The sequence below is a fragment of the Ammospiza nelsoni genome, chromosome 20, assembly GCF_027579445.1.
Source record: "Ammospiza nelsoni isolate bAmmNel1 chromosome 20, bAmmNel1.pri, whole genome shotgun sequence".
NCBI classification, from domain to species: Eukaryota; Metazoa; Chordata; class Aves; order Passeriformes; family Passerellidae; genus Ammospiza; species Ammospiza nelsoni.
The window spans coordinates 2,553,564-3,028,478 of NC_080652.1; the positions used below are offsets into that span (position 1 = coordinate 2,553,564).

At 48.5% G+C, this 474,915-nt stretch overlaps 2 protein-coding genes across 5 annotated transcripts; both read left to right on the top strand.

Annotated features, from left to right (window-relative positions):
• The first annotated feature begins 3,106 nt into the window (after nucleotides 1-3,106).
• On the top strand, nucleotides 3,107-126,619 carry LOC132082216 (histone-lysine N-methyltransferase EHMT1-like). 4 transcript variants are annotated; one of them, XM_059486383.1, is made up of 28 exons: nucleotides 3,107-3,151; nucleotides 60,139-60,226; nucleotides 71,548-72,095; nucleotides 75,097-75,138; nucleotides 81,331-81,508; nucleotides 83,115-83,251; nucleotides 83,980-84,168; nucleotides 84,793-84,873; nucleotides 87,228-87,348; nucleotides 89,103-89,234; nucleotides 92,033-92,178; nucleotides 94,987-95,130; nucleotides 96,851-97,077; nucleotides 98,037-98,201; nucleotides 99,240-99,322; nucleotides 100,600-100,706; nucleotides 102,561-102,683; nucleotides 104,778-104,879; nucleotides 105,492-105,596; nucleotides 108,550-108,704; nucleotides 110,016-110,183; nucleotides 110,534-110,678; nucleotides 111,627-111,704; nucleotides 113,624-113,739; nucleotides 115,917-116,003; nucleotides 121,496-121,574; nucleotides 123,953-124,128; nucleotides 125,138-126,619. In XM_059486383.1, the coding sequence occupies exons 1-28, from the start codon at nucleotides 3,131-3,133 to the stop codon at nucleotides 125,322-125,324; spliced, it is 3,930 nt and encodes a 1,309-aa protein (XP_059342366.1). In that variant the 5' UTR covers nucleotides 3,107-3,130; the 3' UTR covers nucleotides 125,325-126,619. The 4 variants fall into 4 exon arrangements, with proteins under 4 accessions (XP_059342366.1, XP_059342367.1, XP_059342364.1 ...); XM_059486384.1 differs by lacking the exon at nucleotides 3,107-3,151 and adding an exon at nucleotides 44,715-44,791; XM_059486381.1 differs by lacking the exon at nucleotides 3,107-3,151 and adding an exon at nucleotides 50,544-50,733.
• A 27,661-nt stretch (nucleotides 126,620-154,280) lies between these two features.
• Nucleotides 154,281-470,477, top strand: LOC132082091 (voltage-dependent N-type calcium channel subunit alpha-1B-like). The gene is made up of 51 exons (XM_059486140.1): nucleotides 154,281-154,540; nucleotides 157,897-158,002; nucleotides 165,268-165,407; nucleotides 273,188-273,279; nucleotides 276,226-276,378; nucleotides 282,164-282,351; nucleotides 308,183-308,286; nucleotides 321,907-322,022; nucleotides 329,695-329,751; nucleotides 330,380-330,454; nucleotides 332,285-332,374; nucleotides 335,913-336,122; nucleotides 347,441-347,553; nucleotides 352,814-352,926; nucleotides 355,891-356,022; nucleotides 357,503-357,575; nucleotides 363,496-363,613; nucleotides 367,097-367,164; nucleotides 374,530-374,636; nucleotides 382,666-382,728; nucleotides 390,330-391,154; nucleotides 393,405-393,631; nucleotides 395,318-395,438; nucleotides 399,387-399,516; nucleotides 400,755-400,814; nucleotides 401,532-401,638; nucleotides 405,467-405,478; nucleotides 410,089-410,185; nucleotides 412,766-412,926; nucleotides 413,950-414,087; nucleotides 414,888-415,089; nucleotides 416,661-416,825; nucleotides 417,832-417,942; nucleotides 418,110-418,193; nucleotides 423,468-423,473; nucleotides 428,718-428,834; nucleotides 432,239-432,304; nucleotides 432,890-432,981; nucleotides 434,595-434,745; nucleotides 435,929-436,056; nucleotides 443,303-443,399; nucleotides 450,933-451,041; nucleotides 454,728-454,835; nucleotides 456,526-456,635; nucleotides 458,143-458,270; nucleotides 459,488-459,614; nucleotides 460,957-461,067; nucleotides 465,814-466,021; nucleotides 466,834-467,045; nucleotides 468,730-469,281; nucleotides 469,479-470,477. The coding sequence occupies exons 1-50, from the start codon at nucleotides 154,281-154,283 to the stop codon at nucleotides 469,255-469,257; spliced, it is 7,116 nt and encodes a 2,371-aa protein (XP_059342123.1). The 3' UTR covers nucleotides 469,258-469,281; nucleotides 469,479-470,477.
• Nucleotides 470,478-474,915: the final 4,438 nt, after the last annotated feature.

Here is a 474,915-nt window from a genome sequence, read left to right on the forward strand (position 1 = left end):
GGACGCGGCCGCGGCCGGAGGAAGCTCCGGGCGCTGGGGTTGAGCTCTTCCTGCTGCCCGGAATCCCAGGATGTGCAGCTGCGGCTCCGCTCGCCCGGCTCGGGCGGGAGAGGGCGATGTCCGCCCGGCTGCAGCTCGGCGAGGCTGCTCCGGCTGCCCGGCCCTGCCCCGGCCCTTTCCCGGCCCTGCCCCGGCCCTTTCCCGGCCCTGCCCCGGCCGAGCCCCCAGCCCTGCCCCGGCTCCCAGCAGCCGCTCCAGGAAAGCAGGGAGCGCTGGCATAGTCCTCGCCCCGCTGCCTTCGCTCAGGATGGGATTGAGGTGGAGGAGAGCGGTGTCCAGTGGTGATGGGCTGCAAAAACTCTGTGTGTTCCTGGTTATTTCGGCTTCTTTTGGGAGCTTCTCCCCTCCCTGATGGCTTGGGGAGGTTTGTCCCAGTGGCCACTGTGTCCCTGTGTCCATCTGGGGAAAGCAGACCCGCAGCAAAGGCTGGAGAGGCCGGGTCTGCTTTGTAGGAGCAGGGATGAAGGCAGGCGATTCCCAACATCCCACATGGGGCACCCCCAGTGCGGGGTGGGTGATGTTGGCACCCCGAGTACAGGATGGGGCAATGCTGGGCACCCCCAGTACAGGATGGGGTGATGTTGGCACCCCGAGTACCGGATGGGTGATGCTGGGCACCCCCAGTACAGGATGGGGCAATGCTGGGCACCCCCAGTACAGGATGGGGCGATGTTGGCACCCCCAGTGCGGGATGGGAAATGCTGGGCACCCTCAGTGTGGGGTGGGCGATGTCCAGGCTGCCCCCGGCCCCTGTCAGAGCGGAGCTTTCCAGAGGTGTCTCTTCTCTTCGTGCGGGGAGCAGTCTCCCCATGCCGAGGGGATCCCAGGGGAAGGACACCCGCCCCGCCACCCTCCTCCTCAGCCCATCCCATCCCCCGGCAGCTCTGGGACCCCCGGGGCCCCTCCGTGTCCGCACCGAGCGGAGGCACCGCAGGGGCCGCTCCGGGGGCTCCGCGGGGGCGCTGCCACGGCCCCGCCGGTGCACAGGGGGTTCTCTGAGGGTTGGTTAATTAATTTAATTAATTAATGAGCTGCTGCTGCCGAACTGAGGGAGAGGCTGCTCGGAGGGGCTGGGGCGGGCTGGGGGCGGGTCCCCAGGCCCGGGGACTCTTATTTTGACCGCGGCGCTGCCGGGCGGGCGCTGCCGGGCCGCGCTCCGGGGCCGCCGCCTCCTTCCCCTGCTGGGCCCGCAGCGGCCTCGGGGCTGCTCGCGGTGTCCTGAGGGCTCGCCCGGGGCTCTGAGCGGCTTTGGGAGCCTCTCGGGGTTCCTCACACGCCCCCGAGTGCCTCCGCTCCTCGGCATCGCGGGGGCTGCGGGGTCCGGCCCGGGGTGACCGGAGGGACACTCAGGGTGACCAGGAGGGACACAGAGCCCGGAATGGCCGGGAGGGACACTCAGGGTGACCAGGATGGACACACAGCCCGGGGGGACCGGGAAGGACACTCAGGATGGACACAGAGCCCAGGAGGGCCCCGCTGGGGACGCTCCGGTGGAGCTCAGCGCTGTCCCAGCCTGTCCCCCAGCCCGGGGCAGCGCGGCGTGAGGGCAGCGGGGGCAGCGGAACCACCGGGGTCAATCCGTGCATCGCGACAGCGACAGCTGTGGGATGGGAGCGGGATAACCCCGGCTGTGCCCCGCACCCGGCCAGGGCTCCCCGCGGAGCTGCAGGGCGAGAGATTCCCTGTGGAGCACAGGGGGAAGGACCCCCCAGGATCCCCCAGCCCAGCCCCTGTCCCTGCCCAGCCCCCCCAGCAGCCCCACCCTGGGCACCCCTGGCAGCGCTGCCCAAAGGCTCCTGGAGCTCTGGCAGCCTCGGGGCTGTGCCCATTCCCTGGGCAGCCTGGGCAGTGCCAGCACCCTCTGGGGGCAGAGCCTTGCCCTGAGCTCAGCCTGAGCTGCCCTGGCCCAGCCCCAGCCGTGCCCTGGCTCCTGTCCCTGTCACAGGGAGCAGAGATGGGAGCTGCCCCTCGGGAGAAGCAGAACAGAAATGTCCATTTGTCCACTCAGAGGAGCGAGGTGTCAGCTGGGGCTACATGAGAGCGGCCTGAGGACCAAGGGATGGGGTCTGTCCCTCCAGAAAGCGGATAATAAATGTGTAAATTGACTTCAGAGCGCTCAAAGGCTCCTGTTTTCCCCCAAGAAACACGGATTGCTCTGTCCAGGAGGCTGGTGCAGCAGTACCTGCCCATCCCTGTGTCTCCCTGGGGCAGGTGTCACTTCCTCAGGGTGGCCTCTGATGCAGCTGTGGGGCCAAGGAAGCCTTGCAGGTGTTTATCTCCCCCTTGTGCTATTTTCTGCTTTAGTGGAGAGCTGTAAAAGGGATAATTGTTTTACAACCATGGGTTTAGGGCCTGGGCATTGGGAAGGGCCCTGAGGGGTTTGATAGGTTTGGAGCTGTTGTGGGTGCTTGAGGTGTGGGAAGGGGAGTGCAGAGGCTGAAGGGACCCCTTTGTGGGGCAGAGCCAGGGCGAGCTGCTCCCTCTGCCCCATCTGCCCCATCTCTGTCTTCAGGTGACACAGACACCAAAAACCTAGCCCAAACTGGGCTGAAATGACCCAAAAGTGGGAGAAGCTGAAAAATGAGGTGATTTTCAACCTTTTGGCAGGAAAGACAGAGGGACTTTTTGACGCTTTCTGCGATTTTTGCAGGGATTTTATTTTATGTAGGTTTTTGGGCAAGCTGTGCTGCTGAAAGTTTGGGGAGCTCACGATGCGCTCAGCTGGGAGCAGGGCCGCTCTTTCCCCGCAGCCTGGGCGTGTGCAGGGGACTCGGGGGGATCAGTGAGGAGCCGCGGTTTGTGGGGGCGGTGCGGGGAGCGCGGGCTCCGTCCCAGCCCAGCGCTGTCCCCGTGTCACCGCAGCGCCATCCCCGCTCCGCCCGTACGGCACCTCCCAGTGGGCGCCGCCATGACAGCGTACGGACAGCGGGACCTCTGGGGGCCGCCATGCTGCCGCGCGCATGCGCAGTGCCCGGCCGAGAGTCTCCATTGAGAAGAATGAGGGGCAAGGGGCGGAGCCAAGGCGCGAGGAGCCGCCGGGGGGGCGGGGCTGCGCTCCGGGGCTCCGGCCATGGCCACAGTGGATGCCGAGGTGAGTGAGAGCGGCGGCGTCCATCTACCCGGGCGGGGGGAAGGAAGATGGGGGAGCGTGGAGTGGTATCGCCCAGGGCCAGGCGGGTTCTGTCGGAGGCCGGGAGGGGGGCCGTGCCCCCGCCGCCCCATGGTTCAGTCCAACTCCTCTGAGGGGAAGAATGTGGGAGCTGCTGCCATTGTGTGTAGGGGGGCCCAGGACTCTGTATAAGTTACACCCCTCCACGGTGAGTCAGTGGTATGTGCCATACAGATTCCGGGGCTCCCCCCAATGGGAGCGAGTGCGTGTGGCGGAGGCGGGAGGGGGGAGCGGCGGGGCTGCCATCCATGTTCCGGGGCCGCCCCATGCGGCGGGGCGGCGCTGGCGCGGCTCCATCCAGAGTCCGGGGCCCGGCCGGGCGCGGCGGCGGCGGCGGCGGCGGGCGGGCCGGTGCTATGACCCATGCAGGTTCCGGGGCGGCGGCGGCGGGAGCCATGCAGGGTCCGGGGCCGCGGGCGGGAGGAGCCCCTGAGGGAGCCGGGGCTGCGCGTCCCGGGGGAGCCCGGCCCGGAGTTGGTGCTGCCGGCGCCGTCGCCGCGGTGACACGGGGACAGCGCAGCCCTGCCGTGCCTCCCCGGAGCCGCGCCGGGCATGTGCAATCAGCCACGGAACGGTTCGGGCTGGAAGGGACCCGAGGATCCAGTGGCACCCGCTACTCCCGGCTGCTCCCAGCCCGTCCAGCCTGGCCCGGGACACTGCAGGGATCCCGGGGCAGCCGCAGCATTGCAGGGATGCCGGGGTGCCCGCAGAGCCCCGTCACCCGCCGGGCTCGGGGGGACACGGCCCCGCATCCCCCAGAACGGGCACTGCCGGGGGTGGCGGCAGCCGGGCTGTGACCGTGCCCGGGGTGTGAGGGCACACGGGGCTGCAGCACCGCTCCGTGTGCGGCTCAGCCCCGGCTGTGCACAGAGTGTAAACTTGTCACAGTCTGTGCCCTCAGGTGAACGCTGCAGAGCAGCTGGGCTGGGCTGGCTGCTGAGCTTTGGTGCACTGAGAGAGCCACCAGGTAATGACACAGGTGTGCATCGGACACGGGCTGCGACACAGGTGTGCAGTTGTACAAAGGCTGTCACACAGATCTGCATTGTACGCAGACTGTCATACAGGTGTGCAGTGTTGTACAGAGGCTGTCGTACAGGTCTGCATCATACACAGACTGTCATACAGGTGTACACTGGTGTATGGACTGTAATACAGGTGTGCAGCTGCACAGAGGCTGTCATACAGGTGTGCATCATTGTCAGACTGTAATACAGGTGTACACTTGTGTATGGACTGTAATACAGGTGTACTGTTGTGCAGAGACTGTCATACAGGTGTGCATCATACACAGACTGTGATACAGGTGTGCATCATTGTCAGACTGTAATACAGGTGTACACTGGTGTATGGACTGTAATACAGGTGTGCAGAGACTGTCATACAGGTATGCATTGTTCACAGGTTATAACACAGGTGTACATTTGTACACAGACGGTGATCCAGGTGTGCATCGTTCTCAGACTGTCATACAGGTGTGCAGTGTACACAGGCTGTCATACAGGTGTACAGTTGTACAGAGGCTGTCATACACGTGTGCATCATTGTCAGACTGTCATACAGGTGTGCACTCATGTATGGACTGTAATACAGGGGTACTGTTGTACAGAGACTGTCATACAGGTGTGCATCATACACAGACTGTCATACAGGTGTATAGAGACTAGAGACTGTCATACAGGTATGCACTGTACGCAGGTTGTAACACAGGTGTACATTTGCACACAGACCATAATACAGATGTGCACTGAACACAGTAATACAGGTGTACAGGTGTACATAGGCTGTAATACAGGTGTGCATGTATGTACAGGCTGTCATACAGGTGTGCATCATTGTCAGACTGTCATACAGGTGTACTGTTGTGCAGAGACTGTCATACAGATGTCACTGTGCACAGATTAATACAGGTGTACACTCATGGACTGTCACTGATGTATGGACTGTGATACAGGTGTGTAGTTGTACACAGGCTGTCATACAGGTGTACATTTGTGCACAGACCATAATACAGATATGCACTGAACACAGTAATACAGGTGTACAGGTGTACATAGGCTGTAATACAGGTGTGCACATATGTACAGGCTGTAATACAGGTGTGCATCGTTGTCAGACTGTCATACAGGTGTGCACTGTACACAGACTGTGATCCAGGTGCACACTCGTGTACAGACCCACTGCAGCTTGTGCCCACAGCCAGGTGAGGTCACTGTCTGTGCCCCCCAGGTGTGCCAGGCTGGCTCTGCCTCTCCCAGCTCTCTCTCTGCAGTGCCTGGTTGGCAGGGCTGTGCTCTGGCCCAGGTGAGGTTTGTGTCACGGTCACACAGGTGACACTGGCAGTGCTTTGGAAGTGCTGCAGACAGCTTGGATTTATTCCTCAGACAGGATCCCCATCATTGTTGGAAGATTGTCCAACACTTCCTTCATGTTTTCTGTTCCATCCCCATTGGCCTGATCCTGCTGCCTTTCCCTGATGTTTTGCAGAGGATGAGTTAATTTTTCCCTGTGACAGAGGAATCAGCCCTTGAGTGCCTCTGTGACTCTGTGGTCCTGTTTTGCTTCCAGGAGAGTGGCAGGGCTGTAAGTGGGGCAGGAGCTGGCTCATAGCTCATCAACTCCTCCTGCACAGGTCAGTCCTGACCCTGCAGACACACAGGTTTTATTTTGGGAAGCATCTCCAGGGGCCCTGGCTGGGTCTGCCCTGTGAGCAGAGCATTAAGAACCCTGCTCTCAGTCAGGCACAGCATCCCCAGATGTTGCTGTGGATTATGGGGAGGGAACAGTGACTCATTTGGAGTTTAATTCCTCCCCTCCCCCATGAACAGTTCTGTCTGAGGCCACATCTTGCTTATACCCCTCTGAGGCCACAGGGGAGGAAGTTGGTGTAACTCAGGCTGGAATGTGGGGACTGGAGGAGAAGCTCTTTGCTTCCCCAGTGCTGCTGTGGGAGAGCAAGGAAAAACATCCCACATTCTGCCAAGTGCAAGATGGAATGGTTTCACTTGGTTCAGAGAGGTGCAGAGGTGTTTTTTGGGAGGAGATCCTTGCTCCCAGCAGAGAGCTAGGAGGGAGTGGGCAGGTTGGGAAGGTGATGTCTGTGTGTCTGCAGGGAGTGCCCAACCAACTCTGCTGACAGCCACTGAACTCCAGACAAAAACTCCCAGTCTAGAACAGCTTCTTTCCAGATCTTAGTGCTGATGGCTGAGGGAGGATCTCTTTGAACACCAAGTTCTTGCTAAATCCTGTGAACTTCAGTTGTTGTTCTCTTCTGTTACCTGTCCCAGGTGATCTCTGTGCTGGGGAATGGCTGTGCTGCAGTCCTTAGGTGCAGTAACCACGAGGCTGCAGAAAGATCTGACTTTGCTGTTGGATTTCTTTAGCAGATGTCTTATATCCAGCCCAGTTTGGGGTTGTTACGTGCTTCAGACCTACTGCACTAAAGTTCAAACTTTAAGGAATTGAGATTTGAGGAATTGAGCCTCACTCAGCCAGCATGTGTGAGGTGCACGTTCATCAGATTTGATGCTGCTCCTCCAGTTTGCACCAGTTTGCTGGAGAGCTGCCCTTGTGTTTGTGTGCTTCCCAAAATACTTGTTTGGTGCAGGTTTGGAGTTCAGGCCGTGCTGTTTTTCCTGGGGCCTGTGGTGACCTGGGGAGGCTGGTGCAGGAAGCGAGGTGTGTGTGTGGCTTTGAGTGAAGTGGTTCCCTCAGAAGTCACGCTGCATTTTCATCTTTTTTTTTCCTTCTGTCTGTTCGGATCTGTAAAATCTCCTCTTCTGGAGGTGCAGCTTTGATCTCTAAAGCAACGAGAGAGAAGAGCAGGCAGAATTCCTGGCTGGGGATCTGGGAAGGGCTCAGCACCAGCAGCTCCCCAGGCTGGGGATGGATTGGGGATTCTGGGAAGGGCTCAGCACCAGCAGCTCCTCATGCTGGGGATGGATTGGGGATTCTGGGATGGGCTCAGCACCAGCAGCTCCTCATGCTGGGGATGGATTGGGGATTCTGGGATGGGCTCAGCACCCAGCAGCTCCTCATGCTGGGGATGGATTGGGGATTCTGGGATGGGCTCAGCACCAGCAGCTCCCCAGGCTGGGGATGGATTGGGGATTCTGGGATGGGCTCAGCACCAGCAGCTCCTCATGCTGGGGATGGATTGGGGATTCTGGGCTGGGCTCAGCACCTAGCAGCTCCTCATGCTGGATCTGGGATGGGCTCAGCACCCAGCAGCTCCCCAGGCTGGGCTGAGCAGTTCTCAGGTCAGGGTGATGCTGAGGCTTCTCCCTGGCTCTGATCTCGCCTCTCATCCCCTGCAGCCAGTGCTGGGAGCTCCCTGAGCCCCCTCCCAGCTCAGTCACCTCCCCACAGCATCAAGGGCCAGCATTTCCCTGCTCTGCCTGGAGAGAGGCTCCTGCAGCAGGTGCTGAGTGCAGGAGGGATCCCAGGAGCAGGGAGGGGGAGCTGCAGATTCCCACTGTGTGTCTGCCAGGTGTGGCACCATCCAGCTCTGCTCCCAGGCCTGCCCTCCCTCATTCCCTCCTGCCAGCCAGGAGAGGCCTCTGTGGTTTTTGTTCACATTTCAGTCACTCATCTCAGGCAGACCTGGTGTGTTTTAAAGCCCAGCATTCCCCCTCAGAGCTGTGTCCTGCAGGGCAGCTGCTTCCCCAGGATCCCTGAGGTGTGTTCACAGCACACTGAGCACACACAGCACACCTGTGCTCACTTGTGTTGCATTTCTCCTGGGGCACCAGGTTAATGCATTTTAACTTTGTCTTTGGACAAAAAAAGAATTTTTAGTTTTGTTGGTTTTTTGGTGTTTTTTTTTTTTTTTTTTTTTCTCCTATCCGATACTCATAAGGAGGTTTTAGAACTTTTCTGAAGTAGGGAGGTTACTTTGTTAACAAGATAATAATTACACACAGCCCTGGCTGGTGAAGTCTTGTGTCAAACAGGTGCCAACTTTTATTTTTTCCATGAGTTCTCACATGTTGTGGGCTGGCAAAGGTCCATGGGGAACTCATCCTTTTCTTCCACCTAGAGAAACTTTAAATAATAACAGAATGAGCAAATAGGACTTGTGAAGCTTTAAGAAAGCCTTAGAAGTGCCCTTCAGCTGTGCTAAGCTGATGTGACTGAGCCAATGTGACTGAAGAGAGCATCTGAAGAACATTTTGTCAGTCAAGGCAGAATCAAAAGCCTGGGTTATACTTTAAATAAACTCTTCCAATATAATTATGCTGGCTGGAGAGAATGATTTTTCATTTCTTCTTGCTGAAATTGTAATAAAGGTCCTTGCTGTGGATGCAGCTTTATTAGTTTAGAGGTGATCCCAGATCAAGGTGCCTCATTTTTTGCTTTTCAAAGCAGAACCTTGGTCTCCATTTGAGGAGTTTTGCCCACAGTTCTCTGTCCATGAATACAAAGGAATTGCTCTGCCACTGCTGTGTCAGCAGAAGAAGGGAGAGATGCAATTACCAGCAAAAAGCCCAACAGCAACGAGGAGAAGAAGCAGCTCCTCCATGGGGGAGCCTGTTGGAGTCTCTGGAGCTGGGCACAGACATCCCTGGGCTGGTGCTGGGCTGTGGATATCCCATTTCCAGTGTGCACCAGGGCAGCTGTACTGGGCTGATCTGCAGTGCCAGTCTGAGCCTTGCTCTTTACCAGCTTGCCTGGCCTCTGTCCCTTCCCCTCTCCACCCCAGAAACGCTCTTCCCTCTGGGAAATTGATTCATGGAAAATTCTCAACACCTGACAGAGGGCTCACATAGTGTGCAAACCTTAAGGTAAGAAATGCTGCAATTTGCTATAAATCAATTTCCCACACTTTCCCTCTTGCCAAGTGCTGGTTTGGGCCACAGCACCCCAGAGAAGGAGGAGGTGAGAGGAAATTGTGTTTTGTGAGAGGTTCAAGGAGTCTGTTTGGGTGCTTCAAGACACATTTTGGAGAGTTCCCTCTTGCTGGCTGTTGTGGCAGCCAAAGGTCACCCCGGAGCTGAGCCAGCTGTGTGTGGATCAGGAGGAGCAGGGCTGTGAGTCTGTGCTCCCTTGATGTGGGGCTGTGTGGGCAGGGACAGCCCATTGCTGATGGCTGGAGTCTGCTTGAAGTGGTGAAGTGAATCCAGCAGGGAATGAAGAGTTTGGTGTGGCCCCTCCTAGCTCTGGGCAGTTCCTAAACCCAGAATAAACCATGCTTGGAAGAACTCTCAGTGTGGTATTGCTGTGTCTAAAATAGAAAAGCTTCTCAAAGCTTTCCTGCTTTTAAGTAAAACTTTGTAGCATAGAAAGTATCAAGCACATCCAGCACATCCTCTTTTCAAGTAGGAAATGTTGCTCCAGGAGGATTCCTGTTTCTTTAATGCCCAGCACAATCCCCACCATTGTTTTTTTGCCATTTGCTCCTGTCTCAGCCTGGATTTCTGTTTGGGATGGTTCAGAGCTGCTGCCTGACTGATGGCACAGGCAGATCCTGAGCCCACCTGAGCTGTCTGGGTGTACCAGGGGCTGGCTTGGGGCTGGGGATGGGCTATTCCATATTAATCCATCCTTTTCAGTGTCTCCTTCTGGCAGGAGAGCTCTCTGAGGCAGTGTCAGTTCAGGACAGGGAGATGCTGAGTGGCAGAGAAAATTCAGGTCCACTTCTGTTTGCATAAGGCTGATCATCCTGCAGAGCCAGCACATGGACAGGGAGGAAATTTGCAGGTGGTGCAGCTGGGGAGGAAGTAAATATGGAGCAGGATAACCAGGCTGACATGGATAAACCCAAAATAAAGCCAGGTAAGTGACTGAGCGTTCCAGGGAAATGTGAAATTCTGCGAACAGGGATAAAAATAATGACAGTGATTGTAAATCCTGGGGTCAGCTGGGCCAGAACCTGCTCCAGAAGGTGCTGTGAGCTCAGTGCAGCATTTACAGCAGCAGCAGGACTGGGGAGCAGAGCTGGGTGGGGATCAGAGGTGCCCAAAGATGGCACAGATACATTCCCTGTGCCAGTCCAGGAGCCCTGGGATGCTGCAGCAGCACTGCCTGCCCCTGGTGTTCTTGCTGGTGGAAATCAGAGGAATGAGGTGTTTATTGCTTCTGGGGTAGCCAGGAGGGGCTTGATGGGCTGAGCCAGCCCCAGAGAAGGGAGCAGGGCAGGAGGGCACCTCTGTGCAGAGGGAATGGCAGTGCAGGTGTCTGAGCTGCCACAGGCTGTGCTGGGGCCTTGATTAGGGTAAATGTTGTTCAGAGTGCTGCTCCAGGCTTTTAATTAATTTGGAACTCAAGTGCAGATGTGGACAGAAGGATTTGAGCATGTTGTCTTGAAAAAGGGAGCCCTGGTCTCCCCAGGCTCCTGGCCATGACCTGCAGGTGCATTTAAGTACAGCCCTGAGAGCAATGAAATCCATATTTCTCTCCTTCTTTTCATTTTTAAGCATCAGCTCCTGTTTTCTTGAGAATCTGAGCTACCTTCTTCCTCTCCAGTTGCACATTTCCAATCCTTGCAGTTTCAGAGGAAGTTTTAATAGGTAATTTCTCCCACAGGCTCAAAGCCAGAAGGCAAATTACCCCAATGCTTTATCCAACTTCACTGGGAATTGGGGATGTTTCATACTGCTGACCCAGAGCATTCAGAAGCTCTGCTTCTCTCAAAAATCATAATATTGTTTCAAGAAGTGGGAAATTAAACATGCACATGGTAGAAGACTTAGAAAGGATTAATGGGTTTCAAAATTACATGCTTCATCCAGCTGCTGATTTGGGAATTGAAAGTATGCCTGTTGCAGAATTGGGAGGGAGGTACTGAAACGTGGTGTTCCTCAGCATCCAGTGAATGCAAATATCCCAAATCTGTGATTCCAAAGCCTTGCCCAATTGCCAGACTGACTCCAGGTTTGATGCTGGGTTAGCTCAGCCCAGGTGGGAGCAGCTGGGTGGAAAAACCCTCTGTATATTTTATTTTGTTTTCCCTGCAGTTTAATTTGTCCTCTGTTGATTATCTCAGCTCCTGGGGTGTCACCCAAGGCACATTTTTAGGCTGCTTTGACTGAAGTTCATTCCCTGTGTGTGAGTTTTGATTGAGGCACATGGAAGGTGCTGGAGGCTCCTTTTGGCTCTTCCTGCCTAGTGGGGAGGATTTGGGATCTGGTTTGGGGCAGCACCTCCAGCCTGGAGGTCACAGGGACCTGCACTAAATAGGAGATGGGTGTTGGAGTCACTAAAGCATTTTTGGGACCTGGGAAATTATCTTCATGTCCATTGAGGCTGGCAGCAAATTTACAGCCTGTCAAGTGTGGGTTTGGAGGTGTAAAATAGAGGATATTTGTATTTGGGAGATGAAAGCATTAACAATGGGCTGGGAGCTGGTTTGTGTGGTTCCATGTAGGATCCTGCCAGTCTGCACAAAAACCTCCAGATTATGAGAATCTAAAAGATGAGTCTGAATATTTTATTAATTGAAGAGTATTATCAATATTTGATGGCTTAAATCAACACCCAGAAGGCTCTGCTGAACTGGTAACCAAGACATGAGGTGCCTTTAATTGCAAACTTGTTTGTAATGGCTTTTGTGTTTTAAGTGTTAAGGGTCTGTGAATCCCATACATTTGAAATCCTTTTGTTCTTTGAATTAGGAGGGGTGTTCTTTAGTTTTGCTGGGCTGGATTCAGATTGGGGCTTTAATGCCTTCTTAATATGCAAGGTGATTGTTTGTGAGGTGTCCTGTCGGGCCTGGAGGTGACATCTGGAATATTTAATCCTTTTTGCCACACTCTGAGGACAAACAAGGACTGTTCCTTTAAAGATGGCCCTGGATGAGCTGGAATATTTCCTCTTGCTGTAGTGCCAGCTCCTGTAGCTCCATGTGTGGAGAGGTGAGGTGAAGGTCCTGCCTGTCCTTTAGTGCCATCCCCCTGCAGCAGGGAGGTGCCACCCGTGAGCAGACAGACAAACTGCAGCTCTGTCTGCTTTGAATTTCGGAATTCACAGCGCCAGGAGCTGCCGGCGTGCAGCGTTGGGAAAGGCCAGCGAGGGGGGATCATATTCTGTCTTTTATTTCCACTCTGGTTTCTAGGAGCTGCAAGTTGTATTTCTCATGGGTTTTTTTCAAGATTTTAAAAAGATTTCTGCCACACACAGTGAGCTCCATGCCTATCTCACCCTTCTTCTGGGTTTTTATTGTGAGTTTTGTTGTTTCCTTCCCTGTAGAATGTGCCCTTTGTGCTGGTAATCTGGTTATGTTCTTGTGTTTCCAGGAGTTTGCCTTTGATAAGAGCACGTTGGTATTAATCATTTATGGCTTTTATTAAAACCTTACTGGTTTGATGTTTTCTCAGCCTTCCAGACTGCCCTCACAGAGGCTGCTTTATAGACATCATTTATCTCCTGCCCCTGGCTGACAGCAGCCCCAAATTTTCCCTCCTCCTGCAGATGCTGTGCTTTGTGCAGGGAGGACGTGCACGTTGTGTGGCTGTTACTGCTGGGATTGTGACTGATGTGTGGGCTGGAATTGGGGTTTGGGGCTGTCTCAGTGACATAGGACACATGGATTGTCCCCATCCCATCCCCATCCCATCCCCATCCCATCCCCGGTGGCTCAGGTATGGACCTGCTGTGACCCCAGGGCTGTGCAAGAGGAGGAGGAAGGGCAGGAGGTGATGTGGAATGAGGCTCATCTCTCAGGTCTGGGCCTTGGCCAGTTTCCCCAGCCAGTTTGCCTTTCTCCACTGGGCCTTTGTTCCCAGCCATGCTTCCCATGAAAGGCAGAGCTGCTCTGTTGGCTGCAGGGAACCTCCTCCCCACACTGCCCTGCAGGGGATGAGCCCCAGGGCTGCCTTGGGGCTGGGAGCCCCAGCCTGGCACTTGTCTTCTCCTGTGACATGGAGGAGAACCAGCTGGGAGGGAGGATTTCCATTGTCTGCCTTGGGATGAGCCCCAGCACCCTGTGCCTCTTTAGGGTGGGCAAACCCAAAGGACACAGCTTGGATATTCCCCAAGAACAGGGAGGTTTGGGCTGGTTCCCCTCACTCGTGACCCAGCAGCTCGAGGCCGGTGTGGGCAGAGCTGCAGAATTTGCAGACGTGGCCACAGAGCTGCAGGAGGAGGAGGAGGCCCCGTGTCTGTGTGTGTTTATACTCTGCATGCCCAGGATAGCCAAAACTCTTCTTTAAATGACCAAAACTCCTCAGTGGAAGTTGATGTGGGACTGCCAAGTGTAACTCCTGATGCAACAGTGTCTGCTGTGAAGAGGGATGGGAATGTTTGCTGGTGTGTCCCGGTGACTCAGAGCCCTCCCTGCCCCATGGTGATGCTGATGCAGTTGCTGATCCCTGCCAAAGCAAGCAGTCCTCACAAGGAGATTAGACAGAGCACTCCCTGCCCCCCTGCTGGGTGCTCGTTAACATTTCCTTGCCGATGTATTATTAATTAAGCTAATTTTTATTGCCCTGTAAGTGTGGAGGGTGCTTTGTAAGCTCAGAGCTTGTGTTCCAGGGTTCCTGCAGCGTGGTCCCATGTGTGAAATGAGGCTGGGACTGTGTGGTTGAGTGTTGAGGAAAGGTAAATCTGTGGGTTTGGCTTTCTTTTTTCTCCCTTAGCAGCTGCCTGGCTTGGTGTCTGGGGCTGGTGAGGGTGCTGCTGTCTGAGCAGAGGCCTGAGGAAATGCTGGCTGTGCAGAATTGGTGCAGACAGACAATGGGACTTAAGTGCAAGCAGAGTTTGCAGCATTGACCCTCCATAAGACAGAAGATTATCCAAACTGGAGTATTATATTAAAAAGAGTTTTGGGACCCGATCCAAACCTCCAGAAGTCAGGGAGGGATTTGCCATCAGCTGCAGTGAGAGCAGCCTCCCTGCAGTGTGCCCAGGCAATGGGGCAGGCAGCAGCTTAAACAAAAGGAGTTAAAGAAGTGTCCAGGCAAGGCTGGTTGAGGTTTTGCTGCCTGTGGTGCTTTTCCCAGCTGTAAAACAGAGGTAATTTTTCCCCCAAAGTTCAAAGGCCTGACTTGGTGTTGAAAGCCTTTAACTGGAATTGTTGAAGAAGTGCTGAATGTTAATTTTTAAATGTAGAGATTATCTTCATTAGGTAAGAGATGGCGAGTTACATAACAGTTGCTATTTTATGTGCTCTGGTTTTTGGCTTTATTCCTTGACATCATGGCCAGGCCTGATGAAGGGAATAGAAAACTTCCAGAAGCACTTTGTAAAGTATGAACTATTTGTGATCAAAGCCAGTGGGACTCTGAAGGTCCAACTCCTCATCTCTGGACTTGTGATAGCAGCCTTGGATTCACCTTGAAAATGGGACCTGTGATCTTTCATATGTCTTATTTTGTTCTTAAATTAGGCTAATGCATCCTGTTCCAACTGATGCAATTATTAACAAACCTGGGCAATTATGACATCTATTGTACAGACATTCTGTGCTCCTTGCTAGGAAAAAGACACTTTTAATAAACAAATCCACCTTGACAACCTGTCAAGGACTTCTCTGAAGCAGAATTGAACGAGTCACCTCAGTGACCTTTCCTTTCTGTTCTGTTGTGTTTGGGTTTTTGACGTGGTCTTGCAAGAGCACAGCAGCTGCAGCTGGAGGTTCAGGCCTGGTTTCAGAGGGCAGGGGATGCAGGAAAGCAGGGAGGGGATCCCAGGGGCTGGATCCCCCCAGCATCCCATGCCCTGCTGGATCCCCCAGCCACAGCCTCCATCTGGCCTTGCAGAAACCCTGGGAAAAACCCTGCTCTCTTGGTTGGTTCAGCTGTTTTACTTTTTAATTTTTTTTTTTTTTTTGAATGAGAAAAAGCCCTGAATGTTTTGGCACAAATTCTCAATGCTTTCTTTTATTCCACATGTGAGAAACTGATGTGGTTTTTCAACCTGGGTAGGATCCACTCCATCGTGGGCTGCCACCAGGAGTTCAAGGCAGATCTTAAATCCTACTTAAACCTCCCTCTCCAGCAGATCAGCTTTGTTTGGCTCTGGGCACAGGAGTGGGAAGGAGTGTGTTATATTCAGTACTAGGAGTTAAATTGCATGGAAGGAAAATCAGGCAGGATTGTTTTCTCACTGCATTATCAGAACTTTGTGAAGGTTTGGCCCATGGAAATATGCTCACTGCTAACTGGAAATATCCCTGTGTGTCACATCACCCAGGAGGGGAGGAAAGGAGAAGGAAAGAGAGGATTTCCTGCCTCTGCCAGACATTCCTGGCTGTCCCAACAGATTGTTCTTCCCTTGCTGCCTGGGGGCTGAGAGACACAGGCCACCTCTGCAGGGCAATTCCCAGGAAAATGGGCAGCCACAGAATCACTGATCAATCAGGCTGGAAGGAGCACAGTGGCTCATCAGCCCCATTTCTTTCTGTGAGAATCTTGAATCAGAATGATTGTTAATCTCCATGTGAGTTGAGCAGTGAGTTTTCCCCGGCTGAGTTTCAGAGTTAATCCCCTGTAGCCTCTGCCATTATCTGGGTGCTGTGTCCCCTCCCCTGAGCTCTCCAGCTGTGCTGTGGCACTGGGCACATCTGTCCCTCCCCACAGGAGGCTGTATCACCTCCCTGCCTGCTGGGCTGGGCAGCTTCTGTGAGGAGCAGTTAACATCTCTATCTTTTCTAGTGCATCCTCTGAGCTGCTGATGTGACTGCAGCAGCTTCTCCAGGGATAGGGTGCCCAAAATCAGATTAAAACCCCTTTCCTTGCCCTGACAGCCCCTGGGGTGTGATGAGGGATCTCCCTGTGGCACGGTTGTTTATATGAACACAATTCCATGGGGGAATAGCCCACGGTCCAGGGCAGACCCAAAGCAGGAGGAAGAGGAGCAGGGCAGTGCTGAGGGCTCAGTTTCCCTCAGGTGTGGAGTCTCCCTGAGCAACCTTGGCCCTGTGCTCCCAGAACAGGCAGGTTCTGCTGCTGGGATCCTCACAGTTCATGGGGCTTCCCCACCTCTGAATTTTAATCCAAAGTGGGGAATAAAAACTGTTCACCCTCTTTGCTGCTTGCTCTGTAACCTGTGCAGGTGTTCAGGGAACTCTGGAATTACCCAACAAGGCCAGACTGGGGGGTTTGGGACCTGCAAACATGAATGCATCAGAGCAGTAATTACCAATTTTGCCAGTAATAGTGTTCCAGAGCATTCAGCCCTGCAGGGAGAGCTGTTTGTGTGACACAGGGGCACAGACACTGCAGCAGCTGCAGGTGCAGGCCCTGGCTGCGTGGGCAGGTGTGAGCCTTGCCTCCATCCAGGAATGCTGTGTGGGTGTCTTGGATGGTTTGAACCTGGCTGCAGCTTTTGCTGGCAAAATTAGTCTTCCTGAGTGAGTGAGCTGCTTCCATGGCATAAAGATCATTTTGGATGGGCTCCTGGGCTCCTCCCAGCCCTCCTCAGCAGAGCAGGAAGAAGCAGTGATGTGTTTTCCCCCCAGTTACAGGTTTTATCCATTGCATTTGTAGAAATAATTGACAGGATGATCATGGCAGCTCCTTTGCATTCTGAAAGTAATGACCATTAATGAATATTCTGTTTGTATAATGATGATCCCCAGGTTGAAGCTCTTTGTGAAGTTTTGGGGCACAGCCATGTTGGTATCAGCACATTCAGGCAGGAGAGCATTTCTCTAGGTCTAACTTTGACCTGTCTCAATAGAATTGTCATGTATAGAGGTGCCTTTATCAGGAATGGCTAAAAAGATGCCAAAATTGTGGTTGCACCAGTCTTCAGGTCCTTGGATTAATTTACTTCTTTTTTTACATTATATAGTTCCAGCATTTATCATTCTGTCTGTTTGAATTTTTGTATTTTTCTGTGGTTTTTGTCGTAACAGGTCAAATGGGGAAGAAGCTATTTTGGAATTGGGAAGCTTGGCTGGAGGTGCCAGCTGAGGTGAGGCTGGAGCACATCCCAGTGCTCTGCTCTGTGTGCCATGGGCAGAGCTCAGAGGGGACAGAGATGCCCCAGAGCTGTGAGCAGGCACAAGGAGGCACCTGAGCATTGGCACTGGGCTGGTTTGGAACCTCACAGCCATGGACAGCAGGGCCTTGGGTCAGGTTGCAGCAAACCCTTCAGGTTTCCTCAGGTGTGGAAAGAGACCCAAAAGCTGCCATGGCAACTTTGGTCCTGTGCTCCCAGAACAGGCAGGTTCTGCTGCTGGGATCCTCACAGTTCATGGGACTTCTCCACCTCTGAATTTTAACCCAGAGTGGGGAATAAATGCTGTTCATCCTCTTTGCTGCTTGCTCTGTGACCTGTGCAGGTGGTCACAAGGAGCTGAGGCCAGCTCTGAGCCTGGCTTTGAGCCTCACTTTTCTGGAGCTGGTCCTGCCTTTGCTCATTTTCATAATCCACCCTGAGGATTTTTGTGTCTTCATCAGCTTCATTGATGAAGGATTTGCTTAAGCTTTGAAAAGAAAATTTTTTTTTCCTTTTACACTTCAAGCCAGACCCTCCAGGACTTCTCTGCTGCTGCTGCTTAGGTTGTGTGAGTGGTTCGTAACCCCATATAGCAAATGTGGCTCCTGCAAGGGGCTCCCTTTCCTCTCAGAGCCTTCTGGAAGCTGCTGGCAGAGCCAGGGTTAAAGCCAGGTGACAGGAACAGCAGGCACAGAGGGACAGTGCTTGTTGCATAACAAAGGTTGCCTTTAAACTGGGTTTTTTATCATGGGCTATACACCAGAGTTAGCCAGGTCCTTGTGCCCAGTGTGGTGCAAAGTGTGTGTGGAGGATCTTTTGAGCTCTTGCAGAGTTCTCCAGGGTTAGGATTGGGCTGCAGACAGCACTCAGAACCCTCCAAGGATGGATTCTGGCAGTGGGTTCCATCACACAGCAGCCTGGTGCTTGCTGTCTGTCCCTGCCCAGCTCCAGGGCTGGCAGTTCCAGCCAGGACACTCTCCCCACATCCTGGGGGCAGTGTCCCCATGCTGAACATGCCTGAAGGGACAGAGAGGATCCCTGAATCAGTCTGCCTTGAGGATTATTTCCTAAAGCATCCATGTTCCTTACAGCAACGCCCCTCTGCTAAGCCCTGCAAGGTGCAGTTGTCTCAGTGAGCTGCTGGAATGTCACTTTGCCTGGATTTGTCCAGTGAGGGGAATTCTGACCACATCTCCTGCTGCAAGGACAGCCTGCTGGACATGCAAGCAGGGACTGACTCTGCCTTGACAGAAACACATGTCCCTGATTCCTACAAAGTCAGCTGGGAATGGCAGCCTTGTGCTGGGCATTAAAGGATGGACCACAGAGAGGAGCAGGGCTCTGGTCAGTCATGGGGCTCCTGATGAGAGGCAGACATGGGGCTGAGCTGCTGGAATTCCTCACTGGGATGATCTACTTGCTAAATTATCATTGTGCCCAGCAGAGGATGGGAGATGGCAGTTCCCTGCTCTCAGGGAGGTCTCCTGGTCCCATTTTACATTGTTACTGTCTCCTTGATCACATCCTCCGTGGGGCTGTGGAGTCCTTTTGTTCTCTGCTCTACTTTCCAGCATTTTTGTTGCTCTAGCAACACTTGCAGCCCCAAAGCAGCGGGATCCTGGTGCTAACACAATGCAGCATTTGAAAGAAGGAAGCAGAGCACGACAGGTGATCTCCAGCTTTTGTATGGAATGGCTGTGCCTTGAGATGGGAGGATGAATGGCAGGTTGTGATGTCTTATTGTCTTGCAACTGGCATTGCTTTTTGTCATAAAAGGTGAGAAATAGTTTTGTGTTGCTGCCACAGCTGTGGTTTGTAAAGTTGCTGTGTTATTTTCCTTGTGTGGGGTAGGTCAGTGCTGGTTGGAGTGGGGTGTGGGAGCCAGGCCCATGGCAGGCAGCTCCTTCCTGGGTAAATAAAAAATGTTTTCCATGCCCAGCAACTCCAGCAGCTCTGCAGGCTCCTCCCCAGAGCTGGGCTGCCACGGGACTGTCCTTACAGCATGGATCCACTGAGCTGCTGGAGGGGGAAGGAAAAGCCATATTTATATCAGAAAACTGCAGGTATTGGGTGAAAACCTTTCCTGCAAAACTCAGGAGCCTCTGGTGCTCTGCACTGCGGTTTGTGGGATCCTGTCAGCTGCTCTGGCATTTTGTAGCTTCTCTATATATGGTGAGAGTGATACAGGAAGATGCATTTAACACCTTTTTTTTTTTCCTCCTGAGTGCTCTCCCATGCTTTGCCACGGTGCTGCAGACAAGGCTGGCAGTGTAAAAGCCACCTGTAGGTGCTCTGTGGGTAAGAAGAGAAGAAATATTTTTGTGATTTTGGGCAAAGCTTCCCACAGCTTCCTGCTGGCCCAGCCACTGCTGCAAGGACCTGAGTGCACCCTGTCTAGATGGAAGTGAAAACCTCAGTAGGCTCCTCAAGAAGTCTGTCCCAGCTGCAAAGTAAAGTTGAAATAATCCATTATCTGCTGCCTTTTACCCTCCCAGACCACTGAAAAGTGTTGAAGACAGGATATTTAGAATGTATCCTCAGATACCTGAATTTTGTGGCAAGTGGAGTGTAAAGAGTGAGTAGCAGCTATGGGATTGATCTTGTTTCCAGTGGGTCATCCCTTTTTATTTAGGTATTATGCTCAAAATCTTGTTTTTTCAACCTGGTATGATTGCAGATACTCAATCTGCAAGATTTGGTCATCATTATACAAACACTCCCCTTCCTGGGACCAATGATAGGATATTCCCAAGTCATTCCTTTTCCTCTCTTGGGCACTTGGCACTTTTTGGGCCCCTGGCAGCCTGGGTGGTGTGGTGGTGGAGCTGCCCCAAACCTGATGAATCTGGGACATTTCTGTAGCACTGAAAGCCTCACAGGCTCCAAGGGGCTTGGATTTACAGTGCTTGGGCAGCTTTTGGGTGTCTTGGTTCCATCCTCCTGTGCCCCTGGTGAGCTCCTGATGTGGAGCACAGAGCATCCTGCAGGCCACCACCCTCCTCAGCAGCACCAGCAGGATTAGTGAAATGTGTCTGCTCTTTTGGTGCTTTTGGGCTGTTGCCATGACTTGTGCAAGAACCCATGGACAAACAGGGAAGTTTCTAGAATCTACAGAACTAGATAGAAGGTTGTGTTTGCCCTTGCAGTGATAGATAGGTAGATAGATAGATAGATAGATAGATAGATAGATAGATAGATAGATAGATAAATATTGTCGTTGCACTGGGCTGGCATTCCAGTCTTCTGCAAATTAAATGGGCAATTTTTATCTCTTTTCATATAAATGAGCCTGTAAAGGGAGTCTGCTCTGAGAGCATGAAATGCCTCCCTGAGTTTTCAGCTGGTTTTCTTCGTTGCACTGTTGGCACTGCTGGGTTGAAAGTATTGCCTCTGGGTCACACTGAAATGCTCATGAGGAGCCTTTGGCTCCTGTGCTTGTCTCATGTTTTAGGCCACGAAAAAGGGAGGAAGTGCATTTCCTGGGATGAAATGATTAATTGTACACCCAGGGCACAGAGTTCACAGCAGGGGGATAAGAGAGGTGTCGTTAATTTGCTGTCTGGGGGGTGTTAAACACGTTTTTGTTGGGGTTTGAGGCTCCTGGTGAGCAGCAAGGTGTGTCCCAGGGATTGAGGAGTGTTTTGGGAAGGCTGCTTTTCCCCTACATGTCATTGTTTGAAGGAGAAGGGTTTTGCTTCCTCCTCTCTCTCATCATCTTCATCCAGCTGCCACTCAAGCTACTCCTGAGAGGTGAGGAGTGTCAGGGGTGGATTTCAGCACATCACCTTCTATCTCCCGAGCTGTAAATTAGTGATAGCCACCACACTGTTGTGGAGGAATCCCCCTGACCTGGCTGCTCTTCCAGGCAGTTTGAAGGCTGGGTGGGTTTTTAAATGATGATATTTTAAAATTTGAGGACAGCTTTGATTTATTGACCTGCTGCCTCCACAAATCGAGCTGTCTGGGCTGGCATCTGCAGATAAGAGGCTGTCGAGTAATTGCTTATTATTGACTGATTGCCAGCTTGGGCTGTTTGCTTGCAGAAGAATCAATAGTAGTCAATCTTCAAAGTCTAAACTCTCAGGGAGTATGACTGGTTTCCAAATGAGGAATGACAGGTCAGGATAACTCCATAGCTGCTCTCCCACCTTCACGTGTGGGTGTAATCCTGCTGTGGAGTAGGAAGAGCGGGACATGATCTTCCTCCGTCGAGGCTTTTTCACCTCTGCCTTCTCCAAAGCCTGGGGGTTTCTTTGCTGGGTTTTCAGGGTCAGATCCCACCTGGCTCCAGACCTTCCCTGGAGGAGCTGGGGCAGGCTCAGCAGCACCTGAGATCCGTGGGAGGAGAGGGGAGGATGAGGTGCTGCCATCAGTCATTAAGTCCCCGAAGGATGGAGCAGGGAGGGGTGGCTGAGCGGCCTGTGCTCTGACACATCCAAACCAACCAGTTTGGATGCTTTATAAATAAAACAAAGCCTCTATTTTAATGCATGGTAACAGAGATTCCCTTTCTGGGGGTGATTCTATTTAGGTGGCAACGGAGCAAAATATCCACTGTCACCATAGGTTTTATCATTTCTTGCGGGGACGGTCGCTATGGTGAGCGAGCACTGTCAAACACAGCCATAGCCCTTCTTTAACACTCTCCTGGCATCCTGCCTTTTTGTGGATTCACTTCTGGGGCTTAAAACATTAAAGGGGCTTCATGGCATCAAAGACACTCTAGACTTTTCGAAAAATAAGTACATGTTTAGGTGGTTCTAATGGCTGGGAGAAGCCTGGAGCTGGGTCTGGGAAGTGAGCTCAGACCTTGGGCTGCAGCCCCCTCTGGGTTTTTTCTCCTTGGGCTCAGAGGTTGTGATTTTCCCTGGACTCAGGGGTTGCAGTCTGGTTTCTGCATGTCCTAGACTCAAGCTGGGTTTAAAAGTTGAAATAAGAGCCTTTGGGGGGAGGGGGAGGCTTGGATCTCTTTCAGCTACAAAGAGCAATTAAGCAACAAGACATAAAATAGATAAATGGGAAGGGGAAGGGCAGAACCCTGGAATATGAGAAGATGAAAATGGAAGAAACTAATTCTGCAGTGTATTTGTCCTTAATGTTGGAGCTTTATTTTCACCAGGAAGGCTTTGAATTGAGGGTCATCCTTTGAGGTGAGAGAGAAATATCTCAAATAGAGCAGTTTAATCTACAGTGGTCTAGGAGAGAATGGACAAGATTACTTGAACAGCCTTGTTTAGATACTGGATTTGTTGTCTAACAGCAAATCCTCATTTGCATGGGTCCTTAATCTGTGGAGTTAAATGTGTCTCAGGATCTGTTACCAACTGTGTTGCAGAGTTGAGAACTAGATTTTTAAAGCTGTTCCTTTTTATTAGAATGTTTCCCCTCCCCCTCCCTGCACCCCAAATTCTTCCTGATTTTTTCTGAAAAGCAAAGATGAGCCAACAAGTGATGCAAAAGGGAAAATGTGCCAGTGAGAAGCTATTTTTGACTCCAGCTTCAGTGGGTGAACTGTCCACCAGGCTGTAGAGAAAAGCCAAGGTCAGACATTTCAAACAGTGTCGCAGGGAAACCACCGCCCCCCTCCTTCCTGAAAGGGGCCATGGACATGAAATCTCTCAACCTCCTTGGAGCTGGAGCCTCGGGCAGAGCTCCTTTGTGGAGCCCTGGGAAGGGCTTCAGCCCTTGGTTTGGGGGCTGCTCGCTGCGCCTGGAGCCCTGAAATGGCATTTCCTCATGTGTGCAGCAGCCCTCACTCATGAAATGGATGCAAGTGCTGAAAAAGCTCCCGCGTGAGCATGCTCACTGGAAGATTAATCCTTTAGAGGGAGTTGGAGAGTTAAGCTACTGTAATTTCTCTGCAGTTGGCTGCAGTAAACAACTGCTCTAAAGACACGAGGAAAAAAATTGACGGAGGTATATGGCATTAATGTACATATCTTTTTGTGTTTCTCCTTTCAGGTTGAGGGTTTGAGAAAGGTTTTTTTCTCTATGAGCCGGGGAAGAGGGAGCTGTGTAATGATTTTATGGGTGACCTTCATGTTGTGGTTTCTTTTTTTCCTCCAGGCCAAAGTAATCCTATTTCCGTGCAAGGCCATCCTGAGGCTCGGGCTGGCTTTCTAGAGCTGGGGTAGAGCACCAGGGTGGCTTCGTGTTGAGTGAAATGATTAGAGGAGGTGAGGCCTTGCTGCTCGTTGAGCTGTGTTGGCAGAAGGGAGCTGCAAACACCTCGTCCTGTTTAGTTGTGAGCAGAACCCAGTGGGACTCGATCTCTCATGCTTCTGTTGGGAAGAAAATGTGTGACAGGATTAGCTTTGCCTCCAGAAGACTAGTCTTTTGCTTTTGATTATTACTATTATTTTGCTCCCCCTCCTCCCCATGGCTGAGGAGCTGCAATCCCGTGTCAGATGGGGGAAGGAAAACAATCCTTGAGCTATTTTGGCTTTGCTTTGAAGGCTGGTGACTCTCGGCGTGTTGAGCAGGGATGCCTTGGCAGCCAGGTAAGTGTTGCAGGCACAGGGATTGTGTCAAGGTGAAACTGAGCCCCTTCCTCCCCAATCCCTGCTTTGTGGGGGCATCCCAGAGGAAGGGAACCGTCAGATGGTTCCTAATGAGCCAAGAGTGTTTTCTCTACTTGCCTCCAGAGGCGTGGGTGAAGGAGGATGTGATTTACCATCCCTGGAGCTTTTGGCAGCTTCCTCTGAACGCAGCACCAGCCATGGAGGGCCAACCTGGGGCTCCCAGGACACCAAGCAGAAATGCCTGGCTGGCTTGATTTTTGTCAGGCTGCTGGAGCTGCTCGAGTCAGCGCTCCCTGACCACGGCTGGTGTCTTTACCTCTTACAAACATCGCTGTAATCCTTGGGGATGGTGAGGAAATGGAGGTGATGTGTCAGCAAAACCTGCCTGCCGTGGGGGCGGGGGTGGGGCAGGGCATTGTTCTGTTCTGTACCTGATGAGTGGGAGCTGGAGGGGCTGGAGGTCACCCCTGGGCATCCCAGGCTGCAAGGAGGGCTCACCCTTCCTCCTTGAGGAGGGAATAACCCCGGGTGCAACTGCAGATCCAGGGATTGCCTGGCTCTGGGAGCGCTCCTGGTGTGAAATTTATGTCCAACAGCTTTTATTTGAAAAAATGGCTTCGTGTTTCCTTGGAGTGGTGTGAAGAAGGGAATAATGATTCAATAATTTAGCAAATGTCAGTGGTTCCCACTAGGTTGGTCCTGAGGTTGCTGTCAGCTTCCATGTGGTACCCAGGTGGATTCTGACACTGCTGGATGAGTTCACAAGGGCAGCTCTATTACAGACTTCGCTGAGCTCGAGATGCTGCGGATTTGAAGAAAATTTTGCCACCCCAACGTTGAGGTTTTTTTGCTTAGTCCCTCCTTTTCCCCTCCTTTCCAGAAGTTCTGGCTAGCACAGACTGTCTGTTCTGTGGATGGTTTTAGGGAACATTGGTGGCTGTGTGCATAGGGGGAATAATTAGCTACCAAATGCAAATAGATTGTTTCTTGCTGTTTCAAAATCATTGTAATTTCTATTGATGATGGGTTAATTATAACTTCATTTTGATGGGCGTGAGGGAAATGATAGAGATATAGCAATATAAATCTATATAGGGAAGGATGTTGTCAGAATATTGTTTTGGAGATGATTGTGAGAACAAAGACTCGTGTTGTGGAGGACCACGGTTGTGTCAGGATTCAGTGGTGCTGCTTGTTTCTCACTGGTGGATGAGGATTTTCTCTTTCACATTTTTAACTGATGCCAGCGATGTATCTGTCACCATGACAAAGGGTTTTAGTTCAGAGAAAAATGATCAAGTTCTATTTAAAAACACATTTGGTGGAAGAACTGGGAAATAGTTTTTTGGAGAAGCCAAGTTGAAAGCAAGAAAGTTAAAGGAAACTGTAAAAATCTGTGATCAGGGTGTAACAAAAATGCATCTTCAGGCTGAGGTGTGTAGGTGGGGGCTGCTTCACCAGCACAGGGCCTAAGGTCCTGTGACACCAGCACTGGTCCTTGGTCTGGAATGAGGTGCTGGGCCCTGGCTGTGCCCAGTGCAGGTCACTGCTGTCCTTCCCTTTTCCACAGGGTGACTTTAGGGAGCCTGGATCCATCACCTCATTCTTTATTTCACCCTCACTGGGAAGAGTAATCAGCTTCATCCCTGAAATGGTTTGGACCAGCTTTAAACCTTCTCCTGTTTCCAGTCCCAGAATGGGGGAAAGGCTCAGCAAAGGGACAAAAGTCACACTTTCCTTAGTGCCATGGGGTTTGGCTCTAAGGCAGAGGATAAAGCCCTCCCCCTCTTCTTGTTTTGGGGTATAATGGGGGAAATGAGCCATTTTCAGTGGCTGAGGAGAGTCCCCAGCACAGGGCACTGTTCTTCAGCCTTTCCAAGCCTTTGGTGTCTGGGGACTTGGTGCCTCTGGATCAGAGCAGCTTTTGGGACACCCTCACCCCAGAGCTGCTTCTCCTCTCTTCCAGGGAGACATTCAGCTCCTTTCCAGCAAGCCCTGGAGCTGATCAGTCTGGAATGTAAAAGTAGCTACAACCAGATCTAATTTCAGTGTGTGGGTTTGTGGTTGGGCTCTGCCAGAGGGGTCTGCAGGTCCTTGCTGGGGGTTCCCATGGAGGGGGCACCTCCCTCCCCTTGCAGACCCTGAGCACTCTGATGTGGCTGAGCTGAGGGAGATCCTGCATCCAATGGAGCTGTGTCCTGTGCAGGGGCTTGGATTTGCAGGGCAGGGACTCCCTGATGCTTTCTTTGAGATGGGTGACTTGGATTTTGGAGGATTCATTGCTTGAATTTGCACATTCCTATCTTTAGATTTGTGTGGAAAATTCTGCCTGTGTGGCCAGTTTTGTCTCTTTCTCCACCAGCACAGCTTTGTTCAATGGAGGAACTGAAACCTGAATTTGGGACTTGCTCACCTTTTTGGTATCATATCAGGCCAGGACTGTATTCAAACCAGAAAGAACAAGATGGAACTGAATCCTACAGGTGTATCTGAAAAACCCTCCTGCAGCCTTGGCAACCCCAGGGCGGAGGAGGAGGAGGTGACTGCTGGATGGACACAGCATGCAGGTCCCAGGCTTTAATAACCAAATGGTGACCACTTCAAAGCCTGGTGCCTTTGCTCCTCTCCCTTCTCACTGCTTCAGCCAGCCTGGCCTCAACTGGCAATGCCTTTAAGAGCAGATATTGTGACAGGAGCCCTGTAATTATTTGCTGTGGTGAATCCTCTCTGTGGTGGTGCTGTGTGGGAGGGTTTGCTGTCGCGCACAGCATTTCTCCACCTTCAGAGGAGTTTTACCTCCTGCTCTCCTGCCTTCCTGGCCATTTTGAAATACAATTTATGGCTGAATTTTGGCTTCCTTAACACCCTGGGCTCAGTCCTTGCTGCTGCATCCTTGTTTTGTGTCCTTTGGCAGTGCTGTCCCTGCCCAAAGGCTCCTGGGTGAAGCAGGGAGGGATCTTGGGCCATCCTGTGCTCCTTGGAGCTGATGGAGCCCTGCATGGAGAGGGCACCTGAGGAAGCCTGAGAGCACCAGCTGGCAAAGGGGACTCCTTACCCCCCTTTTCCCTGAGGATTAGTGAGTGAAGTTACAGACACAGGGGAAGGAGCTGTGATTTTTAACCCAGATGTGGAATTGTAGAAGAGCTCCATTCCCGTGGTGGATGGGCTTTAATGCATTGACCAGCACAGAGGACAGCCAGGCATCTGAGAGTGAGAGAAGCAGTTCAAGAAGTACCTCATGCTGGGAAAAATATGGTTGTGGGAGGGGGAAGATGGAAGGAAAATCTGGAAAATCCTGCTTTGAAGACCTGCAGGAGAGAGGTGGAATGGAACAGCTGGGAGAGAGCAGAAAGGCAGGAGACAGGGATGTAGGGATGCAGGGAGAGGTGTGGGATGGATGGATGGATGGATGGATGGAGGATGGGGTTTGAAGGTGGTGGTGAAGGGATTTGGTGGCTCCTAGAAAGCCAAGAAGGCAGAAGAAGGGAGAGGAAACAAACTGCAGGTGATTCTTCAGGAGCTGTCTGCTCTGTGACCTACTTGGTGCCACAGTGCTCTGCAGAGGAGGAGGAGCAGAGGAAATGGGAAATGGCTGTTCCCTGTGGGAAGCACAGGCTGTGGGATGTGCAGGAGCTCTTCCTTCAGCTGCTGGGATGTGGCTGTGCCAGGGCACCAGGAGTTTGTGACTGGAGGAAGGACAGGGAGAGTTTGAGCCATTCCTGCTGGAGGGAGGCAGTGCTGGATCCTGAACCAGGCTCAGATCTGTCAGCTGCCACAAACACTCCTGGATGCAGAGATCCCTCCCTTGGGGATGTGGAGCAGAACTGCCCTGTGTGGGTTCGTGGCTCACCCACACCCCTGGACTGAGGGGATTATTCATCCCCCATCCTCATAATCCACTGCAAACTGGAAGTGCCTTCTCCTGCTCCTGCTCCTTTAGGAGTCCCCACTAACCTGATCATTCTTAATCTTGTGTTATTTTCCACATCATCAATTTGATTTCTCAGTATTTCTGCAGTCCTTAGTGTTCCTGGGAATCTGTGCCTCCATCTATTATCTCTGTTTCTTTTTGAGGCTGTAGCAGCCTTGAACCACAGTTTCCATCCTATTTTTATAACTCCTGCTTATTAGAGGAGTCCTGCAGAAAGAACTCTACAGTTCTTACCAAGATACCCCTAATTTTTCTCAGTAAATAATTTCATCTCTTGCTAATATGAAGTTGAGAGCTCTTCTCTTCCATTTGTTCCCTTCTCCCTCTGGGGTTTGGAAGTGAAATACCTTTAACTTAGTTCATATATGTAGGTGTACCTGTATGTCACAGGGTGTCAGCTCCCCCTTTAACCACATTAATTGTGGTGCTTCCAAAGGCTGGTGTCCAACAGTGGCTGCTTCAGATTTACCTCTGCTCCAAATAAGATTGGGAAGTGGCCTCTGTATCTTTTTGGGGGGCTGTTCTGGTTTGCTATGTTAAATAAATATATAAAGTGGTTCTAAGAGTGAAATGCCAGCCTTCTTCCTGCTGAAGGCATGGAGGCAGTGATTTGTGAGTCAGCAGTCCAAGGTTAACTCCAAAACTTCTGCACTTCCCTTGCAACCTCCATTCCAGGAAATCATTTCTCTGGAAAGGAAAATGAAAGAAACCTGTCCTCTGTTTTTCAGAAGTTGTGAGTTATGCTCTTGTTTAAGCTGATTATTTTATTTATTCCAATAATCCTCTCTTCCAGAATAAAGGAAAATTAATTGTCTTCCTATTTCCATAATGGTTTGCCCTTCAGACAGTTGCCAGGCAAAGTGCTTAAAACTGAAATGAAAAGGTGGTGAATGCTTAAAATCATTGAGCTACTGTAGGAACATGTTTGTTATTTAATAGGGTGGTATCACACAGTCCCAGAGTGTTATTTGCTCTGGGTTCTGTAGGATTAGGAGGTTTTTTTATTCTTTTTTTTTTTTGCTTCTGCATATGAACACGGGGTCAAGCCTGCTGTGGTAGATAGTGCAAGTCTTAGGTAGGATTTTGCTGGAGAGATGGACTGCGTGTAGCTGAGACCCTAAAATTATCCAGCATTAATGGGGAGAGTTGCCATTGGGCTTGGTTGTGTTTGTCTGCAGAGACAGTGCCTGGAGATGGGCAAGGACTTCCTTCCCCTTCCCCTTCCCCTTCCCCTTCCCCTTCCCCTTCCCCTTCCCCTTCCCCTTCCCCTTCCCCTTCCCCTTCCCCTTCCCCTTCCCCTTCCCCTTCCCCTTCCCCTTCCCCTTCCCCTTCCCCTTCCCCTTCCCCTTCCCCTTCCCTTCCTTCCTCAGGATTTTCCCTGCTGGAGCTTTTCACTGACACCTACCTGGATCTTGGTTATTTTTAATTCTGTCTGGCTAAAAAAAAGTTACCTGATTAATGTGGGAAAATGCTGGAATGTTTCCTTAAAAGGCTCCAGAGTGATGCAATATTCAGTGATGAATCTCAGAGCTAAATGAGTGCCTTGGTGGGTGCGTTGGGTGGGGAAGGGAGCTCTGTGTTTTATCACCCAGCACATTTATTTTTCATCCCTTCATGGGGAAGGTGGTGTGGGAGCACTGACAGAGCTCCAGCTCCAGGTCAGCATTAGGGCAGTGCTGGATCTCCTCTTTGCTTTCCTGTTTTATCCCAGCAAGCTTTGGTAAAACCCTGGAGCTGGGATGGTTGTGCTTCCAGTGGGGTTTGCCCTGAGGGTGGGTGAGGATAAAACCCCAGTGTGCCACCCCAGAGCCTCATGCAGTGACCAGGGATTGCTGCCCAGTCACTCATGTCCCAGAGCATGTCCAGGTGTGTCTCCAGGGACAGGGGAGGTGGAGCTCATCCCATGTGGATCCAGGAGGAGCTGCTGGCACCACCCACACCTGGCAGTTCCAGTGCTGTGTGTCCACACAAGAAAGCACCTGGGAATAAATTCCTCCTGTCTCTGCTGTGTTTCCCTCTCCCCTCATGTGAATTGCTCTGAAGGAGCAGAGTGTAATCCATCACAGGAGGGAGAAGGGCAGCAGTTAATTGGTTTCCATGATCTCTCTGCAGCACTTAGTGCAGCTAATGGTGAATTGTCGTGCTTGGCCCTGCCTAATCTCATAAGGGACCCTTGGGGAAGGCTGGGCAGGAAGGACCCGTGGCCCCTGGGCATTGACATGAGCTGAGGAGCACATGAGCTCATCTGCTGCATTTCCAGCCGCTTCTGAGCTGCCATCCCAAGCAGGAGAACAGCAGGGGCATCTCAGCATCACCCAGCACTGTGGCTCGTCACCTGAGCATCCCTGAGCCTCTCCTGCTTAGGGGGAGCTTAGGGAATAGAAAACCAGGTGTGTGAACAACCTCCCCAGGTGTCACCTGCTCTGCCCTGCGTGCAGCCATCTTTTGTTTTCCTTTAAACATCCTAAACCCAGCAGGGGAATTCATTAACACGAGTCTCCACAGGCTTTGATTTTGCCAAACATTGATTTCATATCACTCTCCCTCCTCTTAATAGGTGAGATCTCTCTCCTCTCTCTGTTCAGACATCTTGGGAAGGTGTAGGAGTGGGCTGCAGCAGAAACCTGCCCAGATTTGTTCGTTCTGGATTGCTTTTTCTTGCTGTTGGTGCCTTTGGCTCGTGCGTGGCGTGGAAGGCTCATCCCAGACAGAAACACCCCTGTGGCCAGCTCCTGTCTGTCAAAAGCTGCTGTTGATTTCAGTATTTTAGGCTCAGTCTCTTCCATCCCAGATGGAGCTGTATTTCCAGCTAGTACACACCCATACAGTTCATTGAGGGAGGTGAAAATGCTCCAATTTACAGCACTCAGGGCCCTGATCCGTGGGCAGTGGCAGCTCCCTGTGCACGACTGGGGAGGGGAGCCTGGATGGATCAGTCACGCACGCTGAGAGATGGCTCCATGCACTGCTGTGAAATGCAGAAAAACTGTATTTTTTAATACAGTTTAATAATTAATAATTAACTTTTAATACAGTTGATAGCTCCATGCACTCCTGTGAAATAGCTCCATGCACAGCTGTGGAATGGAGAAAAACCTGTATTTTTTAATACACTTTAATAATTAATAATTAACTTTTAATACAGTTGATAGCTCCATGCACTGCTGTGAAATAGAGAAAAAAATGTATTTTTAATACAGTTTAATAATTAATAATTAACTTTTAATACAGTTGATAGCTCCATGCACTCCTGTGAAAGAGCTCCATGCACAGCTGTGAAATGGAGAAAAACCTGTATTTTTTAATACAGTTTAATAATTAATAATTAACTTTTAATACAGTTGATAGCTCCATGCACAGCTGTGAGATAACTCCATGCACTGCTGTGAAATAGAGAAAAAACTGTATTTTTAATACAGTTTAATAATTAATAATTAACTTTTAATACAGTTAATAGCTCCATGCACTCCTGTGAAATAGCTCCATGCACTGCTTTGAAATGGAGAAAACCTGTATTTTTTAATACAGTTTAACAATTAATAATTAATTTTTTTAATACAGTTAATAGCTCCATGCACTGCTGTGAAATGCAGAAAAAACTGTATTTTTAATATAGTTTAATAATTAATAATTAACTTTTAATACAGTTGATAGCTCCATGCACTGCTGTGAAATAGCTCCATGCACTCTGTGACATAGCTCCATGTATTCTGTGACATGGCTCCATGCACTCTGTGAAATGGCTCCATGTATTCTGTGAAATGGCTCCGTGCACTCCTGTAAAGGAGCTCCATGCTCGCTGCTGTGGCTGCCAGAAGGACTTTTGAAATGTGAAAGGTTGGGAAATCATGGCAGGAAGCACCAGAGGCCAGAGCTGAGCCAGAGGAGGAGCTGCCCCTTCCTAGGGCACAGCCAGGCCTGGAACAGTGAATATTCATGGCTTTGTGTTTGCAGGAGCCCCTCCTTGTGCTGCAGGCATGCCATGTGCCAGGCCTGTAGGCTCTTTCCAATGGCAGGAGTGTCACAGATTGCTCCTTTGCTCTGCTCTTGGGTGGCTCTGTGCAGCAGGAGCTGTGCTTGGCACCTGGGGGTGTTACCCCTCCCAGGAGACAAAACAGATTTGGAAAATTAATAACTTTTTTCTAGTCCCACCACAGTACTGATGATCTTGTCCTTTTGCCTCCTGCTCCTCCCTGAGTGGCTTTTTGCCTTTACTGGCTCTCATCCTGATCCCTTCCGGCAATAATAAATCCTGGACTGGTGCTGAAATGAGTTGTGTGATGTGCTGCACTGTCAGGGAGGAGCTGGTTCATGTTTAACATTTTGCTTTGGCCAAGGGCACCCAGGCTGCCTTTCTGTGTGTCCTGTCCAGCTGAAGGAAGAGGAGTTGATCATTTTTGGGCTTTGGAAGGGGCTTCCAGGGCAGTGGTGGAGTCTCCATCCCTGTAAGTGTTCAAAACCCACGTTGGATGTGGCACTTGGGGACATGGATTGATGGTGAACATGGGGGTGGTTGGACCTGATGATCTTGGAGGTGTTTCCCAGCCTTAATAATTCTGTGATTTTCTCTTGGTGCTGTGGTTGGGATTGATTATTGCTCAGCATTTCCATCATCCTGTCCCCTCCCAGCACATCAGGGCAGTGTCACATCTGACAGCAGGAGGAGCTCATAGATCCCATCCCAGGAGCCTGGAAATGAATGTTCAGCACTGGCAGGAGCACTGTGGGTGCTGCTTTCCATCCTCTGCAGCTCATGGACAAGGAAATCACAGAATCCCTGACTGGTTTGGGTTAAAAGGGACCTTAAAGCCCATCCAGTGCCATGGCAGGGACACCTCCCACTGTCCCAGGCTGCTCCAGCCTGGCCTTGGGCACTGCCAGGGATCCAGGGGCAGCCACCGCTGCTCTGGGCACCCTGTGCCAGGGCCTGCCCTGGTTTTGAGGCAATTCCCCCTTGTTCTGTCACTAAATAATAAAAATGCTGAGGACCAGGTGTTGGTGGGTGCTCCCTGCTTGTGCAGCTCCCTCAGGAAACCCCTCCCAGTCCTGCCTTCTCCCCCCCGTCCATGCCATGGCCAGCTCTGACTGGGGGTTTTTGGGCTCCTTTGTTGGTATCCCAGGGTGGCAGCTCCATCCTGGCCCTGTGGGGAACTTCAGGAGGAGAGGATTTCACAATCTAGGCTGCATCTGTATTAAAAACCACAATTTTTTATCCCAAGTTTTGCAAGATCATCACTGTTGTTTGCTCTGAATGCTGTATTGTGCCTCCTTATGGCTGTGGTTTCCTTTGTCTCCTTGCACCTGTAATGTCACAGCGCTGAGCATGAGCTTTAAATATAAAATTTGGAGCTTTAAATATAAAATTTGAGCCATCTGGGAGGTCTGGGACTGGGGGTGGGGAGGAAGGGGAAGAGTTACTTCCAAAAATCTGGTTAAAAATCAAACTGCTGGATTTTGAGTTACAGTTCAGTCGTAGCTGCTTCTCTCTGTTTACTTTTCTTTGGGATTTGGAAACTCCCACAGGGCCTGGATTCTACAGCAGGAGATGGACACCTAAATTTGTGGTGTTTGCTATTGAGTCTTTCTTTTATATATTTACATCTACACATTTTATATCTATTATAATATATATTTTTGTATATATATATTTATATATACATTTTATACATCAAATTGACTGAACAAACTCCTCTTACAAAGTCACTGCTGCATTTTGAAGCAGGTGGAAGAGTTGCCATGGCTGCAGTGATGGTTATTGGGCCTTTTTGAGGTTTCTAGGGCTCAAATAAGGGAAAAAAAAAAAAAAGAAAAAAGATGATTTAGGTTTAGGGAAACACCATCAACAAAACCCCCCAAAACAAACAAATCTATATCACATTTCCAATCTTCCATCTCCCCCCAGTTCCAAATGTGCTGTTTAAAGAGTTACAAATGCTTGTTGGCATAGAAACTGCAGAATGGAAGTGAAGCATGCAAATGTAAAAGGAGCCATTCTGCTGAGCAACATGGCCTGAGCCTCTGCAAAGCTGACTGAAATCTTTTACGAGGCAAAGAAAATTGTCCAGATGTTGCTTGAATTATAATGGCACTAAATATTTCAGTTTTTCAATTTACATAAATCCAAAGAGGCTTGAAATGTAGGGAATGCAGCTCCATTACCAGTGGGCTTTCTTTTCTTATGAAAGAATTTGTAGTCCAAAAATATTGCTAAAATGTTTTTGGCTCTGAGTAGTGCCAAATCCTCGTTAAAACATGTGGATATTTCTGTGGTTTAATCTGTTAGAAATGCATTCAGGATCCAGTTATGTTAAATTAAGCAACAATATTGGCCTGGATGTTGTTTGAAATATTAAATGTGGCAGTCGGAACACCAAGCAAAATGTTTGCACATTTTAATCGCCCCGTGAACAATTTTTTAAAAAATATATTTTATTCCAAGGAATGATCAAGAAAAAAAACTGTCCCTGCTCTTCTCACGCTGCTTCCTTGCCCCTGCCAGGTCTGTGGGCATCCTGGCTCCTCCATCCCACCATGGCATGGAGATGGGTTTGTGCTGTGCCAGGAGGATGCTGCTCCCTCCTCATCCCCTTCCATGCTGTGAGATTATGGACACACCCCAAAATCCTTGTTGGGAATGTAAAAACCCAGCCTGACACAGGGTTTGTCACCCCACACTTGCCCTGAGAAGTTTTTCCTGCTGATGCTTTGCTCTGTTGAGGTTTCCTGAGGATTTCCTAGGATAAAACACCTCAGAACTTGCCTGGCTACTGGTTATTTTATCCTTGTGCTGGTGGCTCTGGCAGGATGGAGCCTCTGTGCTCTAAAAGTGACAAGAGGGCTCCTTCCCAACAGGGAAGGCCATGGATTGCATGGCCTATTCCCTATTTCTTTCCTATTTCTTTTATTTATTATTTATTTCCTATTTATTTTATTTAGTATTTATTTTTAATTTTAATTATATTTTAATTTTAAAAGTGTAATTATTTATATTTATATTTATACTTATATTTATATTTCCTATCTATTTCCTATTGATTTTTCCCCCAGCTTGCTAATTGCCCCATGGTAAGGCAGGTCCTTCTCCCTGCTTTAATGCAGCCCTGCCAAGGAGGGAATTTGCAGTTGGGAATGTGGGAGTGGGTGGCACAGAGAGCCATGAAACTCTGCCTGTGCCCTGGGACACTTCCATAATACATGGGATCTAGAAAATATCCCTGTGGGAGGGTTTCTAATGGGGCAGGAGGAGCTGTTTGATTGGAAATCTGACACATTGCCAAAGCAATTCTACACTGGTGCTTTGTGACCCTCATTTAAAGTTAAAAGTGGAGGGACTGGAGTGTATGGGCAGGTTTTTGCTTTTTAAAGTCTGGATTTGGGGCTTTTTGAATTGCATGGCAGCTTGTGCTGCACCAACAGGAGCCCAGGATGGTTCTGCCTGTACCTGTGTGTGATTTGATGGCATTCACACCTCTTTGTTGTCAGACATCTAAAGGGTAGGAAGTTGGTAGGCTCAAAATTCAACCAGGTTTGACTTTCCCTTTTTAGTATAAAGTTCTGTGGGATAGTTTTGCAGCCTTGTTTTTTTTTTTTTTTTAAACAAACCTCCAAACCTTGAAGTTCAATGCAATTTTCATTATTTTTTTAATTTCAAGCATATGCAAAGTTATATATATATAAAAGTCAAGCTATATATATATATAAAACTATCTGCTGATAAATTGGGATGGTTAATGATTCATGATGGAAGAAAGCAAGAGAAAGTAGGAGGCATAGTGGAATGGGGTCATTGCTGAAGATGTCTCTTTCTGCAAAAGCAAATGGGAGCACTGGGGAGGGCAGGCAGAGCTCCAGAGTGGGGAGGGAACCAGCAGCAATCCCAGTTTTGGCTGGGATTTGTGGAATGCACCATTGGAGGGTCCCACCAACACTGAGGGATGGAGCTGGGGAAGGGGCTGGAGCCCCAGGAGGGGCTGAGGGAGCTGGGCAGGGGCTCAGCCTGGAGCAAAGGAGGCTCAGGGGGCCCTTGTGGCTCTGCACAGCTCCTGACAGGAGGGGACAGCCAGGGTTTGGGCTGTGCTCCAGGGAACAGGGACAGGAGCAGAGGGAACGGCTCAGGCTGGGCCAGGGGGGCTCAGGTTGGAATTTCCTCATGGAAATGTTTCTTCAGGGCTGCCAAGCATTGGAAGAAGCTGCTCTGCAAGTGTTCAAAAACTTGTGTCTCCAAAAACTTTGGCATGTGGGTTAGTGGTGGCCTTAAAGGGCTGGGGGAATGTTGGGACTGGATGGTCTTGGAGGACTTTTCTGACCTTAATGATTCTATGAACTTTGGGGGGTTTGATGAAGCAGTAAAGCCTGGGGGCAGCTGGGGCACTCATTGAGCTGTGGGGAGCAAGGGGAGGTGTCAGTGCCACCCCTGTTTTACCCACCAGCTTTATTTTTATTATTTGCTGCAAAAGAATCCTTCTCTTCATCTTTAAGTTGGGTTCCTTGTTTTGCTGCACTAATACTTGATTAACAGTTCATTCTCCATGTGGGATAGAGGCAACTGCTTCAAAACTGCATTTCCTGACAGGATGCAATATGTGCTTGATGGAGAAGCATCATTAGCTGGGCAGGACATGTTAGGCCAAGCTTGTAGAAAAATTTTAGGTTTAAAATTAAGGCATTTAAGCCTGTACCTGGAGGTAAGCAGAACCAGGGTCCTTGTTTTTAAACCTGCCCCAAAAGGAGGGTATGAAAGAATTAGAGAGAAAAAAGTGGGATGGAGAGAATAAATTAGAAACAGAAGTGTGAGAAAATACAGGAGGTAAAAATATGGGAAGAGAGTTTTGAAACACAAGAGGAGACTTTGAGGGACTGGGCATCAGTGCAATGAACAACTGCAAACAGGCAAAACTTCCCCAAAATCTGTTCAAGGGAGGCCCTTGGGGATGGAGGGGGGAAGGTGGGAAACAGGTGGGGATGGCAAAGGGCTGGGAGGCAAATGCTGCTGGTTGTGTCTGCAGTGGCTGCAGGAGATTTCCTTGAATTGTCCTCCAGGCCCAGGACTACAAAGTGATCCAAGGGAGTTCCCTGAGCCCTGGATGGATGGGGGGGAAGGACTGACCCTTCCTTTCTCCATGGGGAGCATCTCAGAGAGGCTGGGGAGGACAGGGCTCTACCAGGCTGAGAAACCTGGGTTTGGAGGTGTCCCACAAACCCGGAATGGCTGAAGGAGAGGAAATGGAGCACAACTGCCTGCATGACGAACCTGTGTAAGTTGGTGTCCCACACTTGTTTTATGGTTTTGTCACAGTCTTGCACTGTGCCCAGTGCCAGAAGTGTTGTGTTCAGGTGGCAATTCCAGCACTGCAGCCCAGTGCAGACAGAACAAAGGATGCTTTCACCTTGAGAGCCAATTTAAATTAATTTCCAATTTGATTCTTCCTAGCAAATCAAGGTAATAGCATTTCAACCTTCCTGTAAGCCATCTTCACGTGGCCCTTTCAGTACAGACGTGGCTTTTGCAGTGAAGACAAAGCCTCCATTTAATTCTCAATTATGTGTAAGAAAAAAATGAGTTGTCCTTGGGTAGATTTTGTGTCATGGTAAGTCTGGAAGGCCCAAGCTTGGTGAGTTTGGTTTTTCCCACAGAATTTGGCTTTCACCTCTAGAAAAACACATGACAAAATATTTGATGAATTTTTCCATGAGACACAGGCTGAGTTGACCTTAATTGTGGAAGGATCTTGTTGCAGTGCAGCTGTGCAAATCAGCACAGCTGGATCCACGGGGAAGTAGCTCTTTAAAACAAAATGATGGCAACAACCTTCCTTCTTCCCAATCAGGCTGACTGAAGGTGAAGTCAACTGCTGAGTGCAAGGCAGCATTGCTGGGGTTGAAATGAGGTGTAAGAACCTGGGAAAACAAATGGATAGGAATCCCTTGAATCACTGGAGTGGGTTCTTCCCTCCCTGCAGAGTTAGTCCTGCTGTATAAACACCTGGCAGCTATTTAGGCTGCTGTGTACAGATGATGCTGTTGCAGGAAGATTTGTGTGTACTTGTGGTTTTTTTGCTTGTGCATTGCAGTGGATGCAGCCTCCCAAGTTTGATTTATGTTATCCATTCCTTCCCCTTGGGAATGGGGCATGTTTAGATTCATAGAGGGATATGCAGGGCTTTACAGGACCTTCTGCAATGCATTTTTTCTGTGTGGAGAGATGCAGTTTGAAATGACAGGCACTTTGGGCTGCTTTAGAGTTGATCCTTAACTCTGTTCCTTCTAAAAAGGGCTTAGGAAAAAAAATATTGGTGCTCCAGGCAGGTCACAGAATATTGACCTGTACATATCCAGCCTTGCAGGTTTTCCACATGTCAGGGAAGGGGAATATCAGAGGAGATGCAGTGATGGTGGCAGGATCTGATATTCCCTTTATATCCACCTGGCTGATGTTGTTATCATGACCTGAGTGGGGCTTTCCCTCCTCCTTCCTTAAAGGAAAAATGGAACTTCTCAGAATTTATTGCTCCCGTTGGTTGATTCCAACGTGTCTGACTCCTTTTATGAGTCTGGCCTGTGTCCTGGTGTCACAGATTCACCCACATGGCATCCACCCACTTTCAAACTTGGCAATGGGCATTGCCATGGAGCAATTCTGCTGCTAGGATGGGAATGTTGTGCTCAAGGCTCAGAAGCATTTGAGTTTATCTGCTGACAGACCTGACCCAGGAAGGAGGGGACAGGAGGGGACAGTAGAGCTGTCCCAGGGCTGGCTGGAAGGTCCCTCTGTCCCCTGGGGGCTGCCGGTGCCTTGTGGGTGGGAGAAAGGGGCAGGGTGCACATGGAGGGAAAGGATCACCAAGGATTTGAGTTCCTCAGGGGTTTTTGCTTTGGAACACTGTATCACTGAGCCTGAATGAGGGCACTTTTGTTTGGGAGCTTTCCCATGGGTGGGATTGCTCTGGAGGGGCCTGAGCAGGCCCTGCCCATGCCTGTGGCTCGCAGTGCTCTCCCAGTCCAGAGCACAGCTCCCATGGGCTCTGTGCTGAGAGCTGAACACACTTTTAGTGAGGCTCTAAAAGCTGAGTGGTGTTTGCCAGGGCATGCAGCAGCTCTGGGCTCCCCTCTGAGGCTGGAGAGGGATCACCCTGCAGGCTGTGGCTGTAGGGAATGTGCTGATCCCATGGAGATCCCCCTCTGCTGCTGGGGCTGGGCTCTGCATCCATTTTGGGCAGGGAATCCTGGAGGAATTCTTTGCAGAGCCATGTTCTGCCCTCCTGGCTGGTTTTTCTTGGCTTTTACATGAAAACCCTGCTGCAGCTCCATTGCCCCAGCGCAGCAGCAGAGTCAGCACTGGAGCTGCCTTGGTGCCCTGCTCTGGGCCTGGCTCTGAGGCTGAGATCCAGCTGCTGAATGTGAAACTCCAGAGCTTTCAGCTACCAAGTTAATGTCTTACAAAACTGCTGCAGGAAGGGAAGCTGACTCCAGCAGTCCTTGAGTTTGTTTACCTGGAACTCAGGAGTGATCAAGGCTGGTGTTTGGCTTCCTGTTGCAGTAGAGAAATACTCAGGATTTATTTTTTATTTTGTTTTATTTTATTTTATTTTATTTTATTTTATTTTGTTTTATTTTATTTTATTTTATTTTGTTTTATTATAGATATTATCACCAAACCAAAACCAATGACTTCTGCTTGTTTTTCCTCTGGGGTGAGGCTGTATGAGAGTGGAGGAGAAACTTCCAAAGGTCCATCATACTTTTGATTCACATTTAAATTCAGCAGATCAGCATTGGGAGGGAGAGTCTTGGCCCTGTACAGCCCTTTTCTGTTTCTTATATAACAAAAATAGTGCAAATGGTATTTTTCTCAGTGTGCAGAACTTCTCCCTGGTGGAATCCCACCTTCCCTTGCTTTGCTTCCCAAACAGATTTTGGTTCCTGTGGCCAAGAGTGGGCAGAGGAGGAGAGGGGATGCTGGGCAGACGTTCTGCAAAGTTCATCTTTCCCAATCTCTGGTTCACAGCTCTGAGGGCTGCTTGTTATTGCAGCATTTTGTGGTTTATTTGGTTTTTTTTCTTCCTTGTGTTTCACTGTATTTTGAGTCCTTCAGTTGAAAATGTTAACAAAGTGAAGCTGTGTGCCTCCTTGTGAGGCAGTGAATGGGTTTTATAGAGGGAGGTGGGAAGGGGGGAGGATTGAAGTTATTTCTGAAATAGTGGTTTAATTTTTGTTGTGAAACCACTGCCTAATTTTGAAGTGTACTGACCATTTGCCTCTTGCTGTAATGTCTGTACGTGAGGAGATGTTCTTCTAGAACAATGGTGTGGAGCTGTATCAGGACTGGTTCAGGCTGAGCTCAGGGCAAGGTTATGCCCCCAAGGGTGCTGGCACTGCCCAGGCTGCCCAGGGAATGGGCCACGAGTGAGATTGATGATCCTGGTGGGTCCCTTCAGCTCAGGATATTCTGTCATTCTAAAAAAGATCTGAAAAAACTTTACCTGAACTGGCCACCCAAAATCAGTGTGTGACTCTTGATTTAAAATTATTTTTTTTATTCTACAGAGCTTTGCTGTGGGGAAGCATCACAGTGAGCTTGTCAGGCTTACCCTGGAGCTCCACGGGCTGTCCTTGTCTCTGTTCTCCAGAATACAGCGAAGCTTTAGTGCTGTGGCTCTGGGACCCCAAGCAATTGGATGGTTTAATGCTTTGGATGTTAAAATAAATCCCACGAATGTCACCCCAAATTCAAACCTGAGTTCAGAGGTCTCCAGACACACCTGGGGCTCTCAGCATCCGTCAGCTCATTGTCCCTCCCACTCCTGCAATAGTTAAATTTGATAGGAAGTGGTGTCATCTCCCTCTATTTCCACATTTCCTTTTGTGTGATCCCATCTTTTCACCCAAGCCTTTGCCAGCTGTTTCATGCATCTGCATTAAAACCCCATAACAGAGCTCATACCCTCGCCCCAGGGGCTTTGACTTGCAGCCCAGTTATCTGACAGAACATTTCTAAGGAACTTCCCAGAATTTATTGCTCCCGTTGGTTGATTCCAACGTGTCTGACTCCTTTTATGAGCCTGGCCTGTGTCCTGGTGTCACAGATTCACCCACATGGCATCCACCCACTTTCAAACTTGGCAATGGGCATAAAGAGCTCCTTAGTGATTGCATGGTCACTGTTCTGCATAAATATTTCCCCTCCCCTCCAAAAACATGTTGGTTAAGGGAATATCAGAGAGAGGGAGAAAATACTGATGTGTTTGTTACGTCCATTATGTGGTTTGGGGTTTTCTGGTTGCTTTTAAATAATGGAGGGTTTTATTGAAGGGAGCTTGAGGTGCTCAGACTTCAGTGGAATTTAAATTTGACTCAGCTCTTATGGGCTGTCCAAACACATTCCTTGCTGGCCCAGTTTGTTCAGTTGAGGTGACTCAGGAAATCAGCAGCTGGGCATGACTTCACATCGAGCTCTCCTGTACCCTGTTCCTCTGCTCCATACATTTGTGGAGGGCTGCTCCAGAAATTTTTGGCAGTTAATTTTCCAAACCTTGATCTTCCCATCTGCAAAAGTGGATACATTTGCCTACTATTCCCATCTTTTATTATAAATTGCTTTTTAAAGTCCTAATTATTGTTACAGTATCTCTAAGCAAATCACCATGTATCTATCAGGTTCTTTTTTACCTGGTCATGTTTAGATGTTTTTTCAGTATTTGCTCTGCTTTTCATCAGGAAGAACTAGATGGCTTTTCATGGTTTTCCCCCAGAATTCATTCAACAGTCTCCAAAATTCCTTCAGACTGTGGCATTGGTTGGAATCAAATTTAGCAATTGCAATACTTGGGGAAGGGTGCACATTGTTGGCAGTCTGGGGGATTTGTTTCCTGGATTCCTTGACAGCAGCAAGATTGGAACTTTCAGCTGCTGGTGGAGAGAGCTCTCCAAGTGAATGTACTGAAAAAAAACTTAATTTTTCAAGCTTGAGGGTGAGACCCTGCGGGAATTCTGCTGGGCATTTGCAGAGTTTAGGGTTTTTATGGGTGCTTTTTGTTTACAGATTGCCCTCCAGGTGATTGGTCCTACTGTGGGCTTGCTGAAGAGCAGAGCAAGGCTGCTCTGTCAGGAGAGTGGCATTGCCAAGCTTGGTTGGAATGTTGGAGTCCAAGGCCTGAAGTGTGAAGCATCCACAGTTCTATCAGATTTAGTGCTGGCCATTGGCTCCAGTAACAACTCTGGAAATCTCCAGGGATAGGGAATGGTGAAGCTTTGTCCCTTGTGTGGGGGAAGGAGGGGTTTCTTGCTCCTGCCACCTCCTGTTTGTGCAGCTCCCGCGGCTTTTTCAATGCAGTGATCCTAACAGGAGCAGGAGGAGTTTGGAGCTCTGTTCCCTTGGCTGTGAAGGTGACCTTCTCAGATAGAGACTGTAAAGTGACCCAGGGAATGATCTGGGGATGACCTCTGTGCTGAGCAGGCCTCGGGGAAGGCGTGTTTGAGGAGCCATCATTTTATTTGCTGTTCTCACGTGTTGGTTTTTCGCTCTATCTGACGGATTTGTGAGAGTGCTGAGCTCCTGACAAAAGCTCTGGAGGCTGGGGGCTCTGACTCCCTTTGTAAATGAGCCTGTGGATAACCCAGCTCTGACACTTTTGCCCTCCCTCCTGTTTCATGCCCTCACAGAGAGGTTGTGTGTCACTGCTTTAGGATTTACTGCCTTCCCTGGGAGGTGGGAGTGGGTCTGGGAGAAGAGTTATGGCTGCACAGAAGGTCTGGCTTCCCAACTTCCCTACTGCGTGTTTTGGGGAAAAGTTGGGCTTAAAACTGCCAAAACATATCTAAAAGATGTTATAATTTTTGTTTTTTATAAAGCTTGTGTTGACTCTTCATCCTGTGCTGGAGGCAGGTGTGTTTGGGCTGTGTGTGCTTTGCAGTGGTGTGGCAGGAGCAGGACAGGATTTCCTGCTCTTCCACTGGGCCCACCATCCCCAGCCCAGGGTAAGGAAATCACTCTGGGTTTTGCTGTTTTGCTCTACCTGTCCCCAAGGAAGCAATATCAATGTTACGCCTCGAGTGTGCATCCATTGAGGGAAAATGGGATTTTAAAATAGCAATGTGCTCTGGTTTTCCCTTAGTGCAGCAAACCAATGGTTCATTAGTGAAATCCATTAATAATTCTCTTATGAACCCTGTTAGTAGGTGAATCTGCTTTAATTCCTTTGTATCAGCAAGAGCTGCAGGTAGGGATGTCTTCGTTACATAAAATAAAAAAAAGGGAAGAAAGCAATGCTTGCAAATTGGTCTTTGTTTCCAAGGAAACAAATTTGACATGCTTGAGCTGTGCGAGATGCAAACACCGCTCGATTCAGCAGACATGCCTCGGGATTTTATGGTCTGGATATTATTTTTAAACTACCTCCAATTTCCAGGCAAAGCAGAGGATGGGAATAGAATTTGTTGGCAGGGTTTATCAATCTGTGCTTAATGAAGGCGCTGGGTGGTGTCTGGGATTGCCCAGTGTGGCGTGGAGAGAATTGATCTGGGCCCCAATAGAGGGGACAGCCTGGGGCCAAATGGCCTTTGGTGACATCCTGGAGCAGGAGGAGAGATCTGAGCAGAGCTCAGCACACTGAAGTAGTGTGGTTTATCCTGGGTCACTTTACCAAATGTCTTTGCTCTAAAAATATTTTAGTAAAAAGCAGCTTGCCAGCGCTTGGCGTGCCAGGCTGCCTGGCGCTCCCGAGGGCCCAAAGAATTTGCTAAAAAGCTGTGGCTTGGTGTTGAGGACTGGGCTGGATTTATCAGAGAAAGGATGAGGAAACAACATCGTGAGTTGTTTGTGTAGTGCATCTGGCACAGATGTGCTGGGGCCTGATGAAGATCTTGGCTTGTGGTGTTGTACAGAATGGCTGTGGCGTTGTTGCAATTGCCTTGGAAGTTCTGTTCGGGAAAAAAGCTGGTTTGGTGCTCAGCTGCCACCCTGGTGTTTCCTGAAATGCTGTGTTGATAAAGTCACTGGTTTTATTTTTGAATTTTCCTCCAGCTCCAGCTCTGGAGCAGACAGTGCTCATGTTCCACGGAAGCGAGCATCGCTCGGCAGAGCACACACAATTCACGGATTTCAGCATCCAGAGCTGGTTTTGGCCTGAGCCCAACAGGAGGAACAGGATATATATGTTCCAACTTTGTTGGGATTGAATAACCAATTTTTGCCCTGGCAAAGCTTTACTTTTACCTACTGTCTTTGCTTTCTGGGGTAGTTCAGTGAGCTGGGAGAGATCTGTAGGGGATATGCAAAGAATATGTGGGGAAATAACAGTTTTTAAGGAATAGTCAAGCTCCATGTGTATATCATTCAGAGCATGCAGGGTTTTATTCCCCAAGTGTGCTCCAACAATGTGTGTCTTTCATATTTTGTTGCTTGTAAACCTAGGAAGGATTTAAAAAAAATCCTCTATTAATTCTTCATTGAAACAAACTTTTCTGCATTGAGGGGACAAGGCAATGATGGAGGAATTTCAGAGCTGATAAGTGAAAAACAAACCTCTCTTAAAATTCAGGTCCTTAGGAGATCATAGCATGAAGTGTGTTACACTGCAGTCTCTTTCCTTCTCTTTCATCCTGCTGTTTAACTTCCTTGCAAATGGAGTTAAAATAACCTTCAAGGAGTTCAGAGTAGACTGGGGTAGGTTTAGCTTTAAGATGGCTGGGAAGCGCTATTTGCATTGCCAGCTAAAAGGCTTGCTTAAAGCCCGTTGAGGGAAAAAATAATATTAATGGTATTTCAATGAAAATATTGTAATTTGTGGAAGACCCAGAGTGACAAATTGGCTGGTTTGAATGTCACTGGGAAATGCTCCTTTTGCACAAGGCTTGCCTGAGACAGGATTTTCCTTGCTTTTGTTCTAAAACGAGATGCTTGCTGCCTAAAAATGCCTGCGATCCTCGCAGTGAGAGCTTTGCCTCCTTGACAAGAGGATGGGAAGAGGAAGGTTGGCCGGATCAGGATGAATCCTGCACCTTTTTCCCCCCCCCCCCCTTTTTTTTTTTTTTTTTTTTTTTTTTTTTTTTTTTTTTTTGCTAATGACACTTCCTTATGCTTACATTTCATTAAAGCTCTGAAATGGCTGAAGATCAGCCCGTACTGAGCATGCTCCGGGGTGGAGGCTGCACCCATGGAGTGAGATGGATTTGTGGCTGGAGGAGGGATAGGCCTGGAGTCAGGAGCAGGAGGGACCCGCAGCCAGGATGGAGGTAGGGCAAATCCATGGGTTCCTTGCCGTGGCCCTGGGCTGGGGCAGCCTGGAGAGCGGCTGGAGTGCAAACTGTTGGAATTGATTCAAAAGCAGCGCAGTTAAACCACTGACACGAGATGGCTTCAAACGCTTCCTGCGGATCCGCGGGGAGGGGTTTGCAGTGCTGACCTTTGCTGGCCGCCGTGGAGAAGGGACCTGTGCAATGTCAGGGTGGTGACATGAGGTGACAGCAGGCAGGGGCTGCAGCCAGGGCTGAGCCTTCATAGTGGCAGGCACGTGATTGCGTCTCATCTCATCGTGGGCTCGGGTGTTAATTGTTATTAATGGGGAACCTCGCAGGGCTCAGACCTGCTCCAGATCCCTCTGGGATTGTGGGAGGGTGGAAGAATGTTAAACTCCAACTCCCCTCTTTCAGACTTATTTTGCATTCCAGTGATGGCAAACAAACCTTGCCACCTCAGGTCCTCCAAAGTGGCATGGAGAGGAGGGAATATGCACGTTTATTCCTTTGGCTGAGAGATTTTTCTGTGCTTCTTGCAGGGGTTTAATGTGTTGGTGAGTGGGTTTGGGGGAAGGCAGTGTGAGTTGTGCTCGTTTGGGCTCTTGGATTTCACCCCTGGTTGCCAGCTTTTTACAAGGAATGTGTAAGCACCAGCAGGTATGTGCTGCATGAGCCGATTGACTCCAGTTGTTGTACAAGCACGCTGCGTGGTGAGGTGCCAATAAAACATTTACATTGGCTCTGGATGTTTGTGTTAGAGAGGTGTAGGGGAGCTCTGGGTTGGTGTGGAGCAAGGGGACATCAGCTCTCTCTGACCTGTCCCCTCACACATGGGGGGACCCACCTGAGTTCTGGACTGGCTGTAGGTACAGGTAAGGTGAGGGGTTTGCTCTGTCAGCCCTGGGAATCCTTGGGTGGTACAGGGTTATTGTGTTTGACTTTCTGAGCAGAAATCTCTGTGATCACAGCTCTGTGCTGTAAGGTAGATCAGCTCTTCCTTCAGGGCACCTCTGGCCATTTTTCACAGCACAGTTCAGGGGGTGACTGGCATAGATTTGATTTTATTGCTGTGTCCCAGGTGATGGGCATTCTGCATGATGAGTCACTTCATTACCTAAAGTAATTTGCCTGTTTATTGCCTGGTTCCATCTTTCTTGTGAACCCAACTCTTCCTCGGTGCTTCCTGGGCCTGTTTTGCTACATCAGCCCGGTGCTGAGCTGGTGACCAGCTTGCTTACTGGGCTGGCTTTTATGTTCCCTGCATAAAATCCTGCTGGAGCCCAGCTTGCTGGCCAGGCAGAACTTCTCCTACTCTTTAATGGTCACTGGCTTGTTTATGGCTGGATGAATGCACAAAGAGAAGCATTTCTGTAAAACAAACAGCATTGTGATTGTACAGCCAGAGGGAAAAGGGGTTGATTTTCTTTGGCTCAGATGGGGGCTGCCTTTATGGCTTTGCAGAATTCACCCCCGTGGCTTTTCCTCCTTGTGTGATTCTGGCAGTGGAGGTGATCTCAGCCCCAAGTTTTCATGTAGGGCCTGGTTCCCTTGATGAGGAAATTTGAGTTAATCAGTTTCAGCTGCTGGAAACCCACTGGTGTGCTCGTTCCTATTGTGCTGTGGGAAGGTGTAAGGTAGCCTTAAAGACCCACTGCCACCTTATGGCAGTTGCTGAGAAGCAGCGTCTGTGGAGCCAATTCCGTACACACATCATGCTCGCTCTATTTCTCCGCTCCTCTTAACCAGGGATATTTGCATGGAGGCAGGAGCTTTGTTTTTCCAGAGTTCATCTGCTCCTTCTGTTCCTTGCAGAAATTTGCTCAAGTCAGCAGGATGGCTGGGAGAGCCGTCAACAGGCGCTGTTCCACAGGAGCTTGTGATCAGGGGAAAAACACAAAGGCTTCGTGGAGCACTGATTCTCCTCCAGTGAAGAGCTTGCTTATTTTCATGTCAGTGCCTTAATCCTTAAAAAAAATAGGTGTGAGGTCAAAGAACAGGGCCACGCTGAACACGTGAGGCTTGCTGGCAGGAGCTCCAGCTCTCGTTGCAGCAGGAGGAGGATGGAATGTGCACAGCCATTTTCCCAGCCTGCTGCTGGCAGGGCACTGCAGGATGGCTTTGCACTGACAAATGGGGCCACCGTCCCCAAATAAACCAATAAAACATTGCTCTGTGGAGCAGTGAGTGTGCTGGAAGCCTACTAGCTCTGCTGGGGGTAGAGAATGCTGGATTTAGGATCCTTCTCCAGCAAGGCTGTGTTTGTAGTGTAGGAGCTCTTGATATGCCATAGCTGAGTGAAGGGGAGAAATGGTGGATTTAGAGCTCCAAAATAGAAGGAGTTGTGGTTACTGTAAGTTAAAGCTGAAGGAATTTATATAATTGGGAGCTGTTAGGAATACAGTATGTTCTAAATTACAGCTGTCTGGCCAATATGCTGCTAAATAAAGTTCTAGGATTGCCCTGTAAATGAAATATTCAATGCATATTCTTATCAAAACAGCACCATCTCCCAGAGAGCTCACATCTCAATTGCTGTCCAAGAGGATATTTTTTCTTTTCCTTTTTTTTTTTTCCTTTTTAGCATTTATGATTTACTCAATGCAGCATCCCAGGGAACATTTATTGTTTCCTATTAAATAAAAACAGTTTTCAGCTCTGCTGGGGAAAAGGGGGAAGGAAGGGAGATGGCTTGAAAGCTTTAGGGACATAAACCAGGTTTTGAAAGATGGGGAAAGCTGTGTTTCCAAAAGGTGCATTAATGACTGCCTGTTCTTTCAAAGCTGTTACCTGAGCCTGGAGGTGGACATTGGAGGGTGCTGGGGATGGATACCCAGGGTATCCTGGGACATTCTGATTAATAAATGTTGTATATAACTGTTAAAGAGCAGAAGGAATGTTTGAATAGCTTGTGGTGGAGCTGGAGAATGGTTTATAGTGGTGCAGAAAAAATCAGGATCCCAGCAGAAATGCTCATCTCATACCCAAAGAACCTTCAGCTTTTGGGATTGCTTCTGAGGAGGCTGAAAGGGAGCAGCAGATTTGATCAGCTGGAGGGTCTGCAAGAAGAGGAGCCTGATGGAAGAAAGGAAATAAGGAAAACCCTCTGTATTTTGCAGAGCTAAATATTGTTCTTCCTATAAAAAGAAAAACCTCCCTTTGCCTCCCACTTGGGCTTCCCCTGCAAGGGAGCTGTGAAAATACTGGACTTAATGGTGTCATTAAGCAAGAGCCCTGAGGAGCCTGGTGTCCTTTGTGAAGGAAGGTGTTTGTGCTGCTCCCTTCTCCTGAAAATGTGGGATTTCTGAAAGGGGTGTTTGAGCCTTCAATCAGAGAAGGGAGGCTGGAGAGCCGTGGAGTGAAAATACCCTGTAATCTGTGGGCCCTGGCAGGAATGTTTGCAAAGGGGTGTGTTGGCTGTGGTGGGAAGGCTGCTGGAGGGTATTTGGGTTAAATAGAGGGCAGAGCTTCTCGGGGCTTGGGCCTGTTCTCATCCTGCATCATCAGCAAAACCTCTCCCACAGCCAGGCTGCAAAGAGCCTGCGACTGCTGGTGTGCAGCACCCTGCCAAGGGGGACAGGGGGGTCCCGGGCAGGAGACACCTCTCCCATTCCAGTGCCTGTGCCCTGGAAGCTTCCTGCTCCTTTTGGATGGCAGAAATGTCAGGTTTCACTGAGTGACACCCAGGCATCCCCTGTGGCAGAGATGCTGCTACGATCGATCGATGCTTTACTCAAGTTGGTTGTTGAAGCATCTGCAGTGCCCTGATGAGCTCTGCTTTCTCCTTTTTGTTTCTAAACAGTGTTTAGTGCTTTCAAGGGTGGCCATGAGATGTGAAAAGCATCTCTGGTAGCATCTGCTCTCCGTGTATATTTAACCTCAGCAGTGAAAACATGTCTGGTGTGGAGATGCAGTGAGGAGGCTGAGGCTGTGCCGCCTTATTTTATCTCAGAAAGGGAATGTTGACTGTGCTGGATCATTGACACTGCCTTTGTTAATATCTTCGTTTCTATTTCTGGGCTTTTAATGAAAGCTTGGTAATTTCATGCTGCAAGGAAGGGCAGCACATCAACTGTTTTAAAGCCATCTTTGGTTTGAAGTACAGTAATCTTTTGATGCGGTGGATAATGCAACTTCTGTCTGTATAGCTGGGGTTTGTTGCTTTTGTTTGGGGATTTTTGAATTTGTCTTTAAATGAGTTACCTCTACACCTCTCAGCTAGTGAGAGAAAGGCCAGGAAAATCTCATTTTGAGTATATTAAAACTTAAGATTCACATCAAATGAAACCCGGTGGGTGAAAGAGCGATCCTTTCTTTATGCTGTCACCTCAAATACTCCTTGCCTGTGAATTTCAATCATCTCAATTTAGCCTTGTGTGTTTTAACTGTTTAGTAGTGAAACTTCTCCAGAGTGTGGAGAGGAAAACAACATCCTCATAGCCAAGGGAGATCCATAGCAGCTCTTTGCTGCTTAAATTACTGCAGCTCTGCAAACGTGCCTGGCCACGGTGGTGAAAGAGCTGCTGGGCCTGGAGGAAACGTGGCTTGTGGATGTTCCCAGCCTGGCAGAGCTAGCCATGGCTGCTGTGCTGCGCTGGGGCCTGGACTGGCCTGTGCTGGGGCAGAGCAAACACCATCCCCAGGCTCCTCCAGAGCTCCCCACGGATTTGGATGGCTTGTTCCTCCCTCCAGTGCAGGCTGCTCCTGCCCTCCCCAGCTCACTGTCACACATTTCACTCCGCTCATCTTCACTGTAGTTTCTACTCTTAAGGAGAACTCTCTCTTAAGGAGGACTCTCTCTGGTGCTCTCCTCCTCTGCTAAGCTGTTTTTCCTTTGGCCAGGAGCACTCGGGTGGTGCCACGGGGCCATGTCAGAGTTTCCTCTTCCTTCTGGCCTCTTCCCGAGGTTGCTGGCTGCCCTCCCCCTGCTCGGGGGGAGGTTCTCCAGCCTGACACCGGCTCCAGCAGCCTCCTGCTCCTGCCTCCCATAAATGCCAGTCTTCCTTGAATCCCTTCCAGCCGAGCTCTGCTTACAGATGTTCCTGCGAGCTGCTCTGGCAGTTTTACTGGGAGCCTGAGCAGATATGAAGGTTGCCAAGAGTTTATGCTTAATTGTGAAGTGGAACAGAGACAAACTACTTTTATTTTGAAGCTAAAATTTTTTCTGTTATCTTGCTGGCTGGGGCCAGCAGTATTGTAGGGTTTGACATAGGCTGAGAGCTCCTGCGCCTCGTAGTGAACTATCCCTTCATTAGGGTGAGGATGAGGATGGATCCACGAGGATGTCCCTTCATTCCATTGCCCCCCTGCTTTTCCATGACTGTGTTTGTGATACTCTTTCACAGTCAGTTGTAGCAGGTCAGGTTATTAATCCTCAAAGTGAAAATGATCTCCCCTTCAGATCAGCAGTTCGGATCTCGAAGACTCTGTCTTGGGCACTGCTCACTGCATCAGTTTAACCCATGTGCCTTCATCCCAGCTCTCAGAGGTCGGGCACTTCGTTAAGCACAACAAAATCAGCCTGAGGACATCCCCAAGCCACTCACATCCCTCCCTGTCCCTCCTGCCTCTCCTTTTCCCACGGGCAAGTGCTACTCTTGAAGGCCACGAGACAGCAGTGTGGTTTAAAAAGCTTTCTCTTTTTTTCAGGCGAGTGATCAGTTTTGAGGCCTGGCGCCCTGTCAGAAAGTTGACAGATGATCTGCATTAGCGGTGCGTCCCCGGGATGCCCGGGATAATCGCGCTCCAATGGACGCCCTGGAGCCGGCAGGTTCTCTGTGAAATGGCTGCAGTGGAGGGAGCAGTGAAATGGGCTCTTCTGGGCATGCTCACTCTGTAGAGGGAGCTTTATCACATGAGCAGAAACTGAATCACTGCTCATGAGGATCTGGAATATGCAACTCTTGGAGTCTTCACCAGAAGAAGACAACAGCTGCCCGCAGGTACCGCAGGGTCCGTCCTCCTCCCGTGCCTGGCGAGGCCCTGGCAGGGCAGCCTGGGGAAGGAGAGGCCTTGGAGAGGACAGGAGAGGAGAGGAGAGGCCGGGGAAGCATGGCCGGGGTTGTTTGTTCATTTCTTTGGATATTTCTGCGCGTGGCTGGCCTGTGCAGGCAGGCTGGCATCACCCATCCTGCTGGGGTGCCCGTCCTGCTGGGGAGCCCGTCCTGCTGGGGTGCCTCATTCTGCCGGGGTGCCTCATTCTGCCAGGGTGCCCATCCTGCTGGGATGGCTGCTCCATCCTGCTGGGGTGCCCATCCTGCTGGGGTGCCCATCCTGCCAGGGTGCCCATCCTGCTGGGGTGCCCATCCTGCTGGGATGGCTGCTCCATGGGCTTCCAGGAGCCTCAGGCACTGCTGGCAAACCTCGGGCTTTGTTCCCTCTTTGGCTCCTGGGGTGGGGAGGCTTGCTTGGGGTTGGTTTTGGTTTTGGATTTGTTTGTGATTTTTAAGTGTGAATTTTCTGGAAAATTCTCCAAGGAGCCTTCCCTGCTTGTAGCTCTAAGAAGAAACAGGCACAAAGCCTGGGGTGCCCGAGCTGCTTGAAGACTGAACTTCTGAAGGGGAGGAGAGGGCCTGTGGCCACATGGCACCTCCTCACTGGGTCTCTTTTGACAGCCTCTGCCTATGGCTCACTTGGGTGGAGGCCAGAGCCAGCAGTATTTCACCAGGAAGAAGAAATCCTTTTTATTTTGGGGCGACTTCCTCCTCTCTCTCTTCTGCTTCTTTTTTTTTTTTTTTTTTCATAGTAGCAATCCAAGGAAACATCTGAGTAAAAGGAAACATCCCTGGTTGATTTCATGGCAGGAGGTCCGTGCCTGCAACATATTATAAAACTCAGCCCCCTGGTTCTGCCCTTGGGATTTTTTTTTTTTCTCTGTGTTTCATGTTACATGCAAGAACTCTGTTGGCTGCCATAGACCTCAGTGAGATTTGGGATGGACACAGAAGGTCCCAGAGCCCTGGAAGGCACAGACACCCCTGCAGAACACTGGCCTGAGCTTGCTGTGCTCTGGGGAGACCCTCAAAGCTGCAATGCAGACCCAATATTGAATTTTCAATCAAGGAGCAAGATGTGAAGATGGCATTGAAAAGATTAGAGAGCTTACACAGGACGATCTGTGATACCCAATCTAAATGTCTATCATGTCTCCACTGGACTATAAATGTGCTCATTGTTCATCATCCAGAAGAAAAGGAAAAGGCATCAGAAGTCACAAGGAGGGAGCAGAGATTTCTCTTTAACAGTGAAGAGCTGAGGCCTTGACTTGCTGTCTGAGCAGCTCCACCCAGGGAGAAAATGGGCTTTGGGCTTGATGAAGGCTGAGGAGACAACCAAAAACCCTCTGAGGTGTGGGAGGTGTGCTCCTGTGGGGTGGTGACCACGGTGACACCGGTGTGGCACCGGCCGAAATGCTCTGTCCCTGCCAGCTGGGCCCTTGGGAAGCGTCTGCAGACACAGAAAAGCCTGACCTACTTTGGAGGGAAGAGAGCTGCCGAGGTCTGGGCTTGGCACTGCTTCTCAGCAAGGGTTAAGAGCCCAAAGGGGGCCTTTGGCTCTTGGTTTTGTTCTGTTTCATGTATTTACCTGACTATGCGGTGCCAGCACGAGGCTCTCGCCCTTGTCCCAGAACATGTTTGGGTGGAAGTAGGCTCTGTGGCACACATGGGGCATATTCCTGCAGCTCAGCCTGTGTGAGACCAGCCCTAGGCAGGGGGTCTCCCATGAGCTCTCCCATGTGATGCCATCTCCTAAGGAAAGAGGATTGCATGCACCTCGTGCAATGGCAGTGAGTTCTTTTATTCAGGTAAACAAGGAGCTCTAAAGAACTTCACTCTCCTGGCCAGCTGGTTTGGGGGAGGGCTGGCTTGGTTCCTGCTGCTCCTCTTTGTTTTCCTTTTGCTGCTTTTCCCTGAAGTTTTCCCTTCTTGCCTTCCTGCTCCTGGAGCTGAGAGTGGTCGAGGAATGGCCACAGCAGGAGAGTGACCGTGTGTTGGGGTCAGCCCAAAGGCTCGGGGCACTGATGGCGTGTGCTCCCTGCTTGCCAGCCTTGGAGGACCATATGTTCCTGCAGTGACATGGAATGTCAGTGATTTGGAAACAAATCCCTGAGTTTATAATCCTCAACTCCCATTTTCAGCCAGTTATTTTTTCCGACTCCTCCGAATTCAGAGTTTTGACACCAACCCCTCTTTGCAGACCCTTGTGGCCCCTCATGTTTCCAGTGGGATTTGTCCCTCCTGTGCCCCTGTGAGCTCCTTGGTCTCTTGGGTGGAGGATTCGTGTCTGGCTTTGCCTTAGGGTGCTGTTGGTCCTGGAGGGGGGCAGAGGAGGAGGGCAGCCTGCCAGCATTTACAGTAGTCAGGAAAGCAGCAGGAGAGAAGCACTCAAACTGTACAAGCTAATTGGAAAGCCTCCATTAGAAAAAAGAAAAAGAAAATATAGAAGAGGAGAAAATGTTGAGCAAGCTTTTACAGAATATCCTGGACTCCAACACAACAACTTGCATCCTCCAGACCAGGTGGTTTATTTCTGTTTTTCCTTCAGTCCCCATCAGGAGGGGGAAGAGGCAGTGGGGGTTAAGAAGGTCTGACGTGCAAGTGTCCTCCCTGCAACACTGCCATACTGTGCCTGAGCAGCACAGTGCCTCTTGCAAAGGAAGCTTTTCACAACTTGTCCTTGTTCCAAGGATGAGGAAACCTCCAGCTCTTCTGGCATTTTCTCTCTGTCATAAGTCAGAGCTGCTTTCACCTGTGAAGTATGATCAGCACAGACAGGGAGAGGTCTGGAACGGAACGGGGCTCTGAGCAACCTTGCAAGGCTTTTCAAAGGCTTTTCATGGAGTTCTTGGTGTTAAATGAAGAACATTTCCCCTCCTCCTCTCCTCGTTTTCCTGTGTGCCTGCAAAAATACTCTGGTTTGCATTTAAAGGAGAAAACTGTATGTGCTGGGACTAAGCCAACTTGTTTATTTAAGGGAAATACCATATTCTCTCACAGAGGAAGGCTCGGCAGAGGATGGCAGACTGGGCTGGGGATTATATTTTTAGGTGTCATCGAAGCACAGTTGTGATTCCAAGAAGCTAAAAATCATGGCTGGCATTTTGCATCCAGCCCTGCGAGTTCCTCCTCCCCACAGCCCCCACAGGGGTTAACCTCTCCCTTCAAAGCACGTGGATTTTCACCTAAATCAAGGAGCAAAAAAGGAGCAAAAAGAAACAAAAACCATCAGAAAAAACAACAAACCCATCACCATCACCCCCCAGGCTTCTACTTTGCCATGCTTTCTCCCTTTGCTTGCCCCCAGGGGGATGTTTGTGGCAGGGGCCGGGGCTCTGGGCAGGGACACGGGCCCTGTGTCCCTGTCAAAAGATGGCAGGTCCGTGTGTCCGTAAACAATGCGGTTATGAAATGGCAGCGCGGCCGCGCTGAGCATGCTCGGGAGCTGCCTGTAGGGGGAGGCGAGCCAGAAAGATGATCTAATTCCGTGCAATTCTTGGGATTGAAGGAAAAGACCAGGCTCCACTCTTAATGACAGAGCAGAAAAACCAGGCCCCACGCCGGGGACGAAGCCCGTAGGCCATGGAGGAGAGGGTGTGAGGATCTCCCACCTCCAGGACTTCGGGTGCTGGGCAGCGCTCTGTCGCTTTCTCGCCCTCCAGCAGAGTAAGGCCTTGGTGAGGTTTTGCTGTAGTTATTAGAGGGACAGGCCCGAGGGTGCAAGTTTTATGATTATGATTATTTTCATTATTATTTTGTCTTTTTTTTTCCCCCCTCCTTTCTCCCCGTGCGCTTTCCCGGCTCACAGGCACCGCTGCCTCGCTGCTTGGCCGCTCCATGGCCGGAGGTGACCCAGGTGGAGGTGCTGTGGGCAGCTCAGCCAGGCCCTCGTGGTCCCAGGGGAACCCACGAGGGGTTTTCCCTCCTCTGCTGCCCCATGTGCCCTTTGGCTGGGCACCATGGGCATGGGCAGGGGGACAGGGACCTGCTCCGCTGGCTGCGGGGCTTTGGGGTGGGAGGCAGAGGAGTGTGGAGGCTGAAGAGGTACCTGAGCCCCATTGATGGGGGTGAGCTGCCTCCCAGCTCCCCTGCCCTGGACTGCTGGAATCTGCTTGCTCCAGGCTCCTCTTGGTGCTCTGGTATTGTCCTGGCTCAGCCAGTTCCTGGGGACTGGGTGTTTCTGAAATGGCTGGTTTGCTTTTGTTAGTTAGTGATGAATCTTGGTCTCCATTTTAGGGTTTTCTTCCCCTCCTCCCCTGCCGGGGGCTAGGAGAAGGCAGGCAGCAGCTGGACTCCTTACTACCCTCAGCCTGTGGAAGGAGGGGACGCCTTTGTCTGCTCTGGATTTACATTTGCCTGCACACACAAGTTGCACTGGCTTTAACTCTACTGGGATGCAGCTAGATGGGCCTGGAAGCAGTGAGGAACTGTAAATCGATCTCCCCTTTCCAAGAGGGCACGGGCTCTGCAGACCCCCCTTGCCTGGAGCCTGCACGCCGTCGTGGAATGCCTTGTCTTGGGAGAAGTCACTTTCAGTCCTGTTGTGTTTCATGCACGTGTCTCCGTGTTCCCAGCTCCTGCATGCAGGGACTTGCACCTCTGTCTGTGCTTCCCCCCTTCTCAGGGGGTGTGTGCTGGAATAGGAGAGAGAGGACATGGGGGTTGAGAAGGAAATGTTTCTTTTCTATGGAGAATAGTCTGGATGAAAGGATTTCGGGAGACAAAAGAATCGCAAAGAATTTGATTTGGGAGCAAACTTCAGGCTGAGGGCAGTGCTTGTTGTGAGCTGCAGATAAAATTCCATGTTCACATGATTGCATGAGGCTTATAAGGAAGTGGCCTTAGCCTGAAAAGAAGGAGCTTTGAGACTGGTGACTGCTTTGTAGGCCAGGTATGCTCGTGGTTGTGTTTCCTTCCTTCTGCAGATCAAATGCTTCTGTTGTTTCTAATGACAGGCCCGTGGTCAGCGTCCCCACGAGCCTTGAGCCCAGGCCTTGCCCAAGCACAGTGCTGAGATCTGAAATGAGCAGCCTCCCTGTGCCTACAAAGAAACATTCTCTTTCTACAAACATTCTCTTAATCATTACTTCCTATATAATTAACTACAAAATGTTTGTCTTCTCTTCAAGGCAAAGGTTATCATGAGCAGGCTGGTTTGGGTTGTGTTATTTCAATTTATTTTTTTTTAGGAGAAAGAGGAAAAAAATGACTGAATAAGAATCTGCTGCTGCTGGGGTTGCATCATTTGTTGAGAGATTTGCCTCTGCCTTGCTCCAGCATTGCTGCAGCCCTCATTTCATGGCTGGTGGGATCTTTCCCAGGGGCTGTGTCCTGAGTGGGGTCTGGTGTCCCTTGGAGGGGTTGGTGACCAGCTGGAGGCTGGATCCAGGCAGGATCAGTGCTGTCCATCCCACAGAGGTGTCGGTGCCTGCGCTGCCCCGCATGGGAACGGGCACTTTGAGGGATCTCCTGCTCCCAGCCCTCTTCCAGATGGACCTGCTGTGTGTGCACAGTTCTGCTCACAGCACCGCTGCTGCGAGCCTCGGGTTCCCAGACCGTTGATTTTTAAGACATAAAAAAAAAAAAGAAAAAAAAAAAAAAAAAAGACCCTGGTGAAGGTAGACATCTTGGCACCTCAGCCTGCGCTCCTTGCCGGGCTGCCGGGAGAGCAGGGAGCTGGGCTCATGATGTAACTCTGCTCCCTTGGGCTCGGTAAGCTGCAATATGTTGGAGTTTTGCTGTGCATGTGTTGTCTGTGCCTATAAAACCTGTTTGGACCTTTGCGAAGGGCACCTGGATGGCTGCTGAAAATACCAAGGAGGGGAGGCTGAGAAAGCTCTTTCAGCTTTGTTCTTTTTATTTTCTTTCTTTTCCCTTTTTCTTGGGTTTTTTTTTTTTTTTTTTGATGGGCTTTTTTTATTTTTTTGCTTTTTGGGTTTTTGGTTGATTTTTTTTTTGTTTGTTTGTTTTAAAGGCGCCACTGTAGTTTGTAGTCATCATCTGTTTGGAAATGCTGCAGAGCCTTTCCTTGGCCGGTCTGACCTGTCTTCCATCTCCTCCAAAGACCTCATGGAGGAGAGGAAGCTTGTTTTCTTATAAACAGAGGCAGAGAGGAAAAAACTAAACCAGCAGTAGCTCCTCTACTTGGCTCCTCATGGCTCTTAAAGCCCTTTCAAAGACCCAATCAGTCTTTCTTCAGATGCACTAATTTTTTCTACCCTTTGAAACCTAAAAATTAAGGGCTGGGGGGTGGGGGGCAAGAACGCTTCGTGGCTGGTTGTGTGTGCTCTTTATGGAGGTTCTCCAGCCACGGATGGTTAATAATCAGTCTGGGGTGGGCGAGGGAATGGAGGCAGACGGCTGCGGGAAAGGGGGAAAGGAGGAAAAAAATAAATGGAGCGAGTGAGACTTTTATTGTGAAGCAGCGTGTGCTTGGCAGTTGGCTTTGTTGGGACTGCTGCAAGAGCAGACATTTCTCGGCGGGGAGGGTGGGTATAGGATTTCCCTGCCAATCGGGAGCGGACGGATGGGGCATGGGGAGGGTGAGCAGAAAGGGAAGTTTGCTCTGGATTTAAGGGAGGGGAGGGCAAAAAAACCCCAACACACTCACACACACACACACACACACACACAAAAGCTGGAGGTATTGACACTTGCGGTGAAGTTGGTGCTAAGTTGGCTGGGTGGAGCTGGGTGGGATGGATGGTGCTGGGTGCCCCATGGGTGCCCCATGGGTGCTGGGCGTTGATGGGAGAGCAATGGCCTGGGGGGACGAGGCTTCGAGCGCTTTGCAGGGATTTCCTGTAGCTTCCTTCTGATCCAAATGCTTCAAAATTCACAGTTGGCTTTTTGTTTCATTTTTGTTTTTAATGATTCTTTTATTTTCTACCTTGATGCTGAGTTTTTGGTGGGAAGTTGTAACGATGTCGCCTCTGCTGTCTCTGAGGTAGGAAGGAGAGCCTGGGAGATGCCACCTCAGCCAGCCTTGCCTTGGCACTCAGCTTTTGTACTCTCGAAGGACAAAAGTGATGGTTTCTGTCTTGGAGTTGGGAGTTCTGCTCTGAGAGCTGGGCAGGCAGCTCTGAGCTGCTGGTGACTGCAGCGAGCAGGGAGGGTGGTCAAGGTCTCATTGACCCCAGGGTTCCTGCAGTGGCTTCTCCTCATGGGCGAGCAGCAGCAACGCCTCTGTGGAGGGGAGAGCGTGGGCAGTGTGTGGAGTGAGGTTACTGCGTAGGAAACACAGGAAAAATCATGCTCAGATGGCAAAGAATGGCCCCTGGAAATCCTGGGGCTTCTTGTATGAGTCAGTGGAGGAGCAGGAATATCAAGACCTCTCCTTGTTGCAACAAAGGTTGGGAAAACAAACTGGTCCCTGTTAGGCTGACTGAGGCTCTTTATTTGCTGCTGGTGCCTGTGGCCAGGGCCTGGTGCCCCTGGCTGTGGTGGGAGCCAGGGCTGCCCTCGAGCACTCTGAGCTCTCTGTGCTCAGGTCTTGCTGCAGGATAATCCACGAGAAAAACTGAGGTTATTCCCAGTTTACAAGAGGTCTGACTAGAGGAGAGGTAGGGTTTACAAGCTCATGTTTGCAGCAAGGATATGAATTACTGGCTTAGCAAGTGAATAAATAAAACAGCTGCTCTATGTTCAGAGTTTGGGCTGTGCTTTATGGTCATTTCTCAATGGGAGCTGTTGGCCAGTGTCTGCTGAAAGTAGGTTCTGTGTAAGGCTGGACTGAGCTGAGCTTTCCAGTGCTCACAGCAGCTTTTTGGTGTGTGAGTGGAGATCTGAAGGTACTGTGCTTGGAGCTCAAGGTGCTGGTGCTGAAAGCACTGGGATGTGGCTGGGTTTGTGTCTCATGGTGCTTGGGGCAGGTTGGGGACAGGCAGGGACAGGCAGCCACCCACAGCCTCTGTCCTGTGCTGCAGGAGTCATCCTTGAAGTGCCCTTAGCTCTGGGCCTGGCAGGTGGTGGAGCCTTTCCCAGGAATCTGTCTCCCTCCTTCCCTTGGTGTGTGTCTCTGCCACGGTGGATTTGGGTGCAGGACAGGGCGATCCTGCAGGGATTTGGGGCTGGGTGAGCCCTGCCTGGGGCTGAGGGCTGCTCTGCAGCACCTGCCAGCACAGGGCATTGCTGTGAGTTCCCCAGCCTGGCAGGGTGGCTGGTGACAGCAGCAGAGCCCATCTCCCCTGCCAGCTCTGGACAGTCCCACCCAGCATGGGAGAGCTGCTGGGAGGGCTGGGAGCTGCACACCGGCCTCCAAGCGTGTCTCATCCCCCTCACTTGCTCTAAGGGAGGTGGGCAGGTTGTTTTTCTTTCTTTATCACCCAGTGAGCTTTAAACCCTGTGATTTGCATGGCTGCTGGCACCATCTGCTCCCCGTGCTGGCCTACAACAGTTGGCTTGACCTGGGCTTATTCTCGTGCAGCGCGCGCTGAACCCGGCTCCGACCCCCAGCTCTGCAGGGCACTCCCAGCCCTCTCCTGAAACACAGCTGGGGCAAAGACACCTTCTAGTTCATTTTTTTTAAATACCATCTTCCTTCTGGTTTATTTTGGTAGTAGGTTTTTGGTTTTGTTTTTTTGGTTTTGTTTTTTTTAGGGTTTTTTTTTTGGTTTTGTTTTTTTGGTTCGGTCTTGCTGCTTCAAAGTAGAGAATGGGAAGGTCTGAAGGCTGCAAACCTGAGCTAACAACGTGGTGCCAGGCGTGTGAAAGGCAGAGGAGATGAGCAGGTGTTCCCTTTTTGCATTTTTTTTTAAAGAGGAGGAAAAAGAGAAATTGCTTTCTATAGAATTAAAAATAGAGCTCATTAACTTTAATAAACATGGATGTTATGAATGAGGAGGTAGCTGTAGCTGAGTGATGGTTTGCAATTTTGGATGTTCATTTGAATGAGCTGCAAAAAAACCCAACCAAGCCACCAAAAGCACATGGACTGGAACTGTTGATAAATGAGGTCGTAGTGAGAAGTCTGATAGATCTGAAAGCTTTGGGGGAGTCAGAGTCACCTCCTCGAGATGCCTTTCATGCAGATGGACTCAGCTGGGTTCCCAGGCACGTAGCACTGGGAAAATCTGTCTGGCTGCATTCAAGCCTGAGCTGGGAGGTGCCAGCCCTGGGCACAGCCTGGAGCCCCCGTGCTCCTGGGGGTGTCAGCCTGGGCCAGCCCTGCCGTGTTTTATCTGTGACCTGTGCCTTGGTGGCAGCTTCCTGGCAGCCTTTATTTTGCAGAGGGAGGTTTGGCTGTGCTGTAAACAGGATGTGTCCATGGCTGTCTCTTCTTTTGAATGCACCGTGTGTCTGAGCACTGAGCTCAACCCTGATGTTTCTGTTTTTTCTTCTCCCCCACCACAGCGAGCAGTGCTGAGTAAGGGAGAGCCAAGGAAAGACGGCTGCATGAAGACTGAGCTGCTGAAAGACATCACCAACAACAAAGAGGAAGGTGAGCACTGGCTGAGGGTCAGAGCTGGCTGGTGAGGTGGGCACTGATGGGGACACAACTGGGGCTTGGGGATGTGCTCAGTGCCCCCAGCAGCTCAGCTGTGCTCCCACAAACACAGGCTCCCTTCTCCCGTGCTTGTTCTCAGCAGGGCTCTTCCACTGGACATGCAGATTTGCTTTTCTGTCCATCCCTCACTGCTCCCCTGAAGAAGGAGATCTAATTTTCACTTCTGCATTGGTGTGAAGTGCACAGGAGTTACTTTGAACTTCCTGTGTGTGACTGGTTTGAGCTGAACTCTGATCCCTCCCCACCATGACCTTTTCCTCCCTCTAGGAATGTTGGCTTTCTGTTTTGCTCTGGGTTTCTCTGTTGCTGCAGAGCAGCTCCAATGGCTGCAGGGTGGCTGCAGGGCTCAGACACCCCACACCTCGTGGCTCCTGTGGGGGTTCTGCAGCTCTTACTGTGCAGGATGCAGCACAGGTTCAATTGACAAAGTCTTTTCCTGCAGGGTTGTCTGTGACTTACATGCACACAAATCTAAGGGCTTAATAAATGTGTCAGTGGGATTAGGGAAAAAAAACCCCACCACCCTTTATCTTTCCCCCAACTCCCTCCTTTCTTTCCATTTTTTATTATTCCTGGACTAGTTACTTCTCATAGCTCTTCAGGGATTTGGTGTATTTTTGTTCTCCTTTCCATAATAGAGCATTATAAAAGCACTGAACTGGCCCCATCCAAATCCCTACTCTTATCTAGAAGCAAAATTTTGGACTTAATTCAGTTGTGTGTGAGTACAGCATTGCTTTTTTCTTTCTTTTCTGTCCAGCATAATGTTTTGTCAAGTTGCTCTAGTTAGGAAGTAAAGCTCAGAACAGGCAGAAATACTGAATTCTGTGTCAGGTGCTTGGATATTAACTGGGAGCACAGGAGTCCTGCTGCCAGCAGTGGTGGCACAGGGACCTCTGGTCTGGGCAGAGCAGAGCAGAGACAAAGTCTGAGGTGTCAGGAGGTGCTAATGGGAGGTTGTGCTGCTTTGGGCAAACTCACTTTGATCCCTTGCCTTTCTTAGCTCAGGATTATAAATGTTTTTTGTGTAGCTTTTGGTTGATGTTAAGGTGTCAAGAATCTGTGGAGGTAAAAAATCCAAAAGGAGGATGGGAAGAGACATTTTTGTGCCTCTTGACTGGCTTTGACTTGGAGCAAATGCTGTGTCAGAAGGAAGCTGAGAGCCCTCCCTGTGCAGGGACAGAGAAATTCCAACCACTCCAGTCTCTATTCCCAGGGAGAGGAGGCTCCTAAACGTGAATCTCAGTTCTTCTGGAATGTTCTGCAGTGTCCTTGCCTCCCCAGGCACACCAGGAGTGTCACAGCCCGTGGTGTGTGTGCTGCTGTGCTGGGACAGTGTCCCTGCTGCCCCTGGCTCCCCAGCTGGGATCCTGGGAGCATCATCACCACCAGAACCTTGGTTCACAGCCCAAAAGCCTGTTAATAACAGTGTTTAGTGCTGGCACAGAATGCACATTTTTGACTGTTGCATGAACATGAAATCATTCCAGCAGGCTTGCAGGAATAGTTCCTTTGAGCACAGTTTCCTGCCTTGGGGAATCAGCTGGGATGTGTGGACTGGAAAAGCACCCTGAAGTCTGAGCTTCCTCTCTTCAGGCTGTCTTGAACAGTCATTTCCCTTTAGTGAGGAGGATGATGATGCTGAATATCTTTGTCAGTGGCACAGACTGGCTTGGTTTGGCTGCTGAGGGTGTGTTTGGTGGGAGCCATGGCCTGCAGTGTGTGACTGAAGCTGCTCTGGATCCTGTTCTCTTTGGGAAAAACCCCTGCTAGGTAACCCAACAACATTAACCTGGCATCCAAACTTCCAAAACTTGAAGCTGCAGATCCAAAGGCTGACTAAAGTTCACTGTGAGTTGCTCTGTTTCCCCCTCTTTTCACTCCCTCGTGCCTCAGAAAGGTGCTGATGCTGAGGGCAGGTCAGGTACCTGCTGGAATTGTGTTTGCACATCCCATCGCTCCACTGCTGCCTCTGAATGGCCTTGCACCAGTTCCACCTCCTCTGAATGGCCTTGCACCAGTTCCACCTCCTCTGAATGGCCTTGCACCAGTTCCACCTCCTCTGAATGGCCTTGCACCAGTTCCACCTCTGCACAAACTTGAGTTTTGCCTGAGTCCAGCACAAGACAGGAAATTCAGGTAGCTTGAGGCCTGGGCTGATTTCAGGGCTCTGACCCCAAGCAAGGCCTGTCAGCTGCAGTGGAGAACATCATCCTGGTGGAGATCTCCATGAAAATCTCTTGCAGGGAAGGGTCTTGCTCTGGTGGGGCAGTAGCTGAGCTGAGTTGATAAGCACAGAATCACAGACTGGTGTGGGCTGGAACAGACCTCAAAGCTCATCTCATTCCACCCCCTGCCATGGACCAGGGTGCTCCAAGGTGCTCCCATCCATCCTAGCTTTCATTGACGTGCTGCTTTGAGGCAGTGGACCTTTCCTGGTGGTCCTCAGCCTTCATTTGGGACATCTCATGGGTTGTTGGTGGGTGGGAGTTCTCTGTTCTCTGTTCCTCAGCAGGGAGGTGCTGCAGAAATCCCCTGTGGTTCCCACCTGGGCTCTCCTCTTCTGCCTTCATCCTGATAGAGAGAAAGAATTGAGCTCTAAATGGAGCATGTATTTGTAGGAACAAGCTCTTTGCACATTCCAGCACTTTCATTTCCAGTTCTTGGGGTGAGTGCCAGCCTGTGGAAGTTGTTCACTAGGCTCAGTGTCCCTGTCTGTGTAAAATTGCTCAACACAGATAGAAAAAAGCTGTGGATGAGGCTGCTCTGTGGTCCATGGGAAATGTTCCAGTTCAGTTTCACATGTGGGTGTAAACTTAGGTCCATACTTCCCTTTGACAGGGTGGGGAAGGTGGCAGGGACATGGGAGATGAGTGGAAAAAAGCTTTTATTAGGCCATATTGTCTTTAGTCTGACTCAGAGAGAAACTATTAAAAAGTGGTTTCTTTGCAGGGATTGCAAGTGAATTCAGCTCCTCGTGTGCTTCACTCCCAGCTCTGCGTCTCCCTTGACCTTTCAAGGCAAACCACTCCTTTGCTGATTGCCCAAGCCCAGGGGTGGAAAGTTCCAGGAAAGCAGCAGCACAAAGGAGCAGGAATGGGTGTTGGGAAGGAAATTCTCCATTTGCTCCTGTGTTTCTGAGCCCTCACCCAAGGCAGCTGCTTTACAAGAGCCACAGTGCTGGGTGAGACAGTGCTGCTCTCAGATAAACTTCAGCCTGCTTTGAGAGACTGTCAGGGCTTTAAACTCCTGGAGGGGCCTTTTTTTCCCTTTTTTTCCTCTTATGGCAGGTAGGAAGCTGCTGTGAGCACAGGAAGTGCTGTTTCCATTGAGCAGCTACAGCCTTTGCATTCCCAGGTGCAGGGATGGCAGCTTGAAAGGAGGGCAGGACGAATCTGCTCTCCTCAGGTCCTTGGCACTGGGATCCCTGCTGAGGCTGCCAGCAGGAGGCCAGGCAGAGCAAAGTGATGCTGCAGGATTTTACATGTTCACCCAGCTGTGCACCAGGCACTCCCTGGGCTTGGGATCCTTGCTGTGCCTGGGGCAGCCCTGGAGCAGGAGCTGGGCTGTGACCCCAAACCATGGCAGAGGGATGGAGGAGTTTCCTGAGGCTGTCCGTCTGCTCTGAGTCGTTGAACTGTTGAGCCAGTTAAACTGTTAATGGTCAAACTGTGCCCTGGGGGCCAAGGGAGGGCTGGAGGGTGTTTTGGTGTGGCCAGCAGGTCAGGGGGGTTGATCCTTCCCTTCTACTCAGCCACAAATAGACTTTTGGGTTAAATTCTGGTCTGAAGGACAAGGAGCTGCTGGGGAGGCTCCAAAGGTGATGAGGGGTCTGGAGCACCTCTCATGTGAGGAGAGACTGCAGGAGCAGGTCTGGTTAGTCTGGAGCAGGGTGGTCTCAGAGGGATCTGATGAGTGCACATAAACATCCCCAGGGGGTGTCAGAGGATGGTGCCAGACTCTGTTCAGTGGTGCCAGTGACAGGACAGGGAGCAGTGGCCATAAACTAAATCACAAGGAGTTCCACCTCAACATGAGGAAGGGGAAAAGAGCTCTGGATCAGGTGCCCAGGGAGGGTGTGGAGTCTCCCTCTCTGGAGACATTCCAAACCCACCTGGACATGTTCCTGTGTCACCTGTTCCAGGTGGCCCTGCCTTGGCAGGGACTTTGACTGGGTGCTCTCCAGAGGTCCCTGTGATTCTGGGTCCCCAGCAGCATCCCCAGCCCACTGGCCAATCCCAGCAACCCAACCTGTGGAACCTCCGTGCTCAGCACTCCCAGCAGAAGTTGATTCCTCTTCTTTTCTGGTTTGCTTTTCCTGTGTTGCATCTTGGTGTGCAGGGTCACAGTGCTCCAGAGAGGAGGGACATCTGAGTCTGGAAATACCTGGACACCAATCCATCTTCACAAGGGCTTGAGGGCAAGAAGAGACCATCAATAACTCACCCCAGAGAGGAACTTTTACCCGAAAACACATTTGTTTGCATTTCTTGGCTTCAAAATGTTCTGCTTTTTGGCTTCAGTCCCAGAATCCCAGACTGGTTTGGGTTGGAAGGGACCTTAAAGATGATCCAGTTCCAACCCAGTGCCATGGCCAGAGATGCCATCACTGGGTCAGGTTGCTCAGGTGGCTTCCAGGCTCCATTGATGGAGGGGCTGCTTTCATCCCAATGGATTGAGGGTCTCCAGCTGCCCCCTCTCCCTCATCTGTGTGGTTTCAGCCCCAACATCTTCATGCTTGGGCTCTTCTCTGCTTGGCAGTTTTCCTTTTTGTTGGAGGAGGAAGAGGGGAGGGAAGTGTTGTAACACAAAGATTAAAAGCAGGTGCTTTTCTCACTTTTATCCAGCAGGACAGTTGGGTATTGAATCAAAGGCTGTGGGATCTGTGGTGTTTTAAGGATGGTTAAGGTAGAACATCTGTGAGATGTGAGTGTGTATAAATCCAGCTGTGTGCACTTCTTGGTCTGCACTTCCAAATCCTGAGCTTTCCCTTTAAGCTCTGTCTTTGCTTGGTTCATTTAAGCAAAGTTCATTTAAGCCCTGTCTTTGATTAAACATTTCTCATGCAGCAGCTGAAGCCTCTTGGCTGTGCTGAGGGCTCTGGAAATGCATGGAAAATCCCACAGGCAGAGATTTCTCAGCACCAAGATGCTCAGAAAAATGTGTAAAAATTCCAGATAGGATAGTAGTGCATTTGTCGCAGAATATAGAATATATTTTACATTATATAAAAATATAATATAGAATATAATATATATATAAAGATATTATATAAATATATAATATATAATATATAATATATAATATATAATATATAATATATAATATATAATGTATTATATAGTATATATTATATAATAGATACTATGTATTATTTATATTATATTATATTATATTATATTATATTATATTATATTATATTATATTATATTATATTATATTATATTATATTATATTTTTATTATTTTATACTTATTATATTATATTTATTATATCATATATATAGAATATATATTTATTTCTATTTATTTTCTTTTTCACTCTCTTTTTCCCTCAGACCTGGTGGCTGCACTTTCGCCTGGAGTACAAGGGCTCATTGCATATTTTTCTTATTTTGTTTCACCAAGCACTGGACTCCAAACTTTAAAAATACATTAAAACCTTTATTTTTTTCAGAGTATTGTCCAGGTAATACTGAGTTTTGAGTTGATAGCTGGCCTCCCTCAGATGGGAAGTTCCTGTGGGTCCCCACAGAAGTTTTGTGTCCCCTCAGGCTGTGCCCAGGGTGGCTGCTGGGGACAGTAACACATCTGTTAGACAGCCTCTGCCCACTGATAAGCTTTGGCAGGCTGGACCCAGCTCTGGCAAGCTCCAGGGCAGGACTGGAGCCAGGTCTGGCTCTGCTGAAAGGGCTGGAAACTCCAGCAGGCAAAGAGGAACCAATGTCTGGGCTGGGAGAGCAGAGGTGGCTTTAATTTTGCCTAATTTTGGGATTTTTTTTGAAGTTATCATTCTAATTCTGAATTAATCCAGCTCATTTCTGCTTAGACATGGTAGCAGGCAGGTCAGACATGGTCCAGGCTGGGGTGAGTTTGTCCAAAGATCACTTTTTAAAGTCAGCCTGTGCTGCTTTTGTGGGTTTTGTGTTGCCTTTTTGTGGGTTCTCTCTGTTGGTTGCAGCAGTGGCTTAGGGGCCCCCAGAGTCTGAGATGCCTTTTAGACACCTAAAATTAGATGAGGTGGTCTCACCCTGCCTTAGCTTCTCTCCTATTTTCGTCAGAGTCTGTTTTCTTTGTTCATCAGGGTCTGTTTTCCCCTATTTTCACCAGAGTCTGTTTTCTTTGGGGGAACTTTAATTCCATTTTGGACAACTGTGATGTTCTGAAATGAAAACTTGAGCCTGACCCTTCTGCCTGAGCCTGGGGAGGGCAGGGAGCTCTGCAGTGCTCTCAGGGAGTTGTTCATTCAGAGCAGGGATTTAAATTTATTTTATTGGGTGTTCTTTGCCACGTGGAGTCACAGGGACAGTGGAATAGCCCAACTTCTGAGTCTTAAATTCCTTGTGTTACTAAAATGTACCCAGCCCCTAAATAATATGTATTTACTTGGTATCAACTTCAAAATCACCAGTAAATCTTTTGGGTTTTAAATTACCTTTGTTTTAAATGAATCCAAGCTCAGATGGGCATTCAGGCAGTAGTGGGGTCCATGGGAGATGCTTTTCCTGCTGCATCTGGCATGAGGGATGCCTAAAAAAGCTTTGAAAAAACTGGAATGTTTCTAATTAATAAGGTTACACTTCATGGATGCAGGGTAGAAATTCCTACCTTTTATTTCTTTTTAATTAAAGAAAGGATGGCTGTGGATTAAATAGCTGTGAGTTGGAGAGAAAACTGAATGTAGAGAAAACCTAATTTTGGCCTACTTAGAAGGGATGAATGCTGTAAAGTCACCAAGTTTTAGAGAGATAAAAACTTTGGGTTTATAATTCCCTTGCACTTGCAGCACAGGAGCAGAAAAGCTGCTGAGCAGCATTTTCAAGGGGAGAACTCACTGCCACGAGGTGCGTTTGAAATGAGGATTTTAGCAGGTTTTCAGTGAAGCTTTTTTTGGGGAATGAAAAAGGAGGGATGAAAAGGTCACGTCAGGAAGAAGTGTTTCTTCAGGTGTCTGGAGCTGTGGAAGAGCTCCTGTTTGATTCATGATTGTCACTGGGAGGCTCCTGCTGGCTCTGGTTTGTGTGCCCATCCCTGGCTGTGGCAGAGTTCAGCAAAGCTGTGAAATATTTTGAGTTGTGCTGTGCAGGTGCCCTTGGTGAGCCTGGGATGGCCATTCCTGTTTTCCTGTCACCACATCAGGTGTCCTGGTTGGGAAAACCCAGCCACACAAATTGTGAGGCTGCTCTTGATATGAACTGATGCTCCAAGGGCAAATCTTCACTTTGGGTTTGAGGTGGGGATGTTGGGCTGGTGCTGCTTGCAGGAGCCCAGAGCTCAATGTATAGGGAACAATGCCATTCCCAACTGCTCATGGGTTTGTTTTGGTGCTGCCAGAAGTGGGAATGGGAGAATGGAGGGGTTTTACCCCATAGAAAGTGAGGATCCTGCTTGCAGTGTCTCAGGGAATTGTGGTTTCTCTCAGTCTCTGCTGTGAAGTTCCATTTCTCTGTTTTTTCAGACCTCTGCTCACACAGGTTTGGAAGGCTGGTGCCACTTCCACAGTCAATCAGATTGCATTTCACAATAAGGGAAATAAGTGTGTGTGTGTGATTTTAATTTCAGCCTCATGGATTTTTCATAAAGCCTGTGATGCTTTCTGGAGTAATGCAGTTACTTTTTCCCTAGGGCAGTGCTCTAATTCACATTGTTTTGGTTGCTTTCATGGCAGGTAGAGCAATTCTTGCTCTCTGCTTACTCAGTTTATCTCATAGGCAGCCACTGAAGTTGTTTGACTGCTCTGGTGGGAGAGCACAGTGTTTAAATCAACAAATCTTGAAGGCTTCATTCAGCCAGGTGCCTAAAGCTGGGCTCTAGAAACCTCCAGCTGTGGTTACAGAGATTATTTTTTGTTGCTTTGCATTTTTTTTCCTGGCACTGACTTTGCTGCAATAATTGCTTAAATGGCCTTTTAAAGACCCTGAATGCAGAAAGAGAAACAAAAATTGAAAGAATAAAGGCATAGTTGTGGCTCCCTCTGCCCACAGCTTTTCAAATAGTTAAATAAAACAGAAAAAAAAAGGAGCACTTTATCTTCTCCCAGAGTTTTTGCTATCAAAAACAAACCCTTGTGCCTCTTTCTGTGCTCAGGGAGGTCTGGGTGCTGTGAGAGGGAGCAGGTGGAGGTGATAAATTCAAATCCTGCCTGGAGAACCCTCAGTCACTGCTCCTGCAGGTGAGGTTTGTGTCTCTGTGTGCTCCAGAGAGCACTGGGGAACAATTTTTGGATGTTCTGGGCCTCTCTCTGGACTGGGGAGCAATTTTTGGGTGTTCAGGGGCTCTCTCTGGACTGGGGAGCAATTTTTGGATGTTCTGGGCCTCTCTCTGGACTGGGGAGCAATTTTTGGGTGTTCTGGGGCTCTCTCTGGAGGCTGTGAGCCAGCAGAGCCCACGTGGGAGGCAATCCCAGGCTGGGTTTCCTGGAATGAGGGGAATGGATCTCTTAGTGCAGTTTTTCCTCAGCAGGAAAAATGGCCACAGAGACCACTCAGGGTTTGGAGAGCCTTCCAGATACATCTGCAAAGATGCTTTGTGCCCAACATCTGTGGCTTTCAGCTGGAAATCAGGAGCATCAGAGGGGCTGTCCCCCTCTTAACTGATGGGCAGGCTGAGGCTGGAGGGGTGAGATGCTCCAGGAGGCCTTTGAGAGCCTGGTGTGGGTTCAGCACTGACCAGGTGTCCAGCCAGGGGTTGGATTGGATGATTCACATGTACTGACCAGGCCTAGGAAGGCTTTCAGTTTGCTGGAAATGTCTTTAAATCTCAGATGGGCACCAAAACCCAGAAAGTTTAGGGAATAATGATGTTGTTTGAGATATTGGAATGCATCACTTTTAGAATCTAGAGCTGCCAGTGCTGTTTGGGCAGGACCTGTACCCAAATCTTTCAGGTCAACACAGTGGGAAGGAGATAGCAAATATCAGGAAAGGTTCTGCCCCCAGAGGGTGCTGGCACTGCCCAGGGAATGGGCATGGCCCCGAGGCTGCCAGAGCTCCAGGAGCTGCCAGGGATGCCCAGGGTGGGGCTGCTGGGGGGTCTGTGTAGGGACAGCACCTGGATTGATGATCCTGGTGCTCCCTTCCTGCTCAGGGCAGTCTGTGATTCCATTATTAAGATGGACTAAACAAATGCATTAACAAAGGGTAGGAAAAGGGGGAGATTTTTATCTTCCCAATGAAAAGAGAAAGAGAATTTGGGTGGGTTTTGGGAAGAGCTGTTCTGGTGAGCAGCTGGGTGGTGCTGGGTCTCCTCCCTGCTGCCCTTTGCAGGGAGCTGCTCCAGGCACACTGGACTTGTCACCCCAGGGTCCTGGTGGTCCTTCATGAGTTAGCCTGGCACCAGGTTCTTGCCAGGTCAGAAGTGACATTTGTGAGGCAGCTGAGGGAGCTGGGCAGGGGCTCAGCCTGGAGCAAAGGAGGCTCAGGGGGCCCTTGTGGCTCTGCACAGTTCCTGACAGGAGGGGACAGCCAGGGGTCAGGCTGTGCTCCAGGGAACAGGGACAGGAGCAGAGGGAATGGCCTCAGGGTGGGCCAGGGCAGGCTCAGGGTGGAATTTCTTCATTGGAAGGGGCTGCTCAGGGAAGTTTGGAGTCCCCATCCCTGGAGGTGTCCAACAAGCACCTGGAGGTGGCACTCAGGGCTCTGGGCTGGATGACGAGGTGGGGATCGGTCACAGGTTGGACCCCATGGTCTTGGCAGTTTTTCCAGCCTTGGTTTTGGGATTCAGAATGTTGTTCAGAATGTTCTCCTTGCCTGTTTGTGCTCTGAGGGCAGTGTGAAATGAGGAGCTGGTACCCAGTGGTCTGGCTGTTCCTCCAGTGTGACTCCAGGCTCTCTGGATCCTATAGGTGAAAATTGCTTTGATGGAAGCTGGTTTGAACCAATCCCCCCTGCTCTGACAGAGCTCTCCCTGTACTTCTTGTGTTGCTTTTCATAACTGTCTGCTCTCTGGAAGGAAAACAAGCCAAGGAATCCCTAACAGCAGGTTGATGTAATCATTGCTCTGAGCATGCCAGGGAATTGTTATCACTCCTGGGTGCCTGGGGAGCTGCTGGGTTGTCATGTCAGAAACTTTTACTGCAAGTATGTGACATTCCTAATTGGATTTTTCAGCTTGGATTTGAATTCTTTGGTGGGATAAAGTCATTGATGGACAGCAGGGAAATGTTGGAAATGTTTGTTTTATGTGGGCATTGTTGTGTGTGAGCTTTGTCAGGCTGCAAAAAACTTGCTGCATTTGAATCATAGAATGATTTCAGTCTAAAAATGCATTTATCACGCTTCACTCCTGTGTTTACTCCTGCTCTTCCCTCTGAAATGCCACCATGAATCCTGGACCTGTTGTGCTTTGTTGTGCTGAAAGAGCCAATTTCCACTGAAGAACATATCCCAGGAGAGCTGGGATAGCCAGGAGTTTTTCCTTGGGATGTTCCTGTAGCAGTAGAGCCCTGATGGGGTTTTCATGTGGGGATGACATTTGGCTGCTGGGCTGTGTGAGAGCCATAAAAGCTCCCTGGGACAGCCCAGCAAAGCTTTTCTGTGTCAGACTGGCTTTGGGAAGGGCTTTGCCAGAGATCCGGATGCAAGATGGGGCAGAGTTTTGTTTGCCAGGTGAGGTGTTGACATATGGTGCAATAAATGCAGTTATTGGAAAAGCCAGAGATAATATTTACCTTGAAAAATCCATTGTTGGGAATAAATGGCCACATCTGCAGCTCAGGCAGGTGGGAGTGACTGCTGTCACCTGGGCCACCACCCCAAATGTCACCGTGTGAGGAGCGAGGAGGGCTGGGCAGGTGGGTGAGGGAACAGCCTGACAACTAAAACTGTGCTTTAGTTGATGTGGTGGTGGTTGATCCATGGTTGGATATCTTGGAGATCTTTCCCAACCCTAAATATTCTGAGATTCTGTGATTTACATCAGGCATGGTGGCTCTTCCACTGTGAGTAGCTGTGCTTGGAGTTCAGCATGGGAGTTTCAGCCTTGGGGTTTCAACCCACTTGTGACCCTTTTCTCCTCTCTTCCTCCCTCTCCCTGCAGGGTTTAATGCCATGGCTGCAGATGAAAGCGCTGCAGAAAAGCAAGTGGGGGAACCAAAAATGGCAGTGGATGGTGAAACCAACGGTTCCTGTGAGCACAGCGAGGGTGGGGGCCACCCAAACCCAGCGAAAAACACTCAGGACAACACGAAAGTGAGCCAGCAGGACTCTTCTACTAAATTAAATAGGATAGCAGAAAATGGCATTTCGGACAGCGAGCCTGGGAAGCAAAACCATCTGAAAGCAAATGACTTCACACAGACTTCTGTCACAGGGAGCAATGGATATATCCTAACCAAGCAGATGGCACAGGAGCAGCCTCTAAGGACTACCAGCTTTGCTTCTCTCACTGGCCATGCTGCAAAAACCCTGCCTGGAGGAGCAGGCAAAGGCAGGACTGTGGGGTCCTTTGCCCAGCTCCAAGCCACGATGCCAAGCAAGCTCGGGGAGGGCAGCAAGGACACGGATGCTAAAAAAGGCCCTGCTGCTAATGCTGAAGTCAAGGTGCACAGAGCACGGAAGACAATGCCTAAACCCACCCCCAGCCTGGTAATGTACCTGCCCAGCACAGAGCTGCTGCTGCTGCTGCTGCTGGGCTTGCTCTTGGCTTTCTCTGGGGGTCTGGGGGGTGCCTGGCTGCATGGCAACACGTGGTGTTCAGAGCTTGCCTGCTGAGTGAATTGGTGGTTTTATTGTTTTTTGTTTATTTTTATTTTTATTTTTATTTTTATTTTTATTTAATTTAATTTTTATTTTATTTTTATTTTATTTTTATTTTACTTTTATTTTATTTTTATTTTACTTTTATTTAATTTTTATTTTATTTTAATTTTTAATTTAAATTTAATTTTTATCTTATTTTAATTTTTATAAAGATAGTTTATCTATATTTTATATAGATATATAAATATCTATATATATATTTCTTATCTATATTATATTTTTAATTTATATATTTTATATTATCCTTTATTTCAAATATAATATTATAATTAATGTATAATTTCATAATATACACAATTTTATATGTATATAAATAAATATATTATATTTGTTTATATATTTCTATATATAAAACTATATTTATATTGATATTTATCTATATTTTTATATAGATATCTATATCTATATAAAAATATCTATATCTATATTTAGTTAATCTATATTCATATCTATATCTATAGTTAGTTAGTTAGTTACTTATTTTTATTTTAATTTTTTCTCTTCCACCAGACAGAAATGTTGAAGTAGTTGGTCACATGGCAACACCAGTTCCCATCCCCAATGCATTTCTAAATATATAATTGATCAATTGCCTCCTCCAACACATCTGTGTGAGACACTAAATGGCCTTTCTCTCACGGCTCTATTGCTCATCAGCCTCTGCTGATATCCAGAGCTGCTTGTGAAACAAATTAGATTTTTTCTGAGGTCAACCCAAAGGAAATTAAGCCTAGCATGTAAGCTTGAGGCTCCTCCCAAGCTCAGAAGCTGTCAAGGAGCTGAGCTGTGAGGCCCTTGATTGCTTTGCTGTAGGAATCATTATAGGGCTAAAGGAGATGATGCTTTCTCTCCATGTCATTGGGAAATGTTCTCTCCAGGATCCTTAGGGTGGATTTACCATCACTTAATAAAGCAGAGCCCTGCTTTTTTTAAATTTTTTTTTTTGGAGGCATAAGGAAATGTCATTTGGTGCATTCATGTCATAGTGGGGAGGACAGAAACGGGCCTCTCTTTGTCGTGGTTATTGACAAATTTGGTTATTTTCTTGGTTCTTTGCCAGAGGTAGGGAATAGATCCTGCAACAGGCAGAGCTCCACTGTAAGCAATTTTCATCTCTGTGATGCTTTGTATGACTACAGTGAGCTGGATCCTCTCATTGTGCTGTGTCTGAGGGAGACTGGGAAGGGTGAGCCATGGGAGTCAAGGGAAGGGTGAGCCATGGGATCCTTCCCAGAAATGCATGGAAGCTGCTGCAGCCTTGTCAAGTCGGTGCAATGCATTGGTGCTGTGATCCAGCAGATCCACAGGGCCCTCAGATGTCCCCTCATCTCAGCACAGCAGTGTGAGGTGTGAAAGGCTCAGAGCTGGGAGTCCCTGTGGTCTGGAGCAGGGAAAGAGAGAGGAAAAAGGGAAAAGAGAGGGTGGCACCTGGCCAGCCCCAGATGGGGGAAGGCGCCGTTGCTGTGGCACCACCTGTGCCTCTGGGAGCAGCTGGGAGTCCAAAGGGCACAGCAGGATCCCAAACCTGTGGGCACCAGGCTCAGGAGAGGGGCAGGAGCCACAGCTGCCTGCCCCCCTGAGCCCTCATTCCCCTCTGCCTGGCCCTGGCCGTGGTTGAGTTCTCTGCTCTCACCCTGCCTGTGTTTCTGGCTTGCACAGGGAAGCCCAGCTGCCATCCAGCTCCCATCTGGGTTTCTCCTACCCAGGGAAGGCTTTGCAGCCTCCAGCCCCCAGTTGTGCACTGGAATTAGGCCAGGCAAACCCCCAGACCCTGGTGGGATTTAGCAGAGAGGGATCCCCTGGGGCTGAGCAATTGAAAGAGGCAATTCCCTCCTAAAGGTGACTGCTGGGTTGGGAGAGAGTGTTTCCCTCATTCATATTTTATGATATATCAGAAGAATATTTCTGTTTAACCCCTTGGGCTTCAAGGTTTGTCTCTGGGAGGTGGCATGGGGTGTTTGGGAGCTCTGGGAGTGCTGGGACAGCTCACTGGGATGGAGCTGCTGGTCCTTTGCTCACACAACAAAAGCAGCTTCAAAAAACCAAAGCCTGCACTTGTTGGGCTGCTCTGGAAAGTGCATAGCCTGTCCTCAGCTCCTCTGGGCATTTGCCTTGGGCTTAAAATAGGGAGAGAAGCAGCATTCCCAGGAAGGTGGTGAGAAGAGGCTGTTCCCATGTTCTCTGCTCAAGCCTCTGCAGCTGAATGGGAACCCAAGATCTGATCTCAGTTCTGCAAGACAATGAAACATCTGTGTGTTCAGCCTTCCTGATAATTACTACCTCATTTTTCCCTATTGTCTCTGGAATTTACATGCTATTTTCTTTGGAGCAGCAGAGTCCTTGCTAAGCTGTCATTTTTCTGTCCCAATTATTTCTTTGTTGAGCTGCTTAGAGGAGGCTCCTCAGCTCAGGAGCTTTTCCTGTACCAACCTTCACACCTTCTCCCCTTAAAAAACCTCTGTGAAATCAGGTGCTGTATCCTGGGAAATAAATTGTGGAAATCACCCAGGAACTGCTATTACAGACCACAGTAGTTTGCTTGGTTAGTATTTTTTAGGGCATTGCTGTTTTCTTGGTGAAACTGTTCTTGCACAACTGTTCTGCCTGGGAGGAGGAGGAGGAGGGGAGGAAGGTGTTTTGCTGCCTGCGAAGTGTGAACATTTGTTCCCCCTGGCTCCTGCAGAAACCCACTGGGGCCAAGAAATTGTTTTGTGTAATCCAATAGGTGTCAGGGGACCTTGGTAACCTTTTCCTGCACATGTGAATTGGTCTCTGAAAGGAAGGAGAGAATTTTCTCACCAATTTAACCAGCTTTTTCTCTGTTTAGGAGTTGCTTCCTGAATTGGGATCGAAGCTGAATCTGAAACAGGTGACAATTTTAATTGATGTTGTCGCATGTTAAGGTGGTTTTTGAGCAGAGAGCATCATTTCTGCTCCCCTTCTGAACAGAGCAGTAACACAAGCACTGCCCTTTTGGAAGAATCTTTCACTGCTAATCCATTTTACAGCCCTGTTAAGAACCCAAAAGTTTGCAGGGCCAGGCAGCAGACTGAAAGGCAAGTGTGTGTCTGTGTGTGTGTGCTGTGCTGGGAGAAGGCTCCTCCTGCTTGGGAACCAGCTGCTGAGCTGAACTTCAGTAAAACATGAGGGGTAAAGGATGGAAAAGGTGGTGAGGGCATCCCAGAGTTACCTTGGAGACAGGAGGAGCAGATGGATGAACTGGGAATCCCAAGTTGTGTTTCCTTTCCGTGGTGACCACAGGGCTGGAGTTTGGGGTGTGTGTCTCTGGTGGTATTTTTTATGCTGTGCAGAGGACTGGGTCAGGAAACAGTGCAAAAATCCTTTAAATGGGTGTTTTGGCCTGATTCACAGTGTGTCCCCAAAATGCCAGGTGCCAGTTTAACTGGGGGAGACCATGTGGGCAGGGAGGAAGAGCTTGGAGCAGGAGATGCTTTGCTCATGTAGGTCTTTCTACCAATGTAGGTCTTTCCACCAATGTTCATCAAACTATTCCCTTCAGTAGCATTGCCATTAAATACCTGATCCCAGAGCTTTTAAACTGCCTCCTTTGTGGTGCTGCTGTGCTGCAGGAGCCTCTGGCCTGGAGAACACCCTGTGGCCATCTCTTGGGGCAGGCAGGTGACAGCCAGGGGATTGTAGGGGTCTGGGATTGCTCAGCAGGCTCTGACCCTCCCGTGTGCAGGAAACATAAAGCAAAAGGGCAGGGCCTGATGGGGGTGGTGATAATGGGGATATTGTGTCCTTGGGGAGGACTCAGAAGGTCCATCCTGCTCCAGAGAGGTGTCCAGGTGTGCTCCATGGGACTGACAGAGTGAAATTGGTGTGTGTGAGGTTGGGCAGAGATAAATATCGTGGAATCACAGAATGTCTTGAGCTGGGAGGGACTGAAGGGATCCCCCAGCCCAGCTCCTGTCCCTGCCCAGCCCCCCCAGCAGCCCCACCCTGGGCACCCCTGGCAGCGCTGCCCAAAGGCTCCTGGAGCTCTGGCAGCCTCGGGGCCGTGCCCATTCCCTGGGCAGCCTGGGCAGTGCCAGCACCCTCTGGGGGCAGAGCCTTGCCCTGAGCTCAGCCTGAGCTGCCCTGGCCCAGCCCCAGCCGTGCCCTGGCTCCTGTCCCTGGCCCAGAGCAGAGATGGGAGCTGCCCCTCGGGAGGAGCTGCAGCCCCGGGGAGCTCTGCCCTCACTCTGCTCCAGCTGAGCAACCCCAGAGCCCTCAGCTGCTCCTCACAGCCCCTCCAGAGCCTTCCCTGATGGGAAACCTCCTTCAGGAGTGACAGTGCTGCCATTGGGCTCCTTAGAGGGTTTGCTGCAGAGGGAAGTGAGAGTGAAGGCTGTTGTGCAGTGCTTTAACCTGATATTGAACTGCTGCTGCTGGAGGTGCCGCCCCAGCTCTGACCACAGCCCACAGAAATAACAGCCCTGGCCCCTGCAGAGGGGTTTGGTGGGGTCAGGAGCCCTGGTGGCACATCTGCCCTGGGCTCCCTGTTTCGTTTTGACTGATGTGTGACACTCCCTTGCCTTGGGGCAGTTTGGTGCAGGAGGGGACAGGATGAGGGGATACCCCTCAGTGCTCTGCTTCAGAAACACTTTTAGTGCAGGTTTGGGGCCACATCTTCACTTCAGCTCAGTCTACCTGGCTGCCTAAATCATGTTTTTTATGTAGGAATGTGACTGCACTCAGATAAGTGCAATTGTAACCAAGTCACCATGTAATCCCCCCTCTAATGGGCACATATTAATCAGCAGATCATTAATCTGATCTAGACTAAGAGCAAAGCCTTGCAGGCTTGTTGCTCCAAGGTGAGGCTTGATCAGGCTGCTGAAATTCAGCAGTGAAAACCACAATCCTGCAGCAGCAAAGACAGAGCAGCACCACCACAGCTCCTACAGGCACTATCATCTGCTTGTGATCAATTTTTTATAGCAGACTGATATTTCTTGCTTAACCACCACTCACCAGTTGTTAGAGGCAGATCCCCCTGGGAGCTGCTGCTTCGTGCTCTTCAAAGGCAGTGCCTTGGTACAAATCTCCTGACCCTGTTCCTGGTGGATGGGGAGGCAGAGCTCTCCATCCAGCTGCCCTGTTCCCTGTGGCAGGGCTGCCCAGCTCACTCCTCCTGCCCTGTTGGCTCTGGGTTGTGTGCTGGAGATGAGAGTCCTGCAGAGCACAGGACTAAGGGAGCCCAGAATCTCAGCCTGAGGTGGTTTCAGGCATCAGGAGCCCTTCTGCAGTGCTTAGAGCTGCCCTGCTCCCAGGCAGGACCTATGCCTGTGTCCTTCCACCAACACTCTGGTTTCTCTCCCTTCTTGCTGGTTTTAGTGATGGAAAGACCCTTTAAATGCTGGGCAGTGGGAAAAATGTCCTGTGGAGTTTATAGAGCCAACAGAAGCGTCCATGACTGAGGTTGGTTTGTTCTGTAGTTTTGCTTTCAGGGAAAAAAAACCAAAGCAACTGAGGATATTCTGTCTTTTGCCATTTTAATAACTTCCCCCTGCTGCTGTTGGGGACTTCAGTGCCAATAATAGAAATGTGGTTGATCCTGTAAAATGTAGACAGCACTTGAGTTTAATTTTTGTAAACGCATCAAATATCCTGTTCTTGCCCCAATCTAGCCCATTTTCTTGGCTGTATTTCTCACAGTGGGGTTGCACGTAGTGGTGGTCCCATTTCTGCTGTTTCCAGGCACAACCATTGCTGGAAGTGTTGGAATATCTGCCCAAATTCTTCACTATTCACTACACAAAGCTGATACCACATGAGAAGCTGCAAGAAATGAAGATGTTGGTGTTGCAATTTCTTTTTCTGTCTCATTTATGGCCCTTTCTTGGCCTCAGGTGGCCTACAACATGTGACCACTGCATCCTGGAGTTTCCTTTGCATGGCATTCTGCTCTCAGTGCTTCTCTCAAACTGGATGAAATCTGTTTAATAAGAGTAGCAAAGATGTGACTGTTTTATGTAGCTGAGAACCAGGAAAGGTGGTGAGAAAACTGACTTAAAAATTTGTGCTGATCCTTTTTATCACAATCCTTAGATGTAATGTTTTTATAAACACAAGAAACCTCTTCACTCCTTTCTGGGAATTCTTGTTGTTCTTGGTTTTTTTTACCATTGCTGCATGTGCCTCCAGGTAAATCTTTAAGTATCTTCAAGTATCTCTCTTCCATGAGACTTGAGTTAAAAAAAACCTTTTAACTGAATTGCCATGAAAAACCTCACATTTAGCAGTTGTTTTGCAGCCTGTTGAAGATTTTAAATTTATTTCTGTGTTGTTATTACAGAGGTAGAGAAAAACCCTAAGCTAATAACATAATACCTTTAAATTTACAAGTTGGATTGTGTTCTTCCAAGCAGCCTGGCATGGCCTGAGTGTGAATTCCTGGCATTTGGGAGCAACAGCACCTTTTGTTAGAGACCAGTTGCAAAAACCTGCTCTTAAAGGACAAAAAATGCAGCCCTTGTTCACACTTGTGTCAGATCTGCCTGTCCCAAACTCATTTTTCTAATTTTAAGTTAGAAATGGAAAGCATTGGATCTATCAGGGGACTTGGGAATTCTCAGAATAATTGTGTAGCCAAGAGTTACTGTTAACCTTTAGATCTATAAACTGAGGACTTTTAAGAGGTATAAATAGTATTGTTGAGACTATTCTTGGCATCCTGTGCCCTGCACTCCTGACGTGCATTTTTTAAGGGGTAGAACAACTGGGAGCAGACTCAGGGTGATCCAGAAAATGATCCTATGGCAAATTAATTTGCTCATTTTATTACAATTATTGAAGAGAAAAGTTTAAAAAGAAAAAAAAGAAGTTGGTCCATAAATGTCTCCTGGGAGTGAGAGGTTCTGATGAGACAGGGCTTTTTAATTTAGTTGCAAAAACATAATGCATTTAATTATTTGACAGTGAGAGCAATTAAGCATTGGAACAACATATCAAAGGCTGTGGTGGATTTGTCATCTTTGAAATCCTTAATCCAAGACTTGCTGCCCTTTTAGAAAAGCTGTGGCAATTGAGCCATAAGTTATGGGCTTGCTGCAGGAATCATTGGCACTTTGATGGCCTTTTGCTGTGGGTCATTTCTGATTATCATTAGGGCTCTGCTGGGCCTGCCTCTGCCAGCACCACACACGTGGCACAGCCTAATGAGGGGAATCAGCCTCTTCCCTGCTTGTTCCCAAGGTCACATTGCTGGAGAGCAGTGGCTGGGGCTGCCTGCCTGAACCTGAGTGCTTTTATTGCTTCCTGCTTTTTAGTCCAGCCTTGCATCTGCCTGCATTCCTCTTTCTGCTGGGGTTTTTCAGCTCTTGCTTCACAAGTCCTGTAAAGAAGAGTTCTCTGCAAGTGGGGCAGCACTTAAACCTTACAATCATGGAATGGTTTGGGTTGGAAAGGATCTTAAAGCCCATCCAGTGCCACCCCTGCCATGGCAGGGACACCTCCCACTGTCCCAGGTGCTCCCAGCCCTGTCCAGCCTGGCCTTGGGCACTGCCAGGGATCCAGGGGCAGCCACAGCTGCTCTGGGCACCCCGTGCCAGGGAACAATTCCTCATTCCCAATATCCCATCTAACCCCACTCTTTTTCAGTGTGAAGCCATTCCCTTGTCCTGGCACTCTGTGCCCTTGTGAAGAGTTTCTCTCTTTCTCATAATTCCTTCAGGTACTGTTAGGCCACAATGGGGTCTCCCCAGAGCCTTCTCCTTTCCAGGCTGAGCAATCCCAATTGTCCCAGTCTTTCCTTGTGTTCTGCTGCTTTTTCTCTTGTTTTGCTGGAGCAGCTCTGCCAGCCCTGCCTGCTGCCCCGCTGGATGCAGTGGGATAAACCAGAGGGTAAATCCAGTGTAAAATGGCCCAGCAGAAGCTGCTGCCACCCCAATGCCTGCTGACCCTGTGGCTCAGAAGGAGCAGCAGGGGCTTTGTTTCATTCCTCCATGTGTTTCCTTGTCTCACCAGGCACCTCCTTGCTGGGCTGGGACAGGAAAATGTTTCAGTGAGCTGGACTGAGGGGCCTTGCCCTGACCTTGGCTTCCCTTTGGCACACTTGACACAAAAGGCACATCAAACCAAGCCATGGCTGTTTAAAGAATAAACACAGATGGAAAAAGGAAACACACACATAGTCTGGACCTCTCTGTCTGAGGCTTTTAGGGTACAGAAAATGGAGTTAGACACACAGGAAGGGGATTGTTTCCTAAATTAGAGAAGGAAAACATTGAAGCAACATCAAGAGCTGAGAAATGGCACTCAGGGACATGGCTGAGTGGTGGACTTGGCACTGCTGGCTTTGTGGTTGGACTTGGTGACCTTAAAGGTCTTGTCCAACCTAAATGATTCTCTGTGGAGCTGTAGAGACTCTTCTTTCATAACCAGAGGTGCAGGATTTGACTTTGTCTTGGGTACAGGTTCACATCAGAGCAGGTGTGAGTGACTGTGGTGCCTGGGAGGAGCTGCAGGAACAACTCTAAAATCCCTTTGGTTTGCAGCAGGAGCCTGGAGCCTGGGGGCTGGAACAGCAGCAGCTGGAGTGGGAACAGGGGGTTAAGGGGAGCTTGGACAGCTCAGTGTCAAGGAAGGAGCTGCTTTGGCTGTGCTTGGTGTGTGCTGGGCTAGAGGGGAGCCTTTGCTGAGGCTCAGTGGTGCCAGGTGCTGTCCAAAAGGAAAATCCCTTTCCTTTGCTGCCTGCTCCTCTAGAACAGCTCTGCAGGGTGTTGCTGAGCTTGTTTGGTGTCACAGGGAACAAGTGCTGTGCTTGAGTTGGTTCCTCTTCTCCAGAGGCACCCAGAGCTGTGCAAGCAGAGTCTTCTCCTTGTCACTGCCTCTGTCCTTGCCTGTCACCTGCACAGCCTCCAGCCCTGGGGAGCCACTCAGCCAGGCTGGCAGTGCTTGGGCAAAGCCCCCTGATCTGTGTGCTCCTGCTGGGAATGTGCTCCTCCTGCCCTCAAATAAAAGAGATTTTGGTCAAGAGAAATTAATTCAATTCATTTCTAATTTTTTAAAATTCTTCAATCCAAAAACTCAATTTAACTGCCTTTTTGTTTTCCAGCATGCAAGTAAAGACCCCAAAGATGGGAGAGACAGCAGAGATCAGAAAGAATCCAAGGAGAAGGAGTTTGAGAACATGCTGGACTTCGTGAAGCCGTTGGCGTTGCCCTCTCTCCCGGGCCTTCACCAGTCACTACCTCAGAACCAGAGCTATGTGGCCACCACCAAGGCACAGACAGGTAAAGAGGGAAGGGCTGGAATGCTGGAATCCTGAGCAGCTCCCAACTCCCAAACCTGTGGGGTTGAGAGGGAGATGAGGAGGTTAAAAGTCTGTTAATACCTTTTCACCACTCAGTCTCCTCCAGGGTTCCCTTCCCTTTTTTCTCCTTTTCTTAGAGGAGACACTTTGATCCCTTTTCCTCTGGGATGTTCTGAAGAGGTTTCTATCAGTTCTGTAGGGCTTTGAATATCTCCACAGCTGCTTACCAAGAATTACAGCCTTATAAATAAAATTAATTGGCTTCACAGAAGTTTTTAGCGGTCTCTTCATAAATTCTGGTGAAATTTCATTACCATGGAAGATGAAAAAACACTTCCAAGGAACAGGCTGTGCAAGTGCAAACAATACCAGTGGTGCTGAAGCTGGCAGTTCCTAAAAGAGCCTGCACCGAGCATCCCTGTGCTGTGCACTCACCTCAGTCAGCAGCAGGCAGGGAGCTGCCATGGCTGCTTTGAGTAGAAGGCCAAGAGGGAGACTTAACAAATTAAGACCCAATCAAAGGACTGAAAGGAATCAAACAGACTTCCATAGGAGGTGTGAAATGAGGTGAAGTGGCAAACAGCTCTTTATGTAAGGTGCCTTTTCCCCGTGTGTTCTTCAGTTACTGTCAGATTGCTTCCATTGTCAGTCGGTATTGTTGGCCTTGCAGTCTCAATTTGAGCAATTGGATTCCATTGAGCCTCCTACAACACCAAATGCAGGATAATTTCAGGATTTGATGCTGTGTGTGCTGATGGAGGGGCCATGCAGAGGGCACTGAGGGTTTGGGCAGCCCTGGCATGAAGGTGTCTGTGTGTCTGCACATCCGTGTGTCATCTTCTGCTTCACTTGTAAATAAATCTGTTGGACTGGGAAGTTTTCCCAGGTTTTGCCCTCAGGTGTGATTACATAGAATCACAGAAGGTTTGGGTTGGAAGGGACCTTAAATCTCATCCAGTGCCACTGCTGCCATGGCAGGGACACCTCCCACTGTCCCAGGTGATCCCAGCCCTGTCCAGCCAGTGACCCACAACATGTGAGCACAGGGAGCTCCAACTGCATCCTGGAGTTTCCTTTAAAAATTTGTGCTGATCCTTTTTATTACAATCCTTAGATGTAATATTTTTATACACATGAGAGATCTTTTCACCCCTTTCTGGGAATTCTTGTTTTTTTTTCTTTTTTTTTTTTTTTTTTTTTTTACCATTGCTGCATGTGCCTTTAAATAAATCTTTACTGCACGAGACTTAATTTGATTAAAAAAACTTTTAACAGAATTGCCATGAAAAAGTCACATTTAGCAGTTGTTTTGCAGCCTGTTGAAGATTTTATTTCTGGCCTTGGGCACTGCCAGGGATCCAGGGGCAGCCACAGCTGCTCTGGGCACCCTGTGCCAGGGCCTGCCCACCCTCACAGGGAACAATTCCCAATTCCCAATATCCCATCCAGCCCTGCCCTCTGGCAGTGGGAGCCATTCCCTGTGTCCTGGCACTCCAGGCCCTTGTCCCCAGTCCCTCTCCCATGCTCTCTGTCCCTTCTTTTCCTTCCTGAGCAAACTTTGGGTTCCCTCTGCTCCTCTCTTGCAGCTGCTGCAGTATCTCGGAAGAAAAAGCGGAGAATGGGAACCTATAGCCTGGTTCCCAAGAAAAAGACCAAAGTGTTAAAACAGAGAACAATGATAGAGATGTTCAAGAGCATAACTCATTCCTCTGTGGGTGCCAAGGTAAGGGCAGCACTGAGCTCACTGCACATGTTTGTTGTCACTTCCATGTCCCTTGTTTTGGACACCAAACCCATGTGGAGGTGCAGGGGTGTCCTGGCTTGTTGGGATCAACATTTTCCCTTCTGAGTCTCCTCTTCCCTCTGGCAGCAGCTTCCTTGCTGCTTTGGGAATGACTGTTCCAGAGGGGCTGTTCAGGTACCAGCTGCTAAACAAACCTTTTCCAATGAATGTTCCCCTTCTGTCCTGTGAATCCTGGGCAACTGGAGAGATTTGAAGCAGGCCCCTTTTGTTTTGGTCCTCAAGGTCTCATGTTGCTGCCTGAGGCTGTACAGAAAAACACTTGGTTACTTTTAAAAGTTTAGATATGGACTCATTCCTGATGAAATTCTGCTTTTGCTGCGAGCTGTGCCCTGAAGTTTTGGGCTTAGAATTCAAGGAGAACAGTGCTGGGATTTCAAGGAGTGATATGAAAATCCCAATGTGATGTTACTTCCCTTTCCATTCCCTGGAAACCTTCCTGCATCCCTCCATGCTGGAATGGGGTTCTCCTCCCCTAACCATGTGAGTCTGCAATGACTCCTCGTGGTCCCCAGGTCCAGCAGGGTGAGGTGACAATGGCAAGAGCTCTGCATGGACACAGAGCCAGCTTTAGACTCCAAGCACAAAGGGGAATCTGGGATGGATCTCAGGAATTGATGTTGTGTCTCGTGTGATTGGGTGACCTGCAGAGTGACAAGGAGCTGGGGGATGGCAGCCCCCACGTGAACGGAGAGAGCATAGATGTGGACTCTGAGGAGGAGGACTCGGATGATTTGGAAGAGGAAGATGATCATGGAGCAGATCAGGCAGCCATGTTCCCTGGGGATGACAACAGGACCTCCAAGGACAGCGCGTCCGACGCGGACAACGCCAGGAAGGTGATTCCTGTGCCCTGCTGGGGCTGGGGAGCAGCATGGGGTGGCAGGGCCCGCAGGGGCATGGATTGAAGCAATTTCTAGGGGTTTTCACCTGCAAGATGGCAGCAATGGTAGAAAGGCCCTTTGTGACCATTTCCCATTGCACCTGTGAGGGTCTCCCCACCTCCCCCCCAGTTCCAGCCCTACACAGTTCTGGGATCCACTCTGCAGAACCCCAGCCATGGGGTTCTGGGATTTCCTGAACCAATAGGAAACATCTTCTCAGCCTTTCTTGGGAAAGCACTAAAATAATCCAATTGCTTTTTTTCCCCCCAAATTTTGATACACAGTACAGGCATGAGGCTGGTTTGGGATTATCAAAGAAGTTGAAATTTAGTTGGAAAACTTTATTCTGGAGTGGATTTTTTTTTTTCCCTCTACCCTCCCCACGGATGTTCCATGATGTGGTTGCAGCTCACTGGGCTCAGTGCATGTGCAGCTTGGGGCTGGGGTGCTCTGGTGTGTGTGGGCACAGCAGGATGGTGGGGGATGCTCTGCTGGGATCACCAGGGGTGTGGGGGATGCTCTGTTTGGGAGACCCGACCTGACTGACCCATTCTGTTCCTGGGCAAATGGTGGCTGCAGATCGATGATGGCGAGTCTGAGGAAGAGCAAGAGTCTGTAGAATCAGGGGAGGAGGAGGAGGATGGAGACGAGTCTGACTTGGTAAGCTGGGCTGCTAAATGTGTTTTTCAGCCCGTGGCCTGTTGATAATAATTTTTCCCCTTTGCACTGCTGCCAGAAAGAGAGAGAGAGAGAGCAAAGCCAAAGCGGTGCAGTTTCAAGTCTCCTTGACAAAACTCATTCTCTGAAACCACCCACACACCGAGTATTGTTTTCCACAAGGTGCTTAACCCTGATCCGTGGCACATTTAATTACATTCTGATGCTAACTAATGGGCTTTTGTTGTTTTCAATGAGGTGTTGACTGCTTTTAATAATTTGAATGTTAGCAGAGGTGTTTAAGGGTGCCCGAGTTCCTCAGATGCACTGTTGGCACCGGGTAGGAGCAGCAAAGCTTTCTCTCCAACCCCAACATCTGCTGGCGTGGGGTTGTTCCCAGATCCACTGGCCCAGCCCACAGCCTAAATTCAATGTTCCTGGTGAGCAGCTCCTAGCAGGGAGACAAACAGCATCAGACAGACAGGCACTCTCCCTGGGACCTTGGTCGTACAGCACCAGGTCAGGACTTTCAGCAGCTGCTGGGGATTTCTACTTTTTTATTTTTAGATGGTTGGTGAAGAGAACCTGGTGATTTTTAAATTTAGGTTGTTCGTTGAATGTCTCTGCCTGCCTCCTTCCCCTTTCCTTAAAAACTGTCCTTCCACAGCCTCTCAGGCTGAGGAGCCAGCATTTCAGACACCCAGCTCTTCAGAAAGAGTTGAGGAAATTCTTGATGTGTTGAGCTGGAGGTGGAATCATGCTCACAAAACACACCAAGGGAATCCCTGGAGCTGTTCAGGGTCTTGTTCCCCACATTCTGACCCTGCAGCAGCCCAGGAGGAGCAGGGGCTGGCTGGGCAGCCTGGTTCTGGTTTGGGTGGCTCAGGCCAGTCTGTTGTCCATGGCTTGGGCTGGGACTCACACCCAAACTCCCAGGTGGGATCTTCATGTCATGGACAGAGGTTGGAGCTCTGCTGGGTCACTGAGCTCCCAGGCAGGACTGGCTCACACACAAACCTCTCCCCACGAGCAGAGTGATGCAGTTGGGGTAAAGCTGAGCCCACACTCAGGGGTTTTGGGGCAGCACAGACACCCTGGAGAGCCAGGGCTCAGCTCCACGTGTTCCCTCACTGGGACAGCAGGGCCTGGCACAGCTGCCTGTGGAGGCAGAGCCTGATCCAGCTGCTGGTAGTGGTACCAGGAGGTTTTCCAAGGCTTTGCTGGCAGCTGGATAAGCATCAGGAGCTGACAGTTTCAGTCTGAACATGAATTTTATGATTGATGCATTGAACCTTGGCAGGGTTGGGGTGCCTGATTCCTGTTCTGTTGTTGACTTTGAAACCCCACCACAGACAACTGAATTTTTTGAAACCAAAACCCAAAGTCTGTTGAGATTCATACGTGTGGCTGAGTATTTGCTGCATGACTGGTCTGTGCTGTGCCTGGCTCAGGGGCTGCTCTGGGGCTCAGTTCCCCTGGGTCCACTCCAGCCCTGCCAGGTGGCCCTTCAAGTGCAAAGTGTTTTTTTTGTGGAGAAACATGAATATTTGAGTTTGAAAACCCAACTGCCAGAGCTCAAGAAGCGTTGGGACAGCCCTCTGAGGGACAGGGTGAGGTGTTTGTGCAGGACCAGTGTCACAGGGCTTGCAAGGGTTGCAGGATGAAGAGAGAGACGAGAATGTGGACCTCATGTTTAGAAGGTTTGATTTATTATTTTATGATATATATTACATTATGACTGTACTAAAAAGAAGGAAATGTTCTCAGAAGGCTAGCTAAGCTAAGAATAGAAAAGGAATGAATAACAAAGGAGCTCTCTCTGATTCTGTCCCAGAGAGAGCTCGGTCCTTGATTGGCCATTAACTATACACATCTAACATGGGCTAATCACAGATGCACTTGTTGCATTCTACAGCAGCAGATAACCATTGTTTGCATTCTTTTTCTGGAGCCTCAGCTTCCTAGAAGACAAAATCATAAAAGATTTTTATGAAAAGATACCTGTGACAGACCAGGAGCTGGACTTGGTGCTCTTTGTGGCTCCCTTAGCACTCAGGATATTCTGTGATTGTACAATGATTTTTTGGGAGAAGCTGGAAGTGTGCATGTGCCTGCCCACCTGCAGTGCTGCTCATGAGCGTGGTGTGAGGGCCTCCATGGAAGAGAAAGTGCAGCCTGGCCTGCTGAGCTGACAGGAAATCCACCCCCACGTGTGCCTGGGTTTCCTTTGCAGTGCTATAAAGGCACCTTAGCAGCCCTTGGTTTCAGAGCCCTGCTGGAGCTGGGTGAGGGCTGTTCCACGGAGGGACCCTGGTGCCACCATGCCTGACGTGCACGTGGCCTCTCTGCTTCCCCAGAGCTCCGAGTCCAGCGTCAAGAAGAAGCTGCTGAAGAGGAAAGGGAAGACAGACAGTCCATGGCTGAAACCCACCCGCAAGAGGAGGCGGAGGAATAAAAAGAAACAAGGAGGTGTGCTAGGTAATGGATGGGGGTTTGTTCCTAAATTCCACCCCAGGGAAGGACCTGAGGCCTGGGCTCACCCTTCCTTCTCAAGGCTGGGCCATGTGATGAGCCAGGCTGTGAATTGCCCCTCACTGGAAGGGGCTGCTGGTGTCACTGTCACAGCAGAACTCGTGGCTTTGTCCTTGGAATGCTGGAGGAGCTTTATTTTGTTCATCAATCCCTTTATTTTGGAGTATCCAAAAAAAGACCTCGTGGGGCTTACAAAAAGGTGGAAGAGGAATTTTATATGGGGAGATAGTGACAGGACAAGGGGGAATGGCTTCAGACTGAAAGACAGGAAATTGATGTTATCTATTCAGGAGGAATAGATAATATTAGATAATTAATAATAATTAGTTAATTAATAATATAGATAATAGGAATATTGTTCCCTGTGAGGGTGGGCAGGCCCTGGCACAGGGTGCCCAGAGCAGCTGTGGCTGCCCCTGGATCCCTGGCAGTGCCCAAGGCCAGGCTGGGCAGGGCTGGGAGCAGCCTGGGACAGTGGAAGGTGTCCCTGCCATGGCAGAGTTTGGAAAGGGATGAGCTTTAAGGTCCCTTCCCACCCAAAGCAGTCTGGGGTTGTGTGACCTGTCAACGTGGACTCCTGTCCCATGAGCTCCAGGGAGGATGTTTGCATGCAGAAGGAAAGAAAGAACCACCCTGCAGTGGTGCTGCATTGTTTTTGTGTGGGTGCTTGTGCAGCTGAATGGAATGTGCAGCTTGGCTTTGCTCCTTGTGGAAGAACCACAAGGAAGGAGCTGCCTCGGGCCCATCCCAAGTGTGGGTGTTGTTCAAGGTCCCTCTTGTTTGTCCTGAGTCACTGAACACCAAAAAATATCTCAGTGAGCTCTGTTGAGAGGGGAGAGGTGAGGAGAGGCCAGATGTGATGCTTCTTCTTTGGGAAAGGTAACAACAACATGGGAGAGATAAGGTGGAAATGCAGCTGTGCCTTCAGCCTCATTGCTGGGGTGTCATACATCCACTGCCACCAAAGCAGTGAATAAGAATTTATTTTTATTCTTCTGGGTTTGCTAATTCAGGGCAAAAAGGTCATTTTTGTATCAGCAGCTTTTTGGTACTTGTGAGTGAATTGACCATTTTTCAGCCCCTGCTCTGTGCCTGGGCTCTGTCACTCACCTGGCTCCCTCCTCTTCCTCCCAGGATGCCACAGGGACCCTTGATCCCTGTCACAGCAAATACCTAATTCTGCATTTCACTGCAGGCTGGTTTTCTGTCCCTTCAGCTGGTCTGGAAGGGCACCCAAACCCTCTTGGCCAAGCTGGACTGGCAGAAGCCAAGCAGGAGAGAAAGTGAAGCCAAGGGAGTGCAGACACTCAGTTCCCTCTCCCACAGTCCCTCCCCAGCAAAGCTCTGCTCACTTGGAGGCACAACTTGACTTTTTTGTGTTTCCCCTCCCACTCACCTGTCTCATCCTCCTCCTGAGGTGCAGTTGGCCCTGCCTGGCCAGTGTGTACCAGGCTGGGGGCAGGAGGGTGCTCCAGCCATGGGTCATCCCTTCCTTGTGCCCTTGCTGAGGCTGAACCCATCTCATTTATTCCCTTTTCTCGTTCCCTGCCTGGCTGGAGGTGGCACTCAGTGTGAGCAGAGCAGTGCCCAGCCATGCCCAGATGTTGGTGGCACATTCCCTGTGCTCTGCCCTCGTGGTTCCCACGGGCTTGGGGTGGCTGTTCCTGTGGGGTTTTTGTGAATCCCCTGTTCCCATCCAGGTGCTGAAGCCTATAAAGCCTCGCTGGGCAGCAGGGAGGGCCCCAGCCAGGAGAACAGCATGGAGTACATGGAGGTGTCCCTGGATTCCCTGGACCTCCGGGTGAAGGGGATCCTCTCCTCACCTGCGGCGGGTGAGTGCTGGGCTGGGCTGGGCTGGGGTCGAGGTTGGGTTTGGGGTTGGGATTGGGGCTGGGTTTGGGGTCAGGGCTCGTTTTGTGTCTGGGTTTGGGGTCTGGTTTGAATTTGAATGTGGGACCAGGTTTGGGGTTGGGACTGTGTTTGGGGGTGAGGTTTGGGGGTCGGGTTTGGGGTCGGGTTTGGATTTGGGGTCGGGTTTGGATTTGGGGTCGGGTTTGGGGTCCCTTTGTTCCGAGGGTGGCGCCGTTCGGGGCCCCGGCTGCCCCCTGGCGGCCACAGAGCGCGGAGAGCGACGGGAACGGGGCGGGAGCGGGATTAGGGATCAGGGTGGGATGGGGGTTAGCGATTAGGGATGGAGATAGGATGGGATGGGGATTAGGAATCATGATGGGATGGGGATTAGGGATTGGGCATTAGGGATCGAGATGGAATGGGGGTTAGAGATCGGGATGGGAATTAGGGATCGAGATGAGGGGGAGGATAGGGCTGGAGCGGGGATGAGTGTTGGGATAAGGATGGGGATGAGGATAGGGATGAGGATAGATATGGGGCTGGGTTGGGGATAAGAATGGATATGGGGCTGGGTCGGGGATGAAGATGGATATAAGCCTGGGTTGGGGATGAGGATGGATATGGGGCTGGATTGGGGGTGAGGATGAGGATGGATATGGAGCTGGGTTGGGGGTGAGGATGAGGATGGATATGGAGCTGGGTTGGGGATGAGGATGGATATGGGGCTGGGTTGGGGGTGAGGATGAGGATGGATATGGGGCTGGGTTGGGGGTGAGGATGAGGATGGATATGGAGCTGGGTTGGGGGTGAGGATGAGGATGGATATGGGGCTGGGTTAGGGGTAAGGATGGATATGGAGCTGGGTTAGGGGTAAGGATGGATATGGGGCTGGGTTGGGGATGAGGATGAGGGCAGGGATGGGGCTGAGGTAGGAATGCAGCTGGGATGAGAATGAGGAGGAGATGGGAATTGGGCTGGGCTGGGGGTGAGCATGAGGATAGGGGTGGGGCTGGGATGGGGATGAGAGTAGAGATGGGGCTGGGATAGAAGTAGGGATGGATTTGGATGTGGGTGAGGATAGGGAGGGTGCTGGGATGGAGTGAGGCTGTAGATGGGATCCCAGTTCCAGTGAGGCACGTTAGCTCAGGAATACTCTCACCAAAGGTCCCAGGTACTGCCCCAGCCCTCCTGTCCCGCTCAGCAGCTCCCTCCATTCCCTGAAATGTGCTGATTCAGCATCCCCCCAGAACTGCTGCCATTGGATTTCCTCAGGAATGGCTCATTCAGCCCTGGGAAGGGAAGGGAAGGGGCTGTGCTGGGCCCTGGGTGCTGAGCCCCAGCTGCTGCTCCCAGTGCTGAACTCTCCTCACATCCAGCATCCCCTGGCTGGATCTGCCTGTCTGTCCCCACTGCTCCCTCAAAGCTTGTCTGGCTCCTTTGATAGAGGCACTTCAAAGAGAGGGTGGGAGCCTTCCCCACCAAGGGAGGGTCAGGAGGGATGAGGGATGCTTTCACCACAGCCTCTGGATGTCAAACAGATTAGGGAAGTGACAGCTCAGAAGGAGGAATGAGCTTTGTGATTTGTGCTCCCAGAGAAAACTCTTAAACCTTTAAGATCTTGACAGAATTTTACATGAAAACAGCAAGGACTTTCCCTGGACTTGTGTGTCTTGAAATATCCCTTTGCTAGGCTTGGGCTTGCAACTTGTTGGCTGAAGGAATTCCTGATGGGATGAAATGGGTTTGTGCTCAGCTGGCAGGGTCAGAGGCACAGGCAGGGAGCTCTGGGGGAAGCTGAGGAGGAATCTCCCCCAGGGATGAAGTGAAATCTGCAAAACCTCACAGCAAGAGAGCTCTCCATTCCCATTCCAAAGCTTGAAAAATAGCAGCAAGCTTCCTTCTCAGTGTGAGTCAATCCATAGCAGTGGGCAGGGAAAGCTTGGGATGAAAGCTTGGGATGAAGGCTTCAGGGTGAAGCATCCCCAAGGCCAAAGGATTCTGTGCTGCAAACATTGCAGAAATGATTTGGTGCTGGTCTGGAAGAGGGGGGTAGGACTGGAATCATCCCCCTTGTCACTAGGCCAGTTTGGCAATCCTGGGTAACCCAGTGATTGATTTCAATCCAGAGGAACTACAGGAATATTCCCACAGTGATCCCCCTCCAAAGCCCTCATCCACCTTTCCACAGGTTTGTAAGTGTTCAACATCTCAGAGGAGATGAGGAAAAGAACATTGGAGCATCTTGCTGCTTTCTTTTCCCTGGTTTGTTCTCTTTCCAAAATAAATAATTTGTGGTTGGCTGACACCAAACAGTCCCAGGAATTTTGTTTTCCCATCTGTGTAATAAGCCTTTGCAAATAGGAGTTTGTGCTTTCCTGATCATCTCTATTTATCACTCCACTGCCTATTCAAATTTCCAGCTCTGGGTGGTTTCCTGCAAATTTCCTGGTGCCAGAGCCCAGTGTTGTGGGGAGGAGAGAGAGGCTGATAAAACTCTGCATCTCATTGCCTAGCCTTTCTGGGGCTTTCTCAGAGTAAACTGATCTTAACTTATCACTCTTGATTTCAGCACAGCCAGCTGAGCGTGGCTGGGCTTGGAAAAGTGCAGGAGGCTTTTGCAAACTCCAGCTGGGGTGAAAGGGTCTCTTTTACAGGGTGCTGCTAAAGCCTGGAGAGCATTTCAGAACATGGAATGGGAAGGTGTCACAGGGTGTTGGCGGAATGAATCCTTTCTCCTGGCAGAGAACTGGAGTTAACTCCCTGGTTTTCTGTGCCCCAGGTCTCTCCAATGGCCCTGAAGCCATGGAAGTGGATGGTCTGCAGGAGGTGCCCCTGTGCAGCTGTCGGATGGAAACCCCCAAAAGCAGAGAGATCACCACCCTAGCCAACAACCAGTGCATGGCCACAGAGAGCGTGGACAACGAGGTAGGAGCCTGTCCTTTAGCTCCCCACAGCCTTTCCTGCTGAGGACAAGGCCAGACAGGGTGCCAGGCTGTGCCAGGAGCACGTGTGGGGTCACCCAGGGGCTCTGGGCCTAGGCTGGGACCCACTGGTGTGAGGAGTGGCAGGGCCTGTGTCCCCCAGCACTCTGTGCCTGTCCCAGCCCTGGGTGAGGCCACTGGGGAGGGAGCAGCTCTGAGCCTGCACTGGGAGAGGCTCTGGGTGCCTCTCCTGGGCTTGTCCTGGCCTGTGAGGCTGGATGGGGTTGATGTAACATTCACAACCCAGGCTCAGGTACAGGAACCTGCAGCAGAGGGAGAAAATGCACTCAAGGATTGGAGCTGCTTTCCCTTGACTGTGCAGAACTGCTGCAAAGCTTTCTGTGGTCGGGTGTTGAGTTCAGGAGCTTGGCATGGCTCTGCTGCCCCAGCCTTTCTCTGTCCTCCTCTCTTTCTGTCCCAAAGCTTCCACCCAGGTCTGACAGGGATTGCACTCGATGCCTTTGGGTCACAGCCAGGCTGCTTGGGCTCTGCTGGTTCCAGAAGTGTGGAAGGGAGTGGCAGAAGTGACTCTATTCCACAATCTGGAAAGGGAGAACTGCAGGACAGGAATGCTCTTGATGGATTCTCCTTTCAGTGGGTTTCTCTTCAGCTTCAGCCTCACTGCAGCACTGTCACACTCACCACTGGTAGCACAAGGAGTGAGAGTACCCCTAGTTCTCCTCTAGGATCCCAGGAGAAGGGTGGATGGAGGGACAAAGGGATAATCAGGTTTGTAGACCAGCTCTGCTTCTGTTAGTATGTGCTGGTACCTGCAGAGAGAGGAATTTCCAAAGAGTGGCAAAATTGATTCATTAAAGAGAAAATGTCCTGGGAGACTCATCAGAGAGAGGGGGGACCCCAGGGTTTCTAAACAAACACAAGGTGTGTGAAGGAATTGCTGCTCCTGGCTATGGTGAGTTGACAGTTCTGTCCCTGGATAAATCACAGGGAGGAATAGCAAAGGCCATGCTTTATGTTAGATTCTTTTTGATAATGGGATAAGTGACTCAGAGATGTTAGAGGAATATTATATGTGTGAATAGTGGCTTCTCCAGACTGTCATGTCCTTGGAGAGTGTTATAAATAGTCATGAGCACCCTGCTGCACTCTCTAATGGTTGGAAAATAGCAATTAATCATGTTGAACTTGTTCTAGAGTTTCTAACAAATAATAAAGTGTGGCATAAAAGCTCAGGGTCTTCCTCACATGGGTAATGCAGCTTTCCACCTGTCAGTGGAATTTCCTCAGCTCAGTGAAATTCCTCCTCAGGAAAGGATCCATGGTCCCCTTGTGCCACCCTGCAGCCCCTGGGCTCAGGGTGGGGACAGGGATCAGTCTGGCCAAGGTGTCCCAACCACAGGAAATCTCTGCAGCTCGAATTTGGGAAAGCTGAACTGGAGATGCTGAGGTGAATGATGAGCCTGGGATAAAATCCATTCTCTTTTCCCACAGGAGTGTTGTGTCTGCAGGAGTGGAATTTAAAAAATCAGAGAGGAAGTTTAGTTTGGTTGAGAAAAAGCAGCAAATCCTTGGCTGGAGCAGAGGGACAGTGTGTGGCACTGAGTCCCTGACTGACTCTGTCATGAGCTCAATAAATTCTCCACCTTCCCTCCAAGGGACCCTTCCTTGGAGCAGCCTTTCACCTTGATATTCCTAGTTTATAATTCTCCTTTGCCAGGTGTTTGGGGAAAGCAAGATTATTATCAAGAGGAGCTTGAAACAGACACAAGGAGTGTCCTGTCATGCTGGCAGGTGACTGTGGTGGCTGTAGGAGGTGCTGCTCCCTCTTGGAGCAGCAGATCAAGGAGCACTGGCTGGGGACAGGGAACCCCAGCTCTGGAACCTGCTGCCAGTAACAGGACAAGGTGGGGCAGGAGAAGGCTTGGAGTGATAGGAAAAGGGGATGGCTTCAAGCTGAAGGAGGACAGGTGAAGACTGGGAAGGAATTGTTCCCTATGAGGGTGCTGAGGCCCTGGCACAGGTGCCCAGAGCAGCCCCTGGATCCCTGGCAGTGCCCAAGGCCAGGCTGGACAGGGCTGGGAGCAGCCTGGGACAGTGGAAGGTGTGGAAGGGGTGGAATGGGATGAGCTTTAAGGTCCCTTCCAACCCAAACCATTCCAGGATTCTATGATCCTGTGATTTTTAAACCCAGAGCTGTAGATTGGTGAAATCCTTTGGAAAACCCGCTCCAAACATGACTTTAGCTGAGCTCTCATGAAAGCCTGGCTCTTCATCCCTGTGGTCTGGGCAGGGGCCAGTGCTGGAAGCAGTACAGACGATAACTTCACTGGCAATGAGGAGCAATTATTTTCCCCTCTATCTTCCTGTGCCTGGGAGTTTTGAGCAGTAACAAGATTTAGTGTGCATGGTCTCCTTCTCTTGGTCACTGACACCCGCTCTTCCTGGCAAGAGGAGAGTGTGTGTTGTGTGAGTCAGGCCCCTGGGACTGCCCCTTCTGCTGCTTGGCTGTTGCCTATTTCCAGTTATCATTTTGTTGTTGCTGTTGTTGTTGTTGCAAGGAACAAATGACTCGGGGTGCACATGCATGTTAGTTAGTAAATGATGCATTCCTTCCTGAGAGCAGCTTTCACAGCTTCCTGCTGCACTGCTAATGCTCTCTGGCACACAGCTGAATCCCTGTGAAAAAGCCAGGCCTCCTCGAGGAGCAGTGTGCAAAAATCTTCCTCTGCACAAGCACAGGGAGTGGTGTGGTCTGCAGTAATTTCATTGCCTTTAATTTCTCCTGTTCCAGCTGGGCCGATGCACAAACAGTGTGGTTAAGTATGAACTGATGCGCCCGTCTAACAAAGTCCAGCTTTTGGTGCTGTGTGAGGACCATAGAGGGAGGATGGTGAAACACCAGTGTTGCCCTGGCTGTGGATACTTTTGCACTGCAGTAAGTTCGTGCTCTCAATCCAGGGAAGGGGGTACCTGTTGCAACAGCTGGAAGCTGAAGGTGGAGATGGTCCCTAAAGGGGTGTCCTGACTTCCCGGCATCAGCCCCACCTCGTTCCACAGCACGTCAGGAGGTGTTTTCAATAGGAGTGTGTGTGAGGGCAGCTGAAATCATCACCTTGATCTTCCTGGAGACCCCCAAGGGGTGTTACCAAAGAGATTTCACAAGCTGGAAGTCTTGCCTTTGGAATTTCTTTGGAACAAGGGTTTGTTGTTTTTCTTTGTGTACAGATCAATCACATCCAAAAAAATGTCTTTAGCTTGGTTTGTAAATGAAGCTGTGCCCCCACCTCTGTGTGCCCTCAGGATGGGGATCCTGAGTGATGGCACTGGACCAAAGCAGTGTTGGAGATCTCAATTAGGTTAAATATTAGGAAGATTAAATATTAGGAAGGAATTCTCCCCTGTGAGGGTGGCACAGGGTGCCCAGAGCAGCTGTGGCTGCCTCTGGATCTCTGGAAGTGTCCAAGGCCAGGCTGGACAGGGTACCCAGAGCAGCCTGGCACAGTGGAAGGTGTCCCTGCCCATGGCAGGGGGGTGGAACCACATGAGATTCAAGGTTCCTTCCAACTCAAACCACTCTGTGATCTCCTGCTGCTTCTTCCACCTGTGCCACCGAGGCTTTTAAGGGACTTGCTGCAGTCCTTTGGTGGCCAGTGTCCTGCTTTGCCTGTGGATAAAGCTGAAAGGCACCAACTGAGGCCTCATGGAGTGATGATGAGGCTTAATTGTGTGATGCTGGTATTCTTCAAGATGACTCAAGGAAAGATGCTGCAGTTGTCTCAAGCATTATTGTAGTAAGTGGAGCCATCCTGGGTTTTCTTGCTGAGTCAAAGATCATTTAGGAGATAAAACCCTCAAAACCCTTCAAGGCATTTGCAAAGCTGAAATAGAGTTAATTAGATTGCTTGGGAGGACTGGATTCAGGAGAAGAGGGGGTTTGGCTGGCCTTTCCTTGCACTCTCTTCCATCTCTCAGTGCTGTGTGCTGGTGCACAGAGGTGAGCCTGGAGTGTTTGTCTGTGCCACCATCACAACCCAGAGCACAGCAGGGCTTCAGGCAGCGCTGGCACCACAGGCAGGGAGCTCTGGGCTCCTGCACAGCAGTCGCAGGGACTTTGCTAGAAAGGGAAGATAATTTTAGGAGGAATTGTCCAGTTTGTTGCATGAGCAGTGAGCTTGTTTGGGTTAATTAGGCTGGTCCAGGCAGAAGAGTGACATCATTTGGGTTACAGTGGGGTCAGTGACAGATTGATGCAGGTTCTTGCATGGTTTGTGTACAGCTGTGTTTCAGGTAGTTTTAGTGCTGGCTCAGCACAGGTCTGAAGGTTTCTCTTCCAGTTTTGGGGGCGTCCTTACAGTGCACTGGCACTTCTAGAGACACAAGCGAGAACTTCAAGCCTTAGAGGGAAGAGCTGGAAATTGGGACTTCTTTGTTCTGTTTCCCAAACACAATTCCAAATCTTGCTCTGCAGTCTTTAACCAAGTGAGTTTTTCCCCCTTTACCTTGGTTTTGTTCTCTTCTAAAGAAGTGGCAGTGCTTGCTTTACTGTACTGGACGCAGCAGGGCCGAGAGAGGTGGTGAGGAGTGGCATGGAGCGTGTGAAGGGGTGAGCCACGGGCCCAGCAGGGGCTGAATTTCCCTCTCTGTGGTTTTTTAAGGGCACTTTCATGGAGTGTCAGCCCGAGAGCAGCATCTCCCACCGCTTCCACAAGAGCTGTGCCTCGCAGGTGAACGACACCAGCTACTGCCCTCACTGCGGGGAGGAGGCCTCCAAGGCCAAGGAGGTGACAATAGCCAAGGCTGACACCACCTCCACGGTGTCCCTGAGCTACGAGCAGCAGAAACCTGCAGCTGTGGAGGGCAGGGCCGACACCACCACGGGGAGGTGAGCACGGGGGCGTGGGGGGATCTCAAAGCTCCTGCCAGGCCAGGCTTTGGTGGGAGTGGTTGGGCGCCTCCTGATGGGCTGAGGGTGGCTCAGCTGCAGGAATCTGCTGGGGGGTTTTGGGTGTGAGGCAGAGGCTCTGGAGGTTGGGGGGTTCAGGAGTTAAACCATTCCTTCCTATTATTGTTAGGAATGGAATAACAGTGGAATTAGTTGATGTTGTCAGGTTTGCTCAGTGACAGCCATTCCCATCTGCAGCTCCTGACTCGCACCCGTGAGAGGAGGAAAACACAAATTAAACCAGTCCTATGTGGAACTCTGCTCTGAGTTAAACCATTCCTTCCTCTTATTGTTAGGAATGGAATAACAGTGGAATTAGTTGATGTTGTCAGGTTTGCTCAGTGACAGCCATTCCCATCTGCAGCTCCTGACTCGCACCCACGAGAGGAGGAAAACACAAATCAAACCAGCCCTGTGTGGAACTCTGCTCTGAGTTAAACCATTCAGGAATTAAACCATTCCTTCCTCTCATTGTTAGGAATGGAATAATAGTGGAATTAGTTGATATTGTCAGGTTTGCTCAGTGACAGCCATTCCCATCTGCAGCTCCTGACTCGCACCCATGAGAGAAGGAAAGCACAAATCAAACCAGTCCTGTGTTGAACTCTGCTCTGTCTTCCCATCCCATGTGGCCTTGTTTAGGTGGCTTTAACAAATTGCCCATGTGCCTGGGTCTCCTGTAGCACAGAGTACATCAAGATGTAGTCAGAGGGGAGTGTAATTCCTTTCTGGGGCCAGTTCTTACCGAAAAAGCTGTAAAATTTATTGGTTTGGGTTTCAATTTCAGTTACACTTATCTGTATTTAAAATGCATTTGCTTTGCTTTATTGGCATAAGAGAAACATTGTTGTGTATTTTTAATGGTTGTGCTTTGGCTGTCTCTCATTTTTCCTCCTCAGTGGCACTGGGACGAGGTTGTCAGAGGAAGACAAGCCAGAAAGTTCGGCTGCTGAAGGGTTTGACATCCCTGGGTCTTCAGTTTTTCCAAAGCCTACTACTAGCTTGACCCAGGGACCAGTGAAAGAAACTCTGGAAAGTGCCCTGATTGCCCTGGACTCTGAAAAGTAAGAAAAAGACCATTGGGTCACTCCAGTTCCCAGCAAAGTTGCTTAGCCTAGAGAAAAGGAGATTTAGCTTTTCTGGATTTTGGTCCAGCTCAGAGCTTTTTTTGTTCACTTCACTTCACTTCACTCATTAGTCATCCCCAACAGATTTGGGAGAGCTGTAACAGCTCTAAATGTCTTATTGATTTCTCTGGAGGATTTAGTTCTTCACTGGCTCTTCAGCTGCAGCTGGAACTTCTGGGAGCTCCTGTTCACAGCAGTGAGACCCGGAATCTGTTGCTAAACAGATCCAGCCCTCATTGGAACAGGACTGCCTGGGGCTGGAGCTGGAAGTTTTAAAACCTCCTTCTGGGGACTTGTTTATCTGTATCAGGGAATCACAGAAGGTTTGGGTTGGAAGGGATGTTAAAACTCAGCCAGTCCCACCCCAGCCATGGCAGGGACACCTCCCACCATCCCAGGCTGCTCCCAATGTCCAGCCTGGCCTTGGGCACTGCCAGGGATCCAGGGGCAGCCACAGCTGCTCTGGGCACCCTGTGCCAGGGCCTGCCCACCCTCACAGGGAACAATTCCTCATTCCCAATATCCCATCCAGCCCTGCCCTGTGGCAGTGGGAGCCATTCCCTGTGTCCTGGCACTCCAGGCCTTGTCCCCAGTCCCTCTCCAGCTCTCCTGGAGCCCCTTTAGGTGCTCTGAGCTCTCCCTGGAGCCTTCTTTCCTCTGGATGAGCACACCCAGATCTCTCAGCCTGGCTCTAGAGCAGAGGGGCTCCAGCCCTTGGAGCATCTCAGGGACCTCTCTGGATTCACTCCAGAGCTCCAGGTCCTCCTCGTGTTGGGGATCCCAGATTTGGAGGCAGCTCTGCAGGTGGGGTCTCACCTGAGCATGGGGGCAGAGGGGCAGAGCTCCCCCTGCCCTGCTGCCCACGCTGGGGGATGAGCCCAGAACTTTGTCAGGCTGAGTGAGGGGTGGCAGTGAGTGAGGGTGACATTCCTGCCCTTCCCTGGGCACTAATTCCTCCTCTCTCCCCTCCTGCAGGCCCAAGAAGCTGCGGTTCCACCCGAAGCAGCTCTACTTCTCTGCCAGGCAAGGGGAGCTGCAGAAGGTGTTGCTGATGCTGGGTAGGTGCCTCCTGCCCAGGCCAGGGCCTGCCTGGCAGCACTCCCAGCTCCTGCCAGGCAGTGCCAGCAGCCACTTCCCAGCAGGGCACCACGTCATCTCCCCAGGGCCCTGGGAGCAGAGACTGCTGTGGGTGATGTGTCATTGGGAGGGCTGCATCTCTCTGGGAAATGGGCTCTGATCCCCACTTGTGTCTGCATGGGCACTGATCCCCTTGTGGCTCCATCTCTCTGGGAAATGGGCTCTGATCCCCACCTGTGTCTGCTTTGAGCATGGTTTATCCATGCTGGTTGTGTCCCCACAGTCACCTCCATGTGGTTTTTCCATCCCCTCTCCATGCCTGGGGTACATATTTGCATCCAGTAGAGAGGGAATGGATGGAGTCAGTTAAAACCAAGACCCATCAGCAAGAAAGCAAAAAGGAAGAGCCTTCAATCCATGGGGTTTGTTTTGGGGTACAGAGGTGCCTATCACCAGATGCCTTTGAGTTGCTGAGCTTGTTTTTAGCATCCAATATTCCCCAGGAATTTCCCCCTCTGAAGGACACAATGTTTCACAAGGATGCTTCCTTTCCACTCCAGTACTTTGTACATTTTTGGATGCTTTCTGTTCTTGCCCTTTATCAGTTCCTTCTTTTTTTTTGTCTAGCAAGTGTTTGCTCCATTGTTCCTGTTTTCAATAGCACAGAAATGTTATTCATTGATATTTAACTACAGCCTCATCATACACAACATGTTATCATGCCCAGACATCTTTGTCTGGCTGTCAGCATCATCTGTCAGTCTCTGCACAGCTGTGAGAATCTCTGGCCAGATCCTGAGCCTGTGTGGACAAATTCCATCCATGTTGCAGCTCTGTATTTGCAGGGGTGCGAAAAGGATCACTAATAGTTAATTTCAGTTAATAGTTAATAGACAGAGCCCAACTCTTTGTTGTTCCCAATTTCTGGGTTGCTTTAAACCAAGCAGTGTTTTTTTTCTTTTTTTATCTTTGTGTGGTGTTTGTTGTTTTTGAGATGAGGCCTTTGGAGAGATAGTAATGCCTTAAAAAGGTATTGAATTCCATGGTGTTTCTAAGCTCTGGGTTTGAGGGCTGTTTGCATATTGAATGTGCAGGGGACTGACCTGAGAGCTTTCTGGTGAAATGTGCAGTGAGACGTGAGCAGGGCTGAGGATGGGCTGGGAATCCATCCTTTAACAGCCTTCAGCTGAGACATGATTCCCCTGTTACACTTCAGCCTCTGAACTGTGCTTGAAAGTGTCTCTGCTCTGTTTTGCAGTGGATGGGATTGACCCTAATTTTAAAATGGAGCATCAGAGTAAGAGAACCCCTCTCCATGCTGCTGCCGAGTCTGGCCACGTGGACATCTGCCACATGCTCATTCAGGTCTGTCTGCACTTCCAGCCCTCTGCACAAACCATTTCTGAGGGCTTTGGTCTGCCCCACATGGAAATCAGGAGGGGAAAATCCCTCCTGTAAAAAACCTCCTCAATCCCTCCTGTAAAAACCTCCTCAATCCACACAGGCTGAGGGAGGAGTGGGGCAGAGTAATGGGAGGGCACAGCTGGGATTGTCCTGTTCTCCAGGCAAGGAGCAGGGGAAGATTTGGTGCAGGGCAGGTGGGGATCTGTGCCTAAGCACAGCCAGGGCACTGCCAGATGTGCCAGCGCAGCCTGATGCACTGCCAGATGTGCCAGCACCGCCAGATGTGCTGCCAGGCTGCAGGAGATCTCCAAGCTCTTGGTTTTGATCTCCAAACCAGGTTGCTCTTGGTGATGAGGGCCTGGGAGCTGCCAGGCCCTGCCTTCTCTTCTGTCAGAACCTGAGGAGCTCCAGCAGGATTTTCCTCTGCAGCATAAATGTCTCACATGTGGAAAGGAGTGAAGGGAGGATGGAAGTTTGGTTTGTTGGCTGAGATTTGGATTCTAACTGAGGGAAGGTGGTTAAAGCTGTAGGGATGTTGTTGAGCCTGCTCCAAAACAATGTGAGGAAGAAAAAGAAGGATAAAAAATGTATAGTTTTTCTTTTTTGTGCTGTGTACCTGGTCTGGAGTGACTGGAAGTGTCTTTTGTTTATGTTGTGGGATTGGGAAACCTCAAAGGGCTGTTGAGAAGGCAGCAATGACTTGGAAATTATCCTGCTGGGCTGCTGCATTTCAGCACCTGGAATTGGAGGCTTTCAGGTACTGTTTGAAGCCAGCATTGGACCTCCCTGGCTGCTCTGACTAAAATTACTGCATGTGATGACAGTGGAATGAGGAAAAGGAGCAAAACTTGTGAGATATCACAAACAATTTAATTATCAGAAGGGTTGGTTTGTTTCCAGAGTGCTTCATCTTGTCTCTCCCTGAGGTCTGGCTCCTGCAGCAGCCCGGGGTTTGGCTGGGGATGGCCCCAGCTTGTTCCACTTGAAATGCTTCTCCTCTGCCCTGGTTTAAATAGCTCTGGCTAGGGAAAAGAGTCAAAACAAAGGAATTCAGTGGGAGGCACCTGAAAACAGCTCCTTGTGCCAGGTGAACCTCAGTCAGCTGCTGTGAACAGGTCTGAGCCTCACACCCCCCTGCCAAGAGCTCTGTGGTGTGTCTGAGACCTTTTAGATTCAAGTTTTGGGTGGTTCCTGAGCTCAGCCCAAGGGCTGAAGCAGGCAGGATAACCTGACAGAGCCATGGTTTGGAAACAGTGAGATGATGTTGGAGGCACTCTGGGCTGAGCTGAACAGATGCTCAGAGACCTCTGTGGAGCTGCCATTGACTTCCACAGGAATACTGAGCCAATCCCCAGGATATTCTTTACAGCTCCTGCCTCTGTTGCCATCAGCAAGTTGTTCCTACAGCTTGTGACATTGAGAAGAGCTGGTTGTTGGAGGCTAAATCATAGACCAGGGAAAACAAAGCTGCTGGAAGAAGGAGGAGGCTGGCTTTTCCAAATTGTTACACAAACAATATCTAGAAAGTAGGAGTACAAAATCTGGTAATAACAGGAGTTATTTAATACCAGCTGTTGGCTTCCTTACAGCTCCTTCCTGGCTGGGAAGGCAGGAGAGGGGGCAGGCAGTGTGTGCTGTTTGCAGAGCAGGTGGACTTGCACTGCCTTCTTTCCTCATTCTGTTTCTTATTTTTTTTTATTCTTTTTTTCCCCTGTTTAATATGGCTAAATTTCAGGAGAAATTCTTGTTATTAAATCTCTACTCCCACATCCTTCCCCTGCTAACTGTGCTTGTCCTTGCCCTGCCTCCCAACAGGCTGGTGCCAACATTGACACCTGCTCTGAGGACCAGAGGACCCCCCTGATGGAAGCAGCAGAAAACAACCACCTGGAAACTGTGAAATACCTGATCAAGGCTGGAGCACTAGTAGATCCCAAGGTAGCAATTTATTCCTTGCCTTTTTCTCCTGAGGAAGCCTCTGTCCAATATTTCTTCCTTGAAGTTTTGGGTGAAAGTGCCCAGGCTGAGGAGAAATGGACTGGTTTGTCTTGGAGTGGAGGCTGGAGGTGTCATAATCTCATTTTTCTGCTGGCCATGAGCTGTTTGGGGCAAGTGTTGCCACTTGTCCCTTTAGTTTGTGGCACCAAATGTCAGGGGGATTTGGTTTCTTAGGTTTTAGTGTCACAAATCCACTCCAGTGAAGCTGGATTTCAGAGTTCCCTTCTCTGTAGGCTCTAATAATGAGAGTTTTGGGGTGATGTTTTAAAATAGCCTGGTAATTAGGTGCTTGCCAAGCCAGGAAAAATGACAGAGGAAGCTTTCCCTTCCAAAGAACTGATGTGTGGATTCTTGCACTCATGCTGCAGTGGCAAAATTGAACCCCATCTTTAAACTCTACCCCTTAATTTAAACCAAAACAATAAAATGCAGCTGTTTCTTTGCCTTTAGCATGCTCTGGATGCTTTGCAATCTTGGAAAATACACAGACCATTTATTAGTCCCATAAATCAGATGCTGTTTGGAGCACAGGAACCCTCCCCATGCAAACTTATTGCCACAACCTGCTGCTCTTGGCTGGGTTTGGGAAGGCAGCACTGCACAAGGTATCAGGTGCTGCCCAATCCAGGCCCTAAATGGATCTTTGGGAGGGGGAAAGGACAGGACAGGCACCTGTGGCTTTGTGCTGGCCACTGTCCCAAGTGCCTTGGAGCAGCCCAGACATCTCTCACCTGATTCATTCCTGCGGAAGAGAAAAAAGGGGAGTTTGTGTTTCTGAAGGTCAAGGGAAGGAGATAAATCCTGAGCTTGCAAAAGCAAATGGGAAGCCTCAGATCACATCTGAGGTCTAGGCTAGTTGACGATGTTAATTAGTTTCTTAATTAGCTCAGGCTCTGTTTGAAGCAGCAGCATTGCTTTGGAAGCAGCTCCAGCCCTTACCTGGGGCAGGTGGGACTGCAGGGAGCTGGGTGGGGGCTCCCAGCCCCCAGGGTGAAGCTCTTGGTGCTGTTCCCAGCATGGAAAAGCCCCACCCAAAACCTGAATAAAACCTTTACAATAAAATCTGCCTGCTCTCCCAGGGCTGGGGAGCTGCACTTGCTTCTTGCCCATCCAAGGGGAAAGCTGTGGAATTATTCAGCTGGAGCAGGCACATCTGGGGGTGTAGAAACTCTTTCAGTGTCCCAAGGAGTCCTCCTGGTGCAATCCCTGACCTGAGATGTCCCCTCCCTCAGCCTGCACCACATCAGCTCCATCCCAAAGCTCTCACCTCCAGCGTTGCTCCCAGGGATTTAGCTGGAAGGAATCATTTGGTTTTTTCAGTCTTTCATTTCCTCCTCCTGATTTCCTGCTCTCTGGGCCTTGCTCTGTGCTCTAAGCTCTTGGGATATAAATGCCTGATAAAAGTCAGGCTGCTGCCAGAGAGATCTTTGGTGGGAGCATCTCCATCATGACTCACAGCCTGTCCATCTCCTCCAGGCCTTGCATCCCCAGCTCCCAAAGGCATTTTTCCTTTCAACCTTTGGGGTTGTTTTTTATCTCCAGTCTGTGCAGATGGCTGTGGGCTGGATGGGCACCTGGTCTCACTGGAGAGAGACACCCCAGCCCTGGACCTGCTGCCAGGTGCTGGGATGAGGCCTTGGGCTAACAAAACCCAGCAAAAACCTGGAGGAATGGAGCATTTCAACTTGAGACAGAGTGATTTTTCTGATGTAAAGTGCAAATTTGGACTATGTGAGGGGTTTTTGCTTCCCTTTGGCTCTCCAGCAAATGGAGGGGAGTGGGAAAAGGGCTGTTGGAGAAAGGAGGGGCATCATTGCCAGGGTTTGGGGTTTGTGCCTTCCCCAGGCAAAGCCCTTTCCTTCTCTGCAGATTGGCACCTCTTTGCTGTAAAGCTCCCAAGCCCTGCTTAGGCTCTGGTTCCTCCTCTCTGCCCTCCTGGCAGTGGGGTGGAGACTTTTGGAGTTCCCTGCTCCATCTGGGAGCTCCTGTGCTGTCCTGAGCATGGCTGAGGGTGTGTTCTGTGCTTGTGTGCAGGATGCTGAGGGCTCCACGTGTCTGCACCTGGCAGCCAAGAAGGGGCACTACGACGTGGTGCAGTACCTGCTCTCCAATGGGAACATGGATGTCAACTGCCAGGTGAGGCTTCCCCGGGGCAGGAGCTGCTTTGCCCAGCTCAGGGGCTCCCTCAGCACTTGAGTGCTCACTCAGGTACAGTCCTGCTGCTGGGGGACACCTCCAGGTCACCACAATTCTGTGCCCCTCCTAATCCCTCACTGACCTCAGGGAGCTCCCCTTGATTTGCAGTTTCTCCTTGAATTTGCTGTGGATCCTGCTGCTCCAGGGTGTCCCTGAGCTTTTCCTAGTGGGGGGATCATGGACAGTGGTGTGGGATGGGCTGAGCCTGGCACTGGTCACTGTGGGGTTTGTCATTGCCCTTGGGGTTTGTCCATTGCTGTGGGGTGACACAGGGGTAATTAGCTGGGGGTAGGGACAGAGGTCATTAACCTGGGGCAAGGACAGGTCCTCCAGGCTTCTCAGGGAGTTTCTGTAAGATCTTTTACACACCCTGGGTGCTCCTTGTGCCTTTTGGACAATTTGTGTACCTGAACCAGCTGGAGGTGCAGTGCCAGCCTGCTGAGCTGCAGCAAACCCCAGCAGTGCCAGGCTGGGCTCTGAGGGACCTGCAGCAGGGCAGGGGGAGAGCAGGGCTGTGTCAGGGCTGTGTGTCACCCTGCTGTCCCCTCCCAGGACGATGGTGGCTGGACCCCGATGATCTGGGCCACGGAGTACAAGCACATCGAGCTGGTGAAGCTGCTGCTGGCCAAGGGCTCGGACATCAACATCCGTGACAATGTAAGGCTCCCCTGGCACCTCCTGCAGAGATTCCAGCCTCTGCTTAACCCCAGACACCCCCCAGGGGACAGATTTAGGGCTCAGTCCCACCCAGTGTGAGTGAGAAGTGTCTGGTGAGAGCTTTCCTGAGTTCTGGGCAGAAGTTTGGCAGCCTGTGGGCTGTGCTGTCCCTGCGGCTGCTCTGTCAGGATGCTGTGTGGAATCCTCAGCTCTGAGCCTCCCTGCTTCCCATCCCTCTGTGCTGCCACTGCACACTGCAGCAGGCAGAGCCCCTTCAGTCCAGACTTACCAGCTCTGTGTTTGTCCCAGGCCAGGGACTCTGGGTATGGTTTAGGGCACCCTGTGTGCCTTCTGAGGGGAATGAGCTCCTGTTTGTGTTTCTGGATGGGCTGGGCACTCTGCCAGCAGCTGTCAAAGCCTGGCTGTGCCTGGGCATCCCTGGCACAAAGCTCTGATGTGTCCAGAGCTGGAGCTGCCCCTCACCTCCCTAAATCCTGCCCCAGTGGGAGGCACTCAGTGCTTGAGCCCCTGGGAACTGCATGGGACCCCCAGCTCTGCCTGTGGGGCTGTGCCAGCTGCTTTCCCAGGGATTTCCAGGGAAATAGAGAAGATACAAAGAGATTCTGTCAGAGACACTGTCTGCTTTTCCCAGCCTTCTTCAGGGCAGTCATTGTATCAGCACTATTTTCCTTATACTATGTTTCTCATTCTTTTCCTGGAGTCTCTAAGGATTTTGATGTGTGATGTCTCACTCCATCCCTGGAAGTGTCCAGGGCCAGGGTGGACATGGTTTGGAGCCACCTGAGAATAATGGAAGGTGTCCCTGTCAGCAAACAGATGTAACAGCCCAAAAGGCTCCCTCTCACCTTGATTTTTGTTTTTAGGAACAGGATTGGATGCAGATCTGGGACCTGACCAGACCCCAGTGCAGGGGGTGGCACTGGGTGAGCTTTGAGGTCTCTTCCAAACCAAACCAAACCAAACCAAACCAAACCAAACCAAACCAAACCAAACCAAACCAAACCAAACCAAACCAAACCAAACCAAACCAAACCAAACCAAACCAAACCCCTCTGTGTTTCTGTGATTGTGTGGCTTAACCCCAGCCAGGCACCAAGCCCCTCACAGCCCCTTGCTCACTCCCCCACCACTGGGGAGACAATTAGGAGGGAAAAAGGTAGAAAAAGACTTGTGGGTTGAGATACAGTTTAATGGAAAAGCCAAAGGCACACACACAAGCAGAACAGAACAGGGAATTCTTTCCCTGCTTCCCATGGCTGGGCAGGTGTTCAGCACCTCCAGGAGAGCCCCACCCATGGAACACTGACCTGAGAAGACAAAAACCATCACTCCAAACATCCCCTTTTCTCCTCCTTTCCCCACCTTATATCCAGAACTGATGTCAGATGGTCTGGAATGTCCCTTTGGTCAGGGTCACCTGTCCTGCTGTGTCCTCCCAGCTTTCCTTGTCCCCCAGTCTCCTCCCCAGTGAGGCAGCACAGGGCAGAGCAGGCTCTGTGTCAGCCCTGCTCAGCAGGTGACATCTCTGTGTCCCCAGCCCTGTGTTCAGCACAGCCCCACACCAGAAACATTAACCCTATCCCAGCCAAACACAGCACACTTAGATGGTTCCCAGTTCCCAGGCAGGTCTGGATCCAGTCCTGTTCCAAAAACAAAAATCAAGGTGAGAGGAAGCTTTTTGGGCTGTTACATCTGTTTGCTGACTCTGAACAAAACAGACTCTTTGATCTATCACAGCTTCAATATCACACATTAATGATGAACATCAAATCAACTCAGTCAACAATTTCCTTGAAAGAAAACCGTGCTCTTAACAGCTGTGTGTGTGACACATCTCTCCTGGACCTCAGCTGGGGTGTCCTGCTGGATGTGCTTCAGGACAAATGTCACTGGGAAACCTCCTGCTTTGGGGGAAATGCTTTGCTTGTGATCATGCTACTTTTTAGGCAGGAGCACCAGTCCAGGTGCCTGTGACCTATCTGAGCTTCAGGATGTGGGTGCAACCCACAGGGTGGATGTTTTCTGTAGGTTGTGTGGGGTTTTTCTAGATGACACTGTAAAGGGAAGCAGGAGCTGGGTAGGAAAGTGTCTCCCTCTCCCTGATGTGTGGTAATAGCTCCCTATTTAAGGCAGGACCTTAAGTTACATGATAACAGCTCAAACACTCCAGCAGCAGCTTTGGTTTTGCTTTAAAAAGAAGGAAAAAAAGGGGAATAGCTGGGTGATCATTACTATCATTTCACTGTTGTCATCAATGTCTTTAGAGGCTGTCATGGGGAAGGGATCGACGTGTGCTGCAAATTGCAGTGTAACAGAAAACAGGATCATCCCTTAAAATATCTCCATCAGAAAGATGAGTGTTCAGCTATTTCCAGTGCTGCTAGTGAGAGATGAGTACATACTGTATTTAAGAGATGCCTGGAGTCAGATTGATTGCTTACCCCATGGCTCCTGGTTCTCTTTTTGGCACCTTCACATACCCTATGTGCTCTTTTTCTCCTTAATTTCGTGCTGTGCTCTTTTTCTCCTTAATTTTGCAGCCCTGGGAGGTACAGTAGCTTTGCTGGATGTTGGGGCTGGGCAAACTCAGCATCCAGCCTTTTCCAGCATGTTTGTTCATGTCTGTCACCTCTTTCCTGGATTGATCTAGATTGGTTTGTGGCTCAGAGACCGACGAGCTGTCTGTGTGTGTAGGGAAGGTGATGGATTGCCTTGTGTGCAGCCTCCCCATCCTTGGTGTGCAGAGGTGGATGGAGTGAGAGCTCCCTGTTTGGCTACTCTGAGGTTTCCCTGTCCACCCTGGCATCCCCATTCAGCCAGAGCAGGGTGGGGATGGCAGCCACACACTGAATGCTGCAGGTGCAGAGCTGAGGAAGGAACCCCCAATCCACGGGGTTTTAAACAACCTCCTCTCTGTTCTCTTTCCCTCCAGGAGGAAAACATTTGTTTGCACTGGGCTGCTTTTTCTGGCTGTGTTGACATAGCTGAGATCCTGCTGGCAGCAAAGTGTGACCTGCACGCCGTGAACATCCACGGGGACTCGCCCCTGCACATCGCAGCGCGAGAGAACCGCTACGAGTGTGTGGTGTAAGTGCAGTGCCCACCCTCCCTGTGCCCTGAACCACTGTGAGTGTGTGGTGTAAGTGCAGTGCCCACCCTTCCCTGCCCTCTGAACTCCTGTGAGTGTGTGGTGTAAGTGCAGTGCCCACCCCTCCCTGCCCCCTGAACTCCTGTGAGTGTGTGGTGTAAGTGCAGTGCCCACCCTTCCCTGCCCTCTGAACTCCTGTGAGTGTGTGGTGTAAGTGCAGTGCCCATCCTTCCCTGCCCTCTGAACCACTGTGAGTGTGTGGTGTAAGTGCAGTGCCCACCCCTCCCTGTGCCCTGAACTCCTGTGAGTGTGTGGTGTAAGTGCAGTGCCCACCCTCCCTGTGCCCTGAACTCCTGTGAGTGTGTGGTGTAAGTGCAGTGCCCACCCTTCCCTGCCCTCTGAACTCCTGTGAGTGTGTGGTGTAAGTGCAGTGCCCATCCTTCCCTGCCCTCTGAACCACTGTGAGTGTGTGGTGTAAGTGCAGTGCCCACCCCTCCCTGTGCCCTGAACTCCTGTGAGTGTGTGGTGTAAGTGCAGTGCCCACTCCTCCTTGCCCCTGTACTGCTATGAGTGTGTGGTGTAAGTGCAGTGCTCACCCTTCCCTGCACCCTGAACCCCTATGAGTGTGTGGTGTAAGTGCAGTGCCCACCCCTCCCTGCCCCCCTGCTGCTGCCTGCCAGCCTCAGGAGAGCCTCTGAGATGCCTTTGGTCTTTACACCCAGCCCAGGATTGCCATGGAGGGTTTGTTTTTCTCCTGGGATGGGGAGTGTGAGGTACCAGCAGCTGCTCAGAGAATGTGGCGTGTTTGAGTCTGAGGGGCTGTGCTCAGCCTGGGCTTCCCAGCAGGAAGGTGTCAGGCTTCCTTGATTAAAGCTTTTTTTTCCCCACCACTAGCATGGTAAAAAGGTGCCCTGTTACCTTTGTTCCTTTGCTTCATTCCTGCTCTGAATAAAGCCACCATGTGTTCTCACCAAAAGCTGGTGAGTATAAACGAGGGCCAAGTCCACCACCAGTTTCCTGTGGGGCTCTTCCATTTCCAGCCTACTCTTCCCACCCCATATCTTTCCCTGCCAGAGAGAGTTTCAAGCCTGTCTGAAGTTAGGCTGGTACCAGCAAGGTACCTGAAGCAAGGCATGGTTTGCCCAGAGCTTCTGTCAGAAGGATTCACTGAGCCATGCTTAATAAAGAAAACTCAGGTGATTATTCACTACTACAGTCCCTTAAGGGCTGGCTGGAGGATGTGATTCAGCTTTTTTTCCCCTTGCTTGCTTTCTCCTGGGGAATCCTTATCCTTCCTTGCTGTTTTGCAGTCTCTTTCTTTCCCGTGGCTCGGATGTCACTTTAAAGAACAAGGAGGGTGAGACCCCGCTCCAGTGCTCCAGCCTTAACTCTCAGGTCTGGGTGGCCCTACAGATGAACAAGACTCTCAAAGAATCGTCTTCTGAGAAGCCTGCCCAGATAGAGAAGGTGGTGAGCAGGTGAGAATAGGGCTGGCTTTGCTTGTGGGTCATGATATTTAGCTCTTGCACAGGGAAGGCTGGGGGCCTGGTTTAAGAAAGAATTCTGTGGCTTTTTAAACTGGTGTGAAGGTCACTGTGAGCTTAGCAAGAACTAAGCCCATGCTGATTCAGTCCATGGTTTGCAAATTCATCCTCCAAATGGAAATACTCACAAGCACAAAGAACCATCTGTAAGGCAGGGTGGGAAAACATGAGCTCTGTTCTAGTCTGAATGGCTTTGAGTGCTCAGTGACTCTGCCCCAGGATGGCGTTTGAATGGCCCCTTGTCTGGGGGACTTTCCTCTGTGACAGTTCTTTCTCCGTGACAGAGACATTGCCCGGGGCTACGAGCGGATCCCCATCCCCTGTGTCAACTCTGTGGACAGTGAGCCCTGCCCCAGCAACTACAAATACGTGTCACAGAACTGTGTCACCTCCCCGATGGACATTGACAGGAACATCACTCATTTACAGGTGAGGGATCCTGAGTGTTCTTGTCCTGGGCTCTGCAGTGCTCCTCAGAACAGATCTGGCATTCCACATGGCAATGTTGTCCTGATATTGCCATCAGATTCCAGCTAAGGTTGAGTGCCTCTTGTTGTAGGAGATGGGATTTTGATTTTCTTCAGTTTTGAGGTTTAAGCTGAGCTCAGTGTTCAGCTATAGCATTGGAGCTGTAGGAGATGGGATTTTGTTGTTGGAGATGGGATTTTGATTTTCTTCAGTTTTGAGGTTTAAGCTGAGCTCTGTGTTCAGCTGTAGCATTGGCCATCTGGTGCTGGCTGATGTGGCTCCCATTCATCCTTGTCCTCTCTTATGAGGCTGCAGAGTCAGGGATTTGTTGGGAGACCTTCTCCATGCTGCCTTCCCATGGACTGCAGCAGCCAGGCTGAGGTCTTGGCTGTGATGCTGCAGCCCTGGAAGGGCTGGGTGGGAAAGCAGAGATGGGGAGGTTCAGGGTGAGGGTGAGACCTCACTGGGCACAGCTCTGAGGTGGCTGAAGTGACCCTGCCAGGGCCACTCCCTGTTGTGGTGGCAGGGCTCTGCTGGCCTGGGGAAGCAGCAGGGGAGGACTGAGCACAGCTGCATCATCTCCCAGCTCTGGTCCCTCCTTGGAGCTTTCCTTGTCCTCAGGTGTGGAGAACAGCTCACAGGGCATGGGGGAGGGTTACAGCAGGGGAACATCCTCTCCTGAGCAGTGAGGCTGGCTCAGAAAGAGATCCTTCCTTGCACGGCAGGATTTGGTGCTCATTGCACACAGAAATAAACAGAGGAGTAGAACTGCCCCTGAATGGTGAAGCTGGTGATCCCTCTGGTGAGGAGCTGCAGCAAGAGGAGGAGAATGTGGTTTCCTGACCCAGCCTCCACTTGCAGCCTCAGTGGTGTGAGTGGTGTGGAATTAACCCTTTGCTTCTCTTGCAGTATTGTGTCTGTATAGACGACTGCTCCTCCAGTAACTGCATGTGTGGCCAGCTCAGCATGCGCTGCTGGTACGACAAGGTGAGCACACACAGCCCCCTCTGGCTCACACCAGGGCCTGGCAGCTCAATTCTGCCTGATTCAGTTCCTTGCACAGCTCAAAGCCAGGCTGGACAGGGCTTGGAGCAACCCTGTTCTAGTGGGAGATGTCCATGCCCATGGAAGGGGTTGGGATGAGCTGAGCTTTGAGGCTCCTTCCACCCCAAACCATTCCCTGTTTCTGTAATTCCAACTCCTTTCTTCTTGACTTAAAATGCCTGAAGTTATAGTCTAAGCTCTGAGACATGTGATAATCCAAACTGCCTGCTCAGGGCAGCTTTCCTTGTGTTATTTATTGTGTTCCACTCGTGCCAACTGAGCCATTAATTACACCCATGTGATAGGGAGGATTCAACAATCCAAGTGTGAAATCAGCTTCCATTTCAGAGCAACGTGGAAAGTGCTGTAAGATGTAAACAAAGGGAGGGGAGTAGAAAGAGAATTGTTTAAAATCTGCTTTTATTTAGTGTGATTCTTCTGGATGAAGGCAGAGTAAAGATGTTTTCACTGCCACATTGCCAGAAGTCAGGTTTGTTTTGGGTAAATGCTTCAACCCTCCAGGGAGGTTTTGAGATTCATCTTTGGGCAGGTGCTACAAAGATCAGAAGTTCTTTGAATCTCTGCAGGTTTCTCCCAGGGGCAGTGTTGGCATCTTTCTTGGCTTTGTAGCCATTTTATTTACATATTAATAGGTGATTACACCTCTCAAGCCTTAAAAGCCACATTTGTTAAATATGATAAATTACATCCATCACTTCCTTAATCCTGTGTGTTGGTAAATAATTGAATTGTAGGATTTTTTGAGAGTGTTATTTGGAAATGTAGTGTGATTCACAGAACTTAAGTGCACTGGCCTTGGACTCTGCAAGTTCAGGCTTTATTCCAGAGGCAGACTAAGCATCCATTTCTCCCTCCAGCACAGCAAATGGCAATGATGATGATGATGCACACCAGTTTTCTGCACAGCACTGGGAGGGTTTTTTTTAATGCTGTGTAGGGTGATAGCAGGCAGCAAAAATCTAAATTCTCTGGCTGTTTGTCAGCTGTGGGTGACAGTGGTGACTGTGCTGCTGTCAGGGAAGATCAAAGAAACCACTTTGGTGATTTATTAAAAATATGGATATTGATCTAGTACTGATATCCAACTGTGACAGATAAAGACTCTCTAATACTTTAGAGTTAGAAAGTGTATGTTTATTGTGGGATAGCTTCCAAACACACACTGCAATTTACAGGTGATTACAGAGTCCTTTTATCTGTACAGGTATTGAATACCCAAAATACAAATACATATTCATTACTTTGGTACATCCCATTCCCTGCTTCCCATGGTAATTAGCCCAAAAGCCATTAAGCATTTGTAGTTTGTCCCTTGAAATGGGTCGGTGGTCCATTTAATGGGGAGGGGTCCCAAAATGAGGAAGTAAATGAAGTCTTCCTCGTTCTGACCTTTCTACCTTTTCAATGCAAATATGACAAATGAACCCTTGGTAGAATTCCCATTCCTGTCTTCAATTGGTTTCAGAACAGACGAGACCACAATTGTCTTATGTTCCTAAAAGCTATTTATCAGTTTCTATATTCTTCATTAGAAACCCAGCTAACCAAACATTGTGTTCACAAGCAATCAATTATTAGTGAACTACTAACTCTTAACTTCATCAAGGCCTACCCATTTATTTTGATTACCTCTAATAAAGCTTATCTCCAACTAAAACCTCAGCTCCTCTAAAATCCCTAAATTCTTTAAAGTTTATGTCTCAGCAGAACCTGAGCTCTGACGCTGGGTTTGGGCACAACTTCACCATGGGGTTCTCCAGCCTGTTTTTAACCCTTGGGGGGAATTTCTGCTTGTGGTTTTGGGGACAAATAACCCAGTCTGGGGTGGTTCTCTCCTTCAGGATGGCCGACTCCTGCCTGAGTTCAACATGGCTGAGCCCCCCCTGATCTTCGAGTGCAACCACGCGTGCTCATGCTGGAGAACCTGCAGGAACCGGGTGGTGCAGAACGGCCTCAGGTGGGCAGGAGGGGCAAACACAGCTGCTCTGGGCATGACCAGCCCCAAACCCATCAGCCTTGTGGCTCTCAGCTCACCCATAATCCCACAGAACCCAGCAGGGCAGCCGGGGGTGGTGGGATGGAAGTGGGATCCTGCGTGCTGCCAGTGGGAGTGGAGCGGCAGTGGGTTGATGAGCTCAATTAACATCTCAGTTAATGTTTGCACCCTCAGGTGGGAACTGCAGTGTTCTTTCATCAGCTGACCATAAAACATACAAATGGCTTGTGGGTTTGCAGGCACAGCCCAAGTGTGGTGTCTCAGGGGGAGAGCTGAGAAGGACATGACAGCAACTGAGCTGCAGAGTCTGAATTCAGAAGATCTTGTAAGCCAGCAGTCTAGATTAGAAATACAGGCCAGCATGGCCAGACTTGGCTGCTTAAAATTTACAAATTCTTGGCATGATTCTCCCTGAACTGGATACCTGAATGCCTGTTGGCCTCTCTGCTCCAGGTTACACCTCTGGGATTTTGGTGCCTGGCTAAAAATGTCAATGTTTTTGTTTGGACCTCTGCTATGGAGGAGTTTGTCCCTGCACTAAGTTCAAAGGCATCCCACTGGAAAAAAAAACACAAAAACTTTTTAGAATTTATTTGTAGTGCTGACAACACTCTTTTTGCAAGCTTTGTAGTTTCAATGACATTTTGCACTGTTAAAAATAAGCAAGGAAGGAACTCGATGTGTTTCCTCAGAACTTTACCTCTCTCTGGTTTTCCCTGCCAAGCTCCGGTGCCTCCGTGGGTGTTTCTTCAGGAGCTGTACAGCTAGAGCTGTTGCTTTTGCATTTTTTTTGCCTTGCTGAAGTGTTTTTTCTGAAAGATGGGAAGGTTTGGGAACCCAGCACAAGCCAGGGAGAGCAGCTTTGCTGGGAAGGAGGGTCAGGTGCTGGGCAGAGCTCACAGTCCCTGGGGAGGCAGTGGGGAAGGCTCCTGCAGGGGCTGCAGCTGACACAGGGGTGCTGCTGCTCTGTTTGCAGTGCTTCCTTTATCAGATTGGCTCCAAATTAGCTCTGCCTGGCAGAGCACACGTATCCAGCTGGCAGCCTGGCCCAGCTCAGCTGGCAGGCTCAGCTCAGAGCCACGGCCCCGCTGCTGCCAGCAGTGCTGGCTCCAGAGCAGGGCCAGATCTGAGCTCTGCTCTGATGGACATGCCAAAAGCTGGGGGAGCTTCCCCAAGCCCAGTGTTAGACCCTGCTTCTGTGAGAGCAATCACTCCCCTGAGGTTTGTCCTGGTGCAGCTGTGGGCAGACAGGATGAAGTTCACATCCCCTGGTTTGAGCTGACAGTGCAGGAGGGAGTGGGTGGGGGGAAGAGAAGCACTGGGAAAAGCAACAGGGAGAAGTTAAGGTGAGCATCAGATTTCACTTAATTCCGATAACAGCGTTGCTGAGAGTGGGTTTTGGTTCCCTCAGGGATAGAGCAAGCTCTTCCTAGCCCTGGAGACTGTTCATCCTGCACTTAACTCAGGTTCTGGCTGAGCAGGAGGCAGAATGACTTACAGGATTGTTTCTCCGCCTATAACCCCCATCAGTAAAATTCCACAGAGCAGCTATTACACCAAGAAGTCTCAAGTTGCAGCTTTTCTTTCTTGTCTTTCAGCCAGGCAGCTGGATATGATGGAATTGCTGAATGCCCTGGCTTTGGCAGAGGGCAGAGGGGTCAGAGCACTTAGCTCAAGGTGTTTTTTAGTCCCTGGGATATCCCTGCCTTCCCCCTCAGCACCACTCCACTGCTGTAAATCCCCTTCCACCTTCCCTGCCTCCCCCAGGGCTGCATGGAGGGGAAGGAAATGCTGCTGGTGGGGTTCTGATATCCTCTGTAAATCGTGATCACACAGAGCATCCAGCCCTGTTCCCTCTTCCCCAGCCCCTTGGTGTGCACCTGGGCAGGCAGAAGGGGCTGAGTGGCACCTGTCCCTTGTCCCTGGGCTGTTTCCATGCCAGCATCTGCCCACAGCTGGGAGCTGTGGGAGTGCAGCGTCCCTGCAGGGTGACAACGGGAGGGTGAATATTAAAATCCTCTGGGAGTGTGTGCTTGATGGAAGGTGCTGGCTTTTTGCTCATCTCCCCATGAAAATTCATCCTTTCCATGGAGTGCTGCCATCAGTGTGGCTCCATCTCCTCCTTTCCTCTTTTCCAGGACTCGGTTGCAGCTTTACCGGACACAGAAGATGGGCTGGGGAGTGCGGACGATGCAGGACATTCCTCTGGGAACCTTCGTGTGCGAGTGAGTTGTGCAGCTTTCACCACCCCAAAACCCCAGCACTGCCCAAAAACCCCAGCACTGAGTGAGCTGTGCAGCTTTCACCATCCCTAAAACCCCAGCACTGCCCAAATCCAGGAATGAGTTGTGCAGCCCAGCAAATCCCATCCATTCCCAAATTCAGTAGTAAGGTGTTCAGCTTTCACCAGCCCAGCAGCCCCAGCACTTCCCAAATCCAGCACTGAGTGAGTTGTGCAGCTTTCATCTTCCCCAAAACCCCAGCCCTTCTCAAATCCAGCACTGAGTGAGTTGTGCAGCTTTCACCATCCCAAAACCCCCAGCACTTTCCAAATCCAGCACTGAGTTGTGCAGCCCAGCAAATCCCATCCATTCCCAAATCCAGGAATAAATTGTACAGCTTTCATTAGCTTAGCAACCCCAAATCCAGGAGTAAGTTATGCAGCTTTCACCATCCCAGCAGCCCCAGCACTTCCCAAATCCAGCACTGAGTGGGTTCTGCAGCTACCATGAACCCAGCAAATCCCATCCATTCCCAAATCCAGGAGTAAGTTGTGCAGCTTTCACATCCCAGCAACCCAGCACTTCCCAAATCCAGCACTGAGTTGTGCAGTTTTCACCATCCCAAAACCCCCAGCTGTTCCCAAATCCAGGAGTGAGTTGTGCAGCTTCCATCAGCCCAGCAGCCCCAGCAGTTCCCCAGGGCACACATGCTTTGCTCCCTTTCAGGGAGAGATTTTCATGCAGATCAAGCTGGCATTGAGCCCAGCTGCCTGCCCTCAGCCAGAGGTTTCCTGACTCCATTCCCTGCTCTGTCTGTCCTGCTTCTCATAGTATGGAGCTTTCTCTACTTCCCTCTGTCTTGCTGGGATCTGTGCTCAGCTCTTCCCCTTTTGAAACACAAATTAAGGAGGAAAAACACTTTTAGGTTGTGCTGCAAGATGTGCTCAGCTCCTGTGTTTGCCACAGATATGGGGCACTGCAGGCCAGGGCAGTGGGGAACAACTTTCTCTGCTTCAATCCTGACTTCTCCAGAGGTTTTCCAGTGTCACAGCACTGGCTTAGTCTGATTCAGCAAAACAAGGAAGCACTTGGGGTTAAGCACATGTTTTGGCCCTGACTCAATAAAGTACTTAGGCACAGAAATGTTCAGATTTATGTCAAGTGGAAAACCTGTCATCAGACCCCACAGACTTTAAAGTGGTATATGTACTTTATTAAATAGTTTAGAAAGTATTTCCTTCATTGCAATACTACAGTGACTGAGGATCTTCTAAATAAGGCTCATGTCCATCGTGGAAATAGTTGCTGGTTGTTTTTAGAACTAGTTATTGATGTGTTTTGGAATTGGGTGAGGGATTCAGGAAGATTATTGCAGTATCTAAAAGAAAAAATAAAGGAAAAGATAATTCTGCAGTGAATTGGCCAAGTATTTCTTCTGTGTCAGGAGCTGCCAGCTGCTAAGATATTTTTTTAGAGATAAAGCCAAAAGCTGCTGTTTGTGGGAGTGCCTCAGGCCTGGCCTTGTGCAGGGCTGTCCATAAGTACCAGAGGTCCCAGGGTCATGGTGCAGTGCCCAGAACAGATCAAAGCCTGTGAGGAAACTGCTGCAAGGAAAAAAGGCAGAGACTTCAGCAAACCCTGCACAGGAGGAGCAGGCAGAGAGGGAACAGCCCAGGGAAGGGGTGATGAACACACATTGCAGAGCACTGGGGCTGATGGGGGGCAGATCCCACAGCCTGACTGCCCCCAGCCTTGCCAGGAGCTGCTGGCACTGTTCCACTGCTGGGTACAACCTTCATTAGCTAAATGAGCTGCTTACTGAACAGCTGAGCTAATTAATGTTGTGCCATGCACATTCCCCCTGTGTCACACACTCATTTTCTCACTCACCAAATCCAAGCCCTTGGCTCCATGAGTTCTTGCTGTGATTCTCTGTGAGCATCCAATAGACCTGGTTCCTGCTTTTCCTCCTCTGGAAAGCAGCCCCAGGGCTGGCTGTGCTCAGGGCTGCCAGGACACAGCAGATCCCAGGAGCAGCTCCTCTGGAACAGCATTTGGTGTTGAACATCTGCATTAGAGCCCTGGGTGGGCAGCTGCTCTGTCCAGTGGTTATTGCTGTGCTTTGGAAGGATCATTGTACTGGTGTGACCTTTATTGGTGTGACCTTTATCCTGGAGCTCTTCACAGGCACCAGGAGGGGCTGAGGGAGCTGGGCAGGGGCTCAGCCTGGAGCAAAGGAGGCTCAGGGGGCCCTTGTGGCTCTGCACAGCTCCTGACAGGAGGGGACAGCCGGGGGGGTCAGTCTGTGCTCCAGGGAATCAGTGAAAAGAAAAATGGCCTCAAGTCGCACCAGGGGTGGTTCAGATCAGAGCCATGGAAATGGCTTTTTGCTGAAGGAGTGGTCAGGCATTGGAATGAGTCACCCAGGGAGGTGGTGTTGGAGTCACCACCTCTGGAAGTGTTCAAAAGGCATTGGGATGTGGCAACTGGGGATGGTGCTGGTGGTGGGTTCATGGCTGGACTCAGTGGTCCTGAAGGTCTCTCCCAACCTTGATGGTTCTGTGACTCTGTAATTGCCTCCTGTCCCTTGTGCACAGCCCTGGGAGCAGCAGCATGGTGAGGGTGATGCCTCAGGTTTGAGCTTTTCTATTTTTCACATTCTGTGCTGCTTTAGTGTGTGGGTCTGGGTTCACATCAGGGGATGCTGAGCTCTGTGCACAGAGCAGGGAGACAAAACAATTCCTGCTCCAGCTGGGCACCAAGGACAAATGACCCAAATCTCAGCCCAGGAGCACAAACCCCGTGGGCTGGAGAGAGAAAAACAAGCAGGGTGGGACTGCCTGGGCTAAAGCTGGAATGGGACAATGAACTGCAAGGTGCAAATGGAGCAGAACTGATCCCAGGGACAGACCCCGTGCCCGGCCGTGCATTTTGGGGCCATTTTGGTTCATCTTGGGTGCAGCCCTGGCTGGGCTCTGGTGCTGCCCAAGGTGCATCCATGGAGGAGATGCTTTTCATAAATCCCTGCTTTATTCTGTAGCTCTGTCTAGCCTCTGTTCTGGGGCAGCCTGCACAAGGCATCAAGGGGAGGTGTGGCAGTGTCACCCTCCTGTCCCACAGGGCTCCATGGAGCCTGCAGGCTCTGCAGCCCCTCAGGGCTCTGCTCATGGGCAGTTTTCTCCCTGGCCTTGGAATTTAGTGCTGTTCAGAAGCTGCTGTTGCTCACCCTGTGCTGCTGCTGCTGTGGGTTGGGTTGGATCTGCTCTGTTCATGCTTGGTTGGTAGCTGCTGGAGCTGCTCCTTCTGGAAACAGCGCAGCTGCTGCTGCCTTTTGTTGGAGAGGCTGGGAGTTAGTGGGATGCAGGAACCAGATGATCTGGTCTATTGCTTTTGCATCCATTTATGGGGTTTGAATATTTGCTTTCTGTTCCACTGGTGCTTTAGGAAGGTGCCAGCTGCATCAAGGCAGGTGTTTCAGCCTGATTTTCAGGCAGAGAAGCTCCAGCCAGGCCTCCTGTCTCCCATCCTGTGGAAAACCCTGGAGCCTGTGCTAGGGACTGCTCATTGCTCTTGGTTTTTGCATGGAGTCCCCTCTGATCACAGAATCATTGAGGTTGGAAATGACCTCCAAGATCATCTGTTCCAAGCTCACTCAATCCCAGGCTGTTTGAGCAGTGATGATCAGCCCTGGGAAGCTCTGGGATGGAGTTATTGAGTTATTTACCATCAGTGTGCTGAACATCTGCTGGGGAGAAAGGCACTGCCTTGTGCACAGGAGTTCTTAAATGAAGGGGCTCCTGCTAGTTTTTGGGAGGAACATGCACCCCTTGCACATCCTCCCCTAACTTTGGGCCTGGAAAATCAGGGACCTGTTAATATCTTTGAACAGCCCTGGAAAGGAAATGAGTTACAGGAATAGGCTTTGAAGGAGCATTAAACCAACGATTTTTAATTTGGTTGTGGTATTTTATTTCATGGAATTATAAACCTGCACCGGCTGTCCCTGGGCACGGGGCCTCTCTGAGCAGAATTATTCAGCTGTTCTCAGCTTCTCTGCCTGCTGGGCCTTCCCACAGCAATTTCTCTCCCTCTCTGGCCACCTTTTGTGCTTCAGGCCTCCAAGGAGCGGGTGATTTCCAGCAGTGGAGCAGTGAGGGCAAACAGGAGGCTCCCAGTTGGGAACTGCAGCCAGAAATCCTGGTCACAGAGCTCAGGGATGCTCTCCAGGTTCGTGTTTCCTGGCTCTCCTCCTCCCCAGCCTGGGAGTTAAGTGCTGATTGAGCCCTGGGGGATTGGAGGCAGTTGTTTAACACTTGGAATGTGCCTGAGGGCTGCAGGAATGCTGTGAGAGCATGGCCATGGAAGTTCTGTTGATGCTGCAAAGAATATTTATTCATGTGGTGAATCCTTTCCTTTAAATAATCACTGCTTCATTGCAGGCTGGGAACACTTACACACCAAAATCACAGAAACACAGGCTGGGGTGGTTGGGAGGGACCTTAAATCCCATTTCTGCCGTGGGCAGGGACACTTCCACTGTCCCAGATTGCTCCAAACCCTGGCCTTGTACATTTGAAAAGCTTGAAAGCTGCTGTGCTGCTCCTCTTCCTCACACCCTCCCTCATTCCCTCCTCTCTGCGTCTCTTACTTTGACTGAAGCAGCTCAGGGCAGGAAATGTTGAGCCTTGACAGTCCAAAACTGTTTAAAATAGAGGTGGAGAGACAGAGGTGGGAGCACCAGTGCTGTGGGGACTCCTGCAGCAAGGGGGGTTTGCATCAAACCCAGACCTCTCTGGCTGTGTGGTTCTTCTCAGCAAGCCCAGACCAAGCAGCACCTGCTTCATTCTCCTTGGAGGGCCTGCCTGTCACCTGCCTGTCCCCTGGTTTTCCAGCAGGGTGACTGTACCTGGGACCACAGCTCACATTTGTCCTGGTTCAGGAGGGATTGAGAAGGGATCCAGGGGTCCTGCCAGGTTAGGTTAGACTTTTAAACCAAGCCTAAGACTTTTAAACCAAAAGTTTTGTAGTTGTTTGAGCTGTAATTGATCAAAATATCCCGGGAAATACATGAGGGGCAGACAAAAGTGTTTTGTTTTGGGGTGTGAGCAGCACAAGCACTGCAGTGGTTGTGGGACAACCTGAGTCTGACCAGGAGCTTCAGGAGACTTGGATTCATGTGTTGATCTTGGCCAACAGAGAGATTTGCAAAAGGAAACTTAGTCCTCAGGAAAAAAAAAATAAAGGGATTTTTAATATTAAAGTGGTCTGAATATCATGAATGTAATTTTTGATATTATTTAAGTGTTTCTCTGAAGAGGTGGATTTAGAGTCAGATTTTCACTGCTGGAATTTAACAGAGTTTGGTGGCTTAGAGCTGGCCTGCACTGTGCTGTGGTTGCCCATCTGTGGCTGGGCTCCATTTTGGGGTGTTTCTCTCTCCCAAAAGGAGGGGTTTGAGGCTGTGGTCTCATTCCTGCCTGTCCCTGTGCCCACAGGTACGTTGGGGAGCTGATCTCCGACTCCGAGGCCGATGTCCGTGAGGAGGATTCCTACCTCTTCGACCTGGACAACAAGGTACTGTGTCTGCAGCCACACAAACCCCAGCTCCTGACTCCTCAAAGAGCCCAGAGAATCATTGTCTCCATCTTGATGTGCAGTGCAATCCTGCAGAGAGCACAATTGCTGTGCTTTAGGGGAAAGGTGGTTGAGATGGGATTTAGGGCTGGTTAAAAGGGCAGCAGAACCAACATGTGCTGCCCACACCATTTTTGAGCAAGATGCTCTTCTGTCAAACCCCTTGGAGCATCCTGAGCTCCATTGTCCAGGTTTTGGTACTCCCAGCCTGGCACCTGTGTGATTGGCAGCTCTGTGAGTTCTTCATGAAGTGATGATGAGCTGAAAGATTAAAAAACACCCCACAAACCCTGTTCACTCAGAAAGGATCCATCAGGCACCTTGTTGTGCTGTTTGTTGCCCTGCACTGCTCTGTGAGGGCTCTCAGGGCAGAAATTTTACTTTGCAAAGTACAATCTAAAAGTTTTAAGCAAGGGCATGATTTCAGACTCCTCCTGGGAAAGGAGAAGTGAGAAAAGGTGAGCTGGGGACTCACAGGAGTGGGGAGGCTTCCCAGGAAGGCTGTAAAACACTCTGTGCCTTGTTTCTGTCATCAGCTGGTGACAAAGAAGCTTTGCTTTATTTTTTTTCCTCATTTCTTTAAAGCAACACACATTTCAAAAACTGAGAAAAGATAAATAATGAGTCTGGTGTGCAAACAGGGGGTCAGACTGTAATTAAAAAGTTGAAAAGGACTTTAGCCTGGTTTATGAGCAAGAGCCCAGCTGGGCCCTGCCCTGCCTCTTGCTCAGCCCTGAGGGAGAACCTCTGTGCTGGCTCCTGGGAATCCTTCAGGGAGGCAGGAAGGGACACCAAGGTGGAACACCTGGAGAAAAGCAGGCACCAAATCACTGGGGAATGGCTAAAGCTGCCCATCAGGCTGGGCAGGGAAGGGCAGGGCAGAGCCAGCAGGCTTTGTGTCCTCCAGACTGATGGGGCATTGCCAGGGTGTGAATCCCAGCCCTGGGGGGCCTCCAGGTCCTGGTGTGAATCAAAGGAAGGGCTGGAATGGTGAGAGTGGTTGGGCTGTCATTTCTGTTACCTGGTTATCATTTGTTACCTGGTTATCATTTCCGTTACCTGGGCTGTCATTTTTGTTATCTGGGCTGTCATTTCTGTTACCTGGTTATCATTTGTTACCTGGTTATCATTTCAGTTATCTGGGTTGTCATTTCTGTTACCTGGTTATCATTTCTGTTACCTGGTTATCCTTTCTGTTATCTGGGTTGTCATTTTTGTTATCTGGGTTGTCATGTCTGTTACCTGGTTATCATTTCTGTTACCTGGTTATCATTTCCGTTACCTGGGCTGTCATTTCTGTTACCTGGTTATCATTTCTGTTACCTGTGCTGCCATTTCTGTTACCTAGGTTGTCATTTCTGTTATCTGAGTTGTCATTTCTGTTATCTGGGCTGTCATTCCTGTTGTCTGGGTTTTGTTTTCTGTTGTCCCTGTCCCTTGAGCTGTTGCTCACGGCTCCTTGTGAGGTGATCCTGGAGTGTCCCATGTCCTGCTGTGGATGTGGATGTGTCATCCTGCCCCACCATGGCATTTCTGTGGATGAAACTGAGGGAGTGAAGTCTCTGATTGATGAAACCAGAGCTGGTGACAGTGTGTGTGCCCCAGGCCTGCTGGGGTGATGCCTCCCCCAGTTCTGGGATGTTTTCCTGGGCTCCTGCACCCCGAGTGTGACGTGGCACAGCTCGTCCATTAACGATCCGAGGTGCTTGTCCAAAAGGGACTTGGAGCACCACTAATGGATCCTTTTGCTTTTGGCCTCTTTGCAACTGAAATTAGCTGCTGTAATTAAAACCTCTGCTTTGCACAGTCATTCTCTGCTGGAATAAAAAGCCCTGAGGGGGGTTCTTTTATTTTCAAGGAAAACAAAGTATTACAGCTCTCTGGGCTCTCTGGAAAGGCAATTTTTGTGTTCTCACTTTCTCTCTTATCTGCACAACCCTGTGTTTTCTCAAGGCTCTGGCTTTGTGTTTCCAAGCTGTCATGTTCAATTAGAGGACAGAACAGATGCCTGTTCCCCTATCCAGGGACTGGAACACCCGTAAGGTGTCTGCACTGAACATCAATCCCATTGTGCCAAATTGGTGCTTGGACTGGGAGAACTGGTGTGCCAGGGTGTTAAAAACCAGCTCTTGGGGGGTGTGGGGTGTGCGGTAAACTCTGGTTTCAGGGCACTGTTGTGTATAAAAGTCTGTGTGTGTGTTTCCAGTCCATTCAAACCCACACGAGTGCTCCTGGGGCTGTGTGCAGCATGAATGCAGAGCGTGCTCGTTGATTAAAGCCAATGAACCCCTGACGAGCCCTGCCCCGTTTCTCCCCAGGATGGAGAGGTTTACTGCATCGACGCCCGTTTCTATGGCAACATCAGCCGCTTCATCAACCACCTGTGCGAGCCCAACCTCATCCCCGTGCGGGTGTTCATGTCCCACCAGGACCTGCGCTTCCCCCGCATCGCCTTCTTCAGCACCCGGCACATAGAGGCTGGAGAGGAGATCGGGTACGTGCCACCCTGCCATGCTGGGCCTCTGAGGGCTCTGCTGCTCCCCAGCTGCCCCACTCCATCCCTGTGCTCCCTCGGGGTCCCCCTGAAGTTTGCAAAGCTCCAGGATCGACCTGGCCGTGCCCACTCATAGCCCTGAGCCCAGTGTGGGTAATAGGAAAGGGGGGATTGTGCCCCTGTGCCCAGGTGAGACCCCACTGCAGAGCTGCCCCAGCCCTGAGGCAGTTATTAGAGCAGTGGCTGCTCCTAGGATGGGTCACGGGCTAGGGTCAACTATGTGGTAAGAATGTGCTTGGTGTGCCATTGAGAGTTAGAGATTTTCTTGTAGGTAGAGGCTTAGTAGGAGTACGAACACATAGGCCTGGATTATTGCTACTGCTACTTCTAGAATAGTTAGTAAGAAGAGAACTAGTGAGGTTCCTCCAGCCCAGGGAGGAGCTGGAGCTGCTGGAGAGATCCAGAGGAGGCCACAGAGCTGCTCCAGGGCTGGAGCCAGGCTGGGAGAGCTGGGGGTGCTCACCTGGAGAGGAGAAGCTCCAGGCAGAGCTCAGAGCCCCTGCCAGGGCCTGAAGGGGCTCCAGGAGAGCTGGAGAGGGACTGGGGACAGGGGATGGAGGGACAGGACAAGGGATGGAGGGACAGGACAAGGGATGGAGGGACAGGACAAGGTGGAATGGCTTCCCACTGCCAGAGGGCAGGGTTAGATTGTGTTATATAAAGGAAGAAATCTGTCGGGATGCTGGATACCATCGATCACTGTAGCCACACGCTACTACAAAAGTCTTCCACAATGAGGGCAGTGAGGCCCTGGCACAGGGTGCCCAGAGAAGCTGTAACTGTCCCTGGAGCTGTCCAAGGCCAGGCTGGAGCTCTAATGGAAGCTGTCTCTGCCCATGGAACAGGATGATCTCTGAGGCTGCTCCAACCCAAACCACCTCAGGTTCTCTTTGCTCACTGACTGCTGTCTCACTCACTGACCCCTCCTGTCTCTCTCTCTCTGTTGCAGCTTCGACTACGGGGACAGGTTCTGGGACATCAAAGGCAAATTCTTCAGCTGTCAGTGCGGTTCACCCAAGTGCAAACACTCGAGCTCGGCGCTGGCGCAGCGGCAGGCCAGCACCTCTGCCCAGGACACGCAGGAGAACGGGCTGCCCGACACCAGCTCGGCCGCCAGCGCCGCCGGCCCCTTCTGACACCCACCCTCCCACCCCAGGCACTCACGTACTGTCAAAATTTAAAGAGAGAGAAGAGAGAGAGAGAAAAAAAAAAAAAAGACAGACACAAAACAACACGGAAAATTAAAAAAAAAAAAAAAAGAAAAAAGAAAAAAAAAAAGAAAAAAAGAAAAAAAGGAAAAAAAACCCCGCTCAAGGAAAGCCAAGGGTTTGTGACACTTAGGGCTGTGCCACCGACTGTTACTTGAGGAAGGAGTGAAAGCATATCCCACCTCTGTGGCGTTGTTCTCCCCTCCCTGCTCCTGGAAAGCTGCTGGGTTTCACAGCTCTGTGTGCAGGGGTGGCTGTTGCATTTTTTTGGCCCCCCGAGCTGTCCTGGTGTCCCCTGTGAAGGCGCTGATGCTGTCGGAGGCAGGGGAGCCCTCCCGCCCGTGCTCGGAATGCCCTGGAGCCCTCCCGCCCCTCCGCGCCACAGCAAACTCTGCATACTTGATGGGACTCGGTTCTGGGAGGGAGCTGCCTCTGGGTGTCCTTGGCACAGCCCCGGGGCAGGTTGTGCTGGTTGGTTTTTTGTTGGTTTGGTTGGTTTTTTGGTTGGTTGGTTGGTTTTTTGTTCGTTTTTGTTTTTTTTTTTTTTTTTTAAATATATGAATGAATAATTCCTCCCCCATCTCGCAGGACGTTGTGGTGGGGCCCTACAAAACACCCTCAGTTCTCTCCAAACCCTTTTTTCTCATCTGATGAGAAGAATCCCAGAATCTTTCCCTGTGATCCCAGGCTCTCTCCCTCCTGGATTTTCTCCGTTCAGACCAGCTCTGCTCCACGCCCTGCTCCTGTCTCAGTGTTGGGTTCCTCCGTGAAGGAATTCCCCTCACCCCATCCCACCAGTGGTTTTAGAGAGAGAGAAGGCTGAAGAGGATTTTACAAGACACTAATTCCTGAAGAAAACCAGTTTTTCCTCCCCTTTTTTTAAAGATAAAGTGAATGATATATATATTACAGAGGACCTGGACTGGCTGGGGTGGACAGACGTGTCAGGGTGAGAAGATCCCAGCTGCCACCAGCTCGTCTGTTTCCACCCCTTTGCTCCACGCTGGGCACCTTGGATTGATTTTTAAGCCACATGCTATGAGGTTTCAATAAACTGATTTATTTTTTACCATTATTGAAACATCGGGGACAAGCATTAAAAACATGGAAGAAAAAAAAGGCAAAAAAAAAAGCTTAAAAAAAAAAAAACCACAAAAAACAACAAAACCCACAAAAAAACCAAAAAAACCAAAACGACAACAAAAAGAAACCACAAAACAAAACGGTGCTGATTCTGGTGTGATTTTTGCTCACCACGTGAATATAAACTTATCAATTGTATAAAAAGAACAAAGTGATTTTAGTATAAAAATGCAGGAAAAAAACAAAACTTTTTTTAAATTGTTAGTATTGTAGTGTGAATAAATTTGCCATCACCTTTTGTGTGGTGGCTGGGCAGGTCATTATCTTAATTTTTTTTTTTTGCATATATCTTTAAATACTGTAATTAGTGCAGTAACAAGTTTTTTTTTTTTTTGTTCATCTCTTCTAGAACATTCATAATGCCATCATGTTTATTATTATTATTTTTTTCTGTTAATGTTTTTGACAGTTTTAAAGGGGCAGCCTTTTGGCTCTGATCATTTTCTTGTTCTGTTTTCAATGAAATCAATAAAAAAAAAGAAAAAAAGTGCTTTAAAAGGAGTTTGGCTTTTTTTGTCTGCTTTGGGGGAGGGATGGCCCACGGTGGCGCTGAACTGCTCCTTGATGGCTTGAAAATGAAGAAAGCAACAACAAAAAAACAACCATTCCTGCAAAGAAAAGTAGCCTGAGTGACTGTTTGCTGTTTATTCTGAGGGTTTGGGGTTGTTTTTTAAATGTTGTTATTAAAAGTTTGGGATCTTGAATTCCAGTCCTAGAAGGGCAGCACTGAAGTTTGGGGATCCTGGGATGTCTCCCCACCCCCATGCCAGGGGTGAAATAAAATAAAATTAAATCAAAAATAGCGAGGAAGGAGGTGAGGGGGAGAATCTGCCTGGAGCAATCCCTGGGGATGTTCCCAGCATGGAGCTCTGGGGGATTGGCTCTGCCAGGGCTGGTTTGGGGGTGCTGGGACTGAGCAGAACCTCCCTGGCACTGGGGACAGAGCAGCTCTGAGGCACTGCCAGCCAAAATCCCATAAAGATATTCCTAAAGGGATTTAAATATCCTTAAGGGTTTTAAATATTCCTAAGGGTTAAGATATTCCTAAAGGGTTAAAATATTCCCGAAAGGTGTAAAATATTCCTAAAGGGTTAAGATATTCCTAAAAGGTTAAAGTATTCCTAAAGTGTTAAACTCTTCCTAAAGGGTTAAGAAATTCCTAAAGAGTTAAGATATTTCTAAACGGTTTTAAATATTCCTAGAGAGTTAAGATATTCCTAAAGAGTTTAAATATTCCTAAAGGGTTAAGATATTCCTAAAGGGTTTTAAATATTCCTAAAGGGTGAAGTTATACCTAAAGGGTTTTAAATATTCCTGGAGAGTTAAGATATTCTTAAAGAGTTAAGATATTCCTAAGGGATCTTAAATATTCCTGAAGGTTTAAATTATTCCTAGAGAGTTAAGATATTCCTGAAGGGTTTGAAATATTCCTAAAGGGTTAAAATATTCCTAAAGGGCTTTAAATGTTCTTAAAGGGTTAAGATATTCTTAAAGGGTTAAAATATTCCTAAAGGATTAAAATGTTCCTAAAGGGTTAAGATATTCTTAAAGGGTTAAAATATTCCTAAAGGATTAAAATGTTCCTAAAGGGTTAAGATATTCTTAAAGAGTTAAAATATTCCTAAAGGATTAAAATGTTCCTAAAGGGTTAAGATATTCTTAAAGGGTTAAAATATTCCTAAAGGGTTAAACTATTCCTAAAGGTTTTTAAATATTCCTGAAGGGTTAAAATATTCCTGGAGAGTTAAGATAGGTTTTAAATAGGTTTTAAATATTCCTGAAGGTTTAAAATATTCCTGAAGGTTTAAAATATTCCTAAAGGCCCAGCCTGGTTCCAGTCAGGATTGGGGAACACGGAGGGACCTCGATGGGGGGACATGGGGGGACCTTGTCCCCCTCCCAAACTGGGCAGGGAGTGAATAAATTTTGCTGTCTGTGGGTTGGGTTGGGTTGGTTGGTGAGAAATGATGGATTTTGCTGCTGGAATTGTGGAAGATTTCACCCCAGAGCTGTGGGGACATCAAAGGCACCCGAGGGCCCCAAAGGCATCCCCGGCCCCTCACAGCTCCAGCCCGTTTAACCACGGGTTAATTACAATAATACAGCTCAATATTGCATAATTAAACATTGGCATTAAAAGAATGTGCTTTCATTGAAGGGGAGAAGTGGAAAAACCCCCAGAGAAATCTGATTTCTGGGCGTGATCTCCCCAAAGTCAGCATTGCCCCTGAGGTGTGGGGTGGGCAGGTTTTGGGGACCTGGTAGAAGTCACACACAGCCCCAGTGACCCCCAGCACTTTGGGGGATTCCTTCAGTTTTCTGTGCAAATAATTGCAATAATTAAATAAACACAATTTGTATCCCAGCACTTTCCCAGCATTAAGGATGGCAAAGGGGTGTTTATTTTCACAGGCATTTTTGCAATGCCAGCAGGACCCAGCTCAGGGACAGGGGAGGCCAAAAACCCCCCCAAAAAATCTGCAGTGGATTTGAGGGGTCAGGAGCCAGGAAATGTGGGCAAGGCCACTCAGTCACTCTGCTGACCCCATCACTGGTGGCAGTGGCTTGTTGGGACACCTCATTTGAAGGATGCACCAATTTTATTGTGAATATTTTACCCTGAAGCAAAATTAATTTAATGTGAATATTCTGCCTTGACTGCTCCGTGCTTAGCCTGGCTGCAGCCCCAATTTTACTTTTGCTTGAAGGAGAATTTTTCCCTTTAACTCACGGGCAGCACCTGCTGCAGGCTCTGGGGCAGCAGGGCTCCCTTTGCTCCTGGCTCCAGACTTTGCTTTTCCTTTGGAGCCTCCTCCCCTTGGCTCTGCTGAAGATGCAAAGATCTTTCCGTCCCTCCTTGGCTTTTTCCAGGGATTTTGGCATCTTTGGGGTGTTCCCATGGTCCTGCAGCTGTCCCATGGTTGGATGCTGGATCTGGGCGGGGTGTGGGGGAATCCCACAGGTCCCCCACTCATCCCTGTGGCTGCAGGGAGGGCTCCAGAGCAAAGCCCTCATTCCAGAGGGCTGGAGGAGAAGCCACTCTCCTTCCTTCTCCATGGACATCCCTGCTCCCTTCCTTCTCCATGGGATATTCCTGCTCTCCTTTCTTCTCCTTAGGACATCCCTGCTCCCCTCCTTCCCCAAGGGACATCCCTGCTCCCTTCCTTCTCTGTGGGACATCTCTGCTCCTTCTCCCCGGACATTCCTGCTCCCCTCCTTCCCCAAGGGACATTCCTGCTCCTTTCCTTCCCCTGCTCCCTTCCTTCTCCCACCAACCCCCCCCAGTGAAGGTCAAGGACCCCCAGCCCAAGGAGGAGCCCCCATGGTTTTGCCCTGAGCTGCAGGATGGGATGTGGGGGCTCTTTTTGGGGTCCTGCCCCGCTCACAGCCCGGGGGGCACTGGGGATGGGGTCCCTCACTGCAGGAGGGGCAGCTGATGGTTTGGGGGCCCTGCTGGGGTCAGGCCAGGGGAGCAGCACACGGGGCTGTCCCTGCTCCTGAGGCTCTCCTGCTCCAGGGAGGGCTCAGACCCAGCTCTGGGGCTCACAGGGCACTGCAAACCCTCTGCACACCGAGCTGAGGAGCTGCCCTGGCTCGTGCTGGGCAGGGGGTGCTGGAAAAGCACCCAAAGCAGCACCTGGGCTGACCTGGGTGAGCAAATCACAAAATTATCCTGGATACTGGAGCTAATCTGGCTTCTCTTTATAGACTCCTTCCCTCTCTTTGTGCTGCTGTGACCTCCTCCTCTGAGGAGGAAATGTGAGCCGGGCTGATGGTTATCCTGCAGCCCAGGTAAGAGTTATAAAATCCCTATAAATGTGGAATTTCACCCCACGTCTCATTTCTGAGCCTTTGCCAGAGCTGGAAGAAATATTACTTTATCTCCCTGCTAGCACAGAATATTCCCTTGTCTGCTGAAGGAGCTCCCTTATCACCCTTTTAATTTCCTTTCTGCTGCTCCAAGCAGGATGCAAAGCCTCTGCTGCTGTCGCTGCAGGAAGGGCAAGGCCTCCATGTCCTGGCTGTGAGAGACAGAACCAGCCTGGGGTTCAAGTTTAGGGCTGCAGGAGGGATGGCAGCGATGAGGGGACAGGAGTTGGTGCCAGGGGAGGTCAGGCTGAGCCTCCCTGTCCCTTCCTCAGGTCAGAAATGGCCTCAAGGCCCAGAAAAAGCAAATATTGCTGGGTGCTGCCTGTGGGGAAAGTGTGCTTCACCTGGGAAGGGGAGGTTGGACAAGCATAGCCCAACACTTGAGCTTTTGCTCCTTTCTCCTTTTAATCTCTGCTTAACCAGTGTGAGAGTCATTAACGAGGGCTCAGCCCCTCAGGACTGGGTTCAGGATCTGCTGGGGCTCCCTCGTTGCTGGTGGCACTGGGGACACACACAGGGTCCTGCTGGAGGTCCCTGTGTGCCACAGGAGGGGACAGCACCCGGGCAGGGAGGGACACCTGGGTCACCCCTCAGCATCAGAGGGACCCTGTGGGCTTTGCAGGGGTCCCAGGATGAGGGAAGAGATGAGAATCTGACTCCATATTTCAGAAGGCTGATTTATTATTTTATGATATATATTATATCAAAAGAGAAGGATATATTAAAACTATACTAAAAGAATAGAAGAAAGGATTTCATCAGAAGGCTTGAAAGGAAAGGAAAGAAATGGAATGATAAAATCTTGTGACTGATCAGTCTGACACAGCTGACTGTGATTGGCCATTAATTAGAAACAACCACATGAGACCAATCACAGATGCACCTGTTGCATTCCACAGCAGCAGATAATCATTGCTTACATTTTGTTCCTGAGGCCTCTCAGATTCTCAGGAGAAAAAATCCTAAGGAAAGGATTTTTCATAAAAGATGTCTGTGGCAGGACGCAGCAGCCCCCACAGCACGGAAATGCCCCCGTGCCCAGCAGGTTTTTAATCCAAAAGTGCTCTCCAGCCCTCTGGGATGGGTGGGGGAGTGCCAGGAAGGAAGATCAGGCATGAGGAGAGCCCCCACCGTGTCACCTGGACCTGATCAGCGCCAGCAAAGGGTTTGTGGAGCTGCTCCTCTCCCTCCTTGCTCCTGGAGGGATCAAAGGTCCCAGACCTGCCCCAGGGCTGCCAGTGTGTTGGGAAGGATGAAAGTTTGACAAGAAAGTCTCACAGATATGTGTGCTTGGCTGAAAGATTTTTGAATGTAGAATTTGAAGAACGAATAGAGATGGAAGCAAGTTTTGATATAGAAGAAAAGAATTGCTGAGCCAGTCTGACTGGATAACCAAGGAGGCAAAGGGTGTGTTAGTTAGAAGGGGTTTTATGGCTTAGAGCAAAGGATAAACCCACCCCAAACAAGAAGATGTTTGTACCAAGCAGAAAGAGAGCACAGGCAAACAAGTCAGCAAAGTTGCAAGTAGAAAAAAGGTCTCAGAATTTTCCACTGCGAGAAAACTGAAAAACAACTTCTAGCTTAAACTGTAATGTACTGACTTTTAGTGATTGGAGAACAGTGACATGAATATGGTAATTACAGTAGTTATGATAGGCTATAGGTAATAGTTAAGGTATAGATTGGTTCTGCTGTAGGAAGATGCTCAGCAAAGAAAAGTCTATAATGCATTGTAACCAAACCCAAAGGGTCTCCAGGCCTGCCTGCAGCTGGAGCTGACAGCTGTGGGCACAGCTCTGTCACCCACCACCCTGGGCTGCTGTAACACCTTGGGTACAATAAACTGCATTTTGGATACAATAAACTGCATTTTGGAGAGCCCCTGGAGTCCCACATCCCTGATTTTGGCTCCTACACCAGTGAAGCCACCCGAGCCTGGTATTGAGCTGGGATTAAATTCCCCTTTACAAAGTGTCCCAGCTGCCCTGGGAGCAGGGCCTTGGCACAGCCAGGCTTTGTTTAAACCCTTGGAGCTCTGCACCCTGCCAAGAATGACAGGAGATGACATTAGAAGGGCTGGTGTTGAGCAGGGAGCCATTTGCCATTTGCTGCTGCAGGAACACACAGTGCTGCACACGTGGATCCTCCCTGCCCCTCCACAGGGGTTGGCAAAAGCCTCAGAATTCCTGAGAGCCCAGCAGAGCCTTTGGGATGAGTTAATGTCCAGGAGGTGGCAGGGAGCTGTGGGCATGGCAAAGGTTGCATTCTGCATTTGGGATGTTTTCTCTTCCCCAAGTGTCCTGGTCTAGGGCAAACTTGGGAGAAAACCTCCAAAGGGGCCCCTCCAGAAAGCAAACCCACATGGCTTCTCCCCCCAAACGGTTTGGGAAGGATTCCTCGGAGAGAAGTGGAAAGAACCTGTTTGTTTAACAGGCACAGCACCCCCAGCACACAGAATGAACAATACCAGCTGACACCACTCTGTCACTGCTCTGAAAAAGATGACAAATTCAGAAAGTCTCTCTTGGGGGTGGTCGCTCTGTTCTCAGTCCCTCCTGTGCTGGGGCAGCTGCTGCAGCCACAAGGTGCAAACTCTCGGTGTTCCCAGGGCCCAGTCTGGAGCAGGTCTGAGTGATTTCAAAAGAGGGAAAGGAGAAACAGTCCAGGGAAAATTCAGATTGCTTAGCTAAACTAACTAATGAGCAGAAGCAAAAAGCAAGAGCAAAAGCAAAAAGCAAAAGCAGCACCATGCACTGCCCTGTCTGTGTGTCCCGCCAGCCATGGGGGAGTGGCTGATAAGAAACCAGAACAAAACATTCACTCTTCAGAGCCAGTCTTGAAGGCACAGAACAGATATCCAGCATACACAGAACACATGGATGGGGATACAAGCATCATAACGCCACCCTAGGACACCAAGGAAAGTGGGGACAGGGGAAGTGTCACCCCCTGATCCTCTTTTCAGGCCAATTTACTCTTGCCCTGATTGTTTAAGATTTTCTAAGTCTTCTGATGTTTGCATTTTTGTAACGAACTTCCTCACACACTTTCCGTAAATAACTCATTGTTTTGCATTCTTTTATGGAGGAGGAGAAATCTGATGGGCTGTTGGTTTGTGCAGTGTCATTGGAGAGATTGCACTGTCACCCTCCAATCCACTGTCACTTTTGGAAATCTATAAATGTTAGAGTCAGAAATTAAAAAGTCTATTTTTACCTTGAAAGAGTAGTGTGTCCACATTGTGTTATTTCGTGTCCTATAGTGACAATTTACCCTATTTCCAGCCCCTCTTCCAGGCCATAAACCCCCAGTGCTGGGGGCTGGGGCCTGACCTGGGTGAACAAAGCCTTGGGGAGATGCTCTGTAACCAAATAAGCTGGAGCAGAGCTAAAATGAGGATTTTTGGTGTTGATCAGGTAGAAAACAAAACCATTTTGGGGCTGGAATTTTTCCCTTCTGCGGGTTTGCTTTTTGCTCTGCGCTCATCCCTTGGGAGCCTGGGAATGTGAGGAGGATGGAAAGCACCTGGATGTGGAGAGCTTCCCCTCTGGAGGAGCCTCCATCTGTGTGCTCAGAATGAGGCTGATTTAAATGGTGATTTATTTGTCTGCAACGTGCAATAAGCCTGGAAAAAAAAAAAAAAAAAACCCTCAGCAATCCTGGTTTGAAAAGCAAGAAATCATTGAGGTTTTTCTCCCTCCTTTCAGAAGATACAGAGGCAATGAAACAGCAGTGATGGGTGAATAATAAAACCCCTCTGTGGAGCTCACTGGTGCTAGATAAATATAAAGCCCCACTGATGCAGGGCTCAGGGTGAGCAGAAAATATTCTACCTGAGCAGCAGCAATTAGTGCACTTGGCTTTGCCTTTGTTGTGCTCTGTAAATACAATTCTGAGCAGCAAATAAGCAGATAAGCTTTACCCAGACATAATAAGACAAATATCCTTTTCTCCTGCCTCTGCTGGGAAGAGAATTTCTCTCTGGTTGTGCAGCTGTTGGGGGAAAATCGCTGGAATAAATTGCTTGGGAGTTTGTGTGCAGCAAACACGGCCTGCACCATTAGCAAAGTGACTTTGTAAATGAATAAAAGGGGAATGGGGAAAACATTCTCATTTAGATTGTGAAAATCCCTTTGACACAGGCTTGAGCTGGAAGAAGTTGAGGAACTTCTGTGGCATTTTGTTCTCCTGATGCCCAAGCTTCCCTCCTGCTGCAGGGGCTGCTGTTCTGCCCTGGTACTGAGAGGAATGAGGGATTTGTCTTTACAAATCAGCTGTGGGTCTGCTGGTGGATAAAACCAGCACTGGGAGATAAAAGGAACAATGGGAAGGATTCCACTGATTGATGAATGGAAAAAGATATTTGCTTTTACAAATAAACTTTAGGTTTGCTGATAAATTAAACTGGACATTGAAAGATGAAAGAAACAATGGGGGAAAACCCCAAAATTCCATAAGAATTAAAAATGAAAAGGGAGGGTTATGCATTAGAGGGAAATCTTTGGTATCAGGTCTTCTGGGAAGTCTGAACCTCTCAAGTACCTCAGCCAATGGGGAAAGAGAAAAGGGAAATTGGGATAAAAAGGAGGCTGCATCCTCCAAAAATTCGAGAGATCCTAGGGGAATGCCCCATGGCCTCTCCCTTTATTGGAATAACGTAAAAGGACTCCTCTGTCTCCTTTTTGGACATAAACCTCTGGTGTTTGTGGGTTGATTTTCCTGACAGTGCAAACCCCCGGAGCTCTGTGGGGAGCAGGAGGGGTCAGAAACCCGCCCTGCTGGGGATGCTGGAGCTGCCCGGGGCAGGGAAGGAGCTTTCCCCAGTTATTTGCAAGACTTCCATAATTCTTCCCAAATTATGGGCACAAAAAACGCCACACAAGGGGGCTGTGTGGGTTGGCTAAGCTCTGGGAGGCTCGGGCTGGAGCTCAGGGCAAGGCTCTGCCCCCAGAGGGTGCTGGCACTGCCCAGGCTGCCCAGGGAATGGGCACGGCCCCGAGGCTGCCAGAGCTCCAGGAGCCTTTGGGCAGCGCTGCCAGGGGTGCCCAGGGTGGGGCTGCTGGGGGAGCTGGGCAGGGACAGGGCTGGATTTGATGATCCTGGTGTAGCTGCATTTCTCTTCTACAGAGAAAAGCAAGGCACGACTTCCCAAGAATATTTCAGAGAATGTGAACCTCAGAAATATTCTTGGGAAGTCTTGCTTTTCTCTGTGAAGAGAAATGTGGCTGCATCCTGGTGGGTCCCTCCCAGCTGAGGGTGTTCTGCGGTTCTGCCAACTCAGATGTTCCTGGATGTGCAGTGGGAAGGGAGGTGCAGTGTTGGGGAAGATGAAACAGGAAAGCCTTATAAATATGATTGTCTGGAAAAAGATTCTGAGAATATAGAAACTATAAGTGAGATTGAAATGAAAGCAAGCTTTGAGATCCCTCAGTTACTGAACAACTGGAAAACAATGGTGTGGCCGGCTGAAGGTGATTCCCTTTTGATGGAACAACACCCTCTGCTTGCAGACAGGCCCAAGGGTCAGAGCAGACCCTACAGCTTGGCAGGAGGGGCCCAAAGAGGAGTTTGTAGGGTTTAAAATGTAACACAGTGTGGTAATGTAATGATTCTTATAGGCTGTATGTAAATGCTATAGGATTTGTATCTTGTACTAGATTGGTTAGTGAGAATTAGAATATTCAACACAGAAGATGATTTATTGTATTGCAACGGGAACCTCGCTGTCTTATGCTTTTGCTCTCTTACCCCTTTTACCCTCTCATCCTCTCTCTCCTCTCTTCTCTCATTCCTGCTCTGAGCTGTGTTTGGCAGCTCCCAGCAGGGCCCTGCACCCAGGCCCTTTGCAATAAAGTTCCAGACCTGGCAGCAGAGATCTCTCATCTCCATCCATCCCCACCATCCCACCCCTGACCCTCTGACAGTGCAGCTGCCCAGGGAGCTCCTGTGCTGATCCCATCTCACCCCACAGCCCTGAAGGAATCTCCCCCTGCCATTCCTGGCTCCTGCTGGTGCTGGGCAGAGCAGGGGACACACAAGGGGTCCCTGGGAGCCCCCCCTGCCACACCCCAACTGAAACATTTCTCTGGACCAACAGCTTTGCTGCATATTGGATTCTGTTAAAGGAATTCAATTTGGAGAACACCACGCCAGGCAGAGGAGGAGGAGATGGGCAAAACATGATGGCTAAATAATTCCAATTAACCATTCCAGACCTTTCTGGCTAATTCAGTTGGAGTAAGTGTTGCCTGGTGTAGGGATCTGCAGGGCTGAGATCCTCCCACAGCTCCAGGGAATGTCTGGGATGCTGAGGGCTGGACTGGACCTGAGGAGAGCCTGGTTTGATGTTATTGAGCTTTACTTCTTGAAACAGAACAGAGAAGGAAGAATCTGGACTGTGGAGCAGAGCTCGGGTGCCTCTCCTGCAGCCACTTCTCTTGGCACATAAAATGATTTCCAGGCTAATTCCTAAATCGGTGTAAACATCAAAGCAGTGCCTGGAATGGGGCAAATGATCCAGCTGAGCTCTGCTGTGGAAAAACAACCCAGATCCCAAAGTGAAGCTTTACCAGAAGGCTGGAGATCAGCCCTGTGCTTTAAAGCCAGATATTTGTGGTAGAGAAATTTCACTTAATTTCACTTTTCAGGTTCTTAATTATTCTTCTTTGACTTTCTAAGTATCTGCCCCTGGTATTGAGACCAACAAGTGTCAGGCTCTTTGCTTTCTCCAGCTGCATTTCAGGGCAATGCCCAGATTTGGATCACAGGAATATTTACTCATCACTGAGTGCTAACAATTCCTGAGATTTCAGCTCAAGATCAAAGGAAGCTCAAGCACATGGAGGTTTGGGAAGTGCTTTGCAGCTCTGACCAGCCTGTCTGGGTATCACACTCCCCAAATCTCTGCCAGAATCACAGAATGTCCTGAGCTGGGAGGGACCCATGAGGATCACCAAAGTCCAGCTCCTGGCCCTGCACAGAGCAGCCCCACAGATCCATCCCTGTTCCTGCAGGGAACATCTTCCCTGAGCTTCTAAACCATTCTCATTCCTTCAGTTCTCTCCTGTGATAGCCCAAAAAAGTGACAATAAAGACTCAAAAATTGTTGTGGGTTTGTTTTTTTTTCCCTCTCCGTCAATGTTTGAATAGCTCCCCATGCCTCTTGTCTGACAACATCTTCCCTCTTGTTTTCCTTCCTGGTTGAAAAATCTTAATTTTGATCATGAATTCTTTGGGTCACAGCCCCTGTGTCTGTGTAAGTTCATGAGGTTTATGGTCACTGATTCAAAAACCTCTGAGAGAAATCCCAAATCTTTTGGTGCCTTTTTTTTTTTTTTGAGCATCATGGAAAACACTGATTTTCTGCTTGATTTATCATCTTCTCCTCTTTTCCATTCTTCTGTGTTTTCATTCACTAATTTGATATTTCTCTTTCCCCTCTCCCTTCTGAGGCTTTCCCCCCTCTGGGTCTGTGGGGAGGCAACACAAAAATTTTCTCTGAGCAGCAAAGGCAGCTCCCACCCAGCGTGACCCAGGCTCTGTTGGGTCTCAGGGCTTAAAAACAAATTGTTGCTGCTGTTGAACAGCAAAAAAAGATCCTCAAGTGCCATTAGCTGGGGGGTTCTGAGACCTCCAGCTCCCCACATATGGGGGAACCCAGAATTGGGTTTCTTTAGGGGTTCTGCAGAGGCTTTTTTCCCTCCTTCTCTTTGCAAAGTAGCTGAGCTCTTGATGTTGGTTCATGAATCTTCGCTCTGCTGGAGAGATGCAGGTCTGGAAGCTGTCAAGGAGCCTCTTTTATGAGCACTTGAAAGCAAAAAAAAACCCATAAAGAAATGGGTGCTTGAAGAGTAGATGGGACTAATGAAGCTTTTTTATCTTGGCAATTTGTGTCTACACAGAGTGGGGGCAAGGGGAATCCTACAGAGTGTTGCAAACCCATGTAGGGCAAGGCAGTTAATAGGATGAAAATGAAATCAATATCCAGGGCTTAATTAAGAAGCTGTTTTTATTCACAGCCCAGGAAAAATCCCCCCCCATTCCCCAGATCTGAGGTGCCAAACCCTTGCTGGATTGCAGCCTCACATGGGCTGTGTCCTGCAGGTCCCTGACAGCACAAGGGGCTGGGCAAAGGTGATTTCTGGCTGTTTCTTCAGGAAATAACAAGAGGAGAAGGCAACAGGGGAAGAAATGAGGATGCAGGCCAATGGCTTCAAACTGAAAGAGAGTAAATTCAGCAGGATATGAGAAAAAATCCTTCTGGCAGGGTGGGCAGGCCCTGGCACAGGGTGCCCAGAGCAGCTGTGGCTGCCCCTGGATCCCTGGCAGTGCCCAAGGCCAGGCTGGGCAGGGCTGGGAGCACCTGGGACAGTGGGAGGTGTCCCTGCCATGGCAGGGGTGGGATGGGATGAATTTCAAGGTCCCTTCCAGCCCAAAGCACTCTGTATTCTATGATGCCATGATATTTGGGATCAATCCCAAACCCCAATCACTCCCTGAGCAGGGACTTGTAGAGCCAAGGTGGGATGAGAGGGAGCAGCCCCTGGGAAGGACTGAGCTCTTTTGCTTTGGTGCCTCTTGCAGAGCCAGCCTGATGTGTTTATTTCTCAGTGAAGTGAGAAATGCAGCTGTTCCCAAGAACTAATCCTTTCATAAACTCCTGAAATAGGAACAGTACAGACCCACTAAAGAGAAATATTCTAAACAGTGACTGTGCTGCTCAGATATTGGGTGTTACTGAATGTTTCAGGACTAGAGCAGGCAACCAATTTCTGATTACAATACCGATGTGTTGTTGTTGTTATTGCTGTTCTGGTCACCTATAAAATGAACAAGGCCCTTGGAAATGTTCATAACTGGAGGGATGAGGACCACAGGCAGTGTGAGCATGGGCTGGACCTGCTGTGTGCAGGGGAGGCTGCTGGAGCTGGGTGCAAATGGAAGAGCAGAAATGTTCACAAATATCCTGCAGGGCTGTCCCCCATCCCGGCAGGGAGGTGACACCTCAGCGTGAGTGAAATGGTCAATTCCTCTCAGATTTCATCTTCCCAGGCAGGGTAAATCAGTCTCAGGGATGTTTGCTGGTTTGTATGGGATTGGTTTCACTGGTGACTGCCCCAGTTTGAGCCCTTTGCTGCTGCTGGGATTCAATTCATGCTGTTCCCAGCTCTCCCAGCTTTTGGGAACCACCTTTCCTGCAAGGTGAGCTGCTCCCTGGACAGCACAATCAGCCTGTGTGGCTCTGGCTGCCTGTTCCATGCTGTGTCTCCTTCTCCTGCCCTGCTTGTGCTGTGTCCAGTGGGGCTCATCTGAGCTGTGTCCCCCAAATCCTGCCTGAGGGGCTCCTTGGGAGCAGGGAGGGATCCTGGCAGCGTTGGGAGCACCAGGATGGTCCCTTCCCCTTTGTCCCCTCTCAGCTCAGCCCCCAAAATCAATGGGGACTTGTCAGGGGCGTTTGAGGACACTGCCACGACCTTGCTGCCTGTGCAGGAGGTGCCACCAGCTGTGCTCAGCTCCCCAAATCTGAGCAGGAGATTGCTCCTGCAGGAGATGCCGTGGCTCTGAGCTCTGTCCTTGCTGCTCTAAATTGTAAAGAACTCACTCTGCTCCCACCAAACCCTTCTGGTGATCGACTGACCCCTGCTCCTGGTGGTTTTGGCCTTCATTCCTCACTGGACAAATGACCCATGGGGTGGTGGCAGTGCTGGGAGCTGAGCAATTCTCATTTCCATTCCATCCCTCTGATTCTCCCATTCCAGGAGAGGATGTCAAGTGCATTCTGAAATCCAGGTTCCCTGGCAGGGAAGCTGTCCCTCCCCTGAAGAACTGGGAGCTGTAATTACTGTGTTTAACTGGCACAGATGCCAGGGCTGCAAATCCTAGCTGTACATCTGGATTTCTCCAAGGAACAGCAAACGCCATCCCTCGACAGGAGGGAGAGGCAAAAATCCAGCCTGGGGAGAGGAGCAGCCCTGGCTGCATCCAAAGCTCACTGAAGGAATGTTTGATGTGAGGATCACAGAGGTTTCTTGGATCTTCAAGAAACTTCTGGGCATGAGAAGCAGAGTGAAAGTGCCTGTGCTGGATGGGCTCCTGCCCAGCTGGGCCAGCAGCACCAGCTCTCCCTGCATTTTCCAGGTTTCTTCCTCCAGGAAAAGTCCAAGTCCAGCAGATTGAGATGGGGAAACTGCCAAGGAGAGAGACAGAGGCTGTGGGTGTAGCATTCACATTCTCTGAACAGAGACATAATTCTCTCTCTCAAGTTTTTTCATGGAGAAGCACAGAGAGAAAACAATTTTTACCTCTGCTTGCTGCTCCTACTGTTATGCACATGTAAAATGTGTTAAAAAATTGCTTACCTAAAAAAATATAGTAAATAAATTCTAGTAGAAATTATTTATGTTAATTAATCTATCAAGTCCAAACTGTGTAGATTGTCAGTCTACAGTCACAAGTTTTTAAGTTAGTAATAATATAATATAATATAATATAATATAATATAATATAATATAATATAATATAATATAATATAATATAATATAATATAATATAATATAATATAATATAATATAATATAATATAATATATCTCTTTAGTATATTTGTAATATAATATAGTATTGTTTTAATAAAACAAGTGTTCAATATTCTAAATCAATAGAATTAGATGGCAATCATTTCCCAGATGTTGGGGTCACCTTGCTTTTCAATATGTGGGGTTTGGAATTTTTTATTTAAACCATAATAGAGGTTTTTTTTGCTATTTTACGACCATGGAGAATTTCTGCAATTGCAGAAAACCAAGAGATGGCACAGGAGAAATAATCTAACGGAATTTGCTTTGTAATGGAAATAATAATGCAAGCATGGGCTTGAATTGAACCTTTAAAAGTGCATGTGACCTCCCTTTGGAATCCCACAGGTTTTCTGAATTATATTCATATTTGTCTTGCAGAAACTGCAGTCTGATGTAAAAAGCCTCGGAGCTCCAGGACACTGAGGTGCTTGTGGGAATCCCACAGGGTTGCAAGCACTTGCTAAAGCTTTGCCTCGGTTTTTAAAGATGGAAATGCTTCAGGGCCCTTGACAGTGTGTTTGTGCTCCAGAAGCTTGCAGTGGGTTTAGTGAAAAGCTGCCAGACCCCTTCAAGGCCCCTCTCTGACCACTGGGCTCCCCTTGCTGCCAAAGCTGAGACAAGAAAATGGCTCTCCTGGTCCTAAATCTGCTTTCCTTCACTTTATTTATTGTTTTTAACCCCTCTTCTTGCCAGTTCTTGTGCTGTGAAATTGTCAGCTGTGGTTTCTTCCTCTAATTTCCCATCTTCTGGCATTGCTGGGCCTCTCCTGCAGCACTCCCTGCAAAAAGCTTGCTCAGCTCTGTGCATTTGGGCAGTTTTTCCCTCCTTTTGGGGCCAGCCTGTGCAGTTGAGGCACAGGCAGCTGTCCTCAGCGAGGTTGGAACCATCAACTCTTCAGCCATCTGAAGAAATAAATGTTTGGTGGTGGCAGTGTGCTCTGTTTGCTGATTAAAATGATCTTCTCGGCAATAGAAGCTCTCAGTGTCTCCTCTGATGTGAGGAGGAATAATTAAGCCCTCTCAGTAATGCAGATAAATAATGCCTGTGGAGAGTCCTGAGTGCACCATAAATCAGCAGCCGCGCTCCTGAGGTGCCACCTCCCCGTGTCCCCGTGCTGGGGGTGGCAGCGGGCTCTGCTCACCTGCTGGCCCCCAGTGCCACCTGTGCTGGCCCTGCCCGAGGGCTGTGCTGGTGCCCCAGTGTCCCCAGGGCCCGCCTGGCACCCAGCAGGGCTTTATGGCAGCTGTCCCTCCTCCAAACAGCCCTGCCATGGGGAGTGCTGCCAGCCCTGTGTCAGCTCTGAGGGGAAACCTGGCCTGGCCTGGCAGAATCCAGGCTGTGAACACATAAATACACATTTACATAAATTTAGTATATATATGTAATATATATATATATATATATATATATATATATATATATATATATATATATATATTATAGATGCATAATATTTTGTATATATACTTATATACATATATATATTATATTATATATATATGTATATTATATATATTATATATATGTATACATATATTATATATAAATGTATATATATGTGTATATGTATACGTATATACATATATATATTTGTATATATATGTACAATATATATGTAATATATATACTTATATAGTATATACACTAAATATTATACATCTATAATATAGGTTAATTAATGTATAATATATATGCAATATATACACTACATATGTATAATGTATATTTAATATATTATATTAATATATTAAATATTACATATATACTATATATGTAATATATATACTATATATGTTATATAGTATAGACAGTATTAATATTATTTTTATATATATTAATATATATAATATTATCTGTTTTATGTATGTACATGTGTAAATAGCAATATTTCAGGTTTTTTCTTTAGTTTTCTTGTTTGAACTTTGGGAGCCCAATCTGAGCAAATACTGGGTATAATGGAAGAGATGAGTGCCTAACAAAGAGATTATCTGGGGAAAACTGAGGGAAATATGAAGAAAGGTGCAACTTTACCACCCATCAGGGCATGGCTGTGCATTCTGAACTGTTCCTATCATGTTTATTTATTGAATCGTAATTTTTTTGCTCTCTGCTCGAGGCTGTTCTCAGGTTTTCTGTGTCAGAGGAGGTGATGGTGCCTCTGTTTCAGAGCACCAGGAGTTCCTGGCAGGGTGCATGGTGGTGGAAGGGAAATGCCTCATCCTTGAGTGTCCCTGGCTGAGCTGTGATGGATTCTCCTGGCCTGGGGAAGGCTTGGGGGATCCAGGCATCAAGAGAAGGGGGGTTTGAGATGGAGGAAAAATTCCTGCTGGGAACTTGGAGTACAGATTGGGTGGGGATGTTCAGATGTCCCCCCTGCGCAGCTGCTCTCAAGACTTGAAGGCACGAAGCTTCCACCAGAAGTTTCCCCCCCGGAGGAGCTCAGGGTGGGCAGTGGGTGCCCTGCTCTGCTCCTGCCTGTCCCAGGGCCGGGGGAATGGGCAGTGATGCCACCTGGGGTCTGTGTACAAATCACAAACGGGATGGGACTGCTGGGAACGTGCCTTGAGCTGTTTGATTTTCCAGCATCGTCCTCATTACATGGTTATGACAATGGGAAGATGCCAGCAGCTCACATCCCAGGCTGCAGACTAAGAAATTAATGTTACAATTTACTTTAGAAGTTTTTTGACCAATCGCACACTGACAGTAGTTCTATCCAACCACTATAAGCACACGGACCTTTAGTTAAACAATGCTTGCTTATTTCCAATACCATACCTGCTTGTAAGCCTTAAAACACAACACACAGAGCTCCATTATTAAGCTTCAACCTTCCTAATATCTTGCTACATAAACTTTCCTGTAGCTTAGGGAGTTATTCTAGACAATGTTAATACACAGGCCATTGTTCTATTTGTCCTTGTTTTTCTACAGTTTAAATAATTTTTCTGCTGACCTATCTCATGGCTGCTGCTTAGCTCTAATCACAGTTCTACTGCCTCTGGGGCTGCCTTTTGCAGCTTTCCCAAAACTCTCTAATTTTGTAGGTTCCCACAGGCAGAAAGGGAGGAAATCCCGCTATGAACGCCCGGAGGAGCCGCGTGTGCCGTGCCCAGGGTGAATGGGCAGAAAGGGAGGAAGTCCCGCTGTGGACACCCGGAGGAGCCGTGCCCAGGGTGGCAGAGCTGGCAGCTCCTCGCTCCCTCCAGCGCCACTCCCGGGGCCGTGTCCCGCTCCCGATGGAGCCAGAGCTGTGCTGGCAGCGGAGATGCCCCCGGTGCCCCAAAGAGCCGCCGTCCCCCGCCTCGTGGGACACTTCCACTGGCGATTTCCTTTGCAAATGATTGCACTTTCAAGGTCTAAGACAGAAACCCTCCTCCTTGACGAGGCCGCCCTGCTGGGTGCCAGGGCGAGCGCGGGCAGAGCCGCAGGTGACACTCAGGGTGGCTCCGAGGGAAGGGTGGCACCCCCAGCCCCTGCCCCACTGCCCCGAGTGGGGTGAGCGGAGTTTCAGTTCTGCCCGTGCCGGAGCAGAGGGCGCTGGAGCCCCAGAAAAATCCCGAGGATGCGGCTCCAGGGCGGCTCCAGAGCCGGCGGCTCCCGCCGCTCCCGGGGCTGCGGGGAGGATGCTGCGGGATGCAGGGGCTGCTTGAGCTCGGGCAGGGATGGGCAGCGCTGCCCCCGGCCAGGGCTGGCTCTCAGGGCGGTTCCTGTCCCAGGAGTGCCCGTCTCGGAGGGTGGGGATGATGATTTTCCCTCAGAGTTGTTTTCCCGTTCTCTCTCAGCAGCTCCGCGCAGTTCGAGGAGCCGGGGTCTCGCTGGGTTTCTGTCCCTTTCTGTCCCTCGGCCACCAGCGCAGGGCAGCGTGGGCTGCTGCCCCTCCACGGGACCTCTTGGGCTTCCAGAATCTCTTCCTTGGCATCCTGAAAGGGAAAAGCGCTTTAAAATGCGAGTGATCACCTGCTTGTGTATTTGGGATGGACACTAATCAGCACCCTCCAGCCCCTCCCTGCTGGTTCTCTAGCTCGTATAAATTCCTCACGTTGTTAATTTAGCGCTTCAATGCGGTGATCTTGGTGCATTGACACTTTCCCCCCCGTTCCGGCACCCTGGGAGCTGATTTTGGGGCTTTCCCACGTTCGTGTTTGGTTGCGCTCTGCTTCCCGCCGGTATCTTGGTAAGAAAATAGGAAATGGTCTCAAGCTGTTCCAGGGGAAGTTTAGGTTGGATATGAAGGAAAGTTGCTTCTCTCGAAGGGTGTCAAGGACTGGAATAGGCTGCCCAGGCAGGTGGTGAAGGCACCATTCAAAAGTCCTGTGGATGAGGCACTTAGGGACATGAGAGCCTTGGGAGTCCTGGGTGGACTCAGTGACTTTAGAGGCATTTTCCAACCTAAAATTTCAGTGATTCTATTTCCTGAGGAGCTCTGACTCGCTCCCGTTGGCATCGAGTGAAATTGTAGCTCCAGCCTGAGCCTCGGGCTGCAGCTGGCGCTGGTTCCGTGGCACTGCCAGGGGTGGCACCGCCAGGGGTGGCACCGCCAGGGGTGGCACTCCTCAGGTGTCCCTGGGGCTGCAGCTGTCGGACACAGCCTGGCAGGCTGCGGGCAGGGGGAATAGCATCTCCCCGAGTTCAGCCAAGGTGGGATAGGTCCCTCGTTCCCCGCCGCAGCCCCGGGGCTGTGCCCTGTGCCCTGTCCCCTGTCCCCTGTGCCCGGCCGGGTGTGACACGGCTCCCGGGCACCCTGAGCGGTTTCTTTGCCTCGCAATCCCGATCTTCTGCCATCAGCGAGACAGAGCAGCTCCCCTTCCCCCTTTCCTTCCCGCCTGTGCAGTGGGATCAGCTTAAGGGATTAACTCCTCCTGTTCCTCAGCCTCTCCTCTCGGTGCCGTGTGAGCCAACAGAGAGAGCGATAGAGACTCTGTGTGACCACAAGAGATTAATTAAACAGTAAGCCCTAATTACTGAGGCTAAGGCTGACCGACTTACTGTGTCTGTAAAATAGCTGAATACTTAATTTAGACGGGAGTGTGGACATAACTTTCACCATTAGCTGAACAAACAAGGAGCACCCGAGCTAAACGGAGCCTGATGGATGTGGGGCTTCCACCGGAGCAGCCTTGGGCTCCCTCCTCCTCCTTCTGCCTGGATTTGGGTAGGGGGAGCCGCTTTCTGAAGCACGAACCTGCCCCAAGGGAGTCCCTGCCTGTCAATGTTATTCAGATTTCAGGCTGCTCCTCAAAGTCGTTGTCGTTTGCATTTCACTGCAGGTTTGGAAAAAACAAATGGGGGAGAGGCTGAAAGGCATAAAAGCAAAGCCAAACCCCAACTCCCAGTGCACGGCAGTGGAAGTAGGGCAGCCAGCTCCTATCCCTGCCTCTCAGTGTCTTTACAACAATAACAGATTCTAGGAAGTGAGGGTTAATCTGTAGCTGCAGAGTTTTTTATTGTGTTTCTCCCTTTCCGTGTGCATTAACCTTTCAGATTTAGAAGGCTGTGCAGTGGGCATTGCTTTTTTTAAAAAAAGATTCCTATTATCTGTGTGTGCTGCGTGGCTCGTGAGCCAGTCCCAGACAGAGTGACAGCATTCCCCCATTAACTGCAGCTCATTGAGCACTTCATCAGACCTTGAATCGGTGTCTTAGGTGGACTGGAGGTCCCGGGAGGGTTTGAAGCCTCGCTGAGCTGAGCACTCTGCAGAGGAGGAGAGAACATCGCAGGATCATGGAGTAACTGAAACAGGAAAACACAAGCGAAGGAATTTTGGTGCCTGTTTTGAGATGGGGGAAATGGTGATTTAAAGGCTGAAGGTGTGGCTGTGTGCCTGGGGTGTTAAAATGCTCATCACAAAGCCTTGGGGATCCCTGGCCCTGGTTTCAGCACTTGGCCAGCAAACCTCAGCTCTGTAAGAGCACAAACAGCAACACACTGGCCATCACAATTAATGCAGAAAAGGGCAGAAATTACCACTGCCCTGGCTTTGCTTCTGTGTATGTCACATGTGAGTGAAGGTATTTGCAACCTCATCCAGGAAAAGTTAATTAAAGACCCAATTTTTAGGGTGTCTTGCCCACATTTTTGCATGCATGATCAGTTTTGGTTGTGCCATAATGAACTGAAGACCCCATATGGGAAACTGATCCACCTAACCAGGTGGCACTAAACCCTATTCCCTTTCCTGGTTAAAAAGGCCCAAACCAACTTGAAAATGGGAATATTTGGAATGGTTTCAAAGCCAGTCCTGGGAACATTTCCCTGTGGTGTTTTCCTGCAGAGGTGGTGCTGTGTGAGGTGGGTGCACCCACCCTGGCCCAAGCTGCACCGGTGTTTCCAAAGGATGAAGGTGAACTGGCTGCAGCTGCAGAAATCACTGCTGTCACTGCTCCAGGTTGTTCCTGCTCCATGGTGATGCCCTCTGAGCTGGGCTTGCCCAGCTAGCTGGTTTCAGCAGCTCCACAGCAAAGGCTCCTTTATTTAGTACAAGAAAACACCGTAGAGATTCTCTGTTCCCCCTCCACGCCCTCGCTCAGGTGTGTGGCATAAGCCAGAGCCTGATCACTGATGCTGAAAACACATTTTGGCCACGTCTTTGCAGCTGAAACCTGCATGGCAGCTGCAGAGCTCTATTTTCTCCCTCAATTCCACAGAAACAGCCATCCTCCAGCTGAGGTAGGAGAAGGCTTTGAAATGTGGTGCTTTCCTTGTGTGGTCTTCAGTCCCCAGGTTCTTCAAACCTTTGGAAACCTTTAGGAATCTGGGCTCTCCTGCACTTTGGGCATTTCATCCCAGAACGTGGCAGCTGTGAGCATGGAGCTGTTTCCCTGGCTGGTCATTTCTCATCTATGCCTGAGAAATTTCTCTTGCCCATCACTGAGAGAATGAAAATCTCTCGGTCTTCAATCAATGATAATGCTGAAAATAACCCAGGCAGTGTGTGACTCCTGCTGCAGTGGGATTTGACACCTGATGCACTGGGAGCTTTGTCCAGCAAACTCCTGTGGGGGACAAGCACAGAGGGGCTGGGTTTTTGTCTTCAGCTTGCATGAACAAGTGACTGGTGAAATTCCCAAATTTCTCTGGCTTTTTTGCCCATCTGGCTCCAGATCTGTATGGTAAATTCATGGCGAGCCCTTGGCAGGGAAGAACAATGCATCTGACTCCATGTTCTCACAAGGTTAATTTATTACTTTATTATACTATATTATATTAAATAATGCTGTGCTATACTAAAGAATACAGAAAAGATAGTTACTGAATGCTAAAAAGATAATAATGAAAACTCCTGACTCTTTCCAGAGTCCTGACACAGCTTGGCCCTGATTGGCCAAAGAGTGAAAACAACTCCCAGCAGAATGCAATGGAACAATCACCTGTGGGTGAACAATCTCCAAACACATTCCACATGAGCACAGCACAGGAGAAGCAAATGAGATAAGAATTGTTTTCCTTTTCTCTGAGGCTTCCCAGCTTCCCAGGAGAAAAACCCTGGGTGAAGGGATTTTTTCAGAGAATGTGAATGCCACGGATCTGGACCTGGTGCTCTGTCAGTTCTTAGGATGCTCCTGCCTCTTTGATTGCCAGAGTGAAGCTCATGCAGAGCTGAGCCTGTACACGACTCAAGCTCAGATAAAGTCGGATTTGAAAAGCTGTTTTGACATCGAGATGCTGAGAAGCATCCAGGCAAATGTTCAGAAGAGCCTAAGGAGAGGAGAGACATGAATCTTAAGGAGGATTAGATGTCTAATCATTTACCACAGACAGACATGTACTGAAAGACAGGCAAAGACTCCCCAAATCTCCCTCTCCTGGTGATCAAGTCCTCAGTTAAATTGAGGTCCAAATAATGGAAGAGAAGGTGTGAAGTTGTCTTTCCCTGCTGGCTGGTCTTGGAGACCAATGGGGTAGAAATGATCTTAGAAATGTTGTGGAAAAATAAAAATATGAGGCCTGATATACTTTTAAGTTGCTTTTATCTCTCATCTTCTCACAGTTCCCTGCCAAAGGCACTGTCTGTGTGCAAATACTTTTTTCCCCACAGAGCAAACCCTGTTCTGGTGGTGCTGGAGCTCAGAAGGGAACTCTGAGCACCACTGAGGTGTCTTGTCTCTCTTCAACCCATGGGCAGCTTTGTGTCCCCCTGTGCTGTGATTTCCTGCTTATTTCCTGTGAATTCTCCTGTGTGGTGCTGTTCAGATATATGCTGTTCAGATATCCTGGTTGCTGAAGTATTTCCTGAGCTGAAAACCTCATTGTGGAGCTACCTGGGGCTGAACTCAGCTGGCTCCTGCCACAGCTGGCAGCTGGGTTTGGAGTCGTGATCCACCTACGAAGGAATTCAGCTCAAGAGGAGCAGCAGGAGCAGCTCCTGCTCCCCTGGGGCTCGCCAGGGAAGGTGGGGAAGGTGCTGAGCAGGGACAGCCAGCTCCTGCTCTGGGCTACCTCCACTCCCCTTCCCTCAAATCCATTTCAGCTGATCCTTTAAATGCTGCCCTTGGTCTGTGATGGGCTGGCAGAGCTGTGTGGAGCTGTGGGATGGGGATGGTTCCAGCCTGGGGGGGTCTGTGCAGCCCCTCATGCCGAGGTGGGATTGCTGCACCCCCACCCCAAGCCATGAGCTCAGGGTCTCTCTTGCTCCACGTTTGTGCAGCAGCTGAGGGTAATTGGTATTGCATTTGTGGGGTGTCCCAATGAAGGCAGGAATGTTCTCAGAAGGCTAATTTATTATTTTATGATACCATATTATGTTAAAGAATATACTATTATATATATTATACTATATTATAGTAAAGAATACTAAACTAACTAACTAAATACAGAAAGGATGCTTACTAAATACTAAAAAGATAACAATGAAAACTCCTGACTCTCTCCAGAGTCCTGACACAGCTTGGCCCTGATTGGCCAAAGAGTGAAAACAACTCCCAGCAGAATGCAATGGAACAATCACCTGTGGGTAAACAATCTCCAAACACATTGCACATGAGCACAGCACAGGAGAAGCAAATGAGATCAGAATTGTTTTCCTTTTCTCTGAGGCTTCCCAGCTTCCCAGGAGAAAAACCCTGGGTGAAGGGATTTTTCAGAGAATGTGAATGCCACAAATTGGCCCTGGGGGTTTGGGACACTAAACAATGCCATGATCAGGACTTTTATAGGAGGAGCTGTATCTTCAAAAGGCCTCTTCTCCCTTTGTTCACTCTCTTACTCTGGAGAAAAAGTATCAGAGCATCTTCCTCATGGGTTTTACATAAAGCCATTCTACATCCTCCTGCAGACCTGAGTGCCAGCTTTAACAATTTCCTCTGCCTGCATGGCAGCAGGATTCTCCTCCAGCACAGCTGGTGCAAAATGGGAGTGAGGAGAGCAGGAATCCCTGGCCAGGAGCACCTTGGGAAGCTGCTTTTCTTGGCCTGAAGCTCAGAACCTTCCCGTGGGCTGAGGAGATGTGCAGTCTGTGTGTTGTTTGTTTATTTTTAAAGGAAATGTGCTCCTGGGAGGTGCTCTGCTTGGCAGTACCCTGGATCCAGAGCCACAAGATGGGATTGAAAAGGCTCCTCTGTTCCTCAGCCTTGTACATTCTGAGCAAATAAGTAAATTCTGAGCTCACCTGGAGAGGTTTGACCTTCCCTCTGAGCTACTCCAGGTGTAGGGCAGGATCCAGGGAAGTCAGGGCATGGTGGGAGTCCTTTCCCCTCTTGAAGGAAGGAATCTTCTTTCCTGCTGCTGTTTTTGTAAATGTTCCCCCTCTGTCCTGCTCAGAGGGGGATGTTGGGGCTGTGTCCCTAAATTTTAGCCACTGTCCCTCATGCTGGAAGCATCTGGAGCACAGCAAGGTGGGAATCCACTTTGTGATTTCCCCAGAAACCCCTCCAGAGATGGATGCAGAGATGGATCCAGACTGGGAGATGGATCCAGCTCCTGGGAGCTGTCCTGATGGGGTAGACACACAGACCAGGGGTGCTCTCCATGGCCCCAGTGTCCCAGGCCCCTGGCAGGAGCCCTGCAGCCACTCTGGGCCATTTTCTCTGCCCTGGCTGTGCCTTGGCAGATGGAAGTGCTGCTCCATTAAGCCCAGTCACCTGCCTCGGGCTTGGGCTGGCAGTGAAAGTCCAGGGGAACGCTTGGTTGCCTGGCAAAGCTGCTCAGGGAGGAGGAAGGCTCCTTGCTAAGCAGTGCTGGAGAGCAGAGTGATTTACTCACCTCTGTCTTCAGGGCTTGTGAGGAGGAGTCACTCATGACCGAGTCTGCTTTTAGAATTTTCCATGGAATGCTCTTTGCCCTCCTGTAATGGGAGATTATGGATGTCTGACCTGTTTCAGTGCTCCAAATTTTTTGCTTTCTCTTAACTCCCCTGCTTTTCTCCTAATCTTAAAAAGCCCAACTAAATCCTGGCACTTCCCCTCTCAAAGCCAAATAATCCTTGCAATTGCAATCTCATTCTCTTCTTTAAGGCTTTCAGTGCTTAAGGTCTGCGTGATCTTCCTTAGGGTGTGAAAAAAAACAACCCAGGAAAAAAGCCCTGAGCATGCAGATTGAGGAAAGGGCAAACTGGTTGAACAGAGCATCCTCACGACACGCTCACATCATTTTCTCACTGTCACGAACACCCCCACTGCCCTGGCTGCTGATTTCACTGCAGTGCTGTGGTGGGGAGCTTGTTCTGGGAGAGGCAGGGTGGTTTGGTGGCTGTAGGAGGAGAGAAGGGGATGTGGAGGTCAGGATTTTCCCTGATTCTCAAGAAGACCCAATGCAAAAAACAGCTTTTTTATTTTCTTCTTTTTTTTTTTTTCTGTTTCAGAGCTGTTGTGTCATCCATCCCCCTGATTCTGTAAGCACAGGAGGATGAAGATTTTGGAAACCAATGTATTTTTTTCCTCCATGTACTGATTTCCATCTGGAGAGGTGAGGGGTTATTGAAAATGGCATTTCCTCTTCTGGTAGTCACTGAGAAAAAGTCAGGTTTTTCCACTGAAAAAGGATGTAGGAGATGTAGTGGCCAGAAGCACAAAAGTGAAATATTAAACCACTAAGTAAGTAAATTAGTTTAATAAAAATGAAACGAGTAAATAAGTCAGCTGGGGGAAACTTGACTTTCAGGTGAAAGATAAATCCATCATAGGATACAATGCAGTGAGGATAAAAGTGGTTTTTAGGGAAAATTTTAAATAAAGAAGAGCTCCCTGCACCCTCCTTCTCCATCCACAAAATAAGGGAACTTTCCCATCTGTGTGGATCAGCTCAGCAGTACTCAGGGGTGGAGGTCCTCGGAGGAAACTCTGGTTTGAATCTCTGCCCAGGGTCTGTGAGTGGAACAGGGATGCTGAGCCACTCCAGCGTCTGTCTCCGGGCAAAGTTTTTCCCAAAGACTCCAGCACTCAGCTTAATCTGCAAATTACCCAGACCTGGAGAGGGGGAAAATGTCTTTTATTGCGTTGCCAGTGAGAGCAGGGGAAGGCAACGAGGCAACCCCCAGAGCGGAGCTGCTCCCTCTGCCCTGTCCGCAGGGCTCGCAGACCCCTGTGGGTGCCGGGGGCTGCCGGTTCCTGCTGCGTGCGACCCTGGAGGCAGCAGGATGTGATTCACCTCCTTCCCTCGCTGCTTTCCGTGCCTCAGAGCCGCTCCTGGCTCCCCTCGGCTGCGGGTGCCGCCTCCGGGAGCGTCTCCTGCCTGTGCTGCAGTGTGCGAGAGCCCTTCCGACAGCGAGCCCCGGCGCAAGGAGCCGGTTCCTTCCGGAGAGTCACCCTTTGCGTCTTGCCAGACCTTATTTGTGTCACTTGTGGCTGCTGCCAGCCCTCTGACTGGCTCCTGAAGCCAGCAGATGTTATTGCTCCAGGCTTGCCTGGTCGGTGGGCTGGTTTTGCACTGAGCGTGGATGACTAAGGCAAAAAGCACATTAGCGGCGGAGTCCAGGCTTTCCTTGCTGTGGAGGAAGTGAAAATGTCCCCCTGTTGACAGCCCTGACTTCTCCGAGGGGTCTCTTCTCAAAGTTAATAGTTTCTACCCCAAATTTAGCCTAAAATGCAAAAGCATTTCCTCGCCAGCTACTGCAGTGTCTGTTGCCGTGCGGCGCTCCAGGAACAAGGAGGAGTTATCTCTCTGACTTGTGCTGGAGGGGAGCAACAGAGGGTGTTGGAATAAACAGGATTAAAGGATTTCATCCATAAATACAGGATTAAAGGTATCCAGCGCTCCGCAGGAGTCATTCAAACCAAGGAGAAACAAAGTAAGTTGTGCACAAGGGCGCAGCTCTGCTCGCAGCCAGCCCGCGCCGCACATCCCCGCCCGTGCCCGGCGCCGTGAGCGCTGCGGGCACCGCATCCCCTGCCCCGCACCCGCCCGTGCCCGCCCCGAGCCCCCGGGGGCTGCCGGCTGGGCACCCCCCGAGCCCCGAACCCCGTTTTTACTGTGATTCTCCCCACCCTCAGGGTTCTGCGGGGGTCTGCGGGGTTCTGGGGGCACCGAGATGACGGGAGCTGCGCTGCCAGCACGGCGGCTCGGGACACCCGTGGGGGCAGCAGCTGGGCAGCGCACATCTGGGCAGCGCACATCTGGGCAGCGCACATCTGGGCGCGGCGCGCAGGCGCGGGGGCTGCCTCGCCTGTGCCCCCCACCCATCGGAGCAGCAGCAGCACCCCCGGCCGGGGCTGTGCGCGCCCGCGGAGCGCTGCGCAGGGGCGGGGGGGGATCGAACCCTCCTTCCCCGGGGAGTGGCCGCGGCTCCGCCGTATTTACCGGGGTGGGCGGCGGCGGCCGGGCCGGGCCGGCTCCATCCTCCCTCCTCCTTCGCCGCCCGCCCCCCGGTGCCGGTGACTGGAGCGGGCGGAGCCGCGGCGGCCGATTGGCTCCGGGCATCACATGCGGCGGGGCCGGGCCGTGCCGGAGCCGTGCCGGGCTGGGCTGGGCACGGCGGAGCGCTCCCGCGGCGGGCACGGCAGCAGCGCAGCCCCTTCCCAGCCCAGCGCCCCGTGGCCGAAGGGACCGCGGCCACCGCGGCCACCCCGCGCCGCCCCGGCCATGAGGTCGGGCCGGAGAGACGCCACCTGTGCGGGGAGGTGAGCGGAGCCCCGGAGCCTTCCTCCTACCCCCGGGCAGCCACAGCGGCGGGGAAGCGCAGGGGGTGGAGGAAGGAAAAGGGATATTTTTTGTTTTATTATCTATCGATCTATTTTTGCCGCGATCGATCCCGATCCCGCAACTGAAGCCCCCGGAGGGAGAAGTGCTGCGCGCTGTGATGCGTCTTCCTCTCGCCTCGGCTGCCAGTTTGGATTGTAGCGCCCGGCTCCGTGCACTGCGAGGATGGCTCGGTTTGGGGATGATCTGCCAACCCGCTATGGAGGTGGAGGGCCGGCCGGGGCTGGAAGAGGGAGCAGCCGGCAAGGTGGCCCCCAAGCCGGCCAAAGGATGTATAAACAGTCGATGGCTCAGAGAGCCAGGACTATGGCTCTCTACAACCCCATCCCTGTCAAACAGAACTGCTTCACAGTCAACAGATCCCTCTTCATCTTCAGTGAAGATAATGTTATACGGAAATACGCCAAGCGAATAACAGAGTGGCCATATCCTTTCAGGGAGGCTGTGTGGGCATGGGGGGGAAGGTGGGGAGGGGGAGAGGGAGGCTGAGGGGTAGAGACCCCTCCAGGCAGCGCAGGGAGAGTGTCTGCTGCTGCTGCTGCAGACGGTGGGATCGGGCCGTGCCATGGGTGTGTGTGCCGGGAGCCGTGTGCCCGACATGATGCACGGCCGTGGCAATGGGAATCTGGGAATAATCAGGGAATCAGGGGATTGCTTCTGTGGGAGCACCGAGGGTTCTTTTGGTGTGCTTGATGCCAGGGGTGTGTGTAAGCCGTGTCAGGGTGTCTTTAGGGGTGAGATGTACAGGTGCATGGATTGACATTTCCTACAATTCAAGTCAGGTTCTGTGAGATTCGTGCCCGTGAATCCTGATTTTTATTTCCATCTTGGAGCCTTTCAACTCTTCTGTCTTCCTGTGAATAGAAGAAGGAATGTGGGATAAAAATGGTGACACCTTAGCATTGAAGCTGCATTGATAGTAGGGGACGTTGAGAGCCCAGGTAAATCCCAGGAATGCGATCATTGCAGCTCGGTTTTAGCACATCCCCTCCAGAATCCATTTGAATCAACATGAATCATGGCACTTCGATTAGGTGCATAGCCTAAGCTTAGGCTGCACAAAAAAAAAATTAAAATTAGCAAAGCCTTGTGGCAGAAGGAGGCAGTAAGTGGGGAGAGGGATCATCTGCTGTATTGTGAAAGGGGCAGATGCTTTCTGTCTGAGACCCAGCTCCCAGGCCAAGTGAGCTGCAGTGAGAAGGGGGCTTTGCTCGGAATGATGGTTGTAAGCTGGGAGCAGAGGGGAGCAGGCTGAGGCTGCCAGGGAGCAGATTTTGTGTGTGTGTACAGGAGTGCTTTACACTGGGGGTCTCAGGGGAGCCGGTTGTTTTCTTTTCATTTCATATCACACCCCTATTAATCCTCAGCTAACAGCAGCACGGCCTCCTCCCAGCCTCCTAGCAACACTTTCAGTTGCCACACAGGCCAGCTCCTGCTTAGACTTCCCCAGTTTTCACTTCCTGAGGGGCTAACAGGAAAAATACACCAGTGGAGTCCATGCACTTCCCTTCTCTCCGAACACACACAAACACGTATTGATCTTTCTGTCCATATTATACAATCCCAGCGATTGCTGCATTTCCTCATCCATTTCTCCTTCCCTGCATTTAAGTGTGGATAAACAAGCCCCAAACCCCCGGTGGCAGGCAGAGCATCGCCTTGACTGCGGGGGTAGACTCAGGCTTTCCCTCCCCTGCCTCTTGGGCTATTCGGCGGCATTTTCCGGGGGATGTGGGGAGGGGACCCCGAGGGCTGCGGAGCCGGCGGGACCGGCGGAGGCACCGGAGCTTCCCCGCGCCGGAGCGGCGGGGCCGGGCGGGGCCGGGCGCTGTCCGCGGGGTTGGATTGCGCTGGCCACGGTGCTGAAACCAGGCTGAAACCAGGCTGGCCATGGTGCTGAAACCGGGCTGGCCACGGTTCTGAAACCAGGCTGGCCATGGTGCTGAGCCGAGCTGACTGTGGTGCTGAGCCAAGCTGACCACGGTTCTGTATTCAGGCTGACCATAGTGCTTGAGCTGAGCTGATGGTGGTGCTGAGCTGAGCACAGTGCTGGGATGAGCTTATCAATGTGTTGAGCTGAGCTGACCACGGTTTTGAAGCCAGGCTGTCCATGGTGCTAAGCTGAGCTGACCATGCTTTTGAAGCCAGGGTGACCGTGGTGCTAAGCTGAGCTGACCGTGGTGTTGAGCTACGCTGATCATAGTTCTGAAGCCAGGCTGGCCACAGTGCTGAGCTGAGCTGACCACGGTGCTAGGATGAGCTTATCACGGCGTTAAGCTGTGCTGACCACGGTTCTGAAGCCAGGCTGGCCCCCGTGCTGAGCTGAGCTGACCACGGTGCTGAGCTGAGCTCCCCGCGATGCTGAACCAGTCTCTCCACGCTGCCAAACCGAGCTCTTTGGGTATTGAGCGGAGCCCTCCAGGGTGTTGTGTCTGCGGCGCGGCTCGGCGCTGTCCCTGGTGCTGAGCCGAGCTCTCTGCTGCGCTCACAGGAGCGCTCCACGGTGTTGAGCTGAGCTCTCCGTGGTGCTGGCTCCATCTCCCCACGGTGCTGATCCCATCTGTCCATGGTGCTGAGTCCATCTTTCTGCAGTATTGGGTCAATCTCTCCACGGTCCTGAGCCCAGCTTTCCACAATCCTGGGTCCATCTCCCCGTGGTGTTGATCCCATCTCTTCGTGGTCCTCGGTCCATCTCCCCATGGTGCTGAGCCCAGCTCTCCATGGTGCTGGTTCCATTTTCTCCACAGTGCTGGGTCCATCTCTCCATGGTCTGGTTCTATCTCTCCATGGTGCTGGGTCCATCTCTCCATGATACTGAGCCCAGCTTTCAGTGGCCTGGTTCCATCTCCTCATGGTATTGGTCTGTCTCCCCGCGGTGCTGATTCCATCTCCCTGTCGTGCTGGGTCCATCTCCCCATGGTGTTGGTTCCATCTCTCCATGCTCTAGGTCCATCTCCCCACAGTGCTGAGCGGAGCCATCCCTATGCTCTGGTTCCGTCTCCCCATGCTCTGGTTCCGTCTCCCCATGCTCTGGGTCCATCTCCCCGTGGTCCTGGTTCCATCTCTCCACGCTCTGGTTCCATCTCCCCGTGATGCTGAGCAGAGCCATCTCCTGCCCTCAGCCCCACTGCTGCCCGTAGCACGGCTCCACCCTGGCAGAGCTGGGGCTCGGCACAGCTCAGGGTGGGAGACGGTGGTAAAAGGCAAGGGGGATCTGCTGCTGGATTTGGATTCTTTTCCCTCCCCACTTCCCTCCTACATCCGCAAAGGGCACTGAGGGTTTTATTCTCACTGAGAGTGGGCATTGCAGTCGAGCTGCAATCCATGTTTTAAACCTGGGTAGGTACTCTAAATTGAACTTTTTGTGCCCATCACTTATTTGCACTGTGTGCTGAAGTTTAAATGTTACTGAAGAAAAATTCAGCAGATGGTGTTTAGTTGTATAATCTATTTGGAGGCAATTTAGTTTATCAATCTCTTTGAAAATCAGTACATATTAATAGTTTTTTATTTCCTTTGGACCTTTCGCTTTCTTGCTCCCAGATTCCTTGAGCAGATCAGATTGTGTGTGAGTCTCTAACTCTCTTAGAGAAGTGCCAATTTCCTACTTCTCTTCCAGGCATACTCCAGAAAGAACTGAGGAGGTCAAGGAAACCAAATGGCTTAAAAAAATATGAGAAACCTTAGAATGCTCAATTAATGCAAGTCTGTGGGTAGAAACAGGATTTGGATGGGGTTCTTCTCGTATTGTCCAGTGTCTTCTTTAACTTCTGGTCCCCACTCCATTTGAATACATGATTTTAGCTACAATCATAGCCAATTGTATTGTGCTGGCTCTGGAACAACATTTGCCGGATGGAGACAAGACACCGATGTCAGAGAGATTGGTGAGTTGCATTCATTCATTTTCTTTTTTTATTTTCCCGGTCTAATATAAAAAAGCAGTCGGCCACTGGGTGTTGGAAGTGTTTGGATCTAGTGTTTGGATCTGTTTTAAAGATCCACACGTAAACAGACAGGCACTGATCTGACAATCAGAAAAAAATCTGTCACAGCAAGGATAACTGTCCCCTCCCAATCCCATCTGCAAAAGAATGCTTCATCACTCCAGCCAGCCCTGCCCAGCCACGGGAGAGAGCTGGACCTTGTCTTATGATCAGAAGGGCTTCACACTTAGGTAGCCCCTAAACCAGGACAGGAAGGAGTTGAGGAATGCTTAGAATTATCTTTGGAATCAAATGAACTTCTGTGTAATTTTAATTTTCCCAGGGAGTGGTAGAACAGAGTAACCTTTTAGGATTTGTGTGTCTCTTCCTGCCACAGCACACATCCTTCAAAGAAAACTTTGTGTTCAGATGATTACACTTCCTTTCCAAAAAAAAAAAAAAAGCAACCAGCTTACAGAGAAAAATAATTTACCCGCAGGCTTTATGGTAATGAGTCCAATTACCTTATTTCAAAAAAAAAAATAGAAGAATAGCTTCAAAATAATTCTCTCATTTATCATCACTGTAGGAAAACTGTGTAATTCGTGGTTTGATTTTTCTCCTTTTACTCTCCTCTACTTTTAATGATCTGGAACGTCTTGCATGCCTAAATGCATTCATCCTGCATGTTCAAAGGATGGGGAAATAGGGATCCATATGTGTTTTCCATGTAGATGCTATATTATGCAAACAAAGATAACATTAGGCTTGCTGCCAGAAACGAGAGCCTCTGAATAGTGCTTGCTGCAGTTCCCAAGGATGGCCCATGCCAGTGGGCAACTCTCAGAATCTCATTATCCAGAAGCAGGAAAAAGTGTGTTAGTGAGGAATCTGGAGAGTCAGGGTCAGAGTTTGGTGCTGGTTTGGAAATGGATCCACTCCTGCTGGCTGCCCTCCTGCACAGGGCTTTTTTCTTCTCTCTGTTGTAATTATTTTTAATTAAGAAGACATGAGGATAAAATAAATCAATGATTGTATGTAGATCTTTCTGCCATTAAACCTGTCTTTGTGTGCTTTGGGGTTGGTTGGCAAGGCCAGCCTGGGGGTGTGAGCAAAGCACAGGTTTAGAGCCAGGACTGAGCTGGGAAAGTGCCTTCCATGGATATAAACAAAAGGAAAAGCAGTTTCAGGGATGTTCTGGCCTGGCAATCCTTTGGTTCATGTTGGTTTTATGTTTCTCTGTATCCCTCGATTTATAAGGGCATCCTAGAGGCATTTTATTGTCCTTTTCCCAGTGTATTAATTCCATTTTACAGCACTCACATCTTCAGATCCTGCCTAAATCATTCCAAAGGGGGGCACTGGCATTGCCACCGAGCAGTGCGAGAGAGCTGAGTGAGTTAAATGCACAATCTCTGCCCTGTTGGCTCTGCCTCAGAGAGGAAGGAAGAATTAACCCCTCATCTCTGTCCCAAGCACTGTTATGTTTGATCCAGATATCCTGAAGCCATTTTAACTACAGCACATTTGGAACTCTGAAGTACAAAGTGATTTTTCATAGAGTAGCACTTAGAATCTTTACAAGTCATGAAATACTTTTTATTTTCAACATAAGCTGGAAAGAATAAGCATTGTGAGCAAGAAAAACTGTCTTCTAGTTTTCAAAGTGAAACCTCTTTGGAATTCTCCTGTTACTTCTATAAACTGGAAGTTGTTTCATCAGAAACATTACAAATCTGTGTTAAACCACAGTGGGGAAACATTCCCACATATTTCACATACATTTCCCATACATTTTCAGGTTTGTTCAGGCAAATTCCAAGTCCATGCAGAACAGCAGGTGCTTTATTGCTGTCTTTAGCAGGAATGGAATTGGTCTTTTTTTGGGCAATGGTTAATGGATATGGTTTCATTAAAATCTCCAAATTTGAGATCATCAGTGAAGAGTTAATCAGATATTGAGGATATGAGGAACACATCACAAGCCTTTTCTGACTGGGAGATATTGGCAGAGTTGTTGAAAGAAAACTGAAGTTGCCTAGATAATTTGTTCCACAGAAACAAAGAAAAAAAAAAAAGATTGTTTGTTAAAGCTGAGGAAAAATGGGAGGAGCCCATGCAAACATTTTAATTATTTTTGTCTTTTAATGAAATTTTCCCTCTATTTATCTCCCCAAGACCCAGGAAATGATCCTGCAGTGCAATCCCACTGGGCTGTTTTCTGTGCTCCTGTTATTGTCAGACAGGGTTAACTGAGCACAGGTCTCAGTACATGCAGTACTCCAAGATTTGGAGTGTCTGGCTTAGGAGAACTCTCAAAATGCACAGAAAAGCATTATTTGGCTCTGGGCTCGAAATTCTGGTCAAAATCAGGGCTCTGAGGAAGCTCCAGCATGGTGATCAGAGCATTTAGTGGTGAACTGGGGGACTGGCCCAGGTCGTCGATCATCAAACAAGGAAAAAACTCATTCCCCTACCAGCAGCAGACTGACCTACCCCGAGGCTCTTTCCTGCTCTGAGCTGGAAGTCTCACATGCTCTGGATGCTGGGAATGTTTCCCTCCCACCAGGAATTGTCCAGTGGAGCAGCTTTGCTCCTGTCCATCTCCACCCAGTCAGCCTCCCTCTATCTATCCCAAAGAATCTTGCATTGTTTTTACACACAGGGGTGATTGATGGAGCTCCAAATGAGGGAATGGGAACTTCCCATCCCAGCCCCCAGTGGCCTCACAGGTACCTTGCTCACGAGGCTCTTGGCTGTCCACACCAAGACCTCCTTCCCTCCCTGTCTCCTTCCTGATTGCTCAGTTTCCCATGAGGAGCTCAGGAGACCTCTCCCAGAAGGACAGTGATGATTCCAGAACTTGCAGAACAGGAAATCTCTTTTCTGCCCTGCCCTGGGGCAGGCCCTGTTGGAAGGTACCAGTGTCGTAGTTGAGACAGAGACAACACAAAGCAACACACTCAATTTTCAAACTGTTTTTATTCTAGCCTGCATATTTTTTATAAATTCTCACAAACTCATCAGTTTACACTTTACTCATTGGTCACAAAAACAAACAAAGTGCTCATTGGAACAGGCAGTTGCAGGTTTCTCTTATTTCTCCTTCTTTCTTTCTTGGTTTTTGTGTCAATGACCTTGGTAGAAAATTATTTCAGGGGTAAATGTGGATCCTCTTATCAAACTTCTCTCTGGCTCTCAGAAGTTGCTGTAAAATCTCTTCCACACCAGAGGGGCTGTGGGATATTCACTGCAGGCTCGGGGTGTTTGGCTCCCCTGGGTGTTTTGGAGGTGAGGACAGAACATCACTTTTCCCACATTTTCAGCTCTGTGATAGCTCTGGCAATTTACTAATGGAGTGAATGCTTTCTGCCATCCACAGGCACTTAGAGCAGTAATGTGTGAGCTGCTCATATTAACCTTTGCATGAACAAAGCCTTTCACACCCAAACCTCTCCAGGCTGTCACATCTGAAGGCCAAGGAAAGACACTAGGACATGAAGTAGGGATGGTAATGACTTTCCAGACTGAGAAGTTGTTTCTGATCAGAAACATATTGATTAAATGTGTGTTTGGCCCAGCCTCAAGCTCTGCTGTGTCCACAGCAAACAACTTGCTGGCACAGCCCTGGCTGCTGCCCAGATTCTCTGCCCTCCTTCCAAGTACGCACAGGGATCCTCATCATCACCTGCTCTGCCCTTCTGCAACCCGAGCAGGGCCACAGCCTTTGGTCTGAAGGGGCTTCAGGGTGTCCCAGCAGGGACTCTGAGCTGAGGCAGGGCCATTTCAGTGCTGCACAGGGCATTCAGCCACGTCCTTCCCTCCTTCCATCACACACAGCCAGGCAAATCCTTTTTTTTTTTGTCAGTTGCAGGACCTCTCCCTGTAGGAGGACACAGTATGGGTAAATGAAGGTGATATAGAATGTAATTTTATCCCCCACAAGTTGCAGCTGGTCCCTATTTACTAAAGATTAGGAGCAGGCCAGATGATAACAGGCAACACCTGTAGCCAATAAGAACTAGTGGTATAAAAGGAGTCAGATGGCTGCTGTAAGGACCATCAGTGCTTAGAGGAGCTACCTACAGAAAGCACTGAGGAGGTATGAAACTCTGGTGCTGTGGAATCCTTGCGCTCTTGATATATAAGGCAACCTAAGACACCAGAACTCTGGATATATAAGACAACCTGTAATGCTAATAGAACTGTTGTAATATATAAGACAATATATCTCCCCAGTGGGGCATAAATTTTATTTTTCATTTTGTTGTCACTGCCCTGATTCTTGGGCTGAATCAGTGTAAATTTAGGTTGGCTTTAGAAAAGACCTTCTTTCTTTTGCCTCTTATTTCCCCAGCTACTCCCTGCCAACCCTACAGATGAGAGCTTTTCTTTGTAATAAATACCCAAATCCATCTGCGAGCCTTCCTGCTTCCCTAGAAGCTGACAAAAACTCCTGACCCACTTCCTAAGAACTCTGTGCAGCCCCAGCTTTGGGAAGAGCACATCCCATCAAACCCTGGAGTACCTGAGCCTGGCTCTTTAAAGCTGGGAGCTGTAATCACCAGGCACCTGACCTAGATTGAGCAGAGCCTGGAGTAGATACCAGGCTTCAAGGAAGTGAGGGAGTAATGTGGAGGAGTGGATGTGGGTAAAGGTAGCTTTTTTGTGTCTCTTAGAGGAGCTATTTTTGGAGGCACACGAGTAGTGGTGGGATGGGGATTTGGGATGGGCTGGGAGGCCTTTGTGTGCAGACATTACCTGAAGCTGTTGAGGAACAGGTGAATTGGGCTGTCAGAGGGCTCCTGTGTCCATGAGGAGTTGTAAGGAACTTCTCCTGGAATCAGGATGATTTCTGGCCCCTTTCTGACCCCTTCTCCCTTATTCCCTCTTTTCTGTGCTGGGTTGGAGCCCTGGGATGCCTCCAGCTCTCACTGCTGGAAGAAGATATGTATTGTAGGATTTCTCTTGAAGGTCACAAAAGGTCTGAATGGCCTTTGTTCCTAATTTTCTGTGGGTAAACAGCTCTGAGATGGGCAGCTGGAGGTCGGGCAGGGGTGGTTCCTGTGTCCTCTGAGCAGCATCAGTGAGGGACAGAGGGCTTGGAGGTACTGCTGCTTGTGCAGAGCCCTCCTTGGCTGGAGGGGAAGCCAGTTTGGGGCTGGGTTTTCATTTTCTGCTCTCCATTTCAGCCAGAGGCCCCGTGCCCCTTAGCAGGCCCCTGCTCTGTTTGGGTGCCTGGCCAGGCAGCATCTGTGTCTCTGCAGGTGATGTCACCTCACCACAGGGACAGGGCAGGTGGAGCTGCTGGGACTGTAAGGTCAGAAAGGTGCAGAGGAATAGAAGTAACAGGGGATGGAAGGTGGAATGGTGGAAGAGCTTTTCCCACTGAGGCGTGTAGGGACATGGGGAACGGAACTTGAACAGCAGCTGATGGAAAGCCTCTCCAGGGGTTGTGTTTTCCAGCAGCTTGGAGCCATCCTCAGAGATTGGAGCACTCTGCTGCACTTGCTGAGCTGGGTCACGTCCAGCCAAGCCTCCCTGGGAGGGCTGTGCTGCCACATTCCAGATCCCAGGGGGGTTCAGGCTGGAGGGGACCACAGTGGGGTCATGGTGCCACCTCCCTGCTCCAGCAGGGCCATCCCAGGGCACAGGGCTGATGGTTCTGGAATGTTCCTGGTCAGGGAGAGCCCAGAACCTCCCAGGCTCTGCTCAGGGCTGGCACTGCCCAGGGCAGCAGTTCTGGCTCCTGGGCAGGGGAATTGCTGGGCTCAGGCCCTGCCCGTGGCTCTGGGGCCATCGCTGGGCCTGGAGCAGAGCCTGGGCCTGCTCTGACCCCTGCACACAGGGACAGACTGGGGGACACTCAGGGACAGACTGGGACAGATGGACAGACAGGAACAACCAGGGCTGAGGGTCCCTCTCAGCATCATCTCTCAAGACTGAATAGGCCCAACTTTCAGGGGTGAAAATCTCAATTTCTGGAGCTAGTGCTGTCCTGAAGTGTGGGTCTGTGCCAGAGCTGGGCAGGAGTTGCTGTGCTTGTGTCAAACCTCCTTCTTCCCTGCTTCTGGGACCACAAGCCTCGACATTCCTACTCTTTTTCCATCAGAGAACAAACAATCCCCTATTGTCATTGGGAGAATTGCAAAATACAAACAACTACGCCTCAAACAGCAGCTCAGCTCTTTGGTTCTGGTGGTCAGAAATGCCAAAGCCACTGGAAAAGAGATTTGTAATTTCTCTTGCTTCTTATTTGGGTAGGGCTGCTTTACTTCCACTGAATTCAACTGCAAACCAGGATCAAAGGCGCATTTGGAAATTGGTTATTGGTGCCAAAGCTGATGAACAAGTTCTTGAAATTGATGCCCATTGCTTTTACATCTTGCTTTGTTCTCGTTTCTTGCCCTAATCTTCCTTCCCAATGTGAATGCTTCCATTTGGCACTGAATTTGTGTTGAAACTCCAGTCAATAAAGTCTAATCCTGAGAGATCTGGTGCAGAGATGGAATGAAAGGTTTAGTAAAACTGTAGAGACTGAGCTTGATTTTCAGTGTAGTGAGCAAGGACACGAATCTGCAATCCCAAAGGAAATGTTAGTCTGCACCATGGACCCCAGACACGAATCTTGCTGCTGCTGCTGTTCATGGGAGGGGTTGGGGATTTCTCCCTGAACCACATCCCCAGTGAAAGGAAAACAAATGAGGCTGCAGCTGTGAAAATTGATAAAATGGAGGAGAAGGAGCAGAGAACGAACTGATGGAATAAATGATAAATAAATAATTTCCTGTCAGTGCAGTCAGGCTTGCTGTGGCTGACTGTTGCTCCCCAAGACACCCTCTTGTTTCATGCTCCTGGATGAGTTGTGGAACATTTTCCATGCCAATAACTCCAGAAACCTGTCATCTCTAATTTCAATATACTCTTAGAGCAAAATCTCCACATCAAAATTCCCTCCAGAACATTCCGTGAAGGTGGAAAATGTGGCGTGAAACCATCAGGATGAAGGCCAACAGGATTGCCAATTTGTAAAGAAAATTCATTTCAGAGAAACAATAATGAAATTCCTCTGTGATCTTACTCCCAACAAACTTAAACCTTTAATTTCAGCTCTTTCAAAGAATGGAAAAGGTGTGAAGTTGCTGCCTGTAGCTGTTTAGGGGACTGCTTATCACAGCAGGGACGTGGATATCTCCTTGACTCCTTTCATTTCCCTTCTTTTCCAGGATGACACTGAGCCGTACTTTATTGGAATATTTTGTTTTGAAGCTGGTATCAAAATCATCGCTCTGGGCTTTGTTTTTCACAAAGGCTCTTACCTGCGCAACGGCTGGAATGTGATGGATTTTGTCGTGGTCCTCACTGGGTAGGTGACCTCCTCTCCCCCTGAGCTTAAGGGGGCTCTCACCCTCATTTGTGTTGTTTGTTTGCTCTGGGTTGGGCTGGGATTGACTGGAGTTGAATAGCACCAAAATCCTGCATTTCTGGCTGTAGCAAATCCAAAGAATGGCTCTTGTGCTGAATGAGTCACTTGCCAAGTGTTTGAACCAACTCAAAAGTGGTTTTGAGGATATTTCTTTGTAGATATTCCAGTGTGTGTCTGATGTAGACACCTCCTGACATTTCTGTGACTTTGCAGGTTCTAATTGCCACTGGTACTTGAACCTGATTTAAGTCAATTTATTTTTGGACATTACAGGATGACTTTATAAGTCAACATGGAGAGTGCTAACAAATTAAATGCATCCTGGTTTTAAGCTTTTACAACTCTGCAATCAGCCAAGTTTCTGCAGGAATGAATTCATTCCCCTATAAAATAACTTTTCTCAAAAGAATTCAAAGGTGTTTGAAAAGAATTCAAAATGTCTTATTAAGGATGGAGGTGAAAAGGTTACGTGTGCATTTTGTACCCTGCTTTGAGATGATATCACTGATCTCTCCCTTGGAAATGCTGACAATATTTTACATTATGCATTGCAGCAGTTTCTGTCTATTTATATAAATAGAGGGTGATGCTGTTGGATAATGAAAACATAAACATGAACACTTCTAGTCTACAAATTGGGCTTTAAAGCTTCAGAGGAAACGATCCAAAGGTCTGCGTGAGGTCCTGAGCTTGCAGCCTTCATCTTGGAAGGATTTCAGTTCATTTCTCCCCAGAAACTGCAGCCTGGCTCCTGCTATTGATATGCTTCCCATATCCATCCTTTCTCACACCTTGCCTGCCCGTGTGTGTGGATATTCCCTGCTCCTGGTGGTGGTGTGGAGTAGGGAAGTGCTTGCATACATATACAAATGTATTCATTAGCTACATGATCACTGTAATTCCATTTGCATTCATGGCACCCTGTGATACAGCACTTGAGAGGCCAAAGGGAATTCTTGATGTATTAAGAGGAAGAGAATAAATATTCAGGGCTTGATTCTCCTGCTGCTGGGGCTGGGTATTTAATCAATAGAAACTTCAGTGGAGGCACAAGGAGAATCAGATTTCCATAGTTAGAAGCAGGGGGTACCAGGATGAAAAGAGAATTAGCACAGATGCTGCAATTATTCTCACTGACGCTCTGTTCTGATTCCTAGTTAGCTCCACATCATTGTTTGTGTTTAAAAAAATATAAAATCAAGGCCCTGATTCTGGAAAGGACTTTGGCACTGGCTGAATTTATCCTACAGCAAAGCATTCCACTATATGCTGGAATTCAGCTGACTCCAGCGATTCTCTACTTAAAGTCCAGGCTCCACAGAAAAGCTTTTCTGAATCCCAGCCATATTGTTTAGGCATGGCTTGAATTCTTTTTATTATTATTATTTTTTTTTCTTCCATAAACACAAGACTCCAAAGCTTGTTGGTTTTATTTTACAACTGACACATTCCAAGCGCCGCAGCCGAAGCGGCCGCGGGATCCCCCCAGAACGAGCTGAATCCCAGCCATATTGTTTAGGCATGGCTTGAATTCCTTTTATTATTATTATTTTTTTTTTCTCCATAAACACAAGACTCCAGAGTTTGTTGGTTTTATTTTACAACTGACACGTTCCAAGCGTCGCAGCTGAAGCTACCGCGGGATCCCCCTGGAACAAGCGGCGTCTCCCCGGTGCTGTGGGAGCTGCTTCTTGCAGCACTGTTTGATCCTGGAAAATAATTGGGGGATATCAGCTTGATGAGACAGCTGGAACAAGGACCCCCGGTGCCATCTGCAGCCCCGCGGGTTCCTTTGAAGTGCCATCCTGTTAACGTCACCGTTGCTGTTTCCAATGGTGACACCAACTGGGCCCTGCTGAAATTGTCTCGTACAAGGGCTTCCCACCAGGCAGCAGTGCAGGGGTGGCAAGGGCTCAGCTCATCAGCTTTGAGCCCAAGAGTCATCTCCACTGAGGAAATCCAGACCTCTAATCCTTGTAATTTGAGGGCTGCATTTAACAAGGCACTTGAGCTCGTGCCCGATTTTTGGCGTTAGGGGGAAAGTACTGAAAATAACAGAGTTACTCATGCTGGGTTTGATGCTTTCCTGAATATTTCTAGTCCAGGTGGAGGGAGCACTGAAAGCTCTGAGCTTCACACAGGGGGTTGAATTAGTGTTTTCTCTGTAGCCTGGTGTGTTTTGCTATGTACTGCCTAGATCATGATTAAGTTCTCAGCTCACTCCTGTGTTGCCATGGGGCTGTGCTGGAAATCTGGAGTTCCTCTTCCTTGGGTTTCCTTCAGTGGCCAAAACCTTTTCATGTGCCCACTGCCTGCACAAGCTCAGGTGAGAGGGGAAACATGTGCAGGGCTGTTTATTTGAGACAAAATCCTCCCCGTTTCTGCATCAAGATTTCAAAGTCATCTTGATGAGTGAGAAATTTCCTGCTGACAAACCCTCCGGGGGGGGATGTAAGGTGGTGAGACAAGTGGGACCTTCTTTCTCATTTCTATGGAAGGCAGACTTGGATCTCTGTGTTTCAAAAAATGATCAAGCTGTAATTTATTAGGGAATAATAAAAAAGGACAGTGCTAAGCCAGTACTTAATGTGTTCTTATAAATATAGATAGGTAGGACATCAGTTTTTGAAATATCATTTTGCTACTCTATCAAAAGCTTTCCTTTGCCATATGTGCAAGATTTCTACTTGAAAATGTTACTTCATGTTTCCCAGGCAGTGCTCAGCTCCCAGGCTCAGTTTTACATTGATCTTCAATATTATGGAGGGATTTTGAGTCCTCTTTTTTAATTTTATTTCTGTGTAAGCATGAAAGATCATGAAAATGTTCCATGATACCCCCCACAGAGTTGTGTACCTGCTAATCCTCTGAATGCTTGTTTTTATTAAGGTAAATGGTGAATGCCAGAAAACCTGATCTCATTTTCAGCTTTTAGCTAAGCACCAGAAAAGCAAAGAGCAGCTCTGCTCTCATTCTCTCTGTTTCCATAGGAAAAAGGCCAGCCAGAGTCTGGGTGTGCTTTGGAGGAGGCTGTGGGGGAAGGCTCTGCATTGATTGAACTTAGCCTTGTGTAAATATTCCAGTGATCATGCAGCAATCCTTCCCACCTGCTTTTTCCAACCCTTTTTATATATTTTTTTTCTTTTGGTTACTCAATGCCTGCACCCTGGAATTATTGATAAATATATTTTTTATCTACCTGCAATGAGGGAGATTTTGTTTGTCAAAAGCAGACAGCAGAACTTGTTAATCAGGAAATACATCAGGGCTGTGTTCCATACAGCCAGGATCAATATCTTATTGAGCTAAACTCGAGTCTAACAGATAGTGGCCCAAAATGGCTTTGGTTTGTTGTTCCAGAAAACACTCCCTCGCTTTCTTTTCCCAGCAATGCTGTGGTGCCTATTTCTCATTTGCTTCCAAGGAAACCTGTGGATCTGCTGTTAACAAAGGCCTGGGAAGAGAACAGGTTGCTCTCCTTGAAAGATATTGTTGCCTCTGTGATTTATTTAGTGATTTCTTGTGATCTCCACCAGTTGTAGACGAGTCTCAATGAAAGCTGCTCCTGCTGGCATTGGCCTGTTGCTGTTGGGGAGAAAAACACACATTTTATAGCTCCTGCACATTTTATTTCCACGTTTCTGTGGGATTGCACTGGCTCCAGTGGTGACATCACCCATTAGCAGCTCTAAATCACACAAAAATGCAGTTTCTCAGTTGGCTTGGGACTGGATGATCTTAATGCACTTTTTCCAAAGTGGAGGCAAAGGGAACTTTTAATTCTGTTGCTGCTATGTGTTTTGGATTGAAAATTTTAGAAATCCATAGTTGTTTTGGGAACAAATTTGTCCTGTCCCCTCAGCTGGAGCCATGAGCTCTGATTCAGGGCATGGAGGGTTCAGACCTTTTCCTCCTGGAGTTCATGAGAGATTTTCCCCTGGGTTTGTGTGGAGCTGGCGTCAAGGGCTGTGTGCTGAGGGAAAGAATGGGAAACAAGGCATGGACAGAATGATATTGATCTTTGAGTACCACAATTCAGATGCCTAGGGGTTTTTCAGGGGGAAAAAAGGGCTTTTAAACTGTGATGTCCAAGGGGTCTGCTCTCAGTTGTGTTTTGGAGCTTGTTTATACTTCTGGTTTCCAAATCATGGATAATGAGCTTTAGAGTCTGCCCTCCACTCTGTTTTGGAGCTTTTTTATATTTCTGGTTTCCCATATCATGGGCTGTGGGGTTTAACTCCATACCCCAATAAAGGAGTTGCTTGTCCCTTTTTCGTCACCAGCTACCCGAGATTCCCCTTGGTGCCTTCTAGTAAGGTTTGAAGAAGAATTCCTTTTTCTGCATGCCTATGATTTTATGAAATGCTAGCTTTTCCCCAGTTGCTGCCCAGCCTCCCTTGACATAAGGGCTTTTCTGTGCACCACAGGCCTTTTCTGCTGCTCTGGTCCTTCCCCAGTTCTGCCACATCCTCATGGAGTGACCACAACCACATTGTGTTTGTCCAACACCAAGAGTGGCTAAAGGCCGCTATGAAATAACGGAGTGCTTGACAGGATTGTGCTCTGCCCTTTATGAGCAGAATTAATTTCTTTTGGCTTCCAATCAGCCTGGATTAAACACTCTCGAAGAGTCCTGGTGGCTTCTTGAGCCAGTTGGATCAGCTGCCTGCATCTCTGGGTGGGACTGGCAGAGACAGCGTGTGCCAGCCCTGGCGCTGCCAAGCGATGTGCACAAAGTCTCTGCGCGGGTACGGATGTCTCAGCCTGTCTGGAACAAATTACAAAAGCCAGAATAATCTTGATTGTCTGAGAAATGTGCTCCCAGCTCCTGATGCTGCTAATAATTTGGAAGGCAACTCATTTAGTAACAGCATAAAGGCCTGCTCATGCTCGATGTGAGCGTTGCTGGTTACCAGGATCATCCTGCTATGTGGGCAGTGGGAGCTGCTATTCCTGGTGCTGTGTTTGAGGAGCAGCAGCCTTGGGTGCAGGGATGAGTGACAGAGTGGGAGGCACAGGAACCACCCAGCCTGGGCTGTGCAGCAGGTTTGGACCTTGGATCTGCTCCAGTCAGGTGGATGTACCTCCTAGACAAGGTGTGGGGGGAGATGTGACCATGGAAGTGTTGGAGAAGGAAACACCTTGATGAGGGCTGGGATTCTTAAAGCTGTCAAATACTCATAGAAGCTTTGGCTCCAGCATTTCTTTCTCTCCATGTGCATGTTCCTGTTCTTCAGAAGCCCTTAAATGAGGATATCTGAGCTCTGGGACTGGCTCTGGTGTACTTTGTGTACAAGGGTGATGAGACGAAATGGCTTCAAAGAGAAGGGAGGTTTAGATGAGATGTTAAGGAAAAAAATCCTTTCCTGTGATGGTGAGCAGGCCTTGTCAGAAGTTGCCCAGAGAAGCTGTGGCTGCCCCTGGATCCCAAGGCCAGTCTAGATGGGGTTGGAGCACCCTGGGACGGTGGAGGTGTCCCTGCCATGGCAGGGGTGGCACTGGATGGGCTTTGAGGTCCCTCCCAACCCAAACCTTTCTGTGATCCTTTGATTCTATATTCCACCTGCAAATAACCGCAGAACTAATTAGAAAAATGAAATTCAAATTAAATCAGCCCCCTTGGCTGCCCTGCAGCACCCCTTTAGGTGCTTTAGGTGGTTGCTCAATGCTTTGTTTATCAGCTCTGGGAATGGAGATGTGGGGAATGAAGGGGTCGGAGCAGGGAAGTGCAGATTTCTCTCTGCTTTCCCAATGTGGAAATTTTGGCACTTGTGTGCTGGAAAGCAAAGCAGGGCAACAACAGGAGTTGGGAAAAGGGACTTTGAGGGGGAGCAAACTCAGTCCTGGTTGGCTGTCACAAGGAAAAGGAGCTGTTTGCTTGGGGTGGTGATGGACTCGGGGCAAGTGCTGTCAGCACCATGCATGAGTCATGAAAGGAGCAAAGCTTTTATGGATTTTAATGCAGCTGATCCTTGTGTTCAATTTCTTTTATGCTCCGGTGATGGATGGACACTCGCTGGCTCAGAAGAGCCAAGGCCCCCTTCTGAAATTAAATCAGATACAGGTGGACAAGACGCAGGGAATTTACCTGTAAGGTGTTACCTGGTGCTCTGGCTGGTGGGTGAGGGCAGAAAGGGAGGAAGGCAATACATGAAATTTTCATTTTTGAAGCAGAGAGAGTAGGTAACTAGGAGGGAGGAGGGTGTGTGAGGTCTCAGGTCAAACAGAAATTGTTCTATCCTCTTCCCCTTGGCTGTCTGGGCTCTTGGGGAGCTGCAGGAGGCATTCCCTTCAGAGAAGACTGGGCAGGGAAGAAGGGTTTGAGGGCTCTAAACCCATCTGGCAAATGTCCCCATTTCCTTTTTTGCCCAGTGGGCAGCAGCTTCCTTGGGACTGGAGCATGTTTTCTCTCTGGGCTTGTTTCTCTGAGCAAAGGGGGCCCCAGGCCGTGCTGAGCCTCTTGCTGTGTTAATTAGGGCTCGTGTCTTTTTCTGTTGCTTGTAGTGGCTTTTCTGCATCGATTTTGGTGGGGGTGGCTGGAGGCAGGTTGAGAGAAGTGGGTGGGTGAGTAATTGTGTGGCTGGCTGCTAAATCAGGAGACTTTCCTGGGCAGAGGAGGACTCTGGGCTGTGCTTAGAGGAAGGCTGCAGATGGTCCCAGCCCCTCAGAGGAGCTGCAGGTGGGGACAGCCCTTCCCAGGCAGAAATTATCCTGCTCTGGCTCTGCTCTGGTGGTGGCAAACCAAACGTTTCAGGTCAGAGAACCTCTCAAGGGCAAACAGATAATGAGATTGATGTGCTGCTCTCTTACTTTATTAAAAGGGATTGTGAGGTATTGAATACCTGGGATGAGAAGTGATAATGATGGAACAGCACAAGGAGCCTGGAAGTTGAGGCGCAAACAACCCCTTTCTATTGAAGAAAGAGGAAACAAAACCATCCAGGTTTCCATCTCGTATCCATTTCCACATTTTGTGCCTGTTTGTGCTTCCTGGAAGCTTTGTGCTCACAGAGAGGGGCTGCCAGACAATATTTATGGGTGTTTACCTCTCTCTGAAGCTGGGCAGCTGTCAAGTGGAAGTGACCATCCCAAATGAAAGCAGGGGTTGCTCCTCATGGCAGCCAGGGCTTTATCAAAGGCAGGCAGGATCATTAGTCCAGAGTCCAGACAGTATTTTTAGCTTTTTATGGCTTTCAAATGCAGGTGGGTGGCAGGGAAATATTGTCTCTTGTGAGGGAAGCAGCTGCACAGGCAGTTGTGGAGCCTGCAGGTGGGAAGAGGACTCTGGACCTGGGGATCTGCTCCTAATGTGATCCCGCCCTGGCAACCATGTCCTGTGGACACCTAGAGGTGGAAAACATTGGTAGCTGCTCTTGGAGCTGGGTGTGGATACTGTGAATTCAACCCCAAACCAGCGAATCAAACTGCAGCTCCAAAGGGCTTTAATTCCTTATTTTTAATGCTTCCTTGTTTAAAAACAAACAAGCAAAAAAATCACCAAGCCCAAAATACCCAAGTGCTGTGTGTGGTGTTGAGTGCTGTCCCATAATTAGATGAGGAGGAGGAGGGTGCAGGTTACCTCAGACTCCTGCTTCTCAAATGGTGCTTCTGCTGCTGTGTCCCAGTTCCAAGGGAGCAGCTTTGGATGGCAAAGTGCCTGCTCATCTCAGGGGAGAAGAACCTGCCTGTGGCTGTGGAAAAGGGTGAGGATTTGGAAAACCTGCATGGTTTTAGTCGTGATCTAAGCCTGAGTGCCAACAGTGAGCCTGCACACGTGTGCTTGGATCCACATCTCACCCCAAAGGCTTTGGGTGCTCTCAGACCATTCCCTTCTTGGGGCTCCCTGAAAACATCAAGAAAACGTGGATTTGGAAGACTGATTTTTCATTCTTTTCTTGCTGAACCACCCAAGAGGTGTGTAGGATATCTGGCCAGGGCCAGGTTTCCATGCTGGAAGCTGGAGCCAGAGGATGTGTGAATTCCAGGCCAAGCCACATCCAGGATCAGCACCTGGAGATGCTTTTCCACACAATTCCACAAGATTTTTTTGCTTAACTTCAGCTCTCTTGCATCTTCTCTGTGCTGAAGGGTCTGAAACAGAGGAAGGGATCCCCCATGAGTGAGGTCAGGCTGCAGGATGACTCCTCTGGATGAACTCCTGATTGTGGGAAGGTCCCTCTTCTACCCTGGGCAAGCCCAGCAGCTCAGGCTGAGAAAGTCCTGCCTCCTGTGGCACACACCAAATGTTGCAGTATTGGGATCATGATTCCAATAACCAAACCTGTGGGGTGAGCTTAGAGGCTTTGGAAAACTCCCTGATCCTCACAAAGGCCACCTAAACAACACACAGGAGAAACCTTTCCCTCCTGGCATGGTCAGCATCAGCTGAATCCGTGTCTGACACAATTGTCATCTTCTCCATCTCCCCATATTTTGGTGGCCAGAAAAGTCACCTGTCATGGGTTTTGGATTGATAAATGCAATAAACTCATTTTTTCAGTGATGTCAGTGTGGAGCATTCAGGAAACAGGTCAGGCTTTTCTGGTGGATATTCTTGTTCTGTCAGTGCTGAAGTTGTCTTGGTTTCCGAGCTGGCTGCAGGGCTGGGTGTGTTTGTGTAGGTGATTCTCGTGATCAGCTGCAGCATTTTAAAAGCCTCCCTCTGGAGCAAGAAGTTCAGGTCACTCCTGAGTTAAACCCAATTTTAGACAATAATGGGTTTAGCTGTTGGCTCAGTTCAAGTCAGTTCAGGCTGGGCTGGGTGAGATTTAAGCAAAGAAAGGATCAGGAGTAGAGATTGGAGCAGTGCTGGGCTTCCCTGGGAATAGAAATTGTTGCTGGGGCTCCCCAAAGAGGAGAGGGCTGCTCTCAGCCAGGAATCTGTGAGCAGAGTGTTGTTCCTTAGGGAAGTTTCTGAAGAGGGGTTGAGGCTGACTTCCCTCCTTTGCCTCATTACACAAATTCCCTGTAGGCGTCTGCACAACTGGAAGGCTCCAGAGTCAGACTGAGGCTTTAGGAGCATGTGGTGGTCCATGGGATGATGTAGAAATACAGAAGTGAAGGACAAAATTGAGCTGCTTGGAGAAGACTGAGACTTTTTCAGCTATGAAATGTTCCTGTACTGAAGAACTCTGATAATCAGAAATACTTGGTTGGATGTAGCTTGATTCTGGTTCAAAAAGGACTTAATAGAACTTGAATTGGGGCTCTCAGCTTATTTTCTAATTAAAAAGAATTTAAAAAGGAAGGCAGTTCAGTCATTCAGCCTTTTGGCTCAGTTTCCCCCTCTCAAACACCCTGAACTAGCATCCTTAAATAAAGTTTGGGCATGGAAGCTTAGGATGAAGGCTGTGAAAATGATTAAAGTGTTGAAGAAATGTCCATTTAAGGAGAAGTAAAAAGGCTGAGAGTGTTAAAATTAAGAGCAAAGTCTCATAAGGGTGAGATAGATAAAGAAAAGCAGAGACAAAATCATGTTTCCCTGTCTATTTTGGTAGGACTCAAAAAACATCAGTGACGAAAATGAAGTTTTAGAACTTCTTCACTAATGGAAATGTAATTAACTCATGGAAATCATCGCAAGCATTTGCTGGTTTGGGTCTGGAGACCAAAGTAGCCTTGAGATCATCTTCAGATCCACCAGAAAGAAGGGAAAAGGTTTTTTTTTGAAGGGGGATGATTAGGCCTTTTCCTGGTGCTCCCTGGAATAAGTTAGGTGGAAATGTGAACACGCTGTTTCATAATTGTCCTTTCCTTTATCTTGTAATTTCTTCTGAATCCTGTGGAGCCACAGCTCGGGAGCAGGATCCAGCCTGTTCCAGCCTGACCTGGGAATACGAATTTGTCAGTTTAGACACGACACAATATCAATAGCAGTGCTGCTGTTTCATCCCCTCATGTCTGATTTAAAGATCAAACATCTTCCTGTTGCAGCTCAGAGAGAAACTTCAATGCTCCAGAGCTGAGTGTGCCCTCCAACCCCGTGAGCCTCAGCTGTGGGAAAAGATCTGGGGCTGAAAATTGGCACTCATTTGAAATGAATCCCAGGTGGTTTCTGGTAATGTGGATATCACTGTGATAAAGGGGTCTTGGTTTGGGTGAGGAGGGAGGTCAGGAGGCTCAGACCTGGTGCTGCAGGGGTGTCACTGCTCCCTTTCCATGGTGGAACATCCCCTTGACCTTGCTTTGGGGAGGATCTCAGCCGTGGCCTGCCGACTTTGCAGGATCTGGAACACAGGAGAAGCTTCTGGCAGGTGAAATTATCTGATCAGGGGGTGGCCCTGTCCTCAATGAGGTTTCAGTCAGAGCTGAGAGCTCGTCCAGCTGCCACCAGTCAGGCATGAAAGCTCTCCTGCTGGGGAGGAGCATTAGCAAACCTCCCTCCCAGTGCCAAAGACAAATCTCTGCTGCTTTTCTGGCCTCCAGCGCTGGAGAGGGGTGGCAGCCAAAGGCTCTGGGAGGTTGCAGGGAGTTATTTCCACACTGGGAAGGGATCTGCACTCCTGGCTGCTGGCAGGTGGGTCAGACCTTTCCTGAGGGTCATTAGAAATAGGCCTGGAGAGAAGATGAGGTGAAGTCTCAGCTTGATAAAGACATGGATTGCTGGATCCTGGCTGCTCTGGCTGCAGGATGAGGAATGAACTCCAGAAAACTCCTCACATTTCTTTTTAATCCCATTATTTTCAGAAGTTCATGTCCATGTGCTCCAAGTAAGTGATGCTGTATCTGTTCAAAACCATTTAGCTGATAACATGAATAACCTCATCACAGATCTCTGCAGCTTATCTCTGCTATGAGAAATGTGCTGAAATGAAAAATGTTACCTTTCTTGTCTTCTGATGCCAAATCCCAGCCTGATTTACCCACTTCCTGGGCAGAAGCATTCCAGATTCCTGAAGTTCTGTGGCCCAAATTACCTCCTGGACTGGTTGGATGAATCCTGAATTTTGAATTTCTTGTTCTGTAATAGTAAAGTACTAAAATTGGATAGGTAGAATAAAGGAGGATTTAGAAATGCTTGACTTGGTTACCAGTTGTACAGACAGGGCCACTCCAAGCCTGTTTTTAAAAAACACTTAATTTTTTTCACTCTCTGTTTACAACTTTAAAGCCAGTTATAACAGATACAAAATGATGGTAACCCCTGCTTTTCACAAAGGGTGAAAACACAAAGGAAGCATGGCATGATTCAATTTCTTGTTTTATTTTGAAGCATGAAAGAACAGGAGGAGAGCATGGAAGCAGTTAATGCTGTGTCTGAGGCAGGATAATGCAGCTCTAGTTCTCTTCTGGAGCACACTGGGCAGTGGACGGCATTTTGAGGGTTCTGTTTTTCTCTTCTTCTCACGTCTTTGGCTAATAAGTGATTTTAGGCTGTTTCTTTTCCCTTTGTTTCCACATTCCCACCTCTTTAAAAATGAAGGCAGTGCTGGTTCCTGACTCTGTAACGTACTGGTGAAGGAGGCTGCCTGTCAGCCCTGAAAAGTAGTGAGTTTCAAATGTCTCAAAAGAAGTAAAAATAAGCCTTTAGAATGTTGAAATGAAGTGTGGGGAACTTGAATCAGAAGTAAAAGAGATGGTAACAGCATCATCTTCTAGAAATCATCAGCTAGAACTCTTGTAGCTGCTCAGTCACAGTGAGTGGGAGACTCTTGCAGGGAGCTCAGCGCTCGTGTTCCACGGGGAATGTGTTAAATCCACGGCGTGGCACACACAGAGCTGCAGCTGTGGGTGTCTGCCAGAGCTCAGCCCCAGGCAGGGTTGGACCTCTGGGGGAGGTGGTGTGCTCTGAGTCGAAATGTCCACGAGTGTTGGCACCAACTTGTGTGAAAACGAGGGGCTCCACCTTGGATGGAGAGAAAGGAATGTCACTGCTCCATGTCCTGGCTTTGAAATGCTGGAATCATGGGTTGATTTTCAGAAACTGTGGTTCATGAATGGCAGGGAGAAGTTGGGAGTGTTTTCCTGGTGCCTCTTTCCACAGCAGGATAGGGCTGTAAAGGTTTCCTGCAGCAGAAGCCTCCCCAGGGTTCCAGCAGTGCTGAAGCCACAGCTGTGACCTGGGCCAGGTTCAGCTCTTTGGGTTTCAAAGCCACATCTGAGCAATCAGCTGAGGCCTGCTTGGCATGAAGGTGCCCAGGGGACAAAAGCAAACAAAATTTGTATTTATTTTTTCCTTTTTGAAAGCTGGCAGCCCTCCAGCTCATCAAACACCACTTCTGCTTCTGATCCCTCTAAGGCTGCCCTCTGATCTGGCTTGTGTGGGAAGGATGAGAAACTCTTTCCTTGTAACAACAAACCTCTGTTGTCCCTCTGTGAGGGCTGGAAAATGCAGAATTAGTGTCCCTTTTCCTCAAAACAACCTTCTGGTCCATTAGCAGGAATGGAATAGCCCCTCTGCATCTTTGGAAACCTTTGTTCCACAGGAGGAAGGTTTGGGTGAGGCTTAATTTCCATCTAATAGCCTGTTAAAATCTTCACATGGTTTCTTGGAGAATGCCATTAAGAATCAATTACATTAATGGGGCTCAGTTGGAGCTGTGCTGAAATATGGATGGGATCAAGGAAAGTGACTTTGCAAAACAGGGTCCTTGGTGCTGCAGCCATTTATTCCTCTTGATCTCCCCAGGTTTCTGTGTGGACCAAACCTGCTCTTTGATGTTGTCAGCTCTGCAGAAGCTGAGCCTGTTCAGGGATGAGGGCTCAGTGTCCTGAACTGTGGTGTAAAGCCACTGCCAGGGGGGTTAGGAGGGAGCAATTCCCTCACCCTGGTGGAGATGGTGTTGGACTGCTCAGTTAAAACCACCTGGCAGCACCAGGGGATCCTCCAGGCCTTGTTCATCCAACTGCAGAGCCTGATCTGACACCTTAGAGGTGTCTGGCACTGTGCTGCTGACACTGCAGAGTGTCCATGAGCTTATCATGTGACAAAAGGCCTGGAGATATGAGAGGATGGAGAGAAAGAACTTTCTGTGTGTGGCTGCTGGGCTGTTAAACTGATTATAACATGGGCTGTGAAAGAGGATCCTTAGCCATGGAAAGAACATGGTGACAGAGAGAAGCTGCACGTCCTTGCAGGAGAGGTGCATGGAAAGGTGAATCTTGCTCAGAACCTTGTATAGAGTGGGACAGAGAGGTCCCTGTCCAGTGAGAGGTCCCTGTCCACTGCCCCTTCTCTGGGGTGGGATTTAATGAGTGCCCCACTGCTCACAGCTGGTGTGGGGCAGTGGTGGCACTGCTTTGGTCCTGCTGTTGGTGTAGGAAGCCTGACTGGAGCTGGGGTTGCAGTGAATATGCTGGGGAAGCTCCAGCTGAACCCTCGTGGATTGAGATTCGGGATTCAGGTGGGGTTGGGAAGGAGCCTGTGGTGGCCACAGTGGCTCTGGGTGAAGAAAGCTCAAGAGAGGGACAGAGACAAGGCCTTGGTGCTGTCTGTTGTGTGCTTTCCATTGTACTTTGAGCCTCTTGGATCATGTTTTTTGCAGGAATGTTTGTAGAAAGGGATCTGTGGGATCCAGCTGCCTCATGGCTCCGTGGGCAGCTCAGCTGCAGGCGAGTGGCCTGAGGGGCTGAGCTGGGAGGCAGAGCCCTGTGGTGTTTGCATCCACGTGCCAGGCACTGTGTGGGTGTCTGTGAGGTGCAGGGAAAGCCACAAGTGTTGAGTGCTGCCTCTTGTCCATGAGAAATTTGTGATTTACAAGAACTCATCTGTTGCAGTGTATTTGCAAGGGTTAGGCCATAGAGTGCAGCCAGCCTGCTTCTGAGTTTGTTACCAAAGCCTCAGGAATTCATAAAGGCTACTGGAACATAATTGTGCTGAATTAAGAAAGAAGAGGCTGAAAAACAGAATATCAAGACAGCAAGACCTGGATAACAGAGGACTGTGAAACACCTGGACTGTAACCAATCACATACTCTGAGAAATGCAGGCAGCAAATGAGTGAACAAGAGAAAGGCACCAATCAAGAAGTGTGAACTTAGTAGTTTAGAATCTATAAAAATGTATGTAATATAAACAATAAACAGCTTCTGCTTGACTATATTGGTCAGTTGTCCAGGAATCCTGGATTTCCCACAACACTCATCATCCCCAGACTCATGAGGTCATAGCTAGATTTGTTTTCCTCTTTACACGCGAGGGGCTCGAGTAAAACCAAAACAAACAAAATTTTTAGAAGATTTAAAGTAGAATTGGGGTGAGCACCCCCCTGGTTCCCCTGTGTGCCATGGCTGAAGCACGAGCAGCAGCTGAGGAATCCCCGCTGCCGGAGCCGCAGCACTGACACAGGTGACAGGTACAAAAGTGCTGAGCTGGTACCCTCCAGCAGAGCTGCGCCCCAGGCAAGGGCTCCACTCGGTGTCTGATCACCCTGAGCCCCCCAGGGCTGGCATCTCAGCTGGCACTGGAGCTCCCAGGGCTGCCCACCCTGCCGAGCCGCCAGGGCTGGGTGCACACCCGGAGCTGCAGACCCCGCCAAGGTGACTCCATGGAAATGACTCTTGGGATGCTCTGTTTGTGTTTGGAGTTGGAGGCTGCAGAGCTGTGCCTTTCCCAGAGCTCCTCCATTAGGGAACCAGCTCCTGTGTGCAAACTGTGCCCAATGCAGAGCCTATCCCTCTGAGCTCTCATTAAATCCAGCAGAACCAAACCAAACCAAATATTTTCTGAAAAATCACTTCACCAGGATTTCTTCTCCTGGGAAGCTGGGAAGCCTCAGCTTCTCCTTGTTTTGCTGCTTTGGAATGTGATTTGGAGATTGTTTACCCAGCATGTGAATTGTTTTTATTAGTAGCCAATCGCCATCAGCTATGTCGGGACTCTGAGTCAGTCACAGGTTTTTATTATTCATTCTTGTTAAGCCTTCTGATGTCTCCTTTCTCTTTCTTTAGTATAGTGTTGGGGAAGATGAAACAGAAAGCCTTATAAATATGATTGCCTGGCAAAAGATTCTGAGAATATAGAAACTATAAGTGAGATTGAAATGAAAGCAAGCTTTGAGATCCCTCAGTTACTGAACAACTGGAAAACAATGGTGTGGCCAGCTGAAGGTGATCCCCTTTTGATGGAACAACACCCTCTGCTTGCAGACAGGCCCAAGGCTCAGAGCAGACCCTGCAGCTTGGCAGAAGGGGCCCAAAGAGGAGTTTGTAGGTTTTAAAATGTAACACAGTGTGGTAATGTAATGATTCTTATAGGCTGTATGTAAATGCCATAGGATTTGTATCTTGTACTAGATTGGTTAGTGAGAATTAGAATATTCAACACAGAAGAAGATTTATTGTATTGTAATGGGAACCTCGCTCTCTTACCCTTTTATGCTCTCATCCTCTCTCTCTCATCCTCTGTACCACCTCTGTACACCTCTCTTTACTTCTCTCAGGCCTGCTCTGAGCTTTGGCTGGCAGGGCCCTGCACCCAGGCCCTTTGCAATAAACTCCAAGTTCCAAGCCCTGGCTCCAGAGATCTCTCATCTCGATCCATCCCCACTGTCCTACTCCCTGATGCTCCTACAGTATAGTTTTAGTATACCATTTTTAATATAATATCATAAAATAATAAATCAGCCTTCTGAGAACATGGCCTCAAATTCTCATCTCTCACCTCATCCTGGGGACCCTCACAAACACCACACAAACCCAGCTTTTGCCACTTCCCAACTCACCCAGCCCGAGCTGTGCGTGTGGGGAGGATCTGTAAATCCCTGAGCTCAGGCTTGGAGTAACCTTGGAGCAGAGTGATGGGAAGGGCGTTGCTGGAGACCAGCCCCAGCCAGACTTTGCAGTGCCTTGTTCTTGGAAACGAGCTGTGTTTCAGGCAAATATCCGGGAGCCAGGGATTTTTTTAGCCTGTCTCTTGCTGTTCATTTTCTCCCTGGCATGGGACTGCAATTCCAGGAACCCTGGCTATACTTGAAAGCGCCTCTCAGACAGGGATAAAAGTAATTAAACCTCTCAGCTTTCTCTCTTTTTTTTTTTTTTTTTTTTTTTTTTTTTTTTTTTTTTAATTTATTGTAGTTTTTCAAACGTGGCTTTAAGATGGGGACAAAATGTACAAGCTGAGATCTGCCAGCCTGTTCCAGCATGGAGCAGGTGAATGGGAGGATGAGGAGGCTCCTCCCTGAAAGCTCCAGAGCTGCTCCTGGAGGAAGCAGAGATGTTGGCTGCTGCCAGGTGCAGCCTTTCTTACACTTCCCCTCTCCTCCTCACGTAATTAACTCGTTAAATTTAGCTGTCTGAGAGGTATGGAAATGCATGTGGTGCAACTGCTTCCTCTGTGCAAATATCCTGATTTCAGCTTCCGTGAAAAATCAAGGGAATTGTTTCATGCCATGCAGAAGCACTGAAAGGACTAGGCTTCATAGGAAAAGCAGATTAAAAAGGCAAGAAAATTGGGGAAAATGAGGAGTAATGTTTTTGTCTAATCTGGATTATAATGATTTCGAGCTTTTAATGTTCTCAATTTTAATTTTTTAACTTCAATTTTATTTGGGAAATTAAACTGTGACATCCTTTTAAGTAGAAAAGACCAGACTCTAAAGGTTTTGATTTAACAATGTTGGCACACAAAACCTTCTCCATGCTGCTTTTCTTCAAGGAAGGGTTTTGGCAAACTTGGCTTGAGTTTGTGTTGTGGTTGACCAAAATCCAGGGGGAATGTGTGTGGGGGAATTCAATAAAAACTATTCAGCAAAAAGTTTCTCTCCTGCTGCTGTGCTGCTCAATCTCTGGGCAGATGGAGCCAGCTGAGAGTCCGAGCATCCTTAAAAATGCCCTTTTTGGATGAAATGTTCTCTCTGGTAATAGCTCTTCCTAATTGCTCTGTGCTTACCCATGTGGAGGGATGGCCCAGCCTGCAGAAACTGAAATTGAACTTACCTAGGTTAATTTTAGGGTTGCATCCCAAAGTTGTGGTCACTGGAGATTTTTTTGATCTATCACAGAATTATTTAGGTTGGAAAACACCTGTGAGATCATCGAATCCAACCTGTGACTGACCTCGACCTGCTTGTCACCCAGTGAGTGCCACCTCCAGGTGTACCTTGGACACCTCCAGGGGTGGGAACCCCACCACCACATTGGACAGCCCTGTCCAATGTTTAATCATCCTTTCTGTGAAGAAATTCCTCCTGATATCCACCCTGAGGCCGTTCCCTCTCCTCCTGTCCCTGTTCCCTGGAGCACAGCCCGACCCCCCCCCCGGCTGTGCCCTCCTGTCAGGAGCTGTGCAGAGCCACAAGGGCCCCCTGAGCCTCCTTTGCTCCAGGCTGAGCCCCTTCCCAGCTCCCTCAGCCCCTCCTGGGGCTCCAGACCCTTCCCTGGACATGCTCATCCTCAGTATCCTTCTTGCAGTGAGGTGCCCAAAACTGGACACAGCACCCGAGTGCTGAGTCCAGGGGGATTTTTATGGGGTTTCCATCTGCTGAGGAGCTGGGCTGCCCTGCCCATCCCTGATGGGAAGCCCTTGGTTGTGCTCATTGTGGGGAGGGTGAGAGTGTGATGGTGTTCACAGCGGTTCTTGGATGAGGGAAGAGATGAGGATCTGACTCCGTGTTTTCAGAAGGCTGATTTATTATTTTATGATATATATTACATTAAAACTATACTAAAAGAATAGAAGAAAAGGTTTCCTCAGAAGGCTGGCTAAGAATAGAATAGCAAATAATGATAACAAAAGCTTCTGTCTCGGACAGAGAGTCTGAGCCAGCTGACTGTGATTGGCCATTAATTAGAAACAAGCACATGAGACCAATCACAGATGCACCTGTTGCATTCCACAGCAGCAGATAATCATTGTTTGCATTTTGTCCCTGAGGCCTCTCAGCTTCTCAGGAGGAAAAATTCTAAGGAAAGGATTTTTCATAAAAGATGTCTGTGACAGTGAGAGGCTCTGGTGATGGAGCACAGGGAGCAGCTGAGGTCAGCTCAGGTGGGATGGGTCTGGTTCATCCTGTGCTCCCATGCTCCTCACGCTGTCAAACATTAACCTGCCCCTCCACACACAGCTGTCCCTGAGCCTCCACCACCTGTGCATGCAGCACACACCTGATGGGTCCTGTCCCAGCTCTGTTTGCTCTCAGGGCTCAGCTCCTGTGGGAAGCAGCACATGGGGAGGAAGACTCCAGGTCTGCCTCATCCTGAGCATGGATGGGAGGAGATGACATTCCTGGGAGCACAGAAGTGCTCAGTGGGGATAATCCTGGAGCAGGAACACCCCACCAGGCACCTGCTCCACCCCCAGAGTGTTTTTTCCAGGTGCAAAGCAGTCTGGGTGCCCCAAACCCATTTTCTGCTCAGCAGTTTGTTGGCAGTGGGGCAATGTTGGCATTAACGTGCCTGGCTCCCTTTGGTCACCCCCACATTCTCCACTGGGCTCCAGCTTTGTTTGAAGTGGCAGAAGGGATTGTTCTAATCTCATTTTCCATCTTTATTGTTCAGTGCACAGCCCTAACTCTTATTTACAGGCTTATTCAAACCGTGGGCTGAACATGGGAATCTTCATTTCCTTCCAGGCCTCTTTTTTATGGACCTCATTGCCACAGTCTGGGAGCTTCACACCAACATTAACTCAATTTCACAACACCCCTGTGAGACAGACTTTGATGTTTCCTATTTTACGGTGCACAGGGAGCTATAGGAATATCAAAGACAAAAGTAACCATTAATTTTCACTTAATACCCTCAAAACCTTTTTTTGGGAACAGCAATAGGCTCATTTCTCCTGCATGGGCTCATTCCTTGACAAGTTTTAGGGCAGCAATCCAAATGGAAAGATTTCTAAGGCTTCTCATGAACTCAAAGCAGAGTTTTCTTATGGTTTTCCTTGATTTAGGGCTCAGACAGCACCAAGAAAACTCCACCTGAAGGTAGAAAGCTATAAACAATAAAAAGAGGTGGGAGTGTGTGGCTTTAAGCCTGTTGGTAACTTCATGTGTTTCTCATCTCCTGATGCACACAGGAAATAAAAATCCTGCAGGTGATGGTGGCAAAGAACATCCTAGTGGACATTTTAGCTTAAAGCTGGCAGTTTATGCAGCTTGTACTGAATGTGGAACCTTCCTCACCCATCCCATCACTGAGCCCCCTTTGCCATCTGTTAGTCCAAAGTGGTTTCTGAAGTTGCTGCTGGTGGAGCTGGTGCTGTGGAGGAGCAAACTTTGCGGCATTATTTCTTCCCTTGGTATATCTGTGCTTTAGGAGGAAAATGTCCAAGAATAATTGAGATGAATCAGGTTTCTATATGTGGCTTTTTTGAATATTTAACGTCTTAGATCTTGTGAAGCAAAAGGGGCAAGGAACAAACGCTGTCTATTTTTAGGGTTGGGGAGAGGATGAATTGCTGGCCTAGATCCTGAACTCCTTCCAGGAGGAGCAGGGCAAAAAACGACCATAAACTGAGCCAGTCTTTGTGTGTTGGGCAGGATTTCTTGTGTTTATTTGAGCTGACAAAAACCAGTTGGTTTTTATGTTGAGTTGTGGAGGGAAAAAGTAAAAAAGGGATCATAAGAACTTTAAATGAAACCTCTTCCCTCTCTGATTTTATTTCAGTTGTACATACTGAGAATTGTCTAAATAGTTGAAAAAGATGAAAGTCAAGGGAAAGTAAGGGAAGACTTTGTCCCTGTCTCCACCTCTTCCCCCATTCAGCATTGGGGTTATAACTTGCTCAGGAGTTATTCCAGTTTTGCTTTTCCCAGCTGCCACAATATGGAAATCTTGGGAGTTTTGAGGGCTCTTCCTCTTTCCTTCCTCTTCCCTGTCCATTCCTGATACTTTGCACTGGTTCCAGTGAAAATTCACCCCAACTACTGACCTGCTCCCAGAAATTCAGCTGGGTTTAAACAGCCCCCAGATAAATCTCAAGTGACAGGCTGGGGAAAGATCTGTGTTTGCAGTGCATTTCTTACAGGGAGATATTGCTGTTACTTTAAAATTAAAAATAAGAGCAAGATATACTGAAAAAATAGAAATAAGTGGGGTGAAAAACTGTTCTTCAGCTGAGACTGAGAATGGAAAATTTCTACCCAAAAGAAGAATATTTCTGGAAATGACAACTCAATGGAAACATAGTTCTCTAATGCATTCACTGTTAAGTGAACATTATTTATATTGCAGGAGAGAAACACAATGTGGCAGAAGTTATTTGGTTGGAAAAAAAAATAGAAAATCCATGAGCAGACATTCATCGTTTGCAAGTAGGGAGCCTGGGATACAGATGAGCTAAAGGATGAAGACTCCAGACTCTTGCTCTTGTAATTTGCATTTTGTTGGTATATATAAAATGAAATGAGGTTTATATTTGTTTCAAGCAGAAGTGCTTACCAGGCATAGGAAAAGCTGTCTGCAACGTTAAGCATATATTCCAAGTTTTCTTGGAACGAGATCATTAGGAGGAAATAGCTCCTCTTTTTCTGTTCTTGCTGAGGTAGGATCATGTTCTCTGCATTGTTTAATAGCAAGTCTAATGCTACTTTTGAGACTCTTTTTTGGAGAGGCAGCACATTCTCAGCCATGTGATCCTGAAATCTGCAGTTGTTTTGGGGTAGCGCTTGGATTGCTCCAATGGGGAGATGCAAATCCCACCTGATTTGGGATGACTTGTGGGACTGACAGGGGAATTAAATTCTGGGACAAATCTACACAGGGGGTTTATCCTTCCTTCTCTTTATCCATCCCCTCTGGGGCTGTTGGAACGCTTTGGGCCATGGTGTGTGGTGCTGCTGCTCCTGCAGGCTCTGGGTGGGCTCCTGGCACCCACAGCTCCAAATTTTGGTGTGCCAAATTCTGCATGGAGAGTGTGATGGGAAGGTGAGGGAGCTCCCAGTGCTCCTCCTCTTTCCCATCTCAATTCTGTCCTGGTGTTCAAGAGAAGTTTTCCGACACATCCATCCACCCTGCAGTCTCTGGGATGATAATCTGGCCAAACCCCTGCTCAGCTGCTTTTTCAGGTTGACCACCTTTGGTAAGAGCTTTTCCTTTTGCCAGTGGGAAGGGCAGAGGTTTAGGATTTATATTTTAGCAGTTTGCTGTGGGGTGGCAGATCCTGAACCTTCTTACTGCTAATTTCAGTGGGTTTCAGATCAGATCCAAGTCCTTTGGCCATGATGCAGGACAGATTTCCCAGCTCAGAGCTCCTGTATCCCATAGAATTACTCCCTCAGCAATAAAGACAGCCAGATTGACAGCTAAAATATTTTTTCTCTTTGTAATGACTTTTTAACATTCAAAATTTATGGATCTCTTTATGCCCATAAAACATAGCAAGTCTATCCTCTGTCCCATTCCAGCATCACTTGCCTAAATTTGAATCCATCACTTTGAAAAGATTTCATTGCAGATGGGGTGCATGATGAATAATGGAATATCTTGAACCTTACTAACTTCAAATTAATGTCCTTCACTGCCAAGTAATTACTGTCCCATAAAGGAATCCTTTGTACCTCTGGATGAGGCTTTTTAGTCCCTCATGCCCCAAAGTCCTTTAAACTGTCCCTTTCAAGCTGGTCTGAACCAAAAATATACAAGGACTGTGGGTCCTGATAAGTTTTTAGTACTTTAATTGGTTTTGTACTGTTTGAACTGTTGGAGGCTGGGGGTGTGGCTGGAGCACATCTCTGGATGACTTTGTCCTGGACACCAGAGTGATTAGCAAGAGCCCTGTTGCTTTTTGAGGCTCAGCCTGGCAAAATCAGCTCATTCTTGACTCTCCTGGAGCAAAAACCAGATTGTTGTGCTCATATTTTTTTGCAAATATGTTCTACCTTGTCCTTATGGCTGGGAGTGGGTGCTTCAAGAACATCTCAGGACAGGGATTTTGCTGCTGGAGGGAGAGGAAGAACTCCAGCTCTGGGCTAATGGAACTCCTGTTCACTTCTGTTTCTCAGGGCCCTGGGCACAAGGATGGAAAATCTGACCCCACTTGTTTCATGGGAGAAACAACTGGAGGCACTGGGCATCAGGGATTTTCAATCTGCTCTCTTCCAGAAAAGCCTTTTCTCCCACTTCACCAGTGCTTTGTGTTTGATCTTGCTGAATTCTAAAATTGCTCTCCTGGCCATAGATGAGGAACTAACTCTGGTGTCTAAAAGTAGCCTAACAAACATGAGTATCTCCCCAGTTTCTAGGATGCTCACTCTGTCTAACAATCAGACGCTTCCCTGTTTCTCCTTTTGTGGTTCTCACCATTAGATTTTCAATTTGTTAATTTTTACAGGGCTATTCAACTATTCTGTACAAATATGAGCTTTGTGATGGGGCTTTTTACACCTTCTTATCATTTGATACAGAAAGATCATGAGCAGAAAGCCACACAGACAAGTTCCCTTTATCCCACCAGGGCATCTGAGGATGCAGAGGGATGGACAAGTTCTGTGGGGTGATCTGAACCTGTTTGTGGGCTAATGAATCTTCTCCATCATTACCTCATGTCCTAATGACTTCTTGGTGCCAGAATCCTCAAGAAAAATCCACCCCAACCTGAAGGACCATCAGTCTGTGTCATTAAACAGGCCCTGACCCAATCAACCAGTGCTATTTAAAATTTAAATATAATCTCTCGGGTGTCTGTCTCCTCATGAGTCTCTGGAGGCTGCAAATCTGCCTTAGTTCTTCTAACAGAAGATTTCAAAAAGGTTTAACTCCTTTGTCTCACAAGCAAGATGGCCCTGACCATCTAAATAAATAAATAAATGTGCTGCTGTTGGGTTATTTCCTCTTCATAAGGGCCATTTAACCCCCTTCTGCTTTTTCTGCTGGAGCAAGGGAGCCCTTCAAAGGAAAGGGTCAAGAAACAGGATGCAGAAAATGGATGTCATTCTCAGAGCTGTCCTTGCCAGCCCCCAGCTTGAAATATCTCGGGTGACACTGAAAGACTCCCTGCAGGGCTCTGAGGACCAGGATGGATGAGGATCCTTGGATTAGATGATGATTAAGTGCCTGATGGAATGGGATGAATGAGGTGCTGCAGGCAAGAACTCCTCCATTATCACAGCTGACCTCAGGCCAAATTTCCTCCATTTGCCCATCTGTAAAAATGGAAATTGATTGCGTCATGAGTTAAGCATGAAGTTGTGTCTTAGAAACCTTCTCGCTCTGGAGAGCAGAGAGCACCTTTCTGTTCACAGCTCCTGCCCAAGTAATCATGGGTTGGAAGAAGCCTTAAAGCCATCTGTTCCATCCCTTCCACTGTCCCAGGCTGCTCCCAGCCCTGCCCAGCCTGGCCTTGGGCACTGCCAGGGATCCAGGGGCAGCCACAGCTGCTCTGGGCACCCTGTGCCAGTGTTTTATCCCCTTATAATAAAAAACTTCTCCCCAGTGTCCCGTTTAACCCACTCTCTGTCAGTGGGGAGCCATTCCCTCTTGTCCTGTCACTCCAGGATTTTGGAAACAGTTCCTCTGCATCTTCTGGGCTCCCTTCAGGCCCTGCAAGGCCACACTGAGGTCACCCCAAAGCTTCTCCTCGCCAGGTGAACAAACCCAGCTGCTCTGAAGGGCTCAAAATGGTTGGGCCCAGGTGATTTCCTCAATGCTGTGGAACCTGGTTCATCCAGAGGGGCTGGACAGTGGATTTTGGGATTGATCTTGATGTCAGGTTATTCAGCTGGACCTGGTGGCTGGAGATGACTCAAGAGAGAAGTGACAGGAGCTCTGGTTGTGGGCAGCTGAGTCCTGTGGTGCCAGGCCAGGCTGAGCTTCCTCAGATCAGGCATCTTCTAAAGACAGGGCTCATCTGGGGAATGATAATATTGTCGTTGCCAATTTAATCAAAATTTAACTTGAAACCAGCTGGATTTGCAGGTGCTGATGTTTCACAGGTTTGTGATTTTGACACGAGGCTGCTCCAAGGTGTTGGCTCTTGCCAGGGAGCGGCAGCAAAGCTTTCTCAGCTGGGCTGTGACCTGGACCACCCCAGGTCTCCTTCATCCTCATTTTCTAAACTCTGATGTGTTCATTAAGACCTGTTTACAGCTTGTTCCAGCCCTTTTTGCTGAACAAAGGGCTCTCCTGAAGGCCAAAGAGCCCATTAAGAGCATACACAGGGAAAAAAGTAACACCATGAAGAAAACATGAGATTTCTTCTTGAATCTCTTAATCCATTTAGTGAAATATAGATGTTTCAAGCCAAAAATGGAGAAGGAAGAAAATGGAAAGTGTTTCATTTTGAAATATATTGCTTTTGTGTACTTGAAATGCTTCTTTTGACTTTATGCTTGAAATAGCACTGATCTAAACTGTAAATAAAAATTATTTAAGTGACTCAGACACCATAAATCTGCTACCTTCAGGTCAAGTGAAATATTTGATTGGCCTGAGGTGGCTTTTCTTGGATGCTTTTGCCCGGGGAAAGCACAATGTCTGCAAATGGGCTTTCACTGCTGTCCTTGCCCATGGGGTTGGAATAAAATGGGTTTTAAGGTCCTTCCCAACCCAAACCATTCTGTGATTCCATAAAATAATTTTTTCCAGTCCATTTGGATCATCCATCTGAAAAGTTTGTTTGCATCATCCAACTGAAAAGTTCCCTTCTCCAGCTGCAGGTGGCAATGATTATTTTTTCCCGTTGTTTCTGCACTCAGAGATATGATTTCCCCCTCAGGAAAGTGTCAGCAATTGGGATTTTCCTTTGCCAGTCTCCTCTCAAACTCATTCCTCTTGGATTAGAAGGGATCTGCCTTGGGAAGACCTTAGACCTGAGAGGGAAACACAGCAAAGTAAACAGAGAATCAGGAAATTGAGATTATTTGTCATTGAGATGATTTGTCTCCCTTGCACCAAGACCTGAAAGGGACTCTGGGAAAAAGAAAAGCATGATGTAAGAAAGAAGAAGCTTTTATTCTGCTTATCTGGGCTGTTTTGAAACCTTTTTTTGGGAAGGATGTTGATAGGAAGGAATTGTTTTGCACAAAGCTTTGTTGTGTCTGTGACCTGTAATTCCAGCATGAATATCTGGAATAAACCCAATTCCTCAGTGCAGCATTTGGGCATTGCTGGTGGCAGGTCCTGGCTGTTAAATTCAGCTGAAAACATCTGAAGGGCCCACTGAAAGAGTTCAGACCTTAGAAAGAAACAAGAAAGGGATGCTGGAAGGTTATGGACCTCCTGCCAGCGTTTTCCTGGAAAACACAGAGCTTTGCAGGCAGGTTTTGTGCAACAAAGACAAGCTTGAGCAGCTTCAAACACAGGAAATCACAAAGGGCTGCAGCCGAGGAGAGGGTGAACCCAAGGCAGACAAGAGGCAGGAAGATTTCTCCAAGCAGAATTCCCAGGGCATGGAAGCACAGGTGGCTCTTGCCTCACAGAGACCTTTTATTTTCTTTTTTTTTTTCCTCAGGAAAATGTGGGGGAAAAACCCTGGCTCTACACTGATTATCTCAAGTTTAGGATGTTTAGAAAAATGACAGTTTCTATCCTCAGGCCTCCCTGTCCCTCCTGGGATAGATGAATTGCTGGAGAGGCACTTGAAGATTTAATTCAATTTCAGTTTTCCTTCATCTTCCTCAGCCTCTGTGCTGATGATCTGGAGGGGCATGGAAGTTCCCCCAGATTTCCTTGGATTTCAGTGAAGTTGTAAGGAAGGTGCCTTCTCTTCATTTTGTCCCTCACAAATGCTCTGAAGCTTTAATGCTCTTTCAGAAGCTGTGGCTCATAAAATGGGGCTTTGGTGAGGAAGGGGAGGAACAAAACCGGAGGCAAAAAACCCTTTCAATAACCACCCCCTCTGCCAAACCAAGGATCCACAGGTCCCCTCTGCCTCTACCTGAGGGGGAAAAGGATCTGAGTGAAGAATGAGCAGAGTTTTCCAAAAAAATTCCTGGCTGGAATGAGCGTGGCAGCTGCCAATCATTGCCCTGAGTGCCACATTCCCCTCTCCTTTGCTGTGGTGTTTTCTGGGCTCTGAGCTGAGCAGGATTCTCCTTTTAACTCCTCTAAGGAAGGGCCTGAGATGAGAGATGCAGGACTCCAAGTGGCTCTTCAAAATGCTGGTTATTGTATACAAAATGCTGTTTATTGTATACAAAATGCTGGTTATTTTATAGCAAATGCTGTTTACTGTATAGAAAATTTTACAGCAGTCTTGGGTCGTGAGTGACAGAGCCACACACACAGCTGTCAGCTACATCTATAGAGAAGCCTGAAGACACTTTAATTTTGGTTATATTGCATTGAATATTTTTCTTTGCTGAGCATCTCAATACACAACAACAAATCAATACCTTTACTATTACCTATATGCTATCATAACTATCATTACCATATTATGCTCAATACTATGCAACCACATGAGTTACTATGGTACAGTTTAAACTTAAAGTTGTTTTTCAGTTTTCTTGCAGTGGAAAATTCTTAGACCTTTTTTCTACTTGTCACATCAACATATCTTATGTGCCTGTGGTATCTTTCTGCTTGGTAAACACATCCTTTTGTTTGTGGTCAGCTTATCCTTTGCTCTGAGTCATAAAATCTCTTTCCAACTGACTTAACCTTTGCTTTTTCAGTTGTCCAGTAAGACTGGCTCAGCAATTGTCAATTTACACATCCATTGTTCTTCTATATCAAAACTTGCTTCCATCTCTATTCCATTCTCAGATTCTACATTAAGAGATCTTTCTGCCAAGCACACAGAGCTGGGAAACTTTCTTGCCAAACTTTCATCCTTCCCAATATCTCTACAGAACAATCTGCCCAAGATGGCCCTGGACCAGTTGTAGGCCAGTCCTGGAAGCCTTCGGGCAGGAGAGGAGCAGCTGGGCTGTCCCTCCTTTTCCCACACATCTCTACCTGGGATTTCCTCTGCCCTCAATGTGTGCTCAGTCAGTATTTACAGATTTTGTTGCTGTTTTGAGCTGGAAGGTTTGAGGTGTTCATCCTCTCCTTTCTCAGGGTCTCTTCTCTCCAGGTGTCTGTCCCACCAGTTTCACCCAAAGACAGACTGTGGGAATCCATAAAAATCAGAGAGTTTTAGGAAGGTTGTAAAAAGGACAGGCCACAGACACAGTCTGTATATAAACTGCCGGCGTACAACAGACCAGAACAGATTTAACCTGATTTAGGAGGAGGAACCTAAAATAAAGTTTAGGAAGGACATTGAGGTGCTTGAGCACATCCAGATGAGCCAACGAGGCTGGAGAGGGGCTGGGAACACAAACCCTGTGAGGAACCCCTGAGGGAGCTGGGGGTGCTCAGCCTGGAGAAAAGGAGACTCAGGGCTGCCCCCATCACTGCACAGCTCCTGAAAGGTGCCTGTGCTCAGCTGGGGCTGGGCTCTGTCTGCAGCAGCACTGACACAACCAGAGCACACAGCCTCCAGCTGTGCCAAGGGAAATTCAGGTTGGATATCAGGGAGAAGTTTTTCACAGAAAGAGTGATAAAGTTGTGGAATGGCTGCCCAGGGAGGTGGTGAAGTCCCCATCCCTGGGTGTGTTGAACAAAGCCTGGATGTGGCACTGGGGGCCAGGGTTGAGTTGAGGGGTTGGGGCTGGGTTGGACTCGATGATCTTGAAGGTCTCTCCCAACCCAGTGATTCTGTGAATTCTGTGAACTGAATATTGTCAGAAATTTGAGATTTTTTCCATGTTTTTTAGGGTTTCCTGCACCCAGGATTTAAGCAGTTGTATTCCCCATCCACAACCAAGAGTTTCTTCCATTTCACATTGGATATTCCGAAGAGGAGGCATTTCTAGGGTGGCAAAGCATTTTTTTTAATACAGAGAATCATAGATGGTTTGGGTTGGACTTGTTCCACCCTTCCTGTTGTGGCAGGGACACCTCCCACTGTCCCAGGCTGCTCCCAGCCCTGCCCAGCCTGGCCTTGGGCACTGCCAGGGATCCAGGGGCAGCCACAGCTGCTCTGGGCACACACAATCTCCCTTCCCCTGCACACACCACTGCCTCTGAGTGCTTTCTTCCAGTGTTCCTAAATTCAAAGAATCTGAAAAGGGCTTTGAATTGAAGTGGATTTCTTCTTACAGTTTTTCAGCAGATGCAGGGCTCTGTCCTGGGTAATGTCACCTTCCATCATCACATCCACAATATTTTAATTTAAGAAATTATTACCTAACATTTCATTTTATGAACCTATTTATCCCCATTTGTAAAGAGCCCTCAGATGATCTAGGCCTGTATTTTACTCGGTCCTATACAAACAGGAATTGGATCTGAAACCAATTAGAGGCTCAATTTCAACCTGTGGGACAGTTATTAATCTCTGGTTTGCCAGACAAGCTAACTCCTTCCTCCAGCACAATGACCTCACATCTAGATTTAGAGAATGGGATTCAGAAGAAACGAAGCTTTCATCTAAGGCTATAATTGTTGCATCTCCTCTGGCAGGAAACATTGATTAGCACTGATGGACAATGTGTTAATGGCCTGGAAAAATGGCTGTGAAGACGCAAGGGTCAAAATCTCATGGAATTAGTGAGCTTAGCCAAGAATTTCGGGAGGTGGGGACCAAACAGACAGGATGGAAACAGGAAGAATCAGTGCTGACAGCCATGAAAGGACAGCTCACGCCATGGAGGGGATAATTTGAGTTTCTGGATGATAAATGCACCCTAAGGGAGTGGTAACTGTGGGGAAAAGGTGAGACATCCAGCAGAAGCCGTGGAGAGCAAGTGGGAAATCTCCTCAATTCCTGGAAATAGTGAAAATAGTAATAAAATAAGTGAAAATTATATTACATTGGGATAAAAAAAAAAAAAGTCAATATATCAGATCCTTTCCTGAGCTACTCACTGATCCCTGTATCCAATGGAGTTCATGGAAGAGCAATGAAAGTTGTCAGGATGAGAACCAGTAGCACTGGAGCGATGTTAATGAAAAATTGAGGGTCAGTTAATGTAAAAGATTCCTAAAAGGGAACATGAGAGATGTGAAAAATAAGAGACAATGGGTCAGTGGATCAGCAGCTCCTTTTCCTTCTTATGAAGCACAAGGAGAAATTGCAGCTAATTCTTGAAAAAAGGAATGAGAAAGTAACCCCGCATGGGAGGAAGTGCTGTGTTTGTATAGAGGAGCTGAGGACTTCTCCTGAGTCCTGAGGGTGATGGGAGGGTGGAGCACCCTTCCTGTGAGGAAAGGCTGGGAGAACTGGGGTTCTTCAGCCGGGAGAAGAGAAACTTCATGGAGACCCAGCTGTGGCCTTCCAGTGCCTGAAGGAGCCAACAGGAAAGGTGGAGAGAGACAACAAGGGATGGAGGGACAGGACACAGGGAATGGCTCCCAGTGCCAGAGGGCAGGGCTGGATGGGATATTGGGAATTGTTCCCTGTGAGGGTGGGCAGGCCCTGGCACAGGGTGCCCAGAGCAGCTGTGGCTGCCCCTGGATCCCTGGCAGTGCCCAAGGCCAGGCTGGGCAGGGCTGGGAGCAGCCTGGGACAGTGGGAGGTGTTCCTGCCATGGCTGGGGTGGGATGAGGTGATTCTTTAAGGTCTCTTCCTGCCCAGAGCATTCCATGGTTCCAGGGTTCCATGGCATTGGCACAACCCAGGATCTGTCTCATGGTCCCATCAAGCTGAGGAGCTGTGTTTGTGGTGTCTCCTCAGCCCAGCATCACTGGTGCTGCCATGGCTGTGTCCCATGGCACCCGCAGGCCTGGAAGGGAGGGGAGGAGGTGAATGGGACCCTCTCTGGGATTTCCTGCCTTTACTCCAAGGAATTTGGGCAGCACCACAGTTGAGGATGGATTTCCTCAGACGTCTCTCTCTCCAGAAAATGCCTTGTCACACACAAAATTGACTCCAGAGTGGGGATGGGTTTCAATTTGTGCTGGAGGTGGAAGGTCCAGGTGCTCTGTGGTCTCATTCCAGGCTGGTTATTCCCTTCCTCCTCTGAAGGAATGAGAAGGAAAAGGTGTTCAGTGCTGTCACCACGATATTTTATGAAAAATCCTTTCACTGGGATTTTTCTCCTGAGAAGCTGAGAAGCCTCAGAAAAGAAATGTAAACAATGATTATCTGATTGCTTGGAATGTGGTCTGGAAGTTGCTTATCAACAGGTGCATCTTTGATTGGTTTCATGTGAATTGTTTTTAATTAATGACCAATCCCAGTCCAGCTGTGTCAGACTCTCTGGTCAGTCACGGGTTTTTGTTATCATTCTTCTCTAGCCTCCTGATGTTGCCCCATTTCTCTCCACAGGGAAAAGCAAGGCACACTTCTTCCCAAGGATTTCTGAGATTCACATTCTCTGAACCTCAGAGAAAGAGAAAACACAATTCTTATCGCTTGCTGTGCCTGTGTTGTGCCAAAGCAGGATGAAATATGGAGATTGTGTATCCAAAGTGAGGATGTTTTGTTTCCTGGGCCTGTCAGGGCCAACTGTGTGTGTGTGTGTGTGTGTGTGTGTCGGGAGATTCAGTGCAGTGTGAGCAGGTGTGTGCAGAGTGAGTGCTTGGCAGATTCAGTTTAGATGAAATGTATAAAGTATAGTATAATAAAATGATTAATTAAAGTGATTAATTAGCCTTCTGATGATGGAGTCAGATGCATCATTCTGTCTCCCTCACCAACATCAGAGTTGCCTTTGATTATTTCTGATTTCAATATTCTGATTTCTCATTTCTCTTTCTTTAGTATAGTTTTAATATATCATTTTCTTTTAATATAATATCATAAAATAACAAATCAGCCTTCTGAGAACTTGGAGTCAATTCTCATCTCTCCCCTCGTGCTGGGGACCCTCCCAACACCACAACACAGAGCCTGTGGGTTCCTGCTGGGGCTGTGCAGGGCCAGGCAGCACCACGGCAGCATCCTGGGGATGCTTCCAGAGAGAGCTGGGGTGGAAACCTGCCTGAGGCTACAAACACAGCCCAGGGGGAGTGGGGAATGTCCCCAGTGGGACAGAGCTGCTGTCCCACCTGGCCCAGAGGGGCCGGGCTCTGCTCGTTGTCACGTTGGAAGGAACTGGGAGAGCCACTTCCCCCAGTTCCCTGCCTGGTTTCTATGGTGATGTTGCACTCAGCTGTGCTCAGCAGGTCTGGGTTTATTTCCCTGCAGATAAAACAGCCTGTGCTGATGCACTGCAATCCCTGGGCTCTGGGGCCTGGCAACAAGTCAGCCTTGGTGCCTCTGAGCTGGAAGGGCTCTGGGGGGAAGGTTTTTCATGCTGGATTTGGCAATGGGTGGGATTAGCTGATAAAATAATGTTTGGGTTGTTGGTTGGGGCTGTTTGCTGCCCTGAGGCTGGAAGGCTGGGGTGCACATGGAAATGTAAATTCTCCTGCTCCTCCTCCAGGCTCCCTGGTGCAGAAAGCTCAGGGACAGCCAGCTCGGGCTTGGCTGGGATGCAGTGCCTGGTGTGGGAGGGAAAATGTGTGAGAGAAGGTGCTGGAAGCCGTGGGAAAGGGGCTGTGCTGGGGGTGTGCAGGCTGGAGCTGTGTGCACTCCAGGTGAGTAATTCACACCCTTTCCCTGCACGAAGGAACTGCTGCAGTTCCCATCCCCTCTGCACCTCGGGGGTCTCTGGAAGCAGCCCCAGATGAGGTTTCTCCTTTTCCCAAGGCCTGAAGGCTCTGGTGCTGCTGAGGGAAGGGGATGTCTTGGGTTGCTGTTGATAATTGCTGCCCCAGATGTGCAGGGTGTCTCTGCTTCAGCCCATGCAGCTGAAGAACGAGTCTGGACTCTTCACTTTTTGGTCTTGAGGTTGTTTATTAATTCTTATCTATAAAATTTTCTTTCTGCCCAGCCGAGATCTGCTCAGCAGGGCAGCCACAGGCACTCTGTGTTGTCCTTTTATACTACAAACTACCTATAACATATTTACACTTAATTCCCAATACCTATCACCTGTGTTAGACAGTGAGCTTCTCTAAACCAATCCAAAAGTGCCAACATCACTGCAGAAAATGGAGAACAAGAAGAAGAAAGAAGAAGGACTAGACATGCCCTGATTCCTCCATCTTGTCCCCAAAACCCCCATACCAAAAATCCTAAAATCTACATTTTCACCCTGTGAATATTTTATTATTACACCATTCAAACCTGTGTGACTTTCAGGTCCTCATACAAAGCTGGTAACTTGCTCCAGGGGTCACAATCAAATCCCCAGATGTTCTGGGCTGTGTGCCAGGGTCTCTGAGACCCCCGACGAGGCTCTTGGCAATTCTGGACATCCAAAGGGATGTGCTGAGTTCCCACAGGGATGCAGGTGATGGATGGCTCCTCGTGTGCGTGGGGGATGTGGAGTCACTTCTTGCTGCTCCTGGGACTGGACACCTTCCCTTCTGTTGGCTCACATGGCTGCAGCTCCTCCCTCCCCAGGATGAGGCTCCTGTCCATCACTCAGACTCCAGAGAGCAAGGCCCAGTCCCACTGCTCAGCTCAGCTTTCACTGGGTGTTATTTGGGAGCAGAGATGTTGTTTTTAGCTTTCTCCAAAGAAAACAAGGTTCCAAACCTGCCCTTTGCTGTGACAGGAGGGGTCTCTTCCTTTTGCTGTGTGCAGAGATTTGATCCTGCCACACTCCAAGATGTGTTTGCTGAGGTTCTTCCACCTGAGTCGTGCTGGTGTATTTGCTGCAGAGGGAAAAGAAATAAACCTGGGGAGAAAATGGGACCCCCAACCCAGCAAAGCAGGCTGTGGCCTTTGAAAGGACCTGAAAAGTGAATTATTTTAATGATTTAGCATATTTTTCTGCAGCTGGGGGACCTGGGAGGAAGAGAAAGACTGGGAATATTACAGCAGAACTCATTGCAAAGAGTGATGATGCTGTTCTGAACAGCCCCCCCAAATGCTGGGGCTGTGTCCTGGGGACTGGGGATATTTCAATCCCAAATGCTGAATCTGTGTCCTGGGGACCCTGCAATCCCAAATGCTGGGATTGTGTCCTGGGGACCCTGCAATCCCAAATGCTGGGGCTCTGTGTGTCCAGGGGACCTTGCAATCCCAATGCAGAGGCTGTGCCCTGGGGACTGGGGACCTTTCAATTCCAAATGCTGAATCTGTGCCCTAGGGACCCTGCAATCTCAAAAGCTGAATCTGTGCCCTGGGGACCCTGCAATCCCAAATGCTGGGGCTGTTTGTGCCCTGGGATCCTTGTAATCCCAAATGCTGGTGCCCTGCAGTGCCTGGTGGAGCTGGCAGTGCCAACAGCCCCTGAGCCACCTCACCCTGGTGATTCTCGTGCTCAGTCTGTGTCACTGTCACCTCTCCCCCCATGCTCCAGGGCTGGGTTCCCATCCCAGGCAGGCTCTGGGACCCTGGGGGTGCTGCCTGTGTGAGGAAGAGGAGAGTGCTGTGTGTGAGGAAGAGGAGAGTACTGTGTGTGAGGAAGAGGAGAGTGCTGTGTGTGAGGCAGAGGAGAATGCTGCCTGTGTGAGGAAGAGGAGAGTGCTGTGTGTGTGAGGAAGAGGAGAATGCTGTGTTTGTGAGGAAGAGGACAATGTTGTATGTGAGGAAGAGGAGAGTGCTGTCTGTGAGGAAGAGGAGGGTGCTGCCTATGTGAGGAAGAGGAGGGTGCTGTCTGTGTGAGGAAGAGGAGGGTGCTGTCTGTGTGAGGAAGAGGAGAGTGCTGTGTGTGAGGAAGGAGAGAGTGCTGTGTGTGAGGAAGAGGGGAGTGCTGTGTGTGAGGAAGAGGAGAGTGCTGTGTGTGAGGCAGAGGAGAATGCTGTGTGTGTGAGGAAGAGGAGAGTGCTGTGTGTGAGGAAGAGGAGAGTGCTGTGTGTGAGGAAGAGGAGAGCGCTGTCTGTGTGAGGAAGATGCTCCTCTGAGCTCGCACAGCCCCTGTGCTGTGCAGGCAGCGGGTGGCTCCGGCAGGCTCCCGCATGGTGACGCAGGTCCTTGGCTGCCTCCCTGCCTCACTTCACACCTCTCCCAGGCACGGCTGAGCTCAGCAGTGGCATTTGAACATCCCCAGCACCACCACAGCTCCGGGCTGACGCTTCCAGCACATTCCATTCCCTCGCAAAGGGCTGCGGGTTGCAGCAGACCTGTGAAAACAAGGCAGGGTTGCACTTGGGAAGTTGCAAATTTAAGCTCATCCCAGAGCCCTCCTGGAGTTTCTGCCCACATCCCACACTCTGAGGGTGGAGCATCATCTCCAAAGCAAGGGCTCAGCCACCTGGGATCAACCCTCAGCTCCTTGGGGACCTGGTGCCAGAGAGGTGACAGTGACACAGACTGAGCTGGGAGCACGAGAATCACCGGGGTGGGGTGGCTCATGAGCTGTTGGCACTTCTGCACTGCCAGCTCCAGCAGGCACTGCAGGGCCCCAGCATTTGGGATTGCAGTGTCCTCAGGGCACAACTCCAGCATTTGGGATTGCAGGGTTCCCAGTCCCCAGGGCACACACAGCCCCAGAATTTGGGATTCCAGGGTCCTCAGGACACAGCCCCAGCATTTTGGTCTGTAGGGTTTCCATGGCACACTCAGCCCCAGCATTTGGGATTGAAGGGTCCCTGGTCCTCCAGACCTCAGGCTGGAGAAAGGATTGAGGGAAAACCACCCCTATTTCTGCAGGGCTCAGAGCCAACTTGGAATGAATATTAAAGAGAAAGCACAGCAAGTCTTGAGGAAGCTCCTGAACCCAGGGCAGCTCCCTGAATGTCTGGGCTCCATAAGGAGAATGGGCAGGATGAGGGTGGGCAGGCCCTGGCACAGGGTGTCCAGAGCACCTGTGGCTGCCCCTGGATCCCTGGCAGTGCCCAAGGCCAGGCTGGACATTGGAGTTTGAAGCAATTTGGGACAGTGGGAGGTGTCCCTGCCATGGCAGGGGTGGCACTGGATGGGCTTTCAGGTCCGTCCCACCCAAACCATTCTGTGATTCCATTGATCTTGTTTCTCTATGTTTTCAGAACCAACATATTGTCTTGGAGCCAAGCTGAGGATATTGATGTAGCAGGAGCCAGTTCAGGAAACCTCCTCACTTTCCTGCAGGTCTCCAGGACACTCCTGGACCCCGAGCACTGCCCAACTCCATATTTCCAGAGGAAAGTTCAGCAGGGTTATGATTATAGCCAGTAAGAACTCCAGACAAGTGACCTGTGCTGCAGCTAATTGTGCAGCTTTGGTTTATTTTTGTCCACCCCAGACTAACAGCTTGTATGTCTGACAGAAGCTTGCTTTTTCCTTTCCCCTTCCAGTGAAGGATTATTAATAGATGAGGCTTCAACAAAGCAAAGACCATTTGAGAAATAAGATGGGACACTTGCTCTACAGTGGAAAGGAAAAAAAAAACAACAGCACATACCCACATGAAACATTCTTTTCTTTTTAAAGCACATTGACAATGAAGGCCTCTCTCCTTCGGGAGGCATTTGTATTCCCCAGAGTTCATGATTCAGCCAGCATTCCTGCCCTCTTCAAACAGATACAAATCTCAAGGACTTCTTTCCCCCCCTATTGTGCTTGAATGATTTTAACTCAGGTCAGATGCTGACTTGCAAAAGACTGGGCTTGAGCATCATCTCCTTTTATTGCTCCTATCTGAGACTTCGTGGTCTCTCTTCAGGCTCAAAATAAAATGGAACTAAACATAATAAAATCTCATGCTGCAGGGCAAAATATAATTACCTGAAGGGAGCAGGGAGAAATGGTTTTTCATTTGTGAATAGCTCTGATTAATACAAAGTGGGCTGATGAGGGTATTTCTGACAAGCAGTTATGGGCCATCACTGGAAATTTCCTCTGAGTGCCAAAGTGTGAAGGTGTTCACAGGGGTCTCAGGTTGAGGGAAGAGCCAAGGACCTGACTCCATGTTTCAGAAGGCTTGATTTATTATTTTATGATATATATTATATTAAAACTATACTAAAAGAATAGAAGGAAGGATTTCATCAGAAGGCTGGCTAAGAATAGAATAAGAAGGAATTATAACAAAGGTTTGTGGCTCAGACAGAGTCTGAGCCAGCTGACTGTGGTTGGCCATTAATTAGAAACAACCACATGAGACCAATCACAGATGCACCTGTTGCATTCCACAGCAGCAGATAATCATTGTTTACATTTTGTTCCTGAGGCCTCTCAGCTTCTCTGGAGGAAAAATCTTAAGGAAAGGATTTTTCATAAAAGATGTCTGTGATGCCAAAGGTCTTTGCTGCTGATACACTGAGGGCTCCTTTCAGGGGGCTTGGGAGGTGGATTGGGAGAAATAAAGGAACTTTAGGCTCTGGGAGGCTTTTGGATTCACAGCTGAAGGAGGACTTTGCAGCAGAGTGGTAGAAAGTGTGTGGAGAAGGAAAGGAGGAGCTCAAAGTGTCTATGGAGAAGGAAGGTGCTGCCTCCACCCAGGTGCTGAGCCATTCCCAAGGTGCCACCACCCATGGGATGCTGTTTGCTGGTCACACATCCTGCCTGGCCACCTGTGAGACCCAAGGGATGTCTCTGTCCTCAAATCTTTCCCCTGTGGTGCTTTGACAGCCTTTCCTTCAGCTCAACAAGCAAATCAACAAGCAAAAAGTCTCCAAATCAGGGCAGAATTTATTTTGTCAATGCTGCACCTGCCTGTTTCCCCAGGGATCCTGGTGAAAGATCCCATTTGATAGGAAAATGTCTGAGAGTGTGGGGAGCACTAATGGAGAAGTGAGAGATCACTGAGTTCAGCAGGAGGGGCTGTGTTTGAAAGCCTTGAGACACCTTTGGCTCAGCTGTCAGGTGAGGAATGGCCTGGAGCTGATCTTCTCCAGGTGGCTCAAACCCCCCTGGAAACCTGGGACCACGGTGTGGGGGGATAGAATGTAAGAAAATAAAGATAGTGCAGAAGGTAATCTCATACCTGAGGAGTTGCAGCTGTGCTAATCACCAAAGATTAGGAACAGGCCTGCCCTTAATAGGCCACAGCTATGTCCAATAATGATAAGTGCTACAAAAGAGTGGGGTGGCTGGGTGAGGAGGGAGTTGGGGTTTGTTGGCTGTGCTGTGAGGAGCTGACCGTGAGAAATTGCCAAGAAGGTATGGAACTTTTGTAATAAGATGATAACACCAGGGGAGGGGGGGAAAGGTTGAAAAAGGCCAAGGAGGAGCAGTTTCTGCCCTGATTCCAAATACAGAGCTGAGGCTGAGCTGGGCACACAGGCTGAGACCTGGCATCACCTCTGAGGCTGAAGAAGTGTTTGCTTCTGAGTTCTCCTCTCTGAGAAAAGCAGGGACCAGCAGCTTGAAGTCTTTCACTGTTGTGTCTATTAAGAATTGAGGATTTTTGCGGTTTTTTACATGTCCTTTGCATTGGAAAGTCTGTATGGGTGAGGTGTGGTGTGGGCCATGGGGAGTTTGAGGGGCTGCTGTGGGAAGTGCCCAGTTTTTAACTCAAATGATGCTGTAGCACCCCTTTGAGAGTGGCTCTTGTTTTCTCACAGATGGGATTGCTGGACTGACAGGGAAAGCTGCTGAGGTTCCTTTGGAAAGAGGGAATAAAGGTTCTGCTGTTATCCTTAAAGGTGGGCTGTGAAATCCATGTGTTCCAGAATCCAGGGAAGGCAGCCAGGTCTTTCTGCTGACTTTGAGACTTTTAAAGACCTTTTCTCCTGAGTTAAACCAAACAAGAGCTTTATTTCCTTGGAGAACCAGAGTTTCACTTGTAATTTAGGAGTTTGTCTTGGAGACACTAAGCCCCACATCAAGTCCTTCTTGATTTGCTCTGTAGCTGCATCTTTAATGATAATTTAGTGAGCCAGGCTTGTCCAGCCCTAATTTTCTTGTTTGTGTGGTGTAAGTGAAAATCAAATTGCCACAAGAGCAGGCTTATATAACCCCTCTGGCCTGCTGGGCTCTGTTCTGTTGGCTGCAGGTAATTGGTGGCTCTGTTACCATTAAACTTTGAAAAAGCCTTGAACAAAGTGATAGGAACTGTTACAGTTTTGGAGCTCAGCTCTGAAATGCGCAGAAAATAAGAAAGATAACCTCTCCAAAAGTCCTGTTAGCTCTCCATGTGAAATATGGAGATCTGCTGAGATTCCAACTGTTTTGCCAGAAGTATGGCACCAAAACTAAAAACCTGTGGGCTATATGAGGACATGCACAAACAAGAAGGGTATGGAACAGGGACCATGTGATTCATAACTTGGCCAAGTGGGTTCTTTTTATTGAAGTTAAATCCTTAATCTTATTAAAATTTTATTTATAAAGTACCTTCTTGGAGGCACTTAAGGTGTTGCACAAGCTATAAAAATGCACTAATAAAGAAAATAGCCTCATAAAAAAAGCCCAGAAATGAAAAGAAGTACTAAAATGGTGCTATCATACAGACAGCAGCTATTACAAGTCATATATTGATGTCAAAATTGTCCCTCCTTATGTTGTAAAGATTAATCATTTGCCACTGGGAGCTCAGGTACCATGGTGACAGGGCCAGGGTTAGACTTTGAGGAGAAGAGAAGGGATGGAAAAGTTGAAGGCAAAGCAGAGGATGCTTTGTTGGCCTTGGGAGGTGGGGAATGCCAGCCTGGATCAGAGCAGGGCCTGGGGGACAGGAGGGGAATTGGTTCCCCCTGGGCTTTAGCCTGGAGTTTTAATGACCAGAGCGACCTGGGAGAGTGGAAGGTGTCCCTGCCCATGGCAGGGGGTGGAAGGAGAGGAGTTTTAACGTCCCTTTCAACCCAAACCATTCTGGGATTCTGTGCACACAAAAACCTGTCCAGTGAATGCTGGATATCCTCTTGGTGTTTGTCTTCAACTGGGCCCTCATGGTTTTGTGCTTATTTAGAGGTAGACAATCTGCATCACCCCTCATGTTTTGCTGTTCCTGTCTGTTCCCATCCTGCAAAGTTTCTGGGCCAGGGAGTTGCCAACCTGTGGCTCCTCAGGCTGGGAAAAAGCATTCCGGAGTGATGGCAGGGACGTGCTGGGTGTAGGAGGTTAAAGACTGCACGAAAAGTGACTGATCCAGCTCCCTCTGCTGAGCCTGGAGGCAGCCCCCACTATTGTTCAACACTGGTGCTCAGCAAATCGTGCCTTTTGTAAGAAAAGTGGGTTTTTTAATCAGTGGCAATTGCTATGTGAGCTCTCAGAAAGAGGAGCAAAACATACCCCCACTTCCCTCCCCACCCCCGCTCGCAGCCCCCAGTTTATTCTGCCTGCTCTATTTTTGCCTTCCCAGAGTTACTGGGAGATACAAGATTAGCAACTGATCATTTATGCTGATTTTCCAAGCGCTGAGATGTCTTTCATTAAAACTGTCATTCAAGGGAAAACGTTCAATCGTGCGCTCGCGCTACAACTCTGCGCCGGGGTGGGGACATCTGGGTGCTGCTGCCTGGCAATTTGCTTTGTCTTGGGAGAAAGAGAGGGGCCTGGGGCCCAAGCTGCGTTTGGTTCCATCCCTGGAAAGCTGAGGTATGGCTGCAGGAGCTGGGTTTTTTGTGATCCTTGCTTTTATCCAGCTCCAGGTGAAGGTTCAATTGCACGCTCGCACTACAACTCTGTGTGCCGCTCCTACCCATGGAGCGGGGACATCTGGGTGCTGCTGCCTGGAAATTTGCTTTGTCTTGGGAGAAAGCTTGGACCCCAGGCCCAGCTCTATGCTTGATTCCATCCCTGGTGCTCCCTGGAAGGCTGAGGTGTGGCTGCAGGAGCTGGGTTTTTTGTGATCTTTGCTTTTATCCAGCCCCAGGTGAAGGTTCAATCGCGCGCTCGCACTACAACTCCGCGCACTGCTCCTGCCCACAGGGTGGGGACATCTGGGTGCTGCTGCCTGGAAATTTGCTTTGTCTTGGGAGAAAGATATTGTGGAAATCCACAAAATTAGAGGGTTTTGGGGAAGCTGCAAAAGGCAGGTCCCAGAGGCAGTAGAACGGTGATTAGAGCTAAGCAGCAGCCATAAGATAGGTCAGCAGAAAAATTATTTAAACTGTAGAAAAGCAAGGACAAATAGAACAATGATCTGTGTATTAATGCTTGTCAGAATAGCTGTCTAAGCTACAGAAAAGTTTATCTAGCAAGATATTAGGAAAGTTGAAGCTTAATAATGGAGCTCTGTGTGTTGTGTTTTAAGGCTTGCAAGCAGGTATTGTATTAGAAATAAGCAAGTGTTGTTTTAACCAAAGGTATGTGGGCTTATAGTGGTGAAATAGAACTACTGTCTATGTGCTTTTGCTTTGTGTGATTGGTGAAAAAACTTATCAAGTAAGTTGTAACATTAAATTCTTGGTCTGCTGCCTGGGATGTGAGCTGCTGGCATCTTCCCATTGTCATAATCATGTAATGAGACTGATGCTGGAAAATCAAACAGCTCAAGGCACGTTCCACAGCAGTCCTGTCCTGTTTGTGATTTGTAAATAGCCCTCTGCTGGTGTCAGAGATGGGCCTGGGGTCCAAGTTGTGTTTGATTCCACCCCTGGTGCTCCCTGGAAAGCTGAGGTGTGGCTGGGCTTTGTGTGATCCTTACTTTCGTCCAGCCCTAGTGAAGATACTCGCATGGCCTCAGGATAGCAAGGCCTTGTTTATCAACTGCATCTGCAAGGAAAGCCTGCATCTTCCAGGGCTGTGGAAAAGCTTCCCAGCCTCTGATTTAGAGGCACTTATGGTCTGAGGCTGGGGGTGAGCCTGTCTCCAGGATGGAGGTGGGGTGGACATGTGCCAGTTCTGTAAAAGCTTTCAGGGCTCCCCTGGGGCACTGCAGCAGCCCTTGCTCTGAGCTGGGGATGGGAGGCTGGGAAGGATCTGCCTCCAGCTGCTCCCTGCTCTGTGCCAGGCCAGGAGTTCTGCTCCTGCTCCCTTGCACCTGGGGTTTGCTGAAGGTGTTTCTGTGCATGCCTTTATCTCATGGCTTTGATACCCCACCAGGCTCCCAGCCAGCTCCCCCTGCCCTTCCAGGCTCCAGCACTGGGCTTGGACATGGGATAATTGGGCCCAGCCTGTGATCACCTCTGTTATTATTCCCTTTGTCACCACAGGCAGCAGCCAGCATGCAGAGGCTGCTGCCTTTCCCCACCCCACCACCCATGGCTTCTCTCCACCAGCTCCATTTTGATCCAGGGCACTCCTGGCACTTGCAGCATTACCTACCCAGGCTTTGATGTGCACAGACTGAAGTATGTTAGAGGCAGCATAAAAATTGCATGTAATTATCCTTGGTCTGGTTCTATGGGAACAGGGAAACATCAATATTGATGGGTGAGAGCATTTATGTTTTATGTGCGAGCATATATCTCCTCTCCTCCATATTCAGCAGGAGTTTTTGATCCCTGCCAGTGTGCTGCACCATTAGAGCTGCTCTTGTGCTGGTTTTTCTCCCCCTGGGGCTGGGGACAGAGTGCTGAGGTTCTTGCAGAGCTCATTACAGTGGCTGGAGCCCAGCCCTGGGGGATCTGCAGCTGGGAACGGGGTGACAGCTCCCCAAAGTGTCCCTGAGTTCCTCCCTGGCTGCACTTCTGCACCACTGCTGGCACCCATGAATAATTGAGGCTGGAAGATGGAAGGGGGAGGATGAGTGCTCTGAGGGCTGGGAGCAGGGGACTGGTGACAACCCTGCACATGGGCTGGTGTGACAGTGTTCACAGGGGTCTCAGGTTGAAGGAAGAGATGAGGATCTCACTCTGTGTTTCAGAAGGCTGATTTATTATTTTATGATATATATTACATTAAAACTATATAAAAGAATAGAAGAAAGGATTTCATCAGAAGGCTGGCTAAGAATAGAATAGGAAAGAATGATAACAAGGCTTGTGGCTGGACAGAGTCCAAGCCATCTGACTGTGATTGGCCATTAATTAGAAACAACCACATGAGACCAATCCCAGATGCACCTGTTGCATTCCACAGCAGCAGATAATCATTGTTTATAGTTTGTCCCTGAGGCCTCTCAGCTTCTCTGGAGGAAAAATCCTAAGGAAAGGATTTTTCATAAAAAGATATCTGTGACTGGACAGTGGTATCATCCCCTGTGGGACAGAGCACCAGGCACAGTGGGATCTGTCTGCTCCCAGCCCTGCCCCAAAGCAGGGCCACCCTCAGGCTTCCAAAGCCCCAAACTTCTGCAGCTTCAGCAAACCTGGACCTTGAATCCTGTGTGCTTTGCTGAAATCCATCTCAGCACATGGAAAACAGACTGGGGGTTCTGGATGGGGCAGGAGAGAGACAAACTGGTGCTGCTACAGGATCTGTGGATGGACAGTCAGAGGTCTGAGGCTGTGGGAGGGTTCTTGGGGTGTCAGTTTAGGGACTGTGTTCCTGTTGGTGTTCTATGGTGCTTTGGGATAAAGAACACAACCCAGCTGTGCTGTAAAGACATCGGTGTCCCCCCAGAGGTCGTGCCCAGCCCACGTTTCTGGCCCTGCAGTACCAGTGCTGATGATTCCAGATGTGCCCAAGGCTCCAGGGAGCTGTGCCTGTCCTGCTCAGACACCGGGGAGTGGGCTCTGCTCCCACAGCATCTCCCTGCTGCTGCTCCCAGCCCTCCCAGGAGGGGCTGCATGGGCAATGTCACTGCCCTGCTGTTTGTAACTGTGAGTGCCTTCTCCCAAGGGGAGCTGCTCATCCTGCATCAAAATGGATTTCCTGCCCAGAGATGGAGGAAGCCAGAGAAACACTCCCTCCTAGTCACTGTGAAATGTATAATCCTCCACATGTATGGGAAAAAAAATGGACATTTTCCTGCTGCTTTGTTCCTCTGGTCACTTAAAAAAACATCCTTTGGATGAGATACCTGCACAATTTTGATCCCTGTAGTAAATCCTGTGTAGTACAGAATCACAGGATGCTCAGAGTGGGAAGGGACCCACAAGGATCATCCAGTCCCACTCCCAGCCCAACAATCCCACCCTGAGAGTGCTGTCACAACACTCCTGGAGCTCTGGCAGCCTTGGGAGTGCCAACAGCACATTATATCATAGTACCCACTACCTAAATACTCATAGTATCTATTGTACCTACTACCTAAATACTCATATTACACTATCTATTAAGTAGTGTGTATATATAGAATATCTTATATAGCACCTACAGAACATGGTACTCATCAGGCTGTCAGAGTCAGCTCTTTTTTAGTTTTAATTTTCTCCCAATTACAACCAAGAAACCCTTTTTTAGCAGTTTGTTCCCCTTGGTTGAAATGAGCTGCTTTGATGAGGAGGCTCCATTCTGCTTCAAAGGGAGGTTGGGTTGTTGTAAATTGAGTTCCCGGGGGCTGCTCACATCGAGTGAGAGTTGAGGATGGAAGTTTTACTCTCCAGTTAAACACTGGATCTTCACTGGCCAGGGCTGACATCTCTCCTGGAGTGTGTTGGTTCACTGTGACATTTCCAAGAAAAATCAACTCCATCAATTTCACAGCTGTTTCAAAAGTATAACATTTTTTATCTTGGAATCTGTGTTGAGTGTGCTCCCCTTATTTCGTGGGAAGATGGTGGACACTTGGGTGAGTGAGTCCTGTACTCACCAATCCAGTCTGATTACAAACAGGCTGGTCTTGAATAAATATTTTTGATTTTTAAAAAAGCCTTTCCTTGCCCAAATGCATTGTTTTAAAGAATATTACAGCTGATATTTGTCGGAGTTGTTTGAGTCTCTAAAGATTTTTTTTTTTGCTTTAAAAACAAGAGCCAGCTACCCACAGCTTTTATTTCCAGCATATTGCAGCTTCTCAGTGCAATTAGAGGCAGTCTCTGTTGCAAGGCACTCATTTAGACTCTGACCTAGGGCTGAGATTAAACAACTCCTTTGCAAGTTTGTCCCTGTGTTGGCACATTTGATGCATTGCTGATCCAATTAAGTTTTCACACAATGGCTGTATTGTTACTGCAGGACTTCTTTGTTTATTAACCTTTCTTGGGGAGAAATTCCTTCCCTAACCTTCAGCAGATTGGACATATGTTAATGTCCCACCACGGGGAGGGAGCAGAGTCAGGAGGAGGGGAGGTGACACAGCTCAGGTGAGGGGAGTCAGCACTTTGTGGGCTGGAGCAAAATTAAGGATTCCAGCTGGTAATAGAAATGTCTTTTACCCATCTGTTCTTCCATTAAAGCTTTCTGTGTTGGGTGGCTTCTGCAACCTTGAGTCCCCTGTGTTTTTGTGGAAATGGATTTTGCTGTCCCTGCTGGCATTTCACCCCAGCTGTGTTCGGGCTCTGCCACTGCAGCCTGATGGAAGCACAGAGAGATTTGGGTGGAAATAGAGCTTAAAATGTCCCCAGTGCCACCCCTGGCATGGGCAGGGACACTTTCCACCATCCCAGCCCTGTCCAGCCTGGCCTTGGGCACTGCCAGGGATCCAGGGGCAGCCACAGCTGCTCTGGGCACCCTGTGCCAGGGCCTGCCCACTCCCACAGCAATTAATGCCACTTAATCACTTGTAATGCTGTTTCTGCTCCTTCACTGACTCGTGTCTGATGCGTAGTGCCAAGTTTTTGGCTATGGGAGTTTGCAGGATCACTCTCTGTGAGTTCTTTCAGCACCCAGCAACAAGATTACAATGATCCCTGTGAGTGCAAGCAAAAAATCCTCTGATTTTTGCTTCCTGCCGCTGCCTTTCCCATGCAAATTCTGGCAGAGTAAGAAGTAAACCTGTTGTAAAATATTGGTGAAGCAAAGCCTCCTCTTCAGTGCTACAGAAACAGCAGCAGGAAGGGATTTCAGGTAACTCAAGCATCTCCTTATTGTAATTCCTGTGCTCCAAGTCCAAAGCACCAGCTTGACTGTCCCTACCAGTGAAACATTAATAATGCACTTAAGCCAGGATCTATTCATGGGGTTCAATGCATGCTTGCCTTAGGTGCTTGGATCAGGCTGTGCAGAAAATGAGCAGTGAAAGTTTGCTTTCCTTGAGTTTAAACAAGCCCCAGAGTTATTTCCTCTTGGTTCTATCCTGTAGCCAAAGTTCTCTGACCCCTTTCCTTCATCCTACAGTGTCAGAGTTGAGATGGTCACAATACAAAGCAACACTCCATTTTCAGAAGGCTCCAAACTGGTTTTATTCTACCCTGCATGCTTTTTATACATTCTTACAAAACTCATCAGTTTACACTTTACTCATTGGTCAGGAAAAACAAACAAAGTGCTCATTGGAACAGGCAGTTGCAGGTTTCTCCTATTTATCCTTCTTTGCTTCTTGGTTTGTGTGTCGATGACCTTGGTAGGAAATTCTTCCAGGGGTGAACGAGGATCCTCTGATCAAACTTCTCTCTGGCTCTCAGAAATCACTGTAAAGCCTCTCCCTCACTACTGCATCCACTGGAGCAGTTTGGGACACCCCAGGCTGTGCAGCTGGTTTCCTTGCTCAGGTATTTGCCACCCTGCCACAACCCCTTCAGAATTCAGGATGTGAGGAGCAGCCTGGCTGAGAACAAGCTGTGGTGAAGGATGTTTGACTCTCAGGGAGCTGCCCCTCACAAGGAACAAAAGCAAATGGCTGCTTTAGGCTTTACCCCAGTGTTTGCTGTGCTTTGGCTGCTCTCTTTTGGAAATGGCACCTGGTGTGTCCACAGCACCCGTGGAGAGCAGGCAGAGCTCCCTCAGAGACGAGAAACCTTGCAAGGGGCTGGAAAAGATCAAGGCCTGCTCCTAAACTCAACACATGGTTCTGTTCCATCATTTAAAGAGAATTTTCTTTCCTCTAGTGACTTATTAAAGTATCGATCATTCATTCCAGCATCCCAGCTCCATTGGTCATCTGTTGGGCAGCTGAGGAAGAGGAGAAATCTTCAAACACCTCGGGCACCCTTAGCAATGCAACAGCTCCAAGAGCAGACAGGCAGCAGCATGCCATTCCTTCCTTTGGATGCTCTCCAGCCACAGCTCTTCCACATCCCAATCCCAAGAGCACAGCCAACCCCACCTGGAGGGGTTTTGTGCCTCTTGAGGACCTCCAGTTCTCCCAGCACTGCCCTATTTTTTTTTAATGCCTTAGATATTTTTAGCTGTTGAGCGACAAATTTAGTTAATGCATTCAGCTCTGACGTCAAAGGCAGAGCCAGTGGGTAGCTGGAATAGCTAACATTTTATTTAATCATCTTGCTAAGCAATTTTTTTCCCCTTTCTTTCCTTTTCTAGAGGATCTAGAAAGGCAGTTCAAGCTGGGCCAGACTGTGACTACAGGGGAAGTTGGTTTGTTTTGGTCTCCATGAGAGGCCTCATTCCCCACCTTGTTGCTCTTCAGGCAATGGGTTTTGTTGGAAAAGTGAGGCCGAGATGCTTTGCTGTGGGTCTGACATCATCAAAAGGTTGTTTGTGATAACTGGCCCAGTTGTGTTTGTTCCTTTTTGGGCCTGGTCCATGGGGGAGGTTAATTACAGAGCAATTGAGTTCTTGTTTTGCTCCCTGGTTCACACCCTGGTGAGTTGGGTGGTGGCATTTTACTCATTTGTCCCTTCCTGAATCAGCCAGTGCTGGGTTAAACCATCAACTGTGCCCTGTCCCAGGATATGAGACACGTGGAGAACTGATGTGGGAATTAATCCAAGGAATAACTGTACAAAACCCACCCTTCACGAGCACCAAAATATCATTATCTTTATTAAATCTGCAGGCAGAGGTTCTGCCTGAAGTCACATTCTTGCTAAAAGAGGTGAAGGAACAGAATAAAGATCTCCACTCATACAGCTCCAGTGAGAGTTCAGGCACATAAACCTAATCTTGGGAAATTTTGAGTACATCTCTTTTTAAATGAGGTTTTTCTGCTCAAATCTCTCTTGGGAGGGAGTTTTTGGAGGAGCTGCGTGTTTGGTTCCACACTTCCACAGGGAAGAGAACCTGTGCTTTGGCCCTTGGCACTGCTGTTGCTGTGGCAAAGTGTTTGATTTCCCTTTCCTACCACATTCCCTGAGGATGGAAATGGAAAATGTAAACCCCCTCCCACAAAATTATTACAATTTTGAAATTAAGGGGCTTTCAGGCAAAGATTTGGGAGTAGGAATAACAGTTCTTCACTAGGAAAATTAAAAATAAAAATGCAATAGTTCAAATAAAGAAAACAATCCACTTCCAGAGTCAGAGCAGTCCCTGCCCCCTGTGTGCCAGGGCGGTGTCCCAGCCCCATCCCAGGGGGGCTCAGCCCTCCTGCAGTGCCAGCTGTGGCTCTGCTGCAGCAGGGATCCTGCACAAGGGGGGAGTTTTCCTCTGCAGCTCCAGGGCTGCTGCAGATGGGCCTGGGCTCCCTCTGGCCATGCAGGGCAGCAGAAAGCTGCTCCTCTGGCAATGCAGGGGGCAGAGGCTGCTGTGCTGTGCCAGGCTCAGATTGGATCCAGGCAGGAATGCTTGGCTCCTGCCCTGGGCGCAGCATCTCCCCATGGGATGCTGGCATTGGATCAGCCCTGCAGGGACACTCAGTGGCCATGGACAGCAGAGATCTGCTGGAGGGAGGGTTGGCTGTGGGAGAGATAAAGAAACAACTGCCCCATGGACAGCAGAGAGCTGCCCCAGCTCTGACAGGTGGCAAATCGGTTACACAAAATATCTTCCAACCCAGGACAGCTGGGCTGTGCTGCTGAGGTGGGTTGTGCTCGCAGAAGGCTAAACCCCAGGTTCCACCCTGTTAGCTCTTAAGAGCCAGCTGAAATCCGTGAGCATCTTCCCACTGAGTTAACTCTCAAGGATAATGCAGAGGAGAGGTTTTCCAGGTAACTTTAGAGCTGGGGAATTGCTCCCCTAAAAGCAGCCCCGGGACTTGCTGAAGCCTTGGCTGTACCGAGCGTTTCAGCCCCTGAGCTTGCTGTGAGTTGTGTGATGCCAAGGGACAGCCCTGTCTGCTGAGGGGACAATATCCATGGGGATCCCAGCTCCAGCTCTTCCCAGTGAGCCAGATGGGGACAAAAACTCTCTGCTGGCTCCAGGTAACAGTTTGGGCTCAGCTAGTCCTGGTTCTCTGTGGTCCCTGCTCAGCCTTGGCTCTGCTTGTGCTGTGAGCTTGTTCTGCTTGGTAACGACTTGAGGTTGTTTCACCTTCTGTGCCAGAGAAGCAAAGATCTTTTGGGGCACCCACAGGTGTCCCAAATGTGAGGAACACCTTGAATCCTCCTGGGAGCTGCACCTGGTTTCCCTGTTCCCTTGGCTTTGCTGCTGCAGGCAGAGCTGAGACAGTCAGCAGCACAGCAGAGCCCTTCACGTCCTCTCATTTGCAGAGGATTTGGGTACAAGTGACTCCAGGGCCCCTCACAAGCATCTTCTGCCTGTGCCTGAGCCTGTTTTGCCTTCTGTGATCCATCCAGTGTTCCCTCCCATCATTCCAGCTCTTCCTCCAGGCTCATTCTCCAGGTAACAATGTTCTTTCTCTGCAACAGTAAACCCAAACACTTTTCTTAGCAGACAGGTCTCTGTGCTATTACGTGATTTTTATATCTTTTTGTCTTCCTAAATGAATGCTGCTGCAATCTGCATTACAGGAGATTTTTAGGGGGTCTTGCAGGAATTAAAGGACTGGGGTCTGGTCACTGTTATATGGGGTATATTGATGAAGAAATGAGGTGGTTTTGTGATTTATGTGCAGCTCAGCCTAGCTTTGGGCCCTGACCAGCACTGCTTCAGCCCCAGAGCAATGACTTTGTCCCCTAAACTGATTCCTGTGAAGGGTTCTGCTGGGATTCCTCCTTTCTCTCTGCCTAGCGAGCACATCAGGCAGGTGAGCTCAGCTGGAGCTTGCCAAATATTTTAATTCTGCCCTGCTCTGGCTGTTGCAGAGCTCAGCACGTTTATACTGAAGTGAAGGTCAGCACCAACTTTCTTTAGCCCAACTTAGACCTCAAACATTTGAGGAAGGACTTTGAGTGTTGTGTTTTCATCCAGGATCTTCCAAGCAGAGTTTATAGCTAAATTCTCAGGACTGGGCTGCCTGTAGGTACCACTGTGGTATAAATATAACAATTTTCCCATTTTCCAGGGGAAGGAATTGGGCTTGTTCATAGTTTTCCTGCTTTTTATGGGGCAGAAGATCCAGGCAAAGCTCAGCACAGCTCTGAGGTTTCAGCCAAGAGCTCTACATGGTAATGAAGCTGCATCTGTGGCTCTGAGCACGCCATGAAGTCAATGCCTCCAGTTCCTCTGCAGACACCCCCTGCCATGGTATTTATAGAGTACCTGCTGGTGGGTGGTGTGATTCTTTCTTGTATTGCCTTTTTTTTTTTTTTTAATTTTTTTATAATTTTCATTCATGAAGGATGAGGCTGCGCCGCCCACTCGGGAGCGGTGCCGTATCCTGAGCTCTGCAGGAGCAGGGCTCCCATGCCTCCCTCAGGGAGCTGCTGAGGATTTCAGATGGGCATGGACAAATTCCCACTGCCCTGACATGTCTGGGCGCCTCATGGGACTGTGGCCCTCACCCAGGCTGAGCTGCTCTGGATTTTTGGTCCCCACCTCTGCTGCGTGCTTGCCACTCCTCTGCTGCTCTCAGATGGGCAGACCAGGATTTTTTTGTTTATTTGCTACGTTTTCCTTTCTCCAAATCAGGGCTGCTTTACCAAAGTCTCAGATTTTACACCCAGAATCCCTTTTTGCCTGATTTTTTTCCCCCCTCCCATCACTCCACCCCTTCAGCAGCTTCCCCAGCATCTCCAGCCCCCAGCCCTGCTCGCTGCAGTCCTTCCTCGCCCCCTTCTCCCTGACAGCTTCTCTGCTGTTCCTGATGAACCCTGATGCCTTCCTGGGAGCCTCAGGCCTACGCCACCCTCTTGGTTGCTTTTCCATGCTTTTCTAGACCTTCCTGGGGAAAAAAAGCAACTTCCCTGTGCTTAAGGAAAAGGGAAATCTCACTGCTTGAGAGCCCCTCTGTCGCAGACATCTTTTTTATGAAAAATCCTTTCCTTAGGATTTTTCCTCCTGAGAAGCTGAAAGGCCTCAGGGACAAAATGTAAACAATGCTTATCTGCTGCTGTGGAATGCAACAGGTGCATCTGGGATTGGTCTCATGTGGATGTTTGGAATTAATGGCCAATCACAGTCAGCTGGCTTGGACACAGTGTCTGAAACACAAACCTTAGTTATCATTCTTTCCTTTCTATTCTTGGCTTAGCTAGCCTTCTGAGATGAAACCTTTTCTTCTATTATTTTAGTGTAGTTTTAATGTAATATACATCTTAAAATAATAAATCAAGACTTCTGAAATATGGAGTCATATCTACATCTCTTCCCTCCTCCTAAGACCCCTGTGAACACGATCACACCCCTCCAGCACCGCCCCAAGCCAAGCAAGGGAACTGGGATAACTTCAGGGCTCTGTGCTGCTCCCCTTGGAGCTGCAGCATGGAAAAGGGATAAAGCTGCATCCCCCAAAGGACAGGAGAAGATTTATTTGAGGTGCCAGACTTGGAGCACCGTGTCTGAGCACGGGGCAGGAGCCGTGAGGTGCCAGCAGACCTCAGAGGACCCCGTCCCGCTCGTGCCTGGCACCCTCCCAGCCCGGCCCTGGCAGGCAGCAGCTCTGAGACACATGGATACCTGCCTGCCAGGACCTGGATCAATCCCACTGGCTTCCCACAAGGCCCCAGGCAGCCATCAGATGGTGGCTGAGCATTCCTGCTGCGCTGGGCTGGCCTGGGACCAGCAGCTCGTGGCTGGGCACGTGCTGGCCGGGCTGGGCAGCGTGTGCTGCGTGCGGGGCTGCCCAGCACGGCCACTGCCACGTGGCATTGGGGCACGCTTGGCCTTGTCCTTCCTCAAGGAGAGGGAATGTCGCTCCCAGCAGATTCACTGAGGGTGGGATGAGGTATCCTCGGAGGATGGAGTTATTTTGTTGGGTTTTAGAGAGCTGCTGAGCACGAGTGCACTTTGGAGTGAAGCTGGGATGCAAAGGAGAAAAAGGAATTGCCATTAATTGGAGAAAAATCCAGATCCATCCCAGGTAACTTTAATATTTGAATGATGCAGCTGATCCCAGTGGATGGAATTCTTTGAAGGAATAAACTCATTGCTTGTACCCACAAGCCCTTTAAATCAGCAAATCCAGGAATCAGTCTTTTTACTTTTGCTTGTGTAACTTCACAGGAGTTTTTATCCTCTTCTAAAATCTAATAACAGAAAACATTTTGAAGAAATTAAGTCAATTTAAGCAGTGAACTGGAGAGAGAATGCTTCCTCCAGCTCCCAATCCATCTCCATCCCTACCAGGGCAATGCCTTGTGCAGGCTGCCCTAGAACAGAGGCTGGACAGAGCTAAAGAATAAAGCAGGGATTTATTAAAAGCCTCCATGGATGCACCTTGGGCAGCACAAGAGCCCAGCCAGGGCTGCACCCAAGATGAACCAAAATGGCCCCAAAATGCACGGCCGGGCACAGGGTCTCTCCCTGGGATCAGTTCTGCTCCATTTGCACCTTGCAGTTCATTGTCCCATTCCAGCTTTAGCCCAGGCAGTCCCACCCTGCTTGTTTTTCTCTCTCCAGCCCACAGGGTTTGTGCTCCTGGGCTGAGATTTGGATCATTTGTCCTTGGTGCCCAGCTGGAGCAGGAATTGTTTTGTCTCCCTGCTCTGTGCACAGAGCTCAGCATTCCCTGATGTGAAGCTCAGACCCACACACTAAAGCAGCACAGAATGTGAAAAATAGAAAAGCTAAACCTAAGGCATCAAGGGGAAAGCTGAATGGAACTTCAGGGAGGCAAAGGGACAGCAAGGCTGGATTCTTGCTCAGGGGGTCTCTGGGGCTGCCCCCATGCCAGGGCACAGGGGGTACCTGGGTTTGAGCCCTGCCATGCTCTGCAATATGGGATTGCTCACACCTGGGGACAAGTCTGAGCTGTTCCCCTTCCAGGGACACTCTGTGGTCCTGCTCTGTTCCAGGAGGAGCACTTTGTCCTGCAGGGATGAATTTGATGTCGCAACAGCCCCTGAGCACTAGGGATAAGGATGGGAATGGACAGAAGGAGTGGAGGTGGAGCTGAGGCAGGAGGGCTGAAGGGAAACTCTGAGTGAGCAGTTACAAACCAAGGTCCTGAAAAAGGTTTTCTGGGCAAAAGATTTGAGGAATTGAGGACAAATCCTCCCAAATTCAGGAGAACTCAAGCCAAACCAGGTGGTTTTACCTGAACTTATAGCAGTTACCAGGTGAAGGCAGCTGCTTTCAGCCTTTCTGAGATCTTGGTTCCCCAGACAGGAGATGCAGTTTGGAATGTCCATCACGAACTTGGTGTTGGCATCTCTTGTAGCCCCCCCCAGGGATAAACCAGAGACCTTCCTGTGAGGTGTTTGGCAAGGAAGGGACAGTGGGAAGGGTGGGACAGGTGGCAGTGCCTGGAACACAAACACTTCAGGACTGTCCCCAGCCCCTCTGTCTCTGGGTCACCAGGAGTGACAGGTTTGTGTCACTAAAATCTGAGCAGCATTTGGCTGATTTTCCCAGGTGCAAAGGCAGAGGGAGGGGCTGGGCAGGCTCAGGATTGAGGCTGAGAAAGGACAGCTGTGAGGAGGGAGGGGCTGCTGCCCTGAGCTGTTCTGGGGGTCTGAGGGCTCTGGATAATGACCCCAAACCTCTTCATGGTGGGCTCTGCTTCTCTCTGCTCACTGCTGCAGCACTGCCAGCTCCTATAACCACAAGAGCTAAAACTTTCTGTTGTTTTCTGCTGTTTTTTCTGGGCCATTCTCATAAGAGTTGGACTTGATGATCCTCATGGGTCTCTTGAACTCCGAATATTTTTTTATTCCCTGCTGCCCATGAGTATTTTTGTATTCTTTGCTTTTAGAATAAGTGTTTCCTCTCTATCAGTGCTCTTGGCTGCAGAGCAGAGTTTCAAACCAGGACTGCACCAGCTTCAAATGTACAGGAAGAAACCTGATGGGAAGTTCTTGAAAACCCCTCCATGTTCCCCAGGCTGGCTGCAGCCTGGTGGGTGTGAGATTCACATTCTCTGGAAAAATCCCTTCACCCAGGGTTTTTCTCCTGGGAAGCTGAGAAGCCTCAGAGAAAAGGAAAACAATTCTTATCTCATTTGCTTCTCCTGTGCTGTGCTCATGTGGAATGTGTTTGGAGATTGTCACCCACAGGTGATTGTTCCATTGCATTCTGCTGGGAGTTGTTTTCACTCTTTGGCCAATCAGGGCCAAGCTGTGTCAGGACTCTGGAGAGAGTCACGAGTTTCATTATTATCTTTTTAGCATTCTGTAAGGATCCTTTCTGTATTCTTTAGTATAGTTTAGTATAGTATTATAGTATACTAATATATTTATATTAGTATACTATAGTAGTTATATTTATATATACATATCTTTAATATAATATAGTACAATAAAGGAATAAATTAGCCTTGTGAGAACATGCAGTCAGATGCATCATTCCTGCCTTTGTTGGGGCATTCCCTGCAAATCCAGCAGTGGGGAGGCTGTGCTGAGCTGTGAGCATGTGGCAATGTCACCAGGGTCACAGGGACACAGCCCAGCCACTGAATTTCACTTCAGGTTTGCTGTTGCAAATGTAAGCTGTGAATTGCTGCCTGGAAGTGTCAGGCTGTCCTCCCGTATCGATGGCACTCCGAGCTAGTATCGCCAATCCCACGCTGGCAAACGTGATTAGGAGGGAGACAATAAACAGAGCAGCCATCCCTGATGCCACAGAACCCATTCTGCCCTTCCAATATCAATTTTTCCATTTCCTTTTCTAATTTCTAGTAATTGAGCTCAATGAGCCTGCTTGGAGCTGATTTCTCGATCTAGTTTTCTTTACATCTATTTCTGATTTTTGGCCTTGCTCCAGCTGCTTGCTTGATGGTGCATTTTATTTCAGCTTCTTAATTTGCTGTTAGAGTTATCAACACCACGGGGCCCCCTTGCTGCTCTGCTCTGCTTAAGTGGAGTGGATATATTCCTTGGGTTTGTTAACCTCTTGCTTGCTGCTGGTGCCACCACCCTGGCAGGTGAATTCAGACAGCCAGGGTGGGGCTGTGCTGCTGGATGAGCTGGGAGAGGGAACGAGCCACAGAGGTGGGGATGAATTTACCAGGCTTTTGGGATTTTGGGGATGTCCTGGTACAACTCCCAGCTGCTCATCCTCAAAGGGACAAAGGGAAAGGGGCTGTTCCCTCTTTCCCCATGCCCATGGAAGATATGTTGGGCTTGCAAAGTGAGCTGCTGCAGGTCCAGCTCACCCAGCAGGGGTGCAGGGAGCTGAAATCCCCTGGCTCCAGGCAGTTGGAGCAGTGCTGCAGAGCAGCTCTGCCCCAGCACTGCTCGGAGCTGGCTCGCTGCCCGTGCAGTTCTTTCACGCTGCTTTTTGTTGATGCAACAGAAAGCATTTCCATCTTCTCTTTATCCGAGGAACAGACAGGATCCAATCAGCCTTGTGATGAGGCAAAACAAAAATATGAGGCATAAAGCAGAAGCACAAATGCTTGCCTTCATGATTTCTTTCATCCCCTCAGTGGCTCAGGGTTTTATGGCTTCACAGAACTTCCCCCAGCACATTTTTCTTGCAGTACCCATTTAAATTTTTCAGGGCTTGGTTATGCAGGCAGAAAGGAGATGTTTTGCAGGTGTTCTGCTACATTTTCACTTTTCCAGAAGATCTCTTTTGACACAGCATGTTCTCCTAGGCACTGCCATGCCAGTTGAATTGTCCCAGCTGGTTTGTGTTCGCCGCTGCCTGGATGGGAAAAACTGCTGCTGGAATGTGTGATCCCCTATGGGCTGGTTTCCTTTTGAAATTATTTTTTTTTAAACTTTGGTTTCAGCGCTTTGGGTTGCTGGTGTGGGGAGCTCTGGACACTGGGGCTGTGCTGTTGCCTGGTGGCTGTTTGAGACATTTTGTTCCATTGCTCACGGGGGAATCGTCACTGGGAGAATAAAGCCCATGCTTGGAGCCTGTTACTCAAATGCTGCTCTGCTGCTTTGGCTGAATCATCACCCCCATGCACATAATCACTGTTTATTGTTTACCTTGCTCCCGAATTAATCAGCCACTTTGGAGAGGAGGAAGGAAGAAGCAATTGTTTAACCTTGCTGGTGGCAAAATCTCTTTGGGCTCCTTAATCCTGCAGAGTCACTTCTGCATCTTGGGCAAAACAACTTCCCCTGCATTTCATCCATGGGGCTCATGGTCTGGCACACTGCTGGGATTATTCTGTGCTGGAAAATGTCTCACTGGGCTTTGTTTTGGGTAGGAATTAGGGAAAATAAGCTTGATGTCACTGTGTTGTGTGATATAGTGAGCAATAGGGAAGAGCAACAATCTCTGCCATCATTATCTGGGTTTTGGGGACTAAAGGGATGAGCAAGAGAGGTGTGGTTGTGCTTGGGATAGGGTTCAGATGGGGCTGTAAAACTAAAGGTACAAACCAGCCCCTCTCAGGCAATGCCACAGCTCCTTTGGCAGCAAAGACCCAACTGCAATTCCTTGCTTTTAATGAGCCATGAGAGGATTTCAGTGCTGCCGTGTTTTCTCCCCTCAAACACAGACATCTGCAGGAGATGTACAGCAGCCCACTTGTAGCTTGAATAAAGAGTGTTTAGAGCTTGATGGTGATGGAAAAAACCCAGTGATGGTTAATACTTTCTAGCTTTAATTCTCTGCTGGATACTTGTATTGGCAAAGGCTGTCCACCCTTGGAGGCAAGTGGGTGGTGATTTGCACAGAAAGAAAGACACAAGATGATGTTGGGATGTAAAGTAGAAAAAGAAATTGCCATTAATTGGAGAAAAACCTGGATTCATCCCAATTATCTTTAAGTTCTTGAGTGATGTACCTGCACTGGAATATTAGGAATTGGAGAGGTGCCTCCACACGGTGGAATTGCCTCAGGGGCCACCTCTGTGAATTGAGGAGGGAGAAATTTGGGAAATTGCGCAAGGGCAGCTGCTGGGCTGCTCTGCCTGAGGTGTCCTTGAGCAAACCCTCCATGGCCCTTTATGCTTCCCTTTCCCCCAGCCCTTCGATGAGGAAATAAAACTGGATGTGAGAATAGAAGGAGAGACCTGGGTGAGATGGGATCACAAATCCAGCAGAACGAATCCTTGGAAACAGCCTTGGCTCCTTTGGGTGGCTTTTGCAGTTTGCAGTGCAGCCAAGGATCCTCCAGAGAGCTGCAGATTTGTAGGGCTGGGGCTGATTCCCATCATTCCTGCACTTCTCCAGCCTGGATTCTGGGATGTGGGGACGGCAGGGTGGCACAGTGCCACGCAGCACGTGAGCCCAGAGCGGGTTTCCACTCCTTATGCAGAGCACACCAACTCCAGCTTTTACAGCCTGAGGTAAAACTTTAATAGTTGTTTGATGGTAAATTTCCATGTCAGCTGCTCTGGAATTGGGCTGCAGGGCCGAGCCAGAAGCAGCATATTGCAGCGGGGGGATCCCTGGTTATGTGAGAGCCACAAATGCGACCCGGCAAGGCAGAAATCCAAGCGAGGAATGCAAAGTTTGACTGATAACTGTTGCCTCATTCCAAGATGCAAATGAAACACCAAATGCTCAGGTTCAAGCTGGGGTGGCAGCTTTTTTTTTTTCCTCCCCTCTTGAAGGATCTGGCCACCCCCAGACTGGGTCTGATGAAGTTTCTTTCTTGAACATATTGAAGGCAGAATTCATCATCTTGGTAACTTTTTCCATATGGCTGTTATTCCTCCTGGAAATAGTTCTGTGTTTGGCTTCCTGTTCCCTGGTCCTCCCTTCTCATGTCTGATTCCTTCTTTTTCCTCTCTCTTTTTTTTTATTTTTAAAATTTTTTTTATTGCCTGCTCGAGTGTGATTGTGGGTCCTTTGCAATTCATGAGGTGGAAATGAGGCAGGATTTGGGACGAGGGCTGAGCGGGAGCTGCTGGGGACGCGCTGCTGTCGTGGCGCTCACGTCTCCAGCCCACTTGCTCAGACGTACTCCTCATCCACATGGATACAGGCTCAGTCATCCCAGCCTGCGTGCACACACTCATTCCCCTCCTTTGCCAAGTCCTCAGCTTTCCCTTGGCATCCAAAAGCAGGAGAATTAAATCCCCATAACTTTTGTGCTGCTCTATTTCATGTCAGAGCTGCTTTGTGGGGCTGTGTGGTCACTGGGCAGCTGCTGGAAGGGACAGAGGTTCCTGGGGCTCTGCCTCTCGATAAAACCAAACCTGCAGCGTATTTTGTGCTCCTGTATTAGAGCAGAGCTTCCACCTTTGGGTGCTGGGTAGGGAATTGGGATTCAGGTCCTGTTCTTTGCAGTGAATCCTTGTGGGAACCCAGAACATCCCTCTGGCTGTCCAGGATGGCCAAGATCCCTGCCAGGGGGCTCAGAAGCCCTGGCACAGAGCCCAAAACACCTGTGGGTTTGATTATGAGCAAATTACCAACCTTATATGAAGATTAGCAAGCCACAAAAGTAGATTTTGGGGATTTTGGAAAAGTAGATTTTTGGGATTTTGGTATGAGGTTCAAGAGGCAAGATGGAGGGAACATGGTGTGTCCAGCCTTTCTCCTTCTTCTTCTTCTTGTCCTCCATCTTCTGCTGTGATGGTGGCACTCACAGATTGATTTAGAGTAGAAGCTCACTGTCTAACATAGGTGATAGGTGTTGGAAAGTAATTGTAAACATTGTACACGTAGTTTTTAGTGTAAAGACATAACACTGCCCTGGGGGCAGGCAGAGTGCCTGGAACTGTCCTGCTGGATGGACCTAGGCAGGGCAGGAGAAAATTTTTTATAGATAAGACACAACCTTGAGACTGAGAACTGAAGAGCTCTGACTCCTTCTTCAAGTGCCAGGCTGGGAAAAGAAACTTTCCAACTTTTTTGGGGGTCACACTGAACAGCGAGAGATCCCAACAAATCCTGGCTGGGATCCTACAGGTGGAGCTCAAGCAGGAGAGGATTTGTTGACCGTGGTGCCTCCCAAGGCTCTCCTTTCCCCTCTATCCTGTGACACTCACCTGAGGCTGGAGCAGCCTTGGCTGGAACAACCTTGAGGTGCTCTCTGCTGCTGAAATCCCTGCACGAGTGCCAAGGCCTGACTGTCCCAGGGAGCTGCTCAGGGCTGTGGGCTCTGCTCAGACTGGAGGGTTGCAAAGGGACATTTGGCAGCATAAACTGGCTTTCCATGGAGGTGAGGAGCTGCTCCCAGCTCTGCAGAGAGAGGAGGGGAATTTCAGCCACCCTCCCACACAGATCTGTCCAGCACTCTTGTGGCACAGGAGGGATTCATGTTGGAATGCTTGCTGGGCAGGCTGGGGAGATCCACTGAGAGCTCTGAGGCTCCTTTGATCTGTCTCCAGCAGTGCCAGGCAGTGGCAGCGCCCTGCTGGTGCCAAGCACTGAGCTCATGGGGACGTCTGGCACGGCACAGGTCAAGCTCTCCGTGTCCAGATGGCAGAAAATTGCCCATTAGGTGAATAATTGTGTTTTCTGGAAGGGAACAGGCCCTGGGGCTGACCTGTGTTCCCAGGAGATGCTGCTTGGTAACCTCAGATGTTGTCCTGGAGCCTTTGGGGAACACAGAGTGCTCCTGGCTCTGCTGGGTGAGGGTGGTACCCTCTGTGCATGTGCAATTCATGGCAGAAAAGGCACTAAAAGGTCTTTATTCCTCTATTGGGTGACATCAGAAGGGACTTGGAGTCCAAGGAAAGCTTCACTGTTGGAGCTGAAGCTTTCCTGAGCTCCTGGCTGGGGGAGCCCTGAGGTTCAGAGGGGTTCTCGTGTATCATGGGGACCTCATGGGCTCCATTTAGCAAATGATGGTGAATAAAGTCCCTGGGAGGAGGCAGGAAGGGATCAAAGCCCCTGAATGAGGAGGGAAGAACCCCAAACTGAGCTGTCTTGGCCAGGAGCTGGTTCATGTGGCAGATCCCAGGCAGGAGGGACTGTAAGAAACACCCAAATTATTGGCACAGGTCTCTTGGCAGATGTTCCCCCAGAGCCCCCAGGAACGGGCTGCCATGGACACACCAGGACTGTACAGAAACCACCAGGCTGGCCCAGTAAAGCTGGGCTTGGGGGAGTCTTTGAAGGAGCCTCTGTTTAACATCTAACAGGAATCAAAGCTTCAGAGATTGGGGGAACTGTTGTGTCCTCACCCAGAGCAGGAGACCTTTAGGAGAACAAGAGAGAAATTGTTTATTTGGCTTTCTCTCTTGCTCCTTGGCAGTGTGCTCCCCCTGCAACCTTGAAATAACCATGAGATAACCATGAGTCAACCACGAGTTAACCACCAGATAACCATGACATAACCAGAAGATAAACCATGAGTTAACCACAAGATAACCATGAGATAACATGAGTTAATCACAAGATAACCATGAGTTAACCACAAGATAACCACAACATGAGTTAACCACAAGATAACCACATGCTCTCAGCAGAGCTTTGCCCAGGCATATCAGCCCCTGTGTTGGGGCCAGCTCTGCCTCTCCAGGTGGGATGTGAAACACCTGAGCAAGCCTGGGGAGAAGGGGCTAAGGGAGGGATGGATGGATGGATGGATGGATGGATGGATGGATGGATGGATGGATGGATGGATGCATGGATGGATGGATGGATGCATGGATGGATGGATGGATGCATGGATGGATGGATGGATGCATGGATGGATGCATGGATGGATGCATGGATGGATGCATGGAAGGAGTCTTTCCTGGCTCTTCCAGCTGACCTGTGCCCAGCCTTCCCAGATGGAAGTGGCAAACGCAGTTTCCTTGCCTTCCACATGTTTCTAATCCACAGCAGGATGAGTCTGGGGCTGTGGTGATCTGAATATTTCTTCTTGGAGCAATTCAAGGCATTGCTAAGGTGGCAGCTGCACTGCCAGTATCTTAGGCTGGGCATTACCCTTGATATTCAGCACCGTTTTAATAATTTTTCCCATTAAAAGCTGCTGTCCTTGTGTAGGAAGGAGGAGCAAGGACAGACACTGGCACTGTGACCCTCCTGCCACGAGGGAGGCACAGACAGGGGCAAGGACAGCTCTGTCCCCGACAAGCAGCTCATAGGACACTGCAGACACATGGTAATTGTGTGCAAGGGGTAATTGAACAGTGCCAAGTGCTTTTAACTTCCCTTATGGAGCAGCTGAAGAAATTAACTCAGCCATGCACAAATCCCTGGAAGTTGGGAGGCTGCTGTTGCTAAACTCAGTTTGTGCCTGTGGGGAAATCAGGCAGCCACTGTGTGAAAGACTTCAGGAGCCTGAGCTAGGAGCCCCTGGGCCTAAATCACTGAAATGCTCTCAGATCCTTCCCTTTCCCTTTCCCTTTCCCTTTCCCTTTCCCTTTCCCTTTCCCTTTCCCTTTCCCTTTCCCTTTCCCTTTCCCTTTCCCTTTCCCTTCCCCTTCCCCTTCCCCTTCCCCTTCCCCTTTCCCTCCCCTCCCCTTCCCTCCCCTTTCTCCTTTCCTCCCCCCTTTCCTTTTCCCTTTCCCCTTTCCCCAATAATTCCAGGTTGTCACTTGGTGTCACCCCCATTGCAGACTGATGCCATTGCCATGATGGAGCCTGAGGCAGCGAACTGCCAAATATTCCAATCTGATTTGGGACTCTGGGTGTGTTTACAGGATCCTCATTTTCTTTTCAGCCTCTGCCTGGTACATCAGGGCTTTCCCTGGCCCTGTCATTGCCATTAGGAGCCTTTGTCTCCAGAAGTGTTTTGCTCTCACCCAGTTTTTGTTAAAAGCAATGTTGCAAGAACTCGCTAAGATCCCGTGTTCCTCCCTGAAGTGTCAGTCTCTGCCATCTGTGCCCTTCCCACACCAGAGCTGTGCTCTGCTTTTGTTTTCTTTGACTCTCTCACCCCAAGGCTGGGGCAAACCCACCCAGGTTCCAGCCAGGCCCCTGCAGTGGAACCCCACATTGTAAATGGACAATTCCTGGGGTTCTCTTGGAACCCATTGCACTCCCCACACTGAGTGCAGGTTTACTCTGGGGATGTAACACTGGGGCTGCTTTACTACAGGTTTACTCAGAGGATGTGCATTGGGAGTGGTTTACTACAAGTTTCCTATAGGAGTGTGCAGTGTGGGGCTTGTTTACTACAGGTTTCCTATAAGGATGTGCATTGGGGCTGGTTTACTACAGGTTTCCTATATGGATATGCTTTGGGACTGGCTTACTACAGGTTTCTTATAAGGATTTGCATTAGGGCTGGTTTACAACAGGTTTCCTATACAGATGTGCAGTGTGGGGCTGGTTTAGTACAGGTTTCCTCTGGGGATATACCACTGGGGCTGGTTTACTACAGGTTTCCTATAAGGATGTGTAGTGTGGGGCTGGTTTACTACAGGTTTACTCTGAGGATGTACACTGGGGCTGAGGTAGTCTGGCAAACCCAGACCGCTGTTGCCTCTGGCAGCCCCACATCCCAGCCTGAGGTGGCTCCAGCACTCCTTGGCCTCCAGCAAGGACCAGGAGCTGCACTCCCTGCCCCAGTCACCCCGGCAGGTGAGTTTAGGAGGAATGATGTTCACTGCTGGGTCCAGTTCAACCTGGGGCAGCCCCTCCCTGCCCAGAATTATTTGTTTCATCCTTGCACTGCCAAAGGAGTGGTGCTCAGCCCCAGCAGGCAGAGCTGCCCTCTCACCATCCCACCCCACTGGATGCTCCAGGGTGCTGTGGGAGAAATTCAGCCAGGGCCGTGTCTGGAAGCTCAATTCCCAGTGTCCCTGCAGCTGTTGAGCTGTGCTGGAAAAGGCTGGATCCTTCCTGGGTGAAACTCCAAACCTTGCTCTGTTTGTGCCGAAGAACCCCTGAGTGACGAGCCTTGATTGCCCCCTCTGGCCCCTTGACTGTCACAGGATGACCTCCTGTGGCATCTGAATTTGGAGTTTTAAGCAGTTTCTCAAAGGTCAATATTGAGGATCCTGAATAAGTAACAAGGCAGGCTGCTGGGGTGATGGAGGTGCCCAGAAAATCACCAGATCTTGGTGAATTATCCCTAAAAACCAGCACAGCTCATTGTGTTTAGCAAGTTCTGCTCCATGATTGTGTCTCTGACTCTGTAAGAGTCAGCTCTGGCTGGAAATTTATCTGTGGAGATTTCTTTGGTGGCTTTACTTGAATCCCTTGTGCTGGGCAAGGGGGCAGATGCTGTGGGAAGGAAAACCATTCCCATTTTGCTGCTCACCCTCACAGCCCTGCAGTTTGATCCCATCCCTGTGGGAAGCTCCCTAGAGTTGGACTGAGGGGTGTGAGGAAGGGCTCATTGTTTAGGGCTGTATTAGATTTGGGGTTTGGTTAAAACCACAGATTTTCAGTTTTGAGGGCTCCCATGAGCATGAGATTTATAGGATTTTGCAGTTCAATGTGCCTTCCTTGCTCTTGCTGTGAAGAGAACTCTGCATTCCTGAAATATCCTGTGCCCTTATCCTAAAAGATGAGGATTGAATTCCCATTGATGGCTCCTTTGCTGTTATTACCAGCTGAGATGGGAGGCAGGCAAAGCATTCTTTAGGAGGCTAAATTTGCTTGGGGAAGAGAAGGAGAAGAAAGAGGATATTCATTAATTTGGCTGCATCATGGTCACCCCCTGACATCTGCCTCCTGTGCATATGGGAGGTGGCCAGAGAGGCTCTTTTGGTCCTAAAGTGGCTGTTTTGGTCCCAAAAGCAGGGACAGCACCTTGAGGGACAGCACCTTGAGGGCCAAAGTCCTGCTTGCAGCATCATCCCCTGCTCTGCTCCACCCCATCACAGATGAGGCCTGGCACTGACACCAGAGAGCAGAGGGTGTTGCCATTCCCAACAACACAGGAGCCTCCAAACAACCCCATTTCCTGCCTTTTTTCCCTTGCATTCCATGTCTTTCCCAGCTGAGGGGTTCAGGGAAAGCTGGATGCTCTACTTTGCTTTTCCAGGCCCAGTTTTTGTCAGTGAGCAGAGGGATGTCCTGTGCTTGAGTTCCCCGTGGATGTGCTGGATGGGGACTCCTGCCCTGCATGGGACATCTCGTGGCCATGTGGGGCTGGGCCAGGGAACAAACCTGGCTCTGGAGTGTCACTGCCATATTTTTTAAAAAATCCCTTTGCCCAGGATTTCTTCTCCTGGGAAGTTGAGAAGCGTCAGAGAAAACAAAAAAATAATAATTATCTGATTGCTTCTCCTGTGTTTTGATGCTTTGGAATGTGGTTGGAGATTGTTTATCCAACAGGTGGTTGTTTGATTGGTTTCATGTGAATTGTTTTGACTTAATGACCAATCACCATCAGCTGTGTTGGAACTCTGAAAGCAGTCACAAGTTTTCATTATCATTCTTTGGAACCTTCTGTCTGTATTCTTTCTCTATTCTTCAGTATAGTTTCAGTATAGCATTCTTTAATATAATATAAGTACATAAAATAATAAATCAGCCTTCTAAGAACATGGAGTCAGATTCTCAGTTCCTCCTTTGTCCTGGAGACCCAGCAAATACCACACTGGAGCACTTGCATAACGAGCAGAGCATCTCAGTGGGCTCTGCTGAGCTGCAGCAGGGCTCAAATGCTGCCTCTCCTCTATAAATAGAGTGAGTAGGCCAGTTTGCCTTGAGACAAGAATCCTCCCTCCCCCGAGAACATCCTAAACTTTCCTGCCTGATGGAGCCAGAGCTTCTAAAGAAACGAATTCCTCCCTATTAATTGCCCCTTGGTCTTCCCTTCCTTAGTTTGGGGTTTTGGGGTCAGCAGCAGGTGGGGTGCTCCTGTGCCATCAGCTCTGCCAGGGGAAGTTCAGGATGCTGTGGGATGGATATTGGAGTGTTTGTTTGATGGTGGATATTGGAGGACCCTTCCACAGGTTGTTTCCTAGGAAAGAGGAGAGTCTGGGGCTCACTGAAAGAGCAGTTTTGCAGAGTTGCTGTGGGAGGTTTCCTTCTGATAAAGGCAGACACTGTGAAGGGCGAGTGGCTGAAGGCTTGGCTGGGCTGGAGAACTGCTGGAAGCGTTTCCAAATGAATCTGAGCTGCCAGGTGCAAACCCCACGGGAGCAGCACTGTGGGGAGCTGTGCTCTGCTTGTCTGTGCTGTCCCTCACTGTCACAGTCCCTCTGGGTCTGGGCTTTGGTGTCTCTGCCCCCCAATGTCAGGACTCAGGACATCCCTCTGGCTGTTCTGAGCAGCCAGGACCCCTGCCAGGGGGCTCAGAGACCCTGGCACAGCGCCCAAAATGCCCCTGTGGGTTTGATTGTGACCCATGGAGCAAGTTACCAACCTTAGATGAAGATCTGCAAGCCACGACAAATTAAGTAGAATGATAATGAATTTATCATGGGGTGAAAAAGTAGATTTTAGAGTTTTTAGAATGGGGGTTCAGGGGGCAAGATGGAGGGATTTGGGCATGCCCAGCCTTTCTCCTTCTTCTTCTTGGCCTCCATCTTCTGCTGTGATGTTGGCACTTTTGGATTGGTTTAGAGTAGAAGCTCACTGTCTAACATAGGTGATGGGTATTGGGAAGTAATTGTAAATATTGTATTTGTAGTTTTTAGTGTAAAGACATAACACTGCCCTGGGGGCAGGCAGAGTGCCTGGAACTGTCCTGCTGGATGGACCTCAGAAGGGCAGGAGAAAGAATTTTATAGATAAGGAAGAATAAACAACCTTGAGACTGAGAAATTAAGAGCCCTGACTCCTTCTTCGACTGCTGGGCTGGCAAAAGAGACTTTGGAACTTTTCTCGGGGTCACTCTGAGCAGCTAGAGATCCCAACACCCCAAGGGCTGAGTGATCCTGGCACAGCCTTGGCACTGCCCCCTGTCCCATCTCCAGCCCTGCTGTGACCTCGTGGGGTGTTTGTCACAGTCCCCCTGCACTGCCCATTGCTGGAACCCAAACTGAGCTCAGCCTTAAATAAGTTCCCATAAATTCTCTTGCTTTCATGTTCCAACCTTTCTTATTTTTTAATTTATTTCATTTTTACTGCTCTGTTAACCCAGCCCCTGAGAACTTGGCAAAAATTTAGAGCAACTCCCCCCTTCCCTCTTCCCAGCTTGAAAATATTGCAGTGTTAAAGCCTCTGAGTCTCTGGTTAAATACCAATTCATTTCCAGTCATTCCTGCTGAAAGGGATAATGCTGAGGAGCTAATTATTTGGGGATGTTTTAGACCATTTCTGCAGCCAGGTGTTCTGGTTCTCATTTCTCCCTTGGCCCTGGCTCTGCCTCCTGCCAGCTCTTCCCATCAGCGCTGTGTTCTCATGGACCTGGAAATGGTTTGGATTATCCCAGCCAGGCTGCCCTGCTGGCCCTGATAAAGCTGAGCTGGGGGCTCAGCTCCTGTCTGCACTTCCCCTGCAGAACCTCCCCTGCCTTTCTGACAACCATGCTGTGACCTCAAATCTCTGTTTTCTTTAGTAAATGATTCCCTTTAGGGATTTTTTATAGGATTTAAGGGAGGGGGATGCCTTTGCAGATGAAGCACTGCCTGTGTGCAGCTCGGTTCTTGCTGAGCTTCCTGCGTGTGCTGGGGAGAGAAATAAAAATAATAAACTGCCTGGTTTGCCCAGGAGCTGAATAAAAAAATACAAAAAAATGATGTGTCTGTGATATATATATAGATATAAAATTTATACATATATATATATATGCACGCACACATATAAAAATCTGATGAACTGCAAATGTGCCTCTTGAACTTAAAAACAATTTTGTTCCTTCCCATCCTTGGAAATGCTCAAAGCTGGGTTGATGGGGTTCTGAGCAGCCTGGGACAGTGGAAGGTGTCCCAGCCCATGGCAGGGGTGAATGAGATGAGCTTTAAGGTCCCTTCCACCCCAAACCAGGCTGGGATCCCATTATTCCTCTCTTTTCTCTTTGCCATGGATCTGTGGCCCTGCCAAGGTTTGTTCTGTCCCTCAGGTGGCTGTGGGAGGACAGGGCTGAGCGTGTCCCCTGTCAGCACTGCAGGGGCTGCCCCTGTTGGGGACAGGTTTAGGCAGGGGTGGTGACAACCCCTGGCCTTTCCTGCACATGTGCCATGAGATGTTTCATGTGCTCCTCATTCCTGCCCTGGGAGTGGGCACAGAACAGCACCACAAATGCTGGTGTGGGCATTTTTAGGGCAGGGAACCTCTCCAGGTGTGGGGATGTTGGACACTGGAGCGTAGAGGTGGATTCAGCAATCCCCAGGCTCTGGCAGAGCAGCCTCCCTCACTTGGGCCAACTGGAAATAAAGTCCCAGTCAAGGAAAACCATTCTTATTTTCCCCCTTTATAAATGCCATGTCACGTGTTTATGTTTGTTTAACTTGTCCTGCTGCTTCCCTGGCTTTCATCCTTATTCCTTATCAGTCTGGGAAGCAGGTCTGGCTGCCCTTTAGGAGTTATTGCTTTGAGTTTGCAGCACAGTTCTCTGTGTCCTCCAGACAGAGTATTTAGGGATTAGAGGGTATCTGTATTTATTTCGTGCTGCTTTCTCTCTGGCTTACTGACTTTAACACCTTTCAATCCCACTGAAACATGTTCCTTGTCCCCAGATTTGGAATGGATTCTGCTTCCTCCTTTTTTGGTGGCTTTCCTCGCTGGCTCATAAATTCCCCCAATAAATTTATGGGTGGCAGCTTTAATGTTGTCAGCTGAAAACAGATTTTCAAAAAAAAAAAAAAAAAAACCAAAAAAAAATCTCTGCGTAAGGAGCCAGCTCGTCCTTAGCTGTGATTCTGATATCTCAATCCTGAAATTATGGCTTTTTCTGTGGGGGGGAGAAAAAATAGAAGTGACAAGATTGGTTTGCTGCTAGTTTTGCTCTGTCATCCCAAGGTGGATCTGCAGCAGTTACGAGAAAAATCCTCGGGAGATGGAGATGAATCATTCCCCAGTCGAGGCGGTGCTGGTGGAGCTGGGGGAAGCCTTGTGCTGTCTTTAGGCTCCTCAAAAAGAGGAATCTGTGCCTCCCTTTTGGGCCACTTCCCATGTGGAGAGAGCTGCAGCCCACTGGAGTTCCAAAGGCTCCAAGGAAACATGACTTTTGTGGTGTTGTGAGGTCTAAATTCATGTCCATTCATGTGTTTATTGCCCTTTTTTTTTGGTCAAAGGATAATCTCTCCTTCACAAAAAAAAAAAAAAAAAAAAACAAAAAAAACCCCAAAAAAACCCAAAAAACCAAAAAACCAACAAAAAAAAATTGCTGAGAGTATGATAAAATATTTCTCCTAAGAAGAAAAATATTGGCAAATTAATAGGCCTTAAGTGATGCAATAAAAGGGAGCAGAACTTCTCCGCATGCAAACTTCCTTTCAAAAGGGATAAATGCTGCAAATGCCCATAACTAAAATATTTAGCTGTATTTCTCTACTTTCAGCATATACATATAAATGCATTCTTCTCTCAGCTCAGATGAAGAGATTCATCCATAATGAAGGATTCAGAATGAGGTGAGAGATGAGAATTTGACTCCATGTTCTCAGAAGGCTGATTTACTATTTTATAATATTATATTAAAAGAAAATGCTATACTAAAACTATACTAAACTGTAGAGAAAGGATACATCAGAAGGCTCGACAAGAATGAATAATAAAAACCCATGACTGACCAAAGAGTCTGACACAGCTGGACTGGGATTGGCCATTAAGTAAAACCAATTCACATGCTGGGTAAGCAATTCTCCAAATCACATTCCAAAGCAGCAAAACAGGGAGAAGCTGAAGCTTCCCAGCTTCCCAGGAGGAGAGATCCTGGTGAAGGGATTTTTCATAAAATATCACAGTGACAGGCTTTGTTGACACTGCCTGACGAGGTCTCTGGTATGGAGATGACCTCGAGGTGTTAGAAAGTCTCTTTTTCCCACTCCTGAGACTGAAGAAGAAGACAGAATTCCTTGGCTCTAATTTTCATGATTTTTTATTTGCTCCTATCTAATACATTGTCCTTCTGACCCACTGAGATCTGTACAGCAGGTCAGGTTGTGGCACACTTGACCAGCTTTTTAGACTAAGAACTACGTGTACTTTATTTACAATAATTTTCCAATACCTGTCACCTATGTTAGACAGTCTGCCTCCACTCTAAACCAATCCAGAAGTGCCACCATCACAGCAGAAGATGAAGGACAAGAAGAAAAAGAAGGACAGGACACACCCAAATTCCTCCATCTTGCCTCTTGAACCCCCATTCTAAAACCCAAAAATTCTACATTTTCACCTTGTGGTAAATTCACTATCATTCTACCCAAACTCTTGTGGCTTGTAACTCCTCACACAAAGTTGGTAATTGTTTCCATGGGCTAAAATCAAAGGCATAGGTGTTTGTGACTCTGTGCCAAGGTCTCTGAGCCCCCTGCCAGGGTCTGGAGTCCTCCAGGGCAGCCAGAGCAATGTCCTGAATTCTGACACTGCCCACCCCAGTTATTCATCCCTCATTGCTGCCCTTTGCCCACCCTGTGCCCTCAGATCATTGTCACTGACCCCACACTTAAGCCTGTACACACCACATGGTTTATCTTTGTCCCTGATCTCTTTGCTGTGCTTTGGAACAAACCTTGCTGGAATACATCATGGAAAGACCCCTCCTATCCCTCCTGCTGAGCTATCAATGGTGTGTGTGTGTGCATGGACTGGAAATGGCTGCTCTGGTGGCCTTGCTCTGAGCAGCTCCTGAAGGAGACACTTTGAAGAGGGTTGCAGCATTTCTACTACACTGCAACAAGCAGGGGTATTGGAATGAGCAGGAGCTGGAGTGCTCCCTGCCAGCACTGTCCTCCATCTCCTGCTGTCTTGGTTTGGAAAGCCAGGAGTCTGCTAAGGAAGGCAGGAGCCTTCCCTGAAATGGAGAATGCAAACCCTCCCCACCCCCCTGAATTGCTATAAATTTTAAATTAAGGGGTCCTCAGGCAAAAATATGGGAGCAGGAAATAACAGTTCTTTAATAGGGAAGAAAAATAAAGGATAAAATAAACAATGCAGTGCACTAGAACAACTGAGAACAACTGAGAACAACTGAGAACAACTGAGAACAACTAGAACTGACAGAGTCAGAACCCAACCTGACACCCTGTGGGTCAGGGTGTTGGTGGCAGTGCCATTGGAAATGTGGCTGCAGCCCTCCTGCAGTGTCAGGGGTGGTTCTGCTGGAGCAGGGATCCTGTAGAGAAGGATGTATTCTTCCTCTGAAGATCCAGTGGAAGGAGAGGCAGCTGCTGTTCCTCTGGGGAATGCAGTGCAGAAAGCCGTGCTGGTGTCTCAAACCTCTGGATTATATCTGGGTAGCAATGCTTGGCTCCTCCCTCTGGGCAGAGCATCTCCCAATGGGATGTTACCGTTCTTATCAGCCATGCAGTGACGTTCAATAGCTGTTATCAGCAATGTCCCCTCTCCAGGGAGGTGTGAATGTGGTCACTCAAAGAGAGACTGCCCTCTTGACAAAGATAATCTACCATACAGATGGTAATGGAAAACATCTTGCATTGCAATCTGGAACACCTGCTCATTCTGGAAGCTGTGGCTCTTGGACAAGACCTTGAGAACCTCCCTGTTAAACCCTGGAGCCCAAGCTCAGCTCTGAGCACAGGTTTAAGTGTTCTGCAGAGCAGGGCTCCTGTCCCAAATCCCTCCTGGGGGACCTGTGGAGCTGTGATCCACTGGGAAACCATGGAAGGGACCAAGTGGGCTCTTTCTCCTGGCTTTCCAGTGGCTTTTTACACAACCCTGCACAAGGCAATTCACGTTTCCAGCTTTGCCTGGCTGGGGGAGAGGAGCTGATCTGATCCCCTGGCAGGGATGCCAAGTGCTGGGGGAGCTGCTGTGAAACCCCAGCCTCATACTGGGGGCACAAGGGGCTGCCCCCCAGGCCTTGGCAGCATCTGCTGCTCTCCCCCAGCCTGTTGGAGCAGTAGATGATCCTGGTTTATTTCTGATGATGAAAGTTGATGGTTGAGCCCTCAAACCTTGCACTGGGTGTCTGGTGTGGCAGAGAGGGGAAGGATGGATCAGAGGGATGGCTCAGTGCCATGCTGAGCCTGATGAAAAGCTTTCCTTTCAAAGAGCTCCCCCAGATTGTTCCCAGCTCGTGTGTTTTGGGAGCTCCTTTGTTGTTTCTCTCTGTTAATCACTGCTGGTAGTTCTCAGTCTAATGATTTTGGGGGTTGTTTTCTTTTGGTTGGGTGCTTTTCCACTTTAGGATAAAGGCTAAAATAGGCCCTAAATCCCACAGAACCTGTAAAGCTGCTGGGGTAAGCAGGGCCAGAGGGGCTGTGCAGTGTCTGTGCGCACACAGGGGAGACGCCAGTGCTGAGCAATCCCCACGGGAAGAGCTGCCTGGATTGTTGTGTGCACTACACAGGAGCTGTTCTGCTCCCCTGGAGCCCTGCTAGGCCGGCTCCTCCTCACACCCTGCTCCCCTCGCTGGGGAATTCCTGCTCAGCAATGGGGAACAAAGCCAGGAGGGCTCTGTGGGATCCACCAGGGGCAGTGCCACTGCCCAGAGCATGAACTGCTCGTGGTGTTTGGGGCACAGAATAACAGAATGTCCTGAGCTCGAAGGGACCCCAAGGATCATCCAGTGCCACCCCTGTGCCTGCCCAGACCCCCCAACAACCCCACCCTGGTGCTCCAGTTCTGGCAGGGAGGAACAGGAACACAGCCTGGGATTAAATCACTGCCTGCTGGGGGACAGGATCTGCACTTGCTGAACAGGGATGGGAAACTCAACTGGTGCTGCATGGACTGAGGGAATCAGAGAAGCACAGCCCCCTGCGCCAGGGCAGCCTCAGCATCCCAGCACAACAAACACGTCCTGAACATAGCCTGGAGCTGGGCCAGGGCAGCTCAGGCTGGAGCTCAGGGCAAGGCTCTGCCCCCAGAGGGTGCTGGCACTGCCCAGGCTGCCCAGGGAATGGGCACGGCCCCGAGGCTGCCAGAGCTCCAGGAGCCTTTGGGCAGCGCTGCCAGGGGTGCCCAGGGTGGGGCTGCTGGGGGGGCTGGGCAGGGACAGGGGCTGGGCTGGGGGATCCCTTCAGTCCCTCCCAGCTCAGGATATTCTGTGCTTCTCTGATTCCCTCAGTCCATGCAGCACCAGTTGAGTTTCCCATCCCTGTTCAGCAAGTGCAGATCCTGTCCCCCAGCAGGCAGTGATTTAATCCCAGGCTGTGTTCCTGTTCCTCCCTGCCAGAACTGGAGCACCAGGGTGGGGTTGTTGGGGGGTCTGTGCAGGTGCAGGGGTGGCATAGTGTGATCCTTGGTGTCCCTCTTTGCTCAGGGTATTCTGTGATTCCATGATTTTGTATCAGTCACACCACACTGTTAAAAATCCAGAGCAGGCTCCAGCACTGGTGTCCAGCTCTGAATTCCAGGGAGCAGCAGGGTTGGCACCTGGAGCTGGGCCCCCTGCATTCAGCTTTGAACTGGGAGCGTGGTTAATGCAGGGGGGATTGGAGAGGCAGCTGCTTCCCCCTTTCTCCTCATTGCCTCTGAAGAACAGGCGTGTAACGAGATCAGGCTGGGGTTTGTTCAGTGCAGCTGAGGCTCATTTCACGTGCTGAAGGCACCAGAATTCAAAAGAAATGCTTTTAATGTCTGAAAAAATGGAAATGAAATGAAATGCCTTCGGAGTACCAGAGGGAACAAGGCAAAGGCGCTGGTGAATGAAATCAAGTGTGTGATGACAGGGGAGAGGAGAAAACCAGGGAAAAGAACAGAGAAATAATTTCTGCAGCCTGCGTTCATGAAAGGTTTGGCTCCTGGATACTTTGAAATCAGGAGGAGTTAGAATATAAACACTGCTGTGGATCTGGTGCTCAGATTTTTGGCCTAATTTTGGTTGCTATTCACACTGCAGGTTTTTGCTCTCTTTTGGCAAGATCAGGAAGAATGAGCCCCCAGTGCTCCCAAAGGGGGTTCCAGGCCAGAAAAATCAGGGATGTCACTGCCACCCATCCATGGGGACAGGTCACACTCTGCATCCCAGCTGGGTCTGCTGCAATGGAGGGATTTTTTCCTGGACCAGGACCTCGATTTATAGCTAATAACTTAGAAAACCCCACCCAAAAAGGAAAAAAAACCCCCAAAACTACAAAAAAAAAAAAAATTCCACAAAAGCACACCAAATATTCCCTCAGCCTCCCCCATTCTCATTAAGAGGTGTGATTACAACTGATGTCAGTTTAAAAATTAAAACAATTATTGCAAATATTCTATATAATTTATTCATCCCATTAACCTTCTGGGGCAAAAAGTACTCACACAGGTTCAAAGTCAGGGCAGAACCTGGAGTTTCCACCATGCCAAAAATATTTTGCACTGTCAAAATTCCTCTTTGGAAAGCTGAAGTCAGAATTTTCCAAGGAGAAGGGCTTGTTTAGGTGGGGATAAAAATATTTTAATTTTGTTTTTAGAATTTATTTCTGGCATGAATCTTGACAAAATGAAAATAAATATGTTTTCAAAACAAGAACAAGTGTGTTTAACCCAATCAGACAGATTGTGACTGTTTTCCTAAATGAGCTTTTGCTAAGTTTGACCCCTTCCAGCAGGAGGATTTGATATGATCAAATTGTCATTTTCTGTCAGAAAACCGTTCTTCCAGAAAATCTGCAGCCACTTCCAATCAATATTTTTCCTTTCTTGTGCTCTGAGCAACCTTGGGAATGGATGTCCTGTGGTGGTTCATGGTGATGTTTTCCCAGGGCCTGAAGGGGCTCCAGGGGAGCTGAAGAGGGACTGGGGACAAGGGATGGAGGGACAGGACACAGGGAATGGCTCCCACTGCCAGAGGGCAGGGCTGGATGGGATATTGGGAATTGGGAATTGTTCCCTGTGAGGGTGGGCAGGCCCTGGCACAGCTGTGGCTGCCCCTGGATCCCTGGCAGTGCCCAAGGCCCCAGCAGCTGGGGCTGCCCCTGGTCGTCACCCACAACCCTGGTCTGCTGTAACACCTTGGATACAATAAACTGCATTTTGGAGAGCTCCTGGCGTCCCACATCTCTCATTTAGGCTGTGACAGACAGCAGTGCCTCCCTGCCTCTCTCCTCCCTGGGGATGTCCTGGATGAGCTGGAGCCCCACATGTGGCAGGCTGTCCCCTCCCCTTGAAGCCATCCCAATCCCAGCTCCTTCCTCAGGGAACAAAGTTCCCAGTGCATCCAGCAATGTTTGGATGTCTCTGCAATCCCTGAGCCAGGGGGGGATCAGGCTCTTCTCCCAGGTGAGAGGAAATGTTCTCAGTGTGCACCAGGGGAGCTTTGGGTTGGTACCAGGGAAAGGGAAAGCTCATCCAGCCCTGGCACAGCTGCCCAGGGCAGTGGCAGAGTCCTCATCCCTGGAGGGATTTAACAAAGGTGTGGATGTGGCCCTTGGGGACATGGGCAGTGGTGGCCTTGGCAGTGCTGTGGCAGCAGGACTTGGTCTTGGAGGGTTTCTCCAACCTTAGGGATTCAGTGGAATGAGTCCCCAATGTTCTCTGCCTCTTTGGAGTGCTGAGGTGGTGATGGGATGTAAAATGATCTGGAAAGGGGATGAGCTTTGAGGGATTCCTATTTGATCCTTAATAATCCTGTCTTGATTAAGGATAAAATGCTTCTTTCTATCCTGATTTGCCTGAAATACAAAATCCAAGCCTGGCAACCTCCTGAGCCAGGAGCAGGAATTTCCAAGGCTGGAGCTGAGCAGTGAGGGCTGTTTAAGCAGTGTTTTGGGAGGGGTATAACAAATGAAACAACTGCAAGAAAACACACAGGATTTTTATTTTTTTAAATATTTTTTCTTTTACCTTCAAGCAATCACCAAATGGCAAATGAATTCCTGAAAGCTGCTCTGTTTTCCCAGAGGGCCTCACAGGAAACATTCCCTCTCCCAGCAGCCCTGCTGCTCCCACACACTGCCACCAGAACTCAGGAATTGTTGCACAACATGAAAACCACAGGAGTTTGATGGTTTAACCGTGGCCTTAACAGAGGCATGAGCTCCTGTGCAGGCACTGAGGGGGTTAAACACTCCATGGGGAATTCTGGATGCACTGGGGGAACTGGAGTGCCAAGCGCAGCATAATCAGAGGCAGAGCCTTTCCCACGACAGTCCCAAAGCAGCACCCTCAGTGTGGAGATCCATCTCCTAGGTGGGCACATTGTCTGGGTTTGGAAAGACAGGTGTCTGCTAAGGAAGGCAGGAGCCTCCCCTGAAATGGAAAATGAAAACCCCCTCTCTCCAAATTATTATAATTTTGAAATTAATGGGCTCTCAGGCAAAGATATGGGAGTAGGAATAACAGTTCTTCACTAGGAAAATTAAAAATAAAAATGCAATAGAACAAGAAAGAAAACAAACCACTGAATTTGACCTGTCCCTCTGTGTGTCAGGGAGGTGTCCCAGCCCCATCCCAGGGGGGCTCAGCCCTCCTGCAGTGCCAGCTGTGGCTCTGCTGCAGCAGGGATCCTGCACAAGGGGGGAGTTTTCCTCTGCAGCTCCAGGGCTGCTGCAGATGGGCCTGGGCTCCCTCTGGCCATGCAGGGCAGCAGAAAGCTGCTCCTCTGGCAATGCAGGGGGCAGAGGCTGCTGTGCTGTGCCAGGCTGAGATTGGATCCAGGCAGGAATGCTTGGCTCCTGCCCTGGGCGCAGCATCTCCCCATGGGATGCTGGCATTGGATCAGCCCTGCAGGGACACTCAGTGGCCATGGACAGCAGAGATCTCCTGCAGGGAGGGTTGGCTGTGGGAGAGATAAAGAAACAACTGCCCCATGGACAGCAGAGAGCTGCCCCAGCTCTGACAGATGTTAATTGAGTACACACATATCTTCCAACCCACATAATCACAGCTGTGCTAACTTCATTCCCCTGGGATAACAGGGATCCCAGTGCAGGTGTTCAGGCACCAGTTTGCAACTGGGAAATGTTAGAGTTTTCCACTTGTGTGCTGCAGCACCTTCTGACTGTCTCCAGGGTTACCCAATTATCCCAAAGGGGTCAAAGCAAGGACCAGCTGGTTCCCTTCTGGTTTTCCTCCTGCTCCTGGTGGGTTTTGTGCCACCTTCTTTTAACTTCTCCTGCTTTTAGAGCAGCCATTGCATTTTTTTAATGTTGTAAATCTCAGGGCTGGTCCCAGTTGGTGGCTGCAGCAGAGGCTGCTGGAGGATTTTATTGTGATCTTTGGAGTCACTTTTCCCTTTGTTAGTGGGCACAGAGGAGGTGTTTCATTGCCCTGTCCCTGGGGACTCCTGAACTCCACAACTGAACCAGCCAGGGAAACTTGATCCTGGTTTTGGCTCTGGGAGCTGCAGGGTGAGCAGGGGCTGCAGGATGTCCTTCACCTAAATGCCATGTGTAGTCACACCAGGGCTGACTGGGAATGCTGGGAATTACTTACAGGGACATGGAAACCCCTAAAATTGTTTTACAGACACTGACCCAGTGCAAAAATTGATGATGAAGCAGAACAACCTTTCCCCAGTCTGGGAGATTCATTCCTGGTTTGGGTGGCCAGACTGGGGAGCTGAGGGATTTTTCTTGCAGGAACAAGATGAGAACATCTTGTCCTGTTTGAAGCCTCCTCCTGGCCTGGTTTGGTGTTTAACCAGCCAGGAGTGGAGGTGTCCTGCTGCAGGGCTGAGGCTGTAAGTGCTTTGATAACCCCCTGATGGTTTGAGGGGATTTGTGTCAGAGGGAACAGCTCCAGGGGAAGGGGCACAACTTCCCCAGGAGCTTCCTGCAGCTTGTGCTCAGAGCTTTTGGAGTCAGGAGAGCAAACTTCAGAGCTGAGCTCTGCTGGATTTTAGGGCAGTGCTGCATTTTTAAAGAGGATCTGCTCATCAGCTGCTGGGAGCTTTGAATCCCTTTTGGGGGAGCAACTCCCTCTCCCTTTCCCTCCCCTCCCCTCATCCACAAACATTGGAGATTTATGTCCAAAAAGGAGGCAGAGGAGCCCTGTAACTTTATTTAAATAAAGGAAGAGGCCATGGGGCATTTCCTATGGGGTGTCTGAAATTGTTAGAGGATGCAGCCTCCTTTTAATCCTCATTTCCTGGCCACATTTCCCTCTCTCTTTCCCCACTGTCTGAGGTACTTGAGAGGTTCAGACTTCCTGAATCACCTAATACAGATTCCCTTTTTAATATTTACCCCACTTTTCTTTTTCCTTGTGTCTCTGTTCTTTTTTTCTCCAAATCCAGGGAGTAGCACAGGGTTTTTACCCTCACCGTGTTTCTTTGGGCGAGGAACAGTCTGTGTCAATCAGTGGGATTCCTCTGGAATTTCTGGTCCTTCCATTGCTTCTTTCACCTCTCAGTATTTGGATTTATCTACTCGCAGACACAGTGTGTGTGTGAAGACATGTCCCTCTAATTCCTTTCCCTCTGCACTCCCTGAAGCCCTTTCAGGAGCAGAGCCCTTCTCCCTGCTCCTCTGGCCCTGCACAAGGAGCCCATTTGGGCAGTAGGGAGCCCAGCTGTGCTCCCCAGGGTGGGAGCTGTGCCCTCCTGTGCCACAGTGCCAGGCTGGAGATCCTGGGAAACAGGGAGGGCATCAGTGCTTGCCCTCCTCTCATCCCAACCCAAAATATCAGAGCTGAGGCTCAGCAAACACAGGGAGGTTCTTAGGGGTGCATTGCTGTGGGAAAGGTGTTCCAAAGCATCACCCTGTGGTATTCACATGGCTCTGAACAGAGAGAAGCTGGGAGACAAGCAGAGAAGAAGGAAAACACAATTCTTATCTCGCTTGCTGTGCCTGTGTTGTGCCAAAGCAGAATGCAATATGGAGATTGTTTACCCACAGTGAGGATGTTTTGTTCCCTTGGCCTGTCAGGGCCAGGTGTGTGTGTGTGTCAGGACTGTCATGGGACAGTGAGGAGAGAATCAGAGGTGATGAGTGCAGGGTGAGCAGTGGTGAACACGGGTGAGTGCAGGGCAGTTCAGTTCAGATGAAATGTATATAGTATAGTACAATAAAGTAATTCTTTAGCCTTCTGATGACGGAGTCAGATGCATCATTCTCTCTCCCCTTCGTCCGAGTCACCTTTGATTTGCAATATCACCCCATCAGCTGCAGCCTTGCTCTGAACACATTTTCTCACCAAGCCAAGCTCCTGATGAGCTGAAAACTGAGAGGAAGCAGCTCTGTGGAGAACCAGGGAAAAGAAAGAGGTGAGAGCTGCCTGGGAGATGCTAGAACAGCATCTGCACTTCTCAGAGCTGTTCCAGCCCTGCCCATCCCTGGGAAGAGCAGAAGCAGCAGGAGGGACATGGGGCACCCTTGGGTTTTGGGAGGGATGGGAGCAGTGCTGGCAGCCCTGGTGCAGGGATGCAGGGAGGGATTGCAGCCTGGGGGAGCAGCTCCTCTCCTTGGGAATGAGGAATTGTTCCCTGGCAGGGTGGGCAGGCCCTGGCACAGGGTGCCCAGAGCAGCTGTGGCTGCCCCTGGATCCCTGGCAGTGCCCAAGGCCAGGCTGGGCAGGGCTGGGAGCACCTGGGACAGTGGGAGGTGTCCCTGCCATGGCTGGGGTGGGACAAAGAGGATCAGGAGCAGCAGGAGGGACATGGGGCAGCCCTGGCTTTGGGAGGGATGGGAGCAGTGCTGGCAGCCCCGGTGCAGGGCTGGGATTGCAGCCTGGGCCTGGGGAGGTTCCCAGTCCAGGATTTCCATCCAAGGGCTGGGCCGAGCACTCCAGGCATCTCTCTGATCCTGGTTTTTAGAGCTTGGCCTGATATTTTCCACTTCTGCTGAACAACCTGAGGAAAATCAGCTCAGCATGCTCAGTGCACCCGGGTACTTCTCTCATTACTTTTTCTCACAAGGTGTGAAAATCAGCTGTTGCTCCATTTTTCTGCCTTTATATATAAATTTAAAAGCTCATTTGTGCTGACTCATGGAGAATTAGCCAAGTTAAAGCACCATTTTGAACCACCTAATTGAGCAAACACTGAAAGGAAATGTTTGATTACTCCTTCAGCTCCTCATTTTTCCTGGCTGAGGCCATTTACTGCATTCAGCTCAAATTAACCAGAGCTTTTGGTTTCACTCCACATGCATTTTCCTTTGAGAAAGTATTTTCCAAAAGGAGTTTGCTCAGCTTTCTTCCATTCCCAGTGTTTAGAATCAGAATAAAAATCAGATTTCTCATCCTCCCAGGGTGCTGAATGGGAATCTTGTGTTATTTAGGCTGCACACCAGTGCTTTTGTAAGGGATATTCTGTGTGTGGAGGAAAACTGCTGTAAAATATTATAAAGAGATTTCAGTTTCCTCAAGTTCACACACAAGCTGGGAATTTGCATGTGTGTGTGCTGGCAGATCATTTTTATGAATGCCCTGAATGATTTTTTATATAAATGAGACCTGTCTGGACATCTGGATGTTATTGGGAGCTGACTCTTAAATTTCTTTCTCCAGAAGATGTTTCCTGTGTTGCAAATCTCAAGGCTAAACCTTCCTGAGTTGGTGTTATGTGTGTTTAAATTTTAATGGAGATAATTACTGGGGAATCATTGAGTCTTGCTCTGGTTTGACCTGTATCAATTAATTTGTTTTTCCCCTCAGTGGAAGAGGATGGGGCTCTCCACCATCTGAGGTAGAGAGTTTAAAAATAATTTTCCTGCTCCTTCTGACCTGCTGCTGTGATTTCCATGGGAAGAGAGGCCCTGTCTCTTTGTGATGGCTTTAATTGAAATCCACTCAGCACAGAAATGCTGCAGATCTCCAAAGATGCTGCACTGACTGCACTGGGCAGGTTTTGTATTTATCAACTGGTTTGGGTTGGAAGGAGCTTAAAAATCACCTTGTTCCACCCCTGCCATGGCAGGGACACCTCCCACATCCAGCCTGGCCTTGGGCACTGCCAGGGATGCAGGGGCAGCCACAGCTGCTCTGGGCACCCTGTGCCAGGGCCTGCCCACCCTCACAGGGAACAATTCCCAATTCCCAATATTCCATCCATCCCTGCCCTCTGGCAGTGGGAGCCATTCACTGTGTCCTGTCCGTCCATCCCTTGTCCCCAGTCCCTTTCCAGCTCTCCTGGAGCCCCTTTAGGCCTGGAAGGGGCTCTGAGCTCTGCCTGGAGCTTCTCTTCTTCTTCTTCTTCTTCTTCTTCTTCTTCTTCTTCTTCTTCTCCTTCTTCTTTCTTTTTTCTTCTTTCTTCTTCTTCTTCTTCTTCTTCTTCTTCATTCTTCTTCTTCCTTCTTCTTCTTCTTCCTTCTTCTTCTTTCGTCTTCTGTCTTCTTCTTTTTTCTTTCTTCTTTCTCCTTCCTCTTCCTCTTCCTCTTCCTCTTCCTCTTCCTCTTCCTCTTCCTCTTCCTCTTCCTCTTCCTCTTCCTCGTCCTCTTCTCCCAGTCTGGCTCCAGAGCACAGGGGCTCCAGCCTAACCCCCACAAAAAAACCCAAACAAAAATACAAACCATGATCATAAATTATCAACCAATCACCCCCCTGTGCCCGTGTTCACAGGGGTCCGAGACTGAGGGAAGAGACAAGGATCTGACTCCATGTTTCAGAAGGCTGATTTATTATTTTATGATATATATTACATTAAAACTATACTAAAAGAATAGAAGAAAGGATTTCATCAGAAGGCTAGCTAAGAATAGAATAGGAAGGAATGATAACAGAGGCTCTGTCTCAGACTCTCTGTCTGAGCCAGCTGGGCTGTGATTGGCCATTAATTACAAACATCCAACATGGGCCAATCCCAGATGCACCTGTTGCATTCCACAGCAGCGGGTAATCAATGTTTACATTTTGTTCCTGAGGCCTCTCAGCTTCTCAGGAGGAAAAATTCCTAAGGAAAGGATGTTTCATAAAAGATGTCTGCGACACCCACCAAATTTTACGTTCTTGTAGCTTATAAAAAGCACGAAGACACTGAAGATGTCAAGATGGCTGCCACACACCCAAGGACAAAAGACTTAGTCCTAACCTCACTGTTAGTTTTTGCCAGGTATGTGCATGCAAATATCCATGCTCCAGTGTAGACTCACAGGGATAACAAATAGACTGCACGGGATAACAAATGCCAGAGGGATTTCAGCGGTGCTGAGCTGCTCTGCAAGCCCAGGAGCTGGAGTTCTCATTAGCCCCGTTAGATCTGGGTGTGCTGCACATGGATTTCTGCCTTTTGTTCTCTTTTATGCCTTTTAAAAATGAAAAAGCTCCCTGAGAAGCCGGCAGCCGTTTGCCAGCCTGCTGGGAGGGGAAGTGTGTGATGTCCTGAGCTGGTGTGTGCAGGGTTTGAGGCCATGTCCCCAAAGCCTTTCCCCTGCTGCCTCTGCAAGGGCTCTCCTTGTTTTGGGGGGTCAGGAGGGGCTGGGCAGTGCTGGGATGTGTGTGAAGCTGGGCTGTGAGGGGACAAAAAGGGGTTTTTAAGGGCTTCTCCCAGATGAAGCAGAAAAATGGATTTTTAGGGCAATATTAAAATGCCAGGGACTGACTAGAAGTAGCATCACCTCTCTGCCTCTCCTCAGGTGGCTCCCTGCTTTGTCCTGACCCCCCAGCTGATTGCTGAGACATGGGGTCACTTTTCCATGCCCTCAACCTCCTTGTGGTGGCCAGGAGAGAGGGGAAAGGCAGGGAGGGAGCCCTGGCTCCTCCTGGAGAGCAGGTCCCTGCCAAAGGCACAGCCCTGTGGGAAATGAAACAGGAGCAGGCACCAGCAGCTCCTCGCTAAATGCTGTTTATAGCTGGGGCTGCAAGATTTGGAGCAAAGGAAACTGCTGAAATGGAGGTAATAGGATTGCTAAGGGAATTTGGCACTTAGGGCTTGGAGGGGGCTCCTGGTGGAAATGCCATGGAGGTCACCTCACAGAGCCCCTTCCATGATCCTTCACACCCTCACCCTTCCTGGGTGCTCCTCTTCTCCTTGGGGGATGTCCATGGAGGGAACTTGAAGGATTAACTGGAATTTTGTTTAAAAAAAATCCTTTTTGTTAAAAAATCCTAAAAATTTTTTGTCAAAATCCTCAGCTTTGAGGGTCTTTAAGGCTAGACTAAATTCCTGTGCCCAGGCAGGGACAGTCCCTGCCCTGAGGAGGTGCAGAGCTGCCTCCGAGCTCAGCTTGTTTCTTGTGCCTGAGGCTCTTAAAATCCTTGCTGGCACAGTTATTGGTGTCTTTCTGGATCCACTCCAGGGCAAAGGAGGTCCCCTGGGGCCAGTGCAGAGTCTCTGCAATTCACTGGAGTAAGAGAGGAGGTGGCTGTGGCCACCATGGTCCTGGGCTGACCTGTAAATATCAATATCATTTACCCAGGGATGGATGGACTCAATCTTGGGAGGCCTTTTTCTACATAAATGATTCTGGGATTCTGTATTTGGAGGTTTATACTGTGTTTAATTAATAATTTTTGTGTTGTTACTGGGGATCACCACAGGGCCTGGTTACCAGGGGTTAATCTCACTAAAGAACAGATGTTAGGCTCAGTTTATTTATTCCAGTGGTGTCAGAGTAGTACAGAAATGACAGCTTAGGATGTCAGGATTGCAAGATAGAATGGAGACACCTGATGTGGAGGCTGAGAGTGTGGAAAGCATCTTTGTCTTACCCAGGCAGGGATGGGAAATGTGGTATGGGAGGAAGTTTGGATGATGGCTTTTGTCACCATGACTGTGGTTTTTGGGGGTAATGTGGTGCCTGGTGCCAGGCTGGGGTGTGCAGGATCTGAGGGCAGTGGGATCTGGAATTGAGAGCTGGTTCTGCCGCCTTAGGGCCTGTGAGGCTGAGGATTCAAACAGCAGCTTGGAGGGGTGAAAAGTTCTGTCCCAAGGGATCTTTTGTCCCAAGCCAAGAGACCCCTTGGGACAGAATTGCTGCTGGTCACTGTGCAGGTGTGGGACTGGGTTTGGATTAATTTTTTGTGGCCATGAGCATTTTTTTGGGAGGGGGGAATGTGGAGCCTGGTGCCAGGCTGAGGTGTGCAGAGTCTGAGGGGTCTGGGAGTAATTTAGAGCTGGTTCTGCTGCCTTAGGACCTGTGGGTCTGAGGACTGGAACAGCAGCTGGGACAGTGATAGGCCTTAGGGCACCCAAATATCCCTTGGGACAGAATTCCTGTCCATCACTCTGCTGAGATGGTGTGCTGGGATGGTGTGCAGGTGTCAGAGGGGGTTTGGATGGATTTTTTGTGACCATGAGCATTTTTTGGAGAGGAATGTGGTGCCCGGTGACAGTCTGAGGGGATTTTGAGTAATTTAAAGCTGGTTCTGCTGCCTTAAGGCCTGTGGGTCTGAGGACTGGAACAGCAGCTTGGTGGGGTGAAAAGCTTTGGGCCAGCCAAAGATCCCTTGGGACAGAATTGCTGCTGGTCACTGTGCAGGGATGGTGTGAAGGGTTTTTTGTGGCCATGAGCATTTTTTGGGGGAGACTGTGGTGCCTGGTGCCAGGCTGGTGGGAAGGCCTTAGAGCCTATTCAGGGAACTTCTGGAGGAATGCCCGGGGAGAATCTGCCACAGGTTTAGAGAATGCCTCATGCTTGGGGTGAGAAAAAGGGGCTTCAGTGCTCTGCAGTGCTGTGAATCTGTGCCAGAGTTTGAAGGCAGTGGGAACTGCAATTTAGAGCTGGTTCTGCTGCCTTGGGGCCTGTGGTTCTGAGGATTGGAATGGCAGCTTGGAGGGTGAGAGGCTTTGGGGCAGCCAAAAACGATCCTTTGGGACAGAATTGCTGCTGGTCACTCTGCAGGGATGGTAGGAGGGGGTTTGGATGGATTTCTTGTGGCCATGAGCATTTTTTGGGTGGGAATCTGGTGCTTGGTGCCAGAGTCTGAGGGCAGTGGGAATTAGAAATGAGAGTTGGTTCTGCTGCCTTAGGCCCTTGGGTCTGTGGATTCAAACAGCAGCTCGGAGGGGTGAAAAAGCTAAAAGAGATCCCATGGGACAAAATTGCTGCTGGCCCCTGCTGTGCTGCTGTCCCTGGAGCCAGCCCTGCCTCCCTGGCTGACCCCAAGGCTCATCCTCAGGGGTTTCTGCCTGCCAGGGGCACAGGGGAAGGACAGGGCACAGCTCTGGTTATAAAGCTGTTCCTGCCACATATTTCATGCTCCTAATTGCTGACACAGGCTGGCCAGGGGGTGTTTTCCTCTTGTCTTTCCTGTTGGAATAAATAAGTAAAAGCAGGTGGAAGGCTGCTGGTGTTTCAGAGCAGTGTGTGATAGATGAGAGGGGCCATGGCCAGGACAGCTCAAGCCTGATCTTCTCAGAGCTGCAAAGCACAGGGTGAGGCTAGGAGGGATTTATTGACTGGCAAGGGTGGCAGGAGGTGGCTGGAATTTGGGAGGTGGAATTTGACTTCATCTTTCCAGCGCAGGGAGGAGATGACAGCCACACATGGGTCAATGGTCTGGGCTGCAGGAGAGCTCAGGCTGAGCCAGGGAGGAGCAGCTGCTGACCTTGAGCCCTGTGGAGGGGCTGGATATTGTGGTGGAAGACAATCTGTCATTGAGGTGGGGAAAAGGGGATCCAGGGAGAGCTCAGAGCCCCTTCCAGGCCTAAAGGGGCTCCAGGAGAGCTGGGGAGGGACTGGGGACAAGGGATGGAGGGACAGGACACAGGGAATGGCTCCCAGTGCCAGAGGGCAGGGCTGGATGGGATATTGGGAATTGGGAATTGTTCCCTGTGAGGGTGGGCAGGCCCTGGCACAGGGTGCCCAGAGCAGCTGTGGCTGCCCCTGGATCCCTGGCAGTGCCCAAGGCCAGGCTGGGCAGGGCTGGGAGCAGCCTGGGACAGTGGGAGGTGTCCCTGCCATGGCAGGGTTGGCACTGGATGAGATTTAAGTCCCTTCATCCAAGCCATTCCAGACTTCTCTGGTGGGCTGGGCACTCTCTTTCCTGCATTATTCAGCAGCATCAAAAGGCAAAACAACTTTTTCATTTCAACATCCCCTCAGCCCTCCTGAGTTTTGGGAAGAGCCCTCAAGATCGGGACCCAGGGGGCAGGTGCCTTGACACAGATGTGAATTTGGGTGTGTGCTGCTGGGCTTTGGGCTGGAACCTGAACCTGGCTCTGGAGTGGGACACAGGCACCATCAGCTGCCAGGAGCTCAGATTTCCTCTCCCCTTCCTTCCTCCTCCTCCTCCCTGCCTGGCTCTGCTGGCTCTGCCCCCAGAGCAGACAATTCTCTCTCGTGTTTCAAGCAAGGCTCTGGTGCTCCTGTGGCTGCAAACACGAGCTGAAACTTCATTATATGAAGACAGCCCAAAGTCAGGTGGCAGAAGAGATAATTACCTTTCTAATATAATAATGCCAGGGCTGGTGAGCCTTTTATCTCACTCTGTGTTCTCTCTACAATCACAGGCAGGGATTAAAATTTCCTGGGTTATTGCTTGCCTGTGGCAGCCAGGGCTGTTTTCTCTGCTTGCTTGGAGGGGATTTCAGGTTAAAGGGAGAGAGGAGGATTGAGCAAGAGGAAGGAGCAGGGGGAGAAGCCCTTTGTGATTTTAAGCAGCTGGGAGGGAGGTGCAGCAGCCTGTGAGCAGAGTGGGTTTTGTAGTGGTGCCATCCAAGAGGAATGGGGCAGCAAAGGAGGAGGAAAACAGAAGGCAGAGCTGCAGGGGAAAGCTGGGCTTGGGGTTGGGTCTTGGCTGGGCTTGGTGGCTCTGTGTAAGGCTCAGGACTTCAGTGCATCTCCATTTCCCAAAGGGAACCTGTTCTCTGTGCTGTGGAAAGGGCTGGCAGCCCTCTCCCCTTTAGCAGCACTGAAGTGTTTCCCATTGCTTTCATCCCCCTGGAAGCACAAAACTCCATCCCTGGGAGCTTCCTGGGGTGCTGTGCCCTCGTTTTCCCCACCTTGGTCCCACCTGGGCAGGGACTGCTGAGAGCCTCCTGCATCCAGCCCTTGGTTATTCCCAGTATTCCCTCTTGGCTGACCCCTACAAATGCTGATGGTGGGGGGGCATCTCCTCGTTCTTCTCCCACCAGGAAAATCCCATGGCTGCTTTCCTCTGAGCAACAAGGTGCTTTTCCTGGCTGTCCCCTGTCCCTGGGGAGGGAAGAGGTTTGGACAGCTGCTGGAATTACAGAGCACTGCAAAGGTCACAGCAGTCCTGTTTGCTCTGAGCTTTTGCAGAACATTAAAGCTGCTAAAATTCTGCTGCCTCATTCATGTAACAAGGGAGACCGGAGGAGAGAGAGGCAAATGAAAGGGAAAAAACCCTTCTGTCCTGCAACTGGGACAGAGAGAAGCTGCAGGTTTAACTCCTGCACTCAGCTGTGGCTTGCAGGGGTTTGATGTAGCTGTGTGTGCACATTCAGCCTCTCCTTTCTGTGCAGAGCTGTTACAAATCCTGCTCCAGGGCACTCATTACTTTAATGAGTTTGGTGCCTTCAGTTTTCTCCTCAGTTTGGGTTCCTCAGCTTTGTCTGTGGCAGAGCTTGTGCTCAGAATGCAGGAGGTGCTGGGGATGGGGAGACATCCATGCTGGCAGGTCCATTTGTGGGATTTTACTAGAAGAAGGGCATGGGAGGATGAGGGGAGGCGCTGAGGGCTGGGACAGCAAAGTCCAGGATACTCCAGGATTGAGCATTCCTCGTGGGAGAGAGGATGGGGTGGAAGGGTGGGACAGCAGTGATGGGGCATCCTGACAGGGTGTCCCACTGCAGCTGGGTTAAAGGAAAAGGGGGAGATGTGTCCCTCAAAACCTGCTCATTCCATCTGAGCAACTCCAGAGCAGGTTTGGGGAACTTCCAGGCTAAAAAGCTCTTGTAATTTTGTTTTCCCTGAAGAAAGATCAGGTCTGAGATAAAATCGAAATCCTGGCTCTATCTCAGCCTGTAACTTTTGTCACCTGCAAACCCCAGGTGTCAGCTTTGTCCCTCCAGCTCTTGGCAAGGCTGTGGCATTGATGGTGCTTGGCACCCTCCAGCCTCCCTCCTCTCTGCTCCCTCCTTTTCTCCCTCTCCCACAGCCTGACCTTCCTCCTTTGCTGGAGCTCTGCATCCTGCACATCCCCAGGACCTGCTCCAGGAGAAGGATGTGTCTTGCCAAATCCCTCTGGGGTGGATCCTGCTTGATCCCATTGGTTCATTCCCCACCTTCCTTTGATCCAGCCCCCCTGGAGCCTCTTCCCTTTCAGTGTTTGCATCTGGAGCCTTCCTCCTTTTCCTTTTCCTTTTCCTTTTCCTTTTCCTTTTCCTTTTCCTTTTCCTTTTCCTTTTCCTTTTCCTTTTCCTTTTCCTTTTCCTTTTCCTTTTCCTTTTCCTTTTCCACTTCCTTTCCCACTTCCTTCCCCTTTTCCTTTCCCCTTTTCCCTTCCCCTCCCTTCCCTTTCTTTCCCCCTTATTTCCCCTTTTTTTTCCTTTCCCCTTTCCCTTTCTTTTCCCTTTTTTTCCCCTTATTTCCCCTTTTTTTTCCTTTTCCCCTTTCCTTTTCCCCTTTCCTTTCCCTTCCATGCCAGGCCCTGTGACAAGGGAAGGGCCACCATAAATCCATCACTTTTCCACGAGCTGCAAGGAGCTGAAGGAGTTCCCTCTCCTGCCAAGAGTGTGATGTGCTGGAGGCTGCTGTGACAAGCAGTAAATATCACAGTGCCATCAGTCATGGAGCTGTTACAGCTGAAAGGTGAGAGGGATTTCCTGAGCCAGGAGAAAGGGAGTGGCACTGGTGGCTGGGGACTCCTCAGGAGGGTCCTGCTGTCCCCACCTCTGCTTGTGGCTCTCAAGGTGAGCTGGAAGCACCAAACTCTCTCCATCCCAAACTTTGAACCCTACCCCAATGGGAAGGGGTGATGAGACAGCTTAGGGTGACACTTTTCCCCTCCAGTTTTGGTCACCCAGAAATCCACGTTTTTCCTTACTGAGAAATAGTGCAAGAATAATCCTCATTCCAAAAATTTTTGGTTTAGAAGGTAGAGATTTCCCCTGGGAGGTTTCAGCCTGATTTTAAGTGGAAATGCTGCTTTCAGCCTGCTTTACAATATTGCTGCAGTTAAAAGCAACCAAATAAAAATAAAATCTAAAGTCATATTTGAACTTCAAGCGAAAGCAAAATGTTTTGTTATTTCCCACTGGAAAACTGAAATTGATGTTTCCCTGAAAACAAACATTTTTGGTGGGAAAAAAAAAAATAAAAAATACTTTCTCCAGCTTTCTTTGAGTGCTTTTTCTAAGAACAAACAACACTTCTTGGTTTGCTGGAATATTTGCCACAGAGATGTCACTTACCTGAGTGACCTGGAAGGTGTTCCTGCCCTTGGGAAGGGATTGGAATGAGATAGGAAATTTAAGTGGGATATTGGGAATTGGGAATTGTTCCCTGTGAGGGTGGGCAGGCCCTGGCACAGGGTGCCCAGAGCAGCTGTGGCTGCCCCTGGATCCCTGGCAGTGCCCAAGGCCAGGCTGGACAGGGCTGGGAGCAGCCTGGGACAGTGGGAGGTGTCCGTGCCCATGGAATGAGCTGGACTTTAACATTGCATCCAACCCAAACCCTTCTGGAATTCAGTGCTTCCTTTTGTATTTTACCAGGGCAGCTCCTCATGCTGGAACGGAGGCTGCAGTGTTCTGTCCCTGCGTGGTGCTGTTCCCCTCAGAGCCTTGGCACGGTGGCAGTGTCCCTGTGCTGGCACTGGACACTGCAGAGACACCTGGCCTGAGCTCTGAGCTGCTCCAGGGAATCTGGGCAAAAGAATCAGACAGACACAAAGCAAAATGAGTTGTGAAGGCCCCAAACAAGCTGGAGGGAAGGAGTGGAATTTTTGTAGGATTGACTGTTTTTAGGTGCTGGTGTCTCCCCAGCCCTCCCCCCTCATCCCAGCCCCCTGCCCTGCAGCTGGATGCAGGAATTACCAGTTGTGCAACCTGATCTTCCCTCCACTTGCACTGATATCTTTATTCTGCTTTGCAAGGCAGCAGTCCATGGAGCCCCTGTGCTCACAGAAACCCCTCTCCAACCCCTCCTTTGCTCCAGGGATTGATGGGGTCTCTGTGGTCGAGATCCCCCCGAAGTGTTACAAAGTCTCTTTTTCCCAGCCCTGAGACTGAAGAAGTCAGGATGCATCAGTTCTTCTTCTCAAGGTTGTTTAGTTTTTCTTCTCTGACCTGCTGAGGTCTGTCCAGCAGGTTGGTTCATGGCCCACTGACCACCCTCAGGGCGGAGTTATCTTTTTATACTAAGAACTACCTGTACTTTATTTACAATAATTTTCCAATACCTATCACCTATGTTAGACAGTCTGTCTCTACTCCAAAGCAATCCAGAAGTGTTACCTGTGGTGGTTCACAGGGGTTTCAGGAAGAGGGAAGAGACAAGAATTTTAACTCTATGTTTTAGAAGGCTAATTTATTATTTTATTATATATATATTATACAAAAACTATACTAAAAGAATAGAAGAAAGGATTTCATCAGAAGACTTGAAAGGAAAGGAATGGAATGATAACAAAATCTTGTGACTGACCAGACAGTCTAAGCCAGCTGACTGTGATTGGCCATTAATTAGAAACAACCACATGTGGCCAATCCCAGATGCATCTGTTGCATTCCACAGCAGCAGATAATCATTGGTTACATTTTATTCCTGAGGCTTCTCAGCTTCTCAAGAGAAAAGATCCTAACAAAAAGATTTTTTATAAAATGTGTCTGTGACAGTCACCATCACAGCAGAAGATGGAGGACATGAAGAAGAAGGACAGAGTTTAGAGTCCTTTATTAGCAAATTTGCAGATGACACTAAGCTGGGAACGTGTGTTGATCTGTTAGAGGGACAGAGGGCTTTGCAGAGGGACTTGGAACGGTTGGATGGATGGGCAGAATCAAATGGGATGAGGTTCAATAAGTCCAAGTGCCGAGTCCTGCACTTTGGCCACAATAACCCCCTGCAACGATATAAGCTGGGGACGGTGTGGCTGGACAGTGCTCAGGTGGAACGGGACCTGGGGGTGCTGGTTGACAGTCGGCTGAACATGAGCCAGCAGTGTGCCCAGGTGGCCATTAGGCCAATGGCATCCTGGCCAGTATCAGGAACGGTGTGGCCAGCAGGAGCAGGGAGGTCATTCTTCCCCTGTACTCAGCACTGGTGAGGCCTCACCTGGAGTATTGCGTCCAGTTCTGGGCCCCTCACTTTAGGTGGGACGTTGAGATGCTTGAGCGTGTCCAAAGGAGAGCAACGAGGCTGGTGAGGGGCTTGGAACACAAGCCGTATGAAGAACGACTGAGGGAGCTGGGGTTGTTCAGCCTGGAGAAAAGGAGACTCAGGGGTGACCTTCTCACTCTCTTCAACTTCCTGAAGGGTGCCTGTGGTGAGCTGGGGGTCGGTCTCTTTCTCCGGGCAACAACAGACAGAACAAGAGGACACAGTCTCAGGCTGCGCCAAGGGAGATACAGGCTAGAATTAAGGAGGAAGTATTTTACAGAAAGAGTGGTCAAATACTGGAATCATCTACCAAGGGAGGTGGTAGAGTGACCATCCCTCGAAGAGTTTAAAAAAAGACTGGATGTGGCACTTGGTGCCATGATCTAGTTGAGGTGTTAGAACATGGGTTGGACTTGATGATCTTAAAGGTCTCTTCCAACCTAGAATTTCTGTGATTCTGTGACAGAACACGCCCAGATTCCTCCATCTTGCCTCTTGAACCCCCATTCTAAAACCCCAAAATTCTACATTTTCACCCTGTGATAAATTCACTATCATTCTATTCAAACCCTTGTGGCTTGTAACTCCTCACACAAAGTTGGAAATTGTTTCCATGGGCTAAAACCAAAGGCACAGGTGTTTGTGACTCCATGCCAAGGTCTCTGAGCCCCCTAGCAGGGTCTTGAGTCCTCCAGGGCAGCCAGAGGAATGTCCTGGGTTCTGATAGGGCTTTGCCCCGCACAGCATTCCCAAGAATTCCCCAGGTAAAGAATTCCCCAGGTAAAGAATTTCCCCCAATGGACAGGGGGAGGACAAAGGTGTCCCCAGTGTCCCTGGCAGGCTCAGGGCACACCTGGAGCTGCTCCATCCTCCCGCCGCTGTTTCCAGGGCTACGGGCGGAGGGAAAGGCTCCGGATCCGGGGCTGGGGGAAGGCGATGACTCTGCAAATGTCAGAATCGCTCACTCTGGGAAACGCGCTGATCCTCCCGCGCCTTGCCGGCTCTCCAGACGGTGTGCTGCTCCTGCAAAGCACAATTATCATAATGGCTGGAAAATACGGCTGGAAAAGCGCTCCCAGCTCCTTCCCTGTGCCCCAGGGATGCCCCTCTGGGGCAGATTTGTGCTCGGAGAGCAGAATCAGCTGGGTTTGTGGAGAGGGGCTGATGGGGCACAGGCTGGAGCTGGGCACTGCCACCCACCTGAGATTTAAACACAGACAAACACGAAGTGCCTCCTCCCTAAAAAGCCTAGTTTAAGCAAGACCAGTGTGTTTTGGAATGGAAAAATGCAGTGTATTTTAATAGTATTTTTATTTTAGAGTGGAAAATGCAGTGTATTTGAATAATATTTGAATTTTAGAGTGCAAAGTGCAGTGTATTTGAATAGCATTTTAATTTTAGAGTGCAAAATGCAGTGTATTTTAATTTTAGAGTGGAAAATGCAGTGTATTTGAATAGTATTTGAATTTTAGAGTGGAAAATGCAGTGTATTTTTGTAGTATTTTAATCTTAGAGTAGAAAATGTGGTGTTCTTTATTAGTACTTTAATTTTAGAGTGGAAAATGCAGTGTATTTTAATAGCGTTTTAATTTCAGAGTGGAAAATACAGGGTATTTGAATAGTATTTTAATTTTAGAGTGGAAAATACAGTGTATTTGAATAGTATTTGAATTTTAGAGTGGAAAATGCAGTGTGTTTTAGAGAGGAAACAGCAGTGTGGAGTAGAACAGTGGCTTGTCTCACAGACGATTAAATTGAGATTTAAACCCAGTCAAACATGAAGCATCTCCTCTCTAAAAAGCCCAGTTTAAGCAAGACCAGTGTGCTTTAGAGTGGAGAATGCAGTTATTTGAATAGTATTTATCTACTCCCTAAAAAGCCCAGTTTAAGCAAGACCAGTGTGTTTTAGAGGAAAACACAGTATATTTTAATAATATTTTAATTTTAGAGTGGAAAATGCAGTGTATTTTAATAGTGTTTTAATTTTAGAGTTGGAAAATGCAGTGTATTTTAGAGAGGAAACAGCAGCATGGAGTAGAACAGCAACTTATCTCACAGACAATTAAACTAAGATTTAAAGCGAGTCAAACATGAAGCGTCTCCTCCCTAAAAATCCCAGTTTAAGCAAGACCAGTGTATTTTAGAGTAGAGAATGCAGTATATTTGAATAGTATTTGAATTTTAGAGTGGAAAATGCAGTGTATTTGAATAGTGTTTTAATTTTAGAGTGGAAAATGAAGCGTATTTTGGAAAGGAAACAGCAGCAGAGTAGAACAGTGGCTTGTCTCACAGACAGTTAAACTGAGATTTAAACCAAATTAAACATGAAACATCTCCTCCCTAAAAATCTCCATTTAAGCAAAACCAGTGTGTTTTAGAGTGGAAAATACAGTGTATTTTAATTTTAAAGTGGAAAATGCAGTGTGTTTGAATAGTATTTTAATTTTAGAATGGAAAACGCAGTGTATTTTAATGGTATTTTAATTTTAGAGTGGAAAATGCAGTGTGTTTTAATTTTAGAGTAGAAAATGCAGTGTATTTTAGAGAGGAAACAGCAGCGTGGAATGGAGCAGTGACTTGTCTCACAGATGATTAAACTGAGATTTAAACACAAAGTGTCTCCTCCCTAAAAATCCCAGTTTAAGCAAGACCAGTGTATTTTATAGTAGAGAATGCAGTATATTTGAATAGTATTTGAATTTTAGAGTGGAAAATGCAGTGTATTTGAATAGTGTTTTAATTTTAGAGTGGAAAATGAAGCGTATTTTGGAAAGGAAACAGCAGCAGAGTAGAACAGTGGCTTGTCTCACAGACAGTTAAACTGAGATTTAAACCAAATTAAACATGAAACATCTCCTCCCTAAAAATCTCCATTTAAGCAAAACCAGTGTGTTTTAGAGTGGAAAATACAGTGTATTTTAATTTTAAAGTGGAAAATGCAGTGTGTTTGAATAGTATTTTAATTTTAGAATGGAAAACGCAGTGTATTTTAATGGTATTTTAATTTTAGAGTGGAAAATGCAGTGTGTTTTAATTTTAGAGTAGAAAATGCAGTGTATTTTAGAGAGGAAACAGCAGCGTGGAATGGAGCAGTGACTTGTCTCACAGATGATTAAACTGAGATTTAAACACAAAGTGTCTCCTCCCTAAAAAGCCCAGTTTAAGCAAGACCAGTATGTTTTAGAGGAAAACAGATTGTATTTGAATAGTATTTTAATTTTAGAGTGAAAATGCAGTGTATTTGAATTTTAGAGTGGAAAATGCAGTGTATTTGAATAGTATTTTAAATTTAGAGTGGAAAATGCAGTGTGTTTTAATTTTAGAGTGGAAAATACAGGGTATTTTGAATAGTATTTTAATTTTAGTGTGGAAAATACAGTGTATTTGAATAGTATTTTAATTTTAGAGTGGAAAATGCAGTGTATTTTAATTTTAGAGTGGAAAATACAGGGTATTTGAATAGTATTTTAATTTTAGAGTGGAAAATGCAGTGTGTTTTAGAGAGGAAACAGCAGTGTGGAGTGGAGCGGTGACTTGTCTCACAGATGATTAAACAGAGATTTAAACACAAAGTGTCTCCTCCCTAAAAAGCCCAGTTTAAGCAAGACCAGTATGTTTTAGAGGAAAACACATTGTATTTGAATAGTATTTTCATTTTAGAGTGAAAATGCAGTGTATTTTAATTTTAGAGTGGAAAATGCAGTGTATTTGAATAGTATTTTAAATTTAGAGTGGAAAATACAGTGCATTTGAATAGTATTTGAATTTTAGAGTGGAAAATGCAGTGTGTTTTAGAGAGGAAACAGCAGTATGGAGTGGAGCGGTGACTTGTCTCACAGATGATTAAACAGAGATTTAAACACAAAGTGTCTCAAGACCAGTATGTTTTAGAGGAAAACACATTGTATTTGAATAGTATTTTAATTTTAGAGTGGAAAATGCAGTGTGTCTGAATAGTATTTTAAATTTAGAGTGGAAAATGCAGTGTATTTTAATTTTAGAGTGGAAAATACATTTTAGAGTGGAAAATACAGTGTATTTGAATAGTATTTGAATTTTAGAGTGGAAAATGCAGTGTGTTTTGGAGAGGAAACAGCAGTGTGGAGTGGAGCGGTGACTTGTCTCACAGACAATTAAACTCATCAGTTCTTAGAGCCCTCCTTGCTGAACCCAGCCTGCCCATTCAGGACCCCAGGGGCTGCCAGCCCTACTCTGGGTTTCTTTTCCCTTCCTGTGTTCTCCTCTGTTGGCTGCAGGGCTAAGCCTGGGCTGCTTTAGCTCTGAACACAACACTTAACTCGGCTGCAGAAGAGCTGGGGGGGTTTTCTGGACCATTTCACAGCAATGGGCTGCATCAACAGCGAGCATCTGATGCTGTTGGCCGGCATCCCAAAGCCCTCAGCGCGATGTTCTCCTCGCCACAAAGCTCTGTGGGCCACGGGCTGCTCCTCTCCTGCAGCTGCCTGAGAAATCCCCCAGGGATCTCTCTCTCTCCTGCTCCATAAATTCAGGTTTGAATTTGTGATGAGAGGAGAAAAGGCTGCAGCACATCAGCCCCACACCTGGGGTTATCCCTGCTGTGTTCCTGTGTTTCAGGAGGCTGCAGCACTTGGAAAAACCTCCCTGCCTGGCTCTGAAACCTTGGAAAACTGCAGCTTCCATCTCTGCCCCATGGGAATGCTCTGGAGATTTGGAAAACACAAACATTTGCTGCTGCACTGGGAGCTGGGATGGCAGATTTCTGCCCACAGCATGGATTTTTTTAAGGGCTGGGATGTACAGTCCAGAAATGTGGAGTTTATGATGAAAATGCTGCCAGGCTTTTATCTGCAGCAATTCCAGGCTTGGTAACAGCCCAGTGGAGAGCAGGAGTCTCTGTTATCTGAACAGCCAATTAATTGAACACATTCCCCTCTCCTGCTATAAAGATGTCACTTCCCTGTGCCAGTGGCATCGCTCTGGCCCTGGAGGTGCCACCTGCCCATTGCATTGCACCTGCCCATTGTCTCATTCCCTGGAGCAGGAGCTCAGGGAGGTTTGGAGCCCCTTCTCTGGAGGTATCCAAACCCCATCTGGTCACAGTCATGGGCGACAGCTCCAGGGACCCTGCTGGGCAGAGAGGTGGAGCTGGGTTAGGGAATGTTACAGGTTGGAAGGGACCTTAAAGACCATCCCATCCCACCCCAGCCATGGCAGGGACACCTCCCACTGTCCCAGGCTGCTCCCAGCCCTGCCCAGCCTGGCCTTGGGCACTGCCAGGGATCCAGGGGCAGCCACAGCTGCTCTGGGCACCCTGTGCCAGGGCCTGCCCACCCTCACAGGGAACAATTCCTTCCTGATCTCTCTCTGAATTTCCCCTCTTTCAGATTTTGTTTGATGACCTTCAGTGCTCCCTTCCAGCTTGAGACACTTTGTCATTCTGTGGTTGCTGCCCAGGGAGGGTCCGTGAGCCCCTGCTGGCTTTGGGAAGGGGATGATGCTGTGCTGGGGGAGGAGGGATGGGGAAGGTAGAGGAAAACGGAAAAGGAGGAAAGCAGGAGAGGCAAACCGATGCCCAGGGAGAGGGTGACCATGGGTGTGGGCTGTGTTGGTGCTGAGGGGATCCTTGGGGTCATCGCAGGTGGCCTTGGGGCACACAGAAGCTGTCCTGGGATCTCTGAATATCTGGGTTCTGGCCCATGTTCACCTGGATGCATTGAGTTCTTTAGGTTTCCTTGATTTCCTTGATTTCTTCTCCCATTGTCTTTATCCAAAGCCTTTTGTTGTTTTGGAATCCTGTGCAAAGCAGTGGAGCATTACTGCTGCCCTACAGATGCTTTGTCACATCCCAAAGTTTATAAATTCACCCCAACACCCTCCTCTTGCTGCACATCTGGCAGCCTGGGCCTGTAAGCACAGCTGGATCCCTCTTTCCGCAGCTTTGCCGGGGGGAGTGATGTGGTGGCTCTGTTTGGCTGTGGGAGCTCCACTCCACACCAAACGGGTGAGATCAAGGGTTGAAAATACCAAAATAAAGTTTGTTTGAGCTGTTGAATGGGTGCAGGCTCTGTTTGAGTAGGGATAGGGAGAGAATTCACCTCACCACCCATCTGGACCATGGTGGGGTGGTGCAGGAGAAGGAGTTGAACAGGATGATCCTTGTGCACTCCTTGCAGCTCAGGATATTCTGGGATTTTAGGATCCTATGAACTCCCCAGCCACAGAGCAGCTGTGGCTTCCTGGGGCATTCAGTCTCTGGAAAAATCCCTTCACCCAGGGTTTTCTCCTGGGAAGCTGGGGAGCCTCAGAGAAAAGGAAAACAATTCTTATCTCATTTGCTTCTCCTGTGTTGTGCTCATGTGCAATGTGTTTGGAGATTGTCACCCACAGGTGATTGTTCCATTGCATTCTGCTGGGAGTTGTTTTCACTCTTTGGCCAATCAGGGCCAAGCTGTGTCAGGGTTCTGGAGAGAGTCACGAGTTTTCATTATTTTTTCAGCATTCTGTAAGTATCCTTTCTGTATTCTTTAGTATAGTTTAGTATAATATTCTTTAATATAATATAGTATCATAAAGTAATAAATTAGCCTTGTGATGCCTTCGTTGGGGCATTCCCTGCAAATACAATAGCTGCCCCTGAATCCCTGGCAGTGCCCCAGGCCAGGCTGGACATGGCTTGTAGCACCTGGGACAGTGGGAGGTGTCCCTGCCATGGCAGGGGTGGCTCTGGATGAATTTTAAGGTCCCTTCCAACCTTGCAGGCTGTGGTTCTTGCAGCTGAGTGCAGCCAGGAGAGACTATTTAAATTAAATAATTAAATTTTCTGGGCTGGTGATCCCCAGCAGGGCCTGTGGGGGTGTGAAGGATCTCACATGGTGGTGGCAGACCCAGCTCCTGGAGGCAGCACCCACCTGGAACAGCTCTGACCTTCTCAGCTGCAGAACTCGACTTTTATCTACAAAAAAACAGGGGGGAAAAAGAGATTTATTTGCTACATTCATGAAATACTGCTCCCCAAGCACCCAGCATGGGAGCTGTCATGGCTAAATTATCCTAAAAAACAGAAGGGGGGCAGTTACAATTTCTGGTTTTGATGCTGAAGGAATAAATTCTGACTTTTCCCTGTCCACAGCCCAGCTTGCAACAGGTTTAAAGCACGGTACAGATGGCTATGAAATTATTGCCAACAGCTACTCATTATATTAGATAAGGCCCTGGGTTTATTTAGGAGAAGCAGATGGAGGGAATACACAATATTTTAGATGTCTTGGCAAACTGTGTTTTCCTTAGAACAACACTGCATGTTTGGTGTGAGAATTCTGGCCAAAAATAAAACAACAAAACAGGGAAAGAGGAATAATTATATCCCTTGAGGGGCAATAAGGTGTGTATTAAAAAAAAGAAATATTACAGTGCAAGTCAGATTAGGAGATCTGAGGCATTATTTTAATCCTTGTGGCAAGAGGAGAATTTCTGTTTTTACTTGAAAATCTGTATTTTTGTGGCTTGTGGAGAAAGCTTGAAACCCTGACGCCAGCTGCCTCCAAAAGCTGAGGAGAGGCAAGAGGCACAAGGCAAAAAGAGAATTTAAATGTTATTTTTTAAAGGATTTCCTGAGTTTTAGTGCAGCCTTGTTGATTTAGGGCTGCCTGCCTGTGTGAGCACTGGCACCCCGGGATGGCTGAGTGAGGGGCAGGTGGAGAAACACTGGGATTTGGGATCTTGGGATGGGAGGTGTTGGAGGAATATCAAATCTGGTGTTTGAGGAATATCAAACCTATTCCTGCTCAGGCACTCATTGGGAAAGGCTCCCCAGAGACCTCTCCCTGTGGAGACAAAGGGTCCTGGCTCAGAAGCAGCTCTGTCTCCAGGGAAAACGTGGAGAGGGGCCTGGTGCCATCCCAGGCTTTGCTTTCTCTGGAATTTCTCTGTTAGAGGGGTTTCCTTTGGGGACCCTGCCAGCAATGGGTGCAGTGCAGCTCTCTTCTCTTGCTGAACCCCACTCCAGCTCCCCTCCCTTGGCCCCAGCTGTCCTGGGAAGGCCCAGGGGGCAGCTGGAGGGGATGGCATGGTGATGCCCTCAGGGTGGTTCCTCAGAGCCCCTGAGGAGAGATCAGAACCGTTCAGCATCCACAGGGGGACAGCAACAAACTCTGCTCCTGCCCTGGCCCCTCTGAGCCTGGTGTTGGTTTCCATCCATGGTTGAAGTCATCCCTGGATGTTCCATGTCCCTCCTTGGGTGTCCCATATTCCTCCCTGGATGTCCCATGTTCCTTCCTGGATGTCCCATGTCATTGCTTGGATGTCTCACATCCCTTCTTGGATGTCCCACATCTCCTGCGTGTCCCACAGCACTCCCTGGATGTCCTATGTCCCTCCTTGGGTGTCCCACGTCCCTCCCTGGGTATCCCATGTCTCTCCTCGGGTGTCCCACATTCCTCCTTGGATGTCACACATCTCCTGGATGTCCCATGTCCTGCTTTGGGTGTCCCATGCCCTTCTCTGAGTGTCCTGTGTCCCTCCTTGGGTGTCCCATGTCTCTCCCTGGGTGTCCCATGTCACTCCTTGGGTGTCCTACAGCATTCCTTGGGTATCCCACATCTTCTGGATGTCCCACCCTAGATGTCCCATGTCCTTCCTTGGATGTCCCATGTCATTCTTTGTTTGTCCCACATCCCTACCTAGATGTCCCATGTCCCACCTTGGGTGCCTCATGTCCCTTCCTGGATGTCCCATGTTCTTCTCTGGGTGTCCCATCTCATTCCTTGTCTGTCCCATGTTCCTCCTTGGATGTCACACATGTCCTGGGTGTCCGATTTCCCTCCCTGGATGTTCCATGTAATTTCTTGTTTGTCCCACATCACTCCCTGGGTGTCCCATGTCCCTCCTGGGTGTCCCATCTCATTCCTTGTCTGTCCCTTCCTGGATGTCACACATCTCCAGGGTGTCCCATGTCCCTCCTGGGTGTCCCATGTGTCCCCACAGGCCCATGCAGGCTGAGCACCCCGAGTGCAGGCAGGAGCAGAGGTGCTGGGGTGCTGATGGCACTGGGAACCCCTGGTTTGCTGATATTTTGTGATATTGCAGGAAAGCAAGGCCAGGCCAGGAATGTTTGGCTTCCTGCTGAGGTTCTCCACCTTGGCTGAGTCCTGGTGGGTTTGGGGCTCTCACTAGTGAAGGGCACAGGTGTGTCCTGATGATCCATTTTGGCTGTGCCTTGAGGCTGGGGAGACACCACCAAACAGTGCAAATGTGGCAGCAGGAATCACCTCTCTGGCCACCCTCTGCTTTCCCATTTACTTCATGGATGTTTTTGGCTCTCACTCTGCATGAGTGTCAATCTTTTCTCATTATCTGCCCACCCCAGCAGTATTTGGGGTGGGGGTGCTGCACTGGGACATCCCCCAGCCCTCCAGGCTCCAGGGCTTGCTTCAGCTGTGGCTGTGTGGGGAAAAGCCCTCAGTGCAGTGTGGCAGCAGCTCTCTGGTCACAGAGAGAAACACAAACTTTCCCAGGCATTGTCCTGAGGAAGGCTGTGAGAGGATCAGAGAAAAGAATGAGAAACAGTTCTTATCTTAACCTGCTGCACCTGTTGTTGTGCACATGTGGAATGTGTTATGGAGGTTTGTTCACCAAAGGGTGGTTTCTTAATCAGCCATTGGTGGTGGTGTTTGGATTGGAGGAGCAATCAAGTCCACCTGTATCATACCTGTCTATAAAAGAGCAATGGGCTCCTTAATAAAGATTATTAATCAGCCTTCTGTGAAATACATGGAGTCTATGCTAATTATTACCCAGCCAGGCCTGCTTGCTGTGATGGTGCAGGGGCCAGAAAAGAGTCACAGGCCACAACATGTCCCTTCCCTCCTGGCTGATGTTCCTATCACTGCCAGATGTTTCCTCTCCTTCTCTGGCTGATGTGCCCAGCACTGCCAGGTGTTTCCTTTCTTTCCTGGCTGATGTGCCCAGCACTGCCAGGTGTTTCCTTTTCCCCTCCTGGCTGATGTGCCCAGCACTGCCAGATGCTTTCCTTTCCCTCTTTGGCTGATTCCAGCATTGCCAGGTGTTTTCCTTCCCCACTCTGGCTGATGCACCCATCACTTGCAGGTGGTTTTCCTTCCCCTCTCTGGCTGCTGCTCCCCTCCCTCTCCTGGCACCAGGGGGAAGGCTGAGCTCTTCTTCCCACCCGTTTTGTTTTGCTTTCCCAGCTCTGATGGGATGTGATAGTGCTGACATTTCCTGCCCAGCTCAGAGGCAGCTCCTCCTGGGGGCTGGCCAGGTGCAGAGGGTGAGGTGGCTGTGCCTCCAAATAACACAGCCCTCGTCACAGCTCCCAGGGCAGCCTGGCAAGGAGCTTCTCCTCCGTGCTCCTGGAGGAAGGAGGGCTGGGATGTGTTCTGGTGACTCAGAGCTCTCTCCTCCTGCAGTCTGTGCTGCCCTGTTAGCCCACCTGGCAGGAAAATCCATCCCCCATCCACCCACCAGCTGGCCTGTGCCCTTGGCTTTGTGCTTGCAGCTCGTGGAGAGCACAGCTCTGCTCCTCCAGCATTCCTGGCACAGCTCTGAAGGACAGGGTTTGGTTTGGGTGATATTTTTCACTCACACAGGGCTCAGGAGTTTGTATTTTTTGGGAAAATGGCAGCATTAAATCAAGACAAAACTATTTGCAGGCTTGACAAGAATTGCTTCCACTAAAAAGGAAAATGTATTTAAAGCTGGGAATGCTTCATTTTAGAACTTGACAAATGCAACAATCCCCAAATGTTGTTCTGTTGCTCTCTCATTTACATCCCCTAAAGTAAAAATACTTGAAACATTTTGCTGATCCTGAAATTCCCCTTGAAGAATCTTGTCTGCTACTGAGACAAAACCCTTCATGTCTTGACCGTGGGCTGGGTGGCACCAGAACTCTCCAGGAAATGCTTTCTGCTCCCAGCTCCCGCCCTTGGCACCTCTGCAGTGACATTCTGGGATGGCCATTCCCAAGGACAGCCAGCAGCTCCTCTCCTCTGTGCTGTTATGGGTGAGGCTCAAGGTGTGACCTACTTTCTGATCCCCAGTGAAGTGCAGGGTGCTTTTAACTCCTCTGCACTCTGTTTTCCCAGTGTGAGCTCCCTGGGATGGTTTTGGCTGTGTGCATTTCCCTGCCAGCTGTCAGTGCTGATTGCAAACGAGCCTCCTTTGCCACTCTGCAGTGCTGCATGTCCCTGTCTCTCCTGCTTAGCAGCAACAAGGACTTCTTTGAGCAGCTGCCTCATCATCAGAACATCTCCCTTCATCCTGGGCACAATCCAAGCCCTGCAAATCCTCCTTTGGTGGATTTGAGTGGCTGGCTGTAGCAGAGGAGGGGCTGGCTCCAGACACTCTCCCTCCCCGGCTTCTCCCTGGAGCCTGGCTCAGGAATTACACCCACAAAAGTGAGTTTCAGGTGCTTTGGGGAGAGGATTCTGCTCCTGTTTTGCTCTGTCTCCTCCCAGGACTTGAGAGCATTTCTGCCATGCAAAGCAGAAGAAGGAGGAAGGAGTTTGTGTTCATATCTGGGCGCTGCTGGAGGCCGGTGATGAATTTAATGCTGGCTCAGAAATGCACCTGTTTGGGGTGAGACCCAGGAATGACAGAATCCCAGAACAGCTGGGGTTGGAAGGGATCTCTGGAGATCATCCAGGCCAAGCCAAGGCAGGGTCACCTGGAGCAGGTGACACAGGGATGTGTCCAGGTGGGTTTGGGATGTCTCCAGAGAGGGAGACTCCACCTCATCCCTGGGCAGCTGTTCCAGGAATCCAGTGCAGAAAGCCGTGCTGGTGTCTCAAAAACCTCTGGATTATATCTGGGTAGGAATGCTTGGCTCCTCCCTCTGGGCTCACATCTCCCAGTGGGATGTTACTGTTCTTATCAGCCATGCAGTGACATTCAATGGCCCATTATCAGCAGATGTCTCGCCTGAGAGAGGATTGGGTGTGGAAGAGATAAAGAAACCTGTCCATGAACAGAAGCCAACAGCCATACAGATGATGACTAGAATACAATTTGTTTGGCAATCCAGGACAGGGGACCAGCCCGAGGTGCTCTGCTGGGAGGAAAGGGTGGGGTCTGTCCCTGGAGCTGTCCATGTGGAGGTCAGGAGCAGGATCAGAGGAAATATGCAGGGTCTGTTGGGATGCTGAGGCCTGGTTGCTGAGGCCTGGTGCCTCTCTTAAGGAGAGGCAGAGCCCTGCCAAGCTGGGCCCTTTGTATGGCAGGGACAGGACAGCTGGTGGAGAGTCACCAGTGCCGAGTGACAGAGCCACCAGCTGAACCTGGCACTGCCATAAATTAAACGCTGCAATTAGCACCTCCCATTGACTTATCAGCCCAGGCCTGGGCTCCCCTCAGTGCCTTTGGTAGTCAAGATGGAGCTCACAGCTGTGAAATCAAACCTAGTGGAAAAGGGCACCTTTCCAACTCCGCTGACTCTGCGTGTCCCCGCTCGAGGCTGTGGCACTGCCAGCGCTGCCACCACAGGCCTGGCACCAGCCAGCTGGGCAGAGTGACAGCCACATCCCTGGGCATGGCCACGGGCACACCTTGGCTGGGTGCCTGTGCTATCCTCAGGTCCTGGCTGGGGCAATCTGCCAGGCCACATCCCTCGGTGACACCGAGCAGTGTCCCCAGGCTGCATGCGGGTGGCACAAGGGTGACAATGGCTGGTGCTGCTATGCCCTACAGGGATGCCTTGTGCAGGCTGCCCTAGAACAGAGACTGGACAGAAATAAAGAATAAAGCAGGGATTTATTAAAAGGCCTCAATGGATGCACCTTGGGCAGCACCAGAGCCCAGCCAGGGCTGCACCCAAGATGAACCAAAATGGCTCCAAAATGCACGGCCGGGCACGGGGTCTGTCCCTGGGATCAGTTCTGCTCCATTTGCACCTTGCAGTTCATTGTCCCATTCCAGCTTTAGCCCAGGCAGTCCCACCCTGCTTGTTTTTCTCTCTCCAGCCCACGGGGTTTGTGCTCCTGGGCTGAGATTTGGATCATTTGTCCTTGGTGCCCAGCTGGAGCAGGAATTGTTTTGTCTCCCTGCTCTGTGCACAGAGCTCAGCATCCCCTGATGTGAAGCTCAGACCCACTCACTAAAGCAGCACAGAATGTGAAAAATAGAAAAGCTGAACCTGAGGCATAAGCTGAGGGGCTCTGAGCAGACAGAGCCCCAGGACCCTCCCTGCACCCCCTGCAGCCCTCCCTGGGTGCAGCTGGGGGTTTCTCCCTGTGGGCTTCATCCTCTCCAAACCTTTGTGATCCACTGGGAACCTTCAGGGAAACAGGGTTGGGGTGCCCTGGTGGCACAAAGGATCAGAGGTTGTGGCACCTCCAGGTGCTGCCTGTCTGCTGGAATTCAGGGCCAGAGTGGTGCAATGTTTCTGTTCCCAATTCCTTCTCCAGCCTGTGGGCAGCAGAGGGGACATTGGGAAGGACAGAAGTGACAGTCAGCCTGCAGGGGACCCACAGATGGGGAAACACCTTAAACCACTCAGCCAATCTTCATGAAGTTAGTTATTTTGGGTTTCCCACTGGATCCTATTCCCAGGGGCCACTGGGGCTTGTTAACCATGGGTGCTCAGTGAGGTTTTGGGAATGGGATTGTTTAAAGTCAGGTTTAGGGACTGGGGGTGCCTAAAGACAGGTTTAGGGAATAGAGGTGCTCAAAATCAGGTTTAAGGAATGGGAGTGCCTAAAGTCAGGTTCAGGGAATGAGGGTGCTCCAAGTCAGGTTTAGGGAATGGGGATGATTTACCAGAGTTTTCTCTCTCTCTCAGCTTTTGGGGTTCTTTCCAGGACTAGAATTTATAAAAATTAGAAAGGTTACATTAAAATACCAGGTTTAGGGAATAAGGGAGCTCAAAGTCAGGTTTAGGGAATGGGGATGATTTACCAGAGTTTTCTCTCTCTCTGAGCTTTTGAGGTTTTTTCATTGACTAGAATTTATAAAAATTAGCAAGGTTACATTAAAATACCCATAAGTTATTGCAGTGACTCCTCCTCAGCAGTGGCCTCGGTGCTATCCAGTGGTGAGATCCCATGGGAGGCATTCATGGCTCTCAGGCAAGGTGGGGATGACCCTGAGGAACAGGATTTGCTTTTCCCCACTCCAATCCTCAGGATTTGGAGCACTGAGGCTAAACCTGAAGGAATTCCAAGGTATTTTCCTAGCTCAGGGCTTCACTGAGGATATTCATGGCAGCCAGGGTTTTGCTGAAGCAGAACAAATCAATCCTGAGCTCCCAGCCCCTTACAGGAAGGGATTGCTAATTATTTATGGTATCAGAACGTTCAGGGAAGGAACTTTCCCTTCATTCTTTGCTTTCTTTTATACCCAGAGGAACAAGCTGCTTTCATAATTTATTCCAGGCGTTGCTGGAATCAAAGTTATCAAGCATTTATCCCACAGCTGGGCTGTCTCTGGGAAGGGCTGTCAGTCAGGGCTCCTTACTGGAGGAGAGAGAGAGAAAAGCAGCATTCAACCAAGGCATGGTGAAATTGGGGAGTGGGTGCCACTGTCCTGAGCCCCCAGGGATGGCAGGGTGGGTGCCCAGCTCCTGCTCAGCAGCACAGGAATAAGAAAGGTTTGGTGTTTGGCCATCACAAAAAAGGAGGAATTTGCCACAACTTCCACAGAGGAATTGATTTTTTTGCACTTAAACCCTTGGAACTGCAATCCAAGGCAACATCCCAAACATATCCAATCTCTGTGTTTCTGTGCAACCCACTGGGCCACAGAAATGGCAGCAGATCGAGCCATTTATCACCTAAAATCTGATTTTTTTTCTTCTTGTTTTTGCTTTTCCCAACCAATTCCTCTTCTGGCACTGGGTCCCCACCACCTCTGCTTTGTTCTCAGCTGTTGGCTGTGCAGCTAGGGATGCTCCAGCAGGAGTTTGGGATGTGCCTGTCAGCTGGCTCCTTTGATCTCTCCATTCCTCTTCTTTTTAAGGATGATTTCCCACTCCTCCTGACCTAACTCGCAGTGGCTTTCATGAGCTTTCAGAGGGAAAAAGTAAAACAAAGGTGGCACTTTGGCAAATGCCCCAGATGATGTTAATTAAGTTCTCCCCCTCACTAGGATGTGTTCCCAGGCACTTCAGGAATCCTGTAAATGAGCTTTGGTTCTGTAGGGGCACAGGCACCATCCCCACCCTGGCACAGTTCCCTCCTGAGCTGCTTTGTTGTGCTGCAGCTGCTGCCCCCGGGTCCTTCCTGGCATCCTGAGGGCTCCTGCCAGGGATGCTGACACCTCAACACTTTTTGACAGCCTCAGGGCCCCCTGTGCCCTGGTTCCAGTGCTGGCACAGCCTGGCTGGGCATGGGCAGGGGATGCCAGGGGGCTGCAGGATGCAGCTCAGTGCTGGATGCCCAGCCTGGGCTCCCCCAGCTCTGCCTCATTCTCCTGCTCATGTGCAATGTGTTTGGAGATTGTTCACCCACAGGTGATTGTTCCATTGCATTCTGCTGGGAGTTGTTTTCATTCTTTGGCCAATCAGGGCCAAGCTGTGTCAGGACTCTGGAGAGAGTCACGAGTTTTCATTATTATCTTTTTAGCATTCTGTAAGGATCCTTTCTGTATTCTTCAGTATAGTTAGTATAGTATTCTTCAATATAATATAGTATTATAAAGTAATAAATTGGCCTTGTGAGAACATGGAGTCAGATTCATCATTCCTGCCTTTGTCAGGGCAATCCCTGCAAATACAATTCTCTCTCCAAGGACTTTTCCTGGGGAAGGCAGTGAGAAGCTCAGAGAAGAAGCGAAAACAATTCTTATCTCTATTTGCTGCTCCTGTTGTTTGGCACATGTGGAATGTGTTATGGAGATTGTTTACCCAAAGTGATTTGTTAATTGGACACTGGTGAAGGTTGCTTTGAGTCCTTGGCCAGTTGGGTCAAAGCTGTGTCCTGGCTGTCTCTGCAGACAGTTATGGGTTTTTCTTTAGTGTCTCTTTAGTATAGTTATAGTATAGTATCAGTGTAATATAATATAGCTTAATAAATAATAGTTCAGCTTTCTAAATCATGGAGTCAGAGCACATTATTCCTGTGTTGAGGGCTCCCAGAAACTATCCATCCTCTACTTCTCTCATTCCCCAAAATTATACATCCTATACATTTCTTATTCCCAGAAACCATACATCCTATACATTTCTTATGCCCAGAATATTATCCATATCTTATATCTTATCCATCCTGGCTCAGCTTATACTGATTGTGCTGTTGGGAGCATCTCCCAGGGTAGATATTCAGGATTATCTCCTCTCTGGGTTCTTCCCACACTGCACAGGTCCATAAGTGAGCAATTAAGCTGTGAGGATGGAGGAAGGGAGCAGAGGATGAAATCACTGGCCTGGGTGCAGAAGATTGGATTAAAGGCTCTGCATGTGCTGCTTCTTGGTTTAAATTGTCTCCTGTTGCTCGTGCTCCAACTGCAGCCATGGAGCTGATGTCATGGGAATTTTAAGGTCGTGAAAATGTGGGAACAGGTGTCCTATAGAATAAATACTCAGCTCCTCAGGTCCTGGCTGGCTTCTGCCTCCTGCCATCCAAGATCCCAGCAGGTTTTTTTCCTGATCTCCAGCACCTCCTGCTGCTGGAGTCTGGCCCTTTCCGCCCAGCAATGCTGAGCCTGCTCTTCCCTGAGGTAAGGACAGGGATTTATCCTGGGAGTGCTCCCTGCACTGCCACGGCCACGTCCTGCACAGCTCTGAGTGCAGTGGTGCAGCTGCTTCAGAAAACTCTGCTTTTCCTTGGGCTGGTTCATGGTGGCTGAGCGCTGCTGAATGCTCTGCAGCCTGCTGTCAAGAAACTGCAAAAAAAGTCTCCTATTAGCAGGAAACTGAGGAAAAGGGGTCCTGTTATCAAAAAGCTGAGGGAAAAAGGCTCCTCCTATCAGGAAAGCACGGAAAGAAGGCTCCTGTTATGAAGAAACTCAGGAGCAAGGGCTCCTGTTATCAAGAAACTGAGGGAAAAGGGTTCCTGTTATCAGGAAAGTGAGGATAAAGGGCTCTTGCTATCAAAAATCTCAGGAAAAAGGGTTCCTGTTATCAGGAAAGTGAGGAAAAAGGGCTCCTGTTATAAAAACACTGAGCTAAAAGGGCTTGTGCTGTTAAGAAACTGAGGAAAAAGGGCTCCTATTTTTAAGAAATGGAAGGGAAAAGGCTGTTGTTATAAAAAAAGGGCTCTTGTTAGCGAGAAACTAAGCCAAAAGGGCTTGTGATGTCAAGAAACTGAGGGAAAAGGGTTCCTGTTATCAGGAAACTGAGGGAGAAGGACTCCGGTTATCAAGAAACTGAGGAAAACGGCTCCTGTTAGCATGAAAATGGGAAAAAAGAGCTCCTGGTGCCAAGAAAATAGGGAAAAAGGGCTCCTGTTATCAGGAAACTGAGGCAAAAGGGCTCCTGTTAGCAAGAAACTGAGGAAAAGGGGCTCTTGTTAGCAAGAAAATGGGAAGAAAAGAGTTAATGGTGTCAAGAAAATGGGAAAAAAGGGCTCCTGTTATCAGGAAACGGGGGGAAGGGGGCTCCTGTTATCAGGAAACTGAGGAAAAAAGGGCTCATGTTGTCAAGAAACTGAGGAAAAAGGGTTTCTGTTATCAGGAAAGTGAGGGAAGAGGGCCAGATTCTGACGGTCACTGGGAGTGGTGCAGAGGATGGAGGCTGGTGGGAGGGTTTGGGCTTGGTTTGGGTTACAATCAGAGTTGTTTAGGCTGGAAAAGCCCCCCAGGATCATGAAACCCCACCTTTAGATGAGCACAGGCCCAAATAAAGGAGGATTTTGCTGGAGCATCCCAGAAATGCTGCAGGAATTGGTGAAGGTGGCTGTGCTGTGGGGCTGAGCTGGCTTTGTGACTTCTCATCATTGTCACTTGTGGACACTGGGACAATATTCCTTCCCTTGCTGTGCCCTAAACCAGGGAATCCATTTCATTTTCTGTGCAGAACATCACATTTTAGGACCCCTGGATTTCATGGTGTGTCAGACCCACACCCTGCTCTCTGCATCTTCCCCTCTGAGCAAAAATGATTTTGCACACAGGGAAGAAACTCTGAGCAGAAACTGCTTCAGGTGTTGGGAAACACCAGACACCAAACTGAGGGATTTGTGGATTTATTATAGTATGTTCTGGCAGGTAATTTCCAGCATAACTGAGGGATTCAGCTTCCTCTCTCTGTCTCCTTTTTGTGCTTTCCTGGGGCACAGGGTGCAGCTCTTTAGTGCCTGATGATGTCCAGTGGCCTCATAATTGGGGATTTTCCTACAGCAGCCCTGAAATTTTTGGGAGTTAATTCCTTCCAGTGAACACAATCCACAATGTGATCACAGAGTTTAAAGCAGCTCCAATATTTGCCACCACACTTAGCCATGCTTTGGAAAGAGGAATTTGCATTTAATCTGGAATTTTGTTTAAAGCAGCTCCAATATTTGCTGGTTCTACACCAGACTTAGCCATATTTTGGAAGGAGGAATTTGCATTTATTCTGGATTTTTTTCTTTAAAGCAGCTCCAATATTTGCTGGTTTTACACCATGTGGGATTCACATTCTCTGAACCTGAGAGAAGCAGAGAACAAAAAATGATCAAAACAATTCTTGTCTCCATTGCTTCTCTCAGGTTCAGAGAATGTGAATCCCACAACACCACACTTAGCCATGCTTTGGACAGAGGAATTTGCATTTAATCTGTTTTTTTTTTTTTTTTTTCCTGTTTAAATCAGTTCCAATATTTGCTGGTCTTGCACCACACTTAGCCATGCTTTGGAAAGAGGAATTTGCATTTAATCTGGTTTTATATTTTTTTTAAAGCAGCTCAAATATTTGCTGGTTCTACAGCAGACTTAGCCATGCTTTGGAAAGAGGAATTTGCATTTAATCTGGAATTTTGTTTAAAGCACCTCTGATATTTGCTGATTTTACACCACACTTAGCCATGCTTTGGACAGAGGAATTTGCATTTAATCTGGAATTTTTTTTCCTGTTTAAAGCAGATCCAATATTTGCTGATCTTGCACCACACTTAGCCATGCTTGGAAAGATGAATTCGCGTTTAATCTGGATTGTTTTTCCTGTTTCCCTGCAGGATTCTGGCCACTGCTGGGACAGATTTTGACCTGCGGACCCTGCGAGCCGTGCGGGTGCTGCGGCCCCTGAAACTCGTGTCAGGAATCCCAAGTGAGTGTCCTGCCCACCTTGTGTCCCAGCCCAAGGGCTCTGTAGGTTTGGGGTGTTACTGCTTTTCCCAGCAATATTTTCTCCCCCTGCCTCTTTGGGGTTTGTGCCTCCTGCCCTCAGCAGGGTCTGGTTGTTTCTCATCCCATTTTGTGCTGATTTCACCTCCCAAATCTGCAGGTGAGGGGCAGGGATTTGTCCAAGCACCCTTTTGTCTTTGGGGGTGAAGGAATTCTCTGGGGAGGGCAGACCTGAGAGCTGAATTTTGTAGCTTTCAGGCTTTTCAGCTTGGATCTTCCGATGGTTTTGATCAGCTGAGCGTCCTGAGCTGGGCATCTGACCCTTTTAGTAAGGGGGAGATGGGGGTCACCATTCGTGGTATTTTCGGGGTCTCCCAGATGGACGAGGAATTGAGAATCTGACTCCATGTTCTCAAAAGGCTAATTTATTACTTTATGTTGCTATATTATATAAAAGAATGCTATACTAAAACTATACTAAAGAACAGAGAAAGGATACAGACAGAAGGCTAAAAGATAATAATGAATCTCATGACTCCTTCCAGAACCCTGACACAGCCTGACTGTGATTGGTCATTAAGTCAAAACAATTCACCTGTTGGATAAACAATCTCCAACCACATTCCAAAGCAGCAAAACACAGGAGAAGCAAATGAGATAATTGTTTCCCTTTTTCTCTGCGGCTTCTCAGCTTCCCAGGAGAAGAAATCCTGGCAAAGGGATTTTTCCAGAAAATATGACAGTGACAGGGAGAAAATAAAGGGAAAGAACAGGTGGGATCTGGCCTTGCCTACTGATTTATGCATTTATTGTGTGAATCTGAGGGGTATGAATGCTGAGTGAGGAGCTGCATCATGCCCTGAAACCATCCCAGTGCCCACACCATGGCTTTCTGCCTTTTTCTATCACAGCCACAGCTGCTCTGCCCCCAGCAGGGATCACTTCCAGGAGCTCTTTCATTCCTGGATGTGGAATAGAGAGGTTTGTACCCTCCAGCAGGAGCTGCTGGAAGGAGCTGCAGCACTGTGGATGCTCTGGTGTTCTCTGGATTCACCTGGGGGCAAGACAGCACCAACAATTCCTGAAATCAGGTTCCATTCATGGGCAGGGCTTCAATCTGAATTCCCAGCCAGGACAGATCCTTGGAAAGGTGGCATTTGTTAGCAGGTTGTCCAACAAGGAGATGGTGCTGGATGTTTTTCCCTGGACCTTTTGCCTGTGCAAGGTGTGGCAATGACAGCCTGAGGTTGTCACAGAAGTGAGGTGGCCCCTCAGAGCTGTCCCTGTCCTGCTGTGGGACATGTGTTCCACTTGGGGATGTGTCCTGGACCAGCACAACACCTCCCCACAATAATTGCTCTCAGGTTTTTAGTGATGTGGTGAAACCTGTATATTTTATAGGTTTTTTTCCATGTAATAAATGCATAACCTTGATGTGCAACCACCCACAAACAGGGAATATTCTTCCCTTTTATTCCCTTGGTGTTTTTCCTGTCAAAGAGACCTTGCTGCTTTTTTAAATGTCTGTGCCCGTCTCCATCTCACTGGTACTGTACAAAGTGGCAAACAACGATGGTCCTTCACCCCCCAGCCCCCAGGACAGGCCACCAGGGCAGCTGCAGGGATTTGTGTGCAGGTTTTTGTGAGAATAAAAACAATAATTATATGATTGCTGCTCCTGTGTTTGTTAGCTGCTTTGGAATGTGGCTTGGACATTGTTTACCAACAGGTGAATGTTTCATTGGTTGCAAGTGAATTGTTTTTAATTAATGACCAATCACAGCCAGCTGTGTGGGACTCTGAGGAGTCAGCCATGAATTTTTCATTATAATTCTTGTTAAGCCTTCTGTCTGTATCCTTTCTGTATTCTTTAGTATTGTTTTAGTTTTAGCAGGACGTTATCAGCCACCTCCATCTCCTTATCTCCCTGCCTTTAATTGAAACGAGTGCCAGGGCTGGTGACAAAGCTGTGGATGGGCAGGCTGGGTGTTTGTGCAGAGCAGGGTGTGACAGGGACAGCAGTGTCCCTTGTGGGCTGTGGGGGGAGAGGAGCTCCTGAGCAGCCCCCAGTCCCTGGCACAGGGATCACATCCATCCCTGGGGCTTTGATCAGTGACAAGATCAGCTCCTGGGACATTTCTCTTTGCCCTCACTCTGAGCTCCTCAGGACAGGTTTCACTGCAGTCCAGACCCTGCCTGATCTCTCCCAGCACCACCATAATCCTCCTTCCAGGGAAACGCTCCAGCCTCGTGTCTATAGACACAAATTGGAATTTATTTTGGCACATATCTGCAGGAGAACCTGGTGCAGCTAAATAATTGTATTAGCTGAGGTTTAATCTTCTGCTGTGGTCTCAGTTCCATTTCAGTGCAGTCAGATAATAACAGTAATAACAATTCAGCACCAATTTCTTAATTACCACTGAGTCCAGCCACGGTGTGAATTTGGTGGGATAAAGCTGACACTTCCAGCTTGTCTGGAAGCTTCCATGTCTGGACACTTCCAGCTATCTAAAGCTGAAATATCCAGCATGTAGAGAAGAGGGAATAAATTTATGTCCCCCTGCTCTACACCAGACTGGCTTGCTTGGCCCTGAGGTGTCCTAGATAGGATTCAAGGCTGCACCACAACTGCCCCAAGGACCTGGCTCAGCTCCAGGCTGTCTCAGGGCTCCAGCAGCTTCAGGAAAAACCCTCTGAAGCTTAACAAAGCACTGGCTCTGTCACCTGAAGAAAAGACACCACAAAAGGAGAACCGCCAGCTGTCTCTCCTGCTCTCATGGCAGGAAATTGTTTTATAGCACCTTGGGAAAAGCAGCATTGCTTGGTATTGCCAACCCTCAGTTGGACAGCCCCTCTCTCCCACCTTCTCTCCACTCCCAAGGCCCCACTTGCCTTCCCTCCCTGAGGTGTTTTTGTGTCCCCACAGGCCTGCAGGTTGTCCTCAAGTCCATTATGAAGGCCATGGTGCCCTTGCTGCAGATTGGGCTGCTCCTCTTCTTCGCCATCGTGATGTTCGCCATCATTGGGCTGGAGTTTTACATGGGCAAGTTCCACAAAACCTGCTTTTCCAACGAGACAGGTGAGCTCTGCCCCTTGGACCTTCCCCTCCTGCTTCTGTGCTGCTTTTCCTTTTGCCTCTTTACCCACATATTCTGAGAATTACACAGAATTTTGTGCCCACCCTACACGGACTGGGACAGATTCTCCTCTCTCTGATGCCACAGTGCTGCTCCCAAGAGTGACATGAAAGTCCTTAGGACCTCCTATCCCAAAAGAATTTTCTCATAGCAGAAGCACAGAAGCAAATTCCTGTTGTTTCTTATTAATTAATGGTGTCTGTCTAATTTTCCTTGGGTTTTGCTTCATGCACATTGAGTTTCCTGAGGAGTGTTCTGGGGACACTTTGGTGTGGAATAGTAAAAGAGTGAAAAGTCTGGGAGCAACCAAAAAATAAAAGGGCAGTAGGTGGGAGGCAAGGAGTCCTTTGATGGAGAAAGGATAAAAATTACCTTCAGAGAAGGGAAATTGGGCACTGAAGAGTAAATGACGTGTCTGCCTGTGAGTGAGTGATAGACCCCAGAAGATGGAGGTGGAGAAGGATGATCCCAGAGATTCTTGGCTGAGAAGAATCATGTGTCAAATCAGGGAATCATGGAATGCTTTGTGCTGGGAGGGACCTTAAAGATCATATCATTCCACCTCATTCCTTTATTGCAGTGTTAATATATGTTTATTACCTGATAACACACATTAAATTGTTGTTCTTGTCTCCAAACCATTGCATTTTAAGGTGCAATCGACTTTCTTTAAAACACAGCCTTGTATTTTCAGTCATTATCACTAATAGGTCTTAATATTGATTTATTTCCATGCAATGCAATGGTAATAAAAGAACCCTGCCAAATCTCTGGGCATCCCTCACGGTGCTTTCTGATGGGAGCACTTTAATACACTCAGTGTACACCGAGATTTGCAAAGGGAATTCTTGCTCATGTTCCTGTGGAATGCTGGAATAACATAAAGCAGGTTGTGAAGGAGTTGGGAGTTGTGAGAAAATCCTGGCAATTCTTGGAAGAAGGGAGGTTTTGGGCTGGATTTGTAGGAGGGAGAAGTCCCTTTGTAGGTGGTATGGCAGTGGGGCAAGGACAGTGGGGCAAGGACAGCAGTGACAGGATGGGTGTGGAGGGAGCAGCAGAGTCCGTGCTGAGGTGGAGGGGAGGATGGATCCTGAGCAGGCTGGGGTTTGCCAGGAGCATTTTCGGGTCTGTTAGACAGCAAACAAGGCAGGGGATGTTTGTGCATCCCTTGTGAGCAGGAGGCAGCTGCAGGCAGAGCCTGAGGCTCTCCCTCACGGCTGACACCTGATGAGGGAGGATTTTCATGAGGGAGGATTTTCATGAGGGAGATTTTCTGCCCTCCCCAGAGCAGTGCAAAAGGCCAACACATCCCCAGAGCCATGTGTGCTCCCCACATGCTCATCTCTGCCATCAGCAGCACTGACCAAGAGAGTGTGGGCCAGGTGTGGGGACCCAGGACAGGTTTTTGTCATGGCTAATGTCATGTGCAAGCTCCTCTTGCTGGCTGGGTGCATTCCAGCTGGAATTGGGAGCATGGCTGGAGCTCTGCTGCCCGAGCTGCATTTCATCTCTGCTACCTGGATTGCATTTCAGCTCTGCTGCCGGAGCTGCATTTCAGCTCTGCTGGCTCGTTGTGAGCTGTGGTTTGTTGTAATTGAGATGATCACAATACAAAGCAACACACTCCATTTTCAGAAGGTTTCAAACCTGTTTTTACTATAGCCTGCATGCTTTTTATGCATTCTTGCAAACTCATCAGTTTACACTTTACTAATTGGTCACTAAAGACAAACAAAGTGCTCATTGGAACAGGCAGTTGCAGGTTTCTCTTATTTCTCTTTCTTTCTTTCTTGGTTTCTGTGTCAACAACCTTGGTGGAAAATTATTTCAGGGGTGAACGTGGATCCTCTTATCAAACTTCTCTCTGTAAAACCTCTTGCACTGTGGCAACAACAACGTGTCCCTTTAAAAACCCTTTAATGCTTCCCCAATCCCAGCTCTCTAAACAGGGACATTGCTTGGGATATTTGCTTACTGTACTTGTGGGGTTCCCAGACAAAGGAAGGAATGATGAATCTGACTCCATGTTCTTAGAAGGTTAATCTCTTATACTATGTTATGTTAAATATAATATAATATAACACTATATTAATACTATATTATAAAATAATACTATATTATAAATAATATTTATAATTAATAATAATTATTATTAATTATAAATAATAAATACTATATTATAAACTTTATAATACTATATTATGTTAAAGAATACTATACTAAACTATACTAAAGCCCCTGTCTAGGCAGGGGAAGGGGCTCTGGGGGTGCTGAGCTGGCTTTGGGTGAGTTGTGAGCATCCCTCCCAGCTGCCAGGCAGGAAATGGTGTTTCTGGAAAGGAGAGGGGGCTGAGGTTTCCTGGCACTGCATCCCCTGGGAGCAGAGCAGCAGAACAACCCACAAAGCTCTTGCAAACCTAAGTGCTCCTCATCCCACAGAGGTGCATTAAGGAGCCTGGGCAGAGACCACGGGCTCCAAACCAGCCTGAGGGTGGAAATGTGAACTCATTAAAGAGATGCCTCTGGTAGGGGGTGGAAAATGGGAGGAGGGAAAGCTGCTTGTGCTTTTTTCTGTTCCAAATCCCCGAAGTGAGCAAACCCCTGGGATTTTTCCTGGAATCAGGAGCCAGAGGGACAAACTGTGCATCATGAGGGGACCAAGCAGAGGTGTCAACGGCGAGTGTTGCTCTGCTGAGCCAATAGCCTGGGTTGGTCAGCAATGAACTGCAGCACAAAGGGGTGCTGGGCACCAAAATATGGCCAAAGGATTATTCAAGGCCTTTCCCCTTCAGCCTGACTGTTCTGAGTTGGAAACATGGCATTATTGTAATGAAAATGGGTAAAACTCAGTGGCAGTTTTGCTCCAGTCTTGTTTCCCTCTCCCTGCACCCTCCTTGCTGTCCTGCTCTGCTGACACAAGATTATTTTGAAGCACCTGACCCAGCCCAAATGCCCCAAAGCTGCTCCAGGAGAGAAGGGCACCATATTTATTTCCCATTTTTCCTTGAGATTCCCCCTTTCTCTGTCTTCTCCAGCCATGAGGAATAATGTCCAGTTCTTGTCACAGTTTTAAAAAAGAAAAAATCCCCCACTCACCCCTTTGTGGTGGATGTGCAGTGCATTGTCAGAGAATTCCTTGGCAGCAAAAGGCCAAACCGAGATGAAACTGGATCCTCTTTTAATGCACACTCTCAAATGGTCAGCAGGAGCCAGCTTTGGCATTTTCTCCTCTCACCAAGCCCTTGTGAGAGCCTGTGGTGACCCATCTGGGAGCTGGAGGTTTGCCCTGCACTGAGGCATTGAGTCAACAGGAAAGTGTCACATATATATTTTTATATATCTACACACACTTCTGTCCTGCTCCACCGTGACAATTTTGCTTTCCTCCCGCAGCCTTTGCTCTGTGGAATGATTATTACTAATTTTTGTTAGTGCTGCTCCTGCTTTTCCCCCTGGTGAAATTGGATTTTGTGCTGTTTGCTGCTCCATAAGGTGTCCCTTTAAAAACCCTTTAATGCTTCTCCAATCTCAGCTCTCTAAATAGGGACATTGCTTGGGATATTTGCTTATTGTATTTGTGGGGTTCCCAGATGAAGGAAGGAATGGTGAATCTGACTCCATGTTCTTAGAAGGCTAATTTATTATTTTTTGATACTATATTATAATAAAGAATACTGTACTAAACTATACTAAAGAATACAGAAAGGATTCTTACAGAAGGCTAAAAATATAATAATGAAAACTTGTGACTCTTTCCAGAGTCCTGACACAGCTTGGCCCTGATTGGCCAGTAAGTCAAAAACAATTGACATGAAACCAATGAAACAATCACCTGTTGGATAAACAATCTCCAAACACAAATTCCAAAGCGGCAAAACACAGGAGAAGCAAATAAGATAATTATTGTTTTCCTTTTCCTCTGAGGCTTCTCAACTTCCCAGGAGAAGAATCCTGGGCAAAGGGATTTTTCCAAAAAATGTGACAGTGACATTTGCTTGCTCTGAAAACCCAGCACTGGAGTTTTCCAGCCTGCAGCACTTCCCAGCTGAGCCTGGAAGGTGCTGGGATGGTCCTGGCCATTCCTGGGGGTCCTTCCCTGACAGATTTACCTACCTTGGCCTCCTCTGGGTCTGCAGTGAAGCTCGGCAGAGAAGTACAATCCCACATGGATCCTTTTCTTCTGTTTGGAGCAAAAATGTGGAGCTTCTGGAGGAGCTGGAGTCCTTCAGTGCTGCCTTGGGGTGACACCAGGGGCTCCTCATGCAGCTGTGCTCAAACATCTGTACCAGGGCAATTCTGGGGCAGTGCACACGCCCAAACTGGCATTAGTGCAGAATGCCAGTTAATTTTGCTTTAATGCTATAGGGCAAATATTTAGCACTTTGAGGGTGTTTAAGTGTGTGCCATTCCCAAATCCCTGCTTTTACCTCACTGTTGGTTTTATTTTTTTGGATGGTGTTGCTTTATTTCAGGTTTTTTGTTGTGTTTGTTTTTTGTGGTTTTTTTTTTCATGCTGCTCTTACACCATTTCCGGGCCTCTCAGATGTACTGGGCTGTCACGAGCCAGAAATTATTTGCAGTTTGGAAGCCTCTTCTGCCAGTGGCAGAACAAGAGGAAATGGCCTCAAGTTGCTCCAGGAGAGGTTTAAACTGGAGATTTGGGGGAATTTCCTCACTGAAGGGGTGGTCAGACATTCGAAAGGGCTGCTCAGGGTGGAGTCCCCATCCCTGGAAGTGCCCAAAAATGTGTGGATGTGGCACCTGGGGACACGGGTTAGTGCTGCTGGGTTGATGGTTGCACTTGGTGATCTTAGAGGTCTTTTCCAACCTAAACAATTCCACCATGTGAGATGGAAAATAGGAATTTTGGGCACTTCAGGGATGGCTCTGCTCCACCCCCACCTCCCACAGCCCAGCAGTGTGGAAATGATCACAGGGGCACAACGACTTTTACATGTCCATAGCGGCACAAAGAAACCCAAAATGGGAATTTAATCCTCGCACTGGTGCCAGGAGGATGCAGCAGCACCAGACAGGAAATTCTCAGGATGGTTTCAGTCAGGAACTTCTCAGGATGGTTCTAAGCAGGAACTTTTTAGGATGGTTCCAAGGAGGAACTCTTCATGATGGTTCCAATCAGGAACTTTTCAGGATGGTTCTAAACAGGAACTTTTTAGGACGGTTCCAAGCAGGAACTTTTTAGGATGGTTCCAACAAGCAGGAACTCTTCCAGATAGTTCCAAGCAGGAACTTTTCAGGATGATTCCAATCAGCAACTTTTCAGGATGGTTTTAATCAGGAATTTTTAGGGTGGTTCCAGCAAGCAGGAACTTTTCAGGATGCTTCCAATCAGGAACTTTTCAGGATGGTTCCAATCAGGAACTTTACAGGATGGTTCCAATCAGGAACTTTTCAGGATGGTTCTAAACAGGAACTTCTCAGAGTGGTTCCAACAAGCAGGAACTCCTCAGGACGGTTTCAATCAGGAACTTTTTAGGATAGTTCCAATCAGGAACTTCTCAGGATGGTTTCAAGCAGGAACTTCTCAGGATGGTTCCAACAAGCAGGAACTTTTTAGGGTGGTTGCAGCAAGCAGGAACTTCAGGATGGTTCCAACAAGCAGGAACTTCTCAGGATGGTTTCAATCAGGAACTCCTCAGGATGGTTCCAGCAAGCAGGAACTCCTCAGAGTAGCTCCAACCAGTAACTTCTCTTCCCTCCCCACAGGTGAGGAGGTGGGGGATTTTCCCTGTGGAGAGGAGCCTCCTGCCAGGCAGTGTGAGAGCGGGACCACGTGCAGGGAGTACTGGCAGGGCCCCAACTATGGCATCACCAACTTTGACAACATCCTCTTCGCCGTGCTCACCGTCTTCCAGTGCATCACCATGGAGGGCTGGACCGACATCCTCTACAACGTGAGTGCTCTGCTGGGGCTGGGAGGGTTGGGTGGGAAGAGATGGTTCTGGAATTAAAAAAGTGATTTAATTTGTGTGGTTTTTACCTCCTGAACCCCTGCTTTTGAGGAGGATTGTTCCTGTTTTCCTGAGGGTCTGTTTCTGGTTCAGTCTGAGGTGCTTTGAGGGGGCAGAGTTGCTCAGCTATGGGATGAGTAGGAGCAGGAGGATGCAGCAGTACCAGACAGGAACTTTTCAGGATGGTTTCGGTCAGGAGCTTCTCAGGATAGCTCCAATCCAGAACTCTTCGGGATGGTTTCAGTCAGAAATTTCTCAGGATGGTTTCAATAAGAAAACTGAAACCTGGGTAGTGGCAGTGCAGGAGCTGGTGTCATCCCAAGGTGCTCCTGTGCTCTGCTGGGTGAGTAGGAGCAGGTTCTCACAATGCCCCAAAGAAATTCCAAATTGTACAAAATTGGGTGGCAAAAGCAACAACTCCTTCATATTTTGTACCTGGAGGTTTCCTCTCCTGACTGGATGATCAAGCTTGTAACACTGAGCTCCAGGACTGGTTTTGCTTAGTCCAGTCCAGTTTTACAAAGCCCTATCACTCACCTTCACCCCTGGCATGACTGTGGGCTGCAGAAAAGATGCTCCAGGCTGAATTCCTGCCTTCTGCAAGGCAGGACCACGACTGGCACAACCTCTTGGCTGTTCTGTTTTGTTATTCCCAATTTTACAAAGAGCAGGATGATTTCCCCCAGCCTCTGCTGACTTCCATTTGAGGGTGCAGTTTATGTGGAAAAATCCCTAAGTTGGGCATTCCTGATGCCCTCAGCCCATTTCTCTGGCTGGAGGGATGATGCTGTGCTCAGTTTTCTTCATCACAGACTCCAGAGCCCTGCTGGGCCCTTTCAGTCCTTCCTGGAAGGGTTTTTGTAGCAACAGGAAAGGATTATCCTCAGCCACAGTGAATTGCCAGGTACAATTCTGCTGTGTTTGGAGCCAATAAATGTGATTTATTCCCTTCTCCCTTCCTTGCCCAGTTCCTGCATTTATTCCCAGTCTCTGACCACTTAAAGCCATCTCTAGAAGATTTCTCCCCTCACCCTAAAGCCTCACCATACCACCTTCTCATTCAGCATTCCTGCTCCTTCCTCCTGGTGCCAAGTGTTGTAAGAAAAGCCCATTAGCATCCTGGCTGGAATTGATTAATCAATATGTGGTGCATGAGATCATCTTCTCCCAACCTGCCTCCTGTACCACATGCAAAACCCCGAGCTTACTATGGGGGTATTGATTTTGGGGGCTGATTGAAGCTGTTGTAGTTTCATTCTGGATACCCATGAATTGGGAGCAGGTGCTTGGACTGTGACAGTCCTGCTGCAGAGTGAATTTGTTGTGTCTGAGACCCCAGTTTAGGGTTTGATCTGGCAGATCTGAGGGGCTCTGGATGTCCTCACTGAGGGGAGGCTGAGTGCTTTGTGCTGTGCCATGGGACACTCAGCAGAAGGCAATGGTGCCAGGAGCCACCCCTGCCACCTGTCCCTTGTCCCCAAGGGCTGTCAGCCCCTCCCTGTGCTGCTCTGCTTGCTGAGGACTTGGCTGTGCTATTGCAGGTTGGAAACAGAGAAGGTGTGGGTGGGGAAGATCCTCTCAGTGCAGCCCTCAGCCTTTTCACAGCTTCTCTCATGTGCTGCTTTCTGGCCTCTTGTTTCTTGGTTTGGTGTCTTCTGTGCCTACTCCAAGTCCATCAAATTGAAAATAGGAGACAAAAGCCCAGATTGTGCTGCAGGAGTGACTGGAAATCCTCCATGGGGTATTTGTGGATGCATTGTCAGGCTGTGCACAGGGAACAGCAGTGAAGCCATAGAGTGATGGAATGGTCTGGGTGGGAAGGGATAATCCCATTCCAACCCCAGCCATGGCAGGAACACCTCCCACTGTCCCAGGCTGCTCCCAGCCCTGCCCAGCCTGGCCTTGGGCACTGCCAGGGATCCAGGGGCAGCCACAGCTGCTCTGGGCACCCTGTGCCAGGGCCTGCCCACCCTCACAGGGAACAATTCCCAATTCCCAATATCCCATCTAACTCTGCTCTCTCTCAGTTTGAAATCATTGGCCCTTGTTCTGTCCCTCTGCTTCCTTTTCATAAGTTCCTTCAGGCCCTGGCAGGGGCTCTGAGCTCTCCCTGGAGCTTCTCCTCTCCAGGTGAGCACCCCCAGCTCTCCCAGCCTGGCTCCAGCCCTGGAGCAGCTCCATGTTCTCCTGATGTTGAGCACCCCAGACCTGGACACAGAACCCCAAGTGGGGTCCCACAAAGGCACAGCAGAGGGGGGGGAATCACCTCCCTCATGCTGCCCACCCCTCTGTAGGTGGAATCCATCCCTCCTGCTCCAGGCAGTGCAGAAACTGCCCAGGGATGCTGCTTGGACCCTACTGGACCCAGACTGGGAAGAATCTGTAAGATGCTTCCCCTTGAATCCAGAACTGGGAGAGTGAACCCCTCCACAAAGGGAGAGTGTCAGAGGTTTTTCCTTGTTCAGGGAGCTCTGATTCACCAACCAAGCTCTCCACTCCTAACGAAAATGGGTTTTGTTAGGAAAATTTTATCAGGAGAAGTTTCCCTGTCAGCCCCAGGCTCTGGTGTCCTCAAGGAGAGCAGCATTCCCCTGCTGCAGGATACTCATCAGAGCTGAGCTGTGCACCTACTTTTAATCTTTTCCTTAATTAAGATTTGCAAAAGGCTGTGGGACCATGGGAGGCAAGATGTGGTCTGTGTAAACTGTGATTAAGCATTAGGAAGAATAAAGGAGCTTTTTCTCCTGCTAACTCATTAAAGCAGGGAAAAACACACAGTTCTGGGGCCCCAAACATAATGAGGACATGGAACTGTGGGAGCAAGCCCAGAGGAGGTCACGAAGTTGAGAACAGAGCACCTCCCCTGTGGACACAGAAGAGGCTGTGTGGAGAGCTCAGAGCCCTTCAAGGGCCTGAAGGGGCACCAGGAGACCTGGAGAGAGACTGGGGACAAGGGATGGAGGGACAGGACACAGGGAATTGCTTCAGTCTGACAGGGAGTGGGGTTAGGTGGGATATTGGGAATTAGGAATTGTTCCCTGTGAGGGTGGGCAGGCCCTGGCACAGGGTGCCCAGAGCAGCTGTGGCTGCCCCTGGATCCCTGGCAGTGCCCAAGGCCAGGCTGGGCAGGGCTGGGAGCACCTGGGACAGTGGGAGGTGTCCCTGCCATGGCTGGGGTGGCACTGGGATGATCTTCAAGGTCCCTTCAACCCAGACTGTGATTCTATAAATGCTCCTAATCCTGAGGATTAGCTGAGCCACTCCTTCACCCCTCCCGTGAGTGCCACCACCACAGCCTGGCTCAGGTTGGGGCAGATTTGTCCCCCTGCTTGTACAAACCCCTCCCTTGGTGCTGCTGGAGCAGCCAGCCCTGCTGGGACTGAAATCCCTGTGCTGCCAGGCAGTCTGGGACTGAGACCCATTAGGGGAAGGCTGAGGTTACAACTTCTGCCTTAATGGCCCATTCATTTCCTGCTGCAAAACGTCTCGATTGATTGTCCTGCATCAGCAGGGCTCTGCTCTCACTCCCCTCCTCCTGCTGCACTGCTCTGGGGGTGCTTAGGGCAGGGCTTTACTGGGATGTCGGGTGTTGTATTTGCAGGGACCCTCATGGCAGGGAAGAATCATGAATCTGACTCCATGTTCTCAGAAAGCTAATTTATTACTTTATAAACTATAATATATTAAAGATATATATATAGTATACTAATATATATATATAAAGTATACTAATATAAATATATTAGTATACCATAATACTATACTAAACTATACTAAAGAATACAGAAAGAATTCATACAGAATGCTAAAAAGATAATAATGAAAACTCCTGACTCTCTCCAGAGTCCTGACACAGCTTGGCCCTGATTGGCCAAAGAGTGAAAACAACTCCCAGCAGAATGCAATGGAACAATCACCTGTGGGTGAACAATCTCCAAACACATTCCACATGAGCACAACACAGGAGAAGCAAATGAGAGAAGAATTGCTTTCCTTTTCTCTGAGGCATCTCAGCTTCCCAGGAGAAAAACTCTTGGTGAAGGGATTTTTTTTGTGAATGTGACATCTGGGAGCAGTCACTGGGTGGGATGTGCTTCACCAGTTCAGCACTCACTGAAATCTGGGAGGTTTTGCTCTGTCCTGAAAGCAGATTGGAGGCTGAGAAAGTTGGGCTGTGATGGCACCAGGCAAACTGAGGAGTTTGGTGTCAAGGCTGTTCAGGAGAGAGGGATGGGGTTTGATGGCTTGGCTCAGGTCTGTCAAAGTGAGGGGTTTGTTGTGAGGGATTATTCAGTCATTCCCAAAGGATTCAGGTGACTTTAGAGGTGGTCCAGATTCAGCTTTCCGACAGATTAAGAAACTCACAGCATCAAAGTCTTCAGCACAGCCTTGCCGTTGGAAACCTACCTTGTAAATATTCACTCCTTGTCCTGTGATAAATTAAGGAATTAGGAGAGCAAGAAGAAAGCAGGTTCACAAATCCCAGTCCATTTTTACCATGCTGATCCACTATTTATACTTCCAGAGACTTTTCCTTTTAATTGGGGCTCATGAAAGCTTTCTAGCAAGGCTTTATCTGGGAGGTGATTTATGCTTGAAGCAAAGAGGCTGAATCATCAGTAGGGTGAAACACTTCAGTAATAAGCTGGGGAAAAGAACTTCCTGCCTCAGCAGCACAAAAGCATTGGAATAATGACTCCAACCAAGCTCATCTGAGAGCTGCAGGTTTGTCTCAGCTGTGCTTGTTTGTGCTCAAAAGTGTCCAAGGACCAATAGGTGGTTTAGGAAAGCTGGTGATGAGGAAGAACATTTTTCCAGCAAGTGGAGTATCTCCTGCTAATTCCAAGCTTCAGCATCATCTGGGAATGTATTAAAATAGAGCAACCCAGCAGTCTTCCTCAGGGTGAAAGCCCAGTGCTGTGGCCAGATTTTCAGTCCAGCCCAGTGCAGACAGGTCAGACACTCCTCAAGCATGGGCAGAGCATTTTCTGGACTGTGAAATTAGGGAAGAGTCTGCTACAGCACGAGCTCACTGTGGGGAACAATGCCACTTAGGGGGCCACATGCCCTAGACCTGACTTTGTGCAGCTGGGCCTACCCCAGTGCCAGCTGGGCTGGTGGCAGCAGCTGGGTCTCTCTCTGCAGTGTGAATTCAGCAATAATTGGGTTGGTGCAGCTGTTCTGCATCTGGTGTGCTGGTGCTGGGGCAGTCTCTGCTCTGGGCTCTCTGGTTCTGGGTGGCCCTTTGAGCTTGTGGTGTTCACCTGGAGCACCCCACTGGCCTTGGGGTGACATGGGACACCACAGGTTGCTGCTGAGGATGGCTGTCTTGGTTTGAACAGACAGGTGTCTGCTAAGGAAGGCAGGAGGCTCCCTTGAAATAGAAAATGGAACCCCCCCCTTCTGAATTATTATAATTTTGAAATTAAGGGGCTCTCAGGCAAAGATATGAGACTAAGAATAAGGGTTCTGTACTAGGAAAATTAAAAATAAAAATGCAATAGTACAAAACCACTACTGCCAGAGTCAGACCATTCCCTGCCCCCTGTGTGTCAGGGGGTGTCCCAGCCCCATCCCAGGGGGGCTCAGCCCTCCTGCAGTGCCAGCTGTGGCTCTGCTGCAGCAGGGATCCTGCACAAGGGGGGAGTTTTCCTCTGCAGCTCCAGGGCTGCTGCAGATGGGCCTGGGCTCCCTCTGGCCATGCAGGGCAGCAGAAAGCTGCTCCTCTGGCAATGCAGGGGGCAGAGGCTGCTGTGCTGTGCCAGGCTCAGATTGGATCCAGGCAGGAATGCTTGGCTCCTGCCCTGGGCGCAGCATCTCCCCATGGGATGCTGGCATTGGATCAGCCCTGCAGGGACACTCAGTGGCCATGGACAGCAGAGATCTCCTGGAGGGAGGGTTGGCTGTGGGAGAGAGAAAGAAACAACTGCCCCATGGACAGCAGAGAGCTGCCCCAGCTCTGACAGATATACAAACCCCCAGAATAGAATACACACCCTCTTTGTTATGTCAATTTATTCATGAATTTATTCATTATCCCCATGAAGTGTCTGGATGTGCTGCATTTGTTATCATGCTTTGAGCAGGGCTCTGGCAGTACCCAGGGGCTGCTGGAGCTGGGGGATGTTGGTGCTATTGAGGGAGAATATTCCAGTGATGGACTCCAAGGGCAGAGTTTGGGTGCAGAAATCACTGTGCTGGGATGGGGGGAAGCAATGGCACTGCTCAGCAAGAGAAGCTGTGGTGCCCTGGGATCTGAGTCCTCCTGAGCCCTGTTTTCCCTCCAGATCTAGTTTTCAAATCAAGATAATTTCTGGATCATTTTAGATCCTCTTGTTTACATGCTTGGTGTTTGTGAATGACAGTGATTCATCTATTGCTAATATGGGCTCTGTGGAGGTGGAAAACATTTTCAAGAGGCAATAGTACAACTCTACTTTCCTTTGCTGAGCAGTAATTCCCAGTTTTGCCCATGCAAGAATATTGCAATGCTGTGATGGCTCTGATGAGGGGAGAGAATGATAAATCTGACTCTGTGGATATCAGAAGGCTAATTAATTACTTTATTATAATATATTATTTTATACATCTAAAACTGAATCTGCCAAGCACTCAACCCTGCTCACACCGCAGAGAATCTCGTGACTGTCAGGCAACACACACACACACTTGGCCCTGATAGCCAGGGAAACAAAACATCTTCACTTTGGGTAAACAGTCTCCATATTGCATTGTACCTTGGCACAAACACAGGCACAGCAAATGATAAGAATTGTGTTTCTTTCTCTGAGGTTCAGAGAATGTGAAACCCAGAAATATTATTGAGAAGAATTGTGCCTTGATTTTCTCTGAAGAAGAGAAATGTGGCTACGCAAGAACCTTATTGTCCATCATCAAACCCTCCTCTGGTTGCCATGGGAAGTTCCCCTTCTTTTGCAAAGTGAGAAAAGCCTGAAAACTTCTGTGCCTGCCCATGAGTTCCTCAATCAAAATAATTCTTTAGCTAGGCTGAGCCTAAGCATTCCTTACAGAGAGGAGCCAGCTGGGAGCTGCTGTGGAGCTGGCAGTGATGAGTTTGGAGCTCAGAGCTTTCTGTGGGATCCCCAGGGGATTAGGAAGGGGCTGGGGGCTCCTTGCTGTCCTTCAGAGCCAGCACGGTTTGCTCTGCTCTGTTCCCTCCGTGAGGTGCCTTTGATGTGCACCAGGAGCTTCCAAAGAATTGAGAATTGTGTTTGTGGACCCAGAAAATCATGGGTCAAACGTGCTCCATCTGGAGCTGTCAGAAAGCTCAGTGCTGACTTTCAGTGAGCTGAGCTTTCACCTTTCATCTTTCCAGGAGTTCAAAGCTCCACAGTGGAATTTGCTTTGCAAAGCGGGGGCTTCTTGCAGGAGAGCAGAAATGTCAAAGTGCACCCTCGCTCTCGTTTGATCTTAATGGCAAGAGATTTTCATGTTTCTTCCATTTCCTACTGACAAATATTAGTGTCCAGTGGGTCTTCCAAGACTGTGGACTGGGCCTAACTCAATGTGCTTGTGAGTAGGGATGAACAGTTCAAACAAGATATAAATCTACCTTAAATTGGATCCCAACTGGAACTTTACCCTCCCTGCATTAAAATACCTTATGATTCATTTGGTATTTTTCATTCCTTTTTGTGTCATTGAATTTCTTTATTCTTAAGATACAGAAATGAAAGGCTAGGATATAATTGTTGTTCCATTTTCAGCCCAATCCAGAGATGGTTTTGTTGGTGGGATGTCACCATGATATTTTCTGAAAAATCCTCTTTGCCCAGGATTTTCTCCTGGGAAGCTGAGAAACCTCAGAGAGGAATGAAAACAACAATTATCTGATTGCTGCTCCTGTGCTTGCTGCTTTGGAATGTGGCTTGGACATTGTTTACCAACAGGTGAATGATTGGTTCCATGTGAATTGTTTTTAAGTAATGATCAATCACAGCCAATTGTGTCAGACTTCCTGAGTCAGTCACGAGTTTTTCATTATCATTCTTGTTAAGCCTTTTGTCTGTATCCTTTCTGTATTCTTTAGTATAGTTTTAGTATAATATAATATAATATAATATAATATAATATAATATAATAGCCTTCTGAGAACATGGAGTCAGACTCATCTCTTCACCTCATCCTGGGGACCCCACAAACTCAACATCTTTGAATTTCTTTATTCCTAAGATACAGAAATGAAAGGCTGGGATGTAATTGTTGTTCCATTTGCAGCCCAGCCCAGAGATGGTTTTGTTGGTGGGATGGTTTTGGGGCTGTAGGGGCAGAAGAGACTCTGCTGTCCCAGTTTGGAGAGCTCATATGTGTCTTTTTGGGGTGTTTCATAGAATCATGGAATGGTTGGGTTGGAAGGGACCTTAAACCTCCTCTCATTCCACTTTCACCATGGGCAGGGACACCTCCCACTGTTCCAAGCCCTGTCCAGCCTGGCCTTGGGCACTGCCAGGGATGCAGGGACAGCCAGAGCTGCTCTGGGCACCCTGTGCCAGTGACAGGTTTATTTGTGAAGATCAAACCTGTGACTCTTGGTCTCCATTGCTCCCAAGTGTGAGCTGGGGGATCCAAGGATGTTCCTCAGGAGGAGTTTGGATGTGACCAGCACTGGTTACCTGGATCATGAGGTGATTTCCTGAGCAAACAACTAGGTTGGGGTGTGAGGGTGCGGCTTGGATGTGCTACAGAGAACAGAAGAGAAATAAATAACACAGAGCAGATCCCCTCAGCTCAGACTTGGATGAAGGCTCCTCTTTGCTCCCTGGCTGAGATTCCTCAGGGCTCAAGAACCTCCACACCTTAAGCGCCTCTGAAACCCGCCAGATAAGGCTCACAGGTGACTAAATGTCCTTTTGCTGGCCCTTTGCTCAGATTGTGGCTTTGGGGGGAGGTTGCACTTGGCTTTGCTCATGGGGACTGTCACAGCTGATTTGGTGGCACAGTGACTGCTCCAGCAGAGCCTGTGGGACTCTGCAGGTGACACTGGGACTGCTCTGTGCCACTGGTGGGACTGGTGGCACTGAGATTGCTCTTCTCTCCTGGTACAATTAGGAGCAGTTGTTCTGCTCTCTGTTAGAAGTGACCTGAAGCCAAACCACTGAATCCCAGACCCACAATTGCTGAATATTGAGAGGAGAGAGAAGAAATGTTGTGTTTGCAGGGGTGTCCTGGGACTGGCAGCAGCAGTGTCTGTGAGGAGGTTCAGGCTCCTGTGAACACTCTCTGTGCATGATCAGTTCTCCTTGTGAATAAATATTGAGAAGCAAAGCTGTTTAACCAGCAGAAGTGTGAGCAGGCAGCCAAAGGAAAAGCTGCTGAAGGGTTTTCCTTTCATTAACAGGGAAAATAAGCACAAGGAGAGGCTTTGTTTTGCCACTCTGAACCCCACAGCACATTTCTGATATGGTTCCTTTGTTGTTCCTGTCATTTCCAAGGATCAAGTTTTGCTCCAGGTGAATGTGGGGTGTCAGAATCCAGGGTTGGAAGGGACCAGCACTGGGAAAGCAGAGCAGGGGCTGGGCCAGGCTTGGCATTGAGAGCTGCACCAGAGCAAGCTGAGAACAAGAAGGGAGCTCTGCTTCCCCTGGCACACAGCTCAGGATTCAGCTGGGTCTTTGAAGAGATGGAGATCAGGGAATCACAGCTGAAAGGATGACCAGGACTGCTCAGGACACCCCAACAATCCCTTCCTGGGATCCCTGGGAGTGTTTTCCAAATGCTCTGGCAGCCTCAGGGCTGTGCCCATTCCCTGGGGAGCCTGGGCAGTGCCAGCACCCTCTGGGGGAATCCTGAAACAAAGCACATGTGGGAAGGGAGGAACCAACAGATGAAAAATGAATGCTGCAACATGCAATGCCCACAGGTGTGTGAAGGAATGTCACCATGGCTTTGTCTGCAGCAGAGCCTGTTCTGATCTCTCAGCTTTTCAGAGCACACAGCATCTGCCTCACAGCTGGGCGACAGATCTGGTGTAAAATCCCCTCCAGCCCTGACCTGGGGAGATGTTACCCTTGGGATTTGCTGCTCACCAGTGCTGAACCTCTCTTGTCACTGTGCATTTGCTCCTGGAGATGCCCAGGCCCCTGCTGGGGACAAAGCCAGCAGGGCACGTGTCACATGCTGGTGTCGTGCAGCTGTGATGGAGATGGGAGCTGAGCTCCTGAGCTGTGCCACGAGGTAATTGTGCTCTCTCTTTCTCCCTGCAGCTTCATAAAGAGGAGAAAAATCTCCTAATGCTGTTAGTGCTCAATTGCACTCGCTATCGAGTTAGGGTGATTTGAATTTGCTAATAAGAACCAGCCACCTTCGGCGAGCACATAAATGATAATTCCCAGCCTGGAGCTGTGGGGTTAATGTTGATTTTGTTGGTTTTGTGGCTCAGTATCACCAATCATCTGCAGGAAAGTAGGGCAGTGAAGGCAGAGTTTGGAGCAGGAGCCAAGAGCCTGGCAGCAGCTCTGAGTGCAGGGCTGGTTTGTGAGGGAAAGGCTGGTGGGGAGGGAGGGAAAAACCTCTCCTGTGCATGGGGGTTTGTAGAAGGGGTACTGGAAGGCAGGGACACACTTAGGGGTGACCAAACCCTTGCACAAAAACCCCAAACCAGTTCAGCCCAACGATTCACTTGAGCACAAAACCACAATGGGAGCTCTGGATGTGTGGAACCCATCCAAACAGAGAGAACCTGTAGTGTTTGCAGGGATGCCCCAGCAAAGGCAGGAATGATGCACCTGACTCCGTGTGCTCAGGAGGATAATTTATTATTTTATTATACTATATTATATTAAAGAATACTATACTGTACTAATTAAGAATACAGAAAGGATCCTTACAGAATGCTAAAAAGATAATAATGAAAACTCGTGACTCTCTCCAGAGTCCCGACACAGCTTGGCCCTGATTGGCCAAAGAGTGAAAACAACTCCCAGCAGAATGCAATGGAACAATCACCTGTGGGTGAACAATCTCCAAACACATTGCACATGAGCACAGCACAGGAGAAGCAAATGAGATAAGAATTGTTTTCCTTTTCTCTGAGGCTGCTCAGCTTCCCAGGAGAAAACCTTGGGTGAAAGGATTTTTTCAGAATGTGAATGCCACAAGAGCCCACATGTGGCCTGTGTGCCCCCCATGAGCCCCTTACACCCCTGCTGTTGGCACACAGACATTTTGTCAGTTGAGATGTGCATTTCATCCATGTTTCCTGCTGGATTCAAGCTTCCTCCCTTCCATTATGTTGTTACAACCTGTGGTTATTTTGAGTATCAGACAGATTTATTGTTATGTAGAAAAATCAGTCTTTTAGGTCACCCTCCATTCACTTAGCTGATCACTGGTGTGTGACAGACATCTCAGCATCTCAAATTTCAGAAATTCTTATGTAAACAGACTCAGCTACCACTCATTTGTGGAAAAATATCCAAATTTTTCTGTGCCTTAAACCCCTCCCTGGAGCTCTCTGCTCTGAACTCCCCTGAGCACCAGATGGAGTGGATTTCTCAACTCCCTTTTCCCCAGGGAGAAGCCTCACTCCAGGCTTTGGAACACCAAACTTGCTACCAATGAGACCTGGTGGGATGTAGCAGTCCAGGAGCACAATAAATTGGTGTGAGCATCCACGGATTTGTAGGAAAAATCCCTTGTGAAGCACTGAACAAGCAGCACAAGCTTCTGTGAGGGGAAAGCGCGTGGTGAAAGGAGGAATCTGCACAGCTGATGGATCCTGTGTGAGCTGTCAGCACAAGAGCCCTACACCAGCCCCAATTCTGCCCATTATTGCTGCTTTCCTCCTGGGTTCTGGAGGGCTGCAGACCCTGTTTGAATCCCCAGCTCTTCTAAGGGATGCAGGCTTTGCCTGCTTCCTCCTCTAAAAGGTTTGCAGAAACCCAAAGATGCTGGAATAGGAAATGTGTGGAGTAAGCCTAAGGCTGAATATTTGGAATATTTAAATGCCAAGAGTGGTGCATGTTTGTGCCCACGTTTGTTTCCATCCATCTGGGAACACAGCCTAGCTGACCCTGTGCCCCATGTGGGCATTCCCTCCAAACTGTGGGAATCCATAAAATCAGAGGGTTTTGGGAAAGCTGCAAAAGGCAGCCTCAGAGGCAGCAGAACTGTGATTAGAGCTAAGCAGCAGCCATGAGATAGGTCAGCAGAGAAATTATGTAAAATGTAGAAAAACAAGGACAAATAGAACAATGGTCTGTGCATTAACACTTGTCTAGAATAACTCCCTAAGCTACAGAACAGTTTATCTAGCAAGATATTAGAAAGGTTGAAGCTTAATAATGGAACTTTGTGCATTGTGTTTTAAGGCTCACAAGCAGGTATTGTATTTGAAATAAGCAAGCATTGTTTAATCAAAGGTACATGTACTTAGAGTGCTTGGATAGAACTACTGTCAGTGTGCTTTGGCTTTGTGTGATTGGCCAAAAAACTTTGAAAGTAAGTTCTAACATTAGGTTCTTGGTTTGCTGCCAGGGATGTGAGCTGATGGCATCTTCTCATTGTCATAACCATGTAATGAGACTGATGCTGGAAAATCAAACAGCTCAAGGCATGTTCCCAGCAGCCCTGTCCTGTTTGTGATTTGTACACAGACACCAGCCAGTGATACATGCCTGAGAGGATTGAGACATTTCAGCCCTGCTCCAGCAAATTACCCTGCTCAGAACAGCCCTTGAGCAAATGTGTGAGGCTGAGCAGGAGCTGAAGCACCTCCCTGAATCTTCTGGGGTTTATTTAATGTCTCAGGGAAGATTTATTCCAAATGACAGCAGGGTGGCCACCTCCAGGTTTAATAGGAGACATTTCAGATATTCAGCAGGAGAGTGACATATATCAGACAAACTTCAAGAGTCTCTTCAAGGCAGCAGTTGCTCTCTGAAAAGCAGTGAAACCTCTCCAAACAGCAGCACAACCGTGGGGGCTTGCCAAGAAAAAAACCTCCAGCTGAAGAAATCCACTTGCAGCTCAACAGCATGAAAGCAGCGAGGGTACAAACAGCCCTGAACATGCCTGGCAATTGCTTCCCTGCCCAGGATGAAAAAGGCATCTGAGTGCTTTCAGATCATGCCAGTGCTCTGCCATCCCTGCTGCATCAGGGGCTGCAGTGGCACAGAGTGACACAATGGGTCTGAGAAAACCCAAAGTGGAAGTTCCACTTGATTTTGTAGTTGTTGAAAAGACAGGTGTCTGCTAACCAACCTGGCCCCACTGCCAGGGATGGTGTGTGAAAACACAAGAAAGAATAAAGGTGTTGCTGTGATTAAAAAATGGGTTAAAATTTTCTTTTTAAAGGCTCTGTTCTACCAGGAACTTTATCTTTTGGAGAAGAAACAACAGATTGCCTGAGAGGTGGTGGCTGCCCCATCCCTGGGAGTGTCCAAGTCCAGGTTGGATGGAGTTTGGAACCACCTGGGGTGGTGGAAAGTGTCCCTGCCCATGGCAGGGGGAGAGATGAGATGGGTTTTAAGGTCCCTTCCAACCCAAAATATTCTATGATTCTAAAATCCAGCTCTTGCAGGGGAGGAAAATCACCCAGGAGCTCATCCCAAAAAACACCCTGAGTGTCCCTGCTCCTTCTGGGGCTGGTTTGTTTAACTGGTCTGTGGCAAAACCTTTGATGTTCATCCCTGTTCCCAGGTTGTTTCCTCCTCCTGGAACCCAGAGAGGAGCAGCTTTGAGCTGGGCTCATCATTTTTTACAGGCTTAATGAATATACACTGTAGTAAATATTTTCACACTTCAATTTGGAATTTCACAGGCAGTTCTCATTCAAATTTGGAACAACTTGGCAAGGCTTTTAGTTAGGAAAAACCCTTTTCTTTCCTAGAGCAGAGTACTTTTTATTTAAAATGTCTTCAGAAAACCTTATGAAATGTCTTTAGATGGAGCCAAGAGGATCATGCCCAACTGATTTTTTGTTCTGTTTTGTCTGAAGCAGGGAAATGGGAGGGATAAAAGACCTTTGGAATCTTGTTCTGAGTAGGAATTGAATTGACAAAGGGCTCTTGGGCCTGGGGGCTGTGCTGTGCTCTCAGTTCTGCAGAACTGAGCTCTCAGCTCCAGCTCCTGAGCCGTAGATTTATTTACAAGGATATTTTTTGCTCATAATTAAGGGAAAGCTGAACTGCTGGAGGTGTCTCATTAGAAGATAAGAATGAGAAGGTGGCCTAACCGAAATAAATCGATACTGTGCTCATTGCCAGTCCTCTGCTGGAGAATGCAGGTGTGCAACAGCCCTTGGTTATGATTTCATACAACGGAATCAAGGCTTTAATTCATTCAGCCAATTTTCTGCTGCTGGAAACTTCTTGGGAGTATTTGCTGGTGATGTTTACAGGGAAAATCAGAAAGAGTCTGGATCTGCATGAGGATGATGAGGAGGCCTGTGCATTATCCTTAGGGCTGTTATTTGCAATAACAACATAATTTGGGCCTTGCCCCACAGTTTCCTCTGCTCAAAGCAGCAAATGCTGGATTGTTGGATTGCTCTGGGAATTTCTCTGTGTCTTTGCTGACCAAGGGGCTGCAGGGCCCAGGAACTGCTGAGTGGCAGGAAAAGTTTATTCTGCATCTACTCACTAGACCAGCAAATCTCTGTGTGGGTCTGGATGCAGACACAGGAAATCTCCTGTGTCCCTGAGCAGCCAGAAGAGCGGGCTCTAAATCTTTTTCTGTGTTTATACATTTATACCCAGGGGTATTTCTCCCTTCTCATGACTTTCAGAGCACACTTGGGGACAGCTTTGACTCCTCAGACACCTGAAGCCTTTGCAGATAAGAACACCACGTCCAGGGAGTGCTGAATTTCCTCCAAGTGCAGCTTGACTCACGCAGGAGTTCTCTCGATGAATGATTTGTGCTTGATAAGAACTCCAACCTCAGCAGCAGAATTTGTTTTTCAAGGTGCTTCCTCCAACTGCAACACCCAAGAGCTCCTGTGCTCTCCTTGTGCCCCTTCCCAGAAAATGCCAGCCCTGTGTGCTCAGGGAACCCTGTGGATGGGGGCTGAGGCACTGCTGGCAGGAATCAGAATATTTGGGGTTTTGCTGGCTGAACCTGCTGCCCCTGCAGCACCTCAGCCTGCGTCCCATTTTGTGAAATGCTGGAATTACTTGATCTCGTGAGCTCTTTGGCTTTTAGATTTGTGGTAGAATGTGTGAAATGCATCCTCAGAGAATCACAGAATGGTTTGGGTTGGAAGGGACGTTAGAGATCAGCTGGTTCCAGCCTCCCTGCTGAGGACAGGGACAGCCTCTACCAGACCAGGCTGCTCCAAACCTCATCTAACCTGGCCTGAAATCCTCCTTATCCTCCAGATAAGCACCCCATGGGGCTCAGAGAGGGGCTGGGCAGGTGTTTGCTGGGATAAAACTCCCTCTGGAGAGCTCCATGCAGAGGCTGCCCTTCCTCACCCTAAATGTGCCTCACCTGTCCCCACCAGGAGCAGTCTGAACTGAGTTTCCATCCATAATTCAAGCCCACAGCTGTTTAAAAATAAAAGAAAGGGAGGAGAGGCTGTGAAATGAAAATAAAACCATTAAAAAGAGGTAGAGTCCCTTGGCCAGCCTGTTCTTTTTGACAGTGGCAGAGCTTTCCCAGTGCCAGGCAGGCTCATGAATAAAGCAGCTGAGTGAGTTCATGCTAGCTGGGGAAAGAATGAATTTTTTATCAAGAAACCCTGTTAGCATATTTATGTATTGATATATTGGTGCCATAAGCCTTTGGATCAAGGCATAAAACAGCAGTGGTTTTGCTTTTTCAGCCTCCCCAGCTCTGCAGAAGGGGCGAAACAAAAGGGAGGATTTGCTTCTATTTAAACTTGGCTGAATTAACATTAATATTGCTTGCAACAACTACAGTTAAAACGTGTTCCTACATCTACTGCTATTGTGCAAAATTAAAATGCTGCCAGCTTTGAGGATTTTTCCCAGAGTCTTCTCATATTTGTCTTGATTTTATGCATTTGGATGCTTTCAGAGGAAAGCCCAGCTCTGGATTGGTGTATTTGAGGGAATTATATCTCCCTTCACTCTTCTTTGGCACTTTCTGGGTCCTGTCAGGGGAAATGAAAGGTGGGAAATGAGAATCCTAAAGGGGGAGGTGATCGAGGTGTGTGTGAAGGTGAAAAGGAGGAGTGGAGTAGCTCAAAGACCTCAAAGAGAGAGGATCCTCTCAGGAGCCTGGATCTGAGTGTGAATGTGCAGGGGTTTGGGGTCTCCTCCCAGAGCTCAGGCGTGTGAGGGGAGGGCAGAGGCCACTGGGGACTCTCTGAGGGCTTTTCCTACAACTGCTGACCCCGTCCCAAAGGGCTTCTAGGAAACGCTTCCTCTGCCATGGGACCCTTCCTGGTGTCCATATCCCCACAAAGGCACAGGTACAATGTGCTCTCAGAGGAGATCAGATCCCAAAGGGCTTCCAGGAGACATTTCCTCTGCCATGGGATCTTTCCTGGTGTGCAAATCCCCACAAAGGCACAGGTATGATGTGCTCTAGGAGGAGATCAGATCCCAAAGGGCTTCCAGGAAATGCTTCCACTGCCATCTTCCCTAGTGTCCAAATTCCCCACAAAGGCACAGGTACAATGTGCTGTCAGAGGAGATCAGACCACAGAATCCCAGAATTGGGTTGGAAAACACCTTTGGACTTGATGATCTCAACCTATGACCAAACACCACCTTGTCAATGAAACCATGACCCCAAGTGTCACATCCAGTGTTTTATAAACCCCTCCAGGGACAGTGACTCCATTCCAGTGCTCAGTCCCTTTCAGTGAAGAGTTTTTTTTCCTAATTCCCAGCCTAAACTTCCCCTGGTGCAGTTCAAGGCTGTGTCTCCAGTCTCAAATTGTTGTCTGGACCTTGCATGAAGTTTAGAGGCTCCTGAAATCCTGTCCATCCCAATTCCAGCCATGGAAACCTCCAGCTGAGGGGTGTTCCTCACAGAAGACATAGCCATGTTAAAACACACTCTTGTAAATATCTTAGGGGAAAACAACACCAGCTGCAAAGATCAAGAATTGTTTTAATTCCTTCTCTGAACTTTCACAAAACTGCACAGAGCATACCTGGGAAAGTTTATCTGACTTTTATCTCTGACCAGTTCTCAGCATCCATAGGTCAGCACTTGAGAATTGGGATTTCTCTCACTGCCCTGCTGGGGAAGGTGGGAGCAGCTCACCTTTCCCCTGGCTGTGACCCAATTTCACCTCCTGGCAGGGTGGGGATTGCAGCAGAGACTCCTCAGCGCAGGGCTCAGTGGTGTTTCTGAGTCAGAAAGCTTACAGAATGTTTAAAAGATTAAAGCCTTTAAAAAAAAAAAAAAAAAAAGGCTTTTTTCTCTTTCTGCTTTCATCATAAGGCAGGTTCCAGGTGCTCTTGTACATGCTTGAAATATTTTTAGTTTTATTCTTAGTAATTTCTATGTTCATTTAAATGTAAGAATAGGAGCAGATAGAAATAAATCACCCGTAAACAGCTTTGCTAATTATCAGAAATGGTGAGGAAGAGAGTTGTGAAAAATCAGACAGAGGGTGAAGAGAGTTCATCTCTCCAAGACAACTGAGAGTTCTCAATGCAAAAACACTTAACTAAGGGAATATTAGCCTTTAATTGCCCTGAATAAGTCAGGCTGTGCCATTGATTAAATTCTGTGAGTAAATCTAGGTGTGCTCTATTTTGTATTTTGATTAGAAACACGGTAAAAACAAATGGTTTGTGGTGTTTGGCTGTATCTGTCCAATTAAATCCTGTTATTGACCCCTAGTCAGGAAACATTTACATGGCAGCCCCTTAATTGTTTGTCTTTGACATTAAAGGTTATTTTGTGTGATGTTCCTTCCCCTCCCAAAGCAGCTCCTGCTCCCTTTGATGGAGTCACAGTGGGAGCTGGGGATGATCTGGTGAGCCTGAGGCTCCCTGGGGATGGGGAGCAAGAGCCAAAAGCAGGCAGAGACCCTGGGGAGCCAGGGAGGGGATGGGGATGGGCTGGGAGAAGGATGCTGGAGCAGGCCAGGCTTTTATGGGCATTTCCTGGTGATGGCATGGGGCTGGAGCACAGAGAAGCAACAAGAATGAGAATCCCAGATTGGTTTGGTGTTGGGAAGATGAAACAGGAAAGCCTTATAAATATGATTGTCTGGCAAAAGATTTTGAGAATATGGAAACTATAAGCAAGATAGAAATGAAAGCAAGCTTTGAGATACCTCAGTTACTGAACAACTGGAAAACAATGGTGTGGCCAGCTGAAGGTGATCCCCTTTTGATGGAACAACACCCTCTGCTTGCAGACAGGCCCAAGGGTCAGAGCAGACCCTACAGCTTGGCAGAAGGGGCCCAAAGAGGAGTTTGTAGGGTTTAAAATGTAACACAGGATGGTGATGTAATGATTCTTATAGGCTGTATGGAAATGCTATAGGATTTGTATCTTGTACTAGATTGGTTAGTGAGAATCAGAATATTCAACACAGAAGAAGATTTATTGTACTGTAATGGGAACTTTGCTCTCTTACCCTTTTTACTCCCTTACTCTCTTATCCTCTCATCCTCTCTCTCTCATCCTCTCTCCCCCTCTCTTCTCTCATTCCTGCTCTGAGCTGTGTTTGGCAGCTCCCAGCAGGGCCCTGCACCCAGGCCCTTTGCAATGAACCCCAAGTTCCAAGCCCAGGCTTCAGAAATCTCTCGTCTCTGTCCATCCCCACCATCCTACCCCCGACATTCCTACAGTTTGGGCTGGAAGAGACTTTAAAGCTCACCTCATTCCACCTCCACTATGGGCAGGGACACCTCCCACTATCCCACGTTACTCCAAGCCCCATCCAAGCTGGCCTCAGGCACTTCCAGGGACGAGGAAATGCCCCTTGGAGCAGCCCTGGGAAGGTGGGCAATGGCCAGGGCTGCAGGACAGGAGATGAGAGGGGATAAAAGGGCATTTCTGGGCTCTGCAGCACAGTGCAAGCAGCAGTTGGCTGCTTTCAAGTGGATTGTTTCAAAGGGTATTTGGAATGAATTAATAACCAGACACAGTGTTAACAGGGTGAGCAGGGCCTGAGCAGCTCTGTGTGCCTGAGGCACAGAGTGAGGATTAACCCTGGCCCTGCTCTGCTTTTGGACACCTCACAAAGGCCTGCTGCTGGGAAGTGCTGTGTGCTGTGCTGGGGAATGCCCTGTTCTGCAGCTCAGGGCTTTAATCCCCTGCAGGACAGCAGCCTTTGGCTTCTGAGACTGTTACAGCTGCCAGAATTCCCCCCAGATCCCTGCACCCTGAGGAGTGGCTGTGCTGTCACTGCCTGGGGACACCAGCACTGGGCACAGAGGGAGGAGAGAGCCCCTGGGTGCTCAGAGCCAGTACAGTGATCCCTTAGGATTTGAGCTTTTATATTTTCCATACATTTGTAACCCTGCAGTTCTTTGGTGGATAACTCCAAACTCCACATTCAGTGTGAGCTGGTGCTTTCCCTTTTGGGGCAGACACAACAATTCCTCTCCAGGCCTGGCAATCAAGGACACCTCACTGCCTCAGGCCCCAGAGATGGAAACAAAAGCGAGTTTTGGGGGAGCAAACTTGGGGTAAATGACTTCATTAGCTGAAGCTGTAATTGGCAGATTACCCCCCAATATGCAAATGGACCAAACTTATAAAAGTGTGAAAAACCTGTGACCCATCATTCGTTTTGGGTGTAGCCCCTGAGGGGCCGTGTCTGCCCTAAATGTACCTGAAGGCCCTTCAATAAATATTCCTGCTTTTTATTGCCTTAATTTTGTCTGGCCTCTGGTTTTAGATATCCCCAAAAAGGCAGCAACAGGGAGAGAACAGAGAAAGGCTGTCCTATGACACCCAGCTGTGGACAGGGACAGCAGCTCCAGGGTGGCCAATTGAGCAGAATTGCCTGGAATAGGCTGGAGAGAAGCTTTGGGGATTTAGGAACTGGGTGATGCCTCAGGTTTTGGCTTTTCTGTTTTTCACATTCTGTGCTGCTTTAGTGTGTGGGTCTGGGTTCACATCAGGGGATGGTGAGCTCTGTGCACAGAGCAAGGAGACAAAACAATTCCTGCTCCAGCTGGGCACCAAGGACAAATGATCCAAATCTCAGCCCAAGAGCACAAACACCGTGGGCTGGAGAGAGAAAAACAAGCAGGGTGGGACTGCCTGGGCTAAAGCTGGAATGGGACAATGAACTGCAAGGTGCAAATGGAGCAGAACTGATCCCAGGGACAGACCCCGTGCCCGGCCGTGCATTTTGGAGCCATTTTGGTTCATCTTGGGTGCAGCCCTGGCTGGGCTCTTGTGCTGCCCAAGGTGGATCCATGGAGGCCTTTGAATAAATCCCTGCTTTATTCTTTAGCTCTGTCCAGCCTCTGTTCTAGGGCAGCCTGCACAAGGTATCAGGGGTATTTCAGTATTTTACCATGCTGGGTGTGTCTCTCTACAAGTGCCAGGTCAGGAGTGGGAGCAGCTGGGGCTGAGCAGAGCTCAGAATTTTAGGGAGAGCACTCCAGGGGTGCAGAGTCTGTGTGGGCTGTAGATGTTTGAGGTGAGATCACTGTGGCCCTGAAAGTGCCCCTCAGCTGCCTCAGTTTCCCTCTGTGCAGCTGTGGGAGCCCTGTGCTGTCACACTTAGGGGATGTGGATCTTTCCATGCTCGGGGCACTCCTGGGGCTGGGTGTGGGCACTGCTCAGGGGGTGCTTGTGAAGAGCCCCATGGCTGTTTTTAACCAGAAGGCTCAGGAGCAGTGTGAGAGCCCCCTGTGAGCCCCTCCTGAATTTCTGGCTGTAATTCTGGCACATTGTGTTGAGTATTTATTTTCTCTTGCCCTCCTGTTACATCTCTGTGGGCACAAGTGGCACTGACAGACTGCCAGACGTTACAGCAGTGAAATGTTGTAGCTGGAACATAAAAATTGATTTGATCTCTTGGCTCCTCCTGCTTAATGAGCGAGCCTGGAGCTCAGTGGCTCTGTGGATGAAGGGCTCAGGGCACACAGAGCTGCCTGTGAGACTCTGGGGGCTTTCCCTCGGGGAAGGAGTTTGGTTTTCCTGGCACCAAACAGGTTTTGAGTCATTAAAAGCCTCTCCCTGTGGCAGAGCTGAGGCTGTACCCTGTACTTGGGCTCCAGCTTGCTTGGGTGAGAAATGAGACTCACTTCCAGAACATTTAAAAGGTTTATTAAAACCTTACCAAAAATGCAACAGAAGACTGAATAGAGACAGTATTACAGCACTGGGAGCAGAGGATTTTTCCCACCATGTGCTCACCCACACAATGGTGGTTTCATCTTTTAACCCTTTAGCCCCCCCAAAGTTCTGTTCATTGACTCCCCCTTCACTGTCCAGTGGTGGAATTCACTTCCTTGTATCTTTTTTGGAGGTAACGAGTGACCCTCCCAAATGTCCCAAACCCAGGGCACCCCTGATAACAACCCCAGGGGGGTAAACAGTAAGTCTACGAAACTTCTCCTAACATATATACATGACATTTGCCTTTTAATTGTGGTAAAACACAACTATAAATCTATAAAATATAACTACAAATCTATAAAACAAAACCTATAAATCTATAAAACTTCTCCTAACATGTATACATAATATTTGCCTTTTAATTGTGATAAACATAACTATAAATCTACAAAACTTCTCTTAACATATATACATTATATTTGCCTTTTAATTGTGATAAAACAATAACTATAAAGCTATAAAACTTCTCCTACCATATATACAGGATATTTGCCTTTTAATTGTTATAAAACATAACTACAAATCTATAAAACTTCTCCTTACAGGAGATATTTGCCTTTTAATTGTGAGAGTCAACCGTGACAAATATGCAGGATATTTGCCTCTTAATTGTGAGAGTCAACCATGGCATTACTCATCTGTCACACTTGGGAGCACTGGGAAAGGTGCTGCACATCCAAGGAGTCTCTGCTTTCTCAGGAGCACTTTGTCACCAATTTTGCCTGGTGTTTGTCACCATATCCAAAGGGGAATTTGTCCTGGATCCTCGTGAGCGAGGCAGAGCAAACAGAGCCAGGCCCTGCCCTGCCCTGAGCAGGAGGTAACCCAGCAGATGCTCAGGGAAGGGTGGGTAATTGGTTGTATTTCAACACATTTGATTTTTAAGAGCTTTGATCGTGGCATGGAATTGTGGATCTGTCGCCAAGTTTGGGCTTCAAATGGAGAAATAAATGATAAATGATCACTTGGCAGCAGTGAACCCGCTGCACTCTCTTTGCATGTTTATGTGCTTTTCCCTTCTCCCATCTGTTCCCTCTTCCAGCCCCCCTTGGCTGCTGACAGCATTCCCAGCCTCACAGAACCATGGAATGTCATGAGCTGGAAGGGACCATCGAGCCCTCCCGGGATGGGATCTGCTTGCTGCAACCAGAGATGTTTGATTGACCAGATGAGAGCTGAAGAATAGCCCCTAAATATAAAAGCCTAAATATGAAATTGCCCCAGACACTTCCCCATTCCTCCTTTTCTCTGTTTCCAGACAAATGATGCTGCAGGCAACACCTGGAATTGGCTTTACTTCATCCCTGTCATCATCAGTGGCTCCTTTTTCCCTCATGTTGGGAAGGAAGCACTGAGGATGAATTTCCATGTTCCCTCTGAGCCCATCTGCAGAGATGCAGGGCAGAAGGACAAGGAGAGAGCTGAAAGCAAAGAGAGAGAAGAATGGAAAGCTAAACCAGGGAATGAAGAATTGGGGTGGGATGCCAGCTATTCCAAAAGCCTTCAAAACCCTAATTGGGCAGCTCAGAGCCATCCCTGCATTTCTGCTCTGGACTGTTTCTCCTTAAATCCATTTGTCCCTCACCTTGAGCAGGGGGGGATTGTGGTGAGGTTGCTGAGTGCCCACTCCTCTCCTCTGAGTCACTGATCAACTGACACAGCCATTCCTGAGAGGTGTTTGCTATTTGGGGAGATGCTGGTCTCGTGTTTGATCCTGGAGGAAGGATTTGTGTACACATGCACCCTATTAACAAACCTTGGGGGCATTTACTTGTGTCAGAGTTCTAAATGTTATATATAAATTGTGGTATTCACATACACTTTGAACAGAGATCCATAATTCTCTCTCCCAGTGAGAAAGCTCAGAGAGAGAAAACAATTCTCATCTCTACTTGCTGCTGCTGTAGTTTGGCACATGTGGAATGTGTTATGGAGACTGTTTAGTGAAGAGAGTCTGTTAATTGGACTCTGCTGATGGTTGTTTGGACCGATTGACCAGTTGGGTCAAAGCTGTGTTGTGACTGTGTGGAAAGGGTCGCAGGGTTTTCTTGAGTATTGTATAGTTTAGCATAGAATAGTTTAGTAGCATAGTATATAGTATGTAGTGTAATATAATATAACTTAATAAAGCAATTGCCTTCTGAATCATGGAGTCAGAGCACATTATTCCCTGATTGGGGGCTCCCTGCATTGATATATAAATGTTATAAATCACCTGTGAGAAATACTCTGACAGTTTGAGGTTTGCTGTTCATTGGGTAACTTCTCATACAGAGATTTTTGAGGTGGTCCCAGGTACATGCACAGCTGAGGTAAAACACAGTGAAAGTTCTTCCTTTTCTGATTCCTGCAAGCAAAATTATTCTTGGAAATATGACTGGGAACACTGGCCAAAAGCAGCACAGATAATAAGTTAAGGGCACCAATATCAGTTGGAATGAACACAGTTTTTGCCAGTTGGTGTTTGAGAGCAGTTTTTTGGGGAGGGAGCTGAGCTCAGCGTTCCTGGTTTTCTTTACCCTCTGCAGAAGGACAAGGAGAATGCAAGAGTTTCCTTGTATCAGTGCAATAATGTTATCACCTGTCAGAAATGCTGTGGTGTAGGCTTTGCCTGTTCATCAGGCGACTTCTTACACAGAGACTTTGCAGGTGGCACCAGGTACATGCATGGCTGAGGTAAAGCACATTTAAAACATTTCCTTCTGTGAATCCTGCAAGCAAAATTACTCTTGGGAATATGATTGGGAAGAGTGACCAAAAAGCATCACAGATAATAAGTTATAATAAGATATATATATATAAGATATATATAAGATAATAAGTTAAAGCATCAATATCAGAATTAATGCAGTTTTTGCCAGGTGGTGTTTGAGCTTTTCTCTGTAGGCTCTGCCTTTGGGCAGGGAGGTGAGCTCAGGGTTCCTGGGTTTTTTTTCACGCTCTGCAGGAGGAGGGAGAAGGATGAGAAGAATGTGTTTAGGTCTTTACTTTCCTTTTTGCTCCCCTTCTCCCTTTCCTTCCACCCAACATCAGATCCTCAGATTGCTGCATTCTTCCCACACAAGAGAGGAATTTGCATTTTCCTCAGCACTGGGATTCTGTCAATGGCCATGTGGCATTTTCCTGTTCAGCACTTCCCCAAAGAGCTCCCTCGTGGCTGATGAATGCAGAAACTTTGTCATAAACTGCAGCACCCTCCCCTCCTGTTCATCTGCCACTGCTGCCTGCTCAGGGTGGGTTTGGCTGGCAGGAGCCCGAGGTGCTGAGTGAGCAATGTGGAATTCCAGCATTCCAGAGATCCTGGGTCTCTTGCAGACTCCTTGTCTGGGTGTGAGCAGATCCTGGGCTGAACTGCAGCCTGGCTTTAGGGAAGGCTGTGGTTCCCTGCTGGAGTGGCTCTGTTCAGGTGGAAATGTGGTGCTGGGAGTTAGAGCTGAGCTGGGGAGGGAGGAAGCTGCAGCAGGGAGCCTGCACAGGGCTAGGCCACCTAAAAATGGGGTTTGGTCCTGCAGCAGGGTCAGTCTGGAGCTGTGGAACTGTTTAGGTTGGAAAAGGCCTTTAAGGTCATTGTTCCCCAGCACTGATCCATGTCCCTACACTGCTTTTAAATCCCTTCAGGGATGGGACTCCACCACTGCCCTGGGCAGCTGTGCTGGGGCTGGGCAGCATTTCCATGAAGGAATTTTCCCCAATATCCAATCTAAACCTGCCCTGGCCCAGCCTGAGGCCGTTCCCTCTGCTCCTGTCCCTGTTCCCTGGAGCAGAGCCTGACCCCCGGCTGTCCCCTCCTGTCAGGAGCTGTGCAGAGCCACAAGGGCCCCCTGAGCCTCCTTTGCTCCAGGCTGAGCCCCTGCCCAGCTCCCTCAGCCCCTCCTGGGGCTCCAGCCCTTCCCTGGACACACTCCAGCCCCTCAAGGTCCTTCTTGAGGAGCCCAGGACTGGACACAGGATTTGAGGTGCCCCAGCACAGGGGTGGTCACTGCTCTGCTCCTGCTGGACACACCATGGTGGGACAGCCCAGGTGCCATTGGCCTCTTGCCCACCTGGGCACACCTGGGCTCATGCACAGCCACTGTTACAGCACTCCAGGGCCTTTTCCAGCTTTCCAGCCCCAGGCTGGAGCTGTGACCCAAGGACAGGATCCTTGCTGACCCTCAGGCCATGGTGTGACCCCATGATGTGACCCTCTACAGGACCTCCTGCCCTCCAGCACATACACATCCCACCCAGCCTGGTGTCACCTGTGAATTTCATCCCCTCACCAGGTCAGGTGACAGATAACAGAGGGATCTCCCCGCTAGAGCTGAGGAAAAACCATGGTATGGATGTTGGGACAAGCAATTCTTTAGCTGGAATTGCAGCTGGTGAACAAAGCAGGACTGACCAGGACATCAGTGGTGGACACTCCTATGGAATTGCCAGGGATTGCCCTGCAGGTTCTGGGTGGTGTTTTCTCTCCAAGGTGAAATAATAATTGTGTTTTGTTTTTTTTTTTTTTTTTTTTTTCATTTGTTTACAGACAAACGACGCTGCAGGAAACACCTGGAATTGGCTTTACTTCATCCCTCTCATCATCATTGGCTCTTTCTTCATGCTCAACTTGGTGCTGGGCGTCCTATCAGGGTAAGGCGCTCTGAATTTCTGTTCCCACCTGGGTATTAAAAGGGAAGATGTGTTGATTTTAGGGGGATATTACTGAGACAGATGGGTGACACATCCTGCTGTGTCCCCTTCCCACTCATCCCACCCTGTCCTCTCCTTGCAGGGGGATATTTCTGTACAGCCCTAGGGTGGGGGGGACAGGCTGGTGAAAAACCCTGCACTGAGATGATTCTGAATCCTGATTTGTGGAATTACACTGATTTGGGGCAGTGCAGCCAACACTTCTGTGCTGCCTTGAAATGCCATCAGGGACCTGCTGGTGTGGAATGCTGGAATGGGACATGGAAATGTGGATAATGCATGTGGTGCTACTGTGCAGCCTTGGGAAGCTCAAAGTCAAGGCAATTAAAATATCTCAGGTTTGGGATTATTTTTGTTTTGTTTTTTTTTTTGTTTTCTTGCATTGATTTTTTTGTTGACTTGTTTTGTTTGTTTGATCTCTGCCTGTTTGAGCTGATATCTGTATTTTGGGGACATGCTCATCCCTTGATGTTCAAACCCCAGGGGTCAGCCAGGGATTTGGTGTTTGTTGCAGCTGAGTTTTGGGTTTGGACCTTTGTAGGAATCAAGGTGCCAAATCTGAAGCTGAAACATTCCCAGAATCTGGGGAGATGTGACCTGGAATTAACACACTCCAGGACTATAAAGCTCTCAGACTTTGGCACCTCATTCTGCACTGAATTTCTTCTTAGATCATGCAGGCAATTGAGATCATAGAGATGTATTAATACCTGGATTTTTTCCTGCCTCTTGGCAGCAAGGGAAGAAAAAATTAGTTGTTGCTGAGATGTGGTAAAGGCCCTTCAGTGCTGCACCTTTCCTCTTCTTTTTTTGAGTGGCTGGAGAAAGGAAAGTGTTTTCCAAAGAACATATCAATGCTGATTTGTATTATTTTGTAATTATTTTCCTTCTCAAAGCACAGGCTGTGGGCAGCAGAGCAGTGGTGTTTGAGGAGGGGAGAGGGCTGTGGGTGAGGCTTGTGTCACACCCTTCACTGCAGGAATAATCATCACGATCAATATAAATCCATTGATAACTGATCAGCAACTGACCAAAGCTATCTATAACTGATCAACAACTGGCCAAATCTATTTGTAACTGATCAATAACTGACCAAAGCCATTAATAATTGAACAAACCCATTTATAGGGCATCCTGGTGTACCAGAGGCTTTGTCTGATGGCTGATTTTCAGGGCTTACCCCAGCAGGGCTGAATGTGGTTCATTAGGTGCCTCATCTACCTTGTTCCACAGTGGGATTTAAACCAACCCAAAATCCTGCAGGCTGCTGTTCCTTTGTGCTGGAATCAAAGGGGTTTGGTGAGCAGGAGATGGAGACCTGTGTCTGACTCTCCTGAAAGCCTCTTGTTGCTTGGGGCAAAATATGAATATTATATAAATGTGTATCTCCTCATAAAAACACAGCTCTGTGCAGGATTCCCTTTGTTAGTGGTGAGGATGAGAAAATCTTCCTCACAGAAGGGAGCCTTTAATTTCTGTTTCACAGAGTGGTTTGACGTCCTTGCCTGGAATAATTCCTGGGGAGAGGCTGAGGAAATAAACATCACAGCACAGGTGTGGAGCACAGGGCTCCTGGTGGGCTTGGAGCTGCTGAGCAGAGAAGGAAAAATATATAAAATGTATAAAAAACCTTCCCAGTGAGGATGGGGAGGCCTGAGAAGCTGTGGCTGCCCCTTGGCAGTGTCCAAGGACAGGTTGGACAGGGCTTGGGGCAGCCTGGGACAGTGGAGCTGTCCCTGCCATGGCAGGGCTGGAATGGGATGAGCTTTAAAGTCCTTTTAAACCCAGACCATTCCATGATTCTATATCTGAATGGAGGAGTGATAGAAGACACCAGAAAAAAGGAAAGCCCCTCAGAAAGCAGAGTCTGTTGTCACTGTGTTCTGCCGCCAAAAGCCCAGACAGCATCATGGAAAAAAAAGGAAAAAAAAAAAAAGAGAAATTTAATCTGGAGTTGTTGTTTGCCTGGGTTTCTGCATGGAGAAGTTGATTTCCATAGGACAGAGCTTCACTCAAGGACATAAAGCCATCACATCCCAGGGACAGGAGCAGCTCCAGCTCCTGCTCCAAGCCCTGTCCAACCTTGCCTAAATCAAAAATGACAACAAATTATTGAGCTTCCTCCTAAATTGTGCAGAATTCTGTCATAAATCTTGATGGAATTTTCTGCTTTTCTGGAATTCGTGAATCCGTATTAACACTGAGCAGATACCAGTTGTGAATGGGTTTGACTCCTGGGTTTTTCTGTTTGAGGAAATCTTGGAAAACTGACCCTGTTGGGATGCCCAGAATCACCTGCACCCAAAATATGCAACAAGAGATGAAACCTATGTTTAAATAAAGGGCAAACAACCTCCCCTCTCTGCTGATTCTCCTGGAATCACGGGACAGGATGAGAGGAAATGGCCTCAAGCTGTGCCAGGGGATGCTTGGGTTGGGTATAAGAAGAGTTTTTTCATGGAAAGGCTTGGGGAACATTGGAATGGGCTGCCCAAGGTGTCAGCATCCCTGGAAATGTTCAAAAACCGTGTGGAAGTGGCACTTGAGGCCATGGCTGATGGTTGGATTTGCTGATTTTAGAGGCTTTTTCCTATCTGAAGGATTCCATGATTCTGTAAGCAGCAAAGGCAGGAAAGTGATGGGAATTGTGGAAGTTTGGAAAAGACAGAACATAGAAATGAGCCCCAGTCTCAGGCCCCAGCTGGATTCCTGTTGGATGCTGGGCTGGACCTGCTCACCCCAGTGCCAAAGGTGGGGCTCTGACTGGGGAAACTGGGATCAGCTCCCCCTTGCCAGGCTGGATTGCACTGGAAAATACAGAAATTGTGTCACAGAAATACAGGAAATACAGGGAATTCTGTGTTGTTTTCCAGGGGGATTGAGATTTCCTGGAGTGGTGCAGTGGTCAAGGGAGCTGTGATTGAAGCAGCTCCTGAAATCCAGGGAGTTTGGTTGGTTTTTATGGAATATCTGGGGCTCTCCAGCAGGACTCAGCATCCACTAGAGCAGTGGTTTTGTGTCCCTTGTAAGGGATTTTCCTCCTTGCTCCTCACTTTGTACTCCCCCCTTTCTATTTTCCTTCCCTGATGCTTGATTCTTCTGTGAACCAAGAAAGCTCAGCAGCCCTGCAGAACCCAATAGAGCAGAAAAATACAGATTATTTCCTTCTGCAGAGCTTTTGCTCTGTGTCACAGCTGATTTGGGAGCTCAGGACTGCACAGGGCCAGAAGAGCAGGAGCAGGGAGAAATTCCTCTCCCTTTTGCTACCAGTAACATCCAGGAGCTCATTTCCTTCTGCTTGTGACCTGTGGAATTCAGAGCATGGCTGTGTTCTGCCCATCCATGTGCTGGGAATTGTGCTGGGTGACTCCCCAGTCACAGACACACACAAAAGGGGGGAAAATATAAATGATAAAAATAAATAATTGAAAACCAGGTGAAATTAGAAGATTTGACACCTTCTTCAAGTTTTTCTGGCCCATCCCTCCAGGCCCTTGGGTGAATCTATCCCTGTTTCAAAAGCTGGGGCACCTTACTTCCCAAAAATTGAGGTGGCATTTTCTAAGAGTGGAAAAACTGCAGTGGTGAAAATATTTAGGTATTTGTGTCTATAATGTATTTCCCTTGGAACATCTTTCTGTGCTGACTGCAGTGGGAGGTTAGCTTTATTAAATCATTTGTAAACTCTTTGTTTGTGATCTAGGTAGCAATACAGGGGAATACAACTTTTCCACCAAAAAAAAAAAAAAAAACCAAAACCCAAAAAACCAACAAAAAAAGCCCCAAAACAACAACAAAGATTGGCTGCCTCTGGTGGCACCACGAGATTGTTCTGACTGCAAGACATGGCAGGAGGTGCTGACCCCAGCTGCCCTCCTGCATCCCTCAAACACAAGCTCATTTGCTGCTTAGGATGTCACAGCTTCCTTCTGGCCACAAAACACCCTGGGATGATCCCCAGGAATTTTTTATTGAACTCTGCCCATGGTTTGCGGCCAGCAGGGAAAAACCCCCACATGCAGTTGAGAAGTGCTGCCCCACAGTGAATATTTTTCTGATTTAATTCTGGTTTATTGCCCTGTGCCCCCAAGGACTGGGCACCTCATCCTCAACCCCTTCCCCATCCCAGCCCCTGTGGCAGCAGCTCTCTGGCCACAGAGAGAAACACAGACTTTCCCAGACATCAAACTGGGAAAGGCTGTGAGAAGATCAGAGAAAAGAAAGAGAAACAATTCTTATCTTAACCTGCTGCACCTGTTGTTGTGCACATGTGGAATGTGTTATGGAGATTTGTTCACCAAAGGGTGGTTTCTTAATTAGCCAGTGGTGATGGTGTTTTAAGTAAAGGACCAATTTAAAAACCTGTAAAAAACCACCTGTAAAAAACAAGGTATAAAAGTATGGCTTTCTTAAAAAGATTATTAATAGTCTTCTGAAATACATTAAATCTATGTCAATTATTACCTGGCCAGGGACCCATTGCCCCAACATAACCCAAACCCAACTCCATCTTCATCTCCATCCTCAACCTAACCCCATCCCAACCCCAACCCCATCCTCATCCCAACCCTATCCCAAGCCCAACCTCATTCCCATCCTCATCCCATCCCATCCCATCCCCACTTTGTTTTCCCAGTGTTCCCTCCCTCAGCAGCCCCTTCAATGCTGTTTTTCTCCTCCTGCTGCTGTTCCCCTCCCAGCTCCCAGCATTTCCCACAGCCTGCTGGGATTATGGGGTTTCCTACAGCTTGGGTATTAATTTTGCCTGCTAATGAGCTGCATGATGCCACACAATACATTGCTGAACTGTTTTGATGCTTTGGATTACACAATGCAAAGAGGATAAACGTTATCCTGGGATGCTGGGAGGAAGATGATTGAACTTATTTCGAGGCTAAGTGCTTTTTGGCACGGACCCAGGCTGGGGGAGTGCTGAGGGGGGCGAGACAGCCGGAATTCTGGCCAGAGAGGCCACGCTCCCAGAGTGATGCATTGGGATCCTGGGAGTCTGCGCCTCTGGAGTGTGAAAAACGCTGCTTGTCATGTCCTCAAATATTTATGGTGAAGCCTGAGGTATTTCCAGCCCAGGCAGTGCAGAGTGATGGTTGCTGCCAGGGTTTACTCATCTGGCTGTGAGAGCCGAGCTGGAGCCGCTCTGTGAGGCCCGGGTTGTGCTTTCCTCAGAACTGCTCTGTCCTGGGTGTGCCACACCTCTGGTTTGTGGGATCACCTGGGGCAGGTAATGCCTTTTTCAGCCTACTTAAAAAGAGAGGCCAGACAAAATTAAGGGAATAAAAAGCAGTTATATTTATTGAAAGCCTTCAGGTACATTTAGGGCAGGCAAACCCCTCCAGGGCCTACACCCAAAAATGGATGATGGTTTCACAGGTTTCACACTTTTATAAGTTTGGCCCATTATTGGGGGTTAATCTGCCAATTACAGCTTCAGCTAATGAAGTCATTTACCCAAGTTTGCTCCAAACTCACTTTTGTTTCCATCTCTGGGCCCTGAGGCAGTGAGGTGTCCTTGATTGCCAGGCCTGGAGAGGAATTGTTGTGTCTGCCCCAAATGGGAAAGCTGCAGCTCACACTGTGTGTGGAGTTTGGAGTTATCCACCAAAGAACTGCAGGATTACAAATGTACGGAAAATATAAAAGCTCAAATCCTAAGGGATCACAGGGACTCTGGGGAGATGTTTGGGATGGGTGCAGCAGCTCTGTGCAAGTGAGAGCCTGGCAGGGCACACAGCCCCAGCTGTGCTGGCACCTTGAGGGGACAAAGGGCAGGGAAAAAGGGGTTTAATTCTTTTTATCACCCTTTTCTGAGCAGTGTGGTGCTTGATCCCACTGTACATTTTCCCTGTGCTGTGCTCCAGGCTCCCTGGGGGATCTCTGTGTCTCTTCTGTCCCGGGGTCACTGAGGGTTTTGTGGTATTGGAGCAGCCCCATCCCCACCTCCCTGACCCTAGCTGCTTGCCCTGCTGAATTTCATGACAAGTTTTCCCATCCTGAGGACTTTTGCCAGACTGAGATCATAAAACCTCTGCCTGCAAGACGTGCAGAGGCTGGAGGAGAGCGGTGCTGATTAATTTGTCACAATGGCAAAGTGTTCTTGTGTCCTCCTTCCCCTCATTACAGAGACAATCCTTCATTTGTTCCCAGTGCACTGGTGCCTGCTGTGATCTGACTTTGCCTGGTGTTAATTATTTGCAGCAGAAGAGCTGCATCATGGAAACAGATGAGATTCTGGCTTCCTCCTTGCTTTTAGTCTGTTCCAAGGCTGTGCTTAAAAGGGACGAGAAAGAGAAGAAAAAAGCAGAATTATTTTTTCCCTTTTTCTTTGCTCATCACCCTTTTTAACAAAGCCATCATTGCAAACATGAAATGAGGGAGAAATGTTTCTTTCCTGGTTTCTTGCTAGAGGGACAGAGAGCAGTGACTGATCCTGCTGAATGTGGGTCCTTTGCTCCTTCTGTGATTTTGGTTAGTCCAGGAGAGCTGCACTTCCTTTATTTGCCCTTCTCTTGAGCCACAATGGAAATCAAAGCCTGGAATACAAAAATAATACAGAGGAGACCTAAATTTGAATTTCATGGGGACTCTGCTTTGTCCTGGGAGTGGAAACTTGAACAGAACCTGAGGTTCATCCTGCAATTGCAGCAGGCTGAAGCGAGGAGATAAATGAGGCTTTGAACTCCTTTTTCTCCCTTTGTCAGTGCCTCCTTCCAGCCAGGTTTGCCCAGCTGTGGCACTTGCAGTTCTCAAATCAGATTTTGGGGAATCAAAATCAAATTGGCACAAGCTGAATGGACAGACAAAGGAAAGGAGGGCGAAAGATGGATTGAAGGCTTCACCTCTGTGCTGTTCCCTTCTCTCCCCAGAAATACAGAACATTTCCCATCTCTGACCTGCATTTGAAGCTCTTGTTGCAGTGATTAAAGTGACTCTGAAGCCTGCCTGGGTGCTCAGAGATCATTCTCTCCAGATACTCCCATCCCTTATCAGCTGCTGTAGAGAGCTGAGATTTCCCCTCTTTAGAGCAATGAGGAGGGAGCAGCTCTCCCTGTGCAGGATTGATGGGTCCAGTGCTTATTCCTCAGTACTGGACATTGGGATAGGTTAAGCAGCTCTTTGGGCTCAGTCTGGACCTTTCATAGTGGGATCCTGGGTGGCTGCAGCTCCTCCAGGTGAAATAGAAACACACATGTGTTTCTTGGGGTGGCTGAGGAGCCACAGAGCTTTGTCAGCTCAGGCCCTCTAGGCTTTCCTTCTTTAATAAACTCTGACTTTTCAGCAAACTGCAGTAAAACTTATCTTAGAGGTGCCAACTGTCACCAGGACAAAGGAATTCTAAAAACATTCTGGCTTTTCAGGTGAATCCATTGTTTGGTTTCCTCTCATTCCAGCAGTTTTCAGTGTGCTCTCTCTGTGCCCCATGGATGGGCTTCCTTTCACCTCCCTCAGGTGTTTCTCTGCCCAAATGAGGTGCATTTCCATGCTTTTCCTCGTTGTCCCATGGGGCCTTTCCAATCAAGATGCTTTGCCTATGTTCAGTGGTGACCTGGTCCTGATTTTTAGAACTATTTGAAACCAGTGATTTAACAATACACCACGTTCATCTCTATTCATGTTTTCAGAGCAGTAAGTCAGAGGCATCAAATTATTTTTAGTTTTGCCTGCAGATTTCTGAGGATTTTGTCTGTGGATGAGAATAATCAAAGTCAGCTCATCCTGAACTTTTCCTGATCTTGCTGTGGTAAAGAACTGATGTTATGGGGAATAAATCCATGTTTTTACTGCTCTCCTGTCATTCTGTTTGCAGCCCTCATGGGTGCAAAGTGCCAGCTAAGATTTGCCCTCTGGGGTTTGCACCTTCCCAGCTCTGGGTCATGTAGGCAGCTGGAAATTGCACTGCTATTTTTTATATATATATGCACTATACTATATTATACTAAACTATATTATATTACATTATATTATATTACGGAAAATCATATACTAAAACTATATTAAAGAAAGAGAAAGGAGACATCAGAAGGCTAGAAAAGAATGAATAATCAAAACCTGTGACAGACTCAGAGTCTGACACAGATGGACTGGGATTGGTCATTAATTAAAAACAATTCACATGGAAACAATCAAAGATGCACCTGTTGGTAAGCAACCTCTAAACCACATTCCAAGCAATCAGATAATTATTGTTTACATTACTTTTCTGAGGCTTCTCACCTTCTCAGGAGAAAAGTCCTGGCAAAGGGATTTTTCAGAAAATATCAGTGACAGCTCCTGAGGTGCCACCTGCCATCCATTGCTTTCTGGAATCCTTGTTCCTCCAGGCAGACCTGACTGTCCCCACAGCTCCTGAGGTGTCACCTGCCATCCATTGCTTTATCAATCCTTATTTTTCCAGGTGTTGCAGTATATTTGCAAGGGCTAGGCCATAGTGCGCAGCCAGCCTGCTTCTGAGTTTGTTTTCAAAGCCTCAGGAATTCGTCAAGGCTACTGGAACATAAATTGTGCTCAGTTAAGAAAGAAGAGGCTGAAAAACTGACTACCAAGACAGCAAGAACTGGATAACAGAGGGCTGTGAAACATCTGTACTGTAACCAATCACATACTGTAAGAAATGCAGGCAGAAAATGAGTAAACACAAAGGCACCAATCAAGAATTGTGTACTTAGTAGTTTGTAGAATCTATAAGAATGTGTGCAAGGTAAACAAGAAATGGCTTCTGCTTTTGGTCAGAAGTTCAGGAGTCCTGGATTTCCCACATCCAGTTAGGACTGGCTGTCCCCGTGTCCCGTGAGGTGTCACTGCCATCCAATGCTTTATCAATCATTGTTTTTCCAAGCAGGACTGGCTGTCCCCATGCCTCCTGAGATGCCATTTGCCATCCAGTCCCAACTTTATGCAATCCTTGGATGTACTCGTGCAGGAGAACAAGCCAGTCCTAAAACTCACTGGATTTTTTTTTTTATGTTAATTTATGAAAATCCGAAAGTTCTTCTCAGCTGCTTTCCAGGAGTGGCAGGCTGATCCTTCCAAGATCTGCTGCTTTCTCAGCAGCACTTCAGCTCCGGGGATGGCGGCTGCTCTGCTGTGTAGAGTCGGAGATTTCCTGAGATCTGAACGTGGGATCCTTCTCAATGAGGAGCTAATTACCTGTGCTGTAATTACGAGTCGCTAATCACCAGCACTATTAGCGCAGGGATGACAGCGGTGCTGTCTCATCTCTCTCTGCCTCTTCCCCGCCTGTGGGAAGCGTTTCTGGCTGGTTTCTGAGCAGCAAACCTGAATTGCAGAGGTTTGAGGATGCCATCAGTCTTGCACTGCCGTGCCCTGGGCGTGTGTGCCAAAGCAGGAGGAGGATTTAGGATGCTCCATCCCAGCTCTCTGCTGTCACACAGCAAAGTTAATCACACACTCAGGGGATGAAGATTGTGGGTTGTTGATTTTTATCCCTCGTTGGTGTGACAGGATTTTTAATTTAAGGGCAACGTGGATGAAGCAGTTACAAGAATTTCATTAGTTTATTAAGTTTACTGACCCTGGTGGTTATTGAGGAGCTGCCTCTGTCTCTTGTGTGCCTCGGGGGGCTCTGGAATTGCCCTGGAGTGGCTGTCTCAGTGCATATTTCACAGCGAGATTGATTTCCCTCCTCCACCCAACCAAGGTGGAAAGCAGCAGCCATCCATTTCCTGGTGACACTAAGCACCAGCCACTCTCCAGGAGAAAAATGTGACACGAGGAGCCTGACTGGATGTGGTTTCCATGATGGATGCACTGCCCTGGAATCCTGCTTGTTCCTGCTGTCTCTGTGCAATCAGCTACAACCTGGGCAGGGGCACCTTCCACCATCCCAGGCTTCTCCCGACCCATCCCGGCCTTGGCACTGCCAGGGATCCAGGGCAGCCACAGCTGCTCTGTGCCAAGACCTCTTCACCCTCACAAAAAAACATCACGATGTTATGAATAAGAAGATTGACTAGGCCAATATTCAAGCAGCAATCAATTTATTAATTAATATGGTAAAGTATGAGCAACACAGCGCTGGGTACAGCAGGGGAAGTTTTCCCTCCAACTGCACACTGATAGTTGAGGCTTACAGGTATTTATAGGGGTACTCTCAGCAGTTTCTATCCCAATTTTTACTCATCAGCAGTTTCTATTTCCCAATTTTTACATCACAATTCTATACACTATTGTGATTTAGTTTTTCTCAGGATGTATCCCAAAAGGAGTATCCCCAGATGGTGGTGGTCCAGTTTCTGAAAGAAAGAAAGATTAATCTCATCTGGTGGGGTTCAGCTCCCCAGATGTGGGTCCACCTTTTAATTGCAGAGACCATAAATCTCATAACAGTGATGTCCAGCTTCCCTTGGTTGAAACCATAAACCCTTGAGGTGATGTTCATCTTCCTTTCTCAAGCTGTTTTTCTCTGCTTTATTAAGGCATGAGATATGCATATTTTCTTTATATATATTCCAAAGCTATAGTATCAAGGATACAAGTAATATTCTAAAATTATACTTCAAAAGGTTATTATTGCAGAACTCTTTAAGGCTTAACTATAAGCAAAAAGCAACATCCTTAATGCTTTAATTCCAATGCTTCTAAATCAACTAAGGTTAATTGCAAACAAAAGATAGGTTTAAAGGCCTTCTTCCATGCTTTATTTTCCTCAGTTATTATTAGAATTCGCAACTGTCCCATGGTCGGTCTCCACACATATCACAATCACAAATACACGCATTGCCTGTATGTACCTGACACAAAACACAGCTTTGTATTTCACAATGATACATTCCAGAACTGGCCAAAGGGGTGAAAAACAGCTCTGAAAAAAAAATCCTGGAGGTAAAACTGGGCAGAAAGCAGCAAATTCCTGCTCAGTTTTTTCTTTCTGGTGATTTGGGAGATTTTTTGTAAGTCAATGGCATAAATGGGAATTATGCTGAATAAAAAAGGGAAACCTATTTACTGCTCCCAACCCTTCCCATGGGGCTCTCTGTGTTTTCATTTGGAGCTGGCAGGGAAACTTCAGCTGAAATATTTTTAGATGAAATAAGGCATTTTGATATAATTCCCCCCTTTCTTTGAATGTGTTCTGAAATCTGTTGAAGAGCTCTCAAAGGGAAATTCTGGGAGTTTTCTAGTTGCAGCAAATGGGGAATATTTCAGTTCCTGAATGGTGATGGACATAGTGGGAGAGACACGCATCATTAATATTTCATTTCATGTAGAAACCCCTCTTTTTAACAAGTCTCAGCTTCACCAAACCTCTCTGCCATCTCCTGAAATGAGAAAGAACAAGTAGAGCTCCTCTCACCAGGAGGATCCTAAATCAAGACCCTCCAGTCTTGAACCTGATTGAGCAGCAGCTCTGGAGCATTTAGGAGGAATTTCATGGGCAGGAACACAAGGAATTGCCTTCTCCTGGAAGTGACATTCCCAAATTCTACAGCAGTGCCTGGACAAGGCAGTGACCCACAGGAGCCTCAGGAGGTTCCAGCAGTGCTGGAGCTGCCCCTGGGTCAGGAGAACCCCCAGGACCAGCCCAGGCTGGGCTGAGCAGCTGGAGCAGCCCTGAGAGGGAGCTGGGGGTGCTGGGGGTGAGAGCTGGAGCTGCCCCAGCCCTGAGCCCCCCTGAGCCCTGGGCTGAGCCCAGCGTGGGCAGCAGGGCAGGGGGATTGTGCCCCTGTGCCTGTGCCCAGGTGAGACCCCACCTGCAGAGCTGCCCCAGCCCTGGCCCAGCACAGGGAGGAGCTGGAGCTGCTGCAGAGATCCAGAGGAGGCTCCAGGGGGATCAGGGGATGGAGCAGCTCTGCTGGGAGGAGAGGCTGGGACAGCTGGGATTGTGCACCTGGAGAGGAGAAGCTTTGGGGGGACCTCAGGGTGGCCTTGCAGGGCCTGGAGGGGCTCCAGGAGAGCTGGAGAGGGACTGGGGACAAGGGCTGGAGGGACAGGACACAGGGAATGGCTCCCACTGCCAGAGGGCAGGGCTGGATGGGACATTGGGAATTAGGAATTGTTCCCTGTGAGGGTGGGCAGGCCCTGGCACAGGGTGCCCAGAGCAGCTGTGGCTGCCCCTGGATCCCTGGCAGTGCCCAAGGCCAGGTTGGACAGGGCTGGGAGCACCTGGGACAGTGGGAGGTGTCCCTGCCATGGCAGGGGTGGCACTGGATGAGCTTTGAGGTCCCTTCCAACTCAAACAATTCTCGGATTCTGTGGTGGCCAAAGCTGCCAGTTCCAGGGAACAGGAGGGCACAGGTGGCTTTAACCTCACAATGTCCCTCACTGGTGCCCTGGGAGATCTGTGTTGGGCTGTACAGAAACTGCTGATGGTTTGCAACTTCCAGCAGTTCCTCCCTCATTTTCTTACACTTTTAAAGTACAGACTTTCCACTTGAGATTTTGGACTCTGATCCTTGTGGGTCCTTTCTGTTTTGTGACTCTGCAATATAAAGTTGTGATAAAAAGGACAAGTCGTGGGTAACTTTTGCTGTCCTCAGGCCAGACAGGACCTGGCAGAAGATGAAAAGCTCTGCAAGGAGCGCTCTCCCTTTGCTGCCCCTGAGGGGTGAAGGAGCAGTGCCACGGCTCATCTGCTGTCCTTCCTGCCCTCGGGGGTCCTCCAGGAAACTTCCCACTGCTGCTGTCTCCTCCTTTGGGAAGCTGTGCTGATGCCAGCCCCCATTGCCATGCCTGGAAAATGAAATGCACGTTGTCTCCTTGTGCTGATCTCATTCCTCCTGCTCCAGACACAAATCCAGACTGAGGGAAGGTCCTTGGCCCCAGGCAGCAGGGGATGAAGCAGGAATGAGAACATGAAAAGGAAAAAGGGGTGATGTAGCTGACATTGCAGGATCTGGGGATGTGCTGAGTGCCAGGGAGGAGCTGCTGGCTCATATTGGAATAATTACCAATATAGCAGGATGGGATGTGCCTGAGCTTGTCTGGGCCTTGGTGCTGAACCAAATAGCAGCAACTGTGGTGTTTCACCCCAGAGACACTTTTGGCTGGCTGGGTGTGTGGTGTTTCACCCCACAGACCCTTTTGGCTGGCTGGGTGCTGCACTGGGCACATGGGGAGATGTCCAGGCCTGCAGGAGCTCTGGTGGTGCTGGGATGGAGCCTCCCCCCATAACAGGGGCTGCTCCTCAGGTTTACCTCTGAAGAAGAAACTTTAAGGGGATGGTAAAGGAAAGGAGTCCTTTACCATCCCCTTAAGATGGAGGGTTTGGATGCAGAGCTTTATTCTGGCCCACAGGCCTCTGAACCCAGCAACAGCTCCAACAGAACTTCCTGTCCTGTGGTTGCTGCTCCATTGAGGCTTTTAATACCCCAAAAATCCCAAATTTTAACCCAAATCCCTACTTTATACTTTAGCTGTGTTCTAGGTCAGCCTACACAAGGCATCAGGACAACATTGAGTCCCTTGCTGTGCTTTCCACTCCCTCCTCCCATCCTGGACTGCACAGGCTCCCTGGAAGGCTGGGGGAGGGCTGTGCACCTGCCCTGGCTGCCTGTGATGTGTTTTCCCTCTCTTGTGTGCCTGCAGTGAATTTGCCAAGGAGCGAGAGCGGGTGGAGAACCGCCGGGCGTTCCTGAAGCTCCGCAGGCAGCAGCAGATCGAGCGTGAGCTCAATGGCTACCTGGAGTGGATCTTCAAAGCAGGTAAGGCAGGCATCTCCCACGCTTGCCTGGATGTGTTTTGGGGCAAGGGAGCTCTGGTATGTCTGGGAATCCATAAAATTAGAGGGTTTTGGGAAAGCTGCAAAAGACAGGCCCCAGAGGCACTAGAACTGTGATTAGAGCTAAGCAGCAGCCATGAGATAGGTCAGCAGAAAAATTATTTAAACTGTAGAAAACCAAAGACAAATAGAACAATGGTCTGTGTATTAATGCCTGTCTAGAATTACTCTCTAAGCTACAGAAAATTTATCTAGCAAGATATTAGGAAGGTTAAAGCTTAATAGTGGAGCTCTGTGTGTTGTGTTTTAAGGGTCACAAGTAGGTATTGTATTCAAAATAAGCAAGAATTGTTTTAACCAAAAGGTACATGTGCTTATAGTGCTTGGATAGAACTACTGTCAATGTACTTTTGTTTTGTATGATTGCTCAAAAAACTTATAAAGTGAGTTGTAACATTAAGTTCTTGGTCTGCTGCCTGAGATGTGAGCTGATGGCATCTTCCCATTGTCATAACCATGTAATGAGACTGATGCTGGAAAATCAAACAGCTCAAGGCACGTTCCTCAGCAGTCCTGTCCCATTTGTGATTTGTACAGAGACCCCATCTGGTGACAGTGATGGGCTCCAGAATGAGTCCTTGGTGTGGCCAAGCCTGGGAGGGCCTGGCCAGCACTCGTTGGTTTTGTTGGAATTATTTCTGTGTGTTTGCACCAAAATTATTGCAAAAAGATCTTGGTTTGGTTTAAGCAAAACTAGAGGAGCTGAGCCAGCTTTATTGCTGAGATCAAAGCAATTGTCCTAATACAGGATAATATAAAAAGTGATCTGTGGATGCAACAGCCTGGTCAGAAAGAGAGAAAATGAGCTTTGCTTTCTCACTTTTTGATCAGGCTGTTGCACCTACAGTGATGGAGTGCCCAAAGCCTGCACAGGGAGGAACTGTTCCCTTCCATGAGTAATTTCTTCTTTATTTGCTGCCTGCCCCAGCTGGTTTATCAGCCTTTCTTTCTGTGCTGGTAAAACCCACCCAAGTGGCATTTTATGAGCTACAAAGATCACTTGCACGAAACTCCCCCAGCCCATATTAACATTGATTTATAACCACTGGAACTGAACATTGCTCTTTATTGCAAGGCGTGAGCAACTTTAACCGGGACCCAGACACATTAATTTAACAGAAAATAGCATTTTTATCAGACTGCAACGATTACCAATAACCTTCCTGCTTTATGGAGGAGCTGATATTTATATATTGACATAACCACAGTCAATTCTTTCATGCAGCACCAAGAAAATGGGGGGTAATTTCCTTCTTGCTTGCTTTTCAACATCTGAGCCAAGTGAAAAGGCCTTTTAAAACAATGATGGGGAGGAAAAGAAGTGCTGGTTTCTCAAATGGATTCCTGTGTGCCATTTTAGACAGATGAGTTTCATCTTTGCTCTTTACAACTGAAATGTAAAATAGAAATATCAGCAGTTTATGTGGTGCTTTAAACCCATTATTTCTTCTAGCACTGCACTGGGTGACAATTGAGGGCCACTTGTGTTGTCAGACTTTTATTCACAGTGACTGTTCAGCAGCAACTCAGACAGCCACTCCTCATTCCGTCCTTCTGGAGGAATGAGAAAATAAAGAATTCCCTTTCCTTTCCATTGAGAATTTGTCTTCTCATTAGTTTACAGCTTCTGTGCAGCCTCTAACTCACATAAATTCCTGCCTTGCCCAGTGGCTGGAGCAGGGTTCTCTGGGCTTCTCCTTTTCTCGTCCTGTCTTGCTTTTAAGGCTCTTGGTGATTTTTGGTCTCTTAATCCTGATCTCCATCACTAAAACAGAGATGAGAATTCCCCTGCAGGGTTGAGGGTGGCGTTGTGTCACTCTGGGGCCTGGTCTGCCTATCACCAGCTGAACTTGTGAGAAACTTGGGATGGAGAAATTATAAAATGTACACTCAACCTTTGCTCCAATTCCCATCCCTGTGGGCATTCCTGACTCTTCCATTTCTATGTTGCCAGGGCTGAATAAATACCACACTAATGTCAAGTGAAACTGCTGGAAAATGCACATTTTTCAGCCCAATAACACACGAGCCAGAAGGCTTTGTGGAACAGGGAAGTGCATGCAAAAGAGCTGAATCAGGGAATGTTAAAAATACTCTGGAAAGGCATTGTTGAGAATACAATAGGAATATAAAAGAGCTTCCTAGTACAGCTGAATAATAACAGTAATTAAAATCAGCTTAGCAGTGTTAATAAAATCTTGGAATGAAAATGCAGCGTGAAGGCAAAGCAGAGCAGAGAATCCGGACTGAGGCACTGAAAATTGGGACTGTGCCGTCCATGGGGATTTCCCAGGTCTGGCTTGGGGATTTCAGCTCTGAAATGATCTGGAATTCCTTCTCTGGGATTCTGAGCAGGGAGATCCAGCCAGGGAGGACAGGCAGAAGGGGACAGAAATCCTGCAGCAGCCCCAGGCAGGAGCTGTTTGCACAAAGGGAAGAGCGAAAGCTCCTGGGATTCTGCTCTAATGGAACTCTGGAGGATTTGGTCATTATTCCTGGGAATATCTAATTGTTTTTAAATCCTTCTGCCAGCCTTGACCTCGTTGACTCTTAGAGCACGGAGTGCCAAGTGCTAACACCCAGTTTGATTTTAAAAACCAAACAATCCCACGGAGCTGTGTCCTGCCCTCACTTTCAATCCATTGCCTTTCTGCAGCGAGAGGAAGAATTCAGGAGTTCTTTTAATTACTTTTCTTTCTCTAATCTCCTTCTACCTTGTTTCATCTTATTTTTTCCTGCTCCAAAGCACCCAGAACCAATCAGCCCAATCCTTTCTCTTCCCCTGGAAGCCTCATCAGGTTTCCAATATTTCTAATATCCTCCCTGAGCATTTGGTTTGTTCGATTTTTTTCTCCCTCGTTTATTTTTGATGCAAGGCAGGAAGAGTGGAAAGCTGCATTCCAGTGCTTCACAAAATGATGTTTTAATCTTTAAATGGCTTTTGCTCTGTAGTTTTTTACATATTCTGTGTAGTTGCTGCAGCTGGACAAGAAGTGCCCTTGTCCTTTGTAGTGCTCAAGTTTTTGCCTCAAGTGTTGTTTTAGGGAACAAGGGAAGTGTGAGTGACTAAAATCACTCCTTTACTTGTGCCCTACCACCCCTCACTCAATAATAATTTTAATTTAACATAGGGGTTATTGCTCATTGACCACTCTGAAGTGACTTTAATGTTTCTCATTAATGTCAGTAATTTGAATTATCACAGAATCCCAGACTGGTTTAGGGTGGAAGCTCCAATGTCCAGCCTGGCCTTGGGCACTGCCAGGGATCCAGGGGCAGCCACAGCTGCTCTGGGCACCCTGTGCCGGGAACAATTCCTAATTCCCAATATCCCACCTAAACCTCCCCTCCTTCACTTTGAAGGCAGTTGTCCTTTCCAGAGGAATTAAGTGTGCCAAGTGATGAAATCCATGCAAATGATTTTGCTCCTGATGTTTTCTCCACTGAACTCCTGAGAACTGCAGGAACTCCAAGGCTGGGATTTTTGAAGAACAGGGAACTACAAGTTCTCCACACAGAGTAAAGCATTTATAAGCCCACAAATATTCTTTTGAAGATGTTTCTCTTATCTTACAAGGACATGAATCATTTGGAAAACACTTTGCTCAGAGAGTCTAAAATCTTCCTGATCAGGGCTAATCAAGTTTCATGTCTTTTGCATTTTAATTCTTTCCAAATCCACATTTTTCACACCAAACTGGAGTGCTTCTGTTCTCCTGGAGTGCCAGGCTTTGGGAATGGTTTCACCTCTCTCTGCCATACCTCTGTAACTTCAAGGCCATCCCTTGGCATGGCAGAGCTTTCTGAACTTCAAGTTTCAGCTTTCTTTAGAGGAACAGAGCCCTGAACCCGTGGGAGAGATGGGAACAGACACCTCCAGCAAAGAACCCTGTGTGTGTGTCACTGTCACATTTTCTGGAAAAATTCCTTGCCCAGGATTTTCTCCTGCGAAGCTGAGAAGCCTCAGAGAAAAAGGAAAACAATTCTTAACTCATTTGCTTCTCCTGTGTTTTGCTGCTTTGGAATGTGGTTGGAGATTGTTTATCCAACATGTGAATTGTTTTGACTTAATGACCAATCACAGTCAGGCTGTGTCAGGACTCTGGAAGGAGTCACGAGTTTTTCATTAGTATCTTGTTAAGCCTTCTGTCTGTATCCTTTCTCTATTCTTCAGTATAGTTTTAGTATAGCATTGTTTAATATAATATAGAACATAAAATAATAAATTCACCTTCTAAGAACATAGAATCAGATCCATCTTTCCTCCCCGCGACAGGGGACCCCGAAAATACCACACGTGTGAAATACCAAGGCAGGGTAATTGCCATAAAGAACAAGCAGAGCTCCTTGGGAAGGTGTGACAGCCACTTAGGAGGGCTTAATTTTTTTCTATTTACCCAGCCAGGAATGATACTCATTTAGTCTTTGCTATTTCTAGTAATCTGCTGCTCCTTTGAGCCCCCAGTATCCTCTTTCCCCACACCAAAGAGGAGGAGAAGGGGCACCATTTTCTTGCTATACCTCAGTCATTATTCATGATTAACACATTTGGGGAAAAAAGGAGAGAGCAAGGATTGCATCCTGCTTTTATTTCCCTTCAAACAGCACCCTTCACACCCTTAAGCAGGTATTGCTGGTGCTCCAGACCAGGCTGCTTTGCCTTTATTTCCAGCCCAGTCACACCCAGCACTTAATGACCAAAAATTCCTTTTGCTGCCAAGACACCCCTTCCTCTGACACCCTGGCAAAGCCCCTGAGCCTTTGTTTGGAGGCTCAGAATTGCTGATCTGGTCCCATCTCTCTGCTGAAGATTTCTCCTCATGCAGAGACACCATTTTTTGGTTTATTCAGGTGCCAAATTATCTCCTTCCAGGCTCTGTTAGGGATGACTAAAGGCAGAGCAGCTCTGTTCAGGATGCTGGCTGGTGAAAAACCCCTCCTGGCAGTGCTCAGTGACCTGCTGAGCTCTGTTTTCAGCCTTAAAAACCTCCTGGGGTAGCTGTGGTCCTTTGGATTCCCAGAGGACACGAGGCAGACAGGAATAATGATCAAGGGAGAGAACCTGGGAACGCTGCAGGAGGAGAGCGAGGCTTGAGGGAATTTCAGAGGTGAAAAAGGAAATTTTAAAGGAACAGCAAAACTGAGCCCAGCTGTGTTTATGGATGGAGATTTGTGTGAGAACCAATTCAGGACCCTGAATTTGGGGCAAAGGTTTGCAAAATTGTCTTCTAAGAGTAATCTGTAGATGGAAATCCAGTATGGCACAGCTTTTAGGAAGGATCTCCCATTCCTTCCTTGTGTTTCAGGGCAGTCAGACTGGGAATTGCCATTTCAATCCTCCCATATTTTCGTCCCCAAACATCAGCACAGCTTTCCCTGGGGGATACTTCAGAAGAACCTTTTGGTCTGAGGTGCTGGCTGGTCAGAGAAGTCTCTTGAACTGCCTACAAAAGCCCATTTCACTGTTCTGACCTGTCTTAAGAAGACTTGAAAACCACCTGAATTGGAGGTGGGGATTGCAGGCACAACTTGTGGGGTTTTGGAAGGACTTTACACCTTTTAAAGTGCAGCTTTGAGCTCACCTGACATTTTTACCCCTCTCAGCTCTCCTTTCTTTCACATGTCTGGTCATTACTTTGCACTTCTGTATTTCCTTCCCCTCTTCTTAATTTTCCAGCCTTCCTCAGCCCTTGGTATTATTTTTCAGCCTTCTCAATTTGCTGTCTTATTAAAGTATCATTCCCTCTCTCTCCCAGATGATTAATAAAGAGATTATATAAGGCTTGTGTGGCTTATATAGGCTTATATAAGGCTGATCCCTCTGGTATCCTTCTAGACAGCTCTCAGCTACACACTTTGATGTTTGGCCTCTGGTTTGTTTGTATTTATTTTTCTGAAGTTGCTCTTCCATCTAGACTGGCTTAAATGGACTTTAAAGCAAAATTTGGTTGGAACATGGTGTCAGATGTTTTAGTAAGAGCTCACATTGATGGAATTTCAGGCATGTGAATTTGCCATTTATGAGAATAGAAGGAAGTGTGGAGTTTACCAGCTGTCAACTCAATGTTTTGTTTGTTTTGGGTTGTCCTTTAGCAGATCCCCACATCAGTTTCCAGCAGCAAACTCAAAATCTGTAGTTCTGACTGTAGTCTCAGGTATTGGCCCAGCACTGCAGTGCCCTGGGAAACCTCAGGAAATTGGGTTGTCTTTCACACAGATAAAAATTATTCCATTTGGGGAGGTTAGTTTTTAGTGTTTCCTGGGTCCTGGGTTGTTTTTTTTTTTTTTTTTTTTTTTTTTTTTGTTTTTTTTTTTTGTTTTTTTGTTTTTTTTTTTTTTAAATGTAGGACAGTGCAAGGTGTATTGTATTTTGGAGATGAGTTGCAGAGGAATGGAAGGGAGATGTTGCAATCACTGTGCCAGGCAGAGTTCCCCCATGGAAAACTTGCTGTAGATTTTATTTGGACAAAGATTTGACATGATGGCTCTGTGGTGACAGTGACTATCTTGGCATGTGGCTGCTCTCACCCTGTGCCACCACTCTGCTCCCCATGGCTGAATCCTGATTTTTTGGAGACAAAAAAGCAGTGATGGGTGTGGAGCATCTTCCCCAAACTGTCTCCAGTGTGGATGGGCATGAGGGACCTTCCTGGGCTTGTGGGATTTGTGGTGCTGCCTGGTCTGGAGGGAAGTCCTTGGCCTGCAGAGGTGCCTTGGGGATGAGAGCTGGTGAAGAACCCAGGGTAGGAGGTGGTGTGGGTGGTTGTGAGGAGGGATCCCATGGAGGATGTGATTGGTTTGGAACCCTCCCCTTGTGTGAGAGGGACACAGGCAGAGAATGGCTCCTGGCCTGGGTCAGGAATGGTGTGACCAGCAGGAGCAGGGAGGTCATTGTGCCCCTGTGCTGGGCACTGCTGAGGGCACACCCTGAGTGCTGTGTCCAGCTCTGGCCCCTCAGCTTGGGAAGGACATTGAGATGAGAGCATCCAGAGGGGACAATGAGGCTGGAGAGGGGCTGGGAACACAAACCCTGTGAGGAACCCCTGAGGGAGCTGGGGGTGCTCAGCCTGGAGAAAAGGAGACTCAGGGCTGCCCCCATCACTGCACAGCTCCTGAAAGGTGCCTGTGCTCAGCTGGGGCTGGGCTCTGTCTGCAGCAGCACTGACACAGCCAGAGCACACAGCCTCAAGCTGTGCCAAGGGAAATACAGGTTGGATATTAGGGAAATGTTTTTCACAGAAAGAGTGATAAAGTTGTGGAATGGCTGCCCAGGGAGGTGGTGGAGTCCCCATCCCTGGGTGTGTTTAACAAAGCCTGGATGTGGCACTGGGTGCCAGGGTTGAGTTGAGGGGTTGGGGCTGGGTTGGACTTGATGATCTTGAAGGTCTCTTCCAACCCAGTGATTCTGTGAATCCTGTGAGAAACACAGCCCTGAGCCCTGAATTGCTCTGCAGACTCTGTCAGGGGTGGGCTGGTGGCACCGGGATGGGAGGGGTTGGGTGGCACAGGGATAGGGTCCTGCTGCCCCCCCAGCCGGTGTTGGAACAGGGCTCTGAGGAACCTGAGGCTGATCCTGGCTGGTTTTCCTTTTTCAGAGGAGGTGATGCTGGCAGAGGAGGACAAGAACGCCGAAGAGAAGTCCCCTTTGGACGGTAGGTGCCTTTGCTGGCCATTTTCCTCCTGTGCCACGGGAGAGGTTCCACTGCTGTCACTGCCACGCCTTCCTCCCGAGCAGGAGGATCCTCCCGCATGCACCCGGCACAAATCCGGCCACAGAGCCCCTTCCGCAGGCTGCAGGTGGCTGAGGAGCGGTTTGGGACACCCCACACCGGCCCGGGATGGGGATGTGCCCTCGGGGTCGGTGCCCACGCCCTGCCGAGGGTGGCTGGCTGTGTGTGCAGGGGGTAGAGGCTGCCAGGAGGATGGAGAAGAGCGAATGCGCTGACCTGAGAGAAAGGCAGGGCTCCGAACGGATTTGACCAAGGGACTGAGCCCCCTGTTAGCTGTAAGCAGTAAGACATAACAGGGTGTGGTGATCCTTCCTTCCGACGTGCGAGCCCGGCGTGGCAGGACGGCCGGAGGAGCCGAGCAGCGAGGCCACGGGGATGCTCCCCCTGGGCCTCCAGCCCCGACAGCTTTTAGGATGCGCCAGCCACTCAAAGCTCAGTTAAAGACTCTTCCCTCTCCCTTTTCTGACCATCTTTCGTCCTCCCATGTCTCCTCCTTTCCCCTCCCCTCCCTCCCCCCCCTCTTTTTTTTTCTCCTCCCATTCACTGTCAGGGAGGGCCGCCTCGGAAGGGCCGATTCCTCAAGGCACGGCGCCGGCAGAGACTGGCAGCGGCAGCAGCTACAACAGTGAGTGGATTGCAAATCACCAGGGGCTTAGGTGGCACCCAGGGGCAGCTTTCCCCCCGCAGCCCCGTGCCCAGGTCACCGGTGACATGCCCAGGTGGATTTTTGGCCTGGCTCCCAGCCGTGCAGGCTGCAGGTGCTGCTGCAGCCTCGGCCGGGCCGGTGACCTGCGCTGGGGAGGATCTGGGGCTGGAGCAGGTCAGGGCCGAGGTGTGAGTGCCAGTCCTGCTGTGTGTGCTGGGGGTGTGTGTGAGCTGGGGACGCCTGGCTGGCACCTGGGCACAGCCAGGCTTCACTGGAGTTTGTGTCTGAGGAGCAGTCTGAGTGCTGTGAGAAACTCGAGGTGGGTGCAAGGCACGGAGTAAAGACCCAGATATACTCAGGTTCCTCTTATCCGAAAGCAAAAGGAGCCCGAGAATGTTCCCAGCCTGGAGCAGCCCACAGTCTATGGTGGTAAATTCCGAGTCCCTGAAACACAGGGATGTGCCTGGAGAGATGGCACAGCCTCACTGCCAAACACACCGAGGACTTTTCTGGGGCAGAAGATAAAAAGCTGCTCAGTTCATGCCAGGAATGTTGGAAATATTTAATCCCGGTGCTGGTTGTGCTCCAGTGCTGAGGATGGCCCTGGACATGCTGGAGTGAACTGGGACAGACCCAGCCTGAGGGACCCCTGAGCTGGCATTGCTGGGACTGAGGATTCAGGAGAGCTGGGTGGGGCAGCAAGGAACACAAATAATGCAAAACAATGGATCCAGATTGCAGGTTCAGAGCATCCTCCCCTCTGCTCTGGGTGTTCCCCTGAAGTGACTCAAGCACAGCCCGTAGGAGCAGGAAGCGCATCCATGTCTCTGTCAGGGCAGGGCAATCCGTGCAGTGTGGGAAAGGAATTTGTAGATAATTAGGGTGAGGGGATGTTGTGGAGGAGCCTCCCCGGGGCAGTCTCTGCAGCGTGAGTGGCTTTGCTGTGTGTGCCCACGGACCAGTCTGTATCACCACACCGTGGGGTGTCTTACTGCTGATAGAAAGTGCTGCTTTAGTTACTGTCTGTCTCGAAGCTGTCACCAAACTGTACCAACGTGATTTTTTTTTTCTGCCACTTCTCAAGGTTCTGCAGGTAGGTGGTCCTGGGAGCAGCGTCCTCAGTGCTCCTGCCTCACCCCCCGTGCTCTGGGTGGAAGTGCAGAGCTCTCATTCCCTGTTGGAGTAAATGTAGTGATGTTTGCCCTCCCCACTAAAAGCTGCTTTTGGAGGAAAAAGAAGTGTTTTCAAAGAATTCTGATATCCCCAGAGGGCAGGGATTGCCCACGGGGTGCTGCTGAGAGGCTGCTCACTGATGTGTGGCCGCTTTTTCGCCGCAGCATTTCTGCTCCTTGAGGCATGGCTGGGTAGTAAACCGAGCTCTGTAAACTCTGACTCCCTCACAGTGCCTGCTGCAAACAGCACTGGTGGTTCCAGGGGTGGCAGCACTCATCTCCCAGCCCCGTGGGGCTCAGGAAGCTCCAGTGTCCCTGCTCAGCCTTTGTGCTGTGCTGACAGTGCAGCTGCAGTGACCTCCCCACCCTCCTGCATCTGCTGCATGAAGTGGAACATGCAGAGCTGTGCCTGGCAAACCTTCAAGAGCTGGAAGGGCAAAGGAGTGAAGCACCCTGGCACTGAGGCGTGCAGAGGCCCTGCAAGGTTGTGGGTTGTCCTGTTTGCTCCAGGGTACCCTGGTGGGAGAGCTTTGAGCTGGCATTGGGAAGGAAATGCTGGCCCTGGAGAGTGAAGGGAGGGGGAGAGAGAACCCACTCTGCATCCTCACGGGGCATTTTCTCTTTAATTTGCACGCAGTGTTGAAAAGAGCCGCAATAAAGAAGAGCAAAAATGACCTGATTCATGCAGAAGAAGGTGAGGACCATTTCACAGACATTTGCTCCGTTGGTGAGTACTGGCTTTGCATCCCCCGAGGTTTCGATCTCCACCTGAACCTGTCCATGCCATGTCTTCTCCTCTGGAGAGGCTCCTTTGCTCCAGAAGCTGCAGTTTCTTGAAGGAGAATGAATTTCCACTCGACTTCCCAAAGCAAAAAACTCCGTGGCTTCACCCTCTCCCGGCGCTGCCTGCCTCAGCTCTTGCATGCTGCACCCTTGGGAGAGCCCTGCAAAGCCTTGGGACAGTCCCTGCTGGGCTGGCCACCCTGGGATTCTGCTTGGAACGTGCTCATCCATGCTAAAGAACCCCAAATCTGCCAAACAACCCTGCTGGAGGGAGGAGAGCAAGTGGCCACAGTCCTGTGGTTCACTAATGCCCAGCTGAGGTGTCACAGCCTTTGCTGTGGGAGTGGTCACTGGGAGGTGCTGGGCAGTGGCCTCAATTCTCTCATTCTTGTCTTAGAGGAAGATCTTGAAGTGATTTTAAGGCCAGATCTGGAGATCCAGTGCAGAGCAGGGCATCCTGCACTGTGGGGCATTGCTGTGGTGAATTTGGCATCCTCAGGCTGAGGAGGTGCTGCCCGTTCTACAGCTCCCAGAGCTGATTCCTGCTGAGATCTGCCCAGGTGGGGAGGCAGGGGCAGCTCTGGGCTGCCAGGGGAGGCTCTGGGCACCCAGCACCCACCTCAGGGAGCTGCTGGAGCCAAACCCCTGTGAGCTGTGGGACAGCCTCTCCTGCTGCTCTGCAGTCGGGCGCTCTGCTCATCCTGTGCCTGTTGTTGGAGGCTGTTTTGCTGCTGAAGCAGCAGATGTTCTCATTATCTTCCAAAGAAATGTCTTGGCAGCCCAGTCCCCACGAAGCAGCAAATCCTGGATGCACAGGAGGAGCAGCACAAACAGCACATTTGAGAATCCGTGTCCGTGGCTGTTGCACAGCATGAGTGCCTCAGTTGCCCTTTGGAAAGTTGGCCTTGATGTTTCCAGGGATCATAGCTGCTGCTGGAATTTATTTTTCCCCCCTTTTAAAGGAAGAGTTGGTTGCAGAAAATGAGCGTGGCTTGGCATGTTCCTGTCACCAGCACTGAGCTGCCACAGTCCCCTGGGTGCAGGGTTTGTGGTGAAACTGCTGCCACTTCCAGGAGAGGTTTGGTGCTGAAAAAGGGCAAAAATGCAGCAGCCTGTGTGCATTTTTGGTTTGGTTTGTTGTTGTTTTTTCTCGGATCCCTGCATGGATAACAAGGAATGGTCATTTTTGGAATATTTGCTCACGGTTACAATAATTATCAGATCTTTGCCTCCAAATCCAAGTCCCTCCAGGCTCTGGGCAGCTAATACCACACCAACAGATCTTGGAGTTCAGCATTTCAGGTGGCAATGGATGATGGAGCATCTGGGCTCGGGAATAATCCGAGGCAGAGCTGGGAACTGTCTCGGGAGCATATGGCAGGGAAAATAACAGCAGTGCTTTCCACCTTCTGTGAGTGCTTCACCCACTTGGGAAAAGTGGCTTTGATTTTGATTCATGGAACGAGGCAGAAAAGAAGGAATGGATTAAGCAGCTACTTCTGCAGGCTTGTGAAGAGGCTGGAATGCAGAGCATAAACAATCAGATCACGCGGGCAATTATGCATAAAGGATCTGTTTTGGAGAAAAGGGGTTTTTGGATGGTTTTCTGTAGTGTGTTCATATGGGAGCAGAAGCAACGTGGAAAAACTAACAAATAATCCCTGAGTGCCACGTGAAGATGCAGCTCAGGGTGGGGGAGACTTTGCCAGGTCTCTCTCTGGCCATTGGCTGAAAATGTTGCACTTTAATTCAAGCACAAGCACCTTGATGAGCTTTATAGCTGCAGTCTAAAGCTCTGTAGTGGTAAACACTTCCCAGGCTGTTCTCTGCAGTTGTTCTTAGCTTTTATTCTTCTCTTTTTACTCCCACTGGCTTCACACCCTCTGTGCTGTACCAGGCACTGGGGCTTTAATTCCCAGACACCAAAGCCTGGAGAAGGGGATGTTTTCCACGTTGGAGCAGTTTAAATATCACTGTTTTGCATTTCTGGAAGATCAGACAGGAATGAGAGGGCAGCACTGTTCCTTTGCCAGTCTGGCAGTACACAGGGGCTTGGCTATCTGAGAGCTCTGTACCTGCTAAGGAGTGCTGTGATATGAAGCTGCCTAAATCCCAAACTTTGGCTCTTCTTGTTGTCTTAAAGCAGAGCAGAGGAGGAGCACTATGATTTCTTCTCTTCCAAACTGCCAAAGGCAGGATTTTCAAAACAACAGAAGAACACACTCAGCATGGATTTTTTCAGCATGGAGTTTGTTCAAAGCCTGGCCAGAGCCAGTTCTGCTTTTGGAGTGCTGGTGGATGGCCAGAAATGTGAAATGGAGCAGAGAGCTCATTTTCCATGGGGGAACATCACACTTGTGTGGGGCTGTGAGGCTCGGAGAACCTGCTGCTGTCACATCTGGATGCCTCATCCTTTCTCTGGCTGTTGTGGTTGATGTGGCAGGATGAGGCTGGGTGAGATTCCCACCCATTCCAAGTGTTGACATGGAGGTGGTCACACTCCAAGATTTGGCTGCTGAAGCCAGAACGCTTTGTTCATGTCAGTGAGCCCAGGAGAGCTCCAGGACAGGAGGAGGACATGTCCTGCTCATCCTGCTGGGATGCTCCATCCCAGGGTGGGGAAGGGCAGCAATGATATCTTGTCCCAAACCACTGGCACAGGCAGTGACTAGCCTGGCACCATCACCCCTTCCCCTGCTTGCAGCAGCTTCCCTGGCTGCTGCAGAGGAGCCCCAAGGGGTCCATGTGTTTCTTCCCTCATTCCTGATTTCTCCTGCCTCAGCATCAGCTGGAGATTGCTTTTTCATCTGAGCAGTGCCTCTATCCCAGGGGGAGAGCTGGCATCAGGAATCATTTCTTCCATCAGCTCCCTATTGTTGAAACCCTTGACTCTTTGCCAGGGTTTCAGCCCAGAGTGGAAATGGAGCTGATAGAGGCAGAATTGAGACAAATGAATGGCTGAGCCCAAAATCTGATATACGGAAGCAGGTTAAGCCCTCTGCTAAAGAAATAGCTGAGGCTGGAGAGTAAATTAAGGAGAATTCACTCAATTACCTGGTAACTGGTCCTTGGAGCAGGAAAACCAGGGACAAAACAGTCCTTGGAGCAGGAAAAACCTCTTTCCTCTTGTACCCACCCAGCTCCATGAGGATGTGCTCCACACCATGGGCAGAGATACCCTGTGCCTGCTGCTTTGTCCCTGTCAACCAGGAAAGTGATGATTAACTGAGACAATCAGGATTGCTGCAAAGGTTTGGAAGCCCAGTTTAGATGGTGGAGCCAGGCATTGAGCCATGAAGTTTTACAAGCCCAGCCTCCATCCCTCATTACAAGCAAGACACCCTTGCTCAGCCCATTCTCAACATCCCCAGCTTCCTGCTGAGCTGTTCTGGTGGTGCTTGGAGAGGCTCTGTGTGCCCAGGAACCCCCTGCAGCCTTTTCCCTGCTGGGATGGGCTGTGGTGACTCTTCTCTCTGTCCCAGGGTCTCCCTTTGCCCGTGCCAGTTTGAAGAGTGGGAAGAACGAGAGCTCATCCTACTTCAGGAGGAAGGAGAAGATGTTCCGCTTCTTCATCCGCCGCATGGTGAAGGCTCAGAGCTTCTACTGGGTGGTGCTCTGCGTGGTGGCCCTCAACACCCTCTGTGTGGCCATGGTGCACTATGACCAGCCTGAGAAGCTGACCACTGCTCTCTGTGAGTACTGCAGGGAGCTGGGGGTGTTCATCCTGGAGAAAAGGAGACTCAGGTGACCTTATCAGTCTCTACAGCTCCCCTCACTGCTGGTTTTTGGCTCGTTTTTTCTACCTCTGTCAAGAGGGATTGAAGCTCTCAAGACAATATTTCCTGTTCAGGCTTAGGTTTGGGGTCCCAGGACGAGAGAAGAGATGAGAATCTTGACTCCATGTTTCAGAAGGCTGATTTATTATTTTATTATATATATTATATTAAAAGTAAATGATATATTAAAACTATACTAAAAGAATAGAAGAAAGGATTTCATCAGAAGGCTTGAAAGGAAAGGAAGGAAAGGAATAGAATGATAATAAAATCTTGTGACTGACCAAAGAGTCTGAGACAGCTGGACTGTGATTGGCCATTAATTACAAAAAAACACATGAGACCAATCACAGATGCACCTGTTGCATTCCACAGCAGCAGATAATTATTGTTTACATTTCGTTTCTGAGGCCTCTCAGCTTCTTAGCAGGAAAGATCCTAAGGAAAGGATTTTTCATAAAATATGTCTGTGACACTTAGGTGTTTATTATTTCTTATCTATGTTACAAGCGGTGAGCTCTGCAGCATTCTACAAACAATAAAGGGCTTTGGGACACTGCAGCGTGTCCAGAGGGGACAACGAGGCTGGAGAGGGGCTGGGAGCACAAACCCTGTGAGGAACCCCTGAGGGAGCTGGGGGTGCTCAGCCTGGAGAAAAGGAGACTCAGGGCTGCCCCCATCACTGCACAGCTCCTGAAAGGTGCCTGTGCTCAGCTGGGGCTGGGCTCTGTCTGCAGCAGCACTGACACAGCCAGAGCACACAGCCTCAAGCTGTGCCAAGGGAAATTCAGGTTGGATGTTACAGAATCACAGAATAATCAGGTTGGAAGAGACCTCTAAGATCATCAAGTCCAACCTATGCCCTCACACCTCATCTAGACCATAGCACCAAGTGCCATATCCAGTGTTTTTTTAAACACATCCTGGAATGCAGGAGGGTTTGTCCTGGAGCAGGATGCACAAAAGGAAGGGGAATGATGCCTGGAAAAAGCAGGATTCTCTGGCTAACCTGTGTCCAGAGAATGCAAATTTGTGTCACTGTGCAGCTGATCTGCACCCGTGGGTGATTCCTGTTGGGGACACTCAGAGCTCTGCCAGCTCTGACATTCCTGGGGTACCAGCAGCTGGAATGGCCTGGGAGATAAAAATCCTGCCAGTGCTTATGGAATCAGGCACTAAGCCCCCACTGGAGCTGTGATTCCTGCCAGAGCCTTTAAAAGGTTTCAACTTTACAGCTCTTTTTGGGTTCCATGCCCTCCCTGATGGGGTGTGATGACAGGGGATGGGTGTCACCGTGCCCTCCTGTGACATTAAGTGACAGAAATACTCCCAGAGGGAAGATTATCCTGTATTTGTGAAAAGATTTTATTTTAGCTGGTTCCTGTCGTCACCTGGTTTAGCTCAGAGAGTCTAGAAGTGCTTTTGAAATATGAGTTTTGGGTTTTTAATTGCTCTCATGAATGAGAAATGGTGTCTCCATGAGATCACAGACTTGCTGACAAAGCTTGGTTTAAAAAAAATATGGAAGGTGAGGGATGGAGCTTTTTTTGTTTATTTTAATGAAGTTTGGAGGCTGGGACTCCTAGAGCTGGAAAACTCCTAGAAATTCCTCATACTGATAATGCAAATTTCTCCTTCTGAAGGGATGGGATGAGGTTTGTTCCTGGAAGACAAAGCCATTCATGACCCTATAAAATGGCCAGGAACAAATCTGTTATTCAGCACTTGACCAGATGAAAATTTAAATAAAACTTCTGAAAAAACCAAACAGAAGACTGGAAAAAACCTCAAATATTTCCAACAGTCTAACAGTGTTGGCTTAGATCTTTAAAGATCCTTATCTACCTAATTTGCCTTGATTTCTCTCTAAATTAGATACTTAAATATTTCTTGCCTCAGATCCTCAGGTCTTACCTTATTACAAGGAAGGCAAACTTTTGAAGTTTTTTTTTTACTAGACCTAAGAGGTCAGGAATACAGACTGCTCTGACATCAAAAGCTCCTTATTAATATTTGTTGAAATATTTAATGCCACCTGGTAATGGAGCTCTAATGAGAGATGTATAATAAGGACAGAAATTTCTTTCAAGTCTTTTTTTTTTTTGGCCAGATTTCAACTGAAAAGAGAGACAGACCATACAGAGAAGTCACTCTTGCTTATTCATTCCCTCCATTTACCAGAGGAAATAATAAGCTAGATTGGCAGAGTAATTAAAAGTTTGAGGATTAGGATTTCCTCTGGAATTAGGACTAAATGTTTAGGAAACAAACCTCACACTTGAAGTCTTTCAACTCAAAAAAAGGTCACAGATTTACAAAACTCAGTTTTGGGAGCACCTTTTGCAGTGACATTTCCAAGGGAACACGAAGAAATCCATGAGCCAGAAGCTCCTCAATGTTTCAGGGTTTTGTTTGAGGGCTGGAAGGGCTGGTTCTGTCTCTGGGAATTATTCACCTCCAGCTGGGAAATTTACCTGAGACAGAGGCCACAAATTAGGCTTCCAATCTATCCCAGCTGAAGACAAAAAATAGGTTGGAATTAGGGATGGATCCATGTTTGAGGAACTCCACATTTGTCCAGAACCCAGTAATGTCAGGAGTGTTGGGAGTGTCAGGAGCACTTGGGCAGCAATTTGGATTTCTTGGTGTAGAGTCCCACTGAGCTGGGAGTGTGGGTCCCCCTGCATGACATTTAATGGAAGAGGCAGAAAACCACCAAAAATTGGGGATTAAATTCTCAGCATCCTCCCAGCCTTTGCACATCCCATTTCTCTTTTACCTGGGAGCCCTGAGGGTTCTTTGTCACTGGGGAAACACTCGGGCAGGGGCTCCACCAACCATCCCTGAAAGGGATCCCAGAATGGGGCAGAAAAGGGACCTGAGAGGGTCACCTGGAGCCACCTCCCTGCTCCAGCAGGGCCATCCCAGAGCACAGAGCACAGCATTGTCTCTGAAATATCCCAGGGAGGAGACTCCACACCTCCTGAGCTGCTTGTTCACCTCACAGGGAAGAAGTTCTTCCTGATGTTCAGCTGGAACTTCCTGGGATCAGTTCCTGCCTGTCCTGCTGTCCCATTGCTGGAGCAGAGCCTGGGCCCTGCTCTGAGCCCTCCCTGCAGGTGTTTTAATGAGATTCCTCTCAATCATCTCTTTTGGAGGCTGAACAGCCCCAGCTCTCTCAGCAGAGGTGCTCCAGTCCCCTCAGCATCTCTGCTGCCCTTCATCCAGGAGCTCTGAGTATTTCTGGGATGTTAAACCCTGCTGGAAACTCCCCTGGCATTGGGGAGAGGCAGCCCAGTGTGGGTCACAGAAAAAAACAGATTATTCAGAAGTAGGGAAAGGTTTTGTGGATGCTCGCATTGGGTTTTTAGACAGGGTGGTGCAAGATTGGTCACTGTAACAATGAGAATAAAAACCAGAGATCACAGCCTGGTTTGGGTTAAAGGGGACTTTAAATCCTATCCCATCCCAAGGCAGGGACACCTCCCACTGCCCCAGGCTGCTCCCAGCCCTGCCCAGCCTGGCCTTGGGCACTGCCAGGGATCCAGGGGCAGCCACAGCTGCTCTGGGCACCCTGTGCCAGGGCCTGCCCACCCTGCCAGGGAACAATTCCTGCCCAATTTCCCAACTAAATCTCTCCATGAATTGTCGTCATGGAAATTCTGAAGTACACCAGCCAGTTTTGGGGGTTTTTATTTGTTTGTTTTGGGATTTGTTTTATTTTTTAAGATGGTTTTCTCCAAGAGAAGAAGCAGCGGCTCTGTGAGCTCATTTTTGTCTCTGCTCCAGGCAGAAACCTATTTTAGTGTGATTTTTGAACAAAGAACTATGGAGAATCATCCTGAAAAGCCCTACAAGTTCAACCTCTTAAATTCCAAGTATCCCATACCTCCAAACCCTCCTGAATTCCAGGCTGAGGAGCTGTGGGACTGCATTCACACCTGGCTGTGCACTGGGGATGACCCAAACATTCCCACCCCTTTCCTGGGGGATGGCAGAGTTTCCATAGGCTCAGATTTCTACAAATCCCTAATTGAATACTGAGTGCAGGGAATATTTGGTGCCTTAAGGACTTTACTGGTTGTTTTGGTGGCACAATGACGGCCAGACTGTTGTGGTGTTGTGAGGGTCCCCAGGACGAGATGAGAGATGAAGATTTGACTCCAAGTTCTCAGAAGGCTGATATATATTATATATTATATATTATATATTATATATTATATATTATATATTATATATTATATATTATATATTATATATTATATTATATTATATTATATTATATTATATTATATTATATTATATTATATTATATTATATTATATTATATTATATTATATTATATTATATTATATTATATTATATCATATTTAATTTCCTTACATTATATATCACATTATATTACATTACATTACATTACATTACGTTACATTATATTCTAAAACTATACTAAGGAAAGAGAAAGGAGACATCAGAAGGCTAAAACAAGAATGAATAATAAAAACCTGTGACAGACTCAGAGTATGACACAGCTGGACTGGGATTGGTCATTAATTAAAAACAATTCCCATGGAACCAATCAAAGATGCATCTGTTGGGAAGCAACCTCCAGGTTATAATCAGATAATTGTTGTTTACATTTCTTTTCTGAAGCCTCTCAGAAAATTTCTCTCAGAGGAGAGAAATCCTGGCAAAAGGATTTTTTAGAAAATATCATGGTGATAGCCAGTCTGGATGTGTCCCCTGACTCCTGCCTGGGTAATTCACAGCACAAACATCTGGGGAGGAGCCCAGCTGGGGCTGAGCCCTCCAGGAATGCTCCTGGAGAGCCCCATTCTGCCCAAGGTTTGTGCACAAATCCATTAGACAGAGGCAGAACGAGGGGATTTGAAACAGCTCCTGAAATATTGGTAAAATCCTTTAATTGGGAGAGTGACAGAGTTTAAAAATGGCTTAGAAGTTAATCCATGGTGAGGGAACATCGCTGCAGAGGAGCAGGGCCTGGCTGGTGGGATGCAGAGCAAGAGAGAAATCCAAAATTCCAAAGGTGCTGTTTCAGGGAAGGAACAGGAATGGACTGAGAAGGCTTTTTGTGAACTGCAGCAGCAGGAGAGGTCTAAATGCAAATCTGTAAACAAATCAAAATGAAATGTTTCATCTTTTTATACCAGGAGGTGCTAAAAGCACTACTCAAAGACCAAACACTCCCAAACAGACTCAAACACTACACAAGATCAGTACTTTCTGCTCTATTTTAATTTCTGCAGTTACTTTTCTCTTAGTCTGGTAAATCAGACAATTCCACATAATCCTTATGAGCATCTATAGAAACATGAAAGTACCTATAGCCTTTGCCTAGGAAGGAAGATGGGAGCAGTTAGAAAGGATCTGCTAAACCCTGCAACTCTACCCAGGCACCTCTAATTCAATTATACCTGTCCCTCTGGGGAGAAGTTTAATTACATTACAAATTAATTTTACTTAAAGAACGGTTGGTAAAAGCCTACGGCTCTGCATTGATTTATTTTCCCCTTGGTCTTTTCTTTTAACTTTTCTGTTTTGAATTGTTCTGATTAGCTTTCTCTGCTTGATGCTCCATATCTCTACAACTGCTTTGGAAAAAGGACTGCAGGAGCTTTGGAGAGAGGCTTGGGATTTCTTTAGCCTTATTGAAAGCACTGATGAGGAATTCTTTGAATTCTTGTGGTATGATTAATAACAGGCAATACTTCATGCCCCTGTAATTATCCTCAAATTCAATCAGAGATTCTCCTTCTCTGTGTGGAAAGGACTCCAGGGCCAAATAGGATTTCCCTCATGCTGCAGATGGACACTGCTCACTGAAGCACAGAACTTTGGTTAAATAAGCTGCAGTTGCCTATAAAAGAATATATTTCATGCATCTATTTCATGATTTTGTTATTATCTCTTCACGCTCCTTTCCACCACTGCCAATATTCTGAAAAAGAGGAGATTTCTGTCAGAAACCAACTCTGCAATGGCAGCACTGAGGTCTGGTAGCAGCAAAGATGAATTTTCAACCTGGGGACACCAGGAGTCACCAGGGCTGTGCCTTTGGGAAGGGCAGCCCCTGAGTGAAACTGCAGTGACCCAGTGCTGAAACCTCCTCCCCACAGTCCCTAAAACCCATCCCAGAGTGCCATAAACCCACCCCATAGTGCCAAAACCCATCCCACATTCCCAAAAACCCACCCCACATTCCCAAAACCCCATCACACAGTCCCTTAAACCCATCCCACAGTGCTAAAAATTCATCCCATGGTGCCAGAAACCCATTCCACAGTCCCAAAAAACCCATCCACAGTCCCTAAAACCCATCCCACAGCGCCAAAACCCCATCCCACATTGCCAAAAACCCATCTCACAGTCCCTAAATCCCATCCTGAGGGAGCAGCTGCAGGCAGTGCTGCAGGGCAGGAGACCCCAGGGATAGGGCTGGGCTGGGCTCCTCTTCCTCTGCCTAAAGCTGTGGGGTGAGGTTGGGACCAGAGCTCTCTGGGTCTGTGGGATGGGTTTTTGGGACTGTGGGATGAATTTTTGGGACTGTAGGATGGATTTTAGGGACTGTAGGATGGTCTTAGGGACTGTGAGATGGGTTTTGGCATTGTGGGATGGTTTACGGACTGTGGGATGGGTTTTTGGCACTGTGGGATGGGTTTTAGGGTGTGTGGGATGGGTTTTAGGGTGTGTGGGATGGGTTTTAGGGACTGTGGATGGGTTTTAGGGACTCTAGGGAGGAGGTTTCACCACTGGGTCACTCAAGTTTCACTCAGGGGCTGCCCTTCCCAAAGCTCTCTTTTTCAGCAAGTCATGCAGGGATCCTTCCTGGCTCCTTAATCTGAACCCCAAATCCACAGTGTCTCCTTTTGATAAATCCAGTGTTTGAGCACAGCATTTGAGCCATTATGGCCTGTTCCCTGCCCAATGCTGAACCTCGTGTTTGGGGCAATTTGGCCTTTTTTTGGTGTTGTTGTTGTTGCCTTTGAAGCCAAGACCCAGCTGCGTCTGGATACCAATATGGCAGCATTTACAAGCAAAAGGCTTTCTGGAGCATATTTATTTCTGCCTGCTGAGCATTTCACATCTGCTTGGGCAAAAAAGGGGAAGTTTTGCCCTGCTGAGGTTCTCCTGCTTGGTTTAATGTGAGAGGAGAGGGAAGTGACAGGCTCAGCATCTGCTTGTGATGCCACTGGACTTGGAGATGTGGCAGAAATGGAATTAATCCATAAATGATTGACAAAAACGAGCTGGTAACTCTAATTAGGAACCTAATTCAAAGGTGTGGGGTGAAGGGATGCTTGCATGACCTTTGCCAACAGCACAGCTTGGAAATGAAATAAGAGTGTTTGTATCAAACCTTTCCTCCTTAAATCACATCACAAAATGCTTTTGAGTAAGGCAAATGAAATTAGGTGAGGTTTGAATACCAGGAGGCCCAAACAACAAAATTGCATTTTCAATTATTTAGGCAGGGCCTTCTCAGAAGAAATTGTGTGTTGGATGCAGCAGCCTCTCCATGGAGCCAATTCCTTCTGCCTGAGGAGTTCAGGGTCTGAATTCCACTTCCCTCCATCCCAGCCTCACTGGGCTCTGATTGGTAGCATCTGGTGCCTGCTGGGACACAGCTCTTGCTGCCAGGTCTGGAATTCATCAGCTGGGAAAGGCCAAGGGTGCCTCCTGCAAGAGCAGCAGAAGGAAGTTGGATTTTAGATGCTCTGAGGTTTAAACATTTCCTGGCTTTATATATTTTTTTTAAATATATAATCAAATATTTCTTGATTCTCTTTTGCCACTTTCTACCTTTTTTTGGGTGATATTCTGGATTTGCAGGATGTGTCAGCCTGATGGTGATAATTTGCATTTCTGATACCCAGGATGTGTTCAGCCTCTGCTGGAGCAGTGACTGAACATTAATCCTTGCTCCTTCCTCTTTACATGCTCCTTTGGGATGATGGTAATTGCCTTGGCAAAGTGTCCTGAGGTCTGTTGGTGCAAATTTGCAGTTAAAAAACATTGCTGAGGATTTTTGTTCTGTGGAGAATCTGGGGGGGCACCTGAGGTGTGACTTGGACAGGTGGGGCTGGGGCAGAAGTGAGGGGATGAGAATCTCTCTGCTAGAGATATGACATGTGTGGGAGCTGTGCATTGCTTCCTGGAGGATCCACAACCCCTCCCTGTGAATTTATCAGCTGATTTAAGAAGGTTTCACAGCATTGGCTGGATATCAATCCTTGGGATAGGGAGCCTGCACCTGGAAGTTCTTCCAGTCAGCACCATCTGAGTGTGACACCAGAGTCCCTCCCCAGCTCTCCTGGAGCCCCTTCAGGCCCTGGCAGGGGCTCTGAGCTCTCCCTGGAGCTTCTACTCTCCAGGTGAGCACCCCCAGCTCTCCAAGAGATGCTCCAGACCCCTGGAGCATCTCCAGGTTTACCCTGGACTCAGGGCTGCCCCCATCACTGTGCACAGCTCCTGAAAGGTGCCTGTGCTCAGCTGGGGCTGGGCTCTGTCTGCAGCAGCACTGACACAACCAGAGCACACAGTCTCAAGCTGTGCCAAGGGAAATTCAGGTTGGATATCAGGAAGAAGTTTTTTACAAAAAGTTGATAAACTTGTGGAATGGCTGCCCAGGGAGGTGGTGGAGTCCCCATCCCTGGGTGTGTTTAACAAAGCCTGGATGTGGCACTGGGGGCCAGGGTTGAGTTGAGGGGTTGGGGCTGGGTTGGACTCGATGATCTTGAAGGTCTCTTCCAGCCCAGTGATTCTGTAATTCTGTGAATTCTGTGAATTCTGTGAATTCTGTGACTCGTTCCAGCAGCCCCAAGTCCTCCTGCTGGTCCCAGAGCTGGAGGCAGCTCTGCAGGTGGGGCTCGCCAGAGCAGATGGAAGGTCAGATGCATTCCCATCACAATCATGGATATCTCCTTACTCTGGGATCCTTGGTGCTGGGCACAGTTTCCTCATTGTGTCCTTGCACCTCCTGTGAGAAAGGAGAGAAAAGTTGCAGCTTGGTCAGCTGTGAAGAGGCTTCTCCTCAAAAGCTCCAAGCTCAAGGTGAGAGGGAGTTGTGCTGCTCCTGTGCCCTGAGACCCAGAGGGATGATCTGCCTCTTCCTGGGAAAAAGGCTGTGGGTCTCAGATTTTGTCATCCTATTCCTCAGCTGGGAACATGTTGTCCTTGGAGTCTCCTTGGATGATCTTGTTGCTATTTTCAAGGAGAGCAGCTCACGTGGGATAATTAATACTCCTGAAATTTCCTCCCCTTTTGCAAATGTTGGCACAGGTGTCCTTGCAGGCTCCTCACTAAGGTGTTAATAAAGCCTCTCTCATCTCATTATTGCTTCCTGGATTTCAGGGATCTTTATGCCCATGGTGTTCCATGACTGGCTTTCATTTAAAATTTCAAATTTAAAACCTCTATTATTTTTGAGTAATTAAAGCTGAAGTTTTCAAGACATTTCCAAAGACACCCAGGATGGCCCTGGGCCGGCTCTGCTCACTCCAGTGGATGTGCAAGGCTGGGAATGGAAATCCATGGCAAAATGGAGATCTCGCCCCACACTCAGCTGAAGCTGCAGATTGCAGGAGGTCAGACGATGGTGGAATCATGGAACATCCTGAGTGGAGGGGACCACAGGGATCATCAAATCCAGCCCCTGTCCCTGCCCAGCCCCCCCAGCAGCCCCACCCTGGGCACCCCTGGCAGCGCTGCCCAAAGGCTCCTGGAGCTCTGGCAGCCTCGGGGCCGTGCCCATTCCCTGGGCAGCCTGGGCAGTGCCAGCACCTTCTGGGGGCAGAGCCTTGCCCTGAGCTCACAAAATTCACAGAATCACTGGGTTGGAAGAGACCTTCAAGATCATCGAGTCCAACCCAGCCCCAACCCCTCAACTCAACCCTGGCCCCCAGTGCCACATCCAGGCTTTGTTAAACACACCCAGGGATGGGGACTCCACCACCTCCCTGGGCAGCCATTCCACAACTTTATCACCCTTTCTGTGAAAAACTTTTCCCTAATATCCAACCTGAATTTCCCTTGGCACATCTTAAGGCTGTGTGCTCTCATTCTCCAGCCTGAGCTGCCCTGGCCCAGCCCCAGCTGTTCCCTGGCTCCTGTCCCAGAGCAGAGACGGGAGCTGTCCCAGAGTGCAAAGCACCTGGAATCCAGGATCATCCTGCTGAAATTTTCCTTGTATCTGTTTCCCCTCTTCTGTCTCTGTGCACCTTTGCATAAAGTTTGGCACCATCTCCTTTTTATCATTCCTGGAATCATAAAATTGAAATTACAGGAGACTTTCTTGTAGCATCTGTTCTGCTGCAGCCTGTGAGAACCTCCTGTGCTGCACTAAACAAGGTGATTAATCCCCACCTTTTGAGGTTTGATTCTTTTCCTCATCTTTTCTCCAGAGAGAGAGCTTTGCCTTCTGCTGTTTGGTTTTTCTTGGTAGTGTAGGTGGTTTTTGCCTTTTTTTTTTTGGTGGGTTTTTTTTGTTTTTAACATTTCACTCTTGCTGTTGCTTATTGGCCTCCAGATCCAAACTTAAAATGCCAAAGGCAGTGTTTGCTGTAGCTTCAAGTTCTCAAAACTTGATGTGGAAATTGAAGCCTCCAGCTCTGTTCCTTCTGCCCTTTGTTTCATCATAGGTGATAAATTTTCCCATCAAAAGCTTCCCAGCCTGTGATATGTGAAGGAAGAAGGAAACAGAAGGGGCTCTTCCATAATTACAGGGCTATAAAGGCATAATAAAAATAAATGTGGTAACAGGAGACACAACACCTCTGAATATGAGCCCTCAGAGTCAGCACTTCTGTTGGGTAGGAAGGTATTTTTATCATCAGAGGATGGTACAGAAACTTACACCCCACACCCAAAAGTTTCCATCTCTTGCAAGTACAGAAGTCCCAAAACATCTCTTAAATTAAAGTTGACCTTTAAAAATATTAGATCCAGGGCTTTCCTTTGAAATTCCTTTACAGAGACAATGAGGATATGATTTAATGCTCCTTTTCTCACCCAAGGGCACAGGTGAGCATTGCCTTCACACAGCTCATGGATGCCCAGAGAAAATTATGCCAAACTGTGCCTGGCTCCTGTTTGCCGTTGCACAGGGATTTCCTTCTGCCAGCAGGCCCTTGGTGCTGTGAAAAAAGGAACAAAATCTCCCTGCATGAAGAGCTCTGCCCACCAAGGATTAATTTAATCTCTTCTCCTGTTCCCAGATTTCGCAGAGTTTGTTTTCCTGGGGCTGTTCCTCACTGAGATGTCTCTGAAGATGTATGGGCTGGGGCCAAGGAATTACTTCCACTCTTCCTTCAACTGCTTTGACTTTGGGGTGAGTAACGTCCAGCAGGGTTGTGGTGGTGTTCACAGGAGTCCCAGGATGAGGGAGGAGATGAGAATCTTGACTCCATGTTTCAGAAGGCTGATTTATTATTTTATGATATATATTACATTAAGAGAAAATTATATATTAAACTATACTAAAAGAATAGAAGGAAGGATTTCATCAGAAGACTTGAAAGGAAAGGAATGGAATGATAATAAAATCTTGTGACTGACCAGAGTCAGAGATAGCCGGACTGTGATTGGCCATTAATTAGAAACAACCACATGAGACCAATCACAGAGGCACCTGTTGCATTCCACAGCAGCAGATAATCAATGTTTACATTTTGTCCCTGAGGCCTCTCAGCTTCTCAGGAAAAAAGATCTTAACGAAAGCATTTTTCATCAAATATGCCCGTGACACGGGGTGGATAAATCATGGAATGGTTTAGGGTGGGAGGGGCCTTAAAATCACCTAATTCCAACCCCCTTCCATGGCAGGGACACCTTCCTCTGTCCCAGGTTACCCCAGCCCTGTCCAGCCTGGCCTTGGGCAGTGCCAGGGATCCAGGGGCAGCCACAGCTGCTCTGGGAATTCCATTCCAACCCCTCCCACCCTCACAGGGAAGAATTCCTTCCCAATATCCCATCCAACCCTGTCACTCCATGTCCTTGAAAGCCCTCCCTGTGACGAGCAGGTGTCTCTGCTGTCATTCAGGTGCTGGGCGTTTGAGGATGAGTATGGAAATCCACGGGAAGTGCTCCTGAGGGGAGCAATCCCTGTATAAATTAGCAGTGAAATGCATTCAGCTTCCCTCGTTATCCTCCTTTTGGAAGGGAAGTGACAGCCGGGGGATTTCATTTCCTCCAGCCCCGGGCTCTTGGCAGCATCAGCACCCCGGAGTGCTCTGATTGCAGATTCTGTCCCTCCCATTGAAATGAGCTGATTGAAAGACAAAAAAAAATACCCCAAAAAACCCACACATCTTCCTGCTCGTGTCACCCACTGAGCAGCCTTCACCCGGAGTCACAGGGCAGAGCTTTGCAGACATCACCAGGAACAGCAGAGTAAACACCTGATAAGGTGACAGCAGGGCAATAATTCAAATCCTTTCAGTGCAGAAGTCCAGGCTCAGACTGTGAATAGCAGGGCTGGGTTTGGCTCCACCTGACAGAGAGGACGTTAATTTATTCATTAAAAGCTATTAGCTGTAATCTCTGCTCAGAGGAGAACTCCCCTCTCTTATCTGCAGTGTGGGCTGAGCAGGACTCAGGCTGTTGTAACAACCCAGATATGGAGCTTTAAATCCAGCCACGGGCACAGGCAGAGGGGCTCAGTATTGGTATTACCAACAGAGCAGGACATGGCTTGTCTGGCCCTTGGTGCTGTACCAAATAGGGGCAGCTGTGGTGTTTCACCCCACAGACACTTTTGGCTGGCTGTGTGTGTGGTGTTTCACCCCACAGACACTTTTGGCTGGCTGGGTGTGTGGTGTTTCACCCCACAGACCCTTTTGGCTGGCTGGGTGTGTGGTGTTTCACCCCACAGACCCTTTTGGCTGGCTGGGTGCTGCAGTTGGGCCCATGGAGACAAGTCCAGGCCTGCGGGAGCTCTGGTGGTGCTGGGATGGAGCTTCCCCCCATAACAGGGGCTGCTCCTCAGGTTTCCCTCTGTGGAGAAGCTTTAAGGCCATGGTGAAGGAAAGGAGTTGGCTCTGATGGAGGGTTTGGATCCAGAGCTTTATTCTGGCCCACAGGCCTCTGAACCCAGCACCAGCTCCAACAGAACTCCCTGAGCCCGTGGTTGCTGCTCCTTTGAACCCAGAAGAGCTCTGAGCTGCCCCCCACACTGGCTGCCAATTTCCTTGGAACCCCAAATCCAGGCTGCTTCCTCCACAATGAGAGCTTGTTGGGGACAGGTGATTTAGGAGCTTGCACAAGGCAAAAGCTGCACTTAGGAGGTGTCTGAGCTTTGTGGGCTGTGCAGCCGTGGCAGGGAGCTCCACCGAGGGTTTCCCACGAGGGAAAGCTGTTGATCTGTTGCTAATTCCTCCTCCTTCAGAGAATCCATAGGGATCCTCCTTCTGTCTGTGTTTTTCCCTCCCTCACCCACCTTCCAGCCCCCAGAACGAGTTCAGCACTGGAACATCACAGAGCTCTGTACCCAGTTTTGTCTGACAAACCATCGAGATGGAACCGTGCGAGCTCAAAGGGTGAAACAACAAACCAGAGCAACATCTGCCTGGGGAGCAGCACTCCAGTGGGAACCAGGCTCCCAGGAGGGGCAGATGAGGAAAATTAATTATCAGTGCCATGTACAGGGGCTGAGGAAAGGTTTCTGCTGATTCCTGAGTGCCTGGGTTTGAACAGACAGGTGTCTGCTAAGGAAGGCAGGAGCCTCCCCTGAAATGGAAAATGTAAACCCCCTCCCTCTGAATTATAACTATTTTGAAATTGTGGGGCTCTCAGGCAAAGATATGGGAATAGGAATAATAGTTCTTTAATAGGAAAATTAAAAATACAAATGCAAGAGTACAAACAAAAAAACAAACCATTGAATACTACCTGCCCCACTGTGTGCCAGGGCGGTGTCCCAGCCCCATCCCAGGGGGGCTCAGCCCTCCTGCAGTGCCAGCTGTGGCTCTGCTGCAGCAGGGATCCTGCACAAGGGGGGAGTTTTCCTCTGCAGCTCCAGGGCTGCTGCAGATGGGCCTGGGCTCCCTCTGGCCATGCAGGGCAGCAGAAAGCTGCTCCTCTGGCAATGCAGGGGGCAGAGGCTGCTGTGCTGTGCCAGGCTCAGATTGGATCCAGGCAGGAATGCTTGGCTCCTGCCCTGGGCGCAGCATCTCCCCATGGGATGCTGGCATTGGATCAGCCCTGCAGGGACACTCAGTGGCCATGGACAGCAGAGATCTCCTGCAGGGAGGGTTGGCTGTGGGAGAGAGAAAGAAACAACTGCCCCGTGGACAGCAGAGAGCTGCCCCAGCTCTGACAGATGGGGATAGAACACACACCCAACTACACCTGAGATAATGAGGGATTCCCAGTGGTGGGAGAGAAGTTTTAGTTCCTTCTTCAGGTGGCAGACACTGGAATTATCAACTATTGTGGGGTTCCCTTTCCCTCTGTATTTTCTGGAAGTTCAGGGCACAGCATGTGTTGCAGGACACTTCAGCAGTGATGGAATATTCAGAGACACCCCAAGTTTCTGTCATGAAAAGGTGGGAGAAGGAACTGTTGGCATTTGCAGTTGAGCCAGCATTAAAAAGTTCTAGTTATGAATTAGTGTCCTTCATAAAAAGATGTTTTAAGGTAGTTTGATTGCTAGAGAAGAAAGCAACGAGCACCTCTCAGTCTATGAATCACAGGATGTTCTCCTCCTGGCTATGGAGAAGGCTGGGGTGAGTTTTTCCAGTTCTCCTGGCTAATTTAGGATTCTCCTGAACTTTTTGTAACAAAGGGGTTCCCAGTGCTGCCGCCCCCATTAATCCTCCCTCCCACAGCACAAACCAGCCTGGCTCTGGTGATAACCAGTTCTGAACTGGTGTTTATGGTGTGCTCTGCCCAGCTGGGGCCCACGGGCTGTGGGAGCCCAGAAATGTTGTGTTAATGTGAATTACACCAGCAATTGGCAGGAAAATGCCTGTTTGATCCTATTAACTCTGCAGAAACCTGTGTGGGTTTAATTGTCCTTCCCAGCTGTGCTGAACCCATCACTGTTTGTCCTTTTCCTAATGAAGGATTTCTGAGAAGATTTTTCCCTTGCTTGAGGTGAATTCTCTGCCGTCCTTAAACCAACCAGAAAAACAAAATTTGAAAAGCACACCTTGATTTGGGACAATTTTTTCAGCACCCCCAGGCTGAGGGCCAGGCAGATGATGGGATATCTGTGCCAGAGGCTTTGCAGGATCTCATAATAATTATTGCTTTAATTGCTTTCCTAAAACCTCTCAGCTGCCAGAAGTTTCTGGTAGATGTTACCCAGAGCTGCTGTTCTGCTGTAGATGAGGAAATTGAGTCTTTGATGGGAAGAAGAGGATGGGGCTGTGCCCTCCTGCACCTCTGCAGGTTGTGTGGGGTGGGAAAAGGAATGACAGTGGGCTGACAGGAGAATGTTCTTTTTTGCTTTGGTTTTAAGCTTGTTAAAAACAAAAATCTCAGCTTATTGCTTGCATTTTGTGGTAAAACCCTCAAGTTTTATTTTCTGAGTCCCATCAAGTGTTGGCATTTGCAGTTGTGCCAGCATTAAAAAAAATCTAATTAAAAATTACAGTGTACTTCAAAAAAAAAGGTGTTTTGTGGTAATTTGATTGGATAGAGAAGAAAGCAACAAGCTCCTCTCTGTGTATAATCAGAGTATTCTCCTCCTGGCTGTGGTGAAGCCTGGGGTAAGGTTTTCCAGTTCTCCTGGCTAATTTAAGGTTCTCCTGAACAGCCTGAACTCTGGTTCCTGAGCCTGCCAGGGAGCTCAGCAGCAGCTGTGCCCTTGCTGGAACCCAGGACATTGCTCTGGCTGCCCTGGAGGACTCGAGACCCTGGCAGGGGGCTCAGAGACCTTGGCACAGAGTCACAAACACCTGTGCCTTTGATTTTAGCCCATGGAAACAATTACCAACTTTGTGTGAGGAGTTACAAGCCACAAGAGTTTGAGTAGAATGATAATGAATTTATCACAGGGTGAAAATGTAGAATTTTGGGGATTTAGAATGGGGGCTCAAGAGGCAAGATGGAGGAATCTGGGTGTGTCCTCCTCCTCCTCCTCCTTTGTCGTCTTCGTCATCTTCTTCTTTTTCTTCTTCTTTTTCTTCTTCTTTTTCTTCTTCTTTTTCTTCTTCTTTTTCTTCTTTTCTTCTTCTTTTCCTTCTCCTTCTCCTTCTCCTTCTCCTTCTCCTTCTCCTTCTCCTTCTCCTTCTGCTGTGATGGTGACACTTTTGGATTGGTTTGGAGTAGAGACAGACTGTCTAACATAGGTGATAGGTATTGGAAAATTATTGTAAATAAAGCACACAGAGTTCTTAGTATAAAAAGTTAACACCACGCAAAGGGCAGGGACTGTGCCACAACCCACCCTGCTGGACAGATCTCAGCAGGTCAGAGAAAGAATGGAATAGATTAAAAAAAAAAACAACCTTGAGAAGCAAAACCAACAAGTCTCAACTTCTTCTTCAGTCACTGGGCTGGGAAAAAAGAGATTTTCTAATACCTTGGGAGCCATTTCAAGCACAGAAAACCCGAGATGCCCTCTCTGAGGTGGTCTCTCCCTGCAGGTGATCGTGGGCAGTATCTTTGAGGTGATTTGGGCTGCAGTGAAGCCGGGCACCTCCTTTGGCATCAGCGTCCTGCGTGCCCTGCGGCTGCTGAGGATCTTCAAAGTGACCAAGTAAGTGCAGCTCCCTTGGCACTCACAGCAGGCTCTGAGCACCCCAGGAGATCCCTGTGCCCAGCCCCAGGGCCAGCAGGAGTGCTTTCCACATTTATCAACAATAAAATCATAATTAAATCGCTAAAAAGTTAAAAGTAAACAAAAAAAACCCCCCAATGTCGCAACCCCCTGGTGCAGCTGGCACAAAATCCCTGCCTGCCCCTACCTCCAAGGTCTGCACTGGGGACAGGAGCAGATTGAATCTGCAGATGCAGAATTCCCCTTTCCTTGGATGGGCAGTTGGAAATTCTGGGAATCCCTGAGCCTGGATTTACACCCAGGAGGGATTTTAAGAGCCCTTTCTCTCCTCAGCCTCACATCCAGGTTTGTCTGCCCTTGGTTCTCAGTGGGCTGACAGCAGAATGTCTTTCTTTGCTTTATCTTCAGGCTTGTTTAAAACAAAAATATTGTGTTATCATTTGTATTTTATAAAAATCCCAAGTTTTTAATATTTTTATAGAAATGTCAATTGGTAAAAATCTCAAGTTTTATTTTCTTTCTAAGTCCCATCAACTTCCCAGTGATCCGATGACAATTCCTTAAGTGGGAATGACAGTGGGCTGACAGGAGAATGTCCTTTTTTAGTTTAAAGCTTGTTTAAAACAAAAATCTCAGTTTATCACTCATATTTTGTGGTAAATTTTTTTTTTTTTCCTTTCTGGGCCCCATCAACTTAGAATGTCTTTCTTTGCTTTATCCTTAGGCTTGTTCAAAACAAAAATATTGTGTTACCTCTTGGAATTTGTGGTAAAAACCCCGAGTTTTATTTTCTTTTTAAGTCCCATCAACTTCCCACTGATTTGATGACAATTCCTTAAGTATCCAGGCTCTGGAAAAGCAGCTTCCCTGGGGATTGCTGGGTGCTAATCCTGGGGCTGAGCTGCTGTGCTGACACAAATCTGAAATGTGTTCCTGCTGCCTGGGCTGGGAATGTTGGAGTTTTTCAGCCTGGAGGCTCTGAGGTGGAATTTTCACTCAGGTTCCCACAGCTTTTCTGTTGCTTTTGTGCTCCTGCCTTGAGTTAATGTGTGCTGGCTTCAGCAAACAACTCCTGTGCCATCTCCAAACCCATCCAGAGCCGTTTTTGCAGGATTGCTGGAGAAATTGATGACAAATTTAGGTGCTCCTGCTGTTGTTTTCCACCTTAGTTTTTACACCATTACCTCTTCAGTGCTCCCTTGCTTCCATCACTCCCTGAATTCTTCATGGCTTGAAGTAATAGGAGCAGGGACAGCCTCTCCCTCCAAAAATACCTCAACCACCTTAAATAGATAAAGAAAATCTGAGCAAAACACTCATTTGAAGTAAGCAGGAATGAGTTTTGTAGCTCTCTGGGGCTGATTTGTACCTGCTCCTTGTTTATTTCTAATTATTCTTATTCAGATCCAAGGTTTGTGTGTGGTACTGGGTCATTTGTTGTCCTCTGGGAAAAACAGAGTGGAAACTTTAAAGTTTTGTAAATGTTCAGCAAGAAAGTTGGGCACCTGCACCAAAAATGTCACTGTGCTTTACCTTTGCACTGATTTATGTGTGAGAAACTCCTGGGTTTGCAGCAAATGCAGAGCAATTTTCAGCAGTTCATTTTACCCAGAGCTGCTGAGATCTGCTCTTGCTGATTTTTTAAATATCTTGGATGTTTTTGCAAGTTACAATTTTATTTTTGTGAGTTCTGACCACTGATTGCAGTCAGCATGATAAAGGGATGAAACATGGAATAATTTCGGTTGGAAGAGACCTTCAAGGCCATCGTATCCAACCAGTCTTTCCAAGGCCACCACTCACCCATGTCCCCAAGTGCCACATCTGCAGGGATGGTGACCCCACCACTGCCTGGGCTGCCAGGCCAGGGCTTGACAAACATTTTAATGAAGAAATTTTTCCCAGTACCCAACCTAAACCTATGTGGAACCATTTGAGGCCATTCCTTCTTGTTATTGCTCATTCCTTGGGAGAAGAGATTTAACTTCACAAACCGAGCTGAGGGCTCTGCCCCTTCTCAGGACAGCAAGTGACACTCAAGCCACTGATTCTGAAGTTCCCCTGCCTTAATTAAGTGGATTTTTCATCCAACAAGACAGAATTGAGTTCATTGCGTGACCAGAGCCAGGTCCCTGCAGCTCCCAGGGGCAATCCTGCCTTATCCCAGTGTCTGAGTGAAAAGCCAGGTGTCTGCTAAGGAAGGCAGGAGCCTCCCCTGAAATGGAAAATGTAAACCCCCTCCCTCTGAATTATTTTAAATTGGAAATTAATGGGCTCTCAGGCAAAGACATGGGAATGGGAATAACTTAATAAGTTCTTTATTAGGGAAGAAAATTAAAAATAAAATAAACAATGCAGTAAATCAAAACACCACTGCCATAGTCAGACCATGCCCTGCCCCCTGTGTGCCAGGGCGGTGTCCCAGCCCCATGCCAGGGGGGCTCAGCCCTCCTGCAGTGCCAGCTGTGGCTCTGCTGCAGCAGGGATCCTGCACAAGGGGGGAGTTTTCCTCTGCAGCTCCAGGGCTGCTGCAGATGGGCCTGGGCTCCCTCTGGCCATGCAGGGCAGCAGAAAGCTGCTCCTCTGGCAATGCAGGGGGCAGAGGCTGCTGTGCTGTGCCAGGCTCAGATTGGATCCAGGCAGGAATGCTTGGCTCCTGCCCTGGGCGCAGCATCTCCCCATGGGATGCTGGCATTGGATCAGCCCTGCAGGGACACTCAGTGGCCATGGACAGCAGAGATCTCCTGGAGGGAGGGTTGGCTGTGGGAGAGATAAAGAAACAACTGTCCCATGGACAGCAGAGAGCTGCCCCAGCTCTGACAGATGGGGATAGAACACACACCCAGCTAAACCTGAGACACATGGGAAAGAAATTCCTAAAAATTTCTCCCCAAAGGCTCTTCCCCAGTCATGTCATCCCCTGGCTGCTCTGATCCAATGCAGGTACTGGAATTCCCTGAGGAATCTGGTGGTCTCCTTGCTGAACTCCATGAAGTCCATCATCAGTTTGCTTTTCCTGCTGTTCCTGTTCATCGTGGTCTTTGCTTTGCTGGGGATGCAGCTCTTCGGAGGGCAGTAAGTTGTTCGTTTTTTGGTTTTGGGTTTTTGTTTGTTTGTTTTTGTTAAAGTCAGTATTAAATTGTGAAACTGAAATTTTTGTTTGGACTTTGATGTTTATTGGTTTTTATTTAGGTTCTAGTTTTCAAGTTGTAAGTTTTATAGTAATTTCCTTTAACAAACTAAAATGGAGTTGTATCTCTTTTTTTACAAGGTCTTTTAAGGACAAACTGTCTAATTAAGAAATGATAGTTAAATTATTTTTATTTTTAACTCAATAAGTAACTATTTGTGTCTTGAAATGTGTTTTTTTTAATTTAATTACACAATGCTACTTAAACTTATGAAGAAGAAGGTAAAGAGGAAAGACTAGCTTCTGTCTTAAAACTTTTGTTTTATATAATATATATAAAAATTTGGTTTCTATAATATATATGTATTCTAAAACTTTTAACTCTAAGATTTTTTACTTTGTGATATTACACACTTATTTAAACTACACACTCATAATCTTCCTTTATTATTTAAGGAAGGATATTATTATGCAAGGTTTTTTTACGGCTTTAGGTCAAAGGTAGTGTTCTCTTGAGGGTTAGTGTCTGTTAGTACAGAAAATTAAAAATTTTTAGTAACTAGGTTTCTAACAGTGAGTCTGAGGAATCTTTGTTCTTCCTGCAAGAGTTCACATCCCTGGTTTTCAGGGCTGGGGATAGGGAAATAATTCCTGTTCTGGTGTTTTCCCTGGAGCTGGATTCTTTCCCAAGGGAGAATGTCCCCAGTTTAAAGCTCCCCCAGCATCCCCTGGTGCCCAGGACACCCAGAGCTGAATCAGGACTGGGGGCAGAACTTTCTGTACTGTTCCTTCCCTGGTAACCAGAGTGCCATTGTATTTATCCACTATAAAATCTAATATCCAATTATAAAATATAATGGCACTCTGGAATATTTTCCTGCTGGAGAACACAGTTTGGTTGGATCTGATTATTCTCATTAAAAATGCCAGCAATGGTGAATTTTGCAGTAAGAACCATCACAGGGTTAGCATTTAACTCCAGCCTCACTTCTGAACTGAAATAATGAAATGGTTTTGTTTGGTCTTTTATTTTCCCAGTCAATACCTATTTTATCTTTAAAATGGTAAAAAGAAATTATCTGCTAAGAGAGTCATTTCAATTTGAGCTTTTACACTTGAGGATGAAAACTTCTTGGAATGGCTCATTCTGCAAAATCATTGGAGATTTTGATTGTTCATTTTAATTGGGGATGAAAATGAATTTCAGAGCATTGGAATTTTCTCTGGGAATGAAATTGAGTTTTTGCTGATGGTTCTGTTAAGCACCTTCTGAGATGTTCCCCACCAAGCTTGCCTGGGGTGTTCCAGCCAGGTGGAACAAATGTTGCTCCCTGACTTGGTTTATGGGATGTTAAAGGGTGTTCCAGGCTGCCTGGAGCTGCCTGTCCCTCCCCACTCCTGTTTTTATTTCTCCCTTCTCTCCAGGTTCAATTTCCAAGATGAAACTCCAACCACGAATTTCGATACCTTCCCTGCTGCCATCCTCACAGTCTTCCAGGTAAAGCCATTCCTTGTCCTGGGGCAGTGCTAGAATTGAAATTCCTGTGTGTTTCTTCCTGCTTTGGGGGCAAACAAGTCCCCAAAAGTCTGTGGAATTTAGGAAAGGGGGAGTCCTTCCTTCTCATGTGTTTTACTTTTCTGACTGATACATGCATCACTAAAAATCAAATTAAAAATCAGTGCTGTGGTATTAAGGAAAACTAGAACAAAAGATTTATTGCTAGGGGGCAAAAATGCTGATAATTTCTGTTAATTAAAATTTGTGTGTGCCCAGGCTGTGCCACATCTGGGTGTGCTCTTTGTGTTCTCCAGCCCCTGCCCACAGAGTTGCAGCTCTGGCACATGCAATGCTTGGATTTAAAGCTGAATTTTGCAGCTGTTTTCTACCTGTTGTTTTAAAAACCAATAATTTAAAATGGTTTGAAATAATTAAAAATAATTAGAAAATAATGTTTTCAGGTGTTTCCCAACTCAGGAGAGCTGGGGCTGCTCCAGCTGCAGGTGACCCTCACAGATTTCATTTCTAGCTGTGTCCTGCATAGTGTGGGCTCTCCCTGATCCAGAATTCCCCAGATCTCAGCAAGGCCTGGCTGATGCATTTCAGTGTCATGACCCCAAAAGGAGATAAAAAGGAAGGGAAGGGGGGTGATGACAATTTCTGGATTAAGACAGAAAAAGAATCTCAATGGATATGTGTCCTGAGAGCTCTGCAGGAGCCACAGCCCAGATGTGAGGCAGGTTCAGTGCTCACCTCACAGGATATTGCCCATCACGGGGGATTAAGATTTGCATAAGATTTGCATAAGGATTTTCCTGCTCATCAAAGGAAGGGCTCAGACAGGTATTGCCAGGGCGCAGCTCCGGATATGAGCCCTGGGAATGTTGGTTTTGCTTTGGTTTGGGACTGGAACTGCCTGTGGAATACTCAGCTGGAATATTTCCTGTTAGTCCTGCAGTGTGGGGGGAAGGAAAGCACATGGGTTTAAGACATTTGTCTGGAATGTCAGGGGTAGGAGTTAACCCAGCAAAAGCCATCAGCCCTGGATTCACTGTGGTCTCCCTGCTCTCCCTCCATCCCATTCCTTCCCTGAACTGCAAACTCCAGCTCAGTGTTTCATCACCCTGGGGTTGGGATCCCTTTCCAAGCTTTTGTTCCATAACCTCAGCCAGGCTCAGTCAGAGACCACATTCAGTGTGCTGAATAAATAAAGTTAGATACGCCCTGTCCCCCTGTACCTTTGGAGATTCTCTGTGTAAGAAGCTTCTCAAAGAAACCCTTCTGCCCTCTGCTTTAGCCCATTTTTATCCCAGCAGCCCTGGCTGGGTCATGGTCCTGTCACTGGACACCCAGGATGTGTTTTGTCCACCTGGCAGCTGGCTGAGCTCAGCCTGAATTCCCTCAGAGGAGCATCAACCTTCAGCTCCAGCTCCTGAGGAAGTCCCTGTGAGCTGAATGCCCAGCTGTGAATAATCCAGATACACACACAAACAAGATCCATGACACAGAGCCTCTGGAAGGCAGAGTTCTGTGTTAGTCACCTGTGCCCTGCTCCCTGATTTCCACTGGCAATCCTCACAGGCTGCTGAGGCAGAGCAGAGCAGTGGGGAGAGCTGGAAATGAGGGGTGGAAGTGGCAGGATGGGAGCAGAGCTCTGCCTGCCCATGACACACAGAATCACTGGGCTGGGTTGGAAGAGACCTTCAAGACCATCGAGTCCAACCCAGCCCCAACACCTCAACTCAACCCTGGCCCCCAGTGCCACATCCAGGCTTTGTTAAACACACCCAGGGATGGGGACTCCACCACCTCCCTGGGCAGCCATTCCACAACTTTATCACTTCTTCTGTAAAAAGCTTTTTCCTGATATCCAACCTGAATTTCCCTTGGCACAGCTTGAGGCTGTGTGCTCTGGTTGTGTCAGTGCTGCTGCAGACAGAGCCCAGCCCCAGCTGAGCACAGGCACCTTTCAGGAGCTGTGCACAGTGATGGGGGCAGCCCTGAGTCTCCTTTTCTCCAGGCTGAGCACCCCCAGCTCCCTCAGGGGTTCCTCACAGGGTTTGTGTTCCCAGCCCCTCTCCAGCCTTGTTGTCCCCTCTGGACATGCTCAGTGTCCCAAGGTCCTTCCCAAACTGAGGGGCCAGAGCTGGACACAGCACTCAGGGTGTGCCCTCAGCAGGGCCAGGGTCTGGCTGTGGGTCAGTGTCAGAGCACCCTGTCTGTGGGATATGATCCCTCAGGCACCTCCCTTGCACTGCAGCCCCTGGAAGCAGCACAATCCTGTTCCTGTTCCTGTCCCACCCTAAACCTGTTCATTATTCCATTAACATTTCACCGCAGCTCCTGACATCTCCTTTATTCCATCACGTGCTGGCGCCTCAGTATTAAACAGTGAGCTGCACTCCAAATGGTCATTTGGGGCAGCTGAGGGCAGTTTGGAGCCTGGGGAATAACAAAAATAATCCAAATACACACACACAACATCCCTGAGCACAGAGCCTCTGGAAAGCAAAATTCTGTGTTAGGTATCTGTGCCCTTGCTCCCAAGCCCTCATTTGCTGTGCCTCTCCCTCTGCAGTGCTGTCCTTCCCTCTCCTCAGCAAAAATTCCTTACAGCATCCCTAAAGAGACCTGAATGAATTTCATTAACTGCTTGAGGACAGAGCCAGCAGATCCTGGATCCTTCAGGCTGCTCCCTAATTATTTAAGTAATTCCTGCAGCTGATGGGTGACAGTGGGAAGGACACCAGCTCCTCCTTCCAGAGCCTCAGGGAGCATCCTCAGCTTCTCCAAGCAGGCTGCTCAGTTTAGATTATTTATCTCTCTGCAAAAACCCCATAAAACATCTCTTTTTTTTTTTTTTTAACTTGATCTTTTTGTTCCACTCCTAAATAATCCAAAAGTTGGATTTTGAACCCAGACCCTGCTGGACTTCGCAATACCTGCAAATCCTGATGTTCTGCTTGGAAATAGAAAAGTTCCCAGTGGTTGCCCTTTCCATGAATATTTGTGTGATCAGAAATCACTTTATGGCTATTCCCAGAAAGCAGGAGCAGCTGTGAATTCATGGAAATTCTGTGAATGCACATTTGTGGACAATACTCTGCATAATTGAGTGGCAGATTTGAAAGCCCAAAGCCCTGTTCCATATTCTGTGGTGCAAATCCAGAGTAGCTCCAGCACTGTTGGGTCTGAATCCTGATTTTGGAATTATTTGAGGCTGAATTGTGCATTTGGGAGAGGAATTGGTGTCTGCTCTGGGTGTCCTTGTGTCTGGACTCACTCTTGCCCAGTGCTGTCATCAGCACCATCCCTGCAGCCAGAAATTTCCTCTCTCTCAGCAGCTGCCAGCCAGGCTGGAGTTTGCAGGATGGAATTTGCAGTCATTCCAAGCATCCTGCCCATGGAACTCCATCCCTAGAGTATACTGAGGGCTTACCACTTTTTATCTTCTTTTATTTGTTGTGGTTTTATTTGGTTTTGGGTTTTTTGGTGGGGTTTTTTTGAGTTTTGTTTGTTTGTTTGTTTTTGGGTTTTGTGTTTTGGTTTTGGGTGTTTTCTAATTGTATTAACAAAAAGAAAAGTTAAGTTGTTAAAAGAATAGTAACCAGGAGCCAGTTATTTTTTAGTCAATTTAATACTACGTCTTTTGGTTTTAAATTATAAATTCAAGTCAAAAATAAAAGAAAATTAGGAACTGTTTATTATAAAATGAATTTATTTGTTTTATACATTTAGCTCCTGGATACTATGAAAGATTAAGTCCTTTTAAGTTTATTGCTTTTAGACTGTTTAGAGCCAATTTTTTTAAGGTAACTGTAAGAATAATTGACCCCCCAAAGCAGCTTTCAGTTTAGGAAAAATTTTAATTAGTTTTCTTTTGTAATCAGTTACCTAGAAACTCAGTTTTGAATTATTTACCCAGCAGTTACCAAAATTGGACACATTTAAATAACTTGATAATTTTTCAATAGTTTTAAATTTTTTTTACTTGTTTGTATCCTGTGTTGTGAAGTATTTACCTTTTGCAGGTCCATTTAAACTTTGACACTTTTCCCCTTGCTTTTGTAAAAAAAATATGGCAGTTTTTTTTCTCTTTCACCTACTAAACCCAAAGACAACTTCCTGTTTAGCAGTTGGATCTTCACATCCTGATGTTTTAATGCACTAAAAGTGGTCATTGTTTGGCTCTGCCAGGGCAGGGAGAGGATATGCCCAGAATTCCAGATTTTTGCTCCTCATTTCCCAGGGACATTCCCTGGTGGCTTTGCTCACCTTGGCTCCCCCAGAGCTGCCTTTCACAGAATTCACAGAGCCACCAGGTTGGAAGAGACCTTCAAAATCATCGAGTCCAAGCGAGCCCCAACACCTCAACTCAACCCTGGCCCCCAGTGCCACATCCAGGCTTTGTTAAACACACCCAGGGATGGGGACTCCACCACCTCCCTGGGCAGCCATTCCAGAGCTTTATCACTCTTTCTGTAAAAAACATTTTCCTGATATCCAACCTGAATTTCCCTTGGCACAGCTTGAGGCTGTGTGCTCTGGCTGTGTCAGTGCTGCTGCAGACAGAGCCCAGCCCCAGCTGAGCACAGGCACCTTTCAGGAGCTGTGCAGTGATGGGGGCAGCCCTGAGTCTCCTTTTCTCCAGGCTGAGCACCCCCAGCTCCCTCAGGGGTTCCTCACAGGGTTTGTGTTCCCAGCCCCTCTCCAGCCTCGTTGTCCCCTCTGGATGCTCTCATCTCAATGTCCTTCCCAAGCTGAGGGGCCAGAGCTGGACACAGCACTCAGGGTGTGCCCTCAGCAGTGCCAGGGTCTGGCTGTGGGTCAGTGTCAGAGCCCCCTGCCTGCAGGTGCCACCTTTCAGGCGTTGTGGAGAGTGATGAGGTTGTGGGAATCTACAAAATTAGAGGGTTTTGGGAAAGCTGCAAGATGTAGGCGTTAGATACAGCAGAAGTGTGAGTAGAGCTAAAGCAGCAGCCATGAGATTGGTCAGCAGAAAAAGTATTTAAAGTGTAGAAAAGCAAGGGCAAATAGAACAATGGTCTGTGTATTAATGCTTGTCAGAATAGCTCTCTAAGCTACAGAAAGTTTATCTAGCAAGATATTAGGAAGGTTAAAGCTTAATAATGGAGCTCTGTGCATTGTGTTTTAAGGCTCACAAGCAGGTATTGTATTTGAAATAAGCAAGCGTTGTTTGAACCAAAGGTCCGTGTGCTTATAGTGGTTGGATAGAACTACTGTCAGTGTGCTTTTGCTTTGTGTGATTGGTCAAGAAGCTTATAAAGTAAGTTGTGACATAAAGTTTTTTGGTTTGCTGCTTAGAATGTGAGCTGCTAGCATCTTCTCATTGTCATAATCATGTAATGAGACTGATGCTGGAAAATAAAACAGCTCAAGGTGCTTTCAGCAGCAGCCTTGTCTCATTCACGTCTGTAAATAGCCCCCCTTGTCAGCGTCAGAGGTGACCTTTCCTGTGAGTGACCCTTCCTGTGAGTGACCTTTCTGTGAGTGACCCTTCCTGTGAGTGACCTTTCTGTGAGTGACCTTTCTGTGAGTGACCCTTCCTGTGAGTGACCCTTCCTGTGAGTGACCTTTCTGTGAGTGGCCCTTTCTGTGAGTGACCCTTTCTGTGAGTGACCTTTCTGTGAGTGACCTTTCTGTGAGTGGCCCTTTCTGTGAGTGACCCTTTCTGTGAGTGACCTTTCTGTGAGTGACCTTTCTGTGAATGACCCTTTCCTGTGAGTGACCCTCTCTGTGAGTGACCCTTCCTGTGAGTGACCCTTCCTGTGAGTGACCCTTTCTGTGAATGACCCTCTCTGTGAGTGACCCTTCCTGTGAATGACCCTTCTTGTGAGTGACCCTTTCTGTGAATGACCCTTCCTGTGAGTGACCCTCTGTGTCCCTCTGCTCTGTGCAGATCCTGACGGGCGAGGACTGGAACGCTGTGATGTACCACGGGATAGAGTCACAGGGCGGCGTCCATTCTGGAATGTTCTCCTCCATCTACTTCATCGTGCTCACGCTGTTTGGTAACTGTATCCTTCCATCCTTGTGCCACAGTCCTGCCCGCTGTCATGGTCCTCGAGGACAGTCCCAGCATTCCTCTTTTCCTTGGAGTCTTGTTTGGGCTGGAGATGCAGGAGAAGGGGAGGGATGAACTGGGGGAAATGCTGGGGCTCAAGACAGAGTTCCTGGAGAAATGGGCTGCTGGAGCTGGATTGGAGGGGACAGAAGGTGCCATCGATGACATTGGTGCCTGTGGGTGGCACATGGCTCCAGCCCTTTGGCTTGGCTGGAATTCTGTCCTGCAGGATGAGGAGCAGGGACAGGAAGAGCAGAGCAGGCAGTGGGAGCTGTGCCTGTCACACGAGTGTCCACAAGGATTTATCCCATTCCTGGAGGAGCCGTGGCAGTGATGCTCAGACATCTCACAGCAGCCAGCCCCTTCCAGAAACACCAGGCTCTGCAAAACTGGGTCAGAGAGAGCAGGGAGGGAGGGAGAGCTCTAAATCTTCTGGGCTTGGCATTTGGAAATGGGATTAAGCTGTAATCAGGCTTGACAGCACAGCTGAGGGAGAGACGTTTCACCTCCGAGCTGCTGAGCTCCAGCGGGGCAATAATTCCCTTCCTCACCTTTAATTCAGAGGGGACCTCTCCCTGTTCCTTTGGCTTCCAGTGCCAGGGAAAGAGCAGGGCACGTTCAAGAGGAGGGGATCTGCTGCCCCTGCCATGGATTTGGGATTTGGAGAGTGAGAACCTCACCCACTGTAGGAGCATCAGGGGGTAGGACGGTCGGGACGGACAGAGACGAGAGATTTCTGCAGCCAGATCTGGAACTTGGGGTTTATTGCAAAGGGCCTGGGTGCAGGGCCCTGCTGGGAGCTGCCAAACACAGCTCAGAGCAGCAATGAAAGAAGAGAGGGGGAGAGAGGATGAGAGGGTGAGAGAGTAAAAGGGTAAGAGAGCAAAAGCATAAGAGAGTAAAAGCGGTAAGAGGGCCAAGTTCTCATTACAATACAATAAATCTTCTGTGTTGAATATTCTGATTCTCACTAACCAATCTAGTACAAGATACAAATCCTATAGCATCTCCATACAGCCAATAAGAATCATTACATTACCACACTCTGTTACATTTTAAACCCTACAAACTCCTCTTTGGGCCCCTTCTGCCAAGCTGTAGGGTCTGCTCTGACCCTTGGGCCTGTCTGCAAGCAGAGGGTGTTGTTCCATCAAAAGGGGATCACCTTCAGCTGGCCACACCATTGTTTTCCAGTTGTTCAGTAACTGAGGGATCTCAAAGCTTGCTTTCATTTCAATCTCACTTATAGTTTCCATATTCTCAAAATCTTTTGCCAGGCACTCATATTTATCAGGCTTTCCTGTTTCATCTTCCCCAACAACCCACCTTCTCCCTAAATCTCATCAGGTGCAGCTCTCTTGTTTTCCTTCTGCTGCTGAGGGGATCCAGGGCTGTTTTTCCTGAGTTCCTCCAGACATCTCCACTGCCTCTGCCATGTCCTTAGCCCACAGCCCCTTGAGCTCCTTGGGACATCACTGGGCATTGAGGAAGGAAGGAGGATGTGCCAGGTGGGATTCTTTGATCCTCCCTGAGTCCTTCAGGTTGGGATGAGTTTGCTGCAGGTGAGGCTCTGTGAGCACAGAGAGAGAGGGAATAATTTGCTTTTTCAATGTATCACAGCAAGGAAAAGTTTGTTTTTCTAAGTGGGAAGTGTCTCATGTTACGTTTCCATTTCCAGAGAGTCTGTGTGGAACTAGAAATGGTTTAATGAAAGTTTTATGATTAAAGTAACAACAGGATTTGGCCCATTTTCCAGGAAATTACACCATGCCTGGGTTCACTGTTATCCACTTAATTGATAAATTGAGGCATCTGTTGAGACAATAAAAAAGAAAAAAAAAAAAAAAAAAAACCTCCAAGAAAAACTGCAGAGGAGCCTGAAAAGAAAAAAAAAAAGAAAAGCAGGAGCTGCCTGGAGGATGCCACCCTTTCCTGGCCCTCAAGTGCCAGGCAGGAGATGATTCCTGGCTCTGAGCACTGCCTTATCCAGATTACACAGCCTGAGGCAGAGCCTGCAGTTTGGGAGAAAATTGGGAATCCCCCAGCTCTGCAGAGAGGACTGAGGGACCTTTTTTGGGGCAGAAACACCCAAGTCTGCCAGACTGTGTCTGCTTGGGAATCGATCAGGCCAGGCTGATCTGATAAAAAGAAATTAATTCCATTTCCAGGGGTTGCCTTTGTTACATGAGCCACTTCCAGAGGGTGTGGGAGGCAGGGGCAGGGAGGCAGTTGTCCTGCTGGGACATTTATTCCCTGATAGGAGGCTTGGAAGTGTTTCCAGCCTCTTGGAATTCCTTCCCAATATCCCATAAAACTGGCAGTGGGAGCCATTCCCTGTGTCCTGTCCCTCCATCCCTGTCCTTCTCCAGCTCTCCTGGAGCTTCCTGCAAACACCTGGATTAATTTCCTGAATCTCCTGCAGTCCTTTCAGTGGGTTTATGAACCATTCCCCTGCACAGTCCTACCTGGAGGAGCACACAGAGCTCTGCAGTGAGTGACTCTCCTGTCCCCAGGTGATGTGCAGGAGCCAAACACATTTTCTCCTTGGGAGAGTGGTTTTGCTGTGCTTTTGCTCTGCTTGCCCTCCTTCCCTGTGCAAAGGCAGCTGATTTATGGCTGCTCTGGGGCTGTTTTGCAGCCACAAGTCTGGAATAACAACAATAAACTCAGCGAAAGCTGAAATCATGAGGTGGAAAAATGAAAGTAAAAGAGGAATAAATAATTCCAGGCCAGTGTTATGTCTCAGGGATGGCATGCAGAGCTCTGCTGAGAGGCCTGGGCTGGGCACTGCCCTGGCTTAGCTGGGCTCTGGGCTGGGCTTAGGGGCTGTTTTATCAGCAGAGCTCATGAATGGGGCTGGGTGTGCTGCTCTGGGGCAGCTGAGCTCTGTGTGGGGCTCAGCAGGTCTGGGGTGCCCCATTGCCACCCCAGTGAGATAAGCCAGGATGGTTTCCTCCCGGCAGCAACGACCTGAGATTCACTTCTCCATGTTCTCCATGGCTTTATACAGCTCTGTGTGTATAAAAATGTAAATGTTGGCTTACAATGACCCATTTCCTGCAGCTCCACTGGTTGTGCTTTTAAACAAGAGGGGGAAATGAGGCTGAAATCTGCGTGAGGGGAAAATCTGCATTTCTGGGCTGGAGGGGTGGAAAACCAGGGGCCATGGTGCCTCTGGGAGCAGCAGGAGGTCCCACCCTGCCCCTCTGATAGGGTGACACCCCTCAGGTCCTGTTCCCTCTGCAGACAGGTGCTGGGGACACAAATGTGTGTCCAGCCCTGCAGGGCCAGCTCTGGGCAGGGTGGGTGAGCTGGGAATGGTGGCAAAGCTTCCAGGGATCAATCCATGAAACACAAAATGGGAAAAGAGGGGCAGCAGAGAGGGAATGATTGCTCCTGTGCTGTATGAAGAGCTTTTCCTTAGCTGCTCCCACAGATACTCTCCTGAACGTCTTCTTGGCCATCGCTGTGGACAACCTGGCCAATGCCCAGGAGCTGACCAAGGTAGGTGGGACATTGCATTTTATTGTAAATTCCAAAGCAAGGGGGACACCCTGAGCTGTGCCCTGGAGCCCTGGGGTCCCTGAAGGAGCTGGGACAGAGGCTAGATGGAGTTAAGGGGAATAAAGTGGAGATTTATTGAAGGGCACACAGGTGGCTCCAAGACAGGAGGAAGAGAGGGCTTGGTCATGAGATCTCACGTTTTTCTAAGTTCTGCTCCATTTGCACCTTGCAGTTCATTGTCCCATTCCAGCTTTAGCCCAGGCAGTCCCACCCTGATTGTTTTTCTCTCTCCAGCCCACGGGGTTTGTGCTCTTGGGCTGAGATTTGGGTCATTTGTCCTTGGTGCCCAGCTGGAGCAGGAATTGTTTTGTCTCCCTGCTCTGTGCACAGAGCTCAGCATCCCCTGATGTGAACCCAGACCCACACACTAAAGCAGCACAGAATGTGAAAAATAGAAAATCTAAACCTGAGGCATCACCTGCTGCACCTCTGATGACCACTTTGCACTGCAGAGAGGCACCTGGATGTTTATTCCCCTTCAGCTTGCTTTATTTTTGGTTGCAGTGAATATTTTGTATTTGCTTTATCCCAGAGTGGCCATTGCTCATCTCATATTTTCTGTTTCCAAGACCAGAGGAGAACCAATTAAGAGTTTTTTTGGCTGATTGGAAGCTCAGACAGGAGCAAATTCAGGCATTGTGGTGCTGCTTTTGCCCCTCTGGTGAGCAGCTTGCACTGCAGAGAGGTTCATTCCCCTGCAGCTTTCTTTATTTCAGCTTGCAGGGAGTATTTTGTGTTTAGTTTGGTCTCAACTTTGTGTCCCTTACCTTGCTGAGGTTGGTGATGGATTAAAGAATTAAAATATTCCAATCAGCTCCCTGCAAAACAATTTGCAGAGGCTGTTGTGAGCACTCTGGGGAGATGTTGGGATATTCCTGCTTCTCACCAGGTGTAAGAGAAGTCAGAGGCACCAAGCCAGGTCCTGGCAGGGGATGGCAGTGACACTGGTGTGGACACAGAATTCTGTTGGAGAATGTTTACACTGAGAACAGCTCAGCCCACAGTTGTGCAGGAGGACTGTGACTGTTGCCCTTGGTATTTGGGCTATTACACAACTTTGATTTCTTGGTGCACTCTGGTGGATTTATGAGGAGAATTAAAGGGATTTTTGCCCATCTTTACCTTTTCTCACCCATTCCTGTGCTCCTGGGGGCACAGGCAGCAGTATCCCCATTGGGTGGTTGTGCTTTAAAACTTTAATTGCTTTCCTCCTGACAGTGGCAGAGCCCTCTGCCCATGTGCTGAGGCAGCAGCAGGCACAGGTGGTTTTTATTTTTAGGGAAAGGTGCAACAGTTCATGCCCCTGGATCCCAAGGCCAGGCTGGATGGAGCTGGAGCAGCCTGCGCTGGTGGGAGGTGTCCTGGATGGGCACTGAGGTCCTTCCACCCTAAACCACCCCATAGAATTGTTCAAAATCCACAGAGATGCGGTGCTCAGGGTTGGTGCTGAGCTCTGGGGGTGGATCTGGCACTGCTGCACTCAAGCTTTCCCAACATTTTTGGCTCTTTGGGTCCCAGTGCAGCTCCACACTTGAGGGACACAAAGATTTCTCCACGTTTCCCACCCTCCTCCCGCTGCTGCAGAGCAAACCAGCCAAAGGTTCCCATCAAAAACCACATCCCTGTTGTGGCTGAGCTGCTCTCTCATCTCCCCTGTTCCTGCAGGACTGGCTCCAGCTCCAAGCTTTTCTGGAGCTTTCTCCCAACAAACCCTCCAAACAGCCTGGGTGAATTTTTTTTAATATTATAAATATTTTATTACAAATATTTTATTATATTTGTAATTAAAATATTTATAATAATAATATTTATTTTTAAATAATAATATATATTATTTAATATATTATATATAATAATAGAAATTATTAAATAATGTATATTATTATAAATAATTTTATTTTAAATACCGTTACAATAATTTTATTATAAATAGAATTTTTATAAATAGCATTTTAATAAATAATTTTATTATAAGTATTTTTGTTATTATAAATAATTTTTGCTATTATAAATGAAATTTTTACACATTTTTATTATTTTATTTTTTGTTCCAATTCTGTATTCTGCAACCCTCCTCCCTTAAAATGCTGCTCATGGCTGTCTTTAATGTGTCTCTGTTACTCTGTTGTTTAGAAGTTTTTCCTTTTTTTTTTTTTTTTTTTAATGGGAATTTTTTCCCCCTTTCAGCAGCTCAGCTGTTTCTGTGCTCACAGAAATCTCCAGTCTGGAGGCAAAGATCCTCCCAGATTTATGGGCATCCCATGCATGTGCAAAGAGGGGAGATGAGGCCCAGCACAATTCTTGGATAATGAAGCTCATCCTCCTTCTTTCTTAATCCTTTAAGTGCTTTCTTGTGAATATTTCAGCAGCTGACAGGGAGGGTTAGAAACCTGACGTTGGGGATGTTTATAAAGTCTAATTAAATATTGATGGATTCAACAGCATTGCCAAATCATAAAGCTTCTCCAAAAACTCTCTTGGGGATTTTTTTAAGTTTAATTTTATTTATGATCCCCCCCCCCCCCCCCCCCAAATCACTGGGGCTTTCAAAAGAAGAGGAAAAAGCTAAAATTCAATTAGACACATACCTGGAGAATGAGGGATTTCCTGCTGAGTAAATGATCATGCAAGCCCCAAAAATGGCCCAGAGATACAAGGAAGTTACTCAGGAGTCAGTTGGTCCCAGGAGACTCTTCTGACATTTATTCTGTGAAATTAATTGAGATCAGCACTGAATTTAATGTGGGAGAACCAGGAGCAATTGAAACTGCCTCTGTTTAGGGAAGGCAGAAAACTTTCCTGCCTCAGGACTGGAACATCTCAACTTTCCCCACTTCTGGATGCTAATTTGGATTTTTTATGTGGCATTTGGGCCATTTCTGGGCTCTGTGACCTGTAAGAGAAGCTCACAGAGCTGGGACTATATTTAACTGCAGCTTGATCACCCTGTGGCTGTTACAGAACTCACCAGCTTAGGAATGACTCATTTTTGGGGGAAAAAATAAAGAATCACCACCTTTGCTTTCAATCTATAAAAAATCTGCTCCCAGCTCCCTCTCCTGCTCTTCCTGTTCTGGCCTTGCACTGACTCAAACTCTGTCACCCAAATTTTAGTGATTCCTGAGACCGCTCCTCAATCACTTTGGGTTCCCTCACCTTTAAGTTTTTTTCAACATATTGACAAGATTTTCTTCCTGTTCATTTATTCAGAACAGAATTTACAATTGCCCCCAAAATTTGCTTTTCAAATCTCTCTGCTGCTCATGCAGAATGTCTCTGGTGACATCCAGCAGCTCCTGCTTTATCCTCACTAAACTGGAGGGTAAACCCACTACAAGTGAGGGTTTATTTTCCTAAATATCCAAGCAGGTAGTGTTTTCTCATCTCTGTGCACTGCCAGTGATCCCTGAAAAACCATATAAACATATATGAGGGATGTGGGAATTTGATGTAAATTTGTATAAAATTCTTGAGGAATGCCCAGAAATTCTGGACTGAAAGGAGTGGCCAAACCCAGAGCTGAGCATCCATAAATCCCCCTCCTTCCTATGGAAAAGGCTTTAACTGGCTGAATATATTCAAGAAAATTCAGTTTTAGTGATGTACATCATGATGGGTAGCAACAAAAATGGGTTTTACCCCATGCGAAGTTGATTTAAATGAAGATTTAGAGCTCTAGAAAACAGAAAGGGACATGAACCAGGGATGTCCTTGTGGGCAAGATCTTTATCTCTGAAATGGGGGTGACAGTTTGAGCTGGAATTTTAAATATCAGGTAAAAAAAGTAATGAATTTTTGGAGTCATCTGCAATATCTGCATGGAAGGAGCCACAGAGATTTACAAAGCAAACATCTGCTGAGGGCTGAGCTTGTTGTGAGGGAGGAACAGCTGCGTTTGCTGCTCCTTCAGGATGGAAATCCAGCAGAATTACAGAGGCACCCAGGAGAATGGAGCAGAAGCCAGAAATTTAAAAGAGGTTTTAAAACCTGCACCTGTTGCTTTAGGGGCAGAGAAAGAAAACTCAGCAGCCTTTGGTTTTTAAGCCTTTGGCTGCTAGAAATCCCTGAAAGGAAGAAATAATTTGAATTTACCTGGAGGATGAAAGGAAAACCTGAAAGATTTTTTTAATTGGGGTGTTATTCCTTTTAAAACTCGTGTCCTGAGGATAACATTTCTGCTGCATTGGGATGGGCACAGTTAATTTTTTAAAAATTAAAAAAATAAAACAGGAGCTGCTGTGGGATTTGTGTGGGAAAGACAATTTGTGTTGGAACCACTCAGGGATGTTTTGTTCTTGCTGAGCAGTGACCCCACAGTGTTGTCTTACACAGCAAAACAGTTCTGTTATCATTATGGTGCAAGGGTTCCATGTCCTCAGAGTTTCATACCATCTCGATGTTTCTCGTAGGCAGCTCCTCTAAACATTGACTGTTCCTGGTCCTTGCAGCAGCCATCTGACTCCAGTTCCCACCAATCACTCTTTTAAACCACTTGTTCATATTGGCTATAGGTGTTGCCTGTTATCATCCAGCCTGCTCCTAATCTTTAGTAACAGAGTCTAGCTGCAACCCATTGGAGGATAAGATTACATTCTATACCACCTTCATTTACCCATACTGTATCCCCCTACAATTCCCCCTTCTTCTTTTAACCACAGAGTTGCAGCTTTTCCAGAAGCACATATTCAAATAAATTACATTATGACATATTTGTACATTTAATTTAGAACTAAGAGTTATACAAGTGTTCAAACAGCATATTACAGCACAGATATATATATTCCTAAATGCTAGATCAGTTTTATAGCTTACAAAGTACTTATCTTCATATTTTATAAACACTAATAGCGGTAATTGATATATTTTGCCAATAGTTTAATAGTCAAATTGTGTTTCCCCAAATCCATGGGGTTATATGTTAAATCTGGTGGTCAAATCTGGCTTCCCTGAATCCATGGGGCAATATAATTTAGTCCCAAATCCACAGGCCAATATAGTTTAATCCTGAATCACACTGGACATACAGTTTAGTATTTAAGTCTTTTTTTTCCAAATCACGCAGTCATTTCCTGAATCACATCCCAAATCATGTCGGGGTCACCATGTGTTGTCTTATACAGCACAACAGTTCTATTATCATTATGGTGCAAGGGTTCAATAGCACCAGAGTTTCATACCTCCTCAATGTTTCTCATAGACAACTCCTCTAAGCACTGACTCTTCTTGGCCCTTGCAGTGGCCATCCAACACCTCTGACTTCATTGCCTACCAATCCACTCTTTTATACCACTTGTTCATATTGGCTACAGGTGTTGCCTGTTATCATTCAGCCTGCTCCTAATCTTTAGTAATAGGGTCCAGCTGCAACTCATTGGGGGATAAGATTACATTCTACATCACCTTCATTTACCCATACTGTATCTCCCTACACCACAGAGTGCAGGGGGGAAAACTGGGGGGGACAAGGACCTGGGGACACACAGCTGTGACAAACACATCTGTCTGTCCCAGTCTGCTCCATGGAGGGAGCTCTGCTGTGCTGGGGATGGCAAAACCCAGGGTGGGAAATGTGGAATTCATTCCTTTCTATTTTTCCACCCCAAATACACTGAATTTATCCCAATCCATGGGTGCTTTGCTGCTTTCCCACCCCAGCAGGGTGAAAGGACAGCTGGGACTGAGCTGGGGACCAGGGTTAAACCAAACACCCTTGGTTTGCAACAAGCTCCCAAAGCTTTGATAAATTGGAATTTGGCATAAAATAAAAATAAAATACTGGAAATTATGGAGAAAAATCCATAAAATGCTGGAATTTGGCAGATGAGAAATATTGACTTTGTATAATTGCTCAGCAGGTCTTTTATTCAGGCCTGGTTATAGACTTGCAAATATTTGCAAAGGGAAAAAAACCAAAGAAATTTATATGGTAACGATTTTTTAAATCAATTTTCCACTTTTTTTTTTTTCCTTCTGAAGGAGAAAAATAAAACAGTTTCCAAATGAGTTCAGTGGAAGCAAATAGCACCAAAGGCAGAGCGAGGAGCTGTTTATGCAGATGGAATTCAGGGTGGATAAATCTCTATAATTTCCTATTCCAAAGCTGGAGATCTGTCTGCTCTCATTATTTTAATCCTGACTCCTTGCAGCAGCAGCCTGGAGAGCAGAGGCAGACCTGTGCATTCCATGAAGTTTGACACAAGAGCCTGGGACTGCTCTCAGTGTGGTTTTCCCTGGATTTGTGAGATGCTGGTGTTGCTACCAGAGCTCTGTGCTGATCCTTCCATGCTTTGACTTTATTTTGAAGAAATTTTTTTAAAAAATTCCAGCAAAGTTGCCCTTGGTTGCCCTTGGCAACTTCAAAGTTGCCATTGAAGGGGAATCAGGTTGTTTCCTTGGGTTTTGCTGTTGCCTCAATGTTTAAGATTCTTTTTTGTAATTTTTTTAAATTAAGATCCTTAATTTTAAGTTTTAGTGGTGCTTTTCATGTTGGGTAGGAAGCGAGAAATCCCAGTTACAATCTTCAGAGGTTAAAAATCCTCCTGATCCAGGGATATGCAGGAAGAAGGAGCAGAACCCTGCTTTGCTCCACAAATGACATTTAATATGGTTCTTTTTTTGTTTTCTGAGTCCTCAGGGATCTGAGGTGGGTGTGAATAATTGATGGGAGCAGAACCATCCCATATCCATCATTTTTTATTATTGTTTCAGAAAAGTCCCCTTGGCAGGAGGTCAGGGAGGATTTAGGAGCCCGTGCAGGTGTTCCAGCAGGACATTGGCTTTAGAGGATTGTTCCACACACAGCTCTGGGATAATTGGGGAATTCCACCTATAAGTGTCCCATCCCTGCTCCCTCAGAGATCCTTCCCCAGTGCTGTGTGCTGAGAGGAGACCCAGCAGAGTCAAGAACATTTGTGAGGGTAAAAAACCCTCTTGACAAAACCTTGGCATTCTCACCTCAGCCTGCACCAAACCTGGGCCTCCTTGTGAGAAAATCTGCCCTAAATTAGAATTCCTGTGTCCTTGCAGCCCTAAATTGCAAATACTGTCTCTAAATTTCAAATATTGTCTCTAAATTGAAATGCTGTGTCCCTGCAGCCCTAAACTAAAATTCCTGTGTCCTAGAAGCCCTCAATTGAAATTCCTGTGTCCTTGCAGTCCTAAATTAAAATTCCTGTGTCTTTGCAGCCCTAAATTGAAATTCCTGTGTCTTTGCAGCCCACCAGTGGCAGCACCACGCCCCAGGGGAGCTCTGCTTGTTGTTATTCCATGATTTATTCCCCGTTTTCTCTTGGTTTTGTGCCCCAGGACGAGGAGGAGATGGAGGAAGCCACCAACCAGAAGCTGGCCCTGCAGAAGGCCAAGGAGGTGGCTGAAGTGAGCCCCATGTCAGCAGCCAACATCTCCATAGCTGCGTAAGCACCTTTGATTCCTTGGGACAGCATTTCCCTTTTGCAGTGTCACTGTCTGTCTGTCTGTCCAGCTGCAGCATCCCGTGGTCTGGGAGCCCTCCTGCACCACCTCTGGCCAAATACTTCAGTGCTGAGCACTTAATTAGGAGTTTAATGAAGGATTTCTTTCAGTTTGGTGCTCTTTGTAAGGCCTCAGCTCTGAATAATTGTGGTTTAGGAAGATTTTTTTTTTAAGGTGGATTTCACCAGGTGAAGTGTTAACATCCCACTTTGGATTTTAATGAGGAGATGAGTTTAATGATTTTTAATGAGTTGTTTCTGTGTGTGCACAGAAATAATATTTTTTAATAATCTTGAGAATTGACGTTCAAAGGCATCCTCTTAAATAGCTGGAAAATGTGTTTGAATTCCCTTTCCTTGCTGTGTGAAAGAGCTTGGGTGGAGTAAAATGCTGTGGTTTAGAGGCAGGAAGATCCATTTGGGATTCCCAGATGCCTGGATGAGGACAAGCACAGGCCCTGTGATACCAAAACCCTTGGAGAGCTTTGCTTAGGGCCCAACTTTTCCTGGATCCTGGAGGTGCAGAAATGAGGTGTAGGTGGAAATATTTGAGGTCCAGGTTCCTGTGTTTGAGACATCCCTGGAAATATCCAAGTGTTGGATGGACTTGGGGCTGCCTGGGGTGGTGGAGGGTGTCCCTGCAGAGGTTGGGACACGATTTAAGGTCCTTCCTTAAAACCATTCCATGACTCTGTTCTGGGATTCCTCACAAGGATTTGCTGAAAATGTTCCTTGAACTCTTCTGGAATTTCAGCATCAACACCAAAAAGTTTGCTCCTGCATTTTACTGGGAGCTGCTGATGTTTTCCAGACCGCTTTTACAGGGGGAGACCTCCAAGGGCTGGAGAAGCTCAAGCATAAAAAAAAAAAAAAGAAATTTCCTGTTCAATTTACTGGAAAAAACCTGAACTGCAGCCGGATCCCTTCGGTGGAAATCTCTTTTTACTGGGACTTTAATCCACTTTAGCAAAGACAAAAGGCCAAGTGGAGCCAGTTTATTACATGTGAAGGAAAAGAATATTATTAATTTGCCTATTTTATTCTTCTTACCATTTTATTTTGTCATTACTGCTGTAATCAGTTCCTCTTTATGCTCTGGCTGTTTGATAGTTTTAAATACCATTTTTTCCTTACAATTATTTTCTGGCCAGCCTTGAAAAGAAGTTAAATGAGGATAATTGCTCCTGCTCTTTGATGAATTTCTTGGTTCTGGTATTTGAAAATGCAAGATGATGATGGTGCTTATTTGCTTCTGTATTTTGCATGGGAAGACTTCTTAGAAATTAGGAGAAAAAAAAAACAACTCACTTCCATGGATCTAAGGTTGAAATTGTTAAAAATCACCTTTTCCCATGATTTTTCACCAGGTTTTCAAAAGCACAAGGAGATTTTTGTGACAACAATTCAAAGTGAGGACGAAATTACGGATTTTTGCTTATTTTGCCTCAAATTGAGTCTGCCCTGTCCCGACTGTGTGAAAATTCACAGGAGCACAGTGTAAGGGATGGTTTGCACATCTCCTGACCTTGTGACACTCTGTGACATCTCTTACCCTGCTCCATGGCCACTCACAGAGCTCTGCTTTGGGGAAAGAAAGCAACATTTAGGTCAAGGGATTGATGCCCAAAGAGATGAGGCCCTGGAGGAACAGGCAAGGGAGGAATCAGATTTTGGGAGATGGGAAGAGGATGTTGGGTGGATTGGTGGCTTGTGACCCATGAGATTTAATAAATCCATCTCAAAGCAATTTTGTACATAAATCCCAGAATATTCTGAGTTGGGAGAGACCCACAAGGACCAAATTCAGCTCTCAAGGGAAGAACCCACAGAGCGGTGGAGTGTCCATCCTCAGGGAGCTCCAGAGGGGCTTGGCAGCCCCTAAATCTTTGATAGGAGGGTGGTTTGCAGCTCCTAAATCTTGTATTTGGGATGGTTTGCAGCCCCTAAATATTGTATATAAGGGGTGATTTGAAGCCCTAAATATTGCAGGGGATGCTTTGCAGCCCCTAAGTCTTGCAGGGGGTGCTTTGCAGCCCCTAAATATTGTATAGGGGGATGGTCTGCAGCCCCTAAATGTTGGACAAGGGGTGGTTTTTAGCCCCTTAGTTTTGGATAGGGGGGTGGTTTGCAGCCCCTAAGTCTTGCAGGGGTGGTTTGCAGGCCCTAAATTTTGGACAGGGGGTGTTCTGCAGCCCCTAAATATTGGACAGGGGGGTGGTTTGCAGCTGCTAAATAATGTATAGGGTGTGGTTTGCAGCTCCTAAATCTGGAACAGGGGGTGCTCTGCAGCCCCTAAATCTTGAACAGGGGGTGGTTTGCAGCCACTATCCCTTGAATACCTCTCTCCAGCACAGTAGGGCTGATTGAGGGACCTTTTGGCACCCAAATCCACCCCAACAGTTAATTTCTCCTGCTCTTATTCCCCTGCTCTGAGGGTGGAGCAGGTGTCAAGACCATGGCAAGTCCTGGCAGATCAGATCCAGAGCTGGACATGCTAAAAGTGCTGGGTGTTCTTAAGAATGGGATTTTTGATGAATGGAAATATCACCAGAACCCAAAACTTGGGTACAAAGAATCCAATCCCTCTAGGATTCAGTGAGCAAGGCCTGAGAAAACGGGTATTGAGCTCCTGCAAAGGTGGCTCTACCCAATCAATCTCTATTTGTACTTTTCCCTAAGGAATATTTTTTTGTTGTTTGTTTTCTAGTTTAATATTATTTTCCCAACCTGTGGAAATGGATTTCTGTAACAGCAGGCATCGATGGCATGGATGGATGTTCTGAAAACATTGAAATTTTCCCTGCCTGCATCAGTCCAAACAGGTGGTGGCAGAGAACAGCATGACTTGGATTTTCTTGATCACGATGTTCACGTTGCCAGTGTCCCCACAGAGGGGACAAAGCTGGCCCTGGGCTGAGCCTGCTCAGGACTCACGTTGGCTGTGCTGCCTCAGGTGCTGTTTCCTCCCTGCCCTTGCCAGTCCTGCTCCCAGCACTGACTGTGGCTCCCCTAAAGCTCCTTCCAACCCTTCCCACAGGGTTGGATCCCCCACCTCTGGCATTTCTCCCCTGCCAACACAGGGTCAGCTGTGCCTGGAGAGGAATTTTTTGCACTCTGTCACTTACAGGATTTGGGGTTTTTTTAATTCCATGAGGTAATGGATTACAGTTGCAGCTAGATGCAAGGGAATAATTTAATCACCTGCCCCAGCCTCCCCTCCTAAGCAAGCTCCACCAAATTTGCACATCCAGTGCCTTGGAATTGTCCCCTTGTCCCCCTTCCTCTGCTCTGAGCTCCATTTATTGTGCTGGTTACTGAACATCATTTCCTAAGCATCAGGAACTGGTTATTATCCAGTGTTACCCAGGCTCTGAAGAGGCACCTTCACCTTCCCACCTGGAGCTGGGAATTGCTTTGTGATTGATGGACACCAGGGATCTCCTTTAATAACAGGCTCATCATTGCAGTGATGGGGAGGGATCGTTCATCATCTGCCTCACAACATCCTGCATTGCTTTGGAGCTCCAGAAATGTCCTCTCTTGTATTCAGAGCCAGATTGATCTTTCCTTGCCTTTGTCAGGGTGCCCTGAATACAAGAGAGGACGCTTCTGGGTTGAGATGATCTGTGGCATTTTCAGGGTCCCCTGTCATTGAGAGGAAATGATGAATCTGACTGCATGTTCTTAGAAGGCTAATTTATTATTTTATGATACTTTATTATATTAAATTATATTCTATTATTACAATATTATATTATTTATTATATTAAAGAATACTATACTAAACTATACTAAAGAATAGAGGAAGGATGCTTACAGAAAATTATAAGATAATAATGAAAAACTCTTGACTCTTTCCAGAGTCCCAACACAGCTGGACCATGATTGGTCGTTAAGTAAAAACAATTCCCATTAAACCAATCAAACAATGACCAGTTGGTAAACAACGTCCAAACACATTCCAAAGCAGCAAAACACAGGAGAAGCAAATGAGATAATATTGGTTTCTTTTTTCTCTGAGGCTTCTCAGCTTCCCAGGAGCAAAATCCTGGGCAAAGAGATTTTTCCAGAAAATATGACAGTGACAGTCCTCCTCCACCAAAGGGATTCTCCTGAGCAGATTTGTCTGGCCACAGTTGGTTTATCACCCGGTGAACTCTAGCCTGAAGGATTTATTTTATGGTTTCTCTGGATGAAAAGTGAGGCTGGTCTGGAGTTCCTGCCTCATCCAGCCCCCAGCATTTTTCTGCTCCACCAAAGGGACCTGAGCAGATTTGTCTGGCCACAGTTCCTTTTTCATATAGTGAACTCTTTTCTGAAAGATTTATTTAGGATGAAAAAGTGAGGCTGGTGTGGAGCTGCTGGTTCATGCAGCCCCCAGCATTTCTCTGCTCCACCAGAGGGACCTGAGCAGATTTTTCTGACCACGGTTGATTTTTCACCTGGTGAACTCTAACCTGCAGGATTTATTTTGTGGTTTCTCTGGATGAAAAGTGAGGCTGGTGTGGAGCTCATGCCTCATGCAGCCCCCAGCATTTCTCTGCTCCACCAGAGAGCAGATTTGGCTGACCACAGTTGGTTTTTCACCTGGTGAACTCTACCCTGAAGGATTTCTTTAGGATGAAAAACAAGGGTGATGTGTTGGTTCTGTCACTGTTTGCAATGTTTGGCTGAACACAGGAGGTGTGTTTGATTCGAGCCCATTGTTTCACTCTTCTTTTTTTGTGATTATTTTTTGTTTGTTTGTTTTCCGTTTAGCATTTTCCTTGCTTTGTTGTTTCTGGAGGTGAGTTCTGGGTTTGTTCAGCCCCTCTGTGTCATTTGCCCTGCTCAGCCTCTGCACCTGAGGGACTTCACAGAGCCAGGGGTCCTTAGGGCAAACCATTGGTGCAGCTTCCTTGGCAGCTGGACCAGGGACAAGAGGACAATTCCAAGGCACTGGACGTCCAAAGCACTTTTTGGTGCCACTGCCAGTGGAAGGAGGAGCCCTCAGGCTCATCCCTGTGGGTCACACAAAGACCCCAAAGCAAAGTTGAGGTTTTTTCCTGCTTCTGCCTGGCCTGATGCCTGAACTCCCCATGTTTGGGTTCCTGTCTGCCTTCCCTGTCCCAACCAGAGCTGCACCAATGGCCCGTACAAAAGGGGTTGCCATGAGCTCATCCTGCCCCAGGCAGGGCTCACCTGGCACCCACAGCATTCCCCAGTGCCCCCTCCTCACCTTTGCTTGGGGGAAGCCTTTTTCATCACCTCTAAATTTGTAGGAGCCTGCCAGGTAATCAGCCACACTTGGAGGAACTTTTTGCATTGAGGTTTGAATTATGAGGTTTGGGGTTTTATTAATTCCATGAGGTAATGGATTAGAGTTGTAGCCAGATCCACGGGAATAATTTAATCACAGGTGTGAGGTGTGAGTTTTGGGTGGGAGGAGAACCTGGGTGGTGCATGAAACCTGGTGGGCAGTGGCAGAGACAGCTCCTGGACGTGGGCACCAGACCTAAGCACAGTTTGTCACACTGCCCACTGCTGTTCCAGTTATCTGTGCTTCCCAGGACAACTTCCCAGCCTCCAAGGACCTCCTGCTGTCTCCAGGACTGGTTTCTGCTGGTCCCACTGGGCTTGTTCACAGAACTGGTGCTGTAATAGCAGTCCCACAGGGGGACAGTGCCTGTTAGTGTGAGCAAGGCAGAAAAGCCACCAGAGGTGGCACCTCAGCCTCTTCACCCTGACCCCTGTGGCCCTTTTGTACAGGTCTGGGGATGCAGGGAGGGGGGAACTGCTCTGTTTCTCCAGGTTTTCCATCTCAGAGGTTCCATGTTTTCCTTCTGTCTCGGGAGTACCGTGGTGATTTCCACGTCTCTGTTGGGCTCTGGGCACCCAACAGGACCCAGCAAGAAGCTACCTGAACACCCAGCCCGTGCCCTGTGCTCTGCTGGGGGGTGTAGAGTAGAAGAGGTGTTCTTTTCCTCTTGCTGGTTGTGGTTTCTTCCCTCTGCTCCTCCCCTGGAGTGTGTCAGTGTGTGAGGTTCTGATTCCTCCTGTGGGTTTTCCTCTGTGTCCTCACCGTCGGTGTCACCCACAGCCACTCTCTGGGCTCTGTCCCTCCTTCCTGGTAAGTAGCATCTGGTGAAAATCAACTCCTGCTGTCGTTTTGCCCTGGAAAAGGAGGCTGGGCTGGCTCTGTGGTTTCACACATGGTGGTTCCAGGCAAATTTATGGTTTGAAAAAGGCAGATACAGCCACGGGAGCAGAGCGGTGAGCCTGGAGTGCTGCAGGACTTATGCCACATTCCCTGCCCAGGTGACAAGGACAGAGCGTGGCTTTCATCCTGCCCAGCACCAAACGAGGCAGGGAGACACACAGAGGCTCATCCCAGCCTTCCACTGAGGGATGTTCATCTGCTTTCCACAATTTCCAACAATTAAACCCAAAATCCCCATATGTACTGCACAGTGCTGACTCCCAGGTCAATCAGGGCAGTGTTCTCCTCCATCCCAAGTTTTCCCAAAGGAATTCCTTTGTTATGCCCTGCACTCAGGGGCTTGTTCTCTGCAGGATTTTGTTGCCAAAGAGTAAAAAGGTCTCCAGCCTGAACAACTTGGAAATTATAATTTCCTTGGTTAGCATGCAGGACATGCCACCCCCACTCTGCCTCTGCTCCTGTTTCATTTGGCACCAGACAAATACAGAAATCCTGGGGTTTAGGTAAAATACTTCACCTGGCTGCTCAGCAGATTATTTGCTTCAAGCAAAACTTTTACGATGCCTTCCATAATTTTTCTTATATTCACTCCAGGTTTCTGAACCTCTGGATTTTGTGTTATATGCAGTAACTGAGCCAATATTTCTGTTCAGAACAATCCATTAATTTTAATAAACGTATATTTAAACCTCTACTTCTATGATACCCAGAAAACATTAGATTTTAACTGGGCCTTCTGGTTGGCTAGAATTGATTGTTAACAGATTTAAATGCTTGTGAAAGCAGGAGGAAAAATGCTGCAACTGAAAAGGCAAATCAGGAGGTGAAGGGATTTTATTTTCAGTCTTGGGGAGGGTTTTTGGAATGCTGTAGATTGATAGAAATTATCATTAGAGCTAGGAAAAAATTAATGCCTCAACACAGGATCAATCAGGATATTTAGAATCCCGGTTTTCTGTGAATTGCCTGCCTTTTCTATGTGATTCAGTGATTTCCATATTTAAAACCCCCCACAGAAATGGTGTGGAGGAGATGGAGGAAAATCTACAAAATTCCTTGAGCTGCAGGAAGCTCCTTTCACCCCTGGGCCTTGCCCCACTGGAGCTGCAGCAGAGCTGAGGTTTTTAGGCCCAATTTTGGGCAGTCTGAGCCAGGCCCATCCCAATCCCTGTCTGAGGAGAGAGGTAGGTGCCTCCAAAGAGCCCATCTGAGGCAGGGACTGAGGAGAAGTTGTGTGGTACCAGCTGCTGGAGCTCAGGTGGATTTTGGAGCCTGGGGTCCTCTCTCCAGCTCTTGCTCTGTGCTAAAGCTTCCTCCTGGTGCCAGGAGCAGGAATTAGCAAATGGAATCCTCTTCTAAATGAGGATTTGCAGCACAATCCCCCCGTGGCTGCAGCCAGGCCTCCCCAGGGTGGCAGAGGTGGCTCCTGCAGGACGTTGGCGGTGTGAGTACCAGGGAGCCATGGAGCTCCATGCTCATTGCGTGCCTCTTGGTCACCTCTTCCTTTTGGCTCCCTTTTGGACTCTTTGGTTGTGTCCTCATTCTCCAGAGGGTGGTGTGTCCATCGTTTCCACAGCCCTGGAGCTTGCCTGGTCTCCTCCCTGTCTGCACCCGACAGGACGTGGCCTGTACGAGTCTCCTCCCGATGTCTTTTATGGTTTCTCTGCCCGTTTGGTTTGATTTTCCTTTTGGTTTGGTTTTTTTTTGGTTTTTTGGCTTTTTCTTTTCTCACTTTTTGTTTTCTTTGTTTGTTTTGTTTTTTTGCATGTGCAGTTTTGTAAAGCAAACTCGAGGTACTGTATCTCGCAGCTCGTCAGTCTCCAGCGTAAATTCACCGTGAGTTGCTCTCTGTTACGATATTCACTACGTGGATTTCTCATTTAGAGCTCTGTCAACCTCCCCTTTCTCCTGGTGCCTTCACTCTTCCTGTGTTCTTTTTCCCCAAAAAATCATTCCCATCATTGTGGAAAGCCTCCAGACCAACATCCAGGGAAAGGACTGGAAGGTGTCATTGTCATTTGATGCTTGTGATTTGTGAGCAACTCTTGTGTTCCATACATTGACTGTGACTTTTCCCCCTCTTCCTTCCTCCATTTTTCTCCCTTAATTCCTTTCCATCATTTCTCCTGAACTCTTCTCCTCTCTTCTCCTGTTTCCCCTCGTTTGATGGTTTGTCTTGTTCTCACTTGTATTTCTTTCTGTTCTCTGTGTTTACTCTGTGCTGGGCTGTTTGCTTTGATGTTCCACCAGTGTTTGCACTCTGGGTTCCGTGGGAGAATCAGGAGAGCTCTCTTGGAGGGAAAACTGGAGGAGGACTTCAAAAGAATTCTGGAAACGGGGTCCAAGTGAGACTAAATTGGAAAACTCTTGAAAAGCTGGTTATGTCTTTGCTCTCTGACCTTCTCGAGCTGGAGCTTAAAGCGACAGATTTTGTCCTAATGAGGCTCTTGGCAACTCCTCTGGAGCTGGAGTTGAGCAAACACAGTGGAAAACTCTCTCTCACTCCATGTGCTTCCTCCCAATCCAATCCTGCTGGCTGTGCTGTGGGTCAGGGTGTGCTTTGACACCAACAGGTTGGTAAAAACATCATTTCTGCTGCTGACTAACCCCAAAAACTCCTCATCAGCTCCTGTCCCACCCCCATGAGTGTCCTTTGGGTTATCCTTTAACTGTGTGACCTTGTCTTTCTTCTTTAATGCTTTTGGAGACTCAAGTAAGTGCAATTCCAGCCTGGGGGTTTGTCCTGGCCCCACAGCAGGCACCAAGGTACTGTGAAGCCAAGGACCTTTTCCAGCAGCTTTTCCAGCAGCTTTTCCTCCCTGATATTCCCCTGGGTGTTTGGGGGTTCTTTGTGCACTGGTGGATCTTGGACAAGCTGGGATTTTAAATATGTTGATGCTTTATGTGAGTTTAACTTCTGTGACCAAGACTGAGCTGTTGTGACTGCCCAAAGTAGATGTAACCTGTCTGTGCCCAGGTCTGCTGGCTCATGGGGAAAATTGGGGGAATAAATTAGATTTAGTCATCTTTTGGATCATTTCTTCCAATGTATTTCCTGACTGCTGGGAGTTTTGACAGACAAAAAGGTGCAGAGAGGGCTCAGTGACACTTTGGGTGCCTCCCACCCTGACAGGATGGAGAAAGGGAGGTGCTGGGAGCTGCCTTCAATCCAAAATTCCAATTTCCCCCAGCAGAAGATACGCCATACTGCTCCAAATCAGTGTTTTGCCAACTGGCCTTTAAAAAAAAATACAGATTTTGTCCTCTTTTCCAAATTTCTAGAGGCAGAGTTGCCTTTTATAAAAGGATGAAATCGAAGTGCAGGTACCAAAATCCTTTTGTAAGGAGGATTTGGCCACATTTTGAGGCAGTTTTTATTGGGATTTGTTGTTAAATCCCAACCAGAACAGAGAATTTAACTGCTGTGACCAAGACTGAGCTGTTTTGGCTGCCCAAAGTAGGTGTGACCTGGCTGTGCCCAGGTCTGATGGCTCACAGGGAAAATTAGGGGAATAAATTAGATTCAGTCATCTTCTGGATCATTTCTTCCAATGTATTTCCTGGGAGTTTTGACAGGCAGAAAGGTGCAGAGATGGATGAGCTGAATGTGCTTTTTTTTCCTCAGTGAGTTTTAAGGAGTGTTTCCCCCAAAACCTCCAGAGAGATAAAACATTGGGCTTTGTGCACACCAACCCCAAAGTGAAATATCCCATTGTGTTTTCCAAGTGGAAAATGGAAACATGGAGTGTATGAACCCTGAGTTCATGAACAGAAAATAGGATTTGAGCAGAAAGGTTTTGTTGTATTTTAACTACAAATTCCCTTTTATCTGAAACACAGAATTTCACAGCCAGTGTGTAATGTGTAGTTATTTTTAACACTGAATTATTATCTTTCCATAGGCTGCTTTCATTCATTATTTACTGCAGCAAAATGTTAAGGATTTCCATGAAGTGCAGCAGTGATTTCAAAGGTTATGGGAACAAAATCTTGAATCATTAAGGAGCACCCTAAGATTAGAATCTGACTAAAAATACACTTCCCTTTCTTAAACAAACCACACAGTGCTTGCAGGTTTTATTTATACCAATATTAGTCACTGATTCATTAATATGAATCTTATTTGACTCTCCAGGAATTGCAGGGTTTTCTTCCCAGCCACAGGCAGGAGTTGTTTGGTGATGTTTTAACCCAAGGAAAACCAGTGGAGCTGGTACCAGCAGTGATATCTACAACATTTCCAGCCTGGAGGGTCTGGGGATAGAGAAGAGCCTTCAAAGAGTTCCAAATATTCCTGAAAATAGGGGTGGGGAGTAAAGCAGTGAATTACCAGCAGTGTTTGTGGGATGTTGGCAAGTCAGGAGTGATTTACAGAGCAGTTTCCTTAATGGCTTCAGGAGCGTTTTAAGCAGCCAGCAGTGAGCAGGGTTCAGACGAGCAGTTGGCTTTATGTTTTTTGTGGAATTTTATGGGTTTTATGGATTTTTGGTTTTTTTGTAAAGCAAATATTGGTTATCACAAATCCTCTTTTTGATCAGTTCAGACAAGCCCTGCCCTGCTCGAGGTGTAGCTGGGCTGTGCCTGCCCTGATTTGTGCAGAATTCACTGCCCCAAATGAGGGGGGAGCAGAGGAAATAATTTTTGCCCTGTTGATGTTTTTCCATCTCCTCTAAACCCCTCCTGTTGCTGCATCTCCTCCTGGGCAGGGGGCTGGGCTGAAGCCCTGCTTTGCTTTAAGGGGTGCCATAGATCAGCTCCCAGGCTGTCCCCATGCCCAGGGAGCACCAGGAGAGGAGGAGCTGCCACAAATCCCGAGCTCAGTGGCTGTGGGGACTCAGAGAGAGCCAGGACTGGATAAATCCAGCTGGACAAACACCTGCCACTCCTGCTGCTGCTCTGGCTCTGCAATTCCCAGTGCTGTCCCCATGGGGCCCATGTGCTCAGGTGCTTTGCCCCCATTCCCACAGCATCCCTGGCTCTGGCTCCTGGGTGGTGTTTTTGGGATGACAGGATTGAGGAGGACAGGATTTGAGATGCTCCTCACTGCTCAGGTGTGGTGGTGTTCACAGGGGTCCCAGGATGAGGGAAGAGATGAGAATGTTGACTCCATGTTTCAGAAGGCTGATTTATTATTTTATGACATAGAGTAAATGAAATATTAAAACTATACTAAAAGAATAGAAGAAAGGATTTCATCAGAAGGCTTGAAAGAAATAGAAAGGAATGATAATAAAATCTTGTGACTGATCAGAGAGTCTGAGCCAGCTGACTGTGATTGGCCATTAATTAAAAAAAACACATGAGACCAATCAAAGATGCACCTGTTGCATTCCACAGCAACAAATAACCATTGTTTGCATTTTGTCCCTGAGGCCTCCCAGCTTCTCAGGAGGAAAAATCCTAGCAAAAGGATTTTTCATTAAATATGTCCGTGACACTCTGGAGATGGAATTGAGCTCACAGGTGCTGCGTTTTCCTGTGATTGGGTTTTTACCACACTTTGTAAATATCCTGATTTGCCTTTTTAAAAATGTTTTTTGAGTGTTTTCCTTGTGGAAAGAGGAATGGCTGTGCAGGCATTGCCTCTGCAGCTCCTGCTCTGGAGCTGTTGGTGCCCAGAGCCAGCGGGTGGCTTTGTGCTGGGGGGTTTGGCACTCACCTCCGTGGCTTGTGTCAGTGTTAAGGATGCAGCTCATTTCCAGGTGCTGGGAAATTCCAGCTTGGAATGTCAGTGCCTGATTTACCCAGGGATCTGAGCTGGGTTGATGTGTGCACTGCCTGCTTCCTGCAGGTTCTCAGGAGGGCACTTCCCTGGCAGCACCTCTCACTTAGCCCTGACTGATGAGCAGTGGGAACAGATCAGAGATCATTTAAAAGCTGATTTATGTCCTTGGTGGAACTGAAACACAAGTGCAAAACCCCTCCTGCAGTGGCACAGCTCATGTCAGAGCTGGGCTGAGGATCAGCACTGAATCCCGACCTTCCTCCTCCTCACCTCCAGCCTGATTGAAGGGATTTTCTTTCCTTCTTGGCTGGTGCCTTGGTTTGAACAGACAGGTGTCTGCTAAGGAAGGCAGGAGCCTCTCTTGAAATGGAAAATGTAAATCCTCCTTCTGAATTATTATGATTTTGAAATTAAGAGGCTCTCAGGCAAAGATACAGGAAGAAAATAACAGTTCTTTAATAGGAAAAACTAAAAATACAAATGCAATAGTACAAAAAAAAAAAAAAAAGAAAACAAATGACTGTCAGGGTCAGAGCAGTCCCTGCCCCCTGTGTGTCAGGGCGGTGTCCCAGCCCCATCCCATGGGGGCTCAGCCCTCCTGCAGTGCCAGCTGTGGCTCTGCTGCAGCAGGGATCCTGCACAAGGGGGGAGTTTTCCTCTGCAGCTCCAGGGCTGCTGCAGATGGGCCTGGGCTCCCTCTGGCCATGCAGGGCAGCAGAAAGCTGCTCCTCTGGCAATGCAGGGGGCAGAGGCTGCTGTGCTGTGCCAGGCTCAGATTGGATCCAGGCAGGAATGCTTGGCTCCTGCCCTGGGCGCAGCATCTCCCCATGGGATGCTGGCATTGGATCAGCCCTGCAGGGACACTCAGTGGCCATGGACAGCAGAGATCTCCTGGAGGGAGGGTTGGCTGTGGGAGAGATAAAGAAACAACTGCCCCATGGACAGCAGAGAGCTGCCCCAGCTCTGACAGGTGGGGATAGAACACACAGCCCCAACCACATCTTGCATTTCCAACAGCTGGGATGGGCTCAGCACAGGCAGCAGGCACAGGCTGTGTCCATGGGAGCTGCCTGAAGATTTTCTCACTGTTTTCCTTTGGGACACTGAGCTTTGTGTCCCAGCCCTGCTGGTTCCTGTCCCATGGCAGTGGAGCACAGGATGGAGCAGGGGGTGCTTGTGCTCCTCCCTCTGCTCTTGGGTTTTAGATAAACTGGAAGTTTCAGCACGAAGTCACTTGTCTAATGAATCATTAAGGCTGATAATCACCTCAGTGCTGCCCAAAGCACAGGACAGAGGCCGGTCCCACCCCAGGACTTTCACTATGGAGTGAGGAATATTCCCTAAGGACAGAGGTGTTTGTGGCAGCATTCAGAGAGCTCAACCAGGCACAGAAAATCCCTCAGCTTTCCTGAGCCTGGCTTTGAAGAGATTTGTAGCCCAGTTGGGTTTAGCAGAGCTAAAACCCCAGGATGCCCAGCACAGGCAGCTCCATCCCTGTGAGAGCTCTGCAGAGCTTTTCCTGTGGCTTCCCATGGGAAATCCTTGGACAGGGCAGCAGGGCTGGGCAGTCAGAGGCTCTGCACATTCCTCATTCCTTCTCAAACCAAGGAAAGCTGCTGATGAGTGAGAATATTTTAATTTTTCATTATTTTGAGCTAAAGAAAGTGGTGAGTGCCCACTGTAATGGGGCTATTCATCCTTGAAGGGAGCTCTGCCTCGGGAGGAGCCTGTCCCCCCTTGAGTGTGGGATTTGAGATGAACAGGGCTCTAAGCCATTTGTCCAGGACCTTCTGGTATTATTTACATTTAGAACTGTGATTTTTATCACTTGTTTTCCTGCCATGGTGCAAATGGGGGACTCAGCTGCTGGACAACGAGTCCAGAACTTGGCAACAGGGCATAGATATTTAATTTTGGTGATCAGCTCTGATTTTGGGACTAAATGAGGTTTCTTCACATCTGCCTGGGTGCTCTCATGAGGGCTTTTAGTGAATTTTTTTCTCTTTAGCAACACCAGGCAGCAGCAACCTCAGTAAAGAAACAATTCCCCAGCAGAGCCCAGAGACACAAAACCGTTCTGACAGCTCCCACTGTGCCACATGAGCGTGGCTGGACGTCACCTCCCCGGGGTCTGTGCACGGTGACAGGGACAGACAGTCCCAATCAGCACCAGAACACGCAAAAGCTGCTTTTTTCCACTGCCAGGGGAGCCCAAAAATGCGTAAGGAAGCTGTGTTTGCCTCCCATGTGGGCTCTGCTCCCTCCAGCTGCACAGCTCAGCCTGAAGTGTGGGGAATGGAGGTGTCAGAGCAGGCTGGGAGGAGGGAAATGCCTTCCCTGGTTTTGCTAGAAAAAGTTTCATTAAGGAGGTGCTGAGCCTCCATGAGGTTAAATCCAGAACTCACCCTGGCAGCCAGTGGAAAGTGGAGTTTGGCTTGAGGTTTTTAGGAGAAAAAGAAAAAGTTGTCCCTTCACAACCTTCAAACCCTGGTTGTTTTTATGGTCACTTTGAATGTGGTGGTGAGAACCCAAATGCTGTGCTGAAAAAATCCAAGCGTTCAGGCCATGCCAGAGGAGGTGTCCTGGCCACAAGAGGTGACAGAGATGAGCAGGTGTCTCCAGGTGGTCCCATCTCATCTTCATGTTGGGATACTGAGATGGGGAAGGCTCTGGAGGGCCCATGAGGAGCAGCTGAGGGCTCTGGGGTTGCTCAGCTGGAGCAGAGTGAGGGCAGAGCTCCCCGGGGCTGCAGCTCCTCCCGAGGGGCAGCTCCCATCTCTGCTCTGGGCCAGGGACAGGAGCCAGGGCACGGCTGGGGCTGGGCCAGGGCAGCTCAGGCTGAGCTCAGGGCAAGGCTTTGCCCCCAGAGGGTGCTGGCACTGCCCAGGCTGCCCAGGGAATGGGCACGGCCCCGAGGCTGCCAGAGCTCCAGGAGCCTTTGGGCAGCGCTGCCAGGGGTGCCCAGGGTGGGGCTGCTGGGGGGGCTGGGCAGGGACAGGGGCTGGGCTGGGGGATCCTGGTGGGTCCCTCCTGCTCAGGATCTTTCATGGATCTCTGTGTGACTCTCCCACTTTTCCTGGTGCACAGGACAGTTTTCCTTTCCTACTTTGACTTTTCCTTTCTCCATTGATGTGTGGGCTGGCTGGTCCATGCTCACCTGGAAGGATGCTGTGGATTTAGAGCAGTTTTAAACCTGTTCCTGAGCCAGCAGGGCAGCACAGCTGGAAAACAAGCCCTGGGGCTGGCTGGAAGGGGAAGGGGCTGGTGCATCCTCAGGGACAGGTTTGATTTTCCCTGCTGCTCCTGCTGATCTAACTTCTCTTGCTCACCACTAATTTCCTCATCCAGATATTTCCAGGTGGGGAGAAAATGCTGCTAATTTTGGGAAGCTTTGCGGGCTGTTCCAAGGCTCTGGCTGGGGTGTGTGATTTTTGTGTGCTGACGTTTTAATCCTTCAGACTATTCCCGAGGCTTCCACATTTCTGAAACACAGAATAACTCCTTTCCAGAGGGCTGATCTCATAGTGTGTGGGCAAACTAACACGGATGATCCTGCTGGCTTTCCTGCTTATGTTCTCTCTCCATCCCTGTTACTCCTTTGGTTTTACCCTCTAATTCCCCACTTCAGCTGAAAATTCCCTTTTTTTTAGTTGGCATTTAGGGAATTGGCGCGAAGTTGGGTGCTGACTTATCACCTTTCTCCCGCCCTTAGCAAGCAGCAGAATTCCTCCAAATCCAAGTCGGTTTGGGAGCAGAGGACGAGCCAGATCCGGATGCACAACTTCCGAGCCAGCTGCGAGGCGCTGTACAACGAGCTGGACCCCGAGGAGCGCGTCCGCTACGCCACCACCCTGCACATCCGTCCCGACATGAAAACCCACCTGGACCGGCCGCTGGTCGTGGAGCCCCGCAGCGAGGGCAGGAACAACCTCACCAAGCTGAGCCCCGTGGATGTCCAGGAGGTGGTGGAGCACCCCAAACCCACCTCTGCCGATGGGGCAGAAGCGCCAAGGAAGCACCACCGGCATCGGGAGAAGGAGAAGCTGGGAGAGCAGGAGAAGGGAGATGTCACCAAGGAGGAGAGCGGCGAAGCCGGGGCTGGCACCAAGGAGGAGCGGCACCGGCAGCACCGGAGCCGCAGCAAGGAGGTGGAAGGGGGCAGCAAGGAAGGGAAGAGCGACCGTACCAGGGGGCAGGAAGGGGGCAAGAGGCACCACCGGCGGGGCTCGGTGGACGAAGGGGGTGAGAAGGAGCACCGCAGGCACCGCAGCCACCGGCACTCCTCCGACCGGCCCAGCAAGGAGGGCAACGGCACCGCCAACGGCGCCCGCGGCGAGCGGCGCTCCCGGCACCGCGGAGGGTCCCGCTCCGGGAACAGGGATGGAGAGCCCGGCGCCAAGGGGGACAGCGGAGAGGAGCCCCACCGGCGGCACCGGCTCAGGAACAGGGCCCTGTCCACCTATGAGTCCGTGGAGAAGGACAGCGGGGAGAAGGAGGGGGAGGCTGGCGAGAAGGAGCACCGCAATCACCAGCCCAAGTGAGTGGGTGCTGCCAGGCCCCGCCTGGGTCAGTTCAGGGGTCATAAAGCCCCAGATGTGTTCCAGGAAATCCCTTATGGCCTCCCCGTGGCATTCCCTGCTGTCCCTCTGCCCACATCAGCTACCACCACAACCTGCAGTGGGGGAGCGTCAGGGGGTAGGACAGTGGGGACAGACGGAGACGAGAGATCTCTGGAGCCAGGTCTGGAACTTGGGGTTTATTGCAAAGGGCCTGGGTGCAGGGCCCTGCTGGGAGCTGCCAAACACAGCTCAGAGCAGGACTGAGAGAAGAGAGGGGGAGAGAGGATGAGAGGGTGAGAGTGTAGAAGGGTAAGAGAGCAAAGTTCCCATTACAATACAATAAATGTTCTTCTGTGTTGAATATTCTAATTCTCACTAACCAATCTAGTACAAGATACAAATCCTATAGCATTTCCATACAGCCTATAAGAATCATTACATTACCACACTGTGTTACATTTTAAACCCTACAAACTCCTCTTTGGGCCCCTTCTGCCAAGCTGTAGGGTCTGCTCTGACCCTTGGGCCTGTCTGCAAGCAGAGGGTGTTGTTCCATCAAAAGGGGATCACCTTCAGCTGGCCACACCATTGTTTTCCAGTTGTTCAGTAACTGAGGGATCTCAAAGCTTGCTTTCATTTCAATCTCGCTTATAGTTTCTATATTCTCAAAATCTTTTTCCAGGCAATCATATTTATCAGGCTTTCCTGTTTCATCTTCCCCAACACTGCAGTTCTGTTTTGCCTCAGTCAGCAGTGACAGAGGCTCCCAAAGACGATTTTGGTTCATAAAACAGCTCAGGTTTAAGGCAGAAAATATTCTTGCTGTAAACACCAACAGACCCTGTAGGACACCAAGTGGAGCAGAGAATTTCCCAGCTTCTGAAGGGAAATTTCCTTCCTTCTGAAGGAAGCTCCTGAGGGACATCTATTTAAATTTCAGCCAGCCTTGCTTACAGCCCTTTGATTTTCATTTTTAATGGGGAGCCTTCAGCTGCACCACCAGTTGTTCCAGCACATGGCCTCTTCCATTAAGAGCAACGATGGCCCCTATTTGCTTTAATTCTTATGTAAGTCAAGTGAGAAAAGCAGCCCTGGTGAAGCATTTGGAGTAGTTAATAAAGAAGGATAGATTGCCTTTTCAGCTTTATTAGTCTGATGGAAAAGAAATTGCACTGGGATTCTTTAGAATAGAGTTCATGTCACCATGGAGAGCCGTGAGTGGCACTGAGATAATAATTTTCCTGTCTAAATTATCTTCCTTTCAGCTGAATTTCCAAACACTCTGCCTGCTGTTCAGCGTGCTCATGTGCACAGGCTCACTTTCCTCCTCACTGGAGCAGAGCTGCTGCTGCTGCAGAGGAGAGCAGGAGCCATTTAGCTGCTGATTGCCACGTTCCAGAATGGTTCCAAAACCGTTCCAAAAACGGGAAAAGAGAATCAGCACAATTAAATAAGGCCTGGGGAGATCATTAAGGAGCAGTGTGTGAGGATTCATCCAGCAGCTGCTCTGGGGAGTGGCTCCTGGCACTGCTACATGGTCCTGGCTTGGGAGCATCATTAAAGTGACCCTAGGGATGTCCAGTGCCACAGTCCCCTCCTAATGTCGGGATTGGGGTTTGGCCTGGGATGTCTTGGAGAGAAAGATCCCAAATTTTGCTGTCAGAGGTTGTCCTGTATCAATGCAGGGAGCCCCCAGCCAGGGAATAATGTGCTCTGGCTCCATGATTCAGAAGGCTGAATAATTGCTTTATTAAGCTATATTATATTACATACTAAAGAGATACTATACTATACTATGCTATGCTACAGTATATACTATACTATACTATACGGATTCTACAAAGATACTAAAGAAATACCCATAACTGTCTGCAGAGACAGCCAGGACACAGTTTTGACCCAACTGGCCAAGGAATCAAAGCAACCCTCACTGGTGTCCAATTAACAAATCACTTTGAGTAAACAATCTCCATGACACATTCCACATGTGCCAAACAACAAGCGCAGCAAATAGAGATGAGAATTGTTTTCTCTTCTTCTCTGAGGTTCTCACTGCCTTCCCCAGGAAAAATCCTGGGCGAGAGAATTATGTCTCTCTCTGCTCAGAGAATGTGAGCACCACAGTCCTGCAAGGGATTTCCATGGAGGAAACAAACCCAGCACGAGGTGCAGCATCAGGGATCTGAACCTCTCCCGGGCCATGTTGAACAAATCCTGCTTTTTCCTAGGGAGAACCAGTGTGAGCTGGAGGCCAGTGGCAGTGGCAGTGGGCCTGGCAGTGTCCCTGTGCACACCCTGCCCAGCACTTACCTGCAGAAGGTGCCTGAGCAGCCGGAGGATGCCGACAACCAGAAGAACGTGACCAGGATGATTCAGCCCCCCCTGGACAAAACCACCACTGTGAACATCCCTGTCACCATCACTGCCCCTCCAGGGGAAACCACTGTCATCCCAAGTGAGTGCCTCTGTCCCCTGCTTTTCCTGCTGTGGAATTGCCAGGAAATCCAAATCTCCAAGAAGTGAGGGGGGCTTTCCTGGGATCTGCCATCCTTGAGAGAGGCAGCCAGGGAACTTTGTGATAGAGGAGCTGTAATTGCCACATGGACTGCAGGAACTCAGCAAGGGTTCCTGGTGGCTCTGGAAAACACCTGAGACTCCCTGGAGATGGCTCAGCCAGGCCACACCCTGTGTGTAAGGGAGAGGTGAGGGAGCAGGGAGAGCAAAATCCATGTGTGACCCTGCTGCTGGGAATCCTGTGACGTTCCAGAGCCTTTTACAATCCTCTTGGAGCAGATCCACCCTCCCTGTCCTTCTCCAGAGCTCTCTGCCTTGGGTCTATCAGCACAGATTTAGAGATGGTTCCAAGATGATCCTTGTGCCCAGCCAGCACCAGGCTGTTCCCACCACCTTGGTGCTGATCCCTGGCAGGGTGGGAACAGCCTGGAGAAGTGTGGAGAGCTCAGGAGAATCCCAGAGGGAAATCCAAGAGGTCCACATTAAACCTCAGGCTGTCAGGACTCTGCTTTCCAAGATCTGGCAGGGCCCCTGTGGTTTTTCACTGTGTTGTCAGCTGCAAGATTTGTCTTCTATTTTTTTATTAGTATTCCTTCTTCTTTCTCCTTTTTTCCCCCTCTTCAATGGTTATTTTCCTATATTGCAATGCTGACTTCCTGTCAATCACAATTTATCAGCCTCTCCCTTTCTTGGCCATTTCCTCTGGATCTGACTGGAGATCCAATAAGGAGTTTATTGAACATGTCACTCAAACACAAAGAAATGTCATTTTCTTGCAAAATAAAATAAAAAGTAATAACAGCCCTGCACTGAATGCATTCCAAAGGGTGGGATTGTTGGACTTTAGGTCCTGGGAAATAAGGGCCTTTACACATGTCTAAGAAGAGACTTTGCAGCATAGAATGTTACCTAGTTCATAGATGGGAAATTATCTTCAGTAAATTATCCCATAAACCCCCTGCAAGGGAAGTCAGGGTGAGAATTGTAGAATTTCTAACCTTTGGGAGGGAGGTTGGGAACAATCTCAGAGAAGGAGATCCCAAAACCTGCTGCAGGATGGAGCTGCTCACCTTTGCCTGTGGGGAACTCTGACCAAACCAAGGTGCACGATGCAGGCACAGCTCTGGAGAGTCCAAGAAGTCCTTTCCATGTTTCTTTTCCTATTTCTGGGAAGTTCAGAAATCTCAGCCTTCAGATTATTAAACCTCTTCCGTGAATCTGCTCTTTCATGTGTTCCAAAGCCAGTTGTGCTCCTGCTCCACGGGAAAAAACCGAATTACGAGGCTGGTCAGACTTCCTTTTGATTTTATTTCAAAGATCCTGAGCTGATCCCTCTCCCTAAGAATTTGTGCTCCTTGGGATGGGTTTTCCAGCCCCAGTTTGGCAGCTCTGGGATAAATCAGCTCATGGTTTAATTTCCTGGCTGTTCTGCTCGGTGCTCAGCAGCAGTGAGGGGCAGGGAGTGATAACGATCCGATGATTGTTCATCCCATTTAATCAGCACTTCCCAAGGCTGTTTGCTCTCCCAGCTGCACTGCTGCCATTTCCAGCTGTTCCAGGCAGCAGGAAGCCTGCTAATCCATTTTTAACCCTCTCCTTTGTGTTCTCCCTGAATTCCCATTTCCAGTGAACAACGTGGAGTTTGAAAGCAAAACGGAGGAGAAGAAAGACGTCGATGACCTGACCAAAAATGGGCCTAAACCAATCCTGCCTTACAGCTCCATGTTCATCCTCAGCCCCACAAACCCGTAAGTTCCTTCAACACCAATCATGGGCTCCAGGTGCTTCAGAGCAATAACATGAGTGGGATTTTCATCTCTGAAAACACACTGGGGCATTAAATAAAAGCCTATTTCTGTGGGTCAGATGCTGTTGTTCTGTTAGTTTTCCTGGAGGGATAAATTATCAGGACAGGGAAAATAAAATGCTTTGGGCAGACTCTGTTGGTTTAGATCCCAAAAGTGAGAGCACAGGTACTGTTGGGAAAAGATTTTATCAGGAACAACAGGTTGAGGAATATTCCCTCACTGTTGGGAAAAGATTTTATCAGGAACAACAGGTTGGGGAATATTCCTTCACTGTTGGGAAAAGATTTTATCAGGATTAGCAAGTTGAGAAATATTTGGATTAGCAGGTTGAGGAATATTTGGATACCAGCAGATTCCTGCAGGTTCCTGAGCTGGAATTCCTGTTCTTTCCATAAAGTGGTTTGCATCACTGCAAACTTTGAACTTCTGAGAAAACCCGGATACTTTTTATTTGTCAAGGCTGAGAGTGGGATCTGCTGGGGTTGGGGCATTTCTTCCCCTTCAGGCAGTGCTGCCTCCTGGGGAGCTTTGGACTCCAAGCTGGGAATTCTGAATCTGTTCCTCTGCAGGGCTGTGGGGTTGGAATTATTGTGGCATGAAGGGTGTGAGTCAGTTTGAGCATTTTAAGGGAGGGTTTCTGGGACTTCTGGAGATCCCCTCAGAGCAGAGGTTTCTCTCTGGCTCAGGTACACTTGTACTTGGAATTTCTCTCTGTCCAGATACCAAAGGGGAGCTCAGGCCCTTCTTTGGCAGCTGGATTGAAGAGAAGGATGAGTTCTCCTCCTGCTGCTGAGGGCTGTGACATCCTGCGCAGTCCTGGAACAAAACAGGCTCTGAGTTCTCAGATTTGACATCCAAAAAGCCCCTGTGGTACCCCTGGACCCTGGGCAGGCTGAACAGCACATCCCAGAATCCCAGAATCTCCTGACTGAGCTGGCAGGGACCCACCAGGATCATTGATCTGGCTCCTGGCCCTGCACAGACACCCCAACAATCCCACCCTGGCCATCCCAGATTGTCCAAATGCTCCTGGAGCTCTGGCAGCCCTGGGACCATCACCTGGGGAGCCAGATTACGATTATGGAGTTTGGCCTGTCTGGATAGATAAGGAAACATAGGGGGATACAGTATGAAGGTGGTAGAGAATGTAATCTTATCCCAAAGAGTTGCAGTTGAACTGATTACTAAAAATTAAGAGCAGGCCTAATGTTAACAGGCCACACCTGTAGAAAATAAGAACAGTGGTATAAAAGAGTGGATTGGTGGGATCAGGAGTCAGATGGCTGCTGTAAGGACCAAGAACAGTCAGTGCTTAGAGGAACTGCTAACAGAAAACATTGAGGAGGTATGAAACTCTGGCAGTATGGAATCCTTGCACTAGAACTCTTGATAGATAAGACAGCAAGGAAATGGTATTTCCCTAATATTTGGTCTTCTTGCTGTGAAGTGACCACCAAAAATGAGCTGGGAAAGATGTGCCAAGGCAGCAGGGCTGGGTGGGGAGTGAGAGGTGCTGGGGCCAAGGCTCTGAGCTGAGGGCTGGGCAGGCACAGAAGCAGCAACATTTCCTTCTTTCCTGTGGCTGCTTCTTTTCTCTCCCCTCATCCCAGCTAGAACCTTGTGAGCCTCAGGATCTGGGGGTTCTTTCAGTTTCTTTGTTGTTTCAGCTTCCTTCAGCTTTCACTTCCCCCCCAGGAATAAAAAGAAAAAAAGAGCTGTGCTGAAAGACAATTGGAAAAACAAAGTTCGCTAGTAGAAAAAATGTGTTACAAGCGATCCTGGGGGGAATACCAAGCCAAAGCTCAAACTGCAGGAATGTCAGCAGCTTGTTTGTCCTGTGGGCAAGGTGCAGAGCCAGCTGCATCCCCCAGGGGTTCTGGCTGCTGGGAACAGAGCTGAGAGCTCTTTCTGGGGTCAGAAGCTTTTCCCCACTCCAGTGCTGCCTCCTCCCTTCCAAGCCCTGCTGGGATCCATGACCCAGGTGCTGCCAGAGGGGAAAACAGCTCAGGGAAGCAGAAATAAATTCCTTTTTTCCCCAAGTGGCACCACCCTGTTAGAGCACACAGGGCTGTGAAGTGATTTCTCAAGCCCCACTGGCAGTTCACAAATGCTCCCACATCTCACTGCTGGTTATGAACAGTGAGGGGCTAAAAATAGGGGCTTGTTACTGCTTTGATGAATTGAGTTTGATGCAGGAATTATGGCTCCAAATGGTATTGGAAATGTTGCCTTTCACTTCTGTGGCTTCTCAGGGCATGGAGATGATCATCTTCTCCTGGCAGATTGAAAACCACAGTTAAGGGGTCCACAAAAGCACTTTTCTCCAGGTTATTTTCTATCACATTTGCTTCCCTGGTATTTGGAACTCTTTTCCACTCTGAATCCATTAGCAAGCCAAAGAAAAGGAGTATGTAAGTAGATGTGAAAAATAGACTTTAATTCTCACTGCTCAGATATTTGCTTAGAGAAAATGGGATAGAGGAGCTGAAATACATTCTCAGATAACAAAGTTGTTGGCAAGTTAAATCTATAATTTGATTCTCAGGCTAAGTCCTTTATTCAGCTGACAAATATGGTGCAAATGCAGAGCTCTGTGTGCAATTAAGGATTTGGGAATTGTGGTCAGAAGGAATTATTAGCTGCAATTTGTGAAGACTTTTGGATTGCTTAGAAATGGGAGCATTTACCATTTTCCTTGGACACAATTTGTGAATAAAAAGATTAGGTGGAAGTAATCAAATCTATTCCTGTAAAGTATTTGTGCTGTAAAGTGAGAGTTGGAGTAAAGTGCAAGCAGAGAGAAATTGGTGGGAGGAACACTCAGAGCCACAGAGGCAGATTCAGCTGAGAGTCTCAATATTTTAAAGGGATTAGTTGACACTAAAAGGATTTCAAACCTTGTTTTGAGCTCACGGGGCGTTAACCTGGCAGTTCAGAGGGAGAAGGACGGGGGAGTGCCATTGCAGAATTGAGTGTGGATGCTTGAAAGCTCTCAGTGCTCTTTTGACAGATGGGTGGAGAGATAAATAGATAGAGAAATAACTAGATAGGGAGATAAATAGATCAAGAGATAAGGAGATGAATGGATGTTGCTGCCTTGCAGAGATCAGTGCAAAGATGTTGAACTCCCTTATTTATCTCTCACCACAGATCTGATGCAAACTGGAATTTCTAGCCTGTTTTTTAATTTCCTTCCCATTATTAGGAAAATTAATCCACAAACACCAGAGCTTTATGTCCAAAAAGGAGACAGAGAGGTCTTTTCTGGCTTTATTTGAATAAAGCGAGAGGCCATGGGGCATTCCCCTGGGATCTCTCAAATTTTTGGAGGACACAGCCTCCTTTTTATCCCAATTTCCCAGCCACATTTCCCTTCTCTCTTTCCCCCTCTGTACTTGAGAGGTACAGACTTCCCAATACACCTGATACTGAAGATTCCCCTCTAATGTACAACTCTCACTTTTAATTTTTAATTCTTATGGAATTTAGGGGTTTTTCCCCATTGACTGAGCTACTTGAGAGGTACAGACTTCCAGAACACCTGATCCCAAAGATTTCCCTCTAATGTATAACCCTTCCTTTTAATTTTTAAATATTACTGAATTTAGGGGGTTTTCCCCATTCCTTCTCTCATCTTTCAATGTCTAATTTCATTTATCAGCAAATCTAAAGTTTATTTGTAAAAGCAAATATCTTTTTCCATTCATCAATCAGTGGAATCCTTCCCAGTGCTATTTTATCTCCCAGCAGACCCACAGCTTGTTTGTGGATACAAATCCAGCTATTCCTCTCCCCATGATCACAGCAGGAGTCCCGGATGTGCTGCCCCTGCTGGGTTTGTGGCATTGTCCCTTCCCTGTGACCCCTGGTGTGCTCCTGTCCCCACAGGATCCGCCGCCTGTTCCACTACATCGTCAACCTGCGCTACTTCGAGATGGTGATCCTGATCGTCATCGCCCTCAGCAGCATCGCCCTGGCTGCAGAGGACCCTGTGCAGGCCGAGTCTCCCAGGAACGACGTGAGTGCCACCCAAAATTCACAGAATTCAGGTGCTTTTTCTCCTCCCAAATTTCCCGGAATCCAAGTGCTTCCCGCTTCCCGAAATGCCCAGAATCCAAGTGCTGTTCTCCTCCCAGAATGCCCAGAATTCAGGTGCTTTTCTCCTCCCAGAATCCCAAGTGCTTTTCTCCTCCCAAAAAGCCCAGAACTCAGGTGCTTTTCTCCTCCCAGAACTCAGGTGCTTTTCTCCTCTCAAAATGCCCAGAATTCAGGTGCTGTTCTCCTCCCAAAATTCCCAGAATCCAGGTAGCCTTCTCCTCCCAAAATTCACGGAATTCAGGTGGTTTATCTCTTCCCAAAATTCCCAGAATCCAGGTGCTTTTCTCCTCCCAAAATGCCCAGAATGCAGGCGCTTTTCTCCGCCCAAAATGCTCAGAATCTACTCAGAATCTAGGTGCTTTTCTCCTCCCAAAATGCCCAGAATCCAGGTGCTGTTCTTCTCCCAAAATTCCCAGAATCCAGGTGTTTTTCTTCTCCCAGAATTCAGGTGCTTTTCCTCCTCCCAAAATGCCCAGAATCCAGGTGCTTTTCTCCTCCCAAAATGCCCAGAATGCAGGCGCTTTTCTCTGCCCAAAATGCTCAGAATCTAGGTGCTTTTCTCCTCCCAAAATTCCCAGAATTCAGGTGCTTTTCTCCTCCCAAAATTCCCAGAATTCAGGTGCTGTTCTCCTCCCGTCTCACGGCCGTTCCCATCTCTGCAGGTGCTGGCCATGCAGAATTAGAGCTGCCTTTGGGAACACACTCCAGTTATCTTTGTTTCACTGTCAAAATGCTCAAATTCCTGCCCCTTTCTGCTGCTTCAGCCACATCTGAGCCTGAGAGCTTGGAAATCAGGGGTTATGTGGCAAAGCTGGCACCCCATTCCACAGAGGGAAAGGATCCTAAGGACCTTGAAGATCCTTAGGAAAGGATGTTCAAACATTTCATTTTGAAACACCCTTTTGCCTTGGTAAACCTGCCAGAAATGCAGGTGCACTGGAGCCAGCTTTGGGTGCAGTGTGGCAAGGACTGGGAAAATGCTGCTTTAAATCAGATTATTCAGGTTTGTGCCTAAATTATCTGCAACCCTCCCACCAGATGATTTTTGTCCATCCCAGCAGACAGACCATTGCTGGATGAGGTATTTTACTCCTTGCTCATGTGCAGGTTATTTCAGTGTGTGGCCTTCCCTAACACACATTTTTCCTTCCTACTTAGGCTCTGAAATACCTGGATTATATATTTACAGGAGTCTTCACCTTTGAGATGGTGATCAAGGTAAGAACTTTTCCAACTTTTCTCACCTCCTCTTTCAGATTTATTTGTGAGAAGCTGGAACAGGACAGAGGTGGGGAGGATGGAGTTGGGAGCAGTTCTCAATCAGATGCAGCAGCTCTCCTGGCTTAAATCTCATATTTTATGGAGGAAAATCAGGATATCTTTAGGAGCTGTGGCTGTGTAAGAGGATAAAAACTGTGAAGAACCAGGAGCTGACAGACCTTGCTGAGACACTCCTGATTCTCCCCTTTGGAAGGAATATTAATAACAACTGATTCTTGGTTTGTCATGTTTCAAAAAGCTGAGAATTTATCTTTTGCTCAGTAGGGTGACAGGTTTTGCCAAGACTATGGGGCAGTAACTTCCCAAAGAGCAAAATTTCATAAAACCAGGGTTCAGTGCTGGGGTAAGGCAGGAATTGGGTTTTCCTGTCAAGATGCAAAAGAGATGCAGAATAAAACCAGGATTAATGCATGTGCGTGGAAAGAAATCCTAGGGAGCAGTGAGAGCTCTCATTTCTACAGCTTTAGGTTGTGGTTTGTTAATTTGAGCTTCATTTTGGGACAGTTTTCTTGCCTGTTAGAGAGGAGCAGCTTGGCTGAGTATCTCAGCAATTTCTGAAGGGTGCTTTGATCCAGAACCTTCTCCTGCCCCTTGGCAGGGTGGATTTGGGCCATGTTTAATTAGAACTCTTCCTTTGCTGGGTTTTCTCTGCAGATGATTGACCTGGGGCTGCTGCTCCACCCTGGCTCCTACTTCCGTGACCTGTGGAACATTCTGGACTTCATTGTGGTCAGTGGGGCCCTGGTGGCTTTTGCCTTCTCGTAAGTTCATTTTCCTCCAAATTCCCAAATTCCAGAGAATAAGTGACAGAGGGGGCAGGAGGCTGTGTGATGTTTGTGGCTCCATTCCTCAGTGAAATGTTCAGTTCCTGCCCTTTTCCCAGGGGGTGGGAAGAAAAGAATAAACCCAGCTATATTTGTGTTGTGGAATCTGGAGAAAATCCTGCCAGCTTTAGGCTGAGTCCATTCACTGCTCATTCAAACACCAAGCCAAGACTTTTGTGACTCTTTGGCCAATTCTTTTCAGGAACTCTCACTGTAACACTTTGTGGCAGTCCAGTGTCTCCAGTCAGTGATCGTGAGAATCTTGAAGTGTTTTGAGAAAACAGTTTAAGAAATCAGCTGATAACTCTGTCAACTCTTGGCAAACCCTTCTTTCCAGAATTGTGGATATTTATTCTGGCTCACAAACCTTTGCTATTTCTCTCCTTTTCTCTCCTCTCTCTGTTCTTCCACTGAGTTTCACTCCCTCCCTCAAACCCAGCTCTGTATTTTTGCCTTTAAATAACACCCCACGTTCTTCTTTCATGTCATGGAGGATTTTGAGCAACAAACACAGAGAAATAACTCCTTAAAAATTAAGATTAACTTCTCATCCGAGCCTTTTTCCTTGGAAACAACCAGAGGAAGAGCAATGCAGCTCCTTCCATCCTTCAGGAGCCGAGCTGGAGAATGGGAAGAAATTTTCCACTCGGATTGTTGGATTTGCAAATCCTTTGCTGAGAAACAATGGGAGAGACCTGGAAGCAGGCAGAGGGACCTGACCAGTTTAATCTTCTGCTAAATTAGCCCCGAGCAATTAGGGAAATGTTCAGCAGCCCCGCACTGCCCGGTTTGTGACACCCTGATTAGAGGAGAGGAAATTGTTTCACTTGCTAAAGAGAATTAGCAGCTAATGAGAAAAGCATCCACCTTTGTCAGGGAGCCACGGAGCGTGCCTGGGCTGCTTTAGACTGGCAGAAATTTTTAAAGCAGAGCCAAATCCCTGCTCCTCTCTCAGCTCTGCACAAAAAAAAAAAAATGCACAAAATGTTGCCTTTCTGGTAAAAAATTCCTCAGCAGTTTTTTGTTTTCTGAGGCGTCAAAATTGCTGTCACATCCAGGCTGCGAGATTTGTGGTTTAGATCTGCTTTTTTTTTCAGTGCAAATACAAATAAATACAAATAAACCCTCTAAGTTAAATTGACCAAAAAGTGGACAGGATCAATATTTGAAGGGACAGGATTGATATTTTAGGTGTGATTTTTGGAGATATTGAAAGCTGGGCTGTGCCGGATCCTTCACCAAATTAGTCAGGTGTTGGAAAAAATTATATCCAACATACTGCTTTCAAAGGGGTGATGCCCTCCTCTCTTTAAACATTTTGTCCCTCATTAAAAATCAGATTTTTGGAGGAGCTGACTGCTCTGTCCTAAGCAAAATTATCTTGGTGAATGTACTGTTCACCTAAAATTTAATATCCAAAGCCAAGCTGCTTTTTTAGCTTCACTACACATGTGTGGGGTTTTATTTCCCTGCACATTAAATATATCTGTGGAACATCTTTCAGAACTAGACTGACTTAAGCCAGACTGAGTTAATCAAAAATTTAACTTTAAAAAGCCATGTAGCAACATGAGAATTTAACAAAGCTCCTCTGAGTTGAAGAGAGGTAGAGAAGTAAAATAATCACAAAAAACAACACAACCCAAAGTCTGCAGTTCCATGAGAATTTCCCTTTTCCATCAGGAATTCAAATTTCTAAGGGTGATGGGAGAAGGGGCATTTTGGGAGCCCTTCAGAGCAGCTCCCTGTGCTGTGAGAACAAACCTCAGGCTCTGCCTTTAAAACATCTTCTCTTTGAACACCATCTTCTTTTGAGGGAGATTTTCCTTGCTTGAGTTATGGATTAAAATGAATAATTTTTAATCTTTCCGAGGCTTTTCATGCTCAGGTTTTCTTCTGTTGCTGATGTTGCGCCATGAATATCTAACAGCACCTCATCAGCCTCCAAATAAATTACTTGTACATCCCCTGCCTGTGCTTTGTAATAGGTGCCCCAAGCTGCTTTTATTTTCCACTGTGAGTGAGTCTTGAGCAGGGTTTTACAGCCAGGGACTGCATAAACCATGCCTAGTTACTGTCTCTCAGATTAAAGTCAGACAAGCTTATTTGTAAGACTTGGGAAAATTTGAATTTCTTCTGTGATTTTTCTGCTTTCTGTAAGCCCTGCTCCCCATCCCTGTTCCAGCAGGCAACATCCAATCCAGGGAATGCCTGCAGCCTCCCTGATGAGCCCCAAAGCTGGAAAATCAGTCATTTGTAGGAAATGGCTTTTTTCTGAGTCCTGACAGGGTGGAGAGCTGTGACTTAGGCCCAGCTCCTGGTTTGGTTAAACCAGATGGACACACAGAGGCGGCTGAATGTTGATAATCCCAAAAAGGAGCTCCTGGAGTCTCTTTGTTGTTCAATCAGTTGGGTTTTTCCAGCAAATCCTTCAGCCTTGTCACCCTCCTCAGTGTCACTAAAAATGGGATTTAATGTGGCTGTCACCACTTTGTTTGCAAGAACCCACAACTGCCACGTGCAAGGTGGGGTTTAATTCATGTTTTTGGCTTCTTGCTGTCCACTGAAGGTGATGTGAACGAATTTCTTACTGAATTAACCCATCCGCTAAAAACCCAGGAATAACAAAGCTCCCTGAAATGCTCTCCTCTGGAATATTGCAGCAGCCTTTGTTAATTTAAGCATTTGAGATGGTATCAGTCACTTGTACAAGATTGATAAAATCCAGCTCTCAAAGCAGCTGTGGGTTTTCTTTCTGCCTGCAGCTCTTTAGAAGCAGCTCTGTGGTTAGAAAAATAAAAAATAAATTTCAAACAACACCCCCGGAGTGATGCTGGGAACAACAATATGATGCTGATAATAATAAACTAATGTTTTCCCATTCAGCAAAGCATTTCAAAGAGAAATCCCTTTCTTTTTCTGGAGATAAACATGCCACAAACACCCAGACATGTTTGAGTCCTTAGGGAAAAGGAAGCAAACAAAAAACCCATGGAAGCTTGTCACCAAAATCTCTCAGCCCCAGGTGCAGAATGTACTTGGGAGGAACAGCTGAGGGAGAGAAGCAAAAATTTGGCCTGGAAAAAATTGGAACAGAGATGCCCAGAATTTCAGGATGTTCTTGGAAAAAACAAATAATTGAGGTTATCCCTCCCAAAGTGGGAGAGATGTGGAGGTGTTTTTCCCAGTGGAAGGGCTGATCCAGCAGGGAATGTGTATTGTATTTGCAGGGACAGGCAGGAATGATGAATCTGATGTTCTCACAGGACTAACTGATTATTTTATTATACCATATTATTTTAAAGAATACTAAACTAAAGAATACAGAAGGGATCCTTACAGAATACTAAAAAGATAATAATGAAACTCGTGACTCTTTCCAGAGTCCTGACACAGCTTGGCCCTGATTGGCCAAAGAGTGAAAACAACTCCCAGCAGAATGCAATGGAACAATCACCTGTGGGTGACAATCTCCAAACACATTGCACATGAGCACAGCACAGGAGAAGCAAATGAGATAAAAATTGTTTTCCTTTTTCTCTGAGGCTGCTCTGCTTCCCAGGAGAAGAACCCTGGGTGAAGGGATTTTCCAGAGGATATGAATGTGACAAATATGGGATTTCTGTGCAGTGCCCTCCCTTCCCCGCTGGTTTATCCCGTGGGCTTGGTGGGAGTGGGCCAGGGGCTGGGGGATCTCTCTGATGTTTCTGTTTGTCATTGACTCTGCTCTTTCTTTGTCTTCTCCTCGCTGGAATCTCTCTCTAGGAGTTTCATGGGGTAATATGTTCTTCCTGTCTCTTGCTGCTCTGTTTTGCCTGTCCAACCTGTGTCCACACACTTTGCCACTGTGGAGACAACCTAGCCATGTTCCACCCATCCCATCGACCCCTCTGTCCCTTTACTGCTCATTATCCAGTGAAATGTATTATTTTAACTCATCCATCCTGATTTTCCTTCAGCAGAGATAAGAACAGACTAAAATCCAAGCCAGGGAGTCAAAAAACCATATGGAGATATCTCTGTACCAACAAGATTTGAGGGGCTGACTCAGTGGGCACTGAGGGATGAGGTACAATTCATGAAAATCTTAATAACCAGGTTTAAAGAAGAATTTTGAGTCTCTTTTAGAGGATTTCACCTCCAAACAGCCAAGCTGGAAGCTCCAGGGCTGATTTAGTGCAGTTTGGACAGTGTGACCCAGCTCTGATACTGGGATCCAGGCTCTGATACTGGGGAAAGTCTCTGCCATGAAAACTGAGCTCAGGGAGCTTTTTGCAGGGCTGATTTGGGAAGAAGGAGGTTTCAAACATTGTATTTAACCCTGTGCAAGTGGCAGCTTTGCTGTCATGGGAGGCAGAGCTGTGTCCTCTGTCCCCACGTTCCAGGAGCTCCAGGGGGATCCTCCACAGCGAGGAGAAGGATGCCAAGAAAAGCCTTTGATGGAGTCCAGGAAATTTGGCACTTGGTTCTTTCTTCTCTCTAGGAAAGCAGAGGATTTAGGGCAGAAAGAGGGTGGCTTTGTGCTTGGGCAGGGTGGGGTGACCTCATTTATTCTTCCAGGGAAGAATTCACTCTGCCAGGAGGATTCCAGGCTATCACAGAAGGCAGAGGCTCCACCTCACCCTGAATTTTTGATGCCCTGACTCTGAGGGGTCCATGTCACCTGAAATCAGAGCTGCTGGCAGCAGCAACAGGAACAAGCAGCTTCCATTTGAAAGAACCACTGAATTTTTAAAGGCTCTTTTATTTATTAAAGGGAGAAAAGGCGCTGCAAAGCTCTTTTTAAAAATTCCTAATGTTTTAAATAAACATGCAGCAAACTGACACAGAAAACAACAACAAAACAGCACTGGCCTAATGCACCCAAAAATGATCTAATGCAATTTTTTCTTTTTTTTTTTTTTTTTTTTTTTTTTTTTTTTCTGTCTGCCTTCATCCTATGCTCCTCTTTAGCTCTTATTCAAGATTCAGCTGTCCTGAATGTTGCAGTTGTTATTCTGCAGTCAATTAAAACCTTGTCTTTCCATGGCAATTTGTTTTTGTTGTGAAGAATATTCAGGTCAGATGTGTGCTTGGATACACCTTTTGACTGAGTCCCAGCTCCATCTGGACCTTTTATTTTCTGGGACATCTGGCTTTGTATGAAAGCAGGGAAAAAAGCCCCAATATTTTAGAGGGTTTTAAAAACACCCAAACCCAACCCTGAGGGTTTTATTTGACAGAAGAGTTGCACAGGATCCTTTTAATTAAAATGCAATTTGCATCACTCTGGGTCAGAGCACCAGGAAAAGCTCTTCCTATAGCAGGGACTTTACTGTGACAAGAAATGGGATTTTTTTTTTCCTCAGGATTCTCTATATGGCTCAGAGCATAAATCCCATTAAGATTTAATTGGCTCACGCTTTTTATTTGCTTAAGTGCCTGAATGGAAAAAATCAGTCAGCTCTTCTTAGTGTCCTCTGCTGAGGCAGAAGGAATTCTGTGTGACTGGAGCTGTCTGCCCTCCACCTCTGAGCTCACTCATCCGTGCCTCTCCCATTCCAGGGAAAAGCAGGAGTCAGGATTTGCTCTGCTCCACATATCTTTAACCTTCCTGGAAATATTAAACCCACAGAAATTCTTCCTTCAGGTGTGGAGCCTGCCCTGGGAGAACAGAGCAGGGAAATGTCTCTGTTCTCATTTGCACGAGGCCTCATTCGTGCAGTTGTTAATTGGCACAATAGCAGTGTGGTAATTGGGGTCTCCTGGAGTCAGGAGAAAGCACCACCTGGGAATGTTCTGGGGTTCTGAGTGAGCCCAGGGGAGCAGAGCTGAGCTTTGCAGTGTGGGCACTGTGACCCCGCTGGGATCCAGGCTCTGGTACTGGGGAAAGTCTCTGCCATGAAAACTGAGCTCAGGGAGCTTTTTGCAGGGCTGATTTGAGAAGGAGGTTCCAAACATTGTATTTAACTCTGTGCAAGGGGCAATTTTGCTGTCAGTGCAGAGCTGTGTCCTCTGCCCCCACATTCCAGGAGCTCCAGGGGGATCCACCACAGCGAGGAGAAGGATGCCAGGAAAAGTCTTTGATGGGGTCCAGGAAATTTGGCACTTGGTTCTTTGTTCTCTCTAGGAAAGCAGAGGGTTTCTCTTCTCTCTAGGAAAGCTGGAGGTGCTGATGGGCACAGTAGAAGTGTGGCTGTGGCTGGTGGGGACAGAGCAGAGCTCTGGGCTCACTGTCCCCATGTCCCCCCCTTCCCTTCCTGCTGCCCCGAGATGCCACATGGCCCCAAAGGGTTTCTCTTTCACTCCTCCCTCAGCCCTGCCCTCCTCAGCTCCCCCTCCCCTGGCTGTCCCCAGGAGCAGGGCAGGATTGGCCTGGCCTGGCAGAGGGGACAGCCCAGGGCATGGGGTGGGATCTGGGGACAGGTGGGATCTGCTGGGGCATCTCCTTGGCCATGACCCCTTTCCCCTTTTGCTTCCCTGATGCCATTCCCATCCTCCTGGAGAGGCTGAACAAGCTCTTCTGCAGCTAGGGCACTGCTGAGGGTCACACCAGGGAGCTGCAGGTCAGCCAGTGGCTCTGGTGACACCAAGGTGACCATGGCAGGGACACTGAGCTGAAAGCAAACCTGCAAAGCCAAGCCTAGGCCAGACCTTCAGCTCTGCTGAAACCTGATGAGAAAGGCCGAAAAAACTCTGCTGGCAGTGCCTGTTTCATCTAGAGCAGATCAAAGATCTCTAATGAAAATCAAATATTATTTTTTAAAATATTTAGTAGTTATTTTGTGGCTTTAAATCAGTCCTGTTGCTCTGGGAGTAAATCCAGTGCCTGGGTTTAGAGCCATGTCAAAGATCAGGGTCCAGCTGGGATGGATTAGACTGGTCCTAAAAGAGCCCTGAAGGGTGAGAGAGGGAGAAGACCTGTCCATTCTGTTTCCCCTCTCCTCACCTTCTACTAAATCTTGTGGAAAGGAAATTTCTCCCCAAGTTATACATGCCTGGGATACAACCCACAGCCCTTCAAAACTTCCTGTGTGTCCCTCTTCCTGCATTTCCAGACACCTGCAATGCCTGGGAATGGGACAGAGGGACTGGAGCTGAGGCAGGGCTGTGGGTTTGGGTTGGAGGTTCTGCTCCAGGGTTACTGTTGAGTAGTACAGGGTTAGCAGTGAGTTCCTGGATTTCCAAAAATTCCCTTTCCAGGGCTGAGCAGGCTCAGTCAACCACAAAACTGGGTGGTTTCCTCCACTGTTGGTGCTCCTCCCTTAGCACAGGATATGGGGCAGGATGGGGGAAGCTTTGCAGTCCTTCCCAAACACCCGTGGGTCTCTCGTGCCTCTTGTCCTTCCATTATTTCCCTCTTGGAGAAAAAGAATGTCCAGAATAGGTGTGTCAGCATCTGTCCCACACGTTCTTCATTCCCACCTGTGTTCCCTTAACACAGTCCCAGACCCAAATCTCCAGCCATGAATAAAACTCTGTTCCAGATTTCCATCCCATTTCCCACTCCATATGAAACGAAGGGAATGTTGTTGTTTTGCCGTGGGGTTGGAAGAAGATGTTCCTGTTGTCTTGTGTTTCTTTGTTTTGGAAGTGCACGAAGAAAGGAGCTCTGTCCTTGCCCTAAAACCCCACTTGATGTTAACAAGAGGAACATTCTTGACCTTGCACTCAGTTTTAACAAAACCTAAACCCCAAAAGTGACTGACAGCACCTGCATGCCTGAGTGGGGAGCTGCCCCAGCACTGGTCCAGGCATGTAATATATTGCCATATTACATGTTCCTGCATGGGATTGGTGGCATGTCCTCCATGGGAGACTCAGGGATGAGGGAACAGGCTCTGACCGCCAGGAGAGCTCTGTCCCTCATCAGGAAGGCTCCCAAACCCTCTTGGCACGATGTTCCTGCCAGAGAAGTGCACGGAGAAACACCCCCTGCCTCATCCAGAAACATCCCTGGCTTCATCTAGAAACACCCCTGGCCTTATCCAGCTGGGAGAGAAGAACCTTGTGTGGCTCTGTCCCTTCTCCTGCTGGGAATGGGATGGAGGAGCTGAGCCTCCTGTCCTGGTGCTGCTGCCCTGACTGGGAGCATTGTTCAGGTGTGGAGTTGGGGCAGGAAGGGCCCCAGGTCCTGGTGAGTGGCTGGGCCAGCACGTGTGGCTGAGCCCTGCCAGGACCCTGTCCTGCCCCATCCTTCTCCTCTGCGCTGCTGGAGACACCCCAGGTGAGGTTGGGTCATCCTGCCTGCAGCGCTGGTGAGGATGGACACAAAACCCATCAAAACATCCCCAAACCCAACCAGTTCCACCACCAAAGCCATCCTGGATGCCCACAGATATCCCTGTGAGTGGCCTGGGGAGCAAACAATTCCCTCTGTTGTTCTTGTGCCTTTTTCTCCCTTGCAGAGGAACCAAAGGCAAGGACATCAACACCATCAAGTCCCTGCGGGTCCTGCGTGTGCTCAGGCCTCTGAAAACCATAAAACGGCTGCCAAAACTAAAGGTTAGAAAATAACCCAAATTTTTCCTTATTTTTCCTTCTCTGGAGGTTTCTGGCTGGTCTGAGTGGAAGCTGGTGGACCTCACTTAATCCAAGTTGTTTCTGTTGCTTTTATTCCATTGCAATGAATCTTTTTGCCAGATGAGCACAAAGAGCTGGGCAGATGTTGAGCAAATGTCAAACACTTGGGTGCTTTTGCAAACATTGTGGATTATGTTGGGGATTCTTGTGAATCCACATGAAAATAAAACCTCGACAAATAGGAAAAAAAGGCAAATAAATTAAATTACAGTTCATAAGTGGGATGGTCTTCGATGTGATAAAGGAGAAAATGGGGTTGGAAGGGTTTGGCTTTCCCTAGAGAATTTAACACGAATATTGCAAGATTTTCTAAAGGCTGTGCAAAGAGATTTGTCATTGCTATAGGAGAAGCTTTAATTTATTCATCTTTCTATTAAAGAATCCATAGTTCAAGGGTTTATCCCTAGAGCACTGATCTAAAAAATACAAAAAATTTAAGTGCCTGGGATTACTCATCCAGCACCAACAATTTGAGGAACAGCCAGGCCCTGCAAAGAGAGAATGGAAGGAGTTAACAAAACTCAATAATTTCTGAGGTTTAGGGACTCTTCAATACCTTTGGTGGGCTGTTTTCTGTGAGAGCTGAGGAAAAAGCAATGAATGATTTGGAAGGGGGAAAATGTGTTAGACAATTTCTGTTTTCACATCAAAATAAGGGTCAGCTGTTCTGTAGATTTGCTTTTGTCTGAGCCCACTATTCATGCTTAAATAATTGTAGTTTTATGTTCACTAAATTTCTCTAAAAAAGAGCATTAATGTAGAAATTTCACGTAGGGTTTCTGGGCTGATCAGACAGATTTCCATCAGGATTTCGGGGCCAATCAGAGAGATTTCCATCAGGACTTCTGGGCAGATCAGAGAGATTTCCATCAGGATTTTTGGGTTGGCTGTCTTGTTTTGAAAAGATAGGTGTCTGCTAAGGAAGGCAGGAGCCCCCCTGAAATGGAAAATGTAAATTCCCTCCCTCTGAATTGTTATGATTTTGAAATTAAGGGGCTCTCAGGTAAAGATACGGGAGTAAGAATAACAGTTCTTTAGTAGGAAAAATAAAATGCAGTAATCCAAAACAACAACAAAACAACATTGCCAGAGTGAGAGCATGCCCTGCCCCCTGTGTGCCAGGGCGGTGTCCCAGCCCCATCCCAGGGGGGCTCAGCCCTCCTGCAGTGCCAGCTGTGGCTCTGCTGCAGCAGGGATCCTGCACAAGGGGGGAGTTTTCCTCTGCAGCTCCAGGGCTGCTGCAGATGGGCCTGGTCTCCCTCTGGCCATGCAGGGCAGCAGAAAGCTGCTCCTCTGGCAATGCAGGGGGCAGAGGCTGCTGTGCTGTTCCAATCCTCAGATTATATCCAAGTAGGAATGCTTGGCTCCTTCCCTTGGGCAGAGATCTCCCAATGAGATGATGGAATTTGATCAACCATGCAGGGACACTCAATGGCCCATTAACAACCGATTCCTCCCTTCCTCTCCCTCCTGGAGGGAGAATGGGTCCTGGAAGAGATAAAGAAAACCGCCCCACCTAGTTTTAATGGCTGACCCATTAGCAGAGAATAACAGAATTGACACCTCCTGCCACATCTTACATTTGCAACCTGAGACAGTTGCATCAGGATTAATTCTGTGAATGATTCACTTCCATTCAGAGGAATAGAAGCAGGATTGTACAAACCCTGTGCTCGGGCAGGGACTGCTCAATTTCTGGTATTATGACAAACTTCTGACTGAAATGAAACTGCAAATTACTTGTAATGAATCAGGGCCTCATACCCACGTAGGAAATGGATTTGAGGAGTTCTTTGCAGGGAGCTTGGGAGTGCACATGTTGACTACATTAGTCACACCTCATTTTGACAGACAGCTCTTTATAAAAATATTTATTCAAAGCATTTGGTTGTTTTGTTTCTGGTATTTTTTCCTAATTATTCCAACAGTCTTTATCCAACCACTGGAAGTAAAATCAAAACCAGTGCAATTTTCATTTTATAATGAAATGTTTGCTCAGGACTAATATTGTCTTGACAAGCTGTGATTGTCTTTATAAATGTTATGAGCAGCATCAGAAGATTCAGTGGCACAGCCAAAGTTGTGGATAAAGCAGGAGATAAAGGAAGCTGGAGTTATTTCTCACGACTTTGGGAAATGTTTGGGAAGCAAAAATCCATTGAAGCATCCATGGGTGGTGGGATGGGTAATGGGTCCCAAATTAGAGGGATTTAGGTGGGATATTGGGAAGGGATTCTTCCCTGTGAGGGTGGGGAGGCCCTGGCACAGGGTGCCCAGAGCAGCTGAGGCTGCCCCTGGATCCCTGGAAGTGTCCAAGACCAGGCTGGATGGGGCTGGGAGCAGCCTGGGACAGTGGGAGGTGGGAATGAGATGATCTTCAAGGTGCCTTCCAGCCCAAACCCTTCTGTGATTCCCTGAATGTGGTTAAATCTTGGTGGCCAAGATTTTGGATGAACTCTTCCTTTCTTCCCACCCCTTGACCTTGTCCCCCTGCCTCCCCAGGCTGTCTTTGACTGCGTGGTGAACTCCCTGAAGAACGTCCTCAACATCCTCATTGTTTACATGCTCTTCATGTTCATCTTCGCCGTCATCGCCGTGCAGCTCTTCAAGGGCCGCTTCTTCTACTGCACGGACGAGTCCAAGGAGCTGGAGAAGGACTGCAGGTACAGCTGGGAGCAGGGAATGTGGCAGGGAGCAGCTTCCTCCAGCTCCCCAGGCTGGCCCAAAGGCAGGGATTTGCTCAGTGGGAAGAGTCTTCTGTAAATAAAGAGCAATAATCCAGCTCAGGTAGCCTGGAGGTGAAATTTTCCTTCTTTTTCTTTAGCAGTTCTGTCATTCCTGGCTCTGATCTTCTTTCCTGGGAAAGCCGAGTGTGATGTTTGAGAAGGGATTGTGATAGTGTGACTCCTCTTTCCACCTGTTGCCTCCATTCTTAGAGCTCTTTTGAATTAGAAAAACACACTGAATAAATAATCAGAAGCGTGGGATGTTAAAGAGCTACTAATTAGCGAGGACAGGGACAGGATGTGAATATCTTAAAAGCCCTGTTATGCTTTGTTCTTCCCAGCAGGCTGGCAAGGTGTGTTGTGCATCTCATTAGCTTTTTTCTTGGCACCCAAAGCACCTCCTCAGCACTGTCTGCTCTGCCCACCCCTCTCCTGCTGCCTGGCACCTGCAGGGCTCATCCCTGGTGGGGTCCTAGGGGCTGTCAGTGCAGTTCTTCCTTGGAAAAATGCAACTAAATTATGGAAAGGAATGTGAAATTACAGATTAGTGTAGGTTGGAGAGGGTTCTTGAATTGCCAGGCCCCTCAGAGTGGGATACATTTAGGAATTATATCCAACCCTGGAGTAGGAGGCAGAGATGTTTACCCATCAAACAGAAGCTTCCTGTGGGGTCAGACAGTTGAGGGGCAGGCATAGTGTTAGTGGCTGGCTTTGCCTAATGAATGAATGAATGCCCTGATTAAAATCTCTTTCATTTTCAGACCTCAGGTCCAGTTCCCACAGCTAGAACTGGCTCAAAAATTGGCTTTTGCTTCTGTCATGGACTTTGAGGGAGTCCCTTTGTCCTTAACCCACAGCACAGTCCAGACTGTGCTGCTGGGGCTTTCCAACACTCCTGAGTGGTAAGAAATGCCTGATCTGCTTGAATTCTCTCATTGGCTCCAAATCTCTTTTTCCTAGGGGTCAGTACCTCGATTATGAAAAAAATGAGGTGGAGGCACAGCCCAGGGAATGGAAAAAATACGAGTTCCACTACGACAACGTGCTCTGGGCTCTGCTCACACTTTTCACCGTGTCCACAGGGGAAGGGTGGCCAACGTGAGTACATGGCCCTGGCAGGGGCTGATGATGCAGGTAAAGCAGGTCCCCAAAGCTCTGAGGGACAGCAGGTGACCTGGGAGATGAGAAAAGTCCTTTATCAGCTAAGTTTTGTGTGATTATTGGGTGAACCAGCAGGCAGAGCTCTGCATTTTCTCAGAAAGTTTTCAGTTCTTGCCTCAGGCTTTTGGACTCACACACCTTTCTCAGGGGTAAAACCGATAATGGAAATGGTAGAAAACGAAGGGGAAAAAGTGTTGTGAGCTCTGCTGAAAGTCTGCTGGGCGTGACAGGCCCCAAATAAAATTTCCTGTTCAGCAAATGACTTTATTTTGGCACACGTGGAGTGCAGTGTGTGGCCAGGGCTTCTCCGCCTACACATTCAACTCTTTCATAAAATAAAGACTAAACCAGCATCAGCCTCCCTTTCCCAGTCCCTCACTGTGTTCCCCTACTTGGATGTCATCAACACCTCTCTTTCCCCACTCTTACTTCATCCCTGTTGACCAGAGAAGAGAAGCCAGATCCAGCTGGATCCTCTCCCCTTTGGGAGGTCAGGGAGGATCAGTGGATCTGGGCACAGCAAATCACCATTCTGCAGAATGGTGAGAACAAAGGGTTTCCCTAAAAATATCCTCAAGGAAAACTTCTTCCCAGCCTCGTGGGTGGGAGCAAGCTTTTCCTGAGCATATGTGGAAAACCCTGCATGAGAGTGAAGGCCAGGGAGTGATTCTCAGGGGGTCCTTGGTGCTTCCCAGGGATTGTGTTGACCTTTCCTCTCTCTTTGCATTTGCTTGCAGTGTGCTGAAGCACTCGGTGGATGCCACCTACGAGGAACAGGGGCCCAGCCCTGGCTACAGGATGGAAATGTCCATCTTTTACGTGGTGTATTTTGTTGTCTTCCCTTTTTTCTTTGTCAACATCTTTGTGGCATTAATCATCATCACCTTCCAGGAGCAAGGAGATAAAGTGATGTCAGAGTGCAGCCTCGAGAAAAACGAGGTACCCACCTCTTGTGACTCCAGAGTTGGTGTTCCAGGGGCTCAGAGCTGCTGGATACTGGTGGATATCCCCACTCCCCCTGTGCTGGGGGGATTGGAGAGCAGTGGTTATTGGAGGGTGTGTGGTGTAGAGAGCAAAGAAATGAGTGGCTGTTTCAGCTTCTGCATAAAACAAACCCCAGGGAGAGCCCCCAAGTGCTTCCTGTTGGGAACCACTGTCACACATTCCCCTGGACCACACCACAGTGAGGATGGGGAGGCCCTGGCAGATGCTGCCCCATCCCTGGCAGTGCCCAAGGCCAGGCTGGACAGGGCTGGGAGCACCCTGGGATGGTGGGAGGTGTCCCTGCCATGGCAGGTGTGGCACTGGATGAGCTTTAAGGTCCTTTCCAGCCCAAACCATTCCATGATTTTATGTTTGCTCGAGTGTGGAGGGGTAGAAGGAGGCAAACCTTGAGGGCAGACCTCAGAAACCAAACTGAGGTTCAACTACTGTGAAAACTCCTCTCTCCAGACTGGTTTTGTGCTTGGCTGGGATTTTTCCTCCTGGCAGCAGCCAAAAGGAGATGCCTTGAGAAGAGTGTAAGACCAGGGTAGAAGAAGCTGTGAGGTTTTTCTTTAAAGCCCCCAAAAATACCATTGTTTTCCACTCAGGGACCTCCTGAGCTGGTTTTTCTTTAGTTACTGGCATCTGTGTATCTTCCTGCCATGGGTGTATCCAGTTTCCTTCTCAATCCATGCAGATTTTTAGCATCTGCAGCATCCTTCCTCCAGGGTCCCACAGCCTCAATGGCCTCTTTTGGGAAGAACCATCTCTTTTCATATATTTTGAAACTGGAACCTGATTTTTGATGAAAAGAGATGAATTTTGAAGTGATTTTTAATTAGTTCCTTGTTTGTCTTAATGAACAAAAAGTCCAAAATAAAGCAGAATATTTAGAGAGCTTTACCCATGTTATTTTCCAACTGAGCAGAAAGTGATTTCAGACTTGCAATTTTTATGTAAATTCAAGATGAGAAAACGCTCCAGAATCAAAACCTCTTGTAGAAATAAATTTTTATCACTTTTATATTCATAATAAAGTGAACAGAAATAGCCAGTGAAGGGGATCTCTGAGAGTTCCCCCAAGTGCTTTTGGTGGATGATTTATTGGTAAATTCAGTTCTCATTTTATGAAACGTTCTGAGCTCTTTGGGTGTTGCTGTGTGTGAGGACACACCCAAGTTCCACAATACCTTTTAGAAACAACAAATAACATCTTTACCAATCCTCTGGTTCCTATAATCACCCATCAGGAGAAACTGGAAATGTTTTTAGAAGTGGGAAGGGATCAGGACCTAGGAGGAGCTGGGCTCTAACAGAATGTGGTAGGACTGCAAGGAGCATAGGAATGTTAAAGGGTAAATATTCCAGGAGAATGGATCAGGATTTGGGGATCTGTGCTGCATTTTACAGGAACAGCCAGCACTCACTTGGTATTAATGATCTGCTCACTCTCCCAACCACATCCCAATGGATAAAGACTTCCAGCCCTTTTTGTGGCACCGTTTCATCCCCTTTTTGTTTTGCAGAGGGCCTGCATAGACTTTGCCATAAGTGCCAAGCCCCTGACCCGCTACATGCCTCAGAACAAGCAATCCTTCCAGTACAAGATGTGGAAATTCGTGGTGTCCCCTCCCTTTGAGTACTTTATCATGGTCATGATTGCTCTCAACACCATCGTCCTCATGATGAAGGTGAGTGGGACCTTCCTGAATCTTGGAATTTTGGGCTGTTGGCTGGAGAGACTCTCACCTTGAGAGCTGGGGGTCTCAGCAGAGCAACCACCACTCCCCATGTGCCTGGTGGGATTCCTTTGGCCCCTGAGGGAGGTGGATTAGCTGGGATGAGATCCCACCATGGGCTTCCTTGCAGAGTGGTGGTTGGGCTCAGCCCCTTTGAGTGTGTGACCATGGGATGGGAACTGGGATCTGCAGGTCCTGATCTCCAGCCCAGCCTGAGCTTTCTCCTGCAGAGCACGGTCTTGGGGCTGCTCAAAGTCCAGTCAGGCCATGGAAATTCAAACTGAAACACAGTAGGTTTAGATGGGATATTGGGGAGGAATTGTTCCCTGGCAGGGTGGGCAGGCCCTGGCACAGGGTGCCCAGAGCAGCTGTGGCTGCCCCTGGATCCCTGGCAGTGCCCAAGGCCAGGCTGGACAGGGCTGGGAGCAGCCTGGGACAGTGGGAGGTGTCCCTGCCATGGCAGGGGTGGCACTGGATGATGTTTAAGGTCCCTTCCAATCCAAGCCATTCTATCATTCTTTAAAATAGATTTACTCAATTTTGGAACAGCATCAGGCTCCTGGGATGTGATCCAGAGTGGGGGAAGAGACACAGGTGGATGATGTCCCCTCCTATCCCTTGCCTGTCTTAGAGTATCTTCACAATCAAGGAGTCCCCATATTAGTGGAAGAAACAGTTCTGCACGTGTCCCTTGGGTTGGAAAACGCCTTTACCCCCTCCTGGTTCATGCTGTGCTTACAGGGGGATGTCCCTCAGCAACAGTCTCCACTGCTGGGGATATTCCAGCTGCCCCCTCAGTACAGGATGGAGCAAGAGAGACAGGAATAATTGTGTTGTAACCCCAAATCCTGCTCAAAGTGAGCACAGAATTCTGACTAAAATGAGCAGGAATCAGCTGGGCAAGGTTTTTGTCTGTCAGTGATCTTCCAGTAACAGCCCTTCTTCCATCCTGCTTTAGTTCTATGACGCTCCAGAAGCATACGAAGAAATGCTGAAATGCCTGAATATTGTGTTTACATCCATGTTTTCCATGGAATGTGTGCTGAAGATCATTGCCTTTGGTGTGTTGGTAGGTGCTTTCCTCCTTCCCTTCCACCTCTTTCCTCTCTCAACGAAATGCTCGCATTTCGTGATGCACATTTAAAAACAAACAAACAAAAAAATCCCTGACCTGTGCTGGCAATAAAAAAAATAACCCCTGGATCTTTCTATTTCCCTTGTGTTCTCATTTGGCAGAATTATTTCCGAGATGCCTGGAATGTCTTTGATTTTGTAACAGTGTTGGGAAGTATTACTGATATTTTAGTAACAGAGATTGCGGTAAGTACAGTTTGCTCAATTTATTTCATTTATAAACAAATCTGTGCCCTGTCAAGACACTGAACCTTCTCCCTACCAGCCTTATTCCCTGGAGCTGCCTCTGGGAGTCATGATGGCCTTGGCTGACCCTGTTCCATGAGCTCAGCTGAGCACAGCTGTCTGCCCCAAAGAGGGAAGGCTCTGATGAGAAGCAAAGTGCTCTTGACTCTGCCAGGAAGCAGCTCCCTCTCTCCTGCAGCAAACTACTCCATCCCCAGGCCTTTGCTGCCTGTTCATGGAAAAATCCTGCTGAATTTAGAGAGGGAAGAGACCAAAGGGATTCTGCTGTGTTAATGGGGGAGGTTTTTTGCAGGGCATGTGTCTGCCCCTTGGGGTTCCTGCCCAGTGTGGGTCTCAGGGCAGGGTGAGGGTGAAGGGAAGTGACAGGGACATAGGGAAAGGAAGAGGTGAAGAGTCTGATCCTGTCACAAAACCTCTGTGGGGCAATGAATAAACAAACAGCTCTCACATAGGATTTCTGGCCAGCCCTACAAGGACTGCTATTTCCCTGCTAACAAGCCTTGTACATCTCACAAAGTGGCCAGACTCATCATTAAATTCTGAAGGATTTTTCCATAAGGGCAGCCAATGTCTGTCTCAATCCCTGACAGTCTGATATTACCTGATGTATAAATTGCTCCTCTCCTGTCCCAGTGCATGTTGGAGCTGATGATGTATCAGATGTGATGAATTTGAACTTGACCATAACTTTTTTCCTCAGTCCCAGGGGTTTGCCTGTAGATCTGTTTAGTGTGTGCTCAGAACTGTGCTCCTCACGTTCCTTTACAGGTGGTGGTGAAGACCATGTGACTGTTTCTAACAAAATGCATTTTTATTTAACCTCCTTGGTACAAAATAATGCACAACCCCCCCAGTTTTTCCTCCCCATACAAATGATGTTCATTTATCTGCTGGTGAATCCTATGTTGTAGGCTTTGGATTTTGTTTTCAGTGCAGCCAGGCTGAAGTTACTCAGCTCACCCTCTCTGAGTGCTGTGGGAAGGCACAGGGTGCTTGTCCCCACTCCGTCTGCCATGGGATGTGTTTTCTTGCCAAGTGCACCCAAACTTTTGGTTTGAAAATTTGTGAAAATATTTGCAAGTCAGCCACAACCAGACTGAAGCTTTTCCAGCCCCACTTTGGCCACTTTTCCTGGGAGGAAGCAGCACTGACAGCTCACACAGGGTAAGGGAGCCTCTGGTTGCTCCCAGACTGGTGTTTTCTCCTTCAGGAAGGTTTCTACTTCTCAACACCAAGCCCACATGCTGCTAAAATCCTCAACTTTGGAGCTATTTCACAGGCAAGGAGCAGCCACAGTGCTGCCCTTCCCTGCTCAGTTAATGGGACATTGCCTCTCCCTCCAGCTACCATAGGATGGCCCAGCCAGGGAACTGGATCAGGCTGGGCTCTGAGACATTTCCAGCATCAAAACCTTTGCAGAGTTGTGGGAATTACCCCTAAAACTCCAACAAGGCTAAGCTCCCTGGGATCCAAGTGCCTTTCCCTTCTCCTTCTAGGTGGGAAAGAAGAGGTTTTTTGGTTTATGAGCAACTGAATCCATTCAGTACTAAGAGAGGATTTTCTGAAGGAGGTCACCAGATTCCCCTGGCAGTGTCCAACATGGAGCTGATCACAAACATCTCTCATATAAAAGCCAGATGTCCCCAGGACCACTCCAGCCCTGAGCTCTCAGTCCTTGGTGTCTCTGCTCTCTCTAAATTCTCTCCCTTCTGCAGAACCCTCGAGGGGTTGATCTCTTCCCCAAGTAAGAAGCAGCAAGGCAATGGGAAACAGCCTCAGATTGCTTCAGAAGAAGATTAGGGTGGATATTAGGAATAATTGCTGCATGGAAGGAGTGGTCAGGCACTGGAACAGGTGGAGTCCCCATCCCTGCAGGGATTTGAAAGCTGTGTGCATGTGGCACCTGGGGACAGTGTTTAATGGTGACCTTGGCAGTGCAGGGGGAATCTCAATAATTTCTGAGATCTTTTCCAACTTGAACAATTCCCTGATTTCTGTGTGGCCACCAGATCTCCTTCTCTGCTTTTCCCTTCAGACAGAGATTGCCCATGGGTGATCATCCCCTGCCACTTTTCTTTCTAAACTTGGTTTTCAGCACTTCTTTGATGCAGCTCCTGCCTGATCTCACTCCAGCAGGCGTCCATCCCCACGGGACAGCCACCAGCACATGCTTCCCCAAGCCACACACATCCATGCCAGCCTCCCCCAGGGACAATGGACAGGGATCAGAGGGATCTGCACAGTGCCCTGAGCAGCTCACCTTGCTTGCAGGTGACACTGATGGCCAGGCCTAAGCACCCCTGCTTTGTTCTGGCACTGGATGTTGGCAGTGGTGCCCTGAAGATCACACTGATAATGGGATTGATAACAGGACTGATAACAGGATTGGTCATGGTAGTTGGCAGGATGCCCCTCATGGAATTCATTGCACTTCAGCCAGTGGAATGTGGTTTTGTACCAGGCCCTCCACTGCCAGGCTGGACAGGGCTTGGAGCAACCTGGGACAGTGGAAGGTCCCTGCCCATGGCAGGTGGGGAAAGAAAATGAGCTTTAATGTCCCTTCCAACCCAAGCCATTCCAAGATTTTGTGATTTTCCCCTTCTAGTCCTGAGGATGGAAAAGCAGCAGAAGAATGCAGTCCTCTGTTCCTACCCCACATGGCCAGCTTTGGGATATTTTGTTAAACTGCAATTTCACCTGATTTAAATACTTCTGGTATTAAGAACCTGTCACTGCAAGCCCCCAGCTGGATAATAATTAGCATTGACTCCATGATTCTCAGAAGGCTGAGCAATCACTTTTTTATACTAATTAAGAAACTCATCACCCTTATAGACAGTCACAACACAGGTGGACCCAACTGGTCCTTCAATCCAAACACCATCACCAGTGGCCAATTAAGAAACCACCCTTTGGTGAACAAATCTCCATAACACATTCCACATGTGCACAACAACAGGTGCAGCAGCTTAGGATAAGAATTGTTTCTCATTCTTTTCTCTGATTTTCTCACAGCCTTTCCCAGTTTGATGTCTGGGAAAGTCTGTGTTTCTCTCTGTGGCCAGAGAGCTGCTGCCACAAGAACCAATGCAGAAAAATGAACCAACAGAACCAGACTGATACAATTTTGAACCAATAGTTCCAGTATAGAACCAAGTTTAGAAAAATGCAGGAAAAAAGGGCTGAAAGAGCTGATGCAGGATGTGAACATGCAGGGATGAAGATGAGGAGCAGGAGGGGCCTCACTCACAGAGCACAGCCCAGCTGTGGCCTCTGCCCACCCTCTCTCCCTTTGCAATTCCAGGTAGGGCAGAGCAAAAAATAAAGGCTTGGGATGAGCATCCACTCAGCTGCTGCTGAACCAACCCCTCATCTTCCTCAGGGCACTCTCCTGGAGCAGGGAATAAGCAGAGAGGAGAAGAGCTCTTGGATCAGTCCCACAGCTGTGTCCTCAGCAGGGAATGGCCATTTCTCCATGTGCCTTCCTCAGCTCCAGCCTCCCCTCCTGTCTTGGTTTGGAAAGACAGGAGTCTGCTAAGGAAGGCAGGAGCCTCCCCAGAAATGGAGAATGTAAACCCTCCCCACCCCTCTGAATTGCTATAAATTTTAAATTAAGGGGCTCTCAGGCAAAATATGGGAGCAGGAAATAACAGTTCTTTAATAGGGAAGAAAAAATAAAAGTATAAAATAAACAATGCAGTGCACTGAACAACACTGACACAGTCAGAACCCAACCTGACACCCTGTGGGTCAGGGTGTTGGTGGCAGTCCCACTGGAAATGTGGCTGCAGCCCTCCTGCAGTGTCAGGGGTGGTTCTGCTGGAGCAGGGATCCTGTAGAGAAGGATGTATTCTTCCTCTGAAGATCCAGTGGAAGGAGAGGCAGCTGCTGTTCCTCTGGGGAATCCAGTGCAGAAAGCCGTGCTGGTGTCTCAAACCTCTGGATTATATCTGGGTAGCAATGCTTGGCTCCTCCCTCTGGGCGGGGCATCTCCCAATGGGATGTTACCGTTCTTATCAGCCATGCAGTGACGTTCAATAGCTGTTATCAGCAGATGTCCCCTCCCAAGGGAGGAGTGATTGTGGTCACTCAAAGAGAGAGATAAGGCAAACTGCCCACTTGACAAAAGACAATCTGGCATACAGATGGTAATGGAAAACATCTTGCATTGCAATCTTCAACACCTATCAGCTGGGCAGAGCTTGGGGCAGCCCCTTCAGTCCCTCCATCCCTCCTGGCAGCCATTGCCATGGAGTTTCCTCAGCTGGCAAGTCCAGGTGACAGCCACAAGGTGACCCTGAGTGCCAGCCTGCAGCTGTCCCTGTCCCAGCACCCTCCAGGTCCCCGTGGAGATATTTCCTAGGTAGGACACTGAGCTCAGGCTCACAAATTGTTGCCACAGCACTGTTTTCCTCCATATTTTCCAGCTAGAAGTGTTCTCCAAAGGTAAATAAATAATCCTGGGTGGCCTCACCTTGAGGGACTTGGCTTCCACCAGCCTTGTTTGGTACCTTTAACCCTCTGAGAAGTAAAGACAAAAGGAAAAGAAATGTGTGGATTAATTGCTTTGTTTTAATTTTCCTGATCATGTCACATGTAATTTACTTTGTGATTGTAGTGGAATATCTATTTTTTTATTTCCTCAGGCAAAAGCATGAATGTCAGTTTTTTTTACCCTCAGTAAATGAGGGAAAAGAGGTGGGATTAAGGAGAAGGTGTCCTTGTGGACACAGTCGGCCTTGGGAGGCTGAGTGGGTGTTTAGCAAACTGACATCTATTTCTATGCCTGGAAATATAAAAAGCCATCCTGAGAAGTGTTTGTGAATTGTCTCCAGATTTGCATTACAAACTGAAATGCAAATAACAACTGCACTGTCTGTGTTACCTCAAGGATCTCCGAATCCCTTTTGGTTCGAAGCATTTTTTATTTCTGGAGTTCCCATAAAATAACACCTCCCCCTATAGCCCAACGGTTTTTTTCCAGTTAAATTTTTCAGAGTTTCCTTTTTGCTTGTCCTGATTACTCATTTTCTCTTTTGTTTCCTGTTTTTGTTCCTTATTTTCCTTATCTACCTGCTGAATCACGCCATCCAATCAACATACAATGCGAAAACCATGTCTCCGTCTGTATGTTGTGCACCTGCTGCTCAAAAACAAATATAAAACTTTGTAAATAATCTTGCAAATATCCATCCATGACAACATCACATATAGGACACGGTTGGTTTCATTGAATTTAAACAATTCTTTAAATTCTCTGCTTTGATTTTCTCTCGTTTTTCTTTGATTTGATATGTTTTTGGTTTTTTTTTTTTTTTTTTTTTTTAATGAGAGTTCTGATTGCACTGGTGGAAAAGCCTCACTGCAGCGTGCCCCAAAGTGGCTTCTGCCCTGCACCTCCCTCCCTGGGCTCATTGGTGACCTGAGCAGTTGCCAATAGCCTGTCCCTGCTCCCTGTGCCACCCCTGTGCCAAAGGGGACACTGCCACTTGCTTTGTTTCCATGGGAAATGGGAGGAGATGGCCAGGGAAGGATGTTCTGCACCTGGAAACGCTGGGGTTTGGAGGTGGTGGTACCAAATTCAGCTCTCTGTAACTGGGTTTGGCTTCTTTTTGGATGAGAGGATAGAGCTTTCTGCTGAAGGAAGCACCTGACAGCCTTACAGGGGTTTTAACCTGTGTATTGTAAGGCAAAAATATTATTGGGGTGATGGCAGATTTGCTTCCTTCAAATCAAAAATTATGGGAAAGAAGGATCTTAAATTTGAAAATTCTCTGTGACATCAACCCAAAGAATGAACCCATTTTGCCACCATGGTAGAGAGTCACTGGATGCAAACCCAAAACTCCAAGTAAAATGATTACATCATGTTATGACCATAGCTGAAAAGTACCAGGAACCAGATCCCACTGGGAATTCAGTGCCAAAGGGCAAATTTATTCCAAAAATGCCTTCAGAAATATTGACCTTTATCTTTGAAAATCACCAGTTTAACAAAAGAGAATCCATAAAGGAAAATGCGATCAGAAATATATATATATTTCCATTCTTAATTATTTTGGCTATGAGGCCAAAAGCTTCTCAAAAATCCTTGCTCAGCCACCTGACACCAGCTCTTAGATCTGTGAACATCCGCGTTTCCTGTTGCACAGTTGCTGTTAAGAAAGGAATCAGGGTGAATTTTTATTTCCAGGCTGCACAGAAGCTCCATGCATGTTCATGGAGGGTCCTGGGGGGGAATTATCTGCTGGCATGCAGCAGAGAAAAAGACAGTGTGTAAGTTCAAAGCTTGCCCAGTGCAAGCCAAGAAGGGAATCCTCCGTGGTGCTGGATCCCTTCCAGATGTGTGGGAGCACTCAGGATAAATTTGGAGACTTTGCTGCACACTTGGCCCAGGCAGTGCAGAAAAGGGCTCTGGCATTAGCTGTGAACTGTATTAGGGAAAAACCAGTTTGCTGAATTTTGGCTGCTGTCCCTGTTACTGATCAAAGACTGGGGGGTCTGGGCAGGGACAGAGGCTGGGCTGGTGGATCCCTTCAGTTCCTCCCAGCTCAGCATATTCTGTGATTCTGTCAAGCAGGGAATGAGGAGAGTTCTGGGTATCACACACAAAATAATTTTTCCAGCATTCCTGACTCAGGATGGAAGGACTGATAGGGAGTCCCTCCCAAGGCAGAATCCTCGAGACACAGACGAGGGTGGGAAAAATCTTCAACCTCTTAAAATCAGCAGTGGATTCCCCAAACTCCAGATGAAGGCAGGACCCTGTGCAAGATTCAGGAGATCTTCAGTGCTGACAATACCATGGACATTTACATGGGAACTCAGCTATTTCCTCATCAGTAATTCCTTAATTAATTAATTAATAAGGTGCTTTTTATTGATGCCAGATGAAGAGAAGTCCTAAAGCTTGCTGAGTGATCCCATTCTTGGCTTGGTCAGAGGCCTCTTCCTGCTGCTCCTTCTGCATCCCTGTGGACAGAGGGAGCAGCTCCTGTGCTGGGCAGGAAACCACTCTGCTGCTGAAGGCACTGGGACAGATCCAGGCAGTGCCTGTGCCCTGCTCTTTGTGGCTTTCCTGATTTTTAGCATGGAAAACTCTGGAGACCCCCCAAAGAAGCAGAACATGATGATCCTGGAGTCCAGAGAAGGCCATGGAGATGCTCCAGGGCTGGAGCCAGCCTGGGAGAACTGGGGGTGCTCACCTGGAGAGGAGAAGCTCCAGGGAGAGCTCAGAGCCCCTGCCAGGGCCTGAAGGGGCTCCAGGAGAGCTGGAGAGGGACTGGGGACAGGGGATGGAGGGACAGGACACAGGGAATGGCTCCCACTGCCAGAGGGCAGGGCTGGATGGGATATTGGGAATTGGGAATTGTTCCCTGTGAGGGTGGGCAGGCCCTGGCACAGGGTGCCCAGAGCAGCTGTGGCTGCCCCTGGATCCCTGGCAGTGCCCAAGGCCAGGCTGGACAGGGCTGGGAGCAGCCTGGGACAGTGGGAGGTGTCCCTGCCATGGCAGGGGTGGCACTGGGTGGGATTTAAGGTCTCTTCCAACCCAAAACATTCTGGGATTCTATGAAAGCAACCTAAGAAAGGATAACAGAGCAGGCTGCCATGGTGGGGCAGCCTTCAAGGGCAACTCTTTATCAAAGGTGTTTATTGTCCCTGTTTCCCACTCTCCCAAGTTTTCTTCAGGGATGCATGGCCCATCTCCTGTTGCGGGAAGTGGTGGCAGTGCCTGGCCATGCCCAGACCCTCAGGCTCCCTTCAGTACCAGCCCTTCCTTTTTCAGGAAAATAGTGTCAGGCCAGGAAGAAATTATTTTCCAATCCTAATTTATTATTTCTCAGATGGATGATAAAATCCTAAAGCTCTGGTGCCTGTTGTGAGCACCATGAGCATCTGTGCAACAGGAAAGCAAAAAAAAAACCAACCTGGAAATGATGACTTTGATAACCCAGATATCAGATATGTGCCTGGCACAGATGTGGCTCAGTGGGAGAAGAATTGATGCCAAAAACTGTTTTACCTGAGAAACAGAGCAATGTGGAGTTTCCCCTTTGGCTGCATGCCATCCCAATTGCTGCCTGGAGAGCTGAGGTGTGTGGGAGGATGGGTTTGGTCTATGGGGTGCTGAGGGTGCCACACACACCCGTGGAGCCCCTGCAGCCCCCAGCAGTGTGGGGAACTGGCCTCTCTCTCCGGGCAGTGCTGAGAACGGCCCTTCAACATCCCAGGGTGGTGGGAGGGGGATTTTCCTGCGTTGGGAGTGGCTCCACATGGAGCCAAGGCTTTCACTGCTCTTTAGGAAGTGTCAATGCCAGAGTTAAATAGGCAACATGGGGAAAAATAAATAAATCTGTGGACTTTTTGTCTATCTAAATCCCACGGAGTGGGGAATCACAGACTTAAGTGCACATCTTGAACCCTTTTCCCATTTCTATCCCTGTTCCATGGTAGCACTGGGGTAGTTCAGCTTGCAGGGAGCCCAGCCCAAAGCAGGTGTTAAACATCCTGGCAGCTGTGCTGATGAGGTTTTAGCAAAGCCTGAGCAGGACAATGCTCCTGCTGCTGGGCTGCAGTTATGTGGGAGGAGGGAGATCCCACAGGATCCCACAGAGATGGATCCTGTGCTCTTGCTCCTCCTTGGAGCCTAAGGATTGTGCACAGCAAAGATCAGGCTTGCGCATTGCTCTGAAGTTAAAATCAGACTTTTAGGCCCAAGTTCTGCCAGCATTACACATGAGGGCTGATCCAGTTCCCACTGGAGAGATGTTCCTGATTCAAAGGGCTCATGGTTAAACCTCTGCCCTGCCCTGGGCCTGGCTCACAGTGGGAAGAAGAACCCCATTAGTGATGGTCCCCATTGCCCAGCTGGGCCCCAGCTCTGCCCCAGGGCCCTTCCCTGGCCCTGCCCTGCTCAGGTGAGTGCAGCTGGACTGTTGTGAAGGGAAGGTAAGCACTGTGAAAACAAACCTGGAGCTGATGCTGAGACAAACTGGACATTTTCAGTGCCTGTTCTACTGCCCAACCCAGGGGAATCCTCGCTCGTGCTTTGCCTGCCAGAGATGGCTTCTGTTGCTGGCTTGAATGAGCTCAGTGTTGTCTGCTCCTTCATTGAACATTCCTGTGCTTTTCTCTTTTCTCTTTATTTGAAGATCGAGTCTGATTTTCGGTCTGTGCCTAACTCTGAGCTGCTTGTGTTTTTAACCTGAGAGAAACCGAGTGCATGCCTGAGACTTGAGTTCTGGAACTCTTTGATGGGATTGGTGGAATGCAATGCTAATGGCCCCAAAACTGAGCTGGCATTGAAAGAATCCATAGATCCAACAAGCCCCCCAATTTCAGCATGAGCTCTGTAGCCAAATGAGCAAGAAATGTGGGTCAGTTCAAAGTGACTTCTGGTAAAACAATAATCTAAGGGAAATTTTTGCTCATCTTTACCAAGCAGAGCTCCTTATGATTATATTTGCTGCTTCACTGCTCAATAGTTTAAAGTGGAACATTTTCTCTCTTTAGCTCACTCAGTCAAATAAGTGGCTGTGATCAGAGATGCACAAAAAAGTTAATTATGGAACAAGGGAATAATTTTTCATCTCCTTAAAATAGGAGGGCAAGAGGGATCTGGCTTTTGCATGTTTTGTTTTGGAAAGAACCCTCTCTAGATTAGCTCATTGGGGCAAGAATCCTCTTTTCCCCGAAGAAAAAACAAAATGGGGTGAGGGGTGGGGAAAATCCTAGAAAACAAATGAAAATCAGAACCTGCCTCCAGCAGTTCTTTGATCCACTTGTGCAGACACATTTAACGAGAATTTGGAAAACCAGCAGGTTCCTAAGGCATCTTCCTGCTGGTGAAAGCTCCACCTCCCCAATTGACTCGCTGCCCTTGATCCATCTTCCAAACAATCTTCTGGTGCCGTTTCTCCTTGGCAAACCTGTCCAGTTCCACGCTGTACAAACACTGGAAACCTCCAGGTTGGAAAACATCCTCATTCTACCAAGGATGTTTGAATCTTCACTGGACAGTGCCTTTCTTTCCAGTCAAGGACAGTCCCTTGCCAGTGTCTTGGCTTAAGTTCAATTCCCTGTCGAAAATGAGCTGACCAAGACTTTCAACCAACCTCATTCCTTTTCAAAATGAAAATCTGGCACCATCCCCCCTCTTGAGTCTTGAGGGGGAGAAAATCTACCTTGCTCTAAGCAAACCAGCCCTCCAAGGACAGCGTGACAGGGCCTTTTCCTTTTCTCTCATTGAGCCAGTTGCAGAGGGGAGGGCTCTTGTGGAGAGGGGTTTTCTCATTCTTGCTGCATGTGGAGTGATCTGCACTGACGAATGTTTCTTTTGGAAGGTTTTCTGGTGGCCGATTTGCTGCTTAGATCGTGAAGCTGGTAATTTTAATTTCTTTTTTGCGGGCTGTGGTTTCGAATCGCGGTCGTTTCTGAAGGACACAAAACCTTTACTTTCCACAGGACAACTTCATCAACCTCAGCTTCCTGCGGCTCTTCCGGGCAGCCAGGCTCATCAAGCTCCTCCGCCAGGGCTACACCATCCGCATCCTGCTCTGGACATTCGTGCAGTCCTTCAAGGTGAGCCTTGGCACTGTGGGGAGAGGTTCTAGGGAGAGGGTCGTGCTTGGTGCACGTGGAGCATCTTCCAGTGAGGATCCAAGAGCTTCCCTGGTCTTGGAATGGCCTCTCTGCAACTCTACAGAGTGATTACAGGAATTCAGAATTCAGGAATTCTGCAGAAAAGAGGATTGGTGAGCACTGCTCAGCTACAGGAATATTAATTCTGCAGAAAATCAAACTAGTTAGCACATTATTAATTCAACTGGTTAGCATATCAAGGGATGTTAATTCTGCTGAAAGTGAACTGGTTTGCACTGACCATTCCTAGGAATATTATTTCTGCTAAAAATGAGCTGGTGAGCACTGCCCAGCCCCAGGAATATTAATTCTACAGAAAATCAAACTGGTTAGCACCAAGAATATTAACTGTTAATTCAACTGGTTTGCGTAACAAGGGATGTTAATTCTGCTGAAAGTGAACTGGTTTGCACTGACCATTCCTAGGAATATTATTTCTGCTAAAAATGAGCTGGTGAGCACTGCCCAGCCCCAGGAATATTAATTTTCTACAGAAAAGAGAGCAGGTTAGCACTGACCATCCTCTGAAGGCTGCATTGTGGAGGATGAAGGGCTGCTTGCTCATGCAGAGTCCAGCAAGTGCTCAACACTCAGGTTACCCTAGAGATGACCCCAAAATCCCTCTGGCAAAGTCTGGATGCTCAGGAATTTGCATAAAGAAGCAGTGGCCTGACTGATGAGTGCCTTGTTCTTCACCTGCAGTGAGTGTAAGGTTAAATTACCTGCCCCAGGATTTGGGTGTGGTGGGATCTGGCACAGGTGAAAGCCAGCCCCTGGAGCTTTGGTAACACAAACTGTGAAGCTGTAGAGCCACAGGCCTGGGTTTGATGATTGGAGGATTAAAATAATGAGGTTTTGTTGAGGTTTTGTTGTGAAGTTGAGGCAGTTGCTTTGCCTGGTTTCCTTTACCTCTGCCCTTCCTCCCACCAATCCTCAGCACACTGAATTAGCTGTTTTCTGGATCTGGAAAAGCCCACATGCCCCAAAGCTGGTTGTTTTTACAGCTCTCAGCTGGTTTGCAACCCATTTTTCATTGTTTGGTGGTTTAACTCTGGTCCTGGGGCTTGCTCAGGCTCTGCAGAGCAGGAGAACACCGAATGTGGAACCAGGATTTGTGGCAGTGATCCTGGGCTCTGGCACACCAACACTCATGGGCTGGGAGCTGTGGTGCAGAGCCCCAGCCCCTCTGTGGGGTCCATCAGGATTTTGGGGCTGATCAGAGGGATTTCCATTAGGAATCACTCAGGAGAGAGTGGATGGATCTTGGGAGAATGGGCTCAGCCTTTTCCAGCACAATCCCAACCCTTCCCAAATCCTGTGTCCAGAGTGTGGCCCTGATGCAGAGCATGACATTCCTGGCCTTCATGAGGAGCTGTTTGTCTGTCTGTCCCCCCAGCTCAGAGCTCTCAGGCCCTGTCCCTCATGCAGAGGTGTCCAGCAGAGATGTCCATCAGTCCTTTTTCCCAGGTTTCCTCCAGGTTTTGTCCCAGAGGTGCCTCAGGCCCAGCGATGGCAGCTGGGCCGGGGATGGCATTGTCCTGCTCTGCTCTGGGCTGGGCCTCACCCCCAGTGCTGGGGAGTTTTGGGCACCTCAGTAAGAAAAAGCTGTGAGAGTGTCCAAAGGAGAGACACAGGGATGGGGAAGGCTCTGGAGGGGCCGTGAGGAGCAGCTGAGGGCTCTGCGGTTGCTCAGCTGGAGCAGAGTGAGGGCAGAGCTCCCCGGGGCTGCAGCTCCTCCCGAGGGGCAGCTCCCATCTCTGCTCTGGGCCAGGGACAGGAGCCAGGGCACGGCTGGGGCTGGGCCAGGGCAGCTCAGGCTGGAGCTCAGGGCAAGGCTCTGCCCCCAGAGGGTGCTGGCACTGCCCAGGCTGCCCAGGGAATGGGCACGGCCCCGAGGCTGCCAGAGCTCCAGGAGCCTTTGGGCAGCGCTGCCAGGGGTGCCCAGGGTGGGGCTGCTGGGGGGGCTGGGCAGGGACAGGGGTGGCACTCGATGATCCTTGGGTGTCTTTTCAACTCAAGATATTTAATGATTCTACAATTCCTGCTCCCTTGGCCTGCAGAACTCCTGCCTCAGGCACCACAGGAGCTGGCCTGAGGGCAAGACTTCTCTATTTTTGAGTTATTACTAATTAAGAGGCATTAATTACCCATTCATTTAGCCCAAGTGGAAAATAGCTGTCACTCTCAGCCTGGGTGACATAATTACATTGCAGCCTTCACTGATTTCTCGCTAAAACTCAAAATCTTTTTGTCCTCCTGGGATTCCAAACTGGGCCTGTTTCAGAGCAGGAACTCATTTCTTGGAAATTTATTTTTTTTGCTCAGACTGAATTTCCAGCAAGGTCATTAACAATTAATGTTCATACAATGATGCACACAAAGTGTCAGTGCCTGCTGGTAGCTCCAGTGTTTGCTGCTGAACCTCAGATTGTGTTTTACCTGCTTGCTGCTTCCAAGGATACAGAGAGACCCCTTGGAAAGCCCTGACTGTTGTGTGATCCATGAACACCTGGCTCCAGGGGTTTGTCTCCTAAGGGCTGCCAGAATTCTTCATATCCTCTTTCCAGACCCTACACCTGAAAGACTGTCTTGGTGTGAACAGACAAGTGTCTGCTAAGGAAGGCAGGAGCCTCTCTTGAAATGGAAAATGTAAATTATTATGATTTTGAAATAAAGGGGCTCTCAGGCAAAGATTTGGGAGCAGGAATAACAGTTCTTTACTAGGAACATTAAAAATACAAATGTAAAAGTACAAATAAAAACAACCCACTGCCAGAGTCAGACCATGCCCTGCCCCCTGTGTGTCAGGGCGGTGTCCCAGCCCCATCCCATGGGGGCTCAGCCCTCCTGCAGTGCCAGCTGTGGCTCTGCTGCAGCAGGGATCCTGCACAAGGGGGGAGTTTTCCTCTGCAGCTCCAGGGCTGCTGCAGATGGGCCTGGGCTCCCTCTGGCCATGCAGGGCAGCACAAAGCTGCTCCTCTGGCAATGCAGGGGGCAGAGGCTGCTGTGCTGTACCAGGCTCAGATTGGATCCAGGCAGGAATGCTTGGCTCCTGCCCTGGGCGCAGCATCTCCCCATGGGATGCTGGCATTGGATCAGCCCTGCAGGGACACTCAGTGGCCATGGACAGCAGAGATCTCCTGGAGGGAGGGTTGGCTGTGGGAGAGATAAAGAAACAACTGCCCCATGGACAGCAGAGAGCTGCCCCAGCTCTGACAGATAGGAACTTATTACACAGCCCCATTTCCAACCTAAGAAAAGGACAAATGCTATAAAACTCAGTCCTGCCACGGAATTCAGTGTTTGCATTTGCTGTCATTAATCCACTTTTTCCTTTCCCACAGGCCTTGCCTTATGTGTGTCTCCTCATTGCAATGCTCTTCTTCATCTATGCCATTATAGGCATGCAGGTAAAATATTTCATTCTTTCATTCTGCCCATAAGAAGCCTGGGTTTGTTCAGAGTGCAGATGGTTGTTGCCTCCACAGCAGGAGCAGCACTGATTTGTGATGAGGAAAGTCTCTTCTTTTCTGGTGCAGGTAAATTAGAAATGAAAAAAAGGCCTCTTTTCCAACTTTAATTGTCAGCTTTTGTGTTGAAGTGTCCCCAGTGAGCTGGACAAGCCAGCGGTGGGCATGAGCCTGGATCACATTTCAGCACTGGACATCTGTGAATCCCATGGGAAAAGACTCTTCCCCTGGCTATGGACACACCAAGAGGCTGAGAGGAGGGAGCAGCCCATGCACTGCACCTTCCTGAGAAGAAATAATAAACTTTCCTTGGCCTGGGATGGAGCTGAACTGCTGGAAAGGACCTTTGTGAATACAAAGCACATTAATCTTGTGTTTAATCTCCACAACACATTTTTATCTCCCTTTTCAGCACAGAAATTATTCCAGCTTTTGAGAGCCTTTAAACAAGGACAAATTCTTTCCCTGCCTTATTTTCCAGCTCCACTTGATGTGCCTGGCTGAATCCCTTCTGTTTTCCTGCAGGTGTTTGGGAACATTGCCTTAGATGATGAAACCTCCATTAATCGGCACAACAACTTCCGCACCTTCCTCCAAGCCCTGATGCTCCTGTTCAGGTAAGGATAGGATGAAACACCCTCTGGTTGTGTGTGAACAGCAAAAATATCTTTGTGCAGGTGCCAGTTGAGCTGCTCAGACTTGGGCATCCTATAAAATAGATATTTGTGTAAATTATCTACTCCTGCTTCCTCCTCCTCAGCAGATCGGATTCAGCCCCTCCACAAAGTGTCACCCAGAGCTGTGACCCCCAAGGCAACTCAGGCAGAAGCTGAATATAGATCAGAACCCCACTGGTTTAACTGATTGATGTGTTTCCTGTCCTGAAACTTGGTTAATTTTTTTTTTAAGTGAGAATTGCTTTAATTGGCAATTTTTGTATAACCAGAAGTCACCAGCTCCTACACCAACCCCACCTCTGCTTCAGAATTCAGGTGTTTCCCTCTGGATCCATCCTGCCTGGAAACTTAGCATTTTCAAGTTGAAAACCAATCAATTAAAGAACAGATTTTCACCTTAAGACCTGCTCCAGCTTGGGGCAGTTTGGGGGAGATGTTCCTCATCCAGCTGTGGAGACCCCTCAGTGAACAGCAGCCCCTTCCAGGGCTCAGCTCCAAGGATTCTGTGGTGCTTGGTGCTGGATCCTTGCCTGGGAGTTTCTGTGAAGCCAGACAGAAATGGAATTAGCCCTCTCTAGCTCAGAATAACCACTGGATTCAGAACTCTGAATTTTAATAAAACTGGGACATTATTCAGCCTCATGGTCCCTCACCAGCCCCACAGCAGAGGGAGTGAGGAGCAGAGGTAGCAGGATTGGGATGGGAGCTGGTTTCTGCACAATTCCCCACAAAGGGAATGGGCCTTTAGCACCCAGGCACCAGGAGGGAAATCTGCTGTAATTCAGAGTAGCCTGGAAGTTATTCCAGGTTAGATGGAGCACTGAGTTTTCCCAAAGTTTGTGAATAAAAGGCAAAATTCCTTTTTTCCCCCTCAATGTTGAGGAGAAAAAAGGAATTTTGGGAAGCAGAAAATTTAGTGAAACAGGAATTCAGACTAAGTGCATGTGGAGAATCCCTGACTTCCAAACCAAGGGTGCACTTCACAGGCACTGCTTTATTTTGAGGACAAACTCTCTGGGACTCCAGGGTTTTTCCTTTTGGCTCTTTTCTCTCAATAGGAAAATAGGAAATAGGGGGGTAGGAGGAAACGGATAAAGAACATCCAGGAGACTGTGATGAAAAAGAGACCCAATCCAGCCAGCCCATGCTGGAATTTATCTGCCTGATAAAGGACATAAGAGATTCCAGTGGAAAAGCCTGGTTTCATTTCCCATCCTCTGCACTGGCTTTAAAGCCAGCACTAGGTTCAAAAGGCAACAATCTAAACTGTTTACTCAGGTTTGTTTAAATCAATTTGGTTTTATTCTCCACAGAAGCAATAAAGCTTTTAGCCTACCTGAACCTGTCTGGTTTCTTTTACCCCCCTGTAACAGAGGGAAATGTTCCTTCTCCTTTCTTCTTCGTGAGTTGTTCCAACTCCCAGTGTAAATACAGTCTCTGCTCCTAGACACAACCTTCCCCCTCATTAATTTGGTTAATTTGGTGCAGTATTATTGCAGGATGGCTGTCATGGGGAGGGTTGGATAAACTCAGCCTCTGCTCTGGTGTTGCAGGAGCGCCACGGGGGAAGCCTGGCACGAGATCATGTTGTCCTGCTTGAGCAACAGGGCCTGTGACCCCCTCTCTGGCCTCACCAAAAAGGAATGTGGCAGTGATTTCGCCTATTTCTACTTTGTGTCGTTCATTTTCCTCTGCTCCTTCCTGGTAAGTCAGTCCTGACCCCTCAAAGTGGAGGTGCTGCTGTGGATCCCCCAAACCCTCCTCATCCTTGTGCCTCCTCCTCATCCCTAATTATAATTTAGACACCACCGAGCCAACTTAGCTAAACCCCATTTATCATCCTGCTGATAAAATCCCTAAAGAGATCATTCAATCATTAAAGGGAAAGGGTTTATCTCTCTTCTCACAGGGTGTCTAACATTTGGAATTAAGCATTAATGGGGTTTGGCTTGATTTATACCGTCCCTCAGAAGAAGGGCAGTGGGACAATGTGTGAGTTCAGCAGCCTTTCCTGGGAGCATCACACTCATTTCATTGATCTGCTGAGATGGGATCCAGGCTGGATCATGCTGGAGGCAGCACCAGTGATGGGGCTGTGGGAAAATGGGCAGGAGAGGAGGAGGCAGCAGTGGCATTCTCAGGGATCCAGGGCTGTGTTCCGAGAGTTTCTCCCTGGGGTGAGGCTGCTCCTTGTAGAAACATCCAGTTATGGGACTCATGCATGCTTCTCTACCAGGTTTTAATTTTTAAAATTCTATTCTCATTCCCATTCCCCTTCCTTTTTACCTTCCACCCTTCCCTTCCCATTTTCCTTCTCCTTTCCCCTTTTTTCCCTTCCCCCATCTCCTTTCTCTTCTTTCTCCCTTCTCTCTTCTCCTTTCTCCCTTTCCTTCTCTGTTCCTCCCTCTTCTCCTTTCCCTTCCTTTCCCCTTTCCCTTTTCCTCTCTTCCCCCTTTCTCATTTCCCTTCTCCTTTCTCTGCTCCCTTCTGTTTCCCTCTCTCTTCTCCTTTTCCTTCCTTTCTCCTTTCCCTTTTTCTCCCTTCCCCTTTCTCCTTTCCCCCTTCCCTTCTCTGCTCCCCTCTCCCTTCTTTCCCTTTTCCTCTCTTCCCCCTTTCTTCTTTCCCTTCTCCTTTCTCCCTTGCCTTGCCTTCCCTTCCCCTTTTTTTCCCTTCCCTTCCCCTTTCCCCCTTCCTTTCTCCTTTCCCTTTTTCTCTCTTCCCTCTTTCTCCTTTCCCTTTTCCTCTCTTCCCCCTTTCTCCTTTCCCATTTCCTTCCTCCCTTCTCTTCTCTGCTCCCCTCTCCCTTCTTTCCCATTTTCTCCTTCCGCATTCTCCTTTCCCTTCTTTCTCCCCTCCCTTCTCTGCTCCTCTTTCCCCGTCCCCGCAGATGCTGAACCTGTTCGTGGCAGTGATCATGGACAATTTCGAGTACCTAACCCGGGACTCCTCCATCCTCGGCCCGCACCACCTGGACGAGTTCGTGCGGGTGTGGGCAGAGTACGACCCGGCAGCCTGGTACGTGCGGGACACAGGGACAGCAGGGTGGGACAGAGGGACACCAGGATAAGGACAGAGGGACACTGCAGCTGTAATGCTGCACCTGAGCACGCCCAGAGCCCGTAAACAGCCCCAGGATTTGGGTACCACTGCTGTTAAATGCTGCGATTCCCTGAGCGCTGGAGAGGAACAGAGCTGGTGTCACTGCAAGGGCGTTTCCTTCCCGCACACCCAAATCCTGCAAGCAAAGCGCAGCCAAAAATGAACAGATTAAAGCCTCAGTTCCACTGAGCCCGCCTAAATGGCCCTGGAGAAAAGTGATTTAGCACTTCCAAAAGGAGCTTTTGGTTCCTGCATCCCATCCGGAGATGCAAATCCGCAAATCTCTGGCTGTTGGCAGCACTTGAGGGAGTGGGAGAGGTTCACACCTCATTTGTGCAGCGTTGTTTTAATTGAGCTCAACCTTAGTGGGTTCCCAAATGCTGTGCAGACACCTCAGGCTGCATCTGAGTCAGGTCCTGCAGGCTCTGCTCCATCCTCCCACCCGCTCCCACAGGGAATGATGTGATGCTCCTCTGCCTTGGGGTGGTTTCCTGAATAAATGGGATTTTTTCAAACAGCCTTTCCTCATTAAACACAACATTTTCCTCCTGCAAGCCTCCTTGTAGTGACATCAAACTCTACGTGGGAATTTTAGCCTTTTCAGTAATATTTAGCTCAGGAGTTGCAGTTGAAGTTATAAGATGTGCAGAATTATCAGGATGAAATTAAATGGGCCAAAGTTTAGAAGTGTTTAATTCTTATATTTTATTCTCTGATAAAATATTCCTGTTTTATGAGTGGGTTAAAGGAGGGGATGGTTTTCTCACACTGGACAATGTTTATTTTTAAATTTTATTTTTTCCAAGACACAGGGGCCTGTACACTGGGCTTAGGCAGTGGAGCAGCAGCACAGACCCCAAATTAAGGAATTTTCTCTTAAATTGAGGGAATGGCCCTGCCCAATGACTACTTAAGAGCAGGACTGATTTAATATATTGCTTTTCTGGCTTTTCTGTACTGCTGCACCACAGCCCTGGTGATGGGGTTATTCTCATTTCTGGATGCTCTGTCGAAGGTCCCAATAATCCCTTGATATTCTATTTGGGAATTTGCCTGTTGGGAGACTCTTTGTTAATTTAAAGCTCTGCTAATTTTGGATCCCTTTTTTCCTCCCTGTGAGTTCCTGTGCCATGAATCTCCTCTGGATTTGTGATGCCTCCAGCTCTTCCAATCTTTCCTTTCTTTTTTGTTTCCCTTCAGCAGAGACAGAGGCAGGGAGTATTTGGATAAGCAACATCTCAAACTCCCTGCTAGGATGCAATTAAACTGCTTTCAAATCTCACTTCAAATGATTTAGCCTAACTTTAAATGGAAACTTATTCCAAAAACCTGCATTTCTCTGAACTGTGGGGGATTTGAACTGCTCCAAGCCACCCCTACTACCAACCTGAATATTTACTCCACACTTACTACCAGCTTGTAATCTCCAGGCAGATTTTCATCCCCACGAGGTCTGTGACACAGCAAATCCTTTGTGGGGATTTAGTAGGCACAAATAGCTTTTCTTTTTCCCTTTTTCTAATCCAATCCTCAATGAAAAAAATCTCAATGAAGCTGAAAACTCGGGAGTGCTCCTTAGAAAAACAGCCTTGGCTTTACATCTGTGGGAGGAGGAACACACCTGCAAGGGGGAAAATGGGATCAATGTGGATTTTTAATGTTTATATTCAGGAACTTTCCATCCAGAAGAGGCACCAGCAGTGAGTTTACAGGAAGATTTCTTGCTCTGTTAACTCTGAGTCACTCAGGGGCCAAACTTTCCACTCACAGAGCTGCTAATGCAGAAAATGTCACATACTAAGATGCTAATTCTGGTTTTTTGTTTTTATTTTTTTTCTCTAACCCTGTTTCCTTTTCACTCTGGTGGGAAGTTATTGAGTGTGAACAGTTCCACTGAAATCACATTTTCAGAAGTGGGACTAAAATCTCCACAAATCTGAAATCCTTCCACACTTTAAGGCAGAACTGAGCTTTCAATAATTTTGATTTAAGACCTTTCTGATCTTAGAGGTCTTTTTCAACTCAACTGATTTTAGTATTTGATTATTCCATGATTTGATTATTCCATGATTTGAACTGAATGTGGTCACTAGCTATCACTTTTCCCAAGGTCTCTTCTTGATTATCCCAAGGAAAATGGAATTACAGTGTTTATCCATTTTTCTTAGCTTGAGACCCCCAACGAAAGATGCTCCACAATTGTTATATTTTTATTATATAGATAATATTTTAAACACAACTTAATGTGTATTTTACCCCTATTTCTGATATTAACACTGGTTTTGTTACAAAATCCAAATTCTTGGCAACTTTTCTAGGAAAAAAACATTGAAATTGAAGTAAAAAAGGCAGTTAGGAGCTGTTATTCCAGCTGTGCCACCCTCCCTAGGGGGGAGTACTGGAAAACTGCTGCATTTGGGGGTGACAAAAAGCCTTGAGCTCACAAAAAAAAAAAAAAAAGAGAGGCTGAGAGAAATAGGGACCCCAGGGTGGTTTGGTGAGAGTTAATTAAGAAAGCAGGAAAAACAGGATTTAAGGATGAACAGGGAAAGAAAACACAACTGGATTTATAGGAGCCTTTATTTGTTCAACGTATAGAAAGTGAGTTCTTTATCAGTTTTATTCCTCTCCCAGTGCCCACCCAGTGGGGACAGTGGTGATGCTGCTCTGGCCATCCCATTGCCATCAGCTGTCCCCAGAGCACTCAGGAGGAGCTGCAGGTGCTCCCAAGGGGGCTCTGGGCTCTCTGGGATAACGGGATGCTGAGGAAAATCAGATTTAAACAAAAGGTTGTGGCTGCTCCATCCCTGGCAGTGCCCAAGGCCAGGCTGGAGGGGCTTAGAGAACCCTGGGATGGTGGAAGGTGTCCCTGCTATGGCATGGATGGGATGGACTTTAAGGTCCTTCCACCCCAAACCATTCTGGAATTCTCTGAACCGGGAAAAGGATCCCTGTTCGTCCTGATTTTGTGCCATGATCTCCCAAGGCAAAGCATTTGTTGGTTTTCCAGCCTTCCTCAAACTCTTGGAGAGCTCAGGGAAGTGTTCAGCCGTATGTGCAACCCCCTGATTTTCCAGAATCCTTCTAAAATTGTAAGGAAAGTGTAAACTTGGTGCTTCAGTTAAACCAAATCCTTTTTAGACCCACAATTAGGCCTGGAGCCAAGACTTGCATGGTTCCATTTCCTCTCAAATTCACAGTTTGGACTTGATTGGAGAAGGCTTTGAATAGACCTTAATTCTTCACATCCCAAAAAGCAGCAACACTGAAAGAGTTCTCCCAAAACATTCCAGCCTTCTTTACAGAATGCACCAAAATAAATACAGAGAGGCCAAATGCCTTGGTTTGAAAAGCCAGGTGTCTGCTAAGGAAGGCAGGAGCCTCTCTTGAAATGGAAAATGTAAACCCTCTCCCTCTGAATTACTATAAATTTGAAATTAAGGGGATCTCAGGCAAAGATACGGAAATAGGAATAACAGTTCTTTACTAGGAAAATTAAAAATACAAATACAATGGTACAAATAAAGAAAACAAACCATTGAATACTACCTGTCCCCTGTGTGTCAGGGCGGTGTCCCAGCCCCATCCCAGGGGGGCTCAGCCCTCCTGCAGTGCCAGCTGTGGCTCTGCTGCAGCAGGGATCCTGCACAAGGGGGGAGTTTTCCTCTGCAGCTCCAGGGCTGCTGCAGATGGGCCTGGGCTCCCTCTGGCCATGCAGGGCAGCAGAAAGCTGCTCCTCTGGCAATGCAGGGGGCAGAGGCTGCTGTGCTGTGCCAGGCTCAGATTGGATCCAGGCAGGAATGCTTGGCTCCTGCCCTGGGCGCAGCATCTCCCCATGGGATGCTGGCATTGGATCAGCCCTGCAGGGACACTCAGTGGCCATGGACAGCAGAGATCTCCTGCAGGGAGGATTGGCTGTGGGAGAGAGAAAGAAACAACTGCCCCATGGACAGCAGAGAGCTGCCCCAGCTCTGACAGGTGGGGATAGAACACACAGCCCCATTTCTAATCTAAGGCACAAAAGCATTCCAGTTTTCTTCAGAGGTAGTTTTGAAGTTCAGCTCTTCTCACCTACAAGCTGGTTATACAAAAAATTTAAGAAATATAATCCTGCTGTTTAATTAGCTGAAATTATTGTGGGAAGTTAATGAGACTGACCATAAAACTTCCAGGAGGTGTCTGATTTCTCCTTCTCATATTGAAAGTGGGATTTTCCCAGTGCCAATGCCCAATAGGCTCTGGAGGTGACACTTTCTGCTCTCCCAGCAAATTCCTCATTGCTCAGGAATGGCCCTGCTGGGGTTATGTAGGAGGTGACAGTGGCAGGGAAAGGTTCCCAAGGTTTTAAAGCAGCTAATTTGAATCCTGGCAATAATCCATTGAAGAGCTGTAATAAAATCCCAGGTATAATCCATTAAAGGGGCTCTTTGTAGCCTGCAGGCTCTGGGTGTTGGGAAGCAGAGTCTGGAGGCTGATGCTCAGGACAGGGAATTAAAGCATGAGTGGGAAAGGAAACCAAATGCTTGGGAAGCCTTCCACACAGCACTGAAGGTTTCCCAGAGGAAAATCCAAGGATATCAGGTTGGGTGAGCAGTTGGAAGTTCTCTGTGTGTGTTAAAGTGGCTCCTTCCTTTCCAGACTAACCTTTCTTTTCAGCGTGTTTTGCCCTTCCAACTTGTCCTGTTCGCCTGTGGAAAAGCTGATTCTTCCCTGTTTCCCTGTGGAAAAGCTGATTTTCCCTGTTTCCCTGTGGAAAAGCTGATTTTTTTTCCCTGTTTGCCTGTGGAAAAGCTGATTCCTGTTGGATTTTGCTGTCATAACCTCTGGTGTTTCCTTTCCAGTTGCCGCATTCATTATAAGGATATGTACAATTTGTTACGTGTAATTGCTCCACCCCTGGGCCTAGGAAAGAAGTGCCCTCATAGGGTGGCCTACAAGGTTTGGAATTTCAGAGATCCCTCCAGCATCTCTAGTCCTGGTTCTGTTTCTTTTTATCCCCTCTTCCCTCCCCCGAGTGCAAATGCAACCAGTAGAGAACAGAAAGTGTAACGTAACCAATCCCTTGCCTGAAAAAAGGAATGATTGACTGACTGCCTCCTTTCTCCTCCATGCATCCCTTCCCTGTCTCCTCCCACACCCCAGCTGGCTGGGGACAGGCAGTTTTATGGGACAGGAACCCTCCAGCTTCCATCCTGCCAGCTCCAGCTGGGAAGTCCTGGGGAAAATTATCCCAGCACTTCAATAGATTCCAGAGAGAAATGGCATCCCACGGTTTCCAGGGAGCAGCAACTTTGGTTTGGCTTCGTAGCATTGTTGAGTGATCAACTTCCTGAGCTGGAAATCCATTGGATCTGGGCAGAGATAAGGGATGAGGGATGAGTTTTCCGTGGTGCCACAGCCAGAGATGACCTGGGGGTTAAATGACGTCTCTAAGCTGTGGTGGACACCCAGGGAAAGCTCCTGCTCATGGCAAAGGGGGAGTTCACTGTGCTTGGGAGCCCAGGTGGGGGATTTGGGACAGATCTTGCTGAGAAATCAGCATGGGATGGGCAGCAGTGGGGACCAAGTTGCAGGCAGGGAATTTATTGGAAAACAGAGGATGAAGGAGAAGGCTGGAAGCGACCAGCCAGAGCTTCCTCTTATTCTCCACTCCAGCCCAGGTGTTTCCCACACCTGAGTGAGGATTAAGAGCTCTGAAGCTCTGCAGAGGAAGAGGAGACCCCAAGCCCAGGAGCAGGAAGGAGCCAGGGGAGGACATTGGCTCCAGCTCCATTTGTGTCTCTCAGCAGCCTCCAAATCAGCTCTGGGCTGGGAGAGCTGGGTGGGATTTTATCTGCACAGTTACCAGGGACAGGAATAGATGTTTTGGGCTGGGTGAGTTCTCTCCTCCTCCATCAAAGCTTTACATAGGAACTGAGATGGTGTGTCAGGGCACTGGGCTGCTGGGAAGGTTCCTGCTCAGAAAGGGGGGTTTAAATGGGTGCTTAGGTTTTCTTTGTTGGTATAGAGATGAGGACATTATCCTGCTTTTCCAGGGGTGAAACTCTAATTAATAACATCCCTGGGTCTCCTCAGATGCCAGGCAGCAGAGATTTGCACATTGTATAAGCAGTTGAGAGAACAAAAGGAGATTGGCACAGTTCTGCTCCCAGTTCCAACAGGAACAAAAAGGTGAAGCAGGACTTTCTTGCTGTTTTGCACCCCTTGTTTTTCAGGCCAGGATTTTTCCATCGAGTGCTGAAGGGAGATGCCCTCAGCAATGGGCTGCTCTGAGCGACTTTTCCCAAACCTCTGCAATTCGTAGTTGAGGTTGGCTTGGTGAAAAACAAGGAAAGTGCCAAAAGTAAGGGAGGAGCAGGTTCTCCTCCCACCTCCTGCTAAAAAACAAGGAAAGTGCCAAAAGTAAGGGAGGAGCAGGTTCTCCTCCCACCTCCTGCTAGGGCTGGGCTCTGCTTTTACTGGAACAGGAATTTGCAGAATCCCAGCCTGGAGTGGGAGCACTCCCTGTGCATCCCTCAGCAATTCCCCCACGTTTGACTCCTCCCTTGTCCCATCACCCAAACCCAAAGTGCTGCTTCCTGGCAGGAAAGCTGGGCTGTGTTCCCCCAGCCCTGTCCCATAACTCTGCCCCCAGCTCTCCCTGGCATGGTGACCTGGCTGCTTTGGGGGGTGATGGGGGAGCCTTCATCCCCAGCCCACCAACAGCCAGCCAAACCCAGCCCTGCCACCCCTTCTACCCCAGGGGACATCAGGCATTCCCCAGGGGCATCAAGGATTCCTCAGGGGCATCAAGCATTCCCCAGGGACATCAAGCATTCCCCAGGGACATCAGTTATTCCCCAGGGGCATCAGTTATTCCCCAAGGGGCATCAATCATTCCAGGGCCACCCCTGCAGGAGGAGGAGACGTTGGGCGCCGAAACAGCAACGGAAGCGGAGCCTCCTTTCTCCTGCCCCACCTCTTGAGTTTGGTTTTGTTTCCCGGAGAAATCTGATTAACCAGATCTCTGTTTTCTTGTCTGCTTTCCCTTCTCTCTCTCTCTCCCCCTTTTCATTTGCTCCACTGTGTTGCCTTTTCCCCCACCCCTTCCCCGTTTTTCCGCGCCTCAATCCGATGGGATTTCTGTGTCCTGGTGCTTTTGCCTCCATCCCTGTGGTGCCAGCGGGCGCATCAGTTACACAGACATGTATGAGATGCTGAGACACATGTCCCCACCTCTAGGCCTTGGGAAGAAATGCCCAGCTCGTGTTGCCTATAAGGTAGAAAACCACCCCAGGAACTCCTGCCCAACCACCAGCTTTCTGTGCCGTGGCTCAAGTGGGGTTTCTGTGGCATTGGTGTTGTTCTTCTGGACTTTTCTGGTGCTTTCTCTGCTTTCCAAGCAAGATTTTGGATCTTCTGATTTTTTTTTTTCTTTTTAATTTTTATATATTTATATATATATAATTTTTTGGGGGTAACTTTTTTTCTGGTCTTTGAAACTGGCACATCAGTTTGTCTTTCTAAGTATGTCTCTGCTCTTTCTGTCAGTGTTTCTCTCTCTTTTCTCTCATTCTCCTCCCATTTAGGTTAATTTGGGGAGGGAGAGTGCTAATGAGCAAATTACCCCCCATTAGATCCCCATTTTTCTTCCTAGGGCTCTTTGTCTCACTAATTCTCCAGTAGAATGTTGTTTTTGTCTCCTCTTAATTAGACTGGAGTAATTAGAGTAGGCAGTACTGTAGGAGTGAGCAAGCAATTAAACAGAGACGACACCAGAAGGGCTCCTTAAACACCCTCGTGGAAGAAATGACTTTAACAGAAAACATTTAGGACAGGGAGATGGAGAAATCACTCCAGCTTATTGCTGATTTGGCAAAACTTTTTAATTGAGCCACCAGAATGAATTCTATCCCAAAGGCTGCTGCCTGGCTGGAAATTCAGATGGAAATGGAGCAGTAAAGGCCAGGCTGGCCTCCCAACAACTCTCAGGGTGCTTGGAGACTTCCATTTCCAGGGGGATTCCTTTAAGTTTCACCACTGAACCTCATAGTTTAGAGGGAGAAGTTGTTCAGAGCTATTTTTCACTGGTGTGATTGAGGATCCACCAAACCCAACAGGAGTTTTTGGCTGCTGGTGTCACTCCAGCCACCCCCAAACCCCAAAACTCAACCCAAAGGATCCACACCCCAACAGCCCCTCCTGTACTGAGGGATTTTTCACGGAGACCAAAAAACCCAAGATTTTTGTGAAGAGGCTCAAGCCAGACCCAAAGCTGGGGCTGATTTATTCAGGCAGGAAGAAAGATAAATCTTCCTACAAGATCCTTCCTCAGCCTTCCAGGATTTAAAATTAAATGAAACAGAACTTTAAATCTCTTCAGTGAGGTGGCTTTGCTGTATTTGATTTGTTTCTGGCCACCATAACTGAGCTTGAGGAACCCAACTAGATACAAATTCCAAGCCTCAGCTATTTTAGGCACGAATTATCCACAGAAATCCAAGGATTTGCCCCCTGTGAGTTTCCACTGATTTAGGAGAGCTGTGTCCTGCTGAAAGGGGGTGTTTGCAGGTGGGCAACCAGATCTGCTCTGGGGCTGTACCACAAGGATAAAATTCTTTTTCCTAAATCTTATGGAATTCAAAAAAGAAGAAAAAAGGGGATAAAGAGATCATGTGTTAAAACTGGAGAGAACTCACCCTTTTAAATAAGATTTTGGGCTGGTTTTCATAGCAGACTTTGTGCCCAGAGGCATTTCTTCAGCCTGAGAATTTCCTGATATCTCCTTTAATTTGTCTGTCCCTACAGAACAAGCCCACAGAACCAGGGTACATAGGAATAGCTTCTTTTTATAACCCAGACTCCTGATTTTTTAAAGACATCATTAATGTTTCCCCATTTCAGAAGAAACCTCTGGATTGTGTCTGTGTGTTTCAAGTACAGGCAGAGATGGGTTCAAACAGCTCCAGTCTGGGTGCACATTGGATTTCTCTGAGTTTGGAGATGATCACATTCATTTCCCCCTTATCAAAGAGCCCTGAACTACAAAATACCGATTTAAGACAAGATCAGGATTTCCCCCATGGATTAAAGCTGCACTTGTGGCTGATCTCTCACCCAGTTATTGCTGATAAATTAACCCCTCATGAGCCAGGACTGGTTTCTGCTCCTTCCCTCCTCCTCTTTTCCATGAGCACATTCATGGGTTGGTGCTGGGCACCTTCCCCCATGGCTGTGGTGGGATGTGGCACTTCCTGTCCTGCTCCTGCCAGGTGTCCCCCGTGGTGTCACTCATGTGACATCTGCTCCCAAGTGATGAGAGACTCAGGAGGGCCCTGAAATCCCCCTGGGCACTGACCCGTCCCTGAGCCTGCAGAGGGGTATCACCCCCTGCTCCTGCTCAGGCAGTGCCAACAGCAGCCAGGGCTTTGTCTCTGCCCTGTTTTCTCCCTGTCCCTCTGTTTTTTAAACCCCTGACTGTTCTGTCCAGCAAAAGCTCTTTTGCCCCACATATACCCCCTTTTTCTTTCCATGTCTACTTTCCCCAGTCCTTGTCAGAGGTTTTGTGTGTTCTCCCCACGTCTTTGTTGCCTTCTCAGCACGTCCACACTGGTTTTTGTTTGGATTTTCCCCTCTTTGCAGCCTCCTTGGCTGCTGTCCTTCCTTTCTGCTGTTTTCTGGTTCCCCTTTCTCAACTGTTCTCCTTGGTCAGCCTGACCAGCCTCTGCAGATCCGTGTGGCTTTGCTGCTTGTCCGAGGTGCACCAGGGAGCTCTATCCTGCACGGGGCTGGGGGAGGAGGCTGGAAAAACCCAAATTCCTGTGCTCGCTTCTGGGCCACCCACAGTGAGGAGGGCATGGAGGGGCTGGAAGGGTCTGGAGCCCCAGGAGGGGCTGAGGGAGCTGGGCAGGGGCTCAGCCTGGAGCAAAGGAGGCTCAGGGGGCCCTTGTGGCTCTGCACAGCTCCTGACAGGAGGGGACAGCCAGGGGTCGGGCTCTGCTCCAGGGAACAGGGACAGGAGCAGAGGGAATGGCCTCAGGCTGTGTTAGAAGAGGTTTAGATTGGACATCAGGAGGAATTTTGTCACACAAAGAGTTTTCAAGCCCTGGAAGAGGCTGCCCAGGGCAGTGGTGGAATCACCACTGCTGGAGAGATTTAAAACCAGACAGATGTGGATGTGGTACTTGGGGATATGGGTCAGTGGTGGCTGGATCAGTGTTTGGACTGTATGGTCTTGGAGGTCTTTTCCATCCTAAATGATTCTGTGATGCCATGAATTTTAGTCTTTTCTATCCCATCAGATGAAAAGGGTGAAGAAAACCTCTTTGCCTTCACTGCTGTCTTAGGATTTGCTCACCCATGGCAGAGGGTGGAACCGTTCGAGCTTTGAGGTCCCTTCCAACCCAAACCATCCCGGGATTCTGTGATTCCTGGGATGATCTGAGAGGGATAAAAGCTGTGGACAGCCTCTCCAAAGCCAGCAGAATTAAACCAGATAGAATCATTCCAACTAGGTCGGGGTGAATTATTCATAGCAAATAATTTATTCACCAAACTCGACCTCATTTCCCACTGTCCCGAATTTATTCCTGTCTGGGGATCATTCCCAGAGCAGTTCCTGTCCCAGAGGTTTATGGGGTGCTCTTAATAATTCAAATCTGTCGGGGTGCTAGTAGTTTTCCAGGCACTGTGTGCTTCTTTTTGGAAATGTGCCAGGGAACAGGATTTAGGGTGTAGTAATTTTTTCTGGGTCAGGCTGGAATCCAGCAATACACCTTTGATCCCGGGATGAATTTCCCCCCTATTCCTCCAACCTTTTCCCTGCCTTTTGGGCCATTATCCAAGCAGCTCCTGAGCAAAACTGGAAGTGAATTTATTCCTGTCACAGAGATTTGGTTCCTCGTTAGCGCTGCCTTTGTTAATTCCCAATTAAACAGCGCCGGGGCCGCCTCCTGACCGCGCCCGGACCCCGCGCCCCGAGCGCAGCCTCCCGACCCCGCCTCTAATCAGCCGCTCGTTATCAGCACTGCGTTAATTACGAGACTCCGGAGACATGGGCGGTGCTGCCGCCTCTGGGGCTCTCTCCTGCAGGAGCTTTAACGAGCTCCAAATCCAACTAATGAAACGCGGGGGCTGCGGGAGGGATCGCAGAGCGGAGCGGGGACTCCACCTGCTGCCGGCTGCGCCTCCTCCCCCGGGGCTGGGGATTCCTGTCCTGGCAGCTCAGGGCTCCTGGGAACCATTTCCACATTTTTTTTTTTTTTTTCTTTTTTAAAATTATATTCCCCATCATTAATTCACCCGAGCGCCCCTGGATCAGCCCAGGAATCAGAAAATCCCGGGATGGTTTGGGTTGGAAGGGACCTCAAAGCTCTTCCACCCTCTGCCATGGGCAAGGACAGTGAGCAAATCCTAAAAGAGCAGAGTGATGTCAAAGAGGTTTTTTCCCCCTTTTCGTCTGATGGCATAGAAAAGACTAAGATTGATAGAATTACAGATTCATTTAGGATGGAGAAGACCTCCAAGGTCACCGAGCCCAAACACTGATCCAGCTCCTGGGTGATTCCCAAGTGATGCACGTTCTTCATCAGTGCAGGGAAAGAGCAGCAGGCTCCTAAAATTTCCTTCTGGGCTCCAGAAAGATGGGAAATTGTCCAAATTAGAGTTGGGGTTTTTTTTCTGTTTGTTTTGGTTCAGTTATTTTTGTTATTGGCTTTTTTTTTTTTTTGTTTGGTGTTGTTTTTCCCTTTTTCCCCTTCCTTTTCCTTTTTTCCTCCCCTTCCCCCCCTTTTCCTTTTTTTCTTTCCCCCCCTTTTCCTTTTTTTCTTTCCCTCCCTTTTCCTTTTTTCCCCCTCCCTTTTTCCCCCTTTTCTGTTTTCCCCCCTTTTAGTTTTTTTTTTCATCCTGTTTCAAACCATGAGCTACAGCTCTGACACAGCCTCGAAGCACAACTTCAAGCAGAAGAAACAGAAAAAATGGGGTGAAAGTTAATTTTTTTAAAAAATTGAGTACACTCTAAACAACTTTTTCAATTTTTTTAAGCTATGTTCTTGGCTGATTCCTGGCTCCCCTGGGTGCCCACGGGGATTTGGGACATTGATTTGGGCTGTGGGGTGACAATGTCTCACCCAACCCTCCCTCACCACCCCAGCCATGATGGCAAAGCTGTTTTGGATCCAAGATGAATCAGTTCTTTTTTTCCAGCTGCTCCACCCTCAGGAGCAGGAGCTCTCAGACATGCCAGATATTCATTTAAAGAACAGATTTTCTCAAGCCAGGGGCTTCCAAGACAGGAATTTTCCCTGTTTTTGAGAGGATCTTGTGTGGCTTTAGCTGAGGCCTGTTGGCTTTGGCTGCTGCAGGTTCTGAGACATTTCTCTCTTATCTTATGGCTTTTTTTTTTTGGCCAAAAAATGGGCAGCTGGAAGGTGCAACCTGCAGCTCCCCTTGGCAGGGCAAGAACTCCTCGAGTGCTGTCCAAAGGGAGGTGAATCCCAGTTTGGCACCTGAGGGGACACAGGGACTTATCCCATCCCAGTTTGGCACCTGAGGGGACACAGGGACTCATCCCATCCCAGCTTTCCTCTCCTGTGCACCTCAACCCCCCCTTCTGTTCTCACGTTGGGGATTCCAGTGGCCTGGAGGTGTCTGAGTTACCAGTTTGACCATTTTGGATACTGGGATGGAGAAAATGGCAGTGCAGGGGGAAATGCAGGGAGCAGGGCAAGGAGGTGGTGTAGGGAGAGCTTCTTCCAGGTGCCGGTTTGCAGCAAAATTTGGGTTTGCAGCAAAAGGTGGGTGGCCTGTTTTGTGCATCTGTATCCCTTGGGAATTCACCTGGGGACACCTGAGATGTGCCCAAGTGGTTTTTGGGGGTGGTTTCTGTGAGGATAGAGCTCTCCTGTGGGGAATTGCTCCTCATTTGCTTGTTCTTCACTTGCATGCATCTTCTTTCTCTCTGCATCCCTTCCCTCTCTCCCACCCCAGTGGGATTCTGGGACTCTGATTGCTGACTGTGGGCTCTCATTGATGGTTTTTTGTAACTTTTTGTGTGCTGAGGGCAGAATTGGAATTAAATCCCGTTTCATTTGACAGGAGTGAACACAAACAACCCCGTGGTGTTGCCAGCACTTGTCACTGTCACTGCCTGAGAGGCTGAACTTTGATTTCCCTGTCTCTGAGGCTGGGCAGACACAGAATAACCTCTGGGCAGGCTGTGAGGGAGAGCACAAGGGTCTGTCCCAGACTTCAGGTGACAGGGACACTGTTACAGTGGTCTTTAGTCCCTGCAGGATGAAGTGAGAGTTGAAAATGTGTAAAAGGGTGAACAAGGAGATTTCAGCTCCTCTGAGCAGATTTTACACTGGACCAGCACTTTGTGCTTTCTGTCTGCTCATGCCAACACCAACAAGTGTCCCCCTGGGGGGGAATTGTCTCCAGAAGGTGCCAGGGTTGGGATCTGCCCTCCCTGAGGGCATGGGAGTGTCCAGGGCCAGGCTGGACAGAGCTGGGAGCAGCCTGGGCTAGGGAAAGGTCCCTGCCCATGGCAGGGGGTGGGATGAGATGATCTTGAAGGTCTTTTCCAACTCAAACCACTCTGGGATGCTAGGGCAGCTCAGTCCATACATCTGGGAAGGTGGAAGTTGGAACTTGGAAGATCATCTAAGCAGGGAGGTTATCCCAGAGATGGAAAACCTGGCCAAGTCTTCATGCCCCAGCCAGGGCTTGGTTTGGGGAAACAAATGAGCAGCAATTGGGGCTCCCATTGAGCCCTGAGGCTCCAGCAGCTCCATGCTCTCACCTGCACCATTCTCTCCTTCCCCAGCAGGAGAATTCCTATCAGCTGAGGAGTTTCCATCCTGCAGATTTTGCCCAGGGCAGCAAAGAGGCTGCAGCAAAATCTGCGTCTCTGCAGACAGTGCCAGGCTTGTGCCCACTGCTGCAGTGCCCAGAGCCACAGGGGAGTGCAGCTGGCACCTCCACCAGCCTTTGGGGGCTGTTGTTAGACACAACAGAGGTTCCTGGGCAGACAGAGGGGTGTAAATATCAGCCCAAGCAGCTTTCACATGGAGATGAAATTCTCTCCCCAGCAAAGGGCCCAGACCAAGCTGCCACTGGTTTTTGAGGCTGTGCTCAGGCAGATCAACACCCAGGGACTTCCTTGGACTTTTTTATCTAATTACACAATAGTACTTAAACCTGTGAAGGAGGCCCAGCCTCTGCCCTAAAACCTCCATCTTGCTTTATATATATTACTACATCCTAAAACTTTAATAAGTTTTCCACCCTGTGATAGTACACACTTATCAAACTCCATTATTATCTAATTATAATATAAAATTATTCAGTAGTTATTCATAATTCAATATGAATTCATAATTATTCAAACTCCCCGCCCACAATCCCAGTTCCATCATTCCATTTTGGAAGCTTCTCCACAGCCTCAGGTCAATGCAGTGTTCTCTTGGGGGTCAGAGTCAGCACAGAAATCTGAAATTCTCAGTAACCAGGGTTCCAACATCTGGATGGTGCAGACACCACTGGAGACAGTCAGGAAATGGGATGAGATTCTCCCCACCTGGCTTCTTTTTGGGGGAGCTCTGTAGGATTGCAGTGCAGTGCTGGCAAATCACCCATTAAACCACTGAGGTTCTGCCCCAAACCCACTCCTGGACAGGAGCTGAATTTCAGCTCAGCACACAAAAAGTTCCTTCCTGTTTGTATTTTGGGTATTTTGGGGGTTCAGAGAGGGGCAGGTGAGGGTGGGGGGAGGACTCCTGGCCTTCCTCACAGCCAGCCCTGTCTGTCCCCAGCGCCTGGTAAGGATGAACATGCCCATCTCCCCTGAGGATTTAACTGTGCACTTCACCTCCACGCTGATGGCCCTGATCCGCACGGCCCTGGAGATCAAACTGGCCTCAGGTGAGAGGGACAGGGTGGCTGGGTCACCTGGAGACCAAACTGGCCTCAGGTGACAGGTATGGGTGGCTGGGTCACCTGGAGATCAGACTGGCCTCAGGTGAGAGGGACAGGGTGGCTGGGTCACCTGGAGATCAGACTGGCCTCAGGTGACAGGTATGGGTGGCTGGGTCACCTGGAGATCAGACTGGCCTCAGGTGAGAGGGACAGGGTGGCTGGGTCACCTGGAGATCAGACTGGCCTCAGGTGAGAGGGACAGGGTGGCTGGGTCACCTGGAGACCAAACCAGGAGAAAACTGGGGTTTTCTGAGAGTACAGTGACTCACAGCCCAGCTCCTGACCACAAGATGGGCTTGGTTGGTCACAGCAAGGTGCCAGGAACACCAAGGACACAGATTTATCCCTGGCTGGGCCTTTCATTGAAGAGTTTGACTTAATCCTTGCGGGTCCTATCCAGCTCAGAGTATTCAGTGACATCTGTGGGCTTGGTGTCCTCCCAAAACCATGGAAATTCTGCCATAGAAGAATTTAGAATATAGGTGGGATTCCTATCTTCCCATGCCAACACCTGAGGACAGGGGTGTAGTAAATCAAGGCAACCCTGATGTCTGGGGAGAAAATGAGGAGGACTCCATTGATATCAGAAGGCTAATTAATGACTTTATTATACTCTATTATTTTATATTACACTACATCCAAACTGAATCTGCACAAGTACTCAACTTCACAGAATTTTGTGACTGTCCTCACACACACACACCTGGATTCAATAGGTCAGTGAATCAAAACACTCACACCAGAATCTAATCAAGTAAATTCCTTCAGGTAAACAATCTTCCTCAATGCATTCCACTTGTTCCAAAACACAGGAGCAGTAAATGAGATAAGAATTGGTTTTTCTTTCTCTGAGGTTCAGAGGATGTGAATCCCAGAAAATATCCTTGGGAATTTGTGCCTTGTTTTTCTCTATGAAATGTGGCCACAAAGGGGAGCTTGGGGAGAGGCCAGAGGGGTCCTGAGCATCCCTTTGCCTTTGGGGTGCAGTGAAATGTGGCAATCTTTGCCCATGCCAGCTGAAGGGAAGCCCAGGACGTGTCCTCCTTTCTCTGAATCAGAAATGAGTTTCCACACCAGCTCTGAACCATTCCAGCCCTTCCATGCTGGCAGCAAGGCAGGAACTGCAAGTGCCCTGCAGCACATTCCACCTTGAGATAAAATGGAATTATTGAGGTGGTTAATCAGGCGTTTACTCAGCTCCCAATTAAACCTTGCAGTGTAACAAATGCACCGGCCTTTTCTCTGGGTCGTTACCCCATCTCATCAGCCTGCCTGGGGTCACACTGGAGCCGTGCCTGGCCTGAGCAGTCTTACACCTAATTTAAAAGTTAACAGGAGGGAACCAGGCTCCAGGGAGCAGGGGCAAGGCAGGGTTAGGCTGCTCTGCTTTACTAAGCAGTTTTAGGCCAGTGCAAGTATCTGAGTTAATCTCCTCCCTCCTGTGATGCTTTGGGGAGGCATTGCTGGAAGAGGACAAAATTTTGAGGTGCCTGGGGCTCCCCAAAGGAGTGGGATCAAGACAAGGATCAGACATTCATTTCTACAGATGCTTTTAGGATTTCCTGTGACTTTGAGAGCCAGCAGCTTTTTTCAGGAATAACTCCTAGCTAAGGATGCTGAGAGTTTGTTTAATTTTCAGTTTCTAGTTACCTGTCAGCCTTTTTCTACTGGAAAAGCTCCCCCCACCCTTTTGAAAACTGCAAGGGAGCCAGAGAGGAGAACTCAGCTGATACCCTGGATTATTTCTATGGTTTAGCTCTGCTCTGGGGTGTGAGGTTCTGACCTGTTTTGTTGTTATGAGCTCCCTTTGAATAGGTTTCATGTGCTACATTTAATTGAGTCTTTAGCGGGCTTAACAGGCCCTTAATAAACCTTCCTAATGAGTTCCCTTGTGGGAGTTCAAACCACGGTGTAACAGAGTACCCAGAGCCTCCTCCCTCACTCTGCTCTTACAAAAATAATCTCTGTCATTCAGACGAACTCTTTAATTACCTGCTGTGAGGGGAATTCAACTGGGAGCTGGCCTGGGGCTCACCCAGCCTTTAATCACTTTCCATGTGTGCATTTAGGCTGGCTTTGGCCCATGGAGCAGAGCTGTGGGTTTGGCTCTGCTTTACCTTAGGGTAGGACTCTGAATTTGTGTCATTTCAGGGGTTTTGGGAAGAGCTGGTGGGTTTGAGGAGGGTTTGTAATCCATCAGCACACTGCTCAGTGGAGGGTGAACTTGGCCATGGCAGAGGGTTGGGTTAGAGGATTTTAGGGTCTTTTCCAACCCAAACCCAATGGTTATGGGATTTTGTGATTTGTAGCCATGATATTTTCTGAAAAATCCTTTCTTTAGGATTTTTTCTCCTGAGAAGTTGGGAGGCCTCAGGAACAAAATGTAACCAATGATTATCTGCTGCTGTGGAATGCAACAGGTGCATCTGTGATTGGTCTCATGTGGTTGTCTCTAATTAATGGCCAATCACAGTCAGCTGGCTCAGACTCTCTGTCCAAGCCACAAGCCTTTGTTATCATTCTTTGCTGTTCTATTCTTAGCCAGCCTTCTGATGAAATCCTTTCTTCTGTTCTTTTTAGTATAGCTTTAATATAATATATATCATAAAATAATAAATCAGCCTTCTGAAACATGGAGTCAGATCCTCATCTCTTCCCTCATCCTCAGACCCCTGTGAACACGGTCACTGTTATTCATGTCTGAGTCCTTTCCATCCCACCTGGGAGGTGCTGCTGCCTTCACAGGCACTCCCCAATGGAAGAAGCACTTGGAGTTTAAGCATGGAATAAGTTTGAGATCAAATTTAAGTCCCAGGTCACTGCTCAATGTGAAAAACACCAATCACTTGTTTTTAAAATTTTAAGAGTTTAATAGTAATAAAATGGTTATAAAAAATGGTAATACAATTAGATTAATAATAATTTGGACAATTTGGATTAGGACAATATGAGACAATAGAAACAGAGTTACAGATGTCCGGGTACCTTTTTCTGGGCAGCACCAGCCCGAAAAAGGACACAGCTAATGAAGGATTAACCCTTAAAAGCAACAGCCTGTTGCATATTCATGCACCTCATACATGATGCATGAATTCCTTTCAAACACAGGATTCTGTCTGGTCAGAGACAACTTCTTCCTCTGAATCCTAACAGCGCCTTTGAGGCAGGAAGAAGTTCATTTCTTCTGATAAAAGAGCAATAAATTCTTTTTCTCTGAAAGATTTAGGTGTCCTGTGGCTGCTATCTCACTGCAAGTCCCTTCTTTGAAAAGAGTATCTTACATAGCATCGTTTCTATTTTAACATTTTTTAATAACCCAAAACTATATTTAACACACTACTTCAGAGAATTAACACAGCATTACTTTCTAACACAACACATATAATATTCATTTTAACATCTGTGAAAAGCCAATAATAAAATACACATTTTTCACACTCAGGGTGCCCAGGGTGAGGCAAGGCTGGTCCTGCTGGGTTCCTGCACTTCTGTCATGGAGAATTCACAGATTCCCTGGGCAGGGAAGGGCTGTGCTGTCTCACCCTACTGAAGGAAAGGGAAAGGGGGATGCAAACAGTGGGATGTGCTCCAGGGCAGGGCTTCACTCCTCTCCTCTTCCTCCCTGGCTGCAGGAGGTGTGAAGCAGCACCAGTGTGATGCTGAGCTGAGGAAGGAGATCTCGCTGGTCTGGCCCAACCTGTCCCAGAAAACTCTGGATTTGCTGGTGCCTCCTCACAAACGTAAGTGCTTCAAGCACTGGGTCCATCCCAGACACCCAGGAACCCCAGATTGGGTTTCTCCCTCCTCATTTGCTCTATCCAACCCCAGGTTAGGTTCTTCTGTCCTTGCCTGCTCTATCCAACCCCAGATTGGGTTTTTCCCTCCTCGTCTGCTCTCTGAAATCCCAGAACAGATTTTTCCCTCCTCATTTATTCTATCCAACCCCAGATTAGGTTTTTCCCTCCTCATTTGCTCTGTCAAACCCCAGATTAGATTATCCCTCTTCATCTGCTCTATCCAACCCCAGATTAGGTTTTTCTCTCTTCATTTGCTCTATCCAACCCCAGATTAGGTTTCTCCCTCCTTGCCTGCTCTATCCAACCCCAAATCAGGGTTTTCTCTCCCCATCTCCTCTATCCAACCCCAGATTAAGTTTCTTCCTCCTCGTTTGCTCTGTCCAACCACAGAACAGGTTCTTCCCTCCTTGCCTGCTCTGTCCCAAGCCCTGTCTGGGTCACCTGGAGGATGCAGCAGGGACCCCAAGGGCAGCTGGGCTCCTTGGCAGCCGCTGTGCTGCCCTGGCTCTGTCACACAGGGACTGGGGGAGCTGAGCTCCCCTCCAGGCAGGGACTTCATTGTGCTGCAGATCTCCTGTGCACCGAAAACCCCAAATCCCAAACAGTGCCCAGAAGAGAGCAATGCCCTGTGTGGCCTCTCCCAGAGCACCTCCTCAGCTCTGGCAGTCTCCAGGCTGTGCCTTGCAAGGTGGGAGAGCAATTTCTGCCATTTGAGCTCCAGAAAAATGGGGAGAAGGAAAGCTAAAGCTTGCTGACAGCTTAGGGAATCAGATGTGAGGTGTTTGGGGGTTAAAGGCATTTGTGTTACTTGGTGATGTCCTGGGCAAAAGTGCTGAGAAAATGGGGAGTTTGCTGTTCTCTTGATTAGCTCTGGGTTCCTGATTAATGAGAAACAGTATAGAATAATAAAGGCATTGTTAATTAAGAAAAATGAGGGAGCTGAGGAGGTGCAGATCAGTGGGTAGTGACTGCTGAAGTCTTTCCCTCCCCTCCTCTCTTGATTCCTGTATCTCTGCTGCTCCAGTTTTTTCCATGGTGAGTGCTCCAGTGCTGGGCAGGGAAGGGCTGTCCCATGGCTCTGAGGGTGAAAAAACATCTGAAAAAGGAAATATTCCTTAAAAGTATATTAGCTCATTATACCCCACTCACTGTACGTCAGAGAAGCAGGGGTAAGGCTGGGGTGGGTCTGGGATGAATTTAGGAATTCTCTCAGCAATGCTGACAATGCCACTGAGTTTTCCTGCCTGGTTTTTCCTACACAATCCCTGTGTTTGCCACAGAGAGCTCCAAACCAAGGCAAGGCAGCAACAGGCAAAGAGTTGAACAATCTTTTGTAACCTTTTGTTTTTTTTTTTTCTAATTTCCCCTACTTTTCTGTGTCTGTTTTACCTCATTATTCTCATAAAATACAATTTTATTTTATTCATAAAGAAATAATTCCTTAATAATTATTATTTTTCTTAATAAAATAATTTCTTATTGATAATTATTATATTATTAATTTTTTCCTCAAAATTTTCCTGTTGCTTCTTCCCTCTCCCGGTTTTTCACCATTTGCTGTTTTTTTTTCCTTATTCCTGTCTTCTCTTCATCCTTGGAATGGCTCTGCTGTGTTTTGCCCATGCTCTGGCAGCTGATGAAATGACTGTGGGGAAGGTCTACGCAGCCCTGATGATATTTGACTTCTACAAGCAGAATAAGAACAGCAGGGAGCAAGTCCAGCCCCCCGGGGGCCTGTGCCAGGTACAAAAGGGGTTTTTCCATCCTCCCTCTTAGGCAACTTTAACAAGAATCACCAGCAGGATTCACCCAGAAGGCCTGGCTGCGCTTCCAGGCAGGGTTTCAAAATGCTGGCTCAAAAATGGAAATTCTCTCCAAAAAAATACTTTAAAAAAATTGTTGCAGTTGCCTTTCCCAGTAAAGAAAGATCTTTTCAAAAAAAAGACAACTGATCTTTGAAAGTCTAAAATGTGTTTAAAAGTGGCCTAGGGTACACCAAATATTTCCTTGGTAGACCAAAGAACTATTGAAAGCTGCTGGTAGTTTGGCTATAGAAGGTTTAAGTTATTTTTGAAAATAGGAATTATTCCAAGTCATTTTGGCTCTAATTTTTACAAATTCTAGAAAATATTTTCACACAACTGGCATTGAAAGCCCAGTCACTTCCAGTAGGACAAACAGCTGTTGTTTTTAGGATGAGCATCCAGCTGATCTCCAGCACAGGGTGGAGATCTGTCCCACACCTGGATGGCTCCACCAGACCCATCCAGAGCCACTGGAATTGCACTGCCCCTCTGGCTACATCCTTGGGGAAACTCACTGCTGTGCTCTGGTGATGGGGAGAGCATTCAGAGGGAAAGGGGATTGAAAGAGAACTGGGGAGAAGATTTGGAGGGAAAGGTGATTGCAGCAGGGCTTGGGAGAACATTTGGAGAGAAAGGTGATTGCAGCAGGACTTGGGAGAACATTTGGAGGGAAAGGTGATTGCAGCAGGGCTTGGGAGAACATTCGGAGGGAGAGGTGATTGCAGCAGGACTTGGGAGAATGTTCAGAAGGAAGGGGGGATCGCAGCAGGACTTGGGAGAACATTTGGAGGGAAAGGTGATTGCAGCAGGGCTTGGGAGAACATTCGGAGGGAAAGAGGATTGCAGCAGGACTTGGGAGAACATTTGGAGGGAAAGGTGATTGCAGCAGGGCTTGGGAGAACATTCGGAGGGAGAGGGAATTGCAGCAGGACTTGGGAGAATATTCAGAAGGAAGGGGGGATCGCAGCAGGACTTGGGAGAAATTTGGAGGGAAAGAGGATTGCAGAAGGACTGGGGAGAACATTTGGAGGGAAAGGTTATTGCAGCAGGATGGGGAGAACATTCAGGGGGAAAAGGGATTGCAGCAGGGCTGGGGGAGAGCATTTTGGGGGAAAGGGATTGCAGCAGGACCTAAGAGCATTCAGAGGGAAGAGGGATTTCAGCAGGGCTTGGGAGAACATTCAGGAGGAAAGGGGATTGCAGCAGGGCTTGAGAGCATTCACAGGGAAAGGGGAATTGCAGCAGGAGTTGGGAAGAGCATTCAGAGGGAAGAGGGATTGCAGCAGGGCTTGACTTGTATCAGGTGTCCCTCAGAGCCTCTCCCTGCTGTGCCCAGGCCGGCGTGGCCTTTCTGCTGTCCCAGGGTGGCAAAGTGGACTTTTCACAGAGTAAGAAAAGCCCTGCAGCCCATCCCAGCTCTGACACCTCTCCCTTGTGCTTGGCAGCCCGGGCCAGTGTCCCTGTTCCACCCCTTGAAGGCCACCCTGGAGCAGACGCAGCCCGCGGCCTTCAGCAACGCCAAGGCCTTCCTGCGCCAGAAGAGCTCGGCCTCCCTCAACAACGGGGGAGCCCTGTGAGTACCCCTGAGCCCTCCAGAGCCACCCTTGGGGTCACCCCTGAGCCACCACATCTCAGGATCACCCCTGACCTCCCTCCAGAGCCACCCTTGGGGTCACCCCTGAGCCACCACACATTGGGGTCACCCCTGAGCCCCTCCAGAGCCACCACACCTCGGGGTCATCCCTGACCTCCCTCCAGAGCCACCATTCCTCGGGGTCACCCCTGAGCCCCTCCAGAGCCACCACACCTCGGGGTCACCCCTGACCTCCCTCCAGAGCCACCAAACCTTGGGGTCACCCCTGAGCCACCAAACTTCGGGGTCACCCCTGAGCCCCTCCAGAGCCACCACACCTCAGGGTCACCCCATCCACCACTGCTGCTCTGGTGACACCAAAGCCAGCAGCCCCTTCACACCATGTCTGGGACAATTCATGTGGTGGCTCTGCTCCTGTTGTGGTTATCCAGTGCTGGTGGTGTTGGGATCTTGGTGTTTCCTTCATGAATCCTCATTGGGAGTTGCCCAGGGTGAGTTTGCTCACAGGAATTTGGGACTGTTGCAAAACAACCAAGCAAACCCCGGCAATGAGGTTTTGGGAGGCCAAAGATCCTTGGGAATAAATTCAGCCCTCAAGCCTGTTGCACTGGGCAACAGCAAGAGCTTGCCATGCACAATTTATCTTGTTGGGAAAATGATCCCTTCATGGAGAGCTTTCCAAACACTGGTGACACAGTGATCCATAATCAATTCTCCATTTCCTGCTCTGCAGGTGATTTTCCTCTGAATCATGAACATTGTGGATTTTTAGTGACAGACAGCTGAGGTTTAAACATCCCAAATAATCCTGATGGGGAAACAAACACCAGACTTGACAGCTGAAGGGACTTCAGCATGGTTGAGGTGTTTGACCAGTGTCCAGCTGGTCCTGCACACAAAATCAGCCTGAACTCCCAAACTCTTCATTGTCCAGAAGGATTTAAGTGGCAGAAGTTGTTTTCCTTAATTATTGAAAAAAAAAAATCATAGTTGGTTTGATTTCTTTGTTCTCATGGGATCTTCAGGCTCTACAGGAGAAAAACCCAGAGCACCTTAGAGCTTCACCAGCCACTGTGCCCATCCTGCAACTGATTTGCACATGTGAAACCCCAAAGGGAGCTCAAGTTTGATTTGCCAAATTTAGCAAAATCTCTTTGCAAAAGGATGAATCTTTTCCCCTTTTTTTCTTTGGACAGGCCACCCCCAGAGGGAGGGATCAAAGAGTCCAGTTCTTGGGGGACCCAGCGCACCCAGGACGTGTTCTATGAAACCAGGAGCCCAGCTTTTGAGCGAGGCCACTCAGAGGAGATCCCCATCGAGAGGGTGAGCAAATGGGGGAAGGGGGAGGAGCAGGTTTTAGAGCTGTGGGAGAACTTGAGAAAATTAGGAAAATGTTTAAAAAATCAGGTGAAGACGGGGTGAGATGCAGGAGATTTTAAAGGTGTGGTAGAACTCCAGAAATTTAAGAAAATGTTTAGAATGTAAGAACTCCAGAATTTAAGAAAATGATTATGTGAAGATGGGATGAGATGCAGGACATTTTAGAGGTGTGGTAGAATTTAAGAAATTTTAGCAAATGTTTAGAAAAAGCAGGTGAAGACAGGGTGAGGTGCAGGAGATTTTAGAGCTGTGGCAGAATTTAAGAAATTTTAGAAAATGTTTAGAAAAAGCAGGTGAAGAAGGGTGAGGTGCAGGAGATTTTAGAGCCATGGTGGATTTTCAGAAATTTTAGAAAGTGTTTAGAATATCCAGATGAAGGCAGGGGGACCTGCATTTAGTAGAGCTGTCCCTTGAGGCAAGCACTGTTCTGTCTCTTGTTTGCTTGAGCATTGTGGAGAAAGCCCAAACCTGGCAGCTCCCACAGCCAATCTGGACATGCTTTTCCTGGGATTCTGTCTTGCTGCCATGGGTTACCTCAGGCTCTCTCTTCCCATTTCCCAATCCCATTGTCCCAAATCAGGTGAGGGGTTTGAAAGGTCAGAATGACCTGAGGGGTTTCAAGGTCACAGCTGGGGCTCCTGGCTGGTGGAAGAGCTCATCCCACTGCTTGTGGGGTGTCCTGGCTGAGGACAGGGTAACCTGGGCACCCCACTGTGGGAATAAATCACATGGGACTCAATTTTCTTCATGGTGGAAAAAAACCCCTTATTTATTCACAGAACTTCTTTTTATTCAGTTTTACAGATCTCAGTGTCATTTCCATTGGTCAGGAGCTTTCTTACCAATTACTTATTGGTCAGTAACAAGTTGTTATTCTGTATGGATTGGTCACTCAAACCGCTGGTGTGCACGTGCAGGAAAAGTTCTTTGTACAGATAGTTTTCATTTTTCTAACAGTATAAAAACTGTTATAAAACTGTATAAAAACAGTTTTAACCCAGGAACAGATTGTTATGCTAATGAATTGCTGACGCCAGGATTGCTTTCACATGGGAACTTGCACAGTGCCAGCTTGACTTAGAAGAAGTGACAGACCAGCCAGAGCAGGCCTGATTTTAGGAGGCTTTTCTTTATCATTTTTCTACTTCAACACTCCACAGCTCTTCAGTTGTTCTCTTTGCCACACCAGCATCTCTTCCCAGTCCAATCAAACTTCAGGAACCTGATGGTGGCTTCAAAGCTACATGTTCTTGCTACTGAACCCATTCCATGTTTTTTTGATCAGGTGGTAGAAATGAAGGAGATCAGCCCCACAGTTGCCAACGGAGAGCCCCAGCCAGGCCTGGAGAGCCAGGGCCGTGCAGCCTCCATGCCACGCCTGGCTGCTGAAACCCAGGTGAGAAAGAGGTGGGGATGTGATGGTGGCAGACTGGGAGTGGGCCAAGGTCTCAGCATCTTTTCTTTGCTTGTCATGGGCTGGAGCTGCTTTGGGAATATTGGTGCTAAAAGACATGGAGACGGGAATCCAGGCCTTGTTCTGGGATAGCAGTGGGGTTGTCTGCAGGGTGTGGCTGGGGGATTCCCTGCAGGGTGTGGCTGGGGGATTCCCTGCAGGGTGTGGCAGGGATTCCCTGCAGGGTGTGGCCGGGATTCCCTGCAGGGTGTGGCAGGGATTCCCTGCAGGGTGTGGCTGGGGGATTCCCTGCAGGGTGTGGCAGGGATTCCCTGCAGGGTGTGGCCAGGGATTCCCTGCAGTGATTCTCTGCAGGGTGTGGCAGACGTCCTGTGCAGTCACAGCACTGTCCCCAGTTTTACTCCTCCCTGCTAGCAGCACAAAGCAGCCCAGGATGGTCCCTCTGGCTGGGCCACCCAACAGTGTCAGGGTCACTATTTGGGGACAAGGCCATTCAGGCTGTGTTCCCATTAGCTGTGTGTTGTTTTTCCAGCCAGCCAAGCCATGTTCCTGCGCCTTATCCTTCCAGAAAGCTGCAATGTGCTGTGACACACACAGGTGGACGCAGCAGGCACAGGGACTACCAGGGAGCTGCACTGGAACACTGAGTGTGCTCCCTGTATTTTCCTGTACTGTGACCTTGGCCACTAATCTGGTGTTGAGGATTTCCCTTGTTGATTTATTTAACTTATTTTTCAAAGAAATCTCCTCACTGGAGTTGACTTTCACATCAGCTTGTGGGCACTGCTTAGTGTGTAGGATGTCACAGATCATTTCTGGCCATTTCACACATTTGCTGCTGTTTGTCCCCAATGCTGCCCAGCCACCATCCTGTCTCCTGTGTCACAACATCTCACCACTTGTGTCCTGCCTCATTCCCAGGGCCTGATTCACACAGCCAGGAGGGAGCAGCCTGGCCTTGTATCGCCAGCTGGGGTCTGTACAAATCACAAACAGGACAGACAGGACTGCTGTGGAACGTGCCTTGAGCTGTTTTATTTTCCAGCATCAGTCTCATGACATGGTTATGACAATGGGAAAATGCCACCATCTCACATCCCAGGCAGCAGAAAAAGAACTCAATATTACAACTTCCTTTAAAAGTTTTTTTGACCAATCACGCAAAGCAAAAGCACACTGACAGTAGTTCTATCCAACCACTATAAGCACACATACCTTTGGTTAAAACAATGCTTGCTTATTTCAAATACAATACCTGCTTGTGAGCCTTAAAACACAATGCACAGAGTTCCATTATCAAGCTTCAAACTTCCTAATATCTTGCTAGATAAACTTTTCTTTAGCTTAGGGAGTTATTCTAGACAAGCGTTAATACACAGACCATTGTTCTATTTGTTCTTGCTTTTCTTCTCTTTAAATAATTTTTCTGCTGACCTATCTCATGGCTACTGTTTAGCTCTAATCACAATTCTGCTGTCTGTGAGGCCTGCCTTTTGCAGCTTTCCCAAAACCATCTCATTTTGTGGATTCCCACACCTTGGGCTGTTTCTATGGCTCTCCCTGAGGAGCAGAATGTGAAGGATTTGCTGCACCACAAAGTGAAACCCTGTGTTGTGCACACACAGCAGTAGCTCCAACAGATGGAATTGTTGTGCCAATGTGCTGGAGGTGCCCCTTGCCAGGCAGAGGATTTCCAACCTGGCTCCTGACCTTTGTGTGAGCCGTGTGATTCTCAGAATTATCACTCCTCACTGTGCTTAGTAAAAGCAACAGCTCACAAAGCAAAGCTTTTTCTCCTTCCCAGAAATTATCCTTTTTCCTAGACCACAGGTAGCCTCCTCTTTCCTTGGCAGTGCAGCTGGCAGAGCCTTCCCTTGGGAAGCTCCTCTCCGTGGCAGTCAGATATTGCAGGAGTGTCCCTGACAGAAGCATGGGGGGTGTCACTGCCCCTCGTGCCACACCTGGGTGTGAATCAGGCCCGGAATCTCAGATCTAACCTCATTTATAATACAATGTTCAGTGGTTGTAGCTTGGGTGAATAACTGATGTCCTTTCTATGTGTGTCTCCCCCTCCACGCCCCCCCGCCCTCCCTCTCACATGCTGCTCTGCCCCTCCCCAAACTTTTGAGTTCTTTCTAACTCTTATTTGCAACGCTTTCTGTTCCTGGATGCCTCCCTTTCTGTTTGTCTCTCTCTTTTTATGTTCCGCTTATTTAACAAAACCCCTCCTCCTGTGTTTGCACCCTCCCTCTTTGCTGTCCTGCCCTCATCACCTCCCTCCCTGGTCGTCATGGTGTCTGCTGCACATCTGATGTCTGACACTGGCTGTACTGTGGGGCTGCTTCCAATAATGTCCCTCACCTTGTCCGAATTGTTTGCAGAGGAGCAAAGCACGGTCACCTGGGAGTTACCTGGCAGTATGTAGTTTGCACTAAATTGTATCCTATTAAATTCACCTTTAGAGTTAATTAACCTTCCTTTAACCCTTGACTTTTCTCCCCTCTCATCTGGAGTCGCTCCGGCACAGACGCTCTTTCTTTTCCCACTTTTCCCTCTGTCCTGGTCGCATGCTTCGCTCTGCTAGCAGGGCTTGGCTGGGTGGGTTGCTTTTTTTGGTTTTTGATTTGTTTATTTTCATGCCTCGTTGCTCTGCTCTGGAATTTAGGCAGTGAAAACACTCAGATTGGTAATGAAGAAGCAATTAGGAGCTCTCTGCAGGGGTGCATGCTGTCTCCTGAGGCTTTTTGGGAGCCTGTGCCTCCCATAACAAGAGCCTTGCCTGGATTTATGGAAAAAGGATTGATTGCTTTGCCACTGATTCATGTCAGTGGGATTTCTGTCCCTGGAATAAGTGTGGATGCAGGACCGAAGCCCAAAAAGAAATGTTCATTTCTTGTCAATCTATGCAGGGTTTTTCTGTTGTTGGTGGTTTTTTTTTTTATTTTTGATGGGTTTTTTTGTTTGCGTTTTTGGTTTGGTTTGGTTTTTTTCTTTTTTTTTTTTTTCTTTTTTTTTTTTTTTGTTTTGGTTTGTTTTGGTTTTGGTTGGTTGGTTTTTTTCTGTTGCTTTCTTTCTGGCAGCCCTGTATGGATTTTGAAAATCTGGATGTGTTTCTTAGTGGGAAATACTTTCACTTCCCACATTTTTGCCCATCAGACTGTCTAGTTTACAGCCCTCCTTCCTTCCTCCAGATGCAGGCTCAGCACTAAACAAGGACACATAGGAAGCTCCTGAGTATAATTTCTTGTCCACACAGATGAGGGCCACAAGAGGTGACATTGACATGGTCCTGATGGAATTGGTGCTTCCAGAGCCACACCAAAAGCTCTGCTGGGTTCCCTCATCCCAGCCTTGTGCCTCTGCTAAACCTTCCAGCACCAGGATCCCAACTGCCCTTCAGTGGGAAGCACCAAAATGTGGGTGACTGGCCAGTGGTGCCTTTACACCAAGGAAAATCCGCCCTCAAGGGGAGGGAGAGTGGTTTTTCCACTTAAAATAACGAGCAGAACTATGAAACCATTGGCTTTGCCTTGGGTAAATATCACAAGGGAAGCAGAGATCTGGATTTCAGGATAAGCAAACAAAAGAGAGCAGACAGGAAAAATAATACAGAGGTCTTAGGAAAGGTTACAGTGAACAGAGTAAATGTTCCCTGAGAGCTGGTGTTGGAGGGAGTTATTGGATTGGGAATTCGAACAAGTGTAAGGCTGAGGGACTGGGGAACATCCTGAATTTCACTGTCAAGCTGGAACACTGTGCTCTGAGATCTCTCCTCTGGCACACGGCTGGGGTGCAGTGACAGACCCAGGGAAGCATCCAGAGGATGGATGAGCTGTTGTCTCCACACAGAGCCAGCCAGAGGCCAGCAGAGAAGGAAATGTGGGAATTGTCCCTGTTTTCTGAGCTTTATCCCTGGGTAGAGGCTGTGAGAGGAGCTTTCCTGCAGGACACTTGTCTGGGGCTCTGCAGAACCTTTGTCAGGTTTTGTACCTAAAGGGAAAGGGAGCAGGGTCTGGAGCTGCCCCTAGCACAGGGAGGGTGTCCAGCAGTGCTGTTACAGCTCTCAGTGCCCAGATGTTTGGACACAAATGTTTTAAAAACAGCAATAGCAAACCCAGGTATTCCTTTCTGGAGATGTCCTGGTGGGATTGCAGGATGTACACACTAACCTTGCCCCAGGCAAAGGGCTTCAGGGAGTGATGATGGGACAAGAGAAGTTTAAATGTTTGGGAGTTGTGTTCACTGCGGGGAAGTAGAAGGAGTTTCCTCGTGGCTTGGCCTGTACCTCCCCTGATTCCTGATTTTTCTCCCCCTCTGTGTGGTGCTCAGCAATGCTGCTTTCCTCTCTGGAGCTGCTTTGGGATGCAGGCCCTGGAGCAGCTGTGGGTGCCCCTGGTGTTGAAAAATTCCCCTTGTGAGGTGCTTGGCTGCTGCTCTGCCCCGTGTCCCTGTTGAGCTCCCCGCTGGGTGTGCTGTGCAGTGCTGCCTGTGTGTGCTCCCCATGGATTGGCACTGGGAGATCCTATTCCCTCCCCAAATTTCACACTCAATCCACGTCCCACAAACCCTCCTTCCCACTCCAGTTTGTCTCCAATTAACCATTTCTCTCCTTGCCCTCCTTGCCCCTTTCTCTGGCTGTTTAACCCCCTCCATGCTGGGAAGCAGGCAGCCGAGCGGGGCGCGGCTCCTTCCCTCACCGCGCTCCGTGTCACTCCGTGTTCCCCGCAGCCCATCCCGGACACGAGCCCCATGAAGCGCTCGGTCTCCACGCTGGCCCCGCAGCGTCCTCACGCCATGCACCTCTACGAGTACTCCCTGGAGCGCATGCCACCAGAGCAGGGCCACCACCACCACCACCACCGCTGCCACCGGCGCAAGGAGAAGAAGCAGAAGTCCTTGGATAGGGCCGCCCATCACATGGCTGATGGACAAGCTGGTGAGTGATTTGCTGTCACCCTGATTTTCAAAGATTTTTCTAAGCCTTCTGATGTTTGCGTTCTTGTAGAAAACTGTCTTGGTTTGGAAAGACAAGTGTCTGCTAAGGAAGGCAGGAGCCTCCCCTGAAATGGGAAATATAATCCCTCCCCACCCCTCCGAATTGCTATAAATTTTAAATTAAGGGGCTCTCAGGCAAAAATACAGGAGCAGAAAATCACAGTTCTTTAATAGGGAAGAAAAAATAAAAGGATAAAACAAACAATGCAGTGCACTGAACAACACTGACACAGTCAGAACCCAACCTGACACCCTGTGGGTCAGGGTGTTGGTGGCAGTCCCATTGGAAATGTGGCTGCAGCCCTCCTGCAGTGTCAGGGGTGGTTCTGTTGTAGCAAGGGGAATCTGTAGAGAAGGATATATTCTTCCTCTGAAGATCCAGTGGAAGAAGAGGCAGCTGCTGTTCCTCTTTTCAATGCAAATATGACAAATGAACCCTTGGTAAGACTCCTACTCCCCATCTTCAGTTGGTTTCAGAACAGAGAACGCCACAATTGTCTTATGTTCCTAAATGCTATTTATCAGTTTCTATATTCTTCATTATAAACCCAGCTAGTCAAACATTGTGTTCACAAGCAATCAATTATTAGTTAACTACTAACTCTTAACTCCATCAAGACCTACCCATTTATTTTAATTAACTCCAATAAAGCTTATCTCTAACTAAAATCTTAGCTCCTCTAAAATCTCTAAATTCTTTAAAGTTTATGTCTCAACACACTGGTGACCCCCTACCCAACGTTCTCCTTTCAGTAGCCCAGTCTGGAGAGTCTTCTTCCAAGGACAAGAAGCAGGAGCGTGGTCGCTCCCAGGAGAGGAAGCAGCACTCCTCCTCCTCCTCCGAAAAGCAGCGCTTCTACTCCTGCGACCGCTACGGCAGCCGGGACCGTGCCCAGCCCAAATCTGCTGACCAGAGCAGGCCCACCTCGCCCAACGGGGGCCCAGAGCACGGCCCACACAGACAGGTGAGGAGAGGCAGCGTGGGGAAACAGCCCTGAGCTCTGCCAGGGGTTTGTGCACCTTTGCCATGTTTTGTTTAAATTAGAGGAAGTGGAAAGGGCAAGGAAGGTCAGGCAGTTGCAGATAAAGACATTGGGGTCCTGCTTGGAGCCTCACACCAAGGCTGGAAAAATCCTCCAAGTCCAAGCTGTGCCCAATCCCCACCTTGTCACCAGCCCACAGTGCCATGTCCAGGTCTTCCTTGGACATCTCTGGGGATGGGAACTCCAAACCTCCCTAGGCAGCCCATTATTATGCCTGTCCACCCTTTCCAGGAAGAAATTCCTGCTGATGTCCAAACTGAACCTCCCCTGGCACAGCTTGAGGCTGTTTGTTTCCTCTTACATGGGAGCAGAGCCTGACCCCCACCCGGCTCCATGCTTCTGTCAGGGAGTTAGAGAAACCAAAAGGGTCCTCCCTGAGCTTCCTCTTCTCCAGGCTAAAATTTAGTTTTGCTTTTGTAATTGTGAGGTGCTCAGGCCCTTGGGAGAAGCTGGACAGCTTCCTCATGATGCTGGAATGTTCCTGGTCACTGGGGGAGCCAGGCAGGGCAGAGCAAGCAGTGACTGACAGCCTGACGAGTTGATAGGAAGGAAAAGGTGCTCTTTAAAACTTAAAGGTCTGGTCGTCAAAATGTTAGGTTGGGAAAGGCTGGGGGATTGTTCAATGCACTCATGTCCTGCCTTGGGAGAATGTAAACAGAAATGGGAAGATGGGCCCTTTCCTCTCACTCATGGCATTTGTGTAAATTACTGCAGCTTAGTTCACTCTCACAAGACATTATTAGTAACACAGGAAGCTGCCAGACCCTTCTACCACTCCAAAATCAAATGTATAATATTAAAGAGAAGAATGTGAATGCATTTCTGTTAAAGGGACTTGTTAAAGCCTGTCCAAAAAGCTTTTGGTTGTTATTTTTTCAGAAATTGGCTATTTAATCCAAAGACATTTCACTCCCAACTTGCAAAAAACAGTCACCCACACCCTCCTTCCATGCAGAATCCGTAAGAATAATAACATAATGATAATAATAATAATAATAATAATAGTAACCCATAATCCAGTTTTGGCAACAGAAATAGATTAATGGAGTCCTAAAATGGTTTGATTTGGAGGGGGCCTTAAAGCTCATCTCTTTCGAACCCCCTCCTGTGGGCAGGGTCATCTCCCACAAACCCAACACGCACAATTGTAGGGTGAAGTTCTGCACCAACCCACCCCAAAGCAAAACTGTAAAAAAACAACAATAATTCATAAAAATCCCCAATAACTCAGGTTTTTGAGCTGCTCCCAGGCCAGGTAAGGCGCATGTCGAGCCCTGTATGCTGTGGGTGCCTCCCCTGGGCAGTGTCCCCTCTGTTGGAGCCGTGTGCCAGTTTGCGTCCTACCGATGCTCTGCCCCTCTCTGTTCCTACTGCTCCCAGACTTGAACTCTCCAGCTCTTCACATCTCGTGTTGAATTATCTCTCGAGAACCTCCCGCCCCGACTGTGCTTGTCTAAACTCTCTCTTTTTTTGCTTTTCTTTCCTCTTGTGACTCGTCTCCGCCTTCTGTTGCTTCTCCTTCTGTTTGATACCTGCCTGCCTTTGTGTTTGTCCGGTGTTTCCCTTTTTTTATTTTTTGATTTGCTCTGTTCCAATTTTGATGTAGGGCAGTGGTTCAGTTAATGGGAGCCCCTTGCTGTCGACATCTGGTGCTAGTACCCCCTGCCGGGGTCGGAGGCAGCTCCCACAGACTCCACTGACCCCACGCCCCAGCATCACTTACAAGACCGCTAACTCCTCGCCCGTGCACTTCACCACTTTCCAAACCCCCACGTTCTCCCCGGGCCGCCTGAGCCGCGGGCTGTCCGAGCACAACGCGCTGCTGCGGGGGGAGCAGCAGCCGCCCCCGCCCGCCGTGGCCCGCATCGGCTCCGACCCCTACCTGGGCCACCGCGACGATGCCGCCGACAGCCCGCAGCGCGCCGCGCCCGAGGACACGCTCACCTTCGAGGAGGCCGTGGCCACCAACTCGGGCCGCTCCTCAAGGACTTCCTACGTCTCCTCGCTGACCTCGCAGTCGCACCAAATCCGCCGCGTGCCCAACGGGTACCACTACACGCTGGGGCTCAACACGGGCCCCGGCGCCAGAGGACGCAGTTACTACCACGAAGCCGATGAGGATGACTGGTGCTAGCGGCTCGGCGGAACCCTGCGAGGTGTGCGTGTTTAATAAGGATGAGTTTTATCATCTGGAGGGCTGGGAGCTCCCGTGGGGGCCCGGGGCCAGAGGTGGCCGGCGGGGCAGCCCTGAGGACTGCTCAGTGCCTGGGGCTGGAGATGCCCCTGCAGCCTCTCTCTCCTCTGTTGTTCTTTAGTTTTTTCCTTTTTGATTTGTTTTTGTTTTGCACTAGACAGATGGAGGAAGAAGGCTCCCTCCTTCTGGGGAAGGCAGCGAGAGGAGCACATCCCTCACTGCCCCCTCCCCACTGCCTTGTCTAGTCCCGAGACACGCACCAGGCGCCAACCCGGCCGCGGAGGCCAGGAGCCGGGAGAAGAGCGATCCTCACCTTCCACGGTGGAAAAGCAGAACTGTGGGTCCTTCTCATGATTGGCGCAGTTTTGTTGGGCTATTTCTTAATTAATTTACCATCATAATTCCCCCCTGCCAGGGTGGGAGCCGGGGGTCGCAAAGGGACTCGCGCGAACAACGCGCGCCCCCCGCGTTTTGTCTCGTTGAGCGCTGAGAAGGAAGAGATGCACCCAAGAAACTGGGAGAGGAGAAACACAGCCCAGAACAAAGGACAGTCCTTTGGGACTTGATGTTCAGCCACTGCAATCCTTTAGGGCAGAGCTGGTGCCACCCCCGAGCTGACCCTGCTGTGACACCACTGCCCTGGGGGTCTCTAATGTCACTCACCACATTGGGTCCTTCACACTGACACACGGTAAAGCCACAAGAGAGCTCCTTTGTAAGGACTGTTTCCTTGCTGCTGAGACTTTTCAATCCATCCCTCTCTCCTGTTGACTGCAACACACCCTCACTGTTTTGTCTTGTTTACAATATAAGCTTGATTTAGCAAAAAACAACTTAAAAAAAAAAGTCCACAAAAAAAGAACAACCCAAACAAAAAGAGGAAAAAAAAAAGCGTAGGGTTGAGAAGAAGAAATGTTATTGGTTTTATATCAAGCTATTAGATAGAACTTTAACTTTTCATTGTGTGCATTTTTGTAAATTGTACAGTAAAAAAAAAACCAAAAAAAAAAAAAAGAAAAAAATTTCCTCTTTCTGTAGAGAATTAGTCCAATTGTCATTCCAGGTCCCACCGTTTCTACCGAATGCTCCAGTTGTTCACTACTAAGTGCCTAACCTTTGAAATCTTTCACAGTGACGATGCAACCTCTTGCTTCGAGGCATCAGAGCTTGGGCAAGCGTGGGGAGGGCAGAGGGTGTGGGGCCGAGCAGCCGGAGCCTGGAGGGGCCCTGGGGGCACTGTGCCCCAGGCTGGGAGCTTCCAGTGGGGAAGGCAAACGTGCTTTGGGCTTGGTTTGGGTTTGGTTGGCCTTTTATTTTATTTTATTTTTGGTTAGAATATAGAAATATAAATATATATATATATATATATAGATATACTTTTATGGGTGAGAGGGGAGTGATTGCAGCAAACAAAGCCAGCCTTGTCTCATTGCCCAGTGGAGGAAATGCAGGTGGGAAAGGGCAGCATCTGCAGGGGTGCTCCTGCAGGAGGAGCAGCATCTCCCACAGGCCAGCTGAGAGAGCTCTGGCCGTGCATCACTGGTGTGGAGGGCAGTTGGAGTGAGTTGTTTTTATTGCCTGATAGGAGAAGGTTTAAAAAAAAAGTGATGATAATAATAATAATAATAATCCAAACCTCTAACTCTGATTCTCAGGGATGAGATTTCTGCGTTCTTGCAACGACTTTTGTGTTGGCTGGTTTCTTTCTTTTGTGCCCGTGTGGATTCCTGCACTGTGAGCCTGGGAAAAGGGCAAACACGCTGTGCTGGCGGGGAGGGAGGCTGGGGGCAAAGCCCGGCCAGGACCTCCTGCCCAGGGCTCTGCTGAGCCCTTGTCGGGCTGGTTTGGGGCACAGGGCAGCCAGAGGATGTGGAGAGGTTAAAAGGTGAAAGGAGGAAGGGTGGGAGGTGCTGAGCACATCCCTAAAAGCGCCGCTAGGATAGAGGATAGGGTTGGAGAGGTGAATTTTTTCAGAGGATCTACCAGGCCCCAGACCTGTGGAACTTCGCCAGGCGCGGCAGTCGCACGGGGTGGGTGGAAATCCCACTGGCCCTGGCGATCTGTTCTGTCCCTGGGTTGCTTGGAGGGGATCAGATACCACCAAAATGCTCAGGAGGTCTCTCATGCTCTCAGCAAAGTCTGTCAGCCTCAGGCAGGAGCAGTCTGCTCTAGGGTGGTTCTTCTCATCTCCTGTAGCTCTTCTCTTGAGGAAACTCAACCTGGTTTTGTTCCCTCCGGTGTTTTGTTTTAATTTCGTTCTGTTCAGTAGCAATCTCTGGCCGATCTCATCCCTGGATTCTGCTAAAGGATAACTCCTGTCTGTATCTCTGTCTCTGTACTCGTGTGCACTCGGAATAAAGGCAGTGTGGTAGCCAGAGGTCACGGCTGGCATTCCTGGCATTCCCAAACGGAGGGCTATGCAACCAGATGACACGTCCGGACACACACCCACCCCACCACCACTCCAAGACCTTCATCCATCTCTAGCTTTAGCTGCTGGATTTTCCTGTTTCAGGCTTCAGCGCGATTGTGACCAAATGTTTTATACATTTTCCTGAAATGAAGGCACAAACACCTTATTTGAAATTTTCCAAGGGAACGTTCCTATTTTACTCCAGGAAGTTGAGGGGAAGGGACAACACCATCTCTCTGCCTGTGCATGCAAACACTGTACCCACACTGGAAAGCAACAGAGATGTCTTTCTGTATGGAATAATTCTGTCTTTTCCCCCTTTTCCTCTCCCATTTTCCATCCTCAACCCCCCAGCCCTGCACTAACACAGCTTTGGGTCACCCCAATTCATAGGCAGAACACAAAGAAGAATCTCAAGTTGTCCAAATCCTCCACCCGCCTCGTAGGGGTCGATGACAGTGACAGACAAGCCTGACCACAATTATCCATAACCCTTTCCTGACATTTTTTTACAGCCTCTCTGCTGTCTCTCCATCTTTCCAAGAATCCTCATAGTGAGTTGCCAAACTTGAATTGCACCGATCAGTTTTCTGCATCCAGAACCAGTCTCGTAGTGGCTGTACTTTGAATAAGTAATGTTTGCATGTAATATATATACATATATACATATCTATAAAAAGTATGTGCATGGAAAATGTTTATCTTCGTACTTTTTTGATACAATGTATTCATCAGTTGTTAATTTTTAATTATATTTGATATAAATTTGGGGGTTTGTTGCAAAACTTTATATTTAAAAAACAGTGTGAAAAACGATCAAAGTTCCAACCATGCAACACAAGTGGAACTTTACCCAAAAAAAAAAATAAGGGAGAAAAAAATTGAGAAAAAAAAAAGGTTCTGTGATTGCCTAGTTTGCTGCCTGAGTAATATTTATCAGCCAAACTTTGAATTCTGCAGTTGTTTCTACAATTCCATTTTGTATGAAGCAAAGTCCTTGAATTAAAATAAAAACTTAGCAAAAAAAAACCAACCTGAGCAATTCCCAGACGGTGTGTGCGGTGTGCCTGCTGAGCGGGAGGCGCCGAGGGCCGGCCCCGAGGGCTTGCCCACCTCCAGGAGTGACAGCCCGGGAGAAACTTCATTCCACACTGGCATTTTGCCAGGAATTGGCCACATCTGTGGGGTCTTTTTGTCCATAGAGGCTTCACAGATGCTTGGTTTGAGTAGGGAGCTGTTTGGAAATTTGTGGTGTGGATCCAGCATGGAGATCGCAGTTCTTGGAGTCCAGCAGGCAGCAGAACTGTAAAGCTGAGGGTTAAAATCCCCCAGAAGGGATTGATTCCTGCCAGGTTTTTAACAGAGGGAAGTTTCTCCTGTAAAACGCTGGCACAGGTTGCCCAGAGGAGCTGTGGATGCCCCATCCCTGGAAGCATTCCAGGTCAGGTTGGATGTGGCTCTGGACAAGCAGAAGGTGCCCCTGCTCATCCCAGAAGGGTTGGACTCAAGGACCTTTCAAGGGTGTAACCCTAAACCCAACCCAGACTATTTCATGTGTGGCTTCCTTTGGCTCTAATCCTGACTGAACCCTGGCCCCACTCCCTGCAGGTGTTCCTCGGGCTCCCTCAGAAGTCAGCAGCCTGAGGGGCTGGATTGGTGTCAGTCTGTTACAGGCCCTGCTGTAGCACCTGGAGAAAACAGAGTTAATCTTAATCATACTTGTGGAATTAATTGGAAGTTTGTACTTCCAAGGCTTGCACTGAGTAGAAAAACCCAAGGGCTGTTGGGACAGAAGGAAAGAACTTCTCATTTCTCTGTATAACTGGAGAATCCCCCTCACTCCTTTCCAGGGACAGAAATCCACTGTGTTCCTCCTTCTCAGGGTCTTGTGGTGTCACACAACACCAAGGACTTCAGAAATTCTTGGATGCTGGAGAGAACTTTTTAGAGCACAAGGTCTTGACTCTTCTCTCTTTTGTTGCCTTTTCTGTGATGAGACCACCCAAGGTCCCACCTGAGATTTGGTGTGGAATGAAAGGAAAGCGTCCTCAAGCCCCTGATCTCCAGGTCAGGCTGGAGCTTGGAAAGGAGATGTTTGGCTAACAGTTCATGGTTAGCAAGGTTTGGGGCAGGAGAACCTTTCTTTGGCTTGCAGCCTGGTCTGTGCTGGGTTTGGGGTTCTTGGCTGGATGACACTGAAGGGTAGCATTTTTATTTTCTGAAATATCCCAAATAAACATGAAATGGAGATTTCTGAGCAGGGTCCAAGGGAAGGTTTGAAGTGGGGGATTTGGGAATCAGTGTCCACCCCAACCACTGAGGATACCCTGCAGGATTTGCTTCACCACAACCCCCTGGGAAGCTGCAATCTGCTTGGGGAGCACCTCTCCCCTTCACACCTGGATCACAGAGACCTCCAAACCCACTTTACAACCCCGTATGAGTTTTTAAATCCTAAAATCCTTTTGATGACTCTCTGCCCTTTTAAAGAATTATTTTTCCTTTCCTTCTCCTTATTCCACTTGTGCTCTTTGGGTGCAAGGCAGCAATGAATCCATCAGCTTCTCCAGGGCCTGCCTGAGCCCTGGGCTGAGGGAGCTGGGACAGGCAGGGTCCCTGATCCCACACTCCCACACCTGAGATGCTGCAGCTGGAACCTCTGGGCTTGAGTTCAGCTGAATCCCAAAAATGGCTTTATTTTTGTTTCTCATCCCATTCCTGGTGGAAGGTTTTGCTGTCAGAGTGTTTGCTCCCCCAGGGGCACATCTTTCTAGCAGAGACAACACAATTTCCATTCCCTTCATTCCCTGTGGATAAAACCTGGATCAGCTTTTCCTAGGCCAGCACCCCACACCCTGTTGTGCCATTAGGGGGTAGCATTTTCAGGCTTTTTCTACTTTCTAGGGAAACAGAAAAAAAAAGAAAAAACACTGATTCAAAAGGCTTGAGAGTCATTCCCTGGAATATTTGTCGTGGGATGCAGAAAATTCAGGCACACCTGAGTTCAAGATGCTCAGGGAATTTGGCTTTTTTTATTCCCTGGAGCATGAAAAGCTGGGATCATCTGCTGATTCCTCATTCCAGCCACATTTCAGATGGCACCCACAGACTCCTACATCCCCTCCAAGGTGACAGATTATTCATCCCAGTGTATTCATCCCTCTTTATCAAGCCTAAGCAGATCT

Coding starts and splice junctions, on each gene's coding strand:
- LOC132082216 (XM_059486381.1), top strand. CDS start 50,671: ATGAGGATCTGGAATATGCAACTCTTGGAGTCTTCACCAGAAGAAGAC. Junction 75,139..81,330: donor CGAAGCTGAATCTGAAACAG/GTGACAATTTTA, acceptor TTTGTTTTCCAG/CATGCAAGTAAAGACCCCAA. Junction 81,509..83,114: donor CACCACCAAGGCACAGACAG/GTAAAGAGGGAA, acceptor CCTCTCTTGCAG/CTGCTGCAGTATCTCGGAAG.
- LOC132082091 (XM_059486140.1), top strand. CDS start 154,281: ATGGCTCGGTTTGGGGATGATCTGCCAACCCGCTATGGAGGTGGAGGG. Junction 417,943..418,109: donor TCATTGCCTTTGGTGTGTTG/GTAGGTGCTTTC, acceptor CTCATTTGGCAG/AATTATTTCCGAGATGCCTG. Junction 436,057..443,302: donor GAGTACGACCCGGCAGCCTG/GTACGTGCGGGA, acceptor CTGTGGTGCCAG/CGGGCGCATCAGTTACACAG.